General features: G+C 42.8%; 3 protein-coding genes and 4 long non-coding RNA genes across 13 annotated transcripts; 4 read left to right on the top strand and 3 right to left on the bottom strand.

The window, feature by feature from the left end:
• Positions 1-1,308: 1,308 nt before the first annotated feature.
• On the bottom strand, positions 1,309-68,595 carry ZBTB44 (zinc finger and BTB domain containing 44). Of its 7 annotated transcripts, none has more exons than XR_005359051.1 (7): positions 68,502-68,595; positions 28,733-29,806; positions 14,309-14,393; positions 12,811-12,974; positions 10,881-11,181; positions 8,206-8,656; positions 1,309-2,992 (listed from the first exon to the last, which is right to left on the bottom strand). XR_005359051.1 is itself a non-coding variant. In XM_038535626.1 (7 exons), the coding sequence occupies exons 3-7, from the start codon at positions 29,748-29,750 to the stop codon at positions 8,374-8,376; spliced, it is 1,851 nt and encodes a 616-aa protein (XP_038391554.1). In that variant the 5' UTR covers positions 29,751-29,806; positions 67,330-67,382; positions 68,502-68,563; the 3' UTR covers positions 1,319-8,373. The 7 variants fall into 7 exon arrangements, 5 of the variants coding, with proteins under 5 accessions (XP_038391556.1, XP_038391554.1, XP_038391553.1 ...); XR_005359050.1 differs by having other exon boundaries at positions 1,319-2,992; positions 3,199-8,656; XM_038535626.1 differs by adding an exon at positions 67,330-67,382 and having other exon boundaries at positions 1,319-8,656; positions 68,502-68,563.
• Positions 68,596-124,832: 56,237 nt separating this feature from the next.
• Positions 124,833-144,849, bottom strand: ADAMTS8 (ADAM metallopeptidase with thrombospondin type 1 motif 8). Its single transcript, XM_038535561.1, has 9 exons — positions 144,118-144,849; positions 136,439-136,678; positions 135,315-135,450; positions 134,516-134,683; positions 133,330-133,631; positions 130,676-130,859; positions 128,074-128,246; positions 127,793-127,968; positions 124,833-126,023 (listed from the first exon to the last, which is right to left on the bottom strand). The coding sequence occupies exons 1-9, from the start codon at positions 144,847-144,849 to the stop codon at positions 125,453-125,455; spliced, it is 2,682 nt and encodes an 893-aa protein (XP_038391489.1). The 3' UTR covers positions 124,833-125,452.
• Positions 144,850-161,845: 16,996 nt separating this feature from the next.
• Positions 161,846-184,086, top strand: ADAMTS15 (ADAM metallopeptidase with thrombospondin type 1 motif 15). The gene is made up of 8 exons (XM_038535624.1): positions 161,846-163,072; positions 172,856-172,988; positions 173,479-173,646; positions 173,866-174,149; positions 179,285-179,462; positions 180,513-180,694; positions 180,805-180,980; positions 183,315-184,086. Exons 1-8 carry the CDS (start codon positions 162,116-162,118, stop codon positions 184,084-184,086), a joined length of 2,850 nt encoding a protein of 949 aa, XP_038391552.1. The 5' UTR covers positions 161,846-162,115.
• A 14,694-nt stretch (positions 184,087-198,780) lies between these two features.
• Positions 198,781-200,827, top strand: LOC119871988. The gene is made up of 2 exons (XR_005358816.1): positions 198,781-199,307; positions 199,383-200,827. It is a non-coding gene; the product is annotated as an uncharacterized LOC119871988 (long non-coding RNA).
• Positions 200,828-202,329: 1,502 nt separating this feature from the next.
• LOC119871778 lies at positions 202,330-439,388 on the top strand. The gene is made up of 4 exons (XR_005359049.1): positions 202,330-202,543; positions 205,979-206,112; positions 438,046-438,141; positions 439,108-439,388. It is a non-coding gene; the product is annotated as an uncharacterized LOC119871778 (long non-coding RNA).
• Positions 396,830-408,342, bottom strand: LOC119871777. Its single transcript, XR_005359048.1, has 2 exons — positions 408,105-408,342; positions 396,830-396,993 (listed from the first exon to the last, which is right to left on the bottom strand). It is a non-coding gene; the product is annotated as an uncharacterized LOC119871777 (long non-coding RNA).
• Positions 439,389-534,369: 94,981 nt separating the features above from the next.
• Positions 534,370-540,560, top strand: LOC102151125. Its single transcript, XR_005359047.1, has 4 exons — positions 534,370-535,008; positions 535,712-536,077; positions 538,728-538,840; positions 539,574-540,560. It is a non-coding gene; the product is annotated as an uncharacterized LOC102151125 (long non-coding RNA).
• Positions 540,561-550,935: the final 10,375 nt, after the last annotated feature.

Here is a 550,935-nt window from a genome sequence, read left to right as displayed (position 1 = left end):
ACTCTAGATATAGATAACCCTTAGTATGTGCTTGAACTGCGCGGGTCCACTTATGCAATTTTTTTTTTCCTTTGGGGATACAGTACAGCACTGTGTGCTTTTTCTTATGACTCTCAGTAACATTTTCTCTTCTCTAGCTTACTCTACGGTAGGAATACAGTACATAATGCATACAACATAAAAAAAAGTGTTGACTATGTTATCAGCAAGACTTCTAGTCAACAGTAAGCTATCAGTAGTTGTTTTTGAGAATTCAAGTTATACGCAGATTTTCTACTGTGGGGGGGAGGCACCTGTAAGCCCCACACTGTTCAAGGGCCGACTGTAATCACTTTAATTTCTACATTCTACATTCTATATACAGCACCTGTGGCTGAGCGGAGACCCCGAGTTTGCCGTCATTGAATGGTTTGGTAAACAGTTGTTAAAAACACTCCACACAGGGGCGCCTCCGTGGCTCAACTGGCTCAAGCGTCCGCCTCTGGACCTGGGCTCAGGCCACGACCTCAGGGTTGAAGTGCAAGCTCTGCACCGGGCCTCTGTGCTGGGTGTGGAGCCTGCCTCAAATTCTCTCTCTCCGCCCCTCCCTCAGCTTCTCTCCCTCTTTTACTTAAACAAACAAAATAACCCGCTTGGCACATTCACTGAATGAAAAGAATGCTTCTTAAAATGTACCCTCTTCCTCCCTGAACTGAAATCTGAAGTGATATCCTAGTAGCTTGGGACCAATGAAACAATTTTCTTTGCTTGTTACTCATTCTGTATAGACCAATTATCATTAAAATCCACATCTAGATGAATCTAAAGTTAAAAAGCCCTCCCCTTAGGCTCTCATAGGCTCACGACCTATGCCATGAGCTGCTCCCCCGGCCCCTCCGAGCGCCTGTTTTCTACTTTCCGGGTGTAAGATATTACTGAAATGTTACCAAGAGGTCTTTCGTCAATAAAGTACAATTTCAGAAAGATTCGGAGCAGCTTGTAAAGATCCAATGCACCCTTCAGGAAGTAGCCTTGCCCAAGAACCCGGTTCAATAGCTCCAGGATCTAAGGAGTTTCTCTAACTAGCTTCCTTTGTGTCTCTTTCAAACTTAGGGCCGGTGTTTTTGGGATCTGTGCACTTTCAGCTCTTTTCTTCCTTGCCCGGGAGGCTGCTGTGTGCAGTCAGTCTAATGTAAGACTCTGGTCTGTGCACGCTCAGTGGATGCTTATTTAAGTAATGCATTAGTCTGAGGACTTTCTCATCCGCTTTTCTCAACCAGCACCACCAATTTCTTCCTTCCAGCTAACAATAAACAACAAAGGCAGAAATTTTACTCCATAAAGCATTAATAAGATATTTTAATGAGGAAAAAAAAAATCTTAGTCTTATGTTTCTATTCAAAGACACTCAAAACTAGTTTTTCCCTGCCCATCCCTTCTAACTGCAACTTTGTGACCATGTAATAAAGGCCAGTTTAAAGATTTTTTTTTAAAAAGTTTAAACCTTTTTAAAAAAGATTAAACAACCAGGCTAGCAAAAAGGTACTCAATACATACTTTCCTTATATCAAACAAGCTAATATTTCAGTACAATGTAACTATACAGAATATATACAATACACATATGTTCACAAAGCAAACACTATAGGCTCAGAACAGATTTGAAAAAACATGATATTCACATTGATTACAATAACTCTAAAAATGATTGTAACGTTGAAACGGCACTTAGTTTACAAAAAAGTCACAAAAATATATATATATATGTATATATATATATGAAGTCACCAAGAACTATGGTTCCTGTAAAATACTAATAGCCAGATACTAGTATATAAAATGTGAAGTTCTGACATTGTATACATTTTTAGGAAAGAAAACAAAATCCCAAAACCGTTTTCATTATTGTTGAAAGTCAAACATGCCAAGTAACTTAGCTATGGCCACTGTCACCAAGTAAAGCCATATTTAAATGAGATGACGACTGGATACAAAGCTGGTGAACTGGGGACTGGCACAGTTAAGAGAGTTGTACTGGTTCTAGGAGAGGGGAGAAGACATGAAAACACCCACCTACATACTTTAATTCACATTTCTGCTCCGGCTTTACCCTCCCCCAAGGGTTTCACAAAATGCCAGGCCCAAAAAGAATCATAATGCTGCAGAAGGTAAAAAACTTTCCCCCAGACTTCCTTGATGTTGGCCTACAGGAAAATATTGAGCATGCATCGGCTAAACAAAGCAGTCAGTCACCCATCTGGAAAACTGTGGTGTACAGTTTCCTTCCAGGCTGGTTGTACTAGAAAGTACTCCAGTTTTTAAATGGAGTCATATTCGTATGTTAGCTCTGTAAAATATTGAGCTACTGTAGCAGCAAATATGAAAATACAGAAACAAAATCACAATTTTATTTAAAGATTCATTTCTGTGACATTAACACAATTTTTTATCTGTCTCCTATAACTAAGCCATCAATTTCTTCTATCACTGAAGTATGGTCAATTTCAATTTCAATCTGACTTTCTCATTATGCTGCTGTGGAAAAAGACAAATCCTAATCCTGGAAAATCTTAATATACTCTTAAAAATGAGAATACAGGAATTTCAAAGTAAAAAAAAAAGTCTGTTCTAAAAGTATCTCACAAATATATATATTTAAATATTAAAATAGGCTACCTAGGGTTTTTATAAAATGGCTTTTGAAAAGACAGTAGAGGCACAAAGAAGCCATATACTATCTTCCAATTGGACATAAGGTGCCACAAGGGTGCCCTACAAAGAGGCAGGCAATCTCTATCTGATGCAACAGGAGGCACCAGCAATAACAGAAAAATCAAATATATTATTGGTACTTGGATCAAAACCAAACCTTATTCTATTAGGGACAGTTTTTTTTTTTCTTTTTAAATATCTTGAAATATAGCATTAGAAGCCATCACTTTGTAGAAGGAAGAAAACGAATAGTTCACGTTCTTAATCCTTCCAAATACCTGGTGGCATTCATTTCAGGCACCTGAAAGATGAAAAGCAGTGCAACTTTCAATAATTTAATGACTACTCTCAGTATGAGAGACTTTACATTGCATCTACCAACTTGAAAATTAAATTGATAACTGAAATAAAACAAAGCTTTTAGAGAAAACACATTTATAACCTAATCACAGAAAAGGTTCTCTTTAGAAAATAGCTGTTTCTAGAACTGCACGAAAGGCTTCCCACCTTTAAATGAACACAGCTTCCACTGATGCCAACGGAAACGTGTGTTAAGGGGAGATGACTGGCTCTTCTTAAAACAGGGAAGATTTATCCTTCTTTAGAAGGTGATGTACTTTGGTAACCTGAACATTCAATTACAGGATGATTTTTTTAGGTTGTTTAATTGGATTATGAAGTCTGGATATAGTTAGACCAGCATTTGAGAAAACAAGGATAATTTAATAAGAGTCATGACATTAGCCCCTCAAACCATCAAGCAGCGAATTTTATCAATAAATCATCACAACGGAACCCAGGGTCTTAAGCTTAATCAGCAAAATTAGTCAATTTAAAAGAGAAAGGCAATAACCAAAGAATTAGATTTTATAAACCAGGCACTTCAAACTGAAATTTAAAATTTTTAAGTTAAAAAAATTTTTAGAAAAAATTTTTTGCTGTCAGTCAATGGTCTCAACTTTTAAATTCTTTGTAAACTATAATGTACTTAGGAACCTTGGTATTAGTTGTAACTGACATGGGGCCTGCACAGAGGAAGCTTAAAGTAGCATGAGCACTTTAAGGCAGTTTCATATTTTGATACCGCCAAATTGAGATTCCAGTAACATCGCCTGACATCTCTGCAGAGACTATATGTAAAGACCTGGAACTATTTTTTTCTATCATAAAAATATAATCACTACAATGTAGTAGAAATATCTAAATGTATTAGAATTTAGCATGAGGTAAAAAAAAGTATAGCTATGATGTCACTAAGCGTCTACGTTTCATAATCTGATATAAGCTTAATTCTCCCATTAATAATCAACACATTAGTAATCTAAAAACAAAATATCCACAGAGTGTTCCTTAGTTGAACCTGGAAATTGGTTCAATTCTACTTCATTGTTTAATCTGAACTATGATTGCTTTTGGTAAATTCGTCTTGCTGTGGACTTTCCAAGTAAAAATACCCTATCTCACCACATTTTGTCAAGCAAAAGGACACTAAAAAAGTGGGTATAAGGCAAAATAAAATATAAATTTTGACCATTTTAGCTTAAAGCTAAAGGAGTATGCTTAGCTATAAATATTCCTCATAGATGCATTTACTATAATAGCACTCCCCAATTTTGTTCCACTGCTTTAGAAAAGAAAATCTAGTTTCTATACATTCTTCTCTGTTACTTTTAAAATCTGAATATATTATAAATAAAGTATTTTATGTCAATAACTTAGAGTGAAAATCACATTTTTTACCTTTTAGCAACTTTGGGTCACTTGCAAACGCAAACTTTACTAGTCCCCCCCCACCCTCCCGTTAGTACCTAGAAAACTATTCTCCCTCACTTGGATGTATATTTCAGTTATTATTTCACATTTTGCAGATGAGTGAAAACAGAGTCAGTGCCACATGAAAGTTTCTAATTCTCTTCGTCATCAAATCTCAAACTCCTTTCATTTAAGGTATTAAAAGTTTAGGACTGCTCATTCATCAAGCAATAACAATAATTCTCTCCATTGTCATTACCTTATACAGTAATGTATTTTTCAGGGACTACAAAGCTAAGAGACTAAGACTGATCTGAGAATATTCAAAATAGAAGCCACTAAATAAGATAACTGGCCTCTATTTAGATTGATTACAAAAATAAAATAGTGAGTGATCAAATAAAAGACTGAAAGAGTTAAATACAACTTCTAAAGTTTCCCAGGGAATCATTTACACAATGGGAGAGTCTGGCTCAGTAGTTAGAAGGTAACAAGAGTTACCAATGATACTGCATTAAACATGCTGACCAGTCCATTCCATCTGATTTAATACTTTAACAAAACACAAGTTTTTCTGTTTTTTAAAACAAAGGGCATGTGTCATACATGGAACCTAATTACCTAACCCTGAATGGTTGTTGAAACCCTGAATGGTTGTTGAAAGGTTAAAATATAAGATGGAATGAGGCTATTTAAACATCTTAGCACACTTTGTCTCACTGAAATTGGGAATTTTAAAAACCAGCAATGTACTAACTGTGCAACTAATTACGTGAAATACAAATTAGGAAGAGGACTTGAAATTCCAAATAAGGAAAAAAAAAAAAAAAAGAAATTCCAAATAAGAGAAATCCATTTAAATATATTTGTTGATAATCCATCTGTATCCGTTTATAAAAATTGAAATAAAAAACCCTCCAATAAAAAAAAAAACCCTCCAATATTAATCCCTTTATTTCTGAATTACTACAATCACTGTCATGCTAGACGCTTCCACTGTTTAAATACACCCCTAAAAATGGAAAGAATGACTGCAGGAGCTGTAACATCCAGTATCACAGCGAACATCTTTAACTCCTTCCTAAAGTGTATCACACCTATTTGGTAGCATAGAAATGGAAAATAAATGCTTTTCTTGTATAAAATACTTGGTTTTAAAAAGGCAATTTATCCCACTTCCTAACATTTAAGCCCTTTAAAAGATCACAAAGTTACCCTCTTGGGCCTTAAGAAAGACAGATATACTTAAGTACTCTAAACTGGAATTTTTTCACTGGAAATTTCTAATGGATGGGATAATATAACTGGCTTTCATCTCTTTGCAATGTATCCATATACTCTGGTAAAACTTACACATTCAGGTATCCCTCTCTTTGATGAATTTTAAATAAACTAAATAACACTATATACAATTATCCCTTGCAGCTTAATTTCCTAAAACAGATCCAAAAGCTAAAAACCCTTAAATTGTATATCAAGAAAAATGTAGAGCCTCAATGAAAGGAAAAAAAGCCTTTGCTATATCATTTTATGTTAAAGATTTGTTAGCTACCTGTATTGCTAAGATTTGGGGAATAAACACATCAAGTATACATTTTCATAGTATATTCAAATTTTTCATTAAACTTGGAAATCTGTGCAATTTGTAATTACCGATGAAAATTTAAAGTGTCCATTTGGGAAAGAATAGACAGTGGTGGTAATCCTACATTCTGAGAACACAGGCTACTTTAGAGCTGCCAAAATTGTGGGCTCTCTTAAAGTAGAGTTCTCAGCACAGGGGATGTGCTTAAACACTTTCAACCATACAAATCCCCAGTTTTCTTTTCTTAACCTTCCTTTTTTTTAAATTCCTTAAAAAAAAAATCTTAAAACTGAAGGCAACAATGATTCCTGGTCATAATTTTACCTATTCTTTTTTTTGCCAATAACTCCAAGGTTAATCCATTGGTAGTCATGACAATTTTCAAGAATATGTAGGACAAAAAAAAAGAAAAAAAAAAAAAGAATATGTAGGACATTAAAAATAAAAATTCCTAACCTTTCTAGTTGAGACACAGCAGTACTGTTACTAATTAAGTAACCCAGTCTGTTGCAAAAAGTAATTTACCCCTATTAGTAAAAAGCAAAATTGGTGGAAGCCCATCACATAACCTGTGTATGCTGATCCTCCTAAAGGTAATATACCTGTTTGGCAGTAAAGGGGGAAAGCAGGTTCAAGACAGAGATAAGGAGTTGGAAACAAGTTAAAGAAAGCAGGATCTGGAAAAAGAATGTTGCCTCAAAAAAATCTTCAATGTATTTACTTTCCCTTCCTTTACATTTGTGGGAGGAAAATCAATCATAAAATTAGCCAATTAAAAAAAATGAAACAATAAAATCACTATAACTTAAAATGAATTTTATTATTCAGGTCTAGCACCCAGACAAAATTAAAATCTTGTGTTTTGAGTAAGAGACTGTATTTAGTTTCTTTTTCTAATTTAATCAGGTGTTTTCATAATTATTAAACTTTGGGTCTATACATAGAAAAAAAGTTACTCAGAAGTTCATTGTTCATGGAGTCATGACTATCTAGGATCAAGGTCAGTGATGCTTTAATGGCAGCAGATGAAAAGTATATATACTTCAGTCTAGGATATCACATAAATTTCAACTATAAACCAGGAAGTTTCTTTTCTTTCTTTCTTTTTTTTTTTTAGCAGCAAAAGAAGTGATATTAATTTAAGGTTTTTAGTTTTCCTTTAGTCTTAACGATTCTTTTTTTCCCCTAGATTTATGAATCATAGATCATTAATCTAAAGCCTATCTTTTACATTATTGCTTACATTGTGTAAAAACTACACTAACCCTTTTAATAAACTTGGCAATGTCTAAAAATATTTTGGAACAAAAACAAAATATCACTGACATATGGAACTTTGTAAACAATCTTAGTTGGGTTAAGAACATAGCCTTAACAGAGAATTCTTTTATTTTGTCCAAATCAGCACAATAGAAACATCTCCAAGATTACATAAACCTATATATAAAATATAGAGTATCTCCAAGTATTTTTCCTTTATATGATATCATGCCAGTATATGCAAGAGGAAGTACTGTTCATGGGGCAAGAGGAAAAAATGATTTAGGCAATGACTAATTAGCCAGGTATTAACATTCAAAGACCAGGTAAACAACAATTTTAGTCAGAAAAGCAGTATTAAAAGAGTTCCTATAAAGCTGAGATTCATGTACTTCATTTTCCACTCCTGGTCACTTCATGCACAGCCTGACTATTCTCAATCATGGTTCTCTTTGCCTTCTTTCACAGAAAAAAGAAAGATTTGGAGTAGTACTAAAAAAGTTCAGGGAATGCCTATCCCAACACCAAATTTTCACCATGAAAAGAGAAATGACAAAGCTTAAAAAAAAAAAAAAAAAAAGACTACACTGGATTTCAGAAGTATTTACCCTAATTATTTTTAAGAAGTCTTACTGTAAATATTTCCAAAACCAACAGGCTTTACAAAATATTGTACAATGTCCTGTGTATAGGAGTAAACATCTATTCAGGCTACCTGTCAAATTCTGTTCAGTAATTTGCTTCTGGTGTAACCTTTCCTCTCAGGAAGGTCAACAATCATCTGAATTCTTCTTTATCTAATGTTCTCGTTAGCCTAGTTTTAACAATGGAAGAAGAAACTTATATATGCCTTAACTAGCTCTCCTTAAGTCTCATAGTTTCGATTTTGTTTCAACATCATATTACTGTGCACTTACAGAAGCGATCTCTCAGTCATGAAAAATAAGACATCAATTGCGGGGCTTACAAAGTAAAAAGAGAAATTCTTTCCCACATTCTTCGTTTAAAAAATTAAGTTAAATTTAAATGTACAAGACCAAGCACAGGCACTTTCCAAAAACCAAAAATGAAGCCAAACCATGAAATTACTCAATGGTTATAGAAGACAGCTCTGATTTTGGGGGGTCATCTCTGGTTGCCTCAGTACAAGCACTGGCCTTTGGCTGCTCTGGCATTTCTTCCTCTTTTTCTGCCAGCCCACCAAGAGACCCCAAGGGGAAAGTGCTTTCACAATTCTGGGTCGAGGAGACCTGTGAAATTACAGGCATTTGAACAGAGGAGTTGCTTTCAAAACTGTGTTCTCCAAGGTCATACTGAACAAGGGTCTCTTCTTGCTCCTGGTTTAAGTAGTCCGGTACTAGGAAATCACTAGATAAGAGGCAAAGGATGAAAGAGGGAGTTAATTTTCAAACCAGTAATAAATTAGCCACAATAAAAAGACCTGATTTGTAAAACAAGATTGGGATTTTTCATTTCTCTAATTCTTGATTAATTAGAATTCAGGATTTTCAATTTCTAAACTTTCCTAAATATGAACAGAAGCATCCATAAGAACCAAAGTACATCAACTCTCTTTACCACCATCTTAACAGTAAGATTAGCACCTTCACTGTTACTTTAGACACCTAAATAGCCTTTTTTGTTCTATGTAGAAGAGTTTCTGTATACAAACAAATGCAATTAGCATGCTCACTTAAGCAAAGATCATTTGAATAACTTAACCCTTCTTGGATTATATATATTAAGAGGTATATAAACCTAGCTTTTTATTACTTCTGGGATAGAAGTTGGTTAAGAAATTAAGTCCTGGGATCCCTGGGTGGCGCAGCGGTTTGGCGCCTGCCTTTGGCCCAGGGCGTGATCCTGGAGACCCGGGATCAAATCCCGCGTCGGGCTCCCAGTGCATGGAGCCTGCTTCTCCCTCTGCCTGTGTCTCTCTCTCTCTCTCTCTCTCTCTCTCTGTGACTATCATGAATAAATAAAAATTAAAAAAAAAAAAAAAAAAAAAAAAAAAAAAAAAAAAAAAGAAATTAAGTCCTTAGGCATAAATGGCATTAATTTGAAAATGAATGTCATGAGACTGGTTATATTATTAGTCCTCAGGACATATTTATTAATATTGAAAATATTTAATATTCTATTGCTAGAATTAAATATTTAATTTTTGAATATGGACAGTAAAATATATCAAAATGTTATCAATAGTGGAGAGTCTCCTTGAGTGGTGAGATGAGAAAAAAATTTAATTTCTTCTATTTTATACTTTCCTACATTGACTAAATTTTCTACTATATGCATTTTTTGTAGTTAAAATAAACATTATAAAATAAATCTCAGATGCTTTAATTAAATCCTTACTGAACTTTAAAAAAGTTTATTCTACTAGGACTATCAAGAACTAATACATTCAGGAAGATTATTTTAGAATTTGTCCAGTATTAATAAAAAAAATTAAAATTTGTTCATCTCCAAAGGAATTTAAAATGTCCTGTGTTATATTTTCTAAAAAGTCTTTAGGTGTTAAATAGGAGGAATGGGATGATAGAGGAAAGATACAGGCAACAGGAGTGGTTAACTGAGACACTATTTTAGTTCTGAACAAAAAACGTTTGATATAACATGTAGAATTTAGGTTTAGTGATAGGACAACCAGACACCCAGACATGATTAAGCATGAATGTCAGGTTGAAGAGAAAAACAAAATCTATGCAGCAATAATTTGGAATTTATTGAAAAATAAGATATAAAAAATATATATGACTCAAAATTTAAAAGTTTAGGGAGATTTTATAAAAAACAAAAAGGATTCCTATAGATTTGTATTTCTGACAAAATATTAAAAAAGGACGATAGAATTTTATGTCTAGAGACCTTAGAAATCATCTTTAAAGCTTACATTTTATCTTTCTCTATGTTTCAAGCTTCTTCATTTGTAAAGTGACATGTTCAATTATAACAGCAGTTAGTGGTAGAGCCAGAACTAGAACCTGATTTCCTTGGATACTCTATAAATCAGAAAGGAACTCTATTATAATAAATTATTAATATTAAAAGCATGGAGCTCTAAACTGAAAGAAAAAGGAAATTTGACCTAAATAATCAAATCCATTATAGTGGCTGTTGGAGTTTCTTTCTTTATCGATAATACATATTCTTTTGTATAGAATTTAAAAAGATGAGAAGTGGTTAAAAATTTTTGACATCCAAAGGGTCTGAAGTAATTCAATATCACTAAGATCATCTGACAGGGTAAAATTTCCAATAAGGTCTATATTACTTTAACCTTATGTTACTGAAAAAAACAAAAACACAAAAAAACAAAAAAAAAAAAGACAAAGCAAGAAGTAAATGGTCTACTTCTGTAGGGAAAAATTTCCATTATCAACTAGGAAAATATTTATAATTGTATATATTTAGAAGATTCAGCAAAATTTTATCAGATCAGGAGATCAGAGTATGGATAGTGGGAATTTAAAAAGACTGTGATTGTTTAGCTGGCAACCTGATAAAAAAACACAGCAGGCTGCCCTAAAAGCAGGAAAAGAGAGTTTAGTCAGCAGTTTTCCTGGTTCGTTTTTGTTGTGCACCTCACCTGCTCTGGAAGTAGTTTGCTAGCTCTGACGCTTCATGGTTCAGACTCCTCAGGTGCACGATTAAATTTCCAGAGTTGGTGAACATGGCGCCACATGTTTTGCACTCGTAAATCCGAGGCTTGCGGATAATGTGCCGGGAAACCCTCATGTGGTGTTTATATTCCCCGAAGGAAGTGAAAGTGGCACTACATATCTGGCACCGGAAACAGCGTTTACCTTCATGCTTTAGGCGATGCATCTTAAGCGAGTAAGCCCTGGTGAACTTTTTCCCACAGCGGTCACACTGAAATGGTTTAATTCCTACAAAATCAAGCAAAACAAAATATTATCTAAAAACAAAATAAAATGAAAGGTCACAAACCTCGCAATTTCTGAATTATAATTTTGTAGCAATAGATAATTTAAAAAGACAAAAATCACCAGCAAAAATGGATTCCAATTCAACATCTCAGAAAAGGTACAGAACATTTGAAAAGTCACTAGTGCTTAAAAAAAATAAAGAAAGGCATTAGAAAAAAAAAAAGAAAAAAAAAAAAGAAAAAAAAAAAGAGAAAAAAAAAAAAAAAAAAAAAAAAAAAGAAAGGCATTAGAAGGAGATGTAAACTATTTAATATACTGAAGTTGACTTTTGAATATTCTTCTAAATCATCTATTTTATAGACTTAAAAACATAATTTAAACAGTTTTTAAACAAAATTGAAACCTCCATAAATTTATTATTTTATTTCATTAAAGTAGTACAGTTTATACTGAGAAGATGGAAAAAGGACCTAGTTTTCATTCCCTGACAGAGAAATGAGAAGAAAAAAAGAAAAATCTAACATCTCTGAATGTAATTAATAATCATGGTAGAATTATCATTTGGTGAATTGGGGTTTTATTGTTTTGTTTTATTTTTTTGTGAATTGGGTTTTTGAGCATTTAACATGAAGTGATAGAAAAAATATATAGAAACTAATATGTAAATCATAAAGTGTATTGTCTCTTCCAATTAATTATTACAGTTTTGGCAAAAAGCCCTTTAAAAAACAATCTGTTGGGATGCCTGGGTGGCTCAGTGGTTTAGCGCCTGGCTTCAGCCCAGGGTGTGATCCTGGAGTTCCGGGATCGAGTCCCGCATTGGGCTCCCTGCATGGAGCCTGCTTTTTCCTCTGCCTGTGTCTCTGCCTCTCTCTGTGTGTCTCATGAATAAATAAATAAAATCTTAAAAAAAATACAATCTGTTGTTTTAATAAAGTCATAGGGAATTGGTGTTAGCTCAGAACTATTAGACCTATCTATGGCACAGGAAAGTAAGATAATAACATAGCAGAAAACAGTAGCAAAGATTTTTTACTCATCAGAGGTCAGTGTTTTCCCACAAGAATTTTGTTGCCTTTATGTAATATTGAACTTAAATTTCAAATCTGTTTTATGGATCATTTATTTAAAATCTTTTGTACTAAAAATTACTACAGTGCTGATTAATCAGGGTACAGAGAAACTTAGGATTAAAGAATTGAAATTAAATTATTGTTAAGTTTTAAAAAACACTTACTTGGAAATAATTTCCAACCTTAAAGTGAAGTTATAAGAATAGTGCAAAGAACACCAATAAATACCCTTTTAATTTCATTTGCTCTACTATTTATATTTGTGCTTTATTGCACAGATACACATACATACCCGTAATATACCCAATACCTTTTATTTATTAATTATATACACATACTCCTTCAAGTTTTAATCTGAATACTTATGCCTGTAGCAAATATGTTAAGCAAATAGCTTTCTGACACTGTACCATTTAAGCAACAGAGTTAGGCTTATCTGATTTCTCAGAGACATATTTTTTAAACTCAAAAACACCTATTTTCTATTTTTAACTTGGATTTCTAAATATAATTTTTCAAGTACTCATTTATGCAACAATAGGGAAGATGACATTACCTGAGTGGATAAGCATGTGCTGTTTTAGGTTCTGAATACGGGTGAATCGTACCCCACAAGTTGGACACTGAAAAGGTCTATCTGGACCATTTGGACTTGGTCGTTCTGTACTGCTGGTAGAAGGAGCAATGTAGAGTTGGTAGGGATACTGAACATTTTCCAATCTAAAAAAACAGACCAAAGAAGGCAACCAGATTCTGATTTTTAAGTTGAATAAACATTTCTGCACAACTTTAAATGAACGAAAGAAAAAACAACTTTTTGAGAGTTTGACTGTTAGATTAAAAGTTTCATTGATGGCAATATGAACAACATTATTGTCCAGAATATCCAGCATCTTAAGTCACACATCATGAATGATTTTACACCAGGCATCCTTATCTCTCTAATCCTTTCCTTCCTACTACTGCTTTAATTTAGGCCTTCATCAGTCAAGGTTGAATTAGTAAGTCCCTCTCTTTAGCCCTCCACCCCTTGAATCCGTCTTCTGCTTCACAGTCATCTGATTAAATCAACCCCTCTAAAATCCTGCAATGGTTCACTGTTACCGTCAGAATAGAGTCCAAACCCCTTTGCAAGGCACAGGAGATTCCTCAAGATCTGGGTGCTGTATACTTGTCCAGCCTCATTTCTTCTCATTCCCCAAACATACCATGTACCAAACAGATCCTCATAGTTCTCTCTCAAGGCTGTGCTTCTGTACATTTAACTGATGACAATGCTGTTTTGAGATGGTTAAGACTAGATGAGCAGGATTTAGATGGGGAGTTAGAGGTCAGGTCTTGGTCATGTTAAGTCTGAAATGCCCCTTAAACATCTATATGGAAATATGAAGCAGGGAGGACAATTTGAATATAATGACTTGGGGATTGTGGGTCTATAGATGAGGACCTGGCAATTGTTCTCCGCAGTAGGTCAAACAGTAAATATTTTTGGCTTTGTACATATGATCTCTGTTTCAACCATTCAACTTTGCCATTCACAGATAATATGTAAACAAATGAGCATGGTTTTATTGGAACTTATTTACAAATAAAAGAAGTGAACTGGAATTGGCCTGTGGTTCACAGTTCACCAACACCTGATACAGATACTATTTAAAAGTGATGGGCCTGCATAGTTTTAAAAATGCCAAAAAATCCTGTACAGGTGGTCTAATTTATGATATAACGTCTCTTTACTCTGTAAATAAAATGAGGCACTAATAAACTTCTTATATAATTCCCATTTAAAATGTTTGGATTTGGGCAGCCCTGGGTGGCTCAGCAGTTTAGCGTCGCCTCCAGCCCCGGGTGTGATCCTGGAGTCCCAGGATCGAGTCCCGTGTCGGGTTCCCTGTATGGAGCCTGCTTCTCCCTCTGCCTGTGTCTCTGCCGTTCTCTCTCTCTCTCATGAATAAATAAACAAAATTAAAAATAAATAAATAAATAAAATGTTTGGATTTACAGTTGCAAACACATTCCTTTATAAGAAGATGACATACTATGTTGGTACTAACCGATCATCATCATCTGCATGAGCATTAGTGCTAGAAGTGCTTTGAAGTGTGGGTAACCCTTCAGTGACGCCTTCATCTACTGAGCCTGTGAACAGAAGGACAAAAAGAGGACAGCTGTCAATACAGTGATATAAATAAACCAATATATTAATTGCAATCTGCGTCTCCAAGCCCCTAAAACAAATATAAAGAAATCTTTAAATAGAAATCATATATAAGACAACAGCCTTATATTACTACTTAAATTTTGTAGAGTATTTGATATAAATTTCAGAAACAAGCAAATTCAAATGTAAACTAAGCAAAAATTCACATGTTAGTAACAATCATTTAAAGAAACACGTATTTTTGAAAACTTGTGACATGACTTACTGTACATAGAACTTTTACATAGAATTCAAGAGAGCTATAAAGTGAATACATACCTGTGTAACCTCCATACAAGTCCCACTAAAATACCAGCTAGCATCCTATAAATCGTTTACCCTTCCCTGAACACAAACTCCCTCCTTCCAAGAGGTAATTACTGTCCTATCTTTTGTGGTCATCATTTCCCTCCCTTTTTTCTTGTCCCTCTTCCTTTTAATAGTAATGTTACTTCCAACACATGTACCTACAAACTAGGGGTTGGTTCTTGTTGGGAGCATAGCCATGAACCAGCAAGGGCTGCTTTTACACCAATGGCAGAGCAGAGTCATTGCAGTTGTGACAGAGACCATGGCAGCTAAGTCTAAAATATTTACTATCCTCCTCTTTAAGGGAAATCAGCTGCTCTCACCACCAACAGTACCGTTTTGTATTACTGCTTGCAAACTTTACATAAATTGAGTTACAGTATATAATACTCTTCTATCTTCTTTCCTTCAATATTGTGGACTGATCCATGCTATTACAGGTGAAAGTTTACACCGTTTATAATATTCATAATCTATCCATTTCACTCTTAATGTACAGTTTTCCATTATTTTGGTCTTGTTTTTAAAAATCCTGGGGTACTTGGCTGGATCATTCAATGGAGCATACAACTCTTGATCTCAGGGTTGTGAGTTCAAGCCTCATGTTGAGTGTAGAGATTACTTAAAAAAAAAATCCTTCTGTATCTCAAATTATCTTATGAAAGATTTTGTTTTGCCCTTGACATTAAGGTCTTTTCTTTAAGCCACCTGGAGCTGATTTTATAACCAAATACATTTACTGAAAAGTTTGTCTCTCTGCTCTGCAGGCCTCTAAGTGTTTGGGTGTGTTTTCAGGTTCTCATTATATTAGTCCCATCTGCTTGTCTGAACTTACATTAATGCCAATCTTCAGCTACCAGAGCTTTATGATATCAGAGCAGCAAACAAGTATTCTCACCTTGTTCATTTGCTACCTAAACTCCTTGGCTATTCTTGGCCCTTTGTATTTATTTTTTAAAGATTTTACTTATTTGAGAGAGTGTGAGAGTAGAAGAGAGAGACCAGGCACAGAGGGAGAGGAAGAGGGGGAAGCAGACTCCCTGCAGAGTAGGGAGCCCATGCGGGGCTGGATCCCAGGACCCTGAGACATGACCTGAGCAGAAGGCAGATGCTTAACCAACTGAGCCACCCAGGCTCCCTGGCCCACTGCATTTCTTTATACATTTTTTTAAATGAGTTTGTTAAGCATAAATGGTAATAATCATTCCATTTCCCCACTTCCTTCAGTTTGGAAATTATATAATCTTTCCCTATTTTTCTGGTTACTTTAGAAATTAGATAATTATCAAAGTTTGAAGTTAAAACCTTTGAATGTTAAGGATCTGTTTAACTCCATTTTCTACACATTCTTATTCTGCAACTCACAAATTATTATGATATTTTGTTTTGAATAAAGTACCACAAAACATCATTACTCTTTTATGCAGTGTTTACCTACATTTGTCCATATATTTAACCTCTTCCTTGTAATATATTACTTTCCATCTATGCTCACTTTGCTTTTTTTTGTTTTGTTTTTGTTTTTTTTTTGCTCACTTTGCTTTTGCCTGAAGTCCATCCTTAAGAATTTTCTTCAGTGAGGATTTGGTAATGATAAATCTATTTTTGTTTTTTAAAAATATCTTTATTTCACCTTCATTCTTGAGAGATATTTTTGTGTGTTGACATCTAGATTGGCAGTTATTTTCTTTTAGGACACTGAAGATATTATTCCACTGGTTTCAGAAGTCATTCTTCTGAATGTAGTATCTTGTTCTATCTTATTTTCTGAATTTTCTCTATAATGTGTCTAGGTTTGTATTTTTATAATTCGTATTTGAGATTTGCTGGCCTCTAATCTATGGATTGATGTCTTTCATCAATTCTAGAAAATTCTCAGCCTTTCTCTCTTCTCTTCTTAGGGTTTTATCAATCTATGTTTGTATTGTCCATACCCCTTATCCTCTTCTCCACAGCAGCTTCTCACCGTTGTCTCTGTGATGGTTCATTTTGTGTGTCAACTTGACTGGGCTAAGGAGGCCAAGATACCTGGTAAAATATTATTTCTGGGTGTGTCTGTAAGAACATTTCTGGCAAAGATTAGCATTTGAATTAGTAGACTGAATAAAAAGCAGATGCAGGGGGAGGTAACATCCAATCTGCTGAAGGCAGAATAGAACAAAAAGGTAGAAGGGCAAATGTGCTCTCTCTCTGCTTGAGCTGGGATATCCGTCTTCTCCTGTTCTTGGACACCAGCACTTCCAGTTCTTGGGCCTTTGGACTTGAGACTTACACCATCAGCCCTCCAGTTCTCAGATCTTTGGATTTGTACTAGAATGATACCACTGGCCTTCCAGGGCCTCAGCTTGCAGGTGGTTGACTGTGGGGGTTATCCTCCATTATGTGAGTTAATCCCTCCTAAGAAATCTCCTGTATACCTGCATATATTGCATTGGTTCTGTTTCTCTGGAGAACCTTAAAACAATACAGTCTTTTTTTTTGGGAAGCATTCAGGTGATTTCTTTTATCTTCTGATTCACCAATCGTCTCTTTGCAAAATCCAAGCTACTGCCTAAATGTTGACAGAGTTCTTTATTTTGGTTACTTTTTTCTATAAGTCCTATTTTTTCCCCTCAAATCTGCTTCAACCTCTTTTTTTTTTTTTTACAGTATACTGTTGTTTGTAATTATTGTTCATGCTTGTTTATTTCATTAAACTTGGTAAGCATATTTATTTTATATCTGTGTGAAAACTATGCCAATTTCTTTCTGCTGCCTGTTTTTATCTATTGGTTCTCTTTCTGCTATGTTTCTTTGTGTGTCCCGGTTGTTTTTCAGTGGTTACTGATCTTGAAAATGATTTATAGAGAGAATGATTTGCTTAGGTTAGGATGGATATGCTCTCTTCAAGAAAAACTTTGTTTGCTTTTGCTAGGTTCCTGCAGGGTCGTACCTAAACCAAATTCACTGAAATTCCCTGGCCTACTTGTACACGGAATAATCAGGATCTAAATCTGCAAATGGACTGGTCAGTGTCCACTTCTCAGAGATGTGTTTTTTTTTACCTTTTCCTTTCTGTCTTCTAATCTGCCCACTGTCAAGGCAACTATTTCTATAGTTCTCTGGGGTCTGGAGGAGGGGGAGCATATTTAGTTGTAGTGAGGAAGTCCTACTTACTGTTGAGCAACTTCTCTTAGACTTCACAACTTTCATGTGCTCTGGGTCTTGACTTCTGTTTGCCTTGCTCTTTGAGTTGATGAACCAAAGCCCATGTGTGTTCTGGCAAATGTCTTAGGAAACAACTGGTTTCAGTGCTCTGATATACATTTACCTCTTTGGGTTGGGCTTCCTTCCCCCCAAGTTTAACTTGGCAGTTTCCCAACGACCTTCCAAATACTTTTAAGGTAACTTAAAAAACAAACAAACCCATGTTGTTTTTTTGTGAGAGGGAGATCTGAAAAATCTCGCTTGTTCTGATCAGAGACTGAACTCTGCCAATGTATTTATCATATGCAAATAAGCTATGTTTCACCAAATGAACAAATCTGAGCTGCTAAAGTTGTGTAGTCCACTTTAACAGAAGCATGCTTCTGGTTGCAATATTTTAATGAAAGCTAAAATGAACTAATTGTAACACTTTGTACAATACCATATACAAGTGGATATTTAATAACTATCATCTGTCGTTGGGACACTTAGAATGAAATTTCCTTCTGATGAAAACAGAATCCAGTACTTCAGTTTTCCCCTTTGGAACACTTGAATTAGCTGACATTAAGAAATGAATACATTTTCCACTTAAGTAAATTCCTCCACCCCCAACAAAAAATAACCTAATCCCTTTTAAAGCATCCAAACTTTAGTTAAGTCATTTGTGTTAGAAAATTTGTGACATTTTGCCTTGACTTCTTAAAGAATACTAAATATAATTTGTTTGTTTCTTGATGACTCATGGCAATCAAAGACACCAATTATTACATTATGTTCTAATACATTGATAGTGATTATTTTTTAAAAGAGATGGGGCTATATGCATTTACATTCATCCCCAACTGTATCTGTATTCTTCTGCACACCTCCCAACCTCACACCTACTGGTGTGTTTAGCATTTCTGCACATATCTTTTCATTTTCTCTTTCTCTTACTGTCAAAAGACATTTACGCTTTTCCTCATACCTACTTATCTAACTTATTCCCAATCCTTCTGATTTATTTTTAATATAGACCGAGAGACCAGATATTACTGATTTTGTTTAAGACAGAACTGTTCACTTGTCAAAATTTCCTTCCCCATTTTCACTTTTTTTCCTTAAAGGAAAGGGAACTAAACACTAACATTTCAATCTATCCTAGGATAAAAACTGGAAAAATCCCAGTATTTGGACCTGGTCACCATGGACACCCAAAAAAATCGACTTTATGGCAGTATTCTGCAGCTATTCAGAGTACAGGCAATATTAAAGCTTCCAGGGAAAGACTTGCAAAAAAGGACTGGAGTTGTGACTAGGCCTTCCTTCTGCCAGGAAGACTGACCTGGCACACATGTGTTCGTCACAATCAGATTACACTACTTTCAGGGGGGCGGGAGTGGAGTCTTGGTGTGGTGCAAATAAAAACCACTCTGCTTTGGACTGATTCTGCATTGTCAAGAGTCTGCTTAAAAAGCTGGTCAAAAAAGAATTAAAATGGAGTATAAGATGCATGTAGCAAACAGCCCCTTTTAAAACAAAGGACATTCTGCTCCTGCCTATGGTTATTAATGCACTAAAAGCTAAGAATAAAAACTACTACAAGTTAAATTAAGAGTTAAAAAGTACACTTTAAGAATTCTATCTGTGAATTCTATCTATAATGTCTGTGGACATTATAACATATAAATAGTGTTACATCACTTATGCAACTATTGATAAAAATCTTGCAAACTTCTTCTCCAATGTGATGGTTTTTGCCAATGATAACAGAAGTAATCATATGAATTGGAATTTAATTAAACCAAACCAATTAATAGCAGGATACACAAGCAATATTACTTTCCTTGAAGTATAGTAATGTTTCTTAAATTACGAAAATGGAGTTTTCCTTTCTACTGTACAGGGATTTTGCTTGCAGTGCTAAGGAAAGCTAAGAATTCTGATAGAACCCTCTTACCTTAAGAAACAGAATTATAGAGACAATCAGCTTTATGTGGAAGGGGTTATCTTAAGAGAGATTCTACACTCTGTAGAGATTACTAAAAAGCAAACCTTAAAAAAAAAAAAAAAGATACACAATCATAGTTTTCCCTGCTTACTAATATCACCAGTCTTGAGCAAACCCCACCACTTCCAATGAATCCTCCCTAAAATCACCAAACACAAGCCAAATCCTCTAAGTTCTTTCTAACACCCTCTTACTGAGAAACTCTAAAGACCTAAGGTGTGTAATCTCTTACATTGCAAATGAGCAAAAAACTCAACTTGCTCAATTATAGTTGTGCTCCTGGTGGTCTGTGGCAACCAAGCACTGGCAGGAAAGGAGGACCCATCCAGTTCTTGTGGTCTTGCACAGGGCACCTTGTTAACAGAGTGCACATCTAAAATCCCTTTTAGGGCAGCCCAGGTGGCTCAGCAGTTTAGCACCGCCTTCAGCCCAGGGTGTGATCCTGGAGACCCCGGATTGAGTCCCACATCGGGCTCCCTGCATGGACCCTGCTTCTCCCTCTGCCTGTGTCTCTGCCTCTCTCTCTCTGTCTCTATGAATAAAATAAATAGATAAAATCTTAAAAAAAAAATCCATTTTGAGGTGCAACCTGTCCTTGGCCGGGAGCTAATAAGTTCATTATGAATTGAGCTCAAATATTTCACACTAAAGTCCTTCAGTGGAAGGTTTATTTTGTTTTCCTAGAAAATCTTTTGGGGTTATTTCAGCTACTCAGATTTGTCATTGTTTCTTGGTGAGACTGTTTTCTAGCCTTCTAACACCTGCTTCTATGATTGGTTTGTCCAGTGTGTTGACTCCTATCTATAAGAGGAATAATCAAGAGGATGGAGATCGGCCCAATTACTTCATCTGAACTGGGCCTAGAGGCTGAATTCAGAAGACCTCTGGCAAAAACTTTTCAAAACTCTATGAGGTATGACATACATGAACCTTGAAAATATTATAGAAAGTGACAGAAGCCAGTCAAAAAGACCATAATGCACGATCCCAGTTACATGAAATATCTAGAACAGGCAAATCTATACAGAGTATATCTGTGTCTGCCTAGGGCTGGGATGGGACTAGGAGGGCATCACTGCTAAAGGTCAGGGTTTCTTTTTACGGTGATGAAAATGTTATAAACTTAGACTGTGGATGTCTGCACAACTTTGTGAATATGCTAACAACCACTAAAGTATACACTTTTTATTTTTTTAAGATTTTATTTATTCATGAGAGACCACAGAGGCAGAGACACAGGCAGAGGGAGAAGGAGGCTCCTTGCACAGGGAGCCCAATGCAGGACTCGATCCCAGGACCCCGGGACCACATCCCATGCAGAAGGCAGATGCTCAACTGCTGAGCATCCCTAAAGTATATACTTTAAATGGGTGAATTTTCTATGTAAGTTGTATTTCAATGAAGATTGTTTTTCAATGAAAATGTTTTTAAAAAGAAAAACTTTATAAGGACTTTTTCAGTTTTGCATTTGGGTCCCTGAGAACTGCCTTGCTTACTTCCATATGCCCAGAATCAGGCATTGTCTGGTTCCCTGATCAGTGACAACTGGCCTTTAGCTGAGCCGTAAAATAAAAAGTTACACAAGCATTATTCTTATGGACCACTGCAGTTCTCACGAGTTGTCTCAATCTAAAACTGCCGCCTCTTCAAGGCCAAACATCTGCTTCTTTCATGCTTCCTCTCTGTAACACTAATATATTTATTTCTCAACTAACACAATTTCACCAATGACAATTTGGAACTGCAAGTGGCCATTCTGGGGGGGGGGGGGGAAGTTTCTGACATAAACAAGATTGTTCACTTGAGATGCATCAACAGAGTGGGGATTTTAAGAGGCACTACCGAGGGTATTTCTAACCTGTAGTCTTCTTGTCACCGACAACCTTGGTAAGACATGGATATGGATCAAACACTGAAGTATACTTAAATACCTCCAAATGAGCAATCAGTTTGTTCTGGTTGTTGTTTATTTTTAGGGTGGCTTGAGGCTTTCACATGCTAAAGAGCTATACTACAATGGTGGGGAAAACTACTAGATTTTGTATTCCTGGCTAGGGAAATCCCAACTTATTTCTCCAATACAGGACTACACATTCACTGATGATACTGTTAAGAACTCCATAAACTTTCTATTTTACTGAGGCTTTTCCCACTGTCCTTATCATCTACAAACTTCAAGAAAAATAAAGAGAACAAATATTATGTAGCCATAAAAAAAAAAAAAAGGATCTTGCCATGTGCAACATGGATGGACTTCAGGGGCATTATGCTATGTGAAATCAGGGGAACACAAATATCATATGCTCTCACTTTTATCTGGAATCTAAGCAAACCAAGCTCAAAGATAACAGAACAAAAGAACAGAGGGATAGATGCCAGGAGCAGGAGGTTGGGGAAATAGGAGAAACAGGCAAAGGTGGTCAAAAGGCACAAATCTGAGTATGAAATAATTAAATCATGGGATGTAATATACAGCATGGTGACTGTAGTTAATACCGTACTGCATTCTGAAAGTTGCTAAGTGAGTAGACCTTAAAAATTCTCATCACAAGAAAAAAAATTCTGTATGTGTGGTAACATATGTTAATGGAACTTAACTGCTGTCATCACTTTGTAATACATGCAAATATCGAACCATTATATAATGTACATCAATTATACCTGAATAATAGTAATAATAGTAACAACATCCCTGTTCTAAATTATGAGAGACTTAGAGCAAAAAAAGGGCAATAAACTACAGATGGAATGTTAAACCTCCGTAGCCCCAAGTACTGCCAAGAACCTTGATGGCAATAAGATACATACTCTTTAGGACTCAAAGTTAACTCCTTAGGAGTTAATAATAGGCTGCCTTTTACAAATGGGAATTTTAGTTTAAATCTTAGGTTTTAACCTTTTACTAGCCGATGTGATTGAATACAAGAGATCTGCAGCTTTATCACAGTTATGACCTGCATGTTGAAAACATTCACCAAAGCAGCTTCCGAATGATTTAAAATCTGGAGTTTTGGGTCTTCTGGAAAAGATGCCACCAAAAAAAACCTGTCATTGATTATCAATTGTTAACAACTGATTTAGTAGTAAAATTTTAAGGTGGTATCCGCTAGATCCATGTTTCCCAAGTTAGAAGACATACATCTTTTTGAGAGATTCTCCAGAAAATACGGACTTTAACAGTGGGCAGCTCCTTCCCAAGATGACAAAATCATATTAATTTTCTGATTCTTCAGTAGTCTTTTCTATCCCTTTACTACTAATCTACCATCACTACTAATCTTGTCTATTACAACTAGCGTGATCTCTCATCTATATCCCATTGTTTTGACTCCCCAAGATCTCCTTGTAGGAAAACAAAACTCTTGTAGGTTTTCTCCAGACCATAGCTACTATTTTGAATTTAACAGATCACTGAATCAATTATCTATCCTCTAGTTGATCTAGCTGACAAAAATTTAATAACTGTTCCTTTAAATATGTCAGAAGGTAGCTTCCCTTTTAATGGCCCTTTGCATCATATTATATTTAGGCTCTGAGCCCTGTGAAAAAATGTTCCTTGATCTGACATCATGAAAATGCTTCTGCTAAGGATTGCCATTACAATCCTATCATTAAGGGCTATTCAATCAGAAAAACATTAATACTGGGACTCTGATTATGACAGTCAGAGCTTGTTCTTCCTTTCTTCCTTCAGACTCTTTAGCCTGGGTTGCAGAAACTGTTATAACTCTAGTCAAGGAATTTGTCCATTTTAAGGGATATAAAACTGACTCACACCTGTCGTAATGAAAGATACTTATATTCCCCAAGCCCCCACCACTAAGATACTACTACTACTTTTTTTTTTTTTTAAAGATTTTATTTATTTGAGAGAATAGGAGAGCACAAGCAGGAGGAGGTGCAGAGGGAGAAGCAAACTCCTTGCTAAGCAGGGAGCCCAACATGGGGCTCGACCCCAGAACCCTTGGATCACGACAAGAGCCCAAGGCAGATACTTAACCGACTAAGGCACCCAGGCGCCCTAGGATACTACTTCTTATGTCATCATAGGGCTTGTAGGTGCCTGCTGCACACTAAGTCACCCGAGGGTATTTGCAGTAACTGTTATGGATTTTCAGACATTAAAATTACCACCCCAAATTGTTCAACTACAAGTATGTTCCTGCTGGTCTTTTGCTTAAGGGTATTGACTCTTTATAGTTATGGGAACTCATTAAGCTAAATGACTTCCTCAAAGTCACACATTTATAAAGTGACAGAAACCGGTAGCAGATTCTAGATCTGACTCAAACCCCTGAACTTTTAACTACTTCTCCATATGATGGATGTTGTAATTCCACCATTATTCTAGGTGCCCATCTCAACAAATTAATCACTACTGTTACTAAGAAAACTGTCAAATTATCTCAATATAATTGACCCCATAACAACTGCTTTACTTTTAATGGCAGATTTTAAAGTTCAGAAAAAAACTGAATTCCTTTACCATAGTAAAATGTGGATTAACCCGAACTATTTATTTTGTCTTTGGTGCCGAAAGATAATCAAATACCTCAAGACAAATAAAGCCATATCATGAAGTCCTTCTCACTTATGTTTTTTTCTATACTAGTCCAGATATTGATGACCATCTTTTTGAGTAGTAAGACCCAATCTAAACTTAGAGACTTTTTTTTCCTCTTTTAAATTTGCTCTTATTGCTTCTGTTTGCCCTCCAGTGGGGATGTCAGATTTTACGACCCTCTGCTGGGTCAACTGGCAAGAGAAGCAGCAGGTAAAATCCTATCTGAATTAACTTTATGGACGATCAAAGTATTTTAGGATTTTGTGATAATGAGCGCCTAGGTGACTCAGTTACGTGTCTGCCTTCAGCTCAGGTCAGGATTTCAGGGTCCTGGGATGGAGTCCTACTCAGAAAGGAGCCTGCTTCTCCCTCTCTCTTCCCCTCCTCCCCACTCCTCTCTCAAATAAATAAAATCTTTTTTTTTTTTTTTAAGATTTTATTTATTTATTCATGAGAGACACACAGAGAAAGAGGTAGAGACACAGGCAGAGGGAGAAGCAGGCTCCCTGCAGGGGATCTCAGGATCACAACCTGGGCTGAAAGCAGATGCCCAACTGCTGAGCTACCTGGGGATCCCCAAATAGAATCTTTAAAAAATGATTTGTAATAACAAATGCATTTAATATTATATTCTCACAGTCCTTAGGAAAGACAAACTACCTTTTAGATGTCTTAATAAATAAATAGTAATTAAAATTGAGTACTTATGAAATATTCTTACAGAATACAGAAAAAAAAAAGTATGATACACATTTTTCCTTTCTCCTGCTCATGTTTTTTGGCTGCTTACTATACTCTAGGAATTTAACTTTACAGCAAAGCTTAGTTTTATTGTATAGATTTGGAGTTGATAGGTTAGTTAATTCAGAGTGATTAATACACTTTACTATGATTGCAAGTAAAACAACTCTTGGATTATTTAATTACATGATATTCAGATCATAGTTATTCACATGTCAGCTCTATAAGAGAATCTACATCTTTGATAGTATATATTGGAAAGAAGTTATAATATACTGATAGGTTTATTCCATTTAAGTTCCTAACTTTTCTATTTAATCACGTTAGTAAGAAAGGCAAAGTCTGAACTGATTACACAAACTTGAGTGTGGTAAAATCAGACTATTTCACACGCCTAGTTAGCAGGATACTGAGATCAATTTTTGATTTCTAAGTTCTCAGACAAAATGATTAAATAGTAATATTCATTAAACAGTTTGTTACTCAGAAGGTGTTTTGAGGATTAAAGACTAGTAATTTAACAAAAACTTGGTCACATAACAAAAATAGCTAACATTAAATATATTTTTGAATGTGTGGTCACTTGAATTCTTTAAAAGTACCCTGACCTATGTCTATCAACAGATGAATGGTTGAAGATGTGGAATATTGCTCAGCCATAAAAAAGAATGAAATCCTGCCATTTGTAATAAAATGGATGGACCTAGAAGGCATTATGCTAAGTGAAATAAGTCGGAGAAAGAAAATACCATATGATTTCACTCATATCCGGAATTTAAGAAACAAAACAAAATAAGCAAAGAAAAAAGACGAAACCGAAAAACACACTTATCATGATGAGCACTAAGTAATGGTACAGAATTGTTGTTGTATCATTATACTGTATACCTGTAACTAATATAACACTATCTGTTAATTATACTGGAATTAAAATAAAAAAAAAGAAAAATATTTTGACCCGAATTCAGGAATATGATCTTTAGTTGGTGCTGTGGTGCTGTGGGTAGAACTGTGTCTCCCAAAAACCTATGTTCAAGTCCTGACCCTAATATGTGGGAATGTGACCCTATTTGGAAACATGGTCTTTGCAGATTTAATCAAGTAAGATGAGGTCATCCTGAGTAGGGTGGGCCCTGATCCAAGGACTAGTGTCCTTACAGAGTAAGGGAGATTTGGAGCCAGAAACACAGGGAAGGCCACATGAAGACAGCAGCAGAAGTCAGAGGGATGAACTATTAAGTTGAGGAATAGCAGAGTATTAATAACTGCCAGAAGCTAGGAAGAGGCAAGAAAGAACCCTTTTCTATAACTTTCTGAGGGAGCATGGCCCTGCCAACAACAACAACCCTTGATTTCTGACTTCTGGCCTTCTGAACTAAGAGAGAATAAACTATTATTTTATATCATCCAGTTTGTAGTACACTTTGTAGTGATAACCCTGAAAAACTCTTATAGTGGGTCAAAATTCAAGAAATCAACAAAGTTAATACAGCATTCCTGGTTCTCTGATCTTTTGGAGAAATTCTCCTTATTATTCTTTATTGGCTTTTCTTCTCTCTGAATACAGGTATTTCTCAAGGGTCAGTTCTTTGGTTTTAGCCCTTACATATATTTTTTCCTGTTGAGATTCAATCTGTCACTACTAAAAGAAAAGCCCTATTCTTCAGTTTTGATTTCATCAATCTTGCTTTTTCAACTGCTTTCTAGCATGACATTTTTGCCACATCACCCAAGCATAGTTCACAAAAAATTGACTGTTGATTTACTCTTAAAACTAGGTTCCCACCTTCTTCCACTGATTTTCATATTATAGTAACTGAATTTAATAGATTCCTATCTATTATGTAATTACCATTATTTTTTGTGCCATTAAAAAAAGTAACTGTAAAAGATTAATTGTAAGACATCTCTCTATTTAGATAATATAAAAATTATGCCTTAGAATCAATGAATATAATAAAATGTTAGCACTATTTTTCTAGTCAGAGTTCTCTAACCCCTACCATTCCTTCAATTCCATATATCAACATCATCAGAAAGTAATGATTCTTCCTTTATAAGTCTCTTATCTATAACTTTATAGTTTTACTCTAAGTATCTTCATTCATATAAAAACAACTCTACTGTAACTGGTTTCTGAGACTGTCTCTGCCAAGCCAAACTCCCTTGCATACCAATACCAAATTAATTTTCCTAAATATCTATAAGTGTCTTATTTGTATTTACACTAGGATAAAAATTCAAGCTTATGTGGCTTGCCTGTGGCAGACTCTGCTAGCTGCACATAATACCCATTCTCCTCCAATTCTGTTTGAGGTAGTTATACACCCAGCTAATACACGTATCTTCTTGGATTCCCTTACGGCTAGGAAAGACCGCATGACATAACCTTGCAGAAGCTTTTTAAGGATTTCTGGGAACATTTGTGCTTTCCTGAAGTAAGCACTGCCGCTTTCTAGAATATGACACTAAAGATGAAGCAAACCTCTTGTAACTATGAAGCCATAAGCGTATCAATGAGACTGACAAACTAAAGATGGTGGATTATGAATATACAAGGGACCTAGGCCACTGTAAAGCCGCAAAATCTGTCCTGGACTTCATACTTCTAAACATTGTATGGGATAAAAATAAAATCCTGTTTGGTCTAAGCCACTATGATGGGATCTGTTCTATGCAGTTAAATGCAATCCTAACTAAAACTAGTGTTTAAGACTCTTCACGATATGCTCTTGATTGCTCATTTTATCTTCTCTCTCATTATTTCCAATACTTGCAGGTTACACCATAGTTTATTCACATCATTTTAAACTGAATTTGCTGCTTCCCAGAAAATGCAATGGTTTTCCATACCTCTGGGCTTTTCTTTTTCAAAAAAGTCCTTTCGTCTCCTGAGCAAATTTGTACTTACTAAAATCCAGCTCAAATATATAGCGCTAACTTGCTCTTTCGTTTGTGACCCTTAATACTTTGTTCGTATCTCTAGCCTAGTACTAATCACTGATTTACACATCTGCTTTCTCAATTAGATTATTAAATCCTCAGATGCAGCAGGGACTATGCTTTTTTTCATCATATATCCCCAATGTCTGGCACAGAGTAAAAGTTTTCAATAAATATTTTGACAAAGAATAAAATACAAACTGGATTTTTAAAAACTGGTATATTCTGCATTGAAAATAATTCACAATTCATATATAACATAATCTGCTTTTGACCTGTCAGAAATTGTTCAACTATTTTCTTTCTTTTCCAATGCATTATATATATATATATACACACACACACACACACACACATATATACATACAGTACTAATAGCATCTTTAAAAATCCAGTTATTGTGTTTTATTCTTTTTCATGTTTCTTATAGGATCCATCACAAAACTTTTTTTTTTTTTTTCAGCACAAAACTTTTATCTAAAAAGTACTGAAAAATGCTCAAATGGACTCTACAGCACAATGAGAAGCAGAAGACACTATACCTATAGAGGAAGACTGTGGACTAATGAGAAGGTCTTCTTGGACTTGTTCACTTCCTGGCACTGTCTGCTGGTCACTCAGTGAACTCTGAGACACACTGACGGGCTGAGACACTTCCTCATGGACCTCCTCATCACTTAACCTTTCTACCTTGACCCGGACATCTTCTTCAGTACCCAGAGGCAAGGTAGTTTTTGTGCTCTCACAAGTCACATAATCGGCCATTCTTCTACCTGTCTCAGATGGGCCAGGTAGTTCTAAAGTCCGGGTATTTTCTGCCTGCTTAACCTTATCAGGCTGAATCCTTCGATCAATTCCAAAAGGAAATGTCCAGGGAAAAGCTAAAGAAGAGTCAACTGGTTGATTTCTATTTTCTGAGTAGGAAGCTGAAGAATTCAATACCTGGGGAGAACTTGTTTGCGTGCTACATTTTACGGGACTTTCAGGAGACATAACAATGTAGCTTTTGCGCTTTCTCCGGGATTCTCGGCAGACAGGAATCGTTCTTTCTACCACACTGCACTCTGAAGACACAGGGGAAATACTTCCATCTCGAGAAGTAAAATTGCAGTTAGAGTTATTCTCTTGTCCAGCATCTAGACTCTTTTCTGGTTGGCTGTTGGGTGTATTCCATAAAATGCTGGACTTCATGAACTCTGAGCAGGTGCTGGCAACACTGAACATCTGCATGTAGCTGGCTGCAGCGAGAACATCAATGATATTCTCTGTGTTGATTGACAGAGTGGCCGTGTAAGCATACTCTAAAAGGGGTATGAAGCCAGTCACTGTAACATGGTGCAAATCCAACACATTCTTGTTCTCATCCTCTGCTTGGCCTACAAGTTTGGTGCGAAAGAAATCACTGCAAGCTGCTAGTACCACCTTATGTGCCCGGAAGATTTTGTCCTGGACACGGATAGTGATATCACAAAAATGTCCATCATTTCGCAGCATATTTAGCTTTCCAAGCATTTCCTGGCTGTGGGAAGAGGAGCTATGAGTAAATGTTTTCACACCCATCTTTTCCTTCCTCTTCTACAGATGCTCTTCAAGGATGCAAATGAATCAGAAATTTCCTAAAAAATACATAAAATAAGCATTAATTGATGGGTTAGTGGTTGAAACAGAAGGTGATTTACATTATTTTCATGTGGCCACTATGCTAAATAAAAAAGCTGAAGGGTGGTAGTGAGAAAGTTCAAGGTAGGGAAAGAATATATTAAAATATGTTCTCCTTACATTTCCCCAAACTCTCCACTCCAATCAGTGGAGTCTGTGAGCTACTGTTTTAATGAGCTGGATAGTTTTAAATAATAGTTTGTATAGGACAATTACATAGAGTTACAGAGTGCTCTCTTTGTGCCAAACACTGTCCTAAATGCTTCCCATTTGACAATTTAGCTGATTTTATTGTCAATAAATACATTATTATCCTTGTTTAACAGAAAAGGGTTAACTATTTTGCTAAAGTCAGGAAGTTATTAAGTTGCAGACCCAGGTGAGTTCAAATCCAGACAGGCTGGCTCCACAGCCCGCCCTCTTCATCTCAATGCTGCTTCCTTTAGAATATAAAATGATTAAATATAGGCAGTTATGATTTCAAGTTTTAGAATGTGATAGGCCTGGATTCTTTCCTCAACAATTCCTCCACGGTTGTTAAAGGATTAAACAAAACAATACAGATAGTAATGCTTAGCACAGTCCTGGTGCTTTGTGAATGCTCAACAAATGAAAGCAGTTGTTGTTTATGTTCCTAATACAATGCGACAAACTGTCTGGAAATAAACTTATTAAATAATGGTTAGTAATCAATCAACTGAATGGATTTTCCCTTAAAAAAGAAGTCAGTTTGCCTTTATCAGATTTCACGTTTACTAAAAATATAAGAAACTGACATTCTCAAATAGTTTTAATTTAGCACATCTAAAAATGCTTCAGTTTTTATAGTACTTTTCTCCTAACCTCTTTTTACACTCTCCATGTGAAGTCGGGGAGGCTCATATTAGTCTCTTAATATTAAGATAAGAAAGCGAATCCATTAGATACAAAAGTTACATGACTAATGAATGACAACCAAAGCTATGATCTGGGTCTTCTGACTTAGATCACAGTACTTTTCCAGTGTAAAAAAAATACAACTATATATGTCAATTATTTTATCTGTGTAAATAACTTTTTTATTGTGAGTACTGAAATAAGTATAAAACAAATCCACTTTGGAGAAATACTTAGAAGCTATTACAATTTGATGAAAAATGTGATGAAAGAGTATTTGTATCCACATCACACACAAGGAGCAAGAGAATATGAGGTCTTTGGTAGGAGTAGGGGTATTTATTCTTTTTTTTTTTTTTTTTTTTGCACATTAAGCAAATTTTTTTTTCTTTAAAAACCCCAGCATGGGGATCCCTGGGTGGCTCAGTGGTTAAGCGCCTGCCTTTGGCCCAGGGCATGATTCTGGAGTCCTGGAATCGAGTCCCATGTCGGGCTCCCTGCGTGGAGCCTGCTTCTCCCTCTGCCTGTGTCTCTCTGCCTCTCTCTCTCTCTCATGAATAAATAGATAAAATCTTAAAAAACAAAAACAAAAACAAAGAAAACCCACCCAGCATACTGCTACAACACTGGGGTTTCAGGTACTCTGGGTTCAAACTTTAAAGTCATACAGAGTAGGTCTACTTTTTCTTTCCCCTTAAAAAAGCCTTCAAAAGCTTTTTTTTTTTTTTTTTTTTGCCTTCAAAAATTTAAGATGGCAATCACATGCCACTCTTTCCTATGGTTTCTTCCCTTTAAGTTAAACATCCCTAATCCCTTTAAGTGCTCCTTAAAATCTGATTAACATCCTTTCTCTTAACCACCTCTACTTTTCAATGTTCCTTTAATACTAGTTCCCAGGTCTAGTATGCCTATGCATGAAATATGATAGGTACAGTAGGATTTAACTTCACTATTTTTTACCTCCCTTGTCCCTTGTTTTGGGCACAAGTATTAGTATGACTGAATCAAGTTTTCTAACAGTCAAATTATAACTGATTTTGCTTAAATTATTGAAAATTTAACAGTGGATTCACCCAATGTGAGGCACTTTATTATGTGAAGGGAAGAACACAAGTACAAGTAATTGTTCTTGACCTAAATAAGCTTACAGTCCTTATGAAAAAGACATGTTCCTAACCGAGACTACAAAATGTGCAGCTGTGCTATGTGAAAGCAATGAATGAAATAATTAATTCTGAATGTACAAGGTAGAGGAGGCATCATAGAGCATAGGGCCTAACGAAAGAAGAAACTCTGCCAGGTAATAAAGCAGAAAGGAGTTCCAGGTTATCATGGGATCACACATAATCTCAGCCAGTGTTCACCATCCTCATGTGCCTCCCTGGGCAATGTATGTACTGGCAAATTGTTAAAGGGTGCCGTACTACATTCTACATGTGAGCATGCACTTGAAACTAAAATAACATTGTATGCTAACTATACTGGAGTTAAAACAATTTTTTTTTTAAAGTAAAGAGGCATCTGGATGGCTCAGTTGGTTAAGCGTCTGCCTTCGGCTCAGGTCATGATACTGGAATGGTGCCCTGTGTCTGGCTCCCTGCTCAGTGGGGAGTCTGCTTCTCCCTCTCCCTCTGCCCTTCTCTACCTTGCTCATACTCGCTGGCTCTCTCTAATTAATAAAATCTTAAAAAAAAATGTGAACATGCAGAAGACATGCTCAAACAAACAATCCATTAGATAAACATCCCTTTGAATGTTCTATGCAGATAAATGTGTATATAGAGGGGAAAAAGGAAAAAAAAACTTAAGGACTTCTAGCAGAATAAATATAAGGTCACTGAATATTCTAATATGGGAAGACAAAATGATCAATCTGGGATAACACAACAGAAAGGATAAAAGACATAAAGCCCTGTGCCAAGACAGCCAGGTAAAGGCACTGAAATCACTATCTTGATCATTATCAGAGATGAGTTCAAATATAAATCTCTTCATATACCCTTCCCAAAGACAAGTAATCACAACACACTAGGCAGTTAAAGTTGGTTTGAGCAAACCACTGTTCAACATATTTGCTGATTTCCCTCACAGGAATGAGATGAAAAAGAAGAAAATGGAAGGACTATCTATAATGTTTTTCTTTCTCTGCTGCACCACAGTAAACTAGCTTCTTTAAAAGCCTGGCCATCAAGAGTGTTGGTTTGATGCAGATGATTCAGAGCAAGTGACAGAGTCTTAATCCAGGGACCATCTGCATGAACAAAGGTACGAAGGGAAGGAATTAAAGAGCATTTGGAGAATATGTGCAACATGGTCTTAAAATGAAACCATCAATCATGGTGTGTAGAGGGTTCAAACAGATACTGCTGGCCAAAATTGAGTGGTAAGGACACCTATGCAATAAGGTAGTGGAAAACTATTTTTTAACCTTGAGTTACACCCACCTTCAATGTTCAGAGTTAAATATTACAAAAGGATTTTTGTAGACAGTGATCAGTGTGTTGTGAGTTCCAAACCCCATCCCACACTCCCTCCTACTCTCCTGCAAGAGAAAGGGGTTGAGACATGTTTGCTCTTTGTCTTAGGTCTATGGAAAACGTATGTCACACTTGGAAAACATCGAAAGGGTACAAGTGTGATTTAAACTCTGGCCAAGACTAGGAAGTATGCCTGCCATTTCCCACAGTATATAAAAGCAACACAGGAGTGGTTGAGATGGGACTTCACAGAGTGCTGGGTTTGCATCCTGGTACTGCTTTTCATGTTTATAAAGCTGAGTGACCTTAGGCCACGTCATGAAACTGTGCCTTACCTTCTTCAACAGTAAAAGAGGGAGAACAGAACCTACCCCAGAGCCTTGTGAGGATTAACTGATCTACTATACGTAAAGTGGAGTACTTAGCACAAAATAAACATTATATAAACATTAGCTGTTGCTGCTGCTCCTTTTACTAGTATTAAAGACCTTTTCTTCTTACTCAAGCCTTGCCTCTCTCAATCCTGGAGGGACCAGAAACCATAGTTAGCAAAAGAAGAGGAATAAAAGGCCAAAGAGGCCAAAAACAGAAAGAAAAAGGAAGCCAGGAAAACCTCATTTTTTACTAAACACCTGTAGTACAACTGAAGTGGGAAAGGAGGGAAACCTTTAACTGAATTAAATTTATTAGTTCTTGAAAATAATGCTTTCATTTCCTGAAAGTAGCCAGAAAAGTTATTAAGACTTGACCTTCAAGAAGCTGGAGGAAAAACTAACCACAGAATACATTTAAACGGAGAAGACAAAAATAAAATGGACTATGAGTTGCTTCCACAAGTTCTGCTTGTTCAAGAACTAAGGTGCAAAGCCTGATATAGCAGAAGATGAGAGGAAGATGAAGATTTGATCGAGAAAGGTCTTGTACTCCATGTATTATAAGCATTTCCCAATACATGTCTGTGGAAACTTAGTCTCATGACATACTCTACGATAAAAAATTACATGGATCAATATATTTTGGAAATTTGCAATATCATACATTGTGACAAAACTTACAATGAAATTATATGATTTGAAAAAGTCATATATAATATTGATATAGATTAGAAGCTAGAAAGTATAGCCTGAAATTTTTATCAATTACATAATTCTATTAAACATCTCACTTTCCCCACCTGTGTAGATTTAGATGTACATGTATGCATATTTAATTTGGAGCTCATTCAATATTCTTGAATAAAGATAAATATCACTTAATTCCAATTACTTTTTTTTTTTTTTTTAAAGATTTTATTTATTTATTCATGATAGTCACAGAGAGAGAGAGAGAGGGGCAGAGACACAGGCAGAGAGAGAAGCAGGCTCCATGCATCGGAAGCCCGACGTGGGATTCGATCCCGGGTCTCCAGGATCGCGCCCTGGGCCAAAGGCAGGCGCCAAACCGCTGCGCCACCCAGGGATCCCCTTAATTCCAATTACTAACATAGAATTCACACAGTACTTAAAAGTAAAAAAATGTATTTGTGTAATACTTTGCAATGTGAACTAGTAATTCAGAAACAGTTTCCTTCCCACCCACCCCTACCTTTTATTCCAAATCACTGATGAAATAGCATGTTTGCTTATGAAAGCAATACTTGCTAAATCCCATGTTGTTGTTTTGCAGTTGGGGTGAAAAGTTTTTGGCAAATAAGGTATATAGCCTTGTTATTTTAAGAATGGTTTAAGTTACGGGGATCCCTGGGTGGCTCAGCGGTTTGGTGCCTGCCCTTAGCCCAGGGCACGGTCCTGGAGTCCTAGGATCGAGTTCCATGTCGGGCTCCGGGCATGGAGCCTGCTTCTCCCTCTGCCTGTATCTCTGCCTCTCTCTCTCTATCATGAATGAATAAATCTTTAAAAATAAATAAATAAATAAATAAATAAACAAACAAATAAATAAATAAAAATAAAAATGGTTTAAGTTAGACAAATTTTAGGTTTTGGATGCTGACTCTTCCAATTACAAGTGAGGCATTAAATCTCTTTTTTTTTTTTTTTTTTAATTTTTATTTATTTGTGCTAGTCACAGAGAGAGAGAGAGAATGAGGCAGAGACACAGGCAGAGGGAGAACCAGGCTCCATGCACCGGGAGCCCGACGTGGGATTTGATCCCGGGTCTCCAGGATCGCGCCCTGGGCCAAAGGCAGGCACCAAACCGCTGCGCCACCCAGGGATCCCGAGGCATTAAATCTCAATCAAGTTACTTCATCTCTGTATGTGTGTTTGCTCGTATGTAAAACAGGAATAATGGAAATCACACTTTCAAGATAGTAAGATTAAAATTAGTATAATTCCAGGCATTAAGTAAGCACTCAATAAATGTTAGCTACTACTGCCCTAGAAAAAGTGAGAAATAAGTAAAATGGAGATCAAATTTCATGTCTACTCTATTTCTTACATGATATAGAGTACATCTTGAGTATGTATATTTTGGTATAGAGATTAGCTGATAAAAATTATCCAAGGATTTGGGATTAAAATGGAGTAGCTCGGGAGCCTGGGTGGCTCAGTCAGTTAAGTGTCTGCCTTTGGCTCAGGTCAAGATCCCTGGATGGAGCCCCACGTCCGGCTCCCTGCTCAGTGAGGACTCTGCTTCTTCCCGCTCGTGCTCTCTCTCAAGTAAATAAAATCTTAACAAAACAAAACAAAACAAATGGAGTAGCTATAAGCATATAAAATAAGATGCCTGACTCATATGATTAAAGAAAAAGTGATGAAGACTGCTAATCTTGCAAGTAATTTGGGAAGATGGGAAGACTCAATATTTAATAAGAATTTGCACGTTTAAATATCCAGCCACATTTAAAAGTGAACACTAACTTTCCCAATGATACTAACAAAGTTTTAATTATGGGAAAAATGAACTGAGATAATTTCATTTCCATCCTATATCCTAACTTAAACCAAAGACAGAAAAGGTTAAGGAAAGGGACATACTGATGTTGAGATGCCTCTAAGAGGAATAGCCAGGTAGAAATACATGAAGTTGCCTGTACTGGGTAACTGTCTACCACAGAGCAGATGCTAAGATTAGGAGCTGTAGATATATTATCACCCATGAAGTAAGATGATAATAATCTGATTTTACAAAGGAAATTGAGACTTTAATAACTCTGCTCAAGGCCACTTATGTTTGTTTATGCCATGCTAAGGACCTAATGAGATCTTTTTTTGTTTTATTGGGACCTAATGAAATCTTATTCAATATGTGAGTAGCCATTGGGGAGTAGTATAGGTTATTCTGATGGCAATATAGAGTGTAGATTTGAGGGTGGCTATTACAACAGTATGAGTGTATGATAAAATAGGATCAAACTAAGTGGTACTGAGGATAGAGAAAATACATCTAAGAAAAATTTAGGATATAAAACCACCTAGGCATGATCTTCTATCAGGGATGGGGTAAAAGGGGTAGGAGAGAATAACCTGACCCTAGGTTTCCAACAGGGGTGACTGAGTGGATGGTGTTTTCACCAAACAAGACAGAGAATGAAAGGGGAAGAATGATTTTGGTAGGGATTAATGACGAAGAGAAAGAATATTTTGGTTTTAGGTAATATAATTTGAAAATTTTTAGAGAGAAATATTCGCATAAAATTATATATGAAGTTACCCATTCTGATGTGGAGTTCAGGGAAGAAGTTAGGGGTGGAACTAAATACTGGATCTTACATAAGTCACTGATAAATCTCCTTCTGTTGATTTTTTTTTTTAGAACTAAAGACATCTAAAGCATGTATGGGGAAGACTGAAGGCAAGATGTGAGAAGCTCAGAGCAGACAGAGCAGAAGGATTTAGTGAAAACACTTTATAGTACCTAATTTATCTTTTGATCTTGTCCAGTACCTAGCATGACATACACAAAAAAAGTCTGTGAAATACTGGATGGATAAATATACATCATAAAATTTCTATCTGGTTTGGTGCCTATTTATATTATTAGGGGTTAAAGGCAAAGAAAAAGTTACAATTTGAATTTATAGTCTTAAATTTGAATAAAAAATATCAGTATGAACTCATAATATAATTAATCTTCAAGCAATGAATATCCCTAGCACCTAGACTGGCTTTCAAATATTTCCCATTAAAAGGAACCATGGCTCCTTAGAGAAATGGCTGATTGCATTTTGAGGGCAGTAAATGTCCACCTGGAACATCTTACCAGGTAGCAAAGAAACTATCAAAGATTATTAGGAGTGCGTCAAAACTCAAGTCAATGTGTGGAGGTTCCTGATGGCCAAAAATGGAACAATAAATTGAAATACATGAAACATGTTTAAATTCATGAGCACGGGATGCCTGTTTGGCCTAGTGGTTGAGCGTTTGCCTTTGGCTCAGGGCGTGCATGATCTCAGAGTTCTGAGATCGAGTCCTGCATCGGGCTCCCTGCATGGAGCCTGCTTCTCCCTCTGCCTCTGTCTCTGCCTCTCTCTCTGTGTGTCTTTCATGAATAAATAGAATCTTAAAAAAAAAAAAATTCATGAGTTCATCTGACATTGCCAAGAAAAAACAAAGCTAATTTATCACCTTTAAAAGATGCTATTCAAACAAATAATTATTTTGAAAACTGGTTTTAAAAAACAGAAAAGAAGGCAGCATTCATCCTGGCTTTTCAATAAATTGTATTTTTGGGTAATCAAACAATATGAAGGAAGTTTTCTCCATAGAAATATTCTGGCTAATAAATGAAGAAGGAATATCAGAAGTACAAGATAACCATTTTGCAGCAAAGCCCCCATCCCCAAATGAAGAGGTATTGATCATTAATGGTTTATAACTTGGCAAAAAAAGGGCAGTAAGACATACCAAAAGAGACTAAATGAAATTCTAGACCCTATCAATTCACAGGAAATACAGAGGTGACAGAAACATGTTAATTTACACCACTGTGATGCAAACAGCAAAATTTAGACTGTGAGAAACTTCATAGGACAAAAGACTTGAAATTTTTTAATTTATTTTTTATTGGTGTTCAATTTACCAACATACAGAATAACTCCCAGTGCCCGTCACCCATTCACTCCCAGCCCCGCCCTCCTCCCCTTCTACCACCCCTAGTTCGTTTCCCAGAGTTAGGAGTCTTTATGTTCTGTCTCCCTTTCTGATATTTCCCACACATTTCTTCTCCCTTCCCTTATATTCCCTTTCACTATTATTTATATTCCCCAAATGAATGAGAACATATAATGTTTGTCCTTCTCCGATTGACTTACTTCACTCAGCAAGACTTGAATTTTTAAACTAATAAACAGCAAGGGGAAAAAAGAGATAAAAGAGGAACTAAAATAAGGAACTTGTAGATTAAAAGATTTTATGAATCAATCACTGTGTAGAGGAGTATCTAATTTGAAATGAATTAAAAAATTTGAGATAATCGGAAATTTTTTACTGATTACTTGATATCAAGAAATTATTTTTAATATGTAATATGATTATGTATTTTATAAACCAGCTTCAGATATAATTCACATCCCATATAAATCACCCCTTTAAAAGTGTGTAATTCGAAGATTTTTTTTAGTGTTCTGACATTTTGATTCTAGCCATCTTGTGGGTGTGAAGTGGTATTTCATTGTGGTTTTGATTTGCATTTCCCGGATAACTAATGATGTCAGGCATCTCTTCCTGTGCTTACTGGCTATTTGTATAACCCTTGGAGAAAGGTCTATTCAGATGCTCTGTCCATTTTTACCTGGCTTACATGTCATCTTATTGAACTGCAAAATTTGTTACATGTTCTACAAACTGCTTATCAGACATATGGTTTACAAACACTTTCTTCCATTCTGTGAGCTGTCATTTCACTTTCTTGATAGTGTCCTTTGAAGTACAAAATTTTTTTTTTCAATCGCACAAAAATTTTTAATTTTGATCAGGTATAACATATTTTTTCCTTTTGTTGCTTGGGCTTTTGGTGTCATATTTGAGAATCCTTTGCCAAATCTAACATTTTGAGTATTTACCCCTGTTTTCTTCCAGAGGGTTTTGTTTTATTTTTTAAAGATTTTATTTATGCTTAGAGATAGAGTGTGTGTATGCGAGCAGGGGGAGGGGTCAAGGGAGAGGAAGAATCTTGAGGAGACTGAAGTGAGGCTCAACCTTACAATCCTGAGATCATGACCCCAGCTGAAATCAAGAGTGGTAGGGGAGGCGGGTGGGGGGATGGGGTAACTGGGTGATGGGCACTGAAGAGGGCACTTGATGGGATGAGCACTGGGTGTTATACTATATGCTGGCAAATTGAACTTCAATAAAAAGAAAAAAAATCAAGAGTTGGATGCTTACCTGACTGAGCCACCCAGATACCCCTCTTCTACAGGTTTTTATAATTTTTTTTTTCTTACAATTAGGTCTTTGTTTTAGTTATTTATTTATATATGGTGTGAAGTCAAAGCTCAATGTCTACCCTTATGCCAGGTTTGGTTACTGCTGCTTTGTAGTTAATTTGAAATCAGGAAGGATGAGTCTTCTGAATTTGTTCTTTTTCAGTATTGCTTTACTTATTTTGGGTTCCTCACAACTATAAAATGTGAATTTTAGAATCAGGTCGTCAATTCCTACAAAAAGTCAGATGGGATATTGGGATTGTGCTTAATTTGTAGATCAGTTTGGGGAGTATTTACATCTTTACCTTCCAATCCATACACAAGGGCTATTTTTCTGTTTATTTAGACCATCTTTAATTTCTTTCAAAATATTTTGTAAGTTTTACATTTCCTTTGTTTAAGTTTCTAAGTATTCTTTTTGTTGTGAATGGAACTATATTCTTAATTTCATTTTTGATGGTTCATTATTCATAGTATTTATAATTTTTATTTAAAGATTTTACTGATTTATTCATGAGAGACAGAGACAGAGGCAGGGACACAAGCAGAGAGAGAAGCAGGCTCCCTGCAGGAAGCCTGATGTGGAACTTGATCCCAGGACTCCAGGATCATGACCTGAGCCAAAGGCAGATGCTCAACTGCTAAGTCACCCAGTGCCCCCATAATTTTTAAAAATATTTTACTTATTTCAGAGAGAGAGCATGAGTGGGGTGAGGGGCAAAGGGAGAAGCTGACTCCCTGCTGAGCAGGGAGCCTGATGCAGGGCTGGATCCTGGGACTTTGGAATCATGACCCGAGCCAACGGCAGATGTTTAACAGACTGAGCCACCCAGGTGCCCACACTGTATTTATAATTTTTACTATTTCATTTCTTCTCTTTCCTTTAGGTTTATTCTTTTTTCCAGCGTCTTTTAGGTGGAAGACTGGCTATTAACTAGAAATCTCTCTCTTTTTTTTTTTTTAATTTTAAAGATTTATTCATTTATTTTAGAGAGATAGGAGAGGGTTAAAGGGAAAGCGAGTCTTAAGTAGACTCTGCACTGAGTGCGGAGCCTGATGCAGGGCTATATCCCACGACTATATACCACGACTTGAAGATTACGACCTGAGCAGAAACCAAGAGTCCAATGCTTAGCCAACTGTGTCACTCTAGCACCTTCCTTCTAACATAGGCATTTACAGTTATAAATTTCCATCTAAGCACTGCTACTGCTGCGTATAAGCTCTGGTATGTTGTATCTCCATTTTCATTTATTTCAGAATGTTTTCTGACTTGATTTCTTCTGTGACCCACTGGTTATTTAGTAGTGACTATTTTCACAGATTTTGGAGTTTCCTAAACTTTTTCCTGCTATTACTGATTTCTAATTCATGCCACTATGTTCTGAGAGCATACTTTGGATTATTTCAACTTTTAAAAATTTATTCATAGGGACGCCTAGGTGGTGCAGTAGAAGTCAGGCATCCAGCCCTTGATTGCAGCTCAGGTCATGATCTCAGGGTTATGAGACGGGGCCCCAAGATGGGCTCCCAGCTCAGCACAGAATCTGTTTAAGATTCTCTCTCCCTCTCCACTTGTGTTTTCTCTCTCAAATAAATGTATCTTAGAATTTTTTTTTATTGGTTTATGACCTAGTATATGGTCTATCTTGGAGAAAGTTCAGATGCTACTTGAGAACATATATTTTACTGTTGTTGCTGGGTAGAGTGTTCTAGAGCCGTTCTACAGATGCTTTCTAGGTCTAGCTGGTTTATGGTACTTATTTTCTGGTGATGCTGAAAAGCTAGTCTATACATTATTAAAAGCAGTATACCAAAGTCTCCCAACTATGAATGCTGAACTGTCTGTTCCTCCCTTCATTTCTATTTTTGCTGCACATATCTTGGGACTGTTATTAAGTACATAAGTAACTTATAACTGTTATATATTCCTGATGAAATGACTCTTTCATCATTATAAAACGTCTCTGGTAACTTGTGTAGAAGTCTATTTGTCTGCTACTGGTGCAACCAGTTCAGCTTTCTTGTAGCTGCCGTCTGTATAATCTATTTTTCTGCTATCCCTTTTTACTTTCCATCTGTATCCACCTTTGAATCTCCAGTGTGTGTCCTGTAGACAGCATATCGCTAGATCATGTTTGTTCACCCCAGTTTGATATATGCCTTCTGATTGCTGAATCCATTCACATTTAACATTACTGATATTGGGTTTATTCTACTTTGTTTCCTTCTGTATGTCTTATGTCTTTTTGTCTATTATTCTTCCTGCGCTTTCTTTTGCATTAAGTATTTTCTAACGTAGTACTCTAACTTCAACATTTTTTTTGTTTTTTAAATATTTTCAATAGTTGCTCCAAAGTTTACCCCAGAAATCTTAAACTCATCAGAATCAGCTTCAGATTTTCCCTGCTTAATACCAGTGATGTATAAAAACATTAGTCATATATAACTCTATTCATTTTGCCCTTTTATAATATATGTATATTTTAAAGATTTTATTTAAGAGAGAGCAAGAGAAAGCACGAGTGGGGGGGGGTATGGGCAGTGGGAGAGGCAGAAGCCGGCACCCCGCTGAGCAGGGAGCCCAAGGCAGGGCTTGATGTCAGGATCCCAGGATCATGACTTGAGCCAAAAGCAGACACTTAGTTCACTGAGCCACCCAGGTACTCCTAAAATGTCTACTTGGTTCTTTTTTACAATTTCCATTCACTATTGGCATCCTCTATGCAAAACTGTCACTATACATCCCTTTACTTCTTTAATCATGGTTTCTTTAATCCATGTGTTCTGTGAACACACTTATAAATGGCCACTTTGGAGTCTTTTCCTATTAAATCTGACATCTAGTCTCTGTCACAGCAGTTTTTTTTTTTTTTTTTTTAAGATTTTATTTGAGAGAGAGAGTAGTGGGGGGCAGAGGCCGAGGGACAAGCAGACTCCCGGCTGAGCAGGGAGCCAGACTTGGGACTTGGGGCTCTACCTCAGGACCCTGAGATCATGACCTGAGCCAAATTCAGACATTTAACTGACTGAACCACCCAGGTGCCTCTGTCACAAGCAGTTTTTGTGTTGTCTCCCCCCCCCCCCCCCCCCCAGTGTTTTGGCCATCAATTTGTTTCTCTGCATGCTTTGTAATTTTTTTGTTGGAAACTGACAAATTGGATAATATATTGTAGCAACTCCAGTTACTATTCCCTCACCCCACCTCCTGGTATTTGTGATTGACATCAACTAACCAGATGATATTTTAAGTGACCTCTATTCTGCTACCCCAGTACCCATAATAGTAAGTGGTAAGTTTCTGAAGTTACTCCTCAGGGAGGTGCATCCTTGGGTATATCAATAGTTACCCTGGATTTATAGTGGTATCAGTAGGGCTCCTTCCCTTACCACGCTCAGATGTTAAATTTCACTAATTACTCTACTGTTTTTCAACACTCTCAGGGGACATAAATTGCCCTATAAATTAATCCGAACAAATTGTGGTCCCTTGGAGGAAACAGTTTCTGAGATACTTGGTTTGATACTTATGACCATAGGGAGGTCTTATTCTCTGGTTCACTCCTGTAGACCAGCCGGCAGACAGTTTAGATTGTATATTCATTAGATATACAGTCCTCTTGCCTTTCAGTAGAACTACCACTGTTGTTGAGAGCACCTGTAAGCTTTGAAGTTCTATACACTGTGTTCTGAACGAAGTCAGCTCTTTTGAGAAGAGATTAGGGGCTATCTGTTTTATGGCCTGCTTCTCCTCCCCAGCAAAATCTCTGGGACAGAGCTCTGGAGCAGAAAATGGAGATAAGGGCAAGCTCCTCTCCCAGCACCACTCCTGCTCTAGGAGGTGAGCGCTTGATGGAGGAGGAATAGCAACTGGAGGCTCACTAGGTTTGACTTCTCTGGCATGGAACCATCACTTCATGAGCTAGGGCAAGGATGACTGGGGTCCCAGTATTCTAAAATGAGTTATACAAAAGGTTCCATAAGTGTGGGGGATGGGTGAAAGAAGGGAGGCCCAATTTATCAACCTCACTCATTGTTACATTCATTGTAAATGGCCTAAATACACCAAATAAACTTGTCAGATTGGATTAAAAAGAGACAGAAAAAATTATTCAAATATATTATGTCTACAAGAACTCATTTCAAGCACATTTTAGGTGGGTTAAAAGGAGAAGGCTGGATAAAACATACACAAATCAGACACTAATCAGCAGAAAGCTATGGTTGGTCAATTCATGAAGGACTAAACAATTCTAAATGTGTATACACCTTAAAAAAGAGGTTCAAAATACACAAAGAGAAAACTGAAGGAAATGAAAAGAGAAAGAGACAAGTCCTCAATTTTATTTGGAGACTTAACACTCTTGCCTCAGTCATCAATGGAACTAGTAGACAAAAAAAATAGGCAAAAATACTGAAATGAACAACACCATCAACCAACTGGATAAAACTGACATTTATAGAACATTCTACTTGGTAACAACACAGTACACACTGTTTCCAAAGTATGTTCTCTGATCCTAATGGAATTAACAAGAAAGATTAAAAAAAAAAAATCCCAACATTTGAAAATTAAACATACTTCTACTAACTAATCCATGGATCGATCAAAGAGCAAGACTCAAGGGAAGTTAGACAATATGCTGACCTGAACAAAAATCGAACATATAAAAATGAATGGGATGCAGCTAAAATAGTGTTTAGAGTATGATACTCTGGTTTATAATAAATATATATTTGGTCTTTTTCCTGGTTTCTGGCACAGAGCCCCTATAACCCTTGGAATTTCTTCAGTGATGAGGGCAGCAAACATGTGCCTTGTTATGTTAATGAGTTAGCTTTCAGACTGTACACTAGGGATTGGTTGCCAGGAGAAGCAACCACGTGATTAGAGGGATGGAACTTTCAATCTCCCTTCTCTAACCTGGGGGGCTGGAAGCTGAACTCAATCATGCTTATGTAATCATGCCTTCATATAACCCCAAAAGGAAGGAGTTTGAGGGTTCTGAGTTGTTGAACATGAAGAGATTTAAAGAAAGTGGCACCGTTAGAGGGCAAGGAAGCTCTGCATCCGTTCCCTGTACCTTGTCCTATGCATCTTTTCCATCTGGTTCCTGACTTAAATATCCTTTTATAATAAATTGGTAATCTAGAAGTAAAATGTTTCTCTGAGTTCTGTCAGAGAACTAGAATTGGTCTAGTTCTAAACCACAAAAGGGGTTTTTTGGAACCTCTAATGTGTAACTGGTTAGTCAGAAGCACAGGTGACAGATACAGTATAGCAGGCTTGTGACTGCCATTTAAACTGGAGAGTGGGAAAGAGAGGCAATCTTACAGTCCTGACCTCTTAACTGGTGAGATTTGACACTATTTCTGTGTAGACAGTGTCAGAATGGACTTAAATTGTAGGATACCCAGTTGGTGTCAGAGAACTGCTTGTTGGTGTGGGGGACCACCCCCCTCTTCCACCATCCACCACAATGGAATTGGGTGCAGAACCCCTTAGAGGGAAATTCATATTGCTAAAAGCTTGTGTCAAAAAACGAGTAAGCAGCTATTAGAAAAGACCAATACCCACCATTTGCTTCAACATGGATGGAACTGGAGGGTATTATGCTGAGTGAAGTAGGTCAATCGGAGAAGGACAAACATTATATGGTTTCATTCATTCGGGGAATATAAAAAATAGTGAAAGGGATTAAAAGGGAAAGGAGAGAAAATGAGTGGGAAATATCAGAGAGGGTGAGAGAACATGAGAGACTCCTAACTCTGGGAAACGAACAAGGGGTAGTGGAAGGGGAGGTGGGCGGGGGGATTGGGGTGACTGGGTGATGGGCACTGAGGGGGGCACTTGACGGATGAGCACTGGGTATGATACTATATGTTGGCAAATCAAACTCCAATAAAAAAACCCAGTAAGGTCTCAAATTAGTAATCTAGAGCTTCCACAGAGATCTAGAAGATCTAGAAAAGGACAAAATAAAGCCAAAGCACAGGTAGAAGGAAGAAATTAATAGAGCAGACATCAGTACAATTGGAAGTGCCTGGTGGTTTAGTCAGTTGAGCCTCTGGCTCTTGGTTTCTGCTTGGGTTGTGGGATCCTGCTCAGTGTAGAGTCTGTCTCCTTCCTCCCCATACATAAGTGTACTCTCTGTCAAAATCTTAAAAGAAGGGTTATCAATTGTCCAGACCAGACCCAAGATGTTAACAAATTAGAACTTACCTAAGTTTCTGTGCTTGGCTCTTCCAGAAAAGTAAAGCCTAGGCTAACCAATCAGCACTTGCCTGCTCAGTACGATCTGCCTCCAAGAGTTTCTTTTGCTCCATATAGGGAAAGTAATCCTGCTTTTAACCAATCTTCAAATGCCTAGTATAAATTCCTTATTCTTACTCATTTTAGTCTATAAAACCCTCTCATTAGTACAATTATTTGGAGTTCCACTCTATAATAGATGCTGCTCAATTCATGAATTGAATAAAGCTAACCAGATCATTTCAAAATTTATGACTGTTGTGTTTTCCCAACAATGCAGATAAAGAATACTATGAATAACTGTACAAATACATTCAATAACAAAAACAAAATGGACCAGTTCCCGAGATAACTACATGCAAAATTCAGCCAAAATGAAATAACCAGAACAAGCTTATAACTGTTACAGACATTGAACTGATAATTAAAGTCATTCTAAAGAAATCTTCAGGCCCAGATGGTTTCATTAGAGAATCGTACAAATCATTTAAAGTAATGTCAATCATATAACCTCTTCCAGAAAAATCAGAGAACACCTCTCATTTTTTAAGGCCAGCATTACTCTGACACCAAAGCCAAAGTCCATAAAAAACCAAACCAAAACCAAAAACCCCTACAGAGCAATATCCTTTGTGAACAAAGATGTAAATCCTTAAAAAAATATTAGCAAATCAAATCTAGCAATACAAAAAGAAAAAGCAAATATCATAATCAAGTGGGGTTTATTTTAGGATTACAAGGCTGGTTCAGCATTAAAAAAATCAGTCTATTTAATCCATCATATTCACAGTCTAAGGAAGAAATACTACCTGATAATTTCAGTTGATGCAGAAAAGTTTTTGAAGAAAAAAAAAAAAAAAAAAACAACAAAAAAACCTCAAGATCTCTTCATGATAAACTCTTAACTAGGAGTAAAAGGGAATTTCTTTAATCTGGTAGAGAGCATTACGAAAAGACCTACAGGTAACATAACCTATTTACCAGATAAAGATTGGATACTTTCCCCCATAAGGTCAGAGAAAAAGAAGCAAAGGGTATGTGTGTGCATATTAAAAAAAATAAAACTGTTCACTTCAGACATGATTATCTACACCTAAGGAATCACAAAAAAAAAAAAAAAAAATGTGCCTAGAACTAATAGGTGACTGGATACAAGGTAAACATAAAAAGGTCGAAATTTTGATATAGTAGCAATAAGGAACAGGAAGTCTAATAGATAAATCTACAGACAGAGAGTAGATTAGTGGTTGCTGAGTGCTGGGGATGGGTAGTGGAAACTTGGGAGTGACAGCTAAAGGGTTCAAGTTTTTTGGGAGTAATGAAAATATTCTAAAATTGGTTGTGGCAATGGATGCACAAATCAGTGAATATACTACAAAGTTACTGAATTGTATGCTAATTTTAAAGTCATTATAAAATATAACTGAAAATAAACTCAAGAGAGGAATTGAAGAGATGAACAAGAGAATGGAAAAGACAGGGGAAAGAATCACTCAATGTGAAGAAAGAATAAAAATTACTCAATTTGAATAACAGAAAACAGACAAAAAAACTGAAGAGAAACTCAGGGGCCTCAGAACTATGGGAAAGATCTAATATTCATATCCTCAAGAGTCCTCAGAGGAGAGGAGTTAGAGGGTAGGGCTGAAAAACTATTCCCCTCCCCACCAAAAGAGGTTGAAAAAGCCCTACATTTGGAAAAAAATTCTAAACCTAGAGTTTTGAGAATCCCAACAAGCCCAAAGAAATCCATGCCTAGATACATCACAATCAAATCATTCCAAATGTTGGATACGAAGACAAAAGGAACATTTTAAGCAGCTTCCTTTTTTTTTTTTTTCTTTATTTATTTATGATAGTCACACACACACAGAGAGAGAGGCAGAGACACAGGCAGAGGAAGAAGCAGGCTCCATGCACCGGGACCCCGATGTGGGATTCAATCCCGGGTCTCCAGGATCGCGCCCTGGGCCAAAGGCAGGTGCCAAACCACTGCGCCACCCAGGGATCCCCGACAAAAGGAACATTTTAAAAGCAGCAAGAGAGGAATGACTCTACTTATAAGGTGAAAACAATTCGAATAACAGAGGATTTCTCATAAAAACTCATGAGCCCACATGGAAGTGACACAACACTTTTAAGTATTCAAAGAAACTGCCAATTAAGAATTCTATATCCAGTGATGAGATCCTTTGGGATTAAAGGGGAAATCAAGACATTCTCAGATGAATGAAAACTAGGGAACATGCTGCCAGCAGGTCTACTCAAAAAGAAAGGGTGTATGTACTTCTCGAAATGATAGGAAGAATGATAGAAAAAATATAGGCAATAATCTTTTCTCTCCTCTGACTTTCATACATTATGTTTCATATAACTGAAGCAAAAATTATAGGAGGGCAAAGGGACTTTAAAAGGAGGTAATAAGCTTCCTATACTTCATTCCAACTGATAACATGCTGACATTAATACACTGGGAGATGTTATTCTTGCAAAATGTGATTCCTAGGGCAAATTCAAAATAATCTATACAAAGAGATAAACTCAAAACACTATGGACGAATCAAAACAGAATTCTCAGAAAAGGTAAAAGTAAACACAGGAAGGGAGAAAAAAGAAAACAGGGAAACAAAGAACAGAGGAAACAAACAATATATAGAATGGCAGACTTAAGTATGAACCCATCAGCAATTTCACTAAATATAGACAGTCCAAATAAAACCAATTGAAAGACATGTTCAATGGCATCAATGGCAGAGTGGATATTAAAAAAAAAAAAAAGGAGTCAAAACTACATGCTATTTGCTAGAAACTTACTTCAAATATAATGATATAGGTAGGCTGAAAGTAAAAGAATGAGAAGATATAAAACTATACTTCTATGAATTAGTTACTAGCCACATGTGGTTATCTTAATTCAAATTAAATAAAATTAAGTAAAATTAAATACAAACTTATTTGCCCACCACAATTCAAGTAGTATCTGCATTTCAAAAAAGTTTTACAGTATTGGTAATGTGCCCATTTAGAAAGTTTTCTAAAACTCTTATAAAGTAAAATGCCTACATTATCTAAGTTAATTACAAGGAAAAAAATAAGGTTTATTTATTTATTCATGAGAGACACAGAGAGAGGGGCAGAGACATAGGCAGAGGGAGAAGCAGACTCTCTGGCGGGAGCCTGATGTGGAACTCGATCCCAGAACCCTGGGATCACTACCTGAGCCAAAGGCAGATGCTCAACCACTTGACCACCCAGGTGCCCTGAAGTTTCTTGTTATTGTGGCAAAATAGACATAAAATTTACTATTTTAACCATTTTTAAGTGTATAGCTCAGTAGCATTAAGTGCATTTATACTGTTGAGCAACTATCATCACTACCCAACTCTAGAACTTTTGCATCATCTCACACTGTAAGTCAGTTTTCGTTGAACAATAATTCTCTATCCAGCTCCTGATAACCACTCTTCCACTTTCTGTCTCCATGAATTTGACTATTCTAAGCACCTCATATAAATGGAATCATCTAGTATCTGGCCTTATATGACTGGCTTATTTCACTTAGCATAATGTCTTTAATTAATGTCTTTAAGGTTCATCCATGTTGTAGCATGTATCACTTTTCTTCTTTTTTAAAGGTTGTGTAATATTCCTTTATATGTATATACCACATTTTGTTTATTCATCTGTTGATGGACATTTGGTTTGTTTCCATGGATTTTAGATTTCTATTTAACTAAAGAAGCCAATGTTTATTCTCAAGTTCAAACAATCTCCAAGTTAAGAGGAATCCTGGGAGGTCATCTAGTTTCATAGCTTTCTAATATTTAAATCATTTGATGAAAGTTATCACAACAATGAAGTTCTGGTATTTCACTCTATCATCTTGAGTAAAGGTGGCTACTGCTTTAAATTGTTCGTATTTCTCTTTCCAAGTTGGCAATTATCATCAGTATCTTAATTAATTTATGTAACCGTGACACACATAACAGATGTTCATATGTGTAATATATACCTCCATGAGCAAGACCAGATTTTTAAAAAATATTGTATACAATGTATATATAACAAAATATACCCATCTAACCATTTTTAAGTGTACAGTTCAGCGGCTTTAAGTAAATCCACATATAAATGGAATCCTCACATATGTGCTGTTGTGCAACTACATAAGTATTTCCAAAACTTTTTCATTGGCAAGGCCAGATTTTGATGACACCCCAAAGAGCTACAGGGAATAAAAGCAAATAGCATCACAGACTCTATTTTAGGAGGATATTCCCAAGCAGGTTTTACAAAGTGTGTAAGAAATAAGTTCATCCATTTAAATATATTTTAAAAATTTCATTTTTATATAAAGAAAATTAGAGTATGTTCAATCTCACTTATAAAAATTAAGGTTTGACACTAAGAAATCTTGATTTTCTTTTTACTTTCTTCACAAATAATATTTAAAAGGCAAACACATATGTAAGTAAAATTTATAGAATTATACTGTTACGTTACTGAAAGTTTTTTTCATTTTATCATTCTTGCTTATAGGCAATATGGATGTATAGCTCATATTTTGCTTACTTGTTCCTTCTCATTAAAAACTTGTTTATGGATAAAATAAAATTGAAGTAACAATAATAATCACAAATTAATAATTCATAATTGTCACAACTATTAACGGTACTATACTTTAAAGTTCTTTACATAGGATGGCGCAATTAAGCCATGGAAGCCCCATCCCTTAAACTCTAGCTTTAACTCACAACTGATAAAAAGGGTAACAATCACGAAACTTCTGGTAAGATCTGCTCCTTTGAGGACCCTGACTAAAGCTGGTCAAGAAAAGGACTTCTTTGGCAACTCTGGAGATTACCAGTCTTGTGGATAGACTATGGAGAAATACTGTTTTGATACAGTGACTACTATATTTTCTATAGAGGAACCATGTGCCAGAGGTTTGACTCTGGGACTCTCTTATACTATAGGTATTATTATTATTCATGGCCTGAATGTTATCTTAGAAGTTAAAGAGATAAAAGATGGAGGAATAGATTGAAATGAGGTAATTTTTTCCCCTAAGCTGAGAAAAAAACCCTCAGAAATACAACAAAGGAAATTGAATTTTGAAGATAAAAGGAATAAGATAAAAGGGATATTAGATTACTTATAGTTTAAGAAGTTTTTTAGTTCAACATTTATCAGGTGCCATATACTGTTCTTTTGAAAAAAGTTCAGAAAGGTTAAGCAGTCAGTTACTTAATGGAAGATGTGAATTGAGTCCAGATTGATTCTTGGGAGTCCACTGCTTGGTACAAAAATCACAGTTAAAAACAAGACCTGGAGCCAGAACTACTAAATTATGACAAGTACTCTTTCCATTGATTTGATATGAACATAAGAATAGAGTAAGAACAACTGTTCTTATTAAAGTAAAATTTCACACTTTTACTTAAAAATATAAAATCTTTCATAAATTATAAACAGAAGTATGTGATTATGGTGGAAATAAAATGCTGACCTAAACATATTAATAAAAGAATGAGAAAGCATGCTGCCTCCATGAATGGGATAGATCACTAAACCGTCTGAATGATTCTCGGGATCCCTGGGTAGCTCAGCGGTTTAGCGCCTGCCTTTGGCCAGGGCACAATCCTCGAGTCCTGGGCTCCCGGCATGGAGCTTGCTTCTCCCTCCTCCTGTGTCTCTGCCTCTTTCTCTCTCTCTCTCTATCATGAATAAATAAATAAATAAATCTTTAAAAAAAAAAACAAAACAGTATGAATGATTCTGAAATGCCCACAATAAGTGCTACAATATATGAAAATGCTATGTTCATGCAATTAATTGGTAATACTCAGCAAGTGATAAGAAATATGATTGGAGAAATGGAAAAAACTTCTGGGTATGTGGTTAAAGTAGCATCAACACTAGATGGCAAAGTTTCAAATTCTATTTAGTCTCAGGACCTCCTCTATACTCTTAAAGTTTACTGAGAATTCCAAGTAGCTTTTATTCATATTTATATTATAAATCAGAAGTTAGATATGTAAAAAATAATTATTGATTCATTAAAAATAATGAGCCCATTAAATGCTGGCACAATGTATTTTTCTAAAAACTACACCTTCTCAGACCAAAAGAAAAAGGAAGAGTGGCCTTGATTTTGCAAATATCCTAAAGTCTGATTTATAAGATCAGCTGAATTCTTATTTCTGCATCTGTATTCAGTCTGTTGTGCTCTCACATATCAAAATGCTTCTGAAAACTCCACATGAGAATAAGAATAAAAAATGACAAACAATACCTTAATACTGTTATAAAATTGTTATGACCTTGTAAATCCTCTGAAAGGTTCTGGGGATTGCCAGGAGAGGCTCCACATCACACTAACAACTACTTTAATGTTTAGGGTTAATTCAAGAGATGGTTAGAAATTTGCAGAGTGATGCCTGGGTGGCTCAGTGGTTGAGGGTCTGCCTTTGGCTCAGGGCATGATCCTGGGGACCTGGGATGGAGTCCGGCATCGGGCTCCCTGCGAGGAGCCTGCTTTTCCCTCTGCCTGTGTCTCTGCCTCTCTGTGTCTCTCATGAATAAATTAAAAAAAAAAAAAAATCTTAAAAAAAAAAATTTGCAGACAGAGCTTAAAGGCTAAGCAAGGGGAATTGCTTAAAACTTCTGATCCAGGATAGGAAAGGGTTGCTTCCTTATCTTCAAATCTGCACATCAAAAGTAGTAAAATCCACAGTCACTTAAGATAATCATGAAGGAGTGTCATATGTCGTGTGTGTGGAGGGGAAGATGGGGAAGACCTGCTTCAACAAATCCACAATGTAGACGTAATAGTTCCATTTAGGTAAAAGACAGTCAAGAAGGCGGTTTACCTGGCTAAGAAGAATAGAACGTGCTGGGAGCCTCAGGGGTTAGAGTTAGGTTTCCTAGCTGATCCAAACAAACAAAAACCAAGCTCACAAGAATTATAGGGACCATCTTGGAACCCTAAGGAGAGACAGCCTATGGACGGCAAAGCAAGAAGTTACAAACCTGGGTTCTTGATGATGCCACTGAATTGCTGAATAACCAACTCTGAAGCTACCTTATTCCAGAATTTCTTGTGTCATTTTTCTGTGAAGTAAGAAACATCCTTAATGCTTAAATCACGATTCAAGGTTTTCTGAAACAATAAATGAGTATCCTCACACAGACATCCCATAGTTACTTCAACAGGTCCAAGTCAATTCATTATCATTCCTCACCTATGTATTTTTCCTCTTGAAGTTCTGTGGCCAATGATACCATCATTTCAAAAAGCAAAAAACCTGGGAGTTATCTCTCACTTCTGTGGTAGACTTAAAAAGGTCACTCCCCCCAACACATCTAGGTCCTAAGTACTGAGTTTACAAATCTTACTTTTATGACAAAGCCATTCAGGAGTGGGTACCTACCAATACCTTGATTTCAAGGCAGTCATACTGACTTTGAACTTCTGGCCTTCAAAACAGTGAGAGAATATGTTTGTTTTAAGCCATCCAGCTCATATTTATTACACAACAGCCACAGGAAACAAATACAACTTCTATCTTTCCCTTTTCCTAACACAGACGCCTAAGACCTATCTCAAATCCATCCTTTCCTTTCTCCATTAGCCACTGCTTTGGCCTACTTAAACATCCTGACTGGTCTCCTTGCCTCTAGTCTCCCCAACCTTGAATTCACCCTTCACCATTACTTAAATATTCTCTAAAATATAATCATGAGTCCAGCACTTACTACCTCATGCCTTATCACAAGAAACAACTCTTAAACAATGCACTTTGTTCTTTTCAGTGCTTTTATATACATTTGATAACGATTTCAATATATACAATCCTTGAGATAAGGCATATTATCCTCCTCCCATCATGTTGATGAGTAAACTGAAGAGAGAATAAATCAAAGTCACAGGACAAGTACACAGCAGTTTATATCCTGATGCTCATCTTTCTGTCTCATCTTCTCCCTACTTGTGTTACATTTTTAGACGCTTTAGGCTATCTTTCCCTCTACTGTCCAATATCAACTCTTTACTCCAAATTGATTTTTATTTTTCTCCAAATACATCATACACATTTCCACTTCCCCTACCTCTGGTCCCTTTTTGGAATCCTCTCCTTATTACTCTCAACAGGTCAAATATTGTATTTGTTCTTCCTTTTACCCTAGATGTCAGCAATACCTCTTGTTTATAGGGCACTTTTTAGATTATAATGCGTTTTCAAATATATTTTCTTTGGATCTTAAACACCTTGTGGAATAGATGAGGAAAAATTTTTAAAGATGAAGAAAAAGGGGACGCCTGGGTGGCTCAGCAGTTTAGTGCCACCTTTGGCCCAGGATCCTGGAGACCCAGGATCGAGTCCGTCAGGCTCCCTGCATGGAGCCTGCTTCTCCCTCCGCCTGTGTCTCTGCCTCTCTCTCTGTTTCTCATGAATAAATAAATAAAACCTAAAAAAAAAAAGATGAAGAAAAAGACTATCAGACAAAGTAAGTGGCCTAACAGGGTCTCCAAATCAGGAATTGACTTTAATTAAATTCTGTGTCCACTTTATATTAAACAATGCTGCTTTTCCCTTCAGCTAACTTCTGCAGTATTTTCTGTCTTGACCTGTAATTTGGCATTTGGAAAACTTATTTATTTATTTATTTATTAGAGAGAGAGATTGACAGCACAAGCAGGGAGGAGAGGGAGAAGCAAGCAGGCTCCCTATGGAGCAGGGAGCCAGATCCCAGAACCCTGGGATCATAACTCAAGCCAAAAGCAGACACTTAACTGAGCCATCCAGGTGCTCCTAATTGGGAATTTGATATAACACCAATTCAGGTTTACCAGGGCTTATTCCCAGTCTCTTCAAGAACAATTCCAACATATTTATGAAATCAATCATACCTGTGTACTTTAAAAATCATTTTAGGGGCCTGACCTGAGTGGCTCAGCAGTTGAGCGTCTCTGCCTTTGGCTCAGGTCATGATTCTGGGGTCCTGGGATCGAGTCCTGCATCAGGCTCCCTGCAGGGAGCCTGCTTCTCCCTCTGCCTATATCTCTGCCTCTCTCTCTGTCTCTCATGAATAAATAAAATCTTTTAAAAAATCGTTTTATAAGTACTTGAAATATAACTGATGTACAATAAATTGCATATTAAGTGTATAATTCGATAATCATCACATCAAGATAAGGAAAATTTCTGTGACCCCCTAGAAGTTTTTTGTTTTTTTTTTTCAATTTCTCCCTCCTACCCCTCTCTAGCAACTGATGATTTTTTTTTCTTTTTTTTTTTAAGATTTCATTGATTTATTCATGAGAGACACAGGCAGAGGGAGAAGCAGGCTCCCTGCAGGGAGCCCGATGCAGGACTCAATCCCAGCACCCCGGGATCACACCGTGAGCCAAAGGCAGACAGATGCTCAATCACTGAGCCACCCAAGTGCCCCTGATTTGCTTTTCATTTATTTATTTTTAAATTTAAATTCAACAAATTAATAGATGTTTCAGAGAAAGAGATCAGTGATTCATCAGTCTTATATATAATACCCAGGGCTCATTACATCACACGCCCTTCTTAATGTCCATCATCTAATTACCCCATCCCTCAGCCACCTCTCCTCCAGCAATCCTTAGTTTGTTTCCTACAGTTAAGAGTCTCCTATGGTTTGTCTATCCTTCTCTGATTTCGTCTTGTTGTATTTTTTTCCCTCTCTTTCCCTCTGGTCCTGTTTGTTTCTTAAATTCCACATATCTTTCTCTGATTCACTTATTTCTCTTAGCATTATACCCTCTAGTTCCATCCATGTCATTGCAAATGGTAAGATATCATTTCTTGATGGCTGAGTAGTATTCCACTGTGTGTGTGTGTGTGTGTGTGTGTGTGTACCCACAGACCATATCTCCTTTATCCATTCATCTGCTGATGGACATCTGGGCTCTTCCCACAGTTTGGCTATTATGGACATTGCTGCTGTAAACACTGGGGTGCAGGTGCCCCTTTGCTACATTTGTATCTTTGGGATAAATCCCTATTAGTATAATTCCTGGGTCTTAGGGTAGCTCTATTTTCAAATTTTTGAAGAACCTACATATGTTTTCCAGAGTGGCTGTACAAGCTTGCATTCCCACCAACAGTGTAAGAGAAGATTTCCCTTCCTCCACATCCTCACCAACATGTCATTTTCTTCTTAATGTTAGATTTCCTTTTCATTTTATTTTAGCTGCATTTTCTAGAATTTTATAGAAATAAAATTATGCAATATAGACTTTCTTATTTATCTAGGTTCTTTCACTAGATATAATTGAGATTCATCCATGTTGTTAGGCTCAAAAATTTTTATTCCTTTTTATTGCTAAGTACTATTCCATTGTATAAATATACCAGAATGTGTTTATCATTTAACTGTTTATTTCCAGTTTGAGGCTATTACACATAAAGCTTCTATGAACATTTATGTAAAATCTTTATTTGGACACACATGGAGGTTCTTACTGGTTTCATTGCTTATTATAAGTGTCCTTTTATGGCCACAAAAAGATCACTGTTTTACCTTAGTAGTTTATGTAAAATAGGTGATCAACTGTTTACAGATCTTGTGGTCTTAGAGATTCACATGCTACTTAAGAGGCTGAGGCTGTGTGCATTCTGTAACTGTAATAATGGCCTAACAGAGAGAAGCCATTTAAAAAATATTGAATAAACGTTTGTGACTTATGGTGCTTATTTCTGGAATAAGCATCCTCTTTTATATTGAACTACATTATTAATAAAAGCATAATTGCAAATGGTGAATAATAAAACTTGAAATAAAATATATGAAGCTAAAAGTTTAACATATACAACATCCAAATATTTTATAGAAAACCTGTTAATATAACTGGTTTAAGAACAGAAGAGCCATAAAACAAAAAAACAGGAGAGTCATAACTCAAAACCTTCATGCTAAAACTACACAGAAAATGTTTGAGTGAACTAGTGAAAATTCCAACTCAATTATTTCTCTCTCTAGAAATTTAAGTTAAATTAAGACGTTTTTCACTATTTTTTTAGAATCACTTTTTCTTTACAAATATTATCGTACCACAATTTTAAATTTTGTTCTAAAGCAAAAAAAAAAAATCTGTAATCTGTAGTTTTCTATGAGAGGAAGTATACACTTTTCAGAATGGATTCAGATGAGTACTCATTTTTGAGAACATGCTTTTACTCTCTCTGAACACTAATAAAAGTATATGTGATCTTTAATTTGATGATGGTTTATTTCCCCCGGGTCTTCCTTAAGTGTTTATTAAATTTTCAGGAAGAATTTCAAATAGATTGCTGTAACTGAGCTATAAAAAAAAATCATTTAACTTTTATTATAACTAGCCATTTTTTAATCAAACAAAGATTTTAAGCATTTTACTACATAAAGAAATACTTTCTAGTTCAGAGCTTAAGAAAGAGACTGAGATTTACCTGGATTTAATAAATCCGTTAAATTGGTAACACTAAACTATTAGAATTTCACCTCATTGCTGGTAGCCACAGTCATGCTGATTATTAATTTCTACATTAAGGGAAGTAAGTTAATATAGAGTAATTCACCAGGTGTCATTATCTCACTCTGGGCTCACAATTCTGAGAAAGGAGTTTTAAAAATTCAGTTACAAATGAGGAAACCAAATGTTAAATTAACTTGCCCGTCCGTAGTCCTTATAAAGAATAAAATCAGGATTTGAACAGAGGTCTATTTGACTATAAAATTCAAATTCCTAGTCTCTTCTCCCTGTCCCATCATGTTGCCACGCATAAGGATTCAATCACAGTACATTAAGAGTATCACCTGTTGACATCAATTCATTATTACTAGAAAGCAAGCTTGAAGAAAGGATAGGTGTTAGTCACTCTTTTGGATCCTTACAAGAGCAAGTTAAATTCAAGTCAGTTTTAGCCAATTAGCATTTAAAGAGGTTTTTTTCTTCCCTAAAGAGTTTTTAAGCACTCACATCGAGTACTCAAGAGTTCCAATGTGTTTGCTTTAAAATATGTACACAACTTCAGTGGCTTTACCCAAATGGCCTTTTGCACTGATGCCAAAGTGAAACGTGTCTCATTATGGAATGAGCCATGTCTTTCCCCATCCCCCCAATATGTTGAGGTCTTGACCCCCAGTACCTGAAAATACTACCTTATTTGGAAACAAGCTCTTTACAAAGGTAATCAAGTTAAAATGAGGTAATTAGGATGTCCTTATATAAAGGGGATATTTGAAGACACACAGGAAGAACACCAAGTGAAGACTGGAGACCTATTGCCACAAGCATGGCACTAACAGAAGGAAAGATAGTGGCATAGAATAGATCCTTCTCTCAGAAGGAACCAACTCTGCCAACAATTTGATTTTGGACTTCATTTAACTACAGTAAATTTTAATGGACTCAACATTTCAACTAAAAGGCAGAACAGGATTAAAAAAGCAAGCCCAACTGTATGCTCTTTTTTAAGAAATAAAAGGATACAAGTATGTTAGAAGATATACCAGGCAAGCAATAAGGATAGGTAGGCTGACGTTCTCTATTTTTGCTTTTTATTTATTTATTTTATAGAGAAAGAGAGTGAGCAGGGAGAGGGACAGACTCGCACTGAGCACGAAGCCCCATGCACGAGCAGGACCCTAAGATCCTGACCCTGCTCCAAAACCAAGAGTCAACTGCTTAGCTGACTGAGCCACTCAGGCACCCCAAGGAGTTCTTTTTTTTTTTTTTTTAAGATTTTATTTTTTTATTTGAGAAGCAGTAAGCCAGAGAGAGCTTGAGCACGAGGAGGGGGAGAGGCAGAGGGAGGGGCAGACTCCCCGCGGCGCAGGGAGCCCAACATAGGGCTACAGCCCGGGAAACCAGGATCAGGACTTAGTGGAAGGCAGATGCTTAACTGAGTCCCCAGGTGCCCCCCAGGAGTGCTCTATTTTTAATATCAGATAGACTTCAAGACAAAAATATTACCAGAGATACAAAGATGTATAATAGCAAGAAATGTGTGTGCACCTAAAAACAATGCTTTAAAATACAAGAAGTAAAAACCGACAGAGCTAAGGAAACAGACAACGCACAATAATACTCCGGAACTTTTACTGACCCTCTCAATAACTGATAGAACTAGGTCCTTCCCCACCAAGAAAAGTCACTAAAGACATGAAAGATCTGAACACCACCACTGACCACCTTGTCCTGATATTTACAGTGGAGAATACACATCCTTTTCAAGTACAAAGTATGCTCATCAAGACAGATATGCTGCACCATTAAGACCCCTCTAAACAAATTTTAAAGGAGTGAATGCACACAGAAAACGTTCTCTCGCCACACACGCACAATTAGAAATCACTGAGTTATTAAGACAACCCCAAATACTTGGAAATAAAATACTGAAATAATCCACAGGTTGACTGAAGGAATCAACAAGGGAAAGTGGAAAGCATTTTTAACTTAGTATAATTAAAATACATCATTAACATTTGTGGGATGCTGCTAAAGTGGTGCTTAGGGTAAAATTGATAGCTTTCAATACACATATTAGAAAAGAATATAGGCCTAAAAATCAAAGGCCTATCACCACAAGCCCTACCACTTCACACCCATTAGGATGGCTCCTATTAAATAAAACAAAAAACCAGATACATACAGAAAAAAGTGCTGGTGAGGATGTGGAGGAAAAAAATCCTTGTGTACTCTTGGTGTGAATTTAAGTACAGCCATTGTGGAAAAACAGTATGGGTGGGGTTCTTCAAAAACTTAAAAAATAGAGTATCATATGATCCAGCAATTCTACTTCTGGATATATACCCCAAAGAATTGAAAACAGGGACATGAACATATATTTGTACACAAATATCCATAGGACCATTACTGACAATAGCCAAAAGGTAGAGATACTCCAAGTGTTCACCAAAAGAAGATAAAATATGATACACACATACAATGGCATATTATTTAGCCTTAAAAATGAAGGAAATTCTGGTATGCATTACAATATGGGTAAATTCTGAGGACACTATGCTAAATGAAATAAACCAGTTACAAAAGGACATTCATTGTCTAATGCTAATAATATAAGGTTTCTAGAGCAAATTCATAGACCACAAAGTAAAAGGGTGGCTGCCAGGGGCTTGGAAAAAGAGGAGAATGGGGAGTTATTGTTTAATGGGTCCTGAGTTACAGTCCTGCAAGATGAAAAGAATTCTAAAGATGAATGATGATGATAGTTGCATAAGAGTGTGAATGTATTTTATGCCATTGAACTGTACACTTAAAAATAGTTAAGGTAATAAATTTTTTAAAATGTGTTTCACGATAATTTAAAAAAATCAATGGCCTAGACATCTACTTTAAGAAGCCAGAAAGAGTGCAAGGCAAACTCAAAATAAATAGAAGGAAGTAAAGCACAGACATAAAGTGAATAATAGACCATAGAACAAATTAAAGCCAAACGGGTTCTTTAAAGAGGATCTTACCTAGAATGCAAAATTGATAAGCTTTTAAGCTAGAATGATTAAGGAAAACAAGAGGAGGAAAAAGAGGGTGAGAGGTAGCAAAAAGAAAACCTGGAAAAGAGATATTCAGAAGGAACAGGATAGTAGAATGTTCCAGAAACCAAGAGTGCAGAGTATTTCAAGGAGTGGATGTCAGTGTCAAATGCTGCTGATAGGTCAAATAAGATATAAACTACTCTATTTGATTTAGCCACAAAGAATTACTGATGACATTATAATAGCACATAGTAGAATCAGACTGCACTAGACAAAGATGAAGAGTGTACAGAAATGAGGAAGTGAAAACTGTAAGTATAGACAATTCAATCTGAAGAAGACAGCTTCTAAAGATAGAGCAAGGGAGTTAGATGGAGGGAAATTAGGGCTCAAGGGAGGATACTGGTATTTTTATAGAATGGGAAAAACTAAAGAATGTTTTTCCCCCCAGATATATTGTTTTTATTATAGTAAAATAGAGAATGTTTTGACAGTGGTTGGAAAAGACTCAGAAGGAGGAAAAGTTAAATACAGGGAACACAATGATAACAGACGGCATAAAGTTCCAGGATACGGAGAAATTGGATTCAGTGCATGAGTAAAAAAAAAAAAAAAAATTAGCCTGAAACAGGAGACCCAGTGATAGGAAGAAAGAGAAAATGAAGGGTGCAGTTACAGTGAAGTTTACAGGTGGGTGGTGACAAGTAGTGAGAGTTCTTGTCTGATAGCTGTGGCTTTTATGTTATTTCTCTTTGAAACTACCGGTAGAGGCAGACTGCTGAGAAGAGAGGAGATAAAGTACAATTCTGAGGAAAAATGAAACATGAGAAACCTGTGGAGGAAAAAAAAAAAAAAAAAAACCAGAAGGATGACTAGGAGGTACCTAAATAAAATTGGAAGACCACAAATTTGTAGTGGCAATAATCTATGGCTTTTGAGTTTTATCTCAATAAACTGCCAAAAAAAGAATGGCTTTGAACTAGTTTTTTAAGAAGAACGATAGTTATTAGTTAATATTTATATGGTACTCGATATGTACCAAGCATTGTTCTAAACACTTTTTACAAATAAATAATTTAATTTTCACACAATCCTGGGATAGGTGTCACTTGGTAACTTCATTTTACCAGTAAGGAAAACAAAACACAAAGAAGTTGAGGAAACTGGCCCAAGACCACACAACCAGTAAGTAGGAGTCAAGATCTGAACCCAGTCTGTGCTCTTAACACTATGCTGTACTGGCTCTCAAAGTAAAGCCAAGTACCTAGTTGAAGGAAGCAGAAGGAAATGAGGAAGAAACAAAAAACAAAGAGAGGCAGTGATTCTTGTAAATACAAATAATTCTCATAAAGGTATGGTTTGTATAGTTTTATATGGCATATAAAAGGCATCAAAAATAAAAGCTACAGTGCTCATACAGTAATAGAAAGCCACAAAAAAGAAAATGAGCAGTGTTGGAAGATCCAAAGCAAGAAAGGAGAGAAGCAAAGAGCCAAAAATAAAAGGGGGGGGGGGGGAATAGAGGTACTCAATGTAAAAAGAAGAAAAAGATAGAAGTGCAAGAAGACATACGACACACACACAACCAGTACACAACACCAGTAAAAGGGAAAAATGAAATGGAAGCAAACAAGTATGTCTAGTCCTGAAAACTTACATTTTATTTTTGTTTAGAGCAAGGATTTCTGTTTTATCAAAAAACACAAATACAATATTTAATAGAGACTAGTGCTAAATATGCTTGCTTGTGCTTGGTAAGAGTAGATGAGGATCAGACATTTAGCAGGTTAAGATCTGAATTAAGAGGAAATCATTTAATAAAGAGTATCTAAAGTTGTTTCAGAAGCCAGCGGGGTAGAAGTTCCACAAAATCCTGATTCCAGAGATTCACGTCTTGGTTATATGCTACCCCAAGATGTCTATAGCTGAATGTATCAAAAACAATCGAAACCAAATGATAGCAAATTCCCTCAACATACAGAAATATAAGCATTTTAATAGCTGTAGGATAGCAATACAGAATACTGAAATTACAAACGAGGCATAAAACATATTTAAGTTTTTAAAGCTATACCAAAAAATTATTAAAATAGAATATTCAATGAGGAAACAAGGACAATACTGCTCCCCAAGAGTGAGACATTAGTAAGTTTCATCTACCAATTTTCAGTATTCTGAATTATCAATATGAAATACCACGATGATAGAAGTGATTTACTCCAGAATCAGTTATGTAAAAATGTCCTAAGATCACCCTTGGCACTAATAATATTAGTGAAGAAGTTAATCTAATAGTCATATGCCCTTCAAACAGGAGCATAATATAAATCTAATGTACACAATCACTATTTTAGATGCAGTGACTAAGAATCTAGAGATTTCCGGCTCATCGCCTAAAATGGGGTGACACATTTCTAATATGAAGAACAAAGAAAACTAATGTGGCTTTCAGTTTACCAGGGGATAAATTTCCCCCAATCATTCTTAGCTACTATCTGTTTTTATCATCGATGGGGAGCATTTAAAGTAAAAATATCCCATATAGCTTATATGAAAAGTATGCTCATGAGCTGTCTACAGAACATCAGAAAACCACGGGGGGGGGGGGGGGGAGAATGTGTGTGTGTGTGTACATACATACATTTGGTATATGTAATATTTACAAAGATACTAAAAAATTATACCTGGAAGGGGCCTAATTAATTAGGGGCCCTCTAACTAATGAAGAAAACCCTTTAATAACAGTCTGACTCTAGACCGTTTTCAGTGACAAGTTTTATCCTTACAGGGAGGGCTAGGAAGACTTACTAAAAATTTAAGGGAGTCACTGTAGGCATGTTACTGGTTTCTATGCAGCTATCAATAATGTTTTATAATAACAGTATATTGTTAATCACTCCTATGGAGGAAAATTTAAAGCATTTTATTGGTGAACATCTGCATAACCACACCTAGATTCCCCATTCACACCTAGATTCCCAATTAACATTACACTTTTTTTTTTTATCACATATCTATCCATCAACCAATCACTCTGAATTTTGATGCGTATTAAAGATTTTCTCCATTTATTGAGAGACCACGTAGAGGGGTGAGGGGAGAGGGAGAGAGAGAATCCCAGACTCTGCTGAGCGGGGCTCAATCCCACGACCCCAAGATTACAACTTGAGGTGAAATCAAGAGACCGAAGCTCAACCAAATGAGCCACCCAGGTGCCCTGATGCTCTACTATTTAAATGCCTATTAAAATGGTATCTAAATGCAGTTTCTGAAGCTAAGTCTGATATACTAAAGATGTGTAATAGATGTGACAAGCACTTGGGGCTCTCGGCATACCATCTTCAGTGGTGCTACAGAACAAACATCAGTCATGTACATGCTTTAATTCATGGCGAATGAAATATATATATATTTTTTAATTTTTATTTATTTGTGATAGTCACAGAGGGAGAGAGAGAGAGAATGAGGCAGAGACACAGGCAGAGGGAGAAGCAGGCTCCATGCACCGGGAGCCTGACGTGGGATTCGATCCCGGGTCTCCAGGATCGCGCCCTGGGCCAAAGGCAGGCGCCAAACCGCTGCGCCACCCAGGGATCCCGAAATATATTTTATTACCCATTATATTTAGCTATGAGGTGTACTGAAGTAGTAAAATGCTAATTCTGAAGACAGACTTGAGTTTGAAACCTGGATTATCAGTTTCCTTACTTGAAAAATAAGTTAGCAGCAGCAATATCAAAGAGTTAATGTGAAATTTAAATGAGATGCTGTAAGCAATGTCTAGTACAATGCTGACTTTTTGAAATGGCTCAACAAATGTTAGCAATAATTGTTAGTGTATTTTCCCATTCAGTCTACCACAATAGGCTCTACCTGCTATGTGGTTACACATACCTATGCAACTGTTCGTGGCATTTCCCCCTTTACTTTATGTGTTCTAACAATATTGGGAAATCTATACTGAGATTAAAGAGAGAATAAGAGTGAATGGGTCCAAAGCACATGAATTCTCCATTTTCCCAGTCCATTCTGTTACCAAAAGCAATGATAGTATACACAGAGGAAAACAAACTGGCCACATCTTTTGCTTTCTATAGCACCCGGGTGATTGACGACTGAGATAAACTGCGTAACTGCACTGTCCCAACACCCAGCCTACCTGGGCATCTGACCATAAGGCAGGACGGGATCCCTAGAGACACCAGCCCCCCCTGAGCTACTCTGGGCCCTTGGGGAAAGGGTACCTGGGAGAAGGTGGGGAATTACACGGTTTCAGAAGAAGAGATGACACACAGGCCATTCCCATGACTGTCATGCAAATATAGAATGAATACGTGTCATAGTTTATCCAATTCATTAATTAATGAGGGAAAGACATTAAAACTGCTACAAATGGGGATCCCCAGGTGGCTCAGCGGTTTAGCACCTGCCTTAGGCCCAGGGCGTGATCCTGGAGACCCGGGATCGATTCTGGCATCGGGCTCCCTGCATGGAGACTGCTTCTTCCTCTGCCTATGTCTCTGCCTCTCTCTCTCTGTCTCTCATGAATGAATAAATCAAATCTTTAAAAAATAAAAAAATAAAACTTCCACCGTCTACATACCTCTTTAAAGACATGATTTTTCAAGTAAAGATTGCAAAAGCAAGCTTGAAATCTACTTTTCCGCTCACCTTGAAAGATTAGTCTTAATGCCTTCTCTTTGCCAGAGGAATCAGAATCTAATTGCAAAATTTAAAATTACTCCTACATCACTTCAAGGAAGTAACATACTTTGTCTACTGCTAAGCCTTCTGCAATTAAGATATATGAGAATACATTAGATACTAAAGGGTATGGCAAAGATAAAGAATATTTCATCTTAAAAATTAATTTGGGTGAGGCATCTTTAACATACTTTAAAAATTATTTTTTGAGCCATGTATTGAACGATATATTTGACATATTCAAAAATAGAGAAAACAAAAAAAATAGAGAAAACCCCAAAATTATAAATAAAACCAATGAATTGTATCAAATTGACAGTTTAACTAAACAGAAAAGTATTTCAAGTGACTTCTGAATACCCTAAGTACTCTGATTACACACTCTTCATATCATATACTCTAAGGACAAAAATAAATGCAAAGAACTCTTAAACTTTACTGGGAAGTTTACAGATAGGATATTGTTATGGTGATTTTGAAATGATTCTATGTATATAGTAGGATAATTAATTATGTTAATTTTATCAGGCACTAAGATTTTCATTTAAGACAAGAGACAAATTTAAAATCAAAGAAGTTAATGAGGGACGCCTGGGTGGCTCAGAGGTTGAGCACTTGCCTTCCGCCCAGGGCGTGATCCTGGAGTCGGGTCCACTTCGGGCTCCCTGCAGGGCGCCTGCTTCTCCCTCTGCCTGTGTCTCTGCCTTTCTCTCTCTCTCATAAATAAAATATTTTTTAAAAAAGTTAATGAAAGGTCTGCTATGTTAAATCTGAATTTGATATATCACTATGAACTTATGATTCAACAAACAAGCAAAAACCCATTTTTTAGTTCTCTCCTCTGAAAGGGCCTTGAAGCAATGACACTCCAGCAGCAAATGAGTATGTCAACATCCTGATCTTGGTTTTTATATACCATTTCTTATTAAAAACAAAAACAAAAACAAAAAAAACAAACAAAAAAAAAAAACCAAACCAAGACTCCTTAGATCCAGACTCCATTCCAGATATAGAGCAAAGAAAGTAACATGGTAAGCCTAGGGTATGTTGTGCCAGAAAGTACTCCAAGAATGCTCCAATAGCAAGCAGAAGTATTTAACAACAACAACAACAACAACAACAAGACATAGGAGCCAGGTTGAAAGGGTTCCTACTATTCAAATCTGGGACAATCTGGTCAAAAAGAAAATTACTGTAATGGTCATTAAAAAAAAAAAAGAATAAATACATTAAAACCCATGAGTCTATAGTGTATCCTGCAAAAAAAAAAAAAAAAAAAAAAAACCAAGAAAAAAATCTCATTTGCCACCATTGAAGGTAACTATTTCTCCAATCCTTTCTCTGAATATTGATAATCAAAGGGAAGAAATTAAGCATTTACTCTGCATTGTTTAGGAGGAACTTCAGCTTACCCCTAGTTAATGAAGGAAATCTTTTTTACAGAAAATCTCCAGTAAAACTGGTTTAATCAAGAGTCACCAAAGAGTGCTAAAATCACTAAACAGAAAGTAGCCAGAAACAAGATATTTGCTTGGTGTCAAAGTATTATCCCAAGATCACATACAAATCAAAGGGTAAAACAAACTCTTACAGCCGATTTGGTAGTCACCGCTTCAGTGGTCATTTGGCATTACCAACAGTGTAGCAATCTGACATTATATACCTGTTCATGAAGCAATGAGAAGTACACAGTATCACCTATTCAATATTCTTGCCAAATAAAGTTACTACCTCAAGCTAATCAAGTTTTTCCTTAGATCTAACTTCCAGTAACAGAAAAGTCAAGGAGCTAGGGGAATAAATTAAATATCACTATGAGGAAATAGACAAGTCTAGAATGTGGGAGCATTCTAAAAGACAAGTGGTTGGGTCAAGTAAGTGTCAGGAAAAAAAAGGTGATGGGTATTATTTTTAAAAGGGGACTAAAGGCATAATGGTCAAATGCAATAATCTCAAGTGAATACAGAAGGGGTAAATTTTCTCAAGGAGATTTTAGAATAAAGAGGAAATTTGCATATGGATTAATTTAGAAAGGTGTAGATGATGACGTTGAGGAGAAGTATGTCCTTTATTTTTAGGAAATGCATGCTGAAATTAGTCGAGGGTCCCCATGTTTGCAACTTACTTTCAAATGGTTAAAGAGAGACACTAAAAGGGAGGAGTGAGGGGGAACAACCTTACTCACTCCATCTACATAGTGAAATATTCATTATTTCTCAATTTCATGAGACAAATCTTTCGTAATAAAAGTGTCCCTGTGCTGAGCGGCAAGGCAGAAACATTACCCACCTTGGAATTCTATCTGGGTACAGATTTCACTTCTAGCTGTGTGATCTGTTCACCTAGACAAAATTCAAGGAATAACGTCTAAGTCATCAGGTTGCTCTGAGAATTAAATAAGACCACATATGCGAGATGCCTGTGTTGCACAAAATAAGTAAATCTGGTTTCCGCAATCGATGAGTGCTATCGTCCTAAAAAAAACACAAAAGGCTACGGGAAAAAAACATTCCTTTGGTGATTTTCACATTGCGTGATAAGGAAACTCCACTAGGCACAATGAAATATTATTAATGCACTGGCAATGCGAAGCAATGAGGGAAGTGAAGATTTGTATGGTGCTTCTTTTTATGATCATTATTTTCTTAAACCCAATAATTCTAACTCCAAGCCCAGGCCAATGGGAATCAGAAATTTTTTACCTGGCCAGACTATCTGCCCTCTTACCACACCGATTAGTGCGTTTAGGGTATTACCAGTCTATGTCCCAACACACCAACCTGTAAGAGAACAAGTGGGAAACCATTTCTTCCTGACCTCAACAGATTCAATCTACTTATACGGTGTAAAAGGGGAAAAAAACAAAAAACAAAAAACCCACAAACAACTTAAGTTTTTGTCTTCATTCCTTCAAGTTCCAATCGAGTGCACAATGAAGATTCCGGGTGGGAGCCGCACGCAGAGCCCCTCGCATCACCTGTGCTGGACGTGCCAGTTTCACCTGCAGGGAACTCCCCACCCCTTCTCCCCCCCCTCCTTGGCTAGGCCGGCAGAAAGCGACTAGCTATGCGGTGATCCTCAGGTAGGGAAGGAAAAGGGGTGTTTGTTGTTATTCTTTTTTTTTTTTTTTTTCCCCCAAGAGTGCCATCCTTTTCTTTGCAGCGGGGGGGGGGGAGGGAGGTGGATGTGGGTGTGTGTGGGGGGCAGGTCTGGGGCTCGCCAGGTGAGAGCAGGTGACTCCGCCGCCCCCGCGGGTTAGGGGGCGCCCCGGCCGAGCGGGGACACTGCTCCTAGCCGCCCCCCCCGGCTGGTCTCCTCCCTGCAGGAGCGGACGCCGCCGAGGGGGCCCGCGAGCCGGGGCTCTGCGTCCCGCGGCGCGGCCGGGCGGGGGGCGCACCTCCCGCCCCCTCCCCTCCCTCCCTCCTTCCCCCCCTCCCCCTCCCCCTCCCCCTCCCCGGTACCTGGGGGCGGCGGCGCCGGGGCCCGGAGGCCTGCTGCTCCTCCTCCCCGCCAGGCTGAGGCGGCGGCGGCGGCGGCGGCGGCGGCGGCCCGGGGGGAGGGGGCGGAGCGCGGGCCCGCCGCCTCTCTCCTCCCCGGGAGCCGGGGGCCCCTACCTGGGGCCGCCGCGCCCGGGCCCGTGGGCGGCCTGCGGCCGGGGCATGGCGTGCCCGCGAGGGGCGCGAGCGCGAGGCGGCGGCGGCGGCGGCGGCGCAGCCCCCGGGGCGCCCGGCGGGAGGGCCGGCGGCGGCGGCTCGCGGGCGCCCGGCGGGGCGGGGCGGGGGAGGGAAGGGGAGTGAGGGGAGGGGAGGGGGCGGCCGGGAGGGGGCCGGCGCCGCGGCCGCTGCCGCTCCGCTCGCTCCAGCCTGCTCGGGGGCACTTTGTTTGTGTCCCACAATGCCGTGCGCGGGCGGCCGGGCTGGGACCGCGAGGGGAGTGGGCGGGGCGGGGCGAGCCGGGGGCGGGGCGCCGGCGCGGTGGGGGCGGGGCGGGCGCGGCCAGTGCGCAGGCGCCGCGGAGGCCGCTCCCGCTCCGGCTCCCGCTCCCGCTCCCGCTCCCGCTCGCGTTGCCGCTGCCCCTGCCCGGGCCGGAGCGGCGGCCGGCGGGCCCGGCTCTCCCCTCCCGCGGGCGTGTGCGCGCCGGTGTCTGTGCGTGTGCACGCGGCCTTCCGCTCGGCGCCCTCTCCGCCAGCCCCTCCGCGCTTACACTAACGGAGGCATTGCTTCCTTTTTTTAATATTTTATTTATTTGGTCGTCAGAGACGCAGGCAGAGGGAGAAGCAGGCTCCACGCAGGGAGCCCAGTGCGGGGCTCGATCCCGGGACTCCAGGGTCACGCCCTGGGCCGAAGGCAGGTGCTCAACCGCTGAGCCACCCGGGCGTCCCTAACGGACGCATTTCTGGGCATGTTCACGCTTCTTGCTTTTTTTTTTTTTTTCCTTCCCTTTTTTTTTTCTTTCTTTGAACTGAAAACGAAAGAAACTCCTCGTTTCTCGAGTGGTTTTTTTGTAGCGGGGCCGAAACCGGAACACCCAGCCCCGTTTCTCTGGGTGAGGGAGGTGAGCCTGCGCTCCGCCCATTTTTCACACGGGGAAACTGAGGCCCGCGAAGACGCGTGGCCGGACACGTGCGGGACGCCATCGCTGTGCTCGCGGACCACCGGGCCCGCGAACCGCCTCCGGACTGGCATCCTTGCAGGGCTCGGAGAGCGTTCTAGCATCTCCCTGGGCGATCTGGCAGGAAGTGCGGTTCTGAAATGAGTGGAGAAATCAACACCCAGATCTGCCTCATCCCCCCCCCAACACGGGGGCACCTGGAGCTGTTCCCACCAATAGGCCTATTCTTTGCATAACCTTGAGTCTCGCTTTATTACACCATCACTTTCCAGGGCCCTACCCCGGGGCGGGGGCGTCCCGATGACCCCGCAGTACCTGGGGGGGGGGGGTCTTAGAGTTCCTGGTCACCTGCGGAGTCTGATCAGATGCTAAAAACCCCCGGGGACCTGAGCCTTCCTCCCGTCCCTCCTCCCCGCCCAAGGCCGGGAGGGGCGCTCCCCCGCGGAAGCGCGCAGCAGGTGCGTGGAGGCGGACTGGGGTGCAGGCCTGCAGGCCCAGAGAGGCCCCGAGCCCTTCTGGAGCTTGGCTTTGAGTACTTTGTTTTCCCACGCCTCCAGCTTTTACACCGAAAGACTTCTCTCTCCAAAGGGCTTTTTGTGCAAGGTGAGTTGACATCCTGCTTCAAGTGGAGTGATTTTTTTTCCCTCTGAAACACTTGGCAACATTTAACATTAACCCTTTCCCCGATCCCTTTTATAAGCAGCCAAGCATCCTGGCACCCTGATGTTAACAATTGAACTCTACTTTAGAAATCAAGGCAATAAAAACAACGTCTGATTTTACAAGTCCTTCGCAGTTCCAACGAATTCTCAAGTATGTGAAATGTTTAATGCTCACAGCAACTATACCGTATGAGGTTTTACTGCTATTCCCAATATCTTTTTTATTATTCCCATTTCAAGGCTGGGGAAGAGTCAGAAAGATGTGAATTAGGCCCAGAAAGTTTTGTGCCGAGGTTTACAGAGGGGAAGAAGGTGGTGGAACACTTACCTTAGGAGAGGGGATGGTGGCCAGAGAGCAAGGCCTGGGGAGGGGCAGGGACTTGAATCCCTGGTTTGGTTGTGTGATAGACTGTGTGCACCAGGTAAAAACTGGAGAAGAATCAGGTGAGAATAAAGCAGGCAAACAGATCCCATCTACCTCTCCTAGGACATCTGGTGAGGCAGTCCATAAAAGACATTAGCTAAGTCTTTACTCTTTCTTAAGGGACCCAGGTAGCAACTGTACGCACATGGCTTTCTTTCCGGGATTCTCGCTTCTCCTTTTCCCTCCCTTTTGTGCTTTTCAAATTTCCATTTTAAAACTCCATCATCCTCTAACCCCACCTTCACCCCTCAGGTCTGGAAGATCAGTTAACCAACAAATGGCTGTTGAGCCCTAGGGCACAGTGCTGGATACTTGGAGAGGGTGTGAGAAAAAAAAAAAAACAACAGAGATTAACTTTGTAGGAGCCGGCTCTGTGTTTTGGCTTTGGGCAGGGTCAGTTTCTGTGGCTACTGCACCCTCCCACCTCTTTCTTCCCGGGCGAGAAGAGACTTGCCTTTGGGTTGGTGGAATAGTAGGCCTTTCTTTGACAGTAAGTGGAATAATACTGCTGCAGGATTTTATGAAACCAGAATCCTCCGCACAGGTGAAACAAACAAATGGAGCCCTCCTGAGGAACTAATTATTAACCTGGTGTCAATGATTCTGAGGAATTCAGGTTCCGGCAAACGGCTCATTTTGGCCTTGAGATGTTTTTGGGCACCACATTCTGGCACAACTGGCAGTTTCTTGGAGTAGATCCTTGGAACCAAATGGAAATTTAGTTGTTTAGATCACAACTTCTTTTAGAGCAAGAGTGCATTCTACTGGACAGGAGGATCTCTAATCTGACTTGAATAATTCCAGTGGAGGAGAGCTCATTACTGCACAAATCATCCTTGCTCTCTTATTAGATCATCCTAACTATATTAAAAATAACTAATCTGACCCCCATCCCAAAATTTGCACCTCTTCTCCTATGTCCATTTCACTGCCCACTCACTTGAGCAAGTCATCTCAGCTACGTCACTCTATTATATCTTGATTCTAATCTGTCAACAAATCTTACATTTGTCCATTCCTGTTGCTGCCATCCAAATCTAAAATACAATAGTTCCTGCCTGGAGAATTATAATATTCTCACTGTTCTGGTTTCCCAAATACATTCTTTTCTTCCCTTCACTCTCCACGTGATAGCCAGAGTGGTAGTGCGTAGTGATCATATTGCACAACAATTGGCTTCCTATTGTTCTTAGGATAAAGTACCCAACCTTTAGCATGGGTTTTACGACATTATACAATCTGGATTCTTTCAAGATCTTCAGCTTCATCTGTCATCCTACTCTGTCAAGGAACATGCCAGTCACAGAATTTTTTTCCACATCTCTAAAATGCCACTCTTTTTCTGCCAGTGCACACACTCTTCCCTCTGTGTAGAAATATTTTGTTCCTTAGCTAATTCCCCTCAATACTCAGGCCTCATTTATATATAAACTTTATTGAGATGTAATTCACATGCCATACAATTCACCCACTTAAAGTGTATAATTCTATGGATTTTAGTATATTCACAGAGTTGTGCAATCATCACCACAGTCAATTTTTGAACATTCTCCTTACCCCAAAAAGAAATTCATACTCATTAGCAAGAAACCCCCTTTCCCCCACAATCCAACTCATTCTGGGTAACCACTGGTCTATTTTCTGGCTCTACAGATTTGCCAATTCTAGACATTCCATATAAATGAAACTCAGATCTCCTCTTGACTACCACTCATCCAAGGCCACCTCTCCTGGCTCCCCAGATTACATCAGACCCCATGTATATACTCCCAGAACACCCTGTTCTCTAACACTCTTCTAATTACTACTGTAATTCTAATGACTCTTGCTCAACACTAATCCCAGAGCCTAGTACGTTGTCTGGCATGTAATAGATATTTGATAAATGCTCAATGGACAAATGAATCAATAATGAAATAAATGAATGTGGAGGCCAGTTTTATCAGCTAGTAGAACAGCAGCTTCCCAAGACCTATAATGTCAGGGGAAAAGCTTGTGTTTCAATAAACATCCCCATTCCTCCGCAAGATGCCAGATTACCTGAGATCAGAGTCCATCCTTTTGATTTTTTGAAGATTCTTCAGGTCCTTAAGATGCAGCTATTGAAATACAACTCATCTTCAGAGGAGGAATTGATGTTTTGATTTTTTTTAATTCAAGGAAGTGGGTAGTGATTTAATCTCAGTCCTTAAATCTGGTTGGAGTTCCACCTCCCCACCAGATACAATACTATTTTTTTCCCCTTTTGTGTGATTCATAGCTAAACTTCTCAAAACCATTATTTACACTCAACTATTCTTCATTTTTGGACCTTCTTCCTCACTTCTCAACACCTCTAATTTGATTTTCCCTTCAGTCCAGTTAATATCTCCATAAAGTCACCAATTATTTTGATGTCCCTAATCCAAAGGGCATTTTTCACCATCCTTTTACTGGACTTGGGTGCAGTATTTGATCTTGTTGAGCACTCTTTCCAACTTGAAGCACCCTCTTCCTTGTCTTCACTAATATTCTCAGTCTGTGCCCAATGTTGAGAACTATCTTCCTAGGCCAGTGGTTCTCAAAATGTCATACTCAGGCCTAAATACAGCATCAGCATCACTTATCAAATTATTAGAAGTGCAAATTCTTAAATCATGCCCAGACCTATGAATCAGAAGTTCTGGGGTTAGGGTCCAGCAATCCATGTTTGAATGGACTCTCCAGGTATTTCAGATCCATGCTTAAGTCTGGGAACATCCCACCCACGCACATAAACTCTGAACTATTGATTCTTAAATGTATGCCACTAGCCCAGATCTTTCTACCCAGTTCTTGATCTGCCTATCTAATTACTTACTAGTTCTACTTTGCTTGCTTTTTTCAGAAACACCTCAGACTCAACATGTCCAAGATAGATTAATGGCCTTTGGTAAACATAGTTCTTGCTCATTGTTTTCTAAGGCACTGAAGGGTACTTCAGTTCTAGACCCAAAATTCAGAAGACCAACATCATCCCTGAAACCTCCATCATATTCATCCTTACCAAATGTCCAATTATTATTAATTTATGCCAATTTTGCTTTCTAAATCAAAAAACTTTTTTTAAAGAAAGATTTATTTATTTATTTATTTATTTATTTTTTATGATAGTAACAGAGAGAGAGAGAGAGGCAGAGACACAGGCAGAGGGAGAAGCAGGCTCCATGCACCGGGAGCCCGATGTGGGATTCGATCCCGGGTCTCCAGGATCGTGCCCTGGGCCAAAGGTAGGCGCCAAACCGCTGCGCCACCCAGGGATCCCTAAAGAAAGATTTATTTATTCATGAGAGACACAGAGAGAGAGAGAGAGAGAGGCAGAGACACAGGCAGAGGGAGAAGCAGGCTCCATGCAGGGAGCCCGATGTGGGACTCGATCCCGGGTCTCCAGGATCAGGCCCTGGGCCAAAGGCAGCGTTAAACTGCTGAGCCACCCAGGCTGCCCAAAAAACTTTTTTTTTTTTTTTTAAATCGTAGAGAATTTCACACATATAAAACATAGAAAGATGAGTTAAGAAATATTTTTATTTTTTAAATTTTTATTTATTTATTTTTTCAAGAAATATTTTTTAAAAATCAGTATATACCTGTCACCCAAGCCATCACATCCAACCAATAGCCAATACTGCCTCATCCATACCCCCAGTCATTTTTCCCTACCCATTTTATTTTGAAGCAAATGACAGATATTATATGATTTTTCTATGTAAATATTTTAGTCTATATCTTTAAAAGAGATAGTCTTTAAAAATGCCACAGTACTATTATAACTTAAAAATAGGAATAATTTTATAATACAAAATATTTACATTTCCAATAGACTCATAAATGACCTGGTATATATCTATATATCTATATTTATATCTATATCTATATATATCTACAGTTGGCTTCAGAGAGGAACTATACTGATTTTGGTTGGTATATCTTAAATCCTCTGTATTTTTGTCTGTTTTCCCAGTAATATTTTATTTTTATTTAAGGAACTAGATTGTCCTGTAGTATTTTCCACAATCTGAATTTTGGCAGTTGCATCCCCGTGGTGTACTTTAACATGTTCCCTCGTCCTCTGTATTTTTTGTAAACTGGTAATAAGATCTAGATGTTTTGTTTAATTTTTTTTTTTTTTTTTTTTTTGGCAAGGTATCTTCAGAGGTGGTGGCATTTTTTTCCATTAAGAGGCATAGAACGTGTGCTTATTTCTCTTTTTCTAATGTGATATCTCTCTCTCTCTCTCTCTCTCTCTCTCTCTGGTAACTGCTGTTGAATAATGCCTGGAGCAATTCATTCATTAGGAGTTGTAAATGGTGATATAATTCGATCATTCTTCATGTGTTAGCTGCAGTGTTTTTATAGAGGACTTGAAGTCACCCCTCTTCAATTATGTGGTTTAGTTTATATAAGAAAGCAGGATAAATACTTGCTTTCCCCCGTTTAACTAATTATCTCTTAATCCTGTCTAGTTCTCTCATTTTCAACTATTAATACTCTGATCAAAAGTCCTTAACCTATCCTCTCAGATCTTGAATCTTTGTTGTCCTTCTCCTCTTACAAGGTCCTGAATAATCTGGTCCTTGACTATTTCTCCAACCTCATTTTATGCCCCCTTCCTTCTCCTTTTCTTACTGTTCCAGACCATACTAACCTGTTTCAATTTTCTAAATCTTCAAAGACTTTCCCACTGCAGGATCTTTGCACATGACCCCTCTACCTGGAAAATTTTCTCTGACTTCCTCTTTCCTCCCACATTACTTTCCTAAGGAAGTTTAAACTGATAATACCCATTACAACTTCTCATGTCACCTTCTACTTATCCTTCATAGCACATCTCATAGTTTGTATTTATGAGACTGTTCCTTCAATATTTGCCTTCCCCAGTGAACTTTAAGTTCCTTGAAGGCAAGGACCATGTCTCTTTGGGCACCATTTTTCCCACCTAAGCTTAACTTAATGCTTGGAATACGATATGTGCACAAAAAATAAATGCTGAATTTAATAACATTGAATTGAAGTCAGACTTGAGAAAAATAAAATACTTTGTCTCTATTTGTAAAGATTAAATTTCCCTAACATTTACTGAATGAGAAGTACTAAGTTCTCCTAATATTTGCTACAACCCATATGAAGCAGACATTATAATGATCTCTACTTGCCAGATAAGGAAGCAGAAGAGAGGGTAAGCCATTTGCCCAAGTTCATGTAGATAGTAAATACCAGTCAGGATTCAAACCTAAACAATCTGGTTCTAGAACCCAAGATATCAGGTTAAAATCCTAATATACTGTAATCTGGAGGAATGTACCACACAAATGTCTATATTGGAGGGGAATCTATCTCAATTTTTTGAACTTAAAAAAAAAAAAAAACAGTGAAGGGCCTTGTTGGTTAGGCTCAGATGAGATGCTTATCTCTAAACCAGTCAGTCCAAATCAAGGCAACAGGCACTATAAAAATATGTAGCTTTCATACCAGATGTGTGAATGCCAAGGAGCAGTTTCCAGGAGAACGGGGCATGCCAGGCAGACAGTCTCATAGTACAGTACACACATATTTCTCCCCATATATCCAATTTCATAAGTTCCCTCGTCCAACATAATGCAGTTTTATCACACAGAGCAACAGATAGCTTGCCTCATCAAAGAGAAACTATTCAAAAGCACGACCAGCTGCTACATTTGTCTCTGATTCCCAGAATCAACAGAATCAAGTCTGGATATGGTTGTACACAGTTTTGCAATCTATGGGCTAAAAGACAAATTTAATGACCCTCAAGACAGCAGGGGCACAACCTTTGCAAAGGTTCTAAAGTCCGCTCCTGCCATGTGAGAAATTATCTTGGGGCAGAGGTAGGGAGAAGTAACGGGAGAGAGCTAAGGTCCATCACTCTGCTTTGGATAAGTAAGGTTCAAGTGGGGTAGGAGAACCATTTCTACCTGAATATGGGTCATACAGTGTTCATATTCCTTTTTTCCCCTCCTGCGTCAGCTTTCCTCACCTTTGGTGAGGGGATGAGGATCAGAATTGAGTTTGAGCCAGAGGTCCAATAGGCTGAAGCTCCATGGAACCAGCATACGTAATTGTCTATTAGAAGGATTGCAGGGGCAAGTATGCCCCATCAATAGCTATATTTCATAAACTAGCCTGATGAGTAACTATGGACCTGATCTAAATTTCTAGAGCAGAGTACAGCTGGGGCCAGAATGATATCATCTATGGATGGCTGATTTAAGACCTCATAGATGGTGAATACTTAGTGCACCTCAAGTATATTTAGTGAATTGTGACTATTTGGTACTTCTTGGTTCTTCTTTTACTTTCTAGTTCAGAACATGTATGCTCTACTTATTTTTATATCTCTCTAGCATACCCCACATGTCATTTGCTTCTATACTGAGTTTCATCTAGCCTTCTTACATTTTGTTTTATTTATTTCCATAGCAGAACTGAAAATTTGTTTATCTATCTATTTATTTATTTATTTATTATAAGTAACCTCTACACCCAGCATGGGGCTTGAACTCATGACCCTGCGATCAAGAGTCGCATGCTCTTCCAACTGAGCCAGCCACGTGCCCCGAAAATTCTTACTAATACAGGAAATGCATACTACAAATTCAGAAATCATGCCCAGCTAAAATTGCCTTTGAAGATCTCCTGAATCGCCATAAAGCCAAATGTGTTGTATTTTCGAGCCATATCGGAGGCTGACAGGCTGTCTCTCAGTAAAGTCAAACACAGTGGATTTTTCCTCCTGTGTTGGAACAGATTGCTCATTCTTCTACCGAGCACCAGAGGAAGTTGTTGGTTTCTATTTAGGGACTCTAGGCTTGCACTCAGGCTGCTAGGTGGCCACGCCGTGAGAGCCTCGAAACCGAGACCTGCTGAGGACTGACTCATTCGTGTCTTCCATCTCCTGCTTACTCTGAGCAGTCACTTGCTGAGCGAAATGATCCAATGCTTCTTTCTCTCCAGGTCACTTGAAATCACGTGAATTGCATGTGTGTATGTTGTTTTGGAGTACATCAGATGTCAAGTGATGAAAGACAAACAGGATATCCATAACTCAAAACCCTGCAGAAAGAAGATAAAAGAAAGCAGCCTAGAGTGGTCACTGGTCCAGATGAGGTAATGGAGAGCATAGGACCAGCAGGTTTCACAGGTGCTCATTTGTTAACTCACCTCCTTAATAATGGAGTAAGTTCAGTACATGTGCCCCGGGTTCGGCCTGCTGGGAGGATTTTCCATGTTCATATCCCACAGGCCCATCCATCCCTGAGAAAGAGCTGGGGGCGATTCCTCTGAAGAGGGCTTGACTGTGTTAGTGGTGTTCTCTCTGTTGGTGAATATATTTGGGCTGCGGCTTGTCTTAAGGGTTAAGGAATAATCGACAGTTTCCTAAGTGGGGCTTGAGGGCTTTTTGGGTCAGTACTTCTTCTTTTTTTAAGATTTTATTTATTTAGTTGAGAGAGAGCTTGAGCAGCAGGTAGGAGCAGAGGGAGAGGGAGAAGCAGACTCCCTGCTGGGCAGGGAGCCCAGTGCAGAGCTTGATCTGAGGACCCTGGGATCCCAGGATCACGATCTGAGCTGAAGGCAGATGCTTAACTGACTGAGCCACCCAGGCAGGTGCCCCTGGTCAGTGGTTCTTTTAAGACTTTAGTTAACTGCTTGTTGCTTTCCTTTTAGGGGACAGTGGGTTTGTTAATAACCCAATATAGAAGTCATTTATGGTGGGGAGTGTGAGATAATGATTTTCCAAACCTGTAACAGATGGTCATCTTTGGATCAATGAAATATTGCCCAGTGATGGGTAATACAAAAATAGAATTCCCACAGTAGCCATCTGGAAGGGGGGAAAAGGTGTTCCCAATTCCTGTAAGTGTTTTCCTAACGTCCCCTTGTAATCCTACTATGTTTTGCTCGTCAATCCATTCTTTTATCCTCCTAGATGACTATATCCTAACATCTCTTCTGTCAACCCCCCCAATACCTTCTTTCCTACTCCCACTCACAACTGATAACTGCTGTAATAGTAATTACACAAATTTAGTGGCTTAAAACAACAACATGTATTGTCTTTTCATTCTCTGGGCCTTGACACACGTCTTGCTGGGTTAAAATCAAGGTGTTGGCAGGGCTGTCCCTTTGTGGAAGCTCATTGGTAGAATCATCTCCTTGCCTTTCCCACTTTCCAGAGACCACCTGCGTTCCTGGGCTGCTGGTCTCGTTCTTCCATCGGCAAACTCAGCAACTCTGTGACCCTTTTTGCATCATCACCTGTTACCAGGTCCAATAATCTGTTTCCCTCTTCCACTCTTTTTAGTAATAGTTTCATTGAAGATCTAGTTCACATACCATACAATTTACCCACTTAAAATGTCCAATTCAACAGTTTCAGTGTATTCATGGAATTGTGCATTTTTCACCACAACCAGTTAGAGAACACTTTTCATCATCCCCAAAAGAAACCCTCTACACTTTCGGGGCCACCCTTTTTTCTCCACCCACAAGGCCTGGCCATCAATAATTGTTTTGTCTCTATGGATTTGCCTGCTCTGCACATTTAGTATAAATGGAATAATATGATATATACTCTATTGTGCCTAACTTCTTTCACTTAGCGTATTTTCACAGTTCATTCATGTTGTGGCATGTGTCAGTATTTATTTCATTCCCCTCTTCCACTTTTAAGGACTCTTCTAGAAATAAAATCCACTTGCTAAGGAGAAGAATTATTGTCAGCAGTGAAAGGAGAGAATAAGAATGCGAAAAATTGATGAATACCCATAAAAAAATAGAGCACACTAACACTTTTATTTTTATTTTATTTTATTTTGTTTTTCTTTGTTAGTTACTCGTTTCTGGTTGTTGACAAAATTCCCAAAGGATCGATCTCAACTATAAAAAGAGTTTTAAGATTTGATTTGCCACAGGCAAGATATATATTAGGAGTCCCTCTTTGCTTCAAAATGAAAACCAGTTTGGAAAGCTTCCAGGTTTATCAATAATTGGTTTATTCTCAGAAGCCTTATTACATGCAAGGTGGAGGGGGCAAATGCTCTATGGTTTGATTTTGATGTTGCATAGAGGAGCTGCTCCATGCCTTAAGTTACCCTGCGTTGGAAGGAGTATCCTTACTTCTACAATAGGATTCTACATTTAGACATCAATTCTTTTAATTTAAGGCAAATTCTCCTTTCTATTTAGTGGGATCATGGATCGATAGCTGTACATCATGCATTTTTCCTGAATTCTGCAACTAAATAGCCATCTGTCTCTGCCCCTCAATCACTTCAAGTGCAAAATTTCCAAATAAAAATGATCTGTATTGCCCTAGACCTATTTCTTCCCCCGAGTTTCTCATTTCAATGACTTGTACTTCCATTCACCAGGTTTTCCAAGGTAGAAACCTGAGTCTTCCCATCATGTGTACCTAACTGGTAGCTGATCTCCTGAGTCCTTATCGGGAACATTTGTTAACTGCTAGTCTCCATGGTCATTACCAGCACCTTAGTTCAGACCCCTCTCCAGTTCTCACTTCTGTGACTGGGGGGTTGATCCCCTCTTCTGTCCATTCTCCACAGTGTAGCCAATGAGGTCCATTTAAAGACCCAACTGATCACCTGATTTCTCTTTCTAAAATCATATACAGGGGCACCTGGGTGGCTCAGTGATTGAGCATCTGCCTTTGGCCCAGGGCATGATCCCGGGGTCCTGGGATCAAGTCCTGCATTGGGCTCCCCATGGGAAGCCTGCTTCTCCCTCTGCCTCTGTCTCTGCCTCTCTGTGTGTCTCCTGAATAAATAAATAAAATCATATACAGTACTCATTGCCCTTACAATAAAGTATAAGCTCCCACATGATGTAAGATACTCATTTTCTGAACCTTACCCAGCTCTCCTTTTTCCTCTCTTTACCCAACCATCACCAATATTATATATTATCATATTTCCCCAATCTGCTCATATTCTCTTTACTGTCTGTCTTTTTACATATTGCTTCTCTTGACTGAGAAACTCTTTTCCCCTTTCCCCTGGCTAACTCATATATGCTGAGACTCAGCTTAGTCACTGATATCCTTTGGAAAGGTTGTTTCCAGATATTTCCTGCTGGAGCTAAATACTCCTACCTATGTGCTTCATAAATTCCATGCACATACCAATATCATCATACTTATCACATAGTTTTGTCTGTTAATTTTACTTTCATGCTTTTCCACGCAGATTACAAAGTCCTTTATGACAGAGACTATTTTTTGTGTATCTTTGAAAGCCGAGGACCTATCATACCAGAGAGCTGACAATTGGTTAGTATTCAATAAATTTTGGTTGAATAAAGGGAAAAAAATTAGATGACACTTCATGGGTAGTTTGGGAGGGCTATGAAAACACATTTCATCTTCCATATAGTTAAAAAATATTTTTATTGTGGTAAGATGCATATGACAGAAAAATTACCGTTTTAAACATTTGTAAGTATACAATTCAATAAGATTAAGTACATTCTAATTGTTGTGCAACCATTACCACTAACCCTTTCCAGAACTCTTTCATTAGAACTCTTTCATTAGCCCAGACAAGAAACTCTGTATACATCAAATAATAACTCCCCATTCCACCCTGCCCACAGTCCTTGGAAACTTCTATTCTACTTTCTGTTTCTATGAATTTGCCTATTCTTGGGTAACTCATTAAAGTGGAATCATGTACTATCTGTCCTTTTGCATCTGGCTCATTTCACTTAGCATAGAGTTTTCAAGGTTCATTCATTTTTTGCGTCTGAGAAACATTCCATTGTATGTAGATGCTCATTTTGTTTATTTGTCATCTTTTGATGGACACTGGGAGTGTCTCCGTTTTTAGCTATTGTAAATAATACTGCTCTGAATATTGGTATACAAGTATCTGTTTGAGTCCCTGGTTTAAATTCTTTTGAAGATATACCTAGAAGTGGAATTTCTGAATCATACGGTAGTGTAGTTTATGTTTCCCTTTGTGAGGGACCACCATAGCTGGTTGACAAAGTGGCTGCACTTTACATTCCCACCAGCAATGAACCAGGGTTCCCATTTCTCACATCCTCACCAGCAATTATTTGTTTGTTTGTTTCTTTCTTCCCTCCTTCCCTTCCTAACAGTCATCCTTTCGAGTATGAAATAGCATCTCCTTGTGGTTTCAATTTGCATTTCCCAAATGGCTAGTGATGTTCAGCATCTCTACATGTGCTTGAGGGCCCATTGTGTATCTTCTTTGGATAAATGCCGTTTCAAGTCTTTTGCTTCTTTTAGATTGGTTTGTTCATTCATTTCTTCTTGTTGTTGAGTTGTAGGAGTTCTTTATATATTCTGGATGTAAGATATATGATTAGCAAATATTTTCTCTCTTTTGGTGGGTTACCTTTTCACTTTCTTGATAGTGTCCTTTGATTCACAGAAGTTTTTAATTTTAGTGAAGTCCAATTTATCTATTTCTTTTATTGCTGTTGTCTGTGTTTAGTGTCTTAGCCAATGAAATCATTGCCAAATCCAATGTCATGAACTTTTTTCTATATTGCCTTCTAAGTTTTTTTTGTGTCAGCTCTTATGTTTAAGTCTTTGATCCAGTCTGAGTTAATTTTTCACATATGATGTAGAATAAGGGTCCAACTTCATTGTTTTGCATAGATATCCAGCTTTATCCACACCATTTGCTGAAAGACTGCTCTTTCTCCATTAATAGTGTTGGCGCTCCTTTTGAAAATCATTGGACTACATATGTGAGGTTTTATTTCTGGGGTCTCTATTGTATACGTTTGTATTTATACCAGTGCTACACTGTTTTGATTACTGTGGCTTTATAGTAAGCTTTGAAATCAAGAAGTGTGAGTCTTCCAACTTCATTTTTCTTTTTTAACATTGTTTTGGCTATATGGGGTCCCTTGAGATTCTCTGTGAATTTTAGAATGGATTTTCTATTTCTGCAAAAATGTCATTGGGATTTTGGTAGGAATATCATTGAATCTGTAGATTGCTTTTTGGTAGTATTGATATGTTTTTTTTTTTTTTTTTAGTAGTATTGCTATCTTAATGACATTAAGTCTTCCAGTCCATAAATGTGGGATGTCTTTCCACTAATTCCTGCCTTTGATTTCTTTCAGCAACATTTTATAGTTGTGAGCACACACTTCTTTTGACTTCTTGGTTAAGTTTATTCCTTTTTTTTTAATTTTTATTTTTTGGTTAAGTTTATTCCTAAACATTTTATTCTTTTTGGTGCTATTTTAAATAGGATTTTCTTTTTAGTTTTTTTTGGCTATTATATAGAAATGCACCCTTTATGAATGTTGGTTTTGTATCCTGTAAGTTTTCTGAATTTGTTTTTTAGTTCTAACAGTTTGTGTGTGTGTGTGTGTGTGTAGATTCTTTAATGTTTCTACATATAAGATCATGTTGACTGTGAACACAGATAGTTTTACCTTTTATTTTTTTCCAATTTGGATACCTTTCCTTCCTTCCTTCCTTCCTTCCTTCCTTCCTTCCTTCCTTCCTTCCTTCCTTCCTTCCTTCCTTTTCTTGTTTCTTCCTTTCTTCTTCTTCTCATCATTCTCCTCCTTCTCCATCTTCCTCCTCCTCTTCTTCATCTTCCTCCCCATCCCCTTCCTCCTCCCCCTTCTGTTTTGCCTAGTTACTCTGGCTAGAGTTTTCAATACTATTTTGAATAGAAGTAGCAAGAAGTAGGCATCCTTGTCTTGTTCCTGATCTTAGAGAAAGTCTTTCAGCATTAAGTATATTAGCTGTGGAGTTTCCATGTATGGCCTTTATTGTCTTGAAGAAATTTTTTTCTATTCCTAGTTTATTGATTGTTCAAAAGGGTATTGAATTTTGTCATACTTTCTCTGCATCAATTGTATTTCCCCCCCTTCATTCTATTAGTTCTGTTAATATTGTATTTTACATTGGCTGATATTTGTTTATTGAACTGTCCTTACATCCCAGGAATAAAACCCACTTGGTCATGGTTTATAATCCTGCAGAATATGGTTTGCTAGTTTCTTGAGGACTTTTGCATCAATATTCATAAGGGATGTTGGTCTGTAGTTTTCCGGTAGTATCTTTGTTTGGCTTTAGGTAGTATTCCCTCCTCTTTATTTTTTAAAAAAAGAATTTTAAAAGGATTGATTAATTCTTCTTAAATGTTTAGTAGAATTCACCAGTGAACCTCCTGATCTTGTGCTTTTCTTTGTTGAGAGATTTTTATTCCTGACTCAGTACAACAAATTAGGTCTAATCAAATTTTTTTCTTTCTTCATGAGTCAGTTCCGGTAGGTTGTGTCCACTTCATCTAGTTTATCCAGCATGTTGGCATTATTCATAGTATTCTCTTATAGTTATTTTTATTTCTGTAAAATCAGTAGTAAACCTCACTTTTTTTCTTATTTAGAAATTTGGGTTTTCTCTCTTTTTTTTCTTAACCAATCTAGCTTAAGAGTTGTCAATTTTGTTGAGCTTTTCAGAGAACCAATTTTGGTTTTGTTGATTTTCTTTGCTTTTCTATTCTCCATTTTAATTATCTCCACTCCAGTCATTATTATTTCCTTCCTTCTGCAAATGTTGGGCTTCTCTGTCTTTTCTAGTGTCCTAAGGTATAAAGTTAGGTTATTAATTTTGATATTATTCTTTTGAAAATGTTTTTATATTTGTAAATTTCCGTTAAAATTGCTTTTGCTGCATCCCATAAATTTTTATATGTTGTGTTTTCATTTTCATTTTTATCAAAGCATTTTCTAATTTCACTTGTGATTTCTTCTCTAACTCTTTGGTTGTTTAACAATGTGTTCTTTAGGGGCACGTAGGTGGTGCAGTCAGTTAAGCATCTGACTCTTGGTTTTGGCACAGGTCATGATCTCAGGGTTGTGAGATCAAGCCCCATGTAAGGCTCTGAGATGAGTGGGGGGTCTGCTTAAGATTCTGTCTTCCTCCCACTCATATTCACTTGCACTCCCTCTCCCTCAAATAAATATATAAATAAGTCTTTAAAAAGGAGTGTCTTCTTTAATTTCCACATATTTTTTACTTTTTAAACTTTCCTTCTGTTTTTGATTTCTAGTCTCATTCTATTTTAATAAGAAGATGCATTGCATGATTTCCACTTTTAAAAATTTATTAAGAATTGTTTGGAATGAATACACACATACACACACACATATATTTGGCTCTGCTAGTTAGTACATATGTGTTTATATTTGTTATATCTTTTTGATGAGTTGACCCTTATATCAAGATATAATGTCCTAAACCCTAAAGAGCCAGAGAATGTTGAAAAAGAAAACCAAAGCTGGGGGCATCACAATGCCTGACTTCAAACTATATTACAAAGCTGTAATCATCAAGACAGCATGATACTGGCACAAAAACAGACACATAGATCCATGGAACAGAATAGAAAACCCAGAAATGGACCCTCAACTCTATGGTAAACTAATAATTAACAAAGCAGGAAAGAATAGCCAATGGAAAAAACCACTCTCTTCAATAGATGGTGTTGGGAAAATTGTACAGCCACATGCAGAATGAAACTGGCCTATTCTCTTATAGCATACACAAAGATAAACTCAAAGTGGATGAAAGATCTAAATGTGGGACAGGAATCCATCAAAATCCTAGAAGAGAACACAGGTAGTAACCTCTTTACCTCAGTTGCAGCAACTTCTTGAAAGACACATCTCCAAAGACAAGAAAAAAAAGCTATGATGAACTATTGGGATTTCATCAAGATAAAAAGCTTCAGCATAGCAAAGGAAACAGTCAATAAAACTAAAAGACAACCTACAGAATGGGAGAAGATATTTGCAAATGTCATATCAGATAAAAGGCTAGTAGCCAAGATCTGTAAAGAACTTATCAAACTCAACATCCAAATAACAAACAATCTAGTCAAAAAATGGGCAAAAGACATGAACAGACATTTGTCCGAAGAAGACCTACACGTGGCCAACAGACACATGAAAAAATGCTCCACATCACTTGTTATCAGGGAAATACAAATCAAAACCACAATGAGATGCCACTTTACCCTGGTGAGAATGGCTAAAATTAACAAGACAGAAAACAACAAATATTGGTGTGGATGTGGAGAAAGGAGAACCCTCTTACGCTGTAGTGGGCACGAAAACTGGTACAGGCACTCTGGAAACAGTGTGGAGGTTTCTCCAAAAGTTAAAAATAGAGTTACCCTACAACCCAGAATTGTACTACTGGGTATTTACCCCAAAGATACAGATGCAGTGAAATGATGGGACACATGCACCCCAAAGTTCATAGCAGCAATGTCCACAATAGCCAAACTGTGGAAGGAGCCATGATGTCCTTCGACAGATGAATGAATAAAGAAGATGTGATATCTATCTATCTATCATCTATCTATCTAATGGAATATTGCTCAGCCATCAGAAAGGATGAGTACCTACCATTTACATTGACATGGATGGAACTGGAGGGTATTATGCTGAGTGAGGTAAGTTAGTTGGAGAAAGACAATTATCATATGGTTTCACTCATATGTGAAATATAAGAAATAGTGCAAGGGACCATAAAGGAAGGAGGGGAAACTGGGGGGGGGGGGCGGGGAAGTAGAGAGGAAGACAAACCATAAGAGACTCTTGACTCAGGGAAACAAACTAAGGGTTGCAGAAGGGGAAGTTGGTGGGGAGATGGGGTAATTGGATGTTGGGCATTAAGGAGCGCACATGATGTGATGAGCACTGGGTGTTATACTCTATGCTGGCAAATTGAATTTAAAGAAAAAAAAGATAAAATTTCCTGAGGTACCTGATGGCTTGGTCAGTTAAGCATCCGATTCTTGGTTTTGTCTCATGTCATGATCTCAATTACTGTCTAGTATCCTTTCATTTTAACTTGAGGGACTCCTTTTAGCATTTCTTGTAAGGCATTATCTAGTGATAGTGAATTCCCTCAACTTTTGTTTATCCAGGAATTCTTCATTTCTCCTTTATTTTTCCAGAAAAGTTTTGATGTTTATAGAATTCTTGGTTGACTGTGTTTCTCTTTCAGCACTTTAAACATTTCATTCTATATTCCTCTGGCCTCCAAGGTTTCTTGTGAAAAATTGGTTGATATTCTTATTGAGGATCCCTACTGTTTGATGCTGGTTCACTTTTCTCTTGCTGCTTTCAAGATTCTGTACTTTGAACAGTTTGCTTATAATGTGTCTCAATTGGCTTTTTTTGAGTTTATTGTACCTAGAGTTCATCGGGCTCCTTACAGTTGTAAATTTATGTATTCTTGCAGTTGTAAATTCCATGTATTTCATTAAATTTGGGATGTTTTGGGCAGCCCGGGTAGCTTAGCGGTTTAGCTCCGCCTTCAGCCCAGGACCTGATCCTGGAGACCTGGGATCGAGTCCCATGTCGGGCTCCCTGCGTGGAGCCTACTTCTCCCTCTGCCTGTGTCTCTGCCTCTCTCTCTCTGTCTCTCATGAATAAATAAATAAAATCTTTTTAAAAAAATTTGGGATGTTTTTCCATTATTTCTTTAAATAGTCTTCCCCCCTTTTTTTTTCTTAATGATTTTATTTGTTTATTCATGAGAGACACACAGAGAGAGGCGGAGACATAGGCAGAGGAAGAAGGAGGCTCCCTGCAGGGAGCTTGATGCAGGACTTGATCCCAGGACCCTGGGATCACGCCCTGAGCTGAAGGCAGACGCCTAATCACTGAGCCACCCAGGCGTCCCTAAATAATCTTTCCCCTTTTTTCTTTTCTAAGACTCACATAATGTATGTGTTGGTATGTTTCATAGTATCCCATAGGTCCCTTAGATTTTGTTCACTTTTCTCCATCCTTTTTGTTTCTGTTCCTCAGACTCCATAATTTCAATGGTCCAATTTTCAGGTTTCCTGATTTTTTTCTTCTATTTGCTGAAATCTGTCAGATCTCTCTAGTGAATTTTTAATTGCAATTATTGTAATTTTCAGCTCCAGAATTTCTGGCTTCTTTTTTATAATTTATGTCTCTGTTGATATTTTCATTTTTAAAAAAGTATTTATTTATTCATGAGAGAAGCAGAGACATAGACAGAAAGACAAGCAGGCTCCTTGAAGGGAGCCTGATGCAGGACTTGATCCCAGGACAGTGGGATCATGATCGGAGTCAAAGGTAGATGCTTGGGATGCCTGGGTGGCTCAGCCAGGCTCCCCATGGGGAGCCTGCTTCTCCATCTGCCTATGTGTCTGCCACTCTCTCTATGTCTCTCATGAATAAATTAATAAAATCTTTAAGAAAAAAAAAGGAGATGCTCAACCACTGAGCCATCCAGGTGCCCCCCCCATGTTTTCATTTTGTTTGTACATCATTTCCCCGGTTTTCTTTAGTTCTTTATCCATGTTTCCCTTTAGGTCTCTGAGTATATTTAAGTTTTTCTGGCAAGTCTAATGTCTGAGCTTTCTCTGGAATGGTTTCTATGTACTTTGTTCCATTGAATAAGCTATGTTTTTCTATTTTTATCTAAATCTAGTGATTTTTTGCTAAAAAATTAGAATTTAGCTGTTAAAAATACAGTAACCTCTGGAGATCACATTCTCCTCTTCCCCGAGGGGTTGATTTTGTGTGTGTGCATTGTTAAAGGCTGTAGTAGCCTGTATTTTTTTGAGTGTTTTCCCAACTATTTTTGCAGAGGCTAATCTATTCCTTGTCATATATGATCACTGAGGTCTCTGTGCCTCTATTTTGATAGAGATTTCCTTGAATCCCAGGACTCTTCCAGTGTTTTCAGATTGGTTTTATGCTAGGGCGTTCCTGCGGTACTTAGCGAGGCTTGTTCTGAGGCTAGCAATTAGCCTGAGGTGAAAGCTTAAGGTCTTTTCAGATCCTTCCTGAGCAAGCATCTTGCTTGGGTGTGCTTGTTGCTTCCTAAATTCTCCCATATATTAATTTCCCCTTAATTTCTCAGTTGCACCCTGGCTTTTCTTTTGGGCTTTGGATAGTCTCTTGTGTTTCCACCTGTAATCTCTTCCCCCAGAATTCTGTGGAACTGTAGTCATATTGCAAATTTGAGTTGTATCCATTGCTTTTCCTGTATTATTTCCGAGTTAGACATAAGGGTGACGAGCTCCTTTTATCAGTCCTTCAGGTATCCACCAGACAATTTAGAACACATCATTTGCAAATAGGGTCTTCTCTGTTCCTTCCAATTTGAGGGATAGTACTGGGAACTAGGCTGCTATCACTTCAAGACGAAAACCACTGCCATGCTGGGGAGGGGCAGAGCAAGGGTGAGTAAAAATACCACAAAACTTTCTTACTGTTTGAAGATTGCTTTCTTTTTTTGTTCGGGTGTTTGCTTGGTGGCTATAAACCTTTGAATGTTTTCCAGAGCTCCAGTAAGATTGGCTCAGATCATTTCTGCCTTTAAAAGATGTTTCTGTGGGGAAATAAAAGCTTGGAGCTTCCTATCTTCTATTTCTCTGATGTCTTCTTTTTCAACATAGTTGTGTCTTCACTTGGACTCTCACCAAAGGGCATTAGGGGCCTTGGCATAAGACCTAAATAAAGGTGTGTGCAATCACAAAAAAATGGTGGGAACAAAGACACTCTTAGCCACTATAAAGAAGCTTGGAATAAGAATGTGTTTGGGGAGTTAAAGTTTTATAGATGAGGAATCCACTAGGATATTGGATGACAGTTGAGAACAGATAAGCTCATGAAATGTTCTGTCCAGGTAGTAAATTGCTCAGGGAGCTGGTGCTTGCTGACAGTATGGGACAGCTGCAGTTACATGCTACAAATGGTTGGGTCTGTTTCTGGATGCAAATTAATTCCAGCTCATGAAGGGTTTTGAGTAATGCCAAAAATGATCTAGTAGAAGAATATGTGAAAATAATGAGATGGCTGGTTCTGGTGCTAAATTAGAGCCTCCCCTCAGGGCTCAGGGAACCTGTCTAATTCAATTCATTCCTAATGGTAGCTGTCATATCAGTTTGTCCCAACCCTGACTGTGGTTCACAGCCCTATCTCAGAAGTAACTTGGGAAGGTAAGCCTTTAATAATTGTCTCCATCTCTCCATTTCCACTCTCTCTCCTGTCAGTAGTACCCCTGTCTCTCCTCTCAGTCTTCTTCTCTGACTACTTGTCCTCCTTTGCTTCCTACTCCCTCAGTGAAACTAATATTCAAAGAAAAGAATCTTCTAAGTTAATTCACATTAAGGTGTACATAGTGAATAAGACTTGAGTGGAATCTTTTGGGGGCTATTTGCATTTTAACAGATAAAAAAATTTCTAATTGTGAAGCTCTGTTCAATTTCTAATTGAACAGCTCTAGCTGTTCCACAGGAAAGAGAATTTTTAGAGGAACTTGTTCCGACTTAATATTTTTCTGTTTTCTAGGTATTCACTACTCCAGATAGCATGAAGAAATACCAAATTATAAAAGAGGTTTAGTAAAACAAATTTGTCCTCCCAATGTGAAATGAAGCTCTGGGGATGATTTGAGTATATTATTGGATAATGACCTTTTGCGTTTTTTCCAGTGAGAGACACCAGGGATAAAGCCAAGGCCTTGATTATATTGAGAAGTCAAGTCAGGGAGATTTTCACCTTGCTACAGGAAAAGCTGATAAGAAGTTAATAGAACAGATCTAATTTGGGATATTGAATATTTTAGAGGATAATAAGCAGCCTTCATCTTCATATCTTTATGTGGCCCTTCTTTCTAGTCATCATCAGAGAATCTTCTTTGGGATACGGTACACAAAGTTGGGGGGGGGGCTGCTGGTGTTAGCAAAATGGGTAACAGGAAGTAAGAGCTAAGAGTAGGAAACACGTTATCATTGTGATTGGAATTTAACCTCTCCTAGCTTCCATTTCTTCCTCTATAATGTGGAAACTATAATAGCTATTGAAGAGAGATCTCTTGATTGTAAACTGCAGGAAGCCATATTGAACTAGGTTAAATGGGGTAGGGGGAAACAAAAGGAATTTATAGGCTTCATTCTGGAGTGTCCAAGGGGGCATTGGCTTTTGGATAAGGTTGGATCCAGAGAGCTAAAGGACACCTTCTGGACTTTCTGACTCTCTATTTCTTGGTTCTGCTTGGTTTTGTTTGGATTTATCTTCACGTAGTTTTAATTTATGTGTCAGCTAAGAAGATCTAAAAAATATCTCCCAGCTTAACAATTCTAACAGAAAATCTCATTCAGATATCAGTCCCAGGAAGATTATATTGCCTTGCTCAGGTCAGATGTCTAAACCCTAGCCAATCACTGTGTGGTGGGATTTTTTTGATTGGCCAGCCTAAAGTTATATGTGTGGCCAGTGATTTAGCCAGTATCCCACAGATGGCTGCCCTTCCAGTATCACTTTGTATGGAGGGAGAATTTCCTAAAGGATTCAGGAGGCAGAGGAAGGGAAAGTACGCTGGCATAAAAATATTATAGCTATTATAATCTATTGAATCTACCACTATGGAATCAAATGAGTGGACACAGGGAAACTGTTTATAAAATACAATCATAATTAAAGCTTTTCATTCAAATGATGATAAATACCATGATAATGAAAATCAAGGAAGCTGCATTGTATAAAGATGGTTTTTATTATTATTTATTATTATTAAAGATGGGAAAAGATGAATCATTCAGTATTTGGTGTGGGATAACTGGATAAGCCTCTGGAAGAAATGATAGTAGAAGCCGCACTTCCCATATATAACAAATGGATTAAAGCTTTAAATGTAAACATGAAACCATGTAAGTATTAGAAGAAAACATGAGAAAATTCTTTTATAATCTTGGAATGGGGATCGTCTTCTAATCATTCAACACTCTGAACTCATAAAGAATATGACTGATAAATAAAACTACCTCAGAATCAAACATCTGTATGGTGAAAAACATCATTTGAGAGGAAGTCAAAAGGCAAAAAACAAATGTAATAAAAACCAATAGTGCATTGGAGATGGCCTGCAGCGGCTCACAGGAACTGATTATTAAATTTTCAGGAATTTTGAAAGCTGATTATCAAACATAGCTATTATTTAAAATTAAGCCATACAAGCTTATAATTAAACACAGAATGTTACAAAGGTAATAAATACTCCAAACTCATCACTTTCTAATTGTTTAACTACATTTTACTGTTGTCTATGATCTTGAGGTTATTTACGCCTATTATATCTGTACTGTGGAGATATTATATAATGGTCTGCTACTGCACATCTCTTTCCAACTCTACATTTAGAGATGTCGTATTAGGAGCTTGAGATTGTCTGTGGTGGGAACATTTACATCATGGCAGTTGGCAATTGCTATAAACCAGGGTTTATTTTCCCCAGAGACCATTGTTCGACATTAACCAACACACCACTAGAAACAAGTTTTTGCAACTCATATTACAGAGAAAGGGCTAATCTCCCTATTAATATGCTCCCATAAGCCAAGTATAAAAAGATGTATTCACCTGCTAGAAGCATAAGAAAGCTATGACATGTCCATTCATAGAAATAAAGAGGTGCTCTGTGTCGTAAGAGAAATGCAAATCAAAACCATACGAGATATTATTTTTTACCTATTAAATTAGCCAAACGCCCAAGTTTAACAAAACTCTTTTGGAAAGGGTGTGGGGAAACACATTTTTTACATTGCTGCTGCTGATAAAATTGGTGTAACTGGAAGGCAATTTGGCAATATATATATAAAATCACTAATACGTAGACTATTTGACCCAGCAATTCTGTCTCTGGGAATTTATCTGATCATCTAACAAAGTGTTTTTGTTTTTTTAATAGCAAAAGATTGGAAACAACACAAACATCCATCCACATTGGGTGGTTCAATAAACCGTGGAACATTCATACAATGGAATTGACTGAAACTGTAAAAAAAAAAAAAAAATTGAAATCATTCTCCAATTTGAGTGTGGAAGAATTTCCAAGTTGGAGTTTTGCCCTCAGTTTAATTGAGACATAATTGACATTTAATAACGCATTTGTTTAAGATGTTCAAGAGAATGCTTTGATATATGTACATATTGCAAAATAATCACCATGACAGGTTTAGTTAACATCCATAACCTCATATAGTCACAATTTTTTCCCTTGTGTTGGGAACTTTCAAGGTCTTGTAAGATCTAAGCAACTTTCAAATACACAATGCGGTATTGTTAACTACAGTCATCATGCTGTACATTACATGGCAAGAACTTGTTTATCTTATGACTGGATTTGTACCTTCTGACTACCTTCACCCATTTTGCTCACCCCCGACCCCTTGCCTCTGGCAAACACCAATCTGTTCTCTGCCTCTACGAATTGTTTGTTTGCTTTTTTAGATTCCATCTATAAATGAGATCATACAGTATTTGTCTTTCATTGTCTGATTCATTTTATTTAGCACAAGCCCTGAGGCTCCATCTCTGTTGTTCAAACGGTAGGATTTCCTTGTGTGTTTTTTTTTTAAATGACTGAATTATTTATATCTGTGTCCAAACATTTGTATGGTGAAAAACATATATGTATATGTTTTCTTTGTTCACTCATTAGGTTACATTATTCAGTGAAGAAAGGCAAGGTTGATATCAGAGCGTATAGTACATTATCTTTTGCATAATGAAATAAAAATATAGTTGTATATGATTTGTATAGACAAACTCTGGAAGGATAAATAAACTAATAAAAATGGTTATGGGGGAGGTTGCTGAGCAGAATGTGGGAGCTGGATGGTTAGAAAATTGGGTGAGAACAAGACTTTGTATTCTCTTTTTACACTGAATAAATGTTGAACTATGTCAACATAGTACCTTTTTACAAAATTGAGAAGAAATAAAAGCTCTCATTAAAGAACACTTGGTTGTTTAATTCACTAGACACTCGATAAATAGTTATTGAGCAGTGACCAAGTGGTAGGCACTGTCTTAGGAACTGTTCCCAGAAGACAACACCAGATCATATAAACTGTGATCTAAAGCTAAGAGTTTAGTGGTCGTCTTCAGTCTCATAAACTGCTCTTGAAATGCCACATCTTGTGTTATGCCCATCCAGCAGTCTTCTCTCATCCCATCTGGTCTCATATTCATGACGTCAGCATGGGAAAAATAGCCACCAGGCCCTTCAGGTCTAGGGACAGTTTAATGTTTATGTCTTCTCTGTGTATGTTCTCTTGTCTGTGTTTTTACATCTCTCTTGTCTTTGAGTATTCTGTTTAATTGATGGAATTTGATATTTTACAAGCTCAGGGCTTTAATTTTATGGACAGTGAACAAAATAGACAGCGATTCCAGTGAATTTACATTCTAGTACTGGTCAAGGAAGGAGTTTCTGAGGAGGTGATACTTAGCACAGACATGAAAGGTATAAAGGAGTGTGCTTGTCAGAATCTGGGATTATGTTTGTAGGTTCAGAGTAATTCTTATTTCTGCTGCCCTCGGGGGGACTGCAAAACTGCTCGTGCACACACACATTTACCCTTATTTGTGAATATATACTGCTACCAAACTATTTAAAGGCTGTGTCCTACTGATGGCATATCTGGTAATGATGATAGGTTTGAATGGAGTAAACCATCTCTAGTTTCTTGCTTTGGCCTCCAGTAACCAAGGTCACAGCGAACATTTTCTAGGCCTCTGACTTTGGTTGATGGATACACCTCTGAGTGTGGGGGCTTTATCTTCGTTCCAAATGAAGCTAAATGGCCCAGAAAATCAAAGCCCTGGCCTTTTAATATCACATTATACCAACCAGAGTAAACACTCAAAAAGAAAGACAACCAGGATGTGGAAACATGGAGGTCATAGTGGAGAATAAAACATTTGACTATGACAAGACCTTGACATTCATGGTTGAGGTCGCAGATAGGAGATGGGGTTGGTAGAAGACTGTTGAGTGAGCAGAGTGTTGGGGGGCACATGAAGAGTAGTTTATATGTAGTTGAAAAAACTCACAAATTCTTTAGCTTTAGATGGCAACTTACATGATCTGGTGCCTGTTTCCTGGGCTCTGGCCTCCCGCACAGTACCTGTGCTCTCTTTCGTCTCAGCTCCTATTGTATTTTTTCCTTTTTTGTAATTGTTGGCTGGGTGGTGAGCTCCTTAGAGGACAGGTCTGTACATATTTCCTCCAAATCCCCAGCACCTAGCACTGCCTTGACATTTAGAGGCTCCATTGAAAGACTGGTAGAGACATGTCCTATGAGGCAAGAAGCTGGATAACCTGGTAGGTATCTCTGGCTTGTGAGACTGGGAGTCTGATAGGCAGGCTTAGCTGGGTGGGTTGGTGGGCTGGAGGGTGTTTTTGGTAACTGTTAGAATTTCCTGCTTCCAGTTAGCCCGTGCTCCGCATGCACATGCAGTGCAGCTGGCTCAGCACAGCCGACTGTCACAGTTCTCAGCTCCGCGCCAGCTGGTTAGGCTGTGAATCTGTCCCAGAGTCTCCCACACCCTGCGATCTGACAGTAATCCAATCCCCTTCCTCAGGCTTCTCTGATCGCCCGCCCTGTGTTTTCCTCACCTCTGTCCTTGCTGTCTGAGCTTCTCAGACTTCAGCAGCCATGTGGGACTAAAGCAAAAGTGAGTTCATCCACAGAGCATGTGCTGGGGCAGCCAAGTCCTCCAGGTTTGAATAAAATGACCCAATCTATTTGGTATTTGCTGGGCAGTCACACAGGGACATGTCCATTCTGGGATGTCCCTCAGTGGGGCAGATGCTGCCTCAGCCAGATTTGCCGAAGGCCCTCGAATAGGCTTCCCAGTGGGAGGCTGGGGGAGGGGGGCAAGGTCTACCTTCCACTGCTGCTCTGCCAAGCCCCGGATTTTACCACCATTTTGCCTTAATAATGAAAACCAAGAGGAATTTCAACTCCCAATTCCATGTAGATTCTTCCTAATTTGAAATCTCTCACCTGGTCTGTATCTGCAAATTTAAAAGACTCAAAATTGCAGATTCCATAGACAAGGGACTATTTTATTTCTGGGGGTAAAGAATTGGCACTGGCTAATGAGTTATATTCCAATGTACAATGCCCTCTGATTGTGTATTATATATTAGCACTCTGGACTTGAAAGAGACAATTGTGTAATGTTTGCCCATTAATTGAGAATAATCATCTCAGCTGCACAGTATTGCATACCAGCCAAGCTTGTCATTCTCATATCCAACAGCTTTTAATTGTTGTATTGCCCTTTAATGGCAACCTTTCTCAGAGTTTGGAGAACAAAAACAGAGACTTACCTAAATATCAACTCCTTCCCACCCTGAGAGAAAAGAATCCATTTAGATGGAAAGGATTTGAGGTTTCTAATCCCCAGAGAGTGATCATGCCCTAGTAATTTCCATTATCCATCAAATCTAAATGCTAAGGCCATGGGATTGCTTATTCCTAATAAAGTTAGGAAATGTAACAGACAAGAAAAAGGCTTGCATGATTACACCGTAAGCTGGAGACTAAAATAGAAGAAATGCATTAAGATCATTGTCAGGACCCTTTCGAATGCAAGTAACAGATAATCTAAATCAAACTGTCTTACGTCAAAATTTTTCTTGGTTCACATAAATGAAAAGTCCTGGGATGGGGTTGCTTCCACATGTCTAGATCCAAGGCCTCAGTTATATCTTCAAGCTTTGGTTCCGTGCTCTCCATGTCTCCACTCTTCTTTCCTCTCCTGTTGCATTCTTAGGTGGACCCTCGCCTCCTCCGGCAAGATGGCAGGTGGCAGCTTAGCTCCAGGCTGACATCTCTGGTGAAAGTCCCAAGATGGAATTTCACTGGACCAACGTGGGTCATGGTCTTTATTCTCAATCAGTTATGATGGCTGGGGTGGGGGGCGATGGAATATGTTCACTGGCCAGGCCTTAATCATGCTCACCCCTGGGGTGAAAGGCAGGGTCAAATCCATCAATCTAAACCATGTGAACTAGCCATAGGAGGTGGCAGTGATTCTCCAAGAAAAAAACAAGCACATTACCAGAAAAATGGGACTAGATGCTGAACACACAAGAAAGACTGAGGTACTGTAGTTTCATCTCCACTTCAGGGATGATGTCTTTGTAGATTGATAATTCAAGCTTAATGTCTTCTTCCAGAACCCTCTATAATAAAGATGACTGTTTGCCAAGTGTCTGATGTTGTGTGGGGTGTTTTATCTATATTCTCTCACTTAACCCTACCAGGCAGGTATGACTAACTCCTCTTCTAAATAAGGGAATGGAGGCACAGGGAAATTAAAGGACATGCTCTAAGCCATACAACTATTAAAACGTGAGCCATTATTCAACCCTGGCCGAACTCCAAAGTGCATGCCTTTTCTCCTTTTGTGTGTGTCCCAAACTTGCCCATTGGCAAGACTTTCTGAAGTGTTTATTACAAATACGGGTATTTAGGCACACTCCTCTCCTCCCAGCTCTGTCCCAGAGATTCTGATTCAATAAATCTAGGCAGAAATCTGGGAATCTCTTTTGTTAACAAGTGTTCTCAGTGATTCTTATATTAGACTAGTTGGAAAATGTGCAATATCCTGCTGCCTCTCACAGGTTTAAAAAAAAAAAACAACTCTGCAAATGGCCAGTGCCCAAGGCTAGCCCCTTCTTCCTGTCTGCTCCCTTTCCCCACAGAGCATCTGGGGGAATTGCTTTAGCTGCTGGCTCTGTTCAGTCCACTCTCTAGAGCTGTGGTCTCCAAAGATGGGGTGCATAGAGGTTCTGCTGGTGTCTGGGCAGGCAATATTTTCCTTTTTTTTTTTTTTTCAATTTCTATTTGATTTTTGTTCAAAAAGAAAAAAAATCCAGCTTTACTGAAAGTTGATATCCAAATTTATGCTGGCATTTTTCTTGAGGCACCTATAAGACATCTATGGTACCTGTGTCTTAAGAGGAAAGTGGGTGGTCCCACAATATACAATGGTGCCCCCATCCTTTGCAGCTTCCAGGCCACTGAGATCTTATCTGTACCTAAGGGGAACTAGATTATACTAGCCTGTTCCCCAAAGTCACCAGGCTCAGATGGTTTGAGATAAGTGTCACAAAATCATCAACAGACATACAATCACTATACCTGTTTCAGATGACAGAAAAGGGAAGAAAGCTGCCCAGATCTTTTTATGAATTAGTATAACTTTGCTACCAGTGACAAGGGCAAAAAAAGAAAATGATCTATTAGTCACACTTAAAAATGTAGTTGTAGGATTCCTAAACAAACAATGCCAGATTTCAGGTTGTGCTACAAAACTGTGGTCATCAAGACAGTGTGGTCCTGGCACAAAAACAGACACATAGATCAATGGAACAGAATAGAGAATCCAGAAGTGGACCCTCAACTTTATGGCCAACTAATATTTGACAAAGGAGGAAAGACTATCCACTGGAAAAAAGACAGTCTCTTCAATAAATGGTGCTGGGAAAACTGGACATCCACATGCAGAAGAATGAAACTAGACCACTCTCTTGCACCAGACACAAAGATAAACTCAAAATGGATGAAAGATCTTAATGTGAGACAAGATCCCATCAAAATCCTAGAGGAGAACACAGGCAACACCCTTTTTGAACTTGGCCACAGTAACTTCTTGCAAGATTCATCCATGAAGGCAAGAGAAACAAAAGCAAAAATGAACTATTGGGACTTCATCAAGATAAGAAGCTTTTGCACAGCAAAAGATACCGTCAACAAAACTCAAAGACAACCTACAGAATGGGAGAAGATATTTGCAAATGACGTATCAGATAAAGGGCTAGTTTCCAAGATCTATAAAGAACTTCTTAAACTCAACAGCAAAGAAACAAGCAATCCAATCATGAAATGGGCAAAAGACATGAAGAGAAATCTCACAGAGGAAGACACAGACATGGCCAACATGCACAAGAGAAAATGCTCCACATCACTTGCCATCAGGGAAATACAAATCAAAACCACAGTGAGATACCACCTCACACCAGTGGGAATGGGGAAAATTAACAAAGCAGGAAACCACAAATGTTGGAGAGGATGTGGAGAAAGGGGAACCCTCTTACACTGTTGGTGGGAATGTGAACTGGTGCAGCCACTCTGGAAAACTGTGTGGAGGTTCCTCAAAGAGTTAAAAATAGACCTGCCCTACGATCCAGCAATTGCACTGCTGGGGATTTACCACAAAGATACAGATGCAGTGAAACGCCGGGACACCTGCACCCTAATGTTCACAGCAGCAATGTCCACAATAGCCAAACTGTGGAAGGAGCCTCGGTGTCCGTCGAAAGATGAATGGATAAAGAAGCTGTGGTCTATGTATACAATGGAATATTCCTCAGCCATTAGAAATGACAAATACCCACCATTTGCTTCTATGTGGATGGACCTGGAGGGTATTATGCTGAGTGAAATAAGTCAATCAGAGAAGGACAACTATTATATAATCTCATTCATTTGGGGAATATAAAAAATAGTGAAAGGAAATAAAGGGGAAAGGAGAAAAAATGAGTGGGAAATATCAGAAAGGGAGACAGAACATGAAAGACTCCTCTAATTATGGGAAACGAACTAGGGGTAGTGGAAGGGGAGGTGGACGGGGGTGGGGGTGACTGGGTGACGGGCACTGAGGGGGGGCACTTGACGGGATGAGCACTGGGTGTTATTCTATATGTTGGCAAATTGAACACCAATAAAAAATAAATTTATAAAAAAAAAAACAAAAAAAAACCAAAGGGCTGGCAAATTTAATTTGTCAGTGTAATAAAAATCATAGGTATCCATTTGCAACAAATCGGATGGAGCTAGAGGGTATTATGCTAAGTGACATAAATCAGTCAGAACAAGACAGATACTATATGATCTCACTCATGTGGAATTTAAGAAACAAAACAAACAAGCAAATGGGGGAAAAATAAGACACAAACCAAGAAACAGACTCTTAACTACAGAGAACAAATTGGTGGTTACCAGAGGGGAGATGGATTGGGGGAATGGGTGAAGTAGGCGATGAAGATCAAGGAGTACATGAGTTGAGATGAGCATCAGGTGATATATGGAATCGTTGAATCTCTATAGTGTACACATCAAATTAATATAACACCGTATGTTAACTAACTGGAATTAAAATAAGAACTTCAAAAAATAATAGGTAGCAAATACATCAAAAAAGCTATGTCTCATGGGGCATAGCCAGGCTGTGTCATTGTTTTCTTTCTGCTATTGTCCTTACGAGCTGATTTATGCGGCTAGTTCTTTCTTGCCTATGAATAAATAAAAATTCATGGACTTTTCTGGCAACTCCAGGTAAAAAGTGTTTGGCTCATGAAAAACTGTCTCAATGTATGAATTAAGATGTATAGTCAGAGGTAATAGTTAAACTTATAGCATCACAAAGTTAAAGCTTATCCTCATCCCCAACCTGAGCCTGCAGCAGGTGGATAGCTTGTCGTGGAAATAGAATAGACAGCAGTTATGCATCTCACCTGTTTCCCTCAACTGGATTTCTTCCTCCTTCTCACGCACTTATTAGTCTCTGACTCCTCTAGGATTGAAGCAGGGAAAGAAAGGGGAGCAGTAGGAAAGATCCTACTTGCCCACACTGTTTTCAACTGGTATCAGAACACCCTGGACTGAGAAGAAGCTTAAATCTGACTTTTTTTCTTGTATCATGGAACTCTCTATGGGCTTTCTTTGAGATCCTATATTTCTGGGAATCTCCCACCTATAATTTCATTTATGCAGAAGAATGCACCTCTTCTGCTTAGTTTCCACCCATAGTGATGCTGGTTCTTTATAGAAGCCAGCCCTCTTAAATGGATCTAAGGTGATCCCGAAAAGGCACATATTTTCTTATGGCCCACAACTGGCCTATGGGAACTATCTCCATACTTTGCTCATAAATTCTGGGAATGTGGGATTTCTGTAATGCCTCTGCTCTGCATCAGAGCAGCTACCAGCCTGTCTTTCCCTTTTTATATTTCTTACATGTTAGAAACAGTCTACACTGCTCTTCAAGATCTAGGAGACTCCATGGAAGAGCAAGGAGCCAAGAACCCAGATCCTATTTTGAAAAAAATGGTGGAACTCGTTCTACAAGATATGTAGACTTATTTTTAAATACATCTTAAAAATTAGGACATGGGATAGTGCAAGAATTGGAAAGTAAATTGATGGACAGGATAGGAAGTCCAGAAACACATTCACACATATGTAGACACTTGGTATCTGATAAAGGTAAAATTATAAATCAATGAGGAAATAATGATATAATAATGTTCAATAGTGTTCAATGAATAATGTTCAATAGTAGTACTTAGGAAATTATCTGTATGAAAAAAACACAAAATTGGATTCCTCTCATAATACAAGCGGGTTAAAGTCCTGCAAGTAAAAAAAAAAAAGAAAAGGCAACTTTAAAATTTTAGAAGGAAATATTGCTCTTGAAGGCCTTGTGTAGAGAAAGATTTCTTAGTGGCTGGCTCAGTTGGAAGAGTGTGATGCTCTTGATCTCAGGGTTGTGAGTTTGAGCCCTACATTGGGGATAGAGATCACTTAAATAAATAAATAGACTTAAAAAAAAAGAAAAGAAAAAAAGATTTCTTAGAGTTTTACACCAAAACCTCAAACTATATAGGAAAAAATAAGGATAATTTGTATTACATTATATTAACAGTAAATTTCCTGCACCAACCAAAGATACCATAGACAGAGTAAAAAGACAAAAATACAGACATTTGGAAAAATATATTTAAAATGCAAAATCTGACCGAGAAAAAGTATCCAGAATATAGAAAGAGCCCCTACAAACCAATAATGATAATAATGGTAATAGCCAGGCTCTGTCCTAAGCACTTGAGATATATTAACTCTTTACTATGTCCCTGGGAGCTAGGTATTTATCACCCCACTTTATAGATGAAGAAGTAGGCATAGAAAGTGATTGATAATTTGCTTAAGAGTAACTGGTGGAACTGAGTTTGAGCCTAGAAGTCTGGCTCCGGTTCCTGTGTTTGCTCTCACGCTCAGTAGAAATATCAACCCAAGTAGCCAACACACATACAAGAAGAATCTCAATCTCACTAGCAATCAGAGAAGTGCAAATTAAAATACCAAAGAAAAATAATTTCACATCCATGACTCATACAAAAAAAAGTCTAATAATACCAAGTTTGAGTGAGGATGTAGGAAGAAAATGAAACCCTTTATTTACTAAAATGTTTAAAATTTGAGTATATGACACACAATGTTATCTTAGTTTTAGATGTACTTATTTATTTAAAACTTTAGCAAGATTTATTTATTTATTTTGGTAGGGCAGAGGGAGTGGGAGAGAGAATCTTAAGCAGGCTCCATGCCCAGTGCAGGAGTCAGATGCAGGGCTCGAACTCACAACCCTGAGATTATGACCTGAGCCAAAGTGAAGAGGCAGACTTTTAACTGACTGAGCTACCCAGGTGCCCCAAAGTTTAATTTTTTTCAAATCATCTCTATACTCAATGTGGGGCTTGAACTTAGAATCCTGAGATCAAGCATCAGATGCTCCACTGACTGAGCTAACCAGGTGCCCCTAAATTTTTTAAAAAATTTGAATATAGTTGGAAAATGAAGTCTTTTGTGCACTGCTGGTGGAAATATAAATTTGCACAACCATTTTGGAGAGTAGTTTGGCTATATCTAGTAAATTTGAAGGTGCTCGTGCCTTATGAAGGTGCTCGTTTTACATCTAGAAATGGATGGTAGAGAAATTTTCATACTATGCTCAGGGAGCTGTGTTCAAGAATATTCACTTCAGTATTGTTTGTAATAGCAAAATTTGAAGACCTAAGAATTCATTAGCAGGACAAAAGTTGTCATAATATATACCATGAAATAACATGCAGCAGTTAAAATGAATAAGCAATATATCTACCAGTATGGATAATTATGAAAAAAAAATAGAATCATGTCGGAAAAAACTGGTTGAAGTAAGATATTTATAGTGTGATAGCATTCTGTAAGATTTAAACATCTGTAAAACGATGCTATTTAATATGCGTGTATAAAATATGTGTTAAGGATGAAAACTTGAACAAGAAGGATAAACTTGAACACGGTAGTATTTCCTTCCAACAGAAAAATAAGGTCAATGAGATCAGGGATATGTCTGCATAAGAAGTCTCGATTGTATTCATTACTGCTTAATTTAAAAAAATACTTAATCAAAAAAATCCTGAGATACGTCTCCAAATACCATTTAACCTGGTTAAATGACTGATCCCAGGTCTGGGCAAGAAATATTCATTATGAGCCACGGGCAACTTGTTTTGCAAGAAGCTCTCCAGACTATTGGAGGTCATGTCAAACCAACACACGACCCACTTTGAAGGGGCTCCCACTGGCCAAAATCTGACAGCTTCTGTATCAAAAAGAATTATAACTACAATGGATTGAAACCTGTCAAATACATAAAAAACCTGAGTTCATAATGATTACCTAAAACAACAACAACAAAAACAAAATACAGCTGATAGCCTGCCTTCGGAAGTTGCTGGGTAATAATTAGTTATTCTGAAATGAATAAATAATGAGAAAGCCTTTATTGTTTCCTTTCTGTGCCAACTATATTTTAAAGTAACTGGATATTTGGTAAAAGTGAGTTCTATATAGAAGAATTCTAAGTAATAAATGCAGAAGGAGTGATAGAATTTTTTAAAACACACCCCTTTCCACCTCTAATGAGATAGTTGATTCAGGCAACATTCATGAATGTGGTTAAACTATTTGCTGAACTGTTGATGGGGAACATTACAGTGGAAGGGTTGGGCTGCCGCCACCTACACCCTGTGATCAATCTTAGCCTCCTGAAAAGCTGGAGATCCTAGACATTATGTGCCTCGTGAGATGATAGATCAGGACATATCTCTTGTGATGTTTCCTGCCTACAAAATTGAACCTGATTTTCCAGCTGAGTCTTGAGAACTGCTACTAGTTTACGGGAAATATAAGGAATAGAAGAACTTAAATGACAAGGATGTGATTGGCCAGATCCCAAAGATGGGACGCTCTATGGGAAATGACCTGGTTTCTCCAAGTATGCATTATCCTCCATCAAGAATGGCATTAGAGAAAAAGGAAGAGTGAGTTATTTCTGTCTGACGAGAGAAAACAGCCAAATGTATCATGAGGCCCTTGTTTGGATCCTCTTTCAAACAAATCAACAGTAAAAAGACCTGTTGGAGAAAAATCAAGGAAATAAGCACAGGGATTGGTAGCAGAGGTCATTCAGGAGTTATGGTTATTTTTGGTAAGTGTGATGAAGGTATAGTAATCATGTTTAAAAAATGTCCTCAACATTAAGATAAGGACACTTTAGACGGTGTGACATGGTGAGATACGTGCCTTTCCAGTGGTCTTTTACCCCAGCCCTTCAGGGAACCTTGATTATGAAAACCAAATACTTCACTCAAGGGTCTATATGATGATATGAGAGCCTAGCAAGGGAATGTAATACAAATACTACAAATGAAGAGGCCAGCTTTCCCGTGCTCTGGCGAAGTGGTGTTGAGTAGAACTCTAGGTACCACACCCGTGTTCGTGAGGCTGGCCCAGTCCCTTGGCCCAGAGTAGGGGTGCCCACAGGGTCAGTGCAGTGAGGGAAAGGGCACAGTGTCCTGGGGGCATGGGGTGTATGGTGGGGGCTGCCAGGAGGAAGTGGAGCTTTCAGAGCCCACATCAGACGCCCAGAAGCTCCCAGACTAGAAAGGCAGGGTGGGAAGAAGTCTCCTTCCAGGTGAGAAGATTGCCTTGAGTATTGTTCTCTCAGGGTTCCCATTCCAGGCTGCTGTGGCTTGGAGACATCTGACCTGAGCTCCTGGAGCATAGACTCGGTATTTTACAACAAGCACAATGGTCCCAACTCAGGATCAAACCCATTTTACAGCAAGAGAAACAAAGGCACTGAATCATTTAGCTTTTCCTCTCTCTCTCTCTCTCTCTCTCTCTCTTTAGAGCAGGGGGGAGGGGCAGAGGGAGAGAGAGAGAATCTTAAACAGGTTGGCGCCCACTATGAAGCCTGACCCAGGATTTGATCTTGTGACCCTGAGTTCATGACCCGAACTGAAATTAGGAGTTGGACTCTTAACCGATTGAGCCACCCAGGCACCCTTTCTTAGCTCTTAAAAAGGCCAGGTGAGAACTACCTCTTGGTGCTGGGCGGCTGCTCTAACCACCTGTACATTTTCTGTGTACTTTTGTCTAATGTGCAGAAAGATGGTCAAAAGGGTTGCAGGCCTCAGGCCAAGGGTGTTAACAGCTACTATCTTCTTCCTGGGCTTTTATCAGGAGCTGCTGTTCTCACAAATCAAATCGTGAGAACATTTGCCAGAGATTTCTCAAGAGCGGACTTAACTCTTCCTGTTATATCAGAATTAGCCTCTTTAGTGGTCTTCACACATCTTGGGGCCTGGGGCCACTCCTAAGCCAGGTCCATTCTGTCTCTAGCAGCAGGTGCTCTGCTCTTTTGATTTGATGCCTGCTTCTCTGGTGGGGCCCCGGGTGGGTTGGAATGTTTCTGGGGCGGTTTGCCAGCAGCAAGAAGACTAAGCTTGCCCTGAGAATTTCCGTTAATAGGCTCCGGACCAAGTCCAGGGAGCTATCTACCAAGGTGAACGTTTTGATTATTTCTTTTGATCTAGGTTCCCTCCTCATCATGTCTGTAGACTCTAATCTGAGAATCACTTTCCATCTTGAAAGACTTTTGCTTTTTAGACTCATTTAGACCAGGTCTGCCTTGTTTGTAATGCGCAGGACATCATCCTACTGTAAGTGTTCATCTGTACACTCTGTCCAGGCATGGGACTAAGAAGGGGTTAATGAAAAGAGGAGAAAAAGAACTAGATGCGGGGTCTTTCCCCATCTGTGGGAAGATAATCCCATGATACACTGCCAGGTATTGAAAAGATAGAGCAATATTGAGCAGAATCGTAAAGAAGAAAGATTTCTTTCTGTGTTGGCCTCGGTTGCCTGGTCTGTTTAAAGTGAGACTAATAATAACTAACCGAAGTAAAGGCAAGAGGTTCAACCTGATAAATCTCTGGAGTGACTTTCCTTTTCCTTAAATGGGGGAAATACTGACAATGCCTCTTATTCATTCAATGATTTATTATTGCTCTATATCCCCATTCATTCATACATTCCTTCACTCAACAAATACTCATGGAGGACATGGTACAACGATGCATGATACTATGGGAGATAAATGTTTCTGCCCTCAGGAATTTCCATTTTAATTGTAGAGAGAAGACATGCATGGAAAACTATAATATACAGGATGCTTGCTAAATGCCACCAGAAGGGTGCCAGACGCTATGAGAGTTCAGGAAAAGAGAAATTGCTTCTAGGAGGAGATTTCAAGGAAGATTCCATGAAGGATGAAGTAGTTGGACTGAAGAATCAATAAAACGTGGACAGTTAGTTGTGGGGAAAAATATTCCATGGGCACAGCAAAGGCCCGAGCAGAGGCCTGGAGATGGGAATGTGTGGGGTATGTTTGGGAAACTATAAATCATCTAGAGAAGAATTGGAAACTCTTGAAGCTATGCAAGTCAGAGACTGGGGCAGAGAAGAGGAAGGGATGAGAGTGAAGGAAATTGGAGGCCAGAATCTTGATATTTGCTTCTTTTCCTCAAGGTTGGTAGTCACTTTCCAAGGCCCGCTGCCTATTTTTAAATGTGAACAGCACTGGTTTTAATACCTAGTCATCAGTTCAGAGAGAGTCAGAATCTGGCCAAACAGGGATCCTATTTGCATCGTGATCTTCCTTTTGGGTGGTATTTATGTTTTGCTGAAGTGTGCCATTTTACTCTAAAAGTCAATGAATGAGTCAGCAACATTTATTCAAAACCCATTGAGGTTTTACAGTTCGTATATAGTTTCAATAAGAGTTTATTGAATATCTCTGATGTTTCAGGTGGTATAGGCAGAGGGAGGAAATTCTAGCCTGCCTAGAGGAGTTCACAAGCTCATGGTTGGGGGGGGGCGGGGGAAGCTGCGTATGTAAATTATTATATAAAAGGAGATATGTCCAAAGTACCACGGAATTCAAATGAGGAAGCATTCAGGTCTCCCAATCTATGAGAGCTTTAGGAAGGAAGTGGCCAGTAAAAATATGGGTCTGTCTGGAGTGCTCAAGGGTGAGGTCCCCGAGAGGAATGAGAGGCTGGTGGGCTGGAACTGAATCAAAGGCTTATGTAGCAGTGGATTTTGTCAGGGCGAGCTGCTTACCAGCGTATCTCCCACGGCCTTCTAACTCCATTTAGCCAGTTGCCACTCAACCAACGACATTGACTTCTGCGATCTGCTCCCCTTTGGGTTGCAGCTGGCTTAGTCTCTTGGGGAAGGAGAGTCAGACCTTGTGCCTGAAGAATCAGGGGATGAAGTTAGAGTAAACTACTCGGTCTCCCATTGGCAGGATTTTGACAAGACTGTAGTTTGACAACGAGGCTGATATGAATGAGACAAGTGGTGCCCCAGGGCCCTTCATCTTGCCTTCCCATCCTTCAGAATTGGTGTGGTTTGTTAAAAAAATCCCACCTACTGCTTTTCACCAAGACCAGCTTCCCACAGCCTGAGAATGGATTTCTCTTTGTGGTCTGTTAGGCCGCTGTGGTTTCCCCTGCTGGATTCCTTTTTGCGGTTGGAGGTCAAACCCTTTCTTGCCTCTTGCTTCCAGGAATGCGTGGTGTGTGTCCCAGCGTGCTACACGGGAGGGTTTTATTTTATCTCTCTTGAATGGAATGGCAGTCATCCAGCAGGCCTGGGTGCATGTCTAAATAGAGGGACACGTAAGCCTGCATTTAATATCCCGACCATAAACCAGCCTGCGCTGCGTGTTACCCCGTCCTGTTTTGATGAAAGGCTGTTGACAGCACCGCAGACCATGCCCTGGGGCCCGGCAAACCACCTAATCCCACTGCTCTATCCCGGGCACAGAGGGAGCAGAGTTTCCTGCCGGGAACAATGTCTCTGCAGCCACCGGCAGCTCGGACTTTCTCAGGCTTTTCCCACTTTCCACGCCCGCTGCTCAGGACCTTGGTCCGAGAGGCCAGGGCGAGCGCTGGAGGACGGACCGTGCAGCTAAACCCCAAAACTCTCATCTTCTTTTTCTTAAGGCAGTAGACTTAGACTCACTCACCTGTGAATCCCCGGGACAACGGAGCTGGTGTCAAAAGGGCCCGTGGACGGTGTCCAGACCTCCTGCCCGACGGCCCGTAACCCGTGCAGGAGGGCGTCGCTTGCTGGCCGTGCAGTAGGAGCTCCTGCCGCTCGGGCTCTTTACAGTCCGGTTGCAAACACCGTTCCCATCTTATAACTAACCGCATCCTTGTTTAGCTTCTTTGTACCTGGATGGCTTTACCTTCCGCTTTCCTGGGCCCCTTACCTGCTGTGCCGTTACTGGGCTGGTCTCCTGTCACTGAGGAGAGCCTCTCTAGTAGCCGTTAAGCCGCGTCTAATCCCCGAACCTCCACGACCTCCCCCACTGCAGGTGTCTTTCCGTCCACAGGGTGCCTCGTTTCTACTATTCACTCATTGAGTCATCGTATTACTTATGGTATATTCTCTATAGGCTTATCTACTGATTAGAATCGACAGATTTCAGATGGGATTTCTAGTCTGCCCTGGAATGGAAAGCCCATGAGGTCAGGGGTCATGCATTATCTTCTCTGTGGCTCTGACGGCCTCAAGCACAATGTCTTATACGTAAGCGAGGCCAGGAAGTACTTACTGATTGAACGAGTAATAATCTATTGAAAACGCCAGAGCTTTGGCAGTATTTCTTAGTGAGTCTAGCGACCCTTCAAGGACATTCTCTGGCTAAGCAGTGCAATATGAGGTAATAATTAAAGTTATTCTCAGGTCCACTAGGGAGCTCAGAGAATATCACTGGAGCCATCTAGAATGTCAGCTTAACTCAGCTTCCATGTTGGGTCGCTTCCACAGTTTTAGGTTTCTTGGGATTCTATGTTATGAACTCAGAAGACCTGATTTTTTATGATGGTCATCCCATAATAGCCGTTATGTTCATATTAAGTAAGTACTTGACGATTTGATTAAGTAAGGAGCAGTGTGTCTAACCTTTTATGAGATCTCATCAGAATGTCTGGGGTGTTTGTATCAGACGCGAGTACTTTTTATACAAAATTTAGATTTTGAGCAATGCCTTTGAAATTCCCTAAGTACCTGCAGAATGTCATCAGTGGTTGCAAAACCTTTGCTTTAAATATGTGGCTTTGGCTTTTGTAAACCTCTAAATAGAATTTTTAGATAAATGGGATTAATAAACTACATACTCGAATATCGTGATATGTTCGCACTTAAAATAAGGAATGCCACAAACCAGGGCGGGGAAATCCATGATTTTTGTGTGTGGCTGATAGAGGGGCGTTGAAGGTAATTTTAAAAGAGAACAGTCAGGAATGTATTAAATTATAGAATCATTACTGTAATAATAATAATAGCTTCCACTTACTGAGCACTTGTTGTGAGTCATTAAAGTATTTGATATTTAAAATCTCATTTAATCCTAAAGCAACCCTATGAAGAGGGATTTCATTAGCTCCATCTTAGAGGCCTGGAAACTCAAGGTTACGATGGTTAACCCGGATTTAAACTCAGACTCAGTTAGACTCCCAAGCCCATGCGGCGCTGTCATGACCGCCCTGGAGGACAAGGCCTTGGCTGGATGTGTTCAGCTGTGGCTGTTTAACCCCGCGGAGGGCGGCTGGCTACCAACGCCAGGGGGCGGCCCTGAACTCCTGTTGGCAGCATACTTGGCGAGTTTTTATGACAAATTTCTAACAGATGGCTGTAAAGTGTCTTAAAAAAGATTTTGTTTTTTTCCCCCCTAATTCACAGTTGCTCAAAAATGGTTCTCAGTGCTCTACTGTCACACGTAGAAGGCAGTGTCCTTAAACTGGAGGAATTCAGAATCCCGAGCAGCTTCCAGATGAGCCACCTGTCGTCGGGGTCCTGCCTTTCTTCTGTCTTTGGAGTCACTGTATTTTCACCTAATCCTCTTGGTTATGAATTGAATTGAATACAAACAATGTATTGAGACTCTCTTACGTGGGAATTGCTAGGACAGACCCTTGATGGGAGGAGTGAGGCTGGGGAGTGACATGCCGGAGGCGGCAACTCAAGGGAGGATGCAAAAATGAATGCGTGGCCTTGATCTCAGTTTATAAGTTGTAGATGGACTGAATGGCAAAGACTACACATAAACATGGTAACGGTGAGGGTGGAGGGAGAGTATAAGTAAAATCCTTTGCACACATAGGGGAGAGAGAAGGTTATTCTGTCCGGGAGAGCTGGACAAGCTTTCACGAGGATGGGACATCTGAGCTCCCTCTTGAAGGGGGAGCAGGTCCTTGACAGATGGAAAAGGAAGCAGAAAAACATAAGGCGAAGGACGCCTGGGTGGCTCAGCGGTTGAGCCTCTGCCTTTGGCTCAGGTCGTGACCCTGGGGTCCTGGGATGGAGTACCGCATCGGGCTCCCCACAAGGAGCCTGCTTCTCCCTCTGCCTCTCTCTGTGTCTCTCATGAATAAATAAATAAAATAAAAAAAAATAAGGCGAGAGAAGTTTAATAGTTAAGGTGAGAGGTGTGCATACATGTGTTGAGGCAGACACGGATGGAGAAGGGTGCAACAGGAGAAGCAAAGACACTTAAATATCCTCTTAAAGAGTTTAGATTTGATATGGGCAATGGGAGTCACAGAAGATTTTTGAGCAGGAGTTTAGCATCTTTTTTTATTTTTTAAAGATTTAATTTACTTATTTGAGAGAAAGAGAGAGAGAGGGAGTGAGCCCGTGAGCGAGCATGAGAAGGGGTGAGGAGGGGCAGGGGGAGAAGCAGACTCCCCGCCGAGCGGGGAGCCCGACCCTGAGCTCCATCCCAGGACCCGGAGATCATGACCCAAGCAGAAGGCAGCCGCTTACCTGACTGAGCCCCCCGGGCGCCCCAGGAGCGTGGCATCCTTTCCCTTGCCAGAGATGGCTCCTGCTGTAGGCCCAGCCGTTGGACGGTGTGCGCTAACTTACGTGGCACGAGTTGCACTTTTGTTTTCCCTTTCCAGGGGAGCTCTCTCAAGGAAAAGACACTTACTGTGCTTTTGTCCCCTTTTGCCCAGAAAAAAAGTTTAGTTTGATTTTCTCTTTACCATTTCCCCTCTGCCTCCTCTGATGCCTTTGGCAAGGCAAGGGTTCTACCTTTGGTTCTTCCAATTGGCATCTGAGCCATGTATTTGCCTCCATGACTATTGACATGACTATTCTTTTTGGTGAATTACATTGGGTTGCTACTGTCTGTGGGTTGAAAGCTCGAGAAAGTTTAGGAATAAAAGGGTTGGAGAAAGAGGCACATAGACAAAGAGGTGGGACATGCATCAAAGCACAGGACAGCACATTGCGGGTTGAGAGAGGTCTCAAAATAGAAGGTATTTCTCTTGGGATTCACACCACAGGCCTTGGCAGGCAGCCCACCCTTATCACCATTAATTTTTAGAGTTTGGAATCGGGTACCACACTCTGGTGTTAAGCTGTTAACCTCCAGCTTCAAGGCCACAGCTGCTGGGAAGAATTCCTCTTCCAGGCTGTGGTCTCATCAGAGTGCTTCATCTGGACACACCACAAAGGGCGAATGTTCCTAAATCCAGCCCCATGATTCTGGGCTGCTATATATACTCAGGCACCTCCCACTCCTTTGCTCAGGACACGCACACACCGAGCAGAGCCTTCTTGGAGGGGATCCATTGCAGCGTGTGTGTGTGTGTGTGTGCTTGTGCCCGTGCCCGTGTGCGAACGTGCGCAGCAACGTGTAGCTCTCTTGATGCGTAGGACAAGAACCGCTTTCCAGACCTTGTGTCTTCTACTTCCAGAAAGAATAAAACCCGAAACAATACGCACAGTCTGAGAAAGAGTCTAGAGCCTGGCTTTTGACAGCCGAAGCCTGGCTCCGGGTCTAGAGACAAGTTACGGCTCTGGGATCCGAGGGTTGTTCAGCCTGCCCGGCTTGCCTCGCTTTGTCCTGTGTCCTGTCCTTACACCCGAGCCATCAGCAGAGGGCTCCCTCAACCTTAGAAGCTGGTGCTGCTGCTTGGGAGGCCAGGCGAAGGAAGTGAGGGAAGAAATGCAGAGCTGACCGGGAGTTTAAAATCCGGGCCCCGAAGTGCTTTTGTAGAGAAGAAACCCTAACCCATCCTGAAAACAGACCACTTCAGCAAGAAGGTATTCGCTAACGTTTACATTAAATGACACTGTTTAAATTCCTGGATCAAGGTCAGCATAATGTTTATGCTCAGAGTAACACGGAGCTCACTTATCCTTCCGAGAACCTGAGAAGCAGACCAACTCCCTGACCAATGGTTTCATTGTTTCGGGACGGGTGGCTCGACGGTTCCTAAATACTGAATCACGGCACCATTAATCACCGTGGTCCTGGGGCTGGACCGAAGCTCCCCAGCTGCCAAATCTCTAAGTGGCACGATCCATGCTGGCTAAACATTTCGAGTGCCAAACCGATAAAGCACGACGCTAAGGGCGGCCCCGGGGGCTCAGTGGTTTAGCGCCCCCAGAGCGTGATCCTGGAGACCCTGGATCGAGTCCCGCATCGGGCTCCCTGCATGGAGCCTGCTCCTCCCTCTGCCTGTGTCCGTGCCCCTCTCTCTGTCTCTCATGAGAGAGATAAATAAAATCTTTAAAAAAAAAAAAGAAAGAAAGAAAGCACGACGCTAAGGTACGGTGGTCACGATCCACGAGAGCAGCTGGCCAACGGCTCTAACTTAAAATTGAGGAGGCCGCGTGGTGAAAGCGGGATCAGGGAAAGGAAACGGGACCCTGCCAAAACAGCATCTATCTACAGTTAATACCTCTTGAGACTGTCCTGACTTTCTGCTCTGAAGACACAGAAGCCTAGGAACCAATGCCAGGTATTAGTTAGGATCCGTCCTTGGAATTTGCTAGACAACCTCCGTCCAGGTTTTATTACCTAACTCTTTTCCGTCAGCTCCAAGGAAATAATCACATTCCTTTATCATAACTTCATCTGCGATGCATTGCAGCGAATGCTGCCCCGGCTCGTTGGACATCGGGGTGCTTGGGAGTCATAGAGGAACACCCTAGATTCCTTGCCTATGCTTGGGAGGTATCTGGGCCTCTTATTTGGGGGTGACAGGGGACATACAGGCTTAGTGGGTGAGGTTTTCTGATCTTTTCGGGTTCCAGGGAAAAGAAGGCGGCCTACTGTGAGCAAATCGACCTCCCACCTGCCCTTTGTAAAAACGTATCAAACCTAGTGAGCGACGGAGGCAAAGGGGCAAAGGACCGCACGGGGCGCTGGGTGGCCTCGAGGGCCAGCGGGGTCTGTGAGGTCAAGGTTAACCATCTTGGTCCGGAGGCTTTTCCGAGAAGCAGCATGTGTGTCCTCCTTGTGACAGAGAAGCCAGCGAATAGGAGGAGAAGCCAGGCTACTGCAGTGGGAAACTCAGCAGTTTCTGTTTGTACTGGCTGCCTCCATTCAGATGTTTCCCATCAGCTCCGTTCAGATTGATTCCATTTGCAAAGCTCTCCTGGCAGCCTCGGTGGAGGAGGCTTGGTGGCAACATCTCTGGCATTTTCTGAGCCTGCCCAGGCCTTGCTCTTCTTGTGTCGTTTCTTGGCACGGGGGCTCCTCCAGCAGAAATTGGCTAAGCAGGCGCTGCTGCTGAACAAAACCAAATGTAAAACAGAACATTGGAACACCGAACTGCAGGGCCTTAGTGCAGTGGGGGCGGGAGGGAGCAGGAAAGGGAGGGGCTTCCTTAGAACCCGACTGAGACTGAGTCAGGCCGGGACGGGGGCGGGTTGTCATTGACCCGTCTTGTCAGCATCCTCGATAATTGTGCCAACCAGAGGTTACATCTTTCTTACTCTTCCATCCTGCTAATGGATGCAATATAGAATATTCGGGCCCCGTTCCGGGCCATCCTCTCATTTTCTGGCTCTTAGAATAGTCTGTGACCCACGACACCCTGACACCACTTATTTTTACCCCTAATCCTTCGACTTAGCCTTGTAGCCTCTAATCACCTCCCTTCTGGGCATCCACTGCTTTACCCGTGTGACCCACCTTTGATGCCCCCATCTGATGCTCACCCTCCTTGTACTGTTAGGGAGGACGCTTGTCATCCCACTCCTGACCACCACAGCAGGGAGATGATATCCAGTTGGAGAAATTCCCAATCCCTCTCTTCCCTCGGTCGAGACGGTAGGAGTGCTGTGTCCGTGGCTGTCTTGCCCGGAGCCTGTGGCCTGTGCTCCGTTGCTCCTGTCCTTCACATGCTGTCAGGATTTGATCCCCCCTCCTTCATCCCCTTCCCACATGGGTCATGGAGTCCGAACTTAGGGTGGGGACCTAAGCATTAGGAAATGGGGAGCCCGGGATCCCTGGTGGCGCAGCGGTTTGGCGCCTGCCTTTGGCCCAGGGCGCGATCCTGGAGACCCGGGATCGAATCCCACATCGGGCTCCCGGTGCATGGAGCCTGCTTCTCCCTCTGCCTGTGTCTCTGCCTCTCTCTCTCTCTGTAACTATCATAAATAAATAAAAATTAAAAAAAAAAAAAAAAAAAAAAGGAAATGGGGAGCCCATTGACTTTTGGTCCAAGATGTTTTTCAGTCTGATAACGCCGATGTACGCACACACATGCACACACATATGTGCACACACAATGCAAGCTTGTCTCGTTATTCAGTTCAAAATTCAAAAGTCACAAAAGGACAGAGAGTGGAAAGTCCTTTCCGGTTCCTATTCTCCTAGCTTCTTAGTTCCCTCTGTAGAGGTAATTAGTGTTTTCAGTGTCTTATATATCCTTAAGGGCAGACTTTGTAAGCCCTTTAACAAATAACACATATGAACATATGCACACACATTTGCCCACAGTTGGTAGCATACAATGTATTTTGTTCAACACCTTGTGGTCCCCCCCATCTTTTTAAATGGCTGCATAGTATTTCATTGAATGAATTTCCATAATTTATTTAACGAGTCCCATCTGGACGGGCAACTGGTAGTTTCCAATCTTTTGCTCTTACAAAAAAAACAGAGTTGACATTTTGGTCCTCAAATCTTGTGTTTATTTCCCAAAGACTCAGCTCTCAGAGGGGAGAGAGTGTGGCCCACACTCCACATGCTGCCAAGCTTGGCACTGGGTTTGATGTCCTGGACCACGGAGTCAGATAGGTCCAGGTTTGCACTTTGGTTCTTCCCAATTCTCTTCAACGTGACATCATGCTGTGAATTATGCTGGGAGTTCCAGTGTTCACTAAATTAGGTTATTTTATTCTTTTCTTCTCACATTCTCCTCCAATCCAGGGGTTTGATTGTAACTGGAATATTTTTCCAGCGAGTGATGCTCTCAATCTCCTAATACTTAAGGCATTGAATTCCCTCTATTTATGTAGAATATTATAATTTGCCAAAATACCATCATACAACCTTTTTTTAATCTTGATTCTTAGACAGATTTTCTTTTTCTTTTTTTCTTAGACAGATTTTCTGAAGTTGGCAGGACATTTTCTAGATGAAGAACCTGAGGCTCAGAGGGACTATGTAGCTTGCCCATGGTCACCTAGATAATGAGCGACAGACACAAAATTTGAAGGCAGATCATCTGATTTTCGGCCTGCTGCTTTCCTAACACATACACTGACCCTTTCGCCATATATGTGACATCAGAGTCAGTTTTCAATTTGGAATATGATGGGAGACTGGAGTTCTAGCAAATTCTCCCCTAAATTTCATTTCCATCAGCAGATAGAGTGAAGCTATGCAGACAGGAGGAATTATGGACTATTTCCTGCATCGATAGAGTATCCACTGGCATAGTTCATAACATGATGAGGGCAATGCCAGTTGTCCAGGGAGTAAGAGGAAGTATGGAGGGAGAAGTACCAGGGCTGGAAAGCACAGGTTTAACATGGAATCGGGGGATGGGCTTGCAAGATGGGGGACAGGAAGAGAGGCAAAGAATGTGTGCAGATCAAGTGTCTGCTGTGCCATGCTCACCCATTAATCATTCACCAAACTTGGGAAGGACACATGTAGAGATATGACAAGGCCGCCCTAGTTTTCTCAGGGTGTGACAGCAGGGGTGATGGTGATGCTGGGCTGGTGGGACTATCTGGGCTCCACCCAGCAGGTAGGGGGGGAGTTCACTAGGGTGGCAAGGGGCTGTGTAACTGGTGACACCTAGTGCTGGGTGATGGAAACCATGCTTGGCCCAACCTCCTCCCTCCAGGAAGGAGGGACTCAGGTCAAGCTCACACAGGTGGCTCTTTCCTCCCTTGGATGTGTTTTCTCTCCACAATTCCTCAGCTCCTAGGAGCTCAGGTTTCTGGCAGTTTTACTGTATCCGGTCCCCAGGCATCCTCAGATGAGCCACCCTGCTTCAGTGCTTTGCGCTTTCAGGAGCTTCGAACAAGGAAGGCCCAGTGCCACTGCGGAGATGGGGGCGGGGGGCGGCCCCGAGGTGCTAGGGATGTGGAAGACAGAAGCACTGAACCTGCTCCCAAGGGAGAAAGGGGAGCAGCTCTCCAGGGAGACACTGGACAGAGAAGCTGGGGCTGACGTCGTGCCAAGGCCTTAGGGAGTTATGCTACAGGCAGAGGGGATCATGAGGGAGTTTTGAGTGAAGGAGAAACAAGATTAAATATGCACTTTAGAAACACCACCCTGTCAGCAAGTCCCACATTTGTTCCCTGAACACTGAGAGCACGTCCTCTGGACCCCATCCCCGAGTTCCTGTGTTGTAGCCCCAACCTCCGGTGTGATGGCGTTTGGAGATGGTGCCTTTAGGAGGAAGTAGGTTTAGATGCGGTCTTGAGGGTGGGGCCTTCAGGATGAGATTTCTGCCCCATTGGGAGGAGACTCTAGAGAGCCTGTGCACCCACTCTCTCCCCATCAGTGTGTACCGGGGAAAGGTGGCTGTCTGGCACCAAGGAAGTTAAGTCCTCACCAGGAAGTAACCATAGCGGCACCCTGGTCTGACTTCCTGTCTCCAGAAATATCTGTGGTTGAAGCCACCCAGTCTATAGTACTTCACTAGGGCAGCCCGAGCCAGTGGAGACAGCATGTAGCCATGTGGCTGGCACGAACTTGGCTCTGGATATCCAGCGGCGAACAAAGAGTTCTTGTCCTCATGGGGGTTACAGTCTAGTGGGAAGGAGCGGGAGGCATGGCATGAACAATGCACATAAGAGATTTGCAGTTACTAATTCTGAAAGAGGGTAACAGAGCCTCATTTAGACTGGGGATAATGGGGGAGCACTTCCTGATGATGTGACCTTCAATCTGGGACCCTGAGGATGAGCCAAGGGGAGCCAGGGGTGGGCATCCCAGGCTGGGGAAGGACATGTGTGAAGCCCTTGGATTAGAAAGGGCTTGGTGAGAATCTGGTAAGACACACATGTCCTCAGAGAGGGGGAGAGTGGCTTAGGAGTTTGCAGGTCTTTTTTTTTTTTTTTTAAGATTTTATTATTTATTTATTTATTTATTTATTTATTTATTTATTTATTTATTTATTTATGAGAGACACACACACAGAGAGGCAGAGACACAGGCAGAGGGAGGAGCAGGCTCCATGCAGAGCGCCCGACGTGGGACTCGATCCCGGGTCTCCAGGATCACGCCCTGGGCCGTAGGCAGTGCTAAACCGCTGAGCCACCGGTGCTCCCCCCATTATAAGGTTTATTGGAGAAATGAAGTGATCCCATTTTCATGCTTGAAAGATAACTGAATAATGTGAGCATCAAATTGGAGGGATATCAAGCAGAGGGGGAGAAGCCAGTTGTAGCCATCCTAGGGGGAGGTGACCCTGAGCAGCAGTGGGAGTAGAGAGGAGTGGTGGCATTTGGTGGGGGCCAGTGGATAGGACGGGTGGGGAAGAAGGAGAGAAACAGAAGAGAGATCATGGTCACAACAGCTGGGAGGAGGAGGGTGAGTTTGAGGACACTGAGTCTGGTGGGAAGTTGGAAACACATAGCCTGTGGTTCAGGAGACAGCTCCAGCCAGAAAGGAGCAAGTACAGCAGGCCTGCCACTGCTGTCCTTAGAAAGACCTGACTGCATGGTGGGCCCTTGGCTGGTATCTGGGAGCTTGGCTCCCAGACTGTCTCAGTCAGCAGTTGACTGATAAGGCTGGTTCCCTGCACTGTTTGTGCAGACAATGTGACTTATGCTGAACACCTACTTTCCTACTGGGAGTCTGGAATTTTGCTAGGCAGAGGCCACTGACCTGACGGGCCCCCAATTAAAGCATCGGGCACCAAGTCTCTCGTGGGCTTCCTTGGGCAGATACATCACAAGCAGGTTTGGGAGAAAGACTGTGCTCTGTGTGGTCCCTCATGGGAGGAAGAGAGCACAGGGAAGACTCCTGTGGATCCCTCCAGAATCCGCCTGTGTCTTGGTCCCTTATAGTTCAACCGTGTCTCTGTGATAAACCTCAGCCATGAGAAGAGCTACATGCTGAGTCCTGAGAATTCTTCAGTGAATCTCCAAATCACGGGGTGGTCTTGGGGGACCCCCGACAGTCTCCGGATTTAAATTTGGGAGTGATCAGCATGTGGAAAAGATGGAAACTGTGGGAGCGTATGAGATCACCCAGGAAGACTGAGTAGATCCCTGCGGATCTCCACAACTACAAAGGAGGGCCAGAACTCAGGCAGTAGGAGAGAGGAATGTCTGGATTTAGCACCAGGTCTTTGGTGACCTTGGCAAGACGGTCCCCGTGGGCAGTTGTGAGGAGAGCTGGATTATTAGGGGCTGTGGGGGTGGGGGAGCAATCTTCCAAAGCGTGACTGTGGAAAGAGCAGAGAGGAATGTGGGGGTGGTATAAATGCACGGAGGTAGAGAAAAAATTTGATCATTTGTTTCTTTTCATTTATGAAGTGCTTGCTGTATGCAAGCCAACACAACGCGGGGTCTGGCTCTCACGGACTGTGGGTCCAGCAGTGAAGGCAGGAAGGCCCACCAGCCTGCCGCGTAGTTGTAACGCGAAGCGCACAACGCCACGAGGTGTTTAACTCGACCTGGGGGTTTCTTTGAGGAAGTGACCCCGAATCCGGGGCTCGACGAATAATAGGAGTTTGTTGAAGTGAGGAGAGGAGAAAAGGGAAAAGGGACATTTCAGGAAGAGGGACGAATGCATATGGATGCCCAGAGGGAGCGAAGAGTGCATAGTTGGAGGAGCAGCAGGTGCTCAGCAAGCAAGAGGAGAGTGAAGACCTAGGACCAGGGCTCCACAGCAGCAGGCTGAAGCCTCGCCCTTCAGACTCTCACGACAGGGGGCCCACGGAGAGGGAAAAGCTAAATCTACAGGAGGGGGAGGGGTCCCTGAAGGACTTGAAGAGGTGGGGGGCTGTGGTGTCCAGAAGGGATTAGTTCCGATAGGGAAATGAGTCACCATGCAACAGAAACAGGAAGAGAGGATGGGTTTTGAAAGGACAGGTACGGCTACAGGTAAGACCTTAGGACTGGTGGCTGTAGATGGAGCATTCTTGGATGATGACTTTCAGTTTCTTGTGGAGCAGGGTCCCCCCCCCCCCTTCCTTCCTGAAATCTAGCACAATCGGAAGCCAAGAAAACAGCAGGGGCCTTTGGTAGATAGGCCAAGATGGCCGAGAGGGGCCTTCCCCATTACAACACATCGGAGCCGGGCTAGCAGGAGGAGAAGGTAGCGCGGGGGAAAGCCTATGGCCCTTAAGATACGTTGTCCTTGGACTGTCCCTCGGACGGCTCTTTCCTTCTTCCCCTCCTCCCCCCTTGAGATCTGAAGACCCAGCTCCACGTAGCAGTGACTACACAGACCGGAGCGGCTGACAAACCCCGTCAGGGCCGAGGCCGAGAACAGCCATTTCCCTGGGTAGCGAAGGTACTACTCTGTGGAGAACCGAGGGAGCGACAAGGGCGGCGCGATGGGGACATTGAGCCATGTGTGAGCCCTGGATGCCTACACCTGGTATGCTATGAGCTTCAGAGGAGCTGAGGGATTAATTTAACAAGGTGGAGAAATTATCTCCTGCATCTTCACCCTCCTGTGGACTTGACAGCCATTGGAATATGTCTGTTGAAGCCAAAATAAAGTAGAATTATGTTGTTCCTCTAGATTCACGTCTGTGTCTTGACCTGTTAACGGTGAGACGGTCCCCTCTGTCCCCGCTCTCACGGCAGATGCAGCGTTTGGCACCGCTGGGCAGTAGGAAGTAAGGTTCTCTGCTCACAGGAAGGGGCACTGTGGCAGGATCATGAGGACAGAGGAGGAAGGGTGCCGTGACTTCCGAGAACCAGCAGTAGAGCTGACCGCAGGAGCTTGCTTGGGTCAGAGTTTGTCCTAGGACCATAACTTTATTTATTTTTATTTTTTATTTTTATTTTTTATTTATGATAGTCACAGAGACAGAGAGAGAAAGAGAGAGAGAGAGGCAGAGACACAGGCAGAGGGAGAAGCAGGCTCCATGCACCAGGAGCCCGACGTGGGACTCGATCCTGGGTCTCCAGGATCACACCCTGGGCCAAAGGCAGGCGCCACCCGGGGATCCCAGGACCATAACTTTAGAGGGGGGCCTACGTGATTTCCCTCAGTGGAGCCTAGTTGTTAGCATGATGACAATGAGCGTGAGGCTCTGCTGCTGAGTTCCACAGAATGTCAATGGGACCGGGAAGTTGGGGCTGTTGGCGAGACTGAGATGAAGGTGCTGGAACACAGTGTCCAAGCAGCACAGGGGGAGACAGAGGACAAAGAGAGGCAGGGGGATGTGTGTATATGGAGGCCGTCAAGGATCTGGGGGCCTGGAATCGGCTTAGTGGGAGCTAGTAAGAGACCTGGAAGGTAGGAGGTCATTTAGGGTGCGGCCTTGGGAGGGCCTGCAGTGACCCTTGTCATCACCGGCGCCTCTCCCTGACCCCACGTTCACCTGGCTTCCTCCTCCCTGTGGGCCTCTGACGTGCCTCCCACCTCGAGCACCCCTTTCCCGCTTTCTGGTCCAGCGAAGGGAACTCACAGCATCTTTCCTTACTTCCGGAGAAATTTATTCCACATGTGGCTGATTCATTTGCGTTTACTGAAACTCGAAATCTCCAGTGTCCAAAACCTCTTTCAACATTTTCTTTTTCCCCTGCCCTTTCTTAGAAGCAGGAAGTTGTGCTTGGCCGAGGACGGACTCTTCCAGTGCCCTTGGGACTTACAAGATGTTTGGAATGAGGGGCGGTGCGGCCTGGGCAAGGCTTCTGGGCTCCCTCCCTCCCTTCCCGGGCGAGCTCGTGCGGGGCAGGTGGGCAGCTCACGGGCGCACGGACCAGCAGCCAGAGTGGTCCCGGGCTCCTCGCTGAGCCATGGCCGCAGGGAATGTCGTCCCAAGAGCCCTTGTGTTTCTGTCTCCGTGCCCCACATCCACGACTCTTGTGTCCCTGCGGCTCCTTCCTTCCCCCGGGGGCTCCTTCCTCCCCCTGGCACCCAGGCAGTGTCCGCCAGGAGCCCTTTCATCTAGTGTTGGGGGATGTGGGCTGGCCAGCCCGCAATTTTAAGCAGGGAATGCCACCTCCCTCCTGAAGAACGAGCCACGCCGCGGAGGGGACACCCATGGGGAGAAGCCTGGCCGGGCTGTCGGCAGGCGTGGGCCCAGAAAGCCGGCAGGTGCCTGGCGAGGGCCGACGGAAGGCAGGGGGTCTCGGGGGCCACCACCTGGGTGCTCTGCTCACCCAGCGCCCCCACATTCAGGTCCCCCCAAGCGTGTTTAGAATGTTTTCAGATGTGAGGCCAACACGACCGCAAGACATCACCCCAGTGATCATCTGAATTGAACCAGCAAGAGTGTCAGCTCACCCCAACGACTGCCCCCTCGCGCATTCCACGTGCAGCTTTCCTGCAGAACCATGGGGAAATGCACCAGGCCGGACAGGGCCTTCTCCCAGACACACTGTCCTGCAGCCAGGGGCCACCAAAGGAAGGGGAACCCCTTGATACTTCTCCTTCCCCCCCTCCTCCGTCCCCCCCCCTCACCTCCCGTCGTGGCACCCATGAGCAGGGCCTGCTCGGGGCGGTGGGGGATGCAGGCCGCTGACCCGCTTCTCCTTGCTGGGGCCATCCCTCCCACTCGACATAGAGCAGAGTCCGGGCGGACGAGGACAGGGGCCCATGACAGGAGCTTGACCTTGCCTAAGATGTTGCCTTCGTGGTATCCCTCATGCCGACCCCACCTCGTGTCCTGCTTTGGCTCTGTATTCCGAAATCGAGCTTCCCCTGACCCAAGTGGCACAAGAAGGCGACAAGGCAGTGGCGGCAGAAATCTGGGAGCCTCACCATGAGACTACATCTGGTTCTGTCTTACAAACATCCCTCCTTCCCAGTGGCGAAGAGGACATGGCTGCTTCGCGAAAGGGCTTGCTGATCCGACGCAGAGCATGGGGAACAGAGGCTGCTGTGGGCTCCTATGCCTCTTCCCTACAACCAGGGGAGACTCAGACCCTGGACGTCTTGGGCTGGGTATGAAAGCCTGGCACGTGGCAGCAAGACCGCCTTGCCGCTCTACAGACTCAAGAATGCAGTGGTGACAAAGCCTGTCTCTTTATTTGCCCTGGACCACAAGTTGAAAATATCAAGACAAAGCAAAAGCCAACATACCCTTAAGAACTTTCCTATTGTTCTTGTCTTGTTTTTTTTTTGTTTTTTGTTTTGGTTGGTGGAGGAGGCTTGGCAAAAAATGAAGGGAGCTCCAGAGCAAAGCAAGAAGAATTAGTCGTTTGGATGCTTGGATTGTGAGGCCCACTTGGTTTTGAAAAGCCCAACACGAAGAACCTGGTGGACATCACCAGGTGACAAGATGTGGAGTGTAGAGCTAATGGGAAGATCGTCCCATCACCCCTAGACCACGCTCCTGGGAGAGGGTGGATTGCCGCAGCGGGCTGGAGAACGATAATGCTGCGTAGTTTCATAAATTCAAAAATCCCTCTGCTCAGCTACAGGGGCCTAAGGGGCGGAGAGTGAACCCCAGGCAAGGATTCACACTTATCTTAAGGATGCAAGAAAGGAACTTTGATACTCATGTACCACCTCTGGAAGATTTCTGGCAGGTGTTCGGAGGATCCAGATGAATGACCGCCGGACCAATGACCAATGTACCTGTCGAGTCGGGGCCTCGGGGACTTCAGGAGGCGCTGGTGTCGATTTCTGTGGGGAGCGCTCGCTGGAAAATGCAAACTCTCAGCAGAGGAAAGGTGGTCTTCCCTTCTCTGGGCTAAAAGGGTGGTCGAGGTTGGCCAGGGGGAGCAGCGGTGTGCTCTCTCTCCCTGCAGATCTATTTTCCGAGTCCCTGCACTGCAGCTGTTGAGTTTCCAGACACAAACAAGTATGTATTCTGTGAGCCTGGCCGAGCCCACACAGCGAGGAAGAGCCAAGCTGGATTCCATTCCGCTTTGCACATCGGCAGCTCCGCTCCCAGCTGAACTCCAGGGCAGAGGCTGTGCCTGCCAGCGATGCAGGCGGGATGGATGGCACCACTGGACCGGGGTGGGCAGTTTCCGGGGGGCACGCTTGGCCTTGGTTGTTTTGGGGACAATGAGAAATGCAAGGAGATGAAGAGCGGCAGAGACACCCCTCAGTCTCAGCAAAGCTGGTGCGCAGCGGGGAAAAATCTGGTTTCACTAGGCCTCCTCGGCATGCCTGTGTGTGCTTGTTTATGTTTAGGTAAGCCCGGCCTCCCACTCGCTAGAGAGTCAGCAGACGGGGGCAAAAAGTGGTCAAGTCCACGTCCAAAGCCACAGTGTGCAGTTGTGCGGCCCGCAGCGGTGGCCCGCAGCGACGGGCCGAGGGCACTGTAGGGGCTGAAATCCCATGGTTTGTCTCGTGCCCCCAGGGTGGGTCCTCCCAGAGGGCACCTTTCTCACTCACGCCAGGGCTCCGGGTAGCGGGTAGCGTGCCCTCTGCCCAGATCCCCCGTTATTTGAAGGAGTCTTGAGAGAAAGTGAAGGCGCAGGACAAAGGGGTCAACAGTGACCAGAAAGGGAAGATGCAAATTTATACTATGTTCCTGCTTTTCACTAGGATGTCGTTTCTTGATCATCTCACCCATTTGTGACCAAGGACTAGGTTCCCTCTACACTAGACCGTGCGGAAGACTGAGCCGGGAAGAGGTGGGGAGACACGGAGTGGAAGATGGGATGTTGGGGGCCCGCAGGTAGGTTTCAGGGGGCAGGTGGGGAATGCAGATCTGTGTGGAAAGGGCTGAGGGGGGCGCCCCGGGGGCTCGGTTGGTTCAGCACCTGACTCTTGATTTCGGCTCAGGTCACGATCTCAGGGTCGTGAGCCAGAGCCCCGCCTTAGATGCTGCCCTGGAGTCTGCTCAAGAGTCTCTCTCTGCTTCTCCCTCTGCTCCTCCCGCCGCACCCCTCCACCACCATCCCCTATTCACACACGCACATATGCACGCATATTTTTTTTCTCTCTTTCTCAATAAAAAGTGGTGAGTGGGACCGTCGCAAGTTGTTGGGGCCAGAAGGGTTGTGAGGTAGGGATCAATTCTGATGTGGAGAGAAGGAGCTGAGGTCATTGGGATGATGGTGCTTAGATGCGGTTCGGGCATTCCTCAGGTCCTAAGGGACCCTGGGATCTCGGGCTGGTTGGTATATCACAGGGAGGATGAGGGTGTTTGCAGAGTGGAATGGGAGAGTCTTCTTCAAGAATAATGAGCCCAGAGGCATCCCCTAAGCCGCCGTTACCTCCGAGACGGGTATTTCCTCTAGAGCAGCGGTTCTCAAACTGGCAGGCTCCACATGGCCTGGGAACTCGCTAGAAATGCAGATTCTCGGTTTCTCCCCTTCCCTAACCAACTCCCCCCCGCCCATGACCCACTGAATCAGAACTCTCGGGGTAGGGCCCAGCGTTTCTAGAGTCCCTCTAGATGATCCTAAAGCCCACTCGAGTTTGAGAATCCACTGGTCTAGATTATAATGAAGAGTTGCCTAAGTGAGCCAGATGCAGCGGGAGGAAGGCCTGAGAAACTGAGGCACGGTGCCCGCTCCCCTGTGTGTGTTCAGGGTCAGCGGACGTAGTTTCAGCCTCTGTCCTTTCCAGAGGAATACTGAACCACACCAGACCACTGCTTTGGCACAAGATCACACTTTAGTTCAGAGACACATTTGCATAAATACTTGAAATCCATCCACCTCTGCAGGTGGAAGCCTGAGAAGCCGCGGCTCCCCACCGTCCTGCGACTCTGCAGCCCTTTAGGCGATGGATTTTAATACTGAAGACAGTCCGGGCCTTTCGGAAGACAGCGGGGGGCGCAGCTACGAGCTCTGGCGTTCACCGTCCTCCCCCCACCCCACTCCGTACCTCTCTTGTACTCATTTTTTTCCCCTCTGAGGTAGATTATTTATCGGGGAAACCAAATAGGAAAAAAAAATTTTTTTTTCACTTAACTCTGCTAGTCCTTTGCAAACAGGCGGCGTCTCCTGTTTGGGCCAGTACGTGCATCTTTTAACCTCTGCCCCCCACCTGAGCCCGCGCGGGGCCCAACCCGCCACAGGGTGGACTTCGGGACCTGCTGCCCGCATCCCCTCTCCCCATCGCGGGTTCACGCCAACCTGGAGCGGCTGCGGCGACGGCGGGCCTGGGGAGGGCCGTGCCACCTGCACAGGTAGGGCCGCCAGAGGGGCTGCCCTGGTGGGCACCCCCGCGCCCCAGTCCACGAGCACGAGCCCGGCCCCGCCCCACCGGCTCACGGCGGGCACGGCTGGCTTCCGCAGGGCTTGGCGTCCTCGGGCTTCAGAGCCTCGCTGCAGGCGGTGGAGGCCTGGCCGTGGGGGTCCCGGCACTCCACGGTGCGCCGCTGCCGGCCGGCTCCGCAGCTGCTGGAGCACTCAGACCAGTCGCCCAGCACCCACTGCGCCGTGAGCAGGGGCTGGATGACGTTGGTGGTTGCCCTCTCCTTGCCGCTCTGCATGCTGAAGTTCACGTCATTGGGCACGAAGAAGGTGTACTTGACTTTGGGGGGAAAGGGCTCGCCGGGGACCGTCAGGAGCTGCACGGTCAGGGGCTCGGGCAGGGGCCGGAAGCTCTGCAGCCGCTCCAGGGTGGCGATGGAACCACTGTATTTAAGGATGGTCCCCTTCAGCAGGATGTCCTGTTCGATGGCCGAGATGGCCAGGTTGCCGTTGAGCAGGTACTGCCCGTCAGCGGTCTTCAGGGCCAGGTAGTTGCCATCGTTCTGGATCCCTGGGTGGCTCCGCTGCTTCACGTCGATGTTAGTGGCGCCGGCTGGGATGGTGACAATGTCATTGTAGCCATAACTGGGACAGGAGCAGAAAGACACACTGAGGACCACGGCCACCCAGCCCAGCGCCCCAGGAGGTCAGCGCCCCAGGAGGCCGCCAGGCTGCGCCGCCACAGAGCGCTAGGAGTCCCCGGGGTTCCCAAGAAATGAGCTGCCGAGGCCGACACGAATGTTTGGTACGTCGGGATTCGCAGGGCTTTGTGCTTTGCCTGGGAACTGCGCTTCAAACGAGTGGAGTTTGGATGGGGGCGTCTGCACACTGGCACGGGGCGGGGGGGGCGTCCCAGAAGGGTCTGCAGAGCTGCATCGTGCATCGCTGCTGCCAAACCTGGCAGCTCGTGGCTCCGGCGAGAGCCCAAGCACCTTTGGCCCCTTGCAGTGGAATCAGACTTTGCGCGGCCGCTTCCACACCCCGAGCTCAAACCCGTGCGGAAAAATCTGTTCCGTACCCCAGCCCCGGGACCCGACCAGAATGGACATCTCACGCCACCTCTCAGAGCCAGTCAGTCCCTAGTATTAGGTGACCATGGCCCCAGGGCAGGAGCCGGGGTGATAAAAGCTGCTGCCAGCTGCCTTCCTCCCGGTGCGTCCAGACAGCAGGAGCTGTGAGCCTCTGACGCGACAGCGTGCTGTCTGGGGAACAGGTTTCCACTCTACCGTGGGTCTAGGGCTTTATGTGGGATGGAGAAACCTTCGTGCTGAGCCTTCCTTCTGGGGCAATAGTGTCTGGGTCGCATGGGCTGGGGGGAAAGAAAGATCCAGGACAGACAGGCTCCTCTTGCCTTCTGCCCACGCAGGCGGCGCTCAGGCTAGGGCGGCGTGGAACGCATCCACCGCCACGTACGACTAATGCCCGAGTGTCTGACTATCCCACACCACATGCTCCTTTTTTCTAAACCCTTTGAGTTTAAATTTGAAGACTGCCACGCTGTCTGCTGGGGGCTGGTTCTGCTCTCCGAGCCTGACGATGGGAGAGACAGTGGGACACAGAGAGGGACCCAGTGTGGCCACGTGACCTACGGCCTTGCCCTTCCTCTCCCTGGCAGGAAAGAAACAGCCCAGGGACTGAGACACCCGGGTTCTCTTGCTGGCTGTCATTAACCCCCCGTGTGACCTCAGGAAGTTCATGCCATCTTCCTGCGCCTTCGTTTCTTCATCTGAAAATGGGGGATAACGGTATTGGCCACCTGAAGGACTTATTTCAGGAATCACATGAGGCCACAGAAATGAAAGCACTTAAGAAGAGAAATGAAAGCAGGTCAGTACTAGTTGTGGGACCACATGGCTTTGAGATGTGAGACAGTGTCCAGGGTGCTCAGCTTCCTGAAAGCGCTAAGGCCGGCAAGACCCTCCTCTTTGCACCCCCCCCCTTTTGAAAGATCCACCTGCAGAAGGGATGGCATCGTCAGGTGAAGGGTGAGATGTCCTTCCCAAAACAGGCCTGGAAGAGCCGCTTTCCCGCAGAGGCCCTGGTTGCTCGGCGTGGCTCTGCTGCTGGGGGACTCAGAGCTGATCCACTGCGACCCTCAGGCGTCTGGCTGCCCCGTGCACTGTCCTCTCTACGGGTCAGACCTTGTGCCAAGTGTCCTGCCCGTCTCATGACTCATTAGGATGCTTCTGAGATCGAGGGACTCCCTACGCTTTACCAGGAAGCTAGAGCTCAGGAGTTTGGGCCAGCCGCCCGGGTGATAAGTGGCTGCCACAATTCTCGCTTAGGCCCATGTGATCCTGGAGCCCGTTCCACCCTTCTAGAACCTAGGCAACACAACTCTGGGCAAGACTCACCTGGAGGGGTTGAGGGAACCAGACACCTTCCTGCACGAATTGCCTTTGCCCCCACACACCCCACATTTGTCCAGCTTCCTAGGCGAGTCCACCACGTGGTCACAGCCAGCCTTGACGCACTGGCCACGGACGCAGATGGCCAGAGTCTCCGGCCCACACAGGGTGCCATCGATCACCTGCAGCAGGGAAGCGGGAGGTAACAGTGGGCCTGGGGCGCCCCGAGGCGAAGCCGGTGGCCTTCCCCCCTCACCCCTGGTTCTCAGCTCCGGAAGGATTCTCACCTTGGCCTCGAACACTTTGAATTCACTCCTTCCCCGGGCTCTGCAGAACAGCTTGCAGCGGTCCCGGGGGGATACCCCCGCGTACTTGGGGACCCACTGTAGGAGGGTCCCATCCATGTCAGTGTAGTTGTAGGCATTGTACTTCTCACACTGCTGCTCCCGGAAGCTTTTCCCTACAAAGAGCAAGAAACGGCTCGCAGTTAACATGCCTGGTCGTAGGGGGAGGGCTCTGCGGCCGAAAGGCTGGGATTTAGGGCCCCTTTCTTCTTCCTGGTTTTGACCCAATCCCAGGACACAGGTCCAGTGTGGGCCTGTGTCTGGGCTCAACATTCCTAGACACGCCCGACTGAGGTCCATGTGGCAAGGAAAGGACTGTGCAGCCTCAAGCTGGGCTTTCTGGGAAGAACAGCCTTTCCATCTGGGGAAGAAACCAATTCTAACAGATGAATGAACTTAGTAGGAACACGGGACAATTAAGCTTCACTGATCCATGGAGCATGTTCTCGGGCCCCCAGTTAATTGTGCTCTGTTTTGACTTTCTTGGTGACCTTGAACGTGTGGCCGAAGACTCTCAGGTCTACGTCTCTAGTTCTGAACCTGCCCCTATGCCTCGCCTGCTATAATTCTGGGTGTCTCCAGGGCCCCTCCATTTGTAGCAGTGTGATAGCCTCCAGCTCAGCAAAGACCCAACCCCAGACGGCTCCTGCAGTGACTGGTTTAGTTTTCCTCTGGTGGTACCCCCGCAGTCTGCTGTGAGCCCAGCACCTGGGATCCGCTGAACACCTGAGCATCTCCTTCTACTATTTCCAACCTGTCGTTAAGTCCTACACTCTATTCAGGACAGTCTGTGATTTTCAGTGTCTCCTTCCCCCTCTCGCCATCTGAGTCCACCTCCCACCAGCCCGGGGCCTCTCGGTTTCATGCGAGACCTAGTGCACAGCCTCCTCTCCCATCCTGCTGCCTGCTGCTTCCAGAACAATCTGTCAGAAGTAAGACATGTTTTTTTTTTTTTTTCCCTTCACAATCCTGAGATTAAACCTGCTCTTACTACTGAGGTTCTCCACCTAGCTGCATCCCTGAATGGCCCGCAGAGACTTTTCAGAGCACACATGGCCATGCTCTACTCCTGAGATTCGGATTCAACACATCTGAGGGGCCTGGGCCCCTTTTTAACAAGCTTCCCCGGGCGACCTGATGGGACAGCCAGCAGGAGGACCTCCAGATACCATTTCAATCTCATAAACCTTTGTTGTGTAGCCTTGAAATGCTAGCATGCTGGTTGACTCCACCCGAGTGAATCCCAGCTGCTCCCAGGCCTCCCCGTCACCGCACTGGCACACGTCCTCCCACACCTCATCACCATCTCCATCCTCCAGGCCTTGCTCAGCCCTAAGTCCCTGTGAAGCTTCTGACCAGCCCAGGCTTTTCCCTCCTCTGAATTCTCCATAAACCTGAGATCTGAGCCTCAGAGATTAGGCTTTAATTGCTTTGTAAAAGGCGTGTGGATCTCTAACTAGACTGCAAGTTCTTTGAGGACAGAGAGCGTGCTTTGTGCGTTTGCACAATGGCATTTCTAACGTCCAGTCTAGTTCAAGCCACACGGGAGGCACTGAAAACCACTTGTTGATTGAGAGGCAGGTCCCCGTGCAACAGAAATCATACTGTCCACCTCGTGCCTTATCTCCATCCCCTCCTCTCTCTGTTTCTCTCTTTGCCCCATTTGCCAGGCGAATCCTCATGATTCCAGGGCGAAGTTTCCAGGGCTGCATGCTATTGCTGGTCCTTCTTGTCTTGCAAAACTGCAAAGCCTACAGATTCCCTCATTAGACACCAACCCAATGTCAGTGTGTCTTTGCACTTGGATGCATCTCTCTTAAAACTCTGCTTGTCTTTTGCTGCCTGCCAATATTTCCTGGAGCTGCACAAAGGGGAATTGGATGGGACAGTGGGGAAAAACGTCTAATGATTCCCTCTCACCAGCTCTGCTGCTACCCCTGCCGCCTCCGAGCTAATGTGTGTGCTTCCTAGCGGGTGCTAGGGGGCAGGAATATATGCCAAGGGGAGGTAGGGGCGGTGCTGCTGCCTGGTGAGGTTCCATCAGGCAGTTACCACGGCCTCAGGCGAAGATGGGCAACTCTTCTCAGAAGGAATGTGCATTAGAATCAGATTCAGAAACCCTCCCTCCACCCCGGGCTGAATGTTGGCTGGAGAGACAGTGGAGGTTTGGCTCTGACACTTGCTTTGGAAAACACTTCTATTCTGCACACAGACGAGGGTTCAGATGCCTCCAGGAGGATTATTATCCTAGACGCTCGCCCCTCTTCAGAGCTCCCCCCGACTCCCTGATAGGTTTGGTTGGGAATGACAGTCTCTATATCCACGTCGTGGAAGATTGGGGCGGTTTGGTTCCTTGACTTCGCTCACTCTCCTAGCACAATGAGAGCTGTCTCGGGGCTGCTAGGCTTTGCCCTACCACTTGGTGCCTTGCAGAGTCTATTTATGTCTGGATCACAGGAAGGCTCCGCCTCCCGGGACAGCCACCCTACTTCTTGTCCTGGGCTCTGCTGCAGTGACAACAGCAGTGGCTGTCAGTGGTCATTACCATCAGGGGGGCATTCCTCCGTGTGGCAAGATTGATACTTGGCTCTCCGACCCAGGCAGTATCTCCCTCCGTTCTGAGGCTCAGGGTCCGTGCATTCACGGTGTGAAAACTGTACTCCGCCTCCGCAGGTCCGGGAACATTCTCCCCAGGGTCCCCATGGGGCCCAGCCTCCGTCCACCACAGCCTGCAACACACAAGGCCACACTGAGTCAGGAGCAGAGGCGGGGAGGCCTGAGCTCTCCGGGTCACAGAGGTCCCTGGTCCTGACCTCCTCACCTAGTCATGCTCATCCTGGTGGGACGTGTTCAGTAAACTGCCCTAACCATTTGTTAACTATTGTGTGGCTTGCTTGGCTCTTGGATTCTTGAACATAGAGGCTGTGTTGGACTTGTTCACTCTTTCACCCTGGTGTCTAAAACAGTGCCTTGCCAATAGCAAGGTGCTCGATATTAGTTGCTGAATGAAACAACGTTTAATGTGAATAAGGTTGGGTCTGATATAGCAGTTTTCCATCAGGAGCAATTTTATCCTCTAGGGACATGTGGCAATATTTGAAGACAGTTTGGTTGTCACAACTGGGGAGGGCATATGCTGCTGGCCTCTAGTGGGTAGAGGTTGGGGTGCTGCAGAGCATTCAACAACGAGCATCCAACAATGAGATTCCAACAATGAGCACCCAACGATGAATACCCAAGAATGAGCATCCAACAGTGAGCACCCAACGATGAATACCCAAGAATGAGCATCCAACAGTGAGCACCCAATGATGAATACCCAAGAATGAGCATCCAACAGTGAGCACCCAATGATGAATACCCAAGAATGAGCATCCAACAGTGAGCACCCAATGATGAATACCCAAGAATGAGCATCCAACAGTGAGCACCCAATGATGAATACCCAAGAATGAGCATCCAACAGTGAGCACCCAATGATGAATACCCAAGAATGAGCATCCAACAGTGAGCACCCAATGATGAATACCCAAGAATGAGCATCCAACAGTGAGCATACAATGATGAATACCCAAGAATGAGCATCCAACAATTAGCACCCAACAAGCATCCAATGAGTATCCAACAATGAAGAAGATAGATCCTCACAACCAAGCCTTAATGCAGCCCCAAATGTCTCTAGTGTGAGGTTGAGAAGTCTTGGTTCAAAGGAATAACTGCTGGGAGCTCTTGCTATTGGTCTACCAGCTACAATTTCCAATGGTACCACTCCAAGGCCTGGGAGAAAAATCAGAGTTGCTTCCATCCTTACAATCAACCTAGGAGAACAAAGCTTTGCTCTTGATGGGTTCATATGGTTTTCAAAAGAGAAATAATTTTTAAAAAATGACAGAGGTAATATTTGCTTATATAAAAAAGGAAAAATGCAGAAAAGTATAAAAAAGAAAAACACTTAAAAAAACCCGACTATGCAAATAAAATCCCTGATGTGATTTTCAGCAATAACCTGTCACACTGTTGTTCTGAATAATCATAAAGATGTGATTTTTTTTTTTACATACAGTGTTTTATGACCTGTTTTTTCTTACCCTTAAAAACAGATGATGAACATCATCCCATGATAATTCCATGTCAGACTCTCCCCGCATTGAGCTTGGCTCTGGTGCTGGGGAATGTTGGACAGACCCCGTGCCTTCCCCTTCTCTCTCCTCCCCTTCTCTCAGTAACTTGTGAGGCATGTGCTTTGGGGGGTGAGGGGGCCAGGATGTAGGAGAGCAGCTCAGTGTCTGAAGCAGGGGTGGGGGTAGGGGGGGATGACAAGGGCCTGAAGATCCTGCCCCGGTTCAAGCTTAGGAAGGGGGTGGCTCACCTGGCCCGAGCAGGATCCTGAGGACAGGATCAGGGCAGAGGACACGCCCGTGGGGACAGCCCTGTAGGCGCGAGTGCCCAGGCCACCCTGGTGACTCGGAGCTGGGCCTGGACCAGGCTGTGAAACTCGGCGGATGCTGTTTCATAGGCAGGGCTCGGTGACTCGCAGTAAGAGAAATGTGAGCAGCCTCACAGTTTGGAAGCAGGGCAAAGAAGCGAATCATTTGAAAACCCTCGCTGGCATTGCTTTGGTGTTTCTTGTAAGTTTACTCTGTCCCAGGCCAAGTTTTCTCTGCCTGCTCAGAGACAGCTTCGATCCCTTCTCCCCTCGTGGGTATGGAATTCCCACAATGAATCCCACTCTCCTGACCTCTAGAGAGGAGCGCACTCCAACGTGGGTAGGCTACGAATCCTTTTCCCTCAGCTCTCAGATCTCCTGCTGTCACTCTATCTAGCTTATAACGGGATTCACGGGGGCCTCCTTTTAGCGAGTGGCCATGTGCTGGGCCTTGTGCTGGAGCCTGCACACCTATCACCTAGCCCCACAAGCCTTCGGGTCACCTCCAAAGCAGTTCCAAAGGAGGACTTTCCAAAATGCCCTGCGCACTGGTGGCGTCATCCATCTGCTATGAGTACAGCCTGGAAGGGCTCCTCTTGAGTTTGGGTAAATATGCTTTGCTCTGTTTGTTAAAAGATGAATGATTTTACTTACAAGTCATAGTTGCAGCCAGGCCCAAAGTCTCTTAATTCATGGCTCTCAAGTGTGGCTTCCTCTTTGCAAACAGCCCTCCCCACCCCGTCCTCCCACACCCCCGAATGGCCGTCCCTCACCTTGGGCCTGTCCACTTCCTCCTCAGGCAGACAGCTGCCATCTGAGCAGAGGCGCCCAGGCCCACAGGGCGTCCCATCAGCCCACGGCAGGCTGCCGTTCTTCGTGTGGCAAAGGGGCTCGGCGCCATCCGAGTGGCACCAGAGCTGGGCGCAGATGTCCTGCGTGGAGGTGTTGGGGCAGTGGCGGAAACCCAGCCCGAAGATCTGCTTGCACTGCTGGTCCAGCTCGTAGAGGGGCATGCGGCCTGGCAGGTCTGTCGGGAGGGGCAGGGCCGAGGTGGGGGCGTCCAGGAGACAGTCTCCTGAGAAATGGAGGAAAGCAGAGGAACAAGAATGAGGAGCAGGGGTTTCCCTCTCTCAGCTCCCCGGCGGCCTCCCGCATCACACTTGAATTCCTACCGGTGGGCTGGGGGGCCCCGCCATCGTGGTGTCTTTGACCGTCTCATCCATACGAGCTTATCCCATTCTGGACTAGCAGTAGGTAAAATTTTATTAGGACTGAATTTTGGTTGTTGGGATCATTATCCAGAATATCTTCTATCCGCTCAGCGTGTGCCCGGGGGATGCCAGCTAACTGTGACACTAGTCGACGTCACATATACTTGGGGATGGGAATGGGCTTTCAAAGACGGTGGCACGCAAAATAACGCCAGAGGACGGATTTTGGATGATCTGTGATTTTTGTATCATAGGTGTCCCTGTCTGCTTCGATCACGGGGAGAATCAATTGCATTTTCACTGCTTTCCTGAGTCAGTCCAGCTGTGTTAGCCCAGCACGCCCCATCCTGCCCGGCCCTTGCTGCTCGCCCACCTCCTCGCTGCCTCTTTGCCGTTTCGAGCTCCCACATGGTCTACCTCTCCAGGCCGGGCGCTCTCTTCTCTCCTCTGTTCCACAGTCTTCCATTCCTTCAAGCTCTGTTGACCTCCCTCCTCCACTGGCGCCTTCTCAGGCTAATTCTACTGGCCCCGGGACTCACCGTCTACCTGAGCCCGGCAGCCGGCTCAGGAGGCGCGAGGGACACCCCTCTGCCCGCTGTCCCAGCCTCAACGTCTCTGATGCTTGGGGGACCTCAGCCAGAAGGGGCCCCGGCGCCGAGGCGGCGTAGCAAGCCTGGGGGGGCCCAGCAGGCCTCCAGCGCCGGCGGCCGCCCGGGAAGGAGCCAGGAGCAGCCCGCGCGACACCTACCGTGCCCGCCGTCCAGAAGTTCCGTGAGGTACATGGCACTGCAGGGAGACCAGGGCAGCGTCTTGTTGAGGTGGACGAAGAGGGGTGCCATCATGTGGTGCTTGCCCATGGGCCCGAAGAGCCGTGCGCAGGGCTTGGAGTCGTCGTGGGGCATGCTGAGGACGTGCCCTGGGGTGAGAGAGACCTGAGGTCCACCCCCCCCCGGCCTCTACTGCCCTCCGGCCCGGCCCGTCCCCCCCCAGGGCCCCCACCCGGCCTCTCGAGGCCGCCACCCTCCGCCGACAGAGGGCCAAGCCTTCACCAGCGACTCACGGGCACGGCCGCCCCCTTCCTCCTTAAACATTCTGGTTTCGGGCCGCACTCTGGGCCTTTCTCTGGCGGAAAGCTTTCCGGGGAACGCTGGGGGCCTCTGCTTTCTGCCCCAGCCTGCCCTAGATCACGCGCACCTCAGCGACCCGCTCGCCCACTCAGCACTCTCCTCACACGGCTCTCCCCAGAGCTCCTACTGCTACCGCCGAGCTTGGGCAAAGCATCTTCACCCGAGCCTTTGTTGCATTTTTGGCATTTTCCTGGTGACCCCGGGCGACGGTCCGAGACACTATTTTAATATTATGGCCTCATGCCCAGGGAGGGGATGGAGAAAGCGCACGATCTCTCTGCACAGGATCACTCTGTCAACATTCTGGGTCGAACCAGGCCAAACGTGAGAGCCACGTACGCCGCAGACGCCGGGCCGGCCTGGACGTGGAAGGCAGTGCCCTCTGACACAGCACAGTGCGCCTGGCATGGCACGTCTTACCTAGCTCATGGGCCAGGGTGTAGGCCGCCTGGAGCCCCTCATCCTCGATCACAGAGCAGCTCTTGTTGGGGTCACAGATCGTGCCAATGTCCGCCACACCCAGGGTATCACACATGCCCTCCTTCCCGCAGAAGTTCTGCTTGGCGGAGAGAGTGAGGGCATGAGAACACAGAACAGATAGTCTTCCTATTTCTGCTTCTCCTGAGTTGAGGGACATTTTTTTTGGGAGGGGGGGAGATTGAGGGAGGGGGAGAGAGAGAATCTCAAGCAGACTCTGTGCCCAGCACGCAGCCCAACACGGGACTCCATCTCACAACCCCAAGATGACCCAGGAGCGAATCAAGAGTTGGATCCTTAACCAGCTGTGCCACCCAGGTACCCCCGAAAGGAAAAATTTTAAGCCAAAGGCCCTATTTCTTCACAACGGCCCCTGTGTGAGGAAGCCCGTTTCCTTTTCTACATTGGTGCGACCCTACACTGGGGGCTGGCTGGGACTTCGTGTCCTAGAGTTGGCATGTCCCACGGCTGGTTTGGGGAGGCCGGATGGCACAGCGGTTGCGAGCACTGACCCTGCAGCAAGACTGCCTAGGCTTGCCTATGGGCGCTACCGCCGTGTGACCAATCGGTGCCTCAGTTTCCCCAGTCGTAAAAGGCGGCTCTGTGGGATTGTCGTGAGGACCCAAGGCGTCAAGAGGGCCTGGCACACGTTATTGGGCTTTCTAGCCACCGGGCAGCTGTCTGTTTCAATTGTCCCAGACGGGAGGGCGGGCTTCCCGATTTGGAGGAACCCTGAGGGTCCCCCCGGTTACCTGCCGCTAGGTTTAACAGTCATTGCAGAGGGCCCTCCTGTCTTCATTCCAACTGCAGCTCTTTTGCTGGGCCGTCTGAGCCCACTTCCTCCGCTATGACCTCAGCAGACAGCTGGTCACAAACTTTTGGAGAAGAGCCCTTACGAGATTCCTCTCCTTCCCTTGCAAATACCTCACACTTGTCCCATGACCCCCTCCTCGTCCTTCCACACACAAGGCTCCTGGCGTCCAGCTGGGGCCAGCGGGGAGCCCCAGCCCATGTTTGGGGAGGCCCAGGCCCCCCCCTTTGACCCGCCCATCCCACCGCCCACAGACCTGTCTGGTGAGCAGAATGGCCGTGTCGAAGTGTTCTGGGTGCCGGTCGCTGGGCTGGTTGAAGCGCCGCTGCCAGTTGCAGAAGTTGCGCAGGGTAAGGCCACCGTTGTCGGACACCTCGGGGCCCCACTTCTCATCTTCCACGATCAGGACTTTGACGACCATCAGGTTGATGGAGTTTCTGATGCTGGGGTGCTTGTAGATTCGGGCTGCCACGGACATGAGCGTCAGGATGTGGTTCTGTCGGGAAGCAGGCAGCAGGGAGAGGGCAGGGTTACGTCTCTGGGCCCGGGGCCTGCCGCCCACTGCCGACACCCCTGGATGTGGGTCCCCGGTGCCAGGCTTGGTGCTGAGCCCTGGATATCCAGCATCTTGCTGGAGACGCACAAAAACCCAGAGGTCCTGGCATTATTTCCCTTGGTTTTACATACAAGAAATCGAGGCTCAGTAGCTGGCCCAGGATCACAAAGCTAATGAGTGTACAGCGAGCACTTGAACCCAGGTGGCCTGGCTCCAAAGCCCGTGCATTTAACATCTTGACCAGCTGCGTGGGCCTGTGCAAATCTAGGTTAGTTAAAATTCAATAAAATTAAAATTACAGTTCCTCTGTCGCACTGGCTATATTTCAATATAGCCACCTATAGCTCCAGGCTTCTGTATTAAACTGAGCGAACGGGACGTTTCCATCATCCCCAGAAAGTTCCGTGGGGGCTGCACTGGCGACTCTGCCTTAACGTGACACCAATCGCTTCCCTGCCAGCCAATCCCATTCCCTCTCAGTGCTCAGCCCAGAAGCAATTATTTGAGCCTTCAAGGTCAGTAGAACGCATTGAGCGTTTTCCCGGGGCCTGCTGGGGTAACGTGGACTCTCCAGGATGGGCACAGTCGACTCTGGAATCGTCCCAGTCATCGCTCCTAGTAGCCAGGCTGCACCTGTCGGCCAGGGCCACACCTCATTAAGTCCTCATACGAACCCTGTGAAGTGGGCATTGTCATCCGGGGCTTAACAAAGCAGGGAACAGAGGTTCGCACAAGTTAAATGATCTGTGGTCACACAGCTCCCAAGGCCGGGACACCGGCCCAGGCACGTCTGTCCCTGAGGCCTACACCCTTCACGTTAGGTTTCCCAAGTGCCTGACTGCTGGGTGTCCGGACAGCCCCGAAAGGTTGACCCCAGGGGCTTGAGGGGGGTCAGTGGGCCTAACGAGGCCCAGGCGCTGAGGATCACACCTGCTTCCAGTTTTGCCCAGGCCAGCGGAGGGAGTTCGCATCACTGCCCGGCCTCCGTCCTGGCCCTGGGCTGCCAGCTTGTCCCAAGGCTTCGGAGGCGGCCAGATGGAGCTCACTCTCCTGCCTCAGGGACCTCGAGCAGTGAGACCTCTTGGATTCTTTGCAGCCGAGAAAGGGGCAGAGGCACGCAGGCCTTCAGCCGGGAGTGTGGCCAGCTGAGCTGCCGTTCACTCGCCCTGCGCCCCGTTCCCTGGGACACCAGCTCCCCTAAGCTTTTCTTTTCTTTTCTCTCCTGTGCTCTGGAAGGTAGGAGTGGAAGGAGGGGAAAAGAGGGCGAAAGGCTAACGAGGGACTCTCCGCCGGTTGAGGCCACGTGTGGGGGTTCCAGACGAATCCTATTATTTGTGAATGGGATTGGTCTGTTCACCTCGCAGGCAAGGAGCCAGGTATTTTGTAAGCCCTACAAACAGGGGTTGGCAGGTTCCTTAGCGTGTCAAGCACTCTCGCTATGTTTAGGCTGATGTAAACATCTTATCAGCAAAGCTGAAACTTGGCGCTTGCTCCCGGAGCTGGATTCCTGAGGGAAAGAAGCAATCACATCATTATGCAACTGGGGGTGAGGGCTGAGGGCTGGGAGCTCCTGGCCAGGCCCTCACTGCTTCCAGGGTCAGGCCGAGTCTCCTGCTCTCTTGCCCTAGGAAGGGTCCAATCTGATGGGCCAGGGACCAAGTCCTGGCATTTCTTCAGAGGCAACCCGCAACTCTCCGCACAAGACTTCGTCCCTTTGAGTCCCAATTTCACAATCTCAAAACCGGGGGCGGGGGGAGACGATGTTGAGCCGAGAAGGTGTTAAAGTAAGAGATGCCAGCTGCTCGGCGGCAGCGGTCCCGAAGGTCTGGGGTCCCAGGCTGACCGGATCGGGCAGAGGCTCTGGGGCCGTGTGGCTGAGGGGACCGCGCACGGGCCGCGTCCCCAGGCACGTGTTATCAAGGCACACAGGCGTACATTTCTGCACAAAGCATGACTTGAGAGCATTTGGATGTCCTTCTGGTTGCTATTTCATAAGATAATTTCCATGGCAAGATTGCTGCAAGGACCGTGCGGTCCAGTGTTTCTATTAAGATCCCAAATCCTGGTCCTGCTCACCTGCCCTCTTGTCTCGTCTCGCTGAGGTTTTGGGGGTGGGAGGCCCTGCCAATCCCGCTGTTTGCTCCTCCAGGGACACATGGCAGGAATGCCTGACGTTCGCAGTACCTCCTATGGTTCCCCGGGGGGAAGGACCTGGTGGGGACCCCAGGGGGCCCTGAGGCCGTGAGCTCCGTTCTCTGCGGGGACCCGGGCTACAAGGCCAGGCCCGACTTCCAGGGCCACAGAGAGAGGGCGCAGGGGCCGGTCGAAGGGAGGGCCCGCCGGCTCAGCCCACCGCTCACTCTGGGCCTCACACAGGTGTGGGCTGCTTGCTGAAGGAGGTGAGCGAGAAGGCGCCCCTGGGGGAGTGGGGCCCCGGCCCAGCAGACAACCTCCAACGACCACGCCAGGGCTGTTGAGCAGCGCGGCCAGGGGCGGTCAAACAACCCTGCTCTCGAATGACTCAGGGACTGCTTGCCCTTCATTCTCACTAGGAAAAGACACGGCACTTTTTAAAGGGGGTCTCCTTCTCTACCGGTGCCCCTGAGGCCACATGAAAAGAAGAGAAGGAAATGCCCTGGCCAGTAGGCTGCGACACAGGCCTCTTGGATTCTTCGTGAGACAACTAAGGAGATCCGTCCCCCAGAGCACCCGTGGAGCAGGAGCCAACTGCGGTGGGAGGTGGGAGTCTGGGCCCGGGCCACACGCACTTCCAGCAGCTCCTTCTGCTCAGCGTCACCCCTGCCTTGCTCCTTTGCTCTTCACGCGTGGGTCCCATCGCTTCGCCCTGCAGCTCGCCTGGGAGGGCAAGGAGAGGAAGAGAGGCGACACGGACACCTTCTGGCCTCAGCAACTGGTGCCATCCTTTTCGTACTGGGGGGGGGGGGTGTCTCTAGGGCCTGAGGTGAGAAGCAAAGGAGGGTAAGGAAGCAAGTGGAGAGAAGAGAGGCTCCTGCACTGACGTCCTTCATCTCTCCTTGTTCCCCAAACAGCCAGGGACAGTGTGAGCTCTCGGAAGGTACCAGCACTTACCCGACCCAAGGGGGCCACGCTCGAACACCCTGCGCCGAGCATTCTGGAAAGGAAGGCCTCCCTGCGGGACAGCGGAGCTAACCTGGCGGTGGGCTGGGAGGGCCTGTGACCACACTGCCCTCCGACTCTGACCGACACCACTGCCCAAGGCGACGCTGGTATTCCCGACGCTTTGTTGAGCACCTACTATGTGCCAGGAGCTGGGTCAGGCGCTTTCCGTATTTTACTGTGTCCTCAAGGCAGTGCCGGGACATTGGTGTAACTCTTCCAGGAATCGAGACACAGGGAACCTGGGAACTTGCTCCGGGACACCCAACTCATTTCGATTACCCTTCAGGGACTACGCGCTCCGTCACCACACCGACTGCCACCTATCCCTGCTCCTACAAGGACAGCTAAGGCATAGCCAAAACAGACCCAAAGCACGCCAGCGAACAAGCCTTCCCCTGGCATTGTTTTTCCCCGGGAGGCAGAAGCAGCAAACCAAAGACCTTTGCATATTGAGGCATTTTCTTCGGGAAGAGCTTCGTGTCGTTGATTCTGACGGGAGCAGAGAAGAGAGACGGGAAAGACTCATTCTCTTGCCAAGAGGGAAACACAACTTCCGGGGATATGACACTTGTCTTTCTCCCACAGGGACATAGGCAGCGACAGAGGGAGTGGGCCATGTGTCTGCTTCTGCTATTATCCAAACCAGGACGCTTTTGAGCGTGAAGACGATGCTCTTAATAATCATGCCAGAACAGGCCCCAACCGGGACGGCGCTGGGCACACTGGGGAATGTGCTCCCTTTAGCATCAGGGCTTGTGGGAGTCACTTTCCCAGAGGATATGGGGAAGGGAGGATGGGCTGGCTGTGGTGGAACCCTTTCCTGAAATCACTTGGTGGTAGCCGGACATCCCGGGAATCCTCTGGTCTCCTCCGGAAACGAGGAGTGCCCTCCTAGGACCCTCTCTGCTGAGCAAAGAATTCAGAGCTCAGCTGGCAGCGGAGACACCGGCAGGACGGATTTCGGGTGTGAGCGTGGGGCACAGCTCAGCCCCCCACTCACTGCTGTCCCGCTGCAGGTCCATCCAGGCATCCGAGCGAGCGGCAGCCGGATGCAGACAGAGTTAATGGCCTCTTCCGAGGTGGTCCTTCCTTTCAGAAAGCCCCCTTTGTCTGAGCGCATTAACTCTGAAACCAGATAAGAAGGTGGGAGGCAGGGGCCCCTTCTGTCAAGGGATTAAGTGAACTCAAGTGTACAGAGTTCTGGAAAACTTCATTGTCGCTTCCCAGTGTGACCCGCCTCGAGCGTGGCTAATTCTTTCTCTTGGCCTTGGAGGCGGTTTCTTCCCAGGATAGGGCCTCCCACCTTGGCCGGGCATCTTTGAACTGTTGGATTCAATGACCCCTTCCCACAAGACAGACAAGCGTAGGGGGGTAAGCAGAGCCACAGAGTCACAGACCCTCCTCGTGCTAAAAAGCCTCCCCGCACAATAAAAACGACACTGCCCTCGGGTTCAGGAGACTTGGGCCGTGACCCAGCCCGGCCGTTCACTAGCTGTGTGACCTGGAGAAAGTCACAGATTCCCTTGTGAGCTGCACCGTCTTCCTCTGCCTCTCTCACAGGTTTCTTTGCTGAGGTGATGCATGCAAACCACTGTGCAAACTGCACAAACTCAGAGGGTGGCTTCCCCAAGGAGCGCCGAACTCTCTAGAAGCCTCATCAAGAAGCAGCTTCATTGATGCTTACATGAATCCTGATGACCTAGTAGCCCAGGTATCTGGCTTCACAGATGAGGAAATGCAAGCCCTCAAGGGGGGGGGGGCAAAGTCTCTTCCTCCTTACTTTACACCCCTGGTTGTTAAAACACCCCAAAGTGCCTTCCGTCTGCCTGAATGAAGTCTCCAGGAGACTCCTTGGAGAGCTGCTTTAAAGAACTGGGTTCTATTTTGAGGAGAAGGTCTGGGCAGGCAAGGTCTTGGGGAACTGGAACTTGACATTCATTCTGGTCTTGGCTGAGCTCATGGACCTGTTTAGGAAGCCCAGGGGACTGAGCTGAGAAGTTCAAGTCGATCCTGTGGCATCTCCACAGCTGGTGAGCAGTCGAAGCAGAGGGGTCAGCGGGAGGTCATAGAAGCAGCCGTGCCTCATGCCCCATCCCAGCATGGTGACAGCAAGGGTGTAAATGGGGTGTGACATAATGAGACCAAGGTGGGGGGTGATGCAGCTGATCCAGCTGAGAGAGCACTTTTCCTTCAGGTGTTAAGCCCTGGAAGTAGGTACCCTAGGGAGAGGACCTCAGCCTACACAGGGTCTGATGTGCTCTTCTGACCCACATAGGCTGGCTGGCCGCACAGTGTGTGTGAATGGTCCAGAAATGGCATATGTGGAGGGGGAGGGGAGGGGACAAGCATGCACCGGTCACCTGGCCAGAGATCTGTAAGGGCGCAAGCCCTTCCAGGTGTCTCTGTGAAGACCCAGCCCAGCCAAATACATCCTTCAGGCAAATACCCAGGATCTTAAGTAACTACGTGATGGGCTGGGAGAGCTGGATGGTAGGAGGGTGCCAGAGAAAACATTTTGGCTCTGAAGCCTGAAAAGTAATTACTCTTTCTGCTGCTCTTCTGTGGTCTTGTGGTCTTTCCTACCTCCTGGTTCCTAGGCAGATGTTCAGACACCGGTCCATGCACGCACGGGGAGGGACCCAAGCGTCTCAGCTCTGGGTTTGCAACGACTGTAGTCCCGCCTCTCTCCGGTAGAGCCCCCTGGTAGCGAGGCGTGGTGGTCCTAACGTGCCTAACAGTGGGAGAAGCCCCGCCAGCCACCCCCTTGAGGCCTTGCTTGGGGAAGGGGAGTCAGAGGAGTCTGCTGATGCCTCCCCCTGCTCTCAGGGTAGTCAGGGAAGCAGACACTCAATCATCACTGCCCCCAAACCACCCACTGGCAAGACCACAGTGATGGCTCAAAGCTGCCTTACTGAGTTCTGAGAAAGGCGGGTACGACAACAGTGTGCCGAGGAGCCTGTTCCTGCGGGAGCCAGAGAAGCAGCCACGCGGACCTCTGACCCCCCCCCCCCCCCCACTCTCCTCATGCTTCCACCTAGATGCATTTCCCGGTGATGGCAGAGTCATAAAGATGCCGTGCATCATCTAGACTGTTCTGCGCAGGTGACGCGGAAGCACTGGTACCCCCAACAGCCGGACCTAGGCTGAGCCTAGAACAGGGTCGCTAGCCAAGGTGGTCATTGTTGAAAAAAAAAAGCATTACCCGAGGGGCGGCAGTGGCCAGGATCCCTGCGGCAGGCATCTATGACCTGTGGCAGGTCAAGTCTTCTCTACCTAGCGCACCTCTGGGTTTGTGCTCCCCGGGAAGAGGGAGGACGGTGCTCTCCAGGAGCCCTGGCACTGCCCCCTCCCTGTCGCTGGGGGAGGTGTTGGGCGCAGGGGGACACAGGCTCCTCCTGCTGCGGTCCTCCTCGGCACCACCTCTGAATCTAGTTAGACACGGTCTGGCGACAGGAGCTGTCCCCCGAGCTCTATTTTCCTGCCCAGGCTCAGCAGAGGGCCGCGTCTGGGGCGGACCACGCAGGAACAGTAACTGGAGGAGTTCGCTGCCCCACTCCCGTCTCCCCTCCCTTTTCCACTGAAACTTCAGTTTCCCAGGCTGAGCCCCCAGGCAGAAATTCTGTTCCCCTCCCTTTCTGTGCTGATGCTGGCACTGCCAGGATCCGCCGGGGCTGCGTGCCAGGTTGGCAAGGTAGCCCCTGCCCCTTGATCAGAACCAGCTGGGCGTGCAGAGGTTCCAGGTTCAACTCCCTCCCAACAACATCTTTTACTCCTGGCAGCCCCAGTTGTGGTCCCGGAGGGGATGAAACAGACACATCCTTGGTCCCCGCTGACCCTCGGGGCTGGGGGGCGGGTGTGTGGATGGGGGGGGAGCATCTCTCAGGTCTGGAGACAGCAGAGGGCTGAGAAATGGATGCTCTTCCAGAGTGTCCACCTCTGTGGGGGAGAGGCAGGTGCCCCGCGGAGGAGGGGGTGGGGTTCGGAGCCCACTTTGAGCCCAGTGTGCCAAGCCCCGAAGGAGATTCAGCGGGTGCGGGCCTCCACCCTAGAGTGCAGGGCCTGGGGGAGGGGGCAGCCCGGGGTGGGCAGGGGAGGGGGCCGAGGTTAGGGGAGGCCAACCTCGGCTGGCTGCTTGGGGTCGCCTCCTGTAGTCGGAGGAGCTGGACGCGGGGGTGTGTGTGGGGGGGAGTTTGGAGGCTCCGGGGGAGGGTGGGGGGCCTGGGGCCGAGCGCGCCTACCTGCAGGTCGGCTCCGTAGAAGGCGGCCATGGACGCATCGGCCACCAGCAGCGTCTCCACGAAGCGAGCCTCGGACACGAAGCGCTTGGCTCTGCCGGTGGCGCCCAGGGGTGGGGGCGGCTCGCTGGCGCCCGGCGCGGCCTCGTCGTCCCGCTCCCCGTCCTCCGCGTCCTCCGCGTCCTCCGCCCGCCCGGGGGGCCCCCAGCGCTGCAGGCGGTGCGGCCGGAGCAGCGAGCGCCCCGCGCCCTGCGGCTGGATGGTGAACTCCTCGCCGCGCAGCAGGAACGAGCCGCTCAGGCCCCCGCACAGGCTGACGGCCGCCAGCGACCCGGGCGCGCCGTCCACGGTGCCCGAGAAGAAGCAGCGGCGCAGCCCCGGGCCGCCCCCGGCCCCGGCCCCGGCCCCCGCCCCGGCCCCCGCCCCGGCCCCCGCCCCGGCCCCCGCCGCGCGCCCGCGCCCCCCGCCCCCCAGGCGCTCGATGCGCAGCCGGGGCGCCAGGAAGCTGGCGTCGGGCGCCAGGCGCAGCACGAAGCGCCGGCCGAAGGCGGACAGGTGGAGCGCGAGCTCGCCCGCGCCGCTGCCCGGCAACCGCGTGGGCTGCACCAGCGCCGAGGCCGGGCCCCGAGCGCCGGGCCGGGCCGGGGCGCCGCGGGCGGGCGGCGGCGGCGGCGGCAGCAGCAGCAGCAGCAGCAGCAGCGGCGGCGGCGGCCACCGGGGGGCGGCGCGGGGCATGGGGGCTCCGGGGGCGCGCGGCCCGGCCGGGCAGGTGCGGGCAGGCGCGGGGGGCGCGGGGCGCGGGGCGCGGGGCGCGCGGGGCGCGGGGGGCGCGGCGGGGCGAGGCGGGGCCGCTCGCGGGCGCCAAGGCCGGGGTCCGGCCGCTCCTCCCGCTGCCGCCGCCCGCCCGCCCGCGCGGCCCGCGTATTTATACCGCCCTCCCGGCTTTGACCTAAGAGGTTTATTTTTGATCCCTCACTATTCCCGTTTCCCCTCCCCTGGGATCAGAGAGAGAAACCGAAAAAGAGGGAGCGACGGAGGAGAGAGAGAGAGAGAGAGAGAGAGAGAGAGAGAAATTTTGGATGAAATGTAAAACCAATCAGCAGCCGGCAGGCCTCGCCCCCCCACCCCCTCCGCGGGTGTCAACTCCAGCTCGCTTCCCCTTCCCCCTGCGCGGCCCGTTAACTCCTGCGGTGCTGGGCCGGCCCTGCCTGCTCCCTAAGGCCTCCCGCAGGCTCCTGCCCCCCCCCCCCCCGCGCCCGCGCCCCATCCCTGCGGAGCCACTCTGGGGGTCCCATGGGGAGCACACAGGGGTCGCGCCGCAGTCACGCTCCCCACCCGAACCCACATTTCCGCAGCGAGCTGGGGATGGGGGGAGACGCCAGCTGCCCAACACAGCCCCGGGGCCCTGCTCCCTGCCTCGTCCAGGGGCTGCAGGGCCGAGCCCAGCTCGGGGTGTGTTTGGGGGGGTGTGGGGTCACCAGGGGTGCGGCTGCAGCAGCGTGGCCGCCCCCCGGGGCAAGCAGCTCTTCGGGAACTGCACGGTGGGCCCTGAAAACCTGATTGGAATGCTGCTCAGTGTCTGGGGGGCTTCCCGAAAGGTGGCAAGCTCCCCCTCAGGGCGCTGGCCTCAGCTGGGGGTACAGATGTGTGAGAACGGATTCCTTCTGTCCCAGCCTGCCATCTGCGCCCCCAGGAGGAGAGGGGGCTGCGGCCCAGAGACAGAGGAGTGGGCACGGCCTAGTCTCCACCAAGGACCACAAAAGGCAGCCCGTACTGGCACCCCAGTTTCACGGGACAGCCCTGAACCGTGTCCAGTGTCTTGTTCTAAGTATAGGCTCTCCAGCCGCCCCTCTCTACCCTTGCCCCGTTGTCAGTGCGGGACACTCCCCTGCATCAGGACCTTTAGGGCCTTTGCCAGCCCACCTGCACCCAGCCACCCAGTTCCCTGCCCTGTGCTGGGGGTCCTGACAGTTTGGCGACCTTCCTGTAGCTTTTTAGCCCATAGAGCTGGTGGCTATGAGACCCTCAGGGCCTGTCGCCTCCAAAGGGGAGGCCCTCACAAATACAAAAGTCCATTTGTGACTCCAGAATCTGGGGCAAACCCCGCCAAATTCCCTCCAAGTGTCCCCCTCTGTCTACTTTCCCAGAAACACGGAGGGATGGCTTTCAGTTAGAGGAAAGGATGAGCTAAGCAAGCCGTGGGATTGTTTTCCCCGGATAATTTACAAGATAGGAGTAACTCGAGGCTCGGGTGTTTCAGTGAAACACTTCTGGAGAGGGGGGTATGGAAAGAGTGGCCTCTACAATCCTTTTCCAAAAATGAGCAAGATGCTGCATCCCAGCACGACTGTGTGACAGCCTGGGAGAGTCTGACCTGGAGAAGCAATGCGTAATCCTGTTTGTAATGTTTCGTTCGTTGGTCTTTGCTTCTTAAAGCCCCTTATCACCATCTCCCCAGAGCAAAACTCTGATTCTCGGGAGCAGTTATGTCCTATGCATTTCCCTTCTTTTTCAAACTCTGTAATAATCATCTGACAGGAGAGGGATGGGGCCGTCGCGCTCCATACCCCTTTCTCTCCTCCGGAATATATTAATAAGTGCAGGCCAGAGACTTTTCCAGACCAGAGAGTCTTGAATGTCCGTCGAGCCCTCTGGTCTCCGTTGGGAAGGCGCTCTGGAAATTATTTATTTTTTCAATAGAATGTAATGCCCCTAAAGACAGCCCTTTGGAGAGAGAAGTCAGACAGTGATCTGGGGACTTTATCCTGCCCCATCTCAACAATAACAACAGCTGCTGGCTGGCTCACTGCTGGGTGAGTCTGCAGGGCTGCCCCCTCCTGGATTCATACCCAGGAGAGAGATGCGCCTTGCTCCTTAACTTCCAGGGTGGCACCTGCCACTTGCCGAGTGACCTCAAGGTGTCAGGCTTGCCTTAGTTATGCTGAAACCCAGTGCGTGCCCTAGCCCCGGGGACCCACTTAGGGTCCCTGGTGTGTGGTGAAAGCCCTTAGGAAAATGGTAGATGAAAACAGTACAACAAAACAAATACCAACCAACCGACCGACCGGCGAAAATCCCAGAGGGGTGTTCTGCTAATTCTGGATTCCCTACATTATCACATTCTTTCCCAAAGTATGTAATTACAGCAGGGGGTGGCAGCAGACTTGGGCCCATCGGCTGAATCCTACACTACCCCTTTCTGTAGGGCCCACAAGCTATGAATGGCGTTAACATTTTTTAAATGGTTGGAAAAAATGAAAAAAAAAATTCCGTGATGCTTGAAAACAGTATGAAATTCAAATTTCAGCGTCCACAATTACTGATTTATTGGAATGCAGTCAGCCATTCATTTACACATGGGCTGTTCTTGTACTGTAAGGGCAGGGTTGAGTGAGCCGAAAATATATATACTGTCTGGTCCTTTGTAGGAAATGCGTGTCGACTCCCGAATTACAGTAAAACAGCATTAGCTTGCAGTCCTCACACTTGCCATACGGGATTATTTAAAGTCAGTCTGTGATTGTTACGGAATGAGAGGCTCAAAATAATTTCTTGGTGGGAATATAAAGGAAATTGTAGGAAAGTTGAAAGTCAAAGACCTAGGTGATTGATTCTGTGATTGTTACGGAATGAGAGGCTCAAAATAATTTCTTGGTGGGAATATAAAGGAAATTGTAGGAAAGTTGAAAGTCAAAGACCTAGGTGATTGATTCTGTATCTAGCAGTTATTCATTATTTAATCAGTCCTTGAATAATTCAAGGACTTTTATATTTGTGGTACTTTTATACTGTAGGTCTATTGTGACTTTTAAGTTTTTAATTATACTGTCGATCACTGGTTATGTCTTAGTTCACAACTGGAGTTTTTATAGAGTATATATTATACAGTTATTGTGTATGCTGAGGTCTGGTATTCTCTAGAACCTCCTTCTAGAACCAGAGTGGAAGACACATAACTGGTCATCTAATCCACTTACACTCCCATCTTGCAGGGATGAAACAGAAAGGCGGAGGTTTTAGTGACTTGCCGAAAGACACGTAGTTAGTGGTGAGATTTTTCCTGAATACTATGGTACCCCCTGTATGAAGATAAGCTGTATCATTTTCAAATTTCATTTGTAATTCATACCTTTTCATTAAAATTGAGTGCTTACTCTGGGTCAGGCCTTGTTCTAAAGGCTCGTTGTAATTTTTCACTTACTCCTCAGTAAATGGAAGCTTCCAATTTTGAGAGTGCTTGCTGTGGGCCGGGCACGGTGCCGAACAGCTCACAAACAGTATCCCACTCTATCATCATGATAGACCTCTGAAAAAGGCATCCCACACGTAAATAGGTTGAGAGACGTGAGGTAAGTTGCTTAGGGTCACTTGGTTAATAAGTAGTGGAGACATCGGTTTTAACCAAGGTCACATTTGTAGACTACCAATTAAATAGATTATTCTCTGGTGTTAGTGTCCTGCACTGAGTTAGTGTTCCTTCATTTAGAACCAAGGATTAAATCATGGCATTACAGAGCTGGAAGGGATTCTAGGATTTATCTTTTAAAGATCCCCAAAAGGGAACAAACAGCTTTTCTCAGGAGCCTGTTATAGTACTTAAATATAAACAGTTCTTTCTTTCTAAACAAAATAATACAATTTTTTTTGGCCACAATTTGTGTCTCTTTTCTAGAATTCTGGCTATTGTGTAATTGCCATAACTCTGTGTGCCTATAACAGAGAAAGAAAGGATTCCCTGGTCTTTATCTGTCACACTACTGAGCACCCATCCACCCATCCCAGAAAGATTCTGTTTGGCTTTTGACATCACTTTTGTGCTGACAATTCACCCTACACTCCCTTTGACCCTCAAGTTGTTGTGGTTGCCCCCAGCATGTATGCAAGGATTCTTATGTGTTTTTATCTAATTCTTTCTTAGTTCTCAATGTTCTGTCTTTTGGAACCTTTGGAACGTCACCTGGTATTTGGGAAACCACTAATTCATATTCTTGAGGCCACGTTAACTTCAATTTCCTGGCTTCTGTCAGGGCTAGCTACTCGGAATGCTTTTCCTACCTTGATCTGGCCGTTCTGGGTGCTTACAGATACGGGTTCAACGGATGTGCTCCCAGTCCTGTTACCTCTGTCTCTGAGAACGAGTCTACACAAACTTAGTGTGACGTCAACACTGACTTGCTTGCTGACCAGATTTTAATGGATCTTAATACACCAAGAAGCCAACAAATAAGCCTTTTTGTTTCTGCCGTTTGTATTTTCAGTGACCTAATTGCCAGATTACTGGGTTCAGTGTTGGGCACCCAACATTCAAGGTTGCCCAAGGGACCTTGTGAGGACGGCGGCTAGGTCGTGCTTGCCTTCCCGCATTATGGCCAGCGAGTGGCACTGTTGCAACTTGATATTTATCCTCTCCCACCTTTCAGAGCAACTGTTTCAAAAGTTAGGAATCTCTCTCATGCCACGAGAGCCCGAGACAGCAATTCTTCAGAAATTGCACGAATAAGAAGCTGAGTGGTTATCATGTCCCTTACAGCCAGCCACTGGGGAAGGCTGGAGGAGGTGTCGTGAGGTTGTCTCTAACATGACGCGTGCTTCTCTCCTCCCCACTGTTCTTTTCTCACCTTGATCTCTGGTCTTCCTCGGCCCAGTGTCTCTCCACTCAAATTGTCAGGCGACAGTGGGAGAGCTGGCCACGTTGCGATGTCTCCGGGGCCTGGGACCGCCTTCGTGGTGAGGGTGGTTTGGTTTCTGCACATCCAGTCAAAGAGTAAAGCAAACATTAGGTTTCTTCCCACCCTTTATTATTGACTCTAACCACTAGATGGGAGTCTCGTCACATACGCCTTTTCTGGCTGCTCCTCGGAGGCTCTAAAGTCTCTCTGAACAATGGGTTTAGGGAACCGCATCTGGTAACAGGGACACGCACGCGCGCGCGCGCGCACACACACACAAATATATTTATTGTATTAACTTGCAAAGCTGCACCCCTTCTCCGTGTTTTAGAGGGAAGGGAAGCGGGATGAAAGAAGGGAGCTAGGATCTTCGGACGAGGGTAATTTCTCAGAGGAGATGAGGTGCTTATTCGAGGTCTTTATTTCGAGAGACTTGCTGTAAAAACCATCCACCTTGTAGGAATTTGTTCCCAACGAGTTGGAATGTGAAGCACTAAGAAGAGTGCTTGGCACATACCAGGTTCGTTTCTATCATCATCATCATCATCATCATCATCATCATCATCATCACCATGGTCATCCTCACCGTGCATTCCCACCGGGACTAGCAGAATAAATGTCAAGTATCTGAGGTTTGTCTTGGCGTCGTTGCCCCTCGTCCTCAGTGTCTCCCTTTTAGAATTGCCCAGGACCTTCTGCTCTCACCAACGGAAGGGGATTCTCTAAGTCATGAACACTTTGGTTTGATAGCAGGTGCCACCAAGAGTGTTTGAATTTTAAGACACCACCAGAAATAAACAACTAATGGTAGACTTCCAGACACTGCGACTCTAGCGCGAGGGGGAAATCTGGGGTCAGGGACACATGCCGGGGCTCCCAGGCAATACCCTGGTACCTCTTCCTGCATACATCTCTGCAGGACTTTGCAGAAGTAGAGCTTTCTGGTCTTTGGAAGTGTCCAAGCAACAAGAGGGAGCACCTGCAGGAGAGTTAAAAGAGGATCCCAGAACTGGGTGGGAGACGAGAACTTTAAGGCCTCATTCATTCTATTTTTCAAGCGTTCTTGAATAGAGGAGGAAATGAGCATCCTTTTGATTCCGGATTTTTAAAAATCCAGTTTATTTTTTCTTTCAGCTCTAGGCCTAGAAGCAGATTGTGCATCTGTCTACCGATGCCCCTTCCTGAGGTTACAGAGTTATTTGCTCGTTCTTTCTTTCTTTCTGGAACATTCTTCCTTGCAGTCTGCTCTGTCTGGAGTCTCATCAAATTCATTGGCACTACCGGTTCTGAAGGGACACAGACATGAGGGGTGGAGCGTAGGAGATCCTTTCTCTAACTTCTCACTACCAGGTGGGGAAATTGGGATCTGCACCGAGGTCGTCTTCCCAGAGACACATTAGTTGACAGGAGATTCAGGACTAAAATGTGCGTTCTCATCCCAGCGTTCTCTCTATGTCACATCTAATCCCACTGCCCTGCTGTAGAACAGACCTGTGTCACCCACTCACCCTCAAGCTCTCTCTCTCTTAAAGGTCTTAGTTTATTAATCCTCCCATGAAGAATCTGCACCGTCACCACAGATAAAGTCACTGCAGACCCTCTACTCCTTCTGCTGGTCCCACCTCTGGCTCACAATTTGCCAGCACCCGTATCGGCCTTTGCAGGCCTCTGACTTTCTTCCTTCTGGTCTTGTGCTCGTCTCACTGTTTTCTTGATGTCTTTTTCTTCTCATACAGGCCATGTCTTGCAAGTCTATGTTTGGGTTCATCTTCCTTTGCATACCCCAAGGAATCGTAAATCATGCCAGAGCCAGTTGTCTTGCCACCACCAAAATGGGTTCTGAATCCAAATACAAAGATGGCATCCAGGGTGGTCTTGTACATTTTGCTAGTTTTCCCCCAAATTTCTGTCTTGGGTGCTGTTGCCTTTCTGGGGTGATCAACATCAATGACTGTTTGTTTCTGTACTCAGTTGATCATGAACTTGCTGGTCTGGATAGTTAGTGCGTTGTTTATGATGGCGGCCGAGCTTCAAGCCATGATCACTTTCTCTTCTACACACACACACACACACACACACCTTTTGCCTTTGGGGAAGTGAGTTTTGCAGGTTTGGAGTGTACGGTGCTGCCCAGGAGTGGCAGGCAGGGAAGCTGGAACAGTCGGCTGGGCTGGTGTGTGAGGGTGAGTGTTGGTCACCCTGGGTGCTGAAAACCTTCTTCCACAGGGTGATGAAGACTCACTAAACACTTAAGCAGGGAAGTAACATGACTGCATTTGTCTTTTAGAAGGGACGGTTCTAGCAATTACGTAGACCGTAGACTAGGTGAAGAGAGGGATTGGAGAGGTGGAGACCTGTCAGGACAAGCTTTCCAGAGATGGTGTGGGCCTGGGCTAAGGAAGTGGTGGTGGTGATGGAGAGGAATGCGCTGGGACCTCTTGGAGTTTGCCCTGTGGGGATGTGGCAGGATGGGTGCGGAGGCCAGGGTGGGGAGGGCGGAAGGCTGACTAGTTGAGGGGGGAGGTGGGTAGAGATGCTATTGGCCAAGCTGGGGAAAACAGGAAGACGAAGGTATGCGCACACGAGTATGTTGTGTAGGGCATAGGCAGAGGAGGGACCAATAAGTTTAGTTCTGGGTCTGTTGGGGACTCCCTGGGATGTCACGGAAGCTCAGCAGTGATGGGGACGAGGAGTGTACAATCGGGAGCCAGATGCTGAGATGGGTAGTTGAAGCTGTGAGTGAGAATGCACACCGCTGGATGAATATATGTGAAATTAGGTGTTTTCTTTAAATTTCTATTCATCTTTTCAGTTTCCCCATTCCTCTACTTTTCTCTTTTCACACTTCCAAGAGCACAGGTGAAATCTGCCCGTCTAATGGGGCAGCAAGACTAATCTTGCTGTCTCGTCTCCCATATCTGGGCCCCTTCCAGAAACAACCAGCACTCTTGGGTTTCCTTTAGGAAATGTAGTGATTTCCACTCAGTGGAGCTCTGTAATCTAGGAGTCTTCTAGTTGGTCTGTGGGCTGATTCAAAATGTCAGGGTGTGATGTCTTGAGGGGGAGGGGGAGATTCCTGTGTAGCTCAGAGAGAAAAAGGGGAGAAAGAGAGAAATATTTACTCGGAGTAACTTGATGTTTGGAATTTCATCAACCACAGCTTGAACATATTGGACGAGTGGCGGGGCTGTTCCTGTCAGGTTGGCTAAGAAGTGACATTACGGAGCCCCATCACCTCTGGGCTCTCAACAGCGACAAGGAGGCTGCATGGGGTGCAGGAAGGAGGCAGCAAGGGCAGGCCTTTATAAAGGAGGTAACTTGTGGCTTCTCAGCAGAGCTTTGGAGCCCAAGGTGGGAGAAGAGTGGGGTCTGTTGGATGCCTTGGGCTCCAAGCTCCCGCTCAGGTGGGAGGTGGGTCTGAGCCTGGAGAGCCCGAAGCAGCTTTTCTCCTACCACCGCTCTGGGTCAAGGTCTAGTTTGATGTTCTTCTGTAGTTGAATACCAGAGTTTTCTGCCCCTAAATTTCTGATGTTCTTGAGGAGCAGAGAAAACTCAGACCTATTAGCCTCATGCATATCACGTTGTGGACCCTCAGTGGGAAATCCCTGCCCTCTGGGCTCACTGCTCTGCTCTCACCTTGGCTGACCACGATGATGTCCACGGCTCACTGCCTATTGCCCACTCACTTTGCTTCCAGAGTGAAAACGTATGCATGAAGCCTGACATTAGACAATGTGCACTGACCGGGTTAACACGAGATGGGGAGAGATGAGGGAGGCCTTCCACAGAGCATTTGTAAATGGGAAGCCAGTTAAAAAATTTGAGGGCAGTAGCCTACTGAGTGGAAATCCTCCCATCGTGGGAGATTTAGTAGGAATCCTCCCAACCTGTTGGGTGAGAGCAGGGTGGAGAGATGCAATCTGTTACTGTGCTGGTGATTTGATTCTTGTTTGCAAGAATTATACGCCTTAGTGTTGGACTATGTACAACCTGCACAACCTTAACCGAGGAACTCCTTTCTTCCTCCTCCCTCTTCAGGACCCTGCCGTGTGGGCTCTGTCTGAAATTCCACCATGGGGACTGTGTTTTGAAAAAAACATTGATACTTTTAAGGTGTAAATGTATGCGAATGGGAAGCATTTTAAAGCTGTTATGGGTTGTTTTCACCTGAGTGCAAATTCAGACACAAGCAGCAGCAGATTTTGAGGAAGGGGAGTGGGGATATAGGAGAAGAATTGGGGAGAGGGCAGAAAGCAGGGTGAGGTGGGGAAGACAGGGGGTGTAGCAGGTGGAGGGGAGGGGGCAAGACTGTTTGGAGGAGATTCGAGTGCCCACAGGAAGGGTTGGCTGCCTCAGGTTTCCACAGGCTGTGGGCCTACCCACTAATTTTACCTACATGGAGAGAACCAGAGCCTGCAGCTCAACTTAGTTTTTCTTTTTCTTTTTTTGGCAGAACAAATCAAAGAAATTGCAAACTCTGGAAGTGAGAACTGTATCATACTTTCTAATTACAAGAGACCCAAGTAATGCTATTTACTCTGTGGGCTCATTGTGTCCTTCTGATGATAATAAGAATATTCTTGCCCTTTCATGAGTAGGGAATTCAAAGTTCCCAGAGACAGACCGGGTCATTTAACTAGCATGCCCAAATAACCCAAGATCAAACGGAGCTGGGGCTGAGCCCTGGCCTGAGGATCTGCAATTTTGGGCAGTCAGCTTGACCGTTGCATGTTCCTGATCTCTCAGTCATATAAGGGCTGGTGTTTTAGGCTCAGGTCCCGGAGCAGCCATATCTGGTTTTTAGTTTTTTTTAACAACATGTGTGAGGAGAGGCCTCTTCCTGGTTAGGCAAGGGCAGGACTGGCTTGGCATGGCCCGGGGACTGGAGAATGGGCTTCTGAGAGCACAAATCTCCCCAAGTTATGAGCCAGATCTTGAATGTGTTTCCATGCCTGGGTATTTTTCAGGGATGAGGTCTCGCAGGACTTATGACATCTCCGCAGGTGGTTAAGAATCACCTTTGAGCAAACTGTGATCTCTGCTGACTTGCAATGAGTCGAGTCCCCTTGGTCCCATAGCGTAGCGGGGAGGGAGTGAAAATGCATACAACAGAAAAAAAAATGTTCTCTTAAGACAAATTTTTTTTTTCTTAAGACAAATTAAATGATACTCCTCTGCTACGAGTCTTCTCCGTGGCTTTTTGTAAAGGCTCCAAAGACGGTAGACCAGCCACACAGGGGCCACCCGGTTCATTGCTGAGCCAGAGTCGGGCTCGGCTTCCGGGCGAGTCACTGTGTTCTTACACATCCTGTTTAAACTGGCCTGTGAGCACGGGGGCCAGGAGTGTGTGGAGTGTGTATGGGAGGAAGATGAAGAGAGAACCGTGGGTGGTGGGAGTTTGTGACGGGCCGGGAGGGCCGTGCCCCGATGGGGGTGAGGAGGGGCCTGTGCACACTAGAAGGCGGCGGGTCTCGCTGGAAGCCAGGAGGCTGGGTGAGGTCCAGGGTGAACGGGCTGGGCTGGGACTTAGTGCCAGGAGCGTGTTTCACTCTTCCTTTCGCTACTCACTAACCTCATGACCTCTGTCTATCCCCTCAGCACTTTTACTTGCCCAAAGTGGAGATAATAATAAGTCCCATCCCACCATTCTCCCTCCCCGCGTGCTACTGTGAGGATAAAGCCAGATAATATATAGGAACTCATTTTACAAATAAGGTACTCTTTTGTATATATTAAGTGTTCTTACTTTTTAAAGATTTATTTATGTAATTTTATTATTTATTTATTAGGGAGAAAGAGAGAGAGAGAGAGAGAGAGAGAGAGCACGAGCAGGGGAGGAGCAGAGGGAGAGGGAGAGAGGGAATCCCAAGCAGGCTCCAGGCTCAGTGAGTAGCCTGTCGAAGGGCTCCATCTCACCACTCCGAGGTCATGACCTGATCTGAAATCAAGAATCAGAGGCTCAACCGACTGAGCTACCCAGGCGCCCCTAGATTTATTTATTTATTTTAGGTGGGGAGGGGCAGAGAGGATCTCAAGCAGATTCCGCACTGCAAGCAGACCCTTGAGGCTTGATCCTTTGACTCTGAGATCCTGACTTGAGCTGAAACCAAGAGTCCAATGCTCAACTGATTGAGCCACCCAGGCACCCCTCAAGTATTTTTATTAAGGAGAACGCACTGATGGAAGAAGACACAGCTACCTGGGAGGAATGATACGTCTTATTTTGGAGCCTTGTCTAACATTCTGAAGTCTAGAGGTGGTACTTTACTACTGCTGGTGTAGATGGCCTGAGGCTCAAGTTCAAGCTCGATCTTGAAGCTACTATTCTGGATGCTGATGGTGATAGGAAGAGGGTATACTGGGAGAAGCAGAGGGGACACAAGATTGTTTGGCAGAAAAAAAACCTTTTCTCTAAATCCCCAGACAGGAGCAGACAATTTAGTACTCATTTCTTCTCCCTTCTAGGTGTTCCTCCGTCACCAACCTGAGCGCTCGCTGTATCCTGAACAGCCAAAACCTCCAAAGTAATTTACACTGGTGTGCGTGTGCGTGTGTAAATCTATAAAATGAATTATTAAATTGAGAAGCCTGAGATCTAAGGGCCGTGGCTGTTACTTAAAACTGTATAAGGGGGGATTCAGGGTACGAGGGGGAGGCAATCTGGGACTATGATTTGATGAGTTTCTCCAAGCCAAGTCAGGACCCTTTGTTCTAACCTCCTAGTGCAAGAGAACAAATACAGGACTTAAGTACCAGAGGGACTTCTATGAAATACTTGGCCCCAGAGAACAAATCAGAGTGGGTGGCTGAGAGGGGGGGAAAAATAGAGTTAAACATTTCCTCTGAGCAAAGAAGAATGGACCCAGGCCCAGGGTTATAATTCATGGGGCCTCAGATGAATCTCCAGCTGCTTCAGCTGTCTCCACATCTGTGAGAAGACTGGCCAAGGAATCCAGCACTGGTGGAAGCCAGTGGATGATGCAGCTCAGTGGTTTAACACTCCCCGAGTCTTCCAAGAGGCTTCCTTGAACCCGTGCCTTTTCTACATGTTGTATGCTTTGCCCAGCTCTGTGGCACAGTTTCTGTGAAGAGCACTTAAGCACGTCTGGGACTTTAAGAGATCTTTGCCAAAGAATGATGAAGACCTAAAGCACACAAAATGGTAAGTTCTTAAATCTATTTTCTGTGACAACCTAATCTAAGTCCTAACATGGTAAACCAATGAATTAATACTCTCCGATTTGAGGAATGGGAAGGCTTCCTTCAGTCACTTCCTTCCCCATTAAAATCTTGCCTAGATCTTAGAGCTTATTTCTTATTTCTTTGTCTACCCACTCTTTTCTCCTTAGTTTTTTCCTCCCATTTGGGGAGATGCTCCAGGATACTTGATTTTCTAGGCAGGTAGGTCCTCATATTGAATAATCACCATCTGAAAGAAGTGAAGTCGAAGTCTCCAAACCAAATCCTTGCGGCTGCCTCCTTTTGGCCTCAGTGCATTATCCTTTTGGGCTGATTTTCTACATGGAACCTACCGTACCCACCTGGCTCAGCCAAGCAGTCAACCTCTATTCTGGGGACTGTCACAGAGGCTGATATCAAAGTAAAGGAAGCCCTAGTTTTGGTGAGTTTGTAGTCTAGTCCAATGTGGCTAGAGCCACATGTTAAAGGATTTAACATTTAATTAACCAATGGCAAGTTCAAATGGAATATTCTTTTTTTTTTTTTTAAAGATTTTATTTATTTACTCAGGAGAGACACAGAGAGAGGCAGAGACACAGGCAGAGGGAGAAGCAGCCTCCTTGCAGGGAGCCTGATGCGAGACTCGATCCTGGGACCCCGGAATCATGCCCTGAGCCTAAGACAGACACTCAACCATTGAGCCACCCAGGCATCCTTCAAATGGAATATTCTTATGCTAGAAATGGAATAAGAACACACTGAAAGAATTGAGAAACAAGGAGCAAAGCTACACTGTGTGAGTTAAATTAGGTGGCTTCCTAGTGGAGGTGAGAGTGAAATACTCAGACATCAAGGAGGCTGAGAGGATATCCTAGACAGAAGAATGGTTTATGCGAAGCAACAGCCTTGAGCAGAAGAAGCCAAGCCAGTCAACTTAGCTAGAGCCAGGTTTTCATGTAAAGGGTAAAGAGAAAACTCGTTTATGGCACAAGCAGAGCAGCTACCGGGTGGCCTTAGACAAGTAACTGTCCCTCTGGACCTCAGCTGCCTCAACCAGGAAATAAGTGGGTTGGGGCCTCCTTGGGCACTGGGTGAAGGTTTCCATCAGAGAAGACATTTAATAACTATAGGAGCAGTGTGTCAGGCCCTCCAAAACCTCCTAAAAGATAGTCTTATCCATCTCCATTTCAGAGACGAAGCATCTCATCCAGAGCTCTGTAGACTGAGTGACGAAGCTGGGTTTAGGGTTGAGTCAATGTCTTCCTCTACTCTGAGAGGACAGCTCCCATTTGCCAAGCACTGTGCCAGGCCCTGGGGGATATAATAGTGAGTCCAGCTCTCATTCTACTTGGGGTGTGGGGAAGGACATTCAATACAAAAGTAAAGACCCAACTGAATAATACAGGTTTAAGTAGAAGTAAATGGAGAAAATAAAACATGGGATCATGATTATGATTTGCGGCTTCTTAGGTCAGGTGGCCTAGGAAGGTCTCTCTGAGGAGGTAGCAAACCTGGGTGGAGACCAGAAGGACAGGAAGAGGAGTGCCTAGTTGGGAAAGGGCTTAACTGGCCGAGCCAAAGTATTTAGGTTTGACAACATGAACTAGGCCCCCTGTCTTTCTTTTGGGGGAAGGAGCTGCTTTTTATTTCTCAAGGATCTTAATTAAGATGGTGGTGGACAGGGAGAAGCAAAAGGGTGGCAGTAGCAGAGTCCTAATATGGAAGTGGGTTGGCCAGAGTGACATTGGAAGTTTCTTTTCTTTTCTTTCTTTCTTTTTTTTTTAAGATTTTATTTATTTATTCATGAGAGACACACACGCACACACACACACACAGAGGCAGAGACACAGGCAGAGGGAGAAGCAGGCTCCACGCAGGGAGCCCGATGCGGGACTGGATCCTGGGACTCCAGGACCACGCCCTGGGCCGAAGGCAGGTGCTAGACCACTTAGCCACATGGAAGTTTCTGAGCAGGGCCCAGAGAGGTTGTTCCCTTTCATTTCCATCCCTTTCCTTTTAGGAATGCCAGAAGACTTCAGAAGGTGATGATGGCAGTGGTCAGGAGGGCCAAGCAAGGCTTAGTAATAATAATGATGATGATGATGATGATGATAGCTAATGACAACATTAACTATTAGATAATATTTAAGAAATCATTTTAAGTAGATTTATTTATTTATTTGAGAGAGAGAATGCATGAGGGGCAGAGAGAGATGGCAGGGGAAGCAGACTCTCTGCTCAGCACAGAGCCCATGTGGGGCTCCATCACAGCACCTGAGTTTGTGACCTGAGCCAAAACCAAGAGTTGGACGTTCAACCAACTGAGCCACCCAAACACCCCAATAAACATTTTTTATGTACCAAGCATGTCTACATGCTTTTTAAGTGTTAGCTTATTTAATCTTCATAGTAACTACAGGAGATGGGTGGTATGATCCCAACCGTAATAATGAAGGAGCCTAGGCTTAGGGAGGCACAGTCATTTACCCAAGATCGCAGAACTGAGGTGGGTAGATCAAGGATGCACATCTGGGTCCTCTGAGCCTAGGCTCTCAGTCATCATGCAAAGTTGTCTTCCAGAGGTTTCACACAGTCATGCAACATTTGACCTGGAAGTGATCTTAGATATCATATAGACCCGAAATTTCTAAGTCAGTCCTCTGAGAGGAGACCTCTGATTTAGGATAATCCCTCCTCTTTTGACAGCTGACAAAATTAAGTCAGAGAATCCGATTAGTGATGGAAATGGGGTCTGATGCTGAGTTCTGACTTTTACTGGAATGCTCTTTGTAATCTCTTGCAGCATATCCCTAGATACTCGAATCCTACTTGTGAACCCCTGGCAGAAATGATTGGACGTGACTGCAGCCTCCAAGAGGGCAGAGACAAGCATGAAATAAGATAATGCACATAAAAGTCTTGGTGTGGTGCTCAGCACAGAGTAAGTGCTCAGTGCATGCCCATGTGCCCATGCCTTTGAGAAAGTCCACATGGCTGGTTTCTGTGCCCAGTGGTGAGAACAGCCGGGCCCTGACTGAGAAGGGGAAGAGAACACACAGGTGGAGAAGGCCTTCCTCTCCCCGAGCCCGCCACCTTGATGGACATGCTACAGTCCTTACCAAACCCCATCCACCGGAGTGAAAGTAAAATGTCTTTGGAAACCTCATAACCCATCATCAGAACTGCTGGGTGTAGGAAAACAATTGCTTGCCCTAAATAAGCAACTATGATTGTCCTTGGTTTGTCTGAGTTTTCCTTTAATTATAGGTTTTCTTGAAACATTCAAACACACAGGGCCTTTGTAAATTTGGATCCCCCTCTCTCACATACAATCCTCCCGTACGCACACACTCCCTTGCATTTGCAGAGCATACACACCCATCTCTTACTCATTCACATAATGAATTTCAGTGCCGTACATCTCAAATCGAAGAGGGGCCCAGGAGGTTTATGGGTATCTGGGCAGCCTTCCTGCTCCAAGGCCCCCACAGAGCTGTTGGAAGAGTGGGTCCTTTATGGGGAGAAGATAACGGGCAAAAAGTGCTCTTGACCCATAGACCAGGCCGAGCATCTCTTTCCTACAACAATGGAGTTGCTCAGTTGAGCAGCCACGTCCCTAAAAAAAATCCCAAAATTCCTCCACCCCACCTCGCTTTGTGCGTCAAATCATTGCATACCCCCTGACCTGTCCTCTCTTCTTGCAAACTCAACGTGGAGGCTTTTGGTTCTGGAAAGACTTTCTAGGTATTAGGAGAGTCTAGGAAAACCTCCCTTCCTCTTCTTGCATTTCTTCCTTGTCAGAGAGACAAGTGGATTTTATGGAGAGGTACAGAGCGTCTTGGGGACCAGTGCCTGAAACAGGGCTCTTCAGAACTAGCTGGGGACTCATGGCTTGATGGTCTTGTCCCCACTGACCCGGACTCAGCCTTCCGCCACAGTGCCCTCCATGACACCTGGTCGAGGTTGGAATGAGAGAAAACTCTTGGAAGAAGTGGGAGCAGATTTTCCTGTTGCCCACCAGTCCCTGAGCCCCTCCCTGGCCGGAGGACAACCTCTTTCTCCACATCCCCTCCAGGCGTTGGTGCTGGGCCAACGGTTCTCTTTCCTTCCCAGCTCCTGGGTGATAGCAGTTGCCCATGTGGTGGTGCAAGTGCAAGTCCTCCCACTGGGACCTGTCTCAAGCTCCTGTTGTGAGGTCCCCGAGTGGGGAGGGACTGACTGCCCAAGTCCCTGAAAATTTAACGCCCTGCACCAGCCACTCAGGGCGCCCCTGCGCCGGGGCCGACAGCGGGGCCTCCACAGGCCTGGGTTCGAGGAGGTTTCTCCGTTGTTCCTGGAAGTTTGCCCTTCCAACGACGGGGCTTGTACAGGGGCGGTTCTGGGTTCTGGGTCTTTTAGGGGACACTGCGATGAAGCAGTAGCAGCAGCAGGAGCAGCAGGGGTGCTGCAAGGGGAGGGACCAGGCGGCTGGGGGGGGGGTGGGGTGGGCAGGGGGGAGGCTTCATTCCCAACCTCGGACCCCGCCTGGCTGGGAGAAAGGGTAGGACCAGGAAGCAGACGCACGCACGCGGGTCGGGACAGAAGGAACCGACGGGGGGCGGGGGGGGCTGGGGGGGCTGGGGCAGGACGCGCGGCCCGGAGCGCGGTGCCTGCAGCCAGCCCACGCCTCCCCCCGCCGCCCGCCGCCCGCCGCCCGCCTCCCGCCTCGACGCCACTCCCTCCCCGCCGAGTGGCTCCATCCGCGCAGGAGGCGGGCCCGGTGGCCCCTGGAGCTCGCGGGGCTGCAGGCTCGGGGAGCGGGGAGGGGAGGGAGGAGGGGCGCGGACTGGGCAGGCCACAGAGGAGGGGGCCTTTAATAGGCTCGCCCAGCGCCCGGTCCGCGGCGTCGCCGGCGGCTGCGGCGGAACGACGGCCCCGCACCTCCCGCCGGGTCCCCGCCGCGGTCTCCGTCCTTGCACTTGCTGAAGCCGCGGGGCGCGCCTCGCTCCGGAAGGCGCAGGTAGGAGGCCGCGCGCCCCGCTCCGGGAGGAGCTCCCTGCCCGCGCTCGGCCTCCTGGAAGCCGCGGGCGGCCCCGGAGCGCCGGTTCCCGGGTGCGCGCCGCCACGAGCCGGGCCGAGCCTGCCGAGCGCGCCGCCGTGCGCTGCCCGGAGCCATGCTCCTGCTGGGCATCCTGAGCCTGGCACTGGCCGGGGGGCCCGCGGGCGGCTCGGAGCCCGAGCAGGAGGTGGTGGTCCCCATCCGCCTGGACCCGGACATCAACGGCCGCCACTACTACCGGGGGGGCGCCGAGGACCCCGGGGAGCAGGGGCTCATTTTGCAGATCACAGCGTTCCGGGAGGACTTTTACCTCCACCTGACGCCGGATGCCCGGTTCCTGGCGCCCGCCCTCGCCACGGAGCGCCTGGGCGTCCGCCTGCCGGCGCTGGCCGCGGGCTCCCCGGACCTGCGGCGCTGCTTCTACTCCGGGGACGTGAACGGCGAGCCGGACTCGTTCGCCGCGGTGAGCCTGTGCGGGGGGCTCCGCGGCGCGTTCGGCTACAGGGGCGCCGAGTATGTCCTCAGCCCGCTCCCCAACGCCAGCGCGCAGGCGGCGCCGCGCAACGGCCAGGGCGCACACCTCCTCCGGCGCCGGGGCGCCCCGGGCGGGCCCCCCGGGGACCCCACCTCTCGCTGCGGGGTGGCCTCGGGCTGGAACCCCGCCATCCTGCGGGCGCTGGACCCGTACAAGCCGCGGGGGCCCGGCTTCGGGGAGGGTCGCAGCCGGCGGAGGTCCGGGCGCGCCAAGCGCTTCGTGTCCATCCCGCGCTACGTGGAGACGCTGGTGGTGGCGGACGAGTCCATGGTCAAGTTCCACGGCGCCGACCTGGAGCACTACCTGCTGACGCTGCTGGCCACGGCGGCGCGCCTCTACCGCCATCCGAGCATCCTCAACCCCATCAACGTCGTCGTGGTCAAGGTGCTGCTTCTCGGCGACCGCGACGCGGGGCCCAAGGTCACGGGCAACGCGGCCCTGACGCTGCGCAACTTCTGCGCCTGGCAGAAAAAGCTGAACAAAGTGAGCGACAAGCACCCGGAGTACTGGGACACGGCCATCCTCTTCACCAGGCAGGTGAGTCGGCCTGGCGCCTCCGTGGACCCCGTGGCCGTGGGGCCGCCGCCCTTAGCTCTCCAGACGCCCCTGGAGGGCAGGCAGGTGACCCCAAGCTGGCATGCTGGTGCTCCCTTCCGACCCCCGCGTCGGACCTGCCAGGGACCGCGCGCCCCCGGGCTCCGTGGCGCTCGGGCCGCGGGCTGCACGTGGGCGGGCGGACGGCGCCGCGGGAGGGGTGCGCCCCGACTGGCCAATCAGCGCCTCCCCGGCCGGGCGCCCAGGCCCCGAGCCCAGGACGCGGCCGGCCCGCAGCCGCAGTGCGCCTCGGTGGCAGACAGGAGGCGCTCCGAGGATGGCGTTGGCGGGGTCCGAGCGGGCCTTCCCGGGTGGCTCCCCGCCCCTCTCGTAAAACTGGAGGGTCCCGCAGGCATCCCGGGCCAGAGCCTGGCTCCCCTTACCCTGCGGCCGGGCCTGCGGAGCCTGCCCTGGGATGGAGGGAATCATTCGGGATGTTTGGTGGTTGGAGTGAGAAGGACAGTCTCCAGTCCCGGGAGGGTGGGGTGGGGTGGGGTGGGAGTGGGGGGATGGATACCTTCCTGGGCCGGCCCGCTTCTCCTTGAGGGGATTCCAGGCCATTCGGAACAGGCAGTCGAGGTAGAGGTAGAGCACCTGTTGGGCGCTTGGAGTTTCGAGTCGCTTCACTTGGAGCTGAGTTGGGGAAGATCCCCCCATTTTCCTATTTCCTTGTTGGCCCAGGGTGACCCGTTCGCCTTGATGTGGGCTCTGGAGCACAGCCGGCAAGCTTGCCCGTGACAGCAGCGCGCTGCAACTGCCGGTGGCCACGCTTCACTGTAGGGTTCCAGCTTCTGCCCACCCCCCACCCGGACAGCGTGCAAAGTGGTGTGAGCTTAGCAAGGAGCACCTGGAGACCCCACGGGCGGGGGTGGAAGGATACTGAGTATTGGGTATTGGGAAAGATGGTCAGATCCCAGAGGCAGCTCTGCCCCCTGCTATGGGGTTAGGAGCCTTCACGTACCTAGATATTGGAGTGATTGGGTGCTGTGACGTTTTCGGATTCTTGAACTTTCTCAGATTCGTGGATGGGGACTTGGAGAGGAAGACGGGCATCCAAGTGACTTGCTTCCTCTGATTTTGGGGGTTGCAACTCGAATCTGTGCCGTGCTCTTGTTTTGTTATTATCACAACCATGTCATTCCAGGGATGGCCCAGAGTCCTTGGTTGCCCGTGGGGCTCTCTCCTCTCCACTCTCTCCGAAGGCCACTCAGAGCTCCACTGGCATACACTTTTCTGGAGCTGAAGTCTTCCACACTAACCCATTTGGCACCGCTTGTCCCCTCCTGGAATTGAACTTCCTCCTTTCCCAGCCTTCTCCTCCCACCACCTGGTTTCTCTAGGGAGGTCTTTGGCCTGAGTCTGTTTCCTTGCACTCATTCTTCCAACTGAGGTCTGTAGAGCTGCCATTGCCCAGCCCCTGCACACACTGCCTGAGTCATGGGGAAACTGCAGAGGAGGTGGCTTCCACCTCTGCATACAGACCAACTCGGCGGTCAGATTGCAAAAAAAAAGAAAAAAAAAAAAAAAAAAAAAAAAAAGCAAAGGCCAAGAACAGGATATCTTAATGGGCAAAGCAGCTGTCGGCCCATCTGCTACCTGGGATGCCCCTGTGGAGGTCACTCTCTGCTTCTAGGGTAACAGACTTCCATCTCTGCCGCTTGGTGGCTAGGCTGACTTTTGGAATCAGCCCTAAGAAAGAGGACTCCTGCTGGGAATATGGGTCACACCATCAGAAGGGTTCGCCTTTTGAAGAAGAAGCAATCGAGCAGCATGACAGCTTCTGTTTGCCAGTGGTGTGTGCTGGACCCAGAGGGGCTATGTTAACCATGCATAATGGGTACAAGATGCATGACCACTTGGGTCAGAAGCAGTGACGTGCAAGATGTGACTTTTAGAAGCTGTCTTTCTCTTAGGCGTCTAGAGGGCGAAGCCAGAAAGTGGGGAGGCTGTGGTGGCAGGACCAACATCCAGGTATGTGCTTTATGCTTTAGGGTAAATCTCATTCTCTCTCTTTCTCTCTTCCTCTCTCCTCCTTGCCAGTACAGACTTCAGGGCCTGCTGCATTCTCAGGGTCTTAGGAACTGCTCATTCCTAAATTCTCCTGGGGAAGGTACAGTATGTGATGAGAACTGAGTGTGCAGCTGCTCTGTCGACGGAGGCAGATGTGGTCTCCGCGATCCTGGAGGAGTCTCCGGCTATCCTCCAACAGGAGAGGAACTTTCGCTTTACTTTGTAAGGGTTGGTGGTGGTCCTTTAAATCAGATAGGAGCTTCCTAGATTATTATGATGTTGGTGTAGTCAATGCTTTTTCAAACTAAAATCAGAATATATATATATATTATATATAACATACATGTGTATAAACTACATAGTTATTTCTATGAAGATCAATATATGCAGTCGACTCTTGAACAACATGGGTTGGAATTGCAGGGGTCCGCTTATATGTAGACTTTTTCCAATACAGTACAGCACTCTAAATGTATTTCTTCTTTTGATTTTCTCAACAACATTTTATTTTCTCTAGCGTACTTTATTTAAGAATGCAGTATATAGTACGTAGAGCATACAAGATACGTGTTAATCAAGTGCGATCGGTAAGGCTTCTGGTCTACCGTAGAGTATTTCTAGTTTAAGTTTTTGGGGAGTCAAAAGTTTGTATGTGGATTTTTGACCGCATGGGGGCCAGGGCCCCTAACCCTCATATTGATCAAGGGTCAACTGTATATAGTTTGGATATGAAGTTTTTAGAAATGTGCTTATTTTGTTAATCACCTCTTGTCTATAACGTCAAACTGTCAGACATCTCTAGTCACCCGTTCCTTTGTCTCCCCACCCCCCGAAAATTCTGGAAAATGGCTAGTGACTCTTTCTGACTGATATACTCTTGTTGTGGTTTTGACAGGGATGAAGAAGTGGGAAAGGGTCAGGCTCGGTCAGGCTGTATTTCCTCCTGCGAGGGAGAGGCGAGAGCAGCTCTTCTGGAGCTCCAAGTGCCGGGTCCCTGAAGGGGGAAGGGTAGGAGCGTCAGGACTGGCAGGCAGCAGAGCTCCCCTGCCACCCACCGCCAGAGATGCTGTGCCTGAAGGCAGGGCTGGGCCAGGCTAGGGGGAGACGCTGCTGGCCTCTTGGCAGGCAGAGGGAGGGGCGTGGGGTGTTGAAATCAAAACACTGGGAAGACACGACCCAGGGAGGAGCCTTTACTGTGTGCAAAGGAGAAAAAAAAAAAAAGATTGATCATACAACAAGTATTTTGACAATCTGAGGAGTTTGCTTAAAGATTCAGATTAAGTTCATGTTCCTGGAGAAGGAGTGCACATCTGATTTTGCAAAGCAATCAGTCTCCAGACTCATAACAGCAGGGTGAGGTCAGCACGGGATCGGAACCAGGATCTGCAGAGAATTAGAGCCAGTCTTGCTGGGTGGACATTCATTTCTACGAGAAGAAAAGTTTCTATGGCTTTTTGTTGCCATGGGGAGCAGGGGCAGGGTATTCGGGGCTGGGACGTAGTAGGACTGCACTTCCCTCTGTCTTCTCTCTCTTTACCTCTGATCCCTCTGCTGTTTGGGTAACTTTGTGGTGGACTAACCTTTGTGAATTGGTTCTACTTTTTAAAACTACTTAGGGGAGCATCTATTATTTCCGGGTATCGTCCTGGGGTGTGGAGGTACAGGTCCTAAGATGCGGCCTCACCTGCCTCCCCTCTGGTAACTATCAGTTTGTTCTTTATAGTTAAGGGGCTGTTTCTTGCTTTGCCTCTCCCCCTTTCTCCCCTATGATAGTTTGTCTTGCTTCTTAAATTCCACATATGAGTGAAATCATATGGTATTTGCCTTTCTCTGGCTGACATTTCATAATAGTCGGTCGCTCCATCCGCATTGGCGCAAACGGCAAGATTTCGATCTTTTGGATGACTGAGTAATATTCCCTTATAGGTACATACGCATCTTCTTTATCAGTCGATGGACACTTGGACTCTTTCCGTAATTTGGCTGTCGTAGATAACGCTGCTATAAACACCGCGAGGCACGTGCACCAGAATCTTTTTCTCTCTCTTTTTCTTCAGCGCTGGCTTAGTCAGGAAGGCAAATGAGGCTTTCACCCTCCTTTGGTCTTGCTCTTTCTTACCTTTGAACTTCTTGGTAGGTGTTTGTATCACTCTTGGCACTTACCCCCGCCCCCTGCACCTTGCCTCGTGCCTGGCGTTGGTCTTATGGCACCACGGAAGGAACACAGGCTTGGAGTCAGGCGGAGCTGGGTTTCAGGCCTGGCACTTGACTTTCACCAATGGACATTGAATGGATCAGCCATTCGAACTCCACTTTCCATCATTATCCATAGGAGGATAGTGATGATGACAGTGGTACTGAACTTAAAGGCAGTGTCAAGGAGAAGTCAGCGAGTGTTCCAGAATAGGCACCCAGTTAACGGCAGCTACGGTCGTCACCACCTTAGTGGTCACTCAGCACATGTTTGCTCTTGTTGAAGAATTACCTACAGGTCCCTTGCCAGAACTTACCTTTAGGATAGCCCTGTTTCAAAGCATTGTACTTGCGGGATACTTCATACTTGTCTGTTTTTGTGTGGAAACCATGGACTCAGGGCTCGCCATTCCCACTGACTTGTAAACTCCTTTGAGCAAGACCTTTTCACATCTTTGTAGCTCCTCCAGTGGGCCCCTGCAGGCTGCTGCTGTTCAGTATGTATTCATGGGAGGAAGGCACCGACGGTAGCGAAAGGACTGCCCATGGCCCTGGGTGCTGAGGTAGTTCGCCTCCCTTCCCGGGGATCATTAATCCAGCATTTTCAGCTGTCAGGCTGTAGGGCTGGGAGAGGGAGTCTTAGGTTCTTCTGGCATTTCTTCTTGGCTCTTTGCCATCGGTCTTTGCCCTGGAGGAAGGAGAGGCCCCAGCGAGGAGCCAGCAGACATGGCGCACGGCAGGGCCAGGTCAGTGTGTCAATGCAGGTGTGGGGCAAGGAGCCAGGAGCTTGCTCAACCGGGAAGCGGGTGCAGACATTGCTCTAGGAGTGTTCTGGGCACTTACTCCTGCCATTCTCCTCTCTGCCAGCCCCTCGCAAGCCTCTCCCCACTCAGTGGCCAACCTGTGCTTTGGGGGCTGAGAGTATGGGGTGGACAGTCTTGCCATCCTGAGTTTGCCCAGCCTTTCCATGCGTGAGGTGCATCTCCACTGGAAGCAGTACCAAAGCAAGGGGAGCATTCAGCTCTGGGGCTGTGCTTCTGTATTTCCACCTTCACTCTGCCCCTCCCTTTCTGTCTAACTTTGGGCTCACTGACCCAGTGCTGGTAACTTACCTTCCCTGAGCCTCATCTGTAAAATGGGATCTAATAGTGGCATCTCTCTCATGAAGCTTTGTGAGGATTCAGTGAGCTAATACAGGAAAGCTGTTAGAACAGTGTTGGGCACAGAGTAGTAACTCAGCCACTGTTACCTCCTAACCTTATGTTAGGTATGTATCCTCTCTTGCACTGATGATTTCTGGAGGAATCTTGGTCTTCTGGTGAGCTTCGGATTTCTCTTCTTCCTCATTGAGGTAATTCTTGTCTTGGTTACCTCAATACATCTTGAATGTCTTGAGGAATTTATATTCTGGTGAAAACTGAACCTGCTTATGGATGTGACCAGGGTGTGTTCTTTTCTTCACCAGGTATTCTTAGTCACATTGCCCAGACACCCAGAATTGCTAGATTTTTTTTTTTTTCTCCTAGCAAAGCGAGGCCCTCCCCTGCTTGGGGATTACAAACAGAAGTGGATTTGGGGTTGGACAAGGAAATACAGTGATGCATGACAGAGATTCAGATGGGAAACAAGTTAAAGGTACAGTCTTAATACTAATGCAGGGTGGTTTTCACTGGTAATTATGATATCCTAACTAGCGTGCTACGGTTCAGACCAAAGACCACTGCTGCTGGCCTTGGTGTCTAAAGACATGGGGTTCAGTTCCCCATTTTTTTGGTTAATAGCTGTGTGGCCTTGGGTGAGCAATATTAGTCCACGAGCTCTGGTTTCCCCATCTGCAGAATGAGAGGGTGGCTCTGACGCTGTATGAATATGAGACTTGGATGCTATGGTGTGGCCGTGAAGATGATCTTGGCCCACAGGCCTAGGAGTTCATTAGGAGTAGGAGGTTGGCTACATGAGAACACGTATCCTACATTAAAAAGAAAAAAGTCAACGTGCTTGATTTTTGTGTGTCCTCCACCCTGTCCTGCTGGAAAATCTGAGCATTTTGGTACATGGCAGGGGAGATGAGAGGAGAAGGGAAGGGGGGGCCGTGGGGAGTCATGGTGGGGCGTGGAGGGAGCAAGCAGGGTGAATGTGGATCGGACCACTGTGAGGTGCTTCCTTTCTTGCTCGCTCGCTCTCAAATTGTGGCTCCAATCCTAAATTATTTTATGAAAAGGGACGGTTGGAAAACACTAATCTGAGAGGACTAGGTTCGTGGCCAAGCTGATTCTTGGGTCGTCTGGAAAAGCCGCCGCAGCTTCATGGAGAAGGGGCAAATTACCAGAAATAGTGAGGCAGGTAGGGGTTGGGTGGGAAGTGCCTACACCCTCCAGGCAGGAGGAACCAGAACTGTTTCTATTTCTGGAGACAAGTGCCTGAGCTGAAGAGGTTAAAGCAATTTGAGTGCATCTGAGTTCATTCCAGAAGGGTGGAGACATGCAGGGCCGCAAATGAGGCACTGCCTTGCCCCGCACACCCGCCTGTAGGCGTTCAAAGAACTGAGGTCCAGTGATTCTTCATTTGAGTCCCTGACTGGGGGAAGAGGGACACGCTGAGCCTCTGACCCCAAACAGCTGCATCTTCCCACGGTGAAGACACTGGTTACTGCAGGCCGGCTCCTCTCGGCTACACCCTGACCCTCAGGAAATATGCGGGCTCCTTCCTTGTTCCTCTCGTTTGATCCAGGGAAACCGGGATTTCTTGATGGAAAGAACAGGTTGCTCCTGGCCAGGAAGGGCCTGCAGCTGCATGTCTTCACTCCAGAGAATCCACCCTCCCCGAGAGGAAGGAGGTTTCTGGCTTTATGGACCTGCCAGCGGCAGAGGCGGGCTGCTGGGCAGTGGAGGTCCAGTGGCTGCTTCCAGGCCAGGCTGAGCTGTCGATCTGGTCTAACCATTTCTGCTGAATGGGGCAAGGGCGAGGGTTCTGAGTGTCCACGTGGGTGACCTTCCCTTTTCTGGGAGTTAGTTTCATGGGTTAGTAGACAAGATCATCCTTAGGGCTCTTTCCATTCTAAAAGTATATTATTCTGTGTGTTCCTTTATAACCTAGAGGGCCAGATGGGGCTGAGCACTCTGGGATCCGGGTGGGAGCAGAGGCTGAAGGCACTGGTCCAGTCTGGGTTCTGGTTGAGAACTGGCCCTTCTCTGGAGGAGGAAACGGAGGCCCAGAAAAAAAAAGTGGCCTGCCCAAAGTCGCACATCTACTTGGTGGTGGGTCCAGGACCAGAATCTAGGCTTCTTGGTTCTTAGGCCCCTTCTCCTACACAAAGCCGGCAGTGAGTGCACATGGTGGCCCCAGGACAGTGTCATGGTTTGTCCTACGGGCTCTATGGGCTGTGACCACCAGACGAGAGTTTTCAGAGATTCCTGCCTTAGTGGGGATGCTATACTGCAGTGTCCAGGGACACATGGGCCCAGTTCCCTCACCCTCTGCCCCCTACCCCCGTGCAAACCTCCATTCCTTCCCTCTTTGTCTCCTACCTCCCTTCCCTCCATTCACAGGCTGATCTGTGTGACCCAGTCCCCCTCCTCTAGTCATATTCTCTAAAGTGCTTGTCAGGTGAACTACCCCCCCCCCCCCCAAGTTTTGATAGCAGTTCTCTTCTAGGTTTCAGAGAACTCTAGGGGGAAGGAGAACTTTCTGGAAGAGTGAGCCTTTGGAGAGGGAGGAGGAGTATTTGCAAGAGAGGGAATTTGAGGTTCACCCCGAGGGTTCCCAGAAGGGGCAGACGTGCCACACACGAGCAAGGACAGCAGGTGAAGGCAGGGCGCGCCTTGCTCCTCGTTGACCCATGTACTCTGGAGTCTGATCGCCCTCTCAGTTCTTTGGCCAGAGAAACTGTTAACTCATTAGGAGGTGTGACTATCACCTGACCGTGGGAAGCCAAGTTTGACTGCTCAGGTGGTAAACTTTTGAATGCCCTGGATTAAATTTTGCTGATTTTGTGTACTATGACCACTTTTCCTCCGCTGCCCCCGGCCCCCACTAACTCTGCTGCTCCCCCTTCCCCCCGTGTCAGCATGTGCATGCACACACACGTGCGCAGAGCCCTAAAGAGAACTGAACTTGAGAACAGCTCTGGGTGTGTTTATGGGAACACCTTGGCTCCCACGGAGAACACACACAGCTCTTTCTCTGGATAGTTGACTTAGGAGCTGCTGAGCAATCAGCTGTGACGCGGTGGAAAGAGTGCTGATACCCAGTCCTACGGACCCCAGTGCATGTTTCTGCTCCACGACTTGGACCTCTCTGAGCTTCAGCTTCCTTGTCTGTGGAAGGTGATAATAGCAGTCGTTCTTCCAGTGGGATGTTGCGAGGATGAAACAAGGTCATGCATGCAGAGACCGCACATGATGTCAGCATTTAATAAATCATCACCATGATTAACTATGAGCATGAGCCTCAGTTTTCACCTTTGACAAATACGTATGATAATATATCTGCCTTCTGACACTGTCGTGGGGATTGAGTGAGATGATACGTAGAGCAGTTGCTCGTTAAGTATAAAGAAAGGCAAGGATGTAATGAAGAGAATAACAGTATCACCGATTCAGCAGTGTTTTCTCTATTGTGATGAGTTTCTTCTCCCATTTCTAACCCCTGGGCTCTTAAGGTATGTACCTAGGTGCATTGCTGGCCCATAATAGTCAATAAGTTCATTGAGATATCCACCCCCAGTACCCCATTTTGCCCTTGCACTTTCCTGGAAGTGCTTCCCATCGGGGTTGTTGCAGGAAGTCCTAGCTTCTGCTGTAAGTTGAGTTTTAATGCCAAAAAGAGGGACTGTCTTATGTGGCCATCCATTTAGTTTATTTTTTCTTCCTAGCGGCCGCTGAGCCGGTGGCCCCCTTGAGCTTCTGCAGCCAGTTGAGCTATGTCTGGGTAGGAGCTTGTAACCACCTGACTCAGCCTCCTCCCAGCCCAAGGAGGCCACATCTCTGGCTTGGGTGGGTCCTTGGCCCGTGACCCTTTTTGGCTGAGAATCTGAGTTTAATTCATGGTTGTCCAAAGACAGTCGCTCAGCGAGGACTGAGACTGCTCAGGGCTGACTCTGGATGAGGAACACACTTGCCTTCCGCCCCTACCTGCTTCAGTAAGCCATGACCAGAACCTCACCCAGCTGTGGAACCCACCGTTTTCTGCTTTGGAAATCCGCCTCTGTATAAAGCAATGGCCTTGTGGGTTTAATTCCGTACCTCCTAGTATCTTCCCACAGGATCTCCGAGTAGGATTTGGGTTGAATCTTCTCGCAGAGCCACAGGGCTTTCTTCCTGAGCCCTCCCTGCTCAGCCCGGGTTGATTCCATGAATAGCCCTGCAACCCCCTGGGAGAAAGGACCTGGCTAGGAAGGTCTTGGTTCAGCTGGGAATGGGGGTGAGCTGAACATCCCATAGGATGCCTTTACTTTCCTTCAGGTCCCTTCTGTACCTGTCACTAATTTCTGGCTGGCTTCTGCTTCTCCCCCCACCCTGGCAGGACCTGTGTGGGGCCACCACCTGTGACACGCTGGGCATGGCTGATGTGGGCACTATGTGCGACCCCAAGAGAAGTTGTTCTGTGATCGAGGATGATGGGCTTCCATCAGCCTTCACCACTGCCCATGAGCTGGGTAAGGCTAGAGGGGGCTCTTGGGTGGAGGGAGGAGAGTGACCCTCGAGGGTCTTTCCGGGTCTGTACTGGGTGCTTTGAGCAAGGGATAGACATTTGTCTTTGCTTCCTCACGTCCTGAAGCCTTAGGGATCCTTTCTTAGGGTCAGAGTCTGTCTTAGCAATGGCTTTGTTTTATTTTTTCCAATTGCCCCAGCCCAGTTGGCCAGCGGTATTGTCTGACTCAGCAGAGTATCTCATCAATTAGGCACTGAGGGGAAAATATTTTAAATGCACTGCTGTCCTCACTGAGCCCTGCAGCCTGATGGACAGGACAGAGAACACAAGAACACCATCTTGACATTTGCAAAGCAGTCTGTCACTGGGTGGAAATGACCAGCCTGAAAAGCGCTGACACGGGCTCTCTCGCTCCCCCGGCTGATCCCCCCTCCTCTGCAAACTGCATAGCCCGCATCCTTCTGCCCTCTGAGTCCTCTTGCCTCACCCCGCAGGCCACGTGTTCAACATGCCCCATGACAATGTGAAAGTGTGTGAGGAGGTGTTTGGGAAACTCCGAGCCAACCACATGATGTCCCCAACACTCATCCAGATTGACCGGGCCAACCCCTGGTCGGCCTGCAGCGCTGCCATCATCACCGACTTCCTGGACAGTGGGCATGGTAAGCCAGGATGACAGAGGAGGGATTGCGGGGCTGTCACTGGAGTGAGTGGACCTGTCCTCTGTTACCTAAGGTGTGCATGACCCCAAAGAGTCGGGCCCTCAAGGGGGTCCATTCCACTGGCCCTCGCTTCATCGTCTCCCTACCAGTTAGACTCTGGGCTAGCCACAGCTCACCTTTCTCAACTCGTTTCTCACGAGTGCCCTTGGCTCCCTGCAGGCGACTGCCTCCTGGACGCGCCCAGCAAGCCCATCTCCCTGCCTGAGGACCTGCCGGGTGCCAGCTACACCCTGAGCCAGCAGTGCGAGCTGGCCTTTGGCGTGGGCTCGAAGCCCTGTCCCTACATGCAGTACTGCACCAAACTGTGGTGCACGGGAAAGGCGAAGGGGCAGATGGTGTGTCAGACCCGCCACTTCCCCTGGGCAGATGGCACCAGCTGCGGGGACGGCAAGTTCTGCCTCAAGGGGACCTGCGTGGAGAGACATAACCTTAATAAGTACAGGGTGAGTGTGCTGGGGCTTCGCAGGGGGGCCGCTGGGATGCGGGGGGTGCACCTGGAGGCCTCCGGGGGGAATGGGTTTGCTGTGTGCACTGCGTACTGTGCCTCTGTTTCCCTGCCTGTGGTCCTCTCCCCTTCTTAACTCTGAGACTGGAGACAAGACATATATGGTAGGTCAGAGAACTTGGTGAAGCCTTCTCTCAGCGGGCGCCAGGGGGCCCAGCCCTGAGCTCTGGGCCTCATCCTACCAGGGGAGGAGCCCAGAACCCAAAGCCCAACACTAGACATTCAACATTCCTCATTTGTTGGCTCCTTCCAGCCTTCCCTTATCAGCTGTTTCTGAGCGTGTTTTGTGTCCCGGGAGCTCTGGGCCAGAGGTGAACCAGGCTCAGACCTGAAAGGAAGCAGATCCTGGGCAAGCTGCAGTGATTTGCTACATCCTGAACCCAGCTTTGGTTTTTGTCATGATTGTTTTTTGAAGCTGAACCATAATAGAGCAAAGGTGTTATTTTTTTTTTTTCCTGGTAAAAAGGAATAACAGTTGAATAAGAACAAATCCCAAACCTCACATGTTCTCTGGATATAATAAAACCTTCAGGTCTGGGGTTGGGGTCGCAAAGGGTTTGGGACTTTGTCAGATGGGAATAAGAAGTCCATCCTGTCCCTTGATCCCGGTGACGATGATCCCTCCCCCACCCCTGCCTTGGCTGCCAAGACGGGCCTGACTGCGTTACGTACGAATAGGCAATATAATAAATAAGCGCTCGCCAGCACTTTATAGGCTGCCCTGAGCTGGGTTTGGTACACAAGTATGTAAAATCCTTTTCTGGATTTTGGAAACATATATTTAATTGAACCTTTAGCCATTTATTGGGCACCAGCCCACTGTATTTAGAGAACTGTGTGAGGTAGTCGGAAAAAGAAAGAAAACCTGGGTCGTGTCTCAGTGGGGTCACAGTCTAGTGGGGAAGCTCGAAATGTCACTGAGAGCCAAGACACAGAGAGGTGTGTGTTCTGTGTCAGGACCGAAGTGTGAAAACGTGTCATGGGAGCATAAGGGATGAGAGATTAATGGTGATTAGAGAGGTCTGAACAAACTTTGATGAGGAGGTCGGATTTGGAAAGAGTCTCGAGGGACGAGTATGATCTCATCAGGCAGAGATGGAGCAAAGTCAGGGAGGTGGGGCAAGCCGGAAAGGTGGACCGGCCGGGACTCCATGGGAAGGATCTTTGGGGGCATGGTTTAGGGCTAGTCTGGGGTTGCCTTGACCACCAGGCTGGCGGGTTTAAACTAGAAGGTCCTGAGGACAGGCCAGCCGTCATCAGCTCCTTCTCTTCAGAAGACGAGTCTAGGGGATAAAGACGTTGCCCAGGAGGATATTGGATATAGGAAGTGTGATCGGAGGAGCGTGTGGAAAGACAGTCCATCAGCAGCAAAATCCACTATGTCCCCATCTCTCTTCTGGACAATCCCTTCACCACTCTGGCCCTTCCCGGAGGACAGCACCCTAATCAGCCCGGGTCAGGGCACAAAGCTTATCTTACTATCATGCAGCCTCCCTGCCCCCCGCCCCCCAGGATCTCAGTTACAAGAATCACACTCTGACTACCAAAGCCCTGCGGTCCAGCCCCCTAGTTTTGGGCCCCAGCAGTTCTTCAGGCCCGCGTGCTCTTCTCTCGCCCTCACCAGCCTTCTTCTTGAGCTGCGACTCCACAGGCCCCAGTTCAGGTCCCTCCTTCCCTCACTCACGGCTCCCACGCCCCTGCCTCTCTCTGCTGTCCTCGCTGGGATAAGCCACTGCCTTGGTGGAATCCACCTGCCACCGATTCGAGCGCGCCAGTGTAGGTGAGTGTGGCTGGAGGAAGACACGCGACCGTGCTCGGTGGTCTCACTGGAGACCTGACTGTGTAGGTGGGCTCAATGCTGCTCAGGCGTCATATCCTATTTTATTAGCTTTACTGCACTCCCCCTCCCAACGTCCTACACGATCGCGTCACGCCTTCGCCTCCCTCCTCCGTTACCCATTCTTTCTCCTCATTCTCACTTTTGCCAGTGCCCTTTTTTCCTGTCTCATCAGGAAAAAAGAAGCAATCAAGTAATCAGAAGAGAACTCCCACTGCCACATCCGCCGTCCGCCCGGCTTCTGTGCCTGCGGTCTCCACCTTGCCTCCTTTGCGATGGATGAGCTGTCCACGCTCTCACCGGAGGCCCACCCCTGGGCTTGCACTTAGGATACTATCCCTTCTAGTCAAGGAAAGCGCTCCCTTAATGCCTCCGTCTCTCTGCAGTGTCAGATTTCCCCTCGCTTGAGTTGAATCATTCCTATCAGGATACATACTTGCTGTAATTCCTCCCACCTTAAACAAAACTCCTGATCCTACTTCCTCTCCATAAATCACAATCTATCTCTCTGACTCCCTTGACCACAAAGTTCCTGGAAAGAGTGGTATGAAATTGCTCTCTCCAGTTCCCGGCTTGCCATTTTTCTCTGGAGCCCATTCCAGTCTGGCTTTCAGTCCTGCTCTTCCTCTAAAAATAACTCTCACTAAGGTCGCCAAATGGCCTCTACAACCGCTGAAGTCAGTGATTGATTACCGTTCCTCATATTGCCTGACCTGTTAGCGCCATTTGACACAGCTGATTATTCTCCCCCCTGGGAACACAGGCTCCACGGTGTCTTGGTTTCCGTCCTCTCTTACTGGCTGCTCCCCCTGGTCCCCATTCGCTGGGTCTTCCTCATACGCTTGCTTTTCCAGTGTTGGGCATCGTGGCGCTGTCCTTAGCCCTTGTCGCCGTCCACACTGACCTCTTAGGGGATTCATCTAGACCAAAGGCTTTGAGTACCATTTACATTTATTGGTTGAAGTCCCCCAGATCTGTATCTCCAGCCCAGACCTCTGTCCTGAACTACAGACTTGCATGCCTCACTGAATCCTGATGCCTCCATGCGGAGAACTGAGAGGCATCCTAAACACGACATCTCTAAGACCGAGCTTCTGATCACTTGTCCTGAACTTGCTTTAGCAACTCCGTCTTCCCATTGCTCGTGCCAACCCTCTTTCTCTTGCATCCGCCCATCCGATATTTCAGTAATTCCTGTTGACTCTATCTTCAAAATAGAGCCAGAATTGAGCCATTTTTCTGCCATCTTCATCTGCTATCACCCTGCACCAAGCCTCCTTGAATTATTGCTCTTGCACCCTCGCTGATCTCCTTGCTGCTGGCCTTCCTTCTCACAGACTGTTCCCACCATAGCAGCCAGAAAGATCCTTTAAAACGTCAGTCAGGTCATGCCACGTATTCAGAGAGCCCTTCAGGGGCTTTATTCCATGCTTGGGATGGTGAGCCTTATCTCTGCCTTCACCTCCTGCTTCTCTTGCTCTTGTGATGCTGGAGTACTCCAGGCTCGTCCCTCCGCAGCGTCTTTGCAATCCTCCCTCTGCCTAGAATGCTTTTCCCCTCATATCTGCACACTTCCCTCACGTACTTCCCTCAGGCCTTTGCACAACCATCACCTCTGCAGCGAAGCCTCCACGATCCCCTGTAACGAGAGCAGCTCTTCTCACCAAGGCCCTCCCTACCTCCCTCTCTCCCACCTGCATTTAACCTCTAGTGACATTCTATATGCACAGGCTTCTTTTTATTTTCCTCTGACGGCATGCAGTCCCTTTGAGGGCAGGGATTTGCTGCATGTGGTGCCAGACGTGTAGTAAGAATTCAACAAACAGTGGGTGAATGAATGGCACACAGCAGGGCAGGAGAGTTTTCCGTGGGATGTTTTTTGTAGGAACCGGTCGGAAGAAGTGAGACCAGGCTAAAAGGCTAAAGACAGCAACAACAACACCCCAGAAGCCGGGGATACAGTACTGGTGACAACAAGGTCTAAGCATAGACTCTTGCAGTGTGGGGATGGTCATCTCAGACCTCTGAGCGAGCAGCTGCCCCCTGTGATGGGCACCAAACCCATATTGCAAGGCACTGAAGAGGGAGGTGGAAGGAGCACATGTAGACGTGTCCTCCTCGGACATGAAAGGCTGGAATGAGGTGGGGCGCCGGTCGAAGGAGGAAGCAGGGCTGTCGCTAAGTGTTTCTTTCACGGGACGAGAGACCTGCTGACACAGTGGGGCAGGAGCGATCCCTCAGAAGGGCAGCTAGAGGGACCATGCTGCGTGTGTGCGTACGTTGTATTCAGACGACACGCAGCCAGCTCCTGATTAGCTCCACGCGGGGATGAAGTATGACAGCACTTTAATCCCAGGCTTGTCCAACTGGGCTGCTTCCTCCGTGGCCCGACCGATGCGTGCTCAGGGGATGGAAACGCGCTTTATTGGCATCCTGAGGAAAACATAATGAAGACTAGACATTTTCGATCCCTTCTCCACCCTCTGAAAAAATGAACCCACACTGCATAATTCACCCCGAAGCCAAATCGAGTTGGAGGATTGCTTTGTAGTCTCCCATCTCCGCCTCCTCCGAGCACAAACACTAGAGCCTCTGACAGCGAAACCGTCTCAAGTTCAGCCTATGATTGAGCTGAAGATCTGGGGAGAGTCGGGATTGTGGAACATTTACAAATAAAAATACTCAGATATCTATGGCAACGAGGTTTTCTGGCAAGGCCGGGGGCTGCCTCTGCCTTAGATTTAGAGATTCTTGTAACTCCACTAACAATAGGTGAGGAGGAACTTTGAACTCTGGCTCTGTGGTAAGCGCAGTGCTAGGAGCTTTTGAACACGTTGCATCATTTAAACGTCGTCTGATCTCACACCTGAGCATTGCCCCATTTTTGGCAGGTGAAGCACCTGAGATTTCAGGAGCTTTTACTGCTTGCTCAAGACCTGCCGTATCATGGGGGCAGAGGCTATGACAGAGCTTGGCCACCTGACGCCACAGCCCACCGCGGCCCCTCTCCTGAGCGGCCTCCCTTAGAGCGGGATGCGGTTGGCATTTGCTAATTATGGGGGTGAGGTGCTGCGTGGGCGCTGCGTATGCTGACCCCTTGCCCATCATTTTTCCCTTGTGAGACGGTGGATTTTGCGGTGGGACAGGGTGGAGGGGGCTGCAGCTGCCTGGCCGCTCTGCAGGGGTTGGGTGCCCACCCTAAGCCCTGCGGGAGCATGACAGGCTCTTTCTCCCAGGTGGACGGCTCCTGGGCCAAGTGGGAGCCCTACGGTGCCTGCTCACGCACCTGCGGCGGGGGCGTGCAGCTGGCCCGGAGGCAGTGCAGCAACCCCACCCCCGCTAACGGAGGCAAGTACTGCGAGGGAGTGAGAGTGAAATACCGATCCTGCAACCTGGAGCCCTGCCCCAGCTCAGGTGAGGAGGGGAGAGCCTCTTCCTGCCACCGCCCCGCCCCCGCCCCCCCCCCCCCCCCCCCCCCCCCCGCCCCACTTCTTGGCCACAGATTACTGCAGTCAAGGCTCTCTCCCCCAGGGCAAAGTCTGGAAGTGCAGAGGAGCAGAGGCCTCTTGGGATCACTACTTCCTTGCCCACTCCTCTCGGGCGGGGGATGTTTTCTTCCTGGTGCTGGGTCCCTAAGTGGCCCAAGGGAATGACACACGAATGGCCTCTTAGTTAAGTACTCACAGGCCCATCTCCATAAGCAGGGATTCTTTAGCCAGGGTCCATGAACTTGGGTGGGAAGGAGATTGCCTCTCTGTTGTTATTCGCCTTTTTAAAAAGATTTAAGATGTTTTATTTCCTTCAATTAGAGATCGAGTATCTTTGACCACTCTTTCTATCTAAAATGCCTCATTTCTTTTAATTGGGCAACAAACTGTAATACTAGTAGCCGTAGCTGGGGCTGTCGCCAGTAGAAATCACGGATATTTTCACATGATGGTTTAGTTGTTGGGATTTCTCAGAATGCCATTTATTCTCACCGCTACTTGAAAATGACAGTGGTTATTAGACTCATTATTGAATCTTGCCGTGTAATGGGTGAACAAGGAGGCGCAAATATCCCAAATACATTTCAACATACACTGATAGTTGTGTATCTGTATAGTGGGTATTGTTTGTAACCTATATACTTCATTTTGTCCATTTAGTAACATTCTGAAAATAGTTTCAAAAGATTCCTGAAAGGTCTGATGGCCCCCAGTTGTTTGGGGGTACCTGTTATAGAGGGAATTGAAGGCCAGCTTACCGTGGAGGGTGCACAGTGCCCTGGGTGGGGGGGATGCAGGATTGTCTGTGACCTGCATCCTTTGGTCCTGGCCTACGTTAGTTCTTTGAGATGGAGGGGCGTCGGGGATGAGATAACTCGGCTGAGGGTGAGAGCACCCTGGGGAGGGCTCTCTCCTTTGCCTTCTTTCCTCACCATCCCTTCCTTTAGCTTCCTGCCTGTGCTTCCTCCCTCCTCAGCTTCCGGCAAGAGCTTCCGGGAGGAGCAGTGTGAGGCTTTCAATGGCTATAACCATAGCACCAACCGGCTCACCCTTGCCGTGGCGTGGGTGCCCAAGTACTCTGGCGTTTCTCCCCAGGACAAGTGCAAGCTCATCTGCCGAGCCAATGGCACTGGCTACTTCTATGTGTTGGCACCCAAGGTGAGTGAGCGAGGGGCAGGGGAGCAAAGCAGAGAGAAAGTTTGTGGGGGTGCATCCGGCTGAACTGCCTCCCTCTCCTTTTCTACCCCCAACCCCTGGGGGCACTGCAGGTGGTGGATGGTACGCCATGTACTCCTGACTCCACCTCGGTCTGTGTCCAAGGCAAGTGCATCAAGGCTGGCTGCGACGGGAACCTGGGCTCCAAGAAGAAATTCGACAAGTGTGGGGTGTGTGGGGGTGACAATAAGAGCTGTAAGAAGGTGACAGGCCTCTTCACCAAGCCCATGTGAGTTCTGGGACCTGGAGCGGGAGGGCTGAGTGGAGCTGCCCCCAAGGGGTGGGAACTGGGGTTAGACCAGGGTAAATGGGCAGTGCCCTTGCTGTAGAGGCCACCTGGACTTTTCTGTGACTGATATTCTTCCATCCATCCATCCATCCATCCATCCATCCATCCATCCATCCACCTATCCATCCATCCACCTATCCATCCATCCACCTATCCATCCATCCATCCATCCATCCATCCATCCATCCACCCATCTATCCAACCATCCATCCACCTATCCATCCATCCACCTATCTATCTATCCATCCATCCACCTATCCACCCATCCACCTATCTATCTATCCATCCATCCACCCACCCACCCATCCACCTATCTATCCATCCATCCACCCATTCATCCATCCACCTATCTATCCATCCATCCATCCATCCATCCATCCATCCATCCATCCACCTATCCATCCATCCAATCATCCATCCATCCATCCATCCATCCATCCATCCATCTATCCATCCATCCATCCATCCATCCACCCATCCATCTATCCATCCATCCATCCATCCACCCATCCATCCATCCAACCATCCATCCATCCATCCATCCATCCATCCATCCATCCAGCAGAGATGAATGCTTGGGGAGTCCACCACTGGATAGAGAGTCATTAGGGTGTAGCTAGAGTTCTAGAGTAAGACTACCCTGTGTTCAAATCTCAGTTCCCCATTTTCTGGATGCCCTGTAGCATGCAGCACAATCCCTGGAAATTCTGCATTTCCTCACTTATACAGTGGGTATGACAGGAGTGTATTTCCTGTTGTGCAGTTGTGACGATTAAGGGTATTAATCCAAGTGAGGTGTCTAGCGTTGTACTTGGTGCATAATAAATGCTCACTAGATGTTCATGATGATGATCACAAAACAGAACATGCCTGGAGACAATGTCTCACTGAGGCTGAGGCCCTGACCAGGGATGAGATTGAGGTGAGAATGGCAATCAACAGTGGAGTGAGTGGCTAGGACCGAGGGAGACCCCCCTTCCTGGGAGATGTGTGCAGGTTCAGCTGAAGGAACGTCTCTAGGCCTCTCTTATTTCCACCTGCACAGCCCGGGGCTCCTGGCTTTCTGAGGTCCAGCACATTCCCTTTTATTTTCAGGAGGAATGTGCTCCTTGGAAAGTCCTGACCCTTGCTCTGGAAGAAGCAGAGCCCCTGAGGTCTCAGTCGAGCAGGGATATGATTGGCTCTGAGAACTTGGGAGTCCAAGGCCTAGGTGGCTGTCCAGGAGTCTCTGTTGCCCCCTCTGGACACAGTGCCCTCTGCTGGGCCCCTAGTGGGGCAGCTTTTTGGGGAACTGGGGCACTGCAAGTGGAGGGCATTTGCAGGGATCTGAGGGGGAGGCCGAGTGGAAAATTAAAGGTAGACACTCCCAGACTCGCTTCACTGGTTAAATGGCAGGCGCTCCCTTCACAGATTGGTGGAGCTGGAAGGAGCCTTAGAAATCATCTGGTTTGAAACCCTCATTGTATTGGTGAGGACACAGGAACCCAGAGAGACTGATTTGCCTGAGCCACCAGGGAGCTGGTGTTCAAGCCAAGGCTTGATCTTGACCCCAGCCAGTGTGTCTCACTGCGTCTCACCCCAGCCTTGTCTCAGGGCCTGTAGAGTTACCTTCTGTCCTTCCTCCTCCTCCTCATCCTCCTCACAGTGCTTACCTGGTGGCAGGTGCCATGCCATAGGCTTTATGTGCTTTAATGAGGGATGTGTGATCATGGTCTCCATTTTACAGGTGAGGCAACCGTCTTCTCCAAGGCCAACAGCTAGGCCAGTGGTGGGGGTGGACCTGGCTCCAAAAGCTGTGCTTTAGCCTCTGCTTTAGAATTCAGCACAGTACAGGGGCGCCCGGGTGGCGCAGTCGATTGAGAGCCGGAGTCTTGGTTTCAGCTCAGGTCATGATGTCCGAGTCATGAGATCGAGCCCCGTGTTGGGACTCTGAGCTCAGTTGGGAGTCGGCTTGAGATTCTCTCTCTCTCTCTGCCCCTCCCTCTGCTCTTGCTCTTTCCCTCTCAAATGCATAAATGTTGTTATTTAAAAATAATTCACCCCAGTGTAAACGTACTGAACAAAAGGTCACGGGGCGGTACAGCCAGGGTCGGTGGCTTTAGGTGCTGTGTGATGGTCTCGTGCAGCCTGTTTGAGCCCCCTGACCCGGGCGGGGTGCGTCGATGCGCTCTGCGGGCCTGGCGACCCGTGCAGGGGGCATCAGCTCTGACGTTAGAGGGGAACCAGGGCCTCAGGCCCCCCGTGTCTAAGGTGCAGCCCCCTTCCCCACCCCAGGCACGGCTACAATTTCGTGGTGGCCATCCCCGCGGGCGCCTCGAGCATCGACATCCGCCAGCGTGGCTACAAGGGCCTGATCGGCGACGACAACTACCTGGCGCTCAAGAACAGCCAAGGCAAGTACCTGCTCAACGGGCACTTCGTGGTGTCGGCCGTGGAGCGGGACCTGGTGGTGAAGGGCAGCCTGCTGCGCTACAGCGGCACCGGGACGGCGGTGGAGAGCCTGCAGGCCTCGCGGCCCATCCTGGAGCCCCTGACCGTGGAGGTGCTCTCCGTGGGCAAGATGACGCCGCCCCGCGTGCGCTACTCCTTCTACCTGCCCAAGGAGCCGCGGGAGGATAGGGCGCCCGCCGAGCCCCGCGGGGCCCCGGGCCTGCTGGACGGCGCGCCCGGCCTCTCCAACCAGGTGGAGCCGCAGGGCCCGCGGGCGGCCGGGCGCTGGGTGGCGGGCGGCTGGGGGCCCTGCTCGGCCAGCTGCGGCGGCGGCGGCCTGCAGAGGCGCCCGGTGGACTGTCGGGGGCCCGCGGGCCCGCGCCCGCCCTCCGCCTGCCGCCCCGCGCCCCGGCCCGCGGACACCAGGGCCTGCGGCGAGCCCTGCGCCTCCTGGCAGCCGGGGGCCTGGTCGCCCTGCTCCAAGAGCTGCGGCCGCGGGTTCAAGCGGCGGGCGCTCCAGTGCCTGGGGCCCGGCGGGCGGCTGCTGGCCCGGGACCGCTGCGACCTGCGCCGCAAGCCCCAGGAGCTGGACTTCTGCGCCGCCCGGCCGTGCTGACCGCGCCCCCGGGGCCGCCAGGGCGCCCCCCTCCTGGCCCGGCGGGGAGGCACCGTCTACCTCACGCCCGGCCCCCCGGGCCCTGCCTCCGCGGGGGGCTGACAGGTGCAGGCCCGGGCCCGCCCGAACTTCAGGGACCTGGCCCGCAAGGGCTTAGAGCCCCGCGGCCGCCGGGCAGCCTCAGGTGGGCCGCGGGCTCTCGGCGCGTCCAACACGCGGGTCTCCGTGGTGCTGCCTGGGCCCCTGCCCTCTGACCCCGCGGCCTGGTAACAGAAGGGTGGCGGCTGTGGGCGCAGCTGGTGGGCCACTGGGTGTAACTGGAGCCGGGCCCCGGCGGGGATGGGGTCCGGGGTCTCCCGCCCCCCCGGGAGCCACCTCTTATCCCTGCGGCCTCCGGGCTGCCAGGCGGGGGCCTTCCCGGACATGCCCTCTGGGCCCGGGAGTCAGGAGGGAGCCTGCTGCCTTCTCCGGGAGGGATGGGGCCAACACGGAAAGAGCCAAGGGAGGATGGGTTCGGTGGTGAAGCGGGGGGTTTGAGGAGTGACCTGGAGGGTTCTGTGTCACCCGGGCTGGGCTTGAGCCGTGGGGGACTGTCACCCCGGGATGCGGAGGGGGCCCCGGTTCCAAGGGCTTCTTCCTCCTGAGAGGCAGGTATAGGGAGGGCTGCTGCCTTAGGCTCTGCGTTGCCTCAGAGAACCTTCCGAGTGGCCCCAGTCCTGTCCCCGCTAAGAGGGCCATGGAGATCCCAGGAGGGCTCGGTGCTGGACATCCACAGGCCTGTAGGTTGGTCTTCACCGGGATGGCTCCGTGTGGTCTGGCTTTGGGCACATCACATGGCATTGCAGTTGGATAACGGGGTTCACTGTTTGCTACCTCAGGCTATGCTCTCTGGGTACCCACACTTGTCCCTCCGCGGGGGCAGTGGTGACCCTGGTGCTCCCAGCAGACCTGGCTGTTGTCCTCTGTAGACAGAGCTGCCCAGACACAAAGCCGAGTGTGTGACACCTGGCTTCCGGCTCCCTCTCGCCCGGCCACCCACGGCGGCTCCGGATAGGAAGGCAGGATCTCGCTCTTCAGGTGCCTTGGGGACAGGTGTCAGGAGACACAAGAGTCAATGCCCTGACCCAGAGGCACCTGGCAGCCATCAGTGGGACGTCCCGTCTATCTTGGAGGCATGTTGGGGGTATAGAAACCAGGGTGTTTCTATAGCTGCAAGTGGGAAGATGCTTTGGGGTTTGAGAGCCTTTGGTCAAGCAGGGTATTTCTTGAGGCGCAGCTGTTCCAGCGTCTTCCCTGGGGACGAGGGTCAGTCCTCTGACTCGGCTTCCCCTACTAGCCAGGATCCACAAACCAGCCATCCAGGCAAGCCTCGGGGATGGTGGTCCAACCGGGGCCCAGGGGTGCGCATGTCGGGGCTGGGCTGCAGTCACCCCTGAAGAGTGAAGCGGAGACGAGTCTTCCTGCCTGCCTGCCTGACGCTGTGGGACCCGCACCATCCGAAGGAGCCCAGGGCGCCGGGGCTGCTGGGGACTCCCTCTAGGCGACGATAGCACTGCACCCTGCGCTTGGTGCACCCATCCTCGGGGAGGAGAGGGTGGCGCGGGGCTGTGCGGAAGGGGCGGGGGACGGGTGGGGGGGAGCTGCTGTCTGTAGGGGTGACTGGTCCCCTGGCAGAGCAGCTTTATGCATCGTTTCAAGGAGGGACAACCTATCTTGTTCCTGACACAAGCTGGGCCTCACATGCTCTTTTCTGTCGTGATGGTTTTCTTTTTCCTTTTTTTTTTTTTTCCCTTTTTAAAAGAAGTATGACCAAGACAACTTGGGAGGTTTGTGTTACCTTTGACCAGTTTGCTAATCCAACCATGTTCTCCAAGGCTGAGCAGAGACAAGCCTCGAGGCACAGGTTTCTGGTGATGGGATAAAAAGTTAAGGTGGTATCTCACATCTGTGGAAGAGGAGGAGGATTCTAGGGGGCTCCAGAAGCTTCTCCCCCCACCGGGGTGCGGACCACTAAGGACCTGGGCTCAGGAGCCCCCTGCCTCCTCTGCCCTCTGTGTGCACTGATTGGAGGAGTCCGGCCTTGTGAGCCTCGCCGTGCGGGAGTCGGGGCTGGGGTGAGCTGAGGGGCTTGGTTGTTCCCAGCCTGGGACCTGGCTCCCGAAGGCACTAGAAACTGTCACTCACGGAGCCCCCCCTTTGCGTTTGGTTCTTCTGCATTGCACGTGCTGCAGAAGGACGGAAGGACCTGGGTACTGGCTGGGCTGTGTATACTGTGTATACAGGGAGCTGGCTGCTGCGGGGACAACAGCCTGCTCCTAATAAAGTCGTAAGTATTTAAAACCCGTGTCCTGCTTCTGTGACTTCATCCCGCTCACGCAGACATCCGCCGTATGTGCGGAGCAAGCTCGACGTGCCAGGCATGAGCCCGGGGGTCACGGTGCGACGGCGACTGGGACGGGCATGGCCTTCTATTCCCGCACAGCCCCCGGGCTAGCTGTGGAGGCAGAGCGGACAGTCGGGAAGAAAGATCCAGAATGGTGACAGATGTGGTAGGTGCGAGGACGAGAGAGAAACTGATGCCAAGAACGAGAAGCTGGGTCTGGGAAAGGCTGGCGGAGGCTGGGACCCGGCTCCGTGGACGGGGTGCGGGCAGCACGCTGGGGCCTCGGTGGCCAGGAGCGGGCGCTCAGGAGGGTCCGGGGAGGCCTGCGGGGCTGGATCGTGGTGAGGGCCCAAGGCGCGAGGAGAGGCTGGAGGGGCCCTTAGGTGCAGTCTCCCAGGTGCCCACCTTAGGAGGAAATCCCATTTCCCAAGGGAAAGTTTCATTCTGTTTGAGGAATGTTTCCCTCTTCTCAGTCCTGCTTTGGTCCGAAAACGTTAGCAAACACACAGGCAGGGGAGCAGTGTGGCCCCTTCTGGACACCCAACTCGGAGTCCAGAGACTTGCCTTGCTCTTAGATCTGAGATCTCTTGGGACCCCATTTTCTACCTGCAGAGTGACAAAGGTAGATTTAATATTTATCTAGGGTGCTTCCAGCCTCCGCAGTCTGGGTGTCGAGGCGCAGTGATGGTTTACACTTCGGCAGGTGATCGTGGGGTTCGGAGACGAATGGGCCTCCCCTCATGCCCTTCCTGCGGGGCGCGGCCGCGGGGTGCGTGCCTTCTTCAGGGGCTGATTGCAGACCCAGGGGCCCAGGGCGACGGGGCCGGAGTAGGAGCTTGGGCAAAGCTTCAGCACTTGATAGAAGCTTCTGGTGGAAGGAAGAGCCAGCCAGAGGAGCCCACCCGACAAGAGGAGCTAGTCGGAGGCCTGGACGGGACCAGGAGGGCTTTCGTCTGAGCTAGAAGTCAGCAACTTTAAGGTCTTTGTGAAATGTCTTAAGGCATTGGCATATTTGGGCTTGTTATTTTATTTTTGTTACCCCTTCTGTTTTGCATTGAAGCGACTGCCAGGAAAACCTTTCTGAGGAAGATTCCCACGGGTTGGTCTCTGGGTAAACGAAAATGATTTCTCTACTTACAATGCTTCTGACACCAAATGTGTGTGTGTGTGTGTGTGTGTGTGTGTGTGTTCCCACGCCGACCAATTTTCCAACTCTCCAGATACCAATTGAGTGTCCTAGAATTGAAGTCATTTCTGACACTAACTAGCTGGAATTAGCATCAGATGCTACAGGTTTAAGGGTTCAGTCCCGGGAGATAGCCTGCGCTCTGGACACCAGTCACGAGCAGTGGGTCCCCAGGGTCCCCATTCTTCTGACTTAGCTACAAAGTTGAGTGTTCTCACAGCCCCTGGGGAGGTTCGATAACTTGCTGGGTCGGCTCACAAAACTCAGGGAAACGTTTACTCATGTTTACTGGTTTATTATCCAGGATAAATAAAAGATATCGATGAACAGCCAGATGAAGAGAGACAGAGGGCAGGGTCAGGAAGGGTCCCAGAGTGAAGGAGCTTCTGTCGCTGTGGAGGTGGGCTGTGTCACCCTCCTGGCGTGTTCAGCGATGCAAAAGCTCTCCAAACCCTGCGGCTTAGGGAGTTTTGGGGAGGCTTTCTCGTATAAGCATGATCAATTGTTAATTTAATTTCCGGCCCTTCTTTTCTCCCTGGAGGATGGGGGTTGGACCGAAAATTCTCAGCTTGTAATCATGGCTTGGTCTTTCGGAGACAAGTCCCCATCCTGAAATTATCCAGAAGCCCACCCAGGGTCACCTTATTAGAACAAAAAACCACTCCTGTCGCCCAGGAAACCAAGGGATTTAGGCAGCCCTGTGTCAGGAGGAACCAGGGTCAAAGACCCAACAGAACAAAAGATGCTGCTAGTTCCCTTATTACTCAGGAAATTTAAAGGGTTTTAGGAGTTCAGTGTCAGGAACAGACAGGAACGTGTATGTCTTATGTTGCAGGAGCTCAGCAAATAAAAGAAGGAGGGTAGCCCGGGTCCCCCCTGCAGCCAGTTAGGGGGTTTGGGAGAGCCAAGTAAGGTAAGGGGGTAGCATGCCACACTGAAGCCATCTGGGGCAGACCAATCTGCCTGAATTTTCAGGCTTTCTGGAGAAGGAAGGAACAGTTTCCTAACCTTCTTGGCCTTTGAAGAGAGGCCGGAACAATTTTCTTTGTAATCCATCCGCAGGAGAGGAATGCTTTCTTGCCCCAGTGGAGAAATAGCCTCAATAATTGCAAAAAGGTCTTGACTCCCTGGGCCTCACTCCCCTTGCCCAACGAGCCCTGGCTGGTCCCCAGCAGGCTGAGCTGGCGTGCCAGGGGCAGCGTGTGTGACCTGGAGAGTCTTTCCGTGACTCCTTGGCTTGCCCCAGCACTGCTGAGTGAGTCCGCCCCGAAGCCCGCAGTCCTAGCAACAAATCCCAGAAGAGCAGCACGTCTCTCCTCAGGCTCTCCAGATGCCACTGCATCACCCTCAGCCCACGAGACGATTGCAGGGACACGTTCACTCCTCCCAGCTGTGTGCGGGAGCAGAGGGCAGTGGTGCAGACCCCTTGCTGCCCCAGAAACTCTGTTCTCACTCTTTCTCTCCCACCCCAGCCCTTTCTGCCCTGCCCCCTCTGTGCTCTACTGGGAAGGCCTTCCTTTGTTTTGTTCTCCTGTGCTCATGGTCAGTAATGTAAATCACATTCCGAGCACTGGCCAGAATGTTGTTGAGGGAGATAAGAGTTCCTGGCTTCCAGAGGCATTCCAAGGAAGAAACAGAACTATTTGTTCCCAAAGGAGAGCTATTTTGGCAGAAAGGGCAAGAGAGAGAGGAAGACAGAGGGAATCTCCTCATGAAGAATTGGATTTGGGAAAATGGTGAAAATATTGTCCTGGTGGGTGGTTGGAGGCTGAGATTTCAGCTGCGTCTCTAAGTCATTACAAACAGTCCCCTTCCACCTACTCCCGTCTCCTGCCCCATCTGGGCCACAATCTTAGTAGACACAACGGTGTAGGCCACTGTGTCTGGGACTTCTGACCAACTGTCCAGATGGCCTTGTGGGACTGGGATTCTAGTGTCAGCAGAGAGGACCCATCATCTCCACCAGGGGTGACCCAGCAGGTACTTACGTCGTGGTGTTGGTGTTGAGGATTTTGAGGAAAGAGCCTTTGAGAAGCCTAAGGAAATGTATTCAGGAGGATGACATGACCTCTTCAAGAGCCTTTCTTGGACGAGATCTGCCGTGCCGTGGGGAGCTGGCCCCAAGACAGATGACGGAGCCCATCTTCTCTGGAACTGTGAGGACCTTTCTCTGCGTGGGCGCTGTTCTAGTCTATAAACACTGTTGGCCTTCATAACCACCCTCGGGGGCTTGACCTAACCCAGCCTTATAGATGCTTTCAAAATATGAAGTACCTTGTGCAAAGTCAGCCTCGTGAGTGGGAGCCAGGATGCAAGCATGGGTTTGTTTCCTTCCCGAACTGGGCTCTCCACTACTCTGCTCTACTCTAGGAGGTTGCCAGCCTCTCTTAAAGCAGAGAGACAATCAACGGTTTCTTTTGCCCTGAAAGATTTCTTGAAATGACCTGGGAACATGTTCTTGAGGCAAAGTTTTAAGGTTTCTAAAGGACCTCTTAACCCAAACTTGCCCTGATCCCCGTAATCTCTTAATAGGAAACCTATTCACTTATTCACTGATTGCTTATTTGGTATGTTTCCCAGTGGAGCTTCTTCTGAGGTTTTTAGGGCTGGTGTTGGCTCTTGGAAGCACCCTGCCGTCAATTGAACCTCGAGTTCAGAGAAGTCCCAGAAACCTCAAATGGTTTGAACTATGTTGAGTGTCAAGGGGCAGAAAGGCATGACGAGGAGTAAAACCATCAGTGGAGTCCAGCAATCCACATGGCTCTTCATTTTCCCTGGAAACCTCCAGAAGTTTTTCTTTTTCTCCTTTCACTTTCCTTAAAATAGTTATTACATATTAAAAACATACAGAAGGGGGCAGCCCCGGTGGCGCAGCGGTTTAGCGCCGCCTGCAGCCCAGGGCATAATCCTGGAGACCCAGGATCAAGTCCCACGTCGGGCTCCCTGCATGGAGCCTGCTTCTCCCTCTGCCTGTGTCTCTGCCCCTCTCTCTCTTTGTATGTCTCTCATGAATAAATAAATAAAATCTTAAAAACAAAATAAAAACATACAGAAGGAACAAAGAATAAGAAAATAAAGTCTAGGTGCTGAGCAACCAGTGTAAGAGCTAAAATATCACCAATAGAATTGAAGCTCCCAGAGGATGCTTGCGATGCTTGCCCTTCGCGCCCCTCCCTTCTCTGCCAGAGTTAATTTAAAAATAAATTATCTTGAATTTGGGGTTTCTTACCCCCAACCATTCTGTCGTTCTTTCACTACATGTATCTGCATCCCTAAATAATGCATGGTTTGCTTTGCATGCCTTTTTTTTTTTTTTTTTTTTTACTGTATATGCAGGATAGCACCTGCATATACCTGCACCTAACCTGTGTTCTTCTGCAATTTCTCTGCTTAAGATTTAGTCTGTGGGAGTTAATCATATGGATACATGTAGCTCTACTTCACTTGTTTTTTTCAGTCTGGTATATGACTTCATTATGTGGCTATGAGTGATGGACATTTAGGTTATTTCCAGAATTTTGCTAATACAAAAATTCTGCTGTGAAAATTCTTGTAAATGTTTCCCAGTGCATGTGTTATATGAGAGCTTTTGGGGTGGAATTTCTGGGCCATAGGGTGTGTTCATCTTCAACTTTATCATGGGCTATTTCCAAATTATTCTCCCAAGTGGTTTTACCATGCCCAGGGTTTTGCCAATCTGCCTTTCTTTTTTTAGGGGCTACTTCTCCAGTTGGTGAAGTACTTCCTTCTTCTGGTTGCTTTCTGATCCACCTTACTATTGGGTAGGATTCACATTCTTCTAGTTCCTCCCCCCACCCCGGCCCCCCGCCTCTCTCTTTTTCTCACTATCAGCTAAGATTCCATCAGGAAAGAGATGACACGCTCAAATGAGGATAATCTGAAGAGAAAGTGGAATAAAGAACAATGACAAAGGTGTGGGTGAGGGAGTAGGGAAACCCCAAGAGTTATTGTAGCACCCCAGGCTAGTAACTGGGGGGCTCAGTTTCCACCGTGGCCATGAAGGATGAAGAGAGAAGTGATTTTGAGGACCAGAGTTAGAGAAGTTTATGTAGATGGGGCTGCCGACAGGAAGTAAGACTTTTGATTGGGGTGCACAGCTCCAGTTGCTTTAATCTATAAGAGGGGAAATAATCATACCCACCTCTTACAGCTATTTTGAATTCAATGGGCTAATGTGTTCAGCACAGTGCCTGTTATGTAGTCAGTGCTCAGTCAATGCCAGCTAGTTATACTCTAAACCAGGAGTTAGTTGTATTGGCTCAATAATTCTCAAAGAATTTTCACAGTTATTTCCCAATCTGTTTTGAAATATAAGTGGGTTAAGGTTACTTTTCTCATAGTTGTCTCCTTAATGTCTTAAAAAATAGTATGTGTGGTATCCCCATTTTTTTTGTACTTTCCTGGCACTCTGCCTCCTGCCTTTATCTAGCTCCTCAGGAGACAGTGTGGTTCCTGCTTCCTGGATATTGCAGAACGGTTTTTGGGAGATGACTCTCCAAGGTTCTGGAGACTGCATTTCTCATTCTTTTTCCAAATTTTTATCATGAAAAATATCGGACATGTAAAACTTGAAAGAATAATGCACAGTCACATATCCTCTACATAATAATATCCTCGATTATTATTATTTTACTATATTTGCTTCCACTCCTTCCTAAAGACACTTGTTTTTTGGGTCCAACCATTTGGAAGTTGCATCTAACGCTTTACTCCTAAACACTTCAGTATGCAGTTCCTAAGCATAATGAAGTCTGGGGTTGTCTGTTTGAGCCCCTGAGATCAAGACCTGAGCTGAAATCAAGAATCAGACGCTTAACCAAGTGAGCCACCCAGGTGCACAAAAAGACAGTCTTTTACATAAGTGTGATCCTATTATCATAATTAAATGAACAAGCCCATGATAGCACCACATATCCAACACATAATTCAAATGTCCCCAATTGTCCCCAGAGCATCTTTTAGGATCCATCAAGGTTCTCACGTTGAATTTCATCCTGTTTTCTCATGGTAACTTTTGACTTGTCCCATGCTCCCCTGTGTTTCCTGTGCAGCTCTCATGTTGCAGCACATCTGAAGGCCCATCGTGCCAGCTGTTCCACCAGTTGTGAAGCTGTTGGGTTCCCTGGTTTCTGTGATTCTTTTAGGAATGGTCTTGAGGAAATTTGGGCATTCTTCCTGTTCTTTCATTTATAGGATGGATGTCAGCTAGCCTTTGGTTTCCCTAGTCATCTACTAAATGCTAAAGCTCCTCTGTCCATGATCTTAAGTACCCTGGAGACTGTGAGGGTGAAATAAAAGATGTGTTCCAATTCCTATGAAAGGATTTTCATGTCTTCAGTTTTAAGTGGGTCATTTAAATTCAGTGATTCATTCATTTATTCCACAAATATCTGTGTATCTACCAGGTACCAGACACTAAATATCAAGAACATACTTTTCTCTGCTTCCTTGGCTGCTTCTGTGCTGGGTTCCTTTTCTCTCTCTGGTTGTTCCCTCTCAGTCTCCCTCCCAAGTAGCTTTTCCTCCTTTAGCCTTAAAGCTGGTGCTCCTTGCAGCCCTCTATTTGGCTTCTCTCACACTCTTTTCCTGGGGGGCGGGGGGGTGTCACATGCTCTCACCTTGCTTCGGTTAAAAAAAGAGCAGTGTTGGCTCTTGAAAAGCAATCTGTGTACCTAAACTTCTCCTAGACCTGTGCACATTCAAACTCCTCCCTGGTGGGGACCCCCACATCTCATCATTCATTGAGTCACATGACTTGATTCCACTTCCTAAACGTTCCTTCTTACTGCTGTTCCCTTACTGCAGGCCAGCATCATGCCTCACCTGGAGGACATCAGTAGTCTATCCTTGTTGTCTCTGGTCCCAGATTCAAGTCTTAGAAGTCCTTTCCCTGAGAATGACTTTCACCTTAACAGTAGATGCCCCATTTCATGGTTTCCTGGCATCCTCTGTGTCTTTCTGACATTGCACGAAGTGTTATCTGTCTCTTGGCTTATACTCTAAGGACCTTGAGAGTAGGCCTGAATTGACCTTGCACTTAGTAAGTGCTTGACATACATCTAATGCTAATAGATATCACTTAGCATCACTATATACTATTACGTTAGGGGCTTTACTTGTATCATTGTTTTTATTCTTTATTGCGGCATTATGAATTATATTAAATTATTGCACCCTTTTGTGTATGAGGAAGCTGCAGGCCAAAGAGGTTAAGATCTAGCATGTGTTTTCTCAAATTGTAAGCGGCAGAGTCGGGACTCTAAATTCCATACTTATCGAATGAATTACAGAATGAAATCACTTGTCCTGGGGTTCTCAAGAGGCTCACGTTTTATTAGGGGGTAGGCAGGCATAAGTAAATGATTCTGATACAGTGTGGGAAGGGCTATACTGGAGGTATGCATATTGCTCTATGGGATTATAGAAGAAGCAATCACGGTGATAATGTTCAGTGGCTCTGGGAAGACCTCACAGAGGAAAGGATGTTCAGGCTGGGTCTTGAAGAATGAATAGAATTTGTTAGTAAATAGGAGGGAAGACATTCCTCACCGAGGGACCAGCATGTATGAAGGGGTGGGAACGTTAGGAACGGAGACAAAAGAGACAGAATTGTGGTATGGTGTGGCTGAACTACAGAATGCAAGGGGCAGAGTGGTAGGGGAGGAGGCTTCAAGGTTGGGCTGGGGTCTCATCACATAGGTCCTTCTGTGCCATGTTAAGGAGTTTGTGCTTTGTTTGGTGGGCAATGGAGAGCCATGGAAGGGTTTTAAAATCAGATTTTAAAATCAGATCAGATTTTAATTAGCTCACACCTCTGGTGCGTTTGTAGTAAAGCACAGATTGGGATAGGAAAAGACTGTTGCTAGGAAGACCAAGTAAGAGGCCTCTGCAGTAATCCAGATTTAAGACCATGATTGCTTGGACTAGGGACAAATTGAATTGGAGAGGATGACATAAATTCCAGAAATATGTAGGGTCAAGTGCCAGCTGGTCTTCATAACTGTGTGTACAGGGCATGACAGTGAATGGATTGTCAAAGGAAACTGCAGATTAATGATCTCCCTCTCAATGACTTCCTCACTTTAAAAGGAAGTATAAAATTAGACCATCCCTTGACACGTGGATATGACCGTGGAACAAAGGGAGAGGAAAGTGGATATTCTTGATCTCCTCTCTGGATTATGTTTCTAAAATTTAGTACTGCCAGGATTCGAAGGGATGGGGTGACTGATACTTTTCTTTTTCCTGTTGTTCCTTACTTCCTACCACACCTCCTTACTGACCGCCTTGGTTTCTGGCATCACATCCCCCCATCTCTAATCTTACTATTTTGTGGTTAGCTTGGTACCAAGAAAACATACAAGGAGACATAGGAGATTGGAAGGAAAAGGACAGAGCAATCAGAGGAAAAGACAGAGATAGTCCACTTACATTAGTGTGAAAGCAACTGTATGGTATTTCAACATAGGTCATATAAACAGATTTATTTTTTAATATACCCCCTGTATCTTTCAATTAACCATACATTGTGCATAATATATTTTAGTACACGTATCTCAGGATGGGAATAGCAGAAACATATGTTAACAGAGTTATATTAACTCTAGGGGCAATTCCACTGGGTTCTAAGATATTATGGCTCCATATGTTACCCATAAAGAATCCTGTGGCTTTAATGTGTAACATGCTCTGTTTTAGATTGTCAAGTGGATTGGAGTCAGGCTGAGAAAAATGTGGATTTTCTGAATGAGAAGGTTTATGTACTATATCTGGGTAAGAAAACATTCTTAAGGCAACCTGAGTAAATCTCCATGCTGCCCAAGCTCTACTTAAAATGGGATTCCTTTGGTTGAGGCCACCATTATTTTCTCCATGCCATCCTGGGAAAGCTTGACATGTACAGATCACCTTCGAGATAATGAGATAGATACCTAATTGCTTAGTGGGAAAGTCTGTCTTATTTCATGAGTCCAGGGCCCTAAGTCTTAGTAAGTCAGTTTCTTCTTATTTCTTCAAAAGCTACCTCTTTCTACGTGGCCCTGAGTGTCAGGAGACCCAGACTTCTGTCTTGACTACCACTGGGCTCAGTGACCTTCTGCAAGTGACTTTTTTTCTCTTTGTGTCCCATTTTTTTTTTCATTTGTTAGATGAGGTATCGGACTCGATCATTAATGACATGGTTCATTTCAAGCTCTAAGACTCGTCAATTCCATAGATTGAAAAACTCAGCTTCAGGGAGACTTTCAAAAGTGTTTTGTCCATCATTTCTTCTGAAACAAAAGGAGAAGTATCTTCTGGCTTTATACTTTGGAAATTTTCATAATTCTTCACTTCTTTTGGACCTTTCCACCCAAAACATGCCTACCTTCTTTTCTATCTGTAGGCAGCCTTTGAAAGGGGAATAAATATTTGAGAAATCTCAATATAGAGGCTTATTATTGCCTCTGTGGTTTCCTTAGTCTTTCTTGACTTTTAATGTAGTTTTGGATGTCAGGGGGTAGGAACGTGACACTGAAATATTTCCATTTCTTCCCTATATTTATCATGCCCATGTCTAGACACCAAAATCTGTTTTGAACTCTGCACTGCCGCCCAGTGGGTAGCTCTCATCACTGCATTCTCTTTGTGCTGGGCCTTGGGGAAAGAAATCTGGACCTTTTGGAAGGTGGGGTAATAATAAGACTGTTGTGGATAATGATGGAGGGTTTTCTATGTCCCACCCTGGTATAATTAAATCCTTATATGTTGTGTATGTTGTGTATGTTTATAGGTTATGAGTATTTTTATGTTATATGTTATCTTCAGAGCAGCTTGATGAAGTGGGTTCCAGGATCATTCTCATTTTGCAGATTAGAAAACCAACGTTGGTTTTGATTTGTATTTCCCTGATGGCAAGTGATGTGGAGCATTTTTTCATGTGTCTGTTGGCCATTTTCATGTCTTCTTTGGAGAAATTTCTGTTCATGTCTCCTGCCCATTTCATGACTGGATTGTTTGTTTCTTGGGTGTTGAGTTTGGTAAGTTCTTTATAGACCTTGGATACTAGCCCTTTATCTGATAGGTCATTTGCAAATATCTTCTCCCATTCTGTAGGCTTCTTTTAGTTTTGTTGACTGTTTCTTTTGCTGTTCTGAAGCTTTTTATCTGGATGAAGTCCCAATAGTTATTTTTTGTCTTCATAGATGTATCTTGCAAGAAGTTGCTATGGCCAAGTTAAAAAAAGTGTTGCCTGTGTTCTCCTCTAGGATTTTGATGGATTCTTGTCTCACATTTAGATCTTTCAACCATTTTGAGTTTATCTTTGTGTATGCTGTAAGGGAATGGTCTAGTTTCATTCTTCTGCATGTGGCTGTCCAATTTTCCCACCACCATTTATTGAAGAGATTATCCTCTTTCCAGTGGATATTCTTACCTGCTTTGTCGAATATTAGGTGATCATAGAGTTGAGTGCCCATTTCTGGGTTCTCTATTCTGTTCCATTGACCTATGTGTCTGTTTTTGTGCCAGTATCATACTGTCTTGATGATCACAGCTTTGTAATACAGCTTAAAATCTTGCATTGTGATGCCCCAGTATTGTTTTTCTTTTTTCAATATTCTTCTGGCTATTCAGGGTCTTTTCTGATTCCATACAAATATTAAGATTATTTATTCCAACTCTGTGAAGAAAGTCCATGAGATACCACCTCACACTAGTGAAAATGGCTAAAATTAACAAGACAGGAAACAACAAATGTTGGAGAGGATGTGGAGAAAGGGAATCCTCTTGCACTGTTGGTGGGAATGCAAACTGGTACAGCCACTCTGGAAAATAGTGTGGAGGCTCTTCAAGAAGTTAAAAATAGAGTTACCCTATGACCCAGCAATTGCACTACTGGGTATTTGCCCCAAAGATACTGATGTAGTGAAATGCTGGGACACTTGCACCCCAAGGTTCATAGCAGCAATGTCCACAATAGCCAAACTGTGAAAGGAGCCACGATGTCCTTCGACAGATGAATGGATGAAGAAATACACAATGGAACATTACGCAGCCTCAGAAAAGATGGATACCCACTATTTGCTTTGATGTGGATGGAACTGGAGGGTATTATGCTGAGTGAAATAAGTCAATTGGAGGACAGTCATCATATGGTTTCACTCATATGCAGAATATAAGAAATAGTGAAAGGGATTATAAGGGAAAGGAGGGGAACTGAGTGGGAAAAATTAGGGAGGGAGATAAACCGTGAGAGACTCCTAACTCTGGGGAGCAAAGGGTTGCGAAAGGGGAGGTGGGTAGGGAGATGGGGTGATGGGGTGATGGGCACTGAGGAGGGCACTTGATGGGATGAGCACTGAGTTTTATACTATATATTGGCAAATTGAATTTAAATAATAAATAAAATAAAATAAAATTAAATAAAATAAAATAAAATACTGCTGAAAAGGGTGCCTCACTGGCTCAGTTAGTTAAACGTCTGCCTTTGGCTCAGGTCATGATCCCAGGGGCCTGGGATAGAACCTTCATCAGCCTCTCTGCTCAATGGGGAATCTGCTTCTCCCTCTACCTCTCCCCCACCCCTCTGCTCAAGCTCTCTCTCTCTCTCTCTCTCTCAAATAAGTAAAATCTTAAAAAAAGAAAAAGAAAAAGAAAATCAATGTTGGTAAGTAACAGCTAGCTTGATAGGTTTTAGGGCTAGAAATAATGAAAATGATTCTTCCTGGACCTCTGATCGCACAGAATTTTTCAACAACCAAGTTCCTGTCTCAGCTGCTTTCCCAAGCATCAGAAGAGAATGTGCTAATTGTCAGACAGTGTTTGCAGTTCAGTCCAACATCTTTGTACTGCGGTGTGTGCTTGGAGCTGTGGCATATAAGGAAGAAGCCCAAGAATGGTCCTTGCCCTTAAAGGGCCTATCATCCAGTCCAGGGGGATTATGCATATATTCAGGAAATAAATAAATAGTGCAGAGTAGTCCAGAAAGTTTTGTAGAAGAGGAGGAGTTGAGCTGGACGAGGAAGGTACAGGTTGGGCAGCCCTGGTGGCTAAGCGGTTTGGTGTTGCCTTCAGCCCAGGGCATGATCCTGGAGACCTGGGATCAAGTCCCATGTCAGGCTCCCTGTGTGGAGCCTGCTTCTCCCTCTGCCTGTGTCTCTGCCTCTCTCTCTGTCTCTCTCATGAATAAATAAATAAAATCTTAAGAAAAAAAAGGAAGGCACAGGTTGAATGTAGAAGCTGAAGATGGCTGGGAGATGGTGCGTGTGGGTGCATTGGAAGGTCATCTCCTTGAGTAGGCACTGTGTCCTTCCTATCCTTTTTCTCCTCCCCTTCCTTTTTCAATATTTATCATTTTATCACTTGAATCCAGACATACTGAATATAGAATATGGAATACGAACTGGAATATGGAATACAAGACAGAATCTGCACTCAGAGAGCTCATGGTCTAATGGAGACACCGTATAATTAACCTGAGTATAGGTATCAGGCAGGGAGAACCGTGACCTCTGCAGGGTAGTGAAGAAGCTGTCTTGAAGCAGAGGCACTATGCCAGAAAGCTATGGTGGCTAAAAGCAGATAAGACCCAGACTGTGGAGGGCTTGAATTCCTGCCCAGAAAGTTGGGCTTTTACGCTAAGCCATGGCAATGGTGAGTCTGGTTTCTAAACAGGGGAAGAGCATTCTGAAGTCATAAGGCATTAACTTTTTTTTTTTTTTTTTAAAGTAACAGAAAGAGGAGAGGCTAGAAGAAGACTCATGTCTTTGTGCCAGAAATGAGTCTCTGCACTGATGTGTTGAACTCTTTGAACCCAACTATGGCGAATTCTCCAACACCACTGCTGCCTTTCTCTACACACAACGATTCCTGGAGGGATTTAGCAAGGATAGCCATATTGGCCATTAGGGTCACAGGGCATTCCAAATGCTTTAATGTGGTCTCTGTAAGTTTAAGGATGAAGAGCCCAAATAGAAGCTAGAGACAGAACAGGCTGTCTGACTTCCATAAGGTTGAGGGGTTTTTGTCATTTTCTGAAGATAAGCATGTGACTTTTTTCTTTTCTTTTTTAGCTCCCTATGATAAAGGTCAAAAATTAAAAAAAAAATGTAACAGACAGCATAGAAGGGAGAGCAGGAAGCCAGTTTAGTATCAAAAAACAAAACAACAAAACTAGAGGAATTATTTAACAGACTCTATGTGTGCAAAACTCAAAGCCTCCAGGCAATATATAGGGGCTTATAAAGTATGCTTCTTATCTGATATGAGAACTCTTCTTGGTTGATACTAAGCTATAGAAACAGACATTTATAAATGTGCAAGAGTATATGTAGAAGTGTTAGTTACAGCACTATTTGTAATTGAAAGGGGAAAAGAAGAAAGAAGGAAGGGAGGGAGGGAAGGAAAGAAGGAAGGAAGGCCTTAGATGCCTATCAAAAAGGGAACTATTTAAACCAATTATGATACACTTATAAAATGGAATTCTAATCATGGAGAACCTGGGTGATGCAGTCAGGTATCCAACTCTTAGTTTTGGTTCAGGTCGTGATCTCAGGGTTGTGAGGTTGAGTGCTGCATCGGGCTCCATGCTCAGCTCAGAGGCTGCTTGGGATGCTCTCTCCCTCTGCCCCTCTCCCCCTCTCAAATAAGCAAATCTATTTTAAAAAAATGGAATTCTATGTGGCAGCTTTTAACTATGATAAAACTATGTATTAGTGTTCTAGAGCTGCCATTACAGGTACCACAGACGGGGTGTCTTAAGCAGTTTTCTCACAATTCCAGAGGCTAGAAGTTCAAGTTCAAGGATTTGGTAGGTTTGGTTTCTTCTGAGGCTTCCCTTCAAGGCTTGGAACTGTTATCCTTGTGCCTTCACAGGGTCTTTCTTCTGTACAAATCTGTGTCCTGTTTTCTTCTCTTTATAAAGACACCCGGCATATTGGATTAGGGACCCTAGTGACCACATTTTAACTTAATCACTCCTATTTCTAAATACAGTGACCTTTGGAGGTACTGGGGGTTAGGACTTCGACATGAATTTTGGGGGAAACAATTTTTAGCCTGTAACAGGCTACATGTACTCATATGGAAAAGTATCCAATATTGTTAAAAGTAATATTGAAGATCAGTATAATGAGTATGATTCCATTTTGAAAATAAATAATGTATATATGATACATATGTGCATATGTTTTTTTGGGAGGATTTACATCAAATATTTAACAGTGGAAATTTGTAAGAAAGAGGTAGACTTTGTGAGGAAGGGGGTGTAGCTATGCAGGAATGGATTATGGGAGAATTTTTTTTTCCCATTTATCTATTGTTTGAACCTCATTAATTTTTTATAAATTTTTGGTATTAGCTTAAATATAAAGAACACACACTCTACAGTCAGATTATTGGATTCATGATTTGAATATAGGCTCAAATTCTGGCTTTGCCCCTTTGTAACAGCTTCTCTACATCTTGGGAGCTTTATTTGTAATGGGGGAATATAATAAGATTTTTATGACAGTCACATTAGACAATGAATATAAAACATTAGGCTCAGTGCTTGGCACCTATTAAGACCAATAGATATTGGCTACTTTTATTCCTATGGTAAAAAAAACCCACTCTCATTGCAACTTGGCGTAAAGATGCTAGGATAGTAATCCTAGCATGCTGTTAATTGAATCTGGTCCAGTTGAATAGAGAGTCTACTGCGTATGAAAGGTGCCATGCTAAAATCTGCAGAGGAACAAAGGTAGTTAGGTCAATGCTGACCTGTGAGTAACCTAACAATAGACAGACGTGGCTTCGTCTGCAAAACAACCCAAAGTCACACGAGTCTTGTGACCGGCTAAGGAGGAAAGAATTCTATATGTGACAACAATTCTTGTTATTATTTAACCTCTCTTTTGCAATAAAATCTCTTTAGAAAAGTACATTTAGAAGGCAGTTCAAGAAGAATAAATTCAGGGAAAATTACTTAAAAGAAGTGTCACACAAAAAAAAAAAGTGTCACTACGTCATGCATATTCCAGCTCATTCTGGATATCTCTAGAAGTAGATAAAAATACCTATGATTGCTGGGTGTCCTCTCCCCAACAAGGGGGCAGGGAAGTAGGAAGAGCTAACAAATTTCTTTTTCAATATTTCTTTTTGGTTTTTAAGATCTTCTTTGACTATGGCTGTACCACAGAGATAAGTTATAGCTTCATAGATCATTGTCCCAACCTAACAAGACTGGCTTTTGGCACTTCCTTCATGTAGAATGGATTATTTCTGAGAAGTTCCTGCAGATTCTTGTCACTTGCCCCTGTGCCTTGGAATACAATTTTGTTGGTCCCCTATTGGCCAGTCCATGGTCAAGTCTACTGTGGTCATTTTCAGTAGATGGTGACCGTGATGTTCTGGCACCGGGGCTTTGCTCTCTTGGTCTTAAGATGCCCCAGATTCTTTGTGCTTAGGGAGTGTGCCCATCCTGACTGCATCTGCTCACTGTGTACACACCAGAGCCTGTTGCCATCAGGCTCCTCCATTTAATCAGAAGAGATTGGCTTATCAAGGTCAACCTGACAAAAAATAAAAAGAATATTTGGGCTAGAAAGGGAAAACAGTTCGTTTCTTCCCCCCCCCCCCCCCCCACTCTTTCTTTTGAGGGAAGTCATGTGGATTTGGCTTCTTTGTGAGAGAGAGAGAGAGAGAGAGAGAGAGAGAGAGAGAGAGGAATATATACTTATAGCCTTTGTGTCAGAAACTCTGGATTTGGGAGGAGTATGGCCTGAGGGCTATATAGCAGAGGCCCACGTAGCTGAGCTGAGAGGGCTGAGCAACCGACCAGGGCATGTGAACATTGCCTGCAGGTGTGACACCAGTCATCAATGGAAACAAGCAACCAGGAAGTTCAAGTGAGTGGCTTGAGGGTGGGAATCACACCTGGGGGTGGGGGTGGGGGGGGGTGGTCTAAGAGGGCCTGGGGGAAGCCCTGCAGCTGGTGGTGGTGGTGAGAGAGAACTGAGGTATAATAATTTAGCTCAGGCTCCGGAACCAAAGATCCAGGTTCTAAGCCCAGTTCGCTCCTTGTGAACTAGGTGTGACCTTGGCAATTGTTGCTGCTCCCTGTGCTTTGGTATCCTTATCTGTAAACAGAGATGATGATAGTACCTGCCTGCTAGGTTTGCTGAGTGAACAAATTAAGTGAGGCTAAGTGAGATAACATGTGAAAAGCACTTAGAACACTGAGTGCCTGGCTGTTCTTACTATCACCCCAAGAACGCACGGAGGTGTGAATGCAGAGAGCAGTTGGGAGCACTTAGGTATGGAAGGGCGGGGAGTCCTCCTGTTGCCCTGGGGCCACAAATGTTGCTCCCTGTCTCTCCCATCTTGTGTTACTCAGGCAAATTCTCCATGGAAAATGTTCCTCTTCCAACAAGGTCACTTTTCCAACCCCCCAGGGTTGGGAGGTGGCCCCTCCTTGACCACTAGCCACTAAGGTCCCTGTTGGACAGAGCTCTTTCCTTGATGGATCTTGTTGGCTCTGGATCTTCAGGCCCAGAGGCCAGAGAAATGTGCCCTCAGTTACCACCATTGCTGGATCACAGCAGACTCTCCCTTGGCCTAATAGGCCTCTCTCTGCAGAAGAAAAGTGGGGCCGGTGGCCTCTCCAGCTTTCAGCCTGCACTAAGCCCAGCCCTTCTTGGGCTTTCATGTTGGAAATATGAAGTGTGACTTCCCTTGCACAGGGGAGCCTGAGCCAACCCAAGGCTGGGCTTATCTCTTTACTCAACATAGTGTTTGTTTTAGGAAAATCAAAGCACTTTCTTTTTCTGCTTTCTTCAAAGGGAGGATGAGCGAAGCTGGCTGCTGCTCGGGAGCAAGGGTTGCTGAGTTCAGAGGGGTCAGATCAGAACTTCCCTCCTAGTTGCCTGCCTTCGTAGCTGCCTGCCACACTCCCTCCTTGGGCTAATCCGTAGGCCTGAGATTGTATCAGAGAACCCAGACTCCGGGCTCTGCTTCAGGCTCTGAGAGAGGAGCCTGCCCAGAGTTCACCCACTTCTATGGAGTTTCTCACTCCCAGGTCACAATAGTTTACCAATAAGTGCTGCCAAAGCCCCCAGGTCGCCACCATTTACCTCCAGCCCTTGAAGCCTCAGCTGTTTCCGGCTCTGCTGCTCCATGCTCCTTCTCTGTGGGCCACTCCTCTAGATTCTGAAGCTTCAGCAGGCCTGCAGGTGGAGAGGTCTTGAGTTGACAGGAAAGTTATCCCTCCCCTCCTCGGGTTTCTGCTCCTTTCTTCTTCTTCCCATCCCACAGTCACCAGCCCCTGGGGCCAACACCACGCTCTCCCTACCCCCTCCAGGCAGGGCTAGTGCCCCACTTCCCCCTCCCAACCTCCATGGAGGGTCGGAGTTGCTTGTTGCAAGCATTGAGGGGAGTTGAGACCAGCTCTCCAAGGCCTAGCCACAGATGGGAACAAATGGCTCATTGTTTGAGATGCTTCTAGAGGCATTCAAAGTCCACTGGGTCCCCGGGTGCCTTCAGCCAGGACTGAGACAAGGCCAGTGTGTAAGCTCAAGAAAGCTGCTGGGAGCCTCCTGGAGCTGATGAGTCACATGGCGGCAGCAAATAGTTGGTAACCCCTGGGTCCTGCTTTACCATCCTGTTCAAATCACTTTTCATAGCCAGGATCTTGCAGTATCAGTTGCAATGCTCTTAGGCTTAATTTTTTTTTTTTTAAAGAAAAAATATGGGTGTTTTCAAACACATAAAAGCAGAGAGAATAGAACAAGGGGAGTCCAGGTACACCATCCCCTAGATTCAAAAAGCCCTGGCTGTGTGGCTGGGTCCTCAGCCTCCCACTTCCCTAACTCTCTCTCTTTTTGCAACTTTCTTCCCTTTAACTTGCAAACAATTGATGACTTTCTAGATGCATTTGGCCCATGCCTTTCTGCCACAGTAAACAGGAAACCAGTGCTATTATCATGGTTTATTATCATGGCATTTGCTTTACACTCAGGAGACATGATCTGTTTTACTAGAGTTAATCCAATGGCAAATAATTGTCCGAGTGAACAGCCCAACCTTATGCCAAATGGAAAATAGTTGTTTTAGGCAGGCATTTTCCTACACCCAATCAGACAGCATTAAATAATGATGTGACTGGTCAATTTACACAGCTGCTTTGGGCTGGGGGGTCAGTGGGGGCTGGTTCTTTACTGGAGCCCTTGCCGATCCTCTCCCAGAAGCAGGGCCTCTCTGGATTTGAGGCTCTCCTGCAACCTTGTGGTTCAGGGAGGGGGCAGCTGAAGATGTCACCCACAGTTATTCATCAGACTTTTAAAAGGAATTACACCATAATTCTTGCAAAAGGCTGCTCCGGGAAAGGGTTTGTCTTTCCTGTTATCTGTGTGATTTTTTTTTTTTCCTGACAGAGCAAACTAAGAACATTATTGTGCTTTGCTTTTTGCCTTGGCTACCAGGAAGCTTAGCACTAAATGTAGAGCCTAATTGCAGTGACCTATAGTCACCTGTGGTTCCATTGAACTTATCTTCCCCCATTTCCTCTATATGATTTCCGATTTCTCACTTTTATCTTTATATGCCTAGGGAACAGGGGTTTTATTGTATCCAAATTTCATTTTCGTTACTTTGCAATTAGGAGTGGTAGAAATTAAAAACAAAGCAAACAGAATGCAACTGCACTTTCCCCATGATCCTTGTCCATAGAGCCTTGCTTTGTGAGAGGCCCAAGGACGTTAAGGTACTAGGTCCAGACCACACAATAGTAAGTGGTTGGGGAGGGATAACCAGACTATCTCTATCTATCTATCTATCTATCTATCTATCTATCTATCTATCTATAAAACCAGCCCCCACTGACCCCCCCAGCCCAAAGCAGCTGTGTAAATTGACTATATATATATATATATATATATATATGCAGTACATTTACATTTTGTAATCTATGGTTTATACTTTGAAAAAGGCTTCCTCATATCTTGAGCATATTGTCTCAATTTGTCCTTGATGAATTCTTTCCACAAATATTCACTCCCCACTTTATCTGCATCATATCAAAGATACAACAAACAAATTCCTTAGGGAATTTATAACTTAATAGGGACTATCAGAATGTTCATCTACTTATAACGCAAAATAAAAAGTTATGAGCGTGTTTCAAATAAAGTTCATAGTTGTTGAGAGGAGGGAAAAGGTATGTGAAGATGAGTGAGGACAGACTTTGTGCGTGTACATAGTTGGCGTTCAAATTGATTCTTGAAGGGGAGGGAACTTATGGGCATCAATATACGAACCTTATACTTGCTATCATTTCTGTTTTATAGAGGATGAAATCAGTACAGAAAGAGGAAGGCGATTTCTTTGCATCACGCAGAAGTGACTACCGTCGTAATCGTACCACTGCCTCCCTGTCTTGAAGCTGGTCCTGTGGCTTGAGGGCAACTGAAGGCCAGATTCAGTATGTTCTTAGTGACAACCATTTAGTTAATGGTGTTTACATGCCAGGCCCAAGCTTTGATATCTGGGCCAGTACATTTTTTATTTGCAAAGGACAAAACATTATTTTGAGCTAACTTAGGGTAGAAATGGCTTCTACCACTGAAGTATGGAAGACAGTTTAAGGAAGGGTTGAAGAAGAAGGTGGGGTTTAGAGACAGCTGGTGCTGGGCCGGGCATGCCCCAGGAAGCCACTCTGTCTGGGATCCATGGTTCCACCAGGGTGTCAAGTTCATTTCCCGTCCTCTCCAGCCCCTTTCCCCACTTCCATAGCTGGTGCTCATTTTTCAAAGCTGACCTCACATTAGACACCTTGGCACATTGGTGCCTGTAGCCCACAGATGTCTGCCCTTCCTCTGAATTGACATAGAACATATTCTCTGTCTGCCTCCTTTAAAAGCAATTGTTTGTACAATCCACCCCTCCCCCCCAAAGCTTCTCACAGCCTTGAGGGAGAACAGGCTTCATACAGTTCTTTGGACAGGGGAAGGGAAGGTGACGTAGCATCGGTGGCTTGTGGTTCGTAACACCTCCACATGGCATTTTGCGTTTCCCTGCCACCATGACTTTAGGGTGCTGTATGTTGGTTCCATTTCTGGATCTCTCCAGCTCTCCTTTTGTGGTGTTTTGAATTAAAATTTGGAATAACTCTATAGATTTACATGCAATTATAAGAAATTATACAGAGAGCCCAGATATTCTTTACTCAGGTCCCCCAAAGGTAACATCTTGCAAAGCTAGAGTATAATGTCACAACCAGGATATTGAGAGTGACACAGAACATTTCTATCAGTGCTATCTTCATGTTGCTCTTTGGAGCCACGTTGCTCTTTTATAGTGACTTCTCTCTCACTCCCTTGCCTCCTTCACCACTGGCAACCACTAACCTGTCTCCCATTTCTATATACAGATGGAATCACACAATATGTAACCTTTCAGTTTCCTTGTCCCGTGTATTATTCCACTTATCAAGAGCTTATTACTTTTGCTTACAGAGTAACCTTCCATGGTGTGGCTCAGCCGTTTAACCTTCACCCACTGAAGGGCATCTGGGCTGTTTCAAGTTTCTTGGCTATAATGAAAAACACTGCTATAGACATCTGTGTATAGGTTTTTGTGTGACATGTCTTTATTTCTCTGGGATAAACGTTAAGAGGTGCAACTGCTGGGTTGTCTGGTAGTAGCATTAAAAAAATTGAGATAGATTTAGAAAAATAGACTTTTTGTGTGTCAACTATACTTCAATAAAAGAAGAAAACCAAACCAATAATTTTTTTGCCATTAATATTTTTGCAACAAGTTAGAGCTGTATTTATAATAAATTGGAGAATGTAGTTAAAAAAAAAAAGGCCTTTCAAAGAGCAGTATTAGGTTTACAGCAAATATGAGCAGAAGGTGCAGAGATTTCCCGTATATCCCCAATCTCCCTCACCATCAAAATTCCACACTAGAGTGGTACCTTTGTTACAATCAATGAGTCTGCATTAAAACATCATTATCATATAAAGTCCATAGCTTACATTAGGGTATTGTATATTCTATGGGTTTTGACAAAAAGTATAACAACATGGATACACCATTATAACGATAACACACAGAACAGTTTCACTGCTCTGAAATCCTCCGGGCTCCATCTATTCATTCCCCACTCCCTCCCCACTAGCTCCTAGCAACCACTGATCTTTTTATTGTCCCCATAGTTCTCCTTTTCCATAATGTCATATGGTTGGAATCCTATAACATGTAACATTTTCAGATTAGCTTTTTTCACTTAGTAATATGCATTTAAGTCTCCTTTATATGTTTTCATGGCTCGATAGCTCATTCTTTTCAATGCGGACTAATATCCAGTGTCTGCATGTACCAGTTTATATATTCATTCACCTACTGAAGGACATCTTAGTTGCTTCCCAGCTTTGGCAATTATGAATAAAGCTGCTATTGTGTGGGCCTCGTTTTTGACTTATTTGGTAAATACCAAGGAGTGTAATGCTAGTTCATATGGTAAAGCATGTTTAGTTTTGAAAGAAACTGCCAGATTGTCTTCCAAAGTGGCTGTATACTTGTGCATTCCCATCAGCAGTGAATGAGAGCTCTTGTTGCTCCACATCCTCACCAGCATTTGGTGTTGTCTGTGTTTTCAATTTTGGTCATTCTAACAGGCATGTAGCAGTATGTCATTGTTTTAATTTACATTTCCCTAATGACATATGATGTGGAACGTCTTTTCATATGTTTATTTTCCATCTGTATATCTTCTTTGGTGAGCTGTCTGTTTGGGTCTTTTGTCCATTTTAAAATTGGGTTGTTCAATTTATTATTGTTGAGTTTTAAGGGTTCTTTGCATATTTTGGATATTAGTCATTTATCAGATATGTCTGTTGATGTGATGGATTATTTTTTTTTAATTTTTAATTGATTTCAAATATTGAACCAGGCTTGCATATCTGGGATAAATACTGCTTAATTGTGGCATGTAAATCTTTTTATACATTGTTGGATTATATTTGCTAATATATTTTTTAAAGATTTTATTTATTTATTCATGAGAGACAAACACAGAGAGAGAGAGAGAGAGAGAGAGAGAGGCAGAGACACAGGCAGAGGGAGAAGCAGGCTCCATGCAGGAAGCCTGATATGGGACTTGATCCCGGGTCTGCAGGATCACACCCCAGGGCTGACGGTGGCACTAAACCGCTGAGCCACCGGGGCTGCCCTATGTGCTAATATTTTATTGAGGATTTTTGCATCTAAGTTAATGAGAGATATTGGTTTTCAGTTTTCTTATAATGTCTTTGGTGTTGGTATTAGGGTAAAGCTAATGTCATGGAATGAGCTACTATTACCTCTGGTTCTATCTTTTGGAAGAGATTTCAGAGAATTGATATAATTTCTTCCTTTGGTAGAAATTATAGTGAACACATCTAGGTTTGGTGCTTTCTCTTTTGGGAGATAATTATTGATAATTATTGATAACAATAATTATCAATTATTGATAACAATTTATTTAATAGATATAACCCTACTTAGATTGTCCATTTCTTCTTGTGTGAATTTTGACAGATTTTGTCGCTCAGGGAATTTGGTCCATTTCATTTAGATTGAAGTTGTGGGCATAGAGTTGCTCGTTATATTCCTTTATTGTCCTTTTATTGATTATTAGATCTGTAGTGATGTCCCCCATTCATTTGTGTGTCCTCTCCTTTTTTTTTCTTTTTTCTTTAAAGATTTTATTTATTTGAGAGAGAGAGAGAGAGCACGTGAGCACAAGCAGGAGCGAGAGAAGGAAGCTCAGCAGGGAGTCCCATATAGGGCTTGATCCAGGATCCTGAGATCATGACCTGAGCTGAAGGCAGATGCTTAACTGACTGAGATCATGACCTGAGCTGAAGGCAGATGCTTAACTGACTGAGCCACCCAGCCTCCCCTTTTTTTCTTAGTTAGCCTGGCTAGAGGCTTATCAATTTCACTGCTCTTTTCACAGAACCAGCTTTTGGCTTTATTGATTTTCTCTATTAATTTCCTCTTACTAATTTCATTGATCTCTGCTTTCATCTGTTTATTTTAGGTTTATTTGCTTTCCTTTTTCTAGTTTCCTAAAGTACAGTTTTGATTTATGATTTTAAATCTTTTTTTCTAATATGTGCATTCAATTCTATGAATTTCTCTCTAAGCACGGTTTTCCCTGTATCCCACAAATTTCATTTTCATTTCATTCAAAATGTCTAAAAAATTATCTTGAGATTTCTTCTTTGATTCATGTATAACTTAGAAATGCTTTGTTTAATCTCCAAATAATTTGGAGTTTTCCAGCCATCTTTTTGTTACTCATTTCTAGTTTAATTCTATTGTGGTCTGAGAGCAGATAGTGCTTGATTCCTATTCTTTTAAATTTGTTACAGTTTGTTTTATGGCCCAGACATATGGTGACTATTCCACATGAACTAGATAAGAATGTGTGTTCCTGAGAAAAATCTGTGTTCCATTGTTGGACGAAGTAGTCTATAGATGTCAATTGTTTTCAGTTTATTGATGGTGTTTTTGAGTTCAACTTTGTCCCTACTGATTTCTTGTCTTCTGGATCTGTCAGTTTCTGATAGAGGGATATTGAAATCTCCAATTATAATAGTGGATTCTATTTCTCCTTTCAGTTCTATCAGTTTTTGCCTCACATGGTTTGACACTCTGTTTGTAGGTTCATACACCTTAAAGATTGTTATGTCTTGGAGAATTAACTCCTATATATATGTAATGGTCCTCTTTTAATTTTTTTTAACTTAATTTCAATTTAATTAACATATTATTAGTTTCAGAGGTAATATTTAGTGACTCATCAGTTGCATACAACATCCAGTGCTTATTACTTCAAGTGCCCTCCTTAATACCCATGACTCATTTATTCCTTCTCTGCACACACCTCCCGTCTAGCAACCCTCAGTTAGTTTTCTAGAGTTCAGCCTCTCTTATAGTTTGTCTCCCTCTCTGATTTTGTCTTATTTTAATTTTTCCTCCCTTCCCCTATAATCCTTGTTTCTTAAATTCCACATATGAGTGAAATCATATGGTATTTGTCTTTCTCTGGTTGACTTATTTCACTCAGCGTAATACCCTCTAGTTCTATTCACGTCATTGTAAATGACAAGATTTCATTTTTGATGGCTGAGCAATATTCCATTATCTATCTGTCTGTCTGTCTGTCTGTCTCACATCTTTATCCATTCATCTGTTAGTGGATGTCTGGGCTCAATCCATTGGTTAATATGGGCATTGCTGCTATAAACATTGGGGTGCAGGTGCCCCTTGGATCACTATGTTTGTATCATTTGGATAAATACCTAGTATTGCAATTGCTGGGTCACAGGGTAGTTCTATTTTTAACTTTTTGAGGAACCTCCATACTGTTTTCCAGAGTGGCTACATGAGCTTTCATTCCCACTAGCAGTGTAAGAGGGCTCCCCTTTCTCTACATCCTTGCCAACACTTGTTGTTTCCTGAGTTGATAATTGTAGCCATTCTGACCTGTGGGAGGTGACATCTCATTGTGGTTTTGATTTGTATTTCCCTGATGCCAAGTGATGTGGATCATTTTTTTTATGTGTCTGTTGGCCATTTATATGTCTTCTTTGAAGAAATGTCTGTCTGTACATGTATTCTCCTCATTTTTTTAAATGGATTTTTTTATTTGATAGGTTCTTTATAGATTTTGTATACTAGCCCTTTATCTGATAAGACATTTGCAAATAGCTTCTCCCATTCTGTACATTGTCTTTTGGTTTTGTTGACTGTTTCCTTTGCTGTGCAAAGAGCTTTTTATCTTGATGAAGTCCTGATAGTTCCTTTTTGCTTTGGTTTCTCTTGCCTTTGGAGACGTGTCTTGCAAAAAAATTGCTGCAACCAAGGTCAATGAGTTTGCTACCTGTTGTTCTCCTCTAGGATTTTGGTGGATTCCTGTTCTCACATTTAGGTCTTTTATCCAATTTTATTTTTGTGTATGATGTAGGAAAATGGTCCAGTTTCATTCTTCTGCATGTGGCTTTCCAATTTTTGCAACACCATTTGTTGAAGAGACTGTCTTTATCCAGTGGATATTCTTTCCTGCTTTGTTGAAGATGAGTTGAACATAGAATTGAAGGTCCATTTCTGGGTTCTCTATTCTGTTCCATTGATCTATGTGTCTGTTTTTGTGCCAGTACCATACTGTCTTGATCACAGCTTTGTAGCAATATAGCTTGAAGTTAGGTATTGTGATGCCTCTAGTTTTGGTTTTCTTTTTCAGCATTACTTTGGCTATTCAGGGTCTTTCCTTGTTCCATATACATTTTAGGATTGTTTGTTCCAGCTCTATGAAAAATGTTGATGGTATTTTGCACTGAATGTGTAGATTGCTTTGGGTAACACAGACATTTTAAAAATATTTGTCCTTCCAATCCATGAGCATGGAATGTTTTTCCATTTCTTTGTGACTTTCTCATTTTTTTTCATAAGATGTTCTATAGTTTTCAGTGTACAGATCCTTTACTTCTCTGGTTAGGTTTATTCCTAGGTATCTATGGTTTCTGGTGCAATTGTGATTGGGATCGATTTCTTGATTTCTCTGTCTTCTGCTTCATTGTTAGTGAATAGAAATGCAAATGACATCTGTGCATTGATTTTATATCTTGCATTTGGCTGAATTCCTCTATCAGTTCTAACAATTTTGGGGTGGAGTCTTTTAGGTTTTCTACAGAGAATATCATGTCATCTGCAAAGAGTGAGCATTTGACTTCTTTGCCAATTTGAATGTCTTTTATTTATTTTTGTTGTCTGATTGCTGAGGCTAAGACTTCCAGTACTATGTTGAACAATAGGGGTGAGAATGGACATTCCTGTTGTGTTCCTGATCTAAGGGGAAAAGCTCTCAGTTTTTCCCCATTGAGGATGATATTTGCTGTGGGTTTTTCATATATGACTTTTATGGTATTGAGGTATGTTCCTTCTTTCCCTTACACTGCAGAGAGTTTTATCAGAAAGAATGCTGTATTTTGTCAAATGCTTTTTCTGCATCTATTGAGAGGATCATATGGTTCTTGTTCTTTCTTTTATTAATGTGGTGTATCACACTGATTGACTTGTGGATGTTGAGCCACCCTTGCAGCACAGGAATAAATCCCATTTGATCATGCTGAATAATCCTTTTAATGTACTGTTGGGGGATCCCTGGGTGGCGCAGCGGTTTGGCGCCTGCCTTTGGCCCAGGGCGCGATCCTGGAGACCCGGGATCAAATCCCACATCGGGCTCCCGGTGCATGGAGCCTGCTTCTCCCTCTGCTTGTGTCTCTGCCTCTCTCTCTCTCTCTGTGACTATCATAAATAAATAAAAAAAAAAAAAAAAAGGAATTAATGTACTGTTGGGTCCTATTAGCTAGTATCTTGGTAAGAATTTTTGCATCCATGTTCATCAGAGATACTGATCTGTAATTCTTTTTGGTGGAGTCGTTTTCTGGTTTTGGGATCAAGGTCGTGTTGTCCTCATAGAATGAGTTTGGCAGTTTTCCTTCTGTAATGGCCCTCTTAATCCCTTATTACTTTTATTGCTCTCAAGTCCAATCTGTCTAAAATTAATATAGCTACTCTCACTTTCTTCTGATTTTTAAATTAGCATGATTTTTAAAATTCATTTACTTTAAGTATATATGGTCTTTATATTTAAAGTGGGTTTCTTGTAGGCAACATATAGTTGGATATTTTTTAAATTTAATTAAATTTTTTTTTGGATTTTGTTTTTTGATTCACTGTAACAATCTGTCTTTTAATTGATATATTTAGACCATTGACATTTAAAGTGACTATTGACATAGTTGGATTAATATCTATAATATATGTTATTGTCTTCTATATGTTGGTCTTGTCTTTATTTTAATTTTATTTACTTTTATTATTTATTTAATTTATTTTAATTTTATGCACTTTGAATGTGATATGCCTAAGTGTCTTTTGTTTGTTTATTTTTATAATTTTGCTAGTTGGTATTCTCTGGGCTTTATAGTTCTGGTGTTTGGCATCATTAATTTGGGGGGGAATTCTGAGTTACTATTGTTGCTTTAAATATTTCTTCTGTTCCTTTATTTTCCTTTTGGTATTTCTATTACATGTATGTTATACTTTTGCAGTTGTCCTACAGTTCTTGGATATTCTGTTTTTTTGTTTTTTTTTTTCAGTGTTTTTTCTTTTTTCTTTTCGGTTTTGGAAATTTCTATTGAGATATCCTCAAGCTCAGAGATTTTTTTTTCCTTAGCCATATCTAGTCTGCTACTGACTTCATTGAAGACATTCTTCATTTCTGTTACAGTGTTTTTGATTTATTGCATTACTTTTTGGTTCTTCCTTAGAATTTCCATCTCTCTGTTTACATTGCCCGTTTGTTTATGCATGCTGTCTATTTTAGTTAAGTGGTCTTAACTTATTAATCATATAGTAGTCCCCTCCCCCACCCTTAACCACTCGAGGATAACTGTGGTTTTAGTTACTCAAGGTCAACTGTGGTCTGGAAGCAGATGCTCCTCCTTCTGATGTATTGTCAGAAGGTCAATGGTAGCCTGACACTATGTCACAATGCCTACGTCATTCATCTCACTTCATGTCATTATGTAGGCATTTTATCATCTCACATCATCACAAGAAGTAGAAGCATAAGTTAGAGTACAATAAGATATTTTGAGAGAGCACATTCACATAACTTTTATTACAGTATATTTTTAATAATTGTTCTATCTTATTATTAGTTATTGTTTTCTCTTACTGTGCCTAATTTATAAATTAAGCTTTATTATAGGTATGTATATATAGGAAAAACAGTATATATAGCATTCAATAGTATCTGTAATTTCAAGAATCCATTGGGAATTTTGGAATGTGTCCCCCATGGATAAGGGGAACCACTGTAGTTGTTTTAAATTCCCAGTAGTTCTAATACCCCTGTCATGTTTGAGTTTGGTTCTGATGTTTGCCTTGTTTTTTCATACTGTGTTTTTTTGCCTTTTAGTATACCTTATGATTTTTTTTCTTGATAGTTGAACATGATGTACTGGGTAAAAGGAACTGTAGTAAATAGGCCTTTACTAATGTGGTAAAGTATGGGGGGAGCAAAGCTTTCTATAGTCATATGATTAGAACTCTCTGTTTTCTAGTGAGTCTATGCCGCTGGAATGTGAACTTTACACATGTTTCTCAGTTGTTTTCACTCCCTTAGGTGGTAAGATATCTAGAAGGGACTCTGGTTGGGTACTTCCCTTCTACATGGAAGGCTAGAGTGATCTGGAGTTGAGTATTTTTCTTCCTTCATGTGGGTTAAGCTAAAAAATACCCCCAAACCCTCCATAGTTTAGGCTCTAGTAAAATAGTTACCTTTGAGGACAGGTTTTCTTAAGAAGAATGCTCTCATGGACTTCAAAATGGGTCCTTTTCTCCTGCCTCTGCTGGAAGCACAAGGGGATTTTTCTCTAACATTCACTGGGAGAACCTGGGGGTAAAACTCACAAGGGCATGGGAGTTGTCCTGGAGTTGTTGGCTCTTACACTTGTTCACAAAGAGCTTCTAGCAATTTGGAATTACAGTTTAGATATTCCTGCCTCAGTACTGGTTCCCACAGAGTTTTTTTGCTTGTGAGTTTCTGCTCTCCTAAGTTGTAATTCTCTGTACTTGTCTGTTCCTCAAATTTTGGAAGCAGCAATTCGTTCTGTGAACTCATTATTCTTAGAAGAGTTGCTGATTTTTCATGTCTTTAAGCTTTTTACTTGTTGTTAGGATAGAGTATGACTTCTAAGCTCCTTACATGCCAGACTGAAAACCTGAAGTCAGGCTTGGCTTTTTATCAGTCAGCATAATTCTCTGGGGATTCATCCAGGGTGTTGCGCATCCATACTTTGTTACTGTTCACTTCTGAGTAGTAGTCCATAGTATGGATGTGCCACATTTGTTTAACCATTCATCTGTTGAAAGTTATCTGGGCTGGTTCAAGTTTTGGGCTATAATGAATAAAGCTACTGTAAATGTTCATGTTTAGTTTTTTTGTGTGAAAATGTCTTAATTTCTATAGGACAAATGCCCAGGAGTACAATTGCTGGATCAAATGGTAGTTGCACTCTTACTTCTTTATGAAACTGCCAAACTGTTTTCCCAAGTGGCCATACCATCTTCTATTCCCACCAGTAATGTGTGAATGATCTTGTTTCTCCTTATCACTTTAAAAAATTTTAGCCATTCTGGTAGGTATGTAGTGATGTCTCATGGCTTTAATTTGCATTTCTGTTAATGGTTAATCACGTTGAACTTTTTTTCATGTGCTTATTTGTCATCCTTATATCCTCCTTGCATATGTCTTTTCATGTCTTTTGCCCATTTTTTAATTGGATTGTTTATTTTTTGACTGAATTATGAGTGTTCATTTTATATTTTAGATACTAGTCCTCTGCCAGATATGTGGTTTGAAAATATTTTCTCCCAGTCTGTAGAACTCTTGATAAGGTCTTTTGCAGAGCAAATGTTTTTAATTTTGATGAAATCCAATTTATCATTTTTCCTTTTGTGGATTGCAATTTTTGTGTCAAGTTTGGGAATTCTTTGTCTAGCCCTAGATCCCAAAGATTTCTCTCCTATTTTTTTCAGAATAAGTTTTATAGGTTTTTATACTGAAGTCCACGATGCAGTCTGAGTGAATTGTTTTTGATTAAACAAATGTTCGTATTTTTGTTTATTTTTATTTTTTTTTAATTTATTTTTTATTTTTTTTTGTTTATTTATTTTTAAATTAAAGTTTATTTGATGTTAAATATACTAGTTTCAGGTATACTACATACTACATCAACAATTTTACACATTATGCAGTGCTCACCACAATAAATGTAGTTAAAACCTGTCACTATGCAACACTTGGTTGTTGGTACTTTTATATTTTAAGTCCATGATCCATTCTGAGTGAATTTTTATAAGGTGTGAGACTTGGATTGACGTTCATTTTGTTGCCTCTGGGTGTCCAGTTATTCCAGGTCCATTAGTTGAAAAGGTTATCTTTTCTTCCATGAATTGTTTTTGCAACTTTTTCGGTAATTAGCTGGACATATTTGTGTGGATCTGGTTCTCTATTCTGTTCCACTTGTCTATATATTTTTCCCTCTGACAATACTCAGTCTTTATTGCTGTGTCTATATAATGTCGTCCCCTTGTTGATTCTTCTTTCCCAAAATTTCTTCTAAGTATTCTAGTTCTTTTGCCTTTCCATATAAATTTTAAAATAAGCTTGTCTATAGATACAAAAATCCTTGATGGCATTTGATATGAATTATGTTAATCTGTAGATAAATTAGAGGAGAATTAACATGCTCACTATAGTGAGTCTTCCAATCATGAGCATGGTATGTCTTTTCTTTTCAGAAGGGTAGTTTTGCTACATAAGGAATTCTGGGTTGACAATTCTTTTCTTTTTTATTAATTTAAATATAATTTTAATTAATTTAAATTCAGTTAATTAACATATAGCATATTATTTAGAGGTCAGTGATTCACCAGTTCATACAACACTCAGGGCTCATTACGTCACATGCCCTTCTTAATGCCCATCACTCAGTTATCACATTCCCCCCCCCCACCCCGACCTCCCCTCCAGCAATACTCAGTTTGTTTTCTAGAGTTCAGCATCTCTTACGGTTTGTCTCCTTCTCTGATTTTGTCTTATTTTATTTTTTCCTCCCTTCCCCTATGATCCTCTGTTTTGTTTCTTAAATTCCACATATGAATGAAATCATATGGTGTTTTTCTTTCTCTGGTTGACTTATTTAGCTTAGCATAATACCCTCTAGTTCCTTCTTGTTCATGTCTTCTGCCCATTTCTTGACTGGATTTTTTGGGTTTTTTTGGGTGTTGATTTGATAGATTCTTTACAGATTTTGTATACTAGCTCTTTATCTGATAACACATTTGCAAACAGCTTCTCCCATTCTGTAGGTTGTCTTTTGGTTTTGTTGACTGTTTTCTTTGCTGTGCAAAAAGCTTTTTATCTTGATGAAGTCCTGATAGTTCATTTTTGCTTTTGTTTTCCTTGCCTTTGGAGAGGTGTTTTGCAAAAAATTTCTACCTGAGGTGTTTCGCAAAACGGTCAGAGAGGTTGCTACCTGTTGTCCTTCTCTAGGATTTTTATGGATTCTTGTTCTCACATTTAGGTCTTTCATCCATTTTGAGTTTATTTTTGTGTATGATATAAGAAAATGGTCCAGTTTCATTTTTCTGCATCTGGCTGTCCAATTTTCACAAGACCATTTGTTGAAGAGACTTTTTCCATTAGATATTCTTTCCTGCTTTGTCAATGATTAGTTGACCATAGAGTTGAAGGTCCATATCTGGGATAATTATTTTCGTTTAGCACTTGAAATTTATTTTGCCACCTTCTCATGGCATTCATGTTCTGGTGAGAAATCCACTGTCATTTCAATTGCCACCCCCCCCCCCCCCCCCCCCAGGCTTCACTTCTGTCTTGTAGAAGTTTTTCTTCGGTTTTAGTTTTCAGAAGTTTTTCTATGTTGTGTGTTGGTGTGGGTTTCTTTCGGTCTTTGCTCAGGTTCTTGAGTCTCTATATTTTTTTCAAATTTTTACTAAATTTGAGAAATTTTCAGGTATTATTTCTTCAAGTATACTCTCAGCACTGACTCTTTCTCCTCTCTTTTCAGGATTCTGATGACTTCAATGTTAAATTTTTGTTGTTACAATCTCACATGTCCCTGAAGCTCTGTTCATATTTTTTCAGTTTATTTTATTTTTTTCTCTGTTGTTAATATTGGGTATTTTTAATTGTCTTATTTTCAGGTTCACTAATTCTTTTCTTTGTCCTCTCTATTATGCTATTGTGCCCACTAATTGTTTATTTGAGTTATTGTATTTTTCAGTTCTAAAATTTCCATTTGGTTCTTTTTCTTTCTTTTGCTGAGACTTTTTTTTTCACTTGTCTCAAGCATGCTTATAAATGAAATCATTTTTATGATGGCTGTTTAAAGTCTTTGTCGGATAATACTACAATCTCTATTATATTGGTGTATATGTTTATTGATTGTCTTTTTTTCATTCAAATTATTTTCTTGGTTCTTGGTATATTGAGGGATTTTTCAGTTGAAATGTGCACATTTTGAGTGTTATGTTATGAGATTCTGGTTATTGTTTAAACTTTCTATTTTAAAATCTTTTAAAAAGGGGGGGTGCACCTGGGTGGCTCAGTGGCTGAATGTCTGCCTTTGACTCAGGTCATGATTCTGGGGTCCTGGGATCGAGTCCCACATCAGGCTCCCTGCAGGGAGCCTGCTTCTCTCTGCCTAAGTTTCTGCCTCTCTCTCTGCATTGCTCATGAATAAATAAATAAAAATCTTTAAAAAAACCCAACCCTTCTATTTTAGCTTTTATTTTTTAAGTCACTGTTCTAGCAGAAGAAGGACACCTTGCTTTGTCAGGTGAGAATAGATATCTGGGCCCCTCACTTGACCTCCAATGACATCTAAGTGAGACTCTTCATTACTGCTGGACTAGGGGGTGGGGTTTCTGGCTCCTTACTAGGTCTTCACTGAAATCTCCTGACTGACAGGTGTAGGAGTACCTAATTCCTATTTCCCATGTGGCTTCCTACTGACACTAGGGAAGGGAGATGTATTGGTTACATTACCGATGAGTGACAGTGATTCCTGACTTTCCACTAAATTTCCTCTGACACAGGATTGAGGGACACTTCCTTATTTCCATGTGGACTTGAAGTCTAGTTCCCCATTGGTCTCCACTTACACCTTGAGGGAAGGTATTTGTTACTTCCCAGTGGAGGGTAAAGCTCCTGGCTCTCTTATTGACCTTTGTAACAATCCATGCAGAGACATTGAGGGTGTCTTTCTACAGCCAAATGAGATGGTGAAAAGTAACTCCCCATTGAGACTATGCTGGCAGAGTTAGGGTGGGGCTACAGCTTTTTTCTGTGACATCTGGCTGGAGTAAAGCAGTGATTGTCTGCAAGTTTTGTGTCTTGCTTGGCTTCTTTTTCCTGGTTCTTTGGCCAAAGAGAGAAAAGGCTTTTGTTGGGAGTTTGTCTGTCTTCTGATCTGTTTGCCACTATCTTTAGCTCCAAGTCTGGTATATGTTAGGCAAAAAATAAGACCAGGGAACTCACCACTCTGTTGTCTCTGGTTCCCTAGGTTCCTATCTTGTCTGCCTTCTACCTGTCAGAGTCTTTTTATGTTTGTTTTATATATTCTGTCCAAGGCTTTTAGTTGTACATGATGGAAGGCTTAGGGAAAACTTTATCTACTCCTCCTCACACAAATGGAAAATTTAACCGTCCTTCTGAGCCTCACAAAAGTCATCACAATTTTCTAAACTGCAGACTGGGATCCCGGGGAAAAGTAGCTTTTATAATTTTTTAAATTTAATTTTTTATACTTTATGAGTGAAAATGTATTTAACACTTAACATTAAGATTTAAAACCAGGGGAAAAACAAAAGATTTAAAGCCAGGAACTATGGAAGCTGTTTTACAAATATCATGTCATTTAACCCTCACAGTCACCCTTTGCATGGGCATTGGTATAACCCTGAATTTACAGATCAGAAAACTGGGGCTTGGCAAGCAGTTTACCAAAGGTCACACAGATGGTGAGTGCAGGGCTGGGTTCTGAACCTGCACCTGATTTCAAAGATCCTACTGAAATGCTAATTGCCAAGTTCTTCTGTCTGTGAGGCCTGGCAGGTTATTGGCTTATTGATGGGTTGTTGACTGTAAGAGTTATGTGGTTTGGCTAGAATCTTAATTGATGTGGTTGTTGGTGCCTTTTGGGACTCCCCTGACCCAGGAGGGTACTGGGGAACAGTTCTTACAGTCAAGGATTAAGCCCAGGGCTTCAGGGTCATCGCTTTCCGTTTTCTGGGTTCTAAACTAAGGCAAGTCCTCTCCTTTACAGGGGGTTCATCCTGTCTGTGTGCTTCATAAGAACTTGGATTTTCTTTAAAGTTTGATCAGATCCTTTGAACGCATACCTGACTTTGTACCCCTGAGTCTCTAGACTAGAAAAGAAAATCTTGGGATGCCTGGGTGGCTCAACGGTTGAGCACCTGCCCCTGGCTCAGGGTGTGATCTGCCGTCTCAGGATCGAGTCCCTGCCTGGAGCCTGCTTCTCCCTCTGCCTATGTCTCTGCCTTTCTCTCTCTGTATCCTTCATGAATAAATAAATAAAATCTTAATAAAAAAAGAAACGAAAATCTTCCTCAGTCTGAGGAGCTCTGTCATTGTGCCTGTGAATGCCCGTAAAAGGAGATTTTTCCCTGTCATAAGCTTACTGGTTTTTTTAGCTCAGGAGGCCTGGTTTAAAAACAAACATCTAACATTTATCTTGGACCTTAACCAACTCCACCAATCTGACATTCTCTTTAAAGTGCAGTTGTAACTCCAAAGTATGTGGTGAAGAAAAAAAAGGAACACCCTTCATACGTCACATCTCTGTTCCTGGCTGGAACTGAAAGCTCACTTTTAATGCTGTTGCCTGTGTGGGGCCTGCTTCTACTGGGGAAGCAGCTTGGACTGCAGGGAAGGTAATGGCTGGTTATCAAAGAGGGTTCAAAATTTAGAGGTCTAAGGAATTTAGTGATATGCAAACAAACATGTAGGGGCTCCCTGATTCCCACACCTACATTTTAGAAACTATGATGAACCTACAGGCAGAAAGAATGTGTCTAACTTGATCAAAGGCAAGGGCTTTGGAATTGGAGACATGTTAGGTCAGTTTCAGCTTCTCCACTTGTACTTGAGTATCTTTGGAAAAATTTCTTAACCTCTTTTAAATTTTATTTTATTTTTTTAATTTTTATTTATGATAGTCACACAGAGAGAGAGAGAGAGAGGCAGAGACATAGGCAGAGGGAGAAGCAGGCCCCATGTACCGGGAGCCCGACGTGGGATTCGATCCCAGGTCTCCAGGATCACGCCCTGGGCCAAAGGCAGGCGCCAAACCGCTGCGCCACCCAGGGATCCCTTCTTAACCTCTTTTAGTTTCAACTTCCTCAGCTGTGAAGTGAAGATAACACTCAGACTCATAGGGTCGCTGTTGTGAGGATTATATTAGATATTACAAGGAAAATGGCCACAATATAACAAATACTCTATAAAAATTCACAACTCATGACATGATCAAAATACAACTTTTAATTTTCTCTTAAAAATTATTCAGCTGATGTAATCTTCCATTGCCTTAGAAGGAAATGCTTAACAGGTGTATCTTACCAACACATGAAGTCTATAACAGCATCAATTCAGAAACTGCAATATCTAAGCAAAGACAGTAATCATTTTGAACTGGATTTAATGTTAAGTCTCCTACACTCTTGGCTCAAGTGAGCTTCAGGTAGGATTCCCCCTGTAGCTGGCAGTGGAAGGGAAGTAAGGTATTTGCTTGGTTCTTTATTTTTCCAGCCCTTTCTTTTTATCTTCCTCCCTCAACTCCTGGTTGGTTTCTGTTCCCACAGTGGATGGGAGGGTGGGGGAGAGTGGTGAAAAAAGCAGTAAGAAGACATAGGAAAGGTCCTTGTTGACCGGAAATATCCCAAAGTGGCTCAGTGCTTATGGTGTGTAGAGCACTCTCTACTTGTGGGCACTTTGGTGGGTTCTTCTACATTCCCAGCACCACTCCCTCTGCAGACCCCTTGACCCAGTGGCTGTGTTTTTAATCTACAGAGACCATAAAAAAGTAAACCTAGACAATATTATTTTCTTTTTCTTAAAATATTGAATCTTTCCAATTATTCCTTTGGTGTATGCAAAAAGCATAGATTTATTCAATGAAAATCAAGACCATAAATAATTTGAAGCAAAAAATCAGCATAAAGTAATAGATGAAAATGGAAAATATCCACTGAAATTTTGCACAATACACCTGCAAATGGGGGAGGGTACCTCATCACACTGAGGGTATCATGTGATGTCACTGAACATGCTATGTACTGTAAGGTAATATTTGTTATTTCTATTTGCCTATGTTTCCAGACTTAAAGCCTCATGTAGGTGGTTGCTTTCAACTCCTACAGACCCCTGAATTGATCTCTATCTTCTTGAGGCCAGGGCCCCTCTTTCAATTAGGTGAAACTTCTTGACAGCATTTACAAGACAGCCCTAATTTGCCTCTTTCTCTCTCAAGCTAATATCTCTATACTTGGGAGAGATATTGCACACTTGCCCTGACAATCTGTGGGGAAGAGATTTGATTTCCATGCAACTACCTCTGATGTCACCAGTTTGGTAATGTAGGAGGCTCCTGATTTTTTCCCACAGATAGACTGAGTAGACAACCACACATGGATCAATTACCTCTGAAAGAAATTCAGAAACACCTGGGGCTGCCTGAGAAAATACAATGTTAAATGTTACATAAAAAAGGCTGAGACATACCATAAACTAGAATCCTCCTGGGAGTCAGAATGTGTGTAAATTCCTCACAATCTCCCCTCAGCTCACTCTAACAATAAAAACAAGTCTCCAGATTGTCTCTGGAGGGAGCTTGTCAGCATATCCAGCACTTCAACTAGTATAGCTGCTATCCAAGGGACTGGATCCCAAATCACCTAGCTCTGAGAGTCAATGGGGCTTGATATTAAAAAAAAATCCCCTGGGACCACACAAAACAAAGAGGTGGTTCTATTTGGGTACATAAACATTCTCAGTGACTATTCCCTCTAGCTCAGCACAGAGTGAGTAGGCAAAAACACCCAGTTCCCAACTTCTTCCTCATAGAGGAAGAACATCTAACACCCTGGTTTTGCTTCCCAGCTGCTGCCTGAAAGTTAGGTTTCTAATGAATCCACACTGCAGATCTGAAGGGGCAGATAATTAGTAGTGCCCTGGGAATCTGAACGGGCCTATGGGCATTTCTCACACTTGTACATCTACTGGGACTAAGAACAGAGATAGTAGGTTGGGCACTCACAAAGGTTTGGAGGCAACCAAGAGCTCAGGTATGAGTGATTGATGAGGTTCATCTCCCACATGAGACTAATCTGGCAAGACTGAGAAAGGTGGCCATTTTAGCTAATGCACAAAAACTAAGAGAGTCAAGGAAAATGAAGAAACAGGGGAATATGTTTCAGACAAAAGAAGAAAATCAACTGACCTTAATGAAATGGAGATAAGTGATTTGCTTTCTGTAGAGTACAATTTAATGGTAATAAAGATGCTCACTGAAGTCAGGAGAATAATGAATGAACAAACTGAGAATTTCAAAAGAGATAAAAAATACTGAAATGTCCCAAACCGAAATCATGGAGATTAAGAATACAATAATTGTACTGAAAAATTCAATAGAAGTGTTCATAACACATTGGATTGAATGGAAGAAAAGATCAATGAACTAGAAGACAGTGCAATGAATATCATCCAATCAGAGGAGCAAAAAGAAAAAAGAACAAAGAAGAGTGAAGATAGCTTAAGGGACTTAAGGACACCATCAAGAAAATGCATGTATACATTATAGATATCCTAGGAGGAGGAGGAGGAGGAGAGAGAAGCAGAAATCTTATTCAAAGAAATAATGGCTGAAAACTTCCTTAAGCTTTGGAAAGAAAACAGATATCTGGAGGATCCAGGAAGCCTAAAGAATACTAAAGAGGATTAACTACAGAGAGTCACACTAAAATCTTTAAATGACACAAAAAAGAATAAAAGCAGCAGGAGAGAAGTTAACCTGGTACACAATAGAACCCCCATAATACTATGGGCAAGTTTTTTTTTTTTTTTTTTTTGGTAGAAACTTTGCAGGCCAGAAAGAAGTGCTATGATATATTTAAAGTCCTGACAGAAAAAGATTGCCAATCAAGAATACTCTACCTGGCAAAATTGTCCTTCAGAATTGAAAGAAAGGTAAAGAGTTTCACAGATAAACAAAAGCTGACAGAGTTCATTGCCACTAGCTTGGCCTTACAATAAATGTTGAAGAGATTTCTTTAAGTTGAAACAAAAGGATGCTAGTTAGTAACATGAAAACATGTAAAAATATAAAACTCACTGGTAAAGGTAAATAGTTTTTATGGGCTTAAAATACAGATGTTTTATATAAACGTTATGGTAACTACAAAATGAAAACCTATAGTAGATACACAAAAGATAAAGAGAAAGGAATCAAAGCATATCATCACAGAAAATCATTAGGCCACAAAAGAAGAGAGCAAGATAGGAAGATAGGAACAGAGGAACTACAAAACAGCCAGAAAACAATGCACAACATGGTAGTAATAAGTCCATAAAAATAAAAAATTACTTTAAATGTAAATGGATTAATTCTCCAATGAAAAGACCCAGAGTAGCTGAATGGATTAAAAAAATGAGCCAACTATATTCTGCCTACAGGAGACTCACTTCAGCTTTAAGGGCACATATAGACTGAAAGTGAAGGGATGTTCCATACAAATGGAAAACACAAGAGAACAGGGATAGCTATACTTATACAAATAGACTTTATTTTTTTTAATAAATTAATTTTTTATTGGTGTTCAATTTACCAACATACAGAATAACACCCAGTGCTCATCCCGTCAAGTGTCCCCCTCAGTGCCCGTCACCCACTCACCCCCACCCCCCGCCCTCCTCCCCTTTCACCACCCCTAGTTCGTTTCCCAGAGTTAGGAGTCTTTATGTTCTGTCTCCTTTTCTGATATTTCCCACACATTCCCCTTATATTCCCTTTCACTATTATTTATATTCCCCAAATGAATGAGAGCATATAATGTTTGTCCTTCTCCGATTGACTTACTTCACTCAGCATAATACCCTCCAGTTCCATCCACGTTGAAGCAAATGGTGGGTATACAAATAGACTTTAAATAAAAAACTGTCAAGAGTCAAAGAAGGTCATTATATAATGACAAAGGGATCAATTCTTCAAGTGAACATAAAAGTTACAAGTATTTATGCATCACATTGGAACACTTAAATAGAGCAAATATTAACAGATACGAAGGGAGAAACATATTATAGGAGGGGCTTCAATACCCCACTTTCAACAATGGATAGATCTTCCACACAAAGAAATGGAAAGACATTCTATCCTCATGGATTGGAAGAACAAATGGTATTAAAATTTCTATACTGCCCAAAGCAATGCACACATTTAATGCAATCTCTATCAAAATATCAACAGTATTTTTCACAGAGCTAGAACTAAGAATCCTAAAAGTTGTATTGGAACCACAGAAGACCCTGAAAAGCTAAAGCAATCTTGAAAAAGAAAAGCAAAGCTGGACGCATCACAATTCCAGACTTGAAGTTGTATTACAAAGCTATAGTGATGACACTAGTATGATACTGGCACAAAAATCGACACATAGATCGACAGAACAAAACAGAAAACCCAGAAATGAACCCACAACTACATGGCCAATTAATCTTTGATAAGACAGGAAAGAATATCCAATGGGAAAAAGACGTCTCTTCAACAAATGATGTTGGGAAAACTGGACAGTCACGTGCAAAATAATGAAACTGGACCACTTTCTCACACCGCATGCAAAAATAAATTCAAAATGCATTAAATACCTAAATGTGAGACCTGAAACCCTACACACTTTAGAGGAGAACACAGGCAGTAACCACTTTGAGATCGGCTTGTAGCCATTTCTTTGTAGATATGTCTCCTGAGGCAAGGGAAACAAAAGCAAAAATAAACTATTAGACTTTATCAAAATAAAAAGCTTCTGCACAGCAAAGGAAACAGTCAACAAAACTGAAAGGCAGCCTACAGAATGGGAGAAGATATTTGCAAAAGATACATCAGATAAAAGGTTAATATCTAAAACATATAAAGAACTTCTAAAACTCAACACCCCAAGAATGAATAATCCAAATAAAAATGGGCAGAAGACATGAATATACATTTTTCCAAAGAAGACACACAGATGGCCAACAGACACAAGAAAAGATGCTCAACGTCACTGATCATTAGGGAAATACAGTTCAGAACTACAATGAACTATCACCTCACACCCATCAGAACGGCTAAAATCAACAACACAAGAAACAATAGGCTTGGTGAGGATGTGGAGAAAAGGGAACCCTTTTGTGCCGTTGGTAGGAATGCAAACTCGTGTAGCCACTTGAAGCAGTATGGAGTCTCCTCAAAAAGTAAAACATAAAACTACCCTGTGATCCAGCAGTTGCACTAGTAGGTATTTACCTAGAGAATACAAAAATACTAATTTCAAAGGATACATGCATGGATATTTGTAGCAGCATTATCTACAATAATAAATTATGGAAGCAGCCCAAGTATCCATTGACTGATGAGTGGATGAGGAAGATGTGGGGTGTGCGCGCACGCACACACACACACATACATACACACACACAGTAATATTCCTCAGCCATAAAAAAGAATGAAATCTTGCCATTTTCAATGACATGGATGGAATCAGAAAGTGTTACGCTAAGTGAAATAAATCATTCAGAGAAAGACAAATATCATATGATTTCACTCCTATGTGGAATTTTTAAAAAAGATTTTATTAATTTATTCGTGAGAGACACAGAGAGAAGCAGAGACATAGGGAGAGGGAGAAGCAGGCTCCCTGCGGGGAGCTCAAAGTGGGACTCGATCCCAGGACCCCAGTATCACAACCAGAGCCAAAGGCAGATACTCAACCACTGAGCCACCCAGATGCCCTTCCTATGTGGAATTTAAAAAACAAACAAGCAAAGGGGGGAAAAAAAAGAGAGAGAGGCAAATCAAGAAACACTCTTAACTATAGAGAACAAACTAATGGTTATCAGAGGGAAGTACACGGAGGAATGGGTTAAATAGGTGATGGGGAGCAAGAAGGGTACTTGTGATGAGTACCAGTGTTGTATGGAAGTGTTGAAGCAAACTAAATTGTACACCGGAAACTAATATTACACTATGTATCATCTAACTGGAATTTTTTATTTTTATTTTTTATTTATTTTTTTTCATCTAACTGGAATTTAAACAAAAACTAAAAACAACCCCCCCCCAAAAAAAACAATGGATAGAGATAAAATCAATGAGGAAACATCAGATTTAAACTACTTGTTAGAGAAGATGGACCTAACATACAGAACATTCCATGCAACAGCCGTAAAACACGCATTCTTCTCAAGCATACGTGGAACATTCTCCAGGAATAGGTCATGTAGCTCTATCTACCTAAGCCACAGCATCTTTACTTTCTTAGGAGTGACTCACACACGAGATCTCTTATCTTCTTGTAGTAGCAGGAAACACTGACTGTTTTCTGAGGAATCCCCTAGAAACCTCATCTCACTAGCCTTGAGGTTGAAAGGTAACCGCAAATGGCATAGCTCTCTCCATGGAACTTTCTTCTTCCACCTTTTCTCACAACCCTCTATTGAGGGTTCCTAACCCTCTATTCTCTTTCTTTTTCTTTTCTTTTCTTTTCTTTTCTTTTCTTTTCTTTTCTTTTCTTTTCTTTCTTTTCTTTCTTTTCTTTCTTTTCTTTTCTTTTCTTTTCTTTTCTTTTCTTTTCTTTTCTTTTCTTTTCTTTTCTTTTCTTTTCTTTTTTCTATTCTCTTTCTATAGCATTGATCTGCCCAAGGCTCCCAGAGTGGTGCAATTTCTTCTGGAACATTAACTGTGTGAGGTCCACACATCCCGATTGATCTCACATTCGTGATGGTACTAGTCTTTATGATGAGGATTCTTCTTCACAAACTTTAGTTTTAGCATCCTATTACACATTTAATAGACCCAGAATTTAAATCTTTTTAATTTTAGTTACACTCCCTCTCTGCCAAATCCTGACTGATTTCTTCCCCTTGTCCTCCTGACAAATGACTGGGTATGGTTGTCCTACATGCCCCTCTTGGAAGTTTACCTTATTCTTCAACCCCCCACCCCCACTTTTAGATAAATGGTCCCAAATGAGTAGAACTGGTTTCCAGTGTTGAGCTTCAGATACAGTAGGGGGCTCTCACAGATGGAGACTCAGATCTAAGTGGCCATCCACCATGGGCATGGCTGGAGAAGAATATGGACATGAAGAAAGGAGGGCATGAGTTCTGGTGTGCTGGAGTGGCTCACAGCCTTCAGCATGATTGGTGGATAATGACCAGGGCTCAGCACTGATGGCTCTGCCCCAGGGGAGCCTCAGCACAGAGGACAGTGAGGTGTCTGGTATCAGGCTCAGCTCAGAGCTGAGGGAGATTGCAATTGGGAAGATTGATGGTAAGGTTGGAGAAGCCTGCCCTCCAGGGTGCTGCCTCCCTTGGCTTCTCCCCCGTATCCTGGAACTTCTTAGGCTTATCTTTTGTCTAGACTCCCTTCCCTGCCTAGCTCTTTTCTTAACTCATGCTTTTGGTGAAGCACTTTGTGGAGGACCATGTGGGGAGAGGAAAGAAGGGGGACAAAGGAGTAGGCATGGTGTCCTTTCTATACTGCCCACTGAAGCAGTTGGATATGACCCTGGCCAGTTGGGATCCCATCCTTCCTGGCTCGAAATCTCTCTAGTAGTGAGAGTCAGTGCAGTCTGAGCTCTGAGCTGGCACAGGGAGGAGCCCTGCCTGACCTTCCCATTTGGCTGATGCCCTGCATATTGGCTCAAATGAGGCACACACCTAGTTCTCATGCTGGAGCTCAAGCCAAGTGGCCTCATCTCCCCTACAGCCTCCCCTTGGCTCCAGCTGATGATTTGTGGCTGCCCATTAACTCGGTCCAAACGGCTGAGCTCTTAGGAACATCTGCTTTGTGGTAGAGCAAGCTGAGATGTTTGCAGTGACATATGGTCAGACTCATCTGGGGAGAGATTAGGCTCATGGAGGGACAGACTCCTGGACTTCTGCTGCCTGGGGGAAAGCCAGGCTCCCTATTAGACCATCAGAGAGCAAAAGGACCTTACCTCCAGGTAATGGCTGCTTACCTCCAGCCATTGCCTCTGGGTGTGGCAGGGTCCTGGGACTCTACCTGGCCTCCTTGACTCTAGAACCTGCCCTCTTATTCTGGCTCTGACACAGGGAGAGAAGATCATAAGCCTAGACCAGTGGTTCCTTAAGCCTGGACGGCTTTGAAACACAGATTGTTGGGCCTACCTGCAGAATTTCTGATTTCAGTGGATTGGAAGTGAGGGCCAATAACTTGCATTTCTAACAGGTTCCCAGGTAATACTGATGCTATTGGCCTGGGAGCCCCACTTTGACAACCACTGGTTTTGACCAATCCTGGAATGGGGCATCTCTCTGAAGGGTTAGGGGGTACCAGATTCCAGGGCTGAAGCAGAGGGTTGATTGGCTTTAGGCTGGACCAATGAAAGGTTAGGTAAGAAAACTTTCAGATGCTGAGTCCTAAACAGATTGCAGGCACTCAGATTGCCAAGTACCAAGTTGTTGTGGAGTGTAGATCTCTCAAGTTTCAAAGTAGGCGTGAGGCAAATCCCTTTATTTCTTTAATCATCCTCAGATCAGTCTCAGAACCTAAATACCAGAATCTGGTAGAGAGCCTGTCTAGGGATGCCTGGGTGGCTCAGTGGTTGAGCGTCTGCCTTTGGATCAGGGCCTGATCCCGGAGTCCCGGGATCGAGTCCCACATCGGGCTTCCTGCATGGAGCCTGCTTCTTCCGCTGCCTATGTCTACCTCTTTTTCTCTCTGTGTCTCTCATGAATAAATAAATAAATAAAATCTTAAAAAAAAAAAAAAAAGAGAGAGCCTGTCGAACTTGGTTTGTGGGCACACGTGTGGCCACAACTGCCGTTGCTCTCTGGGCATCTGTTCATGAGTGTGGTCTCTCAGTGAGTGGTGCAGGAAGAGTCTTGTGTTGCAGAGATTGAAGCATCTGATGAAAGGACTACCTTCTGGGGACACCGAGGGACCCCAACATCAACTTCCCGAATCTGCTCATTGAGGATTCTACCTTTGGACATCTTCTCCCTATCCCCTACCTACTCGGGTCCGGAACGAATGGAGGTCCTGCTTCTTCACTGCCAAACCAGTAGACCTGCTGAGGATCCCATTTGCCAAGCTCCTGAACAGCCTCGGAAGGTCTGCTCCGTGTCTGAATGTTCAGATCACCAGCTCTTAGGAGGCCTGCAGAGTCTTTGTCCCTATTTAGCAAAATGCAGGGTGCAGTTCAGGCTGAGTTCTGAAAAAAAGATGCATTGATCTGAGGTGTCAGTGCTCACGTGGAGGAGAAGAGATGACATCTGGGCAGCCTGGCCACTCATCTTTCAGCAGTGTTGGAGAAGCAGGGGCCAGTAAGGGCGAGGGGGGTGGACAGTGAGTCAGCTCACCAAAACCACAACGGCGCACAGATGCTGGCCCTGTATGAGATGGACATCTTGAAAAGTGACACTCTGCTCTGAAATCCATCCCTTGAAAGCCACCCAGCCAGGCAGCTTGAGGAAGGCCACCTGAGGACACCTCTCTCCTCACAGACACTCCCTTGTGCCTCCTCCTCGCCTGCGCTTCTCACTGCCTCCTCTTCCTACCCAGCCTAGTTTGGCTTTGCTAATTCTTCTTCCCCACCACCGCTCCTTGGATGTGGGTTTTGGGGCCAGTGCAGAGAGTCACAGAGGTGAAGTATGGGGACAGAGGGGGCAGTAATGTCCAGTTGTGTGTGTCTGCCTTTTGGTGGAGCAGAGCAAGAGAAAGTACAGAGGAGAAAATGGAGATACAGGAGTTACCCACTTGCCCAAGGTAGTTATTAGTTGGCAGAACTGGAATTTGGTTCTAGGGATCCGTGGTTCCCGAGGCCGGGCTCCATTGCCTCTACCTCCCGGTTCTCCGCATTGAGCCCTCCTTGGAGTCACTGGTGTGTGTGTGGATAGCAGCAGGCCAGGATGCCTTTGCACATTATTTGCCTGCATCTGCTCAGATGTTTAAAGACATCTCTCTTGAGATATGTGTCACATGGGGTTTAACCAGATCCACTATGACTTATGGGAGAAAAGATTTTTTTCTTTTTTCTCCAATTTTTTATCTAAATTCCAGTTAGTTAATATACAGTGTAATATTAGTTTCAGGTGTAGAATTTAGCGATTCATCACTTATATGCAACATCCAATGCTCATCACAAGGGCCCTTCTTAATCCCCGTCACCCATTGAGCCCATCTCCCTACCTACCTCCCCTCCAATAACCACCAGTTTGTTCTTTACAGTTAAGAGTCTGTTCTTGGTTTGCTCGGAGCAGAGATTTCTTATAGGAATGAGTCCTCATGTGATGTGGGAGGTCCTGGGCAGAGTTGGAGATACAGTCAATCAATTCCCACAAAGTGGGAGGTGGCGGGCAAGCCAAGCCCCTGGTGATGGCCTGGGGGCCCTGATGGAGGGCAGGGCCAATGTTCAGGGAAGAGTTGGATGAGGAGTGAAGGACAAGCTGGTATCCCAGGGCTCCTCTGCAACAGCCCTCATGAGCAATGGCCTCTGGTCTACATTTGCCTCTGAACTAAACTACTGCAAGTCCCACTTTCGGTCAATGCTAACTCGGAACCATCCAGGGCAGGGGAAACGGCTCCAGTGTAACCGAGTTGCCAATAATAGGACAATTGCCACAATCTATTTTTTAGTTTCTAGTCAGTGTCTTTAATTCCCTCCTACCTGCTTTCCCTGACTACAAACCTATACACCAGAGAGGAGAAGGAGCTGAAAATCTCAGGGGTTCTAATAATCTTTGGGAAAACTCTGCCTGCAATTGAAATCAACTGATTTCCCTTAAAATGCAAAGTCCCTGTGTAGCTAGCCCCACACACAGACTGCCCTGAGTCCTATAACCAGGGGGCCAAATGCTCCCGTTGCCCCAGTTATGGTTTACATCTGTTGTCCCAGCATAATTATTAATGATGCCTCCTTGTGTTCGAAAGAGGACACAAATTTGGGATGCGTGGATGAGAAATTTTACACGGTTCCTTGGCCTTTAGCTCAGCCCCAAGTTTGCACTTGCAGACGAGGAGGTGGTGAGCTGAGAGCAGAGCGACTGGGCCTGCGGGGTTCCCTGCAGCCTCTCACTGCCTACCCCCACCGCCCATGCTGCTGTTGACTTGGGAGCGGGGTGACTGGGTTGCCACATTGAGCGCTGTAACCAGAACTGGGGAGAAAAACACACTAAACTTCCCCCTGTCCCAGTGCTTCCCAGGAATTTCAGGAAAATATCTGCCATGTGTTGCGGTTCTTCCTACGCCTCCCGGGGCCCAGCGTCCAGGGCTGGGGTTTGAGCTGCTAAGGGAAGCACAGCCAAGCTCCCGGTGGTTCGTGCCTGCCAGCAAGCTCAGCTTTTCCTTAATGCTTATGGACTGTGCTGCCCAAGGTCTCAGGCTCTTCTGTCCCCTGCCATTTTCTGAGCATGTTGCTGTGGGTGAGGGCAATGCCTAGAGGGGGTGGGTACTGTGGGTACCTGAGGGGTCTCGAGTAATCTTCTGAACTGCAGGGGACAAGGCTCTTTCTAGGAGGGCTCACATTTCCCCTGCCTGTCTGTGGTGCCTAAAGCCCTCAGAACATGGATGTTTTGGGAAGGTCCCCCCAAGAGGTGGAGTATGGCCAGTGGCTTCTCTGAAGGGGGATGAGCTGAGAGCAGTTGCTCTCTCTGGATATTTTCTCCTCCTCCTCCCCACTTCGGCAGCTCGGGGATGTAGGCCTTATATGAAGTATGATGTTTTCTAGTGGCAGCCACCCAGGCCCTGAAACCAGACAAAATCCCAGGTTTGCATCTGAGCTCCATCCTAGCTGTGTGATTTTACATCAATTACTTAGCTTCTCTGAGCCAGAGGGGTTCTTCACAGGGGGAGAACAGTAATCCCCACATAGATTGGCATTCAGATTAGATCAAACGAAGGCTCTGCAGATGCCTTGCACATGGATAGATTCCCATCTCCTCTGTGCAGCTCAGGGCCATTTATTTAATTCAGTTTCAGTTCAGCAGAGCTGTACTGAGCCAGACAGAGCTCCACCTGACACTTTCTTGGAGGGCTTTGGTTTGATTAAGTCAGTGGTTAATTGAAATTCAAGACTTTAAACATCTATTTCTTTCAGGTCACCAGTTTACTGTATTTGCTATAGTGAATGGAATGAATGAAGAAATCACTAGCTTTGTTAAAGGTGGTATGTGCTGTGGGGAAACAATTAAGAGGAATTTTAGCATCAAATCTGCCCTCACAAGCTTTCCGGATTGAGTAGGAGCAAACACTCCTCCAGCTGTTGTAGAAACTACGAAGGTTGGGGCCAAAGAACCCGTTGATTCAAGAAGAGAAAGCTCAGTCTTTGAGGAAAGGAGGTGGGGATGGGGCCTTGGGCAAGTGACTTAAGCTCTCTGAGCTCACCCTCCTCCTCTATAAAACTGAGACCACACTACTTACCTCCCAGGACGACTAGGAATAGTGAGACATGATTTATATAAATCCATCAACAAGGTGCCTGACATAAATAACCTACACAGTAGCCGCTCTTGATGTTGGCGCTTCTTCTCAGCCCGGCCCAGATGTGGCTCTGCCGTTCTACTGAGCATCCTCCACACACTTCCAGCTCATTTCCACTCTCGCCTCCCCCAGGTTACTCTCTGTCTTCTGAAATGCTTTCCATCCACCTTTTTCTCTGGCCCGAGTGCTTAAGACCCTACTGGAGTCCTGTCTCTCCATGGAGACTTCCTGGGTTCTCTGTCTGTCCTCTTGAGTTCCTTCCTTCCCTTGGCATTGATTAGGCGCTGCTTCGGGTTGGCGCGTGCTTTCCCGAGGGCAGAGGTGGTCTTATGTCTCCAGGGAGATGGTTGGATGCTGGTAGACAAGAAGTCTTTCTTTTTTATCCCGTCTGACTACAAGTGCTGGGTCATGCATGCGGTGGTATTTGATGACAACTTACAGAAAGTCAGATGCATCCTCTTCCCTAGCACTGAGTTTTTGTGGGAACACAGACTTGAAAACAGTGGAGTGTTTACTCCACAGATTCCTTTATTTCCCAATAATATCCTCAAGTTTGCATCTGTTCTACCCTCCGGCCTCATTTCCCAACATGGAGTTCTGGGCTTGTAGGAACCCAAAGGAAGAAGTGACCTCAGGGTCCGAGGAGGCTGCAGAAGGCCGCATTGCAGCTGAGGTAGGAGCCTGATGCAGGAAGTACAGGCATGCTTCCCAGAGGAACTATTGGTCCCGGAGCAAAGACTGCTGGCCACCTTGGCCTTCTTTGCCATTTAAGCCTGCTATCTATACAAGTAGCCCTTTCCTAGCCAAGAACAAATAAGCATTGGCTTGGGAGGGGTGGTGTGTGTGTGTGTGTGCGCGCCCATAGAGAGGGTTGGAGGGGAGGGGAAGAGGTGGCACTGAAACTTCATCCAGGTTGAACCCCTACAGTTGGATATACTAAAGAAGTGAGATACAGGAGCTGCATGAACATCAGTTTTTAGCTATTGTATTCTTTCTTCAAACTAAAATTTACTTAGAAGTCTGTATGTAAGATAAACCAAGGAGGAGCTGCTCTGAGGCAACACAAGGGTGGGAAGAGAGACGGTGGAAGCTTCCCAAGGTACACTGTCAGATTACTGCTATCGAAAACCTCATTCTTCTTGCCAAACAAACAACAACAACAACAAAAGAAAGAGGTACTAGTGATTTTTTCACTCTTAGAAAGTGCCTAGCATGGGTTGGACCTGACATTCAGTGCTCATTTAAATTTCATGTCTTTCTATGAGGTTATATGACTGAAAGTGATTTTTTAACAAAGATTTTATTTATTTATTTTGGGAGGGTGGGCAGAAAGCGAGGGAGAGAGAATCATAAGCTGACTCCTTGCTGAGCCTGGAACCTGACTCCAGGCTCCATCTTATGACTGTGAGGTCACGACCTGAGCCGAAGCCAAGAGCTCGACGGCCCTCACCACTCTGGTGCCCCTGAAGGTGACATTTCTGCTTAGGGCTCCTGCTCTCCTTTCTGCCCTACTGTAATGCATTTGATTGTGATGTCAGATGTACAGGAGGTTCTGCAGACTCAGGGAAGAGACAGGGTCAAGTGAGCTGTGTACTTAATGGCGTTGTTTTTGTCTAGGGGTAGAGGCAGCAGGATACCCCCAAGAGGGGCTTTTGTGTGTAGCACAGAGTGTGAGGTGGGTGTCTGTGTGAGGCCTGGGTGGGGAGTGAGGCCCTAGGGTGGGGGTGTGCACGTCCTGCTGTGTGTGGTCTTTCTAGCCTTGCAGGCCACGGGAGGCTCTGGTTTGGATGTCACTCTCCGCGTTGGAGGCATTTGGGCTGCTTCCAGCAGAGCTGGTTGGTGTTGAAGGCCATGGATGATGGCTGTGGGAATGGCACCAGCCTGCCTGGCCTCTGAGGTAGCCGGTTTCCTCTGTATCCCTGAGAGCAGGCAGTGGTGTCACAACTGTGTGGGAAAGGAGGGCCGCCCAGGGGTGGAGGACAGGACGGCACGGGGTGTAGCCTGGGAGGGGCTGGGAGGGAAGGCAGGAGTGGGAGTCTTGGGGGATTAAGGAGAAATGGGCTTGAAAACTGGGATAACGCATTTCTCTAGCACTTGGCTCTCTTTATCTCTTAAAATTAAAGCCAGGCCTCCACTGGAACGTTCCACTTGAGATTCTGCTGGGAAATTAAAAAGATTCTGGAGGAGTGGGTGGTGAGTTGGATTTTTTTAGCTTCAGTTGATAGTATATATGTTGGGGTAGGCAACCACAGTGTTTTGTTTTCTATTCATTCATCAATTGGTTCTTGAGTACCTACTATGTTCCAAACCCTGGCTTACGGATGAGGTCAAATCGAGGTCATGGTCCCTGCTCAGACTGATAAATAGATGATGCTATGATGTCGTATTCTTCGTCCTGGAGAATACGAATAGTATATCATGGATGTATTAGGATATAATATGCCAGCTGACATTATTAATAATAAACTAATACTAACATATTAATTTATTGGCATATAATATAATATAATTTATTATTATGTTTTATTATATTTATTATTATTAATATATATAATATATTATATTATGATATAAATCATATACCTATATATAGCAAATCAAAAGTATAAACATACATATATATGCATGTACAGACATGCGTGCTATTGTGTGTGTGTACATATATACATGCATACCACGTAGTGTATATATATACACACATATCACGTATATATGTATATACACATACACTTTGGATACGGTGCATTTGGATACAGATGTGTATCATGGTATAGATACACCTACAAGTACTCTGCCTTTGCCCTTCACCCCTACTCAACAATCCCTGCAACAACTTTATGCCAGTTCGTGGCATAGCTGGGCTTGAACCCAGGCAGTCTTCCTCTAAGGTCTATTTCTTAATTACCCCACCATGCAGTCTCTCAGTAGAGGTCCGTACAGGGTGCAATAGGAGGTTAGAAATGAGAATATTTAACTTTGCCCCTGGGAATTGGACAGGCTTCCCAGAGAACAAGTTGTCTTGGCAAGAGTGCTGTTCGGAGATTGTGTCTGCGTCTGTGTTGGGGGGTGGGGAGTGCAGGGCGGAAGGTATTCCAAGTAAAGAATCCAAACTTCCCACGGTATGGGAGTGAGTGAGAGCCAAGCACCTCATTCAGGTCTGCCCAGGCTAGGTACAGGAGCCGGAGCACATCTGGACTACCCAGCCCAAGCCCTCTTACTCCACGTCATAGACGGCAGTGTCAAGGCCCCCCAGATCCATGCAGGGTCCCAATTGGCTGTCTGTAGTCCAGGCTCCAGGCGCTTCTGATGACAACAGTGCTGCATCAAGCCAGTGTGGGAAGGGGGGTGGTGGGGGGAGGATTGGGGCTGGTTTATTTCCCAGCCGTCATGCCCATCCCAGCCATCAGCTCTTTGCCAGAGGGGTCAGCACAGCAATGGTGAGGGGGCGTTGAAGGAGCTGTCTCTGACATTGCTCAACCCCCGGCACGTGGAGCTGCCTGCCTGGGTCAGCTGGCCATCTGCATCTTGTTCGGCGTCCTGTGAGCCCTGCTCTCTGGCCCATCTGTCCCGCTGAAGGGGAGGTTTGCAGGCAGAGGGACGCCAGTCTCTCAGTTTTTGCTGTGTTTCTCTAACTAAACAGATGCGTAGGACAAATAAACAGACCAGGGAGCCTCGGAGAGGTTGTATCAGGCTTAGCTGAGACGTGCTGTCCTGTTTTGAAGGCGTTGGTATGCTTGAAGGGACCAACAACCAGGGCTAGATCGTACCTGACTGTAAAGTAAGGCCAGGGTTCTCAGAGCATCCATAATGACAGTATCTAGTATTTGTTTAATGCTTTACAGTTTCCAAAGCCCCAAGATCACCAGCCAACAAAGAGTTAATGGGGGCCTGGCATTCAAGTTCCTAGATTCCAAAGTTAAGCTCTTCTCTTTGCCTTCGTGGTAATCCACCTTGGTAGGTTAGCCTAGATAACATTAGAAGCCCCTTGGAAATTGCCAGCTGTGCTGTGACTGGTTGTGGGATTTTAATTGCTTCCTTTGGGAGAACAGGCTGGAAGGAACCTCTAAGACAGCTCTGAGCATTTGCTCTGGAGACGGTTCCCTAAGGTCAAACCTTTACCATCTTGGGTAAGAATGAGCCCACCTCGACGATCAAACAGACCTGAGTTTTTGGACTCTGCTTCCATTTAGCAGGGCCCTGATGGTTTCCTTAACTTCTGTAGGCCTTAGTCTTCCTCTCAGTAAAGAATAACAGTGCTTTGCTCATGGGGTTTTGAGGATTCACAGGGAAGAGTTTAACAATTGTGACCTTCCAATTTCTCCCCTGGCTTGTTCCTCTTCTGCCAAGAAAACCACATCCAATTGCTTGGCCTCCTTCTTTTCCCATTCCTTGGCTGTCTCCTTTTCTAGTTGCTCCATACATGTGTTCAGCCCTCTCTTAGTCACCTGGGTTTAGCGTCCTGTGAGCCCTGCTCTCTGGCTCATCTGTCCAGCTGAAGGGGAGGTTTGCAGGCAGAGGGACGCCAGTTTCCCAGTTTTTGCTGTGTTTCTCCAGGCACTTGGTTACTGTACAGATCCTACACGAACATACCAGAAGCGTGCTTAGGCTTTGGCTAGGCTCGAATGAGATGACCCTACACGGTGCTGGGCAATGTGGCTGGCCTGCTGACTGTTCAGTAAATATTAGCTATGACTATTACTGTTGTTCACAGGATTCATGAGGGAAAACTTTAATGATTCCCAAGATATTGGGGCTAGAAGTCACCTTTGTGAACATTCTGCATTTACTTTTTTGATACAGGAGGCGTCAGGGGCAGAGTAAGTTCAGATTTGGGGCTGGATCCCAGTACTCCCTCCCTCCCTCATTCATTCATTCAACAAATATTTATTGAATACATACTACATGCCAAGTACCACACCAAGTATTGGTGTAAGAAGATGAGTAAGACAAAGTGTCAGCTGCCAAAAGGCTCAAGATCTGCCCAGGAAGACAGACACGTAAGTAGGGTAGGACACATGTGGTAAGTGCCACGATGGAAGTATGCTTGGGTGTTTGGGGAGTGAAGAAACTTCTAATACACCCTGGAGGGGTCAGCAAATACTTCCTGGAGTTGGTGATACTTGAGCTAGTCAGGTGGAGATTTTTGGGTTTGGGTCCATGGAGAGCAGGTGAGAAATTCCTGGTAAAGGAGAAAAAAATGTACCATGCATTATGATGCATCTAGAGACCTATGCAGCTCCTGATTTCTGGAGCCAGGTTCCATGGAAGAAGGGGATTTTGAACAGGAGTTTGGACAAAAAGAGAAAAAAAAGAATTTAGAGGGAGATTTCTCTCCTGAACAAGGTCTTGAGGAGAGAAACAACAAAATTATGCATGGGGCACAGCAAATGGTTTGGAGTGGAGAGGCCTTGGCCAGATGGCCATGGTGAAAACTGGTAGAAGGCTTTCCCTTCTACTCCCTTTCTCAGGCCCTTCCCTGTGAGTACACTTACATCTCCTAGATATTTGCTGAAAATAGCATTGGAATAAAGGGAATAAGAAAAGACGACACCAAATGACACAAGGTCATCCATGAGTGTGCAATGAGTGTGAGCATGTCCTCTCCCAGAGGGCAGAACTTGAGTTGTGTGTTAGGAGCAGAGTCCCAGGAGATGTGTGAAGCCAATACAAATATATGAGTTTTCTCAGTTACCTGCTTACTGCCCAGAGAGGACATGATGAACATCCCCAGGGAAAAGGGCACTTGATGGGCTTAGACGGGCTTAGATGGGCACCTCAAAGCCAACAGGGGAGTCTTTTCCGATGTATTTCCTGTTATAATTCGGCATTAGTGAGGTTCTTGGTCATAATGAGAAGAAGACAACCTGACTAACCTAGGCAGAAAATAAATTTATTGGAACAATATCAGGTAGCTGTTTGTTTTAATGAGTATATGACTCACAATGTGACATCAGTTTCAAGTGTACAACAGCGACTCAATATGCTATGCTCACTACACGTACAGCTACCATCTGTCACCATTGACTATACTCCCAATGTTTTGCCTTTTATTCCCATGACTTAGTCATTCTATGACTGGAAGCCTGTGGCTCCATTTGTGCCCATCCTCCCCCACCCCTTGTGCCCATCCTCCCCTACCCCTTGTGCCCATCCTCCCACACTCCTTCCCTCTGGCAACCACCAGCTTGTTCTTTGTATTTATAGGTTGGATTCTGCTTTTTGTTTATTTGTCTGTTGATTCATTTGTTTTGTTTTTTAGATTCCACATATGAGTGAAATCATATGGTATTTGTCTTTCTCTTTCTGACTTATCTCACTTAGCAATTAGGTCCGTCCATGTTGTTGCCAAAGGCCGGATCTTATCCTTCTTTATGGCTAAGTAGTATGGTAGTTCTTGAAATCTACGGAAGGCTAGTGAAATCAGTTTGGGGCACACAGCAAGAAAGGCAAGACTCTGCCAAAGTCCCACCATGGAAGCAGTGGACTTAGGGGGCTGCTTCCGATATCACACTTTTGGACACTACTGCCCCTAGAAACGTGCCATCTCAAGAACGGCCTCCTGATAATCTCTAACTGACCCTGGACTTTTAAATTCTGTGTGGAAGATTCTGATTGGCCACACTTAGGTCACATGTCCTTTCTCTAGCTGTCAGGGAAGGGCGAAGAGGAACCATGTAGCTGCTTTGGCTTCCATAAGAAGGAGGCCTATCTTCCACCTAACTTGAGATTTCTTCCCCTAGTTTGAGAGTATTTGGATTCTGGGTGGCCCCAAATAACAAATATCTACCATATTCTTTGACCTTCCAGGCCTGACGCTCAAAGGCATTTGTTCTCCAAAGCCGCTCTCCTCTGGCTTCATAGTAATTCTGAGGTCTGAGGGGCTAAGGAGTTTTCTTGGTCACGTGTGGAAGCTTCCATGTCTTGAATTCTTGATTGGTCTCTTCCAGTTCCTTTCCTGATAATTGGATGCCATTTTTCATTGAGCGAAAGGGATGCAACTGCTGAACTATAAATAGGACTCTGTCTTTCTCTGAGGTTTTTCTGCCAACAGCCTCTTCTTATCTTATACTGTGTACATCAGGGGTTAGTAAGAGGAACAGGACCACTTAGCCTCTCTGAATTTTTCAGCTTTTAGATGAGGTTTTAGATGTCAAAGCTGTTTCCCTGCTTTGACAAATGGTATAAATCACACTTTCATTGTTTAGACATAAGTTAAAAAACCCAGAGCCTTTCTTCCTCCTTTTTCCCTTCTTCCTTCCTTCTCTTTTTTTCTCTCTCTCCCTCCCTCCCTTCCTCCTTCTTTCCCTCTCTCCCTTTCCATCTTCCCCCCTCCCTCCCTGCCTCCCTCCCTCTCTCCCTTTTTTCCTCTTCCTTCCTTCCTTCCTTCCTTCCTTCCTTCCTTCCTTCCTTCCTTCCTTCCTTCCTTCCTTCCTTCCTTCCACCTTTGATGTATCCAATTTGCGTTGTTTTGGAATCTATCTGTCTGTGGATTTACTTCCTAAAATCAGAGAGGATGGTTGGGGGATCTGCATGGAGATGTGAGTTTTGAGCCTCTTTGGAATTCTGATGACACTTGTCCTGATTTACTACAATGAGAAAATTTGGCTCTCGCCCTAATGTGGACCGAGAAAGTTCATCTTGTTTCAAAGGGCCAGCCTGTAATTTGTTAGAGTACTGGGATGACCCAGGGAGGGGTCAGTACAGAACTTTTGCTTTGCTTCCTTCTCCTTCTTGCTCCCTAACTTTAATTTGTTACTTCCTAATCCTGACACTGGAGAATGAAAGAAAGAAGAAGAGGTAAAACTCTTTCCCTTGCCCTTGTACCTTACCAGCTCTCCAGAAAAAGTTTCCATGTGGATGGCTAAAGATGTGGTATGTTAGAATGAAGTCAACACATAGTTTATTATCCACATTTTTCTGCTGCCCTCGAAAGTTTCTTTCTCTTCATGTTATCTGTTCATTAGGTCTAGGAGCCTTGTGAAAGCCTGCATGACCACAGTGTCTTTAGGAAACCCTGTAGATCTTTCACCAGCAGAAGCTATGGCTGTTTCAAATATAAGGAAATAATTTCTTGAGTGGCCTAAATTTCTCCAAACGTCGTAAGTTAAGACCCTCACATCCAGGACTTTACGGAATCAAGCTTGTCTCACAGGGGCTAAGAGAGAAAGGGTAATATCCCCCTTCCCATTTTAACAGATCATGCTCTTAAGGTTAGTCCAACTGGAGGAGTAGAACTTGGGGGAGGCTGTGGGTCCTTAGTTACTAGGGTATCGGCATTATGGAAGACATTCCTGGTCACTTGAAGACCAGGACTAGAACTTAACTTTCAGCCCAAGACTTGGTTACACAGAGCCCAGAGTTCAAAGCCCCATTACCATGTGAAACTCTGTAACTCTACTGTCACCGGTAGGTGGTATTATCAACTAGTAGTTCTACGTGACCCTTAACTCTGCTTTTCCTCCTTTCTCTTCCTGTCTCTCCTTCCCTGGGGGACAGGGACTGAAAGCCACATTCCTTCATTATCACACTTCCTTCTGTAGACTGAATAGGCCCATGCCAGGACACTGATCTGTGTGAAAGCTCTCTAGGGCTGGTGGGAATGTTGCTTTCAGAATCTGACTTGTTTCAGAAGTTTATCTTCTGGCACTTGCTCTTCCAAAGAAAAAGGCTTAGGCAGGAGGATAAAAAAGGCAATCCAAGTGTGTGTGAATGGAGCATTATATGCAGACTCACAGCTCACCCCAGGGATAAGAGAGAATGAAATGAATGTTGCCTAAACCCCTCAGGGAGGATTTATAAGAGATAAATAAATATGTGCATTTTATCTTCTACCCAGCCACACTCAGGGTCATTTGTCATAGCGCTTTGATTACCTACTTTGGGTCCAATCAGCTCTGGCTCTTTACTGGGCAGAACCACCATCTCCTACAGCTAACCCCTAAATAGGAGCGTGTGAGAGGCAGTGTTTGTTAGGTCCTCACATTTGCTTCAGATGGATGCTTGGGTTTGAGGTGGGAGATGGTGAATGAGGCATAGTGCTGGGTAGGGGAGGGTGGGTGGGATGAGCTGAGGGAGTAGAATAGCTGCAGTAAGAATTGGGGTGGCATGTGAAATGTGGGTGGCATGAGAACTGATTTCATGGCTGGGCAGAGTTTGAAAATTATTTGTTTGGCTAAATTAAAGGGATAATTTTTTTTTTTTTTTTATGCTGAGGAAATGATTTTTTTCCTCTTCTCCTCTTTGGTTCTTTTTATATAATAATTTGCCAAACCTCCTCAAAAAAAAAAAAAAAAGTTCCTCAAATGGGTTCAAGGTGCAGAAAGCACGTTGAGCTCCGTGGGAAGGAGCCTCAGAAGACTGGGCTCAGCTGGTTCTAAGACATGCCTCCTGGGCTGTGGGCCTCCTCCCCTACCAGAGGACCAGATCCTGGCCCACCCTTTTGGAAAAGCTGCTCTTTTTCTTTTTCTTTATCTTTTTTTTTTTTTTTTTGTATTTTCTTTCTCACTTTTTAACTGTGTCCAATCAAAGTGGCACAAATGAGGCTTGGGAAAACCAGTGAGAGCCATCCCATTACTCTTGTCTATTGAATTCTGAGATTTCTGCTTCCTGTCCCATCCTATCTTCTGACCCCAACTCACCCTGCCTCTACTGACGTTGTGCTTTACTGTCCTCTTACTGTGTGTCTAAAGGACACAAACTCTGCCCATGTGTTTTAGTACTGGGGTGGGGGTGGGGACTTTGTAAGAGGCATAACAAAACCATTAAGAGAAAGGAACACATTTTGCCAACATCATTACCCATTTGCTCCATACTTTCTCCATTTTGCAGTTATGGAACACTGAGTTATGGGAGGAAAAAATAAATAGGATGGTTGCTTTAATGAACTAGTAATGAGTATGGCTTTTTGATCCTTGTTTGGTTCTTTGAACACTTATTTCCTTTTCTTACCCATTTTTAAATATTGAGTTGGATCAGAGAATTTTTAATGAAGGAATCCTTAAGGAACATTGGCATGGGGTGGGGTCCTCAAATAGTGGTCTGGGAAGCCTCGGTAGAAGTTACCAGGTGTGTTTCATTTGAAATTATTCTTTGCCTACAATTCTGTATCTTCAGCTTTTGGCAACTTAGAAACTCCTTGGGTGTATTCCATGTATCTTCTATTTAAGATACAAGTAAAATGAACCAGATAATAAAGAGAAAAGTGAAGCAAATGTCTTTAACCAAGGGCTCTACTTACTTGCAATCTGTACATTACTTAAATTAAAACACATACATACACACATGGAAATCAAAGCCCAAATATTTTAATATTTAGGTAACATTTATCAAGACAATTGGAAATGCTTTACATAATTCTTTGGGGGAAAAGAAGTGTTTGTTAAAAATGCTTTTTTTTGGGGGGGGGCAGGGTAAGAGAAAATTGTTGTCACTATAAATGACCATGGCATGGGATTTTTAAATCTTAAGAATGTAAATGGTGGTGGCATCGTAACAAGAAATAAGGTCCAAAAAATAAAAATTAAAAAATAAATAAAAAAAAAAAAGAAATAAGGTCCAAATGTTGAATGACAATGTTAAGGCGGCTGATTAAATTTCTTCTTATTTTGGAACAAATGATTTTCTTTGGATATTGAAAGTAACAGAGTTTGGGATGACAAGCTGGCAAAGGAAGAGCTTGAAGATCATCTGGTGGTCTATTTCTACCATCGTCACTCCTCTGCTATAATATCTGGCTTGTTGCAATCTTAAACCAAAAAATCTTGCTTGGCCTCTGAGCAGCTGGGTGGCCACAAGGAAAACAAAACCAAAAAGTCAGAAAACCCAACTTAAAGCTCATCTATGCAATTGTGCAATGAAATCTGATTTCAACATATCCTAACATCTTGCTTGCCTAAATAATTCCTTTCTTGGGTGATGGTTTGAAATATAATTTAGAATCTTTTAACTTTAGATCCCCAGGCAGTGAAATCATCATTCCTTTCATCCATTCCATCTAAAGTTATTGGAATATAGGAGTCTTTTGATCATTGAATGTGGAGGAATCACATAGATCATCGGGTTCAACAGTTGCAAAACTATTCTCCAAGGAAAGAGAAAGAGAGATCGTGAATAAGGCAGGGAGGGAAGATGATCCTAAATGGGAGTCTTTAGGCTCCCCAGGGCTGCTTCAATCAAAGAAGTCCCACACTGGGGGCAGCCCGGGTGGCTCAGTGGTTTAGTGCCACCTTCAGCCCAGGACGTGATCCTGGAGACCTGGGATTGAGTCCGACGTCAGGCTCCCTGCATGGAGTCTGCTTCTCCCTCTGCCTGTGTCTCTGCCTCTCTCTCTCATGAATAAATAAATAAATCTTAAAAAAAAAAAAAGTCCTACACTGTTGGCTGTTCATATCTTATCACAACAGCCTGATAGAGCTTTAGAAACTATAGTCACTGATATAAGTAGATAGTACTTTGGTTAAATCATGGTTTTCAATCATTTTATTTAGCAATGGATTTTTCTACATGAAATCATCTGATTTTATATATATATATATATAATTTTATCATATACAGTATTATATACACATTATATAATATTGTAATATATAATATACATATATAATATATAATAAAATAGACAAAATAGGTAAAACCAGAATAAATCTGGTTGAAGAATAAGTAGAGCCCTACCAGCTTGGTCTCCTTGGTCTTCTGAGATATTTTCATGTCAGTTTAGGATTTCAGGGACACAGAATGGAAATCAATACCCCAGACAACAGGTATGTGCTTAAAGATTATGTGTGGAATCTTTGCAGATGAAATAACATCTCATTTGCCCCTAGGTATCTTCTGTGAGTTTAGCTAAAGCAGAACAACTGTAAGCAGACCACATGCACAAAGTATTTTAGAATGCAGAGTTGCATTTCTAATGAAGTAGTAGAGCTGCAGCCCCTTGAGAAGCATGGGTGGTGGCTAGGCCAGGCTGTTTATGATTATTAGATGACTGGGCATAGTCCATGATGAAGCTCACTGTGAAAAGGGCACTTGCCCTGATTGAAAGACAAAGAAGATAAGCTGAACATAAAACTCCAGGTATGAACCTAGTAGCTGCTCCAGCAAATCCCAAGGGTACTGTCTTGGTTTATATGTGACATGGAAGGACTTCAGGTTATCACTGTACCATCAAAGTTCACTTTTTAACATGAGGTCCAGTGATCTGCTATCTTACTATTGACTCCGGCTCTGGCTCCTTCAATGACCCTGACACGGAACACATTCTGCAGGCAGGGAATGGCATCCTTTCAGCCCATGAATTGCTGGGGCCACCCAGGTCAGCTGGCCTCCTTGTCCTTGCTCATCATTCTATTTATATGTGGAAATTGGGGTTTCCTGAATGATCTGGGATAAGGCATGGGGAGGAGATTCATCAGAAAGTGGTGGGATTATATAAGGCGGAAGTTGAAGAAAGTATTTGGTTCTAGGTGGGGACTAGTAAGTAATGAGATTTAAAATGTTTGAATCTAACTATAAGATTTTCTTAATGAAAACCACCTAAGGAGACTTCATGGCTAACCTAATTGTTGCTTGTTGCTCTAGGGAAGTCTTTGAACACCTCAGGTTGTCAGTGATCACGTCTATACAATGACTTATTCCATGTTTGGTTGGCAGTGGAGGTAAAGACTATTGTTTAAGGATAGAATTTTTCTCTGTGGGAAAGTAAAGGGCTGGTGGTGTAATGATCCTGGCCTGGGGCCTCTTTCACACAGTTAATGAATTCTAACAACAAATATTTACTGTGCAATGAACATACCAGGCTGTAACTGATTGAGATGCTCTGATATGGTAATGGCGAGTGGGTTTGAGAAATTAATGATTTTAAAATGTTGTTACCAGCCTAAGCTTCTGGAGGCACAGTGCCAGGCATTATTACTGTACAAAACCCATTCTTGTCTGGGGGGGCAGGGGGGTCTTGTCTGCAATGTGGGGTTGGCCATTTCCCTTCCTTTCCATAGTTGGGGGAAGGGAGGCAGGGCTTGGCCCCATGCCAGAGTTTGTAATGCTCTCAGCAGGCTCCAGTATCTCCTGGGTGGGCCTGCGTCTTTTGTTACATATCTGTCCCCAAACCCAGACCACTCCTGAACTCAGATTGGAGAATGTTCCCAAGGGCTGTGCGGTGGGGCAGGCAGGTTGGTAGAAGCTTCTGGTCTAATTTGTTCCTCTTCCCTTCAGCTCCTCAGTGCTAATTCATTTGTTTGTATTTGGGGGAGAAAAAAAAAATCTCTCATTATTGTCTATCTTTTATTTCCTGGAATTTGACATGAAAGCTGTCATTGTTTTGGTTAGTGGCCTCCAAAGGAATAAACCATCTGAGCAACAAGGACAGCAACAATTCTCCATGGTATGGGTTTCAAACTGTTTGACTTTTAAGTCTGGGTGTCCATTCCATTAGAATTGAATGTGCACTGAATTTGGGGTGGGCATAAGGGGGGCTGTATTTATTTTTAAACTCCTTTTGGCTGTAATGAAAACCAGCTGCCTCTCCAACAAGTGCATTACTTTTCCCATAGAGAGTCTCGTAGACAAGCTAAAGCTATAGGCGTTTCATGTGTTTTGACTTTTCCTAATTTAATCTACTTGTGTTTTACCCTTTATCTTACCGTCCTTCTGTCCTGGAATGTGGATTGATTGATGCCTTCTTTCTTGACTCCTTCTGTATTAGTGGCACTTATTGGCACATTTAATTTGTGGAGGACAGATGTGGGACCTTTCTATCACTGGCTCATGGGGGCAGAAATGGTAGATCCCTCTTGAGAAGGGTGGCTCCGTTCAGTTTGAGGATAGGTGAGATCCAGCTTCTCCACCTGCTGCATATAACTCCCTCTCCAGGTCCAAACTGGGCGTATGATTTTGGGTGTCAGGAGAACATTTCTTCACATGTGCCGTTCCATTAGGGATCTCTAGTCGCCTTTTCTCCAGAAAAGTAGCGCTGAGTTAAAATTCTTACTTCAGTTTATAGGCTGATGAGTAGGAGGGCTGGGGGAACAGGAAATGCAGCGCAGCAGAGAGCAGGACAGCAGATAATATTGGGCCAGCCACCTCTATTGGTTTGGCCACATGAGAATGTGGAAGAATGATTTACTAGGTGCTTCCTTCACCTTGCATGGATGATGCAGGCAGATGATGGAATGTACCTCTTTTTTTTTAACCGTAACAAAATGCTTTTGGCGGGGATGCTTCTTAGTTATTAAAAATGGGGCAATGAGGTGAGCTATAAATGCAAGCATCTGTGTAGAAAGATCCAGAAGTAAGGAAGGCAAAGAAGATGGAGTGGCCACTGCTGGAGAGAAAGAAGATTAAAGGCAGGTCAAGAGAAATGTAAAGAAGGGTTGTTGAGATTGAGCAGAAGAGATGTAGGACAAAAAGGTGAGGAAAATATCAATAATGGAGTAAAAGAAAGCACAAGAGTGACTTCGCACCCTGCTCCTCCTCTTCTAGAAGGAAAGAGGGTTGGGAGAGGAGTAACTGGGGAGACTGGTTTTTATATAGGTCAATGGAAGAAACAGCAATAATGAGAATAAGGAGCTTAGGGATTTTTAGGTCATTGGACACCCCTGAAGCTGTGGGTAATGTGCGTTTCAGAAAGATTTGGGCAAATTTCCGCAGAACCAATTCAGAGAACATGATACAGTGTGTCTTGACTCTTTATAGGGGGACATGCTCTGTAGGACCAGAGAAATATATGCAGCTGAGTCTTTATAACTATATCCGGTTTCCATGTAGTTCTCTTTCTTTTCTGGTTCCCATAACACTTGTCTGTGTTCAAATATAGTTAGCTTTTGATTATATTCAGCATAGCGAATTGCTTCTATTATTCACTCAGTTTGTTTTAGCATATTTTGTCATTTCTCACAAGACTGAGATTCTTAGGGACAAGGGGAGTGCTTTGGTTTTCTTTTGTATTATTCACAGCCTTGTTGAGTGGTGAGCAAATGGTAGGTCCTTCCTTCCTTCGTTCCTTTGTTCGTTCATTCCTTCCTTCCCTCCTTCTTTCCTTTCTCCCTCCCTTCTTTCCTCCCAATATTTATCAAAAACTTACGATGTGCCATGCATAGTTCTAGGCCCTGGAGATGAGCAGTAAGCAAGCAGACAAGATCTGATGAAGCTTACATTCTAGGAGGGGAGAAAGACAATACAACAAAATGAACACAGATATCTGAAGCCATCTGGAATGATGGTTGCCGTCTATGCCTCAGGTCCAGATAAGGGTGGCATAAGTGAGGTTTAGGTCATTCATTCATTCTATAAATATTTACATAGCATCAGTGATGGTATGGTTCTAGGTGACGTTTTAGGTTGTTTCACCTCTTTATCCAGCTAGAATCTATCATTGTTTTGGGACCTAAACTCATTCTGAGTTCAAAAAAATCCAATCCAATTCTTTAGTGTTATTGCAAGCTGCTCTGCACCCTATAAACAGACTATTTTTTCAGAGGCAGTGTGAGGTTCACAGCAGAATTGAACAGAATGCACAGAGACTTCCCATATATCCCTTGCCCACACCTGCGCAGAGCCTCCACTGCTACCAATATCGTGGACCAGAGTGGTGCATTTGTTACAACCGATGAACTTACATTGACACGTCATTATTGCCCAAAGTCTGTAGTTTACGTTAGGATTTATTCTCGGCATTGTAGATTCTGTGGGTTTTGATGAATGACAAATGACAAATGGATTTATCATTATAGTATCATACAGAATTGTTTTGTCACCCTAAAGAATCCTCTTAATGATTTCAGCTCCCCCATTCACCCCTCCTTCTCTCCCTCCTACTCTCCTACCCCGGCAACCACTGATCTTTTTATTACCTCTGTAGTTTGACCTTTTCCAGAATGTCTTATAGTTGGAATCGTACAATATGTATCACTTTCAGTTTGGCTTTTTTCACTTAGTGATACGAATTTAAATTTCCTCCATATGTTTTCATGGCTTTGTAGCTCATTTCTTTTTAGTGCTGAATAGTATTCCTTTGTTTGGATGTACCATAGCTTATGTATATACTCATTTACTGAAAGCCAATTCAATTGTTTCCAAGTTTTGGCAATTATGAGTAAAGTGGCTTTAAACATGTTTATGTGCATGTTTTATGTGGACATAAGTTTTCACCTCTTTTGGGTAAGTACCGAGGAGCATGGTCGCTGGAATATTGGTATGGTAAGAGTATGTTTAGTTTTATAACAAACTGCCAAGGGTAGGGAGTGGGGAAACTGAGTGAAGGTGGCCAAAATGCACAAACTTGCAGTTGTAACATAAATAAACACAAGGAATGTAATATAAAGCATGACATTATAGTCAACACTACTGAATGGTGTATTTAAAAGTTGCTAAGAGAGTAGATGCTCAAAGTTCTTTTTTTTTTTTTTTTTTTTGATGCTCAAAGTTCTTATCACAAAACCCACTTTTTTCTTTGTATCAATGTGTGATGATGGATGTTAACTACATTTATTGTGGTCAGCAATCATTTTACAATATACGTAAGTCAAGTGTGCTGTACATTTAAACTTAGACAGTTTGTGTGTCAATTATATCTCCATAAAACCAAAAGAAAAAGAAGTTGCCAAACTATCTTCTATAGTGGCCACACCATTTGGCATTCTTCAGCAATAAGTGAGAGTTTCTGTTGCTCCTTATCCTCGCCAGCATTTGGTGTTGTCTGTGATTTTGGTTGTTTTAATAGGCATGTGGTGGTATCTCATTGTTGTAATTTTCAATTTCCTAATGCCATGCTTATTTGCCATCTGTGTATCTTCCTTGATGAGGTGTCTGTCCAGGTCTTTTGGCTATGTTTTAATCAGGCTGTTCATTTTCTTATTGTTGAGTTTTAAGAGTTCATTGTATATTTTACATAACAGTCCTTTATCAGACACGTCTTTTGTAAAGATATTGTCTGTCTGTGTCTTGTTTTCTCATTCTCTTAACAGTGTCTTTCATAAGCAGAAATTTTTAATTGTAATGATGTTTAACTTATCAGTTCCCTTCTTCATGGATTGTGCCTTTGATGCTGTATCTAAAAAGTCCTCCCTAAATCCAAAGTCCCCTAGATATTTTCCTACGGTATCTTTTAGGGTTATTGTTGTTTGGATTTATTCGGTGCTTTAAAAACTTTATTGACTTTCAAAACTTTCCGCTCACTTTTCCCAGTGGCCCCCACTCCTTACCTCTTCTTTAATATCCCCTCACTTGAGTAAAAAACACATTGTATCACAACTCCCAACAGATTCAAATTCTTATGCACAACAGACGTAAAGGGAGATTATTTAACTTCTAATTAAGTCTGCTGGAAGACCTGGGGAGATCCAGGCCAATAGGCCAATCCTTATTTTATTGTTTTGTTCAGAGATGTGTATCTTCTCTCAAATGTCCTCAGCTATTTTATAATACTGTGCCTACTGTCTATGACTGTCCCCCCAGTAACTTACCCTTGACTTCTCTCCCATTCTGTCTGAGTCAAGAATAAACTGAGTTAGAACTGGCTTTTGGACTCTTGATCAAGGCTTCTTTCTGTTGACAAAGTTCTGGAGACCATAAATGTTGAGCTGACTGGTATATTATGTTCCAGGAGAAAATTCTGATGCTGACAGCAGCAGTTCCATGAAAATCCCCATCCCACTTACACCTACACTAAGGTTATGGGCTCTGCCCAAGTGACCTCAGCATCATTTTGATCCAGTTTGTATCTAGGACTGATGGCCAATTATTTCAAAATTCTGTGCTGACTTTGTAAAGCCTGAAAATTTGGCTTTCATTCCCAGTTGCCTTTATTTTTTGGCTTTGCTTTTGCTACACGCTGTGCATAAACCTTTTTCTAGAATTCCAGAGGTTGAACTTTGTCTCTTGTGGGTAAGTTGTCTGTTATGTACCATGACCCTGAGGAACCAGAAAGCCAGAAGTGTAATCATGGAAAACTTCTGAAGAACTGGATATTCATTCTCCTGAAGCAAAGTTCAAGGCTGGCTCAGAGATCTGAAAACTGTTCAGCCCAAAGGCGGCCATGGCTGGGGCAGAAGCTGGTCCATGCTCAGCTGAAAGGGTCGGCTGGGGGAGGAATTACAGTGTTAGCTAAGATGCCGTGAAGACAGCACTTTGGGGGATCATTGTCCTGCCAGCAAGTTTTGTAGGGAAAGGGCTATAAATAAAACTGTCAAGTATTATTAGAAAGAACTGATAAAAAATAAAGTGCACAGGGTTAATTTGTAAGCAGATAGACAGGAATAAGAGGGGAGATGGATGATAGAGCATAATGGAAGTTACTCCACAATAACATTTGAGCAGGTAAAAGGACCATCCATGGAGGATGAAGGTGGAACAGAGGCTGGAGAGGAGCAAATGTGTGTTTGGTAAGGTCTTTCAGACCTGCCTCTGGGGTCAGCCAGTAGATTGGTTTCATCATAATTGCCAGAGAGCTTAAGATTTTACTTCAAAGATTCTGACTGAGTGGGTTTAGGTTAGGACCCAGGAATCTACTTTTAAAAGGAGTGTCCCCCCACCCCAATTCCCAGGTGAGGCTGATTAACACTTAGATTTATGAAGTCATTGGTTTAGACAAGGGATAGGGAAACTGTAGCACCTGGGTCAAACCCAACCTGCAGCGACCCTGTTTCACAGCCTAGAGCTAAGAATTGTTTTCACATTTTTAAAGCATTATAAAAGAAAGCAAAAAGAATATATGATGAAGATGTAAATGGGCTGCAGAGCCTGAAATATTTTCTGGCCCTTTACAGAAAATGTTTGCCTACCTCTGGCTTAGTAGGGAATAAATAACTATGATGTTACAACTGGTAGGGAAATAACGAGGTCTGCATTCTAAACTTTTACAATGGGTCACTCTCCCTACAGGAAAGGGAATATTTGCTTTGGGTGTGGTTCTTACTGGATTGGGATGCACTAACACTTTTTAAACTACTTTGTCTCAGGTGCTATCAGGTGTGTTATATTACAGCAACACATTAAGGTTGTGGATAAGGAAGAGCCCCAACAGGCTGCCTATTAAGGGGACATTTAAAATTATTTCAACTCCTCCTTTATTTAGCTGGGGAAGGAGAGAGCAGAACAGACCTTGGAACCTCAGGGAACACATTCCCAGTTATACATATTCAAGGCACTTAACTAAGCATGTGCTGTAATGAGATAAGGATGCGACTACATTTTTTGAAAAATGGTTTTGCAAATGCTGTCTTCCCCTGGGATATGCATTTGCCCAGTAGGGAGAGCGGAAGAACAGGGAAGTGTGAGGGATGTGAAGCAAGTGGATCACTATGGAAAAAAATCTAATCCCAGGGCTTTCTTGAAAAGGAAGGGCCCAGCCTCCAACTAGGACCAGTCACCCAAACTCAAGACAAAGGCTCAGGCTTGTGGGCAAACTCTGTGTGTGTGTGTGTGTGTGTGTGTGTGTGTGTGTGTGTGTGGTGTGTGCCCCTTGTACCTCATACTCCTGCCTGTGGATTGCAAATTGGGGAGCTATGGCTGAGGATGGAATGTGAACAAAGGTCTACAATGCTGGTACCTATGTGGTGTTCCCTAAGTAATACTGACTGCGAAATCCATCCTGGCTCCAGGAGCAAGCACAGACTGTTGATCTGTGTAGGGTGAGTCATCAGAGCAACATCCTGTGAAAGAGATGAACCATTTGGTTGAGGACAGGGTACCTTTGGATTGAGTGAAGCTTGGAGTTCCTGGAAAACTCATGGACAAAATAACTGTAAGAGAGAGACACTAGGCTTTCTGTCAATGTGCCACAGTGCTTGAACAATGTACCAAAAAATCCACAAAACAAAATATTTGCTTTTTTACGTGGAGTTTGTATAGATTAATTACACACATTAATTCATCTATTCCTGTACAAATGTGGAAGCAGAGCCCTAGCAGAGTGAAGTATTTGGCCCAAGTCAAACACAGAGTGGGGGGTTCAGAAACCCAACCCAGTCCTGTGTGATCCCAGAGCCACTTTCTTTCCATGTGACTGTGATGTCTCTGGCAGAGTCATGGATCTGAAGGTCCTACAGATAGCAAATCATTTTCAAACAAGAAAATTGAGACTCAGAGAAGTGAAACTACTTGTTCAAGTTTGCTCAACTAGTTACTAGAATTCCTATAGACCTGCTTCTAGAATAGGGAGATCTGAGTTGCCAGAAACTTCTAAGAACTTCTTATCAAAGGAATTGAGAATGTCAAATGGAGTGTGTTGAAACCTGTAGGGACAAAGGAGCATTGAGGGAAAAAGAGAGCTTTGCAGAACGAGCACATTTCACTTTTCTTAATGACCTGCCAGCTGATGCCCATTTTGAAAGGGCTTTTAGAAAGCAGGAAGGTCTGAGAGGCTTTTGGCAGTTTTCCTCCAGAGAATACCTATTTATTTATTTATGAGTTCTTTAAACATTAACTTGGCTAGTCTAAAGCAATCACTCCAAAAGTTTTGGAGTTCACGGACATAGGCCAGATAGAGGAAAAGTCCTCTCCTTCCAGTTCAGTACCCTGAGAGAGCATGGGTCTAGGGCTGATGCCCAGCCACTGGGGGCACCTGTGTCCTGGCTACCCCGACTTCTTAAATGGCTCAGCTGCTAATGGTTGTGGAAGAGATGCCCAAGAGATGCTTGAAATCAACCACATTTTCAAGTTCATGTCGCGCTGCTCCATCTGAGAAGCTGCCATGGTCCAGGAGGAGAGCCCAAAGCCTAAGATCTGCTCTGCAAACCAGTGAGTTTCCAGAGCACTGTGGGATAGCCTAAGCTTTCTTACCTGAGCAGCTTCTTGATGTGTATCATAGAGAATCCCCTGTTAAATTTCAGTTTCTGACGATGGCATGAGGCAGGACCTCCCCAAAGATGGCGGAATGCCTGGAGATGTTTTGAAATGTCCTTTGATGATGGTTAAGTGCAGAATGTAATCACTTTTCTAGGGTAGTTGAGGCAAGGCCCTTCATGGAGGCGGGAAAGGACGGGAGACCTCTTGAATCTCTTGTCTATGAAAGCTCACAATTTTGCCTACAAGAGCTAACTGAGCTGACAGGTCATTTGACTGTGACAGGAATTGAATTAGTAGGCGCAGCCAGCCCAGATGGGGGCAGTAGGCTGAGATCTGGTCCTCCAATTATTCAAAGTTGGCCCGGTTTCCAGTTTTACCTTCCTGGCTCAGTCAGTATGAGCATGAGTAAGAGGTACAGACGGACAGATTGGACACTTCTTGCCTTCTCTTCTAGGGTGGCCCGTGTTTGAAGTCAGAAAAGACCAGCAGCACAGGCCTGGCCCATTCTTCCATGAAGGGATGGATGTTTTTCTGCAGGTCATTTGGTAAAATAAGGTGACAACTATGAAGAGTCTTTAAAGAATTTCTTGCTGGAAACCCATGTTTTCAGGAGCAGAAAATAAAGCATAGGGAGATGGGAGTGATTAACATGAGGGCCATACAGAATGTGGGGGCGGGTTGGCAAGGTTGAACTGGACCCCTGGCCATCAGATTCTCAGAAAAGAATCAGAAAAAAGAAGAAAGCCAATTTTCTCCCTTCTCTGTTTTCTCAACTGTAAAATGAGAGCATCAGAAAGAGAGTTTACCTCTCAAGTCCCAACCAGCTGTAACATTCCCTAAGTGGTTTTGCTGTAGGAAAACATTGACTGGGGCTGGGTCCCTGAGAGGCAGTTGTGGATAGTTCTGTGGCTTTAAACATTTTATTTTATACAGTAGTGTGTTTACTCAAAAAGGGTATCATTGATTCCTGGTAGGTTTATGAGCTGCTGTACTGTCTCCTACTGCCTCTGAAATAGGAATATCATATTAAAATACACAGTGCATAGCAAAAGGAGGGAGGAGCCTCATTAATCCATCCATTCAAAAATTTTTATTGAGCTGCTGTTGGAGATGAAAAGAACACACCTGATAAATCCTCATGGTGTTTATAGAACCAGATATTTGCGCAGAGCATATGTACACTTGGTTCTCTTGCCCTCTCTCTGTCTTCAGTTGATGAGAAACAAACACAGGAAAGACACTCTCAGGGAGGTGGAGAGAGAGGGAGGGGACATTGAGGGGAGGGAGAATGAGGCATATAAGAAGGAGAAAGGGAGAGAATATCTCCCAAAGGATGTTTGCAGAGAGGGAAATACTTGGCTGCTGCTTCTTTTTAAAAATTAATTGTGGTTAGCTGAACTGTATCAAACTCCTTTAACTCTCTCAAATGCAGACTTTTCCACTTTCCGGTAAACTTGAGTTGCTATGGTGAGAGAGTGGCCTGGGACAAGTCAAACGTAAAACATTGGAAATAACACCCCAATGCCGTGCAACGTATCGAATAATTAGAACGACCCACCATGTGTTTCCCATTCCTTGCTACAGATTCGATTACCTTATGATTTATCACCTGTTTTTCTAAGCAAAGCTTGAGCCCTCGTTCTCAGCTTCTCTTTCTTGAATGTGTTAAGAATGGTTGGGGGACACCGAAGATAAGGAAAGTAGACAAATGTATAAATCCATTGTTTTTTCCTTCAGCAAGCTTTCTTAGACACTCTGGGCCTGTGGTGTCTGTCCCTTCCTATCACTCTTCCCATTCCCACCACTAATGTAACACCATTCAGTTTTAGGACTTCTTGGGGATTAGTAGACTGTGTAAAACGTTGCTCTGAAGTCCACACCAAAACAATTCTGTTTACATGGCATTCCAGGCTTCACAAAAAAATCTTCACATTTCATTTTATCACATCTTCCCAACAACTTGGAGCAGCAGAAATAGCCAACGTTACCCTATTTTTTACCTGTAGGAATGGGAATGGGGAATGGGGGAGGTTAACGGCCTGCCCACGGTCACTCACATAGAAGTGGGTTCAAGCTTGAGTGTTCTGAATTCATGTCCATGGCTCAGCAGTTCTCTTCACAGTTCTGCTATGTTGTCAATGATTTGTGAACTTGGAGGGCACAGGGCAATGAGCATTTGACCATGATTTGGAAAAAGAAAAGAAAGCCTATTTTTTCTCATCCAGTTTTCTTAACTGTAAAATAAGAGTCAGAGAGTTTACCTCTTTGGTCCCGACCATTTCTAATATAGGAAAACATTGATTGGGTCTAGGTCCCTGGGAAGCAATTGAGGATAGTTCTATAACATTAAATATTTTATACAGCAATGTTTTTATTTAAAAAGTATCACTTATTCCTGTGCATACAAGATCATTCTTAACATTAATGTTAGCAATATTAACATTGTTACTAACAATTATAAAGAAGTATCCTCTTAAGGCCACTGGAGATTAAAGCACTTGATTAACTTTTTAGATAGAAAATTTGATTTCATAAAAAGCTTCTGCACAGCAAAAGAAACAACAAAACTAAAAGGAAACTTACAGAATAGGAGAAGATATTTGCAAATGATATATCTGATAGGGTTCACATCCAACATATATAAAAAACTGATAAAACTCCACACCCCAAAAATGAATAATACAATTAAAAATGGGCAGAAGACTCAAACAGACATTTTTCCAAAGAAGACACACAGATGGCCAACAGACAACACATGGAAAGATGCTCAACGTCACTGATCATCCGGGAACTACAGATCAGAATTACAAATAAGTGGGAAATATCAGAAAGGGAGACAGAACATGGAAGACTCCTAACTCTGGGAAATGAACTAGGGGTGGTGGAAGAGGAGGAGGGCAGGGGGTGGGGGTGAATGGGTGATGGGCACTGAGGTGGGCACTTGACAGGATGAGCACTGAGTGTTATTCCGTATGTTGGCAAATTGAACACCAATAAAAAATAAATTTATTATTAAAAATATAAAAATAAAAAATAAAAAGAGATACCACCTCATACCCGTCAGGAAGGCTAAAATCAACAACATAAGAAACAACAGGGGTTGGTGAGGATGTGGAGAAAAGGGAACCCTTCTGTGCTGTTAGTGTGGTTGCAAACTGATATAGCTACTCTGAAAAGTAGTATGAAGTCTCAAAAAGTAAAACCTAAAGCTACCCTGTGACCCAGCAATTGCACTAGTAGGTATTTACCTAGAGAATACAAAAAAATACTAATTTCAAAGGATACATGCATAGACATTTACAGCAGCATTATCTACAATAATCAAATTATGGAAGCAGCCCAAGTGTCCATTGACTGATGAGTAGATAAGGAAGATGTGGGACACGCAAAGGAATATTCCTCAGCTATAAAAAAAGAATGAATGAAATTTTGCCATTTTCAATGACATGGATGGAGATAGAGTATTATGCTAAGTGAAATAAGTCAGCCAGAGAAAGACAAATACCATATGATTTCACTCCTATGTGGAATTTAAGAAACAAAACAAATGAGCAGAGGGGAAAAAAGAGCATGAGAGGCAAATCAAGAAACAGACTCTTAACTATAGAGAACAAATTGATGGTCATCAGAAGGGAGGCCCATGGAGGGATGGGGTAAGTAGGTGATGGGGATTAAGAAGTGCTCTTTGTCATGAAGAACACTGGGTGATGTGTGGAATTGTTGAATCACTATATTGTACACCTGAAGCTAATATTACACTAAGTGGAATTTAAATAAAAACAAGCAAAAAAAAAAAAAAAAAGAAAAGATTTGATTTCAGTGGTTTACCCAGAGGTGTTCAAACAGAATGATGATGATCAGTTAGGATTTAACCAGGCCAACAAGAAGAATTCAATAACCAATAATAAAGCTTGCTAGAGTTTATGGGGCACAAAATAGAAAGCATGTTCTCTGGATTATTCTATTTTGATCTCCCCCAACAGCCCATGAGGCAGGTACTTAATATCCCCCTTGTCAGTGAGGAACTGAGGACGGAGAGATGCTAAATGGTTTGTTCAATGTCTTCCAAACATTAAAGGCTAGACCTAGGATTCAAACTCACACAGCCTGTCTACAGAATTGATTCTTTTACCAATTAAAAATTTAAATTTACAGCAGTGGTGGTTCTGGTTATGGAACCAAGGGAGGGAATTTATCTTTGCAAGGAACACTACTGAGGACACTGAAGGACAGTTTTCATTTTCCTTGAAGATCTTAATTAGATCAAAGGTCACTGGCCGTCTTGGAGGGATGCTTCAATCCTACAGGACTGATGATCTAGAAACAGAGCCCTGGGCTGTGGTGGAGACACTCAGAGCTTCACTGCTTTGCTTTCAGTTTCCCGACTCCTCTGGACCCCCACCCTCTGTTATGACAACACAACATTACCTCAGATTCATTGCAATTCAACTGAGTAGGTTACCATAAACCACATTCTAACGTGTTTTCCTGGGGAGAGGAACCCTGGGGTCACTCTGATTGGACTTGGGGGAGACTGTAGTGTCCTTAATTAAATTTGTGAGGCACCCTGTTCTTTTTGACGGAAAATGGGGAGAAGCCCTACTCCCATCAACAGCACATTTACAACCATCTCCTGAGTGGTTTATTTCTGCAGATGGAGAATCTCAGTCATTTTATGTTCTTATTGTTTTCAATTTACTGACCAAAATCTGGGACTGAACCCAATTTGAGGTTTGTAACCTCTTGTGTGTTATTATAGAGAGAAGTAGGGCGCAATTAATGAATTTCTCATTTTTGCCTCTGATTCAGACTCTGGTTTTTAAGTAGGACAGTTAGGAGTTAATCTACGGATACACGTAGGTGTATGTAGATATATGTATACACGCACATAACACACTTATTTAGGAATATGTGTATTTGGTCTGATATAGTTTATGTCCAGAGGGGATCGCATTCTGACCACCTTTTTTGTATAGCTTATATTAATAGACTCATTTCCTACCCTTTCCCTTTTATTTTATTTTTTGTTTTTGACCTAGTTCTCCCAAATCAAGTATTTTCATAACAGGAATTGGATATATGATTTATCTATCTAGTAATTAATTTAATTTAGCACCACTTCTACAGCATACACTGTATGCTGGACACTACCCCAAACACGTTACAAACACAAACCAATGCAACCCTTTTTATAACTCTTTGAAGTTGGTCCTATTAACTGTCCTCATTTTACAGACCAGGAAACTGAGGCAAGTTTTCTTTTGTGCTGGGGAACTGGGTTTGTATGTGGGAAGACGATGTGCTTTGTTTGAGAGGTTCGTGTTTTGTTTTCCATTCAAAAGAATGATAAAAAGCTATGATATGATAGAAAAAAGAACAGCTATTCCTCTTGAGCAGAAAAGCCAGAATCATCAAAGACTGGATTTACATAATGATGTAGTGGTTTTATAGCTAAACACTTAAATCTATTAAAAACACTTTTATTATTAAAATTCCTGCAGGAAACATAACTTTGTTATTGTGGTACTTAAACTCTCTGGCTTTTCACTTCCCCTCCCTTTGAAACAATTATGTGCATAATGTGATTTTTTTAATAATCTGTGGTTTCTTTGGAACTCAGATATCATGTTCAAGCATTGAAGGATGTCCTTCTTAAAGCTCTTGGCCTCCTTGCCTTTGCGCGCAAGGCGCTGGTTGCCCAGAAGACTTGGTCTTACTCTTGGAGTAGGCAGGGCTCTGAGGAAGGGTGACTAACCACAGCTGAGCCCTTCTCTGGCTCATCGGGCTTCTGCTTGTGTGATGGAATCAATCAAACCTGAGTTCATGAGTCCTGGTTTCCACTAGGATGGTAGCGGAGAGGGGCTGAAACATGAGTGGATTCCAGATATGTTCTGGAGGTAAAATGGGTAGGAGTTGGTGACTGACTGGTCGTGAGGGTGAGGGAGAGGAGTCTGATATAGAGTTGGAATTATCTGGGTGTTTGCCTCTAACTTCCTTGGGTTCAGGGACATTTGTAGTCCTAGTAGGTACTGTTGTATTGGCACCTAGTAAGCAAACAAAAAATACTTGTTGAATATATGAATGGATGAGTGATGAGTGAAGACCATGTGATCCAATGGAAGCTCTGCGATTTCTCCAAGGTCACATAGTAATTTAATGGCAGAACTAACCGTGGAGTCCAGGTAGCCAGATTGTGTGTGACAGAGCCTTTGGCTTTATGCTCTTTATGTGATCTCTCTCATTTCCCCTTCTGATTTTTAACTCTCGGAAGGCAGGGATTGTGTAAAAATCAACATAACATTCCTATTTGGTGGTGGAAGACTGAATCAAGCATGGATATCTCTGTGTGCATATTTGTTAGCCAGAATGTGCTTTTCTTTTGGGGACAAGGAAAGAGGTAGTTGGGGGAAAGGTGGGAAATTAACAGACACTGTAGGATTCCCAGGTTTCCCTGCTGTCAAAAACGTTGACTTTACCTTTTCATTATTTTCTTTCTTCTCCATTCCATGGTAGCAATGGCTCACCCCTTGCCTGGATTAATACAATAGCCTCTTAACCTTCCACCTTTTCTCTTGTTATTTACATGCTGGTGACCTCATGAAATAGAGTCATCTTAGCTTTGCAGGGTGATCTTGGCCAAGGCATTTATTTTTTCAGAGCCTACGTTTACTCACTTGTCAAAAGTAGATAAAGACAAAAAATGCCCTACTAATTCTGTGAAAATTTGTTGAAAATAACTGTGAAAACCAGGCCAGACCACAAAGGCTGGGCCAGGCTAGGGGATTAGAGAGACCAACCAGCCAGTCTTAACTAAGGCAACTTCCTCTTTGGTTCACTATTGCCTCAGCTAGCAAACAATACATGGAGGTGGAGGGTGTGTACTGGTATAGGTCGTGGCATTTCCCCAGTGTATGCTCCTAGCTCAGGGATTTGGGCAGCTTTTGGAGGTTTCAATGAAGCAGTTGAAGACAAGGCCTGTTTCTGGGTAAGGCTGCTATGTAGATTCCAAGGCGTTCTCTCACTATTAATGCTATTACAGTTTCTAGTGCCAGAATGTGTACTATGCTAGATATTTTTGAGTAGTTATTGTATTTGATCAACATGACAAAGAGGGAAAGTAGATATAATTATCTCTATTTTACAGCTGTGGAACAAATAGAAATGTTAGGTAATTGCCCAAGACCACAAAATCAGGTTAACTTCATTCCCAAGCCTTTTAATTTAAAGTTACAGTTATTATCAAATTAAACCTACCTTAGGGTAGGATCTGTGTCATATAACTATTTATCCCCAAAGTGCTTTGTGCATAAAAAGTTTTTTTTTTTTTTTTATAAAAAGTTCTTTGTACATATTTTTGCTGCATGAATGGGTAGATGACTTGTTTTATAGGCTATGGTTTAAAATTAAGGGATTCTGTAAGACTCTTAGTAATTAAGATGTCTGAGAAGACCTTCCTCCTGGTGGACCAGGCCTAAATTAAACTTCAAAGTTGGGGTGCAGAAGTAAGGATATTTGGGAACACTCAGTGATTTACACTTACATAAGGAGCTTTGCAAGCAGAATGAGTACAGAATGGTCTATGTCTGAGGGCTATGTGGTGGCCAGGAAAAAACATGAATCAAAAGCCAAGGAGAAATCTGGGTGATGCCGAACCAATGTTTCCCCAAGTGTGTTCAGGGAACTGTATACCTAAGAAAACTATCTTGTAAGATGTTTCCCCCCAAAAAAGGTTATGATTAAATATAGTCAACTCTTGAAAAATGCAGGGTTAGGGGTGCTGACCTGTGTGGTCTAAAACCTACATATAGCTTTTGATTCCCTAAAGACTTAACTTCTAATAGCCTCCTCTTGACTACTATCAGCCTTACTGATAGCATAAAGGGTAGATTAACACATATTTTGTATGTTTTATGTATCATATACTATTCTCACAATGAAGTAAGCCTGAGAAAAGAATGTGTTTTTTTTTGTTTTTTTGTTTTTTTTTTTAGAAAAGAACATGTTATCAAGAAAGTCATAAGGAAGAGAAGATACATTTGCAGTATTGTACCGTGTTTACTGAAAAAAAAAATCTGCATTTAAGTGGATCCATGCAGTTTAAACCTGTGTTGTTCAAGGGTCAAACATCTAGGTAGAAACGGAACATGATACATATACTCTCATAGTATGTGTTAGTGCTTAAAACCTGAGAATTCCTATACTTTAAAAAACCTAACAACAGCAAAGCCCTTTTTACTTTATTTAACCAGTATTTCTAAACTATTTAACATATTCTCTCTCCACATGCCATCATTTGCTTGCATACCAAGGAACTAATGGTTACAGGAGCCCACTGAGAAATGCTAGAAAGGAGATTGAGTAGTAGAAACTCCCTGTTTCTCCTTTTTATACTTTCTTACTTAATATTTAGATAGTTTTACGTTTGTTGAGAGAGGTTGGTTTATTTCATCCATTCACTCCATAAATTCTTACCAAATACCTGTAAAGCTTAAGATATGGTTCTGAGTTAGTAGAACCTTGATTTCTCTTGTCCTCATGAGGAGGGAAAAGAAAGGGCTGTAAGAGAGCTGAGGATAATGGGTAATCAAGATATTAGTGGGTCTTTCCACATTTAGAAGGTGTTAATGCCCACATAACAAGAGTCTAGGTCTCTATTCTATTGTCATCGAGAAATTCAGTATTTCATTAGGATTTCATCCTCAAGTAATTTTTTGGAACCTTAAGGAAGCTGCTTCCCTAACCCTCCCATTCCAGCCGGGCAGTCTGATAGTCTCTGGCTCTGGGGCAGCGCTCCACTTCTGCTGGTCACTACTTGCCATTTTGTTGCTTTTCCAAGCTGTTGTCTCTTTGCTTCTTCCCAAGGGCAAATAAAAAAGTTTAGTTATAAGACAGTTTAAATCTCGATTTAGGGAAAAAAAAAAAAATCTCATGCTGCAGATAAATAGTTTTGCTAGTTATACTCCATTTATATGCCCAAACAGAATATTTTACATCTCAGTCTGAAGCATATGCATATGTGTGGGTATATATATTCATCAAATGTTCATCAAGATGTTGCTTCCAGAGTTAAGGGATAGGCTGCACCCTAAAATACAGAAGTTTGTTGCCACCCTCCAAATGAGTTTTCCAATTTGAAACAACTTAAGATCTTGTGTTCTATAAAGGAGGCAATGGTCCAAACATTTTGGACCAAAGAGGATTTCTGTAACAAGTGATATGAATCTGGGGTTTTCTTACATACAAAAAAACAAGTAATGATCAGTTTGGCCAATCTGGAGCCAAATACACACTGAAAGAGCAGTTTAAGAGATCCTTGGTAGAGAAACTGTGGGTTAATCTGATAATGGAGACTTTCTAACTTGAAGAAGCTATGAGGAATTACCTCTTGGATAATATCATATAAACACAAGACATATCTAATATTAGGAGGTAGAACCTGAAAGGAAAGATCACCTCATGGATAGTATGCCTGTCTCAGCCTGAGTTCTTCCCCATATGAGGGTCCTGTAAAGATAATTATTTTGGGAAGTGATTCTAATGATTCTAATGATCAGGAGTTGGGTTGGGACCATGAGACTGAACAGGGAAAGATGGTAGGTATCATGGAGCTGGTTGCTGCCATGGGTGATTGAGGTCCTGTGTTCCTCGGAAAGCCTCTGAGAAACTAGAGAAGGAGCTTCAGATTCTTCTGTCTTAAGACCAGAAGGAGGGTAGCTTATCTATTGGCTACTGTTCCCATTGGTCAAAGTTGCCTTGGGGGTATTATCTCCCTCACTTCCAGGTTTGCCTGTATGTCAGAAGACTAGGGTGTTCCAGCGGGTGAAAAGAAGCTCCAGGGAGAAAAGTGAGACATGCCAGCTACTGTCAAGTTCGGCCTGCATTCCTCTCTAACCGGTGCTATTTATTTATCATGTCACTTCCAGCTAAGGTCTTTATCTGGAGCAGCTTCTCAGTTCAAGGGTCAATTGCTCATAAAGCTATGGGCTGCCTGAAGGAAGCACAAATAATATGGAGAGTAAGCTAAAATTAGCGCAAATGAGATGGCCTTTGCCAAAGGTGGCTCTTGCTCCTTCCCATTTTTTTCTGGCTGCCCTTTATTTAGTATGCTTTGTGTACCAGACACTACATTAAGCGCTTTACAAGGATTACCTACTTCGTTCAATCCTTACAAAGTGGACATTGTTACTCTTCTCATTTGAGGGCTGGTTGGCAGAAACAGATGTTGTGGATCTGCTATCTCAATGCATCCATGCCTGAGGCCAAAGGAGTGAGAGGATTAGGCATTTGATAAATATGGGGATAAGTGACTATTTATACGAAGGCTTGGAGAAGGCCTAGCCAACCTCCATCACTCTGTCCCTTGACTCTGCTTTATTTTTCTTCTGAGTATATTGTTTATTGGTTTATCTATTTGCTGTTGTTGGTCTCCTACTACTTGGAATGTAAGCTCCTTGGTATTTGGGGACTCTTATCTGTGTTGTTAGAGTGATGCCCAGAACAGAGTAGGTAGTCAATAATTATTTACTATTGAATGAAAAAGGAAAATGAGCTTTCATTGGTATGGGTGCGATGAAGTGTGTTTTGTTAAGACATTTTTGATAAAAGACGTGATAGACGCTGGTATGGGTAAGGGTCAAGTTGCTCAGTCTCAGTGAGCACGTATAGATCTCAGGTGGAAGCCCATAGTCAGCGACAAGGATATACAAAGAAAAAGAATGAAACAGGAAAAGATGGGAAGGGATTCATTCACAATTGCTCTTTCCATCCATATTTATTGGGCACTATCTGTCTTAGTACATGGTAGAGGACACGCTGGTTTGATTCAATGCGCAACCATGTAGAGGAAAGAGCAAAGGGGGATCAGAAACTGAAAAGAATTTAGAAGAAACAGGACTGAAGAAGGCTCTCTGTAGGATATTTGTAAGGGCCTGGCCTTCTTTCTGAAGCATCTGTGTGAGTGATTTGTGGTATGTGTTAGGGAAAAGGATTACAGGAAGTTTCACACTAGAGAGACCTGGAGAGAATTTGACTCTGTTGCCAAGTTTTTAGAGTCAAAGAGGGCAAAGCTAATGTTTTCTACTGATGCAGGTCATCAAATGTCATCCAGAAATGGAGAGCAGCTTTGATTTAAAAAAAAAAAAAAATAGAGAGAGAAAGAAAGAAAGAAAACAAATTCACAATTATATAAAAATTAGCTTCCTGAGGGTGAATTTCTGGAAAGTGGCAAGGTTTAGAAAACCTGAGAGAAAAAATAAATAGAATAAGTTATCTTGGGGTTGGGGGATGTGGATAGTGGAGTTGGGTGCTGTGTATTCAGCTAGTAGTTGAAGCAGAACTCTTTGTCCAGTGAATCACTGTTTTCTCCATCAAAGATGAACTATCAGCCAGACCTGAAAAGGGTTCAAGGATCCCAACAGTCCCAAGAAGAAATGTGCCCACTGTTGCTTCTTTGCCTCAAAGTCCCTCTTCTACCCTTGTCTATGGAGTTGCATTTCCTTGTCTGTGGCAGGGTGAGGCTGGGGTCTGAAGGCTGGAATCAGAAGAGACATTCCTGACTCCCACACAGCCATGTCTTTCTCTTTCTTTTGGTGTCAGAACTCTAGGGGACCAAATCTCAGGCTGGCACTTCTGGCCTTGCCTGAAACTCTCTGTGCTGTTCTAAAAAATAATATCACTGTTACGTAAGTGATATAAGTCAAGCCAGGAACATGCAGCCCAGGGAAGAAGTACATTTTATGTTTTGATTTCTTCTTTTCTTTTGGCAAAGACTCGTTGTTCCCATCCCTGCTAGGGCAGAACTGAAGTCCACTTGGTGTGGAGTGGGGAGGGGACCATTCTGCTTGACCGCATTTTAGCCTGGTGCCTGTTCCAGATCAGACAAGCCACTGTGGGAAAGCACAGTGTGGGTAAGCCCAGGCTTGCACAAATGAAGTGCTCCAGCCCCCGTGCTGGCTCCCATGAGATTTTCAGCCAGCGCTAGGTCTCCTTAGTGACCTGGATTATAGATTTGATGAGACCTCACTGGATCACATGGTGCATAGAGTCCTGTTGAAGTTAGGGGTGAGTCTAAACAGAGGGAATAATTTTTGCCTAGTAGAGGTTACATGTAGTGTCGAACAGGTTATGGAACTGGTATTATTTGTGTGATCAGCCTTCTTCCAACTACCCAGGGTGGAAAAATTAGTCATTTAAAATTTTCTCCCCTTTCTTTATGCCCTAGATAGAAGCAGTCACCAAATCCTAATCAAGGATCCCAATGGTCCCAAGACGAACTGTGCCAACTGTTCCTTCTTTGTCTGTTGTCTACAGGGTTACATTTCCTTGTCTGTGGGGTGGAGTGTGACTGGGGTCTGGAGTCTGGAATCAGATTGCATGTATTTCTTTAAGACCAATCCCTCCCAGTGATTCCTACCTTCCCTTTCCATGCCCTACCATCTCCATGGCGCAGCTCAGGGGCTGGGAGGCAGCTGCAGGAAGCTGAGCATGGACTCTGGAGAAAGACATTCAGAATGTGCATTTTGGCTTTGTCACGTGACTTGGACAAGCTAAACTCTCTGTCCCTCAAGCTATTTTTATAAAATGGGATTGATAACACTCCTTACTTTTCACGGACGAATAAGATTGTAAAGATTAAATGAAAGGTCATTTATAAAAACGCAGGTGACTAAACAGTGTGTTCCTTTAGATACACCAATCAGTAGAAAAGTGTTTATAAGGATATGCACCCAAATGTTGATGGTGTTTTTATATTGAGGTGGTAGGCTTTATGGTTTTTTTTTTTTTAAACTAGCATGTTTGTGCTTTTCTATATTTTTAAAATGTCTACAATTAAAATGTATTACTTTTGTACTAAGAATCATACATATGAATTAAAATTCCACCAAACCGTTAAGCTGAGATGATACTTCTTTTGTTAAAACTTTCCAAATGTTGCCATTGACAAAGATCCCTTTCTGAGCAAGTTATTGAGTTACTTTGAGATGGAGATGCTCACCTGTAAAATGGGGGTAATAAACTTCAAATGGAAAAAAATATATATGCACTATTATGTATTTGTAATATGCATATTATAAATATACTCACACATATACACTATTATCCTTCCCTCCTCCTCTCTCTGGGACTTAGAGATGCCTGAGCAATGAAAGTGCTTAATAAATGCAGTTTTCTTTTTCTGAACACCAGAAACACTGACTGTAGCACTTACTGTGTTTTGCTTTGTATCATGGCTGTTTGTGAACTTCCTATATCTGCTACTAGATTATAAGCCCAGTGAAGGCAAGAGCTACTGTGTCCTATTCATCTTTTACTACACAGGGCTTAAAGTCTCTTTTATAGTAGCTGCCAAATACACTTGTTGAAAGATTGAATGCCTAAGTAAAGGAAGAGGCCCTAGAAGTATAAAGACATGCTCCCTTAGGGCTTCAGTTATACACAGTCTGACACTGGGCCTGCCTGTGTATTTGCTTAACAAATGTTTGTTGATCAGGTGGGCATATGTGGCAGCAAGGAGCCAGGGTTCTTGTGAGGGAAGCTGGAAACCAGGTGAGCACGCTTGGCCCAGTGATGGCACCGCAGGTATCTGGGAGGAGGTTGGTTCTCTGAAGTGGATGGAGTTTGAAACTCAGACAGCTGTCCAGGGCCATTCCCGCCCCACTACAAGCACCTGCCCCCTGACTTCTAAGGAGAGGGAAGGGGGGACTGCAGCTGAAAGAGACAATGAAGGAAATGCAATTGAAAGAGGGCTGGGATAAAAGTCTTAAGAGACGGAGGAGGAGCAGACAGTCCTGTTTTGGTAACAGGTCGTGGGGAGTGATTCTCCTCAGATTAGGCTGCATCATCACTGACCTCCAGCCCCTGTTGGTGACGTTGCTCCGAAGGACTTCATCAGGCATCCAAGAGCAGAGCCAGAACACATTGATGGAGCTTTACAAACTTAGAGCAGAAGCGAAAGGAAGTGAAGGGGCCCCATAATAGTGGAGAGGCCTGGGCAATATGGCAGTGGGCAAGCACTTTCTAAGAACTCCCAGTTATGAGGGACTTTACCTGATAAATGGATATTTTGATAGATTAAATAGAAGTTGGCAGAGCCTGAGTAATGCTGATTATCCTATTATTACGGTGCTCTTTTCCCCTTGGCTAATGCAACCCAAGAAACAAGTGACCTATACTATTATGTGCATTCATGGAGTGAAGAGAGAGTCTGAAAGAGAGAAGAAATGCAGAAAGGATAATGACTCATTGACAGAACAGGTGTGCCAACTGAGACACAGAAAGAGTGTAGGTGAGCCCTAGATTTTACTGTAGTATACCTGGCGACTTTTGCTCAGGAAATCATGATGGGACAACATGGGTGGGATATACTTCATAAGACCAAAGAAGAATTAAAAAAAAAAAAAAAAAACTAAAACAAATATTTGAGTAGAATAAGACAGGAATGAAGGAGGTGTTACAGAAGACATAGACAAAAAATATTTTTTGAGAATTTTCTAGATTTCATCACTGTTTCACATAGATTATTTCTTCTGATTCTGTGACAACACTGTGAAGTGGGTAGAGTATCACAGTCCCATTTTATATATGAGCAAAAACATCGGGGGAGGGGCGGGTAAAGGAATTGTCCAGAGTAAGTGGCAGGTGGGGAATTGAACCTAGGTTTGTATGCTGCAGATCTCTTACTCTTGTGCTATTGCCCTAATGAACAGTGACATTTTGTACCTTCTCTCTCATTTTATCTCTTTTATATAAAACATTTTATATTTTATATACATCATATATCTTAGATCTCACCAATCTATCAAAAAATCTCCGTGTGACTCTGATAGAAATAGAACGTCCACTTTTCCTGAGAATGACATTTGTAGAGTCGTAGGCTGTTTCTCTATGATTTCCAATAAAGCTTATGGACATAAAAATTTTCAAGAATATTATTGGAAATAAATATAAGGTGATATTTTAGTTGTTATTCTGAACACCTTGCGTCCACTTTGACTTTGTGTCCCACTGATGACACCTGCCATTTCCATAGGGGGTTCAGAAGACGGCTGACCACCTGGTGTAGAGGCAGGGGCACTTCTGGAAGGTGATGGAGGAAAACCTTAGAAAGCTCAGGTGGTGCTCGCTTCAACAGCACATTTACTGCAATTAGGATGATCTAGAGAGGCTGAGTGTGGCCCCTGTACGAAGATGACCTGTAAATTCATTCTATATTAAAAAGAAAAAAAAAAAAGAAAGAAAGCCTGGATGGCTGTGGCTGTGCTGGGCATGGCGATGCACTGCCAAGGTCCCTTTGGAGGAAGGATTTGTTGCCCTCGGTTCTGGGAGGGATGTCGGGAAACAGTCTCCAGCAGTCAGCCCCTTTGGGAGCTGCCTCACTCAAGGGCATACATTCCAAGGGATTGCCCACTTCTAATGACCTATCAAGGCAGAGGATAAAAGTGCAGCTATTCAGGGGGGCCAATAACTCTGAGTGGTTATTTGCTCCAACATTCCCAGTGGAATCAGCTGAGGCTGCTGGACCTGCATCTCCCTGTGCCCACGCTGCTTCCCTTCTCTCCCTTCCAGAAGTGTGGATCCCAGAAGCATTCCCTCTTTCACATCCTGAACCCTAAACTCTTCCTCCTACTTCCTGGAGAGCTTGAACTGTAACAGTTCAACTTATCTATGCTTTCTTTTGGAGCAACAGTTGGTAATTTTCCGTAAAGGGAAAGCTAGTCCATATCTTAGCCCTCGCAGTCCAACCTCGCCTTTGTAGTGTGAATGCGGCCACAGATAAGATGTGGATAAATGAGCGTGGCTGTGCTCCAATAAAACTTTATTTACCAAAAAAGCGCTTGGCTGGATTTGGCCTGTGGATGTAGTTGCCAGAGAATTACTGATTACTGAGGATTATTGATTCATCTCAGAAGATTGGAGAATTCTGGAGAATCCCCGATTAATTTCTTCATGCCCAATATTGCATAAGTTTCAAAGTAATCATTAGTGTGTGTAGTGAGTGCTGAATGCTGGATAAAGCAGTAGGATACACTCTTAACAGAGCTCGCAGCCCACAAATACGGTTTCAGCATAAGACAGATTTATGATCTAATTGCTATAAGGTACTTTTAGAGGTTGTCTTCTGCTCTAGGCAGAGCTGTTCCCCTTCAGCCTGGTTCATTAGCGACTTGGCATGCCCTTCTCAGGATCCATGGAGATGGAGAAAGAAGACTCCCAAAGGGAAGACCGAGAGAAGGAAAGGGCCAAAGGCTTTGCCAGCACTTTTGCATATGTTATTTCGCTTCCTTCACACAAACTGTGGGTATTAGTGTTCCTGATCTGTGTTGGGAGGGATTCCTCAGAGACGGTAAGGAGTCTGGTCTGCAGGGCCTGTAAACAGCAGAACTGATTTTAAGCCCAGGGATGTGGGACTCCAGAGACCATGGCCTTTCCACTCCCCCAGGCTGACCTGTCAGCTCGGCCTTGGATTGGGGATAGTTCCTCCTTAAACCCGATCATTTCTGCCTGCGAGGGCTTGGCGCAAAGAGCTGCATCCTGGACCAGCTTTCATGGCTCCGTTCCTGGGGTTCATTGGAGGCTGCGTTTCCACATTCTTGCCGTTGGCCAGCCCTGGGCTGTGGCATCTGATGAGTTGAGGCTTTTGGATGCCGGGGCCCGGCTGGGTGGTGCTGGCTTTGAAGTTCACTTTCAATCCTTGCAGGTATGAGCATGGTGGGGGCCGCGCACCAGGCCCTATCGCCTTCCTTCTGTCAGGCAGCTGTCATCACCCCACAGGGCTTTTCTTCACAGCCTGTTGCCAGGAAGCTGGCCAACTCCTCGGGAAGGTGAGAGAGGAAATTAGGAGGCTGGGGGCTGGTGGGAATCACGCCATCGTGCTCGTACCTTAGGGCTGATGGCAATAACACTGCTCTGGCATCTGGAGACCTGGCCCTGGCCCAGGCCCCGCTGCACATCAGCAGCGTGGGCCTGGGTGAGCCCTGCAATGTCTTTGAAGTGCTCTTCTCAGCCACGTAAGGAGGATCAATGTTCTAGCTCGCCCACCTACTGCCTGGTGCTGTGTAACCCTCGACCTGAGTGACATGTGGAAGAAAGCAGCTGGAGAGGAAGCCGGGGCCTAGTCCAGTGGTTCTCTCCTGTCAGGATGCTAGAACCACCTGGAGGGCTTGTTAAAACAAGAGTCCTGGGGCCACTGTGAGAGTTTCTAATTCAGCAGACCTGGGGTGAGGCCTGGGACTTTGCATTTCTAACAAGTTCCTTACCCATCCTCCAAGACCCCTTTCAAGTTTCTTTTCCATGAAGCCGTTCTTAAGTATTGCAGTTCCAGCTTGGTTCTCCCCTGTTCTACCCCGGGCTGTCCCATGGTTGGTGCTCCTGTGACGGCCCCCCCGGTGAGCACCGCCGTGGCTGCCTGGACTGCTCTCTTGGGCAGGATGCTGGAGTCACATCCTGGCTCAGGGCAGAGCGCCGGCACTTATTCACGTAGGTGTGGACAGGGAGGAGGCAGCATGTGTAACAGATATTTGTCATCCCTGACTTAGAGACTCTACTGTATTTTCTGTGTGCTGGGCTTGTCTTTACAATTAAATTCTACGCTTCTTGATGACAGATGCAATGTCTTTTACTGCTGTCTCTTCTGTAGTATTTGGCTTAGAGCAAATCACCCTGAGCTCTGAGTCCTCTGAGCACAGGGCTGTCTGTGTCCTGTTCCTTTGGACTTTGAAGACTAGCACAGCGCTGCCAGGCTGTGGCGGTGGCTGCAAATCTTCTTTGCTCAATCAAATAATACTTTTCAAATACTGGAGGAATATCCCTCAAGTTTTTGTTCTAGTCACAATTTAACAGCTACAGACATGAAGCACTTTCAACTTAGTTTACGTCATCGACACGCTGTGCACTATTTCCTTAAGCCCAGGCATCCAACAAACCATTAAGTCAGGCCTCAATTTGCAGTGTTTGTCAATTATGGTAGTCCCCAAATCTTTCTGCCCTGTTAATGTCAGTCTAGCAGTGACCCCAAGGAATGTGGAGCTGGGAAGAGGTGCGCAGCAGCACACCTCTCGACAGTTTTTCCACCATGCACATAAAGTGGATGGAAATAAACTCAAAGCACAAGTAACTGTGAACTTATTAGGAAGTGATGGGTTTTGAGTATTTATTGATTGTTCATAAGTGTTTGCATGACTTAATTATGAGTGATGGCCATGTGTAACACCTAGTTTGCACAATTCCTGAAACTTTAACAACTGGTCCTCACGAAGTTCTCTTTAGCACACCACTGAGGGAATTGGTATAGATGTGCAGAAGTTAGGACTTCTTTGATTGCAAGTAATAAAAGCTTAACCTAAATTGCCTAAGCCAAGAGGGATTATTTTGCCTCACAAAATTTAAAGCATAGAGAAGGGTAGGTAGGTCTGGCTTCAGGCCAGATGTCATTAGGACCTGTTCTCTCTTTCTGTCAGCTTTTCTGTCCTCTGTAGGGTGTCCAGATGCCTGCCTACAGCTCAGGCCTCATTGTCCCAGGTTTCAGTTGTTCTGAGAAGGAGCGAAGGCTTGGCCTCATTGGTTCTGATTATGGTCTTTGTTTGGCTCTGAACCAGGCTCTGAAGTGGGGGTGGTGTGAGGCTCTCTGCTACGGTCTGAGTTGTCTCCCTCCACCATCAGTTCATATGCTGAAATTTCAACCTCCAGTGTGATGGTATTTGGAGATAGGGGCCTTTGGGATTCAGTTAAATTTAGCTGTGCCCATGAGGATAGGGCCTTCGTGATGAGGTTAGCACTTTTATCAGAAGAGAAGAGAGAGCTTCCTCTTTCTGCCATGTAAGAATGTAGTGAGAAGGCAGCCATCTGCAAGCCAAGAGGAGAGTCCTCATGGGGAGCCAAACCAGTTGATACCTTGATCTTGGGCTTCCCAGCCTCCAGACTGTAAGAAATAAGTTCTTGTTGCTTAAGCCACTCAATCTATAGTATTTTGCTACGGAATCCCAGACTGATGAAGAGCCTTCTCCAGGCTCACCCTGGCAGCTTCACCCAAGCATCTGGACAGAGAGTGGAGTGGGGTTTCCTCAGAGGAAATTCCAGGTATCATTACCAGAAGGGTGATTGGAAGCAGACAGCAAAGCAAACATCCATGGTAAGCTCTCTCTCTCTCTCTCTCTCTCTCTCTGGACAAAAGGAATAGTATCTTGGCTCAGAGGGTTCAGGTATCAGGGTAGCCTTTCTGGAAATATGATTGGATCATTCCTTTTGTGTATAAGTGGGGGAAAAATAGGAGAGGAAAGAATGGAAACCCGAGGGGGGGGTGACAGTCCAAGTAGCTCCATGATTTGGGGGTTTGCTTTTGATGGCATTGAAGGTAGGCCACCTCAGAATGTGCCACTTTGGCATGTGGATTATTTCAAGCTGAAGAAAATCAAGGGCCTGAAAGACTCAGGGAGAGCTTTTTACCTTTCTCTTAAGTGCCTAAAATAATTTAGTTGGGGGTTCTGGTCTCAGAGAGGGCTATCACCAGAGATAACCACCAGGAGTCTGGGGTAGATGTGATAGGCTAGGAGGAGTTTGGAGGGGCCTGTTTGTTTGAACTCCTCTCTGTGTTCCATTGTCAGTTCATGGCACAATACACTCATTTTTTTTTTTTTTAATTTTACCAAATGTTTGCTATTCCCATCTTCCTGTGGATTGTCTTATTTCCCTTTGGAAACCAAGATCCCTTCCCTCTTCTCCTTGGCTCAGGAGCTTGTCTGTCATTTAGCCTAATAGCTTCAGGGTTCCTGTTTGTAGAAAATCAAATTTATTTGTTTTTCTCCTGTTAATCTGTCTTATGTCAATTTAATTATCAGGCCAGCTAAAGAACCTAGAAGGGAAAAAGAAAAAGGAAAAGTGTTCCTTCCCTACACCTCCTACCAGGGAAGCATGGCAAGATGTTTCTGGCAAAGAGGACTACTGAGAATTTTGTTCCATCAGTCCCTGGGTTCAAAACTTTGCTACTTGGGTGAGAAGCTTGTGTCCAGGAATGGAAGCTCTAAAAAGAAGTACTTTTGCTGGGGGAGTATCTTGCTGGTACTAGGAGCATCTTGCTGAGGGTTCAATATGAATTCTAGACTGACCAGCCATCACACCACTCCTAAAGACCTATCACTATTAGGCCAAGAGAAGGCCCTTAAATTTGGTGTGTGAAGTTATGTAGGTGCCCAGAAAAATGAGTGCAATGTGAAGATCACAGCCAATATCTCCACTAGGAAATTTTGGAAGAAAAACAGCTGGGGTTAGCAGTGGGCAGGTATGGATGCAGCTTTTTATATGAACTTCTAAGGAGGCGAAATGGAGAGAAACTGAATGGAACCAGATGTTGGGCTATCTGTTCCAGCCTAACGACTTGGTTCTTCAGGGTCAGTCAGGGCCATGGGTACAGGAGACAATGCCAGGCTTCCTGGCTAGTATCAATTCCAAAATTCTCTATATCCCTGGAGGTCAACAAGACATTGACTTGGGGTTAACCCTGTACTTTGGGGTTTTTGTGCAGTACAATGGGGCCAGGAGAAACTGGTCATATGCATGTAGGATATACGATACAGTGAGAATCTCCTATATATGCTGGGCACTGTGCCAGAGGTTACACACACACACACCATCTTGTTTGATTCCCTCAACTACTCTGTATTACAGTCAGTTGTCCACATTTGCAGAAGAGGAAACAGGCTCAGAGGCCACAGTTACATAGCTAGTAAGTGGCATTGCTGGGCTCTCAGATCTTTCTGACCTCAGTGGCAGTGTTGATTCCCTCCATGTGACGATGAGCTGTAGATGTAGCAGCCTTTGGCTGAGCACTAATCATAAATAAAATCATCACTTTAGCTATTCTTGAGGGCAGGGTTGTGTCTTGTTCACAATCATACCCCCAGTGGCTAGTGGTGAAAGTTAAGAAAATACAGGATTGCATATACTTTTCTTAATGACCCTTGGCATAGGCATTTAAAAAAATTCCACTTTAGAAAAGAGGAAACTGAATGTCAGAGAATTTAGATACTTTTTCTAAGTCCTCAGAGACTGCTACTCAGTCTCAGGTTTGCATGAATTCAAAACTGATGATCTTTACATTTCTTGGTGTGTCTCCGCCCTTGACCTGCCCTGTGCTGCTTAGCTTCTCTCCACAGGGAACATGCAAGCCAAATGTGGATGGGGAGAGGGTGGCTATGGTGGTGGGATGTGCACAGTTTGGCAATGAGAGAAGCCAAAAGTAGACCAATAAGCTGGATTCAGGCTTGGGCCCTACTCCATTTTCAGTTGGAGTATCTGTTTTATTTATTCTGATTTATTAGGATTTCTTTTTTTCCCCTATGGGAGATTTTTTTTTTTTTTTTTTTTACTCTCAAGAACAGCAAATATTTCATGCAGAGAAAATATTATTCAGAGGTATCTTTGGTTTCTAAAGTTAACATTTAACTTATTAAAGTTATAAATTCAAAGACTTAGTTTTTCCTTAAAGGTCGATTTACAAATCTTATTATTCTATTTATAAGTTTAGTAAATGTCAATTACTTTTAAGGGAGACTTTGATTAATAATTAGACCTATTTATAGACTTATATAACTCTAACCTTTTTGAACACCATTTATGAATTGAATATTTTAATCTCATTTGAAGTCCTTCAATATCTTAACAAAATAAGCTTTCTCAACTTCTAAGTAATGCTTTTAAATTTTAATAAAATAAACTTAGACAGACGGTGATTCTTGAAGTACTCTTAACTATTCCAATATCGTATATAACCTTAGAAAGATTACACTTAAATATACAAGTCAAAATTACTCAGACATTTCAAATTGGGATTTTTAGTTCAGGTATATTTTATAATAGGGCAAACAACTTCTTTTGAGTACCAAATAATAATAATAATACTCAAATTTTATACTACCAAATAGGCAAAGATTTATTCTTAATACATAGATAGATATTAATGTGCTAAGTGTGATTCTCATAAATGTTTCTATTCTTAATTCTAAATTTTTCCAGGGTTGAAAGATGCTTATCCACTAAGGAAATAATAATGTGATCCCAAGCAATTTGGGAAGAATTCAGAGATTTTAGGATTGTAGCCTAGATTCTTGCCTGCCCTATTTATAGCCCACAGCAGGACTTCATCCTGCTACAGGTGGTCGGGCTTGCATACAGGGCTGCACAAACTGGTGTGGCCACACAGCTACTTACAAGGGTTATCACTCCTGCTTACACTCGTTTATTCCACTAAGCCCTGTCCAGACCACTCAGAGAAGCCTGCAACTTCTACATGAAGTTGCTATATGACTCAATTTTGCTTTCCTTTGTCTAGGATGTATTGATTTCTTTTCCGTCTAGCTCCAGTGACTTTCGACATTAATGGAATTCCATCTTCTTTCCATAGTCTTCCTGACCAGTAGGACCACACAATTCACACAGTTATTAAAATGATATCCAATTACATCCTGCAAATCTCACAGCTTCTAAGGCGGAACACCTGACAATTTTACAAAGGGTTCTATTGTTTAAAAGGATATTTTAAAACATAACACTGGTGGAGTCCTCGAGGTTTAAGAGAAAGAGCAAATATTTTGGGAGCACCTGGTATGAGCCAAGGACTTTATGTACCTTATTTTATTTGTCTTCCAACACCCTTTCAAAGTATTTATTTTTATCCCTGTATTCAAATGAGGAAGCTGAGTTCATGGTGTTTGAAGTTTCTTGAGGCCAAATCGCTACTAAATGATAGAGCTCGGACTAGATTTTAGGATCCAAAGTTCAGGATCCTTCCACTCTGCTACTTTTCTGGGTTTGGAAGGGTTTATTACCTGGCTTTCTGAACAATGGGGTAGTCTCCTTGCCTCTGCACCTTCATGACCAAAACTTTCTAGTGTAAACCTAGTCTTTCCAGACAGTTGCAAGGCTCAAAAGCAATATCTGTTCTCCTTCCCCTCATGTTCCTTAAACCACCAAGATTAAGATTTAAGATTTCCAAGGATTTTCATGACAGCAGCAAATTAAGGGCAAGCTTTAAGACTCGTTACAGCCACAGTCTTGGGCCAATGTTCCAAGGGTCCTGAGAGGTTTGCGTGATTCAAATCCCAACCCCAGCTGAAGGTGATGGGGTTCAGGTGGCCCCAGAATGTGTCACTTTGGCATGTGGATTATTTTGAGCTGAAGACAATCAAGGCCAAGCAGACTCAATAGCTTTTACCTCCCCTTTAACAGTCTAAAAGATTTTAAATAGGAAGTCTGTGCTAGGAAGAGAGCCATTACCAAAGGTAACCTTGTTTTCCCCCCACTACATGAGAAGACTTCTCCGTATGATACGGCAAACATTTGTTTACCAAACATTTGCTCTTCCCTTTTTCCTGTAAATTGTCTTCCTTCCCTTTGCAGACCCAGACCTCTATTTCCCTTCTACTTGGGATGGTATATAAGCTTCAGTTACCTGCCAAGGGATAGAGCCTCTCATCTTTGTGGGGCTCCCATAGGCACATAATTAGAGTTGTTTTTCCCTTGTTAATGTTTTATGCCAAGTTAATTATTAAATCAGCCAAAAAAATTGGGAAAGGAAGAAAGAAAAGTTTTTGTCTTCTACTGTTTTGGTGCCTAACATAGGGGTGGTCCAGGGGCTGGCCAGTGCTCACTTCAGGGCTGCTACAGGGGAGGGATCCTGGGACCTCTGACAGAAGCTAGCAGAAGGCAAGAATTCTTACCATGTCAGCCTCCTGGATCCCTGTCTGCGGGGTCTGTTGGAGGTGAAAGAGGTGATAAGCCTTTTCTTTTTCTAAATTTAGATTGGCCATAAATATTTGTGTGAGCTAGTTACTTGGATATAGGGACTCTGGTAAAGATTCATTAGGAGTACTCTTGATTTCTACTGATCGCGTTCATCTCAGAAATGATCATTGTTTTCTTTTGTCTTTGTCTTTTGTGACATTTGTCAGGAGAAAAACCACAGGGTAGAAAGCAGGCATAGATTCTAGAAGTCTGTTGTTTGAGCTGGCCTCACAGACTGGTGAGTTCAGGGTTCTCACCAGAAGGGCATCTGTTTAGATGGACTCTGTTGTGGGTCCCCTGTGTAAAAACCATCTGAGTTTTTCCTTTTGTCTTGTTCTATGTCCTGAGAACTTGGCTCCATGACCAGTGAGAATATTGTCTCTGGTCTCTGCCATCTGGGAGTGTCCATACTGGTGTGCATCTGGTGGCCAGGCAAGTGGTCAGGGGTTCTGAGATGTGAAGTCACAAACAGCATTTTTAAATGTTGTTCAGCTGTGCCGGCTCTCAGGGGAGTTTGTCTTGAGGGGTCCCGTCCATAAGGGCCTTTGTTGTCTCAACCTTTGTTGTCTTGTTAATGGTGGGAAAGCCTGTTCCTGTAGTGCCTGCCTGGTGTCACAGATTAGCAGGTCTGTGGTGTTGAAAACCAGCCTCTGTGCTTCGGGGCCAAAATTTAACTTGAAGATAGAGTTTGGGATGCAGAGAAATAATAGCTTTATTGCTTAGGCAGGCAAAGGAGGCTGCAACACGTTTTGACCTTCAAAACCTACAAGTCCTCCTGGAGAAAGAGACTGGGGGGCTTTATAGGGAAATACAGGCTCTAGCTGGTTTTGACAGGAATTGTGTATGTGCTACCACCAGCCTCCTTTGTCAGGTCTTTAGGGTGGAACCGGGTTCTTGAAACAAAAGGCTAAGAAGGGAGGAGCAGAGGTTTGTGGAAGAGAGGAAAAAGATTACTTTAAAATCAAGCTTCACTGAAGCATTTGATTTTTGTTCAGTTTTATGTTTTTAAGTGATTTCAAAGGCATCTCACATTCCCGAGAGACTGTTTTCTCTACACAGTTCTTGTCATCGGTGACAACAAAAGCCTTCAGTTTCTTAGGTTAACTTTGAGAGCGAACTTTCCAGATCTTGTGAGGGCTGCATCTCTTGCACTTTCTTGTGGGACACCTCTTGTGCTCTTGGTTAAGCCATAAAAAGGCTTATGGGTTTGAGTTACTACTGAGGTTAATAAACTCTACTTGTCAATAGCCAGGGAATGGATCTTTTGCATTGAGAAGTCTCCTATATGTGAAAAAAAAATTTTTTTTTTTTAGAGAGCACTCATTTTAAACATCATTTTATTGGTATCTATGGAAAGAACAAATTAAAAACTGGATACAAAGAAGTATAATGGCTAGCCTTGGGGGCTAACTTAACTAGGTGAAAGAGCAGAAATTAAATTTAGAACAAAATTAAAGTCCACATCCAATGTAAATTCTTCTTTTTAAAGTCTGGCCCCATCTCAGCAAATTCCCTTAACTTCCCAAATTCCTCTACCTTTCCCAGAAAATTCCTTACACACTCCACTGCCTGTTTTAGCTTTCCTTTTGCTACAAGATTTACACAGAGCACTCCAGCCTAATCTCTAGGCCCAAGGTATGCATTCTTTCTCTGTTCTTTAAAGATGTAAATCTTACCATGTCTTTGAAATGTAAACACCTCCTGAGGTAATTAAAACTCTGCCTAGACTGAAAAAAAAAAAAAAAAGGAGGGGGGGGGTTGGGGAGGAAGAGGTCTTTTAAAAATACAAATGCTAAATAGTCTCTTTTGCCCAGATTCTAGATCATGGCCTCCTAAATATCACCTGTCAAGAACAATACAAATACAAACAATACAGTACAAATCTTAAAGTCTTCACCACACGTAGTAAAAAGCTTCAGCCATCTGAGCACATAAATGTAACTTTACTCCAACCAGTACTTATGAATTAGTGAGTTTTATATTGTTATACCTGATTCATGGCTGAAATTTTAAAATGAAAGAAAATCCTGAGATTTTCAAGAGTGATCTAAGTATGATGGTTAAGAACAAGTGAATTAAATAGATGTAAATGAAATAAGAAATTTTAGGTGAACTTTATAATTGTCTTATGGATGTGTATTCGAAAATAGTTATCCAATTCTCTTTGGTGACTCCCACAGATAAGAGTTTTCCTAAGGTAAATTAATCGGTAGAATTTTATTATCTAGATCACTTCCAAATAAGATAAAATACTAAAACATTAATTACTAAACATAAACTTTCTTTTACAGAGGAACTGAAGATATTTGGGTCCATTAGTAAAAACAGTCTGTGCTATACTGAAAAATTTACTATGGGAAAACATATCTTTTTAGAAATTATGAAAAGTGCTCATGAATTTACCAAGCCCCAGAATGCTAATGTTAAAGACAGTTCATAATCATTTGTTTTTAAATTTTCCTAAAAATCAAGGTTCTTAAGGGTTAAAATTCTAATATATGTAATTATAGGTGCTAGAAACAAGGGACACTTCTCCAAACACAAGGAAAGAAAGATATGTTTTCAGTGACAGAAGGTATAAGGAATGGAAATGCATTTTTATTGAGGAAAAAGTAATATTTTCCTACAGAAAGGCTAGTTATTTCAAAATGAGCAAGAGGAAAAACAGGACAAAATCTGAATGTAAAAAAGAAAGTTGTAGAAGGTTTGTGGAAAAGGAATCTTTGGAAAGGAATTTTAATGTGTGATCAAGCTGGCTAAGATTAGAATAAATCTAAATAAATTTTTAAACATTTAAAAAACTTTTTATTATTATTTTTTTTAAGATTTATTTATTTATTCATGAGAGACATAGAGAGAGAGGCAGAGACATAGGCAGAGGGAGAAGGCTTCTCACAGGAAGCCTGATGTGGGACTTGATCCCAGATTCTGTGATTAGGCCCTGAGCCGAAGGCAGACACTCAACTGCCAAGCCAACCAGGTGTCCCATAAACATTTTTAAAACTTTTTTTTTTTTTACACTTTTTTAATAATTAAGTTTGAAAGTCAAGAATAAGCTGCTACAAAAATTAGAATTTAATTTTCTCTCTATTAAAAAGATAGTTTATTGAATTATTAGTGTGCTCTTGATAAGAGATTATAAAATGTTTTTCATTCCCCTTTAATGTAATATAAGTAGAAGACAAATATTTTGTGTCTTGTCTAAATAATTCTCTCTGTGTCTTTGTCAGATCTTTGATTACTTAAGAAGGCTAAGTCTTCCCTATTATAACAATTTTTTAGACAACTATTTAATTTTTTGTATTCGCCTGTGAAATCTTTTTTACTATGGTTAAATGGATAGCTAAGTATTGTTTCACAGTGACCTATGATCCTATTTGAACAAAGGTTAAAAATCTCTGATATTTTTGACAAATTTCCCTCAAATTAAATTCCAGTGAAGTGTTTTGACCTTGAGCTAACTTTGTAATTTTATACAGGTACCCTGGAAAATTGCAAAAGATTTGTTCTCTCTCCTTATTTAAAACAAACAACAAAAAAAGGGAAGATGTTAAAATAGTATTTGATATGTTAAATTGCATGAAGGTTTTATCAAACAAGAAGTAATACTAAGCCTTCTTCATGTTGTATAGGTATATAAGTATTCTATAAATTGTATGAAATTCCTAGTAATATGTTATTAATTGTAATTCTAGCTATTATCTTAAAATATTATGTTTCACAGAAATAAATCTCCTTGCCAATTGATTGTAATAAACTCTCATATGTCTTTAATTATGGCCATTTTTGGTCTTTGATCACTTACAGATTGTTATTGTTTCACTCTGAAATTTTGTGAATGTGTTTGCAAAAGTGCTTCAAGAGGACTCATGAAAAGTATTCTAGAATACAAGTTTCTGCTAACTTTAAAATAAAAAAAAACTGAACTGGGTAAGAATTTCTAGAATTGATGGAAAAACTGATTTCAAGTAGAACAAATATTGATAACACGGGACTGAATTGAGAAGGAGGATTATAGTTTTTTATGAATTTTTGTTTGAAAGACTGCTGATGTTTAAAAAATGATTTGTTTTTTCTAGATTGAAAGAAATCTTTCTTTTAGGCAACAGGCTTGAGCAGTGGGAACCTGAGTAAGGTAAAAGAGCCCACAGTAACCACAGGTCTGAATGCAAACAAGCTCATTAGGCCACCCACCTCCAACTATCCGTATGTCCTAGCTGACAAGTGGGCTACTTGGAATTATGCACAGTACCAAAAAAAAAAAAAAAAAAATCATCCATGTGTTTCCATACCTCCTCATCCCCCCCCCCCCCCCCCCCCCCCCCCGTCCTTAACTATAGTTCCCCACCACTGTCCTGTGTCAGACATTCTCTTCTCTTCAGTTCTGCTTGCTGTTCCCTTGCAGTGCATTCGATAAATGTCTCTCTACTTTGTTCTGCCTCAGGTGAATTTGTTCACTCCCTGTGCCACCTGCTTCCACCTGGTTGGGTCAGTCTACAATTTTTTTTTTTCTTTTTTTCTTACTTTTGTGAACAAAGATGAAACATTTATCTTTTTCTCTTTGCTTGATCCTCCAGAATTCGTAAACTCTTAGTGAGTACTCTTATTTTCATGGCAATATAGTTATTTACACGTATTCAGCTTGTGGTCCTTGTAACAGGATACAGTTAGAAACATTGGTTATATCACCAAGGATTTGACTGAGATGTCATATTTGAAAGAGAAACACACAGACTCAGATAAGACCAGACAGCTTTAAGGAACTAAAGTGGACTTAATTGAACCAGTCCCTTGAAAAACCAGTCTGGTATCTTGCTTACAGAGTTCCCAGTAGCCTTTATAAGGTGAGTAAGGAAGGATATGTCCTGGCAGGCCCAGGAACCTCAGGATACTTTGAGGACCTCAATAAGAGAGAAATTCACCCAAATCTATAGGTATTACAGGTAAAGTCCAATGCAAGTCTTTGACTTGGCTGCTTAGCCCCAAGAAGCTGTTAAAAGTCCAATCTGAGATTTCTTATATAAAGCTCCAGCAAAGCAAATAAAAAAGAGTATATAGTTAGTCATTATTCTTGCTGCATTTATGTAAATGATCAAGCAAGTTGATTGAAATGGATAATTTCTAAACTAAATACTTAACTATGGTTCTCTTTAATAAAAATGGGAATGAATTATAGAGAGAAAAATTATATTTCTGTAGAAACTGTAATACACACTCATGGAAGTTACATGCTAGTTTGTTAATTGTCTTTGAGGCTTCATTTTCTACCTGTAAATGGACCTAGATCCTGAATTCTACTTTCCTCCAGTATTTGGCTATAATCATCCAAACTAACATTCCTAATTGTTCTCCCACCCTTCTGACTTAGAATCAGTAAGAACTAAAACTGCCTTTTTCCAAAGCCATGCAAGCTATACCTGGACAACCTAATATAAACCACAGAGAAATCACCACAACAGTTCATATATAGACCATCTTCACACCTATGGCTATGTGGCCACCACTTGCCCTCACTCCATCTGAAGATGCTTTGAACTTGACATCTAGAAATCTTGACTAGCTACCCTCAGAACTCAGAAACTGGTTTATAATTTGTTCCAATGATTGACCATTGTTTTCCTTTTGTTTCCTGGGAAATACATTAAGTACCTGATTTCTTGCACAATATAGGCCTAACTTTGGGATCCTAGCTGATCACCACCTCCTAAAATGAGACCTTACTGTTTAAGTGCACTGACCTAATTTCAAGATTACAAGATTAATTCAATGAAATAAAGGAGCAACCTACTAGTTCAGTTTTTAATATATGAAACATCCAGGGAAGTTTCAGAGGAGGGAACTGATGGGGTTCAGGGCAGGCCTTCCCAGAATGTGCTGCTTTGGCATGTGGACTATTTTTTGTTGAAGACAGCCAAGTTTAACAGAATCAAAAGGGCTTTTTGCCTCCCCTTGAATACCTAAAAGAATCTAGATAGGAAGCCTATTTCAGGAAAAAAGCTATTACCAAAGATAACTTGTTTGTGTGTGTGTGGTTGTTGTTGTTGTGTGTGTTTTATACAAAAAGGATTTCTCCACAGGGCATAGCATACGTTTGTTCACCAAACATTTTCTTTTTTCATCTTGTGTATTGTCTTCCTCTCATTTGAAGTCCCAGACCCCTACCTTCTGCTTAGCTCAGGAGGACACATAAACCTCAACTACCTGACTGTTAGAGAAAGCCTGTCATGTCTTCGTGGGGTTCCCATGAGAATACAATTAAGTTTGTTTTTCTTGTTAATTTGTCTTATGTCAATTCAATTAGACCAGCCAAAGAACCTAGAAGGAAAGAAAGGAAATCCTAGTACTCCTTCCACCTGTCCTAGAAACCCTTGGGCTTTCTTCTGTATCTAGGAGGCATTCAAACAGTTCTAAAAATTAGTACTTTCTGCCTCCTACCTTTCCTTGCCTTCTTTTCTGTTTGCCCAGGTGAGAGCTGCTTCCCCACCAAGTCCCAGTGTGGCTTAGGACTCACAGCTTCTTAGGGAAGAGGATTGGAGCTTAAGCCCACAGGCTGTAATGGTTGAGCCAGTTCCTCTGTGGTGCACAGGCCAGCTGAATATCTTTTCAGTCACCCTGAGTGATTGCCTGACAGGGAAGAAGAACTCTTTACCCTGGAAGTAGGATGTGTCTGTAGAAATTCATTGTCTCTTTGCTGAGGGTTGGAGCCAGCAGAGTGGGTAAGCTTCCAACAGAGCTTCAAGCAGATGACTGCATTGAGTGACACCTGATGTGGAGACCCGGTGTCAGCCCACAGTAGACTGAATCCACAACACAAAAGATCTTGGGACTGAGGAAAAGGGTCTTTGATTCCTGTCTTGGCTTTCTTATTGACTAGCTATGTGATTTAGGACTTTGAGAGCCAGGACTCTTAAGGTGGGGATTATTTTGATTATTTTCACTTTGTGAATTATGCTCCCTCTCTCCCCCACTATTTAGAATTTTTATTTTATTCCATTAAAAAATGTTTTTTTAGACTTTTTTAGATGTAGGCTTTAGAAAGTCATAAATCATTTTCATACATGCATCAAAAACAGGAAAATATGAGTGAAATAAGCTGATTAAGGTATTCCTAAAATTTCTTCACTTTTCTGAAAATTGTTTTGGCTTAGGCATCTAAAAGCTACATTTTTCTGCACAATTGTTTTGAATGCTGAGTAAGGTTGTAATGGCATATTGATAAAATGGTGACAAGGAAGGTACCTACCCAGAATGCCTAAATCCTGCCTGACTAATCACATTCCCAACAAGCCTTCTGAGATTCCTTAGGCCCTACACAGCCAAGGAACAATAGTTGAGTACGAATAATAGTGTCACTTGCCCCTCAGCATGGATAACTCGCATCAAACTAAGAACGCTGATAAAAAATCCTTGGAGCCCATGTCATGGGGAGCCTAAATGAAGACTTCTGCTCTGGTCTTAAATCTCAATTTGGGACCACCTTGGTCAGGTGGGGATTAAAGTGGGAACAAAAAGGTAGAACTGTCCATTTTGTACTAAGTGATTTTTCCTGAAGTTTTTCTGTGTTCTAGTTTCTTCATCAAAGGATTAGCTCAGAGCACTGTATATAGCCACAGGCAGTGGGACCAGATCCATTCTCTCAACTGGCATGGGTACCAGTTGCTGAGCCAGGGACAACAGCTTGAGTCTCAATTATGGGGCTGGGTCAGACAGTCAAAAGGAGATGCCTGAAAGGAAGTCAGTGATTCAGTGGAGCTCCATTGTTTTCTGGAAGAGGAAAGCTGTTCAACGTTAATAGCCACATTCATCCTGCAGACAAAAGAACATTTGGTGAGAAGATTCACCTTCCCCCTCCCAGCCACGCCTTCTCTTATCACTTCACAGGATGCTGAACAGACAGAAAGTATTTAAACCTGCTGGTTTGGGCTCAGTTTCTCATCCCACTCTAGATAACCAGCACTGTTTCCTTTTCATTATGGAGACCAGGCAGGGAATTGGGAATAGGTAGGTGTTAGCGACGGAAAATGATCCTTTCTCCCAAATCAATAAAAAAAAAATCAAACTTCATGTTCCTAAGTGGCCTTGAGAAACCTTGGCTAAAGTTTCCTGTTAAGTTCCCAGGAATAGCTAAGAAACTACTTAAGGCAAACTCAGGGTGACCTAGCCATCTGTACTTATCTGAGCCAATGAAATGGATTGGGACACCCTGTGAGGCCAAAAAGATATGAGTATGGCTGTGTTTCAAAGTGGTTACAACCATGGGTTTGGAGCCACAGAGAGCTGGATTTGACTCTTGGCCCTGTTACTTATTCTGTGAGATTGGACTCTCAGCTCTCTCTGAACCTCAGTTCCCATCTCCAGAGATAAATGATAACAATCCCCACCTTAAGAGTGCTGGCTCTCCTTAAGCAGTCAATAAATGATAGCTGTTATTATTGCCTGGGGAGGGAAGACTAGGGGTAGATGACTTAGCACAGAACTGGGCATTTAGCATTGAAATATCTCTTATGTTCCACTGCCTTCCCCTCACTGCACTTTTTACTAATGTCTATGAAACCTTGACAAATTGCAATGTCTTGCCTAAAATGACATAATGAAGAAGATGTTATTGAGTATGGTGAGGTGAGGTGTGTGTATGAATATATAGTATCAAGCAGGGAATGAGAATAAATTTATAGTTCTTAGATTACTGCGACAGTGCCACTAGCAGATGAAATCGATCATTTTGATGGTTGGATTTTTCTTCCATTTTCTGGATAAAGATACAAGTCTTTGGTTTTTAAAGCTCCCCAACATTTTTCTGGTTTTAATTAAAACCAATAACTATAGAAATAATTGTGTTTCTATAAATACCAGCAGGAACTGAATACTGGGTACTATGTAAGAGCCCATGTATAAAGGGGAATATTCTGAGACTTTATTCAGCCCTCATCATTAGGATACTGGTATTAATGTTGTAAGTGGCTGCAAGCAGCTTTAACAGTAAGGAATACAGTGAAAAGTCTTTCAACACCAAATAGCTAGTCTTTCCTGGGGAAACAGAATCTGTTTCTGAGGAATAATCTAGCTAGCTGAGAGAATCTGGAAATCCATGTATGGCCATTTACTACAGGTGAATATTTTATTCCAGAGATTGTTAGGTGAGAGACAGAGATACTTTATTTGAAAGCTCCTACTTCTATTGCTAAGCCTAAGAGCCAGACAAAGGGCTTGGGAAAGATCTAAGGAAAAGTGAGACTCCAAGAAGGGTTGGACATTACAAAAAAAAAAAAAAAAAAATCACAGAATGGTCAGCTTTGGAGGAATCTTAGAAATGAGTTAATATCCTGATCCAAAGCACCCATATTACAAATGATATCTACATAGATGGAGTGCCTAAGATCATTGGAGAGTAGAGCCCAACTTTTCAGAGATTGCCACCTATTTATGGGATGCCTTCTGGGTATAAGGGTATGGAAAGTATAAGACATCCTACCTTACAGCATGGCACTTAGTGTGTAGTCAGACAAACAAGGTGTGTAACCATGGAGTGATAACAATACTTCCAGGCATGTGTGATAGGCAACATCTGTGTGATGGGAGCTGAGACAGAAGAAGGAGAGATCTCATTATTGATGGGCCAGGGAAGCTTCTAAAAGTTGCGGGCCTATAGGAGGGCCATGAAGGATGTATATGGTTTAGATGGAAGGAGAGGAAAGCCATTCTAGGAAGGAGAAAGATGTTCAGAAGAGCCAAGTTAGAACAGCAAGAGGAATATTTGTGATTTAGCAACAATTTGGCAGAAGTGATAAGTTTCCTGGGGTCACAGAATGTTAGAACTGGGGAGATAACTTTAAAGATCATCAAGTTCAATCACCTCATTTTACAGTTGAGAATATTAGGTCCAGAAAGTTAGAGTGGCTTGCCCAAGTTTATACACCTACAAAGAGCAGACTGGGGATTAGGGTCCTGGCCCATGACTTCTCACCCAGTACATTTTTTACTGTACCCTGCTGACTCTAAGAAAGTGATAATAGAGTGATCACTGAGGACCTTGCATGAGACACAATATGTTTGTATGGGAAACCTCTGAACTGGGAGGTAACACATAGAGTGGTACCTCAAACAGATTGAGCTGATGGCGATATGCAGGATGGATGGAAGGGATTAAGTGGAGAGACCAGTTAAAGAGGCCCCAGACCTAGAACAGCTATGAGATAATATGAACTGAGATGGTAGGAGAGAAAATGAAGAAGAAAGGATGAATGTGAGAGAGAGAGAGGCTATAGGAGAGACAGACAATGAGAGAGGATGGAGACAATGACTACTCTGAAGTCCAGACTTGACCACTTGTCCATAGAAAAGACCACCTTATACTTTTCTCCCAGCTTTTGCTGTCAATTGCCCTTCGCCCTTCACACATGTATTCATTCTTCCTTTCAATAAACATTTTTGAGCCTGTGGAAGGTGTTCCATATTCACCCCAGCCAGTGACCAACTGAGTGTGATGTTTCTGTTGTTTTCTTGGGATCTGCCCCCTTGAACTCTTCTTGGTCAGTTGTTAGAGGAGAAATAAGGAGAACAGCTTGGTCATTGAAAAGAAAAAAAAAGAAAAAAGAAAAACCCTGATTGTCTGGGAGGGTGTTGAAAAGCCAGCAAGATTTCAAATGGGAGAAGGATCAAAGTGTCTTGAGAAGGGAGGAGGCGGGCCCTGTGCACACAGAAGCTCCTGGGTCTTAGGGAGAATAAAAGATCCCTGTGTGATGGCAACAAAGGCACTGTTGTGCATTCACAGCTAGGGGCCTGCAAGGGTGATGAACAGCATTGGCCTTGAGGGCAGGCTGGGGTGGCTCTAGGCTCGGACTGCTGCCCCCACTCAGGAAAGAGTGGAAGGGCCCTTGTGTCAACTATCAGAATGAGGATGGGTGCTGAAGGCTTTCAGAGGGAGACCCAGAAACCACTTTAGCTTTAGAAGCCTGAGGCAGCTGAAGGGCAGAGTCTATGCTTTCCTTCCCCTTCATCCCATCTCTCATCGATTCCTGCCCCATCGTGATCTTTGGATACCTTTAATAATTATGGTTTGTCCTTCTCCTCTTCTTGGCTATTGTGACAGTTTTTATTCCAAAGGTTTAGTCTTACCAACTGGACTTGAACAAATCACAGTGAATAGATCAGATACACAGACCGACTAGTAGATGGGTTCTAGCCATATGGAAAAGCATTCTGTTATGCATCTAGGCCAAACATAATGTTCTAGGCACAGAGGAGACTTCAAAATGGTTTATTTTACTTTTGTTTCTATCTTCTAATAATACCAAGTAAAAATAGAGTAGAAGGAGGTCCAGAAAGCAGGTTAGGGAACTATGGCCAAATACTCCAAGTCAAAGAACTTTCTATTTACCTTTCAAAATATATAACTATTGTAAATGTCCTCTGGTTGCCTCTTGTACCCTTTGAGGTCAGGGGTTGTAGAGAAGTGCTCTGGAACCCTTGCTCCACTACTTCCTAGTGTGTGATTTGGGGTAAATTACTGAATTTCTCTGGATTTTGTTCTTCGTTTGTAACGTAGGTACAATATCTACTTTGCATAGTTTTAGCAGGACAATTTATCAAGTGTCTGGCAAAGAGTAGGTGTGGATTGAGATTAGCTCTGGGTGAGACCAGTTCAGATTTAGGACTTGGTATGCAATTCATGCTGTTCTCTCAGAGTTGTTTCCTTCTGGCATCAAGGAAAATCAATCTCAAAGAAATGTGATTATCAGGAAAGAGATGACCACGTGGCGGGAATTGCCATGCTTGAGGTCATCCTGGAGGTTACCTCACTCATCATGCTGCCTTGTGTCGTCGGGACACCATGGATGGATGCCCATGTAGACTTTATTATAGGAAGCCTGAGGGCTGGGCAGTGTGTGGTTAGGAAAGTCATGTCCCAGCAGGAAAGAGTCAGTGACTTGTGCAAACTGCAAGCTGAGCCAGGAATGCAACCCAGGCATCCTGAATCCCCACCCTATGCCTAATGATAAGGCCCATTCCTGTGTCCTGTATCTGGGGTTGAACATTTCTGGAGCCAAGAGGGTGACATCAGGGCATCTGGTGAGCTCAATCAGCTGCTCTGGTTTGGATCTAGAGAAATGGTAGCAGAGCTCCAAGAGAAGGGCTTTGCAGCCTGGTTTTCTCAGAGGCCCATGGTGGGAACAGGTCCTTCCCTGGAGACTAGAGGGAGGCAGTAAGCTTTCAGAATTCTCTACAGGCATGGGCGGGAAGAACCACTGAAGCATTGAAGGGGAAGGGAGAGAATGATTTATGGGTAAAACCTAAATGAGCAGAACTTGCCGGCTTGACCTCAGCACCAACTGAAGGGCGTGGGAGAGCATTCTGCAAATATTTGAGAAGAATTGGTGCCAGAGAACTCAGTGGCTGAACCTGCATGGAAGGGAAGGGAAGGAGCACAGAGCGAAGTCTGTCAAGGAAATCTTTCCCAGAGCCTCCTCCCTCAGGAACCCTTGTCTGTTTGGGTATCTCCTCATAGCAAAGGGTTTAAGGGCTGACAAATTCCAGGATACAGACCACATGGGCCAGAGAAATAGGCCCAGATCACCTCTCCTGTAGAGAATTTGGGCAGAATGCATGAAGAAATACAGGCAGGGAGAACAAGATGAATGGGATAGTCCTGTCCTTTCATTTTATGTCCTGATCTAATCAGTTTTCTGAAGATTCCCCATTAAATCTGTGTTAGTCTTGGCTTGTTCCACCTTGCCCTGGTCCCTTCCCTATAATATCTGTGTGTGTGTGTGTGTGTGTGTGTGTGTGTGTGTGTGTATGTTTAACAAGTTCACAGTAGGCAGTTCATCTTCCCTCAGGAAGCCCATCCCAACCTCAAGTGGCACATACTTGTGGTCATTACAGTGTCCCCCACTACTCCCCACCTGCCTGAAAGGCTAACACATTTCAGCATACCAAAGGTTCTGAGCTGTACTTGGTAAAGAAATACTTTGAACTTCGTTTATTCTAATATTTCCTAAATATGTTTGATTGAAATTCCACTTTTAGATAAATAGGTTACATGTTGGCCGAGAGACTCCTCACTTGGTGATTCATGTGTGTAGGACTGGCACCCCCGATTACATCCTAATGCCTCAGTGGGAAAGACTGCACATTCTGTTTCCTTTGCACCTTCCATAGCACATACCAAACCTTAGGTGCTCACAACATTTGGGCTTGCTTAAAAGACAAGAGGAATACAAGAAATAAAATGAGAAAGCAAATGACAAAACTGAGAGAAAAAACATTTAAGTGGGAAAACTTTACTATATGCATACAAAGGGATGATATCTGGCACATGGAGAAACTTTTGTAAATCAGTAAGAAAAACAATGCTGCAACAGAGATGGGAAAAGTCATGAATACTCAATTCACAAAAGAAGAAATATACAAAGCTTGTATACATTTGGATAAATCTTAACCTCACAGTGATAAAAAAATACAAAGTGAAAAACAAAGGATCATTTTATCAATTAAAATGGGAAAGAAGAAAGAATTGGGTTCATGAAGGATGTAGGGAAATCAGCACTCCTTTATGTTGTTGACTTTTTAAAAAGTTAGTATATAGCTATTTCCCCCAAGATGTGCTAAAAACAGAAATTTCACCCTCACGAACCATTTATCAAAAATGTTATTATTGGGACACCTGGGTGGCTCAGCAGTTGAGCATCTGCCTTCAGCTCAGGGCATGATTCTGGAGTTCCGGGATCGAGTCCCACGTCGGGTTCCCTGTATGGATCCTGCTTCTCCTTCAGCCTATGTCTCTGCCTCTCACTCTCTGTGTCTCTCATGAATAAATAAATAAAAATCTTTAAATTAATAAAAAATTATTGTCTGTATAATATCCCAAAATATGGAGAATCAGAATTCACTTAGCTGCCATTTTGAAGGAGCATTTAGGTTATTTCCAAGGTTTTATGTGATCTCAGGTTATGTCTTTATTTTATTTATTTATTTGTTTATTTATTTATAAAAGATTTTATTTATTTGAGAGAGAGAGAGAGCACGAGCAGGAGGGAGGGGCAGAGGGAGAGGGAGAAGCAGACTCTCCTCTGAGTAGGGAACCCAGTACCCTGGACTTATGACCTAAACTGAAGGCAAATGCTTAACCAACTGAGCCACCCAGGCACCCTAGATTAGGTCTTATTTAATATGTGTTAGTTACATAGTGCTGTGTAACAAATAGCTCCAATGCTAACCAAAACCACATATGATTGGTTCAAAACAAGAATTGTAGTTAAATCTGGTTTCTAAGGGTCAAAAACTTGGATAGGGCACAGCAGAGCAAGTTGTCTCTATTCCATGATTTCTGGAACCCCATCTAGAAGCCTGGAAGCCCAGGGCTGGAATCACCTGAGGTGTGACTTTCTCACATGTCCGCCATTGATGCTGACAGCCAGTGGAGCTGTCAGCTGGAACCTCAACATGTAGCCTCCCTGCATGGCCTGGGCTTCCTTACAACATGGCCCTTGGGATCCAAGGGCAACTGAGAAGCATATTGCACTGGTTTCCTCTTGATGTTTTAATAAATCACCACAAATTTAGTGGCTTAAACCAACATGATTTTATTCTTTTATTGTTCTGGCAGTCAGAAGTCTGAGATGGGCCTTACCAGCCTAAAATCAAGGTGCTGGCAGTGATATGTTTCTTTTGGAGGCTCCAGGGGAGAATTTGTTTCCTGGCCTTTTCCAACTTCTAAAACTGCATTCTTTGCATTTTTTGGCCTGTGACCCCTTTCTCCATCTCCCAAGCCAGCAGCAGAACATCTTGGTTCAGTGGTTACATTGCTTTCTTCATATGCCTCCCTTTTATAAAGACAGTTGTGATTGTGTTTAGGATACGATCCAGGATAATCTTTCCATCTCAGGATCCTTAACTTCATCATATCTGCAATGTATCTTTTGCTGTATAAGGTAACATTCACAGAATGGTGATTGCCAGAGGGTGGGAGGTGAGGGAAATGGGGGAGAGGTTGGTCAAAGGACATAGACTTCCACTTATGAGCAAGTTCTGGAAATCTAATGTATCGAAGGATGACTATAGGTAATAATATATTACAGGGGTGCCTGGGTGGCTCAATCAATTGAGCATCTGACTCTTGATTTTGGCTTGGGTCATGATTTTAGGGTCCTGGGATCAAACCCCAGGTCAGGCACCATGCACAGCGGGGAGTCTGCTTAAGGATTCTCTCTCCCCGTCTCCCTCTGCTCCTCACCCTGCTTGTGTTCTTTCTCTCTCTCAAATAAATAAATCTTAAAAAAATATTGTGTTATATACACTTGAAATTTGCTAAAAGAATAGATTTTAAGTGTTTTCACCCCACCCCCATCAGGTGTGGTGATAGATGTGTTCATTAACTTGGTTGTGGGAATCATTTTACAATATATACTGATATCAGATCATCATGTTGTATACTTTAAATATATTACAGTTTTATCTGACAACTGTGCCTCAGTAAAGCTGGGGTCAAAAAGGTAGAAGTCACAGGTTTCAGGGATTAGGATCTACATATATTTGAGGATCCATTTTCAGCCTATTGCAATGACTGAAGGTTTTTCTTTCCTTGAGTTGGATTTATGGGAAGTCACATAGTCATACAGAGAGTGCTGCAGGTGGAGGTGGAGTATTAGTACTAATGGGCGACTTGGAATCACCTGGCTCATGCGGCAACTCATGCCTTCTGGTCTTGCTCAAGCTCAGTCCCAGAAATACCCTTTCCATTTCGGGTGGATTGTTGGCAGGCACATCAGCTTTATGACATGGTGAGTCTGATGATGGAGCACAGCCTATAATGAGCAGCTCCAAGTGTGTCACTTGGTGTCCAATGGTCAAGTGTTCTGTCTCTACCAGGACCCAGCAATATGCTAAGAACTGAGCCCAAATAATTTATAAATTCCTGCTACAGATGGCACAGCCTTGCTTCAGAAGCCTGAAGGGCCTGCATTGTAATTTTCCCACTGAGGTTCACCACAGTATCTATTATGCTGCATCTTTTAACAACATTGACCCTACCAACACCACGGGGTGCTACTGCAGATGCCTTTTCTGCTCTAGACCCCCTCAAAGCTGGCAGTCTCTCGTGTTACCCAGTATAAGGAAAAGGGCAGTATTTTGAGTTATAGAATGTGTTACATCCAGAACCCAAAAAAGCCTACCAGACAGTTTGGGTGCTAGGAAGGTAAGATGTGCTTTACTTTAGAAGGATATCCTGGTAGGCCCCTTACTATTGGACCCTGAAAACTTAATTGAAGTGGCTGATCCTTGAATCTTCACAAGGTTTATGTCTTACTTAATGACGTGTTAGTTATAACCTGACTCTGGAGCACGCGTCTTCCCAGCGCTTCTTGCTCATCCTTCCCAGTCAGCATGAGGTGCTGATGTAATGGGTCCGTGTGATAATTTGTGGGCTAAAGCAGTCAGATGTGTTTGGAGTCTATCGTGACGGAGGGTGGTAGAGTAAACATAAGCTCATGGTGAATGTGTGAAGGAATGTTGTCTTCTGCCCCATACAAATGCAGACCCTTTCTGATTTTTTAAAAAATAATAAATCTATTTTTTATTGGTGTTCAATTTGCCAACATACAGAATAACAACCGGTGCTCATCCCGTCAAGTGCCCCCCTCAGTGCCCGGTCACCCATTCACCCCCACCCCCTGCCCTCCTCCCCTCCACCACCCCTAGTTCGTTTCCCAGAGTTAGGAGTCTTTATGTTCTGTCTCCCTTTCTGATATTTCCTACCCATTTCTTCTCCCTTCCCTTCTATTACCTTTCACTATTATTTATATTCCCCAAATGAATGAGAACATATAATGTTTGTCCTTCTCCGATTGACTTATTTCACTCAGCATCATACCCTCCAGTTCCATCCACATTGAAGCAAATGATGGGTATTTGTCATTTCTAATGGCTGAGGAATATTCCATTGTATACATAAACCACATCTTCTTTATCCATTCATCTTTCGATGGACACCGAGGCTCCTTCCACAGTTTGGCTATTGTGGACATTGCTGCTAGAAACATCGGGGTGCAGGTGTCCTGGCGTTTCATTGCATCTGTATCTTTAGTGTAAATCCCCAACAGTGCAATTGCTGGGTCGTAGGGCAGGTCTATTTTTAACTCTTTGAGGAACCTCCACACAGTTTTCCAGAGTGGCTGCACCAGTTCACATTCCCACCAACAGTGCAAGAGTGTTCCCTTTTCTCCGCATCCTCTCCAACATTTGTGGTTTCCTGCCTTGTTAATTTTCCCCATTCTCACTGGTGTGAGGTGGTATCTCATTGTGGTTTTGATTTGTATTTCCCTGATGGCAAGTGATGCAGAGCATTTTCTCATGTGCATGTTGGCCATGTCTATGTTTTCCTCTGTGAGATTTCTCTTCATGTCTCTTGCCCATTTCATGATTGGATTGTTTGTTTCTTTGTTGTTGAGTTTAAGAAGTTCTTTATAGATCTTGGAAACTAGCCCTTTATCTGATACGTCATTTGCAAGTATCTCCTCCCATTCTGTAGGTTGTCTTTTAGTTTTGTTGACCGTATCCTTTGCTGTGCAAGAGCTTCTTATCTTGATGAAGTCCCAATAGTTCATTTGATTTTATTTTTTGATTGGAATGTAAAAGAATACATTTGCAAAACCAATAGTTATGCACCCTGAGGCCTTATTAATCTACTGTAGCAATAGTATGTTTGCACACAGCAGCTACAGTTGGGGCTCTTATGCACTTAGGCCTATGGCAGTATATAGTCCTTCTCCGGGGTCTGTTGGTTTCTGCAGGGGTCAGACTAGGGAATTAAATGGAGACATTATAGAGACTATAGACCAGCATCATTAATGGGGACACTCAGCCTGGTGTTCTCCTAGGGATAGGATATTTAGGCTGAGGGCTTGGAGCAAAAAACTCTGAGGTTTTCAGGGTGCCTGGGTGGCTCAGTCAGCTAAACACCTGACTTTGGCTCAGGTCATGATCTCAGGGTCCTGGGATTGAGCCCCACATTGGGCTCTACGTTCAACAGGGAATCTGCTTCCCTCTCTCCCTCTACCTCTCTCCATCTGCCTGCCACCCTGCTCATACTATCTCTCATATAAATAAATAAAATCTTTTAGAAAATAAATGAGTGACCCATAGACTAGTATGACTGGTTTTATTTAAAAAAGCTTTTAAGGTGTCCAACTAGCCTTTCATACTATAATAGCTCTTATGCCATAAGCCAGGAATCCAGTGTGGTGCTTACCTGCTGCCATGTTTATCAGTTCCAATTATATCCCTGAGGATTGTGTGAGTTGAGTCTGTGCACCTAATGGGCCTTCCGTGAGCTGAAGTTTAACCAGGACTACATTTATTTTATTTTATTTTATTTTATTTTATTTTATTTTATTTTATTTTATTTTATTTATTTTTATTTATTTATTTATTTATTTATTATTTTATTTATTTTATATTTTATTTTATTTTATTTTTATTTTTTTAAAAGATTTTATTTATTTATTCATGAGAGATACAGAGAGAAAGGCAGAGACACAGGCAGAGGGAGAAGCAGGCTCCATGCAGGGAGCCCGACGCAGGACCCGATCCCGGGTCTCCAGGATCACGCCCTGAGCCGAAGGCAGGCGCCCAATGTCTGAGCCACCCAGGGGTTCCCAGGACTACATTTATTACCTGGCTCCAGAGATCTTAGTTCTAACAGGGAAGCCATAATACTGCTCTGGGTCTCTTGCTATTGATGTCAGGTTAGGCACTATGTTCAATTGTCCTGGAAAATTCTGGTTGTTTCCCTTTCCCTGACATATAGTCACCTGAGTAAATGGCTGTATGGACCCCCTGGAGAATGAGGTGTTATGTATTTGCCATGGTGTTGTAGGGTCTTTCCAACTAGGAATCCAGTCGTTTGTCCAGGGAGGTCTGGAAACTGAACAAGGGACCTTTTTTTTTTTTTTAAGGTTTTTATAATTTATTTATTCATTAGAGACACAGACTAAGGCAGAGACACAGGCAGAGGGAGAAGCAGACTCCTTGCAGGTATCCTGATGTAGGACTCAATCCCAGGACCCCGGGATCATGCCCGAAGCCAAAGGCAGATGCTCAACCACTGAGCCACCCAGGTGTTCCGGGATCATGTTTTTTATTTGAGCTGACTGTCTGCCTTTAGCCTTCTGCTCCTTTTTGGATTGTGCCTTTTTTGGACTATAGATATTAAGCAGCACCCTTATTGACTCTGTTTTTTTTTTTTTTTTTTAAGCTCTCTTATTCCTATGAATATTAATAAACCCAGTTTTGTGACTTTTTTTTTTTTTTTTTTCTACCATCTAATTTAACTGGGAATCCTGAATCCTGTAGTTCATTTGCTAAATCTGGACACCCTGGCCCCTGCCAGTCTTCTCAGTGCCTGGTGGAAGAGGGGTCTTCTTGTGGAAGGTCTTCTGGCCTCACCTACTCTATCTACTCCAGCTCACCCACCTTCCTCAGCCTTCTCACACCTCCCTCTACTGTCTTCTTGAATGCAACTTGAAATGCAATTTCTTCTTGAAATGCAACTCAAGCATTTCAATTCTCTGCATGGCCACGGCCTTTCCAGGGTCTTAAGAGCCATCCCAGCAGTTGTTTGCCCCATCCCCTGGGGTTCTTCCTAGAGTGTTAAGTCCATTAATGAGAGAAAATGGCCTGAAGCCAATTAATGTTTGCTCACCCAGTCTTACATTCTGGCTGCTTTGATCAAGTGTCTTCAAACTCAATCCCAAGAGTGCTCCTCTTGGGAGCTTCTGCTGCTACGCATATGCTAATTTTTGCAATTCTTTCAGTTTATAGTCTTTCTTACTCCCCTATTAGGCATAGGATGTCCCTAGTTGGGTTGTTCTGGAATTTAACAATAGTTATTGGCTTAGAAACCGAGGAGAAGCATGGGGTCAGCTTCTAGGGGAAAACCTATTGTCCTATGGGGAGAGGGCCTTGCAGCAACATCCACCACTGAAGTGCTAGCTTTTAATAGGGAAGGGTGGGGCACCTTAGAAAGCCTAGAGGCTCTGGGGAGGAAGGGAAGCCTGAAGAGTCAACACTTTTCATCAGGAAGTTTATTACCATATTTTGGGGTCCCAGATTTTGCCCATAGAGCTCTCTCTTATGTACAAGAGATTGGCTGAGTATCCAAATGTTTCTGGAGCTCTGTGACTCTAACAGTTAAACATTGAGATTTATCTGTGTTTGTTATTTCATTGTGGGAGATGAGGGCCTCAGTGGGACTGCCCTAGAGGCCCCCTAGCTCTCACACTTAGCCATTTTTAATGGTCCTCAGTCCCTGTCCCTTTGCAGGGCATCTCTATAATTTAGCAGTAACTAGCCAGCTCTGAGTCTTTTTAGACATTGTTCTGCCTATATTTTTATTTTTTTTTATTTTTTAGAGATAGGGAGGGGCAGAGACAGACTCTTAAGCAGACTCCACACACAACCGGGAGCCTGACACAGGGCTGGATTTCACAACCCTGAGGTCATGACCTGAGCCAAAATTAAGAGCCAGATGCTTAACTAACTGAGCCACCCAGGCGCCCCTTCCCATATATTTAAAAATGTCACAGCATTTCTCTTCACTGGGACATTCCAAAGAGTACCACTGATGAATCTTTAGCAACATGAACCACTATCTCATGCGAGAGACTCTGCTTTATCTACCAACAAGGATGATGAGGGTGGGCATCCAGTCCCAAATCCTCATGCTTTGCTTCTTAGACCACTCCTAGGGCCACTGTGTTAGAAAAGTGTCCTCGGAGAAGCATACATCAAGGTAAGATGAAAGAAAATGAGGAGGGAGCTGGGGAAAGCTGGGAGAACAGCCAGCCCGTAATATAGTTCTGACCCCAGATGAAGGTAAGAGGAAAAGAAGGAAGGTTGGGTGGAGGCATCTTAGTCTGCAGTAAAGTTCTAAGAGAGTTCATCATGGTTGTCAGTTCAGCTGAAGTAGCTTGTCAGAGGTGGCATGTCTTCTAGGTGCAGGCCTGCTCAGGATCCCCACTGTGCTCCATCACTGGGTGGGAACAGCCCATCAGGAGTGTGGCCTCAGAATGGAAGTAGAAGTGGCTTTCTGAATCTGGTAGCTGGGCTTCTTAATTGTGCTCCTGCAGTGGGACACACAGAAAGTGCATTTACATAGTTTCCATAGAGATCATGTCTTTAAGATGCCTGGGACTCCCTAGAATTTCTTTTATCCAGGTCGGGGTCTCTACCAGTGTTATCTTAATTCTTCTAGAGGTCCTAACAGAGGATGTTACACCCTTGAAGAGGTCTTTATCTTGAGCTTACCATGCTATATTGGCAGCTTCCTGTATTTGGTCTACGCTTTAACTTAATTTAGTCTCGGCTATGTTTTAATCTGAGAATTTTCAATGGATAGAGGGACTGGAGATAAATTGTGTTATTTATATTCCTTATGAATTCTGAGCGCAAAGTGATCAATTATTCTCTAAGTTTGTTTCTTTTTTATAGGATCTTATTATTGTGTTTTCAACATTCTGCCCAAGTGCATTGGGTAAACTTGCTATCTCCCCAGCTATGGTTGAATGTACATCCCACCACTGGATAATACAAGTTGTCATTTTTCTAGTTCTCCCCCTACTGTCCAGTTTCATTGCCATGTATTTTAGCTTTTTGTTAAGGGAAAACCCCATTTTTATGCCAGTCTTATCAATTTCTACGTCATTGAATTATTTCTTTAGTAATAACGCATAAGAAAACTCACAGACATCTCCTACAACAATGAGCGTTTATTAAGCTCACGCTTCTCTAGGTTAGCTGTTCCAGGCTGGACCCAGGCAGCTCTGCTCCGTGGGTGTCTTATCCCTTTCATGGGATCAGCAGGCTAGTTTGGCAGGCTCTTTTCTTTTTTCTTTTTTTTTTTTTTTCCTTTTAACAAAAGCATTTTTATTCTGATGTCTGCCCATTGCCATGAAGTACAGATTCTTTTTTTTTTTTTTTTTTTTTAGTTTACTGATGTTATTTTATTTTTAAAATTATTTTATTTAGACTTAACTTGCCAACATATAGTATAATACCTAGTGCTCAACCCATCACATGCCCTCCTTAGTGCCCGGCACCCAGTCACCCCATCCCCTCACCCACCTCCCCTTCTGTAACCCTTTGTTTCCCAGAGTTAGGAGTCCCTCATGGTTTGTCTTCCTCTCTGCTTGTTTCCCCACTCAGTTTCCCTCTTTCCCTTATAGTCTCTTTCACTATTTTTTATATTCCATGTATGAGTGAAACCATATGATAATTGTCTTTCTCTGATTGATTTATATCACTCAGCATAATACCCTCCAGTTCCATCCATGAAAATGATAGGTATTCATCCTTTCTGATGGCTGAGTAATACTCTATTGTGTACATAGCCCACATCTTCTCTATCCATTCATCTGTCGATGGACATCGTGGCTTCTTCCACAGTTTGGCTATCGTGGACATTGCTTCTATAAACACTGGGGTGCAGGTGACCTGTTGTTTCACTGCATCTGTATCTTTGGGGGTAAATCCCCAGCAGTGCAATTGCAGGGTCGTAGGGTAGCTCTATTTCTAACTTCTTGAGGAACCTCCACACTGTTTTCCAGAATGGCTGCACCAACTTGCATTCCCACCAACAGTGCAAGAGGGTTCCCCTTTCTCCACATCCTTGCCAACATTTGTTGTTTCCTGTCTTGTTAATTTTAGCCATTCTCACTGGTGTAAGGTGGTATTTCATTGTGGTTTTGATTTGTATTTCCCTGATGGCAGGTGATGTGGAGCATTTTTTCATGTGCTTGTTGACCCTGTGTGGGTCTTCTTTGGAAAAATGTCTGTTCATGTCTTCTTGGCAGGCTCTTTTCAAGGTGATTGCAGAAGCACAGGAGAACAAGTTTGACTGCATATGTCTTCTTAACCTTTTGGGTTACTGAACTTGCTAACATCCCATTGGTCAAAACAAGTCACACAGCCATGCCCAAAGCCCAGGGGCAAGGATGCATACTCCGCTGATGGAGATGGAGAGAGGAGAGAATAAATATTTGCAAATAATAATCTCTTTGGACCACAGGCATCTTTGTTACAAACCATGTTTCCATTTTATTGTTTGAAGGGCAATTTGCTTTCCAAGATTTTTTAAGTAAAAGAAATTAACCAGGAGGTTAATTTTGGTAAACACTTGTGGGGCTATTTCTGACAACTTTTTGAGTCTTTATGAATAGTCTAAGATAGTAGGTAAAGAGATGGTCTCTGTACCTTACATGCCCTGAGAAGAATGGGTTCCTTGTTGAAATTCTACTCATGTTTCTTTTGTATCTTAGGGACTTCAGGGGAAGCCCTCAAAAGCTCTAGAAGTCCACCCAGCACTGACACCAGGAACAGATAGACAACAGCTTTCTTTCTATTGAACTACTACTTATTGTTTTTCAAGTGCTCGTTTGTTGACCACTGACTATGTTGAGTTGTGTTAAGTGCTTCAAATGTGGTATCTCATGGAATCATCATCACCATGCCATGAGGCTCTTGTTACTATTACCCTTATCATAATCGCGTCTAGATGTAAAAGAAATATGTCCTCAATCTCACAGCAAAGTAAAAGAGACTCGGACTTGTGCCTCTCTGACTCCAAAATTCGTGCTTTTATCCTTATCAATACTGCCTTTTGTTTGATTCTTACCTCTGTTGCCTCTTCCATCAAAACAGAGGCATTTTTACTGCCCTAGATGTCTTTAAGATCCCAATGAAATCAACAGAAACTGGTAATGCAAAGGAATTTGACTATAAACCTTTACCAGAAGAGTAAATGGTATTGGGATGTTTTGCTTCAGCCTAACATTGTATCACCATAAGGAAGTATAGCTTGCTGAGGCCTTGGTTCCTGAGCCTGCCAAGAGTAAGCACTCCTATGACTCTGGTCTGTGTTGAGGAAGCTCTGGTGGCAATGGAAAGGAAGGGAGTCACTCCATATGAGATGCTCCCTTCCTCTTCCTGACAATAAATGCTGCTTCAGGAAGCTCTGCCTTGTAGGGCAGGGGGGTCACAAGAGGAGGGATGGTGAAAGATTTATTTTCTACTTAACAAAAGGCAAGGGATCCCTTTGGACGTTTTATTTGGGGCCTCAGGTCATCTATACACAGCAACTCAAGCAGAACCCCCTGACCACCCTGCTCCGGCAATTTGCTCTAAACTGTCTTCCTCTTTAATCCATAATCCCTGCCTCACTTGCACTGTGCCAACTGCCCAGCTCAGCATCTCTGGCTGGCCTCTTTGTCTTGGCAGTAAATCTTCTAGCTCCATCTCTGAGGGATTTGTCCTCATTTCAGGGTTGGAAGCTCCTCACCTTCAAATTACACAGTCAGTTTCTTGAGAAGAATGAGATAATAGATCTGAAAGTTCTGTAACAGAAGAAAGATAAAGAATGAAGAAAAAGGCCCAAAGCACTGTCCCCTCTCATATCCCATGGGCATTTCACAGGAATAAAGAGAGCCTGATTAACCAGAAAAAGTAGAGGTGTTTGGGAGGAAGGCGTCACGGAGGGAAAATTTTAATTTAGATGTGGCTCTTTCTCTAGGGACCATGGGGATCTGAATTTCAGCTCTGAGAGTTGGTAGCAACACCAAGCGAAGGGCCTTGCAACTTTTTAACATAGAAACCTCAGAAGGGTCTTAAAAGTTAAAAGGTCACCTAGGCCAACCCTTCCCTGCTCCCCACTTCTCTTTCCATTTGATGCTTGGTTCTCTTTGACAACTTGTCTTTTGCCGTCTAGTTGAATACATCCTATCACTGTAAAGACACTCCTGTCTGACACAGAGCTTTCTCTCCTTGCGCAGGTCTCCCTGAGTTACTATGCTCTAAGAACAGGAGTTGAAGAATTGTGAGTAGGGTTTGGAGGTAAAGGATATGATGGGTTTCTGCAAAATAAGGAAGAAAGTATTTGTAATATTTCTCTTTTCAGAAGAGGGAGTAAGAGGCAGAGGGAGTGGAAAGCTACTGGGCAGGAGATATTCAGAAGCCTGCAGTCAGTTGGACATGTGCTCTGAGTCCTCTGGACTAATGAATGAAACACATTCACTCCAACTACCTTTTTAATAAATGGCAACCCCCTAGCAGGAAGTTGAATTTCCCCATATGATGGTTTACGAGGCCTCGCCTTAGCTCTAGCACACAGTTATTCCCAATGCTCAGAAAATCTAAAATGATGGAGGTGGTGGGGAGATGAGGTGAGGGAGTGAGAGAGGTGGGGGGAGTGAGGAGTTGCACAGTGGGGAGAAAGAGATGGAGAGAAGGTGGGAGGAGAGGGAGAGAAAGAGGATGAGGTGGGGCAGAGGAAGATGGGCAGAGGGAGGGAGAAAGAGGAGAAACACAAAGACATGAAGAGATACTGAGAAGAATAAGTATATCAAAGGAAGTGGCAGCAAGTTAGAGAGGGAGAAAATGGTGAAGAGTTAGAGGAGAGTAGAGGACAAAGAAAATGAAGGGAAATGACCTGGAAGCCTATCTAGTGCAGCAGTGTTTGTAATGGCGACCTCATGGCTCCCGATTTCTGGACTGCATTGCTTCTTCTCTTGGGCATCCTGACTCCTCCCAGAAGAGTGGCTCCTGGGCTGGGGAACTTGGATGGGGTGCAGAGGGAAATGGAGACTGTGTGGACTGTGGACATTTCCTTATGGACTGACAGGAGGCACAGGCCTGACTGCTCTCATGTCCTGACCACTCCAGGAAAACAGGCATAGGCAGGGTGGGGTTAAGCATTCTTGTTTGACAATCACCCTGGCCTTGGTGCCTGTCACCACCCTGGTCTCTCCTTGCTGTTGGAGAGGCTGATGCTGCTGAAGATGGGCCTTTCCCTCCTCTGCTAGCCAGGTAGCTGCCATCCTTCCAGCTCCGAAGCTGGGCAATGTGTTGGGCCCACTGGGGGCCTGAGAAGGCATGGGAGGGACACAGGGTATGCATGTGCAGTTGGCCCCCAACACTTGCCACCTCTGGATCTATTTATGAAATAAGAGGAGAGAAATTCCATGCTGGCTTCCCCTTCCCCGACTCAGGAAGATAGATAAGCAGTGCGACGTGAGGGTCAAGTTGGCTGAGGAATTGGGCACAGTGTTTTTATTTTTATTTTTGTCAGTGAAACTTGTTTGTGAAAACCTTTTCAAAGCTTTGAAGAGCTACTTATTACCTCTGTCCTCATAAGCCAATGAGGAATGTGGTCCCTACTCTAAAGAAGAGGAGACAAGCATAGGAATGGCTTAAAGAGTTGTGCGGTGAGACTCCAAATCTGGTGCTCCTATGGTGGCATACTGGAAGCTACTCTCTTGAAGGCTTAGAACAGGTTAGTCCTGGGCCTTGGTAGCTGGGGGAGTGGGCAGGAGTTGGCTTTTCACTCCCTTTTGAGGTCTGCTCACATTGCCTGTGGAGCAGCATGGAATAAAAGGAAGATGAGCATTCACTCTCTTTGTTTCTTCCTCCCCACCTGCTGCTAAGTACATGACCATGATGAAATGTCTTACTCCTGCTGGGGCTCACGTATCCAGGAAAGCACATTCTGGGCCCAATTAAAAAATTAAAATGGTCCTCCTTTCATAAAAAACTATGGGGACACCAATAGCATTCTGCAGGGTGCTATGGAAGGAATCTTGATGTCTTCCAATAACCCCAGACCCTCCCCTGTCCACAATGGCCAAGCTGTCAGAGCCCAAGAAACTTGGGTTGGTAGGATCTAAGCTTAACTCTGCAAGTCTTCATTTTGTGCAAGGACTATAAAGTTTGCTGCAGGAGGTAAAAGCTGAGCAAACTAGTTGAGTCTCCTGGTCTGATAGATAGAAAACTAGTATGTATAGAACTGCAGTCAGTATACCGAAGTGTATACATGAGCTGCAAGGAAGGAGAAGATGGGGTGCTGTAGAGGATCAGAGGAGGCAAGCAGCCCCATTGGGTTGGGGGGTAAGAAGTCAGGAAAGGGTCCATGGAAGAGGGTGGCAATTGGGGTGCCATTCTGAATATAGCATGTGGAGCTTCACAGTGTGTGAGACTTTTGTGTACATTACTTTGATATACGGTATCATGGTAGCAAATGCTGGTGAGGTGGAGAAACAAGCAACAGCCCACTTCCGAGAGAGTAAATGGTTATAATTTATTGGAAAAGCAATTTGACACTCAGAATTCAAAATTCTCAGGCTGGGTGCTCCAAATGCTCTGACATACGTGGGCAGATACACATGAACAAGAGACCCATATAACAATGGTGGCAGTAGCAGCAAAAGACCAAAAACAACCCAAGTGTTCATCACTGGAGATCAGGTTATGAATTCTAAGACATCCAAGCAATGGAACCCCATGCAGGATTAAAGAGAATAAGGTAGCTCGTATGTGTTGCCATTAAAACAATCTTCAAAATATAATATTAAGCAAAACACAAAGGCCAAGAATGGTATATATAGGATACTCTCATTTGCATAACAATTGAGTTGGAGTGTTTATACACAAACAGAGAGTTTCCAGAAGGATACACAAAAATCTTTCAACCATGGTCACTTCTGGAGAACTAGATTGAGTGTCTAGGGTAGGAGACTGTTAAAACATTTTCAATAACTGTGGAATTACCATCTATCTAGAAGAGTATGTAAAACATAGGTACTATCTGAAAAGTAATTACGAAGCACAGCCGACTTATTGCGTATTGTGTAATAAATTCTTACACTCTGAATTTTATACCATTTGCATATGGTAATATGTCACTTTTCCAATGTAAAATAAGCTCTAGGAGGCAGAGAAGAGTATTCATTCCCATCCCTTTCTCTAAGGGACCAGTAGGAGCAGGGAACTTAGGTGGAAGGGTGGGCCCAGGGATGGCAAGGAGATTGGTTGCACTGAGGGCAGAGTGAGGGCTGGGAGAAGCATCAGAGGGGAAGCCAGGCTCCAGGCTGAGCTGGGGATTGCCAGGCCAGTCTGGAGTGTGTTAGCTTCTGAGGCCTTGTTAGCTTCTGAGGACCTGTCTCTCTTTTGAGGGAGAGACGCCATTAAAGTTTTACAAAGAGAAACTAAAATCAAATGCTCTGATGGTCAGCAAGTCCACCAACCAAGCAGAGTACCCGGGCCGGGGGTGGGAAGGGGCTTGTTGTCCCTCTGCTCAGCTGTGAGAAGTCACTTGCTGATAGTCTGGGTGTGCGAGGTGCTGCCCTGACCGCATTGATTGTATTGTTCACTTCATAACATGACCTGGTAGGTTGTCGGGTCCCATTCTCCGGGTAAGGGGCCTGACTCTCAGAGGGGGCAGGTGAGACGCTGAGGGCCTCACAGCTGGCTAATGGCAGAGGTGGGATTTGACTCCACCACAGTATGCATGACTCTGGGTTCCCCCCACCCCACTTCCTCTTGCTTTGTTTGACAACTGCTCATTGTCAGGAGAATTTTCCTGCATCTTACTCTGGGGGGGGGGGGGGCGGGGATATTCCTCTCAGCTTCCTGTTTCATAAGCTGTGCCACTAAGCTGAATGTGCAGCGGATGCCAAGGTAAATACGCATGACATGGGAGGTACCAAGGCTTCTCTTGGGGTCTCCACCTGCCCTCCATCAATCATGGATGCTTTCTCCCTGCTGTCTGAGCCCTCACTTTGCTTCTCTCCAACACTGGGGTCCTCAGAGTGGTGTCAGGCAGGCTTCTGTGCTCCTGCCCAAACTTTGCTAGGTATCTACATGCAGTGCACCATGTCAGAGGGAGGAAGGCGTTCCTGGCTTTCTTCCCGTTCCTGCCCCCATGAAACACACCAGTTTTATTTTTCAGTCTTGCACATCCCGCTGACAAGCCCCATTTCCTGGTGTCTCACACAGACTCCTATAGCAAGATTTGGCCAGGATCCTGCAAAGGGAAAGAAAGAGCAGATGCTGTGGGATGGCCGGCACTCTGGCCCATGACCCCTTGGCCCTCCCTGTTTGCACAAAGGCACGAGGGATGCCAGCCATGCCCCAGAGTCTTTGCGGAAGTGGTGAAGAGCATGGCCATTTTTACAGTCTGGATTTGGTCATGTGCTGCCGGGGATGATGATTGAGTTTGATCAAAGGGCCTTATTTGTTATGGTGAACCCACAGGCTGCAATGGGGGCCTGCAGTATTGCCTCCCTTTTCTGGGAGTTTGGTGGAAGCACCAATGTAATAATCCTGATTTATATCTTTAGCCAACCCCCAAACACAGCTCCAGTCCCTGACAAAAGTAATTCTCCCTTGGACAGTAACACGTGGAAATATGCCAGTTTGAGCCTGTACTGTACATTCTTCTCCTTGACAGGACAGAGCTCAATGAATATTTCACCTTCATAATCTTGGCCACAGTCGGGGGTTTGTGAAGCTGTCTAAATCCAGTTTATCAGCAGGAATAAATGCCCTCAGACTTAAAAAGTGGGAAGCAGAACTTGGCTCTGTTGGGCTGCTGATTTATGAAGGAACACCGAGCCGGGAAAGGATGAAGCAAGAGGGGGAGGGAAGGAAGACAAGGGTCTGTGGGATTCCACTCACAACCTATAAAAGCAGCAACATGTACTCTAACGAGAGATCATATTCCAAGATACATTTCCTCCTGTGAAGGATATGGTGTCTGGCATCCATCACTTGTAGGGACCAAAGAACTCTGTAGGGACCAAGCTGCCTTTGGAATGCTTGAGGAAGTTCAGGATGGGGCTGGATCTGCAAGAGGCATGGCCTTGAGGTTACCTGTTCTTTCCTTTGGCTGCCCGCAGGATCCTCCATGCCAGTGTTCCCATAGCCCTTAGGACTTTATCTTTCTACCATCTAGCAACTCCTGAACTATTCCCTTCAAACATCATCTCAAGCTGAAGGCTGCTTGGAGTGTCTTTTCCCTCCACAATGACCACTTCAGGACCTTTGGTGGCCCAGTCAAATCAATAGCTTTCTTACTTATAAAGTCTGCCTTTTGTTTTGTCTTTGTGACATCTGCAAGGTCAGCCTCCTTCAAAGATCAAGCCATGTGTTTGAGACCATGGGGAGCCAGACTACACGGCCTGGCATCTAGGCTGTCACCCAATAGTTGGGTTATTTGGGTGGGTTTTCTTCAGTGTCTGAGTTTTCTCACCTGTAATATGGGGACAGTAATAGTAGGATTAAACTCTCTGAGTTGTTAAAAGAATTAAATGGAACTACAACTTAGCCTAGTCCAATCAGAATGATGATGATGGGGATGGTGATGGTGATAAGAGTAGCAGGGCTTTATGGGCACTAAAAATATTATGAACAAACAATTGTTTAAACAGCAGAACTTTTGCAGATTCTTCAACTTGGCTGTCTTTTGCTTTTTTGAACAGTTTAGCAATAACCAGCACCAGAGCTTCTCTTAGCTCCTTCCCAGGCATAGTGCAGTGAAAAGAGCATAAGTTTTGGAGTCACACAGGCCTGGAGTTGAACTATGATCATGGATAGATAGATCACTTAATTTTGGTGACCTAAGTTTCATCATCTATAGAATAGGAATAGAGTGTGGATGGATTGAATGAGATAGCTCACGTAGCTTGCTGAATAAAAGAGAAACGTAACGCGTACCCAGACACTAGTTTCCTTGCCTTTCCCTACCCAGAAGGGCTCCATCTATCTAAATCCTTTTTCTTTCTCAAGATCTGTTTGAGACCTGCCTCCTCCATAAATTCTTCCCCCATGAGTGGACATATTCCTTGTCCTTAATAAATTTATAGCCTCGGGTCACTGAGTTGGCATTTCCGGGTCTGATTGACCTGCCAGGCTGGAATGCCATCACTTGGGGTTTCATAACCCCAAGATGTTTGCCCAGAAGATGTAGATGTGGTTTACTTCTCAGCTAGAACGAAGACTCCTCGAAGGTGATTTTTCTACCTTATCCATACGTGCGAATCTTGCTCCTAGTGTAAGGGCTGGCAAAGAGTGGGTTCAATATGTGACCATTGAATGAAGGAAGGAAGGAAGGAAGGAAGGAAGGAAGGAAGGAAGGAAGGAAGGAAGGAAGGAATGAGGCTCCAGAGAGGTAGAGGAGAGAACTCTCTGGTTGTAGGCAGCCTGTCACAGCCCTGGGAGGAAGCTCTTCCCCGGCACCAGCCCTGGATTTCTGTCAGATGGGTTCAGGCCTCCAGAGTGTGGCTCTGTAAACAATGCGGAAAAAAACAAAAGCTTTCTGATCAGCCTGTTCTGTTTGGATTGGCAGGAGGTTTCCAATTGGAATTAGTGCCTCGGACATGAATGTTGGGATCATTCCATCTGAGAGGAAGGCTGGCTGGCTCAGCCTCCCACTTTGATGTGGAGCACATGGGCCCAGGGATATGACTTTGGGAGACGAGAGAAAGACACAGAGGGTCCAGCTGTGGTTGGAACTTGCCGGTTCCTTCCCAGGTCCTTCCCTTTGGCCAGGCATTCCAACTGCTCTGGTGTCATTAGGGGGCAGGAATCGCAGGTTCTAATCTGGGCTCTGCTACGAGCTAGCTATGTGACCCTGGGCAAGTTACATCACCTCTCTGGCCTTCAGTCTCCACATTTGTAAAATGACAAGGTCGATGGGATGATTCCTATGGTCCTTCTCATTGCTCTATGAAAGTTTTGTTAGGCTATAGCAGCATATCCTGACCGGGAAGCACTGACATTTTTGATGCATTTTGGGGAGTTGGGAGAAGAGGGAGGGGATATTGAGAAATAGGGATATAAAACGCACCCTGAAATGGGACCCAAGACTCCTTTTCTCTGGTCCTTTGCACTTGTCATAACCCTCTCCTCTGATTTTGCCTGCCCTCTACCCACCCCCCGAAGATGACCCTTGTGGGGAGATGAGTGCATGCTCTGGTGCAAGCCCAGGACATCCCTTAATCTGCATGCCTTGGTTTTCTCATCTGCACAGGGAGGCTGATGCCACTTCCCTTACTCAGAGGCTGTGTGGATTGACTGAAGTCAAAAAATGTGCTGTGCCTTGGAAAGTGTCAAACACCACGTAAACGTAAGGAATTGCTATTATGGCATAAAGCTGGCCCCGATGGGAAAAATATCAGCAAACAGCACTCTATCAGGTGGCCTCTTTCTTTCTGGAAGATGTTTCAGTGTAAGGGATGCTTCTCCTGCTGTCTGTCAGTGGCCTGCCCTGTTTGGTTTTCTCGGCCCCTTTGAAACAGAAACGCTGCTGTCTGAGTCTTCATTTCCTTGCATACTTTTCCACTAGAGCAGAAAAAGCATTTTCCATATGATTTGGCTTATCCCGCTTACCACGTGCAGCAGCATCTCTGGGTCTTCGACTGAGGAGCTTTCTCGTAGTCCCTGGAGTAGAGAGGGCGGGAGGCTGTGTTGGGAGCAGATGCCCTGGAAGTCGTGGCCAGACTGATGTTCTTCTTCATGATGGGGCAGAGTTGGCGGTACAGAGAAGAGAGGCACTGGGTCCTGGTTTTGGGTTTCACTGTGTATCAGTCGAGAGTCTGAAGGGATGTTGGATAACACGCAGTCCAGCATCCTCCTTAGACCAGGGGCTCGTCTGAAGTCAGCCAGCTAGTTCAGCAAGGAGCAGGGACTGAAACCCCTCTCCAGACTCAGTTCCAAAGCTCTTTCTAGCCTACCACATAGTCCTTTTTCCTTTCTTCTTCTTCAACTTACCCCTCTTCACTCTCCATTCCTCCCATCACCTCTGTCCTTTCACTTCCCTTTCCTGAGCCCATTTGTTGCAACTTTTGGAATGGAAAAGTTTTCTGAGTTTCTGGGGCAGGCGGGTTGTTTGGTCTGGTTGGGTGATGTCCTCAAAGCAGTGTGGATGTGTTCCCAGGAGTTAGGTCACTGGGGAGCATCCAGGGCACTGGCTCACTGCATCATCCTTAAGGGCTCGAGGATGCTACCTGTGAACTGGGGTTCTACGGTGGCAGGTGCCCACTCTCCAATCCCCCTCTGTCACTGACATGGAAGAAGGGCTGGTGTGTGCTGAACATCCACAACACAAGCATGGCCCAGGATCTCCCTCCTTGCACCCAACCTTCCCCACCCCTGCCTCTTACTCCCCCGAGGGCCATTCCAAAACCACATGGATGAGCCATGTAGCATCTTACCTGGCAGTGCTATCCAGAATAACCCAGATAGTGCAGGCCCCAGTTCAAGTGCCCATGCAGCCCAACGCTGCAGTGGCTTATCTAGGGGAGCTCACCATGGGCAGATCTCACCCTCTGGCAACAGCTGACTCTATTTATTCAGATGAGAACAATTTTCTCTCCCTTGCACTTTCAACAAGTTCGACCTCAAGGCCCCCCCAGCTCTGCTGCCAAAACCAATAAAAGGCAGAAGCAGGAGGTAGAGGGTGGGGGAGACTCTCCACTCTAATTGAGCTGTCAGCTGAGCCCTGGGTTTCCTGGACCTGTGATGTCTCATGGCCCAAATGGGCCAGTTTGCAGCTAATGGGGAAGGGAGCTGTTTTACTTCCTAATCACTCTTGGATATAACTGTGCTCGGTGCGCGTGGGAGAGGCCCCTGTGGAAGTAGCTTCTGACCAGCCGCCCCGTGGCTGTTCTTCCTCAGGGCCTGGGCTGGAGCTGCCTCAGTTGGAACCTGATCTGTAGCTTGGGGTTGGGGTTGGGAGCTGGAGGGCCTCCGTACTATGTCTGTGATGTGCCAAAATGAAGTCAGGAGCCATCGTCCAGCACACCCTGAATCTGAGGCCCAGAGAGGGGCTCAGCCCTCACTTGAGCACTAGTCCCTACTGGTTTTGTTAGCTTTTCACTCTTATACAGTGACTACTCTTGAGTGGGCTCATTGAACCCATGGAGGAAAGTTCTGGAGTGTCATTTTCTTTGGCTTTCCTTGTTCTTAGAGTTTCATGTTAAATGAGAAGTGTGTGTTGGATGATGCTTTGATTGGACCCAGCCACTTCTTGGTGTTGAGGCCACATTGAGTTCAGAGCTAGAAAGCTGGGCTCATTCCATCCTGGGGTATGGATGGCTTGGAGTCCTATCAGGGGAGGCAGATGGGAAGGGTTGTGAACAGGTTCCTTCAAGTGTGGAAGTAGCACAGAAGCCAACATCACTATCATATGAAATAATTTATTCTCCCGAGCTCCCGAGACCCTCCATCCTCTGCCCTGCTTGCCTTCCCAACCTCATGTCATTCTCCTTGTCCTGCTCCCAATCCTCACCCAGATTTCATGCAACATTCCTGGCACTTGTGAGTGCCTTTGCTCTCACTGCCCTCTGTCCCCACTGTCCTTTCCTCATGTCCAAACCACACCCATAGATTGGGACTGTGATTATATCCTGCCTCTTCCCTAATGCGTTTGTCTGTCTTTCTGAGGCCTGTTTCCTCTGGACCTTCTTGATCTCTCCCGTATAGCACAGAGAATAGTTTGTCCTTTGTCAGTAGCTCATGAATGATCCTGTCTCTTTCATGGGATTGAATCCCCCGAAAGAGAGATTTCCTGTTCTCTCATTGCTATGTCTCCATAAGACCTAGCACTGGGCTCTGTGGGTAAGTGTGAGATAAGAGCCTATAGAGATGAAACATCTTGAAGTATATATTAATATATAGCATATATATTTGCCTATAGCACATATCACATTTACATGGAACATGATAAAAGTGGAGTTCCTGCTCTTGGTAACTCTTAATCTTGAGCTCCGATGGGGACAAATAAATGAAAAGGCCTCAGGGCTCTAAGTTAGGGTTAGAAACAGCAAATTTCAAAGCTGGAAGAGGTGTTAAAGATACTGTAGTCCAATCTCTTATTGTACAGATGGAGAAACTAAGGGTCTAAGAGGCGCCCTGTTGACAGTCTTATAAGCAGGTGATGGCTCACTCTGGTCTGATGATTCTTATATCTGTTTTGTGGTTGTTGGAGAGGCTTTATACAAATACTTCCAGGGTTTTTAACAGTAGTTCTGGATCCCCCTATATTGCTCTGTCAGTCTCACCTGCCATGTTCTAGTTTTAGAATCCTGGGAGGCTTGCTCAAGACCCCTCTATGCTAAATCCTAGAGAGAAATAAATTTAAATTCAAACACCACTTGCTCTGGAACCCCAAGCTGAGGTTAGGCACACTTCCATCACTACTGCCGGATTCCTAGTGCTGCCTCCTGGGGAATGACCTTGCCATGAATTTCAGATTGTAGTTGATGGAAAAAAAAAAAAGAAAATTGAAATGATATTAAAAATAAATGAGAATAGCATACAGAAACATGGAGAGGGCAGATCTGGAAGCTGGGGCCCTGGGTTCTAAAAGGAGAAAGATGTTCTTCCCGTGAGAAAATTGTCTGCAGGCTTCAACTGAGCCTCTGTGAGGGACAGGGACTCCTATGTCCCCAGATTCCCTCCCCTAAGAAGGGGAGAAAGTTCTGGACTAGAGCTTTCTCCAGATGTTGGGTTGATAAAATTGGCTCAGGCTCTGGGCTGGTGAATGTGGCATTTCAGAACAATTGGGATGTCCTCTCAGAATATCTTTTGCAACTACATTTAGAGACCAACTGGGGTCATGGGGAGAGACACAAATATCTCCCTTCCTTTTCCTCACTTCCCTAACTTTATCAGCTTCTAAGCTTGGGAAGAAGTGATTTCTAACTATCTCTTCCTTGTCCAGGGCTCTTTGGAGGAAAAAAGACAAACAGGGTCAAAAGGAGGGCAGCCCAGACAGGCGGGTGTCCCAGCTGGGGATGTTCCAGCAGAGCCTGGGCATGAACTTGACAGGCACCCTCCATCCAAGTCAGCCCGGGCTAGCCCAGCTTTTCCATTCATTGGCTGCAAGGTGACAGGGGAAGCAGGAGGCCTGATGGTGTCTTTTTATGCGGCCCCCACCTCAGTGTTCCCCCTTTTCTTGAAAAAAGTTTGTTTTGTTATTTGACCTGAGAGAGCACCATTTCAGGACACTACAAAATCCAATGAAAGTCCTTTATCTGCAAACCAGAGACCTTCTTTGAGCACCTCCCAGCAACAGAGATCAGAGCTGGCCAGAAGGAAGAAGGCCAGAGGTCCAATGGCAAACTTCCTTGAGTTCCAGATGTGAGCTGTGGCTTCCAGGTAGGGGCCGAGAGGTTTGGATTTGCCATGTCCCCACATGGCTTTTGGCTGCAGAGCTCAGGGACTGTGCAGCCTGCAAACCTACTGCCAGAAGGAACTTGCTCCCACAGTCCGGCTGGCTCAGAGCTTGATGGCCTTGTCCAAGAAACCACAGCCTGTGGACCACAGGAATGGTCGGATGTTGTGGTGTGGGCACCATTTAATCAGAAGCATCACCAGCATGAAGAATTTTCAAAACTTCTCTACTGCACACATCCACCCTGAATTTTCTCGACCCTGACCACATTTTCTTTGAGTCACGAGCATTTAGTTCCCATCTCTTTGTGCTCAGAAAAGGAACCCTCTTAGACTTCCCCGATGTTTGAATTGGGACAGGATTTCCAGCATACCTGAAATTCAGAGGTCAGAGAAGGAATGGAAAAGGAGGTCCTACGTCTTCTGTTACTTTGTGCAGTCAGATAGACATTGAAGACGCTGTTTTATGTCCTGATTTTTTCAGTTGCTCTGACACACAAACTCTCCTCTTAATAATTTTTTTTATTGTTTGTTTACTTCAGGCCCTGGATCCTTTGCCTAGATTTCTTTAGATTGGCTGTGGAAACCAAAGCACAGGGAAATTAGTGCTGTTACTTTCCAAAGCTTGCAATGGATAAGAGCATGTTTTCTGACCTCAGAGAAAGTTGAGAGATCCTCCCTTACTTCTTGACTCTTCTCTTACCCAAGGGGAACGAGATTGGATGCCTTCTCCAAGATCTCTACACATCCAGGAAGAGAAGCAAGTGGGAGGATTGACCAAACTGGGAATAAGAAAACTTAGCTGGATCTAGAGCTGGCTAGACCGAAGGACTATTATCCATCCTTGGAACCAGGTTACTTGGAGTCCCCTGAGATTTTCCCGAGGGCATTGTATCCCCAAATTCTACCTTTGACTCATCTCAGAGGATCCAGCTTAGCAATCAAGAAAAATTTTCTAGGAGTAAAATTTTTGCCCTCCTCCCCTTGATTTCAAATCTTGTCTCTATGCTACTGACTTCTTCAGGTTCTGTTTTAAAAATGAGAACCTATTAAAAATAAGAAAACAAGACTTCGGCTGGTTATCATGTGTCCTTCCAGAAATAGTGCTCAACTACTATTTAAGACCTTGAAATCAGAATTTCCAAGGAAGCATCTGGGGTGGGCTCTAGGGGGTGGGGTAACTTGCTGTGGCCTGATGACTTGCAGTCTGCCCCACATATGGGACCCTGTGGTCCTTAGACAGTTAGGCTGTCTCTTCCTCTGGGTTCCGTTTGGCTAGTCTACAGCTGAGCAGCCCCCAGAGAATGCAGCTGACCCAGAGATCAGCCACTGCTCCTATTTCCAAGAGATTTAGGGATTTGGTGTAGCCCAGAACTTAAGAGCAAGTGCTGTGCAGCCAGACCCACCTCTACGCTTCCTACCCATGTGACCCTGGGGAGGTTTTTAATGTCTCCAAATCTTCATTCATAGTGAGGGATAATAATGTCTGCATTATATATATATGGTTGCTGTAATGATTAAATAATGTTGAGGAAATTCTCAGCAAAGGCATGGGCCATAGCAAGCACTCAATACATGTTAGCTGTTAGCAAATATAAATTCATCTAGAGTGATGTCGCTTATTTTGGGGTGCACATATCTCTGTAAATGCTACAGGCAATTGTTGACTTGCTCGGCTGTGCCACCTTCTAGATTGTGAATTTCTTGTTTTGTCCAGTTCATTTTCAGTGTTTATCTCAATGTCTAGAAACCAGGAGATTATTTCTAAATGTTTGTGGATGAATTAATAATGAAGTGATTTAATTAGGTGGGGAGGGAGGCAGCTCACACAGTGAATGTCTAACTGCCTCTTGGAAGAACAGAGTAAAGTTATGACCTGCTGAGGCCTCTAGGCAGGTGCTGTGTTCAGTCATTTTGCTTAGGGGATGCTTCAAGTTCTCAGGTGCTGGAGAAGTTGCTGAGGCTAAGAATTTGCCTGGGAATGGGGATATTAGGAAGCCTTGCCATTTTTGTTCTAATCCAGGATAGAAAAGGCCTTATGACTTCAGTGAAGACACTTCTAGGCCACTCATTGCACACATCGCCAGGCCATCATTTACATTAAAGTCATTGTCAGTGGTGCCCAGCAGAACTGTGTCCATATGGCAGCCCTGGACACTTTGAGCATTTGAACAACTTATATTCCTTGACATTAGGACTCATGTTCCAAGGGAAGGTTCATTTTCAAAGGCCTGAAAGAAATGAAGGTAGTAGGAAGATTGAGGCAATAACAGTGACTCCTCTGGAGACAAGCCTACAGGGGTAGAGGGAGATTTTGAGGGTTCCAGTGTGCTGGAGCTGGCTCATGCTAGGCTCCAAGACCCAGTTGGGTGGATTCTTCCCAACTCCATGGCAAGAATATTCACACCATGGGAAATGGCATATGCTATAAACCCAGGCTGCCTCCCTGCTCTCTGGAGAGCTACTTGTTAAATATTCATAGCACACCACTGATTTTTGACGGAAGGCCAAAGAGGTCCACAAGAAACAAGACAGGATGGTGAGGAAGAGGGTAAAAAGAAGTCCTGGGGATGTGTCAGGGGCCTGTGCAAACACCACTGGGGAAATGGAATTTTGCTTGCTGAATGCATTTTGAAAAGTGTTCACAGGCCCAAGCTGCTGAGAATTGTTCTATTTTCAGTTTTGAGTGCTATAGCACAGGAATTTGGCAACAACTCCTTCTCGGGCCAACGTTGCTTTGACAGATAGGGCTTGCCTTGGGACTGAGCCATTTGGAGTTTCCAAGGAAGCAAAAAGTAGGTAAGGAAAAGGCAGGAGCAGCCTGTGCGAAGGCAGCCTCAGGCCCTAGATAGTTCACGGTATTGTGCTTGGTCCTCCCATGCTTGTCCCATTTGTGCCACAGCCTTCCACCCTTTCCCCTTTATGGGACCAGAGCAAATTTCAACAGGTAAGGTCCATATAGTAATTTGAATTTCACTCAGCAGTGGACGGCACATAATGGACACATTAAGATTTTTACTGTAGTATATATAAATTGAGGATTTAGGTATGCTCTCTACAGTGTGCTTTACATATATTATTTCATTTAAGGCTAAGAACCCTATGAGTCAAGTACTATTATTCTACTCCATGTGCCCTGAGACATAGACACAGTCCCAGGAAATGACAGACCCGTGATGCCAGCATAGGACGTTGTGAATCCACAGTGCCCATTCTTAACTGATATAGGATTTGAACATATACCAAGGAAGGAAAGAGGAAGACACAATGTGACTTGCCTAAGCTGTGCCATCTCTGAGTGGGCCTGACAGTGAGGCTTGGTTTTATCCTAGGGGCTTTAACACTGTCTGGCACGGTCAGTTTATATGGTAACACTTCATTCTACTATTTTGGATTTTAAAGAGCATCCACTGATTCCATGCTCCAAACTCAGCTCTCAGCTTCCATTTGTTCATCCAGCCACTTGTGAAAGCCAGCTTACTCCTGGGAAAGTTGTACTTTGTATTATTCTGAGTGTGTGTGTGTGTGTGTGCGTGCGTGTGTGTGTGTGTAATAACAACAATCAGAAACCCTACTCCTAAGCCACATGTTTCACTTTGCTGCTTGTTAATTTTAACAAGGCAGCTGGTGGTTTGGGTTGAGAGTTTGCTTTTCTATTAACCACAGCTTTTCCTCCCTGTGGATTTCCTGTTTGTAGTTTTGGAGGTAGAGCCTTGGTAGAGGCAAATCTGAATCATTCCAACCTAATAGGAGCAGCTCTCAAAAACTTAGGCAAAGGAAGCCTTGCACCAGGCCAACCTTGGTCTTTCAAAATAACATTTTATAGCAAGTTGGTTATGGGCCAGGCCCTCTGCTCAACATGGGAGACACAGCTGAGATGAAGATGACCAGGACCGCCAAGGAGCACATGGTCTAGTAGTGGAGATTAGACATGCCCAAGAAATTACTATAAAAACTGTACTAGGTACTCAAAAAGTGGCATAGGGCTGTAGCTGGAACACACAGGAAATAACAGATTCTGGATCTACAGTCTTCATGGAGGAAATTAGATTTGAATTGGCCTTTGAGGGGCAGCAGGTCTTTTTATTTTTTGTTTTATTTTTGTTTTTTTATAAGCAGGGATGAGAGAAGGGCATTCCAAGCAGGGAATAACTCCATGCACAAAGGCCCAGAGGAGAGCAGTTGTGGAAATAGTGACTCCCCTGGTTAACCAGACAAGAACACATGTGAGGGCAAAGATAAGATGACAAAGGCACTTGGGAGCCAGGCAGTGGAGTCACATAAGGTCATGGAGGGAGTTTGAATTGTTTTTAGGCAAAGGATGGTCACTATGGAGTATCATTTGCTAGAGAGAACTGTGTTTTAGAAAGACAACTGGTAAGTGATCCTTAGGGTCTACGAGAATGGGAGTCATGTAGGAGGCTGTCTGGGAGTTACATGGGAAGGATTGGGTGCAGGAGACAATTCAGAGAGGGACTGAGAGCAGCTGAAGGTGACTCTGAGGTTTTGAACCTCTGTGATTTTGATGACATTAACACTACAAGAAAGATGAGGAACCAAAGAAGAAGGGAGTGAGACTTTTGACAAATTGAGTTTGAGGTGCTGGTGAGTGAGAAGATCCAACTACCAGCTAGACATGCAGGTGGGGTTAGAAAGAGAGCTCAGAACTTGGGCATGGGTTTTCTTTCTTTCTTTCTTTCTTTTTTTTTTTATATCTATGGATGTGGGAGAAGCAGAAATTCTAAGAGGAAGACAATCACAGGGGGCAACCCAGAAGGAGTAATTAGACAGCTAGGGAAGGAGCTAGGAGAGTTCAGAGCTACAAAGCCAAGGGAATGAGAGCCACAAGGTGTCAGTGTGCTAGGAGCTGCAGCCGGGTAAAGGAGGGTAGGAGGAGGGACAGACAATTGGACTTTACCATTAGAAAGACACTGATGACACCCTGGAAGTTCCAGGGAAGATCAAAAGAAGATCCAATTGGGTGGTAGCCTTGGTAAGTCATGGGTAGAAGGTTCTGGTATGTTGTTTACAATTTATTCATTCTCCATGTATGCACTGAATGCCTACTGTAACCTAAGTAAGCACTAGGAACACAGCAGGGAGAAAATAAGACAGATATAGAGACACTTTGTTCTTTCTTTTGTAGAGCTGCAACTGAATAGAGGAAATAAATATTAAACCCATAAATGCTAAGAGGTTATTTTATTACATAATGATCTCGTAGTTTGGAGATCAAGGAAAGCCACTGAATCTAAGACCAAGTAGGAGTTAATCAGGTGAAAGAGGAATGGGAGACATTGGGGAGCAGGGAGCAGGGGCAGAGAAGGCCCTGAGATGAGAGGAACTTGCAAAGAGGGAGGAACTAAAAGGAAATCCTTGGGGCTTCTTGAATGGGAGGGAATAGCTGCCTTTGGAAATGTGTCAGTGAAGCTAAGACAGAAGTACAAGAAGCTTGAGGAAGTACTGGTCTTAGTGAAGTCATGGTTATGGTAAGGGAGACTCAGGGTGGGAGGCCAACTAGAGTGAGTGACTCTGCTGCTGGTCTGAAAGGAGCTGACACAGGTTGCCTCTGAGTGTATGTGTGTAGGGGGGGCATGTGGCAGCAAGCTGCTGGTGGCCCCTGGGGCCTGGAGGCAGCCTCTGGATGACAGCTGGTGAGAAGTGGAGATCCTGTCTTGTGTCTTTGAGGAAGCAAACTCTGCCAATGATCTAAATGACCTTGCAGTTAGATTCTCCCCTAGTTGAGGCTCCAGATAAATATGCAGCCCAGATGATGCCTTGAGTGCAGCCTGGTGAGACCTACATTATGCCCTGACAGATGCAGACTGAGATAATGGAAGTGTGTTGTGTTAAAAGACTAGGTTTGTGATAATTTTGTTGTACATCAAGAGAAACGAATATGCTCAGTATATTTTTAGGCTAACATGTTGGAGGCCGTAGAGATAGAGTAATGGAGGATGTGAGAGCATAATGTTGAAAATGTTGGGAAGGGCTGCCAACTGTGGTCTGGGGAATTGACAGGACACGGTCGTGGAGACCACAGGAAAGGGAAGAGACGATCAAGGTGAGAGAATTTGCAGGGGAGGAGGATAAGAGCCTTTTATTCTCAGAGATGTTCTTATACATTTCTAGGTTTCCCTTCCTCTGCTGTGTGTTTCTTCCTTGCTTCCATTAGGCTCTGCCCCATAGCTCACTGACTTTTTCTGAAATGCTGAGCCAACTAGGGCCTTAGTTGGGGCAACATTGATAATCATTTAAAAATGTTTTTCCTTATTTTCATTTCTTTTGATAATATTATTATACTTATGCTAAAGGAAATGAAATACTTCAAGTCTACTTTTTATAATTTTTGAACTGAAAAATATTATTCATCTAGAATTCTATCATCTTAACATACATACTGTTGTCCTTTTGGTGATTCTTTCCAGGCTCTTGACATGCAAATATACCTCTATGTAATTGTAATTGCAGTTATGCATAAAACTGTAATTACTATTAAATACATTATTATAAAATTTATTCATATTTCTTATACACGTGCATATAATATTGAATTTTCCCTTACCATGAATATTTTTCCATGTCGTATCATAATTTTTATTGTTATTTTAAGGCTATCTAATAGTCTATCATATTGAAATGATTTAATATTTGTAGGTTGCTATAATTGTTAAATTTATAGAGCATGCTTCAAAATCATCTTTATGTAAATAAATTATTTTTCTTCTTTTGAGAAAAACATTTTAGGATAAATTCTCAGAAATGGGGTTACTGAGTCACAGGTAATAAATATTTTATGGCATTAGATGTATATATCCATACTCATTAAAAATAAACAACTAAAGGTAGTTGAAGTACTTCCTTGTCTCACAGTGTAAGCAGCTATTTGAAATAATTCCTTTAGTATTATCCCTATGATCAGTAGGCCAGGCAATGATTTAGGAAGGTGACCCATCTAGGACATAGAGCTATAATTCCCAGAGATCATCTATCCATCACCCTATCCATTCCTCATATCCATCCATCCACTCTCCCCTCCAGCCAGCCACCTCTCCACCCATCCACCCTTCTATCTGTCCACTCATCCACCCTCCTGCCAACCCATTCACCTCCTACTCATCTTCCCATCCATCCACTTGTCCACCCCCTACCCTCCAGGCATCCACCTGTCCACACTCCACCCTCCACCCATCCATCTGTTCATCCATCCATCCATCCATCCATCCATCCATCCATCCATCCAATAAATACACAATAAGCATCCATTTTTAGCCAGGTGCAGTGCTTCCACCATTACCAAAGCAAAGTGGCTCCCTTCCTTCTTCCATATATAACTAAACTTTTTCTGACTTCCTTTCCTTTATCTGCCTTTGAAGTTCACTTTAGTCAATCCTCCTGAGTTTAAAAGTTTTGGCAGAAAGAAAATGTTGGCCTCTCTTATTTGCCTCACTTCTCATCCTTATAAGGACACCTCTGCTCATGTCCTAGACAGTAGTAAGGATAGAATAGTATTGTTTTCCATCTAAAGAAAAACATCTCAAGTGTTTCACAGGAAGAGAGCATTAATCCATGCTGGCGATATGGTGCTTTTCCTAATGCCAAGCTTGTCAAGACATATGACAAGGTAATCTCATTGAAACAAAGCATATTGTTTCCTACAGTGTGAAGAAAATTAAAGGAAGGCCATTAATTCAATGGTTCTTAAGATTCTGAGATTCTTCCTTTAGATTTTATAGAGTATAAAATATTATTATGTTTTTTATAAATTTCCATGTGGCAAGTTGGGTAGTATCTTTGCTGAGTGTCTACTAAGAGCAGAGCTTTGGAAAGGAAGTGAGGAGAAACAGAAGACATGACCAGTACCGGACTTGCAGCCAGACTGGAAGGTAGACCTTCTTTCTTTCTTCCCTTTTTTCCTTTGTTCCTTCCCTCTTGCCTTTTCAACATTTCTGAATCAAGCAATAGGAACTAAATTACTTGTTTCAGTTCGTCTCATTCTCAAACATCTCTCGCTACACACACACACACACACACACACACACAAACACAGCTTTTACATCATTAAAAGAAGGAAATGATTAGGTTCCATTCCTCTGAAGGCTTCCCTCTCTTCTAGTGACCGAATGAATATTTTCTGACAAAACTTGCTTTGGTTCCCATTACAGTCTTCCACACATAGAAAAACGACTTTGTCTGAAACAAAATGCATTATGTGTCTAGTACTATGTGACCCGACACCATCAACACTAATTGTTTCCATTCTAACTAGACCCCAGTGTTTATTTGAAACTATTATTCATCCTCCCCCCACTTCCCTTTCTCATTTGCTTTTTGGAGCCACATTCTTTCATTTGCCTCTTTCCTTGAAGTTTCTTTCTTTCATTCTATTCCTTATAGCCTCACATTTGAGTCTTAACCAAGCTCCAAAGCATGCTGGTTTAGGTGAGGCCTTTTCTAAGAAGCATTTTGCTCCATTCACTTTTTCTGTAGTTTTTCTCTTTTAAGTAATCCTGAATTTATCCACAAAAATCAACTGATAAATATGTACTTTGTGTTTATGTACAAGACATTGTTGGATGTCTTGAAAAGAAAGAAGAAGAAGAGAAATTGGATTTCTCTCCACAAAGAGCTTGCAGAGTATTTGCATAAAGGACATAGGCGCATAGGAAAGCTTCCTCCCCAAATCCCAAAACCAAACAAAACTAAAAAACCAACACTGTGGTTTGGTATATTCCTGTGGCTACTTCTCTTAACAGCTGTTACTTCACTGATTTGATTTCTTCACTACACTCAGAATTCCCCCTTGAGGCAGGGAGTTTCATCAGTACAGGTTCCATTTAGCTCCTACTATACTCATTCATTAATCCAGAAAAATTTTTACTGACTATCTACTACTTGTCAGGCATTGTGTTGAGCTAGATATCAGTAACAAGTCTGGTCAAGCCAAATAGTCAAACTGTTAGAGGAGTTTAAGAAAGGAGAGAAAGACCACTTTGAGTTGAGTGGTTAAGGAGTGGACACCAAGATTGTGTAGCATTTGGACACAAGGACAGAGAGGGGCTGCAGAAGCTTTCCAGGCAAGAAAAATAGAACAAACAAGGAGCATGGGCATTGGCTTCTGGGAGTGAGTGCATAGAGTCTGGCTAAAGTGGAAGGCTTCTGTTTGTATTGGGGTGTCCTGGAAGATAAGGGTGGGAAGGAAGGCTTTTGTGTTGGAGAAACTCCATGGTTGCTAACCCACACTGGCTCCTATTGCCTACCTTCCCACCTGCTTTTAGGCAGTTTCTATTTCTTCCTGGCCCCTTCAATACTTTTTCCTCTGAAGGATTGGAGTTGGATTTGTGTGGGCATATCAGATTGCAAGTTATAATATAATGTTTGGATACTGTACATTGCTGTGCTCTTAATTAAAACATCTGGCTTACCTCTGCGTAAACCTGTCTGCTCTCGAGTGCCCCTGTGCCTCTGTGTTTACAGAAGGCTCTTGACTGCTTTATGTATTTACAATTCTCTGCTTCAGTTCTCACACAGAAAAGTCCAGTCATCCAGTATCTCTTAGCTAAAACTCATAAAATCATATAATGTCAGAGCTAGAAGGGATTTCTACAGTGTATTCACTCAACCTCCTCATTGCACAGATGATGAAACTGAGACCCACAGAGGGTAGTCATTTACCCAAGTCTACATTACTGACTTGCTAATTCCTCATTAATTTGTCCTTTGGTTCATTTAGTAAAACATTTTTAAATGCCTATAAAGGCCACACGCTGAAGCAAATATGAATTAAACATGAGGAATAAACTTGAGGAATTCACATTCTATTGGGGAAGAATTAGAAATAGAGAATTACTACCCATGATAGAATAAGTGACATGAGCAGAGTGGGGAGGAAGGGGTTAACTTGGCCTGGTAATCCAGGGAAGATATCATGGCAGAGATATCTTTAGAACTAGGTCTTAAAAGATGGGGAAGGGGTCACTGGGCAGATATGAAGCATGGACATTCCAGGCGGGGGAGAATCATGGAAAAGGATGCTTGGCAATGATAGAGTACATTGTGGCTTGAGGGTCCTTGGCAAGGACTGGTGGGAATTACAGCCATAGAAGAAGGTAGGGGTCATATTGCAAAGGGCCAGAAGTGCCCTGCTAGTGTGACATTAAGTTGGTGGAAGTCTTTCATCAGGAAATGATCTGATTTGATGTTTTTCTTTGGTACAAGAACATGTATGATATTATGACAGATGACATGGAGGATGAAAGGTTGATATTAGAGACATTAATAAAAAGACTGATACTTAAATGCTGATGTAGTCCTGAATTAATCTGGTGATACCATATTTGCAGAATGTTGACATGTTTTGGAAGATATGTCTAAGTAGAATGGACAGCAGTTGGTAACAAAATGGATCTGGAGGATGAGGAAGAAGGAAGAGAGGAGGATGATGGATATTTTTAGCTTTATGTGTTGGTCATTAATGTTGGAGGGATGGCACTAGATTAAGGAATGCAGAAGGATGAGTAGGTATGGGTAGAGAATGAGGTGAGGGAAGAGATGCTGTGTCTGAGTGGGATACAGCTCTTTCAGGAGGAAAGGGCCAGCAGGAGGCTTGACATATAGGCCTGGGCGTTACCACTTTAGAAGTGGATGTGACAGGGCAAAGTGAAATTTACTGGGTCCCACGTTCACGCTCTTACCAGTACCAACATGCTGCTCATCCTCCCTTTCTCCAGATTCCAATTCTGATGTGAATCTGGCTGGAGTGAAGGGAATGGCCTCTCTTGCTTCAGTTGAGACCAAGGAGTCTTTGTTGTATTTTTTTTTCTCAAGTCATTTCCCAGGACTGATGGCACCCCAGGACTCCAGGGGAGGGCCTGTCAGATGGAGTTTATTTATTTAATGAAAAGAACTTAATAATTTGGTTTTGTTTCCCCCTGGTTCTTTATTTTTCTTTCTACCTCCCTCTCTTTCCCTGGGCTTTGCAGAGCGGGAAATGGGTCAGCAGCTTGGCCAAAACTTTCTCGAGTATTTAATTCTTTAGCTGTTTTACAAGCTTGCCTGGTTTATGTAGCTAATCTCTCTTCTGCTTGTCCCTAGAGGAATGTGTGTGTTGGGAGGTAAGAGAGGGGAGGGATGCATGGGCAGGGGCTCTGTTCAGTCAAGAGAACTAAAAGCATAATAAAGTCTGGAGTGCTGCTTGTGCTGTTTATTCATCACCATGTCAGCCTTTCACTGGGGCTGTGTTTCTATGCCTATACTCTTTGTACTTTCTTGCTCAGTCTGAGGAGCTTGGTGAGGTGGTTTGTCTCAAGGTTTGCTGTGATGTTTGAAGACTGGGAAGGTGTAGAGAGATCAGGAGTGTTGGAAAGGGTGCAATGGCAAGGGAATGAACCTTGAGATTCAGGAAAGTGTAAATGGTGGTGGTGTCTTTACCATAGCATGCCTGTTTCTCTCTGTCAGAAAATGGGATGACTCTGAAGTTTCTCAAGTGTATTTCATCTTAGGAAAGTGTGTATATTCCTGATGGATGGACAGTGAGAAAGGAACAGTTTTTCTGGTGCTTATTATGGTGCTAGGTCTTGTGCAAAGGCTCATATGTATCATTTCACTAAACTTGACAAATCCTTGAAAAGTAGGCATTACTGCTACTCTACTACTACTACTACTACTACTACTACTACTACTACTACCACCACTACTACCACTACAACTACTTTATTTTATATTGTACAAATGAAGAAACTGAAAGCCAGAGGGTTAGATGATGTGTCCAAGGTGGTTCTGCTAATAAGCACAGACCTAAGACTGGATTCCCTAGACCCCACACTTTTAGGAATATTTTATAGCATTTTTTTCATACATTCACGTATCAGATTCCCCACCACAAAAATGTATGGCCAGACTAGGTGTGATTATCCTCATTTGACAAATGAGGAAACTGTGCCTAAGAAAGGTTAAGTGACTTGGCCAGAGACACAGAGCTAATTAGTAGTAGAAGCAGACTTAGATCTTGATCTCTTGATTCTTAGTCCAGACATCTCCTGACAACTCTAAGCTGCCAGCTCTTTCTCGTCACTGCTATATTCAATCTTATTCCTAAGTCTTGATTTTTGGAGGGTGGAAAATCTGCCTGTTTTAATCTCCAAACTTAAAGGGTAACTTAAAGAGCCCCAGGGAAAACAAATCAACTGCAGTGCTTTCTGTCAAGGCTACAAAATCCACCCCCAAATTAATAGGATAGTTATTGTATATAAAATGTTAACCTGATTAAAAACATATTTATTGAGGATTAGCAAGTCTGTAATAGCTATAAATCTCCTTCATGGTCATTAAAATCTTAAAATATGTTTCCAATAGCAATGCAATTATTTATATAATAATTGCCTGAGTAAAAGAGAATTAAATGCATATTTGGTGAGTATAGACTTCAATCTGTAACATATAGAGAGCCTGGGATTGTCGAGTGGGACAATAGGAACAATGAAGATCTCCTTAAAAGAATAGAAAAAAATCCTTTTCAAAATTTCAGTTGTCTTTTTTTTCTTGCAAAAATTGACAAGTTGTTCCTAAAATTTGCATGTAAATGCAAGGGACTCAGAATAGCCCAGACAATCTTGGAAAAGAATAAAGACAAAGTGTTCACACTTCTCAATTTCAAAACTTACTACAAAGTTACAGTGATGAAGACTCTGTGGTACTGGCATAAGGAAAGACATACAGATTAAAGGAATAGAACCCAGGATCTACCAGTTGATTGATTTTCATTCAACAAGAGTGTGAAGACCAATTGAGTGGAGAATGAATAGTCTTTAACAAATTGTGCTGAGGCAACAGGATATCTGCATAAAAAAGAATGAATTTGGATGTCTACTTTGCATCATATACAAAAATTAGCTAACACTGGATCTTAGACCTAAATGTAAGTATTGAAACTGGGGCACCTGGGTGCTTCAGCCAGTTAAAGCATCTGCCTTTGGCTCAGGTGATGATCCCAAGGTCCTGGGATTGAGCCCTACATTGGGCTCCCAGCTGCGAGGGGTGAGTGGGGATGGAGTTTTCTTCTCCCTCTCCCTCTGCTGTGCTCTCTCTCTCTCTGTTAAATAAATAAAATCTTGAAAAAATAAATAGAAGTGCTAAAACCATAAAACTCCTGGAGAAAAACATAGACATAAATTCCCGTGATTTTGGATTAGACAATGATTCCTTACATAGAAAACCAAAAGCACAAACAACCAAGAAAAAAAAATTGGACTTCATCAAAATCATGAACTTTTGTGCTTCAAAAGTCACAAAAGAATGTGAAAAAGACAACCAACACAATGGAAGAATATATCTGTAAATCGTGTATCTGATAGGGATCTAGTATCCAGAATGAAAAGAAAACCAAATTCTCAACTCAACAATAAAAAGAAAATTAGCTCAATAAAAATGGGCAAAGGATTTGAATAGATATTTCTCCAAAGAAGATGCATAAATGGTCAACAAGCACAGGAAAAGATACTCGACATTATTAGTTATTAAGGGAATAGAAATTAAAACCACAATGACATATCACTTGAAACCCACTGGATAGTCTTAATAAAAATAATGGGCCATCACAGGTGTTGGTGAAGATGTGGAGAACTTGGAACTTTCATATATTTTTGGTAGGAATGTAAACTGGTACAATGACTTTGGAAAACATTGTCATTCTCTCAAAAAGTGAAACACAGAATTGCCATATAATCCAGCAATTGTACTCCTATGTATATAGCCAAGAGAATCGAGAACACATGTTCACAAAAACATGTACACAAATGTCCATACTAGCATTATTCATAATAGCAAAAAATGGGAACAACTCAGATGTTCAAAAAGTGATGAACAGATAAACAAAATATATCCGTATAATAAAATATTATTCAGCCATCAAAAGGAATGAACAAAAGATCATGGATGATATGATTTCATTTAATGAGATGTCTAGAATAGGCAACTCCACAGAGAAAGAAAGTTATTGAGTGCTTGTTAGGGATATGGGAAGGAGAGATTGAGAAATGACTGCTAATGGGTATGGGTTTTCTTTCTGGGGTGCTGAAAATATTCTGGAATTAGATAATGGTTATGGTTGTACAATTTTGTGAATATACAAACAACCACTGAATTGTGTATTTGTAAGGGATGAATTTTATGGTATGTAAATTATAGCTCAGTAAACAAAGTATGAAAGAATTTTTATAAAGACTTGAAATGCAAACACTCCTAAGAGAAGCTTTCAATGACTGATAGCTTACCTACTGCAATACATGGCAGGTGCTGTCTAGTAGGTGATCAACATATAGTTGTTGAATAAATAAATAAATAAATAAATAAATAAATAAATAAATAAATACATAAATACATAAATACATAAATAATCAAATTATTTCCCCAGGAATCAGGTTTTCATGAAGGAAGAGATAAAAGACCAAGAGAAGCTTGAGGGAGCTCGTTACAACGCAAAGGAAGCAAGGGTGAGGGGGAGTGATCTGGGAAGGGGAAAGCCTGGAAAACAATAACTAAGACATTTCCTCTTTTCACATTTTTGCCTGGACTGTCTCCAGATGCTCCTATTGTCTCCTCACTCTGGCCTGGATTGGTTTTACTCCCCAGTGCATCCCTAGTGCCTGATAACTGCTGGGTTCTCAGTGGAGACTTGTTTAATAAATGAATGATTAAAACTTCAGGAGCTTGTCTGAGACTCCTTGGCAATTTTAGGGGGGGAGATAGGGCTTGAGAAAAGTTGCAGATATTAGGTAAGAAAGCCTGCTTTACCCTTTGAAATAGGATCCTTCTTTGGACAGAAAAGCTAAGCCCTGGCCCCTCAGCCCTCTGCATAGCTCTGCACAAGGTTAGGAATCTCCCTTGCCTCGTCTCCTACAGCGAGGCCTGGAGCTAAGCCAGACCATAAGAAGGAAACAGCAGATCTTGCAGTTATTGGTGGACTTGTTCTGACCTAATGGTGGGGAAGACCCATGGGTTCACTTCTGTCTCTAAGCCATGCGGTTGAGAGAGTTGGCCTGGAGACGGCTGTGGCAGGTTTTATGGGAATGTTCATAGTAAGGATTGTACTCAGTCGATAATACACACTTGCTGTGGACACCTGGGTGGCTCAGCGGTTGGGCGGCTGCCTTCAGCTCAGGTCATGATACTGGGATCCAGGATCGAGTCCTGCATCAGGCTCCTGCCAGAGGCCTGCTTCTCCCTCTGCCTATGTCTCTGCCTCTCTCTCACTCTGTATTTCTCATGAATAAATAAATAAATCTTAAAAAAAATACATGCTTGCATATGTATGGCTTTGTATATCTGTGTTATTAAAGACAGTATCAAACGTATAAAACACACATTTATGTGTATAGGAGAAATGTGCATTCACTTAACAAATAATCCCTTACATACCTTTAAGAATACACTTAATAAACAAATTTATTGGAATAATGTAAGAAGAACAGGACTAATTTTTTGTCCTGCTCTGTCACTAAGTGTGGGTCTTCCCAGGTCCTCACCTGCAGAAACCCAAATTTCATTTCTAGTTTTTGAGTCTGCCTTTTTGCACTTACATGAAAGAGGTGAGAAGGGGCAAACTAAAGCCTTTTGTAAAAAATAATTAATACCAGATAAAATCAACATGAAATGAAGATGCAGTTCTCTTATAACATCAGGGAATAATAATAATAATAATAATAATAATAATAATAATAGATTTTTACTCTCCTATAAACTAAGATATGGATGAGGTTAAAAACAGGGGCCCACGAAAGCCTTAACTCAACAACAGGAACAGATTAACTACTCATCTGCAATCAAGCACTGTGAGCAGGGTAGGTGTTGACCATTATCTCTCAAGTTCTAAGACAATGTAATAGTAGATCACAAATTTTTAGTACTTCCTGAATGTCAAGCATTATGCTGAATAGTGTACTGTTATTACATCATTTAAGCTTCACAACTGTCTTATGAAGTAGGTACAGTTATAGTTTTCCTTTTACAGATGAAGAAACTGAGGCCCAGAAAAGTTAAGTATCTTGTTCAAAGTCAGCAGTTAGCAAATGATAGAGATTTCAAATCCAGGCGGTGTACCTCCAAGCCCAGCACTCTTTTAACTACTTTAACTCTTTGACTCTTGTTTTATGATTCTAAGATATGAAATAATGAATTGAGCGTATTGTGAGCATCCATTCTCAAACTATAATGTAAGAAATAGACTAAGAGTAGAGTTAGTGGTTTATCAGCAATGGAGGAAGGACCAATCGTTTAAAAAAGATTTATTTATTTTAGAGAGAGGGGAGAGAGAGCACAAGTAGGGGGAGAGGCAGAAGGAGAGGGTGAGAGAAAGGGAAAGAAGCAGACTCCCCACTGAGCATGGAGACAGATGCTGGGCTCAATATCACGACCCTGAGGTCACTACCTGAGCAGAATCCAAGAGTCAGATGCTCTCCTGACAGCCACCCAGGTGCCCCAAGGAAAGACCAATTCCTAAGCCACATCACAACTTTGCAAGAGGACTCCTTTTGGTGAGTAAGATGGGTTAGTCAGGGTAAGATGGGTCAGCCATTGGAACAGGTCATGCAAAGCCCAGGCAAATGGCAGTCTTCAGAGTCTTGGTTTTCTATGGTGGTCTGCTCCTCAGTTCTCATTTGGTTTCTGGGCATAGAGAAAATAAATATAGAAGGTAAGGGAAGAAAGGAGTCCTAGAGGTAGACAGAAGGATGCTTCAGGGAGTCTACCAATCACTCTTATTCAGAGGCAAAAATAGCTAGCAAGTGCCCAATGACATGGAATAGCAGTTCAGGTTGATTCCAGCTCTCCATGGTTAGATTCTCAGGATTTGGTTTATGAGCAGTAAATTCCTCCATGAGGTTTGTCTTTTCGTTTTATTGGAGAAAGTTCCCTCATAAAGTTCCTCTCCAGACCATCAAAACTCACTCAAACTCTTGGGAACTACACATTCCATCTGCATGCCTCATGATTTCCTCCCCTGGAATGTGTCTTCTTCCCTCTTCTGTTAATAGATCCATCTCAATTTTTCTTCCTCTGCCTCTAGCCAATCTCCACTAGTGATCCCAAGAAACTTTGTTTTCCTAGAGCTGCCATCTTGAAAATGTTGCTTCCTCCTGGAGGAACTGCTTTATGAGTAAGCCAGGACAACTCTCCATTTATCCATAAGATGAGGGGAAAAAGAAAAAACCCTATGAGTTAGTATGGAGTTTATTTTTTATTTATTTATTTATTTATTTATTTATTTATTTATTTATTATTTTTTTTTTTAGTATGGAGTTTAGATGTCATTTAGTTAGGCCTACCTCCCAACATGAAAGTGGTCTTTATACCAAGTGGTCATCTAATGGCTTTTAAATACTGTCAGAGACAAGGAGCAACCAGTTCAATTTTCAGACAATTCTGTTAGAAACTTTTCTGTTATGGGGCAGAAATGTGGTATCTACCCCTAAGTTCCATTTCTGCTCTCATTCATAAGATAAATCTTTAAGATCTCTTTCATGGCTTTTGCCCCAGTAGCCACCTCAAGAAATTATCTACTTTTTAAATTAAGGCTACATGTCTTGTTTTCTCAATGATTTCTATGTATTCTTTTTCTTTTTTCAGGGATCAAAACCCATGACCCTGAGATCAAGACCTGAGCTGAGATCAAGAGTCAGTTGCTTAACCAACTGAACTATTCAGGTAATTCCTACGTATTATCAACAACTCTTGGGGCCCTTGGGTGGCACAGTTGATTAAGTGTCCAATTCTTGGTTCCGGTTCAGCTCATGATCTCAGGATCTTAATCTCAGGGTCTTAAAATCAAGCCCAATATCAGGCTCCAAGCTCAGTGAAATTTCTCTTGCTCTGCCCCTCCTGTGCTCTCTCACTCTCTTAAATAAATAAATAAATCTTAAAAAAAAAGCAACCACCCAATTCTCTTGGAGGATAAGTCCAAAACTGAATAAAGGCCTTTTCCAGGTATGCTAAGAAGGAGACGGTGGCACAGCTGATATAACTTCTATGTTCTATGTTCCATATCCTAAGAATCGGTTATTTATTTATTTATTTATTTATTTATTTATTTATTTAGGGGGTAGCTTCACTTCCATGTTAACCTTTAAGATTAAATTCTTAAGTTTTTCTTATGATTGCTACTATTCAGGCATATTGGATCCTTTATGATCTAATAATAAGATAATGAGTGGACCAAGCAGAATGGTCTTCTTTAGTAGTGAGGGACATTCTCTGAGTTGTGACTATCTGTGCAGATAACTGGTGAGCAGTACAAAGGCTTAGGGCTCTATGCTCTCATGAGATTGACTTAATCACATGGTGAATGATCCTGAGAGAACTCTCAAACAAGGCAAAGGGTCTGAGATGACAGAGAAAAGCCCATTGTTTCATTAGATATTTAGCAGGATGAGACGTGGGTACTTGATTTAGGTATGAAAATCAGGATAGAATTTGCCAAAGAAACCAGAGATAGATAATATCCAAGGCCAGGAATGAGTGGAATCCAGTGGCTTTATTTCCATTTACTGATGTGATGAGAAGAAAGTTAGACCTGATATCTCTTCTCTGAGCTGACGTTGTATAATCTGTGAGCATTTAGTGTACAACTTATAGACCTTGATAAATTCTTATCCCTGAACCGAAAACATTTGTCTTGCAATCAAGACAAAATGAAAAAATGTCTCACCTGTTATTTGCTAACACCCCAGCTCACCACTGAGAAACTACAGGGAAAAGAACCATAAGGATGTGTTTCTAAGGCCCCCTTCTTAAAGTTTCCTAGATGTGGGGAGACCCAAATTTCTTCCCATAATCCTCTAGGCATCTTGTGGTCATAGGTATAGCAGATTTTGGGTTACAAACTCAAAACAGAGATGGGGACCGCCTCCTAGTCCCAGGGGAGGAGGAGGCTTTCCAACACAAGTGAGGGTAGAATAGAGCCCCTGGGGTCAGAAGGAAAGTATTGGTGAGAGGAGTGAAGGGTGACATCTCATAGTGGCTTGGTCTCTGCTCCTTGCCTCTTTCTGGCTTCCCATTGTACTTCCCACTGTTGGGGCTGACAGGCTGAGGAGCCATGATTCTGCACTAGGGGAAGAGAGCATAGAAGGGAGGCCCATCATTTTCTCCAGACCCCAGCCTTAAATAAGAGTAGCAAAAGGAATTAGGGAACTTCCTGTATGGGCTAGTCCAGCTTTCGAGGCTGAAGTCTTGGGCAATATTAAGGGATCTGTTTGTCCTGAGAGCATCCCTGTCTAACTGGCCCTTGAGGAACTTAGTGGGGATGGTGCTTGGAAAGAGTCCCAGAGAGCTCACCATCTCTCATCTATCTTGATAAAGCCTGGCCCTAGAACCATCTTTTGGGTCATCCAGGGACATGGATTCCTAGCACAGTGGCTGGCACCTACTAAGCACTAAATCCACACAAATGATATCATATAATTAAAAATCAGATCATTTTTCTAAAATAGGGTTAACCATTCTCAAACATCTTGAATCTGGAGGACCTGAAAGTATTTTTGATTGCATGAGTCACCACAGAAGAACTATACAGAAAATGATTTTGTTATTCTTATTCCTGACAGATAGCTAAGCACAAAGTGACTTCCTGAAAAACCCCACAGAGCGTTAGCAGAGGCCTTGGGAAAAGAACTAGGAGCCCTGCCTCGTCCCTTGCTATGTTAGGCAGCAAATCCTGCTTTCCTTTGCCAGGAACAGCAACCCAACAATGCTTCCTCTGCCAGATACTAGCTTCCCTGCCGAGTCAGGCAGGACTGGAAAGGCAGATGTTAGCCAAGTGGAGCTCGATTTGAGTCATATCCTGGTAAATGTGTGTCAGAAGCAGGTGAAAGATGTTAAATTTCAAATAGACTGTGCACCAGATGAAAGGTGAGGAGCATAGCAGCCCCCACTTACCTTCATGCCCAAACCACTTTCTGTTATGCAGAGAGAAACACACCACAAAGGTGCAGAGCAGAATGCAGCATCATCCCCGGGGCTAGGAGTTAGCATGCACGGGGCGGCAAGAGTGCTGACACCGGAGTCTAGCTTCCACCAGACATGGGACATTGAGACTCAAAAGAGGCAATGATTGCACAACAACATGACTGTACTTAAAAATGGTTCAGATGATAAATTTTATGTGTATTTTCCAAGAATTAAAAAAAGAAACTGACAACATGAGCAGCAAAGTACTAAGTAACAACAGCAGCAAGAATAAAGGTAATGATTCTTATATGCAAGCAGTGTAATAGGAGACAAAAGAGCTTCCTCTAAAGCTGATTGGAGAATCAAGTGGGACATTGTGTGTGCAAGTCCCCTGTGAAGACTGTACTAGTGTACACTTTATCACGGTGTGTCTGTGCTTCTGACCTCTTGTCCTGCCCAGCCTGGTTCCTGGGACCCAAGAGGAGTCCTCTTGTCACCAAAATACAACCTCATCCAAGGCTGAAATTCTCCTCCAGGGGGTCTGCCTCGAGCCTCACTGTCAGCACATGCTATCTCACCACACGTGGCTCCCTGCACTCGTGGGCAAATGTCTGTGCCTTCCTGTTTCCCAGCTGAGACAGGCTGATATTTTCAAAGGAACATTACTAGAAATTAAAAGAAATAAATGAGGAAATAATGACAAGTTGCATAAGTAAAATAGTAGTTTTACTTTATTGAACGCATAGTATCTGTTAATCATGAAGCTAAATCTTTGACATCTCATTTTTAATCCTCACAATACTCTGGAGGGAAACTATTACTGTGTTTCTTGAAAATCAAGGGAACTGCTCAGAGACCTTAGGCACACAGCAAGGCTAAATCAAGACTCAAACCTAGTCCGACTGGCTCTAAAGTCTTTCTTTACTTTTCCATCCATCCTGCTCTTGGATTTCCCATCCAAAGGACTTCGTTGAAAGAGCAGAGAGCTCTAACAGGTGCCCGCATATCCCATGATAACCATACCCTACCCCTGGTTGTTGGCACATTTTTAGGTCTTGGCCTGCCTCTCTCAGCTCCTGGCTCTTTCTCAGTAAGCTCGCGGGGATAAGGGCTGTTTGCTCGTTCAGCACTACACCCGTATGACCAAGAACAGAGCTTGGTATTTGGAGCAGAGAGTAGATGCTTACAGATATTTACTGGATGGAAGAATGAATGACTGATCTCATAGCGACTTCATATTCTCCTCAGCACCCAGGGGCCGGTCTGTCAGTCCATTTTTGTCCTGCTATCCAAGGACAGATATCTCTAAGTCACTATTCAGGCCCTAGAGCCCTTCTTCTTACTACTGGTTTCTAGGTAACCTTATTAGCTTTCCATAAACTTACCGAGTTCCATCAAATGAATAAGTCCTTTCATGGCCTGTGTCAACTTCTTTGCCCCTAGTACACTACAGACTGTATTGTTGACCGCAGCGAATGATGATGGTGATCATGACCCTGGTGATGATGGATAAGCGACATTTATGGAGCAATGAATATGTTCTAGGCATCATGCTAAGGTCTTTATATAAATCATCTCATTTAATCCTCACAATATCCTTTGACATTGATCCCCTGATTGTCCCCATTTCACAGAGAAGAGAAACAGACTGAGTGGCTCAGGGAAATGGCCAAAGTAATGCATAATTCTTTCTGCCTTCAAACTGTAAACTACTTTGTATTTTGTGACCCTAAATTGTTGTCCCCTTCATCTCACAGAATACACTGTCTTGAAACAAAACAAAACAAAACACAAACCTCCACCCATTACAGCAAACCTATGATATCACAGTACCCTCCAATGACTATACCATCTGCACCATCAGATTTAGCACCCACTCTGCAACAGAAAGGATACCCTTTTACAGATAGATTTGGAATAGTCTACTTGGTTGATGAAATTGCCTTCCCTCCCCGTCTAGGATCTTTCGCCGGCACTGTACTTCCTAACCTGAGTTCTTTCAAAGCACATGGTCCTTCCAGAAAGCCCTCAAACTGTATAACTTTTGGCTGGACTCCACTTAAAATCAGTATTTTGCACTTAATCTGTTTCTAGATGGAGCAATCAGGATCAAGAGGATTTATGAGGAGTGCTTTCCTAGAGCCTGACCTTTCTCTCATGTTTTATTATTTATTTGTAGTCAAGTGCCTTCAGTGAATTTCAGCCCCATCCTGGGGCCTCCAGCTGTGCCATACTGTCAGATAGCCCTTCACTGCTGGAGCTGATGATCTTGGCAATGAAAAGAAGTGGGGGCAAAGGTGAAGCGTGGGGCCTGGCAGCTTAGGGGGTGACTTCTCAAGAGCTTGTTGTAAGCCGTGTCTTTGATTCAATTCCGGACTCTCCGTGGTCAGTTTCCTCATGATTTTGAGCATGCTCACTGCACCTTTCTTTGCACCTGGCTGACTTACCTTTTGCAGTGAGTTCAGCTTTGGAGACAGAGCAGGGAGAAGAGAGAAGTTCCAGTCCTGTGTGAATTCATTTGGAAAAGTAAGCATGTAGGATTTAAGCAAATCTCCATATTGCCCCTGGAATGGTTTGAGGTCTTTACAAAACCCAAGCAGCATAGCTGACGCCCCTTCTTTTCAAGGCCAAGCATTCCATGACTCTACAGTGAGCAAATCTATGTCCCCAGATTTGTTCAGGAGGAACCCTTCCTCTTTCCTCACCTCAACGGGAACTTGGACAGTCCCCATGGAGGATTTCCTTTGTGGGATTTCTCAAGCTTCACCTTCAGACAGGTGGGGCTGCTGTATTCCTTCCCTCCTGGTGTCACTTTGAGATTATTGTTTAGAGGACTGACTCTCTTCTCAAGAGACTGTTTTCTCTGCAAGTTTATTACATGCACCTTTCTGTTTGCTGCAGGGAGAACTCTAAGTTCTACCTGAAATCTTGCAACTTGAAAGATAGCTTTCCAATTTTGTGAGGTCGTTTTACGTGTTGGGAATTGGACACCAGAATTTTTAGATCCCTTTAGATCCCTAAGCAGTAAGTAACCTGGTCTTCAGGATCTCATATGACAATCCTTGGGAACTCTCCCCCTTTTCAATGCTTGTGTTTATTTTTTTCATAAAATATTTCATGCATACAAAAATAAAATATAATGTATGTAGGGTATACAAGATAATAAAGTAAATACTTCTGGATCCGTTTACCCAACTTAGGAAGTAGAAATGTTTGCCAAAATAATGAAGCACCCCCACGCCCTCACTGATGGTTAGATCCTCCCTACAAGGACTTTTATGTTTTTTGGTTCTCTTGTTTTTCATTACAGTTTGAAAGCATATTTATGAATATATTTTATAATTTTACATGAATGGACTTTGTATGAATAGTATCACACAGAGTAATTATTTGTGCCGTACCTTTTTCAGATTCATCTGAATTGATGCATTTAGCCATAGTTAACTCATATTTGCTGCTGAATAGTATTCCATTATATGACTGTGTCACACTTTGTTGCCATCCCCTTGCCGGTGCATATTGGTTGTTTCCCATTATGCTATTAAAAGTAATGCTTTTTAAGCATTAATGTAAATATGTAATGTGTAAATATTGTTGGCTATGTTTTCTGGTCACATGGACAAGATTTTCTCCTGGGTTTCCAGTATTTCCTTTGATCACTTTCTCTACTTTCTCATCTTCTCTGGTAGGATTCCCTTCATCAGTGACCTCATTTCTGGTAATTACCCCCTCAGAGACTGTGCTGCACACACTGGTGGTGGAAATGTAAACAAGGCACTGTGCCTTTCCTTGGCCCACCCCCAGGATAGTGGGCTCATTAATCACAGCATCCATTTTGATCACCCAGCTGGAACCCTGACATTGAATTCTCAGAGGTCAGTTGGCCTGTGGTGCCCAGTCTTACACTCTCTCAACTGGTCACCACACTTCTTTCTTGCCTCAAAATCACTATCTTTACCTATTCTTCACTTCTCTGCCTTTTGGGTCTCAGACAGTCTCTGCTATCTAAGATAAAGTTTTTACCTGTCCTCTTAATTCTATCCCCTGACCACTCTTTCACATACTATTATTTTCAGTTCATTGTTATTTTTGGTAAGCCCACCTAACATGACGGGGATTCCCCATGTCCCTCAAATCTTTGATTTTATTTTATTTTTTGTCTTAAGCAACTTTCTCTCACCTCTGTCCTTCTTTGAAAAATGCCCTTACATCCCACCCAACATCTGTCATGGTTGACTTCTGCCCCAGACTCTATGGAAGATGCCTGCCACCAGTTACCTCCCAAAGGTCACATCTAAAGACTTTGTACTTCCATAGCTTGCTGAACCCTGGTCCTCTCTGGAACTCCTCCCTTGCTTTGCACAGCATGCTGTTGCCCCATCACCCCTCCCGACACTTTCCTTGTTCATCCTCTTCTTCTTCCATGTACATTTCCTACTTCTACTTCAGAGGTATCATCCATTTGTTTCATTTCAGTCTGGGAATGGAGGCTTCTCTGGGAAGGCAGCTGAGGCCCCAGCAAAGAATGGGATAAAAGCTTTGGCATATTCAAGCTTCTTCTGGACCTGCACAGACATTCAAGGGGGGTATGGTGGGTGGGGTGGGGCAGCCTGTATTTTCAGATGATTAAGATACTTAAAGTCAGGTGGCTGCTAAGGTTTTTGGTTTGAGGTGTCTCATCCACTGTTGCCAATGGGTGAAAATTCTGGAGATTAGGGTGTAGGTCTTCAGAGGGGAACCAAGACCCCACTGTAGAATTAGGCTCTTAGTGTATACATCCCAGTCTTCATTAGGATTAATTTAGAGACTGAGCAGGAGGACCCAGGCAGTTTCTGGACTCCACAGCATGGCTTAGACCAGGATCTACATGCTACCAAGTTCATACGGGTGATCCTAGCCCTGGTCTGCCTCGCCGTCTTTCTCTTTCACTCTATCCCTTCATCTCACTTTCTCAAGTATGCAGAAAAGTTGCAAGAACATTAAAAAGAACGCCTTTTTCACCTTGATTATATGAGAGTAAATTGGTGACATGATGCATAATCAGCTCTGAATACTTTAATGTGTATTTTCTACAAACAAAAAAGGATTCTCTTATTCATATCAAAATACAATAATCAGAACCAGGATATCAACATTATTGCCATCTAACTCTCAGACCCCATTTGAATTTTACTTATTGTCCCAATAAATTCTTTTATGCAGCAGGATCTAGTCTAGAATCAAGTCACATCTTTTAATCTCCCTCAGTCTGGAGTAGTTTCTCCATCGTTCCTTGACTCCACAATCTTGATAACAAGTCCAATTATTTTGTAGAATCCCTCTCACTTTTGGTTTACTAATATTTCCTCACGATTAGACTTCAGTTATACATCTTTGTTGGAATATTCCAGAAGTGATGTTGCATTCCTCCTACTACAGTGTTGAGAGGCATATGATTTAAATTTGTCCCATTATTGATGATGTTACTTTTGATCACTTGATCAATTTTGTGTCTCTCAGACTCCTCCACTGTAAAGTTACTTCTCTCCTCTTTGTAATTCATGAATATTTATGGGAGGTTGCTTTGAGACTTTGTAAATACACTGTTAATCATCAAACTTTCAATTTATTCATTAATTTTATGTCAGTATGAACTTACGGCTTCCTATTTTATTTGATGGATTTTAATCTAATATTATTTATTATCATAATTTGTTTTGGTACTAAATTGTCAACCTGGCTTTTGTGTCCTTTCAACATGACCATCATTCTTTGAAAACTGCCTTTATGTTCTGGCACAAAAAGCTGTTCCAGGCTCCTCTGTTACTTTTTCTATTCAGTCTTAGGGATAGTCATTCTTCTAAAGAACTCTGAATCTTTTTCATGAAAAATGGTATTTAGAAACCACAAAATCTGGGTGCTAGACGAGTTTACTGTTATTGGGGTATTACTGTTTCCAGCCCCCTTTCACGGCTTAAGAGCTGTGAAGAAATGGTGCTGAAGAGAAATAATAGGGATAGGAAGCAGGATTTTTCTTTTACAATCTAGTTCCTTCCTTCCCAACTATTTATTTGCCATTTCTACTGATGCATCCTATAGGCATTTAAAAATATACATATTTGAAACTGCTCATATTTCCTCTACAGTAAAACCCCTCTCTTTTCACTCTCCTACACTTCTAATGGGCATGTAAATAGTTTGTTCTTTCTGGAAGATGATTTGTCAATGTAGTTCAAAAGCCTTTAAAAAAAATCTTACATTTCCTTTGACCTCAAATTTTACCTTTAGGAATTTATACTAGAGAAATTATTAAATTTGTACAGAGATCTTCAGCATTAAGGATGTTAATTTTAGCTAAAATTGGAATCATGCAGAATTCTTGGCATCAGGGAACAGATAGAGTAAATTGTTATGAACCATAAGATAGAATTCTATATAATCAGCACAACAATGCTGAATTACAATTACTAATTTGGAGAGATGTTCACTATATGTTACTAAGGGGAAAAAGAAGTTGTAAAATGGAATGACCCCAATTTATGATGGAAATATTAGAACTATATATATGTAGGGAAGGAAAAAACTTTAGAAGATATATCAAAAGGGAATGATAACAGTGAGATTATAGACTTTTCAATTCTTTTCCCTTAACTGTGTTTTCAGGCTGTTCTTCATCAAATACTTTTATTTGTACAATTATAAAAGGCAATGGAAAGAAAACTACACACATCCTTCTCCTGACTTTGGCATTTCTGTTAACGCTACAACCATCCTTGAAGTCTTTGAACCCTTTACGTTATTACTAATGGCTTCATCTCACCAGTCGCAGGGTCCTGTTGATTCTTCTTTCACAATATTTCTTGGGATGTCCCTTTTATTTTGTTTGTCTGCCACCATTCTAGCTCAGACCTTGTCACCCACACCAGGGCTACTGCATTGGCTGCATTGATAGAGCTCTTTATACCCCCCAGAGTCAGAAATCCAAATGAGTTGCTCTGGAGCAGATCTTTGGTCACATCACTCCCTGCACAGAAATCTCTAGTGATGCTCTTCTATGTCCTTAATAAAAGCCAGATGCTTTGGATCAGTCTTCCGTAACCTGGTCCCAACTAGTGTTGATTTGCACTAATTTCGTACTCAAACTTTGTGCTCCCGCAAACATGATCTAGCTTCACTTCTTTAAACATATGTTGTATTTTCCTGCTTTTGTGGTTTGCTCAACTGGCCATTCTGGAATTATCTTTTCCCTCTACCTTACTTCTCTTTCTCACTCAAATGTGTGTCTTTCTCTGTAGGCTCCATTGGATGTGATTCTCCATCTCTGAGCAGTGTAACATTTTGTGTCACTCCCATTTTATACACCATAGTCATCACTCTCTTCTTTTTTCAGCCAGGCAAACCTTCTTCCCCTCGGGTAAATCAATCTACTCTAGAATCTGAGCATTCTTTTTTTGAATTCCTATGCTTGGCTCAACCTTCTGTTCATTTTATCCACTACTTTATGTTGGAGAAAATTACAAATTGAGATCAAAAGACTTGGGCTTCAACTTCTTAAAGTTCTTCCTTGAGATTGTCTGTTTCTCAACCTGCTAAAATGTAGTTTCTGCCCTTATAAATGCTATCAAAAGTGACCTGGCAAAAGTCATTGTGATCTTCATTTGCTAAGTCCAATAAGCTTCTTATGTATATGAGGGATTGCAGCCTTAGGGAAATGATTCTGCAGTTGGACCAACTAGGGTTTGGTCCTAACTTCTCCTTTTACTGTCTCTATTTTGTACAGGTTACATAAGTTTTTCAAGGACCGGTTTCCTCATCTATTAAATGGAGGGAAATAATAGTACCTTCTTACTAGAATTGTTATAAAAATTAAGTGAGATGATGGTTATACAGTGTTCAAAATGCTCAGCAAGTATTTGCCACTGTTGTTATTAGATCAAAAAGTCTAAGATCATTGCAATGGCTTCTGCTTACCCTTTACCCATACTTCCTATTGCGGTCCTTTCCTCCTAGTCATCCCATACACTTTGTGCTTCACTTATGTAGAATGCATATAGCTTTTCAAACACACTCATTCTGTACCATCTCTGGATTTTTGTGCTTGCTCTATCTTCAACCAAGAATATCCTCCATTCATTCCTTATTTACCTGATTAGACACATCCATCTTTTGAAACCTAATTCATATGCCACCTCCTAGTGGAAGCCTACCCTCCTCTTCCTCAGCAGAGGAATTTACTTTTTGTGTGTGTGTGCAATCTTTCTACCTTCTGTGTTTCCGTTGTTGTACTTACCCACACTGTACTATATTTTATTGTTTACATTACCTACCCCCCAACTATAAACTCCTTGACTCTGCTTCTATTTCTCTATTTAGTTCCTTCCACTCTGTGTGGCATATTTTAGATACTTAACAATATTTGCTGAATGAAAAAGTGGAAGGAGACAAAGCTTAGAAGTAGCAGAGCCAGGACTAAAAATCAGGACTTTTAACTCCTAATCCCATGTTCTTTCACTGACATCCCCCCAAAGTCAAAAGCACATCGAGTCAGTTTTGCAGGTTGTTATATAATGTCTCATGGCCTGGGACTGACCCTGACATTGAGATTTACTGCTTAGTATTATAAAAGCTTCAGACTTCAGCTCATCTCAAAGGAATTGTGCAAAGATGTGACTAAAGAACGTCAGAAAACAGTGGGGATGATGTGGTAGGCTTTGAGGCTGAAGACAGGAACCTTCAAAGACTCCATCAAAAACAAAAACTCTCTTTAAAAGCTCAGTTAAGAAGAGAAAGACACTTTAAAAAAATTGATATTAACGTGATCTCCAGGCTGTGTTTATTGAAACAATCTTAGGTCCATAATCAAAACAATGTTTTATCATTTCCCCTCCAGGCTGGTCACAAGCTACAAACTGGATCGTTTGACACATCTTTCGTGCACTTGAAACTCAAATTGAAACTCTGCCATTTTAACTGTACAAAGAAAAATAACTTTTCAAAGCCCCACATATATATTTTTCTGATTCATCCTTTTGATATTTTACTTGGATCAAACCCCAAATTCACTTGGTTTTCTCCAAGCACATATTTGGGCTACTTCCATCATTGTTCTTGGAAATGATTTTTCCTTTTGACATACTGTACATTCAGTATACAACCTGGTCAACACCATCATAGGCCACAGCATTGACTCCCTTGTGGGCTATCAGGAGCATCTCTAAAATATATCTCCACTTAGGTTGATCAGCTGCTTAGTTTTGCAATGTTCAGGAAAACGAGTGTGTGTGTGTGTTTATGTCAGCATGAATAAGTTTTGTGTCTGCTGGGGGAAATGCTAGGTTAGCATGTGTTTCAGAAGGTTTGGAGAATTTCTGTGGCTTGTTTGCTGATATGAATAAATGTCAGAACATGTTTTGGGAAGATCTGTGTATATGTTTTCATTTATCTGAGGAATATCCTAAGTATAGGAGACTTAACATGGGGAGACATTGTGTCCCCTGGGTGGTGTAGGCAGGGAATATCTGTTGGGAGAAGATGGAAAGTTTGTTAAAACTTGGCAAATTTTCGCCTTATTGTCTGAAAGGAAGAAGACAATGAACTCCACTGCTCTGGTGTAAGGCCATGGCAGTTTTTAGGAACTGGGGCAGTCTGTCTGGGGTTTAAGCAGAGAGAATAGAACTAGCTTTACTTTTGTCCATGGTCAAAATGCCAACCCCTTTGTTATCTAATGGGTCATCTAATGGGTCCAGTGCTGCCACTACCAACTAGAACTTAGTTCTTTTGTATAACCCATCCCCAGCCTAAGCTCTGCTACATCAGGTATCTTCCTCTGCCTCATAACTGATTTTTACCTCATCCCCTTCATTCTTGGGCCTTGTCTGCTGTCTCCCTTCTTTTCCAATCTTATCTCTTTTTGTCATAGGTCCTGGCTATCTATCTACTTGCAAAGTCTGTGCCACCTTAATTCACCCCGCTCAACATTATTTTTGCCCTTATCTTCCTGATTGTTTCTTGTCTCTGCCTTGACTTTATGCTCTGCCTTTCTTATTCTTGGCCATTCATATCCTCCACCCTTCTTCTCCTCCACAAGCTCTGGGTCTGTGCTATTAATGGGAACCCAGGAAAATTATGGACAAGTAAGGAAGACCACAAGAGAATACTGAAGAAAAATAAATGCCATGATAGGCAGGAACAATTTGAATTCTTAGAAGAATTCAAATTCCTTTCACTTGGGTTGTTCTTAATACACAATGAGAAAATCAGAGCCAATCAAGTAATGATGCTGCCTCTGGCTCATTGCAGTTTATTTGTAATAAATGTTACAGCTGGATACAATGACAAGATGAACTTTAAGGTCCTTCCAATGCTGAGATTCTATGGTTGGGAGAGTATTACAGATAAAATATTTCAAGATCATGAATTGTCTACAATCAAGGGTGCTATAATTGTCTATTCTAATTGTGACTATAAGCCATACTTTTATATTCTAGCTAAAAGGAAGATGTTCCAGCCATGTTCTAAGCTCTGTAGGCTTGTTTGACAAACATTGCTTTCCTCTCTTCTTGTCATAGCTGTAGCCAGAGCCAGGGAACTCTAGCACATCCAGAACTTTTAGAGAGGCCAGAGTTGCTGCTTTCCAATTCCACCCACAGTTTAGGGAGGAGATGAGATATCAGTGCTCTCATTCCAGTGTTGCTGTGGCTTCAAAACACCATAAAGCAAACTGAGAATGGGTCTGGTCAAGACTTGAGTTCCAGCCTTGGTGTTCTCCCAGTCTTGAAGAAGCCCTGTCAGAGCCCTCCAGTTTTCCAGCCAGAGTAGTTGGTGTGCACATAGTGTTAGCAAATCCTCTAAGAAGATCCTCTAGTTCTTGGAGGATATCCTTCCTAGGACTTTCTTCTAGAATCCAAGTCACTATCAGGCATGGTATGGAACTGTATCTTTACTGGTATCTGACTAGGTGTGAGGGTGAATTTTAAGTGTCAACTTGGTTGGTCAAACACCAACCAGTCTGAATATTTTTGTGAAGGTACTTTTTTTAGATGAGATTAACATTTAAATCAGTAGATTTTGAGTAAAGCAGACTAACTTCTATAATGTGGGTGGGCCTCATGCAATCAGTTGAAGGCTGAAAGAGAAAATGGACTGAGGTCCCCCAAGTAAGAAGGAATTCTGCTTCTTAGTGACTCAAGACTGAAACATCATTCTTCTCTGGGACTCCAGACTGCTGATCAATCCTGCAGATTATGGACTTGCCACTCTTTACAACCATGTGAGCTAATTCCATAAAATAAATATCTATCTATCTATCTATCTATCTATCTATCTATCTATCTATCTACACACATCTTATTTGTTCTGTTTCTCTGAAGAACCCTGACTAATATACCTGTAAGGACTAATATGGACAGAGAAGAAGGTACCCTTTATTTTATTGGTTAATGTATCCCTACAAGAGACCATTATAGCAACTCATTGAATGTCCAAGACTAAATTTGATCTTGGATGGATGACCATATTGGTCACTATGAGATATTCCAACTTTAGGATTTCCAACCATCCTGATTTGCCTGGGACTGAGGGTTTTCTGTGATAGGGAATGATTAGGGCTAAAACTGAGAAACCTAGGAACCCAATTTAATAATTTGGGCTACTGAATTTTTTTTCTATGCAAATATCCAACATTTTGGAGAACATTATAAAGAGCACCTCTGATGGACTTACTGAGAAACAGTTGTTCCTGATATCCCCCATTAGATTTTGGTTATTGGTACAATAAGCACACTGCCCCTATCACAAAAATGTCATTTCAAGGCCCTAGTTTTGCACCTAAGAACCAGTCAGAGCATTACATAAATGTCTCCAAAGTACTTAAAATTATGAGCGTGTCTCCTGCCCGCAAGGGCACTTATACTCTGGCCATAGAATAGTCTTGGGATTCTCAACACTGGTTGCTATAAGCAGAGCCTGCCTGGGTCCAGTCCTTGGGAAAGCCACAGCTGCATATCCATAAGGACAGGTCCTAAAACCTACCTTCACAAATGCTGAGGCTTTGACTTCCAATTTTCTGGTAAATTCACCTTTGGCAATCATAAGTCCTTCAAGTACCCCTGAAACTAAGGGTTTCATATCATTGTCCCTTCTTCTGACTGGCTCTTGAGCGGAATGTCTGTGCTCTAGTTCTTCAACAGAATCTATACAAAATCAAGGCCCTCCCTTTACGAAACTCCTTTCCTTTTGGTCATGGGTTCTTGGCCACCCAATTTGTAAAACTGGATAATGAAGAAAGCAGGGTGTGATTGGGTTAATGCCCCCTTGCCTGGTTACCCTATCCCCCCCTCCCTAGGGCTATGTGAGTCATAGCCTCTTGGAGAGACTGAGCTCTGGAGGGCCCCCAAACCTTCAGGCCCTCGCAGTCCAAACAGTTCCATGTGGCATGTGGTTTTGATGTGAGAAGCTATATTTTGGGGATTATTGTGTTGTTATTTGCCAGACACTAAACTTCAGTGCTCAGAAAAGCCAAAGCCTCATGTACTCTCACTCAATTATAGTTGCTGGCCATGAAACACATTCATTCACACAAGCACACATATCTGAGGGTAGAAACTGAATATCTCAGAGATGCCATGTACTGTCTAGGCATTTCACTCTGTGCAATAGATAAAATGTTCTCCATTTTAAGGATGAGGAAATAGACTCGGAGGGATTAAATAGTATGTCCGATGTCACACAATAAGTAAGTAATGAAGCTAAGCTTTGATCCCAAGTTTATTAGACTCACTCCAAACACCAGCTTCCTTCCTCTGATGCCTCATAGCTTAACAAATCACAAGTACATGATATACTCCAATCTCAAGTTCATCCTCTTTGAACTCAAAATTAGGATTGTGAAAAATGGCTACAAAAACTCTCCCATCCTTACATGCATAGTTTGTGCACTGTGAGTTTGCTGTTCCATCATGATACAGAAGGTTGGTCTTTACTGCCTGAATCTGGACTTGGCCAAGCAATCTGCTTTGGCTAATATGACTTTTGCAAATGTGATGCTAGCTGAGGCTTAAAGAGTGCTTGTGCATGGGGACTTGCCTTCTCTATCTACTGGAAACCTTTCCTCCACGATATAGCATGCTGAGACATGTAGCTTAGTCAATAGCTAGTACAAACCATCAGAAAGGGGAATGATGTCATCTTGGACCAGCTCCCAGCTGACCTTCCAACTGCTTGTATTTGCATGACTGCAGAGAAACAGCGAAGAGAACCACTCACCTGAATCCAACTTAATTATGCATAGATCTGTGAGCTAATAAATAAGATGACTTATTAAATAGCAATAGATAACTAATATGGAAGGTCACACTATCCCGTGGGCATAGGAGAAGCAGGATAGAAGATAGTCACACCTGATTTAGTTACTTTGTTATTTTGCACTGTGCAAAGGGGGTCACCTGGCAGACTGTGCCTTCATTCCTATCTTTCCCCCTCTTCCTGTTACTTCTCAGTACCTTCTTGTTCCAGATTCTTTGTGTTGGGTGAGTATAGGGGGTCCAGTATTCCTGTACTGGGCTGGGGCGGGGATAGGGAGTGTAGCACTTCCCGAGGACTTATCACACATAAAGTCCTAGTTCTCTGGTCTATTCCTGTGCTTTGCAAATTCCAGAGCTGTAAATGTTTTAAGAATTGACTGTTTTTCCTCCTTTCCTTCTTTCTGTTGAGTTCTGAGTTCACTGTCTCTTGATTTTGCTGGACCTGGGGGTGGAAACTAGGGGGCATGGGAGAAAAATGTGCTCTGATCCTTCTTTGAATGGAGGTAGGTTGACTAGACATGTTGAGAAGTTTCCACTCTGACATTTGTATTTGAGTATGAGGATTAATTGTCTTCCAGATATGAATGCTGCCCTCTTTTCACTGGTTTACAAGAGAAATTAGAAGAGAAATTTTATTTCTCTTGTGAACATAACAAAGGTCTTATTTTTTATTACCCCAAAGCCCTGTCTATTTAAGCTTTCTATCCAACGAAAGTAATACCAAGGTATAAATGTTCTTTTTCTCCCCAGATTGAGAAGGCTTATTATTGTTATTTTATTATGTTATGTTTAACAACTCAAGGAGTCTATAATAATTTAGAATAAAAGCATAAACATATTTCAGATTGTCATATTATGTCTTTGAAGAAAAGAATGCTAGCAAGCTTTAGTTTAATATTTTTGTTGAAACCATACAGCAATCACTGAAAACAAGGGATGGCAAACTTTCTGTAAAGGGTGAGATAGCAAATATTGTAGGCTTTGCTTTCATAAGATTTCTGTCATAGCTACTCAACTCTTGGCTCTTGTAGCACAGAATAGCGATAGACAATAATAAGTGAATGAGCATGGCTGTGTTCTAATAGCTTTATTAAAAAGCAACAACAACAGTGTCAGGCTGGATATGGCTTGGAAGGTCATACTTTATCAACCCCTGATCAAGAACATGGAGATTCTGAGCAGGGCACATAATCCTTGGAGTTATAAGTCAGTCTTCCCAAGATGATTTATTTATATGCATCAGGATGCTGGTGTTGAAAAAGACCTTTAGAGCATCTAGTCTCAGTCATTAATTTTGCAAAATGAGGCAACAGGGACTGACATAAATGAAGCAAAAATCACCCAGAATTAGGAAACAGAACCCATTCTCCTGACTCTTAGCCAAGAGTACACCAGTTGTTAGATATCCTTCTTTGAAAACTTCCAGCAAGTTTCCAAGAGCCTTTAACAATAATACATATAACATCTGCGTGTTAGTTTATAACTTAAAAAGGTAGGAAATGGTATCCCTATCTTATATATGAACCGTTGATGCTTATTGACTTTGCTGACTTGCTTATATTTGTAGAGTCAGTAAGTGATAGATCTGAACAAACACATGCCTTTGGACTCCAAGACTGGTGCTCTTTTTAGCTACATCACATAACATCACCTGATAGATACAAGTTCTGCAGAGAATGTTGTACCTGCATACATCTAGCAAGATGCAGAACCAGTAAAGTAGAGAAAAGATAGTAACTTCCCATTTAATTGGTAGCTTCTTCCTGAATTTACTCTTAGAGAAATATAGGTGATCCTCTTTGGTTCCTGTCTTTGGAGGTTTGATCCTGAAAGTCTGGTATGAGATCTTAAAGTGATCCCAGCACTTGAATTAAGGATCTCCAGTGCTTCCTGGCACTGCCCCATTTAAATGCAAGAATCTGGCATCCACATAAGATTTTGTTGCATGGGTTCTCAGGGATTAGTGTGTGCAACATATTTGCTGAATGGTGGTCATTAAATACAGAAAAATTTAGCAGACAAGCTTGGCCCTGGAAGTGCTTTCTGTAGCCTGTCTTTTTTCTCCTGAGGGGGAGGTAGTGGTGAGTAAGTGCGTCCCCCGGGCCAGGTACACCTGGGGCAATACAGGGTACCCAGAGAACAAAGCTCTGCCTGGTATCTATCAGTCCCACCCCTACTAGCCTCTCTGTGACAACCTGCCAGGGCAGCAATGCCTGGCAATCTCTTCCCACTCACATTCCTAAGCACTACTGAACCCAGCCCAACTAAGCTCAGCCTGCCAAGCAACCTAGCACACAGAGTGCGGTGAACCGCCTAGAAGAATGCAGGGGCTGAGGCCAAAGCCTGCTTGAGTTTATTATCATTTATTGTGGTGTATTTATTTAATTGTATTTGCAATTTCTTCTTTATTTTCCTTACTTGCTCTTGGATGGCTTGTGACAAGACTTTCTGGCATCATATCTAATTATACTATTTTAAAATTCTCCCTTCACTTCTGATCTACTGGCAAATATTTTTCAACAAACTTGATGGGATTAAAACTAAATTGACCAGATGGCTTCTTTGCACCTAATTTAACACAATCCTATGGTGCCAGATTTCTAGGCACAGGGACCCATTATCCCCTTACTTGCTTCCTTGAGCTGCTCAACTCTGCTCTGCCTTTTATATTTATCAAATCTGGAAATGGATTTAAGAAAATACACAGATGTTACTGAGCTAAGAGGAGCCTTGAGGCTTTAGGGTTTGGCAGAGAAATGCAGCAATGTGCTGGGAAGGGGCCCTAAGTGGTGTGAAGGACCATCTTTTCATCTAGTTCTGCTTCCTAAAGCCCAACTAACAAAGGGAGTTAATGGGCTGGAACTATAAAGCTGGACCTGAGTTTCATGTTTTGTCTCTGCTATTTTCATTGCCTAAATTTTTAGAGAGTTTGAGAATTTTCTGGTTAACACTTAGATTTGTTCATCCATCCAGTATTTTCTAAGCTCCTCTAATATACCAGACACCGAAATAGATGCTGAACCTAAATAGTTTTTGAAGATAGATAATTTTTGCCCTATGAAAATATATGGTTTATTTAGGAGAAAATATTAAATAAAAGTAGTCCAGGTACTGTTAGAACTCCTCATTCTATCTTGAGAGGGTAATCTCATAACCTACAAGGAAATTAGGGGATTTCATACTTTTCCTATATAGGTGAAATTCTTTGGATCCTCAATATCAAGTAGTATTCAGGAGATGAACACAGATATTCATTGACTCCGGTTTCATGGCATGAGTGAAGGTAAAAGAGGAATCTATACTAGACAGTGAAATTTGCCAACCTGCTGGTTCCCTCTTTAGCTGACATGTTAGCTAACGATATCACTCTAAGAAAAACATAAGCTTTAAACATCAAGCAACAAAGGACATTGATCAGTAAGACATAAAAACAAATGAAGGGAGTCCTACTATTGTTTCAGCTTACTATCTGGGAAAGGTTTTAGATAACAATGTAGGTAAGAAGAACCCAGACAGAGCCCAGTTGTTTCCCTGAGTTAAGAAGATGGAGCTGGGAATCCAGGAAAACCAAGACAGCTAGGATTCCATACATGAGAGACCTGCACACAAAGAGAATTCCAGAGAGTATTCTTCATGTATTTAGTTGAGTATTGATCAGGCTATGCATATGAGGAAATTATCCAAGGTTGAGGAGAGAAACACCTTGAAAGGATTAGAGAAAATTATAACTAAATATTATGTGGGGTATATTGCTTGTTCCCCAATGCCACAGTGGAAAATCTGAGTTAAAAGGCATCATTTATGGGACACCTGGGTGGCTCAGTGGTTGAGCATCTACCTTCAGCTCAGGGTGTGATCCCAGAGTTCTGGGATCGAGTCCCACATCAGGTTCCCTGCATGGAGCCTGCTTCTCCCTTTGCCTGTGTCTCTACCTCTCTCTGTGCGTCTCTCATGAATAAATAAATAAAATCTTAAAAAAAAAAGCATCATTTAGATTTCTGAGAAGTGTCTTGCCTCACTAGTGAGGAAAATTATGCCTAGACTAAATGGAACTCTGGTTTCCACCTAACGAAGTTTAAAGCAAATTCTGAAAGGATCAAACTGTCTTTAAGTAACTTAGCTATGTTCTAGAATCAAACTTATGAATATTTATAAGTATAAAAGAGGCCAGCACATGACAAGATAAAAATAAAAATGTCTAGCATCCTTTCAAGAATTACTAAATGTGCTAAGAGACAGGATATGGAACCCATAATGAGGAAAAAAAAGAATCAATCAGAAGTGACACAGAAATGACATATATGATATAATTAATAGGAAAAGACGTCAAAATAGTAATTGTGGCTGTATTCTACATGCAAAAAGGTAGAGAAAAGATAGAACAGGTTAAGTTGAGACAGGAAAAATATAAAAAAAAGACTCAAATCAAGCTTCTAGAAGTGAATACTGCAATGTCTGAAATATAACATATGCTAGATGGGATTAAAGATTGTATACCACAGAAGGAAAGATTAGAAACATAAGGGCATAAAGATAGGAACTATCAAATGAAATGTGGAAATTAGAAATGCTGGGAAAAAGAAAGAATAGACCATCAGTGAGCTGTGGGACGATTCAAGTGGCCATGAAGTTAGCTTCGTAACGGAGCCCTTCAAAAAGGGTAGATGGGACATACATTAAAAAATTGAATAAATAATGGCAAAATTTTTTCAAAATTGATGAAAATAATAAATATACAGATCTAAGAACAAACTTAAGCATGAGTAACATGAATAAAATGACATAGAGCATAATCATACTGCTTAAAACCAGTAATAAGAAGATGTTAAAGCAGCCAGAGGAAAAGACACATTATAATGTGGAACATGTGGAAAACAAATAAATTTAAATACAATCATATAATTAATCACATTAAATGGAAATGGTCTAACCACCCTAATTAAAAGGCAGAGGATATCTGATTGCATAAAAAATAAGACACAACTTTGTTTCCTAGAAGAAACCCAAGTTACATGTAAAAACACAAACATTACAAGTGAAGAATGGAAAAAGATATACCATGATAACACTGATCAAAAGCTGGAGTGCTCTATTACTATTAACCACTACTGACTTAATTAACTACAATTAACTAAGGTTTCAAAGTAAAGAATACTTTTGGGTATAAATTGGGTCATTTCATAACTATAGAGGGACGATTCAAGAGGACATCACAAATCTAAATGTTAATGCACCTAACAATGGAGCTTCAAAATACACAAAGTAAAAACTGATATAGAACTTCTAGAAAAAATGCACAAACATGGTAGAGATTTTAACATCCTTCTGTCAAAAATTGACAGAGCAAGTGGATGGAAAACAATTAATGATCAAGAGTACTTGAAAAGACTATCAATCAATCTGATCTCAAAATTTATAATTCTAGAACACTCCATACAATAGGAGAAGAATATACTCCTTTTCAAATGAGCATAGAGTATTGACCAAGATATAACACCTTTTTGGCCAAAAAATAATATCAATACATTAAAAAGGATTCAATTCAAGCAAAGTATGTTCTCTGGCTACAAGTGAATTAAGTTGGAAATAAATGATGGAAAGATGTCTAGAGAATACCAAAATATTTGGAAACAAAATAACATACTTCTAAGTAAGCAATGGGTCAAAAAGGAAATCAAATTCAAAATTAAAAAGTAATTTAAACTGAATAAAAATAAAACACAAAATATCAAAACTTGTGGGATGTAGCTATGGCAATACTTTGAGGGGTAGTTATAGTAATAAACACTTATACTGGAAAAGAAAGATTTCAAATCAATGAGAACAACTTCTATCCTGAAAAACTAGAAAAAGAAGAGCAAATTAAACCAAAAGGAAGGAAATAATAAAGATCAGAGTGGAAATCAATGAAATAAAACTCAGAAAAATATAGGAAAAAATCAATAAAACCAAAAATCGTTTTTTTTTTTTTTAATGATCAATAAAATTGAAAAAAGTAGAGTTAGAATTGTTAGGAAATTAAAAAGAAAGAATATGCAACTTATCGATATCAGGAATGAGAGAAATGACCACACACCAGGTCCTGTATATAATAAAAGGATAGTAGAACAATATTATGAACAATTTTATGTCAACAAATGAGACAACTTGGATGAAAAGAACAAATGCCCTGAAACATAAAAATTACCAAAGTGCACTCAAGAAAAATAACTTGAATGACTATATCTATTTTAAAAATTGAGTTTATAGTTTAAAATCTCCCAAAAAGCGCACTAACAGGCCCAGATGGCTTTTTGGATAACTTCATTCAAACATTTAAAGAAAGAAATTACAATTTGGACAAACTCTTTCAAAAACCTGAAAAGGGCATACTTAATAACTACTATTATGAGGTCACTATTAGTCTGATACCAAAACTAGGTAAAGATATAATAAGAAAAAATTATGAACTGATATACATCTTACATCAGTGTGGTTAATTTGTTATCGTTGGTAAACAAATACTGATATATTACTATTTACTAAAACCCATAGTTTATATTAGAGTTCACTCTTTTTATTTTTATGGATTTTGAAAAATACAAAATGTCATATATCCACAATTACAATTTTTTTTAACATTTTATTTATATATTCATGAGAGAGACAGAGAGGCAGAGACACCGGCAGAAGGAGAAGCAGGCTCCATGCAGGGAGCCCGATGTGGGACTCCATCCTGGGTCTCCAGGATCAAGCCCTGGGCTGAAGGCGGCGCTAAACCGCTGAGCCACCCGGGCTGCCCCACAATTACAATGTTATACAGAGTAGTTTAACTGCTCCAATAGGTAGTGTTCTGGGCTCTACCTGTTTATCCCTCCCCATCTCCTCCTGAACCTCTAGCAACCACCATCTCTTTGCTATCTCTCTAATTTTGCCTTTCCCAGAATGTCCTTAATTGGAATCATACAGTATATAGCCTTTTCAGATTGCCTTCTTTCACTTAAATTTGTATTTAAGTTTCCTCCATGTCTCTTCCCAGCTTGCTTGATAGTTCATTTCTTTGCAGTGCTGCCTAAATATCACATTGTGTGGATGTGCCATGGTTTGTTTATCCATTCAACATACTGAAGGACATTTAGGTTTCTTCTAGTTTTTAGAGATTATGAATAAAGCCACTATAAACATTTGTGTGCAGATTTTTGTATAGACTTCCTTTCAGTGTCTTTGAGTAAATACCAAGGCATGTGGCTACTGGATCATAAGGAAACAGTATATATAGTTTTGTAAGAAATTGCCAAACTGTCTTCCAACGTGACTGTAAGGTTTTCTGCATTCCCACCAACAATGAATGAATGTTCCAGTTGCTCCGAATCTATTGTTAGCATTTGATGTCAGTGTTTTGGGTGTTCAGCATTCCAACAGGGTGTGGTGGTATCTCATTGTTGTTTTAATTTGTAGTTGGCTAATGACATGTTGAACATCTTTTCATATGTATTTTTGCTATCTGTATATCTTTTTTGGTGAGCTGTCTGGTCAGATCTTGTGTCCATTTTTGATTTGGTTCGTTTTCTTATTGTTGAGTTTTGAAAGTTGAGTTTTAAGAGTTCTTTGTATATTTTGAATACAAGTCATTTATCAGGTATGTGTTTTGCAAACCTTTTCTCCCAGCCTGTGTCTTATCTTTTCATTTTTCTTAACAAAATCTTTTGCAGAGCTAAAATTCTAAATTTTAATGAAGTCCACAGCTGTTTTAGCTGAAATCCCATTATTACTCAGGAGACTACTGATACGGTGGTATTGGGGGGTTGGAGGGGTAGAGAAGCATTCTATAATCCCATGATTATGAGCCAGTCTTTTAGTGAGCCCGTATCTCTGGGCTGTGACCTTCACAACTGTTTCTCAACTTTCCCTTTTTCCCTGAGGTATGACAGGAAGGTGAGAGAGGCTGGAGCGGAGCATTTCCCTTTACCCACATCAACAGCCAGATGGGCTGCTGTTGAGTACATCACTTCTTCAGGTCAGTCAGGGGAACAAACCCCAGCTGTTGAGGTTCTGATAGAATAGTTCCTCTAGAGAGAGAGCTCTGTTAAAGAGAGATAACTCTGGGCATATTTCAAAATGATTTCTCCTCCTGTTGGAAGCACGAGGAGATTTTTCTTTGATGTTCATTGTGAGCACATGGTGAGGCTCTTGGAGGTAAGACCCATGAGAAGTGTGGGACTCCCCTAACACTGGGCCTCAAGAGTTTTTATCTCTCAAGCTAATCCACAGTTTGGTCTTCAGCAATGAGTTAATTATCCTTTCAGTGCTCTGACCAGGCTCCAAGTGGGGCTTTTGCTCCTTAAGCTCTAGTTCTCTGTATCCACCTGTCACTCCAGTATTCAGCACAGTAGTTTGCCCTTTGACCTCAATTCTCTGATCAAAAAAGAGCTGTTGATTTTCAGTTTGTTCAGCTTTTTTTCCTTGTTGACTAGGCAGGGGTGATAACTTCAAAGCTCCTTGCATGTGGGACTGGAAACCAGAAGTTGTCCATTGATTTTTTTGGCAAAGGTACAAAGGCAATTCATTGAAGAAAGTATTATCTTTTTAACAAGTGGTGATGGGATGATGAGATATCCACATTAAAAAAAAAAAAAAGGAGATTTTTTTTATATACTTTGTGATGTAGGAAATGTTGGGGTTCAGAGTTGACGGCTAAGAAAGCATTCCTGAGATGTCTTGGGTTACAAAAAGGTGTTTTTATTAAAACGCAGGGATAGGAGCCATGGGAAGAAAGATCCACACTGGGGTTGTGACAGGTTACTAATATATACTTTCATGTTGGGGGGGTGTTAGGGATAGCACAAGCCTTCATGGTATTTTGGAAACAAGGTTTCCAGGATTCCGAGAGAGCTAGCTATTATTAGGGAAAAGTCATTTATTACTGTTTAGTCAAAACTAGGTCATGAGACTCTTAGATGTATCATCAGTGGGCCATTTGCTTGGAGGATGTATGTATCGTGAGAGGTAGAAATAAAGAGATTTCCAAAGGAATTTCTATATGTCAGAGTAGACTTACAGGATCCTGGGGGGACAGGCTAAGATTGCCTCTTGCCCTTAGCAAAGTATTAACATTGAGGCAGCTGAGTTCCTAGAGGAATGTCACTCTGCCTGTTGCAAGGACTTGTCAATGAGCTGTAAACAGTAAAGAAATTTAATTTTTCTTTTGTCTTTGTTTTCCACATTACTTTGCACAATCTCCAAAAGTTAACTCAAAATGGATCATAGAACTGAACTTAAAACCTAAAACTATGAAACATCTAGAAAAAAAATTTAGAAGAAAAATCTTCATAAACCTCAGTTAGGCACAGATTTCTTATCTACAACACCAAAAGGAGGATCCATGAAAGAATAATTGTTAAATGACACTCTACTAAAATTAAGAATCCCTGATCTCCTAAAGAGAATGAAAAAACAGGACATCCACAAGGAAAAAAATATGTATCTGATATATATATCAGATACATATAATATATGAATGTATCATGAATTATATATGTAATTATTTATATTTTTACATTTCTGTATTTACATAGATATATAAATATAAGTATATAGTATCTATATTTATATATAAGTAATATTCATTTTTATATTTTATATATGTATATAAATATGTGTTATTTATACATGTAATTATTTATATACATAAAACCTCTACATTAAGATAACACACAACCTAATTAAAAAATAAGCAAAATATTTAAATAGATGCTTCACCAAAGAAGGTACAGATGGCAGAGACACACGTGATAAGATGTTCAACATTATTTATTATTAAGGAAATTAAAATACAAATTAAAACCACAATGAGGTACAACTGCAGTCCTATCAGAATGGCTAAAATTAAAAAGCCTGACCACATACCATGTACAAGTAAGGATAAGGAGGACCTATATCTTTCATCCACTATTCATGGGAATGTAAAACATGCATCCCTTTTGGAAAGTTTGGCAGTTTCTTAAAAAGTGAAACACACAAGTACTATATGACCTTGCCATTATTATCCTAGCATTCACTTAAGAGAAATGAAAGCATCTGTCTATACGAAGGCTTTCACTTGAATGGTCATAGCAACTTTGTAATAGCTTACAATTGGAAACAACTCAAATGTCCATTAACAGGTGAATAGATAAGTTGTGCTATATTCATAGGATGGAATAATAGTCATCAATAAGGAAGTAATGAACTACTGATATACACAACAACATAAATGAACCTCAAAATAGTTACAATGAGCAGAAGAAGTCACGTGCAAGAGAGTGTATACCATAGGATGTCATCTATATAAAGTTGTGAAAAATATAAAGTAATTGATGGTGACAGAAGGCAGATTAGTGGTTGCCAAGGGATGGAATGCCAAGGTGGAGCTGAGGAAACTTTTGGGGTGATATATATATATGCATATCCATTCTATCTATCTATCTATCTATCTATCTATCTATCTATCTATCTCATCCATCATTTCCACATAATATAAATAAGCAAATGTTCATATAATATATAATACATATTATGTTTATTTAAATATACATACACACATATATATCTCCTTAGCTTTGATTATGTAGAAGTCATGAAATTTTTACATTTTAAATCAGTGTGGTTTATTAGATGTCAATTAGACCCAAATAAAGCTTTGAAAAAACAAGAGTAGCTAAGTGTTTGTTGGGAAGCTTTTCCCTAATTAGGGAAGAGTATTGTGAAGTCTCTTTTACCGGAAACAACTGGGAACAAAGAGGATCCATGGCCCTTTATTGCAAGGGACCCAGTGAGGTCATCTTATTCACCTCCCTGTCCCCATGAAGATATCAAGTGAAAGCTTTTCAAAGAAAGAATTCTGTACCACTTTTAAGACATTTTATTTAAAAAATTAAGTTTTGATCATGTTTGTGTCATGCCACTTGGTGTTCAACAATACAGCAAAATCCTTCTTTCACAGATCTCACTTTATATGGGCACAGACAAGATAATGGAGTTATGAACAATGTGTGATAAAGAATAATACTAAAAAACAAAAAGAATAATATTGATGGGTGTTATGAGGCAGAAGGGAATGGTGGTCCAGTAGTTTGCAGAAGGGCTTATGGAAAAATAATAAATCCTGTGTAAATTTGTGTCCTGTCTTCAGAAGGGATTGCAGAGCCTCTAGTCATTAACATTACTATCTAAAAAACTCTAATTGGGAGAAGTGTGCCTGTTATGAATGAATGAATGAATCCCTTCATTATTGTTAATATTATTCATTTACAGAAGAGACAGAAGAGTATATGTTATGACATAGCACCTTGCCTACACTAGAGGCACAAAAAATGTGTTTGTACATTTAAACTTCTTACATAGTCTTTACTTTCAAATTGACATAATTGTAGGTAGGTTCACATGAGTTGTAAGAAGCAATACGGAGAGATCCTATGTATACTTTACCCTTTTAATCCGGTGGTAATATCTTGCAAAGCTGTAGTATAATATCACAATCAGGAAATTGACATTGATAAAATCCACCAATTCAGGTTTTCCCAGTTTTAAATGTACTTGTGTGTGTGTGTGTGTATTTAATTCTATGCCATTTTATTACACGTATAGGTTCTTGTGTCCATCATCACAGTCCAGATCCATAATAGTTCTTAACTATAAGGACCCCCTGTTTTTCCCTTTTATATCCACACGACTTTCCTCCTACTCTCCCATCCTGTCCCTAACCTATGATAGTCATTACTCTCTTTCTATAATTTTGTCATTTCAACAATGTTACATATATGGAATCATACTACATGTAATTTAGGGGTGACGGCTTTTTTCCCTCTTCATAATTCTCTTAAGATTCACCCAAATTGGGATGCCTGGGTGGCTCCATGGTTGAATGTCTGCCTTTAGCTCAGGGCGTGATCCTGGGGTCCTGGGATTGAGTTCTTCATCGGGCTCCTTGCAGGGAGCCTGCTTTTCCCTCTGCCTGTGTCTCTGTCTCTCTCTCTCTCATGAATAAATAATAGAATCTTAAAAAAAAATAAAAGATTCACTCTTATTGTTGTGTAATAAAAATAGCTCATTCCTTTTAATTACTGAGTAGTATTTCTCAGTATGGACGTGCCATAGTTTGTTTAGCCATTTATTTACCTGCTGAAGGACATCTGGGCCATGTCCAATTGTGGACTATTAGAAATAAAGCTGTTACAAACATTCATGCGCAGGTTTTTATACGAACATAAGTTTTCACTTTTCTGGGATAAATGCCCAAGAGTACAATTGCTGGGTTGTACGTATTGCATATTTAGTTTTACAAGGAACTGCCAAGCTGTTTTCCTAGTGGCCGCACCATTTTATATTTCACCAGCAGTGTATGAGTAATTTTGCCTCTCTTCCTCCTCACAAGTATTTAATATTGCCACATACTTTGTTTTGGCCATTTTGATAGACATCTAATGATCTCATTGTGGTTTAAATTTGAATTAGTGTGTGATTGTGAAAAAACTCAACTACTAAAAGGAAAAAAAAAAAGCAGTGTAACAGATGTTCATTAAGAAATCCTTTGACCACTCCATTCCCTGAAGTTGTGGAAGGGTCTCATAAAGTCCTCCAAAGACAGATAGATTGAAGGAATGTTCTGTGGCGTACAGCGTAAAGAATGTTTGCCTGCCAGGTAGGTTTCTAACAATATGCTTGTAACGTATACAGAAACCCTAAAGAGTAAGGCTTGCTTTTAAAGATCTTGAAACTGTATGCAAATTATCATGTTGATGCATCATACTCGTTTTCTAAAATAGAGGACATTTGAATTTTCCTACCTTGCGATCTTAGATCAAAGATAAGCTTCAGCATTATCCAAGATGTATTCCCCAGAACTCTTGTTCTTAGAGATGTTCATGGATGTTATGGGAAAAAGGTAAAACCCAGTAAAAATGGCTTTGTGAGATGTTAGATTATGAATAATCATGTGAAACTGTGGGAGGCATACAGACCATGCAGATGGATATGTATATTCAAACCACAGAATCCCTCTTTTTTTTTTTTTTTTTTTTTTCAGGAGCATTTTGTCAGGCAAGTGTCCCATGAAATAACCTTTGGTGATGCTGACCTAGAGAAAAGCTTTTGTTCTGCAAATGTAATATATAAGTGAGATCAGAAATCAATCAGCTGTCAGTGCATAGTTAAGCAGTTTTCTCCATGTAGGATAATAATGACAAAAACGTTTACCTTTATATATCATTTCTTAACTTTATTAAACAGCTCCAAGAGCAGGGGTCTGGGCTATGGTGTGCCAGCAGCCAGGGTCAGGCATGGGAACCCCTCCATGTGATCTGGAAAGAGGTGTCTTGGCCAGAAGCCAAGTGAGAAAGCCAGGCAGGATGCCCATGAGAAGGCTTCAGGCAGAGAGGAAGTAACTGGGTATGTGCCAGTAGGAGGAAACCGAAGCTTTCAATAAAATTTTTCACAGATGCTATTACCTTTCTACTATTTGACTTAGCAATTGAAGTTGTTCTCCATCAGTAAGAGCAAAGGTGGGAGGAAGAGTCTGGAGGAACTTCCTTGGCCAGTGAGTACAGGGGTCATAATATTGCTGGAGCTGAGAACCAGGGGCTTAGGCAGGGAGAAAGCCATTAAAGGTGGTCCTCTATGAACATGGTTTCTCCTTCACACAAGATCTCTTTTTCTGGGTGAAAGAGACTACCTGTTGCTGGGCTTACCCACACTTAAGGCCCTAATTGGCTCTGAGACATTTCTCACGTGGGAAGCAGAATCTTATGACCATTTCTTTGGTAGACCAGATGCTACGGTTTGATTGAATGCTGCACTGAATTTGTCACTATAGACTTGTAACATGCCATCCTATAACGTCTAGATTCTCAGATAGACATGCCAAAGTCCAAGCACTCTATCCCATGACTTCTGACTTTGGATCTGGCTCAAAGGGTATGTTGCTTTTAATGGTTGAGTCCTTCTAAAAACAGATTTTTAAAAATACTATCAGATGAGGATATCATCCACAAAATTTCAGAACAGGGGCCCTTCAAGATGTCATTCAGTAAGTTCTGGAAAATTGTTGAGGTATTACGTAGACAAAATGACTTTCTTGTGTGTTCAAAATGAATTGGGTACCTTTAGAAAACCATTCTCTACTTGCTGTCTTTCTAGAGACCAAGTTGTAGGTGCCTCCAAGCACAGATTTCATAAAGGCTTGTCCTGTGTAGAACTGGTTCAGGAAATAAGGGATCATGGGTAGAGAGGGTGGTAAAGAATGTTGACTGTATTGAGATCTGAATAAGCCTGGAGGAGGCAAACTCTTCTCCCTTCTTCTCCATTAAAAAAGCCCTGGGACTCATACAGGGAGGGTGAGGGTCTGAACAAGCCCCCACAACAATGTGATTTTGATATATCGTCAAAGCACAATTGCAGAATGGATTGATTCCATAGCCATATCTCTTATGTGAGGATACATAGTTCCTCCTTTTTCTCCTCCTGCTCTTTCTTTTCCTCCTTCTCCTTGTCCTCCTTCTTATTGTGGCTCTTAATATGGTGGCAGACATCTTAAGGGAAACAGTGAATGGAACTTATTAAGGAGATGTGTGGTCACAGCCATCTATGGACCATGGGGAAACAAAGGTGGGGAAGCTTCTCCTAGTCCTCTTCTTACAGCTCAAAATAGATTATGTTGCCCCATGATTGGGTTTCCATGCTTAGTTTATTTTCTGGAGCCCCCTTGGACTGGGTGGGGAGCCAGGACTACTGAATCCGGAGTTGGCCTATCATTTCTATAAGTCTCATTATTTTAATGTAGAATCAGGAACTAGTGATTCTGACCATCTCAGAAGGTACAGAAAACCCTTCCTATGGCAACAAAGGAGGCACAATGCAGGAAGGACCCAACAGTTTCCTAGCAGTTGGATTGTATCTCATGGATACGGCATCTTTGGATGAGTGGGCTGACCTGCTGTGGAACAGGCACAAATACACATTTTGCTTTTCTGGGCACCAGTGAGTCATAGGTGATGGTGCTACTATATGGGGTCCCTTTCCCCCCTGGTCTGGAGGACTGGAAACCATGCACCTGGTGAGCAGAAAGCTGATGGAGCTGTTTGGCTCAGGTGCTCAGGCCAACTCATGGTACAGGCTCTCTGGTATCCTCAGAGCTATATCTTATTTTCCTCCAGACCTGACTGAGAAGCCAGAGCTCTAGGGTTCAGTGGGCCACCAATTCTGTCTCTGACACAGTTTATAAGTGGCTTTTCTGGCTACTTCCTAGCTGTCAGAAGCCCTGGTTGACTCTTTTGCAGCAGCCTGCCATCAGAGGAAAGGAACTGCCCACTTTTCTGCATTTTCTGCCATAAATGGGAAAAAATATGACAGGGTTCAAGTTGTTTTTTTCCTCTGTGGGATAGAGTATTTTAGTTTTGATTATTTGTATCCTGTCTCATTCCACAAAGAATATGAGGTGGGTTACACAAATGCAATGCATGTAATATAAAGGAATGAAAATAAATAATTGAATGAATTAGGGTGATGGGAAGATATTAGTAAAACAAGGCCTTGAGTAATTTCATCACCCCAAAATGCATACTCTGTGGTATGTGTCCTAGGATTAGACCACAAATGTGTACCTATGGGTGAAGGAAGTTAAAATCTTAAAACACAATTCAATGAAAGCAATTCTAATAAGGGGAAAAAAAAATCAGTGCAGTCTTGAAGCTACAATTCTGCCTCAATTGGGACATAAATTGTATTTTTAAGTCCCGCTTTTCCATTTTATTAGCTTTAATATGCTTTTTGATTCATACAAAAGAATATTCATAACCTATATGTACTTATAAATTACAGTAATATAGTAAATACCCAGGAACCTGTGCTCAACGAGAGAATGATACATTCTATACCTTTTATCTGCCTCTGGGCTCTTTCCTCACTCCCCTGTCCTCCCACCAGAGAGAAACACTATCCTGAATTCTCTTTATGATTCTTTGGATTCTTTGGATTTTTTTGTTTTGCTTTATTCCAAATGTATAAATACGTAAATGATATTTTGTTCAGTTTTCCTCTTTTTTTTGAAGTTTTGTTAAAATAACGTGCATATTGAAGTCTTCAGAATTTTTTCTTTTCCATTCAACATTGTTTCCAAGAGTCCTTTGTGTTGTGTGTGTACCTGTAGTGGAGTATGACCTTCCCCAAATCCTTATCCTTTCCAACACTTGGTATCGTCAGGCATTAATTTTTGCCCTTTAGTGGCACAAAAACTATCTCATTTGGCATTAATTGCATTTCTTTGATTAGTAAGGCAGTTGAATTTCAGGTATTTATTTGTTTTATACTTTTTCTCTTCTGTGAAGTATTTTTTTCTTATTTTGCACATTCTTTCATTGGATCTTTTTCTCATTGATGCATAAGAATGTTTTACATTTCTTCTCTTAAGCCAACTATTTTCCTAGCCAGACAATTTCATTTACTCTTATGATTTCAAATTCTTTCTATATGCTGATTACTCACAAATCTAAGTATTCAATTCAATACTTTCTTTTGAACGTCACACCCATGAACCCGGTTACATACTCAACATCTTTACTTAGCTGTCCCATAGGATTATGTGGCTCGACATGTCCAAAATTGAGCTCGTCATTCTCCCATCCTGGCCAAATTCTTTTATTTTGTTTTCTATCTCAACAGTAACTTTCTTTTTGCAATTATTTTCATGAGGTTACACGGTATCTAATTAAATTTTATAATTAAAATACATTAAAACTGTATAAACAGCTTTGGGAACAAATACAACTGACCCTTGATAAACATATAACTCATCTGGTGGAGTATACAGGCTCACCAGCCATGCATGCTCTGTGTGCAGTGGGCAGTAATTTGTTTTACAAATTTCTCCACCAAATGATTATCACTACCAACAACAACTCAGGTGTCCAAGCCCCAAACCTGAGTGTGGTTTTCTATAGTAGGCTTTCTCTTATAGGCTATGTTCAATTAATTAGGATACCAATTTCTAAATATCCCTTGAATCCATTTCTGTCTCTACATCCCCAGTGCTACTCCTTTATTCAATAATCACAGGATACCCTAATCACTACAGAGCCCTCCTAACGGAACTTCTGGCTTTCAGACTTGCTTGCCGCCAATCTATGCTCCATGCTGGAGCCAGGGTGATATCTTTCTAAAGCACTTCATGTGGTCAAGTAGCTCCCTTGTTAAAAAGTTTTTATGGTTTCTATTTCTTACAAAGGTCCAAACACATCATGGCTCAAAAGACTCTTCATCTGACCCAAATTTACCTTTTGTTCCTTATCTATTGCCACGTCCTCTACTTGTTCTGTGCTCCAGTTATGCCCAGATATGGTGGAAACTGTCTTACCTGATAAAATTTATAAAAAAAGAAAAAAAAAGTTGGGCAAAACAGAGAATCATAAAAAATGATATGTGATGTGTATTTTATTTTAACTGAAAACACATAAATGTGCGTTTGTTCAGTAATGTTTTGAAATAGGGCCAAGAACTTTTCTTGGAGTGTGAGTAAGTTGATTGGTGTTGAGAGTCATCTTTCTTGCATAAACCACACCAATAATGGATTATTTATGATTTCCAGTTAAATTTTTTTAAAAAAATGGATCATAGACTTGATGCTTGCAAAACAATATGAGTGTATAATTCTTTTATACTTTAAAGACATTTTTTCTCCACCAAATGATTAAAGCTTCATCCACATCTAACTTGATAGTATTTTCTTTTTAGGACTCATCTGTATGAAATCTTTTCAAGCAACCCTACTTAGAATAAAAACAGTAACTTTCTTTTTGCAATTATTTTCATGAGGTTACACAGTATCTAATTAAATCATATAATTAAAATACATTAAAACTGTATAAACAGCTTTGGGAACAAATACAACTGACCCTTGATAAACACATAACTCATCTGGTGGAGTATACAGGCTCACCAGCCATGCATGCTCTCTGTGCAGTGGGCAGTAATTTGTTTTACAAATAAGTTAATTTAAGGGAAGGCTGGTTAAGAAAATGTCTACTTTATTTGCAGTTTAAATGCTCATCTTTAGGCTTTTGCTTAAGTAGTTTCTTCTGCTTAGGATCCTGTTTCCTAATAAAGTTCACTTCTAATTCTTCTTTATGTTTTTCAATGTACCTATCACTTTATCTGATAAGCCTTCTCTGACTCCCTGGAACTTGGATAGAAACCTCACAATGTGCTATGGTAAGTTTCTGTCTTCCTCTTAGATTTCTCAATGTTTTTTGGCCAGATGGTTCTTTCTCATTGGGGTCTGTTTTGTGTATTGTAAGATGTTTAGTAGCATCCCTGGCCTTGCCTAGATGCCAATAGCACTCTTCCTCAAGTCAAAACAATCTAAGGTGTCTTCAGATATTATCAATGTACCTGGGGGACAAAATTGCCCTGATTTCTGAGAACCACTGTTCTAGTTTATAAATGTTCATTGAATGACCAAATGACCTTATTACTTGAACTGGTATAGAATCGAAAAGCAACAAATTCAGGAAAGCATTTAGGTGCTATTTCAGACAATATTTCCATGCTGTAAAATACATTTCACTGCATTTTTTATTTGGAGCAATACTGATGACTTAGGAAGTTGTTTTTACCATCTATAAGAGAAGCTTGCTAGTGATGTTTTGTATATTTTAAATTATTTTTTAGCTTACTACAAGTCTGTCTCTCCTCATTCTACTTTGCGATCTGCCCAAATATTAGGCCTTCACTGTGGGAAAGAAATAGTTTACTGGTCAACTGAAATCTACCAATTCATATCCAAGTAAATTTTGAACTTATGCTCCTTAAGTTTGTGAAAGAATGAATGTATGTAAGTAAGGAAGGGTGGATTAGTTTAGCACCCTGTCCTATTCAATAGTGTCTCTGTAACCCATGAAAACAAAGTTCACGAAAGTGGGTATCATTTTCCATATTTCCTTAGCACTATTCCACTTACCTATTAAACCTTTAATCATCTGTTTGACAAATATCCCTGAGCACCTAATGCATGACTGACAGTGGAGTAAATGCCAGCCATTATAAATATACTATGTCATCTACCTAAAAATAAGTTCCAACTATAGGGGCATCAGTCTACCATCGGGCTAAATCCTGGCTCACACTCTCCATGTTATCTGGCATGTGCTTCCCTCGATTTAAGGAGATGTTGAAAGGTGATCCAGCAGACAAAGAAATGATCAAAAGGCTAAGGAATTGCCAAGATCACTGAGGTTCTCTTCTGTGGGAGAATCAGTGCTGAGTGATGAGACTCGTCTAGAAAAAGGGATCTCTCACAGATATAGAAGTTCATGTTGCACAGACATCACAGACATCCTCCTGACTTGCATGCTGTCACCCATTACAGGTGACCCCAACCAACCAACCTGAGGCTTGGCACCTATGCCTTTCCATATCTGTGTGCTTGTACCTCGGCTTTCAGGGCCTATGGAATTCTCACTGTGAAACCCCTACCTGCTAAAATTCTATGTGGGGAAGATGGGTTTCCATGAACATTCCCGGGAATAACTGTTGTGGTTTGTGATTCTTTTCCCTTGAACTGTTGGAAATAGCAGGTTTGATGACAACTCTCAGAAGGGCATGTTGGCTTTCTGTTAACTTATCGCCTACAGAGCATCAGAGGGAAATTCCTGCTGGGCTCCCTGCTCTGGTCCACGCTGGCTTCATTTTCCATCTCTGTATGCTTCCAGCCGTGCAAACATACACAGCGTCACCATGGTGACTCCGGGACAGATACATGCATGTGAAAGAACATGAGGCCGAGTCTCCCCTCTGATTCCTGTTAGGAGGGGAAAGGAGCTTTAAAAGCTTTTGAAACCACCCTGTTTATCCCCTGATGTTCACACAAGTGCAGCTACATCAGTCATCAACTAGGTGTCCTTTCCATTTTCTTTTTCTTTGCTTGTGGAAGTGAGCTAAAGCTATAGAAGATCTGCAAAAGACTCCAGGATGAACAGAGCTTCATATTCCTCAACACACCCCTAAAATTCTTTGCCAGTTGTTTGGTGGAGAAGTGGCATTGATAGATGACCAGGGCTCTCCATACTGGACTCACAGGCTCCTTGTTGTCTCACTGAGTCCTCTCACTTTGCCTGGTGAACTTCTGACTCTACACCTCCCATGTCCATTCCTACCCTCGTTCACACTGCCACCCACTCTCGTCGGCATCCTTGGGGCAGAATCACAACCTCTCCCCTTTCTTCTGAGGCCTCTGTCCACTCTCCTCCCCAGCTGCTGGCGATCCTCTGTACTGAGGAAGACTGATCTTCCCACAGTCGTTCTTGCAGGATCTGATCATGGCCATGTCACACTGGGTGCTGGTTCACATCCAACATTGCTTTCCACGGGAAATCAGGTTTATATGAATATCGAACAGTGACAAGAAAGACAGACGCAGCATGAAGAATAGAGGTTGAAAATGTTGTTGGTGGTAGAGGGTCAGTGGGAGGCACTAGAGGCAGAGGTGGGGTGAGGGAGGTAGGGGGCGAAGGGCAGGATTTAGTCATCAGCCCCACCAAAAGTAAGTGCCCAGGATGCCAACTCTGATCACTTGGTGATACATTTTTGGAGCTGTGTGGTGGAAGAGCCTGGAACTGCGCTATGGTTCTGGGGTAGGAGTGATGTGGGTCAATGCTGCTTGTGGTTGGTTGGTGCAGCAAGAGGGAGTTCCCTCCCCCACAAAGAATGAGTGTGTATCCCCTAAAGGAGAAGAACAATGACCAGGGGCCTGTTTGGAGCAGGAGCAGCAGATCTGAATAAATCAACTTTCATTGTCACCCCTTGGTTCTAGAATGAGGATCCATCCACGTTGTCATCAAGCCCAAAGTTCTCTGGATTTTCAGATTTACCTCAGCCTGACTCAGATCAATTTGAATTTCCATGTCTCAACACAGCCCTCTTGCTGATGTCAGGCCTATCACCTTTTTAGTTCTTGAAGGCAGTCCCCAGCTGCTTGTTCCTATGTCTTGAGTCCAAGGCCTTTCCCTTCCCCTGTTTTCTGAAATTGCTGTTGAAGCCAAGTTTAGGACTGCTTCTTCCACAAGCTATGCAGACAGCTCCACCCACCGGGAACTATCTCTTCCCTCTTTGTGCAGCCCCATCCCCCACAGTGCTCACATTCCAGGTTGGGCTGAGTCTACCCTCATGCCTTCCTGTGTGTTAGGCCTACCCTATAGACTGAGCTCCAAACCAGAGACAGGATTCTCCAAGCCTGAGGACAGGCCCAACTTGTGGAATGTGCTTGGTTACCACCTGTTGAGATTCTGTTTTCATTCAAAAGTTTGCACTGTAGGTATGGCATGCTCCTGGCTGCCCACCCAGTGTGCATTCCCCTCCTCTGCCTTGGCCACAGAATCCAGTGTTATTTCAGTAGGGCTGCATAACCTGCCAGAAAAGCTACATTTCCCAGTCTACTATATAGCTAAAGGTTACCAATGAAAGGCAAGTAAACACTGTTGGGCAGGACTTCTGGGCAAGTTTCTTCAGAGGAGGACAGAGATAGGTGTTTTGAAAATATTTTGTCCCAGTTTGTGGCTTATCTTTTTATTTTCCTAACAATATCTTCCAAAGAGCACAAGTTTTTAGTTTTGATGAAGTCCAGTTTGTCACTTTTTAATTTTATACTTCATACTTTTTGTGTCACATCTAAGAAGTCTTTGCCTAACCCATGGTCACAAAGATTTTCTCTTATGTTTTCTAGAAAATCTCAGCTTTAGGACTTACTTTGTGACTATGAGGCAGTCTGAGTTAATGTTTATATGAGGTGTCAGGTGTAAAGGTTAGCGTTATCTTTTTTTAAATTTTTATTTATTTATTCATGAGAGACATGCACAGAGAGGCAGAGACATAGGCAGAAGGAGAAGCAGGCTTCTAGTGGGGAGCCTGATATGGGACTCAATCCCTGGACCTTGGATCACACCCTGAGCCAAAGGCAGATGCTCAACCACTGAGCCATCCAGGGGTCCCAGTGTTTTCTTTTTTTTTGCAAAGGGATGTTCCATTATTCTTAGCACCATGTATTGAAATGATCCAAGTTCTAAATTAGCATCAGTGACTTCTATCGATGGGCTTTAGGGGGTCCTAAATTCCACTTGAAGTGGAATGTAACATTTTGTAAATGCACATATGCATTTGGGAATGGGAGGGTAGAAGTGGAGATGATCCCCATGATTCACCAGATTCTGGAAAGGGCCCCTGACCCTCAAAGAGCGAGGGTCACCACTCTTCTGTCATTCAGCCTTTATCTTCCTCACTAAACAAAGGCAGCCACAGAACAGAAGGAAAGATGTCAAAGACTGCGTGTGAGCTGCCTTGGAGTTCCTGGGAAGAAAATGATATGATCCGTTGGGAGTAAGCCTGTACAAACATACACAAATTATTCTTAATAATAGTATTAAAGCTGAGGCCATAAAATCTTGTTAAATCTGATACTAGGCATCTTTAACATAACACATAATTCAAAGCAACTGCATGGTTGTTTCAAAGTTCAGTCTTCTGGGCCACTTGTGTTTCAAATGGATGAAACTTACTGAGCAAGAGTTTTAAAATGTAAGTTGAAAACAAAATTTTAATTAAAAGGATTTTATGAATATGTCCAAAATTAGTATTCTGAATTCAGAATCTTATAATCCCCAAATGTCAACTAGCTACAGTCATCAGAGATCATACCTCAATTGGTCACAAGGCTCTGCCAATAGTGAGCTGCTTAATGTCCACCACCCTGGGGTAGAGCCACAGCAGGCACTCCCCCCATGAGGGTGAAGAAACTAAATATCTTCCTAATGGAAGAGCAAGCTAGACTCCTATTGGCCTTCCATTTACTGTGGAGCTTCTTGCCCCATATTTTCCAAGTTTTTGGTCAGGCCACCCATCAACTGACCTTTCCATGTCCTTGCTTCCCTAAGAGCACTCTACTGTGACTCAGACTAAGTCCACAGGTCTCCCTTGGTCCATGGAAGTTACAGAACTAGAGCACTGGAAGGAATATCTGACATTAGTTGCTCTGACTCCTTTAATCTGCAGTGGGTAAAATTGAAGCTCAGATAAGTGAAGTCATTTGCACAAGGTCATACAATTAGAGGTAGAACTGGCACTAGAAGCTGGGCATCCTGACTGCCAAGCCAGCATTCTTTCCATTATACACAGAATAGAAAAATGGAAAAGCAAACAGACCTAGGAATCAGCCAGACCTGAGTTTGGATTTTGACTTTTTGCTTGTAACCTATGTAACTTTGGGAAGGTCAGTTAACCTTTCTAAGCTTCAGTGTCCTCATCTGAAAACAGATAAATATTCAGAAAATATTGATTAAGCACTTTTTCTGGACTGGTACATGATGTTTTTTGCCCTGGGTACATAGTAGGGAATGGGACAGGCCAAGTCCCTTGGCCTAAGATGTAGTAAAGTTTACATCCTAGTGTGTGCGAGGGATAATAGTACACCTCATTAAATGAAGTGGTAAATAGGAATGTCTTAGCACAATGTCAACATTTAATAAAGGGTAGCAACCACTGTGTAATTATAATAAACTCTATATATTCCAACTATATATAAATTCACTGTCTCCTCAAATAAGGCAAACTCTTGGAATGGCAGGGCCTAGTCTCAGTTTCCTATTTAGTACCAGAGTATCTGGGGTCCTCTGGGAATGCCCCCAACTCTTTGTTGACCAGATTACTGCATTAACCTACCTTCAAACTCCCAAGTAGGGTCCTCACTTCTGAGCTTCTGTGACAGACTATTGATTAATCCAGATGCTATCCTTAGTTTCTCAGCTACAACCCCTTCTGAAAGATTGCAGAAGCTGATGACCCTCTGCTAACTCCTTGTGCCCTGTAGCTGACACTTCCCCAGTGGACCACTTAGCTCCTTTGAACTCCTCTGGCTTCTGAGCCATGGCCACCAGGCCCTGCTTTGGCTATGGCCTGCATTGGCCCCCTGATCCCTCAGCTCTAATGTCCTCCCTGGCCCCCTCAAGCTGCCCTTGACACAGTTCCTGCCAACATTCCAGCATTAACCCTCAGGGCAGGAAGTTCTTTCCCTGTCTCAGTGGGATCTCATCCTCAGGCCTTCATTCCTTTCTGGGTTAATGGGACTGCTGGTGGGGAGAAAAGCCCTCGGCCTTCGAAGTTTGTAAGCTCAGGGTACCTGGGTGGCTCAGTCAGTTAAACATCTGCTTTAGGCTCAGGTCATGATCCTGGGGTTCAGCCCCACATCGGGCTCCCTGCTCAGTGGGGGGGGGGGGTCTGCTTTTCCTTCTGCCCCACACCCCACTCATGCTCTCTTTCAAATAAGTACACAAAATCTTAAAAAAAAAAAATAGAAGCTTGTAAACTCTATCTACCCCCCCCCCCCCCCCCACATATGGGGCAAGGTGAGCCATGGCCTGGGTGACTGGGTGTGGAGACAGCTGTTTAAAAAGGAGAGAAAGTGAGAATTAGAACTGCCCACGTGCACATAACAGAGTGCTGTCAAAATCACGTCTCTCTTTCCACTGTCAAATCTCAGTGGTGTTATTGCGAATTTTTCCTGATATATTGGAGTTGACTACCCAGTTCAACCCCCAGGTTCTCCAAACAGAGGAGGTTAGTGTTGTAAAATGAGGAATATAAGTTTAAGTGGGTGGGTTTCTGTATAACAAACCCATTTCTTTTCTTTTTTTTTTAATTTTATTTTTCATTCAGAGAGACACAGAGAGAAGGCAGAGACACAGGCAGAGAGAGAAATAGGCTTCCTGTGGGGAGCCCAAGGTGGGACTTGATCCCAGGACCCCAGGATCATGACCTGAGCCAAAGGCAGATGCTCAACCACTGAACCACCCAGGTGTCCCAACAAACCCATTTCAGATAGTCCACATCTTGCCACTTTCTCCTTGGTGAAGATACTTGAAAATAGGTAATAGCAATAGGTAACAATTATGGAGTACTTGGAGATACTATTCTAAATAGTTTAGATATATGAACTTATTTAAGCTTCAAAACAAACCTGTAATAGGCACTATTATAATTCATTTATTACTGATGAGGAAATTAAGGCACCAAGAGTTTACATAATTGGCTCAAGAGTGCATAGCTGGTATACATTCCTAGCAATTTAGCTCCTGAGCCATCATACAATACTACCTGATTTACTAATTTCTCAGTAACTCACATAAGAGAAATGCCTTTTATATCAGGCAAAAGCAGTAATTTAACATGAGTACACATTCCATCCACATATTGTTGTCAGAAACTGTTACTAAGGCAGCAGTGGAACGGGAGGAGCAGTGCTTTGTGCCAGGCTACAGTTTTCTTCCCTGCTGCTTTTGGGAAGGAAGGGCACCTACTTCTTCTCTTCCTTTGAGAAGTTAGGCTGCAGCCTTTCATATCTCCTGAGTGGTAGCCTCTGGTCTATTCAGCTGGGAAAGCTCCCTTCTTGTCCAGATTATCTGTGTTGAAAAAAAAAAAACTTGTTAAAAATCCCAGAAGATTTGTAAATTAAGGTGTTTTTGAATGAAAAGTGATTATTCTGACTGGTAAGCTGGACATGTATATCTCTCCCCCCTTTTCGTGTATTTGCCAAAGCACTTCTATTATGCTCTGCTTCTGGAGAATAGATCCTGCCACTGCAGGTGAGGCATATCTCATTGAGAACATCCATGGCTGGGTAGTAAAGAATTTCAGAGTTCAGTGTTAGGAAGCTCATAGTTGCAGCATATCTAAGCCATGTTTTCCAATACCTATTTCAGTAATGAAGTTGGTATTTTTATTTTCCTTTTTCAGTTGGTTACAAACATACATAGGGATGGGGGGGGGGGGCTAACCATTTCCTTTCCTATCACTAGAATTGGCCAAATCAATCATGAGTTATTGTTTAAAAATACATAGGTACGTATGCACAAATGCACACATATAAAGAGCTATAAATTAAGAATTACAAGTGTTTCAGGGATGGCTGCATTGATGGTGTTACTTTCTTCCCCTAAGCTGAATTTACCGTGCTTGGAAGCTGGACTACTAGGAAATGGAGGAAGTTTGAGTGTCCTAGAGTAAATGATCTTGTTAATTGAACTGATTTTTTCCTAATCTGTCTTTCCAGCTAGTCAAAATGGAATGCAGAAATAAGCCCAGAGCAGGGCAGCTTGAAATCGTCAGTGGTAGTGCCAAAACAATGTTGGGATGGGGTCAAAAACAAATGTGAGTTTTGGTTAGTTTGGGTTTGGTGATCTCAAATCTTGGCACAGAGGAAACACTAAATGAGAAAGATGAACATGTATGTACCATTTAGAAAATACTTTGTTCACTATCACAGATTAAGTACAACAAATGTTGGGGAGCTAGTTTTGTCCTATTATGTGATGTAGAATTCTATTAAGTATGGATATATAATATAGTCACTTTTAAGTAGCTTACAGTGAACTGAAAAAACAAATACATACCCATGATAAAAAGATTGGCTATCATATATACTCAAAGAGCCAAAGAGCTGAAACATGAACAAACATTAAGGAAATCAGAAAGTAATGTAAAAAACACAGTAAGAATATTAAAAAATAGATCTAAAAATTATATAAGGGAACCAAACAGAAATTCTGGAACTAGATTACACACACCATAGCTGGGATTACACACACACACACACACACACACATACACACACACACACACACACACACACGGGGTTTCAACAGTAGATTGAAAAGAAACAATGAAGAAGATAGGATGGTTAAAATTATTGTTAGCATAAATGAAAGAAAGAAAGAAAGAAAGAAAGAAAGAAAGAAAGAAAGAAAGAAAGAAAGAAAGAAAGATGAATATAGCCTAAGGGATTGTGGATACCACCAAGCAGACCAACAAATGTGTTAAAGGAGTTCCAGATGGAGAAAAGAGAGAAAGGAGAAAAAGATTATTTGAAGAATTAATGGCTGAAAACTTCTCAAATTTGGCCAAAAACGTCAGTCTACAAATCCAAGTTCAATTAACTCCAAGTGGGATAAACTCAGAGATCTACATTGAGACACATTATAATCAACTTGTTGAAATTACAAGACAAAGGAGTATCTTGGAAGCAGTAGGAGATAAACAAGTCATCATGTGCAAGGTATTCTCAGTGACATTATTAACCAAATTCTCATCAGAAACTTTGGAGGCCAGAAGACAGTGGGATGATTTATTTAAAGTGTTGAACGAAAAAAATACTGTCAGTCAAGAATTCTGTATCTTGCAAAACTATCCTCCAAAAATGAAAGGTAAATTAAGACATTCCTAGATAAACAAAAGCTGAGGGAGTTTATTATAACTGGACCTGCCCTACAAGAAATGCTAAAGGGAGTTCTTCAAGTTGAAATAAAAGGATGCTAGATCACAATGAAGCTGTATAAAGAAATAAAAATCTCCTGTAAATTTAAATGCATAGACAAGCATAAAAGTCAGTTTTATAATTTTGGTTTATAAATCCTTTTCATTTTCTACAACATTTGAAAGACAAGTATATAAAAAGGAATTATAAATTTATGTTATTGGGCAATGTTTAAAGATGTAATCTGTAATGTTAATAACAAAGTGAGGAGCAGAGCTAGCTATATAGGATTAAAGATATAGAGTGATTAAAATTAAGTTGGTATCAATCCAAATTAGATTGTTACAACTTTAAGATATTGTACGTAATCTCCATAGTAACCACAAGGAAAATACCTACAGAATATTCACAAAAGGAAATGAGAAAGGAATCAAAATGTGTCACTACAAAAAAATCAACTAAACACAATAGAAAGCAGTGATGGAGCAAATGAGAAACTGAGAACAAATGGCAAAATATCAGGAGTAAGACCTTCCTTATCAGTAATTACTTTATCAAGATTACCCCACCCCCCACATAATGACATAGATCAGCACAATTGATTAAAAAATTAATCTAAATATATGTTGTCTCCAAGAGATTCATTTTAGATCTAAAGATACAAATACATTGAAAGTAAAAGAACGGGGGGAAAAGGAGCCTTGCTAACAAGGAGCTCGTGTGCTTATACCAATATTAGACCAAAGAGATTTTTTTTTATTTTTTTGAAGATTTTATTTATTTACTCATGAGAGACACATACAGAGAGAGAGAGAGAGAGAGAGAGAGAGAGAGAGGCAGAGACACAGGCAGAGGAAGAAGCAGGCTCCATGAGAGGAGCCTGATATGGGGACTCAATCCTGGGTCTCCAGGATCACGCCCTGGGCTGAGGGCAGGCACCAAACTGCTGAGCCATTCAGGCATCCCTAGACCAAACAGATTTTAAATAAAACACTAAAAAAAAAAAAAAAAAAAAAAAAAAAAAAAAAAAAAAAAACAAAAAAACACTATTACAGGTGGTTAAAAAGGGCATTGGATATTAATAAAAGCATTAGTTTATCAAGATAATCTAGCCGTTATAAACACATATGCACCAAACATCAGAGCCCAAAAATAAATGAAGCAAACAATGACAGAATTGAAAGGAGGAAAAGATAGTTCTACAATAATAGTTGGAGACATCAATATCCCACTTTTAATAATGAAAAGAACAACTATACAGATCAATAAAAAATAAAGGGATTGAACAGCACTATAAACCAATTAGACCTTACAAACATCTATAGCACACATCACCCAATAATAGTAGATTACTCATTTCTTCTCAAGTATACATGGAACATTCTCCAGGACAGATAATATGTTAGGTAGAAAAATAAGTCTTAATTAATTGAAAAAGCTTAAATAATACAAAGTATCTTTTGATTATTAGAATGAAGATAAATAACATAGGACTAGTAAAAAAGTAGAGAAATTTAATGAAACCAAGCCTTCTTTTCAAGATGAACAAAGGTCAATAAGATTTTTTCAAGATCAACAAAATCAACAAACCTTTAGCTACATTGACTAAGGAAAAAAGAGAGAAGACTTTAGTTACTGAGGTAAGAAATGAACATCTGGGAATATTACCATTAATTTTACAGAAATAAGAAAGATTATGAGAGAATACTGAGCATGTACACCAACAAATTAATCTAGATGAAAGGGACAAATTCCTAGAAACACACAATCTACCAAAATTGATTCATGAAGAAATACAAAATAAAATTTACTAAGAATACTGCTAACCAAGAGGATTGAATTAGTAATCAAAACCCATAACAGAGAAAAGCCCAGGACCAGATGGCTGCACTGGTTAATTCCACCAAACATTTTATTTTTTATTTTTATTTTTAAGATTTTATTTGTTTATTCATGAGAGAGAGAGAGAGAGAGAGAGAGAGAGAGAGGAGGAGAGCCACAGGCAGAGGGAGAAGCAGGCTCCCTGCAGGAAGCCTGATGCAGGACTCAATCCCAGGACCCTGGGATCACAACCTGAGCCAAAGGCAGATGATCAACTGCTGAGCCACCCAAGTGTCCCAATTCCACCAAACGTTTAAAGAAGAATCACCACCAATCCTTCTCAAGCTCTTCCAAAAACTGAAGGGGAAGATTCCCCTTCCTGATGTGATTCACTTCCTGAATCATTCTATGAGAACAGCATTACCCTGATATCAAAGCCAGACAAAGGGCATACAATAAAAGAAAATAATAATGGACCAATATCTCTCATGACTATTTTTGTAAGAATCCTCAACAAAATATTAGCAAACCAATTCAGCAGCACAGGAAAAAGATTATACAATGTGGCAAGGTGAGGATGAAACACACACAAATAGGATGAAAAAAAAAGAAACAATCACCTCAATTGATGTAAAAAAAATCTGTTAATATTCAATACCCTTTCATAATAAAAAATATTCAATAAAATTGAAATATAAAAAAATAATTTCTCAAGATGAAGAATATGTATGAGAAACCCATAGCTATTAGGACAGATATTATGATTTCACTTATATGAGTATCTAGAATGGGCAAATTCATAGAGACCAAGTGGAGAATAGTAGTTATTGTTTGAGATGATGAAGTCCTGGAAATGGATAGCAGTGATGGTGTGAATGGACCAATGACACTAAATTGTACATTTGGAAATGGTGAAATTGGCAAAACTTATGTTGTTTATTTTATCACAATAAAAAACTCAAAAAAGATTTACTATCACTTAAAAGAGAGCTATAATGTTATAATATGAGCAAGCACTTTTAAATTTGTATTTTCCGAGAAACAATGGATTATAAATCATCCCTGCATTTGCCTGATTCTCCTTTATGATTACTAGCAACCAAGGTCTTTGCAACATGGCCAGCTGTGCTTATGTGAGAGAGTTCTGTTATCTCCATCACTTCTCACTTGTCATATATGTGAGTCTAACACATTAATATTTAATATTAATTATTTAATATTGGGATATAATTAATGCACATTATATTTAGTTTCAGGTGTACAACATAATGGTTTGCTATTTGTAAATACTGTGAAATGACCACCACAGTAAGTGTAGTTAACATTCATCACCACACATTGTTACAGTTCTTTTCTTGTGATGAGAACTTTTAATATATACTCTCTTAGCAACTTTCAAATACATAATACAGTATTATTAACTATAGTACTTTAAAACATATGTTTACACTTAGGCTTTGAAAATTGGATGTAGACAAACAGTACATATATTTATTGTGGTAGCAAGTCCTTTATTTTTCTCTTTGAAAAAGTACTTAAATTAGATGATTTATTTTATAATCAATGGTCATTTTTATTCACGGTGCTGGTTAATAGGTTAAATATGGTAATGACCCTTAGATTTATATGGGAGGTTGAAGATGATAAAGGAATGACCTGGGAGGAGGGAATTAAGAAAGGGAGACTTCTTGATGCTGACTTCTGGAGCTGGCTGGAAAGTGGAAACACAGATTAGAAGAAAGGAGGAAGGTTCAGGTTTTAGGTAAAGAGAATAGACTTAAGTAGAGATGTATGTCAAGAAATAAATGTGCCAGTCACTACTTCAAGATCTTTATATATGTCTACGCACAAACATCATGACAAGCCAATTATTAGTAGCCACAGTTTACAAATGAAGAAATCCAGACACAGAAAACATGATCCCTGCAAGGTCACCCAGCTAGTAAGTGTCAGAGCTGTGATTTGAACCAAGGTAGTCTGGCAAGAGCCCACCCTCTAACTACTACTAGTTTTGCCTGTTCCTGATCCTGATAAGAGGGGAGCCCTTATAAACAAAAAAAAAAAAAAAAAAGAAAGAGAAAAACTATTTAATGAATACATAAAACTACCAGCAAATGAATTTACAATAGTTGAACACCATTACATGGTTGAACATCAGCCAAGGAGTACACAAGAAAGGAACTTCCTGTTACCACGAGTAGGCTAATGCTTACAGTTATATTTTGATCACTGTATCGAAGAAGCACTATTAGACTTTAGATCCATCACAGGTGAAGGTGTCTCCCTATGCGCGGGAAAGGGTCTCTCTAGATTGAGCGAATCGCTGTGTATTCTGGATGTGTGGATATGAGAATGTCTTGGATAGGCAATGGTTATTAGGTAGCCACAACCATAAATTATTAGGTGCTTGCTTTTATGACTTCCATTTTTAAGTAAGAAAATTGAGGCTTGGTAAAACAGTAACTATCCCACAGCTGGGACCCCAGTGTGGGTCTGTCTGACCCTTAGTGCTCTGAACTGAAGAGTTAGGGAAGTGTGTGCCTTTAGCCAGACACATTTCTGGAGCTTTCCTCTAAAAAGCTTGGCAAGTTTTGTATTGTGTTTTAGTAAGGGAGGCATTCTCTTGCTCTTTTATGTGCTGATTAATGCTTTAGAGCCATTCCAAAGGGAGGCCTCCGGGGATGTAGGACTTCCTGTGTTACCCACAAGCTTGATATGTATATCTTTTATGTCTTCCTATAATCAGCTGATAAAAATGTTGAATATGACATGGCCAGAACTGGGAGGCATTTCAAAATAATATCAAAAGATTTGAGTTATGGGCCAAAATCAATAAGATGAAATTCAACTGGGTAAAATGTCAAGTCCTGACTTGAGGTTAACAAAAAAAATTATATAAAGACAAGGTGGTAAAGAGCTGGTCTGAAAAAGGCTTGTACTTTGGTTGGCTGCACTTAAAGGTGACATTGTGAAATAATAAATAAAATAAAGGGTGGATTTTTAGGTTGCATTATAAGCAGGATTAGTTAGTGTCCAGAGTAGGGGAAATGGTACATTATTATTCATGGTGCTGGTCATACTCACATAAAAAAATCATATCAATTCTACCTGAAAAATCGCCATCGACAAACAGAGGGCTGTGGTCAAAGGGAGTAGGATGGTAAGTGTTGAGAAAACCATGACAAATATGGAATAATTCAGGAAACTTGAAGTAGAGAAGGATCTGGGTCAGAAAAGCTTTGAGAATAGGTAAGTTAGACACTTCCCACTGGGACTCATAGAACTGAATAGCACGCTATTCATTGTCTTCCTTTAGTGCCTGATTGCCACTTGAATATTTCCTGCCCTGACTGAACTCTCTTATATAGTCATGAAAGCTCTAGCTAGCGTGTTTCAGGAACTACATTATCCTTTTGCACGGGCTTAAAACTATACTCCGTGTTTCTTCCTATTTACAGAGACATAGAGATGAAACACTCCTTGTTCACCACAGGCTAATGCATGGATTGTGTCCTTGCCCCTTGCGCTCTCAACTCCTTTGGGACTTCATTCATTACTGGAGAAAGAGATTCTTTTATTTTCAACACTCCCCCCTTCCCCAGCTTTGTCTTGAGGCCCATTCCCCACTTCATTCTGTCCTCTCCCAGCCCAGTTCCCAGCAAATCTTTCTTCCTCCCCTTTTCAAAAATTTTATTTATTTATTTATTTATTTATTTATTTATTTATTTATTTGAGAGAGAGAGAAAAAGAGAGAGAGTGCACAGAGTGAGGGGAGGAGAAGGAGAGAATCTCAAGCAGACTCCCCACTGAGCACAGAGCCCAACACAGAGCCCATCTCACAACCCTGAGATCATGACCTGAGCTGAAATCAAGAGTTGGATACTTAACCAACTGAGCCACCTCAGTCCCCCCACATCACTCTTCATCTCATGCTTTCAAGGTATATGTAGGGTGTCTCCATCTAGCAGAACCTTCTCCAGCGAGTCACCTGTTTCTCTCCTGCTGCCCCTTTTCTTTACCTGTAAGCATGCGTAGGTGTCCTCATCTTGGAAAACTTGCTCATTACATTGTCTTCTTTGTATGTCATTGTCCCTGTTTTCTTCCTTTGAACAAATATCTCTGAGGAGTAGTTTCTATTCACTGATTATTTCCTCAGTGTGTGAGGCTTTGCATGAGATTCTCAACCTTTCAAAACCTTAGTCTCATTTGTACAATAATAGTAACAATGGTGTCCTCCTCATGGGGCAGGTATGAGAGTAAAATAGGGAACAATACATACTAAGCTCTTTGCCCTAGTTTGAGGCATTAAAGTCTTTAGTTCTAGGCTTCCCTGCAATGGCTTGCCCAGTACAGTTTGCAGTTCTGTGTCCTGAAATCCCAGGCATTGTTCATTCTCATCTTTTCCTTCTTCCCTTTTCATTAAATTTTGGAAAAGTTGTATGCATTCACAGATTCTCACTCTGCACGATCCATTTGTCCTTTAAACCCCAAAGCCTGACTTCTATGTACATTCTACTGGAATTGCTCTCACTCTGGTCGCTCTTTGCCTTCCCAATTGCAACCCTGCAGGAAATACTTTGTCCAGCACTGATTTTACTAGAACTCTGCTGCGTTGGCTCATTTCTATTACTTTCTTTTCCAAAATCCCTACTTCCTTGGCTTTTGCTCCATATATCTGAACACGCCTTCTCTTTCCTTCAGAGTTCCTTTTCTTCTGCCTCCCCCCGACTATTGGTTTTTTGTAGGTTCTCATGCTTGACCAGCTTCCCTTCTTACCCTAATACTCTCTGGGGTGATTTTACCCACTGGCAAAGTTTTATTCATCACTTATATGTAGAAGACCCTCAAGTCTGAATTTCCAGCCCAAACTTTTCTTCTAAGTTTCACATTCAGCATATTCAAAATGAATGCCCTCTTCCTCTTCTGAAATATACCTAGAACCCTCATTTGTTGGCATAGCCAGATAGTCACTCAGACAGAAGTCTGATGCTGCCTTTCATGCTTTCTTCCTCTGATTCAGTTATCAATCTTTCTTGTTTTTCTTTTCTCAGTAGTTCTTAAATATTCCTTTCTAGTTCATCCGTATAGCCACATCTTTATTTTAGATCCTCATCTCATCTGCCCATATGAGAGAAACAGCCTTAACACTGACACTGTCTTTCTAGATCTCTCTCTCTCTCTCTCCTGTTCACTCTCCGCAGAGTCATCAGACTGATCTCTTTAAACCTAAACCAAGTACGTGTTCCTTACCCCATGACTTCTTCTTTGATACAGGCCCCAAACTGATATATGTGTCTTTCCATTATCTACCTCTCCAATCACACTTCTCTACCATTTCTGGCCTAATTCCTTTCCCTTAGCAACCAGAAATGGCAGCATATGTTGTCTGCTCCTGCCCCTCGATCCCCTGACCTTTGTCTTCTCTGTCTCTCTCAGCTATAGGAGTTCCCTTGTTTCTCCTCCACAGTCTCTTCCCTGATAGATGCTATCAAGACAATCCCTGCTCCTTGCCCCACTCCTGCTTGCCTATGTCCAGTGCTGCAGCTATGTCTCAGTGCTCAAGGAATATCATCTGTAGACAGATGCCACTCACCACATTAATTTCTCAGACTTATTTTTCCCATAACGTTTTTTTTTTTTGTTTTTGTTTTTGTTTTTTTTTTAATGGCTGAAGTACATACTTAAGTTGGCAGACTTGGAAGAAAATTCTTCCAATCCCACCATCTTAGAAATTCTATTATCAAAATATGAATAGTGGAAATACTATTCTAGTCCCCTTTCTATGTGTATATGTACATACAGGTTTGTATACAATAATGGTATTGTACATCATTCTTTCAAAAATATATCAAGCACTTTCCTATGTGCCAGGCACAGGCTCTACTCTCATTCAGCTGCAGTCTAATTGGACAGTCAGACCTTAACCAAAGAGTCACACAAATCAGTGCTAGATGGAGCTTGACTTATGTAGGTGACACTATGAAGAAGGAGGGGCAAATGGAGCTGTGAAACATAAGACAAAGAGAACAGACTTGCTCCGGAGATCAAGATGAATGAGTTAAGATCTAAAAGAAACTAGGGGGGATCCCTGGGTGGCTCAGTGGTTTAGCTCCTGCCTTCGGCCCAGAGCGTGATCCTGGAGTCCCGGGATCGAGTCCCGCATCGGGCTCCCTGCATGGAGCCTGCTTCTCCCTCTGCCTGTGTCTCTGCCTCTCTCTCTCTCTCTCTCTCTCATAAATAAATAAAAATCTTTTAAAAAAGAAAAGAAGAAAAGAAACTAGGAGTTAACTAGTTCAGAAGTTTTGTATACTGTTTGAGTGTGGTCCGCTTTGCAGTTTTTTCCTTCTGTTTTTCCTCTTATCAATAAACTGCAAACATTTTCCTGGTTAAAATTCATTTTTGACAGAAGTATCCTAGGCATAGTATTCAATCAGATAGATATATTACAGTTTAAAAAATTCCCCAACATTAGATATTTAGGTTTCCTACTTTTTATTATGAATTATGATACAATGAATATTTTTACACATGTATCTTTTGTGTATGCCCCTGATAATTTCCTGAGGATATATTTTCTACAAATGAGAGTCCCATGTGTACCTTAAGATGTGCACCTTAAAGTTTTTGCAAATAATTGCCAAATTGCTCTCGGAAAGGCTCCACTGATCCACTTTTCCTTCTTTCAGCACTGTACGGGGAATACCTGACTCTGCACGCTCATTGGCTTTGGGACTTCTTTTTCTTTATAAGTCCTTGTAGTTTTAACTACTAAAAAGGAGGGCATCTCACTGAAGTTTTAGTTTTAATGTCTGCTTGCCATTGAGACTGAAGTTTTAAATAGATTTTATTCATGCAATCTTTTTCCTGTTGTTTATTTGTGCCACTCTACTGTTTTCTGATTGTCTCAATATTTGTTTCTCATTATCTCATTGACAGCAGGGCTCTTTTGGCCTGGTGTAGTACCTAGAACATGGTAGGTACTGTAAGAGAATGTTAAGAGACTGGTTTCTAGGACTTCACCAGTTACCCGCCCAGAAAGAGGGTGGCAAGTTTGCTCTGGTCTTATTATCTTAAGCACCCACCATGATTAAAGAATCAAAATTTTTCTTCTGAATCATGATTTGGTTACATGGAAAAGTTTCATTTCTGCTACTACACAGCCATGTATACCTACTCTTAAAGATCCTTTAAATGTAAAGAAGAACTGAGCTCAGTGACCTTAAATGTCTATTTTCCTTTACATTTCCAACTCCCAAGGGATTGTAATGAAGCCTCAAACTCAGAAGCTGCTGTTGCTCCCCAGGTCGAAGGGCATCGGGTAAACACTAGATAGCTGGGAAAGACCCAAGTTAAGGATACCGACATCTCTAGGGTGGAGGAATAATCAGTCTTCAATGTCTGAAAAGAAGAATGAGGATGGCTGAAAGGATATAAAAGCATACAACATAAGGAATGATTTAAAGATCTGTGGGTATTTATCTAAGAAAAGAAGTCATTTCAGGAGTGAGAAAACATAAAATCTGTCTTAATTGCACTTTAATTATAAAAGCTATGAAAACATGAATTTTTATGATGCAAATTGGATACGACATAGTGGATTGGTGAAGGAACGTAATTTACTTTGCGCAAGCTACTTAGCTTATAAATTGATTCGTTGTTCATTCATTCTCTCACTCATTCATTTATTTACTATTTAGTCATTCAGCAATATGTTTTAAGTTTCTAAGAGGAGCCAGACACTGTGGTAGATGCTGGGAACTCAAAGGAGAACAGTTATTTCTGCCATTATCCTGGCTGTCATGGAGATTGTAGAATCAGGAATACCACTGCTTCGGGATCAGGAACTAGCTCTGCTCTAGGTGGACCTAAGCTGTGAGTGTAACATGCTGATGAGAGACTTTGTCTATCATATACCTGTAGGAGATAAGGGCTTAGAAGAATCTCTAAGAAATTCTGTATTGATTACAGTGCTGGTAATGACAGGAAAACCAGGGAAACATATTTTGCATACAGGGTAAGTTCAGCCAGGCACTAGATTTGCTCCATGATGTTTGAGTTTTAAAACTCTCCATGTAAAGCTATAAAGAACCTTTATTTCAAAATATCTTCACAAAACAAAGCATTCTACTTTGTTATCTTGAGTCTTAAGATCTCTAGCTTTAATATTCTCTTTCTCATTGAATGATTATTATTATAATGCGTTATTTTAGAATGCAAGCTTTCCTGGAATGCTACTATTGAGTGATGGGCCAGACTGCATTTGAGCTCTTTCTCATGTTCTGCATGATCAAGTGTCAAGGAAGATCAATCACCCGAAGCTGCAGGGAAGACTATTTTGCTTGCACATAAGGAAGAATTTTGTTAAGGAAGAGAAACGGAAAAGATTATCATTTTATTCCCAGAGGAGTAATGAGTTGTCTCTATAATAATGATGATAAAGTTGAGGATGACAGCAATAGCAGTGACACTAGTTGCACGCTTATGACGTTCCCATGTGCCGCGCTCAAAGTTGTGCATACATTACCTCATTTAATCTCAAAATACCTAAGAGATCTTATAATCCATACGTATAGATGGTGAACATGAGGATAAGCTAGGCTAACCACCCAGCACGAAGTCACAGTTAAAGTGGCAGCGCCAGGCTTTGAATACCTGCTTTGGAGGACCAGCTCCAATGCCTGTGTTCTCAATTATTAGGCAATTATGTCAGGTTTTCATCACTGGAGGTGTTCAAGCATAAATTGGATTAGTGCATGAATGAAACAATAAGTAGGGGATTCAAACCTCAGATGAGAATGGGGGTCACTGGGCTGGTTAACAGCTAAGTTAGTAATTCTAAACATTCTTGGTGATGGATTCTGTTGAGAATTTGACAACAATATGTGGACTTTCTCCCTAGAGAAATCCATGTGTGCACACAGATGCAAACCATCACGAGGCCACATTTTAGAGAGTGAGGATGCTCATGCCTCCCTTGACACCATCTGTGGGCTCTGGGTTGAAGAGCCCTTGCTCAAAAGATACTTTCTGCTCTGGTACATGCTTTTGGAGGTGGATTTCCCTCCAAGTTCTGACTGTAAGTGTTGAGATGGTGCCACCACCATATGGCACTAGTAGAAAAAACAAAACACTGAAATAAGAAGAAAGAGAAGCCTTCTTTACACATTTCTCAAAGCAGGCTTTATGTGCCATTGGAAATCTCTCCCTTGGCTGTTACAATTTCAGGTGCATTCAGAATGACTCAGAAATAGAGACACAAACCATATGTAAAGCCTCCACTCATATTATTATTTATGGGGCACCAGAGCCTGTCCCTCCCTAGCAAGCCCCATTGCCAATAAAGAAGTGAAGGGAGATTTGGGAGGAGGGGCAAGAGCGTGGAGGGAAAAGTGTCTGTGGAAGGAAATATTTTTATACATTGTTGATTTCTGGTTCCTGCCTTGCCTGATAGCGCATGTGTTTCCAATCTGGAATGAACCCGTGAGCTCAGTATCTAGAGAGAGGCCGTCAGGCATAGGGCCCCTCCTCTGCTTCTCCACATCCCACTCCCTGCCTGCACTCCAGTGGATGAGAGTTCTGGTACCAGGGGTCTGGAAAGCATTCCTCAGCTGGCCTGGGCTCCCTTAGTCTGGCACCTATCTCAAAAACATATACGTGTGTCTGTGAGCACGTGTGCATTGTATGGGGTTTCATTCTCATTTAAACCTTCTCATTTGGACATTTGGATTGCAGAAGTTTCCGGGGGATTATGGATGCATGTTAGGGCCTTCTGGGTCCCCTGAGGAGGGTTACAGTGTTTTTCCTCTTCTCCGACCAGCCCTTCTATTTTAATGCATTGTTACATGCTTAATTGCTTTGGCATTAGTCCTCAGAGCAGGGCTCTTTGCACAGGTTCCTGATGATTTCTGGGGGAGGCTCGGCAGGGAGGCAGGACTGCAGAGCAGGGGAAAGAACGCCAAAGGATGTGCAGAAAGCATGTTTCTGCCGCTCTAGCCCTCATGTCTGCTCTACTTTGACTGGGGCCCATTATCTCTCATCAGGCCATTGGAAATAGGCTCCCAACTCCTTTCTCTGCCTCTGTCTTGTTCCCCTTCAGTCCATTCACCATGCAGCTGCTGGAACAACCTTTGTCAAGCACAAAAATGTCATTATTTTGCTTAAAAGCCCTCAATGGCTCCTGCTCTCTTGTTATAAACAATAATCCTGGTAACTTCTACTAGTTATGAAGCTCTTACTCTGTTCCAGGCACTTAGCAAAGTATTTTTCATGCAATACTTCTGATAAGATTAGTTTTGAGTGAGATTGGATAAGATTATCCGAACGACCTAACCAGTTGAGGTTTACTGTTCTCTGCACTTAACTGAAGAGAAAGCTGACACTGAGAGTATGTAACCAAGGTCACACAACTGGCAAGCACTGACATTGCATGAAGTTGTGTAGCTCATACCCTGCACAAGGGCATGAGTGGTCTTTATCTACCCTACCTACATGAGTGGTAGGGTAGATAAAGATTTAAATCTAGCCAGGCCTTTGCTTGCCAAACCATTTGTATCCACGTTTGCTCTTATTCAATAGGGAGCAACACTCAATCTTCGGGTCTTAACTTACCACCACCTGTGACTGCCACTTTCTACACTGGTCCAACTTGGTGCCAGTGCTTTAGAAACCCAGGAATAATCAAATATGGCTACATACCTCAGAGATTTACAGTCCTGTAGGGGAGACAGGTGACATAGACAGATGATCCTCCCATCCGCTGGAGGAGACAGGTGGCCATGGGATAATTCTGTTTTAGTGGACTAAGTTTAAAGTAGAGCTGTACACAACACATTCTGGAAGCACAGAGGAAAACCATCTTATCCACCTTGGATGGGGAGCACAATACAGAAAGGGGCCCAGGAAGCCTTCTTCCAGGAAAAGAGTGCCTGAGAAGTCTTAATAATGGGCCCAGTGAGCCAGATGAAAGTGGCAAGAGAGAAGGAATTCTAGGCTTTAGGAACAATGTGGAGGTGTGAACAACACTGGGTGTCTATGGTCTTGCTTTGAAAAACTCCTTTGTAAGTAAATTTGCAGGGGACAAACATGAAATCTTAAGGGGAGATTTTGGATGGAGACTTTAGCCAGAGTAAATCCATGAAAGTTTTTTACAAAAAAAATTTAAATTAAATTTAAATTAAGGACAGTCTGCTAATAGGCAATGACCTTCAATGTGGCTGAAAGTATTTCCAGTAGCCACTGGGATTGTAAAGCTTGAGAATCTCCCTTCACTGGGGGTTTAATGGGATGTTGTGAACACATTTTGCCAGGTGGAAGATAATGGACATATTCAGAGGACTTTGTCTGTGTTTGCTTCTCTACTCTAATGTGCTACCTTTCTGATTTTATGATATATGCTGTCCCCTGGCCAGGTAGAAAAAGCTTTGGGTCACCTGTACTGAGTGGCACATCATTTCTAGGCAGGTATTTCTTAGACCCCCTCACAAGTATGTGGGACTTTATTGCCTTTGCTGTGGTCACTGTTCACTTGATATCAAAGCCCACCTGGTCCATCACACCTATATCTGCTCCATTTTCATGTGAAGCTTCACTGACTAATGAATGCTAAAGTCTCTCTACTTCTTTATTTCTAAGGCCTCATGGCATGAAGATCTATTCTTACTATGCCATTTGTTTTTCCCTCTTGTTCTTGCCTTATTAATTTTTTTAATCCAAGTAATATGTGAATATAACAAAGTCCTACCCCTGAGAGTGTATGTCATTTGCAACTCTTGGCTTTTCCATTGTGCTTTACTTTTATGTTTCTAACTAATTTGCTCTTTATTGTTGGATCTTTCTTTTGCTTAAGACATCATGTATTGGCCTCCTACATGGGAGATGAAAATTTTAGGTCTCTCACAATACTTAGTGCACATAGTTAGCATAGTTTAGTTCTCTGCCCTTGCAATATACACAACTTTTCCCTTTCTACATTCCACAATTATGTCACAATTTTGCTTAGGCCAATACTACATTTTTACATGGTTATGGTTATATAAACATTATTAATATTGAGCCACAAAATATAATTACATTTCTTTGTTTTATACATCTTTTTTCCCACAGTGGTTTTTTGTTTTCTATGAATCTTACAAAATTTTTCCTCAAACTCTTACAGAATCATAAAGCTCCTCTCAGCAGAGTCAGAAGGATCAAGCAGATTATTGGTCTACCTCCAACCCTCTTTCAGGCCCCTCAGTGGCTGCCCTTCCCCACCTTGCTCAGACTGCACAGGTTCATCTGCAAGCCTGCTGTGCAGCTTTCCCTGGGATTCCCTCCACTATCTTACTCTCATGCTCTCCTCTGATTTAAATTCCTTATTTTCTGATACTGCATCTTCCTCTTTCTTGCTTTATTTTCCCCCTTCCCCACTCTATTTGATGGAACAGTAGCTTCTTGAGAAGGGTACATGGGAGATAAAGAGTACACGGGAGATACATTTTTAAAAATGTCTTTATTCTACTCTCCCACTGGCCTGAAAGTTTGGCTGGCTTTTGCATTCTATTTGGAAAAGCTTTCTGCACATTATTTTGAAGGCATTGTTCTACAGTATTTTAGTTTCTATTATTGTTCTTGGAAAGTCCAATGCAATTATGATTCCTGATTCTTTTTTTTTTTTCTCTTTCTCTGGAAGCTTTTAGCATCTTCTCATTCATTTGCCTATTCTGAAATTTTATAGTAACATATCTGTATGTGGATATTATTTTTCTATAAGTTGGTGGGCTCCTTCAATCTAGGAACTCATTTTTGTTTGGGGAAAATTTCTTTTTTTTTTTTTAATTTATTTATGATAGTCACAGAGAGAGAGAGAGGCAGAGACACAGGCAGAGGGAGAAGCAGGCTCCATGCACCGGGAGCCCGATGTGGGATTCGATCCCGGGTCTCCAGGATTGCGCCCTGGGCCAAAGGCAGGTGCCAAACCCCTGCGCCACCCAGGGATCCCATGTTTGGGGAAAATTTCTTGTATGATTTTTTAAATTACTTCCTCCTTTTGATTTTATATCTTCCCTCTACTAGAAATTGGATATAGATTTGTCTGGATTCATCTTCTAACTTCTTACCTTTCCTCTCTCAGTTTCTATTCTTTAACTTTGGTTCTGGGAAATTTCTTGAACTTTAACTTCTAATCCTTTCAGTTGCTTTAACTTGATCCTGGACTTGGCAGTTGCCAGGAACTTGGTGATGGTGAGGCATAGGGGCCACTACAGTGGCAGAAAGTATGATAAGCAAAGATACAGAGGCAGAAATGCGCGGGTATGCTGTAAGGAAATGAGTCAAGCTAGACTGGAGAGTGTAGGCCAGGGAGTACTTTGAAGGCCCTTGACTGCTGATGTAAGTAGCTTGCACTTTGTATTCTTGGCAGGAAGAAGCCATTGAAGGATTATGACACATACCACAAAGACAAATAAGCAGTTCAAATAAGACCTGACGCATGTAAATATTTGCCTCAGTTATTGAAAATGACACCAGAGATCGATGTTACTAGTGCATTGAATACAAGTTACTTTGCAGTATTGAAATTGGATTGAGTAAACTTATTTTCTATCCACTCTGAGGCTCTTTGCTATATTCGGCCCCTTGACTGGTTGGACTTTGGGGTTTGGTCTATGATCAGATGAGCATCTGTCTGTGGGCCACCTGCCTTGATTTATATGGGGATCAGATAAAATTAAAGGAATGCATAGTGTTTTCAGGGCTGATGGGAGGATACATAAAGGCCTGGCAGACTGTATTAATCGAGAAATGCTGATGAGGAGTGGGGAATTCTGAGAGGAATAGGTGACTCACTGAATGAAGATATGCTAGAAAACACAGAGAGGTCTCAGGAAGCTCAGGTTTTATAGGCTGCAACAGCTCGCTGCCCAGGTTCTTCATCCGTGCTTGATTAGGATCTCAGCACTGGGTCATACAAGAACCAAAACATCATGGAAAACTAAAAATGTACTCAACCAGTCAACTGTTTGGTCTATATGATGCCAACTAATTTCAAGGGAAACTACTGTTTAATCTCAGTTGTCAGTTGCTGTGGCAACAAATCAGCACAGTCCTAGTGCCTGACACATCTGACACATCGCTCAGTGCAATAGCAACATCTGGCACCACATGATTCTTGTGGACAACCCAACAGTTACCACAGACTATATAGGCTTAGTAATTACTTGTCAACACTACCTACCAGTGGCCAGAAATTTCCATTGGTCCTGGAGGGCTCAGCTCATAGAGTGAGCCATGGTATAGGAAGATTTTCTTGTCTTGACTCTTGGAACCAAGCCTGGCCTTTCTGGTGGGCCAATTTGCTGAGACCAAGTTTTGTCCTTTGCTTGTGTTGTGTATTTTCAATTCTGCAGGGCTCTGTTTAGAAGGACTTCATTGTTGGTTCTTCAGAGGTCAGCACTATGGTCCTATTACAGATAGAACCCAAACTCAAAAGTAAATGCAAGCTGAAAATACCCTTCTAATGTGTGATTACCTCTATTTTGTATACAAGTAGCATTTTACTCACTGTATGCTACAATGCACTGGATTCTCTCTACCTAAACTTTTTTCCTTAGGGTCTTCCACTCGATAATTAGATGCCAAAGCTTTTTCCTTGCAAAACCCTTGGCCTGATTGTCCCTGAGCATTCAGTTAATGCATGTAAAACATACTAATTGCTTAATATTTGACATATAGCAAGCTCTGAATGGATGGTATTAATTAAATTACATTACCCCCACAACATGACAACTCTAACATCAACAGAGGCTTGCCCAGTCTGAAAATCACCTTCTGTTTGGGTTCCTTTTTTTTTTTTTAAGAGAGAGCCAGGGGTTGGAAAGTGGTAGAAGGGGCAGAGGGAGAGGGAGAGAGAATCTTAAGCAAGCTCAGTGCCCAGAGCAGAGCTCAATGCAGGGTTAGATCTCATGACCCTGAGATCATGATCTGAGCCAAAATCAAGAGTGGGGCTCTTAACCAACTGAGCCACCCAGGTGGTCCTCTGTTGGGATTTCTTATGAATAGTCATACCTAAATAGTAACACTAACTGGAAATATCAGGAAGGAAGAGCTGTTGGCTTCTCTAGTGTGTCCTGCAGTCAGTGTATCAGCTTTAAGTGGTGATCCAGGAAGGGAATGTGTGCCTTCCGTTTATGACAGGGATTGGTGGCCCCTGTTATTTTCTTGGTCAGCTCCAAGTCATTCAATAGAAAAATTCAAAGCTAGAAGAAAATGTGGGGATAGTGTTAATAGCTCCTAGTTCTCCCAATTAAAGAAATCTAATTAGAAAGATAATAATTCATCCTTCTGTCTATAGCTTAGTGTCTTCACTATTGTTCTAAAAACAGTGAGAGAGAGAAAAGACAGAAGACACAGTTATTATGATCAGAAATCTATCATTTAGTTGGCTAAAGAAGACACTTAAACACAAAGATAATAAATAACCTCAAGAAAATATTTTTAAAACTTCCAAGGTACTACCCAAAGTGATCTACATATTAAATGCAATTCCTATCAAAATATCAATTTTTTTGCAGAAATAGGAAAAAAATCCCTCCCAAAATTCATATATAATCTCAAGGGGGCACAAATGGCAAAACAAAACCCCACAAAAACAAAACACCCAAAAACAGACACCATGAAAACAAACAGTTGAAGATCTCACTCTACCTGATTTCAAAACTTACTACAAAGCTATAGTAATCAGAGTAATACAGTATCGCCATAAGGACAGACCTATAAACCAACAGAATAGAATAGAGATCCCAGATATAAACTCTTGGGTATAAGGTCAAGTGATTCTATACAGTAGCACCAAGATCAAAGAGGAAAGGATGATCTTTTCAACAAATGGTATTGGGGAAACTGCATATCCACAGCAAAAGAATGAAATTAGAGCCTTACCTAATGTTATATGCAAAAATTTAACTCAAAATGGATTTTAAAAATTGTGTAAGAGCTAAAATTATAAAGCTCTTAGAAGAATATGTAGTAATAAGGCTTCATGATAGTAGATTTAGCAATGATTTTTTTGTATGGTATGAAAAGCAAAGGCAACAAAAGAAAGAATAGATGAATTGGCCTGTAACTCAACAACAACAAAAACAACCCAATTTAAAGATGGTTAAAGCGGGATCCCTGGGTGGCGCAGCGGTTTAGCCCCTGCCTTTGGCCCACGGCGCGATCCTGGAGATCCGGGATCGAATCCCACGTCGGGCTCCCAGTGCATGGAGCCTGCTTCTCCCTCTGCCTGTATCTCTGCCTCTCTCTCTCTCTCCTCTCTCTGTGTGTGACTATCATAAAAAAAAAAAAGTTAAAGCTTGCATAGCTTTTTTCCAAGGAAGATATAACCAAAAAGCACACGAAAAGACCTCATCATCACTAGGCATAGGAAATTGCAAATTAAAACCACATGACATACACTTCTATCTATTAGAATAGCTATTACAAAAACAGAACAAAAACAGATAATAACAAGTGTAGTAAGGATGTAGAGAAATTGGCACACTGTGCTTTGCTGATGAGAATGTAAAATGGCTCAGTTTTTTGGAAAGCAGTATGATAAATCCTCAAAAAATTAAACATTGCATTACTAAATGATCCAGCATCTTCACTCCTAGGGATATACTCAAAAGAATTGAAAACAAGAACTCAAACAGATATTTGTGCACCAATGTTTATAGTAGCACTGTTTATATTAGCCAAAATACAAACATGTGGAAACAATCCAAATATCCATTGGCAGATGAACAGATAAACAAAATATAATGGAATATTATTTGTCCTTAAAAAGCAATGAAAATCTGAAATGTCATACAACATGAACAAATTTTAAAGATATTATGGTAAGTGAAATGAGCCAGACACAAAATGACAAATATCGTATGAGTCTACCTATATGAAGTACCCAGAATAGTCAAATTTATAAGTCAGAAATGGTAGTTGTCAGAGGCTGGGGAGAGGGAGAAATGGGGAATTATTATTTAATAGGTATGGAGTTTCAGTTTTAGGAAGGATTCTGGAACGTGGATATATTAATGCTGTTAAACTGTATACTTAAAAGTGGTTAAAAATGATAAATTTTATGTTATTTATTTTACCACAGTTAAAAAAAAAATGTCTCTGGAAATCCAGATGAAAATAAGATGACCAGGTTGGGAGAGAATGGAGGAGGATAGCTTCCTGGAGGAGGTGGACTTACAGAAGTAATGGTTGCAGTTTGACAAAGAGAAGAGTGGGGGGCGTTTGTAAAGGGCTCAACATTGGGTCTGGCTAAGATGTGTGTGGTGCATGCACAGAGCCCTGGTCTGGCAGGAGCAGAATACAGAGTTGGTGCTCTGTGAGAGAATAGATTGGATAAACCCAGCTGGTGGGGATGAGCCTGCAGGAGAAGGACGGCTGCTTGTAGGGCCTGGGAGAGACCAGGGCAGGCTCTTGGGAAGGAACTAGTTGCCAGAAAGAGAGCCCATTGCTGCTGTGTTATCAGAATGGTCTAGAAGAGAAACAGTAGGAGAAAGAAGGCAGGGGGAATGGCTAGGATCCTGCTGAAGCAGCCCACACCCGAGGTCTCAGGGCTTGGGCCGGCGGGTGGTAAGAGTGGGAATGAAGGGCCAGGGCAAATCTTTGCAATCAGGCATGGTTCCCACCTTCTCTTCTTGATTGCCAGGGGTTGTTTGGGTCCTCTGCAGTGGGGAGCAGAGGGCCAGAGCCTCCCCTATTTGCAACTTTCCTGTGTGGGCCTTGTAAATGTGAGTCAGATGTGTACAAGGGATAGACCGAGGGTGTTTATATGGATTTCCTCCAAAAGATTGTCTCGTATAGTAGATGACAGAATTGGATTCAATGGTGGCTCTTTCCTGCTCTTAAATACTGTGACTCACTCATTTATTTGAATAATAATTTCTCAGCTCTTAGCATGTGCCAGGCACCACGTGAGGCAAATTCAACAGTGAATGGCAGGAATCTGTTCTCGTGTGGCTGCCTCCCCTGTTTGTGTCCTCCCTCTTTCAGTGAACTCATGTGCCTAGCCTAATACCTGGCAGAGAGTAGATCCTGAGAATGGCACTCCTTGTTTTTACTGCTCCTCGTGGCTCTCGGCCTCCCATCAGAGACATCCTTCATCACTTTGTCAGTGCTCATGTGTTCTGTTTGCACATGCACACCCCCCCCCCCCATTTTTTCTGGTTGTTGTAAAGCTAATCCCAGATCACCCACAGTCACTGCCACAGCACAGGCATGAGCTCACCAGGCAAGAAGTGGGACTGATATTGCTTAGCAACTGGGAAAATAGCTCCAGCAGGCCCCAGAGGGGCTCCACACTTCATCCCTGGGCCACGTGGAAACGGAAGAGCTTCAGTTGAAGTAAAGATACAAACAAACTGAACTGGTCCCCAAACATCATGCTTCACGTTGCCTGACACTCAAGGGAATGATCTTATTTGCATCCTGCTTAACTTCTCTCTAAAGCTCCAACATGTGCCTAAAAGGGTCAGATCAGATGGAATAAGCTTTCAACGGTTGGAACGTCTAAATCCTCTCTTAGACGCATGCACACGCAACGATGTATACTTTCAGATGCACACGCACACACCGTTTGAGGTGACTTTGTGTTCTTTCAGGATGTGCTGAGTCAGCTGTTTGCAGTCAGAGCCTGGGAGCTATCCTGTGTGTCTGGAACAGCGAATGAGGACAAAAATTGCTCAGTCGGCAATGTTTTGCAAGCACTTGTGATGAATATCTGCTATCCTTCCTGGGTCTTCTGCATGGCTACAAACTGCACTAGGTGGGGTTGTTCAAAATCCAGGACAAAATGATGCTGTCAGCCATACAAAATGGGGAGGAATGGGTTTCCAGGATCTAATTTCAGGAGCTAATCAACTGGTAGTCCTGGTTTGCCTTCAGAGTTGCTATAGCTGTGTGTTCAGTTCCCACAGAGAGATGATTTTAAGATAATGGAGAGAGATTTTTCATCAGGACAGCCAACCTGAAGAATTTTCTGCTGGCTTGCTACATCAGAAGCAGGAGCCGGGCAGAGTGAGTTTTGCAGTAACCGTGTGAAGATTGCTTTGTGCCCCTGGCCCCTAACCATGGATAGCAGTATGATTAAGAAACTAGAGTAGAAGGCCGGGAGCAAAGAATCCTCCGCCTATAAGTGATGGTACGTCACACTGGGAGGAGAGGGAGGTTTGCTGGGCTCACACATTACAGCATAAGGTAGTGTGTCCTGGTCTGCCACTCCCTGGCTATGTGACCTAAGGCAAGTTGTCTTATGTAAAATGAGACTAATGATACTTCGAAGGGTGGGTGGAAGAAATATCAAGGCTGAGTTAATATAGTCAAAAGCCCAGCCCCTGGAGGCAGTGGTAACTTCTCCCACTCTAGCCAATAACATTTAATTAATTGATTAAGTTTATTTTAGAGAGAGAGAGAGAGCATGAACAGGGGGAGGGACAGAGAGAGGATAGGATCTCAAGCAGACTCTGCAGTGAGCGCAGAGCCCAACGTGGGGCTCAGTCTCACAACCCTGAGATCATGATCTGAGCCAAAATCAAGAGTTGGACACTTAACCAACTGAGCTACCCAGGTGCCCTGCCACCTAACATTTAGGTGTGTTTTTCACACCCCTGGATTCCACCTTGGGTGACTTTATCTGGTCAAGTGTCATCAGCTAACCCAATCCTTAGTCTCTAGCCTTGACTATGTTATTCCTACTCAATCACTTCTTGTCTTTGGCAAGTCCTTCTTCTATTCACTTTTTTGATCCCACTAGTCACACCTTGATTTCCTTCACACTCCCTTGACCCAACTCTGTTAGCATCAAATAATGTTTATTATCCTGTAGTCAAGTCCTAGCTTGTTAGAAAATTACCATTCCCCAAGCCGACATTTAACATTTACAAGATAATTTAATATTACAAGTTTCTAAAAAATATTGACCCGGTTCATACAAACTTAGACTTAGGGCTTTTTTACTTCTTCAGTCATTATCTTAATCTTGGGGCTGGACTAGAGCCAGAGTGTTTTGGTTCCAATCTGCTAACATCTTCCTCCTATGGGAGAGAGGCGAGAATTAGAGTGACCCTGAAAGGATTGTGAGCCAGAGCTAATCCAGGCTAACTCTAAAATGAAAAAGGGTCTGTAGAATGGTCATCTCCACACCCTTCCCTCCAATTCACTCTGGATTGCATTCCAACTTGGCTTCGATCCTTACCAATTTATTAAAATGGCTTCTGCTAAAGTCAGTAACATGTGCTCTACTCAATGGGCATCATTATTATCTTTTTTGGGGGCTGTTTAATTCACATTTTTGGACTAATTATTCAGTCTCCATGGCTGATACTATCATAAGCATTGGAAAGAACACATACTTAGTAAAAAAAAAACCACTGATTTTAGACACTGCTCTCATAGATCCTTTAACCTTCAGGAAATCAAGAATTTCTGGAAACTATTAAAATTATAAAGAGGTTAATATTTATAAGCTTTTATCCTCAAATTTTGCTAAATGTAACCACATTAAAATACTGACATAGTATATATCTTTGATCATAAAGCAGCAATGTATAAGAAGCAACACTATTATATATGTCTTTGAGCTGGGAAGTTTCTCTAGTGATTAAGTCATGTTCAGGCACAATATTCAAAAATATAAATCCTTTTTTTTAAAGATTTAGAAAAAATTTAAATTTATTCATGAGAGACACAGAGAAAGAAGCAGAGACATAGGCAGTGGGAGAAGCAGGCTCCCCATAGGACCACAACCCAAGCCAAAGGCAGACGCCCAAACACTGAGCCACCCAGGTGCCCCCAAAATATAAATTCTTATACAATAGTTTCTCTAAGTCTCCTTCAAAGTCTTCAATTAACAGAAATACTTAAAAATATTTTAACTATAAACTAGTTTACAATGATTTTATTTTTTTGAATCTTGAAACTTTCTACACATACTGTCTTACATTTCTTTTTAAAGAACTAATGTTCATCAAGTAATCACTATTATCATCCTCATCTGATTCAAAATTTACCCTTTAGCTTTTTGGGCTCTGGGACATACTCAACCACCTTTATAGGAACACATCTTCTTTTCCTTCTGATTCATCCTTCTTAGCCAATCCCTAAATAACTCTTAGTAGCAATATTTTGGGAGCACTGCTGTCATAGATTTTAAGGTGATCTATAATAGCCATATTTCTAAATGGTACTGACATATTGGCTTTTGGACTTCTGCTTCAAGTAGAAGTCTCTAGACCAGTGCTTGGCTTACTGGTTTATTATAAAAGGATAGAGCAACAGCCAAAATAATTTGAGGAGATGCATGGGGCAAGAATTGGGGAGGAATTTCCAGGCCCTTCCCTGTCATGCCATCTTCCCAGCATTTCTATGTATTCACCAACCTGCAAGCTTCAAAGATGAAGAAAGATTTTTCTTTCTTTTTTTTTTATAAAAAGGATTCTATTTATTTATTTATTTGAGAGAGAGAATGAATGAGAGAGAGAGAGAGAACGGGCAGGAGGAGAGGGAGAAGCAGTGTCCCCACTGAGCAGGGAGCCCAACATGGGGCTTGATGCCAGGACCTTGGGATCACAACCTGAGCCAAAGGCAGATGCTTAACCAACTAAATCACCCAGGTGCCCTCAAAAAGATTTTTCACCTTTCTTGTTCACTATGGCATGTTCACACCACTGACTATTCCCTCCTTCTTGGAACATTCTGTTGCCTTCTGTGACACCACACACCCCTGGATGGCTTCCTGGTTCTCTGGCCATTTATTCTCTCTGTCTCCTTAGATGGATCTTTTCCTTCTGCTTGATTTTGAATTGTAGACCTTCTCAGGTTTTGATCCTAAGACCACTTTTTCTTCTCCCGTTACTTCCCTTGGGGAGATCTCACCCACCTCTATGGCTTCAATGACTATTTGCAAGATGACAGCTCTGAAATCTATGTCTCCAGATAAGGCTACTCTTTTGAACTCTTCACTCCCACATGTAGGGCCTGTCGAGTTTATCTACTACCCTAAACGCATCTACTTGTCTCTTTTGGGCAAACTCACCACCCCTCACTTGAGTGACTGTGGCAGCCTGAGAGGCTTCTCTGCCTCCATTCCAATCGATGTCTTCTGCACTTAGCAGCTAAAGTGATTATTTATAAGTGCAAACCAGACTTCATTATTTGCCTGTGTAAAACTCTCCTGTGGCTCATCCTGACTCCTAGGATCAAGTCCAATATTCTAACATGGCTTCTTAGGTCTTAAATGGTTTGGCTCCTAGTCATGTCTTCAGCACCCTGGCTTCTTCCAGGTTCTGGAATTTACCAAGTTTCTGTCCATCTCAGAGCCTTCTCACATTCCATTTCCTTGCCAAGTATGCTGTTTTTATACACTCGTGGACTTTTCCTTTGTGGCACTTATCACAATTGCCACTAAGTGTTTATGAAATTATTCATTTATTGTTTATCTCTCCCACGGAAATGTCCCATAAAGTCAGGCACCAGATCTGTTTAGTTTGATTCTTTATCCCTAATGCTGAACACAGTCTTATTTGACGGAATAAATACCTCTCAAAGGACTGAACAAACCAGTGAGAGGCGAAAGGATGGGAAGATCCTGGCATTAGGCTTTTGCCTGAACCTTAAAAATGGTTGCTTAGGTTGGTGCCTGTGAATAGATGTGAAGCCCAACCTTCCTTCAGATGTAGATTTCAACTTCCACAGAGGGACTGTGTCAAGGTCTTTGGGTGTCCCAAGGACAGTACCGTGTGTGAATAATCTTGATGACAACAATCGGTGAGACTACATGGTGCCTGGATTGGCTTAATTGTGAAGAACGAGATGGTGACATCGTCTCGCTCTAACAAGTAATGAATTGATAGAATGAGGCTATAAAAAGAGCAGAGTTCATGCTCAAGCAATAAACACACTTGGGTTTGAATCCTAACTCAAAATCCTATCATCTTATAAAATCAGGCAACTTATTTAGTTTTTCTGAGCTTCTGGTTTGGGTAACTATTTCATTGGGTTATTGTGAGAATTAAATTATATAGTCCATGTTAAGTGCTTGGCAAAGAGTTTGGCACATAGCAAGAGCTGATTAAATGTTTCTCGTTGTTGTTGTTGTTATTATTATTATTATTAGTGGTCTCAATTCTCTAGTAACAAACTATTTGGCCTGGACAAGGTTGCTTCCTTCAACTGTAAAATCGTCATCTTTTTTCAACCAAGTAACCTCTATAGTTTCTGTAGCTTTAAGATTCAGTGATCTTTTTAAGATCTTTTTAAGATTAAGATCTTTTTTTAAGATTCAGGGAACTTTTAGGTCTCATCCATGCTGGAACTCTTTGAACCACTCCCATGGGAGATGTAAGAATCTTTTCTCTTTGGAGCCATACTCAGACAGACTTGTCCTGGAAGATAAACAAGAATGACACACACAGAAGGGGAAAGTCCAGTCTAGTCTGGCCTTGTCCTGCCTGGAACCTGGCACTTCTGGGTGAGATTATAGACAGATGTTTCATGACAACCACATCATGTACATCTTTCTGGAAATGATGGCAGGAGAGAAATCAGAGAAGCAGGACGACTTGAATTTATTTTCTTGGAAAGATTTTGTTGGCAAGATTCATGCTTTGCCTCATAAATGGGCAGGGAGGCTAAGTGAGCAGGAATAACTGAGTTTGAACTACTCTCTCTCTGCTGACCGAACCCAAGAACATTGCCTCTAAGAGCCCTGGTCCTTGGCTTCAGCTCACACCTGCCTTCTCCAGAGGTCCCAGGCTGTCTTTCTGTCGCTTTTGGTGATCTGTTTGATAGGATACATGAGTAATTGGAATCCATTTGGAGGAAATGTATGGGAGGAAAAGAAGATAATTTGGAGAAGAACAATGACTTTAAGTAGGAAGAGATGGGGGAAGATTGGGGGTTTCCCAGTGTCATAGATAGGATTCTATACAGTTGAGAGGCAGAAAATCCAAAATCAGTATATTAAGGTTTATCCGACCCACACACTGAATGCTAGAGACCCACACCAGGGTTGTTACTATGGCTCCTTAATTGTCAGTGACCACACTCCTATGCTACTCTTCTGCCATCTTCAATAAACAGTTTCCATTTTGTGGCCCAAGATGATGGCTCCAACTTTTGTCATCACATCTGCATTCTAAGCAGCTGGAAAAGGAAAGAGAGCAAAGGGGAGGGGAAGGGCCCACATCCCTTCCTTTTAAGGACACTTCCCAGAAATTGAACACATTGCTTCAAACTTCTATCCTGCTGCCCAATACTTAGTCATATGGCCCCATGTAGCTGCTGAGAGACTGGGAAATGTGTCTTTTCTCTGAGTAGCAACACGTCCACCTAATTTTTGTGGGGTTCTGTTACTGAGGAAGAAGTTGAGACAGGTGTTGGAGGACACACCCTAAAAATAAGAATGGACACAATAGGGTGATGTCCTAGGAATAGCCAGTCAGTCGGGGGTGTCAGCTCTGGGGCCAGGCAGCCAGACCTGGTTGGAATCCTCATTCTACCACATGCTAGCTGTGCACTGTTAAGCATGTTTCTGAATCTCTCTCAGCACCATTAGTAAGTGACACTAATACTAACTCCTTCTGAGAATTGTCACCAAAATTAAACAAGGTGATGTTTGTAAATTGCACAGGGTTGTCCTGGCAAATGACTGGAAGCTTACGATAGACTTAATGATTATAATGTTTGGTTTGGATGCAGAACCTCCCCAGGATGTCCTTTTCCTTTGGCCCTAGTGAGAATGAGATTTCTAGCTGGCTGTCATCATTCTTGTGACCATTACCCACACCCTTCAGAAAGGCCATCATTTTCTCTTTAGATAGATGAATCTCTTGCTTGGATTTTTGAGTTCCTCTGAAAGCCAAGATCTCCTGGACAGAATGGAGCCCTGACATTTCAAAAGTAAGAGCTTACAACAAGAACATATCAGTGAATTCCCTCTTCAACAGTGCTTCATTCTCTCAAACATGCATTTGATTTAGGCTTCATAAGGCAGTTATTGTCCATTTATTAGTGATTGTTTATTAAAAACATATTGTAGCCTGTGGTGTGGTCACAGAACACCAAAAACAATCCCAGCCTCCACCTCTACCTTTTCTACCTAACACCGAATGGCCCGTGTTTGTCCTCCTCCAAAAGGATTTCAGTAACTGCTATTCATTGCAAGAAGGGAACACACTTAAGGCTATTCCTGCATCTCCATCCCAAAGATAACTATACCCCAACCTATGCCCCTAAAGGACAAGGCATACGGTGAACTCAGATATCCGCTGGCTGGCTTTCTTCTGCAGGCTGTGGATCTTGCCCGTGTGTCGTACTTGCTGTCACACTGAGGTGGAGCTAAGTTCTGTGTGATTTCTTTACACAGTACCGGAAGCATCATGTATGATCTCTGATAAAACTGAAGCATAACTAATGATACTTGACATTTATATGAAATTTTGCAACTCATGAGGCATTTTTGTATGTTAATAAAAAATACTGACAATACTAACCATTTATTGACTATATATACTAAGTGTGTTATACACATCATCTCTAAATTTTACTATCTAGCAAGATGGACATTATTGTATACCAGTTTTACAGATTAGAAAACTGAGGCTCAGAAAGCAGGGATGACTTAACCAAAGACATAAGCTCAAAAGAGGCAACTTTCAAAAGAGGCAAAGTTGGGTTTCTTATGCATTTTCTTGGTTTCACTATAATTTCTTGCCTCTTAAGGGAGCCAGTAGAAGATAGAAAAAGGGGATGCACATGGGTCATATAAATGCCACCAGAAGGAAACATCTCAGTGCCACAGCTGGTCCCTGCAGGACAAAGCTACAGGTTCTAAGCAGCCAAGAAGTCACTCATTTTCTTGCCTTCTCCCAAGTTCCTTTCCAGCTGGGGGAAGAGGGCAGCTATTTTTGAGGGTTACTAGCTGGGAAGGGCTGGCGATGCAGAGATGTTATCTTCTCACACGACAGTCCTAGCCGAGCACCATTGGCAGGCGCTGATGGTCACATCAGGGGTGGCCGTTTGGACCCTTGATTATTACTCAAAATATTAATGCCACTTTTTCCTTTTCATATTTAATGTTAGTTTTCTCTTGGCCTCTTTCATTCTATAATTGTATCTCTTCAGTGAGAACATTATTTCTTAAGCATTAGTACTTTTTCCTATAATTTTTATAAAACATCTTCGAATTGCACTGTCAATATTGTAGTAACATAAAACTACTAATTGTTCATTTCTTTGATCATTTAATATGCTATGCAGTTGGATTATTTTATACTTTCTATGTCTGATTTTATGACTTGTTTTCTTTTCCTGATTGCTTTAACTGTGGTTTTTATATGTAAAACATCTGCTTAATTGAAATATAAAATATTGCAAAACATACACTCAGAAGATTTCACTCTTATCCATAACTTCTTCAACCCACTTTCTTTAGGTAACCATTTTCATCAGTGTCTGGACTCTTCTTCCAATTTACTTTTGCAAATATTAGTATGAGTATGTATATAAGTATGTTTTACTCATTAAAATATTCTTGTTTTTTTCTTTCCTTATTTTTTTAAAGATTTTATTTTTTTTATTTGAGATAGAGGGAGATAGAGCAAGAAAGAGAGAGAGAGAGAGAGAGAGAGAGCATAAGTGGGTGTGGAGAGAAGCAGATGGAAAGGAAGAAGCAGACTCTCCACCAAGCAGGGAGCCTGATACGGGGGCTCTATCACAGGACTCTAGGATCATGACCTGAGCTGAAGGCAGATGCTTAACCCACTGAGCCACTTAGGTGCCTCTTTTTCTTTCCTTATTAAGGCAAAATATTTAATTGCTAAATAAGACTGAATATGATGATAGACCTCACCCAGTTTCTTTTTTTTTTTTTTTTTAATTTTTATTTATTTATGATAGTCACAGAGAGAGAGAGAGAGGCAGAGACATAGGCAGAGGGAGAAGCAGGCTCCATGCACCGGGGCCCGACGTGGGATTCGATCCCGGGTCTCCAGGATCGGGCCCTGGGCCAAAGGCAGGCGCCAAACCGCTGCGCCACCCAGGGATCCCAGACCTCACCCAGTTTCTATTTACAATGATTCAAAAGACATGGACGAAAGTAAGATACTGGTGAAGCATTCTTCCTTTGAAGAGGTGCAGGACCACGTGCAGCGCCTCTCTGTCATTTCCCTCTTGTAGTAGGACACATTCTGGTCCTTGTTTAACATGCGAGGATTAAGCAATGACCATGGACTGTTGCTGTTTTGGCTGAGAATCTGGCAGGATTTTCACATGAAGGGTAGGTGGTTTCCCACATTGGGGATAAAGGAACTGTTTCTGGAATTCACGAATAGCCAGGTGGAAGGGATGCATGAGACAAGATATGGGGGAGGAGCCAGGGCTTCTATGCCCTGAACTGTTCACCATGTGTTCACCAACCCAGAATCTCAGTCATGCCCTTTGAGCGCTGTTTGATCAATAGCATTTCGAGCACTGCATGCTTGTCGCTGAGCTGAGAGCTTTGCAAACATGGTTTCGCTGAATTCTTACAACCGTCGTGCAAAATAGATACTCTTATCTGCTTCACAAATGAGGAAAACCTTTGTGAACGGATTCGGAGGTTAACGCACAAAGATGTAGAGCTAAGAGGCCAAACCAGGATTCACTTCCAGTTGGATTCCTCTGAGCATTCGAACACCATCCATCTCCCTGCTACCCAAAAACTCATCCCATGCCGCTTCGCTTTTTACAAAAAACCTGCACAGGTACCTGTTTTTTGCAAACTGAAAGGAATCGGAAGAGCATTTTCACTTTTACGGGACAGCATTGCTTCTTCACTTGAGGCCATTTCAGCTCATGAAAGGTCTCATAGGAACTCCACTTTGGGCCAGCAGGGACAGCCTGGGTACTGAATGCGAATCAAGTAGTCATCACAGTAAAAACTTAGTAAAGAGCTCAGGGCCTGGCACACAGCCAGCACACGGCAACTGGTGATTATTGTCTAATCAGGATTCGGGGCCCACTGGGGGCAGGGAGTAATCACTGCGTGTGTAGATACATCGTTCTATGTCTCCGGGTGCGCACACAGAGCGGGACAGCACGGTAAAGGCTTCCCAGGCCCTGCCCCACGATGACTTCAGGAGTGAGGACACCATGGAGAAGGGGCAATGTACCTTGAGCTCTGCACCGCTCGAGGCAGGCCGCGTGGACGTGTTTGGGGACGGCCAGCAGCTCGGCTTTCCCAGAGGAGCCCGTAAGGCCCGGCTCCGAGTCTCAGGCTCTCCTGGGGGTGAAGGAGCCTGGGAAAAGCTACGACAAGGAACAAGAAGCTCATTGCCAGCTGTAAAAGTTCTAGGATTTGGTGTCCAGAGAAAAGGGAGAGGACATGGGTTTGCTGAATTTTCAGATCTCAGAGTAACCAAGGGGGATTTCCTGACTCTAGTAACCGGCCGCTAGCTGTGCTGAGTCAAGGAAGTGATAAAGAAGCAGGGGAGAGGCAAGTGTTCGACATCCTTTTTGGGGGGAAATGTCCAAAAAATGATTCTGGCCTAATCTTACCCAATCTTTGTAGAAAACAACTATGGTCGCTCAAGGAATAAGCATCACGTTTGGACACAGCATCTTCCAGCCCTGGGGGCAGCCGCCCTCCCCTGTCACTGAGCCATCCTCTCCTAGTGCTCCCCTCTTCCCGCTCGGCGGGGCCTACATCCAGCTCCCAGCCCCAGCCCGTCCAGTCTGCCCCATCCTGTCTGGCCCACTTTTCAGCCGAGGGGGCTGCCTCAGGAGACATCGCTAGCTGCTTGCCAGACTCTTACTAGGTCAAACTCCACTTTTGTCTTTAAACGTGGACATGTTGAGCCAGAAAACTAGGGTAAGCCTGAACCCTTTACCTGGGCCAGGGAGGAGCGAGAGCTGTATCCCAGACAAGCCCAGGGACAGAGGGGGGCCACCAAGAACGGACTGATTGGCCTTTGTTAATGGGCCTCCTTCTGTCTTGAAATGCTAACAGCTAGAGGGAGTTAAAAGGATTTCTGAAAGGTTTATTTTGGGGTGGGTTTGAAAGCTCCCCTCTCTTGCTCTGTTTTTCTTTTTAGACAGCTTTGCACAAGGGGCAGGTCTCCTGCCAAAAGGCCTCGTAATGCCCCTCTTTGGGGACTGAATTTATCCGCTCAGCTGTCCCTTGTAAATTTATTCCTGTGTGAGATTTTTCCCAAACCATTCATTCCTCCGCTTAGCTCAGGCAGCTGGAATGCAGAAAAAAAAATACATTTTTTCTTTTTCTTTTCTTTCTTTCTTTTTTTCTTTCTTTCTTTTTTTCCCCCCCCAAGAATGTGCCTTTTGTGTGCTGGGAGGGGCTGGGCTGAAAAGAAAACAAACATGTGAGCCTGTGCACCTACACACACCAACACACACACCCCAACAGCCCCACAGAGGTCTGGGGGGCTGCCCTGGATTGCAGGGGGGTGGCATAGGGCTCCTGGGATGCCAGCCCATGAGGGTGTCTGCAATATGGGCTTCGGGTCCTCAGCCTGGGTCACAGCCAGAGAAACACCTCACTGGTTGTCTCCATGGCAACATCACAGTTTAACTGGAATGGAAAGCCTTGGTGGTTGAGAGCCAGGAGCTGCTTTCCAGCTGCACGTGTGCACAAAGCGGGTCCATGGGGAGGAGGAGGAGGGTGTTGGGAAATTTTACTTTATTTTTCCTTGAATGATTATGGTCTCTGAGGCAGGTGAGGGCTGTAGAAGGAGTTGGAGGTGACATACGTGCTTAAAGAATTTGGGCTGCCTTAGGGACAGTGAGAATTTTCCTGCAAGGCACAGTCACTGGGGAGGCCTTGTGTCTTGGGCAAGCGGGGAAAGGCATGTTGGTATGAGCAGGCTTGTGAGCCGACAGGCCTGCCTGTCCTCTGCGCTCCCATGAGGCGTCTCTTCGGCGGCTAAGCAGCCCATAGGGACAGTTGAAAATTTAGCTGCAATGGCAGAAGAGTCAGGACAGGGGTTTGTCCCGTTTTCTGGAAAGGACTCACGGGCCACGGAGCAAAGGGGGTCTGCAGTCAGTACAGAGAATAGAGGTCCAGGCGTCCTGCTGCGTGACATGCCCGCCACGGTCAGAGCCTGCAGGTGAGCACCAGCACCCCAGTCCTGGGTTCACGTCTATGCCCCCCAGCATCCGATCACACCTGGAATCTTGGTTTTCTTTCATGGCAGACAATGTCGAGAATGTGCCTATAGAGGACATTCACTTCCTTGGGGCAGCTACCACTGATATCCCTAGAGCACCAGGCTACTACCTGGGGAACCCCAAGTGTGATACCCACTTCTCTCGCTTTCTGAGCGGCCTGCCGCCAGTCTGGTACCTGAGCTAATTTGCAAGGTTGTGTTTTTAGGGAAGGAGCTCTTCTGCTGTGTGCTTTAGGAACCACCCCACCTCCCTTACCCACGGTTGGGTTGATGGGGCCCAGCTGACTGTGTACCACACCCAGCAAGAGGCAAAAAAGAAAGGGAAGATGAAGGCTCTACTTTTAGGAAGTTGGCCGTCCGATGTAGAGTATGGTAAGAACTATGGGAGGCCCAAGGTGAACTGAAGAACGGCTCTGAGAGGGGCCAGTGGGGCCCGCTGAAGGCTCCTCAAGCCTCCATGTTCACAAAACCCAGCTGCTTGTCTTGTTCAGTGGCCCATTCAATAGATGCCTTGGGATAAGTGAGTTTAAGGGCAACTATTGTTTGCTTCTGGAATTGCAATATCACTTAATGGTGAAGAGTTTAGCACTTGATGTCAGACCGACCTGGATTTGAATCCTGGTTCCCCTACGTACGTAGCTATGTGCATAGCTATACAACCTCGGAGAAGTTACCTGTTTTCCATAAACTTAACTTTCTCAACTGTGAAGACTAAATGGAATAATGCGTGTGAAGCACCCAATTTTTTTCTTAGTTATTACCATTACTGGCTATGAATTAATTTATATATATATCTCAGAAGTTATTAGCTGGAGGCCCACAGCCTGAACCTGCCCTTCCCCCAGATCCACATGGGTTTTGTTTGGCAGATATTGTGTTGTATTTTAAATAACATTGACTTGGTTGCCAACATCTTAAAATTGGGAAATTTCACATAAAAATCGGAATTTGGGGCTTATGTTGAAAAATCATTAGCTCTGACAAACCTGGCACCAGTTTCTTGCATGGTAACGGGCGGCTAGCTGCAAGGCTGAGTAGGAGCTGGCGACTTTCCAGGGGGTCTACACTTCCAGGGCGCCATCGCCCCCATTCTTGCTTTTGTGTTCTCTCTTCCCGGGGAGCATATCCCCTTTGGGTCCTCACACCTGTTGGGTCCTTTCTGACTTTAGAATTCTAGTTATTTTGGCTCAATGATGTGTAGTAAAGGCTTCTGGAACTCAGCAAGTAAAGGATTACCTTGCCAATAATGCTTCTACTGCTTACATGGGAGAAGTCTGCTAGCCTCTTCTTTGTGATCCAACAGAGCCGTTGCCTTTATTGCTCTCAGAAATACCCCTGAGGTCAGAACTTGCTGGCTCTGGAGTCTCCCTTGCCTGCCACTGGCCACTGGTTATAGTGGTATCATGTCTTCCTTGCTCTTTCTCCAAAGTCTGAAATGGGCACGACCTCGGGTTTGCAGTTTGGGTAGGCACTGATGTCTGGGCATAAGAGTAACGAGCCTCAGTACTTTTTGGTTGGATCTTTGTTTTTCCAAATCTCCTTGAGTCAATTCAATCGCAATGCTAGATGCTGCTGCTGGCTGCTACCCAGAAGTACTCTGTGGTGCCTGTGGGGGAAGGATGACGACAGGAAGGAGCCTCCTTGCTCTCTCTCTCATTCTCCAGCTTTTTATTTTTTATGGGCTGGAGGTGAAACCACAACAGCAGAGAGGAGGTGAAGGCACAGAATGAAGATAACAGCCCGGAGTCTTTGATTCTTTTCTTCATGGGCTCTTTAGTGGACTCAAAACTGCACAGAAGTTCTGTGAGAGCTGCTTTCTCCTATCTGCCCCAGACAGATCCCTGTGGGTAGGGTGCTGGGTCTGGGTGTGAGTAGAGTTCTGGGAGGGGCATGGGGTTGAGGTCTGGGAGGGACCACTTGGTTGTTTCTGTGGGTGGGTCCATTTCTCTGACCCATAGTGAATAATCCTGTGTGAGTCCCAGCTGCTTCGCTTCCCTCAGGCTCCTACTCAGAGTAGAGGGTTTCAATATTACTATAGGTTGTTGGTTATCTGCACAGTGTGAAAGAGGATGACTGTCATTGGGAAATGTGACTCCAATGACTCTATATTTGTCAAATGCTCCAACTTTGGGGACAAATGCCCTATGAATCTTAGTTTTATAGGTCTGTATGTGATGATGGATGAGAGACTTTGTAAAAAGAGCGTGATGTTCCCTGCCATCATATCTAGAAAGCAGGAGTAGAGCAACAGAGCATTTTCAGACTGAAGAAAATACCATTCATGCAGAATCAAGCTTGCTATTCAAGTTCCTCTAGTCACCTTAACAGGGGGGCAAGAGATGGCCAAAAGAAAAGAAAATCACATTTTATTTTCTAGAATTTTGATAACCTTAAGATAATCTACTCATGTGTTCACTGATCTACAAAGAACTTGCTTCTGTCAGAGGTTGGGTTTACTTAGCCTGTATGTCTGGACATCAGTGGCCTTTTCTTCTTGAAGTATCCAGCTCTTTGGCATTGTGCAGACAGGCCCTTCAGGTGACTGAAGGGAGTGATGAGCCTGCTGGCCTGGGGTTGGCCTGTGAAGAGGCTGCTGGGACCCTATGCATCTCACGCAGCCATAGGAAGCTGGGCAGGGGAGGGCCCCGAGCCCATGTAAGGCCGTGTCCTTCACACCAGGTCACGCTGGATGTGGGTAGTTTACCACTACAAATCTGCACCAGAATCAACTGGAAACTCTGTAAGTGCAGATCCACCAAGTCAGAGTGCTGGAAGTGAGCCGGAGACTATACTTTTAACAAGCACCCCCAGGTGACTCTGAGCTTAAGAACACCAGTCTCACATGTGGACTTTAAAAACTCATGTGGAGAATGTTTCTCATTCCTCAATTTAAAACATTCTTTAATAGTATCTCTGCTTAGAGTGGAGAAGTTCCAGGAACCTAAATGCCAAGCCCTGGAGGGGACAGGATATGGGCTTCATAATCATCTCATGCTGTTCTGTACTACATTGGGGTCAGGTGAGTGAGGGCCTCATTACCTGGGACACCTGCTGTGAAGGAGCTTCTATAACCAACTCTGGATGTCCTTCCAGTTAAGCTTGGATTGTTTTCTTTAAAGGCTTGACCTGAATACCCCTTGGATCCAGGTGGAACACATTTTCACTTAAAACCATCAAATGTTGCCTCTGAAGGGAATTTAAAGATCTATTCCAGAGCCCCCATTTTTCTAAATGAGGAATTATAGGTTAGAAACAGACAAAGAAAAATGCTAGGATGATAAACTCCTGAATCTACACTCAAGGAGCTTCACAATGAGAGGGACTTAGGAGAGCAATCAAAATGATTCTCAAGTTCAGCTGTTGACTGAGCAGGGATGACCTCCGGTTTCCCAAGAATCCTTTCTAGAAGGGATGTGTGCCAGGCAAGGACTGTGCAGTTCCCGTCCAGCCCAGGCTTCCCTGTCGGCTCGGAGAGAACAGCTTGCCTGGCCCAACTCTGCTTGGACTGGTCCTACCACCCAGAAATGCACCAACCTCCATAAATACTGAGGACCGCTCTGTGCCAAGCTCTACTCTAAGCCCTGGTGTGTATCGTTAGCAGGAGCAATGGGAGCTCCTTTCACAGAGCTTACTGTCTAATTCTAAACTTACTAAACTCTGTTTCTGTGTTTTTAATGGTCCAGTTTTTCCTTGAGTAAAAACTTTGACACTTGGATTTTTGATTAAAAAAAAAAGAACATCACATCTTCATTTTTTTATTCCACAAATATTCATAGGAAACCATATGATCTCAGGCATTCAGTGCACCCTGTGGGCCAAGTATTACTTTAGGTGCTGGGTATTCAACAGTAAACAAGACAGACACAACCCCTCTTTCAAGGACCTTGCAATTGAGGGTAGAGAGACAGGTAATCAATAAATAAAGAACAAGGTAATTACTGTAATGACTACTTGGGAGATACGATAGAGCGACCTGGGGCGGGGGTGCATTACCGAGACTGGAGGTGAAGAGAGATTTCTCTAAGGGTTATATTTGAACCAAGGTTTGAAGGATAAAGGTAGCCTGTCAGAGAAGAATTAGGATAGAGAACAGCATGTGCAAAGGCCCTGAGCCAGAAGCGAGTTTGGTGCCATTCCAGGAACAGAGAGGTGAGTATGAGGAAGAAGGTAGGCACCAGATGACAAGGGCCTTGCAGGTGGTGGATGAGGTTTTAAGCTATGGAGACACTTGATATGACTCATGTTTTTAAAAGATGCTCTGCCTATATTGAAAAGAATAGACAAGGAGAGATGACAAGAAATGCAGGAACGCCATTGAGAAGGGCTTAGACCCCAGGCAGGGTGCAGGAGGAGTTGGTTATAGGCAGGATGTATTCCAGAGGAACAGCTGAAAGGATTTGAAGCTTGAAGGCTTTTTACATGAAAACCCTTTGAGAAGGTAAGAAATATGTAAGGGAAGATTAGTATTTTCTGGAGTCACTTCACCATAAGCTTTAGAAGGGCAGGTACTCTGTTGTATGCACCCCTGTATACAGTACAGGCTCATAGATAGATGCATGGTAAACAGCTGAATGTGTAAATAAGACGAATGATGTTCCATGTGATCTCTTTTTTTAAGTTAATTTTTAAAAATGAGATCAAAGTAACACGATTATTAGCATGAAATGAAATACACATAACTTATGTGTCCCTTTTTGATGAATTTCTCTGTGGTTTTCTATGGCCATTTTTCCTGAGTTCTGCCTTGATATTTCAGGCTGTTTCTCCTTTACACCCAGAACCCAGACTAAAACATGGCCTCTCCAATCTTGGTGGATGGGGCTTCAACACAATCCTAGTCAGTGGATCAACCCATGACATGGGGCAGTTGGAGCCCCTCTGGTGCTTGCTGTTAAGAGACATCGCGTCCACAGTGGACGTTGCAGTATCTCCCAGTTCCTGCCATGCAGGTCTCCCATAAACGAAGAGATGAATCCATATGGAGTTGCTGAATTAGCTATTAGTCCAGCTTGGACTGGAAAGAGTAAAGGATTAAACTGGGTCTCAAACTGTTTGGACAGAACCGAGATCTGGGCCATGTGAAAGGACAAGAGACGGTAGGTTGAAGGGTAGGTTGGAGCATGCTAGAGAAAAATCACTCAAAATTTGGCAGTGGGCAAAAAATAATTTCTTTCCTAGAGGAGGGAGGAGAAGGACCCCAAAGGTTATGGCTTTTGACCTTGTGAGACATTAACCAGTTGATTTTAACATAGTGATCTTACATTAACTTCTATTTTAAATTGCCTATAAAATTTAAAAATTTTCAAATTGTCATTTGTAGCAGTTTTTTTTAAAAGATTTTATTTATTTATTTGTGAGAGACAGAGAGAGAGAGAGAGAGGGAGAGGCAGAGACATAGGCAGAGGGAGAAGCAGGCTCCATGCAGGGAGCCTGATGTGGGACCTGATCCCGGGACTCCAGGACCATGCCCTGGGCTGAAGGCAGACACTAAACCACTGAGCCACCCGGGGATCCCCATTTGTAGCAGTTTTAATGTCTTTCCCTCATTAATTAATGAATTGGATAAACTCTATGACACGTATTCATTCTATATTTGCATGACAGTCATGGGAATGGCCTGTGTGTCATCTCTTCTTCTGAAACCGTGTAATTCCCCACCTTCTCCCAGGTACCCTTTCCCCAAGGGCCCAGAATAGCTCAGGGGGCTGGTGTCCCTAGGGATCCCGTCCTGCCTCATGGTCAGATTCCCAGGTAGGCTGGGTGTTGGGACAGTGCACGCATCTGTTCACAGTATGGAAAAGGAGGAGTATGGAGGGAGGTGGTATTTAAGTCACAGTGCTGGGGATACAAACATACATCATGAACATTCCCCTTGGTTTTCCATTTGGCAAGCTGTTCCCGGGGCCAAGGGTTGCCAACTTAGGAGCAGGTGATTCATTCTGAATGGAAACACTTGTATAGTACCTCGCAGCTCCTCTCCACCCCTGACGGGGCTGCAGGGACTCCCCAACTCAGCACGTTCTTTTGGCTTCTTTTGATGTATCAGTGGGAACCTGGAGTTTACCTCTCTAAAGGTTTCCTGAAACATTACCCGCTCAGACCTTGCCAAGTTGCCAGGTGGGATGGAAGGAAGGCACACGTGACTCTGGAAGACCCAGGAGCGGGCCTTAAATCCTGACACTCCTGGGGTGTGAAAAGGTCTGAGGGGGCAGCCAGGTTGAGGTGAAGTAGTAAAAGTCTGTGGTTTGTCAGGAAAGGGACAAGAGTGGAATTCTGTATGAGTAGTTGACTGACCTGGGGGCAGCCTGTGAATGCCTGATTGCCTCGTAAAATGGCACAGAGAAGCAGTGTCTATGAAAGTGGCAGGTGGCCGGGGAACAAGAGTCATCTCACATCTGGCAGAGCCATGAGCAGAGAGGGGGGTGGGTGGGTATGGAAGGCGCAGGAGCCATACTCTTCTTCTGGTTGGGGGCAGGGAGCAGGCTGGGCCTGAGCCCATCACCAGTGTCCTCTGCCTAATTTGGTCTGTCAGGGTAGTAATGACAGCTCCACTTTTTTGTTCCAGGTAAAATATTAAGTGCTTCATAGACATAGCTTACTTAGTCTTCACAAGCTCATGATGAAGTAGGTATTATTACCATCGCAGAAGGGAACAGCAAGCTTCAGAGAGGTAAAGCAGTTTGCCCAAGGTCACACAGCTGGCCAGGGGCAGAGATGGGACTCAACCCCTGGTCTGTTTGGCTCCCAAGCACCTTATTACTATGTTACACTTGTCCCTCCAGGTAAGACTGTGAATCCAGTTGCAGAAAAATGTTAATAATAGGATAGAGGAACTGCCAAGCTCTTCCCTCTGGCAAGATTGATTTTTCAGGGAGACCTCGAGCTTAATGAGAGCAAAAGCTCCGGCCTGACATGGCTTTATGTGCCCTCAGACCCCAGAAGTGCTAGGCATGCAAGCAGAGGACAAAAAGCAATATTATTGCTATGAACTTTCATTAGGATGTATAGAGCTCTGTTATGTGTTTGGAAAGAATCCATCATCTCAAGAAGCTATATAATGCTCAAAACAGCTTTAGAAATTCTCTTTGGAAATTGCTTTCTGAGCCTCAGGCACATAAATATATTTTTATATATATCTTCAATCATGGCAAGCCTTAGTCCTGTGAGGCTAGCTATGAATGCTAGAGAAATCCAAAGGCAATCCAGAGCCAAATTCGGTGAAGGAGGTGAATTATCAATTTCGAATTTTCGGTTTTGTTTAAAAGCAAGCTGGCGTTAGTGTAAAGCAACAAGGTGGTGGTATTGAAGAGCTCCAAACCCATGCTGAAGACATTTCTGCAGTAGGGGAATCCTAACAAGGTTTTGAGCAAAGCCCGGCACTTTTAGGTCCTGCCACCTTGCCCAGCCTCATCTCAAACTGCTTTCCCACTCACTCTCTATGTCCCTGTCACCTGGTTTCCGTTCAGTTTCTTGGGACACAATGTGTATCACCTGTCTCAGGGCTTCATACACTTTATTTTCTTGCCTCTTTTTGCCCAGCTCATCTGTCTAGCCCAAGCTAAAGTGCCGTTTCCACAGTGTGACCATCTCACCCCTTACTCCCTCCTTAACTTTTTCTTTTGCGCATGTAGTGATAGATTCCAGGATGCTTCTACTTGTAAAAACACCTTGGCTCCAACCCCATCAAGCAAGCTCCACGGTGGCAGACTGCTGTCTTGCTCCCCACTGTGCTCCCAGCGTTCAGTACAACATATGGTATATTTTTGGCATTCAACAAATATTTTTCAAAGAACGAGTAAACAGGAGCTTCCAAGGCACCGGCTGCCAAAGTGCTTCTCAACCCCTCTCTAACTAGCTCCACTGCCTCTTCTGCTGACTTGCTTCCTCTTCTGTCTCCACCGAGCTTCTCAGAAGCTTTCGCCCTTGGCTCCCCCTCAGTCCGCTTCAGTGGTTCCCCTTCCTCTTCTGGCCTCTTACAGGCACTCCGTGGGTTCTGCTTTAGGCATATTTTCTTTTGTGCTAACTTTTGTCTTCAGCCCTGCGTCTCTGTAGAGCTCCAGCCTGTTTCCAACTCCCCAGCTTGGCCACCTGAAACCCGTCTTAAGGACCAGAACTATTTTTTCCCTCCTGCTCCTCTTCCTGTGCTTTTTCTTTGGAATGTTTTAAAATCTGTCCATTCTCCTAAAAAGAAACGGTAATTTTTGGTCTTTGCCTTCTCCTCTTCTCCTTCCATATTCGATTCTGATTTGGAATGTCATTTGCATCTTTAATTTTCTATCCATTCTGATGAGAAAATTCCAAGGTAGGCCCTCATTATTTATTATTTCTCAGCTGGACAACTAAAACAGCTTCAGGGGCATCTGGGGGGCTCAGTCAGTTGGGCGTCTGACTCTTGATTTCATCTCAGGTCATGATCCCAGTGTTGTATGATTGAGCCCTGCATTGGATTCCATGCTCAGCATAGAGTCTGCTTGAGATTCTCTCTCTCTCCCTCTTCCTCCACCTCCAACCCCCACATGCTCTCTCTCTTAGATAAATCTTAAAAAACAAAAATAAAAACATGAAACAGCTTCAGAACTTGCCTCCATCCCTAGGCAGCTGTCAAGTTTCCCCCTAAACTTACAATTCATCCTTCAAATGGTTGTCTGAGTAACATAATGACCGTCCATTGTCTAAAGAATAGAACCCACCATCTACCTTAATCTGCCACTGCCTCCTTCACTATTCTTAGTCCAGTTGTTCTCAAAGCACAGCCCCTCGATCAACTGTATGTCAACATCACCTCGAAGCCTGTTAGAAACACAAATTCTTGGGCTCCACCCCAGACCTACTGAGTCAGAAACTCCTGAGGGAGGGGACAGAGCAGCAATCGATATTTTAACCAGCCCCCCCCCCGCCCCCCACACACACACCCCGGGTGATCTGATGAACTCTAAGATTGAGAACCACCACTCTAGTGGTACCAGATTTAGCATTTTTCTAAATTAAAATTATTTTTGTGCCCTCATGACTTTGCTAATGCCTTTTTATCTGAGTGGAATGACCTGCCTTCTTCACGCTCCATCCCCTATATCCTACGCTCCATGATTTTTCCACCTGCCAAATTCCTGTTCATTATTCCAGGTCCTTCCCAAACCTTACTTCTCCATGAAATATTCTCTGATTCTCCCAGGCAGAATGAATCACTTTCATCTGTGAGTTTTTCACTGGTGCTGCTCCTTGGACTATTGAGATATGTTTAATTCCGCCTCATTGTTTGTCTTTATTTGACTGTGAGCCCCTGAGGACAGCACATGAGATGTTTTTATCCCAGTATCCACAGCCTCCCATACAATAAATATTTTCTGAATTGACTTGGATCAATGTACTATTTCATATACATTGGCAGGAAAGGGTGAGGTTTGTCTTGGGTAGAGAAGTCAAGCCAGAGGCACACAGCATCCCACCCCTTTGGGAACTTGATTTTCCAAGGTAGCTGCTCTGTGGCTTCTCTCCAACAATTTGGGTCACCGGAAGTTGGGTAGCTTAATCTTGGAGACATACCCAGAATGACTAAGAAGCCTCAATTTCTTAGAAGATAGGATGTTTGAAGAAAACAACAGAGAGCAGATCATCAGAGAGGTGATGATAGGAAAGACTCAGGACTCCAAACTGACACATCTAAGCTAACAAATGAAGTAGACTGTCACCCCATCCCCAAACCCTCAATAAAGAAAAGAAATAAAAGTCTATAGCTTTCTGATCTGCTGGTGCTGGTGTGGACAAGACAAAGCATTTTTTAGTTATGAAGCCATTAGTTAATACTGATCCTTTTTTTCCCCTGCTTGTTATGAATGGAATTGTGTCCCCTAAATATCCATATGTTGAAGCCCTAATCCCAAATATAACTGTATTTGGGGCCCCAATTCAACAGAACTGGTGTCATTAGAAGACTAAGAGACACCAGGTATGTGGGTGCACAGAGAGAAGCCACGAGAGGACACAACAAGTAGACAGTCATCTACAAGACCAGGAGAGAGATGTTAGAAGAAACCAGCCCTGCTGGCACCTTGATCTTGGACTTCCATCCACCAGAACTGTGAGAGAATACATTTCTGTTGTTTTAGCCACCAGTCTGTGGTATTTGTTATGGCAGCCTGAGCTGACTAATACCCTGCTGCTTTCATATTTTTCTCCACTCTTTTCTTTTCCCTATTCTTATATTTCCCTCTGCTCGATTTTCAGCTTCCATTATCTTATTTTCTTTATTTCTTTGTAAAAACTGCAACAAAAGCGACAGAAGACCATAAACTAATTTGGAGACTGTGGCTTAGAATTCTATCGAGTAGCTCAGAATCAGAAAACTGGAAGTTTGGGTTTCCATGGTAGCAAACCTTCCATCTGAAATCATGTTTCCGAAGCTTGTGTTCCATTAGAGCTTTTAAAAAATATATGTGCCTATAAATATATATATATGCTCACAATTACATGTTATTTTGGTGAGTCTTATGGGTCCACCCTTCCTGATATGATTCTGGGCTTTCACTCCAGTTCTAATGTGACTAGAGACTAAGTGACTAAAGAATTTAGATGAATTCAACCCTCCCTAATTCAAATTAGAGGCATATTTCCCATTCTGCCTCTCATGTTCTCCCTCCACCCAAGAACTTCAGTCCCAGGAAATAATCTCAGAAGGGAAGTCCTATTTCAGTGATCTCTGGAATAGATACTGCTTGTTACATAAATTGGAAAAATATGAGGATGTATGTGATAAAAGTAGAAATATTTTAGAATGAAGAGAGATACAACCTAAATGAAATCCAATTTCGTTTTAGTCAATTGCCAATGTTAGTCTGGTGTGTGCTAGCGCTAGAGATTACACACCGGCCCACTGAGTGAGGAAGGAGTAATGAAGACAATAACAATAATTTAAAGTTTTTTTTTTCACATTACCTTATATAGCTTTATCATCTATAGATAATACTATGAATTAATAATATTGTAATTAATAACGTTGATTCAATTTTATTGATGAGGGAAAAGGAAGATTAGAGAAGATATGAGATTCACTCAATGTCACAGATAATCAGTAAATGTGATGCCCGGGATATGAATATCCAAGTATAATACATCTTCCACTGGAATCTGTAAGGACTTGGACTTTAAAGATTTCTTCCTAATTCTTCACTTGCCTTCTGGGATACCAATTGCACATATGTTAGACTCTTTGCATTCTGCAAGTCTCTGATACTCTGTTTATCCTTTCTTCCATCTGCCCTTCAGTTTGTTTGTTTGTTTTTTTCTATTCACATGTCTTCTAGTTTACTAGCTTAACTTCAGCTATGTCTTATCTGCTGTTAAATACATCTAATGGGTTCTTGCTTTCAGATACTGCAGTTCTAGAATGTCCACTTCTGTGGGGCAGCCTGGGTGGCTCAGCAGTTTAGCGCCACCTTCAGCCCAGGGCATGATCCTGGAGATCCAGGATCGAGTCCCACATCGGGCTCCCTGCGTGGAGTCTGCTTCTCCCTCTGCCTGTCTCTCTCTCTCTGTGTCTAATAAATAAATAAAATCTTTAAAAAAAAATCTGTAGTTTAAAAAAAATAGAATGTCCACTTCTATTTTTAAATAGATCCCTATCATGTGTGGAAATTCTTCATCTTTCATCCATCTTTCTGTCTACTAGTTTCTCTATTTAAAAAATTACAATAGTTATTTTTAAGGTCCTTCTCTGCTAACTCTAACTCTGGATATTTTGTGGATCTGCTTTAGTGTCAATTTTCTTTTCTTGATTATTGGTCTCATTCTCCTACTTCTCTCATTGCTTATGGTCGTTTCCTAGACATAACATATAAAAGAACCATGAAGACTGATAATATTATTTTCCCTCAGAAAGGGTTTGCTCTTCCTCAGCTGGACAGACAGCATAAAGGGCTGATCACCTCAATGCCTTGAAAAAGTAAAGTGGGCCATGGCTGTTTGCAGTTAGACTTTGTTCAACCTAATTGCATATGTCTCAGAGTGCATGTTTGTTGCTGTTTACTGCCTCCAGTGGGGTTTTGTCTCCTACAAAATGTAAGACTGAGGGAGGTTACACTGCATTCCTGGCCTTAGCCCTTTCTGGGCAAAGTCCTTTTTGGCTTTGGATTGAGATCCTGTTGTGTCTCTGTCATCTCTGACCTGAAAGTTGAAGTCTTTAGCCTCCACATCATCCAGATTCAAAATCTGTCAAACATTGGGTATGGTTGTAAGCTCTTCCCACTAATAAACTTTGAGGCTGGGAGAGAGTTCACTCTTCCTTGATGATTCAACCCCCCAGGCTCCTGTGCCAGCCCAAATGCAGAAATTGTTCTGTGGGGAAAACTCAGCCATGGGACTGGGACTCCTTTAAATTCTGTTCTGGTTTACCAGGCTACAGGGGTGGGGGGCAGTTGGGTGGGAACTCTCCTGATATATTTTCCCCTCAGCATACTAAGCCCAATCCTCAGGCAGGGCCTCAGCAAATGCCCCCCACCCCAGGGCTCCCACAGGAAGAAAACTGTAGGCAACTTCAGCTCATTTTCTGTGTGCTCTTCCCCTCTGGAATTTCCTTCTTCTGGTCGTCCTCGCCTCTTCGGTTCTCCACACTGTTTTTAAAAATATGATTTTGTAACAAGTCTTTATTTTCCCTAGCTGTTGCAGTGGAAGAAGGCCTACTAAATTCTTCTTGGAAGCAAAAGTCTAAAAACTATTAATCTATTTTTTCATCAATGAAAAGCACACTGAGTCATATTGTTTTGCCAATATTTTATTACGAAAATTTTCAAGCCTACAGCAAAGTTGAAGGAAGTTTATTATGAACAACCCACACATTCAGTGGTGTGTTGGTAAGCTCTCTCTCGGTGAAAAAAAAATAAAAAGCTCTAATTTGTATGGTTTGCTGATTTCTGCAGCATAGACATTCCACCATGGCCAATATCAAGCTTCCAACATGAGTTGGGGAAGATATGTGCAAAATCAGCTCTTGTGAGCCTCTCTGAGCCAGCTCAGGAATACCACTCACAAAACCATCATCCAGATCCTACCACCAACATTTTATGTATTTGTTTTATCAGATGTGTATCCATTCCTGTGTCCACCATCAATCCATTTTATTTTTTTGTAAATTTAAGATGTAAGTATAATTCCTCCTAAGTACTTCAGTGTGCATATTAACGGGAGTCTAATATTTATTAACACTATTTTTTTTATTTTTTTTTTTATTTTTATTTTTATTTTTTTTTTTTTAACACTATTTTTTTTAATGTAGAGTGAGTTCTCAGTCTTAATTGTACGTTTGCTGAGTTCTGGCAAATTCATACATCTGTGTGATCCTATCAGGATATAAAAGAATGCATTTTCCACATAAATTTTTCTCAAAGTTTGGCCAACTAAAACTTTCAACTTTTCTTCTCATGAACTGTCACTCAACCAGACACCTTCATTATAGTTGACTCTAATTGATCATTGCACCCTAAATGTGTGCCTTTGTATTGGTTCCATTTTATACTCACCAGGATAAATACTAGGATAAATACTAAGGCATTTTCATTATAATATATAACTTTGAGAGTAGATGTACCATAAAAGCCTGAAAGCTTTAGTGTCCAAAGCATATACCATCATTGAATCATGTAAAAAAGCATCACAAAACTCAAGCACACACTAAGTCTATAGTTCCCAGTATGGACAAGCAGCCTCATATTCCATCCCTCCAGTCTTCCTTTAGCTCCAGCTCCCACACTAAATACATGTGAATCACTCTGCTAATAGTCCCATGACATCATGTTGTCCCAAGGAACAAGCCTTTTCTACTCGCCAGTAGACTGGCTGTTCCTGACTACACTTCATTTGGCAATATGTACACTTGGCTTTCACCTGTCATAACTCAAAGACAAACATCAGTCAACAGTGAAAAACAAAATCCAGAAAAACACTCAGAAAAAAAAAAAAAAGGAGAAAACACAATCATTTGCCTTCAATTATGAGGAAGGATATTTTAGACTCAAGTTGTGAGAAATATTGGACAGTATTTCAAATTCTAATCCACAACTCCATGTTCCAGATGAAAAAGGCAGGTTGGAGAGGAGAAACTAGAAATCTCTTCCCTAAAGTTCCCATATAGAAAATATTAAAAAAAATAATTTTATATATCTGTGATATTAGCCATGACAGTGATTAGTATATGATGGCTGCCTTTTGTTATCTGGGAACTGTTAAAATCATAATATCTTACACATGTGACATGGTTTATAAAGTCTTTGTTTCGGTCACCTCACTTGTCAGACCTGGTAAGCATGGGTGGAAATTACAAGAAGGCAGATTCCTTTAACCATTAGAGCTGTGTAACAATAAAACTGGTTCTTGTTTCCAGATTTCATGACTTCATGACCACATGACTCTCCAGTGACCATATTTTCCAAACTGAATTTGGGTCATTTTTTTTTTTTCCAAGTAAAAATCTGATAACCAGAGAGAGTAGAACATTCAGGAGTTTGCTGCTATTATTCAACTCATTAAACAGACAGACATTTATATAGTTTCTGCCAGCCTTATTTTACACATCTACATAGTTATGCTTTGTAGAATAATAATTTAGTTAACCATGTCCCTACTATTATTTATGGTGTTACACAATTATGGTGTTTCTAATTTTTCCATATGACAAATATTTCCACAATGAATACCATAGCACAGGAACCTTTCTCTGCATGTCAGGTTATTACTTAAGCACAGTTTGAGGAATATAAATCTTTTTAATACCAAGCAACATAATAAAATCCTCTACCAAAGAGTTTGTATCAATTTACAAGCCTGTAAAAATGTATCAGAGTGCCCATTTCAGTGCACCTTAATCCACTTTGAGTGATAGTAGTATACTGAACACTAAAGATTTGGGTAGTCCAGGAGGATCCAGGTTGGCTGTTACCATACTAACTATGGAGGCTCTGATGAAAGAGGGTCTAATTAGTAGGCAAAGATGAATAAACTTTAAGTTTCCACCTAAACTTCTGGGATTATATTTACAATCCATTTTAATTATGATAGAGCTAGTTATACCATGACTGGTTTTACAATAAGCATGTCCAAAATATACAGCAATACCCCCCTTCTTCATGGGGGATATGTTTCAAGACCCTCAGTAGATTCCTGAAACTGTGATAGTACTGAATCCTAGGTATACTATGTTTTTTTCCTACACATACACTTTTATGATAAAATTTAATTTGTAAATCAGGCACAGTAAGAAATTAGCAATACTTAATAATGAAATAGAACATATGCTGTAATACAAGTTATCTGAATGTGGTCTCTCTCTCTCTCTTCTTTCAAAATATCTTGTACTGTAGTTGCCCGTCTTCATGTGATGGTGTGATATGATAAAATATCCACATGATGAGATGAAGTGAGGTGAATGACATGGGCATTGTCACGTTGTGTTAGGCCACTTTTGACCTTCTGGTGGTACTTCAGAAGGAGGGTTATCTGCTTCCGCATTGCGATTGGCTGCAGGTGACTGAAACCGCAAATAAGTGGAGGCTACCATATATGAAAAGTTTAGATGGCACAACTACTTTATATGACAGGGGTAAAATTGCTTGTTTTTCAGGGTTTTTGCAAATTAATTCCCTTAGGATTTAAGTTGTCTTTATTGTTTAGTTGTATATGTCTATATACCTATCTAATTATATATAAGTAATATATAGATTACACTTGTATGTTAGCCAGCTCAGACTGCCAGAACAAAATGTCTTAGCCTGGGTGGCTTAAACAGCCTACACTTATTTCTCACAATTCTGGAGACTGAGAGTTTGAGGTCAGGGTAGCAGCATGGTCAAATTCTGGTAAGACCTCTCTTCCTGACTTACAGAGGCTCATCTTCTCACTGTGTCCTCACTGAAAGTGAGACAGAGAGAGAAAGAGAAAGAGAGAGAGAGATCTTATAAGTTCCCATTGGATTATGGCCCACACTCTTGACCTCATTTAAACTTAATTTCATCTTAAAGACTCTACTTCCAGATAAAGTCACATCGGGGGTTAGGGCTTCAACATATGAATTTTGGGCAGAACAACTCAATGTATAGCAATATGAATCTCTAATAAGCAGGTGTTATTGATATAACATTTGAGCAATACTAAAATAGATGTTTTAAAAGATATAAGCCATCGAATTGACTTTACGTCTCGAGCTTTGTCTCGGCAGTCTATCACCTCTTGTAAAATCTCTCTGTAGGTTATTAGGTGAGATAGGATTCTAACTCTAAAGAAAAAGGGATAAACAGTGCCAGAATTCTCTGAGGAGTTGACTCCAAACCTCATCCCCTTCAGATTAAAGATCAGTACCAAGACCCTGTTACGGTTCTCTACCGATGCATAGCAAATCATGTCAAAATTTAGTGGTTGAAAACAACAACAATAATTTTATTATCTGTCATGGTTTCTGTGGCTCAGGAATTTGGGAAGGACTTGGCTGGGTGATTCTTGCTTGGGGTCACTCATATGGTTTTAATCAGATGGTAGTTGAAACTGGAACAGTGGAGGGGGTGTGACTAGAACAGCTGGAGTCTGGCCAGGCATTTCTCTCTCTGCATATAGGTTTAGGGCCTCTCCATGTGGTTTTTCTACATGGCTAGTTTGTGCTTCCTCACAGCATGGTGGCCTCAGGGCAGTCAGATCACTTGCATGGTAGCTCTGTGTTCTAGTACAGTGTTCCAACTCACAAGCTAGAAGCTGCTCTTTGCCATCTAGGACTTAGCCTCTGAAGTTATCCAAAGTCATCTCCTCAGCATTCTATTGGCTACAAGTTAGGCATAAAACCACCCAGATTCCAGGGAAGGAAAATTAGACTCTACCATTTACTGGGAGGGTGGCAAAGTTCTAGAAGAGAAAATGGTATGAGACTTACTGTTGCCTCCATCTTTGGAAATACCATCTGTCACAAATCCCTTTATAGAATATTCAGATCGGATAAATAAACGCTTTCCACTAAATTCTCTATAAATAATAGTCTCTGTAATAGTCCCAATCCTGAAGTGTTATATCCAGTGCTGGGAACCCATTTCAGTTGAGGTGCATGGGAGACTATGAAAGCTCATCCTATGAGGAATGATCTTGGGAACTGGCTTTGTTTTTCTCAGATATGAGATATTAGAGGATATACGATCACTATCTTAGCACATCTGAAGGAAGGTCATGTAAGAAAGGGAACAGACTTGGTTTGGGTTGCTCCAGAAAGATGAATGAGTACAGAGTTTTTCAAAGAACTTGAATATCTCAGTGAAGGTATTTAGAAGCTTTCTGTCTGAATTACCTCTATCTGTGATATATTCTGTATACGATTTTCTTTTAAAAAGTGCCTATTGATTGAAAACAAAAAGTGTTCAAACCAGTAGACTTGATCAAATAAATAAGTGTAGGAATGGCAAAACCAGATGTCTATTCCAAAAATAAACTAGGCTATATCTTTCAAAATGAGAGTGCCCATATTCCAGGGAATACAGGTACTGTGCTAGTGGGTACTGGAAGTCATAGGATAAATATAGTGCAATAGTCATATGTATTTTAAATTGAAAGCTTGAAAAGAATTTATGGGAAATTAGCAAGTAGCCAGTAGCTAATAAGGGTGATCCCACTATATTCTCATGGATACCGGGTACAAAAGTTTGTATTTCCATAGTTAAGGGCAGACTGAAGAGCAAGGCTGCCTGAATTCAAATTCTGGCTGTGTTACTTGCTAGTTATATAACCTGAGGCAATTCAACCTCTCTGCTCCTTAGTTTCCTCATCTTTGAAATGGAGTAATAGTAATACCTACTTTATGGAGTGATTGTAAAGATGAAATGAGATGATTTAGGTACTTAGAGTAGTGCTTGACATACAGTAAGTACCACTTAAGAGCTGATTAAATAAATAAAAGTTTGAGAAACATGAAGGCCCCTACCCAGGAAGGTAAATAATAAGCACTTCGTCTTCATGATCATGTACAGAAGTTGGAAGTCATACATGTTGAAGAGATTGCTCATGGGGCGGTTGTCCATAACCTACTCTCCCATAAAGAATTCTAAAAAATTAAGACTAAAGCCAAGGTCACCTACTTGCTGGATAGTTTTTGATGGTCTAGACCAGGGGTCAGCACACCTTTTTGGCAAAGGGCAAGACGTTAAATTTTTTTTAAGATTTCATTTATTTATTTGAAAGAGAGAGAGAGAGCATGAGTGGGGAGAGGGATAGAGAGACAAGCAAACTCCCTGATAAGTGTGGAGCCCAGGCTGGATCCCAGGACCCTGAGATTATAAACTCAGTCAAAATCAAGAGTTGGAAACTTAACCACCGAGGTGCCCCAAAATGGCAACTATTTTAGAATGTGTGGGTCATAGGATCTTTGTCACAGCAATTCAACTTTGCCATTGCAGCATGAATGCATCCATGGGCCATATATGCATGAATTTAATGAATGTCAGACAGATTTGACATATGATACATATCCTGGTCTAGATCATGCTGGGCCTGGGCAAGTGGGCTGGAGATAGACTGGGTTTTGATGGTCACTATAATCCCACCTCTCTTCCTTGGGTGAACTCTTTCTGACTTTGAACAGGTCCTCTGTGTCTGACTGGAACACTCAGAACCATCCACAGATGCATATTAGGAATAGCAGTACACAAGTCATTCATTCTCATCTCTCTGTGTTCCATTATTGCATTGCAAAGTCTTTGGAAAGAGAGCCGAGGCTTTTATTTTCCTTCAAACCAGCTCCAAAACCCAGAACAATGCTGTCCATTCTGTGGATGGTCAGTGAGCCCTTGCTGACTATCTTTATTTCTTCACCTGCAATAAGATCTCCCCAGGCCCATATGGAAACCTAAAGGTTCATGAGGGACCAATTTCGTGAGACTCTTCCAGGGGAAGTTTAGTCCCTATGGGAGATGATTACACACCGATGGAATTTTTGCACACTGGATGGAAAAATGATCTTTGCCTTTTGGCTGTGTCATAGTAATAAGTGGGAGACTGATTATTTCTAAGAGTGCAGCTCTTCCCGGCACTGATAAGAATGGAATGCAGGCTACCATGGAGATTCAGGTCACTAATTAGTCCCAGAAGCTTCTATGCCTTGAATCACTGTTATATTAATTATGCATCAAATTAGAATGTTTGCAAAGGCTCGGTGCCAACTGTGCTGCAGAACCGGGTGACGGCATGGAGGGATCAAGGAGTGTCCCTCCCAGTGCACTGCGGAGACTAGAGGGTGAAACCCAAGGCCTGGGTGTGCAATGACCCCGCCTGATCTCTGACCCAGCGGTTTGCAGCCTCCTGCCAGAGAGCTTATTATTGGTACAGAGTCGACAAAAGGAGAGGAAGAGACGGATGGCTGCCCCTCAGCTGGACCCTCTGATTTCTGTTTCAGTCATGTTCGTTTTTGAAAAGACAGAAAACAATCAACTGAACATTTTATTTCCACATTAAAAAAAAAAAAGATATTTCCAGGTGTTTATTAACATGGAGATAACATGTCTGGACTGCTGTCTGACTTGCAGATTTTTTTTTAAAACTGAAGTATAATTGACATATGACATAATATTAATTTCAGGTGTACAACATAATGATTTGATATTTGCTGTGAAATATGTATATGCTGTGAAATCATTGCAATCAGTCTAGTTACCATACGTATCATCTCCATACAGTTAGAAAAGTTTTTTTCTTGTGACGAGAACTTTTAAGAATTACTCTTAGCAACTTTCAAATATGCAATGCAACATTATTGACAATAGTCACTATGCTGGTCATTACATTCCCGTGAGTTATTTATTTTATAACGGGAAGTTTGTACCCCTTCACCCATTTTGCCCACTCCCCGATTCCCTTTCCCTCAGGCAACCACTAATCTATTCTCTGTATCTATGAGTTTTCTTTGTTTGTCATGTTTTTCAGATTCCACATATTAGTACGATCACACAATATTTGTCTTTGTCTGACTGACCTCACTTAGCATAATATTCTCAAGGCCCATCCAATTGCGTTTCGGGCTTTTGGCTAAAATCGAGTGTAGTAGTATCTTAAGGTCCATCCATGTTGTTATAAATGACAAGATTTAATTTTTTTATGGCTGAGTGGTATTCCGTTGTATATATGTAAACTACATCTTCTTCACCCATTCATCCATCAATAAATAGGTTATTTCCATACCTTGACCGTTAAAAATGACGCTGTGATAAACATAGGGGTGCATATATCTTTTTGAATTAGTCTTTTTATTTTCTTCAGCTAAATACCCAGAAGTGGAATTGGTGGATCATGTGGTACTTCCATTTTTAATTTTTTGAGAAACCTCCATAGTGTTTTCCGTAGTGGCTGTACCAGTTTATATTCCCATCAACCAACTCTTCATAGGGTTCCCTTTTTCTTCATGCTTATCAAATTTGTTATTTCTTATCTTTTTGATACAAGGCATTTTGACTGGTTGAGATGATATCTCATCATATTTTTGATTTGCATTTCCCAGATGATTAGAGAGGCTGAGCATCTTTTCATGTACCTTTGGCCATCTGTATATCTTTCTTGGAAAAAATATTTATTCAGCTTCTCCACCCATTTTTAAATTGGACTGTTTGTTTGTTATTGAGTTGCATGAATTCTTTATATATTTTAGATATTAATGCCTTATCAGATATATGATTTGTGAATATTTTCTCACATTCAGTAGGCTGACTTCATTTTGTTGATGGTTTCCTTTGCTGTGCAAAAGCTTTTTAGTTTGACCTAATCACACCTTTTATTTTTGATTTTGTTGATTTCCAAAAGAAAATTGGAATCCTTTCGAAAAGTCATCTGTCAAAAAAAAAAAAAAAAGTCATCTGTCAAGACCAATGTCAAGGAGCTCACTCCCTATGTTTTCTTATAAGGTTTTTATGGTTTCAGGTCTTATATTCAAGTCCTCGATCCATTTTGAGTTAACTTTTGTGTAGTGGGTAACACAATAATTTACTTTCCTTCTTTTACTTGTGGCTGTCTAATTTTCTAAGCATCATTTATTGAAAAGACTGTTTCTCCACAATATAATCTTGCTTCCCTTGTTGTAAATTAATGACCATATATATACATGGGGCTATTTCTGGGCTCTCTAGCCTGTTCCATTGATTTATAGGTCTGTTTTTATGCCAATATCATACTGTTTTGATTATCCAGCTTTATAATATAATTTGAATTCAGGGAGTATGATGCCTTCAGCTTTGTGCTTCTTTTTCTTTTCTTTTCTTTTTTTTTAAAAGATTATATTTATTTATTCATGAGAATACACAGAGAGAGAGAGAGAGAGAGAGAGAGAGGCAGAGACACAGGCAGAGGGAGAAGCTGGCTCCTTGCAGGGAGCCCGACATGGGACTTGATCCGGGTCTCCAGGTTCACACCCTGGGCTGAAGGCAGCGCCAAACCGCTGAGCCACCTGGGCTGCCCTGTGCTTCTTTTTCAAGATTGCTTTGGCTACTCAGGATCTTTTGTGCTTCTGTACAAATTTTAGGATTATTTGTTCTATTTGAGAAATGCCATTGCATTTTTTAAATAAGGATTGCACTCAATTTATAGATTACTTTGGGTAATACAGATATTTCAACAATATTTATTCTTTTAATTCATGTATTTGAAATGTCTTTCCATTTATTTGTATCTTCTTCAATTTCTTTCATCAATGTTTTATAGTTTTCAGTGCCCAGTTCTTTACCTTCCCTGGTTAGGTTTATTCCTAGGTATTTCATTATTTTTGATGCAATAGTAAATGGGAATATTTTTACTTTCTGGCAGTTAATTGTTAGTGTATAGAAACACAACAGATTTTCACATTGATTTTGTACTCTGCAATTTTACTGAATTTTGTACGCTGCAATTTTACTGAATTTGTTTATTAGTTCTAACAATTTCTGATGGATTCTTTAGGGTTTTCTATATATAAAATCCTGTCATCTGCCAATAGTAACAAAGATTACTTCCTTTCAAATTTAGATGCATTTTCTTTCTTTATCTTGTCTAATTACTCTGGCTAATGCTTCCAACACAGCATTAAATAAAACTGGTGAGAGTGAACATCCTTGTTTTGTTCTGATCTCAGAGGAAAAGCTTTTAGCTTTTCACTGTGGAATATGATGTTAGCTATGGGCTTATTATATATGGTCTTTATAATATGTTGAGGCACATTTCATCTATATTTGTGTTGTTGAGTGTTTTTATCATATATGAATGCTGAATTTTTGTCAGATGCATCATTTGAGCTGATCACGTGATTTTTATCTTTAATTTTGTTAATGTGGTATATTATATTTATTGATATGCTGATACTGATCAATCCTTGCATCCCTGAAATAAATCTCACCTGATAACAGTGTGCAATCCTTTTAAAATATTGGGCTTTTAAAAAGATTTTATTTATTTATTCACAAGAGACACACAGAGAGAGGCAGAGACACAGGCAGAGGGAGAAGCAGGCTCCTCGCAGGGAGTCCGATGTGGGACTCGATCCTGGAACCTTGGGGTCATGCCCTGAGCTGAAGGCAGACACTCAACCACTGAGCCACCCAGGCATCCCCCTCTTAATATATTGTTGAATTTGGTTTGCTAAAATTTTGTTGAAGAATTTTATATCTATGTCATCAGGGATATTAGCCTGTAATTTTCTTATCCTGTGGTATCTTTGTCTGGTTTGGTATCAGGATAACACTGGACTTGTAAAACGAGTTTGGAAGCAAACCCTCTTTAATTTTTTGGGACAGTTTGAAAAAATAGATATTAAGTCTTTGAATGTTTGGTAGAATTCACCAATGAATATGTCTGGTCCTGAACTATTATTTGTTGGGAGGTTTTTAATTACTGATTCAATGTCCTTACTAATAATCAGTCTATTCATATTTTCTATTCCTCTGTGATTCAGTCTTGGAAGGTAGTATGTTTCTAGGAATTTATCCATTTCTTCTAGGTTGTCCAATTTGTTGGCATGTAATTATTCATAGTAGTTTCTTATGATTCTTCATATTTCTTTGGTATCAGTTATAACTTCTCCTCTCTCTTTTGTAATTTTGTTCATTTGAGCCCTCTAGTTAAAGGCTTGTCAATTTTTTTTATCTTTTCAAAGATCCAGCTCTTAGTTTCATTGATTTTTCTATTATTGATTTAGCCTCTATTTCATTCATTTCTGCTCTGATCTATAATATTTCCTTCCTTATACTAATTTTGTGTTTTGTTTGTTTTCTTCTAGTTCCTTTAGGTATAGAGTTGAATTATTTGAGATTCTTCTAATTTCTTGAGGTAGGCAGTATTGCTATAAACTTCCCTCTTAGAACTACTTTTGCTGCATCCCATAGATTTTAGTGTGATTTACTTCCATTTTTGTTTGTCTCCAGGTATTTTTTGGTTTCTTCTTTGATTTCTTTGTTGACCCATTTAGTTGTTCAGTAGCATGTTGTTTAATTTCCACATATTTGTGACTTTTTCAGTTTTATTCTTGTAATTCGTTTCTAGTTTTATACCATTATAGTCAAAATAGATGCTTGATCTTATTTCAGTCTTCTTGAATTTATTGAAACTTGCTTGTAGCCTAACATGTTATATATCCTGGAGAATGTTTCATACACACTTAACAAGAATGCCTTTTCCACTGCATTTGGATAAAATGTTTGGTCTGTATCTATTAAGTCAACCTGTTTTAATGTGCCACATAAGGCCAATGTTTCCTTTTTGTTTTGTTTTTTTGTGTGTGTGGATGATCTATCCATTGATATGTGTATTAAAATCCTCCCTATTATTGTACTGCTCTCAATTTATCCCACTAGGTTTAATATTTGCCCTATATATTTGAGTGTTCCTACATTGGGCATATAAATATTTGCAAATATTATAGAGTAGTCCCCTCTTATCTGTGGAAAATATATTCCAAGACCCCCAAAGAGTGCCTAAACTGTGGATAGAACCAAGCCCTATATATACTTTTTTTTCCTATACATACTTAACAATAATACAGTTTGATTCATAAATTAGGCACAGTAAGAGATTAACAACAATAGCTAATACTAAACAAGACAATTATAACAATATACTGTAATAAAAGTTATGTGAATGTGGTTTCTCTCTCAAAATACCTTATTGTACTGTACCCTCACCCTTATGATGTGATGATAACATACCTGTATGATAGATGAAGTGAGGTGACTGACATGGGCATTGTGATGTAGCATTAGGTTACTATTGATGACAGAAGGCAGATCATCTGCTTCTAGACTGTGATTGACCATGGGTAACTGAAACCACAGAAATCAAAACCATGGATAAACATGGTCTACTGTATCTTCTTAAATCGATCCTGTTATCAGTATATAGTGAACTTTTTTGTCTTTTATTATAGTCTTTATTTAAAATCTATTTTATAAAAAAATAATAAAATCTATTTTATCTAATAGAAGTATAGCTACCCCAGTTTTCTTTTGGTTTCCATTTGCATGAAATATCTTTTTAAATTTTATTTTATTTTATTTTTTTTAAATGTTTATTTATTTATGATAGTCACAGAGAGAGAAAGAGAAAGAGGCAGAGACACAGGCAGAGGGAGAAGCAGGCCCCATGCACCGGAAGCCCGATGTGGGATTCGATCCCGGGTCTCCAGGATTGTGCCCTGGGCCAAAGGCAGGCGCCAAACCGCTGCGCCACCCAGGGATCCCTCTTTTTTAATTTTAAAAATACTTTCTTTTTGCTACTCTGTTTGGGTGAGCTCCATTTCTTCATCTTCCTGATCACTAATCCTTTCTTCTACCTCATCTAATCCACTGTGAAACACTAGTGTATTTTTCAGTTCAGTCCAGTTATTGTATTCTTCAGCTCTGACTCCTGTTTGGCTGCCTGTGCCAGCCAATTTTAGGGAGGCAGTAGGAGAGCACAGGGCCAGGATGCACCCACTGGTTTCAGTGGGGGAGTGACAGAGAATGGGGTGGGAGGGGCACTCACTGGGTTTAGTGGGGCAGTGAGAGAGCTCTGTGACTGTGTGCACTTTCTAGCACTGGCTAGGGAGCCAAAATTGGTTCCCACCAATGCCTCCATCTCTGGAGAGTCCCAACAGGCTCCTGCGTCTCTGGCAGATAGTTTAAGATTAGCAAATGAATCTCTTTCACACATGGTCTAGGCACTTTTAAGACTGCTCCTTTTGTACTGAACCTGGGGTGAGCAAGTCTGTGTGTGAGCATAGAGTAAGAAAAGTCTCATTCACTATAGCACTTTGAATCTCCTGGTCATCAGCCTTGCTGGTTTTCAAACCTGGATGTTTCAGGAGCTTATCTCTTTGGTGCAGGTCTCGAGGTTTGACATGCCTGACATGGAGCTCAAACCTCCCTCTCCTCAGAGAAGAGCTCCATGTTTGTGAGTTTCCTTCTGACTGTGGGTTGCCCTGCCAGGGGTGGTATTTTTGGTGAGAAAACATCTCTGCCTCTTTTACCAGGATCCCTTTTACCCTTTGTTATGGATGAGCTGTTTAGTTAGTTTTCAGGTTATTTTCAGAGGGAATTGGTTCAGAAGTAGCTATAGATTTGGTGTGAGGATGTGAGTTCAGTATCTTCCTTATGCTGCCATCTTGAACTGCCCCCTGATTTTCAGTTTTATCTCAAATTTTTAAAGTCAGGTAGACATAGCTGTTGCTTGGGTTCAATTATTTTTTTCTCCTGCTCCTCTTCTCCCATCATGTCCTTTCCTCTTATGTTCTTGTTGAACATAAAACCAAAGTATACTAGGTGCTTGGTTGTAAAATAAACAGACGATATATAGCAGCCTTTGTGACTGTCGGGTTATAATTCCATCAAGGGCCTGGGTTGAAGTCATAAACCACAAGAAGTGAAGCGTGACCCACAAATAGCCTTCAAGATGGAATTAAGCCCCATAATTCAAAATAGACCTTTGAAAAAATAATTCTTAAACCTAGCTTTAATTTAGGGAAGAGCTCAGGCTATATGACATCTTCTGACAGTTTATCAGTAAACAAATAATTCCTCTATGTTAATCTGTGACATTTATTAATGTTACATGAACACTGTACCTGTTCCCCAAGAGGTTACTGTTGCAACCAGGCGACAGTGCCCCAAACAGAACCAAAGAAAGGGAAATTGGAGTCCAACAGTAAGAAAGTTCACCACAGATGAACATAAATAAGCATCAGGTGAGGAGATGCATTATCTTGGGACTGATAAGAAGAAATGCTGACTGCTGACAACAGGGGAGCAATAGTCTCTTGCTTTTGCTTTTCACAACTTTTGTCCCCCCTCTTTTCACTTATTGTGATATCATGTAATGGCTGACTTTGAGTTTTGTGGGAAGTAATAGATTGAAATAAATTCCATCCGCGCTCTGTATCTTACCACTTCTCTAAATGTGTTTGCTGTTTTCTAAACCAATTCTGCTTGATGTCATAATTCATGAAAGCAAGTTGATCTCATACAACCCAAGTGTTATTAGAGGCTTTTTTCACCATGGTGCTTGTGTGATGGAAACTAATATTCACACATTACAGAAAAAATAAACTAAATCCACCAATTCTGCAGGATGTGGATGTTTAAATGGCAGCTTCTGATGATCATAAATTAAATCATCAAAATTCCCTAAGGATCCACTGTAGCCTTGGTATTAAATGAAACAGCATATGTGCAAGGGCTGGCAGATGGTAGGGGCTTAATATATGGTCATTCATTGACACAATTTGTACCATAAAAATTCAAAAAATTTTCTGAATATATTCTTGTGTATGGTAGTATGCTTTCTTCAACAAGGCTATGATTTATAACAAAAATCTATAGCTATGATAAAAGAAAAGCAGCAGAAAACAATAATATAAGATAAACTATTAGACCAAAATAGACAAAGGGTCATATAATTTGTTATTAGATTTACTGATAATTTTCATATTTATTTACCCTTTCTTTTGTAATTTAAGTACAAAATTCAGTGATTTGAGACCTTTCTTTTTCAAATATATGGATTTAAAGTTATAAATTTACTCTAAGTACTGCTTTGGCTACATTGCAGACATTTTTATAGGTTATTATTTTTTTTGCCTATGTTTATATGTTTTTGTTTTGATTAAAAATATTTTCTAATTTTCTTAGTGATTAGGTTTAAATTCATATGTTGTTTTCTAAATGTTTGGGAATTTTCCAGAAGTTGCTCTGGTATTGATTTCTACTTTAATTCTGTTATGATTAGAAAATATACTTTGTATGATTTAAATCACCTTAAATATACTGAGACCCAGAACACAGTCTTCTTTGCGAATACTGTGTGTGCATTTGAAAAGAATTTCTATCCTGCTGCTGCTGGATGACGTCTTTTATAACTGTCAGTTACGTCAAAGCTGGTTAATAATTTTGTTCACATGTTTATTTTCTATTTGTACATCAATTACTAAGAAAAAAGATTTTAAACCTTCTAATATTGCTGTGAATGATCTGTCCTTCTGTTTTCTAGTTGTCTAATTGTTTTTGTTTCATTTATCTTAAAGTTGTTAGGTATATGTGTATGTACATTTAGGATTGTGTTAGGTATATGTGTATGTACATTTAGGATTGTGCCCTTGTGATAAATTGACCCCTTTACTATTATGTAATGTCTTTCTTTATCCTAGATAATAGTCCTTGTTCTAAAGTGTACAAAGTCTGATATTAGTTATAGCCACTACAGATTTCTTTGATTATTTTTGCATGATATTCTTTTTCCATCTTCTTAGCTCTAATTTTTCTACATCTTTATACAAAGAGAGTTTCTTATAGGCAGAATGTAGGTATGTGTTGCTTTTTTAAAAAGATTTTATTTATTTATTCATGAGAGACACACACAGAGAGAGGCAGAGACATTGGCAGAGGGAGAAGCAGGCTCCCTGTGGGGAGCCTGATGTGGGACTCGATCCAGGGACCCTGGGATCACACCCTGAGCCGAAGGCAAACACACAACTGCTGAGCCACCCAGGCTACCCTACGTGTTGCTTTTTAAAAATCCAATCTGACAAGCTCTGATTTTTAATGAGAGTGTAAAAAGTTCTCCTTAATATTTCTTGTGGTATAGGTCTGTTAATGGATCCCTGTGCTTTTATTCTCTATTTTTAATTTACTCTCTCTTTTGCCTTCACTTCTGAAAGAGAATTTTCTTGGGAATACAATTCTATGATAATAGGTTCCTTCTTTCAGTAGTTTAAAATGTTGCTCCATTTTCTTTTGGTTTGCACACTTTACCATAAGAAGTCTGCTGTCATGCCTGACTTTATTACTCTATACATAACATACCATTTTATCTCTTGTGCTTTAATTTTTTTAGTTTTGTGTTTTAGCAATTTTGTTATGATGTGCTTTAACATGATTTTCTTTATACTTATTCTCTCTATATACAATAGAAATTTATAAAGAGCAAAACTAAGATTCTTGTTTTATCCTTCCTCAGTTGTCTCTTAATTATTATCTCTTCTTCAGGATCTCATCATTAATGTAACCAATTAAACCATTTTCTATATCTCCTTCAAAAACTTTATGAATTCATAGATACAGCATCATGGTTTAGGTCATAAGCTCTAGAAACCAGCCTGCTTGGGACAGAGTTATGGCTCAAGTATTTACTGAATTTGTTTTGCCTAGCCTTGAACATCTTGTATGTGCATTTTAAAAAGAGTAAGCATCCCTATGTGTCTGACCTCTTTCCCCCAATGTCATATTTTTAAGGTTCATTGATGTTATTATTTTTATCAACAGTTTATTCTTTTGTATTATATTCAATTTTATTTACCATTCTATAATACCACATTTTGTTGGTCCATTCTCCAGTTCATAGATAGTTGGGTTATATCCATTTGGGCTATCATGATAAAAGCTGCTAAGAATATTTTTGTGCAAATTTTTGGTAAACATATCTTTTCATTTTTCTTGGGTAAATATTTAGGAGTGAATTTGCTGGGTCATAGGACATGTTTAAGTCTATATAAAAAAAGATTGCCTAAGTATTTTTGAAATTGGTTGTACCATTTGCTTTCATCAGAGTATGAGAGTCCCAGTTCCTCCACATCCTCAGCAGCTGGTATGAATCAGTATTTTAAATTTTAGACATATGAATGGGTATGTAGTAATATATTTAGTGGTTTTCTATTTATTTCCTTTTCCTTTTTTTACAAAAAGATTTTATTTATTTATTCATGAGACATACAGAGAGAGACAGAGACATAGGGAGAAGCAGCTCCATGCAGGAAGCCTAATGCAGGACTCTATCCCAGGACTCCAGGATCATGCCCTGAGCCAAAGGCAGATGCTCAACCGCTGAGCCACTCAGATGTCCCTTCTGTTTATTTTCCTGATGACTAATTCTGTTAGTCTTTTCTTATGCTTATTGGCCATTTTTATATCTTTTCTCTGTGTGAAATAACTGCTCAAGTTCTCTCCATTGTTCTGTTATCTATTGCAGTATAAGAAAAATAACCCTATAACTTAGTGGCTTGAACAACAGATTTTAAGTTCTGTTTAAAAATCTTCAATTTGAACCAAACTCAGTTTGAATACCTAATTTTTGCTCCATGTGGCATCAGTTGGGGCAGCTTGACTGGGGCTGTATTATTCACTTGAAGATGCATCAGCTACAAGCTTAGCAAATTGGAGTTATCAGCTGAGGCTATCAGCCTGGGGCCTTGGTTCCTTTTCATGTGAATTTGTCCCTATGGTTGAGTGACTGGGTTCTCGAAGCAAGTGTCCAAAAGAAGAAAAGTGAAAGAGAGGAGAAGAAGCGTTTTAACTTGGAAATTGGATTATCATCACTCCTTTGTATGCTATTGGTCAAAACAGCACAGAGCTCACCCAAACGGAAGGGAGACTCTGCCTCTTGATGAGGATGGGATCATATTTAATCTGCCATAGTCCAGGGATTATATCTCTTCATCTCATATTAAAAGTATACTCAGGGGATCCCTGGGTGGCGCTGCGGTTTAGCGCCTGCCTTTGGCCCAGGGCCCGATCCTGGAGTCCCAGAATCGAATCCCACGTCCGGCTCCCGGTGCATGGATCCTGCTTCTCCCTCTGCCTGTGTCTCTGCCTCTCTCTCTCTCTGTGTGACTATCATAAATAAATAAAAAAATTAAAAAAAAATAAAATATAAAATGTTAAAAAAAATTTTTTTTAAAATAAATAAATAAAAGTATACTCAGTTCCCCGCCCACCTACTCCTAAGTCTTTCAAAAGTTTCATTTCTTGCTCTCTACCCTCCCATCTTTCCAGAAAATGAAGCTCTTAAATGAAAGTTAAGTGTGAATCTCACCTAATGAGTTTCTCTTACTTTCAAGGTAATATCAGGTCCATTTCTCTGCTTCAATTGTTCTCTACAGCCTGCAAACAACTGGTTTTTATAAATTGTTTACAGTTTATCATTGCTTTTGGCAAGGAGATAAGTCCAGTATAATCTGTTCCACCATTGTTGGAACTAGAACACCCCCCACACACACATATTTATATAATATATAAAATATATTCTTAAAATATTTAAAATGGTGAAAAATAAAGGTAACCTTAAACAGTGGTATATAAAATAGAAGCAGCAAATAAAAACAAAAACAAGAATTTACATAGGAAATTACATATGGCCAAGAATAATTTATTATTTAAATTATTATTTATAATTTATTATTTATCTTGATTTGATAGCTGCATAATTTAAGCAACCTGCTATATATGTTCAGACTCAGATTTTTATCTGACTGACAAAAGGTTACATGAGACAATGTAAGGAATCTTTGAAGTCTACAATTCTAATAACCTTATAATTTAATGTAGTAGTTGATTTCTATTTGGTGAATGTAAACAAAGCTTAAGGATTTACAATTTAAATGGTCAATGTGAGGCTGGAATGTATAAAAACGTATTCTCTCAAACTTTAAAATTATATTTCCAGATGGAGCTTACAGTACCTGAATGTGGATTAAGAAATACTCTCAGACTAGACCATGGATCAACTTCTCAGGCATCAATTTCACCTATGAAATTTTGGGTAAAATCATATTTATTTTATTTTTAAATAAACTGATAAATTATGTCATAGAATGCAAATATCACATGAATATTTCTAGTTAGAAATTAAAATTAAAAATATTCTAGTTGGTGATAAACAAAACAGCAACTGTGTCAGATGCTGGGGGATGAAGACTTTCTCCCCTCCAGTACTCTGGCACAGAAGTCTGAGAAGTTCTGCAAATTCACTGGGCATGGGGTGAGGAGTTAAAAATCCTATTCTTTCTTTAAGATCTACCGTCACTATTGGATCTATGCCATAAATATGCTGTATTTACCCAGACATCTCCTCTATTTATTTGGTTTTAGTCACAGAATGAGCAGTTTTTACCCTCTATGAGGTGCTACACTTAAAACTCTTCATCTGCTACTCAGTATATTTTTTTGTTGATAGAGTTTGCATGAAATATGTGTTTCTTTGACCCTCCACTGAGGTAAAACATAGTCGACAGCTTGCCTTGCCTTTCCAGCTGCAAGCAGAACTGAGATTACCAAACCATTCCTCCCAGTTGACTTCTGAAGGGTGCACTAGGAATAGTTTTTTGTTGTGACTTAGGGGTTCCAAGTGTTCTCCCTTCCACCGTGGGCCATCATAATGCCTAAAGCACCATCCCTCTGAGGACAGTAGTGATCTTGATGTGCCAATGGAAGATGAAAGGGAAATCCCCTCAGCTATTTATCACTCATAAACGTCTTAATTCAAACTAGTTGGCCATAATTTTAAAACTTGTCCTTAAATTCTTTAATACTCTTACCGTCAAACAGTGGAATTTAATTCTCCTTTCCTTGAATATAGGGCAGCCTTAGTGACTCACTTTAAATGAGCACAATTAGGCAGAACTGACACTGTGTGGCTTTTCAAACAAGGGTAGGGAAGGCAACATAGCTTTTGCCTAAAACTCATTCTCTCTCTCTCTCTCTCTGTATGCATATTTGGAATCCTGAGCCAACATGTAAGAAATTCAGCTACTCTGAAGCTACCATGCTGGAAAGGCCATGTGGAGAAAAAACATGGACATAAAGATGCTTGGGCTCTAGCTGTTTCAGCCTTCAGCTGTCTGAGACTTCCTAGTCTAGGCACCAGGCATGTGAATGAAGATCCTTCAGAGAATTCCAGCCTTTAAGCTGCCCAGCTGCTGCCAAGTGAGACAGAGATGAGCTGTCCCTGCTGAGCCCTAAAGCTGCAGATTCATGAGCAAAATAAATGTTGTTGTTTTAAGCCACTAAGTTTTGAGGTGGTTTTTTAGGTAGTAATAGATCAATAAATTCTTTCTTATTGCCTAGCAACACTCTGAGGAAGTGGTACATAATTAAAATTTTAATTGTAGAAAAAAGGAGTATAGCAGAGAGAGTCCAGAAATACAATGCACTAAAAGAGATTCAGAAATGTGAAACTTGAATTACTTTTGCAGATATTATTTGCAACAAATATGTGTGTTCATAGAAACTTGGAAGTTTTAAATTGGAAGAGATCTTAGGGATCATAAAACTCAATCCACTTTTTTCAAAAATGAAACTCAGAGTTCATGAATTTGGGCAGGATTGTAGAGACAGACTAGAGCCCAAGCTATCATACTTTCCACTGACCATAATATCTTCTTTCTGAAGATATGTCTAAGAAACATCACCAATTTAGCAAAAACACAAGGGCGAAATTAAACAAACAAAATACATGAAAAAATATTCAACATTTTTTGGTATCAGGGAAATACAAATCAAAACCACAATGAGCTACCAACTCACACCAGCCAGAATGGCTAAAATTAACAACTCAGGAAACGATAGATATTGGTGAGGATGCAGAGAAAGGGTAATCCTCTTAACCTGTTGGTGGGAATGAAAACTGGTGCAGCTACTCTGGAAAATAGTATGAAGATTCCTCAAAAAGCTTAAAGTAGAACTACTCTGTGGCCCAGTAATTGTACTATTATGTATTTATCCAAGGGATACAAACATAGTGATTCGAAAGGATACCTGCACCCCAATGTTTATAGCAGCAATGTCCACAATAGCCAAACTATGGAAAAAGCCCAGATGTCCATCCATCAACAGATGAATGGTTAAAGAAGATTACTCAGCCATCAAAAAGAATGAAGTCTTGCAATTTGCAATGATGTGGTTGGAACTAGAGGGTATTATGCTAAGTGAAATAAGTCAGTCAGGGAAAGACAAATACCGTATGATTTCACTCACATGTGGAATTTAAGAAAATAACGGATGAACATACGAGAAGGGAAGAAAAATAAAATAAGATAAAAACAGGGAGGGAGGCAAACTGTAAGAGACTTAACTATAGGGAGCAAACTGAGGCTTGCTGCAGGGGAGGTGGGGGGGATTGGGTAATTGGGTGATGGACATTAAGGAAGGCACTGGATTATATGCAACCATTGAATCACTAAATTCTACTCCTGAAACTAATAATATGTTAACTAAATTAAATTTAAATACAAAATTTTTTTTAAATGCAAAAGCAGCAGCAACAACAAAAATACGCCATAATGTAATCCTTGTTAAGTTTCTACCTGCCTGCCATTTCCTTGTGGAACCAGTACCCCTATAGCCTGGTTCTTCGTATTCAACAGACAGGGAAAACACTGGAGAATTTGCAATTCCAGTTCTTCAAGCAAGAAGAAGAATGAGTCTCTGACATCCTAATGTTATTTCAACACAAACATCAGTACATTTGTGAAGTGCTTACCAGGTGCAAGCATCTACACTGAGTACTTTATGCACCTAATAATTGAGATATAGTTTACATATACTAAAATGCAACCATATTAAAGGGGATAGTTCGATGATTATTGATAAATATATAGGCCTGATAACCACTACCATAATCAAGATATACAACATTTCCATTTTCTTCATCCCTCAAATTTCCTTTATGCTCCTTTGCAGATAATCCTCCTCTCCTCATGCCCAGGTACACTTGCTATCCATTCTGTCACTATAGGGCTTTTAAAAATTATTATTCTAAAAAAAAAAAAAAAAAAAAATTATTATTCTAGAATTTCATATAATTAGAATCCCATAGTATATAGTCTTTTATATCTGGCTTTTTTTGCTCTGCATTGTGTTTTTCAGCCTCCTTCATATAATTGTACAATGGTTTGTCAATAAGAGAATAAACAAATTGTGATATATATGTATATATACACAAACACACACTTCTTAATGAAAAGTCACAAATTTTTGGATTGTTATCAGTTTGAAATTAGTATGAATAAACATGTTATAAACATTGCTGTAGTAGTTTTTGTATGGACATAGCTTTTACTTCTTATGGGCATATACCTAAGAGTGGGTGACATGATAATAATATGTTTAACCATAAGATACTGCCAAACCATTTTCCAAAGTGGTCATGTCATATCATTTTAAATTCCTACTAGATATGTGTGAGAATTCCAGTTGCTTCACAGATTCGTACTCCAGCAGATATTCAGTAGTATCTCACTATGATATTTATATTTCTCTAGTGGTTTAAAATGTTGTAGAAATTTTCATGTCTCTATTTTTGGTAGAGGTTGTTTTCAAATTATGTGAAATTTATTTCAGTATACACAGGGCTTTAATTAATAGACTATTTTATAATACTGAAGAAATCACATGTCAAAGTGTGCAGCTGAAATTTGGCATACAATAATCATTTATGTTCATGATTTTCTTAGACGAAAGAAGTAAACAACAAATGGATAATACCTCTGAGTTCCAGACATCCCAGCACCATTGTATATTTTATGTGAATATAAAGATATAAGGAAAAGTGTCAGAAACAGACAAAGGAAACATAGGTCATGATACTTTCATAATCATCTTTAAGAGACTATTCCCGTCATTAGAGTAAAGCCATGAAAAAGCAAAATAAGCATAAAAAAATTTTTTTGGCAAAAAACTGTTAAAAATCTGTTGAGGAAAAGTAAACAGGGTGAATAGGGGAAAAAAAACAACAACACTGTTGATACATGTTGAAACAATTGATTTAAATATTTTATTCAGAGGCAGGACTCCATTATAGCAAAATGGGGAGCTCAACAAATCTTTTTCTGAAAAAAACAAGTATAAAATGGGAAAAAACAAAAAAACTGATCAAAAACAACTGTTTCAGCGCTCCGCAAATCAACCAGAGAAAAAAACAAGAAATTGAGAGTGTTTATTCATGAAAAACTGCTAGAAATTTGGATGAGAAAAGTGGAAGTCTGCAGACAATCCTCAGCCTTCTTGCTTGTAACTATTCCTCCTGCATACCCCCTCCAAAAACTTGGTCAGTAGAGTAGCCTTACCAGGGCATGATACCCTATGAAAACCAGAAAGCCAGAGGCTTCACTGTTAAGCTGACTCGATTTGGGCTGGAGAGTCAAACCCATTGTTGGCAGCATTAACAGTAAAAGTAGCATATGTGATAGGAAGTGAATGGGGAATTCCCATAGCTTTGTTAAACTGAGTTTGAGCCCCAGTTATGGCAAGTGAAAGACTAGCCAAAACCTTAATGAGGAGATGATGGAAATGAGAGAATCATAGACAGTCAGGTTAGATAAGCTCTCCTTACCTCTCTGGCTTAATGGGAAGCTATGCTCATGGTTACAGAACACCCAGGAAGGTCCAGAGTAAAGCAAAAGCTCAGGGAGACTTGAAAGCTGCCTGAACTTTAAATGCTTACCTCAACACACACACAGATCTATCAGTAGAGGGTGTTAGCCTTATAGGCTCAAAGTTCTTGAGCACAACCTCTTATGAATCATTGACTTGCTAGTAAGCCATGCAGACTCAGGGCACTTATAGGAAGCCAGGCAGAAAAATAAAATAATTTAAAAATAAAAAACAGCAGAGATATCAGGGGCTGTACATTTCATGGAGACAGATTCTGCAAATTAAGTCTAGGTAAATTTCTATAACCAATAGTTACCTTATGGGGAAAAAACCCAGAGGTGTTACAATATATGATATAAAATATTAGTTTTCAAAAAATATTGTGGGATATTCAAAGAAATAGGAAAATGTGACTTATACCCAAGAGAAAAAGATCCATAGAAGTTGACTCTGAGGAAACCCAAATGTTATGTTTACTCACAAGGACTCCGAAGTGGAGCTTATGACATACTTAAAAAGTTTAAGTATGATGATAATTATCCTCAAATAAGAATTCTCAGTATTGAAACAGAAAAGTAGAAAAGGAACCAATGAAAATTCTAGAATTTAAAAGCACAGTAGCTGAAATAAAAACTTAACTAAATGGGTAGATTTAAGAATCTTTATTCTAAAGAATAAAGAAGAAAAGAGATTGAAAAAATAAAAACAGAACCTCAGAAACCTATGAGACAAGATAAAATGTACTAATATGTAGTGAGAATCTAGAAGAGAGGCAGGAAAAATACTTGAAGAAATAATGAATGAAGATTTCACAAAATTAATATAAAACATAAATCTACACATCAATAAAGCTAAAAAAACCCTAAGTAAGATAACACAAAAATCTCCATCTACACAAATTGTAAAATTACTGAACACTAAGGACAAATAGAAAATCTTGAATGCAGCAAGAAATGAACAACCCATCCCAAACGAGGGAGCAATAATCCAATTAATGGCTAAATTCTTACCTGAAACAATGGAGACCAGAAGGCAGAGTGATGAAACAAAGCAGTCAATCACTAATTCTATCTCCAGTAAACTATTCTTTAAAAGTTAAAGTAACACAAAGATTCATGTAGTGTTCTTTTATATAAGCTTTATAAGAAATTCAGTCCAATCCAATTCACACTCTTACCATGTATTTTTGTTCTTCTTAAATAATAAGTGTGTTTGTCTTTATGTGTGTGTATATGTATAAGACAATGGATTTTCTTTTTTCACATGTAAAGCTTTATCTAGAAACATCTTTACACATTACGTTGAGGTAAAAAAAAAGATAATGTTCAAAGATTCTGTAAAGAATCGTGAGTGTAAAGAGATTCTGTAAAGAGATGTGTGTGTGTATGTATGTATTTATTTTTTTTAAAGATTTTATATATTTATTCACGAGAGACCCAGATGGAGACAGAGACACAGGCAGAGGCAGAGGGAGAAGCAGGCTCCATGCAAGGAGCCCGATGTGGGACTCGATCCCAGGTCTTCAGGATCACACCCTGGGCTGCAGGCGGCACTAAACTGCTGCACCACCGGGGCTGCCCTGTGTGTATGTATTTAAAGCATTTGATAAGATTTAAATTTTTTACAGACACTTTTGTTCATTAATATATATTTTTTCTGACTAATAGCAACCTACAAGAAAAAGAACATTTCCCAGATAAACAAAGACTGAGAGAACTTATTCTTAGCAAACCAGCCTTATAAGAAATAGGAAATGAAAGAAAACACTATGAGGCAAGTCCACGGGAAGAAATGAAGAGCACTGGGGGGGAAAAAAAAGAAGAAATAAAGAGCACTGGAAAAGGTAATGTGTACATAAGTATAAAAGAATGTATCAATATATATTTTCTTTTTTCTTCTCTACATTAAAAAAATCATCAGATTGTATAAAGTAATAATTGTAACACTATATTGTTGAGTTTATAACATTAATATAGATATAATATATGTAACAGTAATAGCACAAAAAAGAGGAGAGAAAATAGAGCTATATAGGAACAGAGGTTCTATATCTTGCTGAAATTTAGTATTACATTAACATGAGTTAAATTGATAAATTAAGATTTATATTTTAATCTCTAGAGCAAATGCTAAGAAAATAACTATAAATTCCCAATATCAACAGAGGAATTAAATGATATACTAAGAAGAATTAATCCAAAATACCACAGTAAAGGAAGAACAGAGTAACAAAAAAACATGGGCCATATTGACAATAAATAGCAAAATGACAGACATAATACAATCATATCATTAATGACATTAAGTAGTTCATTAAATAGACTATATACTTCAATGAAAACATTAAAATTATCAGATTCGATATAAAGAAAAATTCCACTATGTGTTAACTACAAGAGACACACTTCAAGTTTAACTATACAACCAGATTAAGAGTAAAAGAATAAGAAAGACATATTATACAAACAGGAAACCAAAGAGAGCTGAAGTGGCTATGCTTATTTAGTATCAAACAAAATAGACTTTTAGAAAATACATATTAGTAGAGATAAACAGGAAAATTTCATAATGATAAAAGGATTAATACACCAGGAAGACATAATGAATTTTAAATGTGTATGCACCTAACAATGGGACCCTAAAATACAAAAAGCAAAAAACTGAGAAAAATTGAAAGGAGATGTAGACTATTTAGTAATTATAGTTCAAAATTTCAAGTCCCTTGATTCTGATAGAGCAAATTTATGTAAAATTAGTAAAGATATAGAAGATTTGAAAAACACTGTTAACCAACATGACCTAACTGACATTTATAGAATACTTTATCCAGCAATAGCAAATATATTCTTTCAAGTGCATGTGAAACATTTTCTAGACTAGACCATATGATAGGCCTTAAAATAAATATCCATAACTATAAAAGGATTGAAGTTACTCAAAGTATGTTCTCCAACCACAATAAAATTAAATTAGAAAGCAACAACATAAATTTGAGAAATCCCCAGATATCTGAAAATTAAATAACACATTTTTAAGTAACCTAGATCAAAGAAGAAATCACAAGGGAAATTAAAAAATATTTTGAACTGAATGAAAGTGAAAAGACAACATATAAAAATTTATGTGATACAGCTAAAGAAGTGCTTAAAGAGAAAGTTACAGCTTTAAACATGTATATTAAAAATTGTATTCACTGTTTAGAAAAGCCATTGCTATAAATTAGAAACAGATTATAAATTAGAACAGATCCTAGACTTTATTGGTTCAGTGTTGGTACCTTTTTGTCAAAGGTTTTTAAAACTTTAAATACAGTTAAATGCATTTCATATATATACATGTATATAAATGCATATAATATATTATAAAATGCTTTATCAAGCAAAGGTCTTGTAGATAATCACCACCATGTGTTGAGGTTCTATCTACTTGTGAGGCACTGGGCAAGCATTTTATACATAGTCTCATTTAATAGTCACAACAATCCCATGAAATATTAAGGAAAATAGGGCTCCGAAAGTTTTTAAGTTGCCTACATAAACATTAACATGTCAAATACGTGGCAGAGCAGTATTCAAACCCAAGCCTCTTGGAAGACAAAGCCAATGCTCTTAACTTCTGTTCCAACCACCTCCCTTTCTGGATCAGTGATTTTTGATTTCCCCTTTATTCTCAGTCCTCTACATTTTACATGTTCTATAGCCATGAAGACTAAGATTAGAAATCTCTATTTCTCTCCTTTGCAGACTTCGATATGGGTTTGAAAATTGTTGTGAGTCTCACCAGTTCAATTCCTCAATGTGAATGATTTTGGTTTACTTTGGTTACTGTTAAGATGGATTGTCTGCCCACACTCCAAATATGTCTTGCCCTTGATATATGTCTCTTGTTTACTCCTTCTGTTTAAATCTTTGTGAGTCCTTTCTAGGTCTCCAAATCAGTACGCCTGAGATATGAACTTAACCGTCAAGCTCTGTCTGAAATAAAGGTTCACATTAGTTTGGAGAACAGTGGAAGTATTCTAACTTAGACTGAGTAAGACTGAGTATAAACGGTAACGAGCAGCCACAAAAATTTGGGAGGTCAGGAAACATCCTGATTAATGTTAGTTAGGACAATACAATAAAAATAAGAGTTTCTTTCAGATTTATGGAATGCTTGGAAGTCACATATTCATGTATGTGATAACTTCCAATGGCTAGTATGTATTATTTTTTTAAGATAAAAGCCATCATTTGGTAAGAATGACTATATGTCAAATAACTGAAGCCATGGACCATGAATTGAATGTCTTTTTTTAATGAGTGAAAATAGAAACTAGAGCAAAACTACTTCCATATTTTTTACCTAGGCTGTTCTTCCTTGGCTAGAAAAATGGAATTTGTAAAGAGTTGGATATCTTCTCTCCACTTCTCTTATCTTGAGGATAGAATGGAAGCCTAAAAAGAGATAAGGCTCTCAAAGTTAGAAATAGAGTATTTTATTCATCCTTGAATCTCCTGCATCTAGCATCAGAGCTAGCCCCTAAGAGGTACCTCAGGAGGCACAAGGGGGATCATTCAGGCCTAGAATGAAAACCCAAGTTTCAGGTTGCTCAGGCTGGTCCTCATTTCTGTACTTTGAGCTTCACATAAATAGATGTATGTATCTATCATAGGAATAGAATTTTTTCTAGGGTCCAACAAGGCCTTTGGATACCATGGCTATACTGTGGTTTTTTTTTGTTTGTTTGTTTGTTTGTTTGTTTGTTTCCATTTGGGACTTTTAAATATCTGAGGACTAAACATGAACAAAGTTGCACCAAACGCCAGGTTCTTTATTGTGACTCAAGGAATCCTTTCTCTTTCTCCTGTGCCAGGTGACCTGAAAGAAAGATCTCTGAATAGCTCTTCTCTCCAGTCCCCTGGGTCCCTGGTTTCCCTTTTAAATTTCTTTTTAAAATAACCACTTTTCTAAGTGTGCCTGTTCCTGAAATAGATACCTAAGAGAGGCAGTAGAAATAGGGGATATCACATCCCCAATAGCTATCTCTTAATTCCCTTAATTGCTCCATATTATTCTTTCCTTCTTATTCTCCCAGCTGGCTGTCCTTGACTACACCCAAGGCTTGACTACTTTGCATTTCTATGGCTTCTCTCCTCCCAGTCTATTTATTTTCTCTCCTTTCTCACCTTTGGGTATCTTTCTCTGCATTCCTGATCATCTTTCTTTTACACAACTGACCTCCAATGGTCTCAGTTTGTCCAGGACTTAACCAAAATGCAAGGAGAGATGTATGGTTGTCTGAATGAGAGCCCAGATGGCCTGGATGCAAGGAATGAATGAGCAGATAGACAAAGGAAGGAGCTGTTTCCTCTCAGATAATTCACTTATCAATTCCAATATAAGAGCCTGGGCAGTTTACATTGTACCATAACTCCCTCTGACTAAAGTGTGGAAGGCTGTCTGTAAACATGCCTTGCCCATGCTCACTTAAATGTCTTTGGGTGGTTTTATTTGGGTCACTCAGGGGGAAAGAAAGGCTATTATTTGCAGAGAGAGCACCAAAGTAAGTGAGTTTTAGGAAACAGTTGAATTGTGAAGAATATTAATCAAAGAGAGTGTGAAATATCAAATACCAAATATCACCTTGAATGATGCAAAGTCATTATGGGGCTGGAGTGGTATTGGCTCCATGCGTCAAATGCGTGGGGAGTCAAGGACGGCAACAGGTGAACAAACAGCAAGGTCAATAGTCAAGTGGTTAGAGGCAGAGCAGAATAAGATTCAACCCCAGGTTATGAATCATTTGTGGGCTGCAGTGTGTCCTTTACCCTTTACCTGGCATGTGGTATGGCTTATGGGATGGAGTATGTGGCTTAAGGAACTGAATGAGCTTTGCCTCTCTCTAATCCCCCACACACGAGTCCATCCCATCCAGGTATTAGGTGGTGAAAGGACGTCTGATGGCCTGGCTAGGGTTTAGCTCCAGAGGCAACCTTGCTTCTCTCCAGGGAAGATGTCTCCCTCTCCAGCCTCAGCCAGCCAGACTGAGTCTGAGGGATTGGAGCAAATGGAATACTGAAGATGTCAGTTCTAACATTTTTGTCCAAAGTTTATAACTATTTTCATTTAAGGGCCTTTGTCTCATTCTCTATGTTCAATCAATCATGTCTTTTAATCATCTCATCTTTCAGGAAATTTTCAGGGTCTAAAATTAGTATAATTGGAGGCAGAATATTTCATCCAAGCATGTATTGCACGCCTACTGTCTATATGTCATGCAAAGATTAAGCCTTCTTGGGATGGGGAAGCACTAATGGGATACTGGATGCCTCTCTCCCAATAGCTGCTCAAATGCTTTGTAGCTAGGATTTGTATCTTATTTATCTTGTTTCCTCCACCAGCACTTGGCAACTGGTGAGCACCCAGTAAACTTTTACTGAATTGAGTTGTTTGCTATTGAAAGCTAAGGACCCTACCACTTTCTATTAGTGCACCATGATTGGTCTGTTTTCCATGTAGTGTGAAACTAACTGCGATTAGCTGTCAATAGTAATAAAGTAACAGCATTTGTACCTAAATGAAAGTAAACGTGACAGAAGGGCAGGATGGAAACGACAAGACAGAAGAAAAGGATTCAAAAGGATAAGGGCAAAGGAGAGGGGTTTGGGAGATAAGGAGCTAGTTACAAAGGAGTCACAGTGGGGAGCCATGGATTTCAATTCATGAAATGAGGCACATCAACCACATAGAACACAAACTGGAGCCGTGTTCCAAGGGGATAGAAGGTAATCATGTGCTGTCCCTCAACAGCTCTCAATATCACCAAATGCCGATTGACTGTGGATATATTTGCAACGTTGGCAAGCTCTGCGATATCTCAGCTAGGTGCCACCAAGGGCATAAGATGGGATGTAGAAACAATTATAGCTTTTCTCTTGCAAAAAAGTCACCAAAAATATTCCAAGCATGTAAGGATCAGCACCAGGCCATTTGGCCATCCAAAATGATCTGAATACAGAGGTTTGACTATGTAGATACAGTTTAGGTTCTGGCTGGCCTTATCATGGTATACCCACAAACCCTTTCTCAGGAGTTTGGAGGAATATGACTTGGAGAGTCACTGGGGCAGGGTGGGACAGAAACACGTGGGGATGAAATAATTCCATTTGCTCCCACCTATCCTATTGCACACCTCCCCTCTCCCCCTCAGGCCTCCTGTACCATTAAATACTCCTTGTCCTCCCTGAGCCTAAACTGATGAACAGTTGGGTAAGTGCAGAATGAGTCAAAAGATGCTACCTTCTAAGCAGCTTTTGGGAAAAATATTCTTGTCCTCCTCCAACTGACCCCTGCAAACAGGAAAGGTCAAGTTGCTCAGCTGAAGGCATTTGTGGTTTAGGCCATTGAGAGAGGAACAAAACACAAATGATGTGGTCGGAAAAGCAGGGACTTGAATCCTGGCTCCCCCAGTGATGGATGGAGCAAACACGAAGTTCCATACTTTTCTCAGTCTTGAGTTTTTTCATCTATAAAGTGGAGTTAATAACTTCAACCTACCTCATCAAGAAGATAATAATATAAAAGGAAAAAGCATTAAGCATCTCCCTGGCATCCTGGAAGTTCACAGAAGAGTCTGGGTCTTGGGCAAGCTTTGCAGCTGGTTCGTTCTCCTGTTTATCCCAGCCCAGTGGCAATTAACACTAGTCCCGTGCCTTGGGACCACCTGGCTTTGTGGAAAGAAACCTCACTGAAGAGCTCTGACAGCTTTCTAATTTTATTTCTCTTCAGATCCTTCTTCTCCAGGGCAACCACACACACAATGCCATTTTGCAATTTATTTTCATTTTGCAGAGGAGAGCCTTCCCTCCTCTTCCTGGCTTGGCTTCTATGGCCTGGCCATATTACTCTTGGATGGCCCTGGGCTGTTTTGGCCTCAATGCTGGCATGGCCTTGTTATGCCAGCTGGAGAAGGACAACACACCTGTGGGTGTGCTAGGCTGGGTCTGGGAGGTGGCTGGGCAAGGGTCCTAATTACTTGAGGGTGACACATGGCTTGCCAGCATGACTTCATGCATTTCCTTTCACCAGTTTCTGTGGAGAAACTCAGGGTGTTTATGCAGCTGCCCCAGCTCCAGTGGGAATGGCCTCTCTTACCTGTGGATCACCCTTTCTGGCCTCCAGGTGGACCGGAGTTCAAGCCACTTGCAGATATCTGGCTTATAGAATATTCATGTTGCTGTCTTTTCTTCTCACTTAATGTTTGGAAAAGGTATTGTTTTAAACAAGAAAACTTAAAAACAGATGGGTTGTGGTTTCCAGACTTCACATTTCCAAGAGCATGATAGAAACCAGGAGTCAACCCATCTGACTCTTTGGGACCTGATTCTGCATTTCTTATATTGGCAAAGACCTTGCTGAAGATGGAAGTACCACAGCTGCCAACTGGGAAGGAGCCACAGCTCTCTGCCAGAAGCGTGCCTGCCTCCCATTGCCATTGTCATTTCAGCAGGAAGACTTGGGATGGAGGCTGACTAAGCCTCATGTGCTGTCTCCTACGCAGAAGATGCTGAACCACTGTCTGGAATATGCCCTTGGAGTTGCTCCAGGAGTGGCGATAGGAGGGGCTGAGTCACCAGTGGTCTTTCCCTTGGAACTCATCCTCCTCTTTAAAACTGGGGGTTCAGAAGTCTGGGGCTTGGGGCCATGCTTTTCTCTGTGCATAGTGGCCCTTCAAAGGACTGAATCTGCATCCCAGACCACATCATCCCCTCAGAGGAAAAAGAAAAAACTGTTCCCAGCTCAGCTAAACGTGACATAAAGTAACATGCCGACATGGAACTGGGGACAGATCCCAGGAGACCAAACTCTGTTTCCTCATCACACCCAAACAAGAGGTCTGGGTAGAAAGTAAATCTTGTGACTGCAAGAAACAGTATTTAGAGGAAACATAATGAATATTAGTCACGGACATTTTCATAATAAGGAAAACTCATGGTAGCACAGGGTTGCCAGGGGCCTGGCTCATCTGGAATCATTTTGAAGCCCACCCTTAGTATGTATGCAAAAAGTCTGCAGGAGAGCATATGCTGGGATATGCGCCCCTAACACACTATTCTCCCAAATGTGTTCCATGGAGCACTTGTCCTTGGAAATCATTTTTATGAGGAGAAAGTTCCATGGTCAAATAAGATTGAAAAATGTTACTTTCTCTGCTTGGAGATTAACAATATCCATTAAGGACTCAGAACATATGCTTGAGAGACTTTTAACTTGATTTAACCCCATGTTTCCCAAATTTGATGATGGAATGCTGATTTTTCGAAATATCCGAGGAGCATGATTTAGGAAGAGTTGCTTTACTGGAGGATGTTACATGACTCCTCCAATTTGCAACATCCCCCCCTTCAAGCTGAGAGATTGACATTCCTTGGGAATCAGGGCCTCCCCTTCGTTAAACAGATGAGCAGTCCATGCCAGTTCAGAGCTGGGTTGGCAGGTCTCTCCCATACACTAGAAATTTGATGTTACATCCTCAAGTAGGATGGGGGAGGGGGGCGGAGAACTATTACCTTTAAAGAGTAACTTTCTCATATAAGGTTAAAACCTTAAGGCTACAGAAATAATTTAATGATGCTCTGAGACTAGAAGGTTAATCCTGTTCAACACTTTTCCATCAGCATCTGTTATTCTGAGATGGCCACTTAGGAAGTCTGATGGAGATATGATTTTAAACAGCTGAGAGTCAGAGACCTCCTCTTCCATTGTTCCCCATAGTAACATAGGTTTGTGCATGTGCTGGGCACTTGATTCTAGATTTACTAAATGGAATCCATAGGGCTTAATTTTATATATGGTCTGGGAGCAGAGTGAGTGTGTAGTTCTTAGTCTGGGTCATTCCTGACTTATTTTTCATGTCTTAAGTTTTCTATGTACAACAATTTACGATCTGAGGTTTGGAAACACTTAGTCAGAGTGCCAAACCTTCCACGGATTTTCTTCAGGCACTTCAGTTCTGGATTCACAGAGATTTCCTACTCAACTCCTCACACATTTTCCTGTGACGCAGTTCCTGCTAGCTTGCATCTTGGTGTTCTTGCCTCACCTGCAACTCACCTTCGATAATCCATGATGTGATCACTTTCAACTTGTTGTGTGTGTGTGTGTGTGTGTGTGTGTGTGTTTCCTGGCCAGATTTTGCTGTGTTATATTTACCTGTATCCCAGCCTGAGCCTCTAACCTAGCTTCAAAACCCTGATAGAACCTTTTATAATTACACTGGAAAATAGTTCCTAATTTAGCCTCTTTATTAGCTAAGGAGTCCTTAAAACCTGTTCCAAGAGATGAAACCCAGGCTAACCCTCCCCCTACCCAAGGACCTATTTAATGTCTGCTATAGATTTACTTTCAAAGGGGAAGCAGGTGAAAGGGGAATGCATAAGGCCACGTGGAGCTCTCGGATTGTTTCAGTTTCCCGGTCTTGATAAATTTACCAAGTAAGAAAACATTCCCCTGGAGTCGTCTCTGCTGACCCTTGTGTGACACCTATGTGGCTTGACAGCAAATCAATGACTCCTGAGGTCAGAGGAGTTCTGGCTTCAAAGGAAAAATGTTGAGTGTTGGTGCATTCACTGGCCAGTGTTCCCTCTCTTATTACTTTTGATGGATTCGTATATACGGAAGGAGACGGAAGGTGCCCAGCAGTCACTCCCAGAGTCACCCTCAACACACGCTTGTAATTACAGGGCGACCGCTCCCTCTTCGTGAGGTGAACGTGTGCTTGACTTGGGGCTCCTTCGTTGCAGCCCGTTCTTTGAGGGCACAATGGCACAGTATTAATGGACTTGAACCAACTTAATAAAAGCCTTTAGACTATACCTGATTTACACGATGTTAAAAAGAGAAACAGTAACTCCATCAACTGTTTTGTCTACGTACTGCCAATTATTAGCTTGGTTTTTTCCCCCCCTGAAATTTATGGCTGATCCATGCAGTGGAGACAATCCAACTGTGCAGGGATTCATCTGCGTATGAGAATTGTCCCCGTATTCATTTCTTGGGTGAAACTGATATAAAGTGATGGTCTTCCAGTGTGCAGAAATGTCTCTCCATGACACTTTCCAAGAGCCTAACTGGGATGGGCTTAGGTGGTGCTTAAACACCATTACCCAAAAGGAAGTCTGCGGAAACCACAAAATAATTTGCAAGGCACACAGAAACGCAGTTGCTTCAGATGTGCCCTCAGCACTCACACACACTTACATGGCTTGGGGAGTTTTGCTTCTTCCATGATGAACTCCATATGTCTCTGTTTGGCTTTCTTTCTGCACAGGTCAATTTGTTCCCTGGATCCATCCTCTCTTCCTTTGTTTGCCCTGCTTTCCTCTGAAGATCCCTCATGTGTGCTGACTGGATAGATGGCACCTGGGGAAACAAACACAGAAAGGCGCCCAGAAATAACATGGTAAATGATGGAACAGGGCGAAGTGAGCTGTGTAATGGTGCCAGGGATATCCAGGGGGATTTCTCAATTTCTGAAAGCCTGTAATGGATGCATGGCTTTTAATCCCTAATTTAGAAACAAACAGGAAATGTCACCATGAGGTTCACACCTTCTTGTTAATATCTTCTGTTCTCTTGTGTGATATTTCTAGCTTCAACATTGCCACGGGCAAAGAGAGTGTGAGCAAGATTTTAAAATAATTGTGTAATCCACCACCTGGCTTTCATAACAATATCTGGCCCTGGACTCTGTGTAGGATCTCAGGCAACTCTTTTAACCTGGGAGGTATCTACTCTAAAGGCAATTAAAATAGGTGTTAGCTGGAGCCACCTGGAAATGAGCTCTGACTCACTTTGTGGTGACGGTCATGCAGTCACAGAGATGTTTGGCAATGCTGTCTCGTTGGATCTGAGAGCTCATTGCAGAGCTCGATGCTGAAGAAGTGATTCTGGATACACATAGATTATAATAACAATTACCCTTAAAGATTCTTAGTGCATATTAAATCCCAACTATATAGTCTGATGTCACTACAGAAAAGTAAACTGTGGAAGTTACTCTTATTATCATCTTTATTTAGCTGTGAGGAAACTGAGGCTTCCAGAGATGAAGTAGCCCATCTATTTCAAAATTGCAGAGTGCCACTGGACCCCAGGCTGAGTCTCACCCAAAGCCTAGTCATTTAAGTCATCCTCTGCTAAATTACTCTATGGATTGTGACAGAAAGTAGGATGAGGAAGTGGGCCACCTGAGGTTCTTTGCTCCAAATTGGGGTGGAAATTATTGGGTTGTTATTGGATTTGGGTCCCATTGTTGGGCTTGGGTCTCAGGTCCAGCTGCTAAGGTGGAGTCTGAGTGAATTACTGAGGGTTGATAAAGGAAGTGATTCTGATGTGGTGTGAACAGTTCTTGGATAGTAATGCCTACCTCATAGGGTTTTGTGATTGAACAAGAAAATGTTTACAAAGTGCCTGATAAATACTAAGTGCCCATAAAACCATGGTTACTACCTGGATTTTTTATTTCATTTGTGAAACTAAGTGTTGGAAATTTTCAAGCCATTTCACAGATGGCAGTCTTCACCATTTTTCTTCCCTTTCACTCTTTCGCAAATCATTTCTGCTCAAGATGGAAATTTACTGTTCATGTTATTCAGGGCTCAGTATACTAAGCTCTTTTTCCCAAAGATCTTAAAAGATCTAAGATACTAAAAGATACTAAGTTCTCTTTTCTTTATATGTGAACACAGTAAGTTCAAGTAGGGCAATTCCTGCTGAGTATTTGTGGGATTAATAATGATGAATATTCATGGGGTAATAATGATCATGTTTATATTAATCATTTCTACTTATTTCATAGTTAGTATGTGCTAAGCCCTTTTACATGCATTTCACTTAACCCTAAGAGAACCCTATAAGTATTAATTTATTCATTTTACAGATTAGCAATGCCATTCACTCTAAGTGGTCAACATGTAGTTTTGCCTGGTCACAGATTGCTTATATGTACCTCAGATCCATAGGTATCATGACACCATTTGTAAAAGATTCTGTTTCATTTTCTGGCAACCATTCCCAAGCACAGTACTTGCCAACCACAGGTTTCCCAACTTCTCAGTATAGTCCTGTATATCAGTCTTGGTCTCCAGGTGTTTTTAGACTCCTTCCACTTTATGTTGTCCATAAACAGTTCCTGGCTCAAGAAACAAAAACAAAAACAAAAAAACCCAAACACCACAAAACCAAAAAACCAAGACAGTTCCTGGCATACACCCCCTCCATTCTTCCTGCCTACTGGGACTACTTGTCCATAAAATCTCAAAAAGCATGTCCTCAAACAGGAGGCACTAAGTTGATACCATAGCACACACATGTCCTTAGAGAACTAGTTTGACTTGAGTTAGAGAATTTTGACCAGTGATTTAAAATTTAAAGAATTTTTATAGCAAATCATTCAATAGAGTAGAAGGTACCATTTATATACATATAAAAATAATATATTTCTGGAGGAGACTATATCCCCAGGCACCAATGATAAATGCATGCTCATGTGCATCCGGCAGGTCTTTTGGTGAAAAACACTGAGAAGTTCTTGACTATAATATCTATTAACACATGTTTACAGTAGACACATGGGATTTGGAGTGAAGAATAAAGAGTGTCTCTGAGCCCTGTCTCTTAGCTCCTATCAAGAGCTGCCTGTGTAATGGATGGCACATATGTTATGTTAAAAAACCAAACTGAAACTAAACCTATTAGTTTGCTCATGTCGCCATAACAAAATACCATAGACTGTGGCTTAGACAACAAAAACTCATTTTCTCTGAGTTCTGAGGGCTAGAAGTCCGAGATTAAGATGTCGGCAGGTTTAGTTTTTCCTGAGATCTTTCTCCTTGGCTTGCAGACAGCCACTACTCTGTAACTTCACGTGGTCTTTCCTCTGTGTGTGCACACATGCATGGTGTCTCTCTGTACGTCCAAATTTCTTCTCTTATAAGAACACTAGATTGGATTAGGTCTGATCTTAATGACTCCATTTTGACTTAATCAAAACTTGAGTTAAAATTTTAACTTTTTAGAGGTCCTATGTCTAAACAGAGTCACATTTTGAGGTACTAAGAGTTAGGATTTCAGCATATGAAGTTTGGGAACAAAATTCAGCCCCTGACAGTGTATAAGGCAGATTCACCAATGAGGTGACACCTCAACTGGACTCTGAAGGAGTAATAGAAGCTTGCCAGTCACATGAGTAGGATGAAGGCAAAGTAGGAGTGGAGAAGAAGACACTAGGGACAGTAGGAGCAGTGTAAGTGTGAGGCATGAGACAGCACCAAGTATGGGGAAGCACAAAAAGCCAAGTGTCCCTGGAGCCTGTTATGAGAGAGAGATGAGGATTGATGGAGGATAAAGGTGGAGCCATGACAGAGATCAAACTAGGTAGGGTGTTGAGTGATGTGCTATGAGCTGAAAGACATTCTTGTGGAGAAGATCCATAAAGAGTCCTTGAAGAAAATATGTCAGATTTGTATTTAGAAAGATAGTCTTGGAAACGCTGTAAAGCATTTCTGGGGAGACCATGGCTGGAGGAAGAGAGACCTGATAGAAAACTGAAAAGAGCCAGAAATGGGATTTGGTTCAAAAAGTTTAAGAAAATATTCTCTCCATGGTGGTTGATGTCCCACTCCTAGTGAAAAGAACGCTAGTGATTATCTTGCAGATTCAATGTGTGTCAGGTAATGGTCTAAGCCCTTTACCTATAAGAACTCACTTTAACTCACATATTCTTCCCAATGATTATTACCTCACTTAACAGATAAAAAAATTGAGGTGCACTGAGATTACATAGCCTCTCTAAGGTTATAAAACTAATGAGCCAGCATACAAACTCAGGTGTTTGGCCTTAAAGTCCATACTCCTAATCACTATCTCACATTGTCTCTATTGAACATTGGAGAGACATCTTCCCTATAACTGCTGAATCCATTGCTAGCGGCAATCTTTCTGTCCTGCCTGTTTCCAGGAAAGGCAGCTTATTCCTCAGAGTTCCTGAGGTTTTATAATAGATGTCACTAGATTGATGAAACATGAGTTCAGTCCTTTCCCATCCTACTTGATTACCTTAACAATATGTTCATAATCAATTGTTCATCAAATGTCCTCAAAGTGGTGAACACTAAAGCCAGGAGATAAATAAGAAGTGGTCTCTGTCTTAAGTAGCTCATAGTCTAGACTCTAGAGTGCATATAAAGAGCTCAGTTACTATTGCGGAGGGAATGAAAATAGCTCTGGAACTCTCTGTGATAGAAAGCTGTGGTCAGCAGAATGGTGTTTAGGGGTAAAAAAGAAGTCCTTTCTTTTCTGAGGGGATTTCCATCACATGTTCTCAAAAACAGCATTATAAGGAGATCATAGCAGATGTGAGGGTATGGTACTTATTTAAGGAACTTATCCCTGGGAAGACATGGCTACCATGTACAGGCAAGTCATAGAGACACATTTAAGGACTAAACCCATATGCAACAACAGAGAGAAAGATGGATTAATTCATCAATTGCACACGTTTATTGATGACATGATATGTGCTAAGCGGTCTACAAAGTGCTGAATGAAAATCAAATTGAACCATCTTTCAGTTATTCAGTCCTATTGCCTTGCCCTGAGGTGAGGTTACCTCCTCCCACTGAGTATCAGAAAACTTTGCATCTGCTTCTAGTACTCATACATGCTTGGAAGATAGAGATCTTTTAACAGAACTGGGTGTAATTTTTCTTCCCACTTAGCCGGTGAGCCATCTTAGTGCTAAATTTGGTATAAAGTATCATAAGAAAAGCTCTTGTGCTGTTCACACTGATGTGTCACCCTGTTACTCATGTTGGAGTTAGCACTGAGAGACAAAGTGCACAAAAGCAAATCAATGACACCTTGTTCTGAAATAAAATCACCTTTATATGTATATAAACCATAGAAGCCCATTGTTACAATCTTCCATCATTACCACTGTCATCAAAAAGCACTAACTGAAGGCTTAATTTCTGGGAATTTTATAGTCCCCATCGCTCAGAGAAAGTCTACCTTTTCTACTGAGGGAGACACACTGAGCAGATAGATGCCAAAAGGAAGTAGACACAACTAATTAACAAAGAGTGGACAAACACAAATAGATAAGAGTAAATATTGGCTTTGTATAAAAGCCAAAAGAGTAGTGCATTCTCTCACATTTTACAGAAGACAACCTTGTTCCCACAGACAGAGAGCCACCATTGTGTCCCAGCCTTCCTGGATTCCACAGGGATTAAAAGTCCCTGAGGAAATGTGTTGTGACCTGCAGTGTACCATTCTGGACCAGTCGGAAGGTGTGAAGGGCTTCCGGACCTTTGTCGTAAAGGTATGAGAAAAAGGGCAGATAAGTGGGGTGGGGGTAGGGAGCACGACAATTCCTCTTTCTGGAGGGACGATTCCTTCTGAGTTGTCACTTTGCAAAGTCCCTTCAGCACCCAGGTCTGTTGGGTTGGCTTTCCAACGTCTATCTTCTGTCATGGAGACGGTTAATAATTGCCCTCACGTTCCCACTGCTCTGCCTTGGTGGGAAGAGATGAGTAGGAATGACTAACTGTCTATCCCCAGAGAGAGGGAATCGCAGGGAAAAGTTTGCCTCAGCCAAACATTTTGATGTCCACAAAGCAGAGTGTGTGGATATTTGGAAATACCTAAATAATCCGTGGACATTATCTTGTCTTAATTCTCATGCAACAAGTGCTTTTGGAATGGAGGACGCCATGCTTGTGTTAGCATCAAGGAGACTTGGCAAGAGCCAAGTGTGCACGTTTGCATGTGTGTGGTGTGTGTACGTGAGAGTGTACATTTGTGTGAGTGGGTGTACGTGATCATGCATGCGCATGTATATGTGTGTTTGGGGGTGTCTGACTGTGACTGTATGAGTCGTGCGAATTTGTGTGTGTGGGAAGGTATGTGTGTATTTGAGTTTTGTGTGTAAGTGTATGTGAATGAGTGTGTGTGAATGTGCCAGGTTGTTAGTGCATGTAGGCATGTGTGAGAGCACGTGTGTGTGTGTGTGTGTGCATGCCCAAACACATGTACTTGTGTCTGAGGGCTCTGGAGAACAGGAACCTGGATTCCAGCTGGTGATATGGGCAGTATTTCCTGAAATTGCTTCTGACTCACGAACACTCTTAAGACCAGCTAAAATAATACAAAACAATTCAAATGTGCAGAAACTTGGGTTTGCTTTCTTTACATAAGGGAAGTTGTTACTGAAAAAGGAATTTATCGGAAGGTTTCCTGAACACAAAAGAGGCACCGCGTCTGCCCTTCCTCTGTGTGACCTTTTGCTGGCCGTCACTGCTGTGCCATGTCAGGCTCTGGATGTCAGCTGCAGTCGTAACCAATTTTGCTCCGAGCTCAAGCTCACCGAGCTATCTGACTGACCTCATTGCGGATTTCATGCCATGGCCTGAATAGCTAATGGAAACCACAGTAAACTGGCAGGCAGGAGAGCTCGTGTGACCTGGGGAAGGTCAGTTAAGCTCTCAGAGCTTAGACCATTCTTTGACCAACCTGGGATCAACACCATCTGCCTCACCTGCCTTGAAAATTCATGAAAAAAGATAAGCGGAGGGTAGAAAGATGTTGAAAAAAAGCACTGGCACTATTATTTGACAGTTATCTTTTGCTGCTAAGCAGTAAAACCAAGAGGCTCTGAAAGTCAACCCCTGTGGTCTCTGGTGACCAGGCCAAATTTCCTTAGGTTCCGTGGCTCTTTGCATGGCAGCTGCCCATAATAGGAGGCAGAAAAGGGACATTCTCTTTTTTTTTGGTTGACTGTCCCAATTTAGAATAAACTTTTATATTCCACTATCTTCAAATAAAATTTGATTTTAAAAATCTCTGAACTTCTGTCTTTGCACATCTGCTCCTGTCTTAGCCTGTTTCCCTCTTGCAGGGAATAGCCTGTCTCCAACACATTTGAGGCCATCTTTGCCCTCCCGTCACCTGGAAACAAGTTGTAATACTTCTCACCAAGCTTGAAGACAGCAGCGCACAGCCCAGATTCCGCCCCACAGTCTCCACACTTTGCTCATTGGAAGGGAGAGTGAGGCCTGAATCCCAGGCAGATCTGGGCAGATAGCAACTGCACTGTGGATGCCAATTTAGATTTCCTTCCTCCAAATGGTACATACTGTGGGCACAGATAATCTCTTTGGAAGTTCAGATCAAAGAAATAAGGGCCACAGATAATGGTTGTTCTTTCATGTCTGTGATGAGAACCATCAGAATCCCTTTGTCACAGCACTAATTCTTCATATCTCAGCCAGGTCCCTCCCTGCCTTTGGAACACTTCCCTCTATTCAGTGAATATTTGTGGAGCCCCTCTCTTGTCAGTTAGTGGGTTAGGAATTAGAGGGTGCAGGCAGCAAATGGGGTGCCTAGGACCTGCCCTCCTGGGGCTAGAGTCCAATAGGCACAGAAGACTTGAACCTCCAACTGGAGGAAAATATAGTCTGTTACAAAAGGGGTTTGTAGGTGATGATGAGAATAGAGCACAGGGATTTAGCCTTGTCTGGGGGTCAGGGAAAGCATCCTTGGGGAGATGACCTGACCTAAGCTGGAATTGGGCATGCTTGCAATGTAAGCTCCATGAGGACAGTCTCCAGAAGAAGCCTGACATAGGAAATGCCCCCTAAATATTTGTTGAAGGAATAACAGGAGTTAACCAAAGGGAAATGGTTCTATGGAGAATATTTGAGAGAGAGAGAATTTCACATCTGATTGCCACGTCACCTGCTCAGCAGAGCAGAAGAGGTCCTCAGAGCTGCACTGGGGAAAGTGAAGTTGAAGCTGGACTTGGAGGCAGAGACCAGTTTGTGGTGGCCCTTGAAGCCCTTATGACTTCAGGCTAGTATGGGGTTATGAGGAACCAATCAGAGCTTTGAGGTACCGTGTTGCTCCGACAGGTGCTGCACATGTTAGTGTCCTTCTCAAACTCTCAGATGCAACTGAACCCCTTGGGCATCTTGTTAGTATGCAGATTGATTCGGCAGGTTGAGCATGGGATTCCACACCAGCTGCAAGGGGGGCCCATGCTGCTGATTCCGGGGACTAAACTTTGAGTAGCAAAGGCACAAAGTGCTGCATAAATGTTAACTTTCTGGCCATATAACATCTATACCCATTCATGATGGACAATGTGTAAAATTCTGCTGTTTATTTTGGTGCATAGGATAATTACTTCTCGGAACTGGCACGGTTCTTAATTCTAAGACACCTAATCTAAGACACTCCCTTTTCCAATGAGGAAATGGGGCCTGTCACTGGGGAAGTCATCTGCCTGCAGTGACCCACTTTAATAGCAGCAGTGCTGGGTCTAGACCCCAGGTTTCCCTGAGTATCAGCTAAAAATTCCTTCTATTTTACTAAACTATCTCCCTTTTCCACATGGCCTTTCTCCTACTGTGTCCCATCAGGATATGGGTGGAGGCTGGCTGGGCCTAGAAACAGGCGATCAGCCCATACCGGAGAGGATTCTGGACACCATCCGAGTCCTGGAGGATTAACTGCAATGCTCTGTGGCCTTGGATCTAAGCCAGCCCAGAAAGTTTCCCAAGCTCGGATTAGCCACAGCCTGAGATGTGCTCATAGTAACTGTGTTATGGTCTTTCTCTTCTATGGATTTTAGTGAGTTCTGGTAGTTTGCCCATCAGGTGATACCCTCCTAGTGCCAACAGTGAATGACTAATGTTCCTAGCTACCACGGTTGGTCCTAGGAAAACCCCCAAAGTCGTGGTAGGTCACCTGTGTGGCATCATCATAGGAGGGGCTATAGAATATTCCTCTAACTAAAAATATCCCTTACTTAGCATTGTTGACTACAAGTCCACCATCAGTTATTCATTCTTTGGATTGAGCACTACCACAGAGTCCATCTCCCTTAAAAAAAAAAAAAAATCCCGTAAAGTTGGACTATTAAGTCCCTAACATCTTAGTAAAAATTACATCATCAGCTCTTGCTCAGAATAGGGAAGGTGCCTTGGTTAGAAAGGTCAACGTGGGAACGAAGAGTAGGAATAAGCAGAGAAGGAAAGGCAGTTGATACTAGAGATAAAACTTGCTAACTTCACCATCTTGTGAAGTGATGGTCGGGGCCAGCTCTGATTTTGACCTCCAGATGCTTCCTATTTTTTATGGCTCCTAATCAAAGTTGGTGGTGATGTAAGAACCTGGAGTAAAACCAGGCTTTCAGATTCTGGGTGGAGTTTACAGTAAAGATATGAGTAATACCTGACACTAGTATGTGGGTCTCCATCCCCCAAACAGCATGAATCCCCTAAAAATCACATATGCCATATCTAGGGTGGGACAGAGATGCACTTAGAGTCAAGGACAGAGGGAAACGATTTTTGAACAGGAATGAGAAATGCACTTTGGTTAAAGAAGACTTACCACAATCCGTTGAAATGACGCCCTGCCACTTTCAAAGCATGGGCACATATGTCTTAACTTTATCTTTAAAATTACCCTTGTCAGGAAGGAAGGCAAACATTCTACCCATGGCATATAGTCAGTGATGGACTTGTTTAAAAATGCATGTTTCTGAGCTTCACAGTGGACATTTTCGTTCACTGGATTTGGGGAATGGCCTTGGAATCCAAATTTTAACAGTGTGCAGGGTATGGGTAGGTTAGTCTTAGAGAAATGCAGATTACTTGGTAATAGAGCTGGTGAGTTACCCAGATTGCTGGATTGGATCTTTTTTTTTTGTTTTAAGATTTTTATTTTATTTACTCATGAGAGATACAGAGAGAGAGAGAGAGAGGCAGAGACACAGGCAGAGGGAGAAGCAGGTTCCATGCCGGGAACCCAACGTGGGACTCAATCCCGGGTCTCTAGGATCAGGCCCTGGGCTGCAGGCAGCACTAAACCACTGCGCCACCAGGGCTGCCCCTGGATTGGATCTTTTAGAGGGTAGAAACTGTGTCCCATCCATAGCAGCATCCTTCCCAGTGCCCAGCACAATGCTTTGCTCATATTATGTTCTTAACAAACATTGGTAGGAAGTCGGAAATATTCATAGAAGAAGTGGCAGCTGGAGAGGGCAGTTTTATATGAACAGGACTAGCAGACCAGGTTTTGGGTAGACGACCTCCCAGAAGAGAGAATTATTAAAAGTAAGGGCATGGATATGGGCTTTTCCAGGGATTGGAAGAAGTCCTGTTATTTGATCATAGAGTATGTAACTGGAAGAATTGAGAGAGAGGATTACAAAAATGTGGTAAAACTATGGGGTTGAGGACCTTGAATTTGGACAATTCCCCAAATGGGGAGATGTTGAAATCCATGTCTACATGTGTCTGGGGTACAAGGTAGGCTAACGCAATGTCCCATGGGATTTGTTTCCACTGCTAAATCACCTTTTTCCTGGAGCAAAGCAATTTGGGAAGCTTTTGTATAAACTCCAAACAACGAAAGCCTGACGTTGCCTAAACTGTAACCTGCATACATCTCCTTAGGCATTCGCTAATCACCATATTGATTACCACCTGCCTGGCACTGGGTCTCAAATCTTTATCCCCAGCCCAGCCTCTCTGGAGCTTATGATTCCAGGTGCTGCCTGAGAACCCTACCTCCGAAATTCTCCAGGATAGATCCAGTGTTTTCCCCTAATCCTCTTCTTATATTTCCTATCTGGTTTAGGGTATTCACCAACTCACCTATTGAACAAAGAGTCTTGGGGATTCCAATTCTCATCTATGGTCCCTCTCCTATCCCAGGGAAGTTTGCAATAAAAAATAATAATTTTTCCTTTTCTTTTTTACATCTCCATTTGCAAGATTTCTTCCAATTCAGCCAGCTACAGGCATCTGTCTCTAAAGTGGTAGTTGGGAGGGAAGTTCTATTATAATAAGAAAATGGAGAAAAGGAGGTCAATATTCAGTATTTGACCATCGAGGCAGGATTTATGAGTTCCTAATTAGTCTTCAAAGTAGGACTTTCCAGGGGAAAATTTTTTTTTTAATTCCTTACAATACCAATAGCTTACCAAGAACCAGCCGTTAAGGGCTAAGTATTGAATTGAATTTACTGTAAGTCAAGGCTGGAGAGGCTTTAGGATCCATATCCTCCAGGAAGTCCCCTCGTTCCACGAGCAGAGAGAAAGCCCAACACTGTGGTCTAGTGAGGGGTGAGAAGGGGAAGAGGGTCTCAGACATAGTCTGGTGACCTGTATCCTGACTTTTCCTCGGCAAGCTGAAGCCCCAGAGGGGGGCGGTGGTAGAGAAGTAGAGGAAAACATGTAAGACATAGAGGTTGTGTCCATGACTCACTTTGAGTTCTAAGGAGAGACAGGGTCCTAGTCTGACACCAGCATGGGGAAGCTGCAGCAGAATGAAAGTGGCCCTGAAACATAGTGGCATGGCTGGGGTATGGCTCCGGAGCTTCCCATACTTCTGGATTACATGGAGAGATCCATAAATGCCTGTGTGCCAGGCGAGTACAGGGTCAGCAGAGTGGAAAGATGGAAGGTGTGGCGGAGACTCTGAGGGGGCACCTGTGGCCGCAAGGTTGGTTACGTAGAGTCAAGTGAGCAGAAAAGATGCAGGCAGGACAGCACAGTGAGAGGCAGCAGGGGGCCCATTGCTCAAGGAGGTAAGTAATGCTACTGGTTACTGCCCGCCCCCCAGAGGGCCCAGGGCCCAGAGTGAGAGCAGTGGGGGGCCGATCCATGGACATCTTGAGGTCCTAGGCTTCTCATACACCTAGACACTGCCTTGGGAGAGGCAAAGCCACGAAGAGGAAACCTGAAAGATTGAACCTATCCCTGAAAGACTGAACTACCCCAGGGAGACTTTTGGGACCAGAGGAGACCAAATACTCTTAAATACAATGGAATACTATTTGGCAATAAAAAGAATGAAGAATGGATACAGGCTACAGCACAAACGACCTTGAAACCCTTAAGTGAAAGAAGCCAGTCATTAAAAACACATGTGTTCAGGTTATTGCTTTTGGTTGGATATTTAAAAATCTTTAATATTATCGGAAATATTTTTTCAACAATAAGAATACTGTTGGGGGGGATCCCTGGATGGCTCAGAGGTTTAGCGCCTCCTTGGGCCCAGAGCATGGTCCTGGAGACCAGGGATCGAGTCCCTCATCGGGCTCCCTGCATGGAGCCTGCTTCTCCCTCTGCCTGTGTCTCTGCCTGTCTCTGTGTGTCTCTCATGGATAAATAAATAAAATCTTTTTTTTTTTTTTAAAGAATACTGTTGGGGGACAGTATTAATTAACATTATACTGAGGACTCTTGGGAGAAATGTACTTTGGCTTTACATTCAGGAATAGCTGTTCTTCTGAACAACTGGTCTACTTTTATCTTACAAGCACTGCAGTGTGTGTAAAGGACTCTTCTCTGCTGGTTTGACTCCTAAATAGCTGGACCCAAATTTGTGATCCATCCCTTGCCATTCCCCTCTCTTTATATACACACATACTTATGGTGCTACTCTCATGCCTGCCTTCATTTTACATTCTTACCTTACCATTATCTTCTCTTTGTTGTCTGCAACTTAAAAAAAAAATCTTGTTGTATTCTCTATATATTCACATAAAAGTTCTTTCTTGGAACAAAAGGATAGAAATCAGTCTTCCTTAACATCTCTTGAATCTGCCTGCTGTCCCCTTTACTCAAGTCTTGTGGGATTTCTTTTGGATTGTTAATAGGCTTCTAAGTGTTTTCTGGAATTGTGTCTCATTTGTGTACATTCATTCTCTGCAAATCTGCTAAAAAGATCTTTTAAAAATTGCTTCCGTTTATAAAACTTCAATGTCACCCCCTTGCTTTGAAAATGGCAGCCCAGTTTCTTGGGTGCACACATATGTCTCTTAAGCACCTGACCTTGGCCTCTTCCCCACTAGCTTCAGGTGGTCCGACACTCGCCAAACCTCTTCCTGTCACCTGCGCTTTGTGCTTTTCCTTTCTCTTGGCCTTTGCACATAGCTCTTCTGTCTGGATGCCTGTGTTCCCCTGCTCTCTCTGATGAAATGTTGCTTATCCAGCTGTCCCCGTGTCTGCGGAGCCCTTCTCAGAATCTGTGCCCCAGAATCCCATGGATTTCCTACCATCACCTCTGTGGTCAGTGGGCTCTGTGCAACAGGAATGTTATTCTCTTCATCTTTGTGTCCCTGGTCCTTAGTGCTGGGGTTGGTTGATAGTAATGACTTTTGAATTAATTTAAGTATGTTAGGGTTGACGGCTTATAAATAATATCATCTTTTTCTTCTTCTCCACTAAATTGGGAACACCAGAGACCGATGCTAAAATCAAACTTAGGAGGCGATCAAACTATCAGTTTTATTGCTGATAAAGTTAGAGAGTGCAGCGATGAGCGAGTCAAGCCAGGTTCCTAGAGCTTGGCTCCAAGACCACTGGTTGGGAAGAAGGTCTGTTTACCCAGAGTCACTGCCTCACTCCCCTCAAGGAAGAGACAAACCTTCAGACGCACACTGTGCAGCGTGCCTGGGCCCTGGCCACACGTGCTCAGCCCGTGCATGCTAGAACTGGGCAAAATACAGTGGTTCCCCTGGCCGACGGGTCTCCAGAGAGCTGCTCAGGAGGACCTGAGCCCCTGATTGCACCTTTCTTCTTCAAAACTAGCCCATCAGGTAAGCCATTTCTGCACAGAGTGAGCGAGTGGGGAGGGGAGTGCAAGTTATTCTTCTCAGTAGCTTCAGATGGTGAAGCTTCCCTTCCACGGGCCAAGACGGTAGAACTGAGTGTGTGTGTGGGCGGGGAGTGTATATCTTATAGGAAAGACAAAGACAAAGCATTTTTTGCTTACCTGAGCAGAAATCGATATTGGGGTGTCCTGAGCATTACTTTTAAAAGCATTACTTTTAAATGAGCATTACTATTAATGAGCATTACTATTAATCCTGTTGAGTGGAAAAATGACATTATGGCTACATTTAAGAAGTAGTTCTTCTCAGAAATACACACTGAGCTATTTATGGATAAAAGAATAGATCTTGGATCTACTTTAAAACACTTCAGCCAAAACTCAAAAACAAAAGAGGTGAGGAGAGGAGCAGGAACAGAGGAAATGACTGTCAGAATCTTGATAATTGTGGAGTTAGGTGATGGGCACACAGGAGTTCATTATGCTATTCCCTTCAATTTTCTGTATGTTTGAAATTTTCTATAATAAAGTTTTACATAAAGGGATATTGGGTAGCTTAAAAGAAATTCTGAGTTGTCTCCAAAATCTGGCTGGGAGGTAAGGCAGCCGAAGGTGACAAAGCCCACCAGAGAAGTCAAGTCATCATTATTACTGAGGGCTTAAAAGTCACCGGGGGGAACAACTGATGCCACCTCTGGATTCCTTACCATGACTGTGTCCAGAAATCAGCTGTAGCGGTTACCTCCATCCTCCTGTCGCCAGAATGGATTGTCTTCAGATTACTGGATTTAAGGGCAAAGTGTAGGGCAGGAGGAACGTATCATCACCAGGACCTAGGTCCCTGCCCTAGTGGCTGCACTTCTCTGGTGGGAAGTGGGCTGTGCCTCCTACAATGAGGGATCCCTCCAATTCAGGAAGAGGATCCAGATTACATTTAAAAGGAAAGATAAATATTCACTGCAAAGAGAAAATGTTCTCCCAACACTTGGAAGGGTTTAATCTTTTTTGGGTCCCACTGTTGTCTCTGGATTTATCGAGTTCCATGGTGGTCTCTAGAGCTATTAGCACTCATGCAGTCCTTTGCAAATGTTTTCACATTCATTACCATCTATTTCTAAGAATCTTATGTGTATAGTGTACAAGGCATTCAAACACAGTTCTCAACAACTTCGTGAGTCACCATTATCCCCATATTACAGATGAGAAAATTGTGGGAAAGAGTGATGCAGTGACTCACCCAGTTCCCAGAGCTTTACAGGGGTGACCTCAGACTTCAAACCCAGAGCCTCCCACTCTGAGGCCAGCCCGTATCATTTCCACTGCGACCAACACCAACGAACTTCTAGTAGGGACTTCTGTTCAGATTTTGAGCATTTATTCTTTACCTCAGTCTAATCTAGAACCCAAAATTCATAGGTTTTTGTCCTCCTTTGGAAACTTTACTGGACAGTTTTCCTCAGTCTTTTGAAATTGTCACAAGCAGGCGCATGAATACCAACGATCTACAGGCAGGCAGATTTAGAGTTCCAGACAGAGCTGTTAACTGCACATCCTATTGCTTCTAGGCAACACCGAATACCTGGTTCAAATTAATTGTCAGTGAGGCAGTAGCTCCAGTAGATGGTCACTGAGTTAATTGTCAAAGAATCTGAAGTATGAAATAGATTTAAAGGTTATTAAGCCTGGAAAGTAGGTTGATGATGCAGGGTACTCTTTAGCCCCAAATATCAAAAACTCAACAGAGGTGATTGCCTGTGGTTCACTGCAGCCTCCCCAAGAAGTATTTATACAAGGGCACCTGGAAAAGGGATGCAGATTTGCAAAGTGTCAGGGAGGAGTTCTTGCTGTGGATGCAAATAACTGCCTCAGCACATTCCAAGGGAGAAAGTAAAAAAAAAAAAAGTATGACGCTATGTCAAAAGAAGGCCTAGGCCCAGCAAGCTCTCCCCTGCTGCTTAATACAGGAAATATCTCCCAAACATCTCAGCTAATCCTCCACCAATACAATGAGAAATGAGCTCCTCTGGCAGCCAGGCAGTTATTAAGCAAGGACAAAAAAATACTCCCGCCCATAGCAACAGAGCCAAAGATAACAGCAGGGAATAGAGAAGCTGCAGAGAAAAGGCAGATACAAAACATTCAATCCTGGGAGCCCCCCAAAGCAACTGACGTGGGAGAAAAATAAAGAGCCTCGTTTTGCCCAAGAAGCTAAGCAACGTATTGTAAACTTCAGGACTCGTGCATAAGCGGGTCAAGCTGGACTTAGCTCCACAGAAGAGTAATAGGTTATAGAAATGACAGGCGGGCCTGCATGGAGCGGAATCGTGAGGCCTTCAGATCTGGTAACTGGCCTGTGGATGAAACAAACACAAGAAACAGAAAAATTTGGGCTGCGTTTCCCATTTGCAAGAATATGCGGATTCCTGTACACTCTTGTGCAGAGGCCAAGACTTCGTGCACGGAGGGAGATTTGCTTCCCAATAAATATTCCTCCAAAATGTCCCTTTCTTATCAAAGTGCTCACTTTCCCAATGTTCTTCCAAGCTGTCTGTTCGCATAGGAGGGAACCCCTCCCTCCGAGTAGACAGCTACCCATTGCCTCCCTCCAAGGGGAGCTGTTCCATTTACTGTTTAACTGGGGAGGTAGGATTCTGCTTGGAGCTTTTTGTAGGCGGCCTCGGCAGCTGGCGAGATGCGGCGCCAGAGCCCATAGGCAGGAAAAAGATGAACTTGAAAAATGTCATTTTCTGTAAGCTTTCACTACTTAGAAAGGACTTATTTTACTAGTTCATTGTAATAAATGTGCTAGAGAGCCTTAGAATTTTGCTGCCAAAAGAACTTTAGAGATCATCCAACAGACTTCTTTTACAGAAGGGAAACTGAGGCAGGGAGTTCAAAATTATTCCTTTAAGACAGACCTGAACCCATTCTCCTGCCTTCTAGCTCAGTGCTCCATTCATTGTATGATCCTACCTCCCTACCTCGTCCTTTCCTTGAACTGGAAACACGTTATTTTAGGGTTCCGTTGGGAAGAACATGAAAAAGAGTCCCTATTTTTGGCAATCTGTCACAATCTGTCAGCTTCATTGGTCCATAGCAAAGTTATCCAAGTTCCGTTAACTCAACCTTGCAAATTTTTAGATTAGAAAATATAAGCCAGGCAGCCCAGGTAGCTCAGCGGTTTAGCACCGCCTTTGGCCCAGGACGTAATCCTGGAGACTCGGGGTTGAGTCCCATGTCGAGCTCCCTCCATGAAGCCTGCCTCTCCCTCTGCCTGTGTCTCTGCCTGTCTCTCATAAATAAATAAATAAAATCTTTAAAAAATATTAAAAAATAGAAGCCACTACGATTTCCTATGGAGGTGAATTGTCCACTGGCTACACCAAGTCTGAAACTTCCCACTCTCTTCCTCTGTGAGCACACTGCCCTCCCATTACTCCTCATTCCTTCTGTCCATACTGATGGGTGGCTCAGTTGGCTGAATGTCCAACTCTTGATTTGGTCAACTCAGGTCATGATCTCCCGGGTTGTGAGATAGAGCCCCCCCATTGGGCTCCACCCTAAGTGTGAAGCCTGCTTAAAATTCTCTCTCTCACTCTCCCTCTGCCCTCCCCACCTTGTGCTTACATGCATGCTCTCTCTCTAAACGAACAAACAAAAACCCATAGGCTGAAAAGTACAAAATCATGTCAGCTATTGGCTGTTTACTATAGACCACAAGTGACTCCTCTAACTGGACTATCACCCTGCTCTCCAGTAGCTGATCTATTTCAGCAGCATGTGAAGATCACATCTGGGTCTTCCACACAGATGGCGAAGAAGGTTGCCTCTGAACCCAGACGGCTCTCAACTCTGAGCAAATTACCTTCTTTAGGCTTTAGTTTCCTCATCTGCAAAATAGGGTCAAAATAGAGCCTCCCTCAAGGGTGATGAAAGGTAAATGAAAATTAAATAAGACAATTTATTTAAGGGGCTTTAGAAGAATATGTGTCACTGAGTAGATGCCACCTATCATTGCAGTGACTATTAAACTGAAAAATAGAAAGAATGAGGGTATTAAGTTTTTGCCAATAATCTGATTCATTCTTATATTTAAGAACTTTGGCTCTTCTCTGGATTTCAAATTGTTAGGAACAATCCTACAAACTTTTTTAATCAGTTGCAATTTCAATTTTGTATGCGTGGAAAGGAGCCAGGCAGGTATGTTGAGAATATTGCTTTTCATATCGAAGTGCTCATAGCGCTTCTTAAAGAAATCTTATGAGATTCCTTCTCTCATCCATATCAATATATAGAGAGAAATTTTTCTTTTGATGCTTCCTAATTCAGGCAAGACCTCCATTAACATTTCAAAAGGAAAGCACACACACACACACACACACACTCACATTCACACAGAGAAATAACTGAGCAAAAGTAGTTCAAATGTCGTAGAATATACTTACCAGTTATTGGTTGCCAGGGCTTAAATGTACTCCATCCTTACCTTGCTGTCTTTGATATAACCTGGATTAATGACAGTCAACAACTTCTAACCCATGACAGGTTTGGGTTGGTCCAGCTGCCAAGACGGGTAATGATTCGCTTCCTCCTGGAAACTTCTCTGCAGAGCTTTTCCACCTGAGGGCTGCATGCATCTCTTCAGGACCCTGTCACACAGACCAACTTTGTTCTGGTCCCTCAAGTGAGTGGGACACTCTGTATCTACCTCTGGGCTTTAAGCTCGCTTCTCCCTTTACCTCTCTCTTGGAGTCTTCCGTGGTTCCAGATCCTACTTTTGCTTTCGATTTTTTTCCTCTCTGCCTGTTCTATCTCTGTGCAGTTTTTGTTTGCCTGGGGCATCTACACCAGCCAGAAATTAACGCTGGTTCTACCCTTCTCTAACTTAAGTTTCTGATCTTTGTTCATCATTCTAACATGGCAGTTGGGTCTGGCCTCTATGACAGTCACATCTTTGTCTGGGGTCAGCCTGCCTTGCATCAGTCACCTCCTTTCAAGCCCTGAGTTCCCTTTAGGACCACCCATTGAGTTCTCCTTCCCTGTATCTAATTTGTTGTGAGCTAATATTCTGGGACCAGATTTGCTGAACAGAAATGATTGACAGCTTCTTTGCTCAATGACCGATCAAATCACTTCTGCTTCAGTTTTTTTAGCACGACCCCCTTCCTCAAATTCCCTTTCTTGACTCATTCCTCTGGAGGCCTTAAGAATCTTCCAGAATTCTGACATCAGTTTACAGAATCAAATATATTATGCACATACTGTATTTTTCACATATAGCAAGTGGAAAAAGACATCATTTCCACCTAAAGGATATGAGGCTCATTCCTTGTGGCTTGGTCAAACACTTGGTTAAACAAGAGAAGTGATTTATTTACTCCTTCTATGGTTGCCGAGGCGATGGATAGGAAATGTCTTTGTGTTAGGTCATGCCAATCAATTACTTGCTGCCAGTTGTAACAAGTTTGCTGAAAGAGCAATAGGCAAGGCTTCCAATACTGTTCAGGTGATGGCATATGTAGAAAGTAATAACTGTATAATGGCCAAAGACATCCAGATATGTTAGCCCCTGCAGCTCTGCCTCCTCCAGGCCCCACAAGGTTGTCTTGAGAGCTGAGGGAATTATCATCTCAGCACATCCTTCATAAATCCTGCTCAGGCCCAAGAGTGCAGAAGAACAGCATGAGGTTCCCAGCAGGAATAACTTAATTTCATATCTACACCACTGTCCATTAAATCTTCTCTATCCAATTTTCCTTCTCTAGGTCTGGAGGAAGTCTTGGAAAATCTCTTTGTTTCTTCCGTTTAGTCTGATTTTTCCATGCAACTTAAATCAAAATGTAATTTGTTATCTATTTCAAAGCTTCTCTCCTTCCCCACAGCTGGTTCAGAAACCGGTGGCAGGAGGCATCGAGCTATCTTTCTCTTCTAGTTCCACCTTTTCCTCTCTTACATCCTGCTGCCGATGGCTCCTCCCAAGTTTGGGTAAAGGGGCAGGAGGAAAGAATGATGAGGCACACATGGTTGGTGCGGTCCATACTTGGGGTTGGTGCCTTCTGAGTGGGGAGTTATCCAATGCTGAGCCTCTTCTGGGGTGGCAGGCAACCTACACCTCCTTTCCACTGGGGCTGCCTCACCCCACAAGCAGCCCTCCTTTGACTTGAGCCCTGATATCTCACTGCTTACCCCTCAGCCAAAGAGAAAACTTAGTCCTATTGTCTCACTATTTGGTGGAAGTGCAACTTGCTCTCTCAACAATCCCATCCCTTTGTCTTCCCCTCACAGGTTGTACCAGCCCACCTTTCACTTTTCGACATTTTTACATGAGAGGGAGACACCTGTCATTGAATCCAGGGACAGAGGACAAAATCAAATCCAAAATCACTCCAGGCTTAACTCCAACCCCCTGGTAGCACTGGGGCTGTGTGTTTCCGAACTCTCAAAGCATCGTAGCTGAGTAGCAGCCCATATCAGCCATGCATCCAGATAAAGAGGAGAAAATGGGAATGTGAGGCAATTTGCTGAAAAACTCAGTATGAGTTTCTGTCAAGCTTAAGGATTAAACCAAGCTTTTAATTTTTTCAAAAAAGATTTAATTAATTAATTGATCTATTTGAGAGAGGGAACGTGTGCGTGCATGAGTGTGTATGAAGGAGGAAGGGGAAAGGGAGGAGGAAAGAATCTTCCGTGGACTGTGCACTGAGTGCAGAGCCCATGCAGCACTTGATCCCACAACCCTGAGATCATGACCTGAGCTGAAACCAAGATGCTTAACTGACTGAGCCATCCAGGTGCTCCACCAAGCTTTTATTTATTTTTTAATTGTCAGCAATACTGACTGGCAGGCTGCACTAAAATCTATTCACTAAAATCTATCACTGAAGAATCTATTTTGCTGCTGCTGACATCATTGCTCAAGTCGTTTCAAATCCAATGTGGCTCTCTTTGTGATGTTCAGCACTATCAAAGTCTTCACATAAGACCTTTCCCAGAGTCCAGATTAGGCTTTTTACTACAATTTGTGCGCTGGATGCTGTAACCTGTTTTATAACACATCATCAGAGTCCCTCAAGATTCTCAAATGATTACATTTCAAATGCGAGAATTTTAATGCCTTCCAGGAAAACGTAGATGTTTTTCTTAGACATACTCAGAAAATCCCATGCAATATATTGAATGATCTGCATAAAAATGTTTGGGCGGTACATTTCCTCAGAGTGCAGGCTGCCACATTCCTTACCTATGAGTAAAGCTTTCTAGGTGGCACAGAGAGATAATGCCCAGCCTTCCATCTCCTAATGCCAAGTTTTCTTCAATTGACGTTCCCCTTGCAGCTGCTAGTAACATGTGGAATGGGTACCCACGATTACCAAGGCAGAACCAGGGCCAGAATCCAAGGCATTAGAAGAATGACACTTTCACACTCTCCTTGGATCTTCTGCAGTGGGACTATTTTGAAAATGTTACAGAACCAGTCACCACTATATATACAGAAATGGGAAAAAAAATAAAGCAAACATATAGAAACAAACAAAAGAAACAATGAAAAAGGGGAAAAAATCACAAACAAAAAACTCAACCTCCCTACTCCAACACTCAGAATCAGGGGCAAACCCTTTCACCAAATTTTGTTCTGTTGGTGATGTCAGAGAGGACTGTTCTACCAGAAGCTGTTAAAAACATTTAGAATGTCATGCAAATGGAATTATACAATACGTAACCTTTTGAAATTGGCTTCTTTCATTCAATGCAATGCCTTTGAGATTTATTTTAGTTGTTGCATGTATCAATATGGTTTGCTCCTTATTTCTGAAAATAACAATGTAATTCACCATATTAACAAGCAGAAAAAAACTCCATATGATAATCTCCATATGATACACAGAAAATCATGAAAAAATCCAATGTTTATTCCTGATTTTTTAAAAATAAATTTCAGCTAGAAATTCAAAAATTAGTGAGGGAAACAAACCATGAGAGACTCCTAACTCTGGGAAACAAACAAAGGTTTGCAGAAGGGAGGTTGGGAGGGGATGGGGTAATTGGATGAAGGGCCCTAAGGAGGGTACTTGGTAGGATAAGCACCAAGTGTTATACTTATGTTGGCAAATGGAATTTAAATTAAAAAATTAAATTAAAAATATATTAAAAAATAGAAATAATAAACTAGGAATAGAAGAGAACTTCCTCAATCTGAGAAAGAGTATCTACAAAAAGCCTGAAGCCAAAATAATTCTTATAGCTTAGAGACTCTATGCTTTCCTTCTAAGATCAACAATAGGAAAGGATATCTGATCTCATTATTCAACATTGTACTGAAGGTTCTAGCCAGTGCAATAACATAAGAAAAAAAAAAATGAAAAGGCATTCATATTGGGAAGGTGGGAAGAAGCCAACTTGTATAGATGACATGATCATACACATGGCAAGTCCTAAAGAATTTACGAAATTCTATTAGGACTAATAGAGTTAAGCAAGACAGAACACTAGGTTAACATGCAAAGTTAAATCTATATTCACATGCTGGCAACAAACAATCAGACACTGACATTAAAGAAACAATAGCATTTACAATAGCATCAAAAAAATAAAATTCTTTAAAATAGTCAAAGATGTCCAAGGCCTGCACATTGAAACAATAAAACATCACTATGGGGAATTAAAAGAGAACCAAAAAACTCAAAACTTAAGAACTCAATCTTTTTAAGATGTCAATTCTTCTTATTTTGATCTATAGGTTCAATATAATCCCATTGAAAATCTTAGTCGTCTTTTTTGGAAGTTGACAAGCTGATTCTAAAATTTATGGGAATGCCAAAGACCTAGAATAGCTACATCTTTAAAGAAGAAAAACCAAAGTTTATGACTTACACTGCGTGAAATCAAGACTCATTATAAAACCTATAAAACCCATGATCAATATAATGTAGTACTGGAATAAAGATAGATAATTAGATTAATGGAACAGAAATGAGGATTCAGAAATGGTCCCATATGTGTGTTGTTAAGTAATATTTAAGAAAGCAGCCAGGGTAATTCAATGGAGACAGGTTAATGTTTTTAACAGGTAGGGCTGGAAGGAATGATCATGTGTGGTAGGCAAAAAAAATCTCTCTCCCAATTTCTGTATTCTTATTATTCAAACAATAGTGTAGGTACTACTGCTAAAGGGATTTTGCAGATGTAATTAAGGTTACAGACTTTAAGATTATCTAGGACTGCCCACATGGGCCCAATCTAGTCAGTTGAGTCCTTAAAAGCAGAGAAATTTCTCTGGCTGGAGTAAGAGAGTTGTGGTGGAAGAAGGCAGAAATGGGGGGCCAGAGAGGTTCAAAGTGTAAGAAGAAATTTATCCACTGCTGCCAGCTTTCAAGGCCACCATTACTCAGGACATTCAGGTGACCTCTGGAAACCAAGGACAGCAAAACAATACAAAACAAAAGAAAGCCCAGATTAAAAAAAAAAAAAAAAAAAAAAGAAAGAAAGCCCAGAGACTGAAGTCCTACAACTACTAGAACTAAATTCTTTCAACAATCTGAATGATTATGGAGATAGATTCTTCCCTTGAACCTTGTCCTTGATTCTGGTGTTGTGAGCCTCTAAACAGAGAACCAACTAATCCAAGCTATGCCTGGGCTCTGACCCATGGAAATTGTGAGATAATAAATAATGTTGAAGTTTATAGTATTTTGTTATGGCAGCAGTAAAACTGATACATCATCTGTGGGAAAAAATTGATCCTTGATCTTAACCTCATACTGTGTATAAACACTAACTCAATGGATCATAGACTTGAATGGAAAAGCTAAGAATTTTAAACTTAAGCTAAAAAAAAAAAAAAAAAAAAAACCAAGTTGACCTTGGTGTTAGCAAAGATTTCTTAACTAAGACATAGTAACCATACATTTTAATCAAAATTAGATTTCATGAGAATTACCTTTTGCTCTTTGAAGCATACTGTCATTATGTGAAAAAGTAAAAACAAGCCATATATAGGGAGGGAATATTTGCAAAATATATATCCAGTGTATCTAGAGCATATAAATATTTGTTACATTTGCTTATTTGTTACAACATAATAATAGAGCAAAGAACCCAATAGCATATGGGCAAAAATTTGAAGAGACACTTCACCAAGAAAATAAATAGGTAAATGAAAATTTACTCAGTATAATGAGACATGAGAGAAATACAAGTATAATCATAATGAGATACAACTACATGTCCTCTAGAATGGTTAAGAGTCAAAAGATTGATCACACCAAGCCCTGGTGAAGATACGGAGCAGTTGGAACTGACGTACATTTCTGGTGGAAATTCAAATGATAGTTAGTATAGTGGTTAACTTTGCTGGGCTATGGTTCCCAGATATTTGTTTAAATATTATTCTGGATGTTTCTGTGAGAGTATTTTGGATGAAGTTGACATTTAAATCAGTGGGTTTAAAGACTGGCCTCCATAATGTAGGTGGTTTGCCAATTGGTAGAAGGCCTGACTAGAACAAAAGACTGACCTCCCGTGAGCAAGAAGGAATTCTTTCAGCCCGATGGACTTTGGACTTGAACTATACAACATTAGCTCTTCCCAGAGTCTCCAGCCTGATGATTTTCCAAATTGAACTGCAACGTTGTGTCTTCCTTGTTCTCTAGGCTCATGGACTTCAGACTTGAAATGCAACATCAGCTCTTCTCTGGTGTGATGGTTAATTTTATGTGTCAACTTGACTGGGTTATAAGGTGCCCAGATATTTGGTTAAACATTATTTTGGATGTGTCTGTGATGAGTGTTTATGGATGAGATTAACATTTGAATTGGTCGATTGAATAAAGCTTATTGTCCTCCCCAGTGGGGGTAGGTTTTATGCAATCCACTGAAGGCTTGATAGAAAAAAAAAAAACTGAGCACAAGAGAATTCCCTTTTTCTGCCTGTCTTGAGCTGGGACATTGGTCTTTTCTTGCCTTTGGACCTGGACTGGAACTTAACACCACTGTCTCTGTTGGTTCTTGAGTCTTTGGACTACAGATCATGGGACTTCTCAGGCTCCATAATCATGTGAGACAATTTTTTATTAAAAAAAAAAAAATCTCTCTCTCTTTCTTTCCCTCAACACAAGTAAAATGCACAGCCTCTCAGAGCTACTATTAGAGAATTGATTAGGAAAAAAATGGAATCCTATAAATTGGCATGGGGATATGTAGGAAGATGCAGATAAAGGTGAGGGTATTGAGCCCCTATTTTTTTTTTTAAGATTTTATTTATTTATTTGTGAGAGACACAGGCAGAAGGAGAAGCAGGCTCCCTGGGCCACAGACAGATGCTCAATCACTGAGTCACCCAGGCAGCCCGAACCCCTAAATTCTGATGAGTCTTCTTTGCTGTTAAGTAGAGGTCTCTTCATCCACAGTAGAAGTGGTTGCCCACCCCCAGTGGAAGTGATTTTTCCACTAGTAGCGGTTGTAGTTTCCTAACCAATGATAATAGCCTCTATTTTACTCATTGAGGGGATTAACCTTGCATTGCCTGAGGAAACTGTAGTGGTCTCCCCTGAGGCAGTTGCCATGGAAGACAATGCTGATTATTCTCAGGGCCCACCCTTCCCAAACCTCTTTGCTTCTAGACCTATAACTAGACTAGTCCCAGCAAGCCCCTAGGGTGAAGGTACATGTGACCTTTGAGGAGGTACATTATACTCCAAAAGAACTACTTGGGTTTCTAACTTATACAGATAGAAATTCATAGAACACATATGGGAATGGATATTAAGGATGTAGAGTAATGGTGGAAATTGGATTCAATTATTCCCATTGGAGCGGGCTCACAAAGCCAAGATTCTGCATTTGATGTTACAGCTTAAGGAGTTAGGAAGAACTCTAAATTTGTTTGATTGATTGGCTGAAAATGGATCAAAAGGTGGCCCACAGTGAATGAATTGGAAAGGCTAGAGCTGCCTTGGTTTAATGCAGAGGAAGAGATTCAATGGCTTAGGGAGATGGGAATATTAGAGTAGACTTGTCATTTAAAACCTACTCATCCACACTGGGAAGATCCAGAAAACACACCTTTCACCACTACTGTGAGAAATAAATTTGTGAGGGGAGCCCTGACATCTGTGAAAGGCTCTGTGATCACTCTTCTTTGTGGGCCAGACCTCACAGTGGGAATAGCAGTCACTGAGTTGTGAATATTTCTTCCTTATTTTGTTGTGAATGTGCGCATGTGTGTTTTTGTGTCCTCTTATCATGTAATGATAAAACGTATTGACTTTATATGATCGTGTTTAAGTATTATTAAAATTACATCCTAGTATTTAAGCTATGGGGTATCAATAAGAAAAGTAAACATCACCCAAGGATCTTGCTTCCCATTTTGGGGAAAGCCTTAGTGTATTTTCAGTTGTTTGCAGGTTAGTTGTATCATGTTAGATGGAAGTATGGCCTTGCTATTGCCTTCATTTGGACATTAATTATGCTTCAAAGAGATGTGTAGTGTCAAGTTGACAACTTGTGATAGGTAGTGTTATGTGTAAACTTGGCTGGGTCATAGCACCTAAATATTTGGTCAAACATGGATGTTTCTGTGTGTTTCTGGATGAAATGAACATTCATAAACTTTGACTAAACTAGATTGCCCTCCATAATGTGAGTGGGCCTCATCCAATTAGATGAAGACCTGATGTTATGGACTGAATGCCTGTAACCCCCCAAAACGCTTATGTTGAAGCTTTAGCCCCTGCTGTGATGGCATTAGGACGTGAGGCTTTTGGGAGGTAATTAGGTTTAAATAATCCACGAAGGGGTTATTGCCTTTATAGGAGGTAAAAGTGATCCTAAAACTTTGTGTCTCACACAAGTGGGGATATAGCAAGAAAATGGCCATCTGCAAGGAAGAGGGTCTTTACCAGAACCCAACCATGATAGTACCCTGATCTCAGACTTTCTGGCTTCCAGAACTGTGAGAAATAAATGTTTCTTTTTTCAAGATACCTGACTGGTATCTAAGCTAAGATACCGGACTGGAACAAAACACTTACCTCCTCTGAGCAAGAATAAATTCTGCCAGAAGATGCCCTCCAGACTTGAACCACAACATTGATTCTTGTTTGGGTGTTTAGCTTGCTCTCCCACCCTGGAGATTTTGGACTTGCTAGCCTTTAAAATCATGTGAGCCTACTCCTTAAAATAAATCTCTCTATATATCCACATCCTATTGGTTCTGTTTCTCTGGAAAAGTCTGACTAATGCATTCATTTTGGGAAATAGTTTAGTGATTTCTTAAAAAATTAAATATCTACCTTTCACATGTCCTAGCCGTTCCATTTACCTAAGAATAAGAAAGCATAAGTCCACACAAGGATTTATATGTGGATGCTTATAGCATCTTTATTTCTAATGGCTCCAAAATGCAAACACCCCCAAAATACTCATTAATAAAGACATTGATAAATTGTGGTATATCCATATAATGAAGTCGTATTTAACAATAAGAAGGAAGAACTATTGACATATACAGCAAAATGAAGAATCTCAAATATACTGAATGAAGAAAGCCAGTAAAAAAGAATATTTTATTGCATAATTTCTTTTATAAAGCATTCTAGAAGATGTAACCTTATCTATAGGATCAGAAAGCAGTTCAGTGGTTTCCTGGAGATAGCTGTGGGGATTGAGGTTCCAAAAGAACATGAGAAAACTTTTAGAAGTGATGAGTACATTTATCATCTTGACTGAAACAATGGTTTTAAATATCCCCAAAATCATCAAGTTGTATAATTTTAAACATGTACAGTTTATCAATTATACCTCAATGAAGCTGTAAATGCCCCCAAACAACAATAACAATAAAGCAGACACAGATCATACCTTCATGGTGTTCACTGTTTAGTGAGATAATAATCACTAATATTTATAAAGTCCTTACTGTGTGTCAGGCAGTGGCCTGAATCTCTATCTGGTATTTCTTTTAACACAGAGATGGTATTATTATCTCCTTTATAGAAGAGGAAAGTGAGATTAGAAAGGTTAAATAATTTGCTGTAACCTCTCTAACTGGAACTTTGAGTCCTTAACCATTTTCATATAGGGCTTAGTATAGGGGAGAGCAAAGTGTGAGGAGGGAAAGGAGCATAAATGGGCTTGGGGACAGAAGCAGAGCCTTGCATGTCAAGCTAAGGGGCCAAACTTTATCTTATGAGTATATGCATTTGTCAAGGGCTGCTGTCCATCAGTCAAATAGACAGGGGGAGAGTCAGCAAAAATGGATCAAAATGAAAGAAAGGATAAAAAGATGGGGATGAGAAAGAGATGGAAAGAAGGAAAGAAGAAAGGAAAGAGGGAGGAAGGAAGGAAGGAAGGAAGGAAGGAAGGAAGGAAGGAAGGAAGGAAGGAACCAGGTTATGCTCTCAACGATTCTAAATGATAATTTAAGCATAAGAATGCATAATTCTGGTAGGGCTGGGGAGAAGTGGGCAGAGATATAACAACCTCAAGGCCCAAAGCCTTGATAGTTGAGGCTGACTCAGGAAGGGTCAGTTGTGGGTCTCATTCTCATTTTCTCCTACTTAGTGATTCATCATCGTCAGTATAGGAGTCTGGACCAGTTGGGGAAATTCACTCTAAGTCTACACTGAATCAGAGATGGTTTCTGCTATTTGTGATGGTGTAGATAGAGTGGGAGGGTAGAGGGGAGATTCAATGTTCCTTGGAATTTCCCTAAAAATGCTAAATGATATCTTAGAAAGAAAATTCTGTGGAGGCTGAGATCATAAGGTAATTATCACTCAGATTATGAATGCTTACCCACCATCGGTGATTCCAAAGACCTAGGATGAAATTGCTCACATTGGGACAACATGGACAAAATATCTCAATAGCTCAATTGTAACACATATGTAGATATTTGTGCACCCTGTCTCCAAATTCATATATTGGAGCCTTGATTCTCAATGTGATGTTATTAGAGATGGAACATTTGGGGGGTGGTTGGGTCTTTAGGGTGGGGCCCTTATAATGGGATTAGTGCCCTTGTAAGAAGAGACACAGAGAGCTTTGTCTCTCTGCCATTTGAAGACACAGCAAGATGGCAGTCATCTGCAAGCCAAGAATAGACCTCTTGCCAGGACCTGAGTCAGCCAGCTCCTTGATCTTGAACTTTAAGCCTCCAAAACTGTGAGAAGTTGTTTGCTTAAGCCACCCAATCTGTGGTATTTTGTGGTAGCAGTTCAAGCAGACCAAGACCCAGGACTACTGCAATTAATTCTGAGAGGAACACAAATGGAATCATCTTCAAACATCACAGCCAAGCTGCAGAGGAGACAAAGTGACAACAAAGAGATCAGTGTCCTAGTTTTGACCCTCCAACTAACATAATGTGTGATTTTTATTGTACCCAGCTGAAAAAAATCAAGGGTTGAACTTAAATGCCTTGAATCTCTTCTGGTTCTTAGGGAATCAATCAGACTTTCCTTCTTTTTATTGTTGGTTGTGTTGTGAGCTATTCATCTTCTCAGCCTAAAGGAATGACAAAGAGAACAATTTCAGTTCCTTATTTCTGTGGGCTCTCATCTATCTGCAAATTTTTAAAAAAATATTTATTTATTTATGATAGACAGAGAGAGAGAGAGGCAGAGACACAGGCAGAGGGAGAAGCAGGCTCCATGCAGGGAGCCCGACGTGGGACTCGATCCTGGGTCTCCAGGATCCTGCCCTGGGCTGAAGGCGGCGCTAAACCGCTGAGCCACCCGGGCTGCCCTATCTGCAATTTTTTTGCAATTACTTAACTTTAAGAATAAATTTTCCTAAAGTTGAAGCTGATTGGAAGAGGCTCCTGAGGCTTTGGAGCAACAGCGAGTGGTTAATATGTTAAGTGCCTTAGGGCAAGTTTAGTTGCCAGACAACTAGTTTTAAGTTCTTGAAGAACTAAAACACTAGGGCTAGTTCAGCAACACCTGTCATCTCTTCTGTGATTTAGAGCTGTTTGCAGTGAGCCTGTGCCAGCAACAGGTGTTGAGGCCTTAACTGTCATCACAGGTAGGTGGGCAAGACCAATTAGGCAGTGCAAAATCATTAGTGTGTGTAATTATTCCAGCTCCCCTTTGAACACATGTCCATGGAAGGGATGGATGGACACTAGAGGGGTCTGGCTGTCTGGGTGGGTGGAGGAAGGTGGGGGTGTTTCATGGAATTTCACAGTCCCCTTGGCAGGCACAACCTGAGTCATTACACTGATCTCATCCATCTTGATGTTATTTCTCTCAACAAGTAATAATCTCAGCTTTCCATGGCTGTGGTTTCTGTAAGCTGGGAATGAATTCCTTGACTCTGAGTGAAGGTGTCCAATTGGAAACATTAAAAAAAAAAGAATTTTTTCATAAAAATTAATAAAAGTTCATAAAGATATTTTGTCATCAGGGAGTGCCCAATATTTGGAAGAGTCCAGTGGATAAAGGTCACTTTGGAAATCAGCATGGAACCAGAGGAATGATTAGTCAATCACTCAGGCATTCTTATAACCAACATTTATTAAGCATCTGCTGTGTACTGGGCCCTATGTTAGATGTTTTAGATTTTGGAGGTGAGCAATTACAGCTCTTGTTTTCAAGGAATTCACATATTAGCAAGAGATATGACAGCACAAACTGTTAGACTTAATCACATGAAATTGCAGATATTCAACAGTTTTGGTCTATTAAAAAAACCAGCGATTTCGTATTGCTCAATTAGATGCTATTATGCTTAAATACAACATGCTACAGAAATATAAAGGTGTGAGTGATTAATTTAAATATTGGATCGTTGTCAAAAAGGCTTTAGTGAGGAGATGATATTTGATTTGGGCCTTACAGGGAGAATAAGATCTTGAAAATATTTTTAAAGGTGGAGTGAAAAGGAAGTAAATTGCATTTATGCCATAAATATTTATTGAGCATCTACTCTGTGTAGAATGGGGTAATATGCTTGAGATTCAATGGTCAGCCTATAGAATTGATAGTGTCTGTTTTTCTGGAATGTAGGGAGGGAGATCCTCAAGAACAAATACCTAGTTAACTATTTAATTGCAATCCTGATAGATGTGAGGAAGAAGTAAAGTCTGTTCTGAGAGAAAGTAATGGGGGCCTGACTTGGTCTGTGAGTCCAGAATAAGTAACGTTGAGTTGAATTCTCCAAGATGAGACCAGAATAAGTTATGGGTTGTGGAGAGCACTCAGAACAGAGTAATTCGTATGTGCAAAGGCCCCGCAGCAGGCCAAGGGAGCAGATTCTGTCTCTCTCAGATTTCAGTATTCCTAAGTGTACACTTTTCTCTGATGTGATCCAATTACCAGGGTCTCTGGTACTAGCTAATTACACCCAAAGAGGCCTAGGTTCTAGGATGTAGCCAAATCACTAATGAGGTGACTTGGGTGAAGATATTTAAGCTAGGAACCTGTGTGGAAGGAAAATTAATTAATAAAAAAAGTGGAATGAAAATAAAAGCAAAACAAATAATTAAGGACATTGATTTTTTTTTTTTTCCCAATTCTAGAGTTTTCAGCCTCCTTTTCAGATTCTTACTGATTGTCCTTAGGCCTTAAGCCCAGGAAGTCTCAGAGGAAATAGGCTTAAAACTTGTTGGGAGCTTTTACCTGAAAGAGTTTCAGGGTCCCCAACTGTTGTCAGGAAAGACAGTTTACAACTATGACCATTTGAACATGTGTGCATCGCTTCCAGAAGGCCCAGAGCTCTGGCATGGGCTCCCTGTGGAAGGAGAACCCTCAGGGTCTGGCCAGCTGAAGACAAAGCTGAGACATGTCTGGGCTGCTGGGAGAGGCGATGGGTTGCCTCCTGAATACCTCTGCACATCATCCTTGGCCTCTTCATGTCCAAAATGAAGTACTCACAAAAGGGTCTGAAGCCTCACAGGATACCCTCTCTGGATAATGGAAATGAGTCTTGCAAGTCCCAAGACAATTGTTCTCCATATGAAGCTCAGGCACTTACCTTAAATAAGATCTTTTGTTTGACCAAAAAAATATGTATATAAATAAATAAAAATTTAAAAAATTTTTAAAAATCTGTGATTTGTTTGGTTCATTCATTTTTTCATCTATCCATTCATTCAGTCAACAAATATTTTAAGCTCTTCAAGCATTTAACACAATCTTGGGTGGGGGTGGGGGGGATGGAAATGCAATGGTAAGAGTTAGTCTAAGGAGGGATAGCATGTTTCAAGACCCTGGGGTGAGAGACAGGGTATGTCTGAAGGATGCTCTGATGGGTCCTGCCTGTGTTGCTATGTTGCTGTGTGTCCTTAGGCAAGTCATGTAGTCTCTCTAGGATTCAGCTGTCCTATCTAGAACGTAAAAGTTTGGATAACTTGTCTATATTCTCAAGCTGGCCAACACTCAATAATAAGTGAGCAATAGAGTGATCTTCAAATATTTCGGTTCATATACCTCTTAACATTATTTTTTTTTTAAAAAGGTCATTCCTAATCTTTAAAATTTTTAAATATCACACACATTTTAAAGTCCACATTTAAAATTTTTCATGATGCTACAAACAAACTTTACCAGTTGGGAATTCTACAAACCTCCATTTCTCCTTGAACTTGTGTTTCTACTCCACTTCTCAATGTAGTTTTAATAAAATATACTTTTGGGCCTAAAGTCTCTTAAGTTTTTTATAATCATCCTATCATATATCTCTGCAACAAAAATAAGTATATGACTTGAAAATTTGTTTCTAAAGTTTTTTGAGACTGTAAGACTCAATGTCTAGAATTTTTCTTCTGAATAATATAGTTAGCAGTAGTGGCGGTACTTTATTGAGCAAAACACCTAAACATACTATACATTTTTACAAGTATTATATACTACAGTAAAATATTGACAGAAATGGATCATTTAACATGATAGATATTCCTGTTTCTATCTTTTAAAAGAAGTACTCTGGATTATGCATTGCTATTTTTCATTTTTATAGATGTAAGTTTTGAGAAATCTTGTTCATATAAATGCACAGATAGGAATGGAAAGAGTTTTGGGTATCAGTGTTACTCAATTCTTTGAATTCTATCTGAGTTGTTTGCCAAAATAATGTTGATCTGTAATCAAAGGTCTTGCTGTTAGGTTAATGAAAGAAACACAGTAGAAGCTGATTGCCTTTCCAGAGGATTTGTTTCCCAGTGTTAAAGTCCTCTTAATTTGGGGGAACAATACCAGAAAGGTTTTTATCAAGGCTATTTAGGATGTCAATTATTTATTCATGTTCCTCTTTCCCTTTGACTTCTTGTTTACCCAGATATGTTCTGGAAAGGACTGGAAAGAGGAAATACTATTCATGTCAACACAGCTTTGCAAATACAATATTTTAAAAATGTAGGTTATTATTTTATCATATGCTTTAATACACGTTTTCTATCTTGAAGCTTTAGCTCCTTGTCACTCCTTAGACCAAGAGCCAAATCAGACTATTCCAGTCAGAAAAACTCTGACTTCATTTTCGAACTCAAATAAGTTTCCTTGCAACAGTGTAATCATCATCTCTCTTGAGTCCTGATTCTTACCTAGGCATAATAGCTTTTGTCTGAAAATTGTCGCCTAGGCGAAGTAAGGTACCTCCACCTTCAGGATTTTCTGAGGGCATTTCCTTTATATATGACTTGGGGGACTCTCCTTTAGGAGAGTTGTGTTCTAGAACTCTCTCTCTGTGTAGTGCCCAGAAGGTTTTCACACCTAGAAAGCAAGACACCCTAGTAAGCTATAAAGCATGAAAAGGGTGGCTGGGAAAAATAAAGAGTTGAGAAATGGGAATTATAGAAGGTATATTTGTAGGCAGAAAGAATACATCTGTATTCATCTGTAACTTGAGAATTTGAAAATTAATTTCCTTAAGACTGTCAATGCCCGAATCGTTCCTGGAAACCTTTTCATGTATCCTTGTTCAAAGAATACCAATTTAAAAACAACTCTTATTTGCAATTCATCCATCTCTCCTCCAAACTTACAGAACATGCACTTCTAGCTCCAAGAATGACCCAACCTAAAGATGCCCTGAAACCCATGGGCTGCATTGTGATTTCCCACACAGATTCCCTCCCCAGAACATCTGAAGAAGGGGAATTGGCCCTTAGGGTATAAGGCCTTTGGGGAGGTTGATAAGGTTAATTGAGCAGCAGGCTGTCTCCATGACAACAAAACAAATTGTATATTTTATAGAATTGGTTTTGCTACAGCTGTTAGAATTTCAAGCCATCTAACACTTATTTTAGAGGTATAGAAACTAACTGAAGCCAGGGAGATGGGTGATTGGTATTTTCCAAATCTGACAGCTAGTAAGTGGAAGAGCTGGGATGGAAGTTGAGACTCTCAATTTCTAAAACCAAGGTGACTGCTGGATAACTGAAGCATTGTTTGGCATCACATAGATAAAACAAATGGGTTGGCTGGTCATATGTTTCACCTTTCTAAAAACGTATTTTATTTTATTTATATATATATATATATATGTTTTATATTTTTCACCTTTTTTTAAAAAAGATTTATTTATTTATTTATGATAGGCACACACAGAGAGAGAAAGGCAGAGACACAGGAGGAGGGAGAAGCAGGCTCTATGCAGGGAGCCTGACGTGGGACTCGATCCCGGGACTCCAGGATCACACCCTGGGCCAAAGGCAGGCGCTAAACCACTGAGCCACCCAGGGATCCTATTTTTCACCTTTGATCTCGCTGCCCCAGTGTCTTTGAGACACTGTTTTAGTTTCTTCATCTGGAAAGCCAAATGGTCATATACTTCCCTGGGGTTTTCAGAGGAATCACAGATAAAGATGACTGGAAGGTTTGTTGTTGTTGTTGTTTTTACTATGACTTTCCCAAGAATTTGTTTCCCAGATCTTTACCACCTTTCAGGTGGTCTCAGAACCCTCAGGATTTCTATGGGACTTGGGCTGGACAGGAGTCTGAAGCTGCAATACTAATTATTCTAAATTGCAGGTGCTTCAAAATAAATTTCTCTTAAACCTTGAGCAAAGATAGTTTTATCCCTGGGCTTTTCTCATTTCATTCAAACCTGACTGCTTAGTCCCCACTTTGCACCTGTTGGAAATTCCAGAGGATCAGAGCAGGCCAGCCAAGACCAAGTCCCAATTAAAGACCCCAGTCAGCTGCACTTGACTCAAAGTGAGCATTCCACAATTCTGGGAAAGGCCAACGTGGATACCTGTGTTGAGTGGGACTCCAGAGGTGGGGAGAAGCACAGTCCCATCACCTCCAGCTTGGATGTCCTCACTGCCCCCTCCCCTGTCTGAAGTGATCCTGAGGAGCATCTGTAGAGTTAGCACAATGACACATCTGAAACGATCTCTGTGGAGGGTGCCAATGAATCAAGTCTCTACAGCTAGAGAAAAGCACAGAAACGAACTACTGGTGAATTTAGGAAGAGTACAGGGTTCATCAGTATAATCAGAAACCGTTTAAACATCCAAATTAGCAATCTTACTTCCTGAATCCATGGGGGTAATTACTTCTTTTCATTTTGGAAATGCCAATAATAAACCCTTTCAAAAATAAATTCAAGTAACTTTGCAAAAGAAAATAAGAATCCAGATGGCGATGAAACAATTATCTAGAGTCTAAAAATATTAGTACGAGTAGGGATTTTAGGACTCATCTATAAAGTGGAGATAGTGTGCATACCACATGGGATTGTGGCGCAGAGGAAATGTACTGAATGTAAAGCACGTAGCCAGAGCCGTGCATGCACACTCTTCTTTCCTTAAATTCAGTTCTGTCATTTGATAGATGAAGGACCTCAGGCCTGGGGAAGCTGATCTGTCTCTGGTCAGAAAGCTGCCAGTGAGCAGACCTCTGTGCTTTCGACTGACACCCAGAATAGAATCCTTTCTACTTCTTGCGCTGCCACTGCCCAGCAAGCTTAAACCAGCACATTTCCGCTCAATCTCCTTAAACTCTGGCAGATGCTGAGGGAGATGAAACTTTCTCTAAGACTTCTGGCACACGTCTGTCACTAAAAATTGCTTAAGATTGCTGGATGAATCTTCTTACCAAGAGGAAGCCTTCGTCTCCACCAGAGCCTCTGTCTTCGTATTGGTTGGCAATCTGCTCTCTAATAGGGACCATCCTGCGGCCCAATTAGAGAGGTATTGGCTTAGGGGCATAGGACATAGTTGAAATACATATCAGGGCCCTTCTGAAGGAGAATTTGGAAGAAGATGGTAAAGATAGGTGATGCTTTTTTTTTTTTTTTAATGAAGCTATGGAGCCTTTTCTCTTTTACTCCCATTTCCATAAATCTTGCTTACAATGGCTATTTATTTTGGCCTTTCTCAGTTTTCTCTTTCTCTGCTCTATGTCAGAATTAAGAGGATCTGACTGAGGAGAGAATATTAATTGGCAAAGCATGGAGATGACTGGTAAGGTTTATCCTGCTGGAATTTCCACCAGGGGCTGAGTAACGGACAGAAGCAGGGGTCAACAAGTCAATTCATGCACTATCGCAACTTTGCACAATAACACACAGATCCTAGAACTTCTCTTTACCTTAAAAAAAAAAAAGCCATTAAATACAGTGGTTAAATAAATGTATTTTTTCTAAGTATAATTAGAATGCCTTATATTCTTTCAAATTCACTGTCTTAAAATTGGTGTATCTTTCTCCCTCCTATTAACTGGATCTGGCTATCTTCATAGCAGTAGATCCTGTCTATCCTAGTTTATATTTAGCTGCTATTTACAAAATTCCTTTATTCTTTATTCTTTTATGTTAGTTCTTTTTTCTTTCTTCATTTTCCCCAGTACTGTCTACACTTAAAGAACATACATTTTGGGGGTACTGGAAAGGAAGGCTGAAGGTGCTTGTTCTGCCAAAATTATCCGGTCATGGACACTTATTCTTCAGGACACTCCATGCCCCCTACACACACACATATATATATTTGTGTATATATATATATATATATATATATATATATATATATATATATAATTGCATTCTGTGCATTATACACATTTATGATTTTAGATTCTGCCTTTTATTTTCGAGGGGTCAGCGGAAGTCTCCCTGCCTCTCTTGAGATTGGGCAAAATTAGCTGGAACTTCCCAATTCCATTGTCTATGGATTTCCAAAGTTCTTTCCAATATTTCCTTGAACTTTTGAGGCGGGAGCAGAGTGGATTTTGTAATCTTAAGGTCTCTTCTGCTTCCTGGGTGACACCTTTCCTGCTTGTAACTTTGTATTCATTTATAGCCCATAAAACTGTTTATTCTGTGATCAAACAGAGGAAAAAAGCTCCACGTATAAAAAAATAAAAGTAAGTAGGGAAGACATTTCTGAACATTTTGAAGGGGAAGGAGGAAGGCTACTAAATCAGGTATTATACGGAAACACAACCCCAAGCAGAAGAGTGAAGCTCACCATTCTTAAAATGTGCTTTAGCCGTACTGTCCCCAGGAAATTTCAGTGGGTTTTATCCCAGCACAAACCTTTTGCCATTTTCTTGGCTCCTCTCTTTCCTTTCCATTTGAAAAGAAAAACTGCAAATTCTTCTCATTTCACATGAAGCACCTTTCATCGTTCTCTGGTATGTTAGCACTTAACCCAAGGAAACTTAGAAAAGTTTTTGTATGTCTCAGGGCCCTGGGCTGGCTCCATCCGAGCAGCATGAAACTCTTGATCTCAGGGCTGTGAGTTCAAGCCCTGAGTTGGATGTAGAGGATTTTCCTCAAGTGATTAAGAACAGAAAGAGCCAAATGGTAAATCAGAGGTAATAGTTCTTACAGAGTCCCAAGGGCTACACTGGGGAAACCCAGATTAGTTGATAAACCCCCAAATTGGAAATAAATCCCAAAAATGTGTGTGTGCATATGTGTTGGGAGAGAATGTGGGAGATGAAGCCAAGAATTAGGGGCCAGGCAGAGCTAGAATGGAAGAAAGGATGCTGAAGTATCAACGATTTGCCATTTTAGATAATATCCTCTTGGCAAACAGCATTGGTTCATCCCTCCTAGGTACACACAGATACTCTCAGGCACCCTTTTGTCCATAGGAAGCCACTGCTACTTTGTAGTTTATTGTTATCAGGACCCATGGCATCCTGTTGTTGTCTTAGCAGCTGTCACACCTTTCTGAACATTGTCACTGCAGATGGTATTAAGTGGTTGGATTCTTCCCAGGAATTTTCCTAGGGAACAAGTGGTATTTTCAATCTCATGGGGGAAAAAGGTACTCTGACTTGAAGGTTAACTGAAAAGGCAGTTTATGCCAATAAGTGTGTCTCATTATGGAAGATAATTCTCCGTTATAGAATTTGTAAATCATGAAACTCATATATTAGCTTCTACTTGAACCCTATATTAAGGCATTTGTTAAAATATTTTCTTGATCTTATATGTTATCTGAGAAGTTCTTACATGATCTTTTAAAAATTATACCCTTATTGACTATAAAGGTGATATATGTTTATATACATATAAGAATACAAACATAAATAATTTAAAAGATGAAATTCCTCCATAATTCTATCCTGTAATCCTACTTCTAGAAATTACTGTGAAACAGTTGGTTATGTATGTTTACTTTGATATTTATAATTCATTCTGTTCTGCGACACAAATTTTTATTTATTTTTATTTTTTATTTATTATTATTTTTTATTTTTTCTGACACACATTTTTAAAACTGAGTGATGCATCTTAGACACCTTCAATGCCTGAAAATCTACCTCATTTCTTTTTTAGTGGTTGCACAGTATTTCCTGTGTCAATACCATAATTTTATATCCTGTTCATTCCTACTGAATATTTATATTAGATATAATCTTGCACTAAATAAATTTTCACCTACTCATTCATGAAGTATACTAGAGAGAAAATGGCATTGGTGGGTTAATAAATATGCACCTTCACATTTTAATACATGCTACAAAATATCCCGCAAAAATGTTCCAGCAGTTCACACTCTCACTGAACTCCTGTTTCCTCACTTGTCACCAGCATAGGTTGCTATTCAACTTTATAATCCTTTGTCAAAATGATAGGCAAAAGTGAATGTTTTAAAATTCTTATTTCATTTATTATTATGAAAATAAATATCATTTTGTATGAAAATAAGTATCATTTTGTATGAAAATAAATATCATTTTGTATATTTGTATTTTTCTTGTCTGAATTCCCTGTTTATACACTCTGTTTATGTTTTTATTGGGTTTTCTATCCTTACCATATGTATGTTTTTTATACATTTTGTTTATTTGAGAGAGAGAGAAAGAGAGAAACTGCATAGGCACATGAGTGGGGAGAGGGCCGGGAGGAAGGGGGAGGGAGAGGGACAAACTCTGAAGCAGACTCCACCCTGATCACGGAGCCTGATGTGAGGCTGGACTTCACGACCCCAAGATCATGACCTGAGCTGAAACCAAGGGTCTGCTGCTCAAACAACTGAGCCACCCAGGTGCCCCTCATATGTATTTTTAAGAGTTCTTTTATTTACATGGAATATTCATCCATTCGTTCATTTAATGAATATGGAGACTCTATTATGTTCTAGATATTGTAGTAAGTTTTAGGCTGCATAGTGATGAATAAAATACTCGTGGTCCTTGACCACATGAACAAACAGTATAAAAGAGATACACATTGAATAAATAAATATATCTAATTTTAAAGTGCTATGTGCATTTATTCAATGAATTTCTGAGTGTCTGCTAAGGGATGGCAACAGGGGAGAACAAAAAATACAGTTCTTGCCATTAAGTAATGTATACTAAAATTGTCTTAATTCTACATGCCGATATAAGATTATTTACCACTAGGAAGACCTGACCAGTTTGGAGAATCCAAGAAGGCTTCTCTGATGACATTATATTTGGGCTGAGAAATGAAGGATGAGAGGCACTGGAGGAGGGAAAGATGCACCATGTGCCAAGGCCCCATGCCAAGAAGGAACACAGAATATTTAAGGAATAGGAGGAAGGCCAGCAGAGTTGAGTGTAGTAGTTAAAGGAGAGAGTAGCCTGGGATAAAATTAAGTGTGAATTGGGGCTTAATAATGCAGGACATTAGGGGACATGATAAGATTTTAAGCAGATGAGTGATATAATCTGATTTATAGTTAAAAGGAAAGACTCTTGTTTTTCTTTTTTACACTACTCTTAAGCACTTTGACACCAGATTGGGGTATAGAGGTCCCACCCCAACCAATTCTCCAACTCTCCAGATACTGAGTGTTTTACAGTTTAACTCAATATGACTCTAATTGGAGTTTGTGCAGACCGCGCCCCCCCCCCCCCACTCCAGGCTAAAGGCTTGTCCCACAAGACTGCCCCCATTTCAGATGCCAATCAAAAGTAGTAGGCTCCCAGGTTACCTGCACTTTTTGTTTGATTTTGCTACAAATTGAGGGTTCCCACAACCCTCTCCTTAATAATTTCCTGAAAATCTCATAGAACTCAGGGAACACCTATGTTTATTAGTTTTTTAGGATGGGGAAGGGGCAAGAAGTTTCCAAGGCCTCTCTTGGCATATCAATCTTCTAGCATCGCCATGTGTTCATCAACCCCAAAACTTTCTGAACCTGTACTTTAGGATTTTTGTGGAAGCTTCACCATGTAGGCATGATTATTATTATTTTTAAAGATTTTATTTATTCATGAGAGATACACATAGATAGAGAGAGAGAGAGAGAGAGAGAGAGAGAGAGAGGCAGAGACACAGGCAGAGGGAGAAGCTGGCTCCATGTAGGGAGCCCGAGGTGGGACTCGATCTCGGGTCTCCAGGATCAGGCCCTGGGCTGAAGGCGGCACTAAACCGCTAAGCCACCTGGGCTGCCCTAGGTATGATTATTAACCCAATCCCTAGCCCCTCTCCCTTACCTAAATGGAATGTGACGCTGAAAGTTCCAACTTCTAATCAGGTTTGGACTTTCTGGTGATGAACCTCCATCCAGGAGCCCACCAAGAATTGTCTCATTAGAAAAAAGATGCTCGGGATCCCTGGGTGGCGCAGCGGTTTAGCGCCTGCCTTTGGCCCAGGGTGCGATCCTGGAGACCCGGGATCGAATCCCACGTCGGGCTCCCAGTGCATGGAGCCTGCTTCTCCCTCTGCCTGTGTCTCTGCCTCTCTCTCTCTCTCTCTCTCTGTGTGTGTGTGACTATCATAAATAAATAAAAAAAATTTAAAAAAAAAATTTAAAAAAAAAAAAAAGAAGAAAAAAGATGCTCCCATTACCTAGGAAATTCCAAGGTATTTAGGAGCTCTGTGTAATATGCCCCATCACTCAGGAACCTACAAGGATTTTAGGAGGTCTGTGTCAGGAATCAGGGTCAAAGAAAACAGATATTAGAATAAAAGATGGTTCTAGCATCCCTAAAACTTGGGATTACAAGGATTTTAGAAGCTTTGTGTCAGGAACTGGGGGCAGGTACATATATTTCTTATTATCTCACAATAATCTCTACAATCCTGACTTCTGTAAAGAGAATTGATTAGAGGAAAGCAAGAAACCAACTAGGAGGCTTTTGAAATAGTCCAGTTGGTAATATTTATGACTTGGACTAGATAATTGGCATGGAAATGAAGAAAAGTCACGATATCTAAGATGCTTTTTGGTAGTAGAATTGTTAAGAATTGGTGATGCTATATGTATGGAAAAGGAGGTCGAAGATAACTCAGGTTTCTGACTTGAGCAACTGGATGGAGATTAGTGTCTTTTATTAAGATGAGAATGTCTGGGGGGTAGTAGTGGGATATGGAATCAAGAGTTCAGTTTTGGACATGTTATGTTTGTGATAACTGTAAGAAATACTGGTAATGTCAAGTGGACAGCTGTATATATCCGCCTGGAGTCCTGGAGGGCAGGAAACTCTGAGCTATAGATATAAACTTTGATATAACAATATATCTGACATTTGAAGCCTTGGGGATGAATGCTATCATCTAGGAAAAGAGTTTCAATAGAGAAGAGAAGTTCCAGGCCTGAGTCCTTGGAATGTCAAATTTAAGGATTGAGTAGAAGAAGAGAGAATCCCAAAAGGAATCCATAGAAAGGATGGTCAGAAAAATAGGAAGAAATCTTGAGGTGTCCTAAGTGCCTAATATAATGTGTTTCACAGAAGCTGGAATGTGTAAGTACGGGGGTGGGTATACAGAAAAGAGATGCTGAGGGGAGGTTAGTATTGACAGCAGAAAGTTCTGCAGCCCTGGGGTCGGTCTATGAGCCCAAAGATCAGAAAGGTTGCCATTGTGGAGCATCTTAGCAGGGAGAAATGAAGACCAGAGGTGGAGGGGGATGATCAGAAAGTGGTAGGGACCACAGGTTAGAGGCTTCAGTGAGGTCAAAGGATATTGCTGGGGGTATGTGATCAAATGAATAGAAAGCTGGAAGATGGTGTCCCAGAGCAGGGTATTCATGTACATGATTTTGAAGGTGGTTGTTCTGTTGACAGCAAAGTCCAGAATGTGAGCACAGTGTGTGGTTAAGGTGAAATGGAAGAAACATCAGTGGATAGAAGACTGTGAAAAAATTAGAATTAGATTGGTGGTTCTCTGGGATGTTTAGATCACAGAATGAGGACAGGAATGAAGTGGGAAAGATGCTGAGCCAGGTTTAAAGACAAAGGGCAGTGACCAGGGCTTCCGTGAATGAGAACACCAAGTGGGAGACAGTATTGCCAGATGGTGCAAGCATCGGAGAAGCAGGTGTGTGCAAAAGGAGGGTTTTCCTCTTCTCATGAAGTTGAATGCAGGTTTTGGCTCAAATCTTCTGATGCCTTGCTTTCCACAGGGCCAGGATGGAGGAGAGGCAGTGTTCGGCCCTTGATTGGATGAAGAGAGTGACAGAATGGAGAAAAGAAGGAAGAAACCAAACAACCTCATCGAGTCCTGCAGTTGCATCTGGAAGATGAAGACCAGGATATTCCTGATTTCCACCAGAACGTGGAAGCCGACCTTTGAAGAGCAATCCCAGGAGATGAGTGAGGATCATGAGGGCTTGAAGGTGGGTGCTCCATCTCAGAACTTGGTGGTAATGGGATGAGGAGAGCTGTCACCAGGGGGTAAAGCTATTTTAGGAATAGTATTTTGTTGTTGTCTGCTTGTTTGTTTAGAGAACAAACACTCCTTCTTGAAAGACAGCTGACCTCTGAGCCAACCCCTCTCCTAGTTTTCTTCTTATCTCACTGGCCACCCCTTAGTTTTCATGAAAAAGCTAAGGCTGGAAGAGACAGTTGGACGGTTAGAGTGACATTGTGAAGTTTTACAATTGTGACTCCCTAGGTTACCATCTGGCCCTCAGACAACTCTTAGCCAAAATGGGACCAGAGATGGGGACAAGATACAGCAGACGGAGGAGTAGATGCGATGGCATTCTGCATCTTCATGCTTCCTCCCTCCTTCTCTCCAGAACCTTTGCCTTGAACAATTATCCTTAACATAACATACAGTGAGTCAGCTGTTTAGAGTATAAAACTACTTTAATGTTTGAAAATCAAATAGAAAGATTAAAATGTTGGCTTGAGAGTTTTGGGTGGAGGAGTTGGGAATTGAGATTTGTATCCCACATTCCTTACCACATTTCTTACCACATCCAAACAGAGTCCAGTTCCCTAGAAGCTAACCATACTAATGAGAGTCACTCCATTGCTTAGTTTATGAATAGTGTTTAACAGTGCAGCAGATTTGGAAATCCTACCTTTTTTTCTTTATGAAGTAGTAAAATGACCCCTTTGTAAAGGGTGGGTTGATGAATATAAACTAGCTAATAGAGGTGTAAAAGAAAGACAATGTGGCCCAGAGCCTGGGCCATATTTTTCAATGGTATGGATGTTATATCCATAAGGTCTAGCAGCATCATAGGAATAAGCAAAGAAAGCAATATGCTAAATTCTCTAAAGCAACGATGAACACTCACTCGTGCAGTTGCCTTAGAACAAATGTGGCATTCATAACGACCTGTGTGAAGTGGGGTTGAAGGTTGATTTCACCAGATCTACTGTGAAGGCCTCAGTCACCTGCCCATATGACAGCGTGCCAACCTCCCTCCCCTCCAAGAAGGTGAACGAGAAACAACTGGGTAAGCCTCCTTTCTAATCAGTGTTTGAAGATGAGAGCAGAGAGTCATTCTCTCTCTGTGGATGCCTCTCTACTTCTCCTTTGATATTCAGGTCATTAAAGTCTCTGAGTTCCCTCTAGAGTCTTGTGTGTGTGTGTGTGTGTGTGTGTGTGTGTGTGTGTGTGTGTGTGACACAGCACTATGAAATACTGACATACAAATTGTATGAAGCAGAGAGGGAGGGAAGGACACCCACCTTTCCCTCTCCTCCTGCTCTCCTGTCTCCCACTGGTACCCCCATGGCCAAATCCAGCCAGAACCCCACTACCATGGGACTTTGAGAAACAGCCTGCAGAGGTCAGTCCCTGTGAGACCAAGGAGATGGGGAATGAAGGATGCATGAGTTGACAAACAGGCCCAGGACTGGCACCAAGATACGTGCTGCCATTATTTAGTTTCATTCAGGACAGCGTAAATACTTTGAGTTTTCAACAGATTCTTATTTTTCCTTTCATTTCTTCTCTGCTTTGTTTTCTTTCTACTTCTGTTCTTTTCAAAATTTCTTGATCAATAAAGAAGTAAAATCCTTGCCTTCTGGCACACGGGCTTATTTCTCAATTTCTGGGGAAAGTCACGTTGAACCTAGGGAACTTGTGAGAAGCATAAAGGTGAGAGCCACCTTCACCTCAAAGAGTCTGTGTTCCTCCGTGCCAAGCAACATCAGCTCAGGTCTGGCAGATTCATGAGATGATCCAGGAAAAAATGAGGAAGGAAGATGCTTAGGGAGAGGAGACCATCAAAACAGTGAAGAAAACGAGGTTTGGCTCCCCGTTGCTGTCCAGTGCTTTTCTGCTCTTTCCCTCAGCTGCTGTCCCAACAGAAATCCAATGCTAAACCCAAACAGTCATGCAAACAAACACAAACAGACTCTCTGCTTTGAGGTGAGACTGTGCACCATTCATGCCTTCCTATGAGCTTAGTTCAGTTCTCCTCTGTTGAGGGTACCTATGTTTAAAGTGCATTTCGAATTATGAAATGAAATGTCTTCTAAGCTCATAAATGAACACTAGGTGTGGGGAGTCCATTCCACCTGCTTGTCTGCAGACAAGTCCTGGAATGGAAGGAGGAGAGCATGAGACGGAGGCCAATGTGGACCATCACAGGAGGAGGGAGTCAGGTAGGGAGTCAGGAGCCATGCATCCTACTCTCAGTGGCCTCTTGGGTTGTATGTCAGAGGTCTTTTTTTTTTTTTTTAAGATTTTATTTATTTATTTATTTGAGAGAGAGAGAGTGTGTGTGTGAGAGAGAGAACACAGCTGGTGGGGAGAGGCAGAGGGAGAAGCAGACTCCCTGCTGTGCAGGGAGCTCAAGGTGGGGCTCAATCTCAGGACCCTGGGATCATGACCTGAGCTGAAGGGAGACCCTCAACTGACTGAGCCACGCAGGTGCCCTTGGTCAGAGGTCCCTTAAGATCTGAGAGATAATCCCAATGGTGTAGGATAAGAAAATAAGATCAGAAAGGTCCTAGTGCGACTTAGATAATGTTGAAGTACAGAGTGGCTATAAACCATGACACTCAGGGCCGCCCAGTGAGCGGAGTCTATCCTGCAGACCCAGAGCTGACTTGGGAGCCAAGGAAGGCGTAGGAGAAAGAAATGAAGGAGCTAAGTGATAAGGTTATATAAAGAAAAATAGAAGGGAAAAACATTGCCTAATCCAAAAAGAACACACTTACATTTTGATTTCATGTAATATACTTCCTGTTCCCCAAAGAGAATTCCCTACCTCCCCCACGCTATGCGATACCAGGCAGGGCTAAATCCCTGAGCCCTGGTCAGAACAGCTTTCAGAAAAACATCTGTATGGATTTGCTGGCTTTCCTTAACAGAAGGGCCAGCTCAGCTCCTCCAGGGCCTCGTGCAGCAAAGTTGCTGACAGGCTGTGCAAGCAAACGCAAGACGGCTCTTCCTCTGTTAAAAACAGGCTCGATTCCTCCAGCCCTGGGCTGCAGAGCAACAAGGGGGTAGCAGCAGTTCGGGTTAGGAGTGAGCCTTGAGTGATGGAGACCTTAAACGGGACCCTGGCCTGAAGAGAAGTCCATGCAGCACCCAGGCCTGCCTCACTTTTTGCTCCTCACAAAGGAAAGTAGCCCAGGAGATTCCGCAGGACGTGGCTAGACAGGGCCCAGAAATGGAATGAAACTCGGCCTACGGCCTGGGTCACGGTGGGACCAAGAAACAAGCTCTGCTCAAGAGACGAAATAAACCAATAAAATTCTGCCTTGAGAACTGTGAACACCCAGAGAGGGTGGGTCTGTCGGGGCCAGACCCTGTCCCAAATATCAACCTGCTGGTTATCTCAGCTGTCATACTGCTGAATTCTAGATACAGTTTCCTATGCTGTTTCATTCCCAGAGGTAATCTGAGCATCCTTACAATGTGAAATACACTAATATGATTCTTTCTTTTTTTTTAATTTCCACTGTGAGGTGTCTCTAAGCTAGTGAAGCTTCTTGAGATCACCCTCCTGTATATATGCCTAACTTATCAATGTACCTATATATCGACTTCTGAAATGCTTTTTTTTTTGCTTTAACATCTTAAACATTTCCTTAAATGTAACTACTATGAGGAACCGGAGCAGAGACTCTGTGGAACACTCTAGAATGTCCTCTCCAATCAGTAGTACTTTTCAAGGAATCACCATCCTGTTGACATGGAACCTTCAACCAGGTTGTTTGGCCCAGCCTACTCTGTCTTGAGTGAGAGCCCACTAAACAAGTTTCTTCCCTTAGCCTTACATCATCGGCCTCCATGGTAGTGAGCAAGTGGGTGTGACATTCAGAGGGCCTACATATTTGTAATCTTGACCTAAGTTTGCCTTGATATGACTTAGCCACTCATGCTTTGGAAGAAAAGTGCTCCTGGTGAGAAGGCCAGCAGTGGAAATTAGAGTGATTTACTCTGAGAACATGTCTAGTGTGATCTCTGTTGCTGGCGTATATGCTGGTGGATCCCAGGAGCTAAGCTTCTCTCATACTTCTTCCGATTTCCGTCAGAGGAAAACAAGAAATTTGGCCATATTTATACAGCATATGAATCACATTTAGGTAATAATTCTAGGACATATGACTAGAAGACTAGTGATAGCAAAGAACGGCAATTAAGCATGAATGGTAAATTACAGAGGTGGCCATGAGTGGCCACGGAAGTTCACTCCATCCATTCTCCTGGGTCAACCTGTCCTGAGATTTCTAGAGAGAAAGAGAGACAGAGACAGAGAGGGAGAGAGAGAGACTGGAAGAAAGCATATTGCTTTTAAATAATCTATTTTGTTTTAAGTCTAATTGGTTAAACCTTAAAGAGAAGACTTATGTTCATATGAATTGTGCAGAAAGGAATTTTAACAATAGAGAGGCAGTGTGAGACAATGTAAACTGAGATCATAATTCAGAGAAGAAAAGTCCTTCCAGAAAGGATTAGCAGACACTGCAAACTCTCCCAGTCACAAGAAAGTCCTTCCATGTACTCGAGTTCTCTAGTGAATGAGCTTAATAAATAATTTGCCGTTTGCTTCCCATTGATGACAATAGAGACCTGAACTGCTGTGAGTCCACCTCTTGCTGGGTCTCCAGTTTGACTATGTAGAGCACAGTCACCCAATCTCAGCACCAATGACACTCTGAGTTGGATCATTTAGTGTTGGGGAGTGGGGCTGTTATTTGCATTGGAGGCTGTTTAGCAGCATCCCAGTTTCTACCCATGAGATACCATCTCCCACTTGTGGTGACCATAAAGGTTTCTAGACGTTGCCAAATGTTCCTAGGGGGTAAACCCCATCTTCTCTGCCATACTGAGAGCCACTGGTGTAGAGGAATGACATCTTTTTTCTCCAATGTTTCACAACAATTAAGTTAGCTCTTTGGGGACAAGAGACGTCATTCCCAATAATGTTAACCACCAGCAGCCTGAGGAAAGTGGAGTAGTGCTAATCACGTGTGTGTCTGAGTTAATGATTCCAGGCTGGAGGTTGACGGGTCAGGGTCATCATGGCAGCAGTCACTCCCACTCTGACCCCAAGCACCTGGGTTTTCTGTGAGCAACCCTGATCACATGTTGAGTGGGCTGGATCCTGCTGAAGCTGTGAGAAAATATAAATTCTGGCTTCAAAACATTAAAAAAAACTTTTTGGCAACAGGCAGTGACTAGAGCAGAGATGAATAATGACACTGTCTCCTTAGAAGAACCCCTCTTATTTTTGTAGGAAAGAAATGTCCATATGCTGAAGCAGAAGCACAGGGGAAACTGCTGTCTACATACATTCTCCCCAAACATATGATGTTATCCCAAGAGGTTTGAATGGGGCAATATAACATTAAAAACAAACAAACAAACAAAAAACCTCTTGGCTATGTAGACATAGCTGATGCTTGCTCTACATCAAAAAAAAAAAAATGCTTCTGTGGTCAATAACATCTGAATACTGTTGGGTGAGGTAGCCCTGGGGTTGCCATAGAGACCCATGTTTTCCAGTGGTGCCTGCATCTTGAAACTTCAACGCATTGCTTCTCATCTGCAGCTGAAAGCCTGGATATTGAGGCAAGAGAGTCATGCACAAAGCTAAGTCATGTCCCAAAAGAGAACAAAGCCGTGGCAACAGGGAGACTCCTCAAACTCTGTCTACGGACTCCAAAGTCCCATTTGTGCAGGAGACCAATTTGGTGCCAGGAGTTGTTTCTGAGCATGAAGTGAAGGTAAGACAGAGTGTAAGTAGTTGAATATATGCATGAAAATTGGGCCTGTCAGACCCCCCCGCCCCCACTGTTGCTCAAGTCCAAAGGGGCATTTGCTTTGAACACTCTTCCTTTGAAGTGGAAGCTGGATGCCAACATTTTGGGTTCCCAAAAGAGGAGACGTGTCTGTTGCCACAAATAGACTAGAAATGCTTTTGAGAATAATATTTGGCTGGATTTATGGACTATGAATTCTACTGGAATAAGATTCATAAGCAGTCAGCCCTGGTGCATAACCTGTAAATATCTCACAGATTCTAAGAGGGCTCAGCATGGGTGTTTTCCACAAGGTGTGATGGCTGGGGTGACTCAGGACAGGTGTCTACACATTTTTAGATGAAACTCTGGCTCCCACTCCCAATGGTGTTCTCTCTAAGGATGGACTCATGTCCAGGAAGGCTGGATCAGTCTCTGACAAGTGATGTCTCATGGTTGATGTATCTGTTTCCAATAAGCCAAGTTTTATAGTCTGTCAGTGGGCTGACTGCAAAGTTATAAAAGTTGATCTCATAAAAGAGAAACATGAGTGGTTGACACATCACATTGTATCTGTGTCATTCTGTGCTCTGGCAGCTGGACTAGCCCTCATTTACAGCGAAGGAGGTGACATAAAAGCAGAATAATCGGATTTTAATTATAATGGGGATTTCTCCGCCCCATGGGGCTTTTGAGGGTGAGGACTATTGTGTGACTTCTTGTTTCCAGGGAAATATATTTTCCTGTGCCACTGCTGAGAAGTACTTGGTAAATGTTCCCAAAAGGAAAAATGCAGAATGGAATGGTGTCTGGCTTCTTTAACAACTGGAGTGAGAACTGATAAAATATTTGAAAGGAATAATAAAGAAAGTAAGAAGTAGACTTCAAACTAATATTCTCTAAGCTTTCAAGACTTCGCCTAATCACAGGATTTGCCTGAAAATATGATGGCTTCAGTTTTCATTTTATGGTATGTCTAGTTGTTAGGAGAGATAGAAAAAGAAGAGCTCCTTTTCAGAACAACTCCAGTCCTGAACACCTACCCCACTTGGGGTTCGATCCCACTTTGCAACATGACCAAGACATACTTCAATCCCTGGTTGCCCTGCTTCTTTTCAAAATTATATTCCATCTAATGTTGCAGCCAGGGATGAAAGGGAGAGAATCACCCATCACTTGATGCAGAGACAGATCATCCATCCTAATGTCCTAATGCAGGGAATCATTGAAAATCTGAAGAGAAAACAATAACCTGTAAATCTACTCATGGATGGGAAAGAGCTTCTCTCTTTGTGTGTGCTTCTTCTCCTCTCTACAGCTGCCTCCCTCACCCTCAGCTCCCACTCGCCAACTCGAACATGACTTTTCATGACTCAGGTTTGACTTAACTGGGGTGCACTCTTCATTTTACCTCTACCACTAATGCCCGAGTCCCCAGGATGTGCCACCCCTCCATTTACCACTGTCCCAGCTCACCTTGTCAGGACAGACCACAATGGAACTTTGGTAGCCTGTAGACCAGCTATCATAGGCACTTTGCCTGCCACTCAGGCCAGGGAGTGAGGGCACTGCAGGGACATAAGAAAGGGGCTGCCGTGGCAACCAAGTGTGTAGGTGGAGCAGGTTCTTGGGAGAGAGATGGTCTGTAAGCAGAGATCAGTCTCTTTGTTAGTCATTGGAAGCCATCCATGATCTGATAGACACTACTCCATCCCCTCTAGGATTCAACTCCAACTTACCCTTCCAACGGGCCTTTAGCACAAATGTGGACCCCTTAGCTTTTTGCATCTATAGTTTTGTATCAACATATGGGAAATCTTCCACATTCACCAGCCCCTTTCAAGGCCCATCCTTCCTGTAATGCCTTCTCTGGTCCTGACTAACTAGTGGGGAGGCAGAAAAAGAAGACTACATATCCCCCCAATCCCCCCAAGCGTGTCTTGTTGTACTGTGATGTTGCGGCTATTCCTATCAAATGGTGGAGTCTATTTCTCCACACTTGGAGTCTTGAACTAGAGCATGTGGCCTGTTTTAGCCAGTGGAAGATTAGCAAAGGTGACATAGGTGTCGCTTGAAAAGTGTTTTTGCATCAGAGCTTTTGTTCTTGCTGATCGGAATGGTTTTGCCAATGAGAGGTCATATGCAGAGAGGCCCCAGCATCCACAGGTAAGTGAGGCCCGCCTAGACTATCCAACACCATGGAGCCAACCCAACAGAAGGACTGACTGGCCCACCACAGAATTGTGAGAAATAATAAATAGATGTCTTCTGGGCCACTAAATTTTGGAGTGATTCATTATGCAACAAAACAAACTATTGTACCATCCTGTCACATTCTTCTAGGTTGGAATCTCTCTAGTTTTTTGAATTCCCATGATATTTTATCAAGACCTTTGACTGGACAGTCGTCACTTTCTACATTTTCTCATGTCATTTATGGAAAGACTTAACATCTATGGGAAAATATATTACTTGGGGGCTGAATTCTTGCTTGATTCATTTTTATATTTTGCCTAGTCCTCACTCCCCCAGCACCTAACTAAACTCTGACATGGAGCAAACACCCACTGTAGACTGAATTAGCGAAGGAGGAGCAATGTGGAACAGTGAGTAAGAGCACAGATTTTGGGATTCCTGGGCTAAAAATCACAGTTCCTCTACTTAATGTTTCCATGGGCAAGTTTTTAAGCCATTTTATTTTGCCTCAGTTTCCTCATCTACAAAAAGGGGATAATAGCAATACCTCTATCATGGAGTTGTTAGAAGGACTAAATTAATTGACATAAATTGTTTGTTAAATAAATTAGTGAGAGGCATCCAGGGCTGCATCTTGTCTATCCATCATATCAAGGCTACTCACTGTCATCTCTATTCTCCACTCCACTCAAATGTCATCTTCTTAAAAATAATTAATTAAAAAGTTTTGTTGACATATAATTGACATATAACATTGTATATATTTAAGGGTGCAATATGTTGATTTGATACATTATGTGTTGCAATATGATTATCATCATAACATACCAAATGTCATCTTGAGCCGCAGCTACCAAGTAACAGAATCTAATTGACAATCAATTAATCTAACAATTCAGCATAAGCAGAGATGGCTGGACTCTCCCAGGGCTTTATGCCCACTTTAGAGCAGAAGGAAATTTAAAAGGAGATAGTTGTTAAAAGCATGGCCTTTGGGGCCTTTGGGGCAGCCTTTGGGACAGCGGTTTAGTGCCTGCCTTCCACCCAGGGCATGATCCTGGAGACCCAGGATTGAGTCCCACGTCAGGCTCCCTGCATGGAGCCTGCTTCTCCCTTGCCTGTGTCTCTGCCTTTTTCTCTCTGTGTCTCTCATGAATAAATAAATAAAATTTAAAACAAACAAACAAACAAACAAAAAAGCATGACCTTTGGAGCCATTTGGACCAAAGTGAGTCCTTGCTCTATCACTACCTGGGAAGATACCCTACTTCTCTGAGTCTCCATTTCTTCATCTACAAAATAGGATAGTGATATTTCCTCTACAGGGAAACTGTGGATGTAAGTGTGCATGGCTCAATTAAGAACATCTTTCTCCCTGCTCCCATTATTATTACTGCTACTTCTTTCTCTGCTACTATGGTCCTGGCTATGCCGTCTTGCCGAGGTAGAGACTCAAGTCATGGATATCTGCCAAAGACCCCATTTTAAATTCAGTTAAATTAAGGACTGCCTGGAAATAGCATCTTTATCTTCTGTAACTGTAGTTTTGCAATGGCTGTTGACTTCTACCTCCATATATGGTGGCCATTTGCAGAGCTAGAAAATAAGGTCGTGGCATATCACCACACTTCTTCCATCTTGAATTTACCAGAAACTGTGAGCCTGGGCTGGCCACAAAGACTATAAAATAACATAAAAAAGAATATAAAAGAGGGTTGTGTCAGCCCAATGGCAACATTGGGCTCTTGATTTAACCTTCTAAATATCTTTCAAATCTGTCCATTCCTATGGCTACTATCATAGTCCAAGCTCCTATCATTTCTTACCTGGACAACTGCAATTACTTTGGGGTACCCTCACAAGGCAGAGCCTACAAAGGCTCCTGTGCTGGTTGTGCGTTTATTTCTTTATCTGACAGAGAGAGAGAGTGTGTAAGAGATCAAGAGAGCGGCAGAGGGCAAGGGAGAAGCAGGTTCCCCATTGAGCAGGGAGCCCGATGTGGGGCTCAATCCCAGGACCCTGAGATCAGGACCTGAGCTGAAAGCAGTTGTAAATGACTGAGCCACCCAGGTGCCTCCCTGGTTTTCTATTTAGGAGGTAATCTCAGGGATCAGAAGTGAGAAAGAAATTGGCAGGATGGGAAAAGGCAAGATAATATAAAAGTGTATAAGGGAAGTCATTGCTAGGACACCAGGACCCATCCAGGACCTTCTGAAAGAATGTATTCCCGGTATTGCCCAGGAAGAGCATTTATCTATAGGCTTTCTTTCTGTGCTGGCTGAGGTTGCTCCTGGAAGCATGAATTTCCCTGCATTCCCAGATCATTCCTGCACATACACGAGTAGTTTCACCTTGGAAAAGGCCTGGGGAAGGATGTACTAGAGGTTAGGCTGTCAGTATGAGGAGAGGGGGAGCCCATGTGGGAATATCCTGCAGGGCCATGGCTCAATTCAAAGGAAATGCTATAATGTGGGGCAGGACACCCACATTTTCCTGTACCACCTCCTATCTGCCCTGTACTCATCAATGCTGTTTCCTTTCTCTTCCCTAAACAGAGGCTATAATGATCATGTTTTCCAAATGTAAAAAGCATCTGTCACTTATACCCTCTCAATGTTCAGAGCTTAGATCACCTCTATGGACATAAATCTCAATCCTAATATGGCGTCATGCATAAGAAACTGGTGTTAGTGTTTGCCTGGGTGGGGGGAGGGGCTGTAGTTGGAGGATGAGGCTGGGAGAATGACTTACTTCTCACTGCAGCCTTTGGAACCTTTGGAAATATATACCGTGTTCTTATGCTACCAACTAAATATATTAAGTAATTAAAAGCAAGTCAAAGTAATCAAACAACTGCAGCAATCCTGATTAGTTGACTGGTCTTTCTAGTTATTTCATGTCCGCAAGGCTGCTCCATTGGGACCCTTGCCTTTCCCAGGTCTTCCTCTCCTCCAGTCCTTTTACCGTTGAACTGTCTTATTTTCATAGGTCATGTTATTCTCTTCCCAAGACATGATGGGTTGGGAGAATTTATTTTCCTGGTTCTCCCAGTGTATGTTTTGTGCTTCATTCAGGATTTGCATTCCACTCATTTTCTAACAGGCTGAGAGCCTGAAATGCGATGTAGGTGAGAGATCTGAGGGTAAACCTTACACAACTCTCAGAGAAGCAGATATAAATGTTTCAGTCACCTGATTGAACAGATCACAGCACTTAGGCAATAAATTTGACTTTTAAACTCTGGAAACTAAGACCAGAAAAAAAAAAAAAAAAAAAAAACGGAAAGGAAAGGAAAGTTCTCTGACTTGGAAAAATTACATTCAGGAATGTGTCTGAGTTTCATAGGTTTAGAAAGGGCTGCCAATTTTTAACATTTCTCTCCCAAAAGACTCAGCCTTCTCTAATCACAGTCCCTTTCTTCTTCTTTTTAAAAACAGCTTTATTGAGGTAGAATTGATATACAATAAACTGTACATATTTAATGTGCACAGTTTGATACATTTGGACATATGTATATACTTATGAAACCATTACCACAGTATCAAGGATAATACATATATCCATCACCTCTTTTATTTGTTTTATGTTTTGTGTGTGTAGTAAGAACACTTAGCATGAGATCTACTCTTTGCAAATTTTTTAAGTGGGCAAACCAGTATTATTGACGAGAGGCCCTATCCTATACAGCAGATCTCTAGAACTAATTTATCTTGCATAAAACTGAATACCAATGGAACAATTCCCCCATTCCCCCATCCCCCCTGCTTCTATGACTATTTTAGGTACCACATATAAATGGAATCATGCAGTGTTTGTCCCGTGGGGGCTTATTTCACTTAATACCATGTCCTCTAGGGTCATCCACATTTTTTGCAAATGGCACCCAATGCCCATCAAAAGATCAATGGACCCTCCCCAAAAAAGGGGGGCGGTTATATACATATGGTGAAATATTATTCAGCCTTAAACAAAAGGAAATCAGTCCCTTTCTTCTTCACTTATTTCTATTTTTAAACTTTCTGGCCTTATCACACTATATTCATGTCTCCCCTCCCCTGTCCTTTGCCTGGGTGCTCCTTCCTTTTCTCTCTCTCTATCTATCTCTTCTTCCTGTTTCTCAGACTTGTCTTCTCTCCATTCTCTTTTCTCCCCTCATCTTAATTCTCAGTTTCATCACCCTTTCTACATGCCTTCCTCCAGCTTCCTACCTCTTGGAGTTCACCATCCTAAGAGCTTCCGGGAATTTGAAAGACTTGAACAGGAACAAAAGAGATGTTAGCTATCACTGAACATCCCTTCCCTTCCCTGGCCCCCTTCCCCAAGGACATCACAATGTCTCAGGCCTCAGTTCAGCTCTCTCCCTCTCTGTGGACCTGCCTCTGCCATCCATCTTAGGCTGCTTGGGAAAGGGGACGCATGGGTTGCATTGCTTCCCCCCACCCCACTGTGCCATCAGGCACCTCCCAGCTGGGCATAATTGAAGTCTAAAACCGACTCCATGTTCCCTACAGGGCCCTGCTCCTTCCCCAGCTTCAGGCAGCTGCTCCCTGCCCAGAGCACGGGATTGATAGAGCCTCTCCCAGAGAAATCTGCGTTGGCCCGTGTAGTAAGCAGAGAAGTCACTAATGATTGCAGTTTAAATATCTTTGGCAGTAACAGAGCACAAAGGTCTTTTAAAGAAAGTCATCTCTTATCTGTCAGAAGAGCAGAGCCAGTTGTTAATAGTTTATTATAGTTATCTCCAGAGGTGGGGGTGGAGAAAGGAGGCCTGGGGAGTTATTTTCCATGTGTAGATGGACTCAGTCCTGAAGCTTGCAGAGATTATATGTCACCAGTGGCCAGAGTTCCTTTTTCTTTTTACTCCAGAGAGGAAAAATAAAAAATGAAACTGCCCACTTACAGAGCAATTGCATCTTGTGCTATTCAGCAACATATGGCCCTAGAATGCCTTTGAGCCAGGCCTCATTACTAGAGATCTGTGTGCAGACGGACACAGCCCAGACAGCCCCCCACGGCAGGGATTCCTGTCCGTGCAGCCGGGGCAATGAGCACCAGCTTGGGATCCTCACAAATGAGTCCAGGGCGAAGAGTATCAGTGGTGCCCCAGAAGCAATGCAACGTTTTCTTTCACGTTGAATTCCTCTTGGTTGGCTCTCTTTGGATTTTGTGTCCCAGAGGAACACTATGGGACTTTTACAGATGATGCTTGTGGACTGTGACCTTGGGGAGAAATGGGGAAAGAAGGAAGAGGATATGAGAAGAGGCTGGTGAGGGTGTGAGGAGGAGGAGATGATGCAAGTTTAAATGATAAAGGGCAAAGTGGAGTGGTGTGCTTAGCCATGGGCAGAACTTAGCCTGCGGGGGTGGGGGGAGGGGCAGTGTGTTGGATTAGGAGGGGCTCCAGGGTGGGTGCAGGGGATTCAGAACATTTGAGGTGAACATTTTCAATCTATGGAGGTATTTCTCTATCTCTACCTCTGATCCCAACTTGTTTCCTTCATCCTTTACGCATTCATATATCAGAAAATATGAGTGCCATGTACTGGCTACTGGGGACATAGCGGTATGTGACGCAGGCACAGTCCTTCTCCTCGCTTGGCTTCCAGGCTGCTGCCCTTTTGAAGAAAGACACTCTGAGGTGAGTCATTCTACTTGTGGAATCTAACTCCTCCCCCTCGGTCTGATGGAAGCTGAGCTGAGTTGCCAGTTGGAAAGGATGCTTGTCCGCATGCACAACAACCATGGGGCACAGTAGAAGCAGGGGATGGATGCTGCCAGAGAAGGCTGAGCCACAGGAACTACTACCCTGCCAAAAACTGCCCTTCCGTGGAAAAGAGCTACGCAGCTCATGGCTTATGAAGTTGGGTTGTTTGACCAAGGACTGTAGCCTGGAGAAGGCATGGGAGGGTGTGGCACACTGCAGCTATCTTCAGAGATCTGAACACTGTCATAGGGGGAAAGGGTGGAGGTATTTATAATGACTCTAGAGAACACAGTTTGCAAAGCTGGCGAGAAGGTATAGGAAAATTAATTTTGGCTTAATATAAGGAAAAACTATCTAAAACGTAGCACTATCCAGAAATGTTTGAGCTGCCCCTTGAGGGAATGAGTTTCCACCTCTGGAGATAGACATCTGCACCATCCTGCTGGTTATGCTACAGAATCGATGGCCACCCCGGAAGGAAGGTGTGCCTACGTGATCTCCAATGTCCCTTCTAATTTGAATACTTTGAGATTCTGTGCAACATCAAGCACCTCGTCTTAAAAATCACAACCACTGATTGGGGTTTTTTTTCCCATCTGATGTGTGTGTGTGTGTGTGTGTGTGTGTGTGTGAAGTGGGGAAAACAACAACAATAACACATTTCCAAGGCCCTTCCTTTCTTTGCTGTCTCTGAAAAAAAAAAACATCAGAGGGCAACTTTTTACTTGAGAGTTTCATCCTAGTGACTCTGGGGAAGCAGGGCCCAATGCTTTATAAACATAGGCTAATTATACAAGCTGCTGAAATCCTGGAAAGCACATATTGTTCTTGTCCTGGTTTATTATTCATTTGTAGAAGGAACTCTGAGGTCTTAACTAATTCTTCTTTCCCTTTGTGATTTTGAAGAGGCAGGAGTTAAATGATTGTAGGTGAATTGCAATAAGAACTGTATAACCTCGAGATGTCTGGGGGGCTCAGTGGTTGAGTGCCTCCCTTTGCCCAGGTCATGGGTTCTAGGATCGAATCCCACATCGGGCTCCCTGCATGGAGCCTGCTTCTCCCTCTGCCTGTGTCTCTGCCTCTCTCTCTCATGAATAAATAAATAAAATCTTAAAAAAAAAAAAAAAGAATTGTATAACCTATCTTGGGAAAGATGCATGATCCGAAGAGAAGTTGAAATTAGATGATTCGGGGCTGCCCTTTTGAGTGGCTAGGGGTAAGGCCGGGCTGTGCGGGGGGATGGCAATGCTAACAGCACTGGGCTGACTCTGGAGCCCTTGTATCCTCCCTGCTTTTCTAGAAGTCAGCCGAGCTTGTTTATGGTGACTCCAGAACAGTCTCTGGACCCCTCCCTCACAAGGCACACTTCATGCATCGTGGGCATGCTGTCTCTCTGAGGTTCGCATGGCTTGCGAGCCTGGAAGACCAATCCGGGCCCCCTCTTGGTGAGATGCTTGTCTCCAGGCCTGTGGGCTGCGGATGGGCTAGATCCTACACCTGGCTACTCCCTCCTAGAACTTGCCTGAATCGAGCACTCCCCAGATTTGAGGCCTTTACTTGTGCGAGGGATGGGCACTGCAAGGAAGGGCAGGGATGGGTAGCTTGGTGCTAATGCTCTTTACTCTGGAGTCCAACACTGGGAGTTGTTTCAGCTCTTGGTGGCCGAGGGGTTCATGGCAGTGCAGCCTTGCTCTGCTACCAGCTAGCTTTCCTCCTGGAAGAGACTTGCGCCCCCTTGGAGGCTGACAAAACCAAGCCAGATTGCAGGAAAAAAAAGGGGTCTGTCCTTACTATCACCTTTGGTTTCGCATGCCCCTGTTTCTCACGCATATTATGCACCAAAAAAGACTGCATTTTTTCCAAGCATCATTTCCTCAGTCCAGAGCGAGGGTGCTGTTACAAGATGCGCCTAGGGGCCCCTCTACGCACTCTCGTGGCCTGGTATCTCTGTGATGTAGGTGCCCCTCATGGAAAAGGAGAGACACTGGCCCTTTAAAAAGACTCTCAGGGACTCTAGAGCCAGAAGAGAACAGTGAGACTGAAGGACATCTCCAACTTCCTGTCTCCAAAATGTAGCTGTTTTTTTTTTATTTTTATTTTTTTTTATAAACTGATAAAGCAACATCATATTTATTTATTTATAAATTTAAATTCAATTTGCCAACATATAACACCCAGGGCTCATCCCATCAAGTGCCCTCCTCAGTGCCCGTCACTCAGTAACCCCATCCCCCCACCCGCCTCCCCTCCAGCAACCCTCAGTTTGTTTCTAAGATTTAAGAGTCTCTGATGGTTTGTCTCCCTTGCTAATTTTTCCCCCTTTAGTTTCCCCTCCTTCCCTTATGGTCCCTTGCACTATTTCTTATTTTATTTTATTTATTTTATTTTATTTTATTTTATTTTATTTATTCATGAGAGACACAGAGAGAGAGGCAGAGACACAGGCAGAGGGAGAAGCAGGCTCCATGCAGGGAGCCCAATATGGGACTCGATCCTGGAACCCCGAGATCATGCCCTGAGCTGAAGGCAGATGTTGAACCGCTGAGCCACCCAGGTGCCCCCTTTGCACCATTTCTTATATTCCACATATAAGTGAAGCCGTATGATAATTGTCCTTCTCCAACTGACTTATTTCACTCAGCATAATCCCCTCCAGTTGCACCCATGTCGATGTATAATGGTAGGCACTCGTCCTTTCTGACGGCTGAGCAATATTCCGTTGTATATGGACACCACATCGTCTTTAACCATTCATCGGTTGAAGGACATCTCGGCTCCGTCCACAGTTTGGCTACTGTGGACATCAAAATGTGGCTCCAAGAAGGAGATCTGGCTCTCAGTCAAAGTTCTACATGGGCCTCCAAGAGGCTCAATGCTCCAGAAGAAACCCTGTGCTTTGCGGGCCTTCTTTGTGTGTCTGGGCCAAACTGGCATCAGGCCTCTTCTACCTGTTTGGCTCAACCTTGATTGGAGACTTAATGCTCAAACTCGTAATGAAATCCTCTTTTTGACTTCTGCTAATTGATTATACACCTAGTGTAGCCCTGAGGGTCCCAGGTGGACGGGGTTCTGGACCAAACGCCAAGCAGCATCCCTCAAACCTGTGGGCGAGCGCAGTCAGGAAGTATCTAAAATGCCAAATGACCTATTTGCAAGTGGGCGGCCGGGGCTGACCTTACTGGCCGAGCCGGGCTGGGCAGGCTCGGGCGGTGCAGCGTGTTCCATTACTTTGCTGTTTGACCTGGTTCATATTTGGCTGTGGCTGCATCCCAGGCAGCAGGCCCGACTCAGCTGTGTCCTCTGGCCTCCACACAACATCTTTGTCATGAAGGTTGGCAAGGAACTGCTGAATTCTTTCTGTTACTTCAGAGTAGTGGTCGGGGAAGGAAGGAGCTCTGGCTGACTTGTCTGGAAGACTAGTTTGAGGCATGTAAGGTAGGATTTCAGTGGCTGCGGGATTTGATGTTCGGGGATAGGCGAGGGGGCCGATGGTGGTCTAGCTATAGCACTGAGGTTCAAAAACTCAAAGACGTATACAGAGATTGAAGAATTCCACTCAGGCAGATTTGTGCAGGCCGGTCTGGAAAGACTGGTTAAGTCTTGGCGATGCTGAACTCCCTAAGGGCAATGACCACATCATGTATTTATTTGAATTCCCTCACGTAACCCAGCATGGTACTTTGCTCAGAGAAGACAGACTAGCTCTATGGTCAAGAGCGTGCAGCCCAGATCCCGGCTGCCTGGGTTTGAATCCCTGCTCTGTCATTTAGCCTCGTGACTTGGGCAAGTTAATCCCCCTCTCGGTACCTCAATGCACTCATCTGCGAAACGGAGTCCAGGATGACACCGTTTTTGCAAGGTTGTTGCAAGGATTAAACGAGATGATCAGCAATGAGGACGGTGTCCGGAGCATCTGCTATTACCGCCGGACACACAGGACGGACCGGTTGCCTGAGTGGCTGACATTCAGATGGGATTCTACTGTGCGGTGGCTACGTTCTTAGTGTCCAGCGCCTGTTCTCTAGTGCTTCACCTTACCCCGGTGTCTGTCAACCATTGTACACATTGGGGAGTTTTAGAATTACTGAAGTCATGTAACCAAGACAAAACTGGCACATGCACCGAAAAGCCTTCCGCCTTGAGGCAGTTAGCTGGCACCAGCCACATCCTTTGCGCAGCTCCATGCTGGGGCAGCAGGCGTGCACGGTCCCCTGTCATGGGACCACAGATGCCCGGGCAGTGCTGGGCGACCCTACTTGGCTCCTTTTGTGACCAGAGGCCTGCATCGATCAGATGGTTTTTCAGGCCTGGACGAGACACCCGAGGCCTCAGAGAGAATGCGGCTCACTTGTCTCTTTGGAAATTTGCACTTAGCCCTTGGCCTTGCTGGCCCGATGCTCTGGCCACCTGAGAAAGCTGGCCAGAGATGGCAGGAAATCATAGGCTGTGTCACAAGTCAGCTGTCCGGGGAGCCTGAGGATGACCATCCTGGGTGTCATGTGGAAGGGAGGACACCCTGGCAGAGGAGCCTCTACTCAGCGTGGGCTGTCCCCAACCCCTCCTCCATGCCCCCACCAGCCATAATCATAGCATAGCACTGGGTGCCCAGCTTACCCCCCCTTCCCCCCCTGCACCGAGCTCACTGGTGCTGGTGGGCCCTGGCCCTGCTGCTCTTCCGCTAAGAGTCTTGGCTCTCCTTAGCCCTGAGCTGCCCCGGGAACAACCGGCCCAGCTGTTGGGAATCATTTTGAGGATGAAAACAATTAAGCTGGGCAAGAAGCCTACCACCAAATCCTGTCCCCTGCTTTGCACCCTCAGCCCATCTTCTTTTTTATCCCTTTCTGAGTCACCTTTTCTTTCCATCCATAGACCAGCTGAGAACACCGGCCAACAGCGCGCTGGTTCCAGAGGCGCCCACTCAGGCCTGTGGATGTGGAGATTCTGGAGTGCCGGGGAAAGGGGAACTGGATTCTGAAACATCTCTCCCCCGAGAGGCTGGGCCAGCTTCCGCCAAAGTCCTGGCCATCTGTGCAAGGAATAACATTACCCAACAGCCTGCTTCCCTGGAGCTGTCCTCCCTGCTCTGTGTATAGACTCTTGGCACCGTGGCAACAGATGTGGAAACTGAGGCACGGCTCAGGTAAGCCATGAGCAGCTTGGCCATCCCCCTCAGGCAGTGCCTCAGGCTCTGGAGTCCAGTGAGCTCAGCACTGCATCTGAAGGAATTTGTTGGACAACTCGAGCCCTCCTTGCAAGGCAGGACCCACTGAAGAAGAATCTGGAGCTAGAGAGGCACTCGGGCTCTGCACTCCAGCTGGGGAGCTGGGGAGGGGATGACAGCGACATCTTTGGTCTCTTCTGCTTCCTGTGCTCCATGCAGCTCCTGAATTCTTCCGAAAAGCGTCCACCCCAGCCCTGTTTTCCCACTGGTGTGCCCCAATGCCTGGGGCCATGCCTGGCATGCAGCAGCCTCTCAGCAAATACGTCTTGACTGGGGACTGATGGTACCCATCTATGCTGGCATCCTGGGGAGGAGCTGCAGGGGTTCCTAGGGTTCCAGAGCCCTTTCTGTTTCCATTCCAAAAGGCCCAGGGGTGGGGGCAGGGAGACCTGGGAAGTGAATACAGTGTATCTCTGATGTTCTTAGCCTCCTTCCTACCATCCCTGCCTGCCGCTGCCTTGCCCTGCCACCCTGCCACCTTGCCCCCCTATTACCATGGTGGGGGCTTCCCTCTCCTTCTCGATCCTTTCTTCATGTTAGCATGCATCCTATTCTGCCTCGCCTTGGTAATTTGCCTTACATATCAAAGTCTTAGGCTAAAGAAATGAATCTCTAAGATGACTGAGTTCAGGCATTGACAAGAGAGAAGGCCTGTCTTGGGGAGGGGGTAACCATGTGGACACAGAAAATGCTGGGAGACCTGGTGTCCCTGCTCCCAACCAGCCCCACCCAGAACTTCCTATGCTATCTGCATGGCACTTGGGGGAAGTGACGCACAGGTTTCCATGTGAGACTCATGCTGAGTGTGAAAACTGATGACAGGGGTGCAGGGGCAGCTGAACAAAAGCAGCCCAGAAGTGAATTTCTTCTCAGCATATCACCTTACTGCAGCCATTCCACCGTGTCCGTGAGGGAGGGACGCCCCGCCCACCTCCACAGCTGCCTGGGTGTGGCCTGGGGAGTGGGGCAGGCTGGACTGTGAGACAGATGATTTCAATTTAAGGCAGCATTTAGGGAGAATACTGTTCCACTTGCTCATTTTTCTTGGTCCCCCCCCCCCAAACTTGATTCAATCAGCAGTGGATGAGAAAGGCCTGTTTCCATAGCACCACCACTGTGAGCAACAGAGAGCACGCTGTTTTCATCTGGAAGAGGGCACTTGGGTGGGTAAAGAAATGTAGGCTGAATTAACACTGAGCAGGCGCTGAGCCCCCAGTTCCCTGGTGGTTGACCATGTGGGTCCCCAGAAAAGGCATGGTACATGGGGGAGCACCAACGATGATTGCACCCGGGAAACACACCTGCTCATTGCCTGGTTTCCATTAAACCAGCCTGATCTCTTTGGGCTCTAGGCCTGTTGGCCTGTGCTTGTTTTCATGGTTGATGTTACCCAACCAGACTGATGAGTCTGGATCTTTCTCCTTTTCTTATGTTGTTTCCTGTTTAGTTGGCTACATTCAATATTTCTGTGCATATTCATTTCCTATCTGAAGCTGCCAAAGAGGACTATGGTTGCTTTTTCATCTTCCAGGCCCATGGCCTGGACATTGTCCATACCAAAGAGTTCAATCCAAAGGAAGAGAATCTTTGGGAGAAATGAAGGGTTTCAACTTAACCTCTATACATTTTTTTCATAAATACTTTATTTATTCATGAGAGACAGAGAGAGAGAGAGAGAGGCAGAGATACAGGCAGAGGGAGAAGCAGGCTCCCTGCAGGGAGCCCAATGTGGGACTCAATCCCAGGACCCCTGGATCATGCCCTGAGCCAATGGCAGGCACTCAACTGCTGAGCCACCCAGGTGTCCCAACCTCTACACCTTTTTTGAAGAAGCTGAGTTTCTAAGGAGAAATTGTTGGCGAGGTTCAGTGTCCCCATCCCAGGCCCAAATGAGATGTTCAGCAAAGGTGTTTCTAGGAGACTTGCTGCTTTGCATATTTTCAAGTCTGGGTTTGAGGATTTGGGATAAAGTGACCTTCACAGCTCTCTGAGGTTCTCATCCTGCTGGTTTCCTTGGAGATCCATATACCAGCCTAGCTCTGGGCCTGGCCAGAACTAATGGCCCTGGGTTTGGAAATATCCCCAAATATAATTTCCTCCAAGGTTTTGCCCTTCACTGAGAACTCCACTGGGCCTGTTAAAGTAGATTAAATCCATATGTTTCTGATTCATTTACACTTAACTCATCAGAATGTTCCCTTTTTTATGAGTGATTTGTTGTCTTAAGATGCCTTTGCAGTCTTGTTTGTAAGCGTTTCTTTTCCCCTTAGAAACCAGATACCATGTGTTCTCAAAGCAAGGGTATAGGGGACCCTGGTGGTAGAAACGTAACTTCAGGTCTGAGTTTTGCTTTGGTTCACAGAGGAAATACAGTGTTTCAGCAGAGCTGTTTGGCTTAAGTGTCAAAACATTTCTCTTTTTGCTCTGAGTATGGGATTCAGGGCAGATAGCCATACCCTTCCTGCTAGGCTGGAAACTCAAGGTGGGGGGGGGGGGTGTCTCTGAGTAGCAAGGTAATCTTAGGCAAATCACTTAATCTGTTTTTTCCTCAAATCCTTCATCTGTAAAATGGGGATGATATTACTCCTTACCTCACAAGGCTGTTGTAGTAAAAATGTATTCGAAGCTGTCAGAAAAACATGAGTCATAGAGAATTAGCCGAAATTCCTTTAAACAGTGCCAAGCTCATGCTTTGCTCTATCCTTCCCTTCCTATGCCATCTCTCTGACTTACTTAACTCCAATTCGTCCTTCAAGACTCAGTTCAAACATCATCTATCCTAAGACCTTCCCTACCCACCAGCCTCGACCACCCAAGAAGAGTCCATCAATTTCTTCTCTATGGCCCTAAAACATCATACATGTCGCTATGGTCAGGCTCATTGCTGATATATGATTTCCCCTTTATGAAACTGAGATCTCATTGAGGGCACTAGAAGTGATATACTTGGTATTTCCAAAGCCCGGGGTGGAGTCTTCCCCATCAGAGGTACTCAACACTAATTTAAAATAAGGAGATGAAGACAGAAAAAGGGACACAAACCATTCCTTCTGTATTCAAGATGAATCCAGTTAACTCTAGCTCTGTAACAAAATAGATAGATGGGAGTGATGTAGTGGAGGTAGTAACCCCATCTTGATGTGGAGTAGGAAATGGTGAGGGAGAGGAAGAAACCACAGAAAACAGGATTTGAACTGTAAGAGGTAAAGCATGTTTTGTAGAGGTGAAGAGTTCATTTTGGGACTTGTGGAACATAGCACTCCTGCAAACATCTGCCAAATGTTGCAAGTTTGGGCTGGAGAAAAGTTTGGAGCTACAGTTCTTGAAACACTGAGGGGAAGCCAGAATGGGTCATACCACCAGGGGAAGTATGGTCTCCTTGAGACCTTGCAGTGTAAACTGTCAGCTGTTATCATTTTTCTTTCTCTAGATACTTAAAGTATAAAGTTAGGTTGTGAATTTGAGATCTTTCTTCTTTTTAAATGTAAGCATTTACGGCTATAAATTTCCCTCTTAGCACTTCTTTTGCTGCATCCCCTAAGCTTTAGTATGTTGTGTTTTCATTTTCAGTTGTCTCAAGGTATTTTCCAGTTTCCCTTGTGATTTATTCTTTGACCCACTGCTTGTTTAAGAATGTGTTGTTCAGTTTCTACGTTTGTGGATTTTCCAGTTTTCCTTCCGCTATTGACTTCTAGTTTCACTCCATTGTGGTTGGAAAAAATACTTTTTATGATTTCAGTCTTTTAAAATTCAACAAACTTGGGGCACCTGAGTAGCTCAGTTGGTTAAGTGAATGAATCTTGATTTCAGCTCAGGTCACAATCTCAAGGTCATGAGACTGAGCCCTGTGTCAGGCTTCTCACTCAGCCTGGGGTCTACTTGAGATTCTCCCTCCCTCTCTCCCTCTTCCTCTTTCCCTTCTCACACTTTCTAATGAGTGAATAAAATCTTTAAAAAAAAATCATCAAGACTTGTTTTGTGCCCTGATATATGGTCTATTCTGGACAATGTTTCATGTCTACTTGAGAAAATGAGTTCAGTGCTGTTGTTGGGTGGAGCATTCTGTATGTGTCTGTTAGGTCCAGTTGGTTTGTAGGTTTACTCAAGTCCTCTGTTTCTTTATTGATCTTGTATATGGTTGTCTTATCAATTATTGAAAGTGGGATATTGAAGTCTTCTATTATTACTATAAAGCTATTTCTCACTCCACTTTGTCAGTGTTTGCTTCTTATACTTTGGAGCTCTGACTCTGGGTACAAATAAGTTTATACTTGTCACATCTTTATCAATATATAATGTCCTTTTCATCTTTTGTGATAGTTTTTTTTTTTATTCATAGTATATTCTGTCTAACATTAGTCTAGCTACCTCAACTCTCTTTTGGTTACTATTTGCATGTTATATCTTTTTCCATCCCTCACTTTCAATCTATATGTGTCCTTAGATCTAAAGTAAGCTTCTTGTAGGAAGCATAAAGTTGGATCCTGATTTTTTAAATCCATTTTGCTGATCTATGCCTTTGATTGAGAAATTTAAACCATTTACATTTTTTAAAGTGATGGGTAGTAGGGAAGTAGTTATTTTTGCTATTTTGTTATTTGTTTTCTTTATGTTTTACAGGGGGTTTTTTGTCCCCCATTTCCTGCCTTTCTTTGTCCTTTGTTGATTTTTTTGTAGTGACATGTTTTTATTCCCTTCTCATTTACTTTTTGATGATAAAAAAGTGGTTGCCATAAGGATTACATTTAACTATCCTAAAATTATAACAATCTATTTTGAATTTATACCAACTTATCTTTAATTATATATAAAAGCTATATTCCTATATAGTCCCATCCCTCCCAACTAAATGTTACTGAAGTCCCAAATTACATGTTTACATATGTGTACCCATTAGCATCAATTTTTTTTTAATTTTATTTATTTATGATAGTCACAGAGAGAGAGAGAGAGAGGCAGAGACACAGGCAGAGGGAGAAGCAGGCTCCATGCACCGGGAGCCCGACGTGGGATTCGATCCCGGGTCTCCAGGATCGCGCCCTGGGCCAAAGGCAGGCGCCAAACCGCTGCGCCACCCAGGGATCCCTAGCATCAATTTATAATTATTTTCATGTCTTTGTCTTTAAATCTTGTCAAAAATGAAAAGTGGAGTTAATGCAACAAAATTCTAATAATGCTGGCTTTTATATTTTTCCATGTATTTACCTTTAGTGAACACCTATATTGGACAAGCCTTTGAGTTACTTTATAGAGTCCTTACCTTTCAACCTGAAGGACTCCCTTTAGCATTTCTTATAGGGCACAACTAGTGGTAATGAATTCCCTCCGTTTTTGCTTATGTGGGAATGTCCTAGTTTCTCCCTCATTTTATGAAGGACAGTGTTGCTAGATATAGAATTCTCACGTGGCAATATATTTTTTTTTTTTTTGGCTTTTAGGACTTTTAATGTGTCATCCCATTGCCCTCTGTCTTCCAAGGTTTCTGATAGGAAATTGGCTCATAGTCTGACTATGGATCCCTTGCACATGATGAGTCACCTTTTTCTTGCTTTTTTCAAGACCCTCTCTTTGTCTTTCAATAGTTTGATTAAAGTGTTCTCACATGGGTCTTTTGGGCTTTATCCTGTTTGGAGTTCATTGAATTTCTTGAATTTGTAGATTCATGTTTTTTCTTAAATTTGAGAAGTTTTCAGCTATTATTTCTTGAAATAAGCTCTCCAACCCTTTCTCTCTTTTACTTCTGGGGCTTCCATAAGTAGTCTGCTTGGTGGTGTTCCATGAGTGCATTAGGCTCTGTTTCCTTTACTTTATTCTTTTCTCTTTGTGCTCCTCAGACTCAATAATTACAAACGTCCTTTCTTCAAGTTCATTGATTCTTTCTTCTTCCTGTTCAATTCTGTTATTGAACCTCTCCAGTTAATTTTTAAAATTCAGCTATTGTATTTTCCAGCTCCAGAATTTGTTTTTATCTCTATATTAATATTCCCATTTTGCTCATATGTTGTTTTTCTGATTTCCCTTAGTTCTTTCTCCTTGTTTTACTCTAATTTTTTGAGAATTTTAAGACAATTATTTTCTCATGGATACAAAAAACAAATTGATGGTTGCCAGAAGCAAGGCCTGGGTGGGTGAAATGGGTGAAAGTGGTCAAAAGTACAAACTTATAATTATAAAATAAATAAGTCCTGGATATGTAATGTACAACATGGTGACTATAGTTACTAATACTACATTGTGTATATGGAAGTTGCTAAAAGTAGATCTTAAAATTTTTCATCACAAGAAAAAAATTACAACTAAATGTGGTGATGTTAACTAGACTTATTGTGGTGATCACTATGCAATGTATACAAATGTTGAATCGTTATGTTGTATACTTGGAACTAATACATTACATGTCAATTACATCTCAATATATAATAAAGTAAAATAAAATAAACTCTGTGGTACACTCATTGGATTATCTTACTAAAATCTGAGAAATTCTCCATTCCAAAACATAAGTGGTCCCAAGAATCAAATAAAGGATGTGGACTGATAGTAAAAGCAGTTGTCTTTAAATCTTCTCAAATATAAGAAGTGGAGTTATGTGTTTTCTATTTTTTATTTAAATTTCTGTGTTTTCTATTTTTTATTTAAATTCAGTTAGCCCGGGATCCCTGGGTGGCGCAGCGGTTTGGCGCCTGCCTTTGGCCCAGGGCGCGATCCTGGAGACCCGGGATCGAATCCCACGTCGGGCTCCCGGTGCATGGAGCCTGCTTCTCCCTCTGCCTATGTCTCTGCCTCTCTCTCTCTCTCTCTGTGACTATCATAAATAAATAAGAATTAAAAAATAAAATCTTTAAAAAAAAATAAATAAATTCAGTTAGCCAACTGATTAGTTTCAGATGTAGTGTTCAATAATTTACCAGTTGCGAATAATACCCAGTGTTCACTCATCACATCATGTGCCCTATTTTCAATATTTTCTACATACTGTTTTTATAATTATTAAAATATATTAATAAAATACTTATTTCATTATAAATATTGCAGGACATCTACCTATCTATATACTTTTAATGGTTAATCTATTACATACACTTGAAGGAAATAAAATTGTTTCCTAAATATTATACTATAAAATAAGATTTTTACCAATAGAAACTTTCTTCCATCTTAATTATTCCAAATAAGGATGGTTATAAACACAACAAATAAGGATGGGTTACTACATCTGAATTTCTTTCCCTCAGCCATTTATTTCCTTTGAGAAATAATTCGAAGCCATCTTCCTTGTTTAAGAGGGAATTCATGTATCAGGTAACAATGCTTTTCAATCTTTTTTTCCAAGACAGAAGAGAATGAACAGGTACTTCCAGGGGCCTTAGGGCATAAACGTTGCCTGCTTGATTCACCAGGCCCAACTCAGGACCTGGCAAGAGCAACCATCAATTATTCAACAATGAATAAACAAATAACTAATATGCCTTATGGATTATTGTCCCAAAACAATCCTGCTTGCAACACTTTAAGGATGAAATAAACTCCTCACTGACACAGGGACCTTATTTGCATGTCTCTCTGAGAGTTAATCCCATTAACTCCTAGAACCTATAATTTTCTCCACAGTCAACCTAGGGGAAAACAAACAGATGTTTTGAAGTCTTTGTCTAATATTCAATACTTGTATTTCTTTGGGGATAGTTTCTGCCATTTTATCTTCTTCCTTTGAATGGGCCATGTTTTATTTCTTCTTTGTATGCTTGTAATTTTATTTTGTTGAAAATTGAGCATTTGAAAGAAAAACCACCTCTTCCAGTTTTGCAGACTGGATCTGTGCTGAGGAAGTCCTTAAGTAATTAGCCAAGCATGTTCTGAGCCCCTTGATGAGCCAAAATGGACAGCCTAAGGTCTTCTCAGGTCTTTTTTGAGCATGCATCTTGCCTAGGCTTGTGTGTGACTTTTCAATTGCCTCACATACACAACTACTTATAAATGTCTTAATTGCAGAGTAGCCAACTCTAAAAGGACTCATTTCTCTGAAAGGAGAGTCTGAGACAGAGGCATTTAGGCAAGTAGTTTATTTGGGAGGTGATTCCATGGTGCAGAAATGAGGGGAAGGAGAGAGTGACAAACAGAAGCTGAAAAAGCCAAAATAAGAATTTTGGCCCATCGCTGCTTCTGTGGACATTGGGTGCTCAATTTTCTTAGATTCCCCAAGAAGCATACAGAATCATCCACCTCCAAAAATTGCCCACAGCAAGGCTGGAAAGTCAGAGTATTTATTAATTGTAAATGATGCTCCTAGGGGCACTAAGTTCTCCTGTGGCTTCTCCCCTCAGCGGCATAACCCCAGTCCAGTGGGTTCCTGTTCATCTCTAAGATATTACCCAGAAGGTAAGGCAGCGGTGGACTTTACCATTGGTCAAAGTATGTGTGAGATAGCTAACATGGTGCTCTGTGACAACTGGATATGCTGATGTGGTTTGGGCAGGGTCAAAGGTGTTCACAGAATGGCAGTCATGCTACAGCCTCATAAATAAACGTGCATGTTGTTCTACCAAATAATACTCAACAGTGAAACTCTTCTCTTTTGTCTTGCCCATTTCTTTTTTTTTTGAAAAAAAATTTTTAAGATTTTATTTATTTATTCATAGAGACACAGAGAGAGAGAGAGAGAGAGAGAGAGGCAGAGACACAGACAGAGGGAGAAGCAGGCTCCATGCAGGGAGCCTGATGTGGGATTTGATCCCGGGTCTTCAGGATCACACCCCGGGCTGCAGGCGGTGCTAAACCACTGCACCACCAGGGCTGCCCATTTCTCTTCCACTTCTCTTCTTTATCCTTGTCAAATTCCATTTATTTTTTTATTAAAAAATCTAATAATACAGAAGTGAATCCTGTGTTTTTCTAAGCCACTGCTGTCATGTAAGTTTTGCCTTGTTTTCCTAGTGTCCTCAAGGCTGGTAATCAGAGATGTATATCTCAATCTGAGAAGGAAGTACTTAGCATATTCTTCAAGGTTACTTTCTGTAGGTTATAGAATAGCTATTGGTTTATCTGGTGACCCTGCATGGCTTGCATTAGCTTCTATATGGGAAATGCAGAACAAAGGTGCCCAGCAACACTGCATGTGATGTGTGGCCATTCATTCTGACTCTTTTCCCTTAGGATTTCTTTTGGCTGAACAGCTAGCTCTCTGGACCTTGCAACTAGAGAACATCACTAGCATAACATAAATGCTGGGCAGCTGCTGGGAGCTGGAGATAGCTCATGAGGAACAGCTGTGTGAGGTTTGACCTTTGGGGAAAAGCAACACCAAATCCCACCACCATAGGCTGGTTTCCATTTGGATTTAGCACAAATGAGGCATGATGACAATTAAACAGATGTGTTTGGAGGGGAACAAAATTAAAAAGGCATTTAATTTGGAGTAAGGAGAGGGGGTAAAGGAGAGAAGAACTTTTATGGATGACAGCAGAGAGCAGCTTTCCTTAGAACTGAAAGATGCATGAACTATTATGACTCATTAACTTTATGAGAATAGGAACTTTCACTCTTCTTTATGTGATTGTGTACTGTTGAAGTAACTCACCCTGCCAGAGCACACAAAAACCTTGGTGCTGTGCAAGTGTGGCTATGTGGAAAGGAGGTGTTGAGAGGAGAGGCTCTGTTCTCAATACAACTGGAGACACTGAGTTAGAAAGTTCAAGAGGCTTGCTGGCATTGGATAGTTAGAGGTAAACAGGCGAAGATGTTCAAGGAAAGGCTGTTAGGACTTGGGACTTTAAATTTTTGGAGAAGATTTTTGTTTTTGTAAGATCACTTGAAATTCCCTCAAAACTGCTCATATCACTATAATAAAAGGAACAAAAATAATCCATGTGAAAACATCGATCAAATGGGCAGCCTACGTGGCTCAGCAGTTTAGTGCTGCCTTCAGCCCAGGGCTTGATCCTGGAGACCCAGGATCGTGTCCCACGTCAGGCTCCCTGCATGGAGCCTGCTTCTCCCTCTGCCTGTGTCTCTGCCTGCCTCTCTCTCTCTCTCTCTCTCTCTCTCTGCGTCTCTCATGAATAAATAAATAAAATCTTAAAAAAAAAAAAAAAGGTTGGAAAGGCAAACACATTTGTGTATCTGTGGACAGTTGCAAATAAATTTTGGTTGCCTTCCTTAAGCAATGCCAGCTGTGGGTCTGTTTTCTCAAACCAAGATGGACTCTAAGAGAAAAAAGGAAAGGAAAAGTTTCCCCCAAAGACTCTAAAGTGTGTCTGAAGTAAGGCGACTATAGTCTATTATTTTCCTCCTCAAATCTCCATAGCAATTTAGGGCCTAGGGTAGTGGCAATAATAAATGTTTGTTTGACTAAATGTTTCAATAGCCCTAAATCTACTTAGGTTATACAAATTAAAATCATGTCTAACCTTTCTACTGAAGTTGAATTCACAAGTTAATTGTGTTTAGAAGTAATTTCTTAGGGGGGGCACATGGATGGCTGTTTGTTAAGTGTCCAACTCTTGGTTTCAGCTTGGGTCGTGATCTCAGGGTCATGAGATTGAGCCCCGCATCAGGCTCTGTACTCAGTGTGGAATATGCTTGAGATTCTCTCCCTCTCTCTTCTTCCCCTCCTGCTACTCTCTCCACTCTCTTTTTCTCTAAAGTAAAATAAATAAAATATTTAAAAAAGAAGATATAGTTTCTAAGAGAAGTTGACCAAAGAGCTTTAAACAGTGAACATGCATGCTGTTTAGCTTAATGATAGAAAACTCTGGGGAGCTCTGGTGTCAGATCTGAGTTTCTGGCTTCACCATTTACCATTTACTAATTGTTTAACTGTGGGGAAATTGTTTTGCCTCTTTAAAGCCGAGTTTCTTCAATTATACAATGGGTATAATAACTGTATTTAACCTATGGAATTATGGAGATTAAATGGGATAATAGTAGTAGAAAACATAACATAGCATTTTGTACAGAGAAAGCAAGGCTAATTGTATAATAATAATCAATAATCAATATCCTCCTCTTCCTCATTATCATCTAGAACAGAGGCAGGTAAACTGCCCACTGCCAGTTTTTATAAATAAAGTTTTATTGGAACATAGCTATGTCCTGTTGTTTACATATTTCCTGTGGCAGCTTTCACATTATGAGGCAGCACTGTCATTGTGACAGAGATTGTATGGCTGTCAACATCTAAAGTATTTAGTATCTGACACTTTGCAGAAAAAGTTTGCTGAAAATCCAGGGAGATGTATATGCTTTTCTTGAGCTTCAATTACCAGGAAGTCATAGCTTTGATGGAAAGAAACTAGATGAATGACCCCATGAGACAACACAGTATTTTGTTTCCTCATAGATTTCCAGTATATATTTAGGGACAGAGATGAACAAATGCTAAGAGAAAAAAGTAGGATCTTGAATACTTTACTTGAATACCCAAAGAGAATAAATAGAGGTAGAATTTTTTGGCTTAAAAGAAAAGGCACAGAAACAGGCAAGAAAACATAGGGGATGAATGTTTCCATGTGGATTGAATGTGTCTTAAGTTATTTTATTCAAATAGAAATTTCTGTTTCTGGGCCCAGAGATGTAATATGGAGAAGGTCATGGAGCATGCATAGCATGGAAATATCAGGTATGGTATCTATTCCTAGAAATCTTTTTGTCTCTAAATCTGTGCGTTAACACAGAGTACTGGGGGTTCCTGGTTTTCAAAGCTGTCTTTTCAGACTTGTAGCAGAGGAAACAATCTCAAAACTCACATGGAAGAAAGTGATGACTAAAGTTGGAAACTTAGCAACAGATTGGAAAGAGAATTTTAGCAGACCAAAAATAGCACCTCAAAAATGAGATAAAACTGTTCTAGAAAGATCAATGGAGAGACAGGAGAAATAGAAGGGCCTTGTTTAGAGTAGGGTTCTTTCAAAATGAGAATCCAGGCTAGGAGGGACCACAAGGACAGGGATTAGGGTTAGGATCCAGAAACTGGCCATCTTTGCTGGCGCCTGGGGGGCTACACAAGACTGGAACCAGGATCCCGTTGTCCTTTGATGAGAGTACATGTCTTGTGGCCCAAGAAGCTATCATAAAGAACCTTCTTGTTTCCTACTGATCATCTAGAAGGAATGTTAGGCTACCATTGGTACCTTGAAATTTTGCTCATCAATTGAAAATTGATGAGTGTAGGCCCACTTTTAAGGGCTAAGTATGTACGTACTCATAGAGTGGAGGCCTGGGTCACTGCAAGATCGAAATGGTGTAGAAAGAAAAGTTCCCAGTGTCTGTATGGGGCCGAGAGGTGGTGTGGGGTACGCATCAGCTCTACATCCTCCCCAACACGAAGACTGCGGTGGGGCATGTCCTGTGGGCACATGGAAGTTGTTAAGAAGTCAGTAAGAAATTGACCTCCAGAAGTTCCTAAGTATTTCTCTAGTCTCTTAGATTGCTCTACCACGTATAATAGTGACCAGGCAATGCCTTGAGAGCAGTGCTTGCAGAACAGGTGCTCAATGCATGGTAGTTATTGTTTTTGTTACCGAGACCAAACTAGAAAGTTTGACTTTTACTGTTTAATGTAGAAATTCTCTTTGTTTCTTTACGACAAACAAGCAAAAAGCACTTAGTCTGAAAAGTCAGTGTAGCATTCAGATTCTCATCCCTGGAAAATCTTTATCCTAATCACCCCCTTTTCCTCATTCCTTGATGAGCTCCTTATGTAGCAATTTGTAGAAAGAGCCACTGCCCAGGGCCATTCATGAGCTAAATGTGCACTACTCCAATCTGCTTTTTGTTCCTAATTCTTGAATGAATGTCCTAACGTGATAATTTCCTTCACCAGCTCTTTCTTTCCCAGAAATACTATGTTTGCTCTTTTGTATGTTTGCGGGATAAAAGAAATGTAGACATTTAAATAATAATGTATTTTTAAGGGCATAATGGGTTTAGTTTAGAAAAAACAAGCCATCTCACATCATCTGCAGAAGGAAGCTAATAAGTTTTGGAGTTCATTGGGGAACCAGAGAATATTCAATTTTATGAGAGTATTAAGTTTTTATTGAATTACGTATTCATTCAAGGCACTTTGGTTCATCTACTGAAAAGGGAAGTTTAACTTAGTGATCTTTGGGCTAGTAAAACTTAAACCACAATAAGAATCTTTTGATGAATAAGTTCTTTTAACAAAGACTCTGTTGGGCCAGATATTGGGTGGTGGCTATTGACTTCTACAAATTGCCAAAGCAAGCGTGTCCTGTGCCCTTACATGGCCCAAATGCAGTGGAATGAATGGTGGAAGGAGACTTGGGAACACCAGGTTCTAGTTATGGTTTCACCCCTAAAAGTTGAAGCTCCCAAACTTGTCTGGACTTCAGTTTTATCATCTACTAAAACAAGGGTATAAGCCTATTGGTGATTTCAAAATGCTGATCTGATGTCAAGTTAGTTACTTAAAACTCTCCAGGGGAGATTGTTTAAAAAAATGCACATTTCTTAGCTTAAATCTGGAGACAACTTAATTGTCCATCAGTAGGGGACTGGTTAAATAAATCATGGTCTATCCAACCATAAGTGCCTTTTACAAAGCATGTAGTAGATGTGCATGTGCTAATGTAGAAAGATCCTAAGTAATATCATTAAGTGAAAAAAACCCAAAGTACAGAGCAATGTTTATGGGAAAATTCCTCTTGTGTAAGCAAACAAGCACATATGGGACATAAACTTGTTTCAGGTATTACCAATGACAATGATAACATCATCAATTAAGGGCTGATTCCCCTCGCCTGTTCCGATGTCTTGTTTCCTTTGTGACCTTCAATAATGATCTGACCATAACAAGGAAGTAACTTGAATGAGCAGAAAGTAGATCTGAGTTTAAGTCATATACTAATTGAGTGATCTTGTGCAAGCAACTTCCTTCTCTGGATCTCAGTGTTCTCACCTTTTAAATGGGATAGTATGACTAGCTATCAAATTTGGCAGTTCTATAGGAATTTGCACATAGTTTTTATAATCTAAGGAGACACAGACATGCAGAAACACACCCGAACAACAACAACAAAATAAGAATGTGCATTAACTTTCAGCAAATATTTCAAAGCACTTTTTCTGCTAGTACTTTTCTAGGGGAACAGAAAAGAAATAACCCATCCTTGTGATATTTTTTGACCCAATTTGGAAGATAAAACATATTTGCATGAAACAGAGAATAATATGAAGCCACATGTGAACAACTCTGGGTTTCTCTCATTGTTATGGAACTCATGTTAAAATATTACTCACCTGAAACTCAAGAAAACCAGACTCAGCAATAAAAGTAAAACCCAAGTCCCTTGGCCATATTTACACTGATCTGTAAAATAAAGAGTTAGACAGATGATCACTAAGTTCCTTGGAAGTGATAAAGTTCCATGATTCTACAATCTCTGAGAGCAGATCCAAACTGAAGAATTTATTTTTCCCTGATAGCAGATTCCTCCCTGTTCAGGAGTCTCCATTTCCAATTTAGGACTTTGACAACCCCATATAACTCCTGTGCACAGAATTCCCCAAAGATAGAGCCAAAGGGAAGGTCCTACATTAAGTCAGCCCCATTGTTTCTCTTGGCTCCACCCTGTCTGGGCAGTGCAGTGGGACAGGGAACTTAGCTTGGGGCAACCAGGTGGCTGTCTGGCCTGCCTCCTCACAAAGGCTCCAGTGAGCGTGCAGACCAGCACATCACAGGGTCTCTAGGCAGGTCAGACTTGACGCCTAACTTGACCCCATTGGCAGCTAGAGTCTGATAAAAGACGTGATTGAAATGGGGATTTCTTCTTGACAGTTTAACAGATGGCTATAATTAGGGGGTCTGCACTGAGGGTATGGAGATACATAGGCTTCATTGTAGGGAGGCTAAGTGCAAGAAAGGTCAAGGCCAAAATATGGTATGAAAGAAGCTCAGAGTTTTCCAATATGAGGGAGGAGTGAGTCTGTAAGGAAATGGGTTTACTGAGCATGACCAAATGTACCCATTTCCTGTCAGTTCCTGGGCCCAGCATTGTCATCAATGGTGGGTCTTTGTAGTGGAGTTTCGACCCTCAGATTGTGGCTTCAGAGACTAGTGTAAGGGTGGAGCAGAGAAGATGTACTTTCCAGCTTAAGAGGTTGTATGCGGGAGATCCCAGAAAGCAATGGGCTTTCTTTTCTTCTCCTAGAACATTCTCCCACATGAATAATAATATTGACGATGACAACAATAACCAAAACATGCCTGTAGATTTTTAATGTTAAATTTAATCAATATTTGTCATGTCTGTTTATGCTTCATTGTCAAAATGATGATTAATGAAAGTGGCTTTAGGCCCAAAACACTTTCCGAGAGTTTTTAGGCCTTTTTCTTAGAAGCAAGAAGTCACAATGTGCCAGCCATAGTAAGATCCAACTTACAATGATCAAAAATACAGTGAGTAATGGCAATAATGTCCTCATAAAGGAAAACAACAGCTCACGATTTGGACAGAAACCCAGGGAGTTAGTGAAACTCCCAAACGTGTAGGGGTTAGAGGCTGGACTTGAAAATATTCTTACCTGTTCTCAGCACTAGTGAATTCATTTCCTGGTGAAGATGGTAAAGCAGACATCTTGAAGGAGACTTATTAATCAAAGAATGAGATAATCCCAGCTTTGGCAAGGATTTTAGAGGCTCCAGAACTTGCATTGTGCCTCCAGTGTTCCTGCCAAGTAGCTGACCCTTTGCTGTAAGGATCCTGGTGACAGGAAGCTCTACCTATTTACAGCCTATTCCACTTTGGGCATTGACCAGATAAAGCAAAAGTCTTCCCAATATTGAGGTAAAACCTGTTTCTCTCCACTTTCCAGTGGTCAGTCCCATTGTGTGTAACTAGGCCCAGCCGCATCACTTTCAGGGCCCATGCAAACTGAAAATGTGGGGCCCCTTGTTACCAATTATTAAGAATTTCAAGATGGTAGCAACAGAGCCTTAAGGCGAGTCTGGAGCCCTTCTAGGTGCAGGCCCTCATGGCTGCTCAGCTAATCCTACTTTGGGGAACAGTTTGTTTCTGAAGGGCTGCACTTGGTGGGATGCAAATAGGAAAGAACTTCATTTTTCCTCCACTTTGTATTAAATTCTTTTAAAATTTCTTCTTCCTTCCTGAAGATCCCAGTTCTGGTCATTTTCAGATTTTCAAAAGCCCAGTGTAGTCTTTTACCAAACTCCAAACTCTCTTTTGACAACTACCTTTGACCTTCCCTGTTGAGGCCTGCTTGGGGCTGGGGAGCCTGCTGAGATCTTCCCTTCCTGGCCTACTCAACCTTCCTGCTCTTGAGTTGCCACTGGCTCCCTCAGGGAGAGAGGTGGTGGGAAGGAGAGGCCTCCTAACTTGACTTAATGCAGATGTGACCTGGCATAAGCATCCTTGGTGTTGAGAACCCAAGTGCTTCCTCTTTCTCTCAAGGAGACTTTCCCAGGCTCCTCTGAGTCCTTCCCACTGGGGACTTTCCACAGCCATTTGGTGCTGCCTTTCTTGGCTGGTTGCTTAGGACATTCTCCCTGCCCAGAACTGGTGGTTCACCTCAATCTTCTTCCGTTGAGGTGACCCACTCTGCATTCCTCCCCCCTTCAGTGGCCCCTTGGATAGAATTTTTCAAGCTGCTTCATGGTTGGGCTCTCCCTTGGGGGCCATATTGGGACCTTGGGAAACACGTATTTTTGTCCTGCCTTTGGCACAGTGCACTTTGATAGAGCTTTCTCCTCCTTCGCCGACACAGCCTTCCCCACCCCCAAGCCCTAGTCTCTTTCTTCCAGATTTTCTTCCAAATGTGAGTCAGATACCAGCTCCACAATCCTCCCTCATTCCAAGGGACGTATGTCAAACCTGCTGGGAGGTTCTTTGAAGCTCCTTTTGGTTGGCTTGAGCGGTGGAGAACTTCAGCACACGGGTTTTTCCTAGGGAAACTTCACATTATTTTTTCCTCCAAATGGATTCCTAAACTTTCCTATCATCTGGAGGTGGGCGATGGGCTAATGAAAACAGGATAATCTTGGCCCAGCACGTTGCTTCAAATTTGGAGTGTTGATGGGACACCTGGGTGTCTCTGTTGGTTAAGCATCTGACTTCAGCTCAGGTCATGATCCCAGGGTCCTGGGATTGAGCCCCTTATTGGGCCCCCTGCTTAGTGGGAAGGCTGCTTCTCCCTCTCCCTCTCCCTGCTGCTTCCCTTGCTTGTGGTCTCTCTGTCAAATAAAAAAAAAAATTGGGGGTGTTGACACCTATTCCATGTTCGACAGAAACTGAGGTGATAAGAGATGTTCAATTTTAACATCCTGTTACACAGTGATGCGCTGTGAAACACTGGAGTATAACTACTGCTAGGGACTGAATGTGTCCCCCCAGATTCATATGCTGAAACTCCAACCCTCAATGAGACTATATTTGGAGATGGGGCTTTCATAGAGGTAATTAAGGATGGGGACCTGATCCAATAGGATTAGTGTCCTTATAAGAAGAGAGTAGAGAGTTCTGCCTCTCTCTGCCAGGGGAGGACACAGCTAGGTGGCTGTCTGCAAGCCAGGAAGAGAGCTCTCACTGGAACCCAAATCAGCCAGGCCAGCATCATGCTCTTGGATGCCCAGCCTCCAGAATTGTGAGAAAATAAATGTCTGATGTAGAAAGTACCCAGATGATGGTTTTCTGTGAGAGTGGCCCATGCAAACTAAGACAATACTCTGCACTTTCCTGAGTGGTGCTTTTTAAATTTGGGCATATTCTGTTCCTGAAGTCTTTCCCAGCAAAGCCACATCTATCTGCTCACTTCTCTGAATGTGCTCCAGTTTGGTTGCGTAGCAATGTCACATCCTCCATAGCAATTGGGTTCTAGCAGAAGATAAAAATGGTTTGATCACCTCACCCTTGGAAACCTCTTTAATTGCTCATTAAATATACATAGGTGATACGAATAAGAAGAGATGATGACGATATAACTAAGGCTTATTCTCTTCTCAACATCATTTAAATGATGATAACTGACTCACCTGTATTTCTTCTGACTCACCTATTTATTGTCTTATTTTCTTTCTTGTACCCTTCTTGCTGCATTTTTTGAATGCAGGTGTAGAATTTATATTTACAACCTTTTTAACTGATTTTCTTTCAGATTCAGTCCTTTGTTCCAACATTCATTGTTTTATTCAAAAGTATTTATTGATCTTAAAGTATCTCCTCACACAATACTTATTAATTGCAAAGGGAAAAATTGTAAGTTTAGAGCAGAGCACCTAGCAGATACCACCATAACCAAGTGATCAACATTAACATCTCAGGGATAAGTCACACGAACATCATGTACCACCTGATAATGTGCTTGGAGAAAGACAAAGCATCACTCTTTGATCTTCTTGCCAAAAATACATAACCTCCATCTAACCTTGAGAAAATGCTAGACAGACCCAAATTGAAGAACATTCTATCAAATAGCTGATGAGAACTCTTTGAAAGTGTGAAAGTCATGAAAGACAAAGCAGGACTGAGGAGCTATCTCAGGTTGGAGGAGATGAAGGAGACATTACAGCTAAATGCAATGTGGGATCCTGGATGGGCTCCTGGGTGAAGAAAAGGATCTGGTGGGTTTGATGCTGATACCAGTTCCAGTGTGTGTTTCCCACACCACCAAGCAATTAACTCAGTTCTGACATTATCTACCTGAAGCAAGCATCAGATCCCACAGGTTAAGGGCTCAGTCTTACAAGACACCCAGCCCCTTCCCCCCCCACACACACACTTCAGATGTCAGTTGCAAGCTCAGGTTGTCACCTGTGCTTCTGACAACCGGGCAAGAGGGTTAGAGGTTCCCAGTTCCTGGGGTTCCATGAGTTTGCTAGAATGGTTCACAAAATTTAGAGAAACATTTACTTACATCTACCAGTTTACTATAAAGGGATATAGCTCTGGAACAGCCAAGTGTAAGAGACATGTAGGGCAAAGTATGGGGAAGGGGTATAGGGTTTCCATATTCTCTCCAGGCAGCCACTTTCCAAGCATCTCCATGTTCACCAACCTAAAAGCTCTCCAACCCCATCCTTTTGGTTTTGTGGAGGCTTTGTTACATGGGCATGATTGATTAAATCATTGACCATTGGTGACTGAACTGGAGATGAGGGGAGGGGACTGAAAGTTCCAACCCTCTAACCACTTGGCAACCAGCCTCCATCCTTATGTGACCTCCTCTGCAAAGGTCAGCTGATTAACATAACAAAAGGCAGTTTAACTGTTTTCATCACTGGAAATTCCACGTGTTTTAGGAGCTCTATGCCAGGGTTGGGGATGAAGACCAAGGAAGGATATGCTTCATATTATAAATCAGAATCTCACAGTAGGAAAATTGATAAAATTCAAATAAGATCTCAAGATTAGTTTAAAGTATTGGATCAATGATAATATTTTGGTTTCAATAATTTTACTATGATTTTACAAGATGTTAACATTAGGGGAAGATGGGTGAAGGATACATAGGAACTTTGTGCTATTTTTGCAACTTTTCCTTGAGTCATTTCAGACTAAAAGGTTAAGCAATATATTTACTGAGTATCTATTCTGTGCTATTCTCTGAGCTGAGGAGACAGTGGTGAACAAGACACGGACATTGCCCTAGGAGACTTAGAGCTTGGTCTGCAACAGGACAAGTAAGCATGCATTTTTAGTAGGACATTAAGTTCAGACAAGTCTATGCACTCAGGGCAATGAAGAGCACATAGGAGGATCAGAGAAGGCCAAAAGTAACATCTAAGCAGAGCCCCGAAGTTTGAGTAGAAGTTATCCAAATAAAAAAAGGGTCCATGCAAGAGAGATATGGGGAATCATCTAGGAAGAGGGGATAAGTTATGAAAAGCAGAGACTTTTGGAGATATATAAGTCCTGTGTGCACTGCGGGGCAGGAAGGGCTGGATGTGTGCATGGCCTGGGGGAGACCAGAGGGGAAGGGTGTCCATGGCACAGAACAGTGAGGGTGGAGCAGTAAGTGGGACCAGTTCTTGAGGCGGAGGCCTCCTAAAGCCCTGCTGAGGACTCTGGAACAGGAAGCCATTGAAGGGTTTCAAGTGGGGTTTTGAAATGAGAGTTAAGATTTAGTAACGGCACTCTGGCTGCTGAGAGATTGACTCAAGATCAGAAGAGGCTGGAAGGTGAGCTAGGTGAGGGGACAGTGGCCTGGTTGGTGTAGAAATCCGCAGATGATTCAGCGTCTTTGTGATTTCCACTTCTCCCTCTGGAAGAGGAAAGGAATTCTGTGAGTGCCCACTGTGAGCTGGACACTTTGTTTACACCCTTCACTTATGTGCCCATAAAAAGTGTATGTGAGCAGCTCAGCTGTCCTCATCTTATTCGTAGGTAACTGAGGCCCTGTAAGTATCCGTGATTGGCCTCTAGTCATTGAGGAGCAAATAGAGCAGTGGAGATCCAGCCCAGGTGTGCACGACCCCAGCTCTTCCTCTCTTTATGATCGTAAACATCACATCTGATGAACCATCAATCCCTGTCAGCTTCATGTCTCCAGCAAACCTGGCACCCATTTTTGGCCAGCCACATGAGAAACACAAAGACAAGGACGCTGTTATTCCTCTGGGACACCTCCCCTGCAGGAAAAGAGTGCTGGACACACACAGGTTACGCAGGGCAAGCCTTCCTTCACCACAGGGTCAGAGCACCCGACACCTGGTCCCTGGTCCCTCAGCCGCTCTGCACCCAGACTTCCAGGTGAGATGAGCATTCACATGTTGCTCCAGTTCGAGATTTATTGAATGACTTTAAATTATTTCTTGTTCAGATTTGTGCAGTTTTTCTTTTCCACACTTGGCCATGCTTCATGTTTTACTTGAATCTGGGGTCAAAGTATTTCACAAGATGGCCTTGGATAATTCGCTATAGAGTTCAAGGAAAGCAGGGACATTCACAACAAATTAGGCCTAAAATCATACAATTCTATGAATGGTTCAGTCTACAAGTACATTCTTGTGTTGCCTCTCCTCTCCTTGGGGTCATCATGGTATCTCTTGTCTTTGTAAGAGAGGTTCTGGATGTTTCTCCTCAAGACCTGTGTGTTTGGGTCCTGATGCCTTATTTCCCCAACCCTCCTTGAAACCTCTCTTCCCACGTTACAACGTTTTCCAGATCTTCTCACGTCCATTAGTCTGTAGCTGTGTTTCTCCCTACAGGTGCTCACCATGGCTCCCATCCTTCCTCTTTCCACTGACTCCCAGAAAAAAACCATACTTCTCACTGAACAATTTCAGCCTCAACTTAGGGAATCCACTTAGGGCCCAGAGCCTTTGGTGGATACTGATGCAGGTAGTTTGGGTTCTAGATAGCACAACGATGGTTCTTGTTAATTTAGTCCTCCTGGGACGACAGGCTTCTGGCCCTCCTTAACACCAGCTGCAAACAACAATAACAACAAACCCTCTACTGGAGTTCTTTTGGGAAAAAGCTACTTAAAAAGAGAACACCCTAAGGAACATTTTAATCCTCAGAATTGAGGTATTTAACATCTAGAAGCACAGCCAATCCTTATGTTACCAGGTCCTTTGGGTTATTTCTTTAAGACTTCAAGGCTGGAGTGATTGTTATGAGTTGTCGGGGCAGGTCCTAGGCAAGAGGAGAAATCTGCTTTAACCCAAAGGAATAAGTTTCTAATGATAGAAAAATGTAGGTGCCATGCTGGCAGTGGGGAAAGATTTTGTGCAGGAGGCTCCTGCCTCCCAAGGGCTCCCGTTGTATTCTCCTGTGATACAGACCTTCAGAATTTCCTCTCAGTTCCATGTAGCTCCTCCCCACGTGGAGGAGCGGGGATTTGACCCTCCGTAGAACCTCAGAGCAAACAGCCAAGCAACTATCTGCAGCAGTGGTGACCATTCCTTGTGGGAAAATAAGAGGGGGAGTGGGATTGACTGGGAAGCCTGTGGGTCCTTGAAAGCAGGGGCTGAGGGCTGGATTCATCAGGGTGCCCTTAGCACAGTGCTGGCACCCAGTCTGTGTGCTGACTCCCTAGTGACGAGTCCGCAATGGGAAACAATCAGACCAAAGACCAAGGATTCCACTTCTCCAACAAGCAAAGCTATAAACAGGGAGAACATTGTCTGTAGAGTTTCCACCCTAATACCGCCAGTCATGATAAGCATTCCCATCCCAGTGCCTTCCTGACTCCCCAAAGCTGTGGTGCCTGACAAAGCTGCTGTTGTCCAGGAAAAAGATGGTATTCTCATTTCTTTATCCTTATTTATTCAATAAAGATGTGGGAGAGGGAGTATAAGTAGACGGAAGTTATGGGCTCCAGCATCGAACACACCTGGTTCCCTTCCTGGCTCTGTCACTTATGAGCCATGTAATGGTGCAAAAATCCTTTAATAATGCAGAGCCTGCTCTTTACCTATAAAGGAGTAATAGCACAGATTACCTCAGAGGGTCACTGTGCAGATGCCGGGGACGTAGAAGTCCTGTGCTCATCACAGCCACTCAGGGACTCCGGCTGACGAAGCCGCCACCACCTTGAGCGCTGCCAGTTGGCTGAGCTGAAAGGCAGAGAGCTCTGAGGGGTCCCTTGTTAGCACTCTGAGTGGGTACCAGGCCCTTTTACGTCTGATTGGCTAGAACCAGTCACATGGTGCCACCCGCCACAGAGGGCCTGGGAAGTGCAATTCCCACAAGTGCCAGGGAGGCCGAGAGCCGGAAATATTTGGCAATTAGTGCAACGTGTAAAGTACCTAGCACTATGACCAGAATGTTCCAAACGCTCCATCCACACTAGCTGTATTTTAGTTTGGATCTGTTACATATAAAATCTTGTTTATGTATTACTGTAGTATATTCAAAAGTGTTAATGGCTGATAATTAATTGATGGAGGATGTTCTTCCTTTCAGAAGTACCCACAGTTTCATAGAAGACTCTTAGAGGGACCCCTGGGTGGCTCAGCGGTTGAGCGTCTCTCTGCCTTCAGCCCAGAGTGTGATCCTGGAGACCCAGGATCGAGTCCCAGGTCGGGCTCCCTGCATGGAGCCTGCTTCTCTCTCTGCCTGTGTCTCTGCCTCTCTCTGTGTCTCTCGTGAATAAATGAATAAAGTCTTAAAAAAAAAAAGACTGTTAGAGACATGATATCATAATTCAAGATGTGAATCTTGCTGGGAAGTGATGGTGGAAGGATTCAGGTTTCCTGGAGGAGGCTGCATCTGGGACCCAGCAAGATGTTTGGGCAACAGCCCAGCCACAAAGGGCCAGGGCTGACTTTCCTCGTGTGGCGCTGAGCACCTGAGTTCTCTGCTTGGGGCGTGGGGATTATTTACCATTTGCTCATTTGCTCATTGATTCAATTACTTTTTCATCAAGTGTTTATCGAATGCTTCTCTGTGCCAGGCACCAGGGATATGTCATTGAAGAAAGCGTCAACAATGCCTTCACGAGCTTGCATTTGATAGGAGACACTGAACGGCGACAACCTAAAGGAGCACATACATAGCAAGTAGATGGTGAGATCTCTTCCCTATGACTGAAGCCAAGTAAGGGGTGTAGAGGGTGGAGGGTGTTGCCATTTTATCTGGGGTGGCCAGAAAGGGAATGAGGGAGTAGGCTCCATGGAGACGTAGGAGAAGAGTGTTCCAGACACGGATGCTGGGACCTGCAACCTCCATGGCTCTGAGGGGAGAACCTTCTGAGCCTAACTGAGGAGAGAGCAGAATGGTGGAGCAAACAGGACCAGGGGGCTGGGGCATCGGGGCTTTAGTCTTGGTTCTGCAGCTGATTTACAACAGTTCCGGGAGCGACTGGCTTGTGAGGATGGGCTTGATTTGGATCCTTGACCTCCCTAAGCATCTGTTTCACTTTCTGTCAAAATGTCCGTCAATATGGACACTTCGTGCCCTCCCTGGGATGATGAAATGGGTTAATTCACATGGAGTATTGGAATCAGGATCTGGCCTCCTGGGCGCCCTCCCTTGATGGTAGCTGTTTCTACCAGAGCAAGTTGGTTCCCTTATGTGGGGTTCAGTAGCATGATCTGGAGAGATGGTCTCTCTAGGCTCTCAACTCAAAGATTTTTTTTTGGAAATCTGATGCTAATTTACATGTTATTCTTTGGACTATTTGCATGTCATGTGTTCCATTCTCACAGATTGTTTTTTTTGTTTGTTTGTTTGTCTCCTCCTCCTTTTCTTTTTTTTTTTACACAATCTACCCCCTTCACCATCCTCCTGTTGGATTCAGCTTCTTTCCCGTGATGTTGAGTATGGGGTCCTCCATTTGTCTTTGCTAGATTTCCACTTCTCTCTGCCTCACTGGTGGGTTGTATTCCTTCCGGGAACTTCACATACTTCAGTACACTTGGTTGATTAAAAACATTCTTTCCATAAACATCAATACACTGGCAAGGATTTTTGTAGCAGAAACTTTAAAAAATGAAATTTCAGGCTGTTTTCTGTTTGGAGGCTGAGCATCTGGGAGAGGCGACATTAAGGGTGCATGAAGTCACAGACACACATGGATGGCCCTCTTTGCAACGTCGTCCCAGATGCCGACAGAGCATTGCACCCGGTCTAACGACTGCCCTAGCTGTAATGCCCGTGCAATGATGCATTTGCAGAACCTCTCTCATCTCATTAGAACCCGTGGTGCACCGTGTGCTGTCAGTGCTGGTGACCAACTGGTGCGCATTTTAGAACAGGGGATTTTAGGGTGAAGACTGAAACCAGAGATCCAACATCTCTTTCTGTGAACACAGCATCCTGTGTGAGACATCAACCCCTCTTTATGGCCTTCTAGGTCACAGAGTGAGTAAATGCACTGGGTACCAGGGTTGCTGGACATCCTTCCCCCCAGGATTGCTGGTCACTCAAGGTGAATCGTCCTGGTGAAAAGGAGAGAATGTGTAGTTAGATCAGCAAATCCAGAGGGCCAGCCCCACCACTTATGAACCGTGTGTCTGAGTCTCCTGTTTCTCATCTATAAAACACGAACACATTTTTTCTGAAGAATTATTTTAGAGAGAGATCAAGAGGGCATGAGTGGGGGTAGAGGGAGAGAACGTCAAGCCAACTCCCCACTGAGCGCGGAGACCGTGAGCCTGAGATCATGACCTAAGCTGAAGTCGGATGCTTAACCGGAGGAGCCATCCAGGTGTCCCCTTACCTATGTTTCGATAAATAAATGACAACATGTGCTTTTATAAACTGGTGACTTACTATCTTGTATGAACAATATGCATATTGATCTTGCTAAATAAATATATGGCTGCTCTTCAATTTTAGATTTTTAACAAGTTCATATCCTAACGAGTATGTGGAACTCCTTGATCAGGAAGGACAAAGAGAATAATGTGCCCAGTGGTGACTTCAAGTCAGGCTAAAGGTCAGCCTGGGTGGCCCAGCAGTTTAGCACCTGCCTTCAGCCCAGGGCCTAATCCTGGAGACCCGGGATTGAGTCCCATGTCAGGCTCCCTGCATGGGGCCTGTTTCTCTCTCTGCCTGTGTCTCTGCCTCTCTCTCTCTCTCTTTATTTCTCATGAATTAAAAAAAAAAAAAAAAAAAAAGTTGGGCTAAAACCCAGAAGAAGGTGAATGTTGTTCTGATGCCTCTCCCAATCCTGCCTGGCCCTTAGAGGCTACTTCCCTATCTCCTAATGAGGGCAGACTTATGCACCTGTAAATTGACACATGTGTCAGGGACACAACGGGTCTCCGCAGGAGTGTCCCTTCCTCAGAGCACGTGGACCACAGGCCCGTGGAGGGACATCAGGACGGGGCCTGTAAACCCCAGCCTCCTGGCCCCCGGGTCCTCACCCAGCTCCACTTTCTAGCATGACTCACCCACATGAGAGCCCCACTCACCTACCGGGCTGTTTCCTGCCCCCGCCTTGGCTCTGGCCACTGCCCCTCGGCCCTTCCAAGTCTCCTCTACCTGCATGGTTCCCCCTCAGCTCCCGGACTGGAATCCCCAGGAACTACTCACCGCCCATCAGGGGTGATGGGGGCTGCAAGGGGGGGCCTCCCTCCCTCCCTTCCCTCCCCAGCCTGTGACAGTCTGGTTATGTGGCCTCCCTGCCCCCCCACCCCCGCATCCTGCACACGAGGCCTCTGGCCAGGACATGAGCAGTGTTTTCTTCTTCTTCTTCTTCTTCTTCTTCTTCTTCTTCTTCTTCTTCTTCTTCTTCTTCTTCTTCTTTCTTCCTTTTTAAAGACTTTATTTTTTTATTTTTAATTTTTTTTAATTTTTTAAATTTATTTATGATAGTCACACAGAGAGAGAGAGAGAGAGGCAGAGACACAGGCAGAGGGAGAAGCAGGCTCCGTGCTGGGAGCCCACCGTGGGATTCGATGCCGGGTCTCCAGGATCGCGCCCTGGGCCGAAGGCAGGCGCCAAACCGCTGCGCCACCCAGGGATCCCAAGACTTTATTTTATTTTTATTTATTTACTCATGAGGGACACAGAGAGAGAGAGAGGGAGAGAGGCAGAGACCCAGGCAGAGGGAGGAGCAGGCTCCATGCAGGGAGCCCGATGCGGGACTCGATCCCGGGACCCCAGGATCACCCCTGAGCCACCCTGCGGGGTCTTGCATCCCCAGCCCGCCTGGCAGCCCGCATCCTAAGCCAAGTTGGCTGAGTGCATGACAGGTCAAGGGAGCTGCGGGAGCAAAAGAAGCAGCGCCGAGGTCCTAGCAGCTGGGGGACCCCGGCTGCGCGGGATCCGGGATCCGGGCGCCGGCCCTAACCCGGGGTGGGGGAGCAGGGAGGGCCGCGGCCGCGTCGCCCCGCCCTGGGGACACCTGCCGGCCACCTGCCGGCCACCTGCCGCTCCTCCTCGATGGGCGAGCCAACATCGCCACCTGCTGGCCGCAGGGCCCCGGGTGCCCAGCGACGCGGGAGGTCTGGGGCGCCCCCTCGCGGGCGTTCGGGGGCCGCGCGCAGAGGACCGACCCGGCGGGGAGCCGCGCACCTGCGAGGCCTTGCAGCGACCCAGGGTGCAGGCGGGCGGGCGGAGGCCTGCAGGGGGCACGCGGGTCCCCAGCGTCCGCAGAGCTCCTCCGCGGGCACCTCCCGCCGTGGGGGGCAGCAGGTGGCCTGGAGGCACTCGTGCAGGAGGGAGGCGGGGCTGGGCGGCCAGCAGGCCTGCAGGGAAGGGGAGGCCAGGCTGCTCGGACCCACACCCCTGCTCCCCGGCTGGACCGCCCAGAAGGCCTTTCCAGAAAATCGAGCTGGAGCACAGAGGGCCCTTTCCAGCCCGCCCGGGCATGTGCAGCTCCCCGGTGCGAGGCGCCCAGGAGCATACCCGGCTCCGAGTCTCCTCTCCACTCGCTCCTGTTACTGACGGTCCCCAGGGCCCTGGCCCGGGCTCAGCCTCGGCTCCGGTGTCAGCCGTGCAAGAGTGTCCGTGTCCTGGGAACGTGCGTCCAACTTGCAGTGCACTTCCTTGAAAGGCTCACTTTGTTTTGGGACAAGCCGCGTGCCAGTCCGTCCTGCCAAGAAACGATTGCTGTTGAACTGTTGGTTTTCACTGCTGTCAAACGCAATCTTAGGAGAAGAGCAAGGGGGCAGCCACCCTCGAGGGCCACCTGGGAGGGAAGACTTGGGGTGGGATTTTCTTAGAGCCCTCTGGGGAATTAGAAAAAAAAAAGAAGCAAAACAAGGAAACCCTGGAATGGTTGTGGTCTGATGAGTCGTGACAGCGACAGTCAGCGGAACCCCTCGGCAGAGGCACTGGGTGGCCCCGGGCCATTCCCGCAGCGCCAGCACCTCGCAGGGGCCTCCAGACCAGGCCCGACCAAGACCTGAAGCCCCGCTGTGGCCGAGCTGTGAACATGAGCCTCGAGTTCCTCTTTATTCCAAACGGAGATGGTCCTGCAGGGTTCCCGCCTGAACACAAAGGTTGGGGGAAATAAAGCAGGAATCTCCAGTATCTGTGCGGGTCTGGCTACTGAGGGGCGTCGGACAAAATCAGCGGAGATGCTTCCTTTTCAGTAACACCTCGGAAAGACCCCGGGAAGCATGAAGAGGTGAAAGTTGATGCGACTGGCTTTGTTCTCTTGTCTGTTTTTGGTTCTAATAAGAAGTATTCAAATGCAAAACCACTAGAAGACTGGTAACCCCGGATTTGTTCAGGCGAATTGTCACGTCAGGCCATGTTCTAGGAAGAGTTACTATTAGAAGTCAGACATACTAACTTTTTCAAGTGCTTATCCCATTCGTTTTTCCCTCCCTGGGACTCAGCTTCCCACTCTGTACAAGTGAGAGTTGACCTCCTTTCAAGGACCTGTTATTTTTATTATTATTAAAGATTTTTATTTATTTATTCATGAGAGACACACAGAGAGAGAGAGAGAGAGAGGCAAAGACACAGGCAGAAGGAGAAGCAGGCTCCATGCAGGGAGCCCGACGTGAGACTCGATCCTGGGTCTCCAGGATCACACCCCGGGTTGAAGGCAGATGTTAAACTGCTGAGCCACCCGGGCTGCCCTCAAGGACCTTTTAGATAGTTCTGACGCTCTTTGGTTCTTTGTTAAGGAAGCCTGTGCTGTCCCCCAGCGGACCCCATGTTGCATCATTTCCCAGAAGGGTCCTTACTTTGCAGACAAATATTGGTGTGCTCATTCATCTTCCCATTCGTTTAGTGACCAAGTATCAAGAACCTACAACAGGGATCCCTGGGTGACTTAGCAATTTAGCGCCGCCTTCAGCCCAGGGCGTGATCCTGGGGTCGTGGGATCGAGTCCCACGTCTGGCTCCCTGCATGGAGCCTGCTTCTCCCTCTACCTGTGTCTCTGCGTCTCTTTCTGTGTCTCTCATGAATAAATAAATAAAATCCTAAAACAAAACAAAACAAAAAAAAGAACCTACAACATTCCTGACATGGCTGTAGGTGCCACTGACAAGCTGTGAGAAAGCCAGGTCTTGGCCCTCATGGAACTTGCATTCCTGGGGGTCCCCCAGAAGAAGAGATGTGAAAATACGCAGCGTAAGGTAATGTAGGACAGGATGGTGACGTAAGGTCGGCAGTAAGTGCTGTGCTGAAGGATGAAGCAGGATGGGCCTTATGGGACCAGGGCCGCGGTTCTTTAAACAGGGTGGTCAGGAAAGTCCCCTCTGAGAAGATGGCCTTTGGGGACAGGAGAGAGGCAGGTGGAGGTGGGGGAAAGCCCTTGGGGCAGAGGGAAGAGCAAGTGCAAGGGCCCGAGCAGGCGTGCCTGGTGCGTGGGAGGAAGGCGCAGAGCCGGGCCTCGGAGACGAGGCTGTGTGGCAGCCTCCTGGGTTGGGGCTGAGGCCGGGAGCCCCGGAAGGAGACACGCGGGGTGAGCTCGCGGGGACCAGGACACACGCGGCCAAGCGCGCCCAGACCGGCCAGCTGCACCCCGCAGTCCCCTGCGGTGCCGGCCCGGGAGGCAGGTGCACCCGCCGGGAGCTCACGCTGAGCCGGGGCAGGGCCAGGAGGGCAGGGCTCTTCCTGCGGGAAGGAGGGAGCGTGGGGGAGGAGGCCGGGCGGGCAGGGTGTTTGGGGGATTTGTGGGATTTTGGGGGATGGCTTGGCTGGCACAGGAGCCTTCCTCCGAGCGGAAGAGGTGATGCAGGAGGGGACCCCCCACTCAAGGGCGGGTGGGAAGGTGTCTCTTCAAGCCAGAGTTAGCTCATGGTCAAAGCGCTCAGGACTCCCACGGCCTCCGTGACCTGGGGGGGCTGAAGGTTTCCCCTCCGAGAGCTGAAAGGGGTGGCGGCCTCGGGGCGCACCTGCCCACCTGCCACCTGCCGGGCCCAGCGGTCCTGCCGCGCGTGTGGGGCCCCTGCACCCTGGCCGAGCCCCCGGGGGCACCAGGGGTCGCCCGCGGGAGCCTGTCTGCCCCTCAGCTCGCGTTCCTGCCCCTGCAGAGAAGCTTGCGGGACCCCAGCTGCTGGGGGCGCCGATGGGCAGCTGAGCCTCAGGCCGCCTGTCCGCGGGCCCGGGGACAAGGCCTCGCAGGGCCACCTCCTGACCCGGCCTGCCAGCAGCACTCCGGTGCCTGCCTGCTGCCACTGTCTATGAGATAATGTCTCTCCATTTTGGGGTGGTGACATAGCTCCGTGCGGCCTCCACGGCCAGCGCTCGCATTCCAGGCCCGAGACCAATGTGACAGCAGAGAAATCTGAGCCTCGAAGGGACATTCTCAGGCTCGAAAATCACAAACCCGACAGGGAAAGGCATTTGATCAGAAAACGACACCATTCGGGTTATTTTAATGCCCTGGATTTGTGCTGCCCTTTAAGTGGAGCCCCTCGGGTCACAGGCCTTCGGTGCCAAGGGACCCTGGCAGATGGCTTCCACTTGTAACCACAGAGCGAGGTCATGTCTGGCCCGGGTGCACCGTGAGGGGCGCAGGCCGTGGACGGAGGGCAAGCCTTGGTCGAGGGTCAAGCCCTCCATGCACACGGGGTGCAGTCAGACAGTGGCAGGGGCCAGGTTCCCAGGCTTTGTGGCAGCCAGCCTGGGCGACAGCAGGGGCACCTCGCCGCCCTCCCCCGCCCCTGGGACGTCTACTGCTCAGTCACTGTGGGGTTAAATGCCATCGAGGCAAGTTCTTTGATCATCCTGAACTTGCAACTAAGAGGGAAGGACAATTGTCAACCCCTGGGAGACTGCGCTATCGTCGTCCGCTGGGCCACCAGTCGGTTCATGAATCAAGGACCACTTAAATGCCTGCTAATTCATCACGTGCAGTGAACACACACCTGCGTGCAACCGTCGGGGCTCTCAAGGAGTCGTACTGAGAGCAAAAATCCAGGCTTGCACGCAGGGAGCCGAAAATGGTCAAATACTGAATCGTCTGGCCCTGATGATAATTGGGGTTGGAAGGAGACGAGGGGAGACTATCCCAGGGGACAGACAGGATACGGACAGCCCTGCGGGGAGCAGTGCGCGGGCCCCGTTGCGAGGAGCCGTCTCGGAGCCTTTGCTCTCTTCCTGCGGGGGTGGAGGAGTCCGCCCAGGAGGCTGGGAGACGGCCGTGGGGCACCAGAATGCTTGCTTTATGACGTGCGAAGCCTTGAGAGCAGCGGAGGGCAGCACGGCTTACTGGTGGAAGGACTAAATGGGGTCCGAAGACGTCGGTTCTAGACCTCTGTGTCCAAGAGGGGCTCTGGGGGTGAGCTTCGCACCTAGGCGTTGCAGGCTTTAGGTTCTCGTCCGTGGAGTAAGGATAGGATTGGCGTTGGGCAGCAGAAACATCGCCAAGCCAGGTGTTGGAAGACCCGGGTTCTAGTCTGGGCCTCGCCAATAATGACAGTGAGGACGTGATGTGTGCTAGACGTTTCCCTAAGGATCCTAAACACATGAACTCATTTAGCCCCTTCCCCCGCCTAGTCCCTGGGAGGAAAGTACCGTCATTATTCCAGTTTAATGGATAAGGAAACTAAGGCCCCCCCCCTCCCTCCCTCCCTCCTTCCTTCCCTCCCTCCTTCCTTCCTTCCCTCCCTCCTTCCCTCCTCCCTTCCTCTTTCCTTCCTTCCCTCCTCCCTCTCCCTCCCTTCCCTCCTCCCTTCTTTCTTTCCTTTCTTTCCTTCTTCCTTTCCTCCCTCCCTCCCTCCCTCCCTCCCTCCCTCCCTCCTTCCTTCCATCCCTCCTTGCCTCCCTCCCTCCCTTCCTTTTGCTTCCCTTTTTCTTCCTGAAATTGAGACCCAAATGAGGTGGGAGAAAATCTCTACTGAGATAAACTTCGAGATGAAATATAATAACACATTCATCTCCACGACAAGCATGCAGAGAGCACCGTCGCTGCTCCAGAAGCGGCCCAACACCTGGACGGCCCAGCTCGGATGCTGCAGGGCCGGGCGGGCGCTTACCCGCTACAAGGTCCAACCTGTGTGCAGAGGCAAAATCCCTCAGTCGGGCCAGTAGAGATTTGCCCAGGATCACCCCGACTCCGACTAGAAGCCGGTTCTTGCAATGCCCGGGCAAACCCGCTACTCCCATTTGTTGCTTCCCTTCCCTGAGTTTGGGGTGAAGGGGTCGTGTCATGTGACAATTCCAAAGAAGTGGTCATTTGGTAAGGCTAATGTTTGAAATGTTTCCGTCCCTGCCCTCTCGCGCCCCAGGGTTGACTAGGCCCCATTTCTATGGGTCTCATGGGCACTACTGCTTTCCTGTGTTCCCGTGGGAAGGAGGGCTGTCCTTTCAGATTAGAGTCCGCGGGGAGCAACATTACAACCACACCCCCCTCCCCACAGCAGAGCATCCTCCCGGAAGATACTCCGACCCTTTGGCCGTGATGCTCCCAGCCCACATTAGCTCAGCATCCTGAACACAGAAGATAATGAGAAGGGGAGGAACCCTCTCATGGGAGGCTAGGCTGGGGACTGGAGAGTACGTCTCTTGGAGGGGGGAAAGCAACACCCCCTTTTGAGCCCAGAATTCCTCTGATTGCTCCCGTGTAACAGGGAGGCCCCCTCAACCCAGCGAGCACCGCATTCCAGGCAGCAATGTGCTTCTGAGAGGGGGTCATGGTCAAGAGCTGCCAGTCCAGGGTCTGCTTTTGGGGACAGTTCCGCATCAGATCGGACAGTCTCAGAGGGCGTGAGGGTCAGGTGGTGGCCGGTTACCATGGCGACAGGCCCATAGGAGCTCCCCAAGTCAGACGAAGTCTGCAGCTGCTGCTGTGAAATTTGTACCAGATACCCTCCTCTGATGGCGAGGTGACAGTGGGTACTCTCACAGCGGGGGGGTGGGGGGTGGGGGGCAGCCACAGGCCGGGGCTCCACCTCCGCTCCCAGGGGACGCGGTGTTCTTGCCCTCCTCTGTTAGCCAAAGGGGTATCGGGGGGTGTGGGCTCTAGGTGCGTGTAGGCAGATGGAAAGAAAATTGCCACGTGGCAGTGGGGATTCCAAGAGCAGAAGGAAAGAAAAATGTTACTCATTGACACGAGAAGGCTGCCAAGTTCAGTTGTGGATCAAGCGACTGTGCACAGGCGAAGTCTCACGGGCCTGTGTGGAGAAGACAGAGCAACTAGACAAGCTCTCTGAGAATTTGTGAGATGACAGCGTAAGGAGAAACGAGGGACGTGCCGTGGGGTTGTGCTCCCTGCTGGGGGTGGCGCAGCACGCCAGACAGTCTGGCTTCCAGGGCTTTGCAGGGAGGGCAGGGGGGCGGGCGTCCTGCAAGCGGCAGCTTAGGGGGCGCACTACCCCGGCCTCACTACCCCGGGCCTCGTCGAGACAGCTGCGCACATCTCCAGCACGTTGTGCTAAGTCCGGCCGATTTAAGATAAACTTTTAATTACATTTCATTTTTTAAAAAGGCACTGCTTTATTTGCTGGGTAGGCCAAAGGCATACAGAACTACAGACAGGTGCAATCAGCAACCGTCTTTTGCTTCCACTCAGCTCTTTCCCAAGGAAGCTATTAATTATCCAGTATTTTGTCACCAGTTTTCAGAAAGTGCCTCTAGGAGGGTAAACTCGCAGAGGAACTTTGAAGGAGAGAAAGCTTTAGCAATGTCTCCAGAGGTGGTTTAATAATTTTTAGAGCCTGAACTGTTTTTCACAACAGGTTTTCCATGGAAGGCTCAGAAAGTCACTATATTCTCTGAGTCTTAGAATCTGGACTTAAAATCAGGGAAAGAGATGTACGAGGCTCAACTTCCTAGTTGTGGATCTCAGCTCGGGCTGCCAGAGCAGAAGACCACAGACTGGTGGCTTAAACAACGATTTACTTCTCACAGTTCTAGAGGCTGGAGGTCCAAGACCAAGGAGCCGGCAGGGGGCTTTCCTTCTGCAGCCTCTGCTCTTGGTGAGCAGGTGGCCACCTTCTCTGTGCTCACATGGCCTGCCGTTCACGTGCAGGAGGAAAGAGGAGCTCTGTTGTTTTCTCTTCTTCATATAAGGGCACTAATCCCATCATGGGGCACCACCCTTGTGACCTCTTCCAAATCTCATTACCTCCCAAAGGCCCGGCCTCCTAATACCATCACACTGGGGGCTAGTGCTTCAACATATGAATTTGGGGGAGACACAAACATTTAGCCTACAGCATTGTGCAAGTAGCTTGGAACATGGAAAAAAATTATCAAAATGTTTAATCTTAGAGATTGGTGGTGATTCTGACTTCACAGGAGGGGACAGTAGGGCAATCTTCCTCATAGGATATGAAATGTGAGTCTAATGCAAGAAATATGTTTAAGATTTACATGTAACCTTAAGTTGCTGTCCACATTAATTTATCAAAAAGATAATTAGACTAGTGGGGCAGCCAAGTCAACCCACAAAGATCAGTAAACTGATATAGGAGAAAAATTTAGGGATGAAGAAAAGAAGTTTTGGTGCTGCACACACACAAAAGAGAAAAGACAGAAATATGAAGTTTTTTGAGAGTTTTTTTTTTTTTTTCTTGTTACTTAGTGTTTAAGAAAAGGGTTTCTGAGGGGTGCCTGGGAGGCTCAGTTGGTTAAGTGTCTGCTTTTGGCTCAGGTCATGATCCCGGGGTCCTGGGATTGACCCTGGGTTGGGCCCTGCCCAGTGGGAGTCTGCTTCTCCCTCTCCCAGGGCCCCACCCTTCTGCTTGTGCTCTCTCTTAAATAAATTAAAAAAAAAAAAGAAACCAAGAAAGAAAGAAAGAAAAAAAAAAAAAAAAGAAAAGGGTTTCAAAAATAACAAAGAACCGAGGAATTGAGGGAAAAGAAAGAAATTGGCTTAGGCAAACTATTGGTCCAATACTGCCTGCTATGGACGATACAAGGAAAGGAAAATTTCTATCACTTGGGAAGAATCCACAGAAACTCTAATCTTTTTTTTTTTTTAAAGATTTTATTTATTTATTCATGAGAGACAGAGAGAGAGAGAGAGAGAGAGGCAGAGACACAGGCAGAGGGAGAAGCAGGATCCATGCAGGGAGCCTGATGTGGGACTCGAACCCGAGTCTCTAGGATCAGGCCCTGGGCTGAAGGCGGCACTAAACTGAGCCACCCAGGGATCCCGGAAACCCTAATCTTATAAAGAACTCAGGCCGTTCCACCCCAACCGTGGGCATTCTTCTGTATCCAAAGCGTCGCTGAAACACAAGCTCTTGCCTCCGTGCTCCCCAGACTGCTAAAAGGAGGCGCCTAGCCCCGCTCTTCCAGCATTCAGGCTGCAGATACCACTTCTATATCCGCACACACTTTTCTCCCCTCTTACCTGCCCAGACAAGCTTCGGCCTGGTAAATGCCACTTGCCACCCACAAGCCCCCATCTGCAAGGCACACACCTGTATGTGGGGGAGGACTGCTGCTCCAGACATTGGAGCAGCAGCTTTCTCCATCCCATCCAAACAGATCACCAAAACAACTTCTTGGGTCTTCATCCGTATGCAGGATGTACAAAGCTGTCTGGAACAGATCTGGTATTAATTATCCAGCGCACAACACTGGAATAAGTGGTTAATCCCAAGGAGGTTTACACTGGAGACTGACCAACCTGCCCTGGGGTGGATACAGAACCAATCTTGGCTCCAGAGACTATTCCACATCATGTGTTGTGCAAATGTTCACTGGCACCAGAACGGACTTCATTCCACAGCAGATGGGATCCTTCTTATGCAGACCTACTCTAAGATAATATATGACCCAAGCACTGTATTGTCTAG

Source organism: Canis lupus, chromosome 5 (genome assembly GCF_011100685.1).
Source record: "Canis lupus familiaris isolate Mischka breed German Shepherd chromosome 5, alternate assembly UU_Cfam_GSD_1.0, whole genome shotgun sequence".
Taxonomy (NCBI): Eukaryota; Metazoa; Chordata; class Mammalia; order Carnivora; family Canidae; genus Canis; species Canis lupus.
Note: the sequence above shows the minus strand (reverse complement) of the source record. Positions and strands in the feature narration are given on the sequence as shown.

What these genes read in the sequence shown, in the direction of transcription:
- ZBTB44 (XM_038535625.1), bottom strand. Translation starts at nt 29,750, where the DNA reads ATGGGTGTGAAAACATTTACTCATAGCTCCTCTTCCCACAGCCAGGAA. An exon ending in GCACATGCTTATCCACTCAG is followed by an intron (nt 11,182 to 12,810) that starts GTAATGTCATCT and finishes TTGATTTTGTAG; the next exon opens with GAATTAAACCATTTCAGTGT. An exon ending in GCAAACTACTTCCAGAGCAG is followed by an intron (nt 8,657 to 10,880) that starts GTGAGGTGCACA and finishes CCTCTTATCTAG; the next exon opens with TGATTTCCTAGTACCGGACT.
- ADAMTS8 (XM_038535561.1), bottom strand. Translation starts at nt 144,849, where the DNA reads ATGCCCCGCGCCGCCCCCCGGTGGCCGCCGCCGCCGCTGCTGCTGCTG. An exon ending in CACCCTGGCCCATGAGCTAG is followed by an intron (nt 134,684 to 135,314) that starts GTAAGACGTGCC and finishes CTCTCACCCCAG; the next exon opens with GGCACGTCCTCAGCATGCCC. An exon ending in GGTTCCCTCAACCCCTCCAG is followed by an intron (nt 126,024 to 127,792) that starts GTGAGTCTTGCC and finishes CTCCTGTCCCAG; the next exon opens with TTATGGCTACAATGACATTG.
- ADAMTS15 (XM_038535624.1), top strand. Translation starts at nt 162,116, where the DNA reads ATGCTCCTGCTGGGCATCCTGAGCCTGGCACTGGCCGGGGGGCCCGCG. An exon ending in GGAGCCCTGCCCCAGCTCAG is followed by an intron (nt 179,463 to 180,512) that starts GTGAGGAGGGGA and finishes CTCCCTCCTCAG; the next exon opens with CTTCCGGCAAGAGCTTCCGG. An exon ending in TCTATGTGTTGGCACCCAAG is followed by an intron (nt 180,695 to 180,804) that starts GTGAGTGAGCGA and finishes GGGGCACTGCAG; the next exon opens with GTGGTGGATGGTACGCCATG.